General features: G+C 44.6%; 3 protein-coding genes and 1 non-coding gene across 9 annotated transcripts; 1 reads left to right on the top strand and 3 right to left on the bottom strand.

The window, feature by feature from the left end:
- Window positions 1-125,660: 125,660 nt before the first annotated feature.
- On the bottom strand, window positions 125,661-125,732 carry TRNAQ-UUG (transfer RNA glutamine (anticodon UUG)). Its single transcript has one exon. It is a non-coding gene; the product is annotated as a tRNA-Gln (tRNA).
- Window positions 125,733-142,603: 16,871 nt separating this feature from the next.
- On the bottom strand, window positions 142,604-182,894 carry GNGT2 (G protein subunit gamma transducin 2). Its single transcript, XM_069634401.1, has 3 exons — window positions 182,741-182,894; window positions 178,073-178,162; window positions 142,604-145,119 (listed from the first exon to the last, which is right to left on the bottom strand). Exons 2-3 carry the CDS (start codon window positions 178,154-178,156, stop codon window positions 144,994-144,996), a joined length of 210 nt encoding a protein of 69 aa, XP_069490502.1. The 5' UTR covers window positions 178,157-178,162; window positions 182,741-182,894; the 3' UTR covers window positions 142,604-144,993.
- A 52,211-nt stretch (window positions 182,895-235,105) lies between these two features.
- ABI3 (ABI family member 3) lies at window positions 235,106-566,953 on the top strand. Of its 6 annotated transcripts, none has more exons than XM_069634398.1 (9): window positions 235,106-235,224; window positions 247,629-249,987; window positions 325,243-325,410; window positions 330,340-330,516; window positions 402,305-402,390; window positions 403,539-403,625; window positions 445,461-445,660; window positions 463,405-463,521; window positions 561,236-566,953. In XM_069634398.1, exons 3-8 carry the CDS (start codon window positions 325,276-325,278, stop codon window positions 463,473-463,475), a joined length of 756 nt encoding a protein of 251 aa, XP_069490499.1. In that variant the 5' UTR covers window positions 235,106-235,224; window positions 247,629-249,987; window positions 325,243-325,275; the 3' UTR covers window positions 463,476-463,521; window positions 561,236-566,953. The 6 variants fall into 6 exon arrangements, with proteins under 6 accessions (XP_069490499.1, XP_069490497.1, XP_069490494.1 ...); XM_069634396.1 differs by lacking the exon at window positions 235,106-235,224 and adding an exon at window positions 242,014-242,148; XM_069634393.1 differs by lacking the exons at window positions 235,106-235,224; window positions 247,629-249,987 and adding an exon at window positions 290,065-290,225.
- Window positions 554,114-573,129, bottom strand: PHOSPHO1 (phosphoethanolamine/phosphocholine phosphatase 1). Its single transcript, XM_069634400.1, has 2 exons — window positions 572,773-573,129; window positions 554,114-560,630 (listed from the first exon to the last, which is right to left on the bottom strand). Exon 2 carries the CDS (start codon window positions 560,619-560,621, stop codon window positions 559,872-559,874), a length of 750 nt encoding a protein of 249 aa, XP_069490501.1. The 5' UTR covers window positions 560,622-560,630; window positions 572,773-573,129; the 3' UTR covers window positions 554,114-559,871.
- Between the last annotated feature and the right edge of the window lie 3,587 nt (window positions 573,130-576,716).

Here is a 576,716-nt window from a genome sequence, read left to right as displayed (position 1 = left end):
GTGGGCAAGTGAGGCCAACGGCTTTAATATCCTGACATGTCAATTCCTGAACACTTTTCTTTTGAATAACATTGTTTCCCACACTATTTGTATTTAGAAGTAAGGATTGGCAATAGGTTTATTAGTATAGGCCCTTTTATTTTGACAGGACACCACTAGAACTGCGTTATTATTATTTGATGGTTGTAGCTTGATCCCATCTTTAGATTTAGGATTAGATAGGCATTTTTCAAACCTGATGGAATTTCAATAAACACCCTTGAACTGTGATCACTTGTGCCTGTCTTACTTTTTGATACCATGCCTTACTTACAAAACTGACTCACACGGACTCCACTGGAATGGCTCCCATTCGGGAATTGGGAGGGGTGACTGTGGTAGGGGGCAACCCATTCACAGGGAACAGAATGTCATTATACCCACAATAGGATAGCCAACAGGCAGACCTGATGTGTTCCATCCTATTGATTAAAACCAAACCGACAGAGGAACCACGTATAAGGGTCACAATAGGTGACAAGACTTTTTCCTTTATCGTAGACACAGGGGCAACTAGGTCCTGTATCAGGGAGGGAAGGTATCCAATGTCAGGCAATGCCATGAATGCGCAGGGATTTTCTGGGGCAATGGATTTGGTTCCTTTCACAGACAATCTTACACTTTCTATAGGGGAGCATGACTTAGCTCTATCCTTATTGTATTCCCTACAGACAGCAGTAAACATAATGGGAAGAGACAACATGAGCAAACTCAACATGACTATCTTATTCACTGAACAAGGAATAGTGTGTTCAACACCTGGGATTCACCTCCTAAACATGAGGTAAATTATTTAAGCATATTGCGGATGCACTGTACAGGGGGGTTACCAGAAGATGAAGAGTTATTCCGATGCAGAGCTGAAGCAATAATAGCATGGCTCCCGTGGATCAAGGGAAATCTATGGCGCCTTCCAAATGAGTACATATTCAGATCAGAACTACCATTAGAAGAAAAAAAGAGGGGACGGTGATCCCACTAGAATTAGAGGCAGTAATAGTGGGGGAAGACAGAATAACAGTACACAGGACAGTGACACCAGGCGAACATGGAGGTTACTGATTGCAGTGGGAGAAGGGTACAGGTTGACTACTGTGACTATGAAGAATTGTTCAAAGACAACCGCTCAGATCATGAGGTGGTGTTCGACATTAGCATTGCATATTGGGTAAAAATACTCTACAGGGAAGTACCACAGAAAATGGCGATGATGCTACAAGCACCACCGTCATTCCTTGAGGAAGACTTGGCCAAGGTCTCCAATGTCTTATGGACCACAAGTTCCTAAAATGTGGGGGTTTTGAAGGAAATAGGAGCAGTAAAGATTAAACTTAAGCCAGGAGCCATTCTACTTGGAGCAAGGGAATACCCTCTATTGAATGAGGAAAATGAGGGCATTGACGAGACCATTGCGGCCCTAGTTAAGCAAGGCATTTTAATACCATCAGAGTCACTGTGCAAAAAGGTGGTGTACCCGGTGAAAAAGGCAACAGGGGAGTTGTGTAATTTTATACAACACTTGCACCCTTTGAAACATATTGTCGAGGCAGAATTTCTGCTAGTACCGAACCCAGTGACAATTTTGTGTAGCATTCCCATGGAAGATACCCACTTTACGGGTATAGACCTGAAGAATGCCTTCTTCTCTATACCACCACATCCAGACTCACAAGAATTGACTTCATTTCTATATAGAAATAAGAAGTGGAAACACACTTCTCTTCCACAAGGGTACTGCAAGTCCCCGTCCATATTCAACAGAGTACTCCAGATGGATTTAGGCAACGTACAGTTAGAAAGTATTGTTATACAATACGTAGATGACATCTTGATTTGCAGCGAAACAGAAACGCAGTGTAGGAATTCCTCTATGCACATGTTGAAAATACTAGCATGAAAGGGTTAAAAGCTAGACAAAGCCAAACTGCAATATTGCCAGAAGGAAGTATTATGGGCCTCATCATGAGTTTGGCGGTAATCCTTAAATGCGGCGATAGCGCTATTACCGCCGCATTTAAGAGTCCATCAGATCATGGCCTTGGTGGATTTCCCCCCAGCTCTCAATCTGTGGCAAATTTGCTGATTTTTACCGCTATTACTGCCGCCGGGAAATCCACCAGCGGTAATAGTGTGAATTTTCCCCATTGGGCCCAATGGGGAATGAGGAATTCCCAAATGGGCCCAGTGGGGAATGGGCACTAACTGTTCCACCAAACCCGTGATCTGGCGCTAATAGCGCTGTGAGTTTGGCGGTAGGGCTAATAGACCCGGCGGTAAAAGCGCCGGAGTTACCGCCCAACTTGTGATGAGGCCCTATATATTGGGCAACTGATATCACACGAGGGACAGAAGGTGACACCTGAAAGAGCAGAGGCAATTTGCAAGACTTGAAAACCCACAACCATAAGACAGGTGCAGCAGTTTCTAGGCCTCTGTAAATATTGCAGAGCATGGGCCTTTGACTACAACACATACACCAAGACCTTTTTAAGTGCACTGAAAAAAGTACAACAAGGAGAGGGTACATTACAATGGACAGAGGTAATGACTGAAGCATTCAAGGAACTGGAGACAGCAATATGCACAGCTCCAGTGTTAGGAATCCCAGACTATCAAAATTAATTTTACAAATGTTCACACTCCAACGGAGTGGCAATGACCGAAGTACTGACACAGAAAATAACTATGGGTTACAAACCATAAGCATATTACAGCAGGAAAGTAGATGCAGTAATGAGAGGACATTACTCTTGCAAACAGGCACAAGCTGCCACCGCCGTTGCAGTGGTAATATCGGCAAGTATTACCATGGGATGCAGAACCATGCTTTTTGTGGAACATGCTCTCTTCGCAATACTAGAATGACACAAAAGCACACTGACTACACAGAGGGCCTCGGGATATGAGGTGATACTGTCGATCCCAGCTCTCAAAGTAGTGAGGTGCCGACTTGTAAACCCGGCGACGTTCATCACCGAGCCCATACAGGAGGACGACTACGTACACGACTGCACCGCAAACATCGGAAGCCATGACGACATCCCGAAGGTGAAGGAGAATGCACTTGAGGGGGTAGAAGTACTTTATATATATACTGTCCTTATCACTCTATGCTGGGGGCGCATGTATTGAACTGGAATACCCTGCAGGGACCTTTAATGGATATAGTCCCTGTACAATCGGGGCAGGTCCCTAGTCTGGGGAGGAGGAGGAGGAGGCTCTCTCTGTCGTGCTGGTTAAGCATCGATTCTTTCTTACTTTGAACCTCACCTTCTTCTTCGAACATTTTCCATAGTTCAAGAATACTCAATCTATTCTGCAATTGTTTCCCCTTATGCGTGGCAGGTAAATATGTGCACTTGAGTTGCAACACTGTTTTTAAATGAGTGCAATCTTGGGGCCCTGGCATAAACATTTTGCCAGCCGTATTTTTAACCCACTCAACGTGTTACTAGAGAATTTTGATTTTGTATCTGGGAAGTGTCTTGCAAAATGAACAATAGAGGTGTCTGCCATGCTGACGATATAAAGTGCAACTTACCGATGATCAATGAAAACAGCTTCAACCCTCGCCCACCTTCTTCCCGCTCCTTTTCAAACCCCTCTCTCCTCAATAGTTTCCCCAGTGTTACCACACCCACGTCTCTCTATGAGACCAAGTCCTCAACAACCCACAATCCTTCTTTTGAACAGCACCACAAATGCCACTAACGCTCTGGACCCCTTTACCTAGTCCACAACACCAATTCACTTCTCCTACCAACACAAAAAAACACCTCTATGATTCTATATAACTCCACAACACAGGGCTAGCGCCAGCAAACATTAACACAAATCAAAATATGTCTGTCTTCCCTTATACATGGGGAGTCCTCTCTTTATCTCTGCCCCATAAAGAGGCTTACCACGTGGTCTTCTTCGACCCATGTCAAAGGTTTTCACTTGTTTTATCCTCTTTAATTCTCATAAATCAACAATACACAAAGAAAGTAAAAGTGCACCATTCATACTCACATCCACGGATCATCTGAGGGCCTCTGGCATCAATTCCCCTCTAGCTAACTGCTCCCCTCTACGCCCAGCAGGGCAGCCTGTGGCAACCGGGCAGGCTTCTCTTGTATAGACTATACTCATCAAAGATCCTTCTTTGTCTCTATTGGCTTCAGGTAATGCTGAACACAGCCTGAATACCATTGTCAAAGAGGACAGACACACGTCTTGTTGTTACAATAACGTGTATGAAGAGAGAGCACGTTTTTAATGGACAAGAGTAGACTCACACAGAGGAAGGAGAACAATCACCATGCAGAGGTGAGCCTCTGGTGCAACACCGTCCTGGAGTGGCAGAGACACGTCAATCGGCATAGCCACTGGTGGCGTGTGTGGAGAGAGACCCATTAGCTGTTGGCTAGGCGGTGGATGCCTTGACAGCACAAGAAACTCCTGCCAGTGCACCAGACTCAATGGGAAGAAAAACGTCTTCTCTAGTGGTGCGACCACTGCCTAACACTGGTGTGCCTGGGGCCCTGCAACAGATGCTGAGATCAGAGACTGGAGTGGAGTCAGGATCGCCGAGCTCCATCCGACAAGCACCTGTTCCATTGGAAGCAGCACTGTCTGGAACAGAGCAGTTGTCAAAGTGGGGATGCCAGGAAGTCCCGACACGGTTGGTTTCATGGAGTACTGAAACCAACGCAAGTACGGAAAGAAGTGGAAAAATGTTATGAACATTGCATGTCACGGCTGGAAGAGCTGCCAGGAGTATAAGAGCTCAAGCAAGTTTACCAGGCATATGGCCCTACAAAACCAAAGCAGAACATGTTAGGCAACATTGTATGTCACAGCTGTAAGAGCCATATAGAAGGGAATAAGTTGAGAAAGCTTATCGAGCACACAGGGCCCCTGGAAAGCAGAGTGAAAGAGATTGAACATTGCTTCCAAGGCTGGAATAGCCCATCAGGCTAGAGAGGACTACAGTTGTAAAAAAAAGGCATCCACAAGAGGACCATAGGAGTGTAAGAAAATCTCAATACCCAAAGGTGGGAAACAGAGTTGTCTTGCCAAGTGATCCTGAAGGGATGTGTACATTTGAAAATAAGTCTGAGACAAATATCAGAAGGAACGTTTTTCTTTATCAAGGAGGAACGTGAAACCCCTTACTAAAGATAATTAAATTACCACTGAAAGACTGTATCTGAAGATTGTGAGGACTAATGATTGTGAGAAATATACTGTTGCACACTAAATATCTTTGATCTGTGTATACCAGTGGGCCAGGAAGAAGTCCACACTGAGGATGTGGTGCTAGGCCCCCTTTTTCCTTTAGTTAGGAATATTTTCTAGAAGTGGTAGTGCCAGTTAGTGATTATGTTTCTGATAAGAGACTTTTAATTTGGACTTGACGTGCATCCTTAGTTTGTGCTTTGCTAGGTAGGGAACATCTCTCATAGTGATAAGGCTATTTAGGAGTTTCTCTTTTTATTTGAATAAACCCATTCAATATGTCAATATCTCTGGTTTGTCACATATGGTGTCATAGTGGGATGAAGGCCAGTTGATATAAACTGGGGACCCCTGTGCTTTACAAAAGTAGTAGAGAAAGCCAAAGACCCTACCCTGGCCTCACCTCAAACCATTGGTTTCGATTTATGTAGTATAGAAACTATTCCTATACCCCCGAAGGAGAGAAGTTTAATACCAACAGGCCTTTGTCTTTCCCCTCCACCTGGGAACTATATAAGGCAGGCAACAAAATCCTGTCTATATGCCCTAGATGTTGCCACTGGGGTAAATGATGCCGATAATTGAGGGGAGGTGAGGGTGATCCTCCATAACCATGGAATCTCTGACTATTTAGTGAAAGAGGGGGAGGCCATAGCCCAGGGAATCCTCGAGAAAGCACTCACTCCAATACCTCAGGAAATATACATTTTACCTGAAATTGAGAGGGGGGTCAATGGGGTTTTGGAGAGTCTGATATCGTTAGGGATGAAGCTGAGATGGGAGAAGCTGAAGAGATTGTCCTTCTACCCGATTTTGTCTTTGCTCAAAGGAACAAACCTAACTTAACGTTTGCTTTTTGATGATAACCCCAGAAGAGCAGGGTCCGGCACAAGCTGGTCCCTTTTTCTTCCTGAAAAAGGGATTACTATATTGAGGAGATGTGTGTAGGGATGGACTGCACCGGACCTAACCAGTAATTCATCTGCAGCCACTGAAGAGTAGGATTGGAGATGGCTCACTCCCATCCCATGCTGTCCCACCAAGGGATAGGGAAGATCCAAAGCCAGGTGATCCCATGATTTTACTGGCCTGGAGTGTTAGCAGATGTGAATAATTATGTCACCACAGGCAAAATCTGCACACAAAAAACGCTGCCACTCCAGTTTCTCTGGCCCCATTACAACCACTTCCTGTTATCAAAGTGCCCTTCTCCAGAATAACAATGGACATAATTGGCCCACTAGAAACATCAAACCAATTTTTCTTTGCTGTTATGTTACTAAACCAATAAAATGTCTTACAAAAATAAAAATTGGGTAACAGATACATTCTGGTGATCTTTGACTACATTACTTGCTACCTCATGGCCTTTCCTCTCCGAAATAATACTAGTTAACAGATCTTAAAACACCCAATTCCTTTTCTATCGAAAGTAGGATTCCCCAAGGACAGCCTCAAGGATCAGGGTAAAACTTTTATGTCAAAGATTATGAATGGCATAAAAGAGATACTACAGATCAAAACGCTCATGACCACCATATATCATCCCCAAACGGATGGCCTTGTGGTGAGGTTTAATGAAACCCTAAAAAGAATCCTTTGCAAGCGCAATGAGACCGAGTGTTGGCAACGCTGTGGAAAACTTTGCTGCAGTCTTTCCTTCCCTTCTACTGCCTGGCCGTGACGTTCCCGAAACAGTTCAAACATTTTCTCAGATGCAGAGTGTAGCAAAGTGAGACAGAGTGTTTTGTGTGTTGGGAAGTCCTTCCTCCCCTTCTACTGCCTGGCCGTGACGTTCCTGAAACAATTAAAACCTTGTCTCAGACGCAGATCGTCACGGAGTCAGACTGAGTGTTTCGTGTGTTCCATTGTGGACGGTGAGGAAGGCGAGGGGAGCGACTTCCACCACGTTTCCAATATCCCGAAGTGCCTGGTAAGTCTGCAAACCCAAAACAAAAAAAACAGAAAAAAATTGTTCCTTTAGACTAACCACTTTGAAGTAAGTGAAGGTGCACAGTGTGATCTCCATTCCTTGTACAACACACTTTTATTCATCCCGAGACTCAACTTTGGAACTTGCCGGTGATTGCTGCGGATAATGTCGGGTCGCAAGGCAGAGGAAGGACCGACACCGCCGTGTGCCCAAAGGAAGACTAAACGCTCTGCCGAAGGGGAAGGCAACCTTACAAATATACAGCAAACCCCCCCATTGGCATTGGCAGCCTTAGCGCCAAGGAGTCATGGGATAGACTGAAACTTGCACACAAGCACAAAAGATCTACAAGATGTCCAGATGTGGAAAGAGGACAAAACTGAGGGTCTGGAATGTGATAGACTGGCAAAAGTACTTAAAAGGAAAAAAATCACCCTAAGCCTCAGCCTCATGTTTGATCCCTGAAAAACTCTTTAGAGCCAGCAAGACAGGAATAGGAAATTTAACTACACAGCTTAAGGAAATAAAAGAGAAAAAAGAAGGGGAGGACATCCCTCTGGACTTAACTGATGCCGAAAAGCTAGCAGTTAAAAATTCTGAGTTTATCGAGACACAAGAACTGGAAAATCCTAAACCACTAGGCGATATCCTGTCCACTCTCTTGAATAAGAAGATGAATCCTAGCCTGGTACCCTCAGAGAACTATTTACTCCAGCCAGAACAGAAGAGGCATCCTTCTGTAGGAGCAATACATGCAATGGAGTCAGAAGGCAAACCATCGCCTGCAGCGCAAAGATTAGCGAGAGACATAGTATACTTCAAACACTTGCTGGGAAAGAAACTATACCACACAAAAGAAGAAGAGAACAAGCAGCCCCTCACGGCTGAAAGAGAAGAGTTGCCGATCAGGCATGTCCAGTACAAGGTGAGAAGAAGTCTGGTGGAGGTAAATCATCACACAAGTTCCCGTTTAACAAGGAACACCTAGGAAAGCCCGGAGGTCTTCCTACAACTTTTAATCAAAGATCAATTTACAGAGAGTCTATAGAGATGGAAAGATCTAGTCCTGCTCTTTCTTCCACAACCTTGGATGACTCAGTCTTCTTGCCAAATAAACAGCAGGACTGCTTAAATCCGTTAACAGAATCGACTATAAACACTCAAAACAGCTTGATGTCAGCCTTGACGATGTCTTTTGCACCATTCCTAAAATTATATGAAGCAATGCAGGAGAGCTTTAAAAATCAAGCTACCCTTCTTGCAATGGCCCATTCAAAGGTAATTTACATTGAGGCCTTTATTAGCTCACTTCAGACAAGGCTCGACCAAGAGGCTGCGGTAGAAAACTAAGTACAAAGAATCATGCAGGTGACATTGGAATTGGAACGCCAAGACAAAAAACTTATTCTAACATCGCTGATGAAAATGGCACAGGAAAAAAAAGTGAATCACCTCTCCCACTAAACACTATAGCCTTACAGGTTTTGCAGAGAAAATTAAACCCTTCAGTAAACACGAAAGGAAAGCAGATGGAGGGTGAAATGCATCAAAAACCCAATAGTCAGATAGGGATAGGAGAAATACTGGAGACAGGGCCTTGAAGCGAAGGAATAGAAGACACATCCCAAGACAAAAGCTTGCAAATGGAGACACTAACGAAATACCCAACGGGGGATTGGGGGCTCCAGGATGTGACATCCTCAACAACTGGGACAAACTTCAAGAACGCACCTGGCTCGTCTCTGCCCCTGGAAGTCCTGTCTTTTTTGATTTTTAATTAAACTAACTTGGTTAATGATAAAAAGCCTAACCTCGAAGACCCCGAAAAAACAAAAAATCTCCCGTCGACTAAAAAAGGAAATCGAACGCTGCAAAGAATATAGCAAGGAACATTACTACACCACCAGTGCTGAATGTAAGGAACTCGAAAGAGTTCCTGTCAACAAGTCTAAAAGCAGTGGAAACTAAGGAATGCCTACAGGAATTAAATCCCCATGATACTAGTGTGCATCAGGGGGATAACAGCTTGATGGGCGAGGACATAGATTTACTGGACCTTTCAACATACACTAATGCTCACTTCTGTCCCAACTCGGTATATTTTTCACCAACTTTGCCGACACCCAATTAGTGTTCGAACTTAATGGTAACTACGAACAGGACAGCGAAAAACTCTCGAGAATCTACAATATCATCGAGAGTTGGATGAAGGACAATTGGATGTGCTTAAATGCCTCCAAGATAGAACTTATGATCTTTGGTTCTCCTTATGCTAGGAAAAAACTTAGTCCACAATACACCGAATTCAAGATCAAAGAGACACAGCTAGCTATAGCAGTAAAAGTTAAAACACTAGGCGTCTATCTTCAGGCATCCTTGGGAGCAGAAGCCCACACTGCCTACCTCAAAAGGAATTGTCAATGTTATCAGAAACTATTGAAAAAAATTAGACCCCTGCTGAGCCCACAAAACAGTAATACAATAGCAAGAGCCACAATTCTCTCCCGGTTGGATTACGGAAATTCCTTACTCCTAGGCGCAAGCAGTAAATGTTTAAAACAATACCAAGTGGTGCAAAATAACGCAGTCAGAACAATCACCAATAAACCCAAGAGAGAACACATCACAAAAGACAGAAAGGACTTACATTGGCTGGCGATCGAGGATCGCATAACATTTAAAGCCATTACCCTAGTACACCGATGCTTATATGGAAAAGCACCGATTTACCTAAAAAAACAATTTGTGTGGTACGAATCACATTGCAACTTGAGGTCTAACAAATCTGGCCTCCTGCGAGTTATTCCTACTAAAAAAGCTAAAGGATTAGGTAGGGCATTCACGACCAAGGCAGTCCTCATATGGAATAAACTCCCTCCTGTGCTGAGATTGGAAACTAACCATCTACTATTCAGGAAGCAACTCAAGAAACTTCTCTTTAAATAAGATCCCTACTTCCGTTAGCCAGCTAGCCCAACTCTGTTCCATATGTCTGTTACATGTGACCTTTGGCCAGTCCCGTTTCTATACTCTAGTCTGTCTTTTTGTGAAGCGCTCTGATGCCTGCGGGCTGCAGCACTATACAAATATATAAATAAATAAATAAAATAAATAAATACTAATGAGAAGGAGAAGGAGGCAAATACACTCTGGACTTCCGCCAAGGAAAGAGAAGGAAATGACAATATAAAAGAAGTAAAGGAAACCAATCAAAGAGATCGGGAATTGATAAAACAACTATAGGAAACTCATTGTACAATGGGCGAGAGGGAGAAAGAAAGAACTATATAGGGCCTCATTACACGGTAGGCGGTGGACCAAGGTGCTTTTAGCTTTTAGCACCTTGGTCCATGCCGGTAAGTTACCGGCACCGCCTTGGAGTAAAGGGGAATTACCGCCCTATTCCAAGGTTGGCAGGGCGGTAATTCCCCCTTCCTCCATTGCCCTTGCCCATTCCCATTATTGCCCCATAGTCAAGTCACTTCCTTGGCAAACAAACAAATACATTCCAGCTTGGCAGATATGCAGCGCCAGAAAGATCTGAAAATAAAAGTAAAAGCCCTTATGGCCCAGGGCAGATTGATTTACAACAAATACTGCAGATTTACCATTTTACCGATATTGGGCCTCATTACGAGTTTGGCAGTAAAAAAACAAAATTACCGGCATGCCGCTGCTACCATTGCCTTGTAGCACTGCTGCCGGAATCTACGGTAGATTCCGGAAACGGTAGCACCGGCATGGCGTTAATCGCTCCAAAACCCCTGATAGCAGCATAGTTGATGCCACAGACACCGACTCTGGCACCGGTGACGCCGTAATTACCGGTGCCAGTATTACCAGCACCAGAAACAACATCATTGCGGCAGAATGGGAAATACACTGGCGGCCATCTTTAAAACACAATCCATTGCAATCCTCATTCTACAGGAGTGCAACTGGTAAAGCAAGTACACGCCGACACTGAGGAAAATGTCATCTACGCAGGGCGCCATCCGTCACCGCAAAGCCCGTTTCAGCGAGCAGGAACTCAACATGCTGGCTGACACACTTGTGGAGCACGCTGATGTGGTGTTTGGTGCTGATCTGTGGCACCCAGCACAACTTCGAAAAAAGGCCATATGAGAGGATGTGGCCCACAAAGACTCCGCAGTGGGGACAACACCCGGACCATCCAAGATTTTCAGAAGAGGTGAGATGACTTAAGTCTCTCTGCCCGCAACCTCCTGGCTGCAGAGTGCAGCCAGGGGCTGGCACAGGAGGTGGTGCGCCATCCCCCACCAAACTGCAGGCTTGGGAGGAGACCTGCAGCACCGTCCTCCACATGGAGAGCATAGAGGGAGTAGGAGATGTGGAGACGGGCGCAGCGTCATCCGATGATGCCGGTGAGTGTCCGTAACTGTAATCCCAAAGTCACATCACACACCTTGTATCCCCAATGCCAATGGTGAAGTCCAAATGTCAGGCCAGTGGCAGCAGACCCCTGCTGCCTTGCCACCCACCGACAGCCTCATTCCACACAAATATGTACCTTCCGGGAAGACAAGCAACAAACCCCACTGACACACCCCACATACCCCCTGTAATGCCCACACAAGTACCATCTGCATGCATAGAGACACATCACTGTCCAACTGCTGCCATCAACGCCATGCCACCACATGGGCCAATCCACCTCATGTCAAGATGCACACATGAATGACACCAGTCGCACACCTGTCACGCCCACCATGTCCCTTCCTGCAGAGTCAACATTAACGCAGCAACGTACACAAGTGGAACACATCCATTCACAATCAAACTGCACATGTCACACAGCCCCTGCACCATGGCCACAACACCCAAGCAACTAGACAACTGTAGCCCAGCCAACAGACACTGCACACTCCATGGCCACACCACAAAGATGCTCCCACACTGCATCCCCCACACAATCATGTGTGCACCATGCCATGCCCTCCACTGTGTCCATGACAATGCACATGACTCTGAATGTACTAGCATTGATGTATCTCAGATGGATTCACACCCGTTACTAATGCCCTGTCTCACTGTCCCCCACAGGCACATCATCTGACAGTGAGGGTGAACATGGCACCACACTCAGGTCCACTGCAGCACGTCGGACCGCAGCAAATCCACTGCCTCTAGCCAAGAGCCAGGCACCACCACGGCAAGACCCAAGTGTGCCACTACATCTTCTGCACATCCCCCCTGCCACCAGGAAACACCTGCTGCCCAGCAGCCCGGTCAGTCTACGACACCTACTGCCCAGGAGCCCAGCAGTCTACGACACCTGTGGCCAAGCATCCCTGCCAGTCTACAACACCTGCGCCAAGCACGCAGATTAGGCAAAAACACCTGCGACCAAGCAGGCTGATCAGGCAAAAACACCTGCGGCCAGGCAGGCCGATCAGGCAAAAACACCTGCGGCCAGGCAGGCCGATCAGCCAAAAACACCTGCGGCCAAGAAAGTCCATTAGACAAAAACACCTCCGGCCAAGCAGGCCCATCACCAGGAAGAGCCTGAATCCCCAGACCACAGCCAGCAGGAATACCCTGAATCCCCAGTCCAAGGCCTGCTGGAAGAGCCTGAATCGCCAGTCCAGAGCTTGCCAGAAGAGCCTGAATCCCCCCCACCCAGCCAGGCGCCCAACCCTGCAAGACCAACGGATGGCACTGGAGCACACAGCACTGTGGAGGCCATTGGGCCCGACATACGGAGTGGCGGTGGCCATGAGGAAGAAGCTGTGTTTACTCCCCCAGACCCTCAAAGCCCACCTCCCTTGCCACTACCTGGACTCTGGCACATAAGAGACATTGAGGGGCGCCTAAGTAGAATGGAAGAGCGGCAGCAGGCAATGCACGCCTTGGTTACCCAGTACCTCACTAAGGCACAACTGACACGGCAGACTATACAGGACACCTCTCGTAACTTGGGATGGATGCTCGGCAGAGCCACAGAGGGTGTGTACCACCTGGCGAGGCATGTGCGGGAGGGTAATGGAGTGATGTCTTCTATGGCTGAGTCAATTAACATGTTGGTGCACGCTATAGCCGAACAAAGGCACATCACCACTCCACTCGGCCCATCCTCTAGCAAAACACAGATAAGTTCCATTCAGAGTAGCCCTGTACGTCAGTCACAGAGACTCAATTGCCTGCCAGAGGCTCACCCCTGTCCCCAAAGAAGGGGGCACAAATAGGACAAATGACTACTGCATGTGGGGATGGAGTAGTTAGGATGGGGTAGTGGGGGTAGTGTGGGAGGGGGTGTTGGGGTATGTGGTGTGGGAGTGGGGGTATTGGGGTATTGGGTGTGGGGGCAGTAGGGGAGGGGGGCGTGGGGTCAATTTAAGGGAATAGAAGTGTAAGATAGAAATGTCTAATCTGTACATAGTTCATCCTTATTCAATACACTTGGTGTAGCAAAAAAATATGGCTGGACATTGCTTCTTGAGTGTGTGTCTACTTAATTATGTACAGTGTCCAGTGCCCAGTGCTGTGTCTTTTCCATTCCATCAGAAGTAATTGTCAATTAATGCTTGCCATGTGGCATGTACATCATTGCCATCGTGGTGCTGAGGAAATCCAGCATCTTCTTCATCCTCATCCTCAGGTGGCATCATGTCCATGCCAGGGGGCAGTGCGACGTTACGCCGGATGCACAGTTTGTGTAGCATGGCACATACTAACACGATTTTGACTACCTTCTCTGGCCCGTAGATGATTGCTTCCCCCGACCTGCTGAGGCAGCGGAACTGGGCCTTCAATGGGCCAAATGTCTGCTCGATGGTGACGCGAGTGCATGCATGTGCACGGTTGTAGGCCTCTTCGTGCCTGTTGTGTGGTTGCCTGATGGGGGTCAAGAGCCAGCCCATCAGGGAATACCTGGCATATCCTGCATGGGAGCAAGAGAAAGGGTACTTGTGGTCATTCCATGGTACAACTGGCTGTACAGTGTTCATTACAAAATGCACCTAAACACAGGGTAACATAACTGTACATTTTCTTGTGTCATTTTCTGTTGCCCGGAAAGTGAATTTAGGGCTGATCCTTGTGTGTGGGGGGGAGGGGACAGGGTGGGTGCACTTGCTGCCACATGGCCCATTCAATGTGAACCTGCACTTGCACAATTCATGTTCAACAGACAACTATGGTCTCAGTTTTCATTATGGCGTCACCAATGGAAAAGGACTGTGCATATACAGTGGCAACTCACACATTTGCCTAATATCCTCAATGTGATACAGCGGTATTCCCAGTATGCATGCAACATACACAGGTCTCCATGTACATATGTATAGACACATTCCCCCATATGACTAGGTCAGATATCCATAGGTAGTATGCAGCACGGGTGAAGGGTGACAGTACTGTAATACGTCTTGGTGGGTGCTAGCGTAGTGGAATGGAGCTACATTGGATGTGTCCGCACCTCTCAGTCATATCTTGAGTGTAGTCAAAAATTGTGCCTTTTTCCATTTTCATAATTGAACCATTGTACTTGAAGGTGTCCCTTAACTTGACAGGACAGGCATACTGATTTGCAGTGTGCCAGTGAGCTGAGTGCATTGACTGATTTTCTAGGTGTGACTGATGGTTTTCTCTCTGGCGGAGCATCATGACTCTGACATTGTGGTACATGTGGTTTATTTTTTTAGATGTACCTAATACATGTGCTGGTGTGAGCACTGCGGCTGTTGTTTGCATGTAGACACGGCTGTGAATGCCTTGCATATCTGCATACATTAGCTGTATTGCACATTCTGTTACATTTACAAAAGTCACAGCTCAGGGCACCAAGTGTGCTGTGTGTGGTCTTTTACCAATCAATGTGTGAGGTTCCATGTTGTGCAGGTTGGTAATGATGAGGTTGCTTGGGCTATTTCCTCATCTGACTTACCATTCTATTGGCCTTCCCACTCTCTCTGCACTTCAATGCATACCTGGTTATGTTTATGTGTTTTGATAGGAGTGATGATGGATTCATGCATGCAGTGTGCACTTGTGCTACTCATGCATGCAATCCTGTGCTATGTTCCCACACCCCTCATGACCCACCCAGCAGACAGGTTGCCTATGCTGTTGACTGCCCCCCCCCAATTCAACACCCCTCATGGCCCACCCAGCAGACAGGTTCCCTATGCTGTTAACTGCCCCCCCAATTCAACACCCCTCATGGCCCACCCAGCAGACAAGTTGCCTATGCTATTATCTGCCCCCTATTCAACACCCCGCATGGCCCACCCAGCAGACAGGTTGCCTATGCTTTTAACTGCCCCTTCCCCAATTCAACACCCCTCATGGCCCTGTGGTTAGACTCACCCAACAGCCAGGTATGAAGTCCAGCGTGTCGTGCCATGTGGCAGGGCAGCGTGGAGTTGCGCAGCACCATGGAGTCATGTGTAGAGCCAGGGAATCTTGCACAGCAATGCGTGATTATTTTGGGTGCATCGCACACCATCTGTACATTCAGGGAATGGTACAGCTTCCTGTTGCGGTATACTACCTCCACAGCATGCAGGACAACCAGCTCCACATGTGTACAGTCAAGCACACCTATGACGTTGGGCATGCCTGCAAGTGCATGGAATGCTATTTTGGTGGCAGTTACCTCCTCTGCAGTCCATGGTAAGCATATGTGATCATGTACATGCGACAGGAGTGCATCAGCACCTGGGTGAGCACATGGGAGAAACAGGGTTGGGAGATTCCATGCAGCAGCCCCATTGTGTGCTGATAAGTGCCAGGGGCAAGGAAGTGTAGCACACACACTACCTTCAGCAAGGAGGGATGGATGTCTGTATATTGATTACGCTCACCAGGTTATCATGTATGAGGTCCACTATTGTAGTGATGGTGTCCCTGTCCAGCCAGTACAGGGTGTGGATCTGAGCAGGGGTTAGATTGAATGGCCCGGCCCTTAGGCGAGGGATTGGTGGGTGTCTGCGGAGTACAACTGACTGCAGATTGGGTATCTGCTGGCCCATTCCCACCCTCCTTCTACTTCTGCGCATCCGCTGCATGCTCTGGCTCACTGCCTCCTCAAATAGTAGCTGTGCAGGCATGTCCTCCAGCTCCAGTACTTCTAGTGCTAATGGTAGCATTGTGGATTTGGGAGGGGTGTGTGGGAGTGCTCCTTTTGTGCTGTGCCAGACTCCATTGCGTCCACCTGTGCTGATTGTGAGCACCTGTGGCAAGTTTCCATACACCATATTCCTATTCCTATAACACTAGTTTCATTGTCCGAGAAGCAGACAAGGGGCGGAACATTGTGCTACTCAACATGAAGGACTATCTCCATATGGGTCAACCACACCTCCAAACACCAGGCTGCTATAGGAAACTTCCAAACAATCCAACTAAGACTATCATACATAACTTGCACTCAATGATAGACAACTGGCACAGCAAAGGTATTGAAAATTTGTAATCCTGTGATCCCGGTCATGTATTTTTTACCCAAAATCCACAAAGCTTATAACGCCCTGTTGGAAGTAAGGCCCATAATAATTGGGATTGGGTGCGTCACTGAAGGACTATCCAGTTACATTGAAAACATACTCAAGGATTTTGTAATACAGATGCCAACTTACCTTAGAGACAGCACACACGTGCTACAGATACTATCAACCATTGAGTGGAAGGATGACTACATGCTGGCACCTATGAATGTAACAGCACTGTACATGTCAGTCAGTCATGAGCTGGCTATATGTACCATTGATTATGTATTCAGAGATCACTCTGCCTCATTTCTGAAACATGTGGAGATGTTAAAAGATTTTCTCTAATTCTCTCTCAACAATAATGTTTTTCTGTTTGATGAAACATTCTATGCTCAACTGAAAGGAGTGGCAATGGGGGCTAAATACACACCCTTCCTTGCTAACCTTTTCATGTCTAATTTCGAGGACCAACATATCTTTAATAACAACAAATACCTTGAGAATATAGTATTGTGGAGACGTTTTATTGACGATGTGCTGATAATCTGGAAAGGCTAGGCTGACGATTTTGGTTCTTTTGAAAAACATCTAAATGATAACACATTTGGCATTAAAATGACTGGTGAGAGTGACAGCACATTGATTCATTTTCTGGATCTAACCATCCACATTTCTCAGGGGAAAATTGAGACCATGACATATCGCAAACCCACTGAGGTCAACAGCACATTACATGCTGACAGTTGCCATCGTAAAATTACCATTATGAACATCCCGGCTGGGGAATTCTATGGGGCATGTCGCAACTGCAGCACTGATCTATCATACTCACGAGAGAGCGAACATATCACTACAAGATTCAGAGAAAGAGGCTACTCAGACAATGTTATAGCTAAAGCATGCATCAGAACAGACAGTAAGCCAAGAGTAGATATGCTTAAACTGACAGTACCAACAAAGCAGCACAAACACCAAGGAAATGTATAGACATCATCACACAATATTCTACTGATGCACATATGCTATACAATATCGTACAAAGACACTGGGATCTTCTGAAATTAGATTATGATATCTTGCCTTTTCTCAGTGACAAACCATCCTTTGTATATACGAGAGCACAAACCCTGAAAAACAGTCTTTGCCCTCCACATATTGTCAACTCCAAATCCCAAGGATCTGAATGGTTGAAAATGGCAAAGGGATTCCACAAATGTGGTGCTTGCACTCTATGTAAGCATGCATACCCTGAATGCAGATAATTCACTACACAGCTTGGTATTAAAACAATGATCACTGACTTCATCAACTGTAGGACTAAGTTTGTGGTCTATGCAATTGTGTGTGTCTGCCTGAAGGTATATGTAGGTAGCATGATCAGGCAGCTATGCATCCGAATTCGAGAATACCTCAGTAGTCTCAAGAAACAGGATCACTTACTGCCATTGACCACTCATTGGCAGGAATGTCATCAGATGGACAAAGTTGATGATATAAGATGTATTGGCCTAAAGAAGGCATCTATTGGGAAAAGAGGAGGAGGTTTGAAGCTCAAATTGAGACAAATGGAAGCTAAAACCATTTGTAATTTACGATGTATCTAACATGGTTTAAACACGGACAATGAAATGTACGTTTTCCTATGATTTAGATATGTACTCCTTATCTGCAATGTGTGACTTGATAATCAATTATCTGCAATTTATGACTTGGTAAATGCCTTGATGAGATCCATCCAAGCAACATTCAAGACCTCTAATTAACACATGTGATACCTTTCACTTTTTGATTTTAGTTAACTATTATATATTTTGTTGAAAGAGAAAATAAGGAAGAAAAAGGAAAATTACTCCGAAGAGGATTGTGGGGTTTCTAATAATCCCTTGATGTGGAATAATTAGCAAACCTTGGTATTAAGATGATTCCTATAAAAGATCTTGTAAATACAAGATATGGAGCAAGAAATGAAGTCATGAGCCAGAATGCCCATATAGTAAGTATGATTTTAGGTAACTCATAGTTATCATCATGACCATACAATTATCCATGATACAAGTATGAGTTACCTCACATCATACTTATTATATGGGCATTCTGGCTCATGATTTCATTTCTTGCTCCATATCTTGTATTTACAAGATCTTTTATAGGAATCATCTTAATACCAAGGTTTGCTAATTATTCCACATCAAGGGATTATTAGAAACCCCACAATCCTTTTTGGATTAATTTTCCTTTTTCTTCCTTATTTTCTCTTTCAACAAAATATATAATAGTTAACTAAATATATACTCTTCAATTTACTACAATAGCCACACACTGAGGAAAACTCTAACTGATCACAGTTTTACCTATTCATGTTTTTTAATTTCTGATGCTAATATTTTCAACTACGTGGTTTTGTTTATTTCGGTGTCGGCGCTCGCGCTTGCGCATGCACATGATGTCATTTTTGTTAATGCGCATGTGCATGATGTCACGCGTTTGCACAGGACGTCAGATGCGCTGGCGAGCTGTAAACAGTATTCACATCACCTAGCGCGGTCATTTCCTGCAGGCATTTTGTCGGTATACATCCCGGGGACACAGATCACAAGGTAAGGTTATTCCAACCCCGTTTTTAACTGAATCACATTGGATACATCATTGGGGTTATCTGACTTGGTTCATTTTGATTTTCTAGGTATTGGGACCTTATTATTTCAATGGATTTTTTGATACGGACAGGCCAACGTGCCACATTATAACGCACCGTAAGTGAGAGAAAGGTCAATTCCACTACTATTGTGCTGTACTGCTATATTACCAGTTCTTTCTGCATTACTCCTTATTTATGGAGTTTATATAGTCAACTGGTCACTGAATATATATATATATTTTCAGGCATTTAAGCCCTGAACCATGATGGTCTAGATTAATTGTAAATGAAAGAGGCACCACAGTACAACAATCTAATCAACTTAATCCACACAAGAAGTTTTGCGAATGACCAGCTAGGTTAAGAAATGTTGCACCCTTTTCTCAATGAGATCATCAGTACAGAGCTAACAATTCTTTACAACCATATGAATTTTGAGTCCATCTGTATACTTAGAATCTATCTTCTTATTCCATGTCTAACTTTTGTAGGATTCATCCTCAGAACTATTTGGTGAGTTATTAGCATTCTCATATTGCATGATTCTTAACATGCATAATTGGAACACCTAATCCTTGGCAATGGGTCTCACCAATGCACAAATATAACGGTATTTTTCAACTCACTATCACCAAGAATAATCTAATTGGATGTAACCAGAACAGATAATGTCGATTTATGATAAGGAATCATCCTAACAAAGTGAATATTTCACTATTACAATGTTAATTGAACTATGATCATGTGCTAAGGAATATTACATCTTATTCCCCCACAACTGCTCTCGTCCTCCATGATTGACCTTGCCTGAATATGGGTGGTATGTACACCCATTTTGATGTTACCTACAATGCATACTTGCACTATTTTTTTTACCCGTACCATTATACACTATTTATGTACCACTTGTGATTTTGATGGTTATAACTTATCACCTACCAACAATTGTATATTTTCTTGTTGATGACGTTTCAATTGTTGCAACTATATCAACAGCCTTGAAAACGACCTACTGGTCGAAACACGTGTCGTCTGTACATAGGATAAACCATCATTCTCATATTGGATGGCTACACATATATTTCTTGATTATGTTTTGGGACTCGAAGCCTATTTTAGAGTATTGATTACTGTAACACAAAGTCTGTTTGCACAGTATAACTACACACCCCAATCTTCAGTGTCTATTACTTTTGAGGTACTGAATGGAACCTCATGTGTATTATCTGCTGCATTTTGACATAATTGAAGGAAGTTGAGTGCACTGCATACTGTTACTCCCCTACATTTTTGGTATTTGCAGATTCCTATTAACACCTGCTACGCGATGCCGGTGTTAACAGCATCATTGTATCCATTATTACCGGCATGTCCATGCAGGTAATTGCATGTCCGTGCACCTCTTAATGTGGACTTAACTGCGGCATGTCAGTGTTACTGACACAGCTGCCGCGTGTCAACGCTGATACCGGCAAGGGTGAGGCCAGCCATCGCGACTCGTACTACTCCGTTCTGGTAAAGGATGCGGGTACGGTGATACCAGCATCGATTTTACTGGACCGGCAACCTTGTAATGAGGCCCATTGTCATTCTCCAAACCAAAGGTTGTGGCATACTTTATCTATGGAGCAGAGGCCTGCACATTAACTCAATGGAAAATCTGGGGGAAACTAGAGGCATTTATTTGGAGAAAGATACTGAGATTACTTCAAAATGTTCCAATAGCGATGATCAGATACAAATGTGGCTTTATAGCGATCTACGCCAACTCGATCTGGAAATCACTATCATTACTCAGAAAATGCATTTTGGAAAAAGCATGCACCTTATCTAATTTTAACACCAACAAAAACATCTGAAATATAACAAGCTCCTAGACCAATGGGGGAAAAAAGGTCTAGCCCTGGTGGACTCCTTCGGTACCTGTTTGGACATCCTTTTAACAAACCCGGGGAAAGTCAAAAGACTCCTAAAAGAAGATGACTGGATCGGGACCAGGAAGGTAAGGAGATCATACCTTTGTCAAAGTCACCTGAAGTATGAAATGAAGGCCTATGACTCCTTGCCCAAATACCAGAAACATTTTCCATCTGAATGGTACAGACTACAATTCATGAGATTTCGTTTCAACATCCTACCAACGAGACACATTTTGAAACTATATGGACAAGTCCCTGATTCCAAATGTAGATTTTGTCCCTCACAGGAAAATCTTTAAACACTGAAACATATTGTTTGGTTTTGCCCGGCATTAACTGAGATGCGCAGGTACATTGGCAAACTCATTGAAGAGAGATGTAGAAGCTATTTGGTCTTTGATTATAGTGGGAGAATACTGCCCGTTGCTATTCACGGCTATTCACTTTTTAAAAGAAAGTCTAGGATTGACCAAGAAGTGAACGTACTAAAGGGGAAAAGGAGAGGGGGAGGGGATGTGTTGACAAGTGTGTTTCATTGTCAATGATGACATGGCTGTCTCCTTGAGAAATGTTAAGATGTCATTGGAATGTATGAGGCCTTTTGAATTTTTGTTTTCTTTGGTTAAAAGATAGAGGTTTGTTAAATGAAACCATACACCTTAGTAAAAAAATAAAATAAAAAAGAATCTTCCTCAAGTTAGTAGGAGTGGATGGAATGAATTTTGATGCTATGATTTAATTGGCTCTCTTTGTGGTTAGAAAACTCCTCAGGCATCTCTAGGGGTATTTGCCCTTTGAACTACTATATGGATGAGGACCATGAGACATACTAGATATGTTGAAGTAGAACTGGGAGGAGAGAGGAAGTTATCCTACCCATTTCCCAAACAGGCCAGAAGCTAAAATCACATATTGCTGCTCTAAGGGAAATTGACAAGCAACACCTGGGTAGAGCGCAAGAACATCAAAAGTCCCTACATGTATGACAAGCCGTAGCCAGAATTTTTTCCACTGGGGAATCTGTCCTAGTTCTCCTTCTGACCTAAGAGAACATGATGATATCAAAGTGGAACGGTCTCTACAAAACCCTTGAAAAAAATGGTCTGTTGAACTGTTTAATAGCTTAACCAGATAGACGACAAAAAACTCAGATTTATCATATACACCTGTTGTAAGAGTGGAAGGTTGACCCCGTGGAGGAGGCTACAGTCACTATGGCCACCCTCCTTACAGGCCCCAACCTCGATCAACAGCTAATCCGACAACATCTACCACTCTCCTGACAGGAAGACCTTCAAGATCTTTTAAACCAATTTTAAGAGATCTTTTCTGAGCAACCAGGTGGACTGAAAAATGTTTACCACTAAAACCACACCCCAGCCGGAAAAATAGCAAATCTTAAACCCTACCGGAACCTGGAGGCAAGGTGAAACATTAACAAGTCTGAACTCCATGAGAGGCTCTCATTGAGCCCTCAGAGAGTTTGTGGTTATCCCCCATTGTGCTGGTAGCCAAACCGGAGAAATCCTGGAGATTTTGCATTGATCTTAGGAAATTAAATTCCATTTCCACTTTTGACATCTACCCTATGCTCAGGATTGACGGGCTCATTGAGAAGCTAGGATCGTCCAAATTCATATCCACCCTGGACCTAACCAAAAGTTATTGGCAGGTTCCCCTGAACCACAACGATAGGGAAGAAACTGACTTTTCCATCTCACAAGGACTCTTGCAAATGAAAGTATTGCCTTTTGGGTTATACAGTGCTCCTGCCATATTCCAGCAGTTGATGGATAAAGTCCTAATACCGTATTCTAGCTTCTCTGGAGCCTATTTAGACAACATCAACATACACAGCGAGACCTGTCTCAAACACATGCACCATCTTTATGTGATCACAAGAACCCTCTGAAGAGGAGGTTTAACAGCCAAACCAATAAATTGTCACCTAACCAGTCAAAAGTACAAGCAACACCAGTACCAAAAAACAAAAAGAGAGCTTTATGCTTTCCTTGGATTGACAGGCTATTATAGAAGATTTAAACCAAATTACTCTTCCTTGGCTGCCAAGCTTATTGAGAAGCTCCAGAACTCACATCCTCAAAAGCTTTTCTGAAAGAGTGAAGACCAACAAAGCTTTGAAGACCTCAAACAAATACCATGTCAGGAGCCTGTCTTAAAGATGCCTGACTTCAATTGAGAATGTATTTTTCAGAGAGATGCTTCTGAAGTCGTACTCTGAGCTCTGTTGTCAGATGAACATGACGGCTTGCAACATTCCATATTATACAAAAGGCTGGAATTGTTCCCCAGAAAGCAATCATATGCCATGGTGGAACTTGAATCCCTAGCCATCAAATAGGCCATTCTTAATGTATGCTATCTCACAGGAAGGAGGTTTTGACTTGTGACTGACCATTCGCCCCTAACCTGGATGAGTATGAGAAAAGATTTGAATTCCCAAGTCACGGAGTGGTTTTTAGAAACCATTTTAATTCTCGTAAGAGCATCGAAAAGGAAAAGAACAAGGCGATGTGGATTTTTTAAGTTGTTTTCCACTTCCTATTCAAGGGGGAGCCTCTCAGTTAATGGGAAGGGTATGTGATGAATCTGGACAATTTGTCCCTTCTCTCCAGAGGGGAGCCACCCCGTTTGTGGCTAGGGAAGTGAGCCCACTAAGAAAGACCCTCCCTGATGGTCTGGGCAAGTGGGACCTCACTGGGGTTGACTTCACTCTCAGGGACAATGACTCAACTAATCTGGACTATCTGGACGATCTTGCTCCCTTTTCCTCTACTTACGTGACTTTGTTCTTTTAACCAGCACCTATGTGCCTCTTGGTTAAGTGCGCTTCTACAAATACATAAATAAATAAATAAATAAATAAATAAATAAATAAATAAATAAATAAATAAATAAATAAAGTGATGGAACTCCCTGTCCAAACCACCTGGTCCACTTGGGAATACTTTGGCTTCTCCTGTAAAGACTAAAGTCAACAAAGATCCTTCTTTGTCTCTATTGCTTCAGGTAATGCTGAACACTGCCTGAAAATCATCGTCAAGGAAGACGGACACAATTCTTGCTGTTACAAAGACGTGTACAAAGAGGAAACGAGTTGTGAATGGAAGAGAGGAGACTCCCACAGAGGGAGGAGGACAATCACTTTGCAGAGGCGAGCCTCTGTAGCTACACCGTCCTGGAGGGGAGTAGCCACATCAAGCCCTGGAGCCATGTTTGGGTGTGTGGACAGAGACCGGCTTGCTGGAGGCTGGACAGTGGATGCCTTGACAGAGCAAGAAACTCCAGTCAGGGAACGAGACTCGGCGGGAAGACAAGCATTTTCTTTGGCGGAGTGGTAGTGACGAACAGTAGTGGGACGGGGGCCCTGCAATGGACACTGAGACCAGAGATTGGAGAGTAGCCGGGATTGCAAAGCTGCATCCGACAAGCGCCTGTTTCATTAAAAGCCGCACCAATTGGGACACAGCCACTGTCAAAGTGAAGATGCCAGGAAGTCCTGATACAGTTGGTTTCATAGAGTACCAAAACCAACGCAGGCACAAGAAGTGGGTAAATGTTATCATCTTTGCACGTCAAGGCTGGAAGAGCCACCAAGAGTATAAGAGCTCTAGCAAGCTTACCGGGCATACAGCATCATAAAACCAAAACAGAAAACATTACAAACATTGCATGCCATGGCTGGAAGGGCCGCTAAGAGTATAAGAGCTTAAGCAAGTTTACCGGGTATATGGCCCCTCAAAATCAAAGCGGAAAAAATTGCAAACATTGAATGTCACGGCTGGAAGCCATAAAGCCATAAAGAGGGGGAGAAAATGAGAAAACTTATCTGGCACATGGACCCTTGAAAGTAGAGTGAAAGAGATGGAACATTGCATGCCAAGGCTGGAATAGCTCATCGGGCTAGTAAATATTGCAATTATAAAATAAAGACACCCATGAGTGGACCACAGGAGTGTTGGGGAATTCCAATACCTGAATTTGGGCAACTTGAGAGTTGTCTTGCCAAGTGATCCTGAAGGGATGTGTATATTTAAAAGGAAGTCTGAGACAAATAACAGAAGGAACAGGTATTCTTTATCAGGGAGGAACGTGAAACCCATTACTAAAGGTAATTAAAATGTCTTTGTCTCTGTAAGATAGCTTAGGGGCAATGTGCTCGCCTTGGAAGCAAGGCGACATGGAGCAACACAGGTTCGATCCCCAGCTCCACGCTTAGAAACCTCTGGGTATTAAGTGTGTTATAAATAACCTATCATATCATAACATATCATATCATACTGAAAGACTATTTACTACTGAAAGACTCTTTCTGAAGATTGTGAGGACTCTGAAGATTGCGAGAAACATACTTTTGCACACTGAAGAACTTTGAGAAGTCCACACCGAGGCTTTTGTGCTAGCCTCCCTTTTTCCTTTAGTTAGGTATATTTTCTAGAAGTGGTAGTGCCAGTTAGTGATTATGTTTCTGATAAGAGTCTTTTACTTTGGACTTTACGTGCACCCTTAGTTTTTGCTTTGCTAGGTAGGGAACTTCCCCCATAGCGATAGGGCTAGTTAGGCATTTGTCTTTTAATTTGAATAAAAACTCCTTGAACATGTCAATGACTTGTCCGACTCCTTCTTCTGGTTCACAACAGCAGATATTACATATTTTACCTTTTTGACTCCTGGTTTACTCCATGTTTCCCAGTATATTTTCCTATTTACTGTCAATCACAACATTTTTCACAAGGATTCACATTCAAGTACATGGCAAATCTTGGCTGATATAGCTACTTTCCATTCTTTCATTAAATTGGTAAAGCAAGGAAGGGTCTCATTGGCACGCAAGAGTCTAGTCTAGACATAGACTCTAGACATAGTAGAGATCCTGTGAGCCCCATGCGGCTTCTTCCCATTCCACCGAGTTTGAATCCAATAGTGTATTGCCCAAACAAAATCCCTGCGAGATCTCACAGTATCTGCTTATTTAAATCCAGCTTTTTAATTTTGGCTATTAGGTGACACTGAAGCACCACCTATAAGGTGAAGCTTTTACATTGGCGAACAGCTAGGAGGACCACAGATTGTAGGTGTTTTTGGGTTATTTAACCAACCAATGACTGCCCATGGAGGTGCTAATCTCCGCGGCTATTCACACCCACGACCTGCCCCGACTGCACAAAAAACATCCTTCGGGGATCTCTTTGAAGTAGCTCTGTGAAACAGTAACAGTGTTGTTTCTAAGCAGTCTACTGAGAGTTAATGGCTTACTTGCTTCTGTAAATGTGCTGCTATGTAACAAAAAAGGTCTTTAAAAAGTGTGCCTTCAATCACTTGATTTATACCTGCCTCTTGAACAGTGTTGGCTTGTTTATAGATAACAGGCACTTCTATCACATGCCTAGGTAATCACACCATCTTCCTGGTGTTGCCATCTTATGGCCACGTAGTATCATTATGTTAGTGCCTGCAAATTCCTATCAATTGCTAACACAAAAGCCAAAACAGTTTGCTTTGACAATGCTTGTTTTGTACTGTTTTGTAGGATGTTAATTTGGGATGGGATTTTGTCATGAGCACACTCGCTCCAAAAAAACACTGAATAATTGAATTACGCTCTAAACTGACTGATTACTATCTAGCACGTACGAAGTTAAATGCTGCTAAACCAGGCATTGAAGTCGCATCTATCCCTCCGTCTGTGGATTTTGGTTCTCAGTGGATGAACGAGCTATCTGCTTTGGTTCCCTGCCTGGGTTCCAAACTCATTCAGTCTGTTACTACGGTGCTAGTTTGAGGCCCGGGTCAATCCTCTTCTCATTGTGAAGCCATTCCTAGGCATACAGGGCTTCCTACCACTATTAGGGGCGGTGAGGAAGAGCCTTTTGATCTAAATGGCTGTAAGGACTTGCTATCTGGCCCTGAGGGTACGGTGCATCACAGAAAAGGGCTATGCTGCTGTTTTGGATGTTGCTGTAATTAATGAGCCTGAGATCTTTGAGTACAATAGGGTGGCTGTATAGGTGGAGGTACATCCAGCTACAATCATGACCGATCTTAACTTGTCCTTTCATCCAAATGAACCTACGGCTGTGTTTTCCAGGTGACGCCTTGGCACGCTTTCCAATTCACCGAACCTTTTCAATGAATCTCGGACCAGCAGATGCAGTTCAACCAGCTGCGACTCCGCCACTGTGTTTGGGGTTTCGAAAAATGTGCTGCCTGTTCTTCTTGTTCGGTTGGATGATATTCTGTCTGTTTGCACTGGTAAAGGTGGACAAAGGAACCATTGTGCTGTACAGACATCATTTTCTGTTCTGGATCCGAAATACTTTTGGCGCACCCCTACTGCAGTAAATCGAATGTGTACAACGAGCCAGTGCGGTTACTACAATGTCCCAGTGGCAGGAGACATGAGAAAGGGGGCTCTCCAAACCAATGGTAAAAAACAGAAGGCTGGGGCAGTTGGTGGCAAGCAACCACAAGACTTTGTTCCTCTATAAAACCTGAAACAACTGTTTGCCACTCCTGCCTCTACCACTACTGTACTCTCCTCTACATCTACCACCCCAGACACTGAGGCTGGTGCTGTTAACTTAAGGGCGGCTCAAACCTATGCTACCTCCTTTCCGCCCTGCTTGGGCATTTTGGATCCTGGCCACGACACTATGGAATCTATGGGCCTCATTACACAGACGGCGGTAAGGGTTAACGGTCACCGTTAATGGTACCGGTGACCATTAACCCTTACCGCCTTACTACGAGGTCCCTTTGCGGGTTGGAGAATTTAACGCCTGCTTTTTGCAGGCGTTAAAAACAAACCGGCAAAGGGACCAGGGAGCTAATTACGGTACCGCAATTTGCGGTGCCGTAATTAGCACCTTCCCCATTCCCATTGTGCCCTATGGGGCAAAAATGGGAATGGGGAAGGGCAATGGGGGAAGGGGGAATTACCACCCCACCAACCTTGGAATAGGGCGGTAATTCCCCTTTCCACCAAGGCGTTGCCGGTACTTTATCGGCATGGACCAAGGTGCTAATAGCACCTTGGTCCACCGCCGTCCGTGTAATGAGGCCCTATGGATCTTAAAGAGGATCTGCAGATTAGAAGCATCTTTTCCGGAAAGAACAAGATGATAACCTAAATCGGGCTCAGGTCTTGGAGTTGTTTCACTCCATTCTCAAATAACCGGAGGGCCACTGAGATTAATAAAATGCATACACATGCTTTTGATAAATCCATTAGGGACAAAAAGCGATCAATCCACAGAGAGCTGCACCATCTGGCTCTTTCTGTCCCTGACAAAGGCCAATACGCAATTGGTAGGCGGCTGAATAAGACAAGTTACACTAGGTGGCTCAGACGTCATTGTCTGTCAAGAGAATGTCAGAAGTGGAGACACTTGGAGTCAACCACTTTAACAAACGACACAAAGACATTTTGCCAGATTGATAAAGGACATAAATGCACTCGTTCAGATAATAATGGAGTATCTGAGCTTGTATGGAAAACCTTCATCTCTGATACCCTGGGTGCACTTAGCCTGAGACCTCTTCACCTTCCCCGTTTGGGTGCTTGGAAATGTGTGAAAACTAAGGAGGAGGTTGCCCGGCTAATTAGTACCAGCAATCTATCCAGGGCCCCTGGCTTGGACGAACTCTGTAATTTACTGATTAAGTCCGACGTGTCTTTGTGGTCTGAGGACCTTCACTACCTTTTTTGCTGTATTGCTGCCACCCAGGTGCTCCCCTGTTCTGGCATGATAGCATCTTGGTTCCAGTCTAGATAAAAGGCTCCCACGCTGTCCCCAGAAATTACTGTCTTCTGGCAATGTTAGATGTTCCCTCTAAGGTCTTTGCTAGGGTCCTCCTTGACAAATTAACTATCTGGATTAAAGCCTAAAATATAATCCCGTGGTAGTAAACTGGGTTTAGAAAGGGCTGTTCAACCTCTGTTAATGCCCTTGCTATCAACTCTACCGTTGAACAGTCCTGGTAGATTCGCAAGAGACCAGTCTATGCAGCATTTGTAGATTACGGTGCTGCATTTGACACGGTCGACCGTGGAAGCTAGCCAGGTGGGGGATTCCAGGGGGTTTATTCAAAATGATAATAATGCTGTATGAGGAGACTCGTGTCAAGGTACGGCTAGAGGGTAAGGGAGGTACTTTGGGGTGGATTTACACCAATATGGGACTGAAGCAAGGTTGCAGCTTGGCCCCTTTGTCATTTTGTCTTTATTTATCTGACATGGGAAATGCCCTGGCCGATCCGAAGTGTATTCCACCTACAATCGGTGATCAAGCAGTGCTGTGGATGGGGTATGTCGATGATATTGCCATCCCCGATCTTACCCCTCGGGGACTCCAGACTAGGTTTGATAACCTAGATTCCTATTCAGCGCTGAACTCTCTTAGAGTGAATATCTCCAAAACCAAGATCATGGTGTTTGATTTTCACTCTAAAAGAGCGGTTTGAGCTGATTGGAATTTGAGGGTGTCCTAATTGAAATCGTAACACAGTATGTCTATCCTGGGATTGTCTTGGACAATAAACTTAGAAGCGATCCTCACTTAAACAAACTCAAAGTGTGCTCTGCTCAAACCCTAGGAGCAATATGTTATTTTGCCATCAAGGGAGGAGGCTATTCAGTGGGTATGCTTGTCAAACTGCATACTATGAAAATTGCCCCTGTCATTAGTTATGCTACGAAGGTGAGGGCCTTGGGATCTGTGGGGGTTGTCTCCAAGCTTGAAACTGGAATCTTAAAGAGGTTACTTAGACTTCCATCTTGTGTTTCCTCTGACATGTTCTACTTGGAGTTTGGACTACTTCCCATCCGAGAGCGCATGACATTGAACTGTTTGACCCTCTACTGGAAGCTTGCCCATGCACAGAGGAATACACTTATGGGGTGCCTGTTTGAGGTGTTTACCACCAAAGTGCCTTTTATGAAGTCGTCCACTGTGAGAACTATTAAGCAGTTAGCTGCTCTATGGATTAAGAGCTCCCAGGGTGACCCCTTGATGTTGAGCCTTATTCACTTTTAAAAAGATTATGAAATCATCTCTGGGGTGTTTCATTCATGATCAATTGATTACCATCTTGGCATAGAAGTCTACAGCATAAGGGTTGTTCCTGTACATATTAGATAGGCAGGTAGTGCCCTCTTACATTCGTCACTTCATTGGGAATCATTCTGTTAGGGACTATGTCCGTCATCTTACATTCATTTGATACAGTGAATACCTTTGAGATAGATTGTTGGTGGATGGCAAAAAATCAACAAAAGTGAACAACTGTGTTGCTTTTGTGGAGAGCCTCAGCATCTTCTTTCTGAATGTATCGCTCTGGATAGATGTTGTAACTCTGCACTCAAGGCATCGGGGCTTGATCCACACATTTCCTCGGCTGTGCTATGGGACATTGTTTTGTCTGGAACCCATGAGGTTATATTATCTTCTTTACTAAAATGTGGAGAGAAGTATATGAAGTAATTTTAATCTTGGAGAAGTGAATGTATTCATTTGGTTTCCTTTTCCTTTTTAATGTTGGGGTTTGGTTGTTATTAATTGATTATTTGAAGATGATTTAAATGTATTAAAAGTTATTCATTTAGCTGAATGATACTAAATAAAAAACAAAACAAAAGAATTACGTTCTTCATTTTTCACAGTTAGCTATATTTGTATTTTTGTATTTTGTTTATGTACATAGCACATCGAACCCTTACGTATCTGAGTGCATCTTGGGTATCTGGGCGCATGTAAAGGGAGCATTGAAATATGGCAGAAAGACAATTTTAATTGTCCTCATTTCCTTCACCCTAAAAAATCTTAGTTTATTTTTTACCATCTTCTGAAATCACTTCTCATTTCCTCTAGTTTGAGATGAAAACATCTTCAGTTCTCTTATGATTTGAATTCCTAACGTTAAATATAGTACAAACAATTGACAAATGGAGCTATGGGTTATGGAGACATCCAGTGACGGGAAGGAAGAGAAAGGAGCTTTATTGCAGTTTCATCTGATGTTTCAACGTGGCATCTTTCCTAGTCATCTTGTCTTAGTACTGATTTGGCCCATCAGCAACATATTAATTCTCCACTCATACACTTTTTGTGCCCGTCTCCTAATTGATGCATTGTCCTATTCATATTCTATTTGTTAATTGCCATTTTAAATGTGCTGTTTTGCTTTTCCAGCACAGCTACTTTATCATTTAAGTGATTCAACATACCTCACACTACTGCCCACAAAATGGCCCTGGTTTTTCCTCTACTGAAAAAAACCTAACTTGGATCCCTCTGTCTTAGCCAATTGTTGCCCCATTTCTCTTTTAAGGTTCCCCGTGAAGTTCCTTGAGGCTATTGTCACCGTTACCATAGATTTGATCGAATACCATTTCACCTAATGAGATTTCACTGAATTTATTTCACCATAAATTGTAGGCGAAATGGTATATGTGTAATGCATAATAGGTGGGGTTTGGGGTAAGAGTTAGGGTAGGGAGGAGTAGGGTGTCTCCCCCCGCATTATAAAAAAAAGTAGAAAAAGTGAAAAGTTCATAACGTTTTTCAGTGAAATGGATTAGGTGAAATATTTTCGAAAAAAAATCACATACATCTGATGCCACGCCTTAATTGAGAGATTTCTTGGAGGAAAACTAAGTATTGTATAGTCACCAGTCCGGTTCCACCCTCGTTGCAGTGATAGACAACATTGAACTTATCAGGGACCAAGGTGGCACAGCTCTCCTGATCATGCTTCATCTAACAGCAGCGTTTGACACGATCAACCATTCTATTCTGTGTCACCACCTTGAGGAGGTCGGCATCACAGGGATTACCCTCCTCTGGTTCACCTCTTTTCTCTCTCATTACTCTCAGTGTAGAGGAGGAGCCAAGTACACCCACCTCAACCATTTCGCCTATATTACCTATGTGTTGGGAGGCAGAGTCTGAAAACCGTACAGTGCCTTTAAGAACACTGATACCTCAAATCAAAAGCTATAAACATAACAGCAAGGAGAGAAGATATCAAGGCATTGAAGAGATCATTTCCGATATGCTGGGTGGAAAGAAACTGGAATATTTAGGAATTCACCTTGCCAGTGCTCCACACAAACTATATCCGACAAACATAATTCCGCTGTGAAAACAACTACAGGAAGACATGCGCAGATGGGACTCCCAGGAGCTGTCATGGTTCGCCCGCATCACAGCGGTTAAAATGACCATTCTCCCCCGTCTCCTCTATGTAGTAAGCTCACTGCCAGTGCCAATACCACCAGCCAAGATCCGAGAGCTGCAAGATGCAGTATTCAAATTTATATGGCATAATAAGAAACCTAGAATCCAGAAACGAATCCTAATGCGCTCCCCTCTCCTGGGCGGTCTGGGAGTTCCAGAAATGGACAGATACATTTTGGCTGCACAATTAGCACCACTGCTGAGATGGGTGAAACCAGAGGACCATAAAGGATGGTGCAGAATTGAACAAACAGCTTCATCGGTTCCCCTAATAGCCCTTCTGAGCCTGATAAAAGAAAAACGAAACAACAGAGAAGCCTTACTGGAAATGACAAATTGGTCTCTACTAAATTGGGACAAAGCCTGGAAAAAGAAACGCATCCCATGTGGATTGGGTCCATACACGCCACTGATGGGCAACCCAGATTTCACACCAGGTCTCCAGTGAGGATATTGGGTGGGCTGGTCAGGGGCAGAAATGACGCATCTGAAAGACATGTACAAAGACGGCGCTCCATTGCTCTTCACAGATTGCCAGTTGAAATTCAATATAGGGGAAAACGAACACTATAGATATGCGCAAATTAGGCACTGGATTACCCACCCAACGGTGAAAAAGGTGGGCATGACAACGCCATCAGGCCTAGAACTGTTGTTTAAAGAAGGCAACATGGCGAAGGGGGTCTTTAGACTCTACAAACTCCTCCCCAACGACCAGCCAACCGACCATCTCGCATACAAAATGAATTGGGAAAGAGACATGCAAGAGTCACTAATGGAGGAGGAATGGCACCAAATATGGGCACGGGCACACAACACCTCCAGATGCACCACAATAAAGGAATCTGTGTACAAATTGTGCCTCAGATGGTACATGTCCCCTAACCGCATTCACAAAATTACAAAGTCTTATTCACCAAACTATTGGAGGAACTGCAGTGAGAAGGGAGACTTGTTCCACATGTGGTGGACGTGTCCTAAAGCAGTTGCCTACTGGAAGGAAATACTAAGCTACATAAAAGACATTTCAGGGGTGGATCTGCCGAGATCTCCGAAGACAATTCTCTTAGGAGTCCCTATAGAAGGGAAATACGCAATGTCAGGAGCGACAGCCAAGCTTATCACCCATCTACTGTCAGCAGCCAGAATGACTCTTGCACACAATTGGAAAAACAAAGAAGTCCCAATCTCAGCATGCTGGTGGGTTAAGATCTGGGGGGTGATGACTATGGAGAAGATATGCGCCATCAGTACAGGTAAATACCTAAGATTCTTAACTACATGGAATCCATTTCATGAACATGTACGGGACAGAGAAGCCTTTTTCTTCAAACACCGCTTGCTCCGAAACACACATATAACTTGAACTCCCCCAAAAAAACAAAGACAATGAGACGTTAATGTTAAAAGGGGGAAGAAAACTCTAAATAGTCTGTACTCTGAAATGTAAAATAATACTTAAAGTTGGAGGGGGAGAGGATCTTATAGAGGGTGAGAGGTTAATAAAAAGAAGTTGGTGAGTAGGGGAGGGGGGAGGAGGGAGGGAGAGAATTGGGAATTCCTTGGAGGTAATGCGAATTCTAATGATCTGTAAGACATGAACATAAGTAAAATGTAGAGCATAAGAGTTTAATGTTGTCAAATGCTATGTTGTAATCGCTTACATGCCTCTGAACCAAAAATAAACATGGTTTAAAAAAAGAATACTGATACCTAAGATAATCCTCGAAGCAAGATCCCATTGAGAATACCATACCTGTATTCGAGGAAATATGATGGCTGTTTAAATGAGATTCCAGAAGAAACACAGAAAATGAGTGGCAAAGATGAATGGTGACGTCACACAGAGCTGAATTGACGTATATAGAAGATGCAGACATAAGAGAATGAAGATATTCTATAAGGCATCAAGAAAGTATCAAAGATAAGTGACATCTTGGGATCAAGGTGAAGAAACTTATGCTACAGAACTGATGAAGACATCAAGCCATTTTACACGTGTACAGATGCAAAAGAAACGCAAGTATCAAAGTAATCATGAGGCTAGCATTATAGTGAATAGATTGCAGCAAGCGCCAACATATACATATATGTATATGATCAAGTAAAGGATGGATGTTTCCACTACGTATTATAGCAGTGCTGGACTTTGGCAAAAGGCCTAATTTCTAGAGTGTTGCAGTTAAAAAACAGCTTGAATTACAAAATGAATCTCAGAAGGCAAAGTTGGATGAGCCAAAGAAGCCAAAGTCTTCTCAGACTGGAGCAAACTGACATTGGATACAAATAGTGTGAAAGAACAAAACTCCTGTTCAGAAGGCATGAACAAAATAAGGAAGACGTCAGAGGTCTATTAGAAGTAGTATTTTAAAGACACTAGAAGCTTGATTCCATGGTCTTCAGTTACGTGGAAGGATGAAGTTGGACGAACAAGATGCTCACACCTACGCATGAGGGCAAAGCGTGTCTTCACTCCCCTGAATTCTTCACAGTACAGAACAAACTGAAGGCCAATCTTCAAAGCCTAATTGACAGTAGACCACTGAAGTGATGATGGATTATCATGCTAATTGGTGGGAAGCTATGGTGAAGACGAGCTCACCAGCACCTGGATGGCCAGCCTCCGTGCTGCTAGACATAGGTGGAAAAGTACTGACAGAGGTTAGAGTGCCAACCAAGTGTAGTGGACTGCGTAATTAAGGGTCCTATAGTTTGTGTAACCAATGGGACATTGTACATTTAGTGACGTTCATAGTGGTAATTTTTAGGGAAAGGCTTATTTGCCCCAACTGATGTTTAGTAACCAATTATCTTAACTCATTGTCCCAGACTAGTATGGAACATATATCTAAATGTTCCCTCTTATCCAATCACTTTCTTCACTAGGTTTTTGTAGTTTGCCAGGTAGGATGACATTGGTAATTATGTAGGTTAACGTCACTGATGATGAGTTTTTAGTATATAATCTCTGTTTTTTATGAAATGTATTAAGTAGGAGGATCGAGCGAGTTAGGTTGATGTTCGTTGTACTCCCTGTTTTAGATAACTGATAATAAAACAGTTATCCTTTTGCCAACTAACTGAGTCATTTTGATTATTGATGTATGAATAAAAATCTGCATCCCCATCCATCTCCAGGGTAATTGCTACTCATCTTAAAGGGCTGAGTTATTCAGTTCACGTAGTAGCACAGGATGGTTCAGACCCATCGACATAAGTAAACTTTGGGGTCCCGAAATATCGCACAACCTCTGCCATTTGGCTGAAAGGGTGTGAAGCTCCCCGTAGATAGTGGTTTAGTTTAAATTGCTAGTCTTGCAAGCACGGTGTGACAGGTCCCCCGATTTCAGCCGGAATCTCCTACCACGGTCTACAGGAAGCTGAGCGAAGAGGCAGTAAAAGAGGCGTATGATCCCGAGAGTCGGAAGACGAAAATGCGATAGGTGGGTAAAAACTGAGAGAGCTGGCAAAACGTATGGGTAAGAGTGAAGAAAAGAGATAAGATAAGGGGAAGGTGAGTAACAGAGGGAGGCTGGAGTAAAAACGTAACTTTGGAATAAGAGTGTTATATATTGAATAGACATTGACTTGTGTGAGGCCAAGTAATTAAGAGGTATCGTGAGGAGAGACCACGATAAAAGAATATGCCCTGTGCCTGCGTTTTAAAGAACGTAACAGAAGAAATCTGAACCTAAAATCCCGTAGCGGATGACGTATAAAAAGGATTTGATTAAAGGCGAATCTAAAGAGGTTGATTTAAACTCCATAGGGGTTTTTTAGGGGGTAAGGCAGGTCCCAGAGAAGGGCTGTAGAGAACAATATATGTGACTGGTCAAGTATGCCTGTTTGTTTGTTTTATGTGATTGTGTAAATGATGACATCATAAACAAAAGTGATTGATGATAAAAAGGGAAGTGCGAAGTGGAAATAAACTGATTGTTTTAAATTGAAGTTGGTGGTGTTTTTTAGCAAGATTAAAGTAAAAAACGTGATTTGAAGGTTTTGGAGCCTGCAATGAGTGGTGCACGCTCATATTGTATTGTTTTTCTGAAACGTACCTTTTGAAATCTGTGATAAAGTGAAAGCGAGTGTTGAAAATCAAGAGTAAAGAGTTAAGAATGGAGGATGTTACTCCACTTGTGCACCTCTGCAAGCAATTGCCGAAACATGCAGACAAAATGTTCATGCCGTGGCTGCAAGGAGGGTCACTATCGAAGGCAGTTCTGCAGCATATGACGACATATTTGCATGCAGCATATTCAGGTAAAAAGCTAGTCAAGCGATTAGCAAGCTTAGAGCTTTGGAAAATGTACCAATAGGAGAAAGATGAACAGCCTCCTGTAGATTGGATTCTCAATGTATGCAAAGAGGGGGGTGAGGAGCCCTCTGCTCCCCCCACCCCGTCTGAAATAGAAGGCGAAAATAAGAAAGATGATGGGTTATACCCATTAAGGGAGCTTAAAGCAGCAGCGGGTTACAGCAACCAGGCGTATGAGTCCACTGCGCAAAGCAGCGACGATGGTCCAGAGAAGAATATTGCGAGAGATGTAATCCTGAGGGACAAGGAGAGACGTGATAAGGAGAGAAATGATTGAGCAAGCACATCTATAGATATAGGAAGAGAAATAAAGAGATGGAAAGGAGAAAAAGATAAAACTGACGAGTTAGCACTTCTACAGAACAAATGGATGGGTGGGCAGATTTTGCTCAAACTCAGTGGTAAAGGCATTGAGGATGTAAGGCAAAGGGAAGCTCCAGATGAGCAAGATAAAAAGGATAAAGAAGAGAGGAAAGTTTGAAAGATGAAGGAGCGAAAAGGGAAGATAGACAAAGACGGGAGCAGTTTTATCAAGACGAGCAATTGAAAAAACAAGATGAGCAATTGAAAAAACAAGAGGGAGCAAAAAAGAGCAAAGAAAACGAGATAACAGACAAAGACAATCGATGAGCAGAAAAAGAATGGAAGAGGAGAAACAAAAGCTAAGGGATAAGAGAATACAAAGACGAAAGGATGAGGAGATACATAGGGCAAATGAGAGAAGAGATGCAAAGAAAAAAGAGGAAGATAGGGTGAGAGAGGAAGCAAGAAAGAGGAGAGAATTTGATGATATAGAATGGAAAAAAAGGCAGAGAGCACGCGATCTTGATTGCCTGGAGAAGGAAGGAAGAAATCTTGATCCAGAAGTAGCAAGGGAGAACACAGAGGAGTTTGTCCCAGAATACCAGTCATTACAAGGTCCGTCTAGAGCAAATCTAGAGGATGAGTTTGACTCTAGGAGCATTGGGGAAGCAATAGAAATTCAAAGGCAAGCCCAGAAAGGATTAAAGGCGAAGGGAAAAAATTATTGTCTCGGGAGTACACAGTTATACGAAACAGAGGGAGCCTCATGTAGTACGAGGCCTACAGAGATGTCTTTAGATGGACTGACTCTGGACAGAGATGAAGAAGAGAAGTTGGGCACAGGAAATGTCAGAAGAAGACAGAGACACCCTCCATGGGGAAGAGAGAGGTGATGCGTGTGGTCCTGAGGGATGTTGTTCAATGGATAAGGAAGTAAGATGGTCAGATTTAGACGCACCTATACCTAGGGTGTCAGAATCATTGACGCAGTTAGACCGACCTAAAGGGAAACTTCGTGGTGAGAGAGGGGAATCGCCACCATACGTGAGCAGTTTAAGATCGCTGCCAGGAAGAAGGCGGTGCAGGAATATTGTCCCTTCGGTGGACAGACAGATGATGAGAAATGAGAATGAGTTTGGGGCTTCACAGTTTCGCTTGCTAGAGAAAAGAGGGCCAGACCACAGTATATACCGTGGCCCCAGATGGACAAGGATTATTTAAGGTGTAAACTCCCCAGTTTGACATCTGGTGCTGGGAAATGGATACATGAATTAGAGAAGATGACAGGAGGAAATACATTGGCTATAGGGGACATTAAAGGTCTCCTAATTGCCATTCTTGGGGAAAGAGCTGATGACGTTTGGTCAAGAGCAGGGTATGCTGGTGTTACTACAGTTAATACTGCTCATGACAGAGCACCATTCAATAACTGCAGACACGTCCGACATGGGAGGTATAATAACAAAAAAGATGCAAGAAAGGAATGATCCGCTTGTTTACATTCAAAATTTCCAAGTGCAGTGGGCCTTGGAGACACATATTGTGCCAAGAGCTGCCAGACCTAGTACAAAAGCAGCTCAAGAAGTTAGTGGGTATGGAAGCAAAACCGTGGTCAGAAATTCAGCTGGTCATCGCGCATTATTGCAGACTCTTGCAGGAAAAGAATTGCAAGAAATATGATGCTACGAAAGGCAAAGAGGCAAAGTTAGTACAGAGAAATGTGTCCAAGTATGCCATTGAAGGGGCAATGTTAGCTAGTGGAGATGGATCGAGCTCACAACAAACAGCAAATATGCAGCAGATGAATAATCAAAGGCAGTTTGATCAAGGCAATAAGGGATTTGCTCCATGGGGAAGGGGAGGATTTCGAGGAAGAAGCTTTCAGAATAATCAAGGCAATTGGCAGAATAATCAGGGTGGGTTTCAAAACATGCAGAATGACAATCGAAATATGCAGGATGGGCAGGTTAGGAGACCTCCTCCTATATGTTGGGCATGTGGAATGACAGGGCATTTTGCTTGTGTAAGTCAAGGGTTCATGCAAAATGGTCAATTTTCAAGAGGGGGAACTTCAAACCCGCCTGCATATTCATAGCAGAATGGAGACGGGTTTGCTCAGAAGCAACCAATGCAACAGGCACAAGCACCGAGAATGCAGCAAGGGTTGAAACACAACAGGCAGCAGTAAATCCACTGCAAGGGCAGTCGCAGCATTCACCCATGCAGATTCAGCAAAGTACAAGCACAGGACAGTTAATGGCTCATAGAATAGGGGGTGTCACTGTCGATGGAAGGAATCCTTTTACAGGTACAGGTATGAGGCTGTATCCGCAATTGGACAGCTCACTGGGAGACCTGATGTGTTCGATAGTATCCGTGATGCCGAATCCTCATGAGGAACCGAGGGTAGACATCAGTATAGGAGGTACATCTTTGTTGTTTTTAGTAGACACAGGTGCAACACGCTCATGTATTTGAGAGGGAAAATGTTCAATGTCTGGAAATGCCATGAATAGTCATGGTTTCACAGGAGCTACAAGTAGAGTTCCTTTTACTGAAGAACTACTTGTCTCTACAGGAGAGTGTCACCTGCCGGTGCCATTGTTATATTCAAGGCAGACACCTTTCAATATATTAGGTCGAGATTTAATGACCAAGTTGAATATGACAATTTTGTTTACTGATGAAGGCATAGTGTGTTCAACACCAGGAATGCATTATTTGAACATAGTGAATTTATTATGGCATTTGCAGGAAAAGTGGTCATCTGAGCAGTTTCATTGGAAACTGAAGTCTTTCATTATGGAGTATGCATTCTGTTGACATGGCTACCAGGCCTAGTAGGCAGAACTATGAGAATGCCTGATGAGTTTTTATTTAGACCTAGGATACCCAAGAAGAGGTACAAGTCTTTCCCTTAGAGTTACAAGCAGCCGTAGTGCGAGGTGAAATGGCTTTGCTTGATGGAGTTGACAATGAAGGCAGATGATAGTGTATAATAATCACCATTGGGGAGGGTTACAGATTAACTGATGTCACTGATGAGGAACTGTTTAGAGATTATCCATCTGATGATGAAGTAGTGTTCGGAATGAGCATTACTTATTGGGTAAAAGCAATCAAACAAGAAGTTCCTCAGAAAATGATGATAGCACAAAAGCGTCCTGAGACATGGCGAAAGTGTCAGTTTCATTAAGGACCGCAGGCCCCTATTACTTTGACCTATTAAAAGGGGTTGGAGAAGTGAAGATTAAATTGAAATCAGAATCAATTTAACTTCGAGCACGACAGTATCCCATGTCTCGAGATGCAGATGACGCATTTTTAAGACAATTTCCGCCATGATGGATCAAGGTATCTTAGTGTCGTCAGAGTCACCCTGTAATATGGCGATTTATCCTGTGAAAAAGGGGGAAGGGGGTTGTGGCGTTTAATTCAAGATTTACACCCAATTAACCAGATTGTAGAGGCCGAGTTCCCTCTAGTTCCTAATCCTGCTACAATCTTATGTAATATACCTGTTGAAGCACGATATTTCACTGTGATTGATTTGAAGAATGCGTTTTTCTCAATCCCATTGCACAAAGACTTGCAGGATCTGAGGTCATTCACTTTCAGACAAACCCACCTGAAAAGCACTTGTTTACCTCAACGGTATTGTGAGTCTCCATCAATTTTTAATAGAGTCCTCCAGATGGACTTAAGCAATATTGATTTAGAAAGTGTTGTGTTGCAATACGTAGATGAAATTTTGGTTTGCAGCACTTATGAGGAAGCGTGCAGACGCGATTCCATTCAGATAATTACACTTGCTGACAAAGGATATAAAGTTGACAAAGAGAAGTTACAATATTGTCAACAAGAAGTGTTGTATATAGGCCAGTTGATTTCAAATGAAGGAAAGAAGGTTACTCCTGAAAGAGCTGAGGCTATTTTGAAAACTACAAAGCCACACACTATCAAACACATGCAAAGATTTCTGGGATTATGTAATTATGTCAGAGCATGGGTCTTTGACTACAGCTTATATATAAGGCCTTTATTACAGGCTTTAAAGAAAGCACAGGCAACACAAGAGAAAATTGTTTAGACTGAGGAAATGGAAGAAGGGTTTGATGAGTTGAAAAAAGCAATTGGCACAGCTCCAGTTTTAGGGATTCCTAATTATGCTGATGAATTTGTTTTGCTCTCGCACACAGATGGTACTCTTATGACAGCAGTCCTCATGCAGAGAACCACATTGGGGTACAAGCCCCAAGCATAGTACAGTGGGATTTTGGACCTAGTGATGAGGGGTCATTTTCCGTGCTAACAATCTTTGGCGGCCACCACGTTCACCATAAAGAAGGCTGCAAGCATACTGATGGGATGCTCTATGACGTTATTTGTTGAATATGCATTGTTTGCCATTTTGTAGAAACCAAAAGGTACGTTGACTTCTCAAAGGGCTTCTGCCTATGAGGTAGTCATATCGAATCCGGTGATTTAAATAGTCCAATGCAGAATAGTGAATCCTGCCATGTTTGTAGCTGAACCACTGGCAGAGGATGAGCATGTGCATGATTGTTCTATGACGAAATGCCTAGGATAAAAGAAAATGCTTTGGCAGGGGGAGAAATTGTATTTATTGACGGTTCTTCAAGGATTAATCAAAATGATGAACAGAGATATACAGGTTCCATTGTGGTGAAGCACACAGCAGATGGGGAGTTTCAGGTACTAGTAAGTACACGACTACCATCTCATTATTCAGCTCAGGCTGCAGAATTATTGGCGCTGATAATTGTGCTCAAGAATCACGTAGCCCAGGATGTAACAGTGTACCATGACTCTGCCTATGTGACTTTGACGGTGCACGCAGGGTTAGCACGTTGGAAAAGGAGGGGCTAACTACGAGCGGAGGGCACTCCAGTGCAGCATGCCGCCTTTTTGGACAGGCTTATTAAGGCACTACAACTCCCAGTAGGCATCGCAGTCGTTAAATGTGCAGCTCATTCTAACAGGACAGACTTTATCTCACGTGGAAATCAAGCAGCAGACGATGAAGCCAAGTCTATTGCATATTCAGACAATGGTATGATGAACGTTGAGACACCTAATGTAAATTAAAACATGGTTGTAATGATGAGTGTATCCGAATACTATAGGAATCTGTCTAAGACACAATTAATAGAGGTCCAGGGAGAAGCACCTCAAGATGAGAAGGATTCAAGGACGCAAAGAGGGTGTTCTTTAAACCCCTCTGAAGCATTGTCGCGGCAAGACAGCACTGGTAAACCGGTGATGCATGCAGCCTTATTAAGGGTGGCGCCTGAACAGCTACACTACCCTGCGCAAACAACTAGAGAGAACCTCGCTGCAACTATTGCAGAGGATTAGTTTGTATCAAATTTATTAGAACACGTTGCATTCTATGTAGTGAATGCATCGTATGTCAAAAGTTTACCGCTGGGCACACACTGCGCACAGTTAGGGGAGTTATTCCTAGTCCTAATGGCCCCTTTCAGCATTTGCATATCGACTATGTCGACATGTTGCAAGTATGTAATGGATATAGATACATGATTGTAGTAGTTTATCCCTTTTTAAGATGGATTGAAGATGGTCCGTGTACACACCCAGACTCTACCTGTGCAGCTAAATTTTTAGTACGAGAAGTATTTGCTAGATGTGGGATATGTGAAGTAATGAGATCAGATAATGGTCCTCATTTTATAAACCAGACCTTTGAACAGATAAGCTTGTTGCTTGGTAAATAGCACAAGTATTCCTTGGCTTATCATCCACAAGGAAATGGGATCTGTGAAAGGCTCAACTGCTTGCGTAAAGAAAGTATAGCCAAGTTGAAGCTTGCATGGAAGAAACAGTGGTTTCATTGCCTACCACTGGCATTATATGCATTGAGGAACCAACCAGGTTTGGACCACTAACTCAACCCCCATGTGATAGTGACAGGGAGGCGAATGAGGATGCCCCTCATACATCCATCCAGAGTTAGAAGTGATGCCCATCCAATATCAGAACTGTTAGGAATGGAGTTACATGAATACCTTACTTGTTGGACTTCAAGTATCTCTGTAATTTCAGGTCAGCTACGGCGAAAGGGGTGTGGGGCAGTACAGAACACAGAAGGAGATGCTACAACAAGTGAATTTCAAGCACTTTGTGTTCCCAAATTATTCCCCAGAGATGCAGTCCTAATCCGCAACTTTACCAGAAAGTGGCATGAACCTCGCTTCAACGGCCCTTTCATCGTAGAGGACGTCACGCCGTATGTAGTCAAAGTGCAAGGCAGACATGGTTGGACTTTCTTAGGTGATGTAAAGATGTATGCTGGTGAAAACTCTTCACCCAGGCACCCTTCGGAAGCAAGCATTGGGGATGAACCTCAGCACGTGTAGGCAAGGTCTATGATGAGGAAGAAGGACGCAGAGGCAGTCGAATAAAGACAAGGAGTTCATTTAACTTTGGCTTGTTTTGAACACTCTGTGCAGTCATTTCAGGGTAAAGGGAAAATCTGTGTTCTTAAGCCAAAAGAGTTTGTTGACTTTCGAGTGAGGCATGCTTAAGCCTTGATAAGAAGAAAAATATGCCAGATCTTGAGTTCGTTCTCAACAATTGGAAGAGGGCAAAGTACCCCGATTCATTTCTCACTGAGTTCCTGTTTAGTAGTGTTCATGGTGGTACCAAATGACAACGTTTCATGGAACATATTCAAAGTTTTTCTCTTTGTATTGCACACATATCCTGCACTCATGGGGAGAACTACAGTGTTTACATTTTCTTGCAGATCCTAAGAATGGTCCGAGCGTAAGGAAACTACTCACAGCGATCATTGAGCAAGTTCTCCAGCTTCCTGAATAAAGTGGGAAAAGGACAAATACACCTGATAACGCACACAGACTGGTCAGTTTGGTTTTCTACTGCTTGATTGAAGAATGCCCACAGCTTGTTAATAGACATTCCAATGTCCGAACTTTTCAGAGACCCGAGAAATAATGCAGCATTGAATTAACTCTTGAGAGACATTATAGTACAAGTGAATACGTATTCCGAGCGAACTCTTGAGGTCAGAATGAAACTTTCCTTCGAGGGACAGATCTGAGGTTTTCAGAGTAGTTCATCATGTCATCTGGTGTAAGACAGATTCGGGGCATTGATTGGGAATTGGTGTATGTTATTGAACTAATTTAGATGAGCTAAAGTAGACTGAGAACACTCTATTTGAGACTTTCTGAAGAAGAGATGTAGAGTATACTTGATGAAGTTGTTTACTTCTTGTTGGGGAGGCATCCACATTTCATCTGGTGAAAGGCAGACTTGAGGAATTCACTGAGAGTTTGTTCTTTGTATCCAGTAAGCAGATAGCTGGTCAAGGACAAGTTGCAGAACCGAGTCAGCAGCTTCAAGAAGCAGTACATGAGGTTGCTATATTAAAGAATATTTTTCCTTCCTTAGAAAATAAAGATGGCCAGCATTAGTAGCAACAGTATTATACCAGATCCTGGGAAATGTCCACGATGTATAAAAAGTTGTTGCTGCAAGTGGTCATATTTATGCATCATTTATGCTAGCATTTTAGTCATAATAATACTGCTTTCACTCACAGTGCGCACATCATATCGCATAGATGTAAATGGAGCAAATACGTCCATGAATCTTCCTAAGCAGAAGGAGGATATAGACGTGGCAACTACTAAGCAGCCTAGACCCTATGTAGTTATCCCTGCTTCAAAGATTGATGAAACATTACCAGAGTCTGAGGTAACCAGCATAATCAGGCCAAAAGTATCTTAGAGTTTATTTTTGAACATCAGAAACAGGCCCTACAGGAGAAATAAAGAAAAGGGTTGTTAGAAAGTGAACCTACTGCAGAAGTACGCCTGAATGTTCCTACTCCTGAATTAGACAAATCTAAGTTACCTTTTGGGGAAGGTCACATGCAGAGATTATAGCAGATTCCATATAGCCAGCTTTTGCCAAAGCCAAACAGAAATTCCGGGATAGAAAGAAACTTTTAGACCTTTCTCCTACACAGATATCACTTGTGAAAGTACCCAGTCCACTGATGAATGTTCCTATGCTGACATACTTCATGAAGTAATTATAGCGGGTTGCAAAGGAAGAATGAGATCCAAGGGAGAGGTCAGGGAAGAAGACTATGAAATAAATGATTACCTGGACTGCACAGCACACTTGGATAGCAACATATGGGCCCTCATTAGGACCCTGGCGTTCAGGGGTTAACGGTGCCGTAAAAGGTGTCAGCGTCGTTAAACCCTTAAAGCCTGATTACGAGGTCCCCTTGCGGCTCCCGACCTTAACAGCCGGTTTGGACCAGCCGTTAAAGTAGGGACCCGCGAAGGGACTTTCGAGGTAATTACGGTACCGCAATTACCGCCTTCCCCATTCCCATTGAGCCCTATGGGGCAAAAATGGGAATGGGGAAGGGCCAATGGTAAATGGGGAATCACCGACCCGCCAACCTTGGAATGGGGCGGTATTTCCCATTTACCATTGGCGGACTCGTTATAATACCGGCAGCAACCATGGTGCTAATAGCGCCATTGGTTACCACCGGTGTTGTAGTGAGGGCCATAGTATCAACATATGAAGGAACTGGGAAGAAGAACCTCAAGGAGGAATTCTTAGTGTGTCCACTCCTGTATTACAGTATGGGGAAGTCCAAGATTTTCATAGCCATTGAAATAGATGTCCAGACAGCACATTGTCTGTCGCATGTAGCACTTTGCCATAGAAGTGGCCAGTTCATGGGCCAAGATGCCTATCTCAAATGGGCAACTGAATGGCCAGATCCAAATGAAGATGACTATGTGCAAGACTCCAAGACAAGAGACAGAGCTCAGACAAAGAATCACGTGATCAGATATGAAAAGCCTGGAGTAAAAGGAGCTGGAATCAGATGGAAAGTAAACAAAAGGTTTGAAAGTCCAGGAAAATCTGCAGATGTTCGAAAATGGAAGAACAGAGGACAGATGCAGATCTGGGGATCAGTGTTGTCTCCAGACAGATGGGAAGATGGAGTAGTAATCTGCAGAGCCTGTGTGATAATTGGTCACCCGAATCAACTACTGCCATTATCTAGCATGGATGCAAGCCATTATGGTCGAGACTTGCCAAATTACTGACTTAGGTCAAAGATGGAGGAGGACCCTTACAGATTGTTCCGTTGGAGAGTGCAGAATTGTGCTTCAGAACTAATCGCACAAGAAGAATGGGAGAAAAACAGAATTGTGGTCGAATCTTTGATATACCAGGAATGAAGATTGGGACAGCAGTGTTAATGGATCACTACTGGGGCTGTGGATCCAGAGCATATATAAAGTTGCAGAAAACTGGGGAGGACTTTCCTTATTAGTGAATGTTCATGTTTCAGCGTTGGTGATTCCAAAAAGTGATTTAAATCTTGACAGTTTTCTAGGTGATTCCAAAAAGTGATTTAAATCTTGACAGTTTTCTAAAAGCAGATGCTCACCTGAGAAAGAACATATCTGTGGAGCTGATGAATAGAATGAAGAGAGATAACTATTTCTCAGCAAAATCCATAGAAGCTTTTGATTCTATTCGATATGAGCACAGATTGTTCAGCCAGACATCTTCAATCTTCACGATTATCTTCATGCCCAGAATCCAGACAGCAGCAAATACAAAATGGCTGCAGATCATCAGATGGGAATTGCTACAAACAATCAACACGACCATAAAAGGATTCAATGCAATCAGAGATGAAATGAGAGCCATAAGACTGATGACTCTCCAGAACAGATATGTCTTGGATATGATAACAGGTATGAATGGAGGTGTTTGTGCAAAAATCGGATAATCATGTATGCACATTCATACCGTCTCATGATGACGAAAATGGAACTTTGACTGCAATGCTGACAAACCTCCACGGCCAGATGATAGACAATGCTGATGACAGCTGGTTTGCAACAGATTACAGATATGTTCAAGTTCCTTGGCGACCGGATTGCGTTAATATTGTTGGGATTCTGTGTGATCAAGATAATAATCTCACAATGCAAGAAGACAGCAAAGAAAGCCATAGGGATGAAGATCATGATCGATGTCAAATCAGGATGGAAGGCCAGATGAAGAAATCAGAAACTTTGTGAAGGCCAGTATCCATGGACCCGAGGGAACAAAGTTCCTGTATCCGAGGAACCATTCCAAGACACTACCAATTCTGGTGTGTTCTATTGTACTGTAGAGAATATTCTTCCCCAGTTGGGTTGTAATTTCATGTGTGCTTTGGATCCACAGGCCCAATATTGGTCCATCAGTACTGCAGTTCCAACCTTCAACCTGGTATCTTCGATATGTGCCTGCATCTTCATACGGAACGTCTTCCATGACATCCATCTTAATGTGGCCCATCTCCCTTGCAATCGTCCCTGTGTGGTGCAGAGAGCTTAGTCCATGAGGCATTGAGCTCTAGCTGTTGGAATTTGTGTGGCTATGATTGTTCTGAAGGCACTCAGGGCATAGGGGATGAGAGAGAAGACATAGCAGCTCTTCTTCGTTGTCTCTGTCCCCACCTTGGTCATGTGTTGGTACCATACATAGTTAGATACATGGGCGTAATTTGCAATGTAAGCATTTATGTGCTCAAAATCTGTACCTGCACTTTACCTGAGTCTCTTTACTTCTCTGCAGTGCTACTCTTTTGACCAGATATGGTTTCCGTGTTATCCAGTCACTTTACCAAAACTAATTCAGAGTGGTAGGTTTTGCCAAAGTAAAAAATATGGAAGAACTACAGAAAATGTTAAATAAATATATATATGGTAGTGGGCTAAAGGATTAAAATGGGTGGGATGCGGTTACAATGGTAGTAAAATAGGGGTATTGGTGGAAACATCCCAAATTTAAAAAAAAATAATTTTGGTATTTGTTCGATATTATGTTACCTCATTAACATGTACCACTCAGAATTTTACTTTAGTAAAATCACATATAACCATTTTCCATGATAGCAGGGATAGAGGTTGTGTTAGCAGGCATCAAAGCTTATGCATCCGGTAACACAATCTTTTCTGGTGCAGTGAGGGTAAAGAGGTAAAGACAGCAGAAGGCACAAATATCAACACAATAAACCTTGCAGTAGCTTCAGTGTTTTGCACTTCTTTTGTATTGTCCATAGAGTCCACAAAACCTACATATTTAATAACGTATGTTTTAACATACATTATTATTTGCAGTGTTATGCTAGTCAAGCTTTCCTACAGTAGTATTGGGTCAATGCTGCAAGAAACAATCGTTCCTAGACAAATCGAATTTTGGCACTGCTAAGTAGTGTAATGTCAGTTGTATCACCATGCGTTAATGCTGGGTAGATGTGTTCCACGTAAAGACGAAAAGCATAAAAGAACACCTTAGGCTGTTTTATATGGTCAAATGGTGTGGTAAGCTAAAAGTGTGCCTTTGAAAGTGTGCAGGTGTAAAATTATTTGCCACAAGTTAGTCCATGCTTTCACGAAGAATACCTAGTGTAAGAGAATGAGAGTGTACCTATTCTAGCTCTTCACTTTGCTCTTGTCTAAATCAAATATGTGATCTTGTTTGCATGTGATGTTGGGTTTCTTCCTCTCATTGTTCTTCTTATCTTTGATTGTCTACGAGTTGGGCCTAGGGGGTCTCACCTCTATAGGCCTTTTTACCAGCAAACTTCACGGCCTTGTACGTCGACTGCTCTAGTATTTAGGGGCCTTCAAACCTGGGCTTGACTAGGAGCAGACAAAGTTCCTTAGGAGGACCTGGTCACCATGATAGAGTAGTGGTTGCTTAAGCACTGATATAAAGAGTAAACTAGTAAACCGCGCTCACCGAAAATGTATTACTAAGTTATCGTAACATTATGGTGCATTTCACACGTAATTCTGTACAAATTGTGCATATTCACAAGTTAGATTTTTATTTTCTCATCCTGCTCACAGCCGACACGTGTTACGGCCCATGTTCTTTCTCATGGATGATTATTGAACAGTTATTTTAATACAGGATCAAATTCACCAACATATGGTAACGAGACAATTTCCATGAATAAAATATATAAATATATACCAGGGTCAAGGTTGGGAGACAGATAAAAATGCAAATAGAAAACATAGGAAAAATAAAAATTAGAGATTGAAACATCAGAGATTTAATTTTTTCTTGGATTAGAATGATGCTTTCATCATAACCCTATTTTATAACATTACCAAATGAATATCAATTCTGTATTGGCTCTGATGTAGATTTGGTGAAGCACCCAAAATCCATAAATCTCATATTTCCAGAAATGTGCTGGACGAATTGTAAAGATATGCTCATTGTGCACCCATGCATTGTGCAATGTTAACCCTTATGATCAGTGTAGTTAGTAACAAATATGCCTCAGTGTCCCTGCTTCTCACTGGTGGATATGAGTAAACATATTTGTATTAAGCTAAGTGGATAACCTACAAATTGTCTGAGGTGAGACCAGAACTAGTCTTCTCCAATCCTTGTTAAGGTCAGTGGGATAGTGCAGCTTCGTTAGTACAATCTGCAACAATGCCGCAGGAAGTACTGGCTTCCTGGTGCTCCCCTTTCTCCACAGTGCATCCTCTGTTCACCCACAATTCCTTCTCTTCTATTGGTGCTTACCCTTGGAACTCTACTATTTGGGTAATAGGCAATGAACCATATCCTTCTCTCAGTATTAAGTTAAGCATGCGCATTTGTGTGTTGAATGGAGTGTCAAACTCTGTTATTTCTGTAAAGTGCGCTGCTCGCTTTGCTTCTGTGTCTGCGGCTTTATTGCTGTGGGAGATAGCGTCCTCCACCTCATGTGTGCCTGGTATTTCACGACCGCTATGACTGATGGGAGTTGTAGTGCGTCTATGAATCTGGCCAATAGGGGCGCATGCTGTACTGGTGTGCCTTCAGCATGTCGATAGCCCCTCCTTTTCCAAAATGACAGTCCTGAGCATACTGTTGATGTCACATAGGTGGAGTCGGAGTACATATTAACCTATCCTCCTTATTCATTTCTAATGCTAGTTCTGGGGCTTCCGCTGTAAAATGTGAAGGCAGTCTCGTGCTTGCTACTATTTCTACTGTTCCGCCTGGTTTTATTTTTACCACTGCTGTCCCAGTATGCCTTTCTCCCATTGTCTGGTGTATGGTTGCCAACCCGTCAATAAAGAGTACTTCTACCTTGATTGCGGTTTCTCCTACCCTATGGATGTCATCAGAGGATACTTTGTATGTAGCATAGTTGTGTACATTGTCTCCCTCCTCCACTGGTTCTGGTATAAATATCGCTGAATTTAAAATTCTACACGTCACTACTTTTATTGATGGACTCGAAATAATTACTCTGTACCCTGATTCTCTCTGTGTAGTCAATGTACTTTTGGGTTTTTCGAGAATGGCAAAAATGGCATGTTCCACGTAAAGCATGGTGCTACAGCCCGTTGTGACACTTGCTGACTTCTATACTGCAGATGTAGCAGCAGCCAATGCTTGTTCACACAGGTAGTATGCTCTACTTACTGGGCATAACACACCCACTGTAGTAAGCTATTGGTTTGCGCCCTAAGGTCATATTCCACGTGAGCACTGCCATCATCACTGCTCCATTGGAGTGTGAGAACAAATAGAGCTCCTCATGATAATTGGGAATCCCTAACACTGGGGCAGTACATATGGCCCCTTTTAGTTCTTCAAATGCTTCAGTTGTCTCTTGTGTCCATGTCAGATTACCATCTCCTCTATGAGCTTCCCTAAGCCTGTTTAGAAGAAGTCTTGTATAGGTACTGCAGTCGAACAACCAGGCTCTACAGTAATTACAGAGGCCCAAAAATGGTGGCATCTCTCTTACAGTGTGTGGCGGTTGTGTCCTGAAAATTACCTCTGCTCTCTCTGGGGTTACCTTTCTACCTTCTTGTGATAACACCTGTCCGATGTACAGAACCTCGATCTGGCAATATTGCAGCTTCGCCTTATCTACCTTGTAACCCGTTTCTGCTAACACAGTCAGTGATTGTATATAATCCTCCTGGCACTGATCCTCAGACTTGCTACAAATCAAGATATCATCTACATACTGAATAATTGTGGTGCTGTCCAAATGTAAGTTCCCTAGGTCCATTTGGAGTACCAAGTTAAAAATGGAGGGTGACTGGCAGTACCTTTGAGGAAGTCTCATGTGTTTCCACTTGGTGTTTCTATATAGAAACAATGTCAAGTTCTGTGACTCTTCATGAAGTGGAGTAGGAAAGAAGGCATTCTTCAAATCTATCACCATGAAATGGGTAGCTTCTGGAGGATTGGTACATAATATTGTCGCCGGGTTGGGAACTAGTGGAAATTCTGCCACAACAATATCGTTCAAAGGATGCAGATCCTGAATAAAACACCATGATCCCCCTGTAGCCTTCTTCACTGGGTACACCAGTGTGTTATACTGCAATTCAGATGGTACCAAAATGCCCTTCTGTACTAAGAAAGAGATTGTCTCAAAAATGCCTGTGTCTGCCTCCCTGGACAATGGATATTGTTTTGCCCTTAGGAAAATTGCCCCTGGCTTGAACTTGATCTTACCAGCTCCCACTCCCTTCAACAGGCCCAAATCATATGGTCTGTTGGTCCATAAAATACTTGCCACTCGCTTGACATATTCCTCAAGATAGGGTGCTGCCACCTTCTTCAATAGTGCTATTCTCTGTGGAACCTTACTGTAGTGGACTTTCACCCAGTAAGTGATGCTCATATGGAACACTGTCTCGAGGTCTGAATAGTCATCTTGGAACAATTCTTCATCTGTCAAGTCAATCAGTCTGTACCTTCTCCTACAGCAGTTACTGTTCACCATGCCCGTCCTGAGTCATCGGTCGCCTGTAGTAGTACTCTCCCGTGTCTCACTATAACCGTTTCTAGTTCTAGTGGGAACACTTGTCCCCCCTTTTCATCTAAGGGGGCCTCTGTTCTGAATAGAAACTCATTATGTATGCAAATCAATTTACCTTGGGTCCCTGGGAGCCATGCTAATAGTACTTCCACTCCATATTGAAATAACTCAGGGTTCACCTGCACCCCATCTGTGTAGTCTGACTGCAAAATTCCTGAATACATTTGTGTGCATTCATTTAGTGAATTCCTGGGGTTGAGCACACTATCCCTTGCTCAGTGACTGAGATTGTCATGTTGAGTCAGCTCATCAAGTCCATACCCATTCTGTTTACTGGTGTCTGGCGGGGGTACAATAGTGGAATGGTAAGGTTGTGTTCTCCTATATAGATTGGAAGCTTTTCAGTAAAGGGAAACAAATATGTAGCCACAGAAATTCTCTGTGCATTAATGGCGATGTCTGACATTGGGTATCTCCCCTCTCTAACACAGGATCGAGTCGCCCCAGTATCCACGAGAAAAGAGAATGTTTTGTCACCTATGGTCACCCCTACACATGGTTCCTCATTTGGGTTGGGTATAACAGATAGGATTGAACACATCAGGTCCATCTGTGGGCTGTCCTATTGTGGGTACATTGGCATTCCTTTCCCTGTGAAGGGATTGCCCACTACCACTGTCACTCCCCCTAATTTCCTTGGAAGAGTCTGTATTGTAGAGGCTGTGTGTCTTGTGGCTATGGAATTCGGCTGTACTGGTGCCTTGGGGGTTGTCTGCAGTGGCTGTGTGTACCTCTTTGTCTGTGACATATATCCCATGGGCTGTTGAGACTGTCCTGGGGTCTGTTGCGCTCGTGCCATTTGCGGCGCATATGCCTTTGTGTGATCTTGGGCTTAATAATCAGACTGTTCAGTCTGGTATTTTGATTGGTATGTTGCCCCTCCAACTGATGTATTCTGCCTCCAGTTCCCAACTGTCTCGTCACGTGGCCTTCTCTACTGCATCTCCAGCAATGCAGTGGTCCCCCCATGGGTCTCAGCTGTCTATCATTGAACCTAGCTCCACCCCGCTGTATGCTATATTCAAACACTCCTCCTCGGGGCATCTCTCTACCCCGTGGCCACCCTCCTCCTCGGGGCATCTCTCTTCCCCGTGGCCACTCACTAATATCTCCTCTTCCCACAAATCTTCCTCCTGCCATCTGTGGTCGTTTCTGTGTGTTTTGAGTAACTACTCCCTCTGCACTCGTCAACATAGTCCCTTCAATTATGTACGTATAGCTTCTTCTGTACTAATATCGCCTCTTTTTTCCTTTCATCACATTTCTTTCGCTCATTTTCTTGCATTAACTGACAATAATGCACTGTAGTCAACCGAATTTCTGACCATGGTTTTGCTTCCATTCCCACCAATTTCTTTAGCTGTTTCTGAACCTGTTCTGGTAGCCCTTGGTTCAATATGTGATAAAATAATCCCACTATTTTATGCCACAGTTCTCTCGTCTAAAGACACCAACACTCTTTTATCTCCTAAATATACTGACCTGGGTCTTCGTCCTCACGCATTGTGCGTGCCATAATCGCGCTTATGTCAGTCATGTCTGGGTACAGTACTCTCAGAGCCTGCCATTGTTAAACAGTGCACCATTGTGTGCCGCATTCTGTACTGCCACTCTGGGATACCCTGCCTGTTTCCACACGTCCTCAGCTATGACCCTAAGGATGGCTGAAAGCAAGCTATTCATGTCGCCCAATGCTACTGTCCTCCCTGACGTCAGTCTTTCTAGCTCATATATCCATTTCCCCGCTCCTGCGGTCAACGAGGGCAGCTGGCAGCACAAATTATCCTTGTCCATATGTTGCCAAGTTATATACTGTAGTCACCCGCCACACTTTTCTAGTAACGGGAACTGTATCAGTTCTATTCCCCTATTGTGCTTCCCCACATCTTTGGTAACAGTGAACACTATTGTCATACCCGATCTTTTGCGTCCGGGTAAGGCGCTCAGCTTTTGTGCATATGGAGTGAATTTGTCTGCACTATGCAATCTACCCTTGGGATATTCAAGGTGCCCATCGTATCCTAGCATATTCTTCCTAATGTTTTCCTCTCTACCCATTATATCTCCCACTCAGGGCTTACTTCCCTGGCTGGGTGGCATGGCCTTCTCCCTTCGCCATCATCACTTTCCCTCACTTCTTCATCCTAACCCATAGTTCCCCCACTATCATCACTGTCTACTTCTCCCTCTCTTCGAAATTAAGTCTCCTCAATGGGTGTTTCTCCTGTTGCTTCCCTGTCATTATGTCCACGTCTGCTACTCTCCTATTTGGTTTTGGAGTGGAGGCGCTATCCCTCCTGCTCCTATCCAGTGTCCCTATTCTCCTCTGCATTCCCTCTATCTCTTTGTCATTTAGCGGTGTCGGTCCTATCATAATATTTGCTACCTCCTTGAGGTGTCTTCCTCCGCTCCTTTCCCGTTCCTGTCTTCTGTCCCTTTCTTCGTCTTGCCTACACCGACGCTCCTTAACGAGCTGCTCGATTTCTAACTTTCTTTTCTCCCTTTTCAACTGTGACTGCCTCTCCCTTTCTTCTGCTTTTCTCCTCATCTCTTCCCTTTGTCTATATGCCCTTTCCTCTCTCTTTCTCTACCTTTCTCTCCTGCCTTATCCTTTTACCTTCTCAGTCGCTCTTGTTCCTCGTTCTCTTCCCTTTCTCTTCTCTCTACTTCCTCCATTATCTCTGCCCATTCCCTACTTTCTTCCTCCTTCTTCTTGCACCTCTTAGCTTCCTCTTCTGTGCTTGTATAGTTGTCTGTATTCCTTTTGTCTGGTTTAAGCAATATTTGTATGCCTATCCACTCATTCAATGACACTGTCACTTTGTCATCCCTGCTGCATTCTGGTGCCCCTTTATTCTTTTTCATCAATCTCTCTTGTAATTCACTGTGCTCCTTGCATTCATCATCTATAGTTCCTATCCTCTTGTTTATTTGCTTCACGCCACTAAGCGTGTCCTCGCTGCTATACGTGGGTGGTGCATACACGGGATGGGTATATCCTGCTACTGCTTTTAGTTCTTTCAAGCAGTAAAATCCTTCACATTCTGTTGTAGGGTCTATGGTTTGAGGAGGAGGAGCTGTAAGATATTTTGTCTTACTGGGGTAAATTTGGGATTTGGCAGTATGGCATTTTCTTACCATAAAAATAGTGGTGGTAATTTGGTGGTAAATTAGCCTTGCACTTAGATTGGATTTGGCATCACATTATTTTAGTGACCCTACCTTATTAGCTTATACTGGTGCTAGTTTTAGAGGTATTTTGTTTTGCGGTAATTACTTCTGTCGCATAGTGATGAGCATGGTTTTCTTCCTTATACTATAACCCCATCATAAAACAAAACTTTCCTTTCTACTAGAATACCTCCCAGTGGTCTATAGAGAGCCTCATACTTATGCACTGTTATAACCCAATGATATTATTTATAGCACCACCTATAGTTTGTGGCTGGTATCACTGGCTCATATACATCCAGTAATCTATGAGTCATAAAGTATCACTGGCTTATTTACATCCAGTAATCTATTAATAAGATCCTTTCCCATCAGCATGCAAGAAAAGGGCATTCATCATACCGCACACAAACCTTTGCTTATCTGTTACTTCACTTGCATTGGTAAGTTGGCAAATGCACTACTGCACTAATATGAGCCTCCCCTTTAGACATCATCTATTGAAAGTAATTCACAGATGCATGAATGACACAAACTCCCATTTGTTTTCATAGGTAATTATTGTATTGAATTACATTTACATGCATCAAGTCTTACCATGGTTATTTACAGCAACCTCTGGAATACAAAAGAAAGCAAAACAGAACAAGCAGGTCTATTTGAAACGTAAATTAATGTTCCCACATTCTGAAAATGACAAGAATAAACATGCAATGATTTCCTAACCTTTCTACACTGTATTAAATCTTGCCAAACATATGGTATTCAAATGATCCTCACTTGGCACAAATCTTACCAAGATTAGCACTTCTTTGAAGTTCTCAGCGCGACCTTGCTCCACTCGCAAAGGCAGGCCCAGTGACAGCATGAAATGCTTCTGTAAATCTTGTGTCTGGGCAGCGGCAGCAAGATATCTCTCATAGCCAGCGCTCTATAATCCCTTGGAACTCCGTCTGTCTTCACAGCCCAGTCTGAACTAACTCCTCTCCGCAATTTTTGCCATTAGCAAAGTTTGGATCCTTCCCATTTTTACGTGGCATGTCTGCCTATATTTCTCCCCCAATCAGGTTAACAAGGTTGTGTTCTGTAACAACCCTCATGTTCCGAACAATGAGAGCTTCAGAACAGAATTATTGTATCTTTTTGGTTTCCTGCTGCAGCATTCTTTTTGCTCCCTGCAACCTAAAGTAAATGCCAGTGTGCATTTAAAATGCATTTCAGTAGTGCCACCAAAACATGTATTTTCACCTCATTTTGCACATGAGACTACATTATAATGTTATGGAGGTTAGAATTAGTATTTAGCAATGTTAATTAAGTTAGTCAGTTATATGATTAATGTAGTCTCCATGTATAAGGCATAAAAAAAAAGAATGGCGCACTTCAATATTTGGCTTGGCAGCACTAAGCTCTTCTATGCGTGCATTTAATTCTCTGCAGTTTCAAGTTGGGCTCGGCTGTGTTGTAAAACCTGTACTTTGCATGCCACCAACAACATATTTACATATTATACTGGCAACAAAAAAAAAAAAAAAAAATATATATATATATATATATATATATATATATATGCCTTATTACTGCTGGCAACAAAATGCCACTACATTTTGCAATAAAAAATGCTATTTAAAAAAAAAACAAATTATTGAATTATTACTCAGGCGGACCTGAGTTTTATCAATAGATCGAGAAGATCTTTCTATCTCCTGATCTCACCACACGACACCGGTTCTCCCTTCCACTGTCTCGTCATCCAGTTTATCAAACATACTCCCAGATCAGAACTTCCCTGTTTGCCATAGCCATGAGGGAGATGGATCTCAGTTCGACTAGGGAGTGGATGAGGTTGCTGTCTGGGCAATTTGAAGAAATGCGAGTTCTATTAGTTTCACCATGGCCACTGTCCATCTAGTAGTTTCTCCTAAGATTAATCTGTTCCACATGTCGTCTTCTTGTATCATCCATGGATTTGTTATCAGCGGCAGGAGATATAAGCTTCTGTTTTGTTTCGTGTTAGGACAGTCTATCACCAGATGTTTCAGAGCTTCAACCACTGCTGCCTTTTTACATAGGCGACAGTCATGCTCTCTCGTCGCAGCCCAAATAGTCAAGATTTCGTGAGTTAGCAGGAGATTTAGTCTGGCTTTCATGGAAAGGTTTCTCTTTCTTTTTTCCAGAAATTTCATACAATAGTTTTGTGGTCTTTTTAACTTGTTGAAAGTCGACGGCAGATGGGTTAAGAGTTTATTCCCAGCTGCTTTCTCGATCGTGTGGATCCAGTCCATCTCCTCCATTTTTTGTTTAATTCGATCAGGGTTTTCTTTTAGCTCCTTTTCTGTGCAGGCAATTTCAGTTAGCGTCTCTTTTCTGATTTTCAGCCATTTTTTTAGGGCTTCACATTTTCCAATTTCAATTTCTTTCCTGATGATCTTATATGCATGTAGGGTATCTGCCATGATAATTTTCCTGTAGAGTCTCATGGCACTTTGGTCGAGCATGGAAGCAAGGGACACTAAGCCCAATTCTCGTCTGATTGCCGGCATGGATGTTGACTTTGGCAAGCCTAACACTGCTTTCCACACGTGACCCTCCAATTTGCTCCATAGCAGACTTGGAATGTTCAAGGAAGCTTCCATTCCATACACCAGTGCTGGCACTACTTTTGTTTTATAGAAATTTATCGCAGGGATTAGAGAGAACTTCCCAAACTTGTTGTCAACGGTCCTCGTTTGCGAAGTTAACCATTTAACTTTCTCCCACAATGAATCCTACATGCACTTGTCGGTTCCTGAGCTGTCGATTTGAACACCGAGATATTTGATGTTCTTTACAATTTCAATTTTTGTGTTCTCAAGGAACCAGTTCTGCTGCTTGGTTGTTTTACTTTGTGGTTTCTCGATTGTCAAAATTCTTGTTTTCGTTTTGTTTATCTCTAGGTGATTATCGGAAATATACTTTGCCAGATTTGATAGTTTACGTTGCAGCCCAATTTTCATCTGGTCAATTAAGATGACATCATCTGCATATAACAGTCTTGGGGTGAAGGTTTTTCAATTTCCGGAGGGAAAGCCCTGGTTTTGGTTTCTGTCTGCTGGTAATCACTTAGGAACGCGATGAAAAGGGCCGGAGCCAGAGGGCATCCCTGTTTGACACCTCTGTTCACTGTAATTTCTTCTGATAGGATGCCTTGGTGGTTTAGCTTAACTCTTATCTTAGTTAGCGAATGGAGAGCTTTTAATGGAGTGAGCACCTTTGTTGGACAATTCCAGCCATGTAGTTTCGACCACAGTTTGTTACGGTCGATCTTGTCAAAGGCTTTCAAGAGATCCACAAACTCCAAGTGCACCTTTGGCGCTCTTTCCTTCACTTTAGCTTTCAGGATGTTAATTAGCATGATATCAATCGCTGTACTGGCATTTTCCTGAAAGCCCGTTTGCAGGTGGTCTTTTGATGGGCCATTTCTTTCCCAGGTCTTGAAGTGCTCAAGCAGATGTGTTGCATATATTTTTCCTATTATGTCGAGTAGGGCAATCGGCCTATAGCTCGCGGGGTCTTCTCTACTTCCCTTTTTATTCACCGGTACTATGACTGCTTTCTGCCATGTTTCTGGAATCATTTTTTTTGCCACATTCAGTGAAGATCGTACCAATCACTTCTGACCACCTTTTGGAAACTGTTTTAGATCCACGTTTGTCAGTCCATCGGCACCTGGAGCTCTAGATGTTTTCAGCTTCCTGATTGTTACTTCTATGTCCTCGGGATTGGATACATCAACCCAAGTTGTATCTGAATCACACTCTGTTGCAGTGGACATCGATTTAGGATCTTCAAATTCTGTTGTTAGATAGTTTATCCACTTTGCTTCCGACACTGCGTTGTTCTGCATCACATTTGATTTGTTGTTCATTGTTTTTAGCAGTGCCCAGAATTCACTGGATTTTGTCGATATTTTTCTCATCATCTCTTCGGCATCATTTTGGTATTGGGCTACTCGATGCTGTTTCCTCCAGTTGTTATACCTTTTCACTTTTCTCTGCCATTTCTCCCAATCTTCTTTGGCATTGGTTTTCTTTGCTATTCTTCTCAGCCTCAGCCCCACTTTCCTTTCTTCAACCACTTCTTTGTCATACGCATGCTTGGGATGATCTGATTTAGTCGTCTTGCCTGACCTCGGTTTTTGATATGGCAGGGGCAGATAGTTTGGTCTTTCATCAGGCTTCATTGACGGCTTGCTTGCAATTTTTGATTCCCAAGATGCTTTGATTTTCTGAATGTCAGCTTCTGTTAAGCAGAGCCGTGTTTGTTGGTTATTTACTTCAATGCCCACTTGGAAAGTCAATTTTTTGGGTCTTTTTCCTTGCCAAGTGCAAGACAGTAAGTTGTGGTCGCTGTGTATTGTTTTCTTGACATTGAAACTCTCCATCCTTGGTATTAGATCTGCAGTGATGAATATGTAGTCTAATGTTGCTTTTGAGGACGTTCGTTCCCAGGTAGGGATGTTCTTTTGCTCCGGGAACAACGAGGCTATGTTATGAATATTTCATGGTCTGATGACTTCGTTCCATGCTTTTCCTCAGTTTACAGCTGCTACGATTCCACCAGGCCGCTGGTCGCCCGACTTCACTTCTGTGGCAACGTTGCAATTGGCATTGAAGTCTCCACCTATTTTTTTGACGTCTTCATATAGTTTATCAATCACTGCTCCTATATTGGAGCAGAAGGTTTTAGTTGACATACGTTGCGGGGTCCAGTAGCAGTTTATTGTTGCTAGGTAAGTTGATTGGACGCCTTGCTGCTTTGCGCCACCTTGGGCCCTTGTTGTCAGGATCACAAGCATTTCATAAGCTTCTTTCCACTTTCTGGGTTCTGTTAGGCCCACGGCCGTTTTGATTGCCGTTAATAGACCTGACGATGGTCTGCCTAAGAGGCCTTTAACTGCTGGTGATATTTCCACTGTGTAACCATCAAGCGTGGGTTTATCCATCAGCCATGTTTCTTGCAGACAGACTATGTCATAGTGGCTAAGGTTCACGTCGCCGGCTGTCGGTAGATGAGCGTGGCCTCTTGTGTTCCAGGATCCCATAGTGTATGTATCATTTTCGGGCCACTTCGCTCCTCTTGTCGGGTCGTTGGACTGGTCGAGGGCTGGCTATTTCACGCTGTTTTTATTCCACGCTGATGTTAGCCACTTCCATGGGCCTTTCGGTTGAGATGTTACTATCGTTTTCACTCGATAGTTCTCCTTACAGATATTCTTTGGTTCTTGTGTTTTCGCGAACTTGGCACAGTTTGTATCCTCTGCTTATTTTTTTCTTTTTCTTCTCTTCAACTTCTTTCATAGCCCTGTCCGTACTTGTGATATGCCCTGTTTGCATACCTCTGTTGCCTATTTGTTTCCGCTTCTTCTTTCCAAGTTTTATCGCTATGTCGTTTTTCATTTCTTTGAATCTACTGGTTAGCCTGCCCAAATTCTTCTTCTGCTTGAGGTTTCTTCCATCGATTTTGACAATATAGCTCCTCTGTTTTAGATTGATAGTGACTAACATGTTTTGTCCTTTCTTTCTTTTCAGTATCCTGCTCATTTTTTTTCCCTATTCTTTTTTATTTCAGCTAGGTGGAAACCCATTTTTTCAATTTCCTCGAATGAGGACTAGTCGATATATTTGATTCCAGCTGATTTTACAGGAAGATATGCTTTGGCCCTTTTTTCACTGTGGTGCGGTTCCACTAGTTTTACATTTTCTGTTCTGATTTTTCTTACAGTTTTCATTTTCCTTGTTAACTGCAACACTGTTGGTTGATTTAATATCAGGTAGTCTTCTTTTATTTCCACTTGTTCTAGCTTAAATACGCGTATCTCTTAATTTCTTTTAGGTTGGTTTTCTTCCTCCTCTCTCGATGATCGATACTGCCGTGGACTCCATTTCATTCTGTTGTCTTTTCTTTTGTTGTATCACTCCTCACTATGGTATTGTTTAGGTTTCTGTTGTCCGTCCATTTTCTGCCTCCTTGGTGAACGTCTTTGGTCATTTTTGTCCTGCTCCTCTTCTTTTCTTGTTTTTCCAGCAGGGCTTGTTCCTCTTTTCTGGCTAATGTTCTCGCTACTTTTGCTTATCTTTATGTCATCCTCTTTTCACTCAATCTCATTTTTTTCTAAATGTTCATTAAGTCGGAATTGTTCATAAAGTCCTCCGCTGTTCTTGGAGAACTTATTTTGTGCCTCTCTGCTGGCCGTATGCTGACGCTATCATGTTGCTCTCTTGTTTGAGGGCCAGTTTTGGTTTGTGGTATTTCAGGTGGTTCAGGTGTCTCTTTTTTCCATCGTTGGACTTTGTGATCGGTTCTGTTAGCTGTGCTATTTTTTGGTGGTCTCTGTTTTTATTAGGCAATTGATTATCTTCATCTTTCCTTGCTGCCGGTGCTTGGAAGGATTTTTCTTTTGTCACTAGCTGTACCTGTGGTTCTGGGATTGTAGGTTTCGGCGTGGTCTTTGCTATTGCTAATTTTCTGTTTATGATTTCCATGCTTTCGATCTTTCTTTCTAAGGATTCAATCTTACTTTCACAGTTGTTTTGTAGGCTGCTTGCTCTATCTTCCACCGCCGTTATGTAAGTTTCCAGATGTGCCATTGGTTTTATCATGTTTGTTAGGATCGCTGTGTTATCTTGAATCTCCTCTTTTATGGCTTCATAGAGTTTACAGAAGGGCGCTAGTACAATAGTCATTGCGGACATGATGGCTAACATGTCAGGCTTCATGTTAGGTGAATCTTTTTGCATTGATGTTGCAATGTAACTTAGCCGTCTGTTCTTTGGTGATTGTTGGCTTTTTTCAGATCTTCTTTTGACACCAGGTGATTCCATAGATAAGTGGTCCATAGATATCCTTTGATCCCGATCTGTTGATGCTAAATACCCAGATGCCCTCTTATTCATTCGATGGTTGTCCCAATTGCAAGCTTCTTCCTCTGTTTTATTCGCCAATGTCATTTTTTTAACCTGTAGTCAGATGGGGCTTTGTCCAGGCCAAATGATGCTCTCTTTCGGCTTGTGAGTGATCCTGGTGTTCCGCCTCTAGCATTGTTTGCTCTGTCTGTGGTGCTTCCAGAGGTTTCCCATCCGTCCTTCCTTCTGTTTCTCCTAGATTGGCCAGCACCCCTTTCTTTAGTTGTTGAATCTGCTCATTATAAGATTTGAATCGGGGTTCGCTCCTTATGTCTGCATTTTTAGCTGTCAACGTCCCAATCTTCTTAGGGGTATCTTGATTTATACTTCCCTCATTATTACATATATTTGAATTTTCTTGAGGTCTGGTTTTTTCTTCCACTGGGCTTATTTTTGATAAGCAGAGTCCGTTTTTCTTTGCTTTGGAACTGGTGGAGATTCCTGTGCTGCTTCTAGCATCTCTGCGTCTCATACTTCCGTCTCCGTGGTTTGCTTTCTTTTGTGTTGTTGCGTGAAGAATGCCTTTAGTGGGCATGATAGAAGCGGGTTTGGTAACCCTTTAGACATCGTCCCCATCTCTTGCTCACCTTTAATCCCTCACTTCCATTTGCTTTCGCCCTGTTTACCTTCTTCTCCATACTCGGGAGTTTCTTTGTTGCTTTCATTATCGAAGACATTTTTGTCCCTGATTTTGTTGGCATGGCTTCCATTTTTGTTTTTTTCCTTTGTTTTTCCCCCTTGCTGCCGTCTTAAGTTGTTCCCCATCAGTCTCCTTATTTGAGTCTTCTGACTCTCCTCCCATTTTAATTTCAGGGTCCGAGGGTACGTTTTCAGTGTCCCCTTCTGCTATTACATTTTGGTAAAATATATATATGCCCTTACATACCCTCCTTTTTTGACAATTCTGGCTACCCAAATCCACAATTGGAGGAAACCCAAATTGTTCTTCTTTCTTTTCATCATATGAATCACAATTGAAATAATAGCAACTTAATAAAATGAACATTGAAATATTTCATAATAAACCACTGCTTAATCATAATAGCAGTAAAACATATCCCAAATGGGTCCATGAGGCCTCATACACATGTGCATATGTATGTATAACTTTTTTTTAAATGAAGTGTCTGCCATCAACATTTTATGTATAATAACAAAACAATAAAATAAAATAAATAAATAAAATAAATGACTAATATAATTAACTAAAACAACTAATTAAAATAACAAACATGTGAATCTTCACCACACTCCTTTTCAGTTCCATAGAATAATACTATGCTTCATCAGGGACGCCGTAGAATTAAGTTCAATTCACTACTGTTCTTTTAAAACGTTTATCATTTTTATGATTGACATGCACCTCTACGATGTTCTGATCATCAAATTTTCGTTATCTGGTTCATTCAGTGAAATTCTTCCATCCTGGCACCCTTGGTTTATTTCCATAAAAGTCATCTCTTTGGGCGTCCCTGTTACTTTGTCTTCACCTCCATATTTCGGTCCGGAGGCATTACTTGAGCTTCATCCCGTGGACACCAAGACTCCGTCATCTCTCGCGTCCTCCAGTCTTGCGACCTCCGACCTCAAAAGATCAATTGATTGTTCTAAATTAATTAGAAAAGAGACAGATTAAGCACATAGCGCAATACCAATTTCACCCTTTCAACCATAAAACAATATAGTCCAAAACATTTCGCTTGATTTCTGAAACTAAGCACATGTTAGAGAGAAAACAAACATACATAGAACACCATTATACATCAACATATTTCAACATTGTACCATAATAATTCAATATGCTTCAACCACTTATGTCAATGTTTATCACCTATGGTATTTTCATTTACATTTATCTCTACAATAAGGACCACATCTATTTTTATTTATATGATGTGGGATACTATGAAGACAGCTACTGTGTATTTCTTTCCATGTATTCAGGGCACTTGAGCTGTTTCTCCTTGATCAAGCCTCCTGACTTCATGTTTGGTATGACAGGGCTTGATTTGGTTAACATGAACAAATTTCTCTGTCACTGTTTCACCCTCTGTCTTCATTATTTTGTAAACTACTGGAGACACCTTCTCCACAATTTCAAATGGCCCTTGCCAGGCTGCAAGAAACTTAGAATGTTTATGTTTACCTTTTCCAAAATGAAATTTATATACCTGATCCCCCACTTTATACTGTTTCATAGACGTCTTTCTATCATAATATGATTTTGCACTGTCAGCAGCCCTTTCCAAATTTTGCTGCACAAATGCAAATGCATCCTCAGTTCTTCCACATATTCGTGAACTGTAGATGCACTCACAAGTGTCTGCTCATGTGTTCTGTATAATAGATGTTGTGGCAGTACCATCTTCCTACCTGTCAACACCTCATGAGGACTAATACCTGTTGCTTTGGCAGGAGATGATCTGATTGCCATCAAAACCAGGGGTAATGGTAAATCCCAGCTGGAACCTGCCTCTGCTACAAATTTCTTTAATATCTCCACAACAGATCTGTTGCAACGTTCGATATTCCCGGAAGAGGCGGGTCGGTATGCAATACCTTTTCACCCCCTGTTTCTGCAACACTTTACTCATTAAAGTGCTGGTAAAATGACTTCCTCTGTCTGACTCTATTCTTTGTGGTAATCAAAATCTTGAAAATATATGATTTACCAGTAATGTAGCTGCAGTTTGTGCACTACAATCTGGTGCAGGAATACACTCTATCCATTTCGACATCAAACAAACCACACTCAAAATATAACGGTTCCCCCTAGTTGACCTTTTTACAGGCCCTACATATTCAATTTGTAAATCTGACCATGGAAGGGTTAAGCCTCTTTCCATCAGTGGAGCTCTATGAATTGGTGAAGCGGGTTTAAATTGGGCACATACCAGGCAAACCGTAGTGTATAATTCAACATATTGGGACATATGTGGCCAGTATGCATAATCTTTCAATATTTCTAAAGTCTTTTGTGAACCTCTGTGTCCTGAACTTATTGCATCATGTGCATGGTGTAGCATTAGCCCTCTGAATGAAAGGGGTACCACCCACTGTATTTGTCCTGTTATGGATTCCCTGATCATGAGTCCATCCTGCAGTCTAATTCATTTTGTATTGTTTAATAATACCCTCAACTCTTCTTTTCCTGTACAATCATTCTTAGTTAAAGGAATTTGTTCGGGATCCATCAAATGATTATAATAGATCCCCAATATTGGATCATCTTTTTGCGGCTTAATCAGATCTTGATCTGGTGTATAATAACTCCATTGCACTACTGGTTGTTCTACTTCTTTTGGAGCCTTAGAGCTTGTAACTGCATCTATCTGTATTTCACCAATTAAGTGTTCAATGGGTAACAACTCTCCCATCACAGCCCAATGTTGGCTAAATGATCTGCTTTATCATTTCCCTCTTTATCTTCTCCTGGAGTTTTTAAATACCCACACATTTTCCTCCAGTATATTCTTAAATCATTTTCTGACAATAATTTGTCTATAGCCTGTGTCATTTGTCCATGTTTGAGGGGCTTTTTATTATATGTAAGCATGCCTCTTGTTTTCCAGCCAGGCAAATACTCTACAAAACTATTTTGTGTATAATCAGAATCAGTCACCAGGACAATTTCACTGAATTTATTATCAACTGCAGTAGTAATTGCTTTATAAATGGCTGCCAATTCCGCTACCTGACTACTGCTAGCCCCAGTTTTCATCCCCATACTAGGAATGCCTTCACATTTCAACCAGACATTTCCTATTCCTGATACCAATTGTTTATTACTGTCATTTCCAATGTGAAAAGCACAACCGTCAACATATACAGTTGGTAAATTCGTGCATGTCTTTTCATCAAAAGCTTTGTGTGGTGATTGTTCAAACTCCAGGAAACTAGATTCCAACTCTCCTTCGTCTGATACACATTCAGCTGCACAGTCATGTAAATCCGCTAATCCTTGAGCAACTGGGCTCTTTTTATTTTGGCCATACCTCACTTCTACAGGAAAGCCTTGCAATGCCAATGTTCATGAAGTAATTCTGGACTGTGCTAGATTGCCTGACCTAATCCTTTTATTCTGTAAAAACTGCAATGGTTGATGATTTGTCTCAATGATCACCTTTTCTCTTTGAACAATGGGGCGGAAATGCTGCAACACCCACACAGTGGTCAACGGGGCCTGTTCACATTCACTGAATTTAATTTCAACTTCAGAAAATGCCTTACTTGCATAAGCAATGGTTTTGTGGTTCAAATCATGTTTTTGAGATAAAACTGCTGACATACAATGTTCAGTGAAACCTATTTCTATAAAGGAATCTCTGTTGTTTATGGGATATGCTAAACATGGTGCCTTTATGAGACATTCCTTTAATTTAGCGGCTGCCTCAGATTGCCCCTTTTCCCATTTCCAGGGAGTATTCAGCTTCAATAGTTTAGTTAATGGTTGAGTGATTTCAGCATAATTTTCAATGAATTTCCTGTTATATCCCGTCATTCCTAATAAACTTTTTAAACTTTTCACATTTCTACGATCTTTTAATTTCAGTATGGCCTCCACCTTTTTCTTTTGTGGATTTAGCCCATTTTCAGTTACCTCATAGCCTAGGAAATTCACCTTTTTCTTGCACCATTGTGCTTTCTGTAAAGATACTTTGGCACCCGCCTTTTGCAATTGGTCGAGTACATGTCTAATTTCATCAAAGTGAATTTTTAAGCTTTCATTTTTTATCAAGACATCATCTACATAAACTATAGTTCCTCTTTCCGCTGCATCTGGCATATCCTTTCTCAAAAATATGCCAAATTCGCTCCCACTATTGAAGTACCAGAATGCTGTTCTAGCCCATTCGTATAAATAAATACATTCTGAATATCCTCTGCCAGTGGCACGCACCAATATCCAGATGTGAGATCTAAGGTAGTAAATACCTTTGAGCCATGCACCTGGGCTAGACCTTGATCAATGAATGGCAGTGGCCATCTGGACACTGGCACTCTTTTATTTAACTCTCTCAAATCTGCACACAGACGCCATTGACCATTTGGCTTTAACACACCCAAAATAGGAGTGCTGGAAGTGTTATGAATGGGCCTAATAATTCCCCTAGATTCCACATTTTTAATTATTTCTGCCAATGACTCTAAACATGCCAGTGGTCACCGATATTGGTGCACAAATATTGGATTTCTACCACACCCTTCCGGTAATGTGGCAACAAGTAAATTAGTTAGGCCGCAATCATATGCATCTTTGGCAAAAACGTCTTTAAATTCCATAAATATTTTTCTCAATTCATTTTTATCCTCTTCGCTATCACTTGCATCATATAACAAAATCTGCTCCTCTACCATTTTTGAAAATTCTGGGAAATCCTCCAATGGAGGAATCTCTGTGCTTTCTTCCAACTGTGTGGCTGTATCTCTCTGTAAAGCTGTCACTTTTAAATATTTTGGCATGTCAGCCTCCACTTCAATGTGCTGATTTCCTATTTCATTTGCATTTAAGTCAAATACTATACAATTCTCTTGGTGACAGCACACTGTCTCATTGGAATCATAAGGATACACAGACTGAATATTAAAGATCCCTTTGGTTGAGAATCCAGATATTCTGGCAACACACCCTGTGCATCTACATATCTCTCAGGGATATTTCCAATCACCATGTTATTGAAATCTGCGGTATAATGTGATTTTTGTATGGCCATTCCTACTAAAGAATTCTCTTCTAAATGAATATCCTGACATCCCTTATTATTCACCATAATTTTGACAGACCCTTCTCCAATATCTATCAATGGTGTGTATTCATAATCCAGGCCTTGCTGTTTCATGGATTCATTCAGGCACACAAATGTATCAGAATCTTTCATTTGCTGTCCATTCTTGCACTTTAGTGTTATAGCAACCTGCTTGGTGAATGCAGGAATAGTAATATCCTTCTTCACCTGTAATTCAATTGCATATGGTACCAATTGTGCACAATGATAAGCCTTTCTCTTATCTTCAAATTCAGGTGCAGGCACGCCTAGCTGGGACCATACTTTTTGGTTAAGGAAATCTAACACCATGCACATTCTATGCACGATATCATTACCCATGTAAAATCATTTTGTGTTCCACTCACTATCCACACATTGTGGTAGATCTCTTTTTGTCCAATACTAATCTTTAACATGCACCTTCCTGCAATTCGATTTTCAAAATCTGGGTTGTCCAAACCAGAGACATATTGGTTTTTAATTCTAAATTTTGGGATCTCCTCCCTCCCCATTATTCTCTGCAGTAGTTTCTCATTAATAAAGCTCCTTTCCTGTTCAAGCGCCAAGGTAGCTTTTATCACTCTAGAATGGTCATTTATACCAATGTGATTCCATGGCTGCTCATCTTCCATGTGTATTTCAGCAAGGGTGGTAATGTGTTTTTCTGTGTTTGTTTTAGGAATAGTGTTCTGTTTGCATTTCTGCTCTTTTAAATAGAAGTGCAATGTCTGTTCATCTATTTCAGTTTGCCATTTCTTCCTGGGATCCAAATAAATCTGCACAGGTTGTTTCTCTTTTTCATTTTGCATTTTATCCTGACATGATGAAAAATGACAGTGACACTAGGCACACAGCTATTCTGTAGGTATACCTCCACTGCATCATTCGTTTTAGCAAGAGTGTGGAATTCATTTTTACTGTTGTTTTGTGATTTTATTTTCTTAGGTCTTAATGTTTTTTTGGTTAAAGACCACAGTACCCCATTTACCCCATCTATGAGAGGAGACAATCTTTTCAGGCAATCTGTTCCCATCAGGAATGGAATTTCACAAATTGATGTGATCAACACTTCCTGTTTCATTCTGTGTTTTCCTATGCTTATGTCAACCTCGGTGACACCCACGATAGGCACCTCCTCACTGTTAAAGTTATGCACTGGGCCTTCACTCTGCCTCACTGTGATCTGGTTCTGTGGAGATCTCCCTTCATTGATACTTTTTACCAATTCTTTGGACATAATTGTGGCCTGTGCGCCTGTGTCAATCATTGCAAATGTATTGCATTTCTCTTCCACAGTAATGGGAGCATAATATCTGTCTTCAACTTCCTCTAACACACACAAAAAGTGTGAATTCTTACTAATTTCAGGATTCGCTTTTCTCTGACCTTTTTCACTTTTAGCTAAGCACATTGGTAAATAAATGGACATTTTTCCCTCCATTTGTCCATTTTCGTTTGAGAAACCTTACTCATTTCTCCATATTCAGAGGTCCTTTGGAGTGTGGCCACTGTTTGCCCTTCCATCCAGGAATCATCAGAGTTCACACTACAATCCTCCAACTGAATATACGTAGAAACATTACTTGATCATTTGTAATTTTCTAATTCTGGGCATTTGTGGGTATTTGGCATGTTACCAATCTCTTTGACTTCCTGAAAAATCTGTGGCTCAAATAACTCTTCAGGTGACTGATCTGTACCCTCCTTTTGAGTACTTATTCTTCCTGCCCATATTTTGTTAGTGTCTTGATTGTCTAGAAAGAGCGTTCTAACCTTCACCTCTATCCCTTCATCAATTACTTTACCCGTGCAGGAGTTGTCTTTTTTAAATCTGTCTCTTTGTTATTTTGGAATTTCATGTTTTCCTTTTTCATTTGCGCAAATTTCGAATGTTTGATTTAACTCCAGGTCAAACCAAACTTCTTTTTTAGATGTATTTACAATTTATGTCTTATGTTTATTTGCAGGTATTTTTGTTTTTAAATCATTAAGCATCTCAGAGTCATTATGCAAAATCAGATCAGAGCAATCTGTCTTTTTATCATTGCAGGTATCATGAATATTCAGTCACTTATTATCGGAAACCACCCGGTCATTGCTATGGCCTTCTGCCCTCTCCTTTGATGACTGTTTTTGAACCGTACATAGTTTTCCTATTTGTTCAGCCAACATTTTCACTTGGGCCTCGAGACACTGGAATCTTTCCATCCCTCTAGAATCTTCTCCCTGTGGCCTAGGTTGATATTGGTTGTTTTCCCCCTGATTTAATATATTCTGATATCTCTCAGGAGAATGATTTCTATTGGCGTTGTTTCTGAACTCTTGATTCATGTGTGTTGGGGAGCGGGGTGCACCTATCCTTTGGTTGTAGTCCCCCGGTGGCGGTGATTCATTGTATTAATGTGGGGCATAATTCACACTCTGCCTCATGTCCTGTCTCTCATTTTGTGAGTACTGTCCCCTATGCTGATTCCCATTTTCAGTAAATCGATCCACATATTGGGGTCTATCCTGATTACCATATATCATGTTGTTAGGGTCAAATCTGCTCTGTGTCTCCAATGTCTGGTAGGGACCATTATTTCTTTGATCCTGACTTTGTCACTGATTATTGTTCATACCTGACATATCAGGCCGATATCCTGCCTGGGGCCTGTCTCCTAAGTACCTAGGGCTAATGTAGCTCTCCCTATTACTAGGATCATGTGATTAAAACATCGGTGCAGGGAGTGACAACCTCTGTTGATTACCCCTTCATTCAGGTGTCACATTATATTTGCCTGGACTTTGAGCAGACTCAAGTGACATATTAGCTGACTTGATCTCCATCACTGTTGCTGAGGATTCTTTAGATTTTGGTCTAGTATCTTTCATTTTATCATTCTCTCTGCCTTGACAGTATAGCACTTCATATAGTTTTGTACTTTGGTGCACAATCCACTCAAGGGACTTGTCACGATCAAATTTGCGGACTAACTGTGATATAATGTCTTTCTGCAACTCATAGAAGTAGGCAGTTTTAAACACATTGGAATTGGGGTCAAAAGATACATCAAAGCGAGAAAAAGCTCTTTTTAAATCTTGTAAGAACTGGCGAGGGGATGTATTTGGCCCAGCTGTAATTGTGTAAGCAACTTTCTTCGCCTACTGTAATGATTGGAATGGAGAAAAATGACGTCTAACCTCCTTTTCAAACTCTGCCCATGTCATGTTCTGCTGTTCATTTAATTCTCTAATGATACTGGCTGTGGGAGCATCCAGAGTTAAGTGAAAGTATTGTCTGTATTGTTCTTTAGGTATTTGGAGGGCTTAAAATATATTTTGCACCGCTTCTAAGTGGTCCTCTATACATCACTCCCCTAATTTTTTTAATGGTTTGACCAGAGCCTTGATTGATTTAATTATTTTAATAGGGCTACTTGTTGCTATGCATGGGATTGCACTACTTAGTGATTCAATCCTTGTTTCAGGCGTATGGAATTGGTGGCGGCCCCCAATGGGTGTGTCAAATCCCCCAAGGGCGCTGCAACCAAGTTCAGTCACCGGCTCAGCCACTGGTGAACTAGCTCTCTGTGTAGAAATAGAATTCACCTCAACTCCATTGAATGCGGTGCCCTGTCGTTTGTCCTGGGATCTGGAAATGCATATTTGCTGTTCCAAATCCGCACTTTTTAAGGAGTCGATCTGCCTCCTTACGCAAGTAATTGTTTTCATCACCCATTTTATTAATCACATTTTGCATATCGCTCATTTGTTTTTGGCATTCATTGAATTATTTGTCTCTCTTGGCTCTTTCTTGGAACATTTTAACTATCTCTTGTTCAGCATTTTGAAGATCACTTTCTTTCTCAAAATGTTCTTTTTGTAAAATCTGCATTTCCAAAATAACCTCATCTTTATCTTGTCTAATATGATCTACAACCCTTTCAAGTGTTTTAATTCTTGCTCACTATCCTCAAACTGTTTCTTTCTTTGGGAAAATTGAGTGTCGAGATCTTTACATTTTGACTGCATGTCCTTTTGACATAACTCTAGTTCTGCTCTTAACTTTTCCTATTATTTACTAGCTCCATCCTGTTCAACTTTCAATCTGCTAATCAGTTTGGCATCATTTTCTTGCATTCGCAGAGACTTATTTAAAATGAACCATGTCTTGGCACATAGCCGTATCAGACAATCTTTCTCTGCATGTTTATCAGCAGCATTTAATAATCTCAAAAGACAGACCTGGATTATGCTACCTTCTGCAAAAATGCTGTCCAATGGTTCTTTCTGCACTTCACCATAGATACGGTCATGCCACTCAGTGACATTATTTGATGACCATGTCCCATGTGCATATAACTTTGCCTCCAGATATTGCACTAACACTGGGAATGTGGCCTCCATTTGAGACATTCTGAGATTCACTTCTAGTGTCACACTGCTCTCATGAAATGGGTTCCCTTTAATGCACGTATGGTAGTGTTAGACACACTTGCCACGCCCAGTAGGTGCTCTACAGCCACTTTCCTGGCCAACGCACCATTATTTGTAAGATATTTTGTCTTACGGGGGTAGGTTTGGGATTTGGCTGTATTTTCTTACCGTAAAAATAGTGGCAGTAATTTGGTGGTAAATTAGTCTTGCAGTTAGATTGGATTTGGCATCACATTATTTTAGGGACCATACCTTATTAGCTTATATTGATGGTAATTTTAGTGGTATTTTGTTTTGCGGTAATTACTTCTGTGGCATAGTGATGAGCATGGTTTTCTTCCTTATACTATAACCCCATCATAAAACAAAACTTTCCTTTAGAATACCTCCCAGTGGTCTATAGAGAGCCTCAGACTTATGCACTGTTGTAACCCAATGATATTATTTGGAGCGCCACCTATAGTTTGTGGCTGGTATCACTGGCTTATATACATCCAGTAATCTATGTGTCATAAAGTATCACTGGCTTATTTACATCCAGTAATCTATGAATCAGATCCTTTCCCATCAGCATGCAAGAAAAGGGCATTCATCAGACCGCACACTAACCTTCGCTTATTTGTTACTTCACTTGCATTGGTAAATTGGCAAATGCACTACTGCACAAATATGAGCCTCCCCTTTAGACATCATCTATTGAAAGTAATTCACAGATGCATGAATGACACATTTGTTTGCATAGGTAATTATTGTATTGAATTACATTTACATGTCATCAAGTCTTACCATGGTTATTTACAGCAACATCTGGAATACTAAAGAAAGCAAAACAGAACAAGCAGGTCTATTTCAAATGTAAATGAATGTTCCCACATTCTGAAAATGACAAGAATAAACATGCAGTGATTTCCTAACCTTTCTACACTGTGATAAATCTTGCCAAACATACGGCATTCAAATGATTCTCACTTGGCAAAAATCTTACTAAGATTAGCACTTCTTCGAAGTTCTCATCACGACCTTGCTCCACTTGCAACAGCAGGCCCAGTGACAGCGCAAAATGCTTCTGTAAATCTTGTGTGTGGGGAGCGCCAGCGAGATATCTCTCATAGCCAGCGCTCTATAACCCCTTGGAACTCTGTCTGTCTTCACAGCCCAGTCTGAACTAACTCCTCTCCACAATTTTTGCCATTAGCAAAGCTTGGATCCTTCCCATTTTTACGTGGCATGTCTGCCTATAATTCTCCCCCAATCAGGTTAACAAGGATGTGTTCTGTAACTGCTAGGCCCTGAAGACCCTCGCGTATGGAAACAAGGCACAATCACCATACACCCAGTGATACGACAGACACGAGGATCGATTTACTAGGGTTTATTGCAAAGCAAATAGTCTCAGTCGGCCGACTGGGTCTGACATCTCGCAACGTGTGTCACTCAGACCTTGACGCAGGAGAGCAAGCATTCTACAACAGTATCATATATACCAAAAGACATTCGTACAATCTTTTTGTGACACATCCAAACTGCCCATAATGTATCTTCTTGAGCTAGGGTTCGGTAATTGACAATTGTGACACATTATGACATGTTTCTTTCTTAATCTATATTTCTTGGTTTAGCAACTGTTGCAATTTGCAGTAAGCAGACATGGTTCTTTGTTATGGAGAACACAAAGCACTTGTTAAACAAGCAAACTGCGTTCGTAGGAGAGACACATTCCAATGCATGCTATCTTCTAGTTCCTATTCGTGAACTAGGGTTCAGCCTAATCTAAAGAGGGCCCGAAAGGGGGGCCGCTAAGAAAGTATAATTCATGCCTTAACGGCCTGTCTCTACAGTTTCAGCGAGACCGGCTGGCACCTGGCTTGGTGATTAAATGCCTCTCTGCTCGCCTTCAAAGACTCGTGAGGGAGGGAAACAATGTATTGCTGTACTGCTTGGCATTTCTGTCTGGACCGGTCTCTCAACATGTAACTTGTGGCCTTGCTTCATGTTAGAGCAGAACTAAATAAAATACATTTTGCAAAGTGTTTGAACAGAAAGGCAAGGAAGCCAAATGGTGGATGTAGGGCACAAAATGGACGCTCTATGGTTATGTTGACGATTCTGTATTAGCGATGTAGGGCATATGATGTGATTGGTTTTCGGCCAACATAATATGCCATTTATCCTTTGGTATGGTAATTTCTAGACTCACAAACCCTCCTTTTGGCCGTAAGCCAAGTGCATCATCCATACATCGCATCTTCCTCTGACCATGTATCTAGTTCTGAACTATACATACTACTGTAATCGTCATCATCAATATTAATCGACATGAACTCTTTCATAGTTTCTGTTTCGTCGTTTGTATTCATATCTAATTTAGAAGTAATTTTTTCTGTTACCATGTGTATACATTCACCTGTTATTTCAGAGCGAATGATTGGCAGGCAGTGTATGCAACAACAACATGTCATGAAGATTCCGAGTAATGTTACTATGATTGCAATTAGTTTTCATCCCCATGAGCGCAGTAACTCCCAAAATCAGGAGCTTATATTCAGCTCCCAACCACCTGTCGGGGCACAAAGGCCAGAGCTTGGAATGTGCAATTTCTTTATTGCCTCAGAAATCATAGGGGAGGAGTCGCTTACAAATACGCAGCACGCTGACCCCACAATTTTGCAAACACCTCCACGGTCAGCCAAAATTATATCAAGAGCCACTCTATTTTGAAGTGTCATTAATCTAACTGCCTTTTCTTCTAGGGTCACATTATACAATATGTCGGTCATTCCGTTTATCGTTTTTTCTAACGTTCTGGACAATCTCTGTATATTCCACAAGTTTATTGCTTGGCCTCAAAATAGTATAAATGATTTTGCTATGTCTTCCGCAATTAATCCTGCTGCATCCCACCGGGGCCTGGATCTAGATAATTTTCATATGTCTGACGTTCTGGAAAGGAATACACCTCGAAAAAGGATCCCTAGGTAATACGTCCCTTCCCAATTTCTAGGTAACCAGGGATAAGCTTTTTCTCCACATATAAAATAAATGGGATCGCCTACATATAGTGGTTCTTCTTCTCTCTCCAGTACTGCAATATTCATGCATCTAGTAAATGTCCCTACTCAATAGGAACCTTTTTTTCCGTAGACAAAACGGGACAGTGCGAGGATTGTAATTTATTGTATACAAGGGGGGCACTACGTCCTTGTTCCTTACTGGGTTCATGTGAAACGTGATTACAGATGACTTATAAGGCACATACAGTCTGTCTACTGGTGTTACCACTGGTTTTATCACTCTTGCTCTCTTAAATGTGGAACAACCTACAGGTTTCATTACCACTTTCTCTAACTCATCTATGTTTGTTCTATCTAACTGACCTGTATCACTCTCATTCCACTTCCCATAAAAGAGTGCACTTAGTGATGCATAGCATGCTGTATTGAGGGGTAATGGCTGTACATACCAACCCATTCCTTTCCCGCCATGCTGGGGTAAATGGGGGCAGACCCAGAAATTTGTTCTGTTCAGGATAGAGTGAGTCATATTCATTATCAAAAGCAACGTGTTATTACCATAACCTTCCCTGTGTCTCTCTTCTAATGGAGCGAGAGTATTAGACTGTCTGTGACAGGTGCTTTTGTGGCAGGCAAAAGATAATTCAATGGATGCACGTTTTCCAGATACCATAACACTGGGATCAGTGTACTCAGAATGCAAAGAAGTATTATAATCATTAGCATGAATTTTCTACAGCAAATTCTCCTAGACATTTTTATAGTCTCTATATCTACTACATCATCAGCGTTGGTGCAGGAGGGGACAGAAGCATGTATGGGCATTGTGTAAAATTCTTCTTCTCCAACAATGTTCGTTGTGAATAGTTCTTGCAGCCGCGCCTGTTAAAACACTTAAAATGTTTGAAGAGGTCAGCAGTGTTTAAGCCAGTTCTCAGCAGCCTCGATTGCTAAACATGTGGCAAGATTAGTGTGCCTCTGTACAGTGCTCAAAAAGACTCCAGAGCAGACATTAATTGCCTTTGTACCATATGTGCCCTGCTTGTTCGTACAGGGTGATCAACATATGTCATTTACTTTTTTCAAAGATAGCACCGGGAAGCCGCGTTCCAGAGCTCCCAAATTGATGCAGATTGGTACAGCCCTCACGCTCCACTTCCCTAGGCCTCCGATTCCCAATCCATCCATGATGGGAATAGAGGCGAAAACAAAACACGTATATCAGATCACTTCCGATTTTGAGAACGTAGGTTGTACCTTATCGCTCCAGGTACTGTGTGATCAATGAAATGTGCAGAATCACTTCCAGATGCAGGCTCAGTGTCAGCCTGTGATGCAACAAGTGATGAAGCAGGCTTTATGTCAGCCTGTGATGGTGCAGGTTCAGCTGGGCAAAGTTGGGGCACATTTAGCCCTTTTTCCTCTGTGGCAATCTTTTCAGGGTTTTTCTCAGGCACAGGCAGTATCTGTGGCAGAGAACCGGTGACTGTGTCTTTCAAGTCAAGGGCAGCTGTTTCTTCCTTTTCATCCGGATCAGGCAGCTCTTTCAATGGAAATGGAATTCTTTTCGTGTGGGTGGCATGGATCCATGTCTTACGACCATCCACTCGGACTGCAGTCTGCGTTGCCAGGAGAATTTGATACGGGCCCCTCGACCTGGGTGCGAGCAAAGACTTTCTCTCAAAGTTCTTGATCAGGACCCACTCGCCCAGCTGCAGACAATGCCCTGGGCCTGTATATCTGACAGGAAGAGCCTCCTGCACCTGCTGATGAATCAAACAGAGTTTCTGCGTTAACATCTCACAATGAGTGCTGAGCAAAGGGTATTCTACTTCACTCAAGCGCCTGGGCTGTGGGGCGCACCAAACATTTGCGGGTCTCTCCATGATGATTTCGTATGGGGAGAGTCCAGTCCTAGCTTGCACAGACGTGCGCGTGCACAACAAAGCTAAGGGCAGCGCATCAGGCCACCTCAATTAATTCCCTGAACAGATTTTACTTTTTTTTAAGATGCCATTCTGGCGCTCAACAAGACCGGCACTCATTGGGTGCCTGGCAGAATGGAATTGTTTATCAATCTGAAGGCCTGCACAAATCTGTAATATCATGGCGGCAACAAAATGCGGCCCGTTGTCTGATCATATGACCCATGGCAGGCCGAATCTTGAGAAAGATTCCTTTAACATCACTTTTTCTGTGCTCATTGCTGTGCAGTCCTTAAGCGGGTATGCTTCCACCCATTTACTGAATGCACAGACTACCACCAGAATGTATTTAAGGTTCTGACATCTTTCCATTTCTATGAAATCAAAATGGATGACTTCAAAGGCCATAGAGGGGGCTAAAACTACCTCTTGGAGTAGTTGTTCCTTTTCCAATGTTATGTTGCAACCAAGTCATACAATTCTTGACTAGCCTTTAAGCAGTTTTTCTAATATTTGGGTTCTGCCATACCGTGGCCAAATGCTGAATACTTTTTTTAGCACATATGTGTGTGGGGCTCTGGGCCATGATGACCATCACGGTTACATAGAAGTTGGGCAGCATCCACTTTCTACTTTCTTTGTCTACAACCCTCTACGTCTAATTCTGCTGGACCATCAGCTCATGCTTTTATTTCATCTGCAGTTGCTTCTGCCTTCATCTCTTTGACCGTGGCAATCCCATTTTCTATCTTATAGGGCACTTCTTCTGCCTGTGCTACAAACATTTTCGTATGTGGATCAGTGGCAGTTTGTTTCGCAATTTTGTCTGCAAATGCGTTTCCTTTTCCAACATTACATGTTACTTTCTTATGCACCTCGCATTTCATTATTGCTAGTCGTTTTGGATACGTAAATGCAGACACCAATCTTCCTATTAAAGCACCATGTTGAATCTTGGTTCCATGGGATGTTAGGAAACCCCTCTCAGCCCAGAGTCGACCAAAATTGTGTACCACCCCAAATGCGTACTGACTGTCAGTATATATGTTTACATTCAAATTTTCAGAAAGTTCACATGCTCTTGTCAATGCTATTATCTCTGCAGCCTGTGCTGAATTATACAGGATCCTTTTGCTCTCTACAATACACTTCAGGGTTGTGATGGCATATGTAGCAATTGATGTGCCATAGGGCAGTTTAAAACAGGAACCGTCACAAAACAGTTCTCCATCTGGTTCTTTCTGTGGTGTGTCTGTTAGGTCAATTCTTCCTTTCGTTTCATGTTCAGTAATCATTATACAATCATGGGGTGGTGATTCCTCTCACCCGTTCCTTCATTGGGAGGGGCATTAACTCTGCAGGATTCAAAGCGCAACATCTCGAAATTTGAATATGTGGTGCAAAGAGGACAATTTTGTATCTCGTCAGTCTAGCTGATGTAAGATGTTGCGTCTGCGTTCTATTTAAAAGAACGACTACTGTGTGGGGCACCATCAAAGTTAAGGTGTGACCCAAAACCATTCCCTCGGTTTGTTTTACTGACACGGCAGCCGCAGCAACAGCTCGCAAACAGCGCGGCAAAGCGCATGCAACAGGATCCAGCACGGAAGAAAAATAACCGCATGGTCTATTTCTTCCTTCTTGTTCCTGAGTCAAAACAGCCAGCACACAGCTGTTATTTTCATGCACAAATAACTTTAAATCCTTTTCATAATTTGGTGTGCCCAAAACTGGAGCTGAGCACAACGCAACTTTGAGCAGATCAAATGCATTCTGACATTCCTCGTTCCATGGTAAAGGCAAAGCAACATCCTTCTTTGTCAATGCCTCCATAGGTTTCACAATCATAGCGAAATTGGCAATCCACTGCCTACAATATGAAATCATGCCTATTATGGCTCTGACTTCATTCTGTGTCTTTGTAATAGGCATGCCAGAGATGCTTTCTATTCTTTCTGGTGTCAGTCTCCTTCCCTCTTTCGAAAGGAGGTAGCCCAAATAGGCCATTTCCTTTCGACAATACTGGCATTTTTTTAATGAAGCTTTATGTCCATGCACTGCCAAATGTGTCAAAAATTTAACAGTACTCTCTTTGCAAATGTCATCTGTGTCGGCAGCAATCAACAGGTCATCAATGTACTGCAATAGTACACACCCTGTTGGTAATTCTAGCATATCTAGCTGTTCTTTTAGTGCTCTGCTATAAATACTCGGGCTATCAGTGTAACCTTGTGGAATTAGTGTGAATGTAAAAGAATGTCCTCTAGTGTGAAAGCCAATTAAATATCTGCTATCTGGATGCACTGGGATGCTAAAAAATGCATTCTTCAGGTGTACGACACTAAAATGTGAAGCAGAGGCTGGAATCATTGTCAAAATGGTAGTGACATCTGGGACCAATGGGAATTGGGGATCAACTATTTTATTCAATCCGCGCAAATCAATTATAAAACGATATGGTATTTCATTTCCTCCTTTCTTATAAACTGGAAGAATGGGACTGTTACAAGTGCTACCAGTAATTTCTTCTATCACGCTTCGTTTAATCAAATCAGAAACAATGCATTTCAATGCTTTCTCACCCTCCACCGAAATATTATACTGTGGGATACGTGGCAATGTAACTCCCTACTTCAAAACAATTTTCACTGGCTCTATTTTTAAACAACCAACATCATTGTCATTCATCGCCCATATACAAGTCGGTACCTTACTTAATTCAGTTGGTAATGGTTTAGACAAAAATTGTGATACTGGCATCTTTTGTGGTGATATTGTCAAATACACTCCATCAGGAGAACAATGAATGAACGCACTTAATTTGTTCAACAAATTTAAACCCAATAAATTCTCTCCGCAATTTTGTGTCAAAAGGAACGGGCAAGACTCAGTGAATGGACCTAGTGTTATAGGTACCGACTGTGACACTGGACTGATTACTGGGGTGCCTGCAAACCCTACTGAAACATTCTTTTGCCCTGACAGTGGTATCTCCGGAACCAAGTGATGGTCAATCGAGCATTTCTGCGCACCTGTGTCCACTAGAAAAGTGTGGTCTCTATTGCCCACTTTCATCTCTACGTAGGGCCCTTTCTGGTCAACGGGAATAGATACTGGTTCCGACCCCTGTCTTGGGCTGTCCTAGTTGAACAATACATCATTCGATGTAAAGTCACCTGAATAGTATGAATTGGACTGAGTATGAAAAACATTTCCTTCTCCTGCACCATTCTGCTGCTGTTGGTTTTGGTTCTGACTCGGGTTGTTGTTTACTTGATTATTCTGGTTTTGTGGCATTCTAGTGTTTCTATTTTGTCCTTGCATTCCTGGGCGACCTCTATTCTGTCTTCTTGGGACATTTCCATTCCTATTCTGTAAATGTGGGCACTGTGCTCTCCAATGGCCTTCTTCTCTACAATATGCACACTGATTCAGTCCAATTGGACCTCCGTGCATGTTAGAGAAATTCCCTCTCGTTTGTGCATTTCCTCCGCCCCTATAATTATTCGCTACCTGTTGCAGTAACACACTCGTCTTCAGATTCACCATATCCCTCACCTCTTTCTCTTTCTCTGTATTTACTCTATTTTCATAGTACTGTGCCATGTATAATACTTCACTCTGTGATTTTGCTTGCCATGCACTTTCTGATGTCATTATTAAATTTTGAATTTTCAGTTGCAACCCTCTCACATATTTGTCAACAAATAGTCTCTTCCCAGGTTCAGTGCTTAAATCTTGGCCACTAAAGTCTGCAAATACTTCTTCAAATCTGTTAAAATAGTCAGTAGCCAATTCATCTTTGCCTTGCACACAAGCAGTTAATTTGTCCCAGATACTTCTTCTTTCCTGTACCAAAATCTTGAATTTTTGAACTATTTGTGCTGGTAATGCTGACAGGGCTGGTGATGGCTTCTCACCAGCTTTTCTGTCTGTAGCTTCTTTTATCAAATGTTCCCATGTATCACCCAAAATCTCAGTGTCATCTACATTCCTAATTTGCTTCCATATGTCTACTGGGAGTATTACAGGAAATAATAAATCAATATCACTCATTGTAAAAATAGACGATTTCAAATAGGACTCAATCTCTTTATAGAATCCTGCTGGATTCTTTCTCAAATCAGGGATTGTTTGTTTTATATTAGTTACCTCTTGTCTCGAAAAAGGGACATGCACGTACTGGACTGTATATTGGGCTTCTGTTACCTGCGCGGGAGCTCCATCAATGCCAGGAATTTCTACTTTTGGCACAAAAGTGGGAGGGACTTCTCTCATGGGAAATATCAAACTTGCCCTATCTTCCTTCTCTCTCTTATTAAGCACTATAGCTAGATCGAGGGAAAGGGCAGTCTTTCCAGTTTCAGGTGAAAACGCTCTCTTGTATATTGTCATTAATTCAGAGGGACAACAATCATTTTTCTCAACACATTTGTCTTGCAAATACTCAACCGTTACCTGCAATACTTTCCTTTGCATTTCTATCGTATACTGCTCGAACGTATCATGCACCTCCATTGTAGGAATGCTAGCATCCGTAATCCATCTAATCGCCTCTCGTGTACATATTTTCATTTCCTCACTAACAGGTTTTGACGGAAAGAATCGTTGCACAACATATGGTACCACCTCGTCTTGTTTCCCTCTTTTCATCTCTGCATGCAATTCATCAAGTTCATCTTTAAACTCAAATAGCATGTCTATGTGTTCCTTTATTTGTGCCGCACTTTCCCTCATACGCGAAAAAGCATTTAGATCCCGCAACTTTTGTGGTGCTACCATACCAGTTAATTTCCTCCACCTATCCATAAGATACTCCCCCATGCATTCTAACAATACCTGTCTTTCACCGAGCTTCTGATAGTCACACATTGCACTCAGCGTGGATCCCTCGTCATTTCCCTCAATGTACATTTCTGCCCATTCTTTAAGCTCCTCTCTCCTTGCTCTGCTAACCGTACTACGCATCACTCTAGTGCTTCCTATCTGTGCAGGTCCCACCTCTGTGGAACTGTTTCCTAAGGCAGCTGCTAATTCCTGCTCTGTCGGCAGTGGGGAAAACTCTATCACGTGCGCAGGGGGAGACGGTGCAGTTGGAACAACAGGGATGGGGGGTGGCAACTGAGGTGGAGCAATGGGTACTGTTGTAATTATGTCAATCTTACTTTGAGGGAGTTCTTGTCTTTTTTCATTCAAAATCTTATTTATTAGTTCATCTGATGCATGCAATTCTTGTTGTGGATACATCTTTTGTATGCCTAATTGGATACTCTTATCCCCTCTCCTGATACCCTCATCCCATTTTCTCTCTTCTAATTCTATCGCTTTCTACGCGTTTGATTTATGCCTGTGCGCATGTTTCTCCCTACTTTTTAAACGGAGGTTAGCTTCTTTCCTCCAGTCTCTTATGACGTCAAATGTCGCGGGGCGTGCTTTCTTGCGCAGCAATACTGATTCCAAGTTCTTTATTCGGGCCATCTCAAAAGTACCATCTTTCGACCACTGCAAATCTACTACTTGTCTGTTCTGCCTATGGCAAATTTCATTAAACATTATCACTCCTATTCCATATTTCACATACATCTCAAACGCTGGCGACCCTATGGGTGGCACAGCCTGGCCAGTTTCCAAAGATTGTCCACAGTGGAAAAATCCCACTAGACAGCAAGACAATTTGCCAGGCATGTTTATCTTTTTCGTACCTTACCCTGGGCGTTTGATCTTGCAAGAGCAACTCTCAACCAATATCAGAGCTGTTAAGAATCGGGGCACGACTCACCTGATCAATCAATTCGTCTTTCGAGACGCAATTAGTCCGTATACAGATGCAACCAAGAATCGTCGTGACTGCGTGTCTGGCTCAATCTGCCTTGTTTCAGGACCCTCGTCTTCTTTGCTGTCTGGCCGCTGCTCGTCGATCAGGGACTGGTTGTGTACAGATCTGCAAAGGAGTCTCTCATCACTTTCACAGGGGCGCCCTGAACACCTTTCGATCCCGGTTCGACAGCCTCGTCCTCGATTTGTTTTCGCCTTCTTCAAATGCAAACGTACATGATGCAAATGGGAAAGGGGCCCTATTCGGGCGCCATTTTTTTGCTAGGCCCTGAAGACCCTTGTCTATGGAAACAAGGCACAATCACCATACACCCAGTGATACGACACGAGGATCAATTTCCAAGTACTAGGGTTTATTGCAAAGCAAATAGTCTCAGTCGGCCGACTGGGTCTGACGGCCACAATGTGTGTCCCCCAGACCTTGTGAGACACAAAAGAGCAAGCATTCTACAACAGTATCATATACACCAAAAGACAATTGTACAATCTTTTTGTGACACATCAAAACCGCCCATAATATATCTTCTTGAGCTAGGGTTCGGTAATTGACAATTATGACAAATATTACATATTATGACACGTTTCTTTCTTAATCTATATTTCTTGGTTTAGCAACTGTTGCAATTTGCAGTAAGCAGACATGGTTCTTTGTTATGGAGAACACAAAGCACTTGTTTAGCGAGCAAACTGTGTTCGTAGGAGAGACACATTCCAAAGCATGCTATCTTCTAGTTTCTATTCGTGAACTAGGGGTCAGCCTGATCTAAAGAGGGCCCGAAAGGGGGGCCGCTAGGAAAGTATAATTCATACGTTAACCGCCTGTCTCTACAGTTTCAACGAGACCGGCTGGCACCTGGCTTGGTGATTAAATGCCTCTCTGCTCGCCTTCAAGGACTCATGAGGGAGGGAAACAATGCATTTCTGTACTGCTTGGCATTTCTGTCTGGGCCGGTCTCTCAACATGTAACTTGTGTCCTTGCTTCGTGTTAGAGCAGAATGAAATAAAATACATTTTTCAAAGCGTTTCAACAGAAAGGCAAGGAAGGCAAATGGCGGATCTTGGGCACAAAATGGACGCTCTATGGTTATGCTGACGATTCTGTATTGGCGATGTAGGGCATATGATGCGATTGGGTTTTTGGCCAACATAATATACCATTTATGCTTTGGTAGGGTAATTTCTAGACTCACATAACAACCCTCACGTTCCGAACAATAAGAGCTTCACAACAGAATTATTGTATCTCTTTGGGTTCCTGCTGCAGCATTCTTTCTGCTCCCAACAAGCTAAAGGAAACACCAGTGTGCATTTAAAATGCATTTCAGTAGTACCACCAAAACATGTATTTTCACCTTATTTTGCACATGAGACTACATTATAATGTTTTGGAGGTTAGAATTAGTATTTAGCAATGTTAATTAAGTTAGTCAGTTATATGATTAATGTAGTCTCCATGATTAAGGCATAAAAAAAAAAATTGGTGCACTTCAATGTTTGGCCTGGCTCTTCTATGCGTGCATTTCATTCTCTGTAGTTTCAAGTTGGGCTTAGCTGTGTTGTAAAACCTTTACTTTGCATGTCACAACAACATATGTAAAATGTATAATTATGCCTTTACAGAGCTGAGGGTACTTCGCCCCGCTCATCCTGCGGGCTTAGTATTTCTTAGTATTTGTTTTTATTGTGTTTTATATAGCGCCGTTGTCCAAATCGCTATACATAGGACAGTCAACAATATAATGAAACAGAATGCAAATCAGCGTTCATAAACAGTAACATTCAAACTGTGTTCATAAATAGTAACAATTAATTATCATTCCTGGGAGTAATCAGTCAATCAGTGTTCATAAACAATAACAATCAATTAGCGTTCATAAGAGTAAATGAATAAATGAATCAGTGTTCAAAGTAGATTAAATCAATTAGAGGACTGTAGAAGTTGGGTATTTAGAGAGGAACGGAACATAGGATAGGAAGTAATGGATCGAAGAGAAAGGGGAAGCATGTTCCAGTGAAGAGGGGCTAGGAGCTGGAACAAGCAAAAACAGATTGGGCACAAGGGGGACGTAGGACATTGAGTCTAAAAAGATTAGTAGAGCGGAGGGAGCGAGATGGAGATTAAAAAGAAAGGAGAGATGGACGGTAGTCAGGAGCAAGGCCATAGAGACATTTAAACACAAGACAGAGAAAGTTGTATTTAAGTTGAGAATAGAAGGGCAACCAGCCAAGAGAGGCCAGGGAAGGAGAGATTGGGACATGGTATGAGAGAAGACAGAGTGAGCAAATTGAAGAATGATAGATAGATTTAAGAGGAGCAAGGTGTGAGTGGGGAAGACCAAAGAACAGAACAGAACAGAACAATAGAATAGTCGGGAGAAGACGAGTGAGGAGATGAGGAGTTTTGTAGCATTGAAAGTGAGAAAGGGCAGACTTTGCAAATGTTGTAGAGATGAAATTGACAGACGCGGGATGTAGGGGCGATGTGGTGGTCAAAGGAGAGATTAGAGTCAAAGTAAAAGCCAAGATTGTGGGCGAAGGGAGAGGTTGAGAGAGAGGAGGGAGGACAACAGATGGAATAGGGAGGAGATTGCAAGATGAGAGTGTTTGTGGGAAAGAATAGGACCTCTGTTTTTTCGGCATTGAGAGTGAGAAAGTGAGAGGTCATCCAGGACTTGATGGCAGTGAGGCAGGATGAGAGTCTGATGAATGTCCGAGGAGACGGACGAGAAGGATAGAAAGAGCTGGGTTTCATCAGCATAGAAGTGGTGTGACACTCCAAAGGATGAGATAATGGGGGCAAGAAAGGAAGTATATAAGGAAAATAGAAAGGGACCAAGGGCTGAACCTTGAGATACGTCATGGACCAGAGGAATGTGAGGAGAAGTGTTAACACCCCAAGAGACAGCAAAGGTACGGTTGTATAGATAAGAAGAAAACTGTGATAGAACAGATCAGCACAGACCAAGGGACGAGTGAGACTCCAGGAGCAAAGAATGATCTACAGTGTCAAAGCCAGCAGACAGATCAAGAATAATAAGAATAGAAGAGTGTTTAGAGTAGTGAGTAGTGAGAAGAGGATTACGTATGTAGGTAAGGACTGTTTCAGTTGAATAGTGGGGGCATAAACCAGACTGAGTCGGAGGAAGGAGAGATAGGCTAGACACGAATGATCCACTCCTTCTTGGCCGGGTTGTCTTCCTTGTACTCAAACATTTTCCAGAGTTCTAGTCGGGCCAACCGCTTGCTCCATTTTTTCCCTGTATATGCGGCATGTAAATACGTGGACATATGTTGCAGCACACATTTGGAAAGACTGCCCTACCGGAGCAATGGCTTTGCCATTTTGCCCTCTGTATCACGAGACCATTCGGCCCTATACTTGAGTATTTTATCTTAATACCTCGGAAGAGAGTTGCACAAGTGCTCAAGGGGTGTGTCCCCCATGGTGGCATGTCACTTTCTGATTGCTGATACTTACTCGACCTAAATCGGGATTTTCTGACACGTTTTAACACATTACCAATTTGTATATTTGTCAATTACCATACATTTTCACTTGGTTTTCTCAAATCCACAACAGATTTCCACAAAACGTTTCCGACAGCCTCTCCGGCTCACCACCACTAGCAGAGCGTGCTCCATGCGCCATCCAAACTGTGATCTCTGCCATCAAGGGCCAACCTAACATTCTCTTATGTGCTCATCGAGCCACGCTTTAAAGGATGCAACTCTCTATAACAGTTCAATCAACACCTTGTGTTAAAAACCATCACATTTCTCATTTCTCAATGTCACTGATACGTGTGTGCCCCCACCAGAGCTTTTCACTTCCACCACAACTCTCTGTGTCCTGTGTGCCAACCCTATATGTGATGTCACAAAGCTAAGGGAAAGGTATTAATACTCCAAATGTGCCCATTCAAATCTCACAATACGCCAGAACACAACAATACAGACATCATAACATAGATACATATATAGGGCCATCTTCCTGTCCTTCAATCACATGCATTCTCAACAAATACGTGGTTCTTCTTCTATACCATCGTATAACATAACAGCTCTGTGAGATAAATTAAGAAACAACCTTGCATAACCTAAGGGAACTACGCTACCTCCTAAACACAGGATTTTCATATACACATCATCCGTAACTAAGCTTTCAGCCTAGGTATCCTTTTTATTTTTTTTTCTTATTTTTCATCCATAAAGCAAGCTAGCGCCTAGAATACCGGTACACTGTTTCTTTTTATGTTTCTATTTTTCATCGGTAACCTTAAGATTACGACTGGAAACATGTCTCCTTCACAATTACACAAAATGAATGACAAACAAGAGCTTACCCTCCCCACTGTTTGTATTTTGGCTGAGTCTGTACTTAAGCTCTGTGTATCTGCTGAGGTTCTCGGGCACCGCCTTTCCCCCAATCTGCCATTCAGCTGTTTGGTCTGCTTGCATACTACAGAGAGCGGGCAGTAATTTCTCCAATGCGGCTCGTGATGACCTCTCAATATCTACTTGTGGTTTTCGATCCAGTCCTCATGGGTCATGACACAGCTTTTCGGGCATGTGGCTGAGCAAGGTGGTCTTATTACCGAGGGGTCTTAACAACCATCCTCTCTGCTAACACCTGTAATGGTGGTCAGGGGACTCTTAACAGCCTCCCAGTTTACATGCAAGAGTAACTGAGCCCTGGAAATTCCCTGCACCAAGAACGGAAGACCCAGCCATAAAACAAAGTTTAACTGTCTTTATTGCGCATTAAAATGACAGGCATTGCCTCATGAGCAACCTACAATTCTTCACACGCTCTCAGTGTTAGGCAATTGTCAGCTGGTTTTGTTAGTGCGTGACATTGCTAAATGTGGTTACATTCCAAAAACCTAAAAGGGGACGGGATTGGTTAGTAAGGTGAACTACATATTGGTTCTATAATAGATTATGGACTTCATATGCCTAGGTTAGGGTTGAATATGATAGGCTAGGTATCGCTTGAATGTGTTATGTTTTGTTGTTGCTCTATTGCATTTTATTGTATTGCTTTTTATTGTGCTGTTTATGAGTTTTTCTTATGTGTTTGTATGCATTATGATGTTGATATTTGTGTAAAATCCTAACTTAGGATTGTATCACAATAAAGTAAATATATATATAACAACTCGTGATTACTCTCAAAGGGACACTTGAAAAACATGGCAAACTCCCAGGTGCAGAAAGAAGCAACACGGCGGGCACAAGCCCTTACACTTTTCAATGAAACATTAAAATCGACCACAAAAAAAGATATACCCACAGAAGCAACACCCAAAAATGCTAGCGAGATAGGCCTGCTTAAAGAACTTGAAAAATTACAACGTAAGGAGGTTAGCAAATGGTGGGAGGAGCACTCCTTAAAAAATTATGTAGAAGTTGGGCGAATACCAAGAGGATTGAGGATTTTAACAATTCCATCCTTTGAAGAACAGGACCCACTGATGCTAGAAGAATGGAGTGGGGCCACCAACCAATGTTCAAAAACCTTCCTACTATTGCTTATTAAGTATGCAGGCAGTGATCGTGAGGGGCTGCTGGAAAAAATAACAAAAGTGGAAGAAAAATTAAAATTGATTACAGAAACTGGCGATGGGAAGAAATTGAAAGATTCAATGGAAAAAAACCTGCTTGAGTATGAGGAAGAAATAAAACAAAGAAAACAAAGAAAGTTCCTAAGGGACAAGGAAGATTATGAAATGGGCAGAGTATATACCTTCGCAAGAAGGTTTGATCAGCTGAGACTAACATCTTCCAGAGCAGCACCGATAACCACCGAATCTATACCAACAAGTGCAAGCGAATTTTCTTCAATGTCAGAATCTGACATAACAGGGAGCGACACAGAAGAACCACAAGTGCGCAGAGATTTTTTAGAAGAAATGCGTTTGCTACGCCAAGATGGCAAAAAAAAACAAACAAAAAAGAGGTGGAAGTGCGAATCGTGGCAGAGGAAGAGGCGCCCGAAAAAAACGAGGAGGGGAAAACGGAGCAGGAAGTTCCCAGAACAATACTTCGGGCAGATCGCTGCGCTCTGGCAACTGAGCGAGGCTGATATGCAGGAGGATGGTAGTTTTAAAATAATAAATTTGTCTGATCACATCTTAACAACGACTCAACAAAAAGTTCTGAGTTTGCGACTAAACTACTGTCCCTCTGCCAACAATGATTATGTGGATACTAGGATAGATCTGGACCACTTTATAAGAAAGATCCGCCTCAGGAAATTCTTTGCCAACAATATGTGGCAACAAAAGAAAAAGGAAAAAGGAAGTACAGACAGGAAAAACAGAGATTACGATTAAGGAAATGGACATACTTACTGATCTTATGGAACTAGAGAAAGGAATGGACATGGGAGAAGAGAACGTATCGACTGATCTTGCAGAGATAGGGATCAGAACTGATTGGATGGTAAAAAGCAATCTGAAATCGAAATCCAAATTCAATCCCACGACAAACGTAGCTAGCACTATTGGTGTATTTCAGAGTCTAGTTATAGAAGACTTAAAAAGTTTACGTCGAAAAACTAAAAATGTGAAATTTAAAGATAATTTGACAAGAAATGAAAGAAGAGCATTAAAAGAACTGCAGGAGCTGAAGAACTGCATTATAAAACCCTCAGATAAGGGACGCAACATTGTTTTGCAGAAAAAAACAGAATATATTAAAGAGGCGTATAAACAGCTCAACGACACCAAGTGCTACACGAGATTAAAGGATAATCCCATGCCAGCATTAGAACTAACAGTGAAATCCTTCCTAAAGAAATATGAAGAAATGGGTATTATATCGGAAGATACATATAAATTTCTCTATATCAGCAAAGCTATAACTCCGACTATATATTTTTTACCCAAAGTTCATAAGAATCTGCAACAACCTCCAGGGAGACCAATCGTGTGCCTAATAGGCTCAGCATTGGAAAACATATCGAAATACATTGACGAGGTATTGTTCCCTTTTGTGTGCACACTCCCCTCATACGTAAAAGACACCACTGATTTCCTGTGCAAAATAGAAAATATTCCTTGGGAAAAAGATTATTTGATGGCCACGATGGACGTTGTTTCCCTCTACACGTCGATAGGACATGAGGATGGGAAAATAGCATGCCTACACTATCTGAACACTAAATCTTTGAACTTTTTGAAACATAATGAGATGGTGATGCAAATGATCAATTTATGCCTCACGAAAAATGTCTTCCTTTTCAATAATGAATATTTCAAGCAGACACAAGGGACGGCGATGGGAACAACTTTCGCGCCTTCCTACGCAAACCTCATGATGGGGTCGTGGGAAGAACTTGAGGCATGGTCAGATGGGAATCAGGTACATACGCAAAATGTGGTTTTATGGTTAAGATACATCGATGACCTGTTTGTTATCTGGAGAGGTACTGCAAAGGGCTGGTTAGAGTACGTAAAGGAATTGAACCAAAACAAAACAAAAAAAAAACTTAAGATTCACGGAGACTCACAGCCGGACACTAATTACCTTTCTGGACGTCAATATCAGAATTGTGAATGAGAAAATAACTTGCGAGCTGCATCGAAAGAAGATTGGCTCAAATACTCCTCTACACGCACATAGTGGACATCCTAAACATGTGATCTGGAGTGTCCCCTATGGAGAATTTGTGAGACTCAGAAGAAACAATACCACTTTGGAGTCTTACGATAGAGAAAGCAAATTGACGGCAGCAGGTTTCAAGAGGCAGATGTACCCTAAAAAAGTCATTGAGAGAGCCTTCCTGAAAGCCAGAATAATTGAGAGACATACCTTATTAGCTGGAAACAAGAACAAAGACCAATTAGAAGGGGAAAAGAGCACTCGATGCATACTTACTTTTGATAACCAGTCAAAAAATATTAAACACATTTTGCAGAAACACTGGAGCATTTTGCTAACTGACCCGGATCTGGCCAAAAGCCTCAAACCCCATCCCGAAGTCACTTTTAGAAGAAACAGGTCTTTTAAAGATATGCTGGTCCCTAGTTTTATGGCCAAGGAAGAAGAAAAGACAGAAGGAAACTGGTTAACAGCGAAAAAGAAAGGCTTTCATAAATGCACACGCTGTAATATATGTAAATTTGCAATTGACGGCGACACTTTTAAACATCCAGTGACAGGACATAAAACAGAGATCAAACAACGGATCACCTGTGAAACAGACTATGTAGTCTATGCCCTCACCTGTGCATGCCACAAATACTATATTGGCAGCACAAAATGCAAGTTAAAGATTCGAATACAACAGCATGTGCGAGCCATCACACATAATGATGTGAACTACCCTATGGCTAAACATTTTTATGAATGTCATAACAAAGAAATAGACAGTTTCAAATTCTTTGGTGTGTCATAGAGTTGGGCCCCCGGGGAGGTGACAAGGAGAAGCATCTGAGACAAAAAGAAACAAGGTGTATACTAGATTTTGAGAGTAAACAGCCCAACGGGCATAACATTGATGAAGAGTTATACACCTTTCTGGGCAGCTAAAGGAATGCTTTTGTCCCTTATTTGCACATCCCCATTGAAACAGTAACTATATGTTTACTTTGCTTACTTTATGTTATGCAAAATCAGTATTCATATTCCCTTCACGGTTTCTAAAGAATGAATAGGTGCTCCGAAACGATATACGATATCAAATAGTTGGTTTTAAAGTTTTTGTATTTTGAAAAAAGTTTTTGTATTTTAAATAATCTCTAATGGTGTTGGTAATTTTGTGTTTGCTTTTGAGCACATTTGTTGCTCTGCACTATTTTCTCTATATATGGGAGTGGGGGAGGAGAGAGGGGGAGAAGGAGAGCAAGTAGAGGCTAATTGGGAAGTAGACTTAACCAGAAAAATATAGTCTGCAAACCGGATATCAACCCACTAATGTTGTGTTGTATTTGGGGACAATTTTCCATTCATGGCCAGATATATTGAGTATGTTATCTCGATTTCAATTATTATGTTGGAATTGGGATCTCTCTTGCACTAAGTATTTTATTAAATAAATAGACAAACAGGGGCCCGAGCAGAGATCTAATATTATAAACGATTGGATCCCGGACACTATTATTATAATGAAATAAGACCTAAAAGATTAGGGGTGAGCCATAGAGACCCATAATTCAGGGTTTTAGATATTCGTTTATATCCTATTAAGGGAGTTAAAGATGGTTTTAACTATGCACTAGTCATTTTAAAATTTAAAATTGAAAAACAATTTAGGCTGTGAATGTTCCATGCTTTTTTAAATCTTTCTCTCTTTTTGCCCAGTACGATCGATATATGTTTGAAGTAAAAGACAAAGAGGCAATCAGAGTCAATGGGTTGAACGAATGTCATTTAGGACATAGATATTTCATCTCAGCTGCTAATGCACAATGCACTTTAAATTTACCTCTAGTAATAAAATGCTCATTCGAATGAATGTATGTCTGTTAGGCAAATACACTAGGCAAAGATGTCTGCCATGGATTTGGTACGTAATGCAGATCACTAAATGTGGCCTTTTTTGATCTCTGTGTTGGCTGCTTGCCCACCCCCTCCTTTCCCTCTCTCCTCCTCCTAGTCTCATGTTTTAAAATGGTGTATGGTGGAGAGGGTTTTTGTTGTGAAAAAGCGGCGAGTTAGCCGCGAAACGCGTCACGCCTCGAGTGTTGCACTTGGCAGGACCCACACTGGGGTCACACTTTCTATTTTTGGAAATGGATTTCCATGGTTTTTAAATGCTTTTTTTTCCCGTGTGGATCAATAAAAGAAGAAAATCAGCAAAACGAAAAACGGGTGGTGTGGAGTTTCATTTCCCCCCCCCCCCCCACCTTCGTTTGCTGTTTGGTGGAAACTGGGCAAGCATGGCTTTGTGGAGAGTGCAGCTCGACTTGGCTACTTGAAGGTAGAATTGACTATATATATATATATATATATATATATATATATATATATATATATATATATATATATATATATATATATATATATATATATATATAGGATTAGGATACTTAGAGGATAAACCATATCTGGTGGCTACCCTTGAGGCCACCTCTAAACGTATCAAATGTAGAGTTACAGGTTAGTGTAAAGTGGTTGTCCAATGCAACATAGTGTAATCTTATTGTGAATTGTGAACTGGGATTGGACAAAAAGAGTCTTCTCAGCCTCAGTCTTGGACAGAACATTTGCCTTTGAACCTGTGTTATATTTGTATCCCACTGCTTTGAGCTCTTTGGGAACACAGGCATCCGTATGTAGCCCGAATGAATAGGCAGTCTGGCAGGTGCAAATCACATGTCTAGAGACCACAACATGGAGCATCTCTGCCTGTAATTATGAGGATTTTAGCTTGGGTTTCTTGCAGGAGCTCCGTCCGTCTACGTATCTGGAAACCTTCCTTCTCTCTGTGTACTCAGCTATCTGTGCACGGTGCACTAGAAGCCCGTCCTGCCAGCCTTAACTGAATCAGCCTGTCGGCATTCTCTACGTCTTGAACTCTCGAAGCTTCTCCCATTCACTCCAATGTACCTGTGGCTTGCATCTTGATTTGCATGGCTGCGCCTGTTTTTTGTGTTAAGCGTCAGCAAGTTGTTCATATGCATTCTTGTGAATCTTGCGATTTTGTGTTCAGCAAAAGAGTATATGTGTGTGTCAGTCCTCTAGCCATGTGAGTCATAAGCATATCCTTTGTGTCTACCTGCAATAAACTAAAATGTCTGCGTAACTTTGTGCATGGATGCATATGTACTTTATGTCTAATGTATCTATGTCATGATGTCAGTCGTGACGTCATCTGCTCATTGCAGCTGCGATAAGTCAAGTTTCTCTATTGATTGCTGTCTAGTCTCTTATGTGACATATTCTGGGTATGGTCTGAATGGCTGTCTGAGTGAGTAACGTCTCTCACACCAATGATACATCAATGATGAAGGAGAGGAGGGGGCTACAAGCGAAGTACATCTCTCATTTCTCTGCCGATGGGCTGAAAGCAGGATGGGTGTAGCAAGGGCTATGTTTAGGTCCCTCTCTTCAACTTTATAACCACATTCTCCCTCATATTATTAGGTCTATTGTGTTCCCCTTTCAATTTGAGTCATCATCCTGCAACTCTGTCATTACCACCACTTGTTTATTACTGTAAGATTTGCATGAACTTGATCTGTCACTATTATGTAATAGTTCCCTGTAATATAATAGCGCATTTTTTGCTTCTGCTTATTTATATTTGATATCATTGCTTTACCATATTTGTCTATGAGTTTTACGGTTATCCCAGAGAACATTAATGGCATTAATCATCATGTAAAAAGTCAAACAATTCAGTCCCATTGATCCAAATGTAAGCCTGATATAGATTGCATTCAAGAAACCCTTTAAATGTTAATGACGATTTGAAATTCAAGAAGGGTGGGCTGGGTTTTCTTTCCCATGGCTTCTCAAAAGAAATGTTGCATAACTTTTAATATAAAAGATTGGACTTTTATCAGGTTCAAGAAATAAACAATTCTAACGGCAAATGTCTATTTATTAAGGCTACTGTCAACTGCATATTAATTATTATTGGTAATATGTATGGTTCCACACGCCCTAATCCCTTATTTTGGTATGAGTGCCAGCAAAAGATAATTATATGCATTTTTTACTCCCTCTTAGTTTGTGGTGACTGCCCTGGAATGCAATTTCATTGCAAGATTTGACAACTCCAAAACACAATCGTTTTTTTAAGATTCACAGACAATCTCAATTTAACAGACATCTTTTGGTTTTATAATCCTGGCTGACATAACTCCTTTCTCTCACCTCACCCCACATTTATAATCCTACAGAATCAGCTTTATTTTCGTTACTAAAGCCTTGATCTCCTCTCTCTACTCTTCTTAAATTGGTTCACTTGTTTTCTCAGATCCCCCTGTGATCTTTATTTTTTAATGTAACAGTTGGTTCTTTGTGAAAATGTCCCTGGGAAAAAGTCACCAGGTAGTTGATTGTTTCCCCTGCCCCCCTGAGAGCCTGCCCCCACATATTCTAGGACAGTATTAGTTACTATTCCAACTCCAGTCCTAGAATTTATTTTTACTTTTATTTATTTATTAATACATAGACAGGAGGAACAATGCTCTTTTGATCACAAAAGAACATACAATAAATAAAATAGAATAGACTATTATGGGAAAGTGCTTGATTTTATTACAGTGCTAATTTGGGGAAATGTCATCCCCCGGGCAACCTTTTCCCAGGCGATTTTATCACTGGATACCGAACAATACACCACTATTTAATAATAATAGCAGTTTAACTTTGCCTTACTAAAATATAAAGGGCCTGATTTACAAAGCGTTCTACAATGGGATTGCGCAACTGTAAAACACTTTTGTAAATCAAGCCCAAAGACTTCAATGAAAGAGTAGAAGATTTAAATCCTGAATCATTTGCTAACAATCTCTTTGAGGATTCCTCTATGCATAATACTTGAGAAGCCTTTAAGGCACCTTTGAGAAGACACAATATTCAATCTATTGACCTTAGAAACAAGACTTTTAAAAAATTGTCGTCCAAAATATTACAAACCTCACATTTCCAGAAAACTACCTTTACATAAGCCTTTCAGTGATGCTCTTAATAACATTATTGTCAAGCAAATCTACAATGTTGACCGATAAAACCTAGAGGGCCTTGTTACCGATGAAATCCAAATACTACGGCAGATCAAATAAAGCTGGTAAATTATTAGCTTCTTTCCTCAAAAACAAAAAAAGAAGTCTAAAATCATTTCTTTCTTGAATATGGATGGAATACGTTTGTCAGGGATAAACAGCATAAAACAGCATATCCATTAAACATTTTTGACTTGTACTGTAATCTTTATTCTCTCATTACCTCCGTTTCACTTAATGATAGAACACATTATTTTTTCAAGATTGAAATCCCTCACTTAGCTCAAAAGACTATCATTTCTGGAAGTTCCAATTACTCTTGATGACATCAGGAAATCCATCCATGACCCTAAGCATGGTAAAGCTCCTGGGGAAGATGGTCTCTCTATTAATGTTTGAATGCATTCTGTAATCTGTTATCACTGTACTTACTTCAGTGTTATTCTTACTTTGTCAACGTTGATAAGAGTGCTGAATCCCTTTCTGAATCTTTTTCAACTCTGTGCTCTAGAACCTTGAAGCGTCTCATGTGCTAGATGGAATTATCAGTAATGATCTTGGACCCAAATAACCAGACAGACTCAAAGAATATTGCAAAGTACTACTTTATAATTAGCATAAAAATAAAGTAGGTTGATCTGGTGAATAAGAAGCATTAATTCATACACTCACACCCAAATGTGATTATACAAAGGTTTTATACCTCCTCTATGATGTCATTTTATGTGGCAAACTGTAAAACCTATTGAAGGGAGGGAGTGGTTAAGGGAACATATGTACCTATAGTATGTATAGGTGTTAATAACTTCATTGGCTGCCCCTTATCTGGTGGAACGCCTTGAACCACCTCTAAATATGTGTAATACTGATTATAGCAGAATAAATGGCAGTGGGTTGGCCTTGGCAACATTGCATAGAATGTTGCTACATAGACCCTATGATTGGTAGGCATGCTTTTCCAACCTTGGACTTTCGGCTCATTAGCAGCAGGTAAGCAAAACAAAACTCAGGTGCCGAGAGTAATGTCAGACTACTCCACACTTTCCCAATTAGTCCATCATCTCTCATCGGTCAGGCCCCAAGCCAAGGCTTCTCCTTGGTAGTTGACCTCAAAGCCTTTTCTCTGTTCTAGGACACTCAGGGGAGTGTAGGCACACCATTATCTTTGTTAGGGCTTAATGAATAGCCCTTGTTTTCAACTTCTGAATCACGTGTAAGGAGACCACAAATTTGTCTATCTCAACCTTGTATTTACTGCTATTTGATTCAATTAAGCTGGGTGTCATTACCCTTCTTGGCCTCTGGAGACTTGCTCACACCACATTGCCTAGGTTTTCCTCATCTTTCATTGTCCACTACTTGGCTCTTGGAGATATTTTCTTCTTTGCTTAATCTAAGAGACATATGTCTTATGTACATGGCTTATCCTTTTAACTCCCCTTGCACCTTGCAATTGTTACTTGAAGTAGCATCCTTGATCCCAGGCCAATAGTCTCCTTTCTATTCCTCACACAAAACTGTTTTTCCAGCATCTCCTGACTCTGCAGCCCTGGTCTGTCTCTGAGGTAGCTTGATTGGTTTCACTACGAGTTTGGTAACATCTTTCCATCATGGCCGCTCTAGTCATGTTATGTTTTCACTCCAGGTTATGTGACAGCATTCTCCAGTTGGTTGACAAAATACCCAATGTCCTACATATTTCTTGTGATCCTTAGGGTAGTAGAACTTTGTTCCTGTGGGTTCCAGGAGACTTTTCTTTATGTTCTCACTGGCAGTGTCTTCAGTCTGTGGTGTATAGTCTCCATTCACATTGATCATTATCTTCATCACAACAGCGTTTATGGTGGTCTTTTAGCATTGTCCCAAAATGATTCTTATGAGACAGAATCCTAGCAATACCAACACTAGTATTGCTCCACCAGTCATCCAGAAAACCAGTCATCTCCTGCTGTGTCATCAAACTCATCCATCTTCATATGCAGGGTCGTCAGCATAGTTATTGCTTCTGTCAAGTTTCCATTTCCTCCATCATGGGAAGGTATTAAAGTAGAGCAAGAAGGCCTGACCTTGGTGCACACGCCTCCTTCCATTGTTGTAATTAAGTCCAGGACATACCTCTTCTGGAGGGTAATAAACCGAATGGCCCTCATCTCTTCTCTGATTGCATTAAATCCTTTTATCGTTGCATTGATCGTTTCCAGCAACTCCCAGCTGGTGATATTCAGGTATTTAGCATTCACTGAAGTCTGGAGTACTGGCATAAATATAGATGTCATTATCATTGCCATCTTGCTGAATAATGTATGCTCATCTGGTATGCCATTATATGCTTCTGTTGACTTTGATAAGAAATAGTTCTCCCTCTTCAGTCGGCAGAGGTTGAGCGATCTCTTCCTTCACTGCTGTTCATCCATTTTTGGAAACTCATCAATACTTAGATCACTTTGAGGAATCACTAATGCAGGAACGTGTATGACCACAAGGGAGGATACTGCTCCCCAATTTTAGGCAGCTGCACGTAAGCTCTCGATCCACAAGCCCAATATCGATCCATCAGCACAGTAGTTCCTCCATTAATTCCTGGTACTACGAGCATCTGCTTAAATCCTGCCGTGCAGATGCAGCCAGGGTCGCCTTCCTTGTAGCTCAACAGCTATGTGAGTAACTGCTTCCACCTTGTGGAGTCCCTCAAAATGAGCTTTATTCCAAGTGCAGACACATTTTAATATCAGCACCTGGTCCCCTGGATATAAACTGGGTTGTTTTAAAAGACTGTCTGGGTCAGTTGTCTGGCTTTCTTCTTCAATCCTCTTTGACCCCTCCCTCTGGTTCTTGATCTTCTGAGAAAATAAAGAGACACTAGCGGTCATAGTTGGCAAATAATCATGCATCTCATTACCTAATGTCTTCGCTTCACTGTGGGCATCAGTCTCTACCCTAGTTGGAAGAGCAAAGGGTGTTCCCATTTGGCGTCCAATCATCAACTCATGAGAAGTTAGGTAGTGATCTGAGCCAGGCTGATTTCACAGTACATATAGTGCAAGGAGTAAGCCGTTTAACCACCACTTATTTAAAGTAATTTAAATCTTAGCTATACTCTCCCTAAGTAATCATTTAATCATTCACAAATCCCATTCGCCTGTGGGTGATAGGCAGAAGAGAACATGTGTTAAAAGAGTAACCTGCTTGAATAGTTCATTTACAAAATGTGGTCCATTGTCAGACCACAGAACCTTGCACACACCCCATCTTGGGAACAGTTCACGCACAAGGAACCTGGTGGCACATCTGGCACTGGGGTGCGTACATGGACCTGCCTTGATCCATCTAGAAGAGCAATATATCACTACCAGCATGTACCTATAACGGTTGCAAGTCTGCAACATATCCACATAAACTATATTTAAATGCTGAAATGGGACATTCAGTCTAGGGATTGCTCCTCTCACTGTTCACAAAGTGTGCCCTGCAGTACGTTTCTGGCACACAATGAAATTCACAATAAACTATGCCACATGTTCTAACAAATTTGGCAAAAACCAATCTTCTGCAATTGTAGCAGAAAGACTCTTTCGAGTTGTATGTGCGGGGTAGTGAATCTGCTCCAGCGCCGCCCTCAATAATCCAAGAGGCATAAATGGCTTTCCAGTGCTATCCTGCCTCCAGATTGCCTCAGTGGGGGATAATGAACACCCCCTTTTGTTTCCATAAATCTTGCTCTTCCTGTGAGGCTCGACCTTGTATTTCAATTAACTGAACAAAATACAGCATGTTAAAGCCCTCCTTAACCAACAAGCATCGTCCTGTCATTTGCTTAACACTCTTACTTCAAAATCAGAAAGCCTGGTGTGTCTTAAGGAAAGATTGAAGTTGCAACATTATATCACACAAGTGAAGGCTGCACGTGTGTGGATGAGATGCGAAGAAAGGCAGACCTGTGAATGAACTTTGAAGTAAGGACAGCTGTGGAACCAGCAATACTAAGCAATGGAGCCATCCGGTGAAGGGAAATAGCCCACTCAAAGGTTTCAGTGAAAGGTGAAATGTTTGTAGCAATAAAGTGAATGAATTGTAAAAGTAAAGTGATCAAAATTAACCCCGAGAAAAGGGGAGAGTAAAAAGGTGAACATTGAACTTTGAGTCGAAGTGGTTCTGCGGAGGTCTGTATTGAAAACCACACACATTCGAAAGCCTTCAGAATTAGGAAACGGACCAAGTCCGACAGAGGGAGACCGGAAATATAATAAGTTAGGGGAAGGGAACACCTAAAGGATGTGAATTAAGCTTGGGGAAGGGAGCTCCTGCAAGTGTTGTTGAAATTTTGTTTTTAAAAGGTCTGAGCCCGACTGAGGAGGAACGACATGAACATTTACTTTGAAAGGTCTGAGCCTGATTAAGGGGGACCGACGTGAGCCTTTGCTTCAAAAGGTCTGACCCCGATGGAGCGGGTCTGGCGTGAACTTTATGGTTGATTTGTGAATTGAAATCTGGAAAGAGAATCTTCAACATGAAAGGCCAGCCAGGCCTCAATTCACATTTCGAACTGCCTTTGTGTTAAGAACCTGAGCCAGAGTGTGTCATTCTGCCTACAGGGACCACCTTACTCTGTGCTGTCTAACGTGGGGGGAGAGCTCACTCGGCCACATGTATTCTTTATATTTGAACACTGTTTTCCTTTACATACACATTCTCCTTTACACACTTGTGTACAAGAGAAAGGGCAGGCATTAGGTTTTTGTTAGTGTCGGCCATTTTGATTTGATGGACTCAGCTAGGACTGTTTCATTTATTATTTGGATGGTCGAGACTACTTCTATCCTAGTTATGGGGCAAAGTAGGTGTTTTTCCAAACCATGAAACTTTAATAGAGGTTTTACAAATTGTACCTTTCTTGTCAGTGTCATACTTGTGATACCATGCCTCCCCTAAAGTACACCGTCACTTCCTCATCCTCATATCTTTGGAGTGCGTGATAAGCGCCACTAATTATGCACCTGTGCTGAGAAATGCAAGGCAATCTTGCGCTTGTCACTATTTCCGTTCAGCTTTACTACTGCTGACCCAGTATGACTTTCGCCAGTCGTTTGATCCATTTTTGAAGAACCATCAATAAAGAGAACTTTTTCTCTAACACAGGGAATGTCAACATAAAATTCAGTATATGCTGTGCAGTCATGTACATAATCATCCTCCCCTACTGGTTCCACTATGAAAGGCGGTGGATTCACTATTCTGCATATAGCAATTTTTATTGCAGGGTTTGAGATAATTACCTTGTACCCTGGTGCTCTTTGTGTGGTTAATGTACTTTTGGGTTTCTCTAGAATGGCAAGTAATGCATGCTAAACAAATAATGTTACTGAACACCCCATTGTAATACTTGAAGCCTTTTCAATTGCAAATGCAGCAGCAGCTAAAGCTTGTTCGCAAGGATGATAACCTTTCATAACTTGATCTAAAATCTCACTGTAATAATCCAATGGTTCATGTCCATGTCCTAATGTTGTTTTCTGTGTGAGATCTGCTGTCATAACCTATCCATTTGAATGAGAAAATAAGCATCTAAAATTCCTAGCACAGAGACTGTACTGATTGCCTTTTTTATTCCTCAAATCCTTCAGTCATTTCATCTGTCCACCTTATTTTACTTTTTTCTACATGTGATTAATTGCGTCCTTTTGAAAGTGGTTGAATATATGTACTGTAATCGAAATCCCAGGCCCTATAATAGTTACATAGGCCTAGAAGATGTTACATTTCCCTCACTGTTTTAGGTTCTGAAGTTTTTGTAATTGCATCTGCTCCTTCAGGTGTCACTTTTCTCCCATCTGGAGAGATTAACTGTCCTATATACAGGACCTCTTCCTGACAATATTGTAACTTTTGTCTACCTTGTACGCTTTCTCTCCTAATATGATCATATGTCACACTGAGTCTTCCGTGCACCTTTCCTCTGCCTCACACCAATATGTCATCTACATACTGAATTATTGCACTCTTGAGCAGTAGATTACCCAGGTCCATCTGAAGGACCCTGTTAAAAATTGAGGGGTCTCACAGTACACCTGGGGCAAATGAGTATGTTTCAGGTGGATATTTCTATATGAAAAGGAAGTCAAATCTTATGAATCGTCATGAAGGAGAATTGAGAAGAATGCGTTTTTTAGATCTATAACTGTAAAATATTTAGCCTTATATGGGATATTACATAATTATGTAATGGTATTGGGAACTAAAGGAAACTCTGCTTTGACAATATTGGTAGGGGCAAAGATCCTGAATAAATCTCCATGATATCCTTGTTGATTTCTTCACTGGGTACACAGCTGTGTTACATGGGGACTCATATGGCAACAATATTCCTTGCTTCATTAAATCAGAAATGGTCTCGGATATGCCTTCATCCGTTTCTCGGGACATGGGATATTGTTTTGCCCAGGGCAAAATTGCTCCTGGTTTAAGCTTGATTTTAACTGCTGCTACTCCTTTCAATAGGACCATGTCATACGCACTTGTGGTCCATAACATATTTGGCAAGTTCCCCAAACCTTCCTAGAAAAATGATGGTTTCTTTTTTTTACCATCGCCATTGTCTGCAGTATCTCTCTGCTCTCCACATGAATCCAATAAGTGAGACTTATGAAAAAAAACGAATTCATCATCAGAATAATCATCCCTAAAAAGCTCTTCAAATATCAAGTCGGTCAACCTATATCCTTCACTGAGGGCTATCACTGCTTTCCATCCTCTCCCCTCGTCATCTGTTTCATGGACAACCATTCTTTCCTCTCTGGCCACTACTGCATCTAGCTCTAAAGGGCTAACCTGTCCTTCTTCATCATCCATAGGTATTTCTGCTCTAAACAAAAACTCTTCAGGTATTCTCAATATTTTACCTTAACAACTTGGGTAACCATGATCATAAAACAGTCACTCCATTCAAAGATACTTCTGGATCTAAAGGGACTCCTTGTAATGCTTTCTGGCCTGTAAAAGCTAATATGAATGTGTTCACATTCATGTAATGTATCCCTGGAGTGGAGCACACTATTCCTTCATCAGTAAAAGATATCGTCATGCTAAGTTTTGTCATCAAGTCACATCCTAATATGTTAACTGGTGTCTGCCGAGAATTTTATAATTGCATTGTCATGTTGCGACTCCTACAGAGATTGGAAATTGGTCTGTAAAAGGAAATAAGCTCATCGCCCCAGAGAATCCCTACGCATTCAGCGCAATGCCTGACATCAGGTATTTTCTCTAACGGACAGAGGAACAAGTTACTCCAGTGTCTACAAGGAACGGAAATGTCTTGCCTCCTATTGTTACCTTGACCGTTGGTTCCTCTTGAGGTCGGTTTGTCACTGATAGTACTGAACACATCAAGTCGCTCTGTGGGCTTTCCTTTTGTGGATATAAATTAATCCCTGTACCTGTGAAAGGATTTCCTCCTACCACACTAAAACTCCCAGGTTTAGGTGCAGGTGTTTGTGGTATTCCTACATTCATGTTCCTTTGTGGTACCATAGCCTGTTGTGTCTGTGCTTGCTGGATCTGTATCTGTTGTGCTTGCATAGGCACTTGCTGTGGTTACCCTTGTGGTGATTGCATTTGTAATGGAGCTTGCCATGTTTGCTGTGGTTGTGGCGCACGTACCTGATCCTGCGTGTGATCTTGGGCATAATACTCCTGTAGTTCTGTATTATATTGTGGAACATAGCCCATCTCCCTCTCTTGGAGCTTGCCAATTTTGCTGAATGCCCCTCTACTTCTACATGTTCTGGCTATATGTCCCATTCTCCCAGAATTCCAGCATTTTTGCGCTGTCCGCCATTCAGTCCTCTTCCTCCCTGAGTGTTCTGAAATCCACCTCATCCTCCTCGTCCATCCCCTCTTCCTCTTGGCCAAAAACGTTACCCACTCTGATCCATAGGGTATACTACATTATTTTATGTGCTGGTCGCATCTCTTGTGTAGCCACACCTTTATTACTTGTCAATACCGCTCCTTCTATAGCTAGTTGAGACAATTTGTTCAGAACTAACTTCGCTTCCTCCTGCTTTCTACTCTCAGCTTTCTTCTTGCTTTTCTCTTGTAACAATTGGCAATGTTACGCGATAGTCAATTGTATTTCCTGCCATGGTTTCGCTTCTATCCATACCTGTTTCTTCATCTGCCTTTGCATTGGCTCAAGCAGACCCTGACATAAAATGTGGTAAAATAATGCCACCGTTTTATCCAACAGTTCTCTCATCTCAAGACGCCATCTCTGTTGAATATCTTGAATATTCCTAGTCATGATCGGACCCATCTTTATATATAAAGCTGAATGTATGCATGTGTGTGTGTATATGTTTGGCCGGCTATCCAAATCCACACCGTTGAACCCACTGCTACCAAGTTTTGCATGGATTCCTCATTCGTCTGGGGCAAGATTGTAGTCTATGTTTGGATGCAAAAAACTCACTTCGTAGACACCCTCATTTACTGATGCTTGTTAGGGAGAATTCTCTGTAAGGCTAATTTTCCAAACCTAGTGAGTCCCCCAGCAGCTTTGCTGGATTTTTGGGGTTTATTTTTTTCTCTCCTGCTAAGAGTGAGATTCTTTTGCTCCCACTCAGACATGATTTGAGGTGCTCCTTTAACTTTCCATGTGTTTTATGGGCTCTGGGGTCTTTTACTCCATAGGGTCTCATGTGTTTTTTTGATGTGGGTTACACAGCACCCTCCGTGCCGTAACCCAGGGGTGTCGTAGCGACCCCCCAACATAGACTCCATACCCTGGGACTGACTACTGTCTCCCAGGGCATGAAAAGTCACCATTGGCTTTGCTAGTCCCAAATTATGAACAGAAACCAGTACAAAACATCATATTGTGGACGTACTGGTCGGGGCAATTCGATTGCCCCAGGATCAGTTGTTCGAGGGGGCACGTCTCCGTCCCCCCTGATCGAGTTTTGGCTGGTGGCAGTGGATACTACTTTTTATATTCGATCGTGAATTTATCTCTATGGGATTTTCCCATTGTTCGAGGATACCAACTTTAATTATTTAATTCTTATAGCCTCGAACATACCGCCGGTTTATTTATTAATTAATTAATTTATTAATTTATTTAATACCGGTGGTATTTTTTGCCAAAACTTGATTCTAAAATGGCGTTTGTGTTCTCTTCTGTGACTCCAACCCAAGTCGAGTTACCTTGGTAACTCAAGTCGCACTCTTGTGTGATTGGCCCAAGTGGTGAGCCGGCCGGCTCACCACTTAGCATGTTTGATTGACAGCTAGGCTGGGTGAATGGGGGTGTGCTGCATAAAAGCAGGGCTTTGGGGACTGGAACTTCAGACGTCGCCACTGGACCTAAAGAATCCGAGGAGGGAGAAGCTGAGCCGACCTGCAAGGACGACACCACCGGTGGAGCCCTGCTGAACCGTCTCACCACTTTTCCCAACAACAGAGGAGATTTCCAGCCCGGAGAATCTTCTCCCTTCGACTGGTGGGGATAACCAGTCTACCTTCTTTTCGCCCTCCTGGAGCATCTCATGGCCGCCTTGCTGTGCCAAGCACCCCAGCAACCGGGATAACACATTTTCACCACTACCGCAAACCGAAAGGGTAGTACCTTTGTACCGGAGAGCTCCGCGGCTGGTTTCTTCCCTGGCAGTGCAACGACCTTCATCTTTCCTCCACGACGAGATCTTCTCTTCCTCTGGACGACGCTGCGACTTGCACCCGCTGCCAGGAACAACTGCCCCCGCTGGAGGATCCTCATTTAAGATACCATGTTCCGCCTGCCTTCCCTTGGAACCGATTGAACGGGGTGTATTAAATCCTCGTCTCTCGAACCTGGGTTAGCCTGGGACACCGTAGCTAACTTTTCTGAACTGAACTTAACGTTTTTCGAACCACCTCCACAAACTTCGAAGACTCTGTGTAACTGTTTGATCTTGGGCATCTTCCGCCTGGCTCCCTTGAAAGTGGGCCTGGCACCTAAACTTCCTTGCTCACCAGTAGACTGTGCATTCCGAACTTGCTGTGGTTCTTTAAAAAGTGTTTTGTGTGTGTGCTTCCATAATTCTGCTTTTCCCTCCCTTTTTATTTAACTTGTTGGAGTGCCATCGAACGTTAAGCGCTCACCTCTGTCTGGAAATAAGTGGTGTTAACTAAGACTTGGCCAACAAGTAATCAGGGATGGACGTATGATAATAGTGATTGTGTTTTGAACTTATCTTACCAATTTAGTGCTAGTGTGTTTTTTTTAGTGTGTGTTAAATAAATAATTATATACTTTTACACCCAAGCTCTGGTCAGTGTTTGCTTGTGCTACTGTATTTCTGTATCTATTTTGTATGCTCTGTATAGTGCCTAACTCTTCTTGAGGGAAGTCTGACTGCTCAGCCACAGCTACCAAGTGAATCTGTGTGGTACAGACTGCTACCAAGTGGGTTTACTGCCAAACACCTGTAGTCTTAAATCTTTTGCACTGGTCCCTAAGGGAACTGCACAGGTTTCTGCCTAACAATGATCATCCCGATTCACTACAGTAGGTACTACAAGGATGCAAATGTGGAAAAGTGTCTGAAGCAAAATGTTCGATGTGTTGGTAATTCCTTTGAAATGCATTACTACTGTATACAGTTCGAAAGAGATTATTGAAGCATTTTAAAAGGGAAATAAAAAAATGTTATTCTTTTTTATCATGCCACTCCAAATATTGAAAATGGCAAGGTTACAGTTTACTTAAGTTCATTTACGAGAAGAGAGCATAATCAATCTTTCTTGGACATTTTCTCAAATGTGCTGAAGCCATTAAGTGAGTGAAACATCTCTCACAAAAAACTAACATCTTTTGGAAAAGCTCCATCTGATGCAAAGCGAAAATCAATATCAAGAGCTTCTGAAACACAACAACAAACAGCAGCACGGCTTGCCGTCCAGAGGACAAAAGAAACTGTCTCCAGGGCAAATGAGATGCCAGAGCAAACTAAAGCAAAACTTGCTGACATGAGGACAAGAGCAACATCCTCCAGGGCATATGAGGCACCAGAGCAAACTGAAGCAAGACTTGCCGACAAAAGGACAAGAGCAACATCCTCCAGGGTACATGAGACACTACTCGATCAGGACACGGGCAACGCCGGGTACCTCAGCTAGTATCTGATATATCAGGATATTGTACTCTAAACTCCTGCCATACATCTGCTCTGCAAATATTAAATGGCGCTACATTGTGGGTCGTGTTTTGTGCAGTCACACCAGCATACCCTGCTTGCTTCCAAATGTCGTCAGCATTCTCCCCTAGGATGGCTGCTAGCAAGCCTTTTATGTCACCTATAGCTAACGTAATTCCTGATGTCATTCTTTCTTGGTCATGAATCCATTTTCCCACTACTGAATTCAAACTAGGTAATTTACATTTTAAATTATCCTCATCCATATTGTGGTCATCCTCCCCCTTTCTCTAATAATGGAAATTGTGAAAACCCTGATCCATAATCATACCCACCTACGCTTTGTGTTTTCCAGGTGGGGCTAGCCTTGACCATTTGTCTCTGTCCTAGTAGTGAACTTAATCTACTTACATAAGGCAGGGATAAATCCCCTGCACTGTGTGACCGTGCTTGTGGTCGTTCAGTGTATGGTGCCAGTTCTGGTGTTTTTTCGTTAGGGTCCCTTAGGTCTGACCATTTTAACCCTTTCTCTTCACTCGAATCTTTCAGAAAACCTCCTGAGCCCTCTCTTTGCGCTTTCTCGTTTTCTTCCCATTCTTCATCTGACATCATTATGCCCCAGTTTATATGACTTTCATCCCTTTCCACATCATCAAGCTCTAGTCTACTTTAAGATAGCATTCTATGCTCATCTGTTAATGGTTCACCTGAACTTCCTTCTATTTCTCTCGATAAAGATCCTTCAACATTCTCTTGGGTTTTATTCCCATCTTTATCTCTCTTTTGCCTATATAAATCCCCAATCCTCTTTCCTATATTTTGTGCTATATGCTCGTCAGCCCATTTCTGTTTTCTCTGTATCCCTTGCAGCTCCCTGCAGGGCTGTAGTGACCCTCTCTCTTCCTCAAATCGTTCTTGTGCTTCTATCGGCACTATACTTCTATTAAATAGATGGTCTATCTCATCATCCTCTCCATCTCCTCTTGCCTCTTCTCTTCTAGTCTCTCTTTTTCTTTCCTTGCCTCGTACCTTCTTCGTTCTTCCTTTCACTTCCGACTTCTCTTATTTGTATGCTCTCTCCTGTTCTCTTTCTTTCTTCTCCTGCTCTTCTCTTTCTCGAACCCCATCAATGCCCTTATCGTCTAATTTAATTAATATCTGTCCTCCCATCCATTCATTCTTTGCTATCGTTGTCCCTTAGCTTTATCTTTCATTTCCCTTTGTGTCCTTGCTTTTTCTCTATCTGAATGTATTAATATACATACAGCCATACGGCTTTGCATATACAACATATAAAACATCTAAAAACACAGTTATACAATAGATTAAAACATCCCCTGTGCCACACAAGTAAAACCAATTTAAGATAGCCTAAAACATAGCATTTGCATTATTTCATAATAACTCAAATATCTCAACACACTTCCTATAAAATGTCACCATAAAATATTTAAAATTCAAATAATTACCTTCCATAAACATTTGCCAAAGCAACAATACATCAGAACAAACCATTTGATTATTGTATGATTTCACAAATGTGGCTCTAATTAGATTAAGGCTCTTGCATTTAGTCAGGACATGTTCAAGTGATTCAATTTCATATTCTCCACATCAATTACAATACCGCTCTGCACTAGGAATACCTCTTCTAGCTCCCTCGATTTCAAGGACAGCACAGTGATTACATTTAAGCAATAAGTTCTGTCTTATGGTCCCAGACTCCAGAAATGCTTCAATGTATTTTGGGTTACTACTTTGGAGACCTCCATGATTTATAAATGGGCCACTATTAGTTTTAGTAGATAATTGGACCATTTGGTTGTCGTGACTAAAATTGGATATTGTTTGCTTGAGCCAACATGTAATCCAAAAAACATTAGTTTATACAACAGGAAGATCACATCCACTATTCCACTGATAAAAGAGGGTAGATGTTTATGTTTGTTTATGTTTATTCATTTATATTGCGTGCCAGACCCGGAGGTATGAGGGCGCAGGAGCAGCAAGATTACTCTCAGCTTGGTTACAGTGCTGTACAGTAATTACAGTGTATACATAGGTAAATACATTTTCAGATGGATACATTGATATACAGAATACAGGTATACATATTTACATAATTAGCAGAGTTGGTCAGTAGTTGGTCAGTAATATACAGTTAGCAGGTGAACATATTTACATGGATAGAAAGGCGAGGTCAGTTATTGGTCCTTATTCTTTAACCATTGTAAGTAACTACGCCTAAAGTGGGGATAGGTTTGAGGTGTCCTGAGGGAGGGTGGTAGGGAGTTCCAGTGTTGGGCCGCATTCACCTGGAAGCTGTTACCACCCATTTTAGTTCGGTTGTATCTAGGAACTTTAATAAGGTTGATGTTGGCGGATCTGGTGGGCCTGTTGGGGGTGTATCTCTTTATTCTGTCGGCAAGGTAGCGAGGGGCTGCATTGTTGAGGCATTTGTGTGTTAAGGAGGCTACTTTGAGCAGAGCGCAGCTCTGAGAGCATTATTTTGCAAGGTCTAGATTTTATTGGTTACCTGCTTGTTGGCTCCTACATAGAGGGTGTTTCAATAGTCCAGTTTTGATAGTACAAGGGCTCTGGCTAGGGTGATGCAGTTCTGAGTGGAAAGGAAACGTTTGGCTGCTCTTATAAGCTTACAAGTGTAAGCTGTGGAGGTGGCCATGGAGCTAATCTGTTTATGGAAGGAGAGGGCGGAGTCTAGGTAGATTCCTAGGGTTTTCACTTCTTTGGCTACCTTGATGGGATTGCCGTCTATAGTGAAGCTGGTGTAGTTGTGGCCCAGTTTATTTAGATTGTGGGTGGATCCGAGGATGATGTGTTCAGTCTTGTCATCATTCAGGCATAGACTGTGGGAGGCCATCCATGCCTGGATGATGAGGTATACCCTGTTCACCAAGGCCAAATCCTTGTTGTAATCTCCCGTCAACGGGATGAGGATCTGGGTATCGTCGGCGTAATTAGTGTAGGTGATACCCAGACCGTCAAGATCATCAAATAGGGGCTTTGTGGACACGTTATACAGTGTGGGGGAGACGCATGAACCCTGGGGGACCCCGCATGTGATGGGGATAGGGTCGGCAGAAGCTGCGGTGGAAAAGACACGCATCGAACTGTTGCTCAGGAACGACTCAATCCAGCCGATGGCTTCTTGGGAGAAGTGAGCAGCCGAGTCCAGGTAGTTGCATAATATTTTGTGATCTACAAGATCAAATGCTGCTGAGTGGTCTAGGAGGAGTAGCAGGGCAGTTTTCCCATTATCTCTCAGAGTGTCGATTTGGGCCTTAAGATCAATGAGAGCCGTTTCTGTCCCATGTTGGGGTCTAAAGCCTGATTGCCGGATTCCCAGGAGGTGGTTTTGTTCCAGATATTTTTGTATTTGTTGGTAGGCAGTCTTATCTAATATTTTGAGCAGGAAGGGGACGGTGGTGATGGGTCTGTAGTTAGTGGGTATAGATGGGTCTAGGGAAGGTTTTTTGAGTAGAGGGAGGACCCACGATTCTTTGAGATTGTTCGGGATAGTGCCTGATGAGAAGGAGGCATTAATGAGTTTGCTAATGAAGGGTGAGAGGTCTCTTGCCACGTCTTTAATGATTTGAGAGGGGCAAGGGTCGCCCTGGCAATTTGATGGTTTAAGGCTGAGGATGATTTTTTCCACTTCTAACGTACAGACTTTGGAAAAGCTGAAACGGGTGAGAGGATTGCATATGGGGTTTGTATTTGTATTTGTATTTATTGATTAAGGATAAGGATAAGGTATAAGGATTTATTGATAAGGATTCTTTCTTGTTGTTGATTTTGATTTGAAGGCCTACGACTTTATTGGCCAGTGTGTTTTGGACACTAGTGCACCATTGTTTATCTTTCACGCATGTATCTGGGGCACGGACAGGAGTTTCCAGCTCTTTGATGATAGAAAAGAGTTCCTTCGTGCTGGATTTGGCTTGTGAGATTCTTTGGTTATAAGATTCTCGTTTAGCGAGAATGATTTCTTTTTTGTATAAGGAGACTATTTTGTTGAGGATCAGCTTTTTAGTGTCTGTGGGAGATTGTCTCCAAGCTTGTTCCTTTATGCATTTCTCTGATCTGAAGGCTTTAAGGTGGGTAGAGAACCACATGTTCAGATGTTTTTTTGGCATACATTTTCTCAGTTTTTAGGGGTGCAATAGAGTCTAAGACTGAGCGCATGCTGTTGTTATAGGTTTCTACAAGGTGGTGGGGGTTGGAAGTAGCTGAGAGTTGGTTCAAAGTCGGTAGGATGAGGGGGATGAGTTTTTCAGCTGTGATATTTTTCTTGCTTCTCGTAGAAATGGCTGTGGTAAGAAGGTTGTTAGGGATAGGGCTTGAGGCTTCAAGGTTGAAGGTGAGGAGGTGGTGATCAGACCATGGTTGGGGGGTATTAGCACTGATGGAGGCCACACAGTTGTAGTCTGCTACCCAGTCAAGGGTTCTCCCTTTGTTATGGGTAGGGGTGGATACTCTTTGGGTAAAGCCTAATTCTAGCAAGGTATTGTTAATGAGGGTGGTCTGGGGGTCTTTGGGGTCTTTGAAGCCTAGGTTGAAATCTCCTAGAAGGAGACTCTGGGAGGTATTTTTTAGGTTGTTGGTGAGGATGGTGGTGAGGTCTTCCTCGAAGGAACCTAAAGGTCCATGAGGTCTGTAGAGTATGTGGATGTTGATAGTTTGGGAGTTGGCATTGGGAAGCTTGGCTGTGAGTGATTTGCATGATGGGATGTGGTTGGTAGTGTCAAGTCTAATGTTGAGGTGTGTTTTGGCAATTACGGCGAGGCCTCCGCCTCTGGAGTCTGTTCTGTCCGCTCGGAGGATAGTATAGTCATCAGCGATGGCTAGTGAGAGTGCTGGGCCAGCGGCTGCATGGAGCCAGGACTCAGTGATGGCTAGGAAATCTAGTTTATCTGCTAGAATAAGGTCTGCTATGTCTGTGCATGGGGTACTGCAGACTGTGCATTAATTAAGGCGCCTCTTATGGGTGGGGATGATAGTTTTAGTGCTGGTGGGTATGGTGGTTAAGTTGTGAGCCTTGTGCTTGGTCATGGTGTTGGATAGGCTGTGCTTGGGTGTGTCCGTGGGGCGGTTGGTGGGAGAGACTGTGTACATAGGTGGGGTCCGGTTGGTCTGTGTGGACTCCCTGGCTCGAGGCACATATAGTTTGGGTAGTCTGGCCCGTAGTTTGGCGTTTCTAGCAGTGAGGCTACATGGTGTAGCGAAGTGCATGTTGAGAGGGAGCTGATGTCTATTGAGGCAGAGCTAAAGGCTGGGTTGGGCTGGCCAGATAAGTGGATGAGGTGGAAAATTACTCTCAGCGGTGCTGAGTATATGCCTGGTAGGTACATTTTAATGGGTGTGGGTGGGATGTGGCGGTCAGATGGCAAGGACAGCGTTCTAAAATCACAATCTCAATCTGGGCAGAAGTACAGTGTGCAGGCATGTAGGAACGACTAAGGGAAGTTTGTCAAAATTCAAGATCACACCTCGGCAACAATACAGTGGCATGTATGAACAACTAAGGCAAATCTGTCTAAATTCAAAATCACGCCTGGGCTTTTGATACTTTTCCCATCGTACCAATCTGCTTATAATTCTCAAGGGATGAAAAAGCCTTAACATAATCAACCATTGTTGTATCATTGCTCAAAGCCAGTCAATTTATGGAACATATGAACGTTCTAGATATAAAGATAGATGCAATCCTGGTCAAATTAAATTCTAGATAAATATATTCTACGGATACTGATTGTGGCATACGAAATAGTGTGCGTAGTATTCTTGCTTCAAAATTATTGAGGTCAGTTAAATATTCATGACCCCAAATCTCAATACCATACGTTAGTACAGGAAAAATGTTTATACAATACAACAGTACAATTGTCTTTACAGAAAATCTGCCATTCTTAGAGATAAAGGAGCTAATGGCGCCAACCAATTTCAGGCATTTGTTTTTTATTTCCACCCAATGAAGTTTCCAAGCAAGAGAATCATCAACGTGCAACCCTAGGTATTTGTATGATCTGACACACTCAGATAGGTTTCCATCAAGAGACCAACTCGGTTCGGTCTTTGGTCTCAATTTGCCTGCAAACACCATAACCTTACTTGTCTCAATGTTTACCTGGAGGCCGTTTTTGCTAGCAGAGTCCTAGTTCATTAATCAGGAATTGGAGTCCTGTAGGCATATAGTCTAAAAGCAACAGGTCATCAGCATATGCTAACCAACTGAGACGATGGGAACCTATTTTAACTGGACATGTGTCACAGTTGTTAAACGACAGTTGCAAATCAGCTAAGTATAGGTTAAATAAAGTTGCAGCGACTATAGAGCCTTGCTTTACTCCTCTATCCGTGGGGATAGAGGTGGACACTTGACCTTCACCATTTAAGCACACCCGAACACTACTTTCGGTGCGGAGCAGCAAGATCATCTGAAGCAGATCCATGGGAATATTCCAGGCCACAAGTTTCTGCCATAATTTATTTCGTAAGACAGTGTTGAAGGCGGCACTAAAATCTATGTAGGCACCATATACAACAGTCTGCCTACATATCCATGCATATTCCACAGAAGAGACCAGAAGAGACCAGCATCAGAATGTTATGAGATGTTGATTTAGCTCTAAATCCAGTTCGGTATCTGCTTAGAATCGTAATTTGTGTTTATCCAGAGATTTAATTCTGCAAGAAGGACCCGTGCTATCTCCATCTGTCTGTCCTTTCTCTCATCGCGCTGTTAACTTCCATTGCGTGCTGAAATATATCTGTGTTCTCTACTTTTACTCTCTTCTCATGTCGTCCTCACTATTATGAGCAGGGGGCTCATATGTCAGATTAACATACCCCGCTGCTGCTTTCAATTCCTTTAAAGGATAAAATCCCTGTTCCTTAATGTCTGCGCTCTTGTTTTCAGACGGGGAAAGAGGAGTTTTTTCAGGAGTGGAAAGATGAGTCAAAGGCGTTATATCCTCCTCCTTATGCTGATTAAGCATCCACTCATTCACAGGCGGGTCTTCTTTCTCACTCTGATACATTTTCCACAACTTTAAAACGGCCAACCTTTTCTGTAACTTCTTCACCTTATATGTTCAAGCTTATATGTTGTCATATGTCGCAATACTGTTTTTGAAAACGAACCCTCCTGAGGCCATGGCATGAGTGTTTTATTAGTCGTGCCTCTGACCCTCTCTGCGTGATACTGTATTATCTTGGGTGTATATCTCGGCAGTGTCCTGCATAGGTGTAAAAGAGGAGTGTCCCCCATGATGACAAGTCAATACTTACCAGATCTTTTATTATTTTATTTATTTTATCAAGTATACCAAACTGGTAAATTTGAGCAGGCACCATCAAGCAACGCTTAATACACACACACAAATGTGTACCCACTTTAAAGATCTATGCCCTGATGTTCTTTTTGTTCCTTCGTTTACACTTTCTTTCAATTTTTGCTATTTTGTTGTTTTATTATTGATGTTTTAAAAATATCCTCTTTATTTATTTTTCTCCTTTGATTTTTACCCTTCTGATTGACGTCTATCTCTTGATTTATAATCTGATGATCACCTTCATTTTTTACTATCGTTTTATATCTCCTAATCTATACACAATCAAAGTTTTATACTGACATTTATAACCCCATACACATGTGCTTTTAAATTTTCTGTGTGCGCCTTCCTTTACTATCTTTAGTAAATGTATCTCATCCCACTTTTTAGCCCATTTCGGAGTTTGATAAGCACTCTTCTTTTTGGCCTTGCCTCAGTAATCCTTAAATAATACCCCTATTTGGAGTTTTGTGTGTAACCCACCACCCCTCTTGGAACCAGGAATCGAGGTATCTATCTCTCTTCTTTCCAATCCCCAAACATCCCGTTACTTCTACATATATATTTACAATACGCTTACCTCCCCCTATTTTTGCCACTTTTGATGTTCCACTTACATCAGTGTTGAAGCTTCAACTCTTCCCCATTGGATCAGTTCGCCATCAGTCCACGGGGCACATGCAGGGACCGGACAGGAATTTTGTGAAAGAGGCACCTGCTGACCAATTCTTCTCACGTCTGTTTTTATGTGGCAAGCTCCATGGTCTTCTGGCTAATGGCGGAAATCGATCATCCTAGAGTCTAGATCTGGGCCTAAGTCGAATAGACCGGAACCATCCGCACTGCTACCAAAATGTGCTCTAGCACCTTGAAGCATCTAATGTGCTAGATGGAATTGTCAGTAATGATCTCGGACCCAAATAACCAGACAGACTCAAAGAATATGGCAAAGTACTACTATATTATTAGCATATAAATAAAGTAGGGCAATCTGGTGAACAACAAGCAGTAATTCACGCACTCACACACAAATGTGATTATACAAGGTTGTATACCTCGATATGCGTCATCCATGATGTCATCCTGCATGGCAAACTGTAAAACCTAGTGAAGGGAGGGATTGGTTAAGGGGACATATGTAAATATAGTATGTATAAGTGCTAATAACTTCATTTGCTGCCTCTTATCTGTTGGGCACGCCTTAAACACCTCTAAATATGCATAATACTGATTATAGTGGAAAAAATGGCAGCAGGTTGTTCTTTGCAACATTGTATAGCATGTTGCTACATAGACTCTCTGATTGGTTGGCATGTTTTCCCAACCTTGGACTTTAGGCTCGTTAGCAGCACGTAAGCGAAATGAAACTCAGGTACCGAGAGTAACATCAGACTGCTTCCCACTTTCCCAATTAGTCCATCACCTCTCATGAGTTGAGTCAGGCCCCAAGCCAAAGCTTCTCCTTTGCAGTTGACCTCAAAGCCTTTTCTCTGTTCTGGGACATTCAAGGGAGTGTAGGCACACCATTATCTTCAATAAAAACTCTCCACTGACTCCTGGTTGCTGCAAGGATAAAATTCAAATCCCTCTGCATCATCAATAAGGCTGTCTGGGGCTGGGGACCACGACATCTACAACTTGCTCTCACTAAATTCTCTACCTCCAGATCTTTATGTTCCTTCAGCATCAACTCTCTGCGTTTTAGGCGCTTCATTAAACAGTGAGCTGGTGTCTGATCTCTTTCCTCAGCAGGCTCCCTCCTAAGGAATGGCCTCACCCTCCCTATTTGTTTAGAGCCGGATACCCTCAAATTCCAGACGCTCCTCAAGACGTTTCTTTTCACCTCCTCCTTCCCTTCCCACCTCCTCTGTTAAATCCCACAGTTGCTCAGATTGGTGACCAGGGCCCTTATGTGTCCTCCAAAGTCCTGGCCTCCCACACCCAATCGCCTACTGTCTACACCTCTCACAGCACTTTGCCTTATCATCCACCGTCCTATGTCACCACAGGCTTACATTTATTTATTGGTGGCTAACCACTCCACCTAGACACTTACTGCTGCTCACTCACTAACACTTACCTTTTGATACACCTAGCAGTTATCCCCCCATTCCCTCATCCCTTCTCTCTCTTCATTTGAACGTTCGGAATGCTCACAAGGAATAGTAGATCTGCCTCTATCTTTCATTGTTGTATTTGTTCTTCATTCCCATGTCCCCTCCCTGTTGACCTGTGGGCGCTTTGAAACCCAATTTACTTAATGTAAAAGCGCTTTACAAATGTACAATAAATACATTTGGGATTGATGAATAGCCCTTGTCTTCAACTTCTGAGTCACTTGGGAGGAGACCACATATGTGTCCATCTCGACCTTCTAATTAGTGCTATTTGATTCAATTGAGATGAGTGTCATTACCCTTCTTGGTCTCTAGAGACTTGCTCACTCCATCTTGCATAGGTTTTCTGCATCTTTAATTGTACAATACTTGGCTCTTGCAGATGTTTTCTTCTTTGCTAAATCTAAGAGAAATATGTCTTGCATACATGGCTTATCCTTTTGACTCCCCTTGTGCCTTGCAATTATTCCTTGAAGTAGCATCATTGATCCTAGGCCAATAAATTGTTTTTTATTCCTCACACAAAGCTATTTTTACAGCATCTCCTGACATGGTCTGTCTCTGAGGTAGCTTGATCAGTTTCAATATGAGTCTGGCGTCCATCTTTCCATCATGGCCGCTCTAGCCATGTTATGGTTTCCTCTGCAGTAAGCTTCTATATGTCTCATCTACCTTGTGTTTCTGCGTATATACACTTATTAGTCAGAAGGTTACTTTAACTTCTTTCCATATATGATTTCTTCATGTTCGATTACATAACTCGCCTGTTACTTCAGTTACATCTTTATTATTATTTGCACATTGTTTCAGTTTCTCAGTATTGTTCCTCTATGACATCACTCTCCTCTTGTCAGATTTCACTTATAGCTCTATGTCCAACGATGTGTGCAGACATCCTTCCACCATCTCATTCTGAGGGTGCATTTGATATGGTTGTCTCTCATACACTCAATGCAGTATTGGGATGATACCTGGTGTCCCAGATAGGGCTCTTCTCCTGCTGTTCCAGTACGACAGATGTGAGAGGGCGGGAGCAAGGGATGACGTGCCCACCTGCTCCTCTGCAACTCTTTCCCCAACTCAGACAAAGGTACTCTTTATTTTAAAAATGACTGTCTCATTTTTCTTATCAACTGAGACTCACAATTATTTTTGAGAAATTCTCTCCTATCTCCTTGGTAAATCTATGCCTTATTTTATATATGAAAATCCAACTGGACTCATTAAAGGTATATTTGCCCTTTGCAATACTTGTTTGCTTTGCAATGTTTTAGCCCATACAAAGAACTCTTACCAACCATTAATGTTTCTCTCTCTCTCTCTCCATGCTGAAAACTCTTTCAACCTTGTTTCTTGGCCTTTTATGTTTGAAGCCCATAAGCGGCATGGCATGGGTCCTTATGTCTTATCAATGTATTTTACTCTTCCCATCTGTGTGTATTTGAGTTAATGGTTAATTCTGTCCCACCTTCCCCATTCTAAGAGGAACTGGACATGGATGCTCTTTCTGCCTTGCGTTTTGTGCTATCCTTAGAGCCCATACTTCCATCTACATGGATTAACATATATGTTTCAGGTATTGATATAGGAGTATTGTTTATTAAACTCTCTGCATATGCTGAACAAATTATGCATCACCTTCAAACCCATCTATATCTAGTGGTAATATACTTTCAACTAGTGATGGGTTTTCAAAGGACTCTGAATACAAATTACATCTTGATAAATGTGAAATCCTCCCTTCTACTAATTCCTATTCTCAATCTCTTATTAATACACACTCAATGTTCTGGAGTCCTACTTCAAACTCAGATCTCTTGGAATCATCTCCTTTTCAAAAGACTCAGATACCACCCTTAAACTCAATGCTTCTTCAATTATCAAGAAAACTCAAGTCTCTTCAACTAATTGGTTCTCCCCTCTTCAACTATTGGTGGGCTAGACTTGATTCTATCTAAATTATGCTATTGCCCATTATCCTTGTTCCATTAGCTATCCTTCCTATTTAATTTTTTCAGTTCTTCTTCAAAATAATAGATATGGTCCTTGCCTAGTTTCTGTGGTACAATATAGTAACAAGAATTGTTCTTACGAAAAAAAATCCCTGAGATTAAAGGTAGAGTTACATTTCCCAATATTGATCATTATCATACAGCTTTTGTTCTGTTCCAATTAAGGTAATGTTTAAATCATGAAAAATCTAGCACAACTAAACCAACATGGTCTAAATCGGATCTTGCTTTGATATCACCCTTGTTTGCATGACTTGCTGTTAATGTCTTGCGTGCCTCATATATAGAAACTCCCTTTACTACGCTACTACAAAATTACTTGGCAAACTTTTCTAGATAATTCTCATAAAGTGACTTATGACAATGCATTCTTATAGCATAATGAATTGATCTGGATCAATAGATGTCCTACCTTACAAAATCTTTGGTATACTAAGGGAATGTTTTGAGCCAACAACTAGCTTAAGGAAGTTAATTTTGTTATATGTAGTTTATGGTACTGATTTTGAGTTTTATTTCTATATCACTTGAACAATACTGATATTGATATTTTATTTCTATTGTGCTCGTACACAAGTGTTCAGAGAACGACAAGGCAAGGGAGGGGAGGGGAACAGGGGAGAATTAAAAACAACTATCTTACTGGGCCCAGTGACATTGAGAACGTGCAAGTGTATAGGAGAGGGGCAGGGGGAGGGGGGAAGAGGTGGAAAGTGCGGACCAAAGGGGAAACAGATTAATAATAATAAATAAATAATAAAGGCAACAAACAGTGGTAGTGCAGACAGCAATTGGCTAGTACTGGGTTTAAGGCAGCAGACAAGGTAGGTCTGAATAAGTGCAGGAAGAAAAAAGGGGGCTGTATGGGTACAGATACAGACCCCAGTGCAAGGGGTGGCCCGGAGGCAGTGCGGGAGGGTGAGTAGGTACCTGGGCCCGGAGGACAGAGGGTGGCCTGGTGCACAGTGCTAAGAGAGAACAGATCAGCTGGGAGAGGGGGGGGCGAAGGCAGAAGCAAAGAGGAAGGTCTTGAGATACTTCCGGAACCGGAGATGGTTCTCCTCAAGTTTTAGAGTGGCAGGGAGGCTGTTCCAGAGGGAGGCCCCAGCCGAAAACAGAGATCTACCCCCAGCTTGTTTCTTTGAAAAACGACTGACCCTGAGCGAGGGAGAGATAGAGGAGCGAAGAGCTTGAGAGGGGAGGTATTTGCAGAGGGATAGCTGAAGGTATTTTGGACCCAGGCCCCAGAAAGCTTTGTGGACAATGCAAAGGATTTTGAATTTAATCCTTGCGTCCACTGGGAGCCAATGGAAAGATTTCAGAGCTGGAGATACGATCCCAGGGCTTGAGGCCAAGGACAAGTCTCGCAGTCCTGTTCTGGATTAGTTGCTGAGGGCAGAGAGTAGAGGCAGGTAGATTTAGAAAGAGGCTGTTACAATAGTCCAACCTAGAGAGAACCAGAGCTTGGGAGACCATGAGCTTCTGGGGGAAGGAGAGGAAAGGAAGAGTACCTCTGAGGAGGTACAGTAGGAAGTTTGACTTTTTAGAGACCTCAGAGGTGTGGGCGGAGAAGGAAAGTGTGGAGTCAAAGATGACCCTGAGGTTCTTAGCCTCGCAGGTGGGGTTAGGCGGAGGGCCAAGGGAGGCCGGCCAGAGAGTGAGGGGAAAGTATGGTGAAGGAGTGCCGATGAGAAGGATCTCCGTCTTGCTGGCATTCAAAGATCATTGGTAGCACACCAATCTTGAATGACAGTTAGGCAATAAGAGATGAGAGAGGGAGAGGAGGTGGCCGAGGGCAGTCTGAAAATGAGTTGAGTGTTGTCAGCGTAGCACTGGAAATTTGAGCAGAAAATGGCAATGTAGTGGGCGAGAGTTGCCAGGTATTGTTTGAAAAGCCACGGCGAGAGGTTAGACCCCCTGGGGAACACCACAGGTAGAGAGGAAAATAGATGATAGGAAGGACCCAAGTTGGACCTCGGAAGGTCGATCAGAGAGGAAAGAGGTCAGCCAGGCCAGAGCCTGATTAGTGATACCCAGGTTATCACAGAGATGGTTGAGCAGGATGGTATGATTAACCATGTCAAAGGCAGAGGAGAGATCGAGGAGGATGAGGAGAGAGGGAATGTTACAGTCAAGGTTGGAGAGCAGACCTTCACGGATGTTCAGGAGAGCAGTTTCCATGCTTCTGGCAGCTCTGAAACCACAGGTGGTCATGAAGACAGCCAATAGAATCGTAATGTAGGTTATGCTGAGAGATGGCCAACTTTTCCAGCAGTTTGCCCAGAAAGGGAGTAATGTAAATGGGGCGATAGTTAGCCGGACAAGAAGGATCAGCTGTGGGTTTCTTGAGAAGAGGATGCACAAGGGAGTGCTTTATAGTGAAGGGGAAGGATCCTAAGGCAAATGAGTGTTTCCAAATGTCAGCAAGGGCCTGAGCGAGGGTGTCAATGTGGTCGTTAATGGTTTTAGAGGAACAGGGATGAACCTGTTTTGGCGAGGCTTTCATAGATCGAACTTGTCTAGCAACCTCATCAGGGGAGAAAAGAGGAAAGGACGAGGAGGAGGGTGGGGTGGCTTCTCTGACACACAAAAAGCTTTCTAAATGTATCTTCAATATATACTACTATTTAATGACTTTGTGGATGGCAGGGAATCCAAGTATGAAAATGATTGGGACCAAATATATCTTTAATTAAACTTGGGGAAAGATTTGGTTAAACTTTTTCAATACCTCAGTTGCCAACAATTTTACACACAAACCGTTTTTTTTCATTATGCACCAAGTGTACTTTTCCCCTGCAAGAATCTCCTCTAATCGATGCTGGTTATGTCATTTGCCCAATGCTAATTTTAGTCATCATTTTTCTTGCATATTTTGGTATGCTTTTTGGACAGATGTTCGGGATGTTTTGAAAAATATATTGAATTTTAATGCCCCAATTTCTTTTGCTAGTATACCTTTGGTGACACTGACAGTGTTCTCAAATATCCCACATTCTTGAATTAATAACATTAAGGCAACAGCAATGAATTGTCAACATGTTATATTGCTATTCATTTCAATAAAATAATTGTACTTAATGTGTCATGAGTCACCTGAAACAACTCGAGCCTGAACATTCACCATCCTAGCAGCCCAGTCTACAAATTATTCATATTGATTTCTATAAACATTTCATTTTGTGGTTCAAAGATGTTGCCTGTCTCTGTTTATAACATTTTTATAATTGTCTGTTCGCTCCCTTTTTATACACTTTTGTTTTTCGCCCTATGTTGTTGGGACGTATGTCTCTATGTATTTTGGCATATGTGTCTTCTTCTACAGTTGCCCAATATCCAGCAACTATTGCATTTATTATTCATCAGATAACCAATATGAACATATTGTTACAAACTATGAATGTGGTTTATTACTTTTTTTTAAAAATATAGCTTGGTTATCTTAAACAGGCCATTAACAGTAGTCTGACAATAATGAAAAAACAATAAAATTACATTTGAAAATCATACTTCTACATCCCACTGCTCGTTGGTAGAGGAAGCATTGGCCTTGTCACACAAGGTGGCAGCAGAATTGATTGTTTTTATCTTGAGAAATGGTTTAATGTGTTTAAGGACGAAAGGAAGATTTGGGGTTAAGAGTATAGGAAGGGTGTAATAATATTGTTTTTATTATTTGCATGGTTTTAGTGAAAACTTAAAATAAATTTCAAGAACGGATTGATAAAATACATTGTACTTCTGATTTTTATTTGAATGTAACATTGGAAAAATTAGACATTTGTTTTGCTATTGTTTAGGTGTGAAACACGCCTGGAAGAAGGTTGATTAGATTAACAGAAACAACTAATCCTCAATCTTCACTCTTCGCTGTGCTCACTAATTCTAAGCATGATGCATCTTTCTCTGACTTACTGCATCTTTCTCTGACTTACTGCAGCTGGAATTATAGTGCATAAACATTTGCAAAGAAAGAAATCTTAAAGCTGTGGAAGAGCAAACATCCATCAACAGAAAGTGTGTCTGTAGCATATTTCAATGGCGTAGAATCAAAAAGATGTTCTTTAGTTGTAAGGAGAAAATTTGTATATGTTAAATATTTTGTAGGAATTTACATCTTGGATAAAAGTATGAATTGTATAATAAACCAAAAAAATAAAATATTGAACAAAACAGGCAACATTTCAGAAGATAGTGTTCTCCTTGACCTTTTTAGGGTCACATGGTATGAAGGCATCGACCTTTAAACACGCATCCCAAGACATCATTTTGCAAGGATATCAAAGTTCATATAATAGACATGCCAGCAACGAACTCTGCTGCCCGAGAGTGCTCTGCCAAGAATTACATGGGCAGTACATAAAAAAGACCAAACGCATCATGAATGACGTATAACATATGGTAGAAATTCACATCTTGGATTGGTGAAGACATATAGTTTAGCCTGCTCCATAGGGGATGCCGGGTGGTAATTGGGGGCTTCTTCTCTGTCCATCTTTGCGCATGTGGGTCAGCTGGGCTCATCCTTGCGGTGAAGGTCAGTGCGGCTGAACTATTTCACTGATTTACAAATACTGGCACTATATACATTGCAAACGCAGGGACAGCACCTCTTCTTCCTTTCCTATTAGATAGCCGGCGCACCACCTCCAACCTAGGGATAGGGTGTTCTTCCGTCTAGGGATTGTTGCAGCATACAAATTGAATGTAAACAAGTAAACTGGTACAGATCTACGTGATTTTACAGAACGAAAAGTTCAAACCCCAAAAGTCAGTTTTTTTTCTTTTTTCCGCAAATATATGCATGGGGGTCTCCCCCCACATCCTCCCCATCTTAACCCTATACATTTTTTATTCACTTTACCCCCCCCCCAACATATATTTATGCAGAAAATTGGGGGTCGGACTTTTGGAGGTCGGACTTTTGGGAGTAGGTAATTTTGTACAATACCAACTAGTACTAATAGCATTACATTTGCTCCTGTAAGTGTTCTTATGTGATATATCTTATGTTGTACCTAACACTTAAGGCCATCCTTTTTCTCGAATTAGGTTCCCTGATTATTGTTGTGAAACTGAGGACAAACCAGCATCTGCATGGAACTTCTGGTGAAACAAACTTGCTGGCAAAGTAAAGGGGCAGAGCCCTCAGTGCCTCGGCATGCATGCCGATCAACATATCATGGTAGTGCGACAAACTACCTGCCCAATGCCATAGAAACTGGTCCATCAGTGCAACAGCATGCATGTCCATCAATGATACAGAAAGGCAATTAGAGCAACAGCAAACATGGCCATTAATAGTGCAAAATATTGACCATTCGTGCTGCAAGACACAAGGTCAACAAAATATTGTAGTAATTCTGAATGATTGGACAAATACATTTTGGGGGCCTGAATTATTTATATAACAGCAGCTGGACCAGGAAATATGTATGCTTTCAAGTAGACTTAAGGTGGTTTTCATGCAACCAGTATGACCTGCACAGCTCTTGAGCAGTGCTGCATGTGGGTTAAGATTCGAAGTCGGGGGTTGCTCCAACAAGCCACAAATCAATATCTGGGAGCTGTGGCCTCACAAGTGTCTGCCGCAGGTTATGATCCGTAAGGAACCTTAAAGGGTCGCTGCTCACATAACTAACGGAGCGTGTTGTGGTCCACGCGAGCTCACCTGTGTCCGAGACCCACGTGGAACGTTAGGGCGAAGTGACGGTTGGATAGCCATTATGGCTGCTGCACCGCCAGTGCTCGCTCATCCCCCTGACTTCTCTTGAGTATAAAATAATATTATACTTCCAGTAACAAGTTATCGGCAGTTCCTTTTACTCCCCACACAGCGTGATGCGATAATTATAATAATCAGTCCACAATAACAAATGCAAATATTGAAAAATAATAAAGCGATGAATCATTCTAATGACAAGAATGACATAATTAACCGTATTACATTCATACATGCCAACCCTCCTGATTTAAGCGGGAGACTCCCGATTTTCGGTGAAAAATATTGCTATTTTTCAGTCTCCGCCTAAAATAAACGAAGCCCCAATGCATTCTGATTGGAAAATGTTGGTCTCCCTCCCAGGTACCTTCGAATGTTGGCATGTATGTTACATTTGTCTTTCATAATATTACAAAACATATCTGAATTCAAATGGCATAATCTAAACATGGATAATAGCGACATCGAGAAAGTGAAACACTGTATCTCGTCGTCTGTTCATTGTCTTTTAACGAAGGGAAATCGTGACGGGGAACCCCTGCTGCTCGCGCAAATTGTGGACCCTGCTGGTGCTAAATGCCACCTGGTCCCGGCCGCTTAGAACGCTGCTCTCAAATCTCCCTTTGTAACTCGTTTTTAGTCAAAACCTAAATAGTATCTTGCTGTGAGACTCTAAAATATTCAGCTAAACAAATTCTGACTACGCTCGGTTCTTCAAATTCAACACGAACAAGTACTTCCTGTTCGAGGTTTCCAGCCGTGGTCCTGTTTCTATTTCTTACTCTGAATAGCCACAAAGTACGGTGTGTCAGATTTTCCTAAAAGGTGGAGAACTGGCAACAGTTTTCGTTCATATCACGTTAACTGGTGTGAGGAAAACTACATACAATGCCAGTTTTGTAAACGGTACATAGAAGATGCATGTGTTAGGTGACGTGAAAAAATGTTATTTTAGTTTCAATTAAAATAAAAATCCTAATTTTCATAAAAGTAGTTTCAACGGAAAGATAATTTTCACAATTTAAAATTACAATATAAAATTAAATTTGATCGCAAAACCCGTGTTTTTACAGTGGGTACTTTTCCGTTAAACGGAAATCTTATCCATTCAAACATGGCCGATATAATCATTAGGCTGGTCATAAAAGTGGCCTTCGTTTCGGAACGCGACATTTTTTTGAAAGGACCGCACCGCATTATTTTTTCTCTTTTTAAATCTCACGTTGTCAAATTGTATCGTTTGTATCTGAGCGCCCTTTTGACAAGCACCTGTGAAAATCTCCCACATATTCGAAGAAGGGCAGAGTCGATGAAGAGCGCTTCTGAAATACGTGTTTCTGAGGAGCAGGGACTAGCTGGTCCAAGTATAAAATGATAACTAGCAACCGGTTAAATAAATAATATGGTGTGATACAACGCTAAAATGCCTACCGTGAAAGAAGAGTAGAGTTCTGTTTATCAAAAGCATTCCCAAAAAACTTGTGAGGTCCCACCGAGATTTGAACTCGGATCGCTGGATTCAAAGTCCAGAGTGCTAACCATTACACCATGGGACCGCCTGATAGAAATGCGCTTGCAGTATGGTATTAGGGGATATGTCCGTGTGTATCAGAGTTGAGCATTGTAAGTGTATATCAGAGATCTAAATATTACACATGCTATTGCCTGTTACAAAATAAAATGGAACTACATTTAATCAAGACAATGCAGTGTCTGCTGTGTCAAAGAAAATGTCAAACCTCTACAGTGTCCCGAACATGTAATTGCGAGCATTTGTCAGTGTAGTTTATATTAAAAACTTTGTGATGCTTTTTTCTGGTGGATGCATTACAATTGCATGCGCCTATTAGCTAGGCTGCAGTAAATCCATAGCTAAATTGATCATAAACTATTTTCGTAAGTGGCCTTGTTATTTTTCCACCTTAACATTTCCTATCAGTCCCCTCATTAGTGGTCGAAGTGAGCGGGAGCGGGTGGGAGTGGTGCTCCTCTACTTTTTTTAATTACGTTTACAGCTCCTATACTTCTATTTTAAAAAGAAACCGTTCCGGAACGGTTTCGTTTTAAAATAACAATGTAGGAAGAAGTTGAAACTTGCACTTTCAGTGCACTGCACTGAACATTCCCTTAAACAGCAGGCAAAGGTGTTTGGGTATTTGTATTGTGTGTGGGAGGGGGTAGGGCAATGGGGTTTGTGAGGAGTGGGAAAGGCTAACAGGTAACATAGTTCCACTACTTCTTTTCTCACACTTCGACCACTGATTAAAATAGTCTATATACATGAAATATCACTTTTTACATAGCACCGGATTACTCATTCGTTATGCTTCTAAATGCTGTAACAATAAATATATTACCCATTTTAATGCTACCCCATTTATCAACCTTGCCAAGATGCAAATGTGTGTCTTGTATCCTGAATAGACACAGCTAAAGCGAGCACTTAACTCGTTAAGCTACTTTCTCATTAGTTGTCCTTATCAATAATTATTCATATACTACCCTGATGAGGAGGCATCAGCCAATCAGCTGGTGAGGAACATGGGCAGAATCCACTAGTAAGCAAACCACCTTGCTCCTGCCCAACGGCACCTCTCCCCAGTCAGCCATTTTCTTCTTTGGCCAATGCTATGGCCTACATTTTCTTATTGCGTCCCTTCCCCCCATAAGATCCACTAAAGTCACCACTCACATCCCCCTGCACCTAGTCCCCCAACTACCCCTCTTACCACTCTGCCTTTGGCACCCAGCTCTGCCTTCCAGGCCACCCACATCCACGCCTTAGAAATAGAAAAGGGCCTAATATCCCAAGCTATGCCTAATGCCAGCCAGCTTTGTTGGTACATGTTTCTCCTGATGGCCTCTCCCAAGATCTTCATCACCAGGGTGAACAGCAGGGGACACAGGGGTAACTCTGCAATGCGCCACTCTCCAGTGCAACCTCTCTGACCTGGCTCCATTTGCCACCAGCATACTTCTGGGGTGGGAGTACAAATCCCCGATCCACTGGAGTTAACCCCTCCGAAAGCACGTTCGGTTGAGAACAGCTCTCTCTTGAATCTCTAAATGATGCAATAAAAAAAAGCCCTGTCGGCATCCAATGACAACAAGACAGAGCAGAGAAGCATAACATTTTTGCTTAACACATCAAAGCTTTATGAAGACCTCCCCCATGTGACAGGGTCTGGGAAATTAACTGTCAAGGGTGGATGGAGACCCCTCTCAACCTGACACAGGGGGCCTACCAGAGTGTTTGTAGAGGCAGTCCTGACCCAGAGTCACAGCGAGGGAGTTTGGAGGGCCCAAGTCATTGTCCCCTCTCCATATGTCTGGCTGCAATTGGTGGGTAACACTTATCACCCCATACACCAGTGGCTATCGCAGTGAAACATTTGCAACACGTGCTGATCCTTTGTACTGCACTCGCCTGAACAGATTTTCATTTAACGTTTAACGTTTAACATCCAAGTAGCAGCTTGCCATGTATGATTAACATTGTGTGCTGTGCTGGAGCAAGCACAGCAGTGGGCATCCGATGCTGTTGGCTGGGGGCAGGTGCAACAGACATTGTTGCAATTTTACCCAAGCCCAGATCGCACCCCCTAATGTGTACAAAATCAGCCCTTCCTTATTGCTCAATACTGTGGGGAAAAAAAAACTAAAGCAATGAAGGCGGGGGTTAGAAACTGCAGATTATCATGGGACAGTCACAGGCAGCCAGCAGAGGAGCTGAAACCCTAAATGAGCACTTAAGAAAAACGATTAACCACACTGGGCCTGGGTAATTTATTTACAGAATGAAGGTGATTTACTCCTTGATTTAATTGCTTATTCATTTCCTTATTTACATAGCAATATCAATAATGCTGTCTCTTTTCATGGGATTCCGGGTAACGGACCTCTAGATTAAATTAATGGTCATTTTTGGCGATTAGGCAGCTTTGTAAATCTTCTCTCATACATGCTGCTCCTAATGACCAGATAGATTTGTTCTCTGTTCGTTTGTGAACACATGGCTGTATTTAAAAATGTAAACAAAAACTCGGTTAATATGTTGCAGGAGATTACAGGCATGGAATTCTTGAGTGTGGCAGCATTTTACAGGCAAGCAGCCACAACCATTCACATTTATTGTTTTGTGGTGTGGGTGTTTTGAAGGCTAGATGTGCATGTCTGCGCTGATCATTACTGGCATGAAACAGTTTTGGTTGCAGCTTCATAAAAGTTATTTACACTGACTCTTAATGGTATAGATAGATTGCAGAAGCTTCCTGAAATGATTTACAGTGGTCAATACTGGCATAGATAGATTGTGGCCAAAGCCTCAGGAAAGTGACTTATTTTTTATTGATTTTTATTGTGTTTTAAGTACACATGGTACCTTACACAAGAATATAAAACGGCATATCAATACAAACAAGCACTCCAATTCCTATCTAAAGTAACAAAAAAAAGTAACAAAAAAAGTAGAAATACAAAACAATAAAATGAAATATGTAAAAATAGGGATCATATAATAAAGAAAAGGACATCAATAAGCAGAGCATACAGGGAAGAGCCAAGGGTCACCCGAAACATCATGGTGCATTCCACAATCCACAACCTACGAAATGACCTAACCACCTTGATCATTGAGTTTACCCAGCAATTTGTCAAATTCCTAGACTACCCCCCTACATTAGATGTCAGTCACATAAAATGCCTGCACCCGCAATCCCCTGTGACATTACCTTATACATTTCTAAGAAAACGAATTGCAAACATTTAACTAGGGCCAAAATCAGTGACAGTTGCTGAGTCTGCATTAGCCAACCCCAGAGACTGTCCCAAAGGACCTATTCCATTGAATGGAGGAATGGCCCCAACCTCAACGTCCTCTACTTGGCAAATGCTGGACATTCCATTGTTAAATGGAATAACGATCCCAGCGGTGCTGTATCACACATCCAGCACCGTTGCATGTCCCGCGGAACCGCCAATCTGCGCCCTATAACTCCAATTATGGTGAACAATTTAATCGGAACTTGAAGTAAAGGTCGCAGATCATCCGTGAGAGGAATTTTCTTATGTACAATCTTTGTTGCTGTCCATGTGGTGGGATATGGCAGATTTCCTTATCCTTATATAAGTTCAACCTCCCCAGATCCTGAATGTCCATCATTGTAGCCCAGTGCCTTATTTTGCTCTTAATCTTAATGACTAACTCGGATTCGGAGCCGTACATATCCACCATTGTCACAAACTTCTCATACCTCTGTCTCAGTTGCTTCAAATATGGGTTAGAGTCCGTAAGGGCAAGATCTTTCAGATACGAACCCAAACCTCCCTCTTTGGATTTCATTAGCTTAATCCATATGGATAAACTTCTATTTACATTGTGCCCACCATGACATGAGCCCCAGTTCGAGCCTAATAATACTGATATTTATTTATGTATTTATTTATTAAAACTTCTTATACCATCGCGCCACATGCCCATGGGACTCAGGGCGCGCACACATAAGATCACAGGACAAACACCCAGAACAAATGGCATTAAAACAGTGCGAAAGTGGGTACCAAGGGCAAAACTCTGAGTCGAAAACCAGCTCAGAGAAAACAGACAGATGTTGCCTAATCAGGCGGTAGGTTGAGGGGGAGCACCTTTAACTCCTTTTTAAACTTGAATGTTGTATCCAAGGGTCTACAATCCCGCAGCAACAGATTCCACAGATCAGGACCTTGTACACTGAAACTATGCCCACCTGCCTTTACCAGCCTAAATCTAGGTTTAACCAGTCTCATGCGATATTGGGGCCTGAGGGGGTGAGATGACACCTGAAGCTGATGGCACGCTCTGAGATACTGGGGTGCTGTGTTCAACTCACATTTGTGTGTGAGAGTCAAAACTTTATGCCTGATTTTGAGTTTTATGGGCAGACAATGTAGGCCCTGCCTCGTCGCAGTAACATGGGCTTGCCTGGTAAGACCTGAAACTACCCTTACTGCATCATTATGTGAGACCTGCAAGGCAGCTATAGTGGAATGTGTACAGCCACTGAGCAAACTATTACAGTAGTCCAAACGTGTATTGATGAGGACAGAGCCGGGGTGGCTAGATTCTCATAAGAGAGAAAATGGAGAATATTACACAGAAGTTTTGTAATCAATACAGGCACAGACTTAGGAAGTTGTAATATACGTTTCAGGATTCAGCCCTCCAGACTGTGAAGGAATTTCCTGTTGGTAAAATTCATTAATTCAAACCCATATTACACTATGGCAGACACTCTTATGGTATAGAATTTAATAACGAGTTTTAAAGAGAATGCACACAGCCCGGATTTAACCATATTCAACATTGGTCCACATCCTTGCCCCTTATCCTCCATCCTCAGTTTGCGTTTTTCTACCTACCCTTTGGAGGCAAAACGAAACCCCAAATAGCACAGAGATCCCACTCTTGAAACTATTGCGTTATTCGATTTCCACACCACCCACCTACGTTTCCTCTGGGATGCAAAGGTCATAACATACGATTTACCTGGAATAGTCACTAGATCGTTCTTTTTCAGGTACACGTCTATACCACCTAACAGCCTTTGAGACCCAGCGGGCATATGATCTAGTAAAATTATATCGTTGGCGTATGAGATGCAATTTACCTTCAGGTTTGCCATGTTGCTGAATACCCACTCCAGGTGTCTGCCACCTCCCACAAATCTGCAAGATAGAGATTATACAGGGTTGGGGCAAGAACACACCCCTGTTGTACTCCCTTCCCTAGATGAATATTCTGTGAAAGCTGTCTCAGTGTGTTAACACAGACACTCCCGGTGTTATCTGTATATAACAGCTGTATAATCTGAAGGAGACCAGGATCCATTCCCCATCCTGTTAATTTGCCCCAGTGTAGTGTTATGTTCACTGTGTCAAAGGCAGCAGAGAAATCTAAAGACTGGCCAAAAATCCTCACATCTGAAGTGCACGCTGACAAGGCTAAGTCACTGAACAGAGTACCCACCTCTTTCCTAAAACCCATTTGTAGTGGGCTAAATCTGTGCGTATTCTCTGCCCAAGAGGACAGCTCTGTCAATAACAGAGACGCAAAGATTTTAGACGAGCAGTCAATCAGGGAGATCGGGCGATAACTGAAGGGATCCCCTCTCTTTCCTTTTTAAAAATGGGGAGATGTGTCGCCTTTAACCACAACTCTGGACACTTCACAACTTTAGCTACATGGGTAAAAAGGGTGAAGAGAATGGCAGACCAAACCAGGAATTGTTTTTGTAGATTACATTCAGGACCCCATCCGGCCCAAAGGCACGCAAGGGCGTCAACTTGTTAATTAAAATTTCTACATCCGATCTCTCATGTTTAAAATCCCAAACCTTGGAGGTACTCTTGTTAAGTGTCGTTAGAGTCTGAGAAGTTGCGTTACGCTTGAATTTATTTTCAAAAAATTTGCCCCATGTCTCTTCCGATTCACAGGATTGTAGCTTTATTTGGGATTCGTTCGTACTGTTAAGGGTCCACCAAATCCCCCTTGAGTCTTTTTTAATCAGTTTCCCCAAAAAATATCCTGATTCTGCCTAAAATAGTCACGATAAGAATGGAACTTCTACCAAATTTTATATTTGTTTGTCACTCTCTTTTTCATACTTTGTCTTTCTTCACCTAAGAGACCTGCGCACCTGTTCAGTGCTTTAATCGATTTTCAAAAAGCAAGTTTTTTATCATCTCTCATTTTATCTCTGCCCATATGATTCTGAGTACTGAACAGTCACAGAACTCCACTGACTCAGTCTGGCTAATATTCCTGGGAATTCCGCAGGCAATCAATGCCTGCTTCTCTCTTCTTTTGACAGATCGAACCACCAATTCTCCAGACCCTCATTCGCCTTCTCAAAATTCTTGCAAAGGAGGGAGACCCTATTCCTACCGTTAGAGACCACTAGATTCATTGGGCCCACTGCCATCGTGTTGTCCTGGGTACCTTTCCCATCCCACCCCTGGGTAGTCAGTTCTAATCTTGCATGGTGACTCAATGCTGATGATTTTATTTCTAAGTTCAATACCTGCTCGTTCCCCGTGTTTTTGAGAAAAATATAGTCAATTGTGGACCAAGAAACTCCATTTGCCCACGTAGGTAGTGCTCTCTGACTGTCCTCCAATAAAAGGTTAGTCTGCAGAAACCCCCAACCAGATAGAAATTGTGACCACACCCTCCCAGTGTTGTATTTTACATTTTTGGCCTGTCAGCGAGGTCCACAATCGTCCCACCTTTTTCTACATGGATCACCTTATTCACACCCACCATGCACGTACAATTGAAATCTCCTCCCATAATTATGGATGCACTACCATTCTTCCTTTGTCATCTTATCAACACATCTTCCCAAGCATTCAACTCATTGTCCAGCTCCATCTAGACAGCATTGAAGTAAATATTAAGTAAAAGTATACTGTTATATCCTCCTTTCATAAGTCCAATACCTTTGTTGCTAGAAAAGCTTTAGATGGGCGTTGTCATTTCACCAACAGTCGATGTATTACAATCTTGACTGCTGTGAGTCGACCACCCCTAGTTCACACTCAAACCCCTTTTTTCATGTCTTTAGTTTTAATCATGTACCGAAAAATGGTGGGCGTTTCTCTGAGCCAGGTCTCTTGGAGCAGGATGAAATCGAATTTATCAAATACCAGCTTCATTTGTAGGAAAGCAGTTAAACCCTCGAGTTTTCCAGCAAGCTGTGAGAATATTACTTTCTGCAAAATCCGGGTCTGATGCCCTGTGGGGCTTGAAGGTATGAAACGAACCACCCCCATGTTGAGGTAGATGGAGGTCTTGTGTCTTGCCTCCGTCGATCCGACTCAAAGTAGGACTGAATTCTAATATTTCATGCTGCCTTCTCGTTGTATTATTTCAACTTTGCCGAGGAGCCTAGCTTTCAAAGCCTAGCAGGAGAATGTTTTCTTGATGGTCAGTTACCAACCTCTCTAAAAGTGGGAGTGGAAGTGCACCGCGCATTTCCCCAACCCCTCTCAGTCAAACATATTCACACATTTTATATTTGATGACGCAATTGCCTTTAGATCAGGAATCGCTGTGAGAAGTGCTAAAAGTCTTGCTCTTTTCAGGGAAGTGTGTTTTTTCTCGTCAAACATGGATTCAAAGATCAGTTGGGATAGTAAGTCCTTTTGCGGAGGCCGCCACGCCGCCTGTCTCTCGCCGTGTGTGATGCTGGAAATGCATCGGAGGAACAGGGCCTCCGTATCCTTGTCCTTTACTGTTTTTTATTGTGTGTTCTGTTGTGTTTTCCACACAGTAATTCATGTGGGATCCTGGTGGTGCAGCGCTCTTTTGGTTTGGTGTACAGACCCATGGGATACCCTTATGGCACCCATGGGTGGGGGTGCAACCTTGTGCCCCTAGTGTTTTTGGGCACCTGTGTTTGGCCCACAGAGCAGGGTATGGGCTGGTGGCAGCTCCATGCTGAATTTGACAGGTGCTCTGAATATCCTCCATTTTGGGATACCTTGGCACTGGCATTTGAATCAGTTGATTCTTGATAGGAAACAAGATGCCCCGGGTGGCCTCTTGCTTTCTATTGCCTGTTACCTTGTTTTCCCAAAGTCCTGGGAAGCCCTGACTCTGTCCTTCCCCCTGACTGGCTGTTGGGTGGAAGTTCCATATAGGGTGTTGTTGTGAAGTCCAGTCCAGACTGGCTGGAGCCTTCCCAGTGACTGTATGTTGTGGGTACACCCTGTGGGAGGGACCTGGGTGAATGGAGTGTGTGACGAATATGCACTTCTTGTTGTGGATGTCTGGTTTCTGGTGTTTGACACAAGGACTGACACAGCCCTGCCCGAAACTGGTATGAATGCAGTGTGGAGTGTTGAATGGCTGGGTACTTGTCCCAATACACATAACTTGTTGTGAGTGTCTGGAGAGAGGTGAATGGCGTGAATGCACTATGCACCTTATTGGCTGCTTGCCTGCATGAATGCACTTCTGACCGATTGGTTGCCTGAGTGTAACCCAGCAGAATGAATGGGAGATCAACTAGTATAACTGGGGGCCTCTCACTGCTAGAATTCGTGTTCAGAAGCTGAAGAGAAACTGGAGTTGAAACTAAAGCTTAACCTTAAAGCCCTGCTGGAAGAGAAGTCTTGCTGTTGCCCTTCTTCATCATTCTGAATGCTGCTGTGTCTTCAGGGATTGACTCAGAGAGGACCTGGTAAGGCGCTACGAGGGACCATCGTGCACCAGCTGATCTTTGCCAAAGCTCCCTGGTAGACAGACCTACGACAGGCGGCCGACCGGAGACAGGGACCGCTGCAGAATCCCAAAGAGAAGCGCCCAGACTGTTGTCCGCCATTGTCAATGACCACCGTCGCTGGCCGGAACCGCCGTGCTCCCGTTTCCTAAGAACTTTCGATTCACGGACGCGCTCGTCTGCACCGTGGCCCACCTTATCTTGTCGGAGAAGGCCAGGCCGTTGACACGCTGAGGAAATTTCGCCAGTGGGTTTCCCGCCACCCAAAGACCACAGAGACACCGACGACTCTTAACGGTCCAGAACTATCGAACTATCGACATCGAGCCTCTTCCTTGCAGGACATTTACGCTTCCCCGTCGACAAGCACCGCTAGGAAAGAAGCTGCCACTTCACCGCCGTAGTTCACCGTATTCATCGCCGGACGTTCGACGACCCGTGGCTCCTGCCTTAAAGGGAGTGCACTCAAGAAGGGCCGTCGATTTTCTGACGAGGAACTCTACAACACCAGGTACTTTGGGGGTTGCTGAACTATTGGAAAGATTCTTGTGAACAATATATGGACTGGGCTTGTGATATATATTTATTTTACAGGTTGCCCAGGTGGGGGGATCTCCACACAGAACTGTGTCTAGTGGGGTTGTAGGTCATTTGGTCGAAAACCAAATGATCGAATGCCATTTGATCGAGAGTGAAATGGTCGAAAAAATGGTCGATTTATTTTTAATTTTTTTTTTTTATGGGGGTGTTCCACATTCCTTTGTGGGGGCTTGGGGACTACACTGTACTTAAGATCCAGCATGCATCACCTGCTGAGAAGCTAGGCCTTGATTGCTCGTCCATTGCTACCTTATAGAGAATCTTGGCTGGGGTCCTCTGCGCCTCTCCTCTGCCATATAGAGAGCAGAAGTACAGACCCTCCCTCCAGTCTTTACACTGGTGGCAGCGGTGGGATGCTTATTGTTTTAAGAATCATTTTATAACCGTGCCACTTACAAAATATCTGCACTTTGTTAAATTGAGGTTTAGTTGTGTACAAGATAACTGCATTACAAGCAATGGAGTCTATTGCAAATGGTAAATTGACTAGGATGAGCTTAGAGGCTCTCGAGAGTGCTTGTGAAGTCAGGGAGTTAGACTTTGTGGATAAGTCTAGGGCTGAGCTGATAGCTGCCCTGGTGGACTACCAGACTGATGGTGAAACTCTTGAAGGGGGGGATGCAACCAATGAGGACTCTGCCCCTGGGGTTGTTGCTGAATCAGATTCTGGGAATGCCACCATTCATGCCTCCTCTGTTCCAAATCCCAGCACTGCTCTTCAGGGGAAGCCCTAAAGATTGAACTTTTAAAATTGGAGCTACAATGGGAACAGTTAGCCTTTCAATACAAAAAGTTGGCGACAGAAGCCGAGTTGAAGAAAGAGGAGTTGGCACAGCAAGTGATACTCAAAGATAGGGACATTGAGCACCAGAGAATCCAGCTAGAGAAAGCTAGAGTGGAGACTTCAGCTAAACCCGTTGAGAGTGTCATGTCCCCAGCCACCAAGTTTATGAAAGATTTGGTTGGTGTGTTTGTGGAGGGTTCAGAGATCCTCCAATGAATTGAAGCATTAGTTCAGTGAAGCAGTGGGCAAGCCGATTAGCAGGGATAGGGATCAGTCTGAGAAGTATGAGGCCATCAGCTACCTGTCTGATCCATGTTTGGATAAGACGCTAAAGCCGCGGACGTAACAGTCCTTCTCTGCTTTTATGCACGGGCTGACAAGTCCTCAAGCAGCCGCTGGAGCAGCTGTGCTCTGAATGCAACCACAGGCCCCTGTGCATGAGGGCTTCAGACATGGTTTCAGCTGTAGGTTGGCGAGTCTGTGCCAGTGTCAGAAGACAAACATCCTCTGATTGTCCAGAGTCAGGAGTTGGGGATACACTTGCTGGTGCTAGTGTCCCTATGTAGGTATCTGCAACCTATGGCTCGCAAGACGAGTTGGCCTAGGACTCCCATGGTTCCACACTATTCACTAGGCTGGATGGGGGGTGATGGGAGTCGTAGTCCAAACATCTAGCGAGGCAAAGGTTAAAGAACCCTGGCAAACGTGGCTACCACAGCTCTGCTGGTATCAAGAAAAGCGACGTATCTGCCTACTGTCTGCTAGTCTCACATAGCAGGGATTCCCTCCTTCAGGGGCATTCAACCTGTGGCTCTTTAAATGTTTTGGACTACCTCTACCATGATCAATCACCTTTGCCTATGTTGGCAAGACTAAACAATCGGTAGCCAGCACGCAAAATGAAACATTGCATTGTTGCTCACACAAGAAGCAGATCACTGGCTATAATCAGAACAAAGCCCTTTCCAAAAAGGAAAGACATGTTTAGAGGCAGAAAGGTGTGTATTATCAGCAAAAGAAGTAATTCCATAAAAGGAAACCATCAATTGTATAGTGACTCTATTTAAAATGTTACAACGTTCCTTTCTAATGATCATTCCCAGTATGTAATATAGTCATATTATGAACACTACAGTTGTCTTACTGAGCAAAACACATGATCAAAATCTACAACAACCATATAAATGACTTTCTGACAGAAGGTTATCAATCCAAAATAAACAGTCTTGTGCATTGCATTTATACTCTTCCAAAATCCTTCTAGTAGAAAAGGGTAGTGGACAAATAGCATCCATGAGGGTCTCTGGCTTTTTTGCATATAATCATGTAGTCTTTTCGAAACATAGGAATGACCATAGACATTTATATGTCACTAATATGTTTGTGATAAAAGGGTTGCATGCTTGAATTATTAAGCACATGAAGCACACTAGAGGGTCATTACATGTTCCCTATCTGGAAAAAATGCCTGTAAAATTGCAGGAAATTCCGGCCACAGCATTTTTACTGCACCGGGGGGAACACAAGTTTGTCAGTGGGTGATGCAGATCTACCTCCAGTCCTGACCTGCCAGTAGATCAGGCCCGCCAGCAAATAAATGGCACAATTACCTCCATGGAGTCCGATTTTCCCAGCACCCATAATATCCTGTAATACCAGGATATCAGGTGGCGGGAATGCTACTTCTATTTTGGTGGCATCCCACCGGAATTACCGCAGGGACATCATTTCACCAAAATGCCAGGGGTAGCAGAAGTGACATCACATGACCCTTGACCCCTGATGACATCACAGGAAGTGATGTAATTTGACCCCACCCCGAAGTGATATTGCGGGAAGCGATGCAACACAACCATTCACCCGTTGACAAAACAGGAAGTGACATCACATAGCATTGTACACTACGAAAAATATGGTTACAATATCACTATAATGTGATGTACATTTCAAACAAGAATGGATCGCAATATGCATCGTTAAGATCAGTGTGTATAGGCCCTTATTACCAAATTACTGTGAATGCAAGCAGACGTCCATGACCAAATGATAATGATGTGTTATAATATAGCCCTTACGCTTAAGCGCTTAACATAGAAGACATATACACCCAATATCACCCAACCTGTGTTGGTACCCATTTATCGACCTCAGAAGGATAAAAGGCTGAGTTGAGGCGTTTAACAACAGACTAAATCAGTGACTCACCCCCTGAAGTGTGACTGAAATAAACCTTTAATGAGTCTAGCAATTATTGTATAGAATTCCAGAAACACACATTATTTGGCATTCCTATTATTTCTTATTTAGGTTCAGTGCTGAAAGTGTTAGACTTGCAGCACTCCTGTTCTTATTTTTCTTCTTTTTTTAAAGGGCCGGAACAAGAAAGCTAGCCACTCCAAATGAAAGAGCCACATGGTGCTAGCCACAGCCCAGGAGCTTGCAATTTTTTTTTAGAGGTCGCAAGGGAGACCACAGACGTCGCACTTGTGACCTCTAGCGACCCCCAAATGACGTCCCTGAATTACCGGTGGTATACCACCAAACTCGGAATGAGGGTCCTAGTGCTCGTATTTCATTTTTCACAACACTCATCCTAACATTAAATTGTTTGTTACCACAATCAAATATATACTGAAATAAACAGTCCCAAAATTTGGTTGTGAGGCTAAAATGGCTATGACAAATGTCACTCCATAGGGGTTTATTACACTTTGATCTGAGTGCCGTCGTGCTTTCCATTTCTGGGAATAAGGTTTCACTCCATATGAGGAGTTGCTTGCTGGATTTGTCACTCTCCCAGGAATTTAGATGGGGATTGGCTGGGTCTTAAAGTAAGGATTTTTGTGTGTACATGGCTGTGTACATGCCCAATCCACAGTGCACAGACTAGAGAATTATATATAATAGTAATGTATGTAAATATGTCCTATGTAAAGCGCATTAGATTAAAGCGCTATATAAAAAACATATTAGTATTATTATATGTAGGGTAATAATAGCATCTCTTTTCTCCCCATTTTCTTCCCAGCATTTTATGACAAGGAAAATGACCCTTAACTGCTCCAACCCCACACACATGCCACTCACTCAATGACTCATTCATTAATTCTTAGTTCTAATTTTTCCTATAAATGGAGTATTTAACCTAGATCTTTCTTGATTCCTCTTCCAGCCCCTAGCAGTCCTATGTCTTAGTGGTGCACTGGAGACTTGCGTAAAGAGTACGCCTCTCACAAGCTAATTTAAATGCCTCAAAAGTCCCGGGAGGATAGCTCAGGGGCAATGTGCTCGCCTTGGAAGCAAGACGACATGGAGCAACACAGGTTTGATCCCTGGGTCCGTGCTTAGAAACCTCTGGGTATTAAGCGCGTTATAAATAACCAATCATATCATATATCATGTGCCCAGGGTTCACTCTGCTGTCGTCATCCACTAAGTGAATGTAACTGTACCACATACATGTCTGGAACATGCAGATCACTCCAAAAATAATATAGGACCAATCTAAGAGCGTGCTGCCAGGGCCCCAAAATCCATATGACCATTTACCACCCTGAAGGGATCTTAGCAGAGCTGCTGGGCAGCTAGGTCCATTGCGCTGGGGGAGGGCGGGGAGGGTACTATTAACCTACTTAACCAAGTTACAACCAAGTAACAACTGTTCCTATATTTGAACTCAGTGATTATTTAATCAATGTGTGAAAAGCCCTTCTTCAGCATGTTCTTGTATATTCTTGACACCAAGATGATGAGTACCCCAGTTGTCCACTTGGGTTTAGATTCTGTGGAAGAGGTTTTGCCGGGCCTCTATATATTTGCAACAAAAATCTGCATACAGATTGAACATGTGAACTGCCATTAGGTCTATCCAACTCAAGCCTCCGTCTTCGGCAAGGAATAGGGCCTCATTGAACAAAATGATTTCCAGGATCCTTAGATCTAGAGGCCAGTTTCCAATTGTCTTAGTGAGATTAAATCTCAACGCGACAGACTGGGAGTTCCCATAACCCGGTACTATGAGACTAGTTCTATGCAGCTTCATCCACAAAATGATCAATTTCATCCCGGTAACTTACATTGTGATCATTTGATCTTTGTTTCCTTTAATGGGGGTTCTCCCATAATGTTCTCCCACCTCCTCCCACCCCTTTCTCACTCCTGCATTCCCTCACCCCTTCTATATCTATGTATCCAATTTTCCACCACAATGAAACTTACCAGGATAAAACTTACCACTTTCAAAAGTTTTGGAATTAAGCTACTAAAACCTATGAAAGTGCAGCCCAGCTTTAACACTCTTTGGGTATTCCACTGCGCACAGACACACATGTACACACGTGCACACGCTGTCACGATTGGCCTTAATAACACACCAATTCCAAAAGCATTTCAAGGGGGTTTAATGATATGATGCAAATGGACTCAAAGGGCCGTCTCCCCCCCTCTCGTCTAGAGATAGCAAGTCCCTCCCTAACCCAGTAGCCCCTACTCCCCAGGTTAATATCTATGGATTATTGACCCCTACAGCTTAGGTTCTGTCTGACTTGCAGTGATGGCCTGCAGGCAAATGCCCTATCTACTTAACTCCCTCAGGGGCTTCCTAGTTGGGACCTGCTCCCCTCCCCTGGATAGTGCTAGAGGTTGTGAAGGGAAGCCCTCCCAGACACCCAGTCTCACTCTGTCTTTCCTCTCTCATGCCATGATGTTTTTCTCCCTTTCTACTTCTATCCCTCTCTCATCCTCCTCCTATTCTGCTCCCTCTGCCTCCACTCACCATCTATCTATCGCTCCCCACTTCTCTTGCCACTATCCCTCCGATGTTTCTCCCACTTACCTACCTTCCTCTGATCTTACTTCTTCCTACTCACCTCTACCTGCATTTCCTCCTAGAGCTCAACCTCTGCTCACTCCTGCCTCAACACCCCTACTACTCTCCTCTACCCTCTCCACTCTAGTATCACCTGCCCACTCTATTCCCTCTCTCCACACCCCCACTACTCCCCCCCTACACTACTTCACTGCACGTTATTCCTCCTTTCACCCCTTCAGCCACCCCTCACTCACTCCCTGCTCTCTCACTACCCTTTTCACTCGCACCATTTCCACACACAATCGCAGCACAGTGTCACTTTCTCTCACCAACCAAAGCATCACCTTTTCTACAAATCACCTCCACACTCCTTTCCTACTTCTGGTGTCTAGGTTCCACACCTCTTCCTCCCCATACCTTTAGAAATTAAAATGTGGGTGAAACAAGTTTTTTTTGTTTTACCGGTGTGGTCTCCATTGACACCTATTCGCCGCTAAGGGGTTTGGCAGGTGAAGGGAATTAGTGTATTGCAGGTGTCACCCACCAAAAGCGGGTGAGTTGACAGGTATGCTCATCTGACCTCACCCAAACAACCCACAACTTCCGGTTTTCTGTCCCAGGCTTTATCCTCTGCTCCCTTCTCCCATTTGTCCTCTCCTGCTGGTTTCTTAGGCCAATCTTACCTGATCCCCCTCTCGCCTCGGAGAAGTGTTACAAATTGGTAAATACACCCCTTTATGCCTTGCAGGCCCACCGGCTCATGGACAATGGCATCCTGCATGGCACATTGTCCAAGTTCGTGTCATGGAGCCACTGTGCGACTAACTCACAGAAAAGCAGTTTGCTTTGTAAAGAGCATAAGTTCAATTCAGGGTGCCACTACATGGCCATGGGCAAATATGTGAGTCTGTGTCGGCACGTGGAGTGTAGTGGTCCGTGAGTCAGCTGATTAGAATTGTTGCCATGTCGCACCACAGTTCTCTTTCTCGCCAGTGCGCATCGGAAATATACTGGCGGGGACCATATACCCACTTAGGAAGGGTAGAGGAACTTAGGCCCCCACACTTACCACTTTTCTCCTCTGTCGTAGGACTGACTCTGGCTTTCCCCCTGGTAGGCCTCCCACCCCATGCTTAGAGGGGTCCCCGTCCCTTCCTGACTGGTTCAGACTACTGACCCAGTCACAGCAAAGATACACACTAGCCCACAGACACCCTGTGAGCACATCTGTGCTTAGAAACACATCCACAGAACAGGAAGTCTTCTACACCCATTGCCAAAATGTCCTTGTCGCTGGTTAATGGATGTATGTTTGCTCTCAAATCCTTTGGTCTGAATCAGACAATGTTGAAAGGCACAGTCCATGGCAGCTGGTAATACTTACTGGTGTTATGTATTGCTTGCTACCCTGCTTCACAGCACAAGTGTTTAAATGAGCCATACCCAATTTATCAACCCCAGAAGGGCTCCTCAGTTGGCCCTTGGGAGACTGGAGCATGTCAACTGCAGTGGATACATGGATCCCAGTGAATTATGTCCTGCAAGTAAACATGAGCTGTGTAGATGTGGGTGACTGGTGACCACCCATCTGTTTACGAAGATGACTGTAGGAGGAAGGTGCTGCAGAAAGTGTCACGTGTACTATAACTATTCTAATGAGTTGTGATTGCATTGTGTGTTCTCTGTTGCAGCAGCTGTAAGTAGGTCTGTGTATGTGTGATGGGCCCAAGAAGTGCTCAAGCATTCCATTGATGTATAGAGGCTTGTTTGAGTGTGGGAACAGATATCCCCCCCCCCCAATGGAACCCCCTAGTAGGTTAATCCTTAGACTGCAACCCTATGTCTGAGTGATTTCACTACATTTAGCTACTCCTGATTTTCTAGAGTTGACTCTGCAAAGAAAAGTTTCTTTTTGCCACCCTAACGATATCCAATGTAGATCAGAAGAAATGACTCAAAAATAAAACGGAGGCGTCCAATGCATCAACGACTTTATTAAACTCCTATTATTGTTTCCTTGGTTTCACACTTAAGCAGCAAAGGGGTTAATACTGCAATATGGTGCTCATTCAGCGTCGATCCTATCGGATGCTGGTATTGGTTCAGGAAGAAACAGTTATACATTCAGGAGAACACTGTTATTCATTCAGTATGACGTTTTTAGTAGGGCAGGAGGATAGTATTAGTGGTTCCGGATTAAATTGTTAGTAGCCCAGGAAGCAATTGTCATGTGGTTCTGGAGGACATTGTTAGCAGCTCACAAGGATGTTGTTAGTGGTTCAGGATGACATTGTTAGTAGCGCAGGCGGATATTTTCATTGGTTAAGTAGGACGTTGTTATAACCTCAGCAGGATATGGTTAGTGGTTCAGAAATACATTGGTAGTAGCACAGGAGGATATTGTTAGTGTTTCAGAAGGACATTGTTAGAAGCTCAGGAGGATATTGTTGGTGGTTCAGGAGGTAATTTTTAGAAGCTTAGGAGGATATTGTGAGTGGTTCTGAACGACATTATTATAAGCTCAGGAGGATATTGTTAGTGGTTCAGGGGGTCATTTTTGGGATATTTTGAGTGGTTCTGAAGGACATTGTTAGAAGTTCGGGAGGATATTGCTAGTGGTTCAGGAGAACGCTGTTAGTAGTTCAGGAGAATACTTTTAGTGGTTCAGAAGGATATTGTTAGCTCAGGAGGCAATTGTTAGTGGTTCAGGGGGCATTGCTAGTGCAGGAGGAGATTGTTAGTGGTTCAGGGTGACATTGTTAGAGGTTTACGAGTATATTGTTAGTGGTTCAGGATGACATTGTTAGAAGCGTAGTAGGATATTGTTAGTGGTACAAGACGGCATTCTTTGAAGCTCAGGAGGATATTGTTAGAGCTTCAAAGGCAACATCGTTAGTAGCTCACGAGGATATTGTTAGTGGCTCAGTGGACACTGATAGAGGTCTTTGAGGACATTGCCAGCAGTTCAAGAGCACAGTTAGAGTTCCAGGAAAACATTCTTGGCAGTTCAGGAGGACATTATTAGAGGCCCACAAGAATGCTGTTAGTGGTTCAGGTGGAAGTTGATAGTAGCTCGTTAAGATCTTGTTATCCCGGGGGGAGATATTATCAGTTCAGGAGGACACCACTGTGAGCAGCACCTCAGGGCACTATTATCATTTCGGGGGGCACTGTCAGTAGTCCAGGAGCACTTTGATAGCTGTACAGGATAACATTGATAGAACATTGATAGAGATCAGCTGGGGTGGGGTTAGGTCATCATCAGTTCAGGGGGGCATCATCGATAGAAGTTTAAGAGGGCATTATTATCAGTTCAGGATGATCCTGGTAATGGTCCAGGCGGTCATTAATAGCTTTTCAGGAGAACATTGTTAGTAGCCTAGGAGAACACTGCTAGCTGGTTTGGAAGACATGTATTAGTGGTTTAGTATTGGTTGAGGGCGGACACCGTTAGTAGTTCAGAGGAATATTTTCAGCAGATCAGGAGTACATTGCTAGCCATTCTGGAAGACCTTGTAGTTTTCCGTTCAGGAGGGCATTGTAGATAGTTCAGAACAATACTGGTGCTGTTTTAGGATAATTCCGAGGCACATTGCTGACATTTCTTGAGATCGTATGTAGTGGGTGAGGCTAAAATTGTTATTGGTGCAGGAGGTTACCATTTTAGGGGGGTAATGTTAAGGATTGAAGAGGAAATTCCTACTGTAGCAATATAGTACAAATGTGTAAGCTCTGATAATATTATGGCTAGTCAGGGAGGGCCTTGTTAGGAGTTTAGGATGATATTGTTAGTGGATCAGGAGGACATTGTTTATGGGTGAAACTGGTCTTGTTACTGAGCACTGTTATTGGCACAGAAGAGTATTGTTACAGGCTCAGGAGGACATTGTTAGCTCCACGGGCGGACACCATTAGTGGTTGAGGACGACATTATTTGGAGTTGAGATGGATATTGTAAGAAGTTCAATAGGTCATGGTTATTGGCTAGAAAGGACATTATTACTAGTTTTAGTATTTCAGAAGTTCAATGTTATTGGTTCATCCGAACCCTGATAGCTCTGGAGGGGGGAGAATGTGTCCCTTTTCTGGTGGGGTAAACACCATAGTTGCCTGAGGCAGGAGGTTAGGCGAAACACATAAGGTGGTGCTTCTAATTCCTACATCACTATTTTCAATTTGTTTAGCATACAGACATAGCAAAAGTTCTTTTGTATTGTTTCATCGAGTTGCCAACTCTTGTGAGCTTGGGTTTCTCCACATTTGTCAATGAGATCTTCCATTTTGTAACTTTGCCCATGTTCAAAAGACCATGTCTACAAAGATAAATGCAGTTTGATTCTTTATTTGAAATTGATCCATTGGCGTCAACAGACAGAACAACCCCCCTTCTCTTTAAAGGGGTTCTTATCCTCGGGGATTCCTTTCAGGAGAGGATCATCTGCTGCCTGGGACTCCACATACTCTTTAATTTCTTTTGCACTTTTGGAGAGCTAAAAGAAAAAAAAAACAATAACATATGTACAAGTTAAATAGGCAATAAAGACTTTTTTAGGTTCATTGTGTAATATAAATGACTTGCTGACAATAAACCGCTTGAGATATACAGGCATAGTTATTCCTAGCGATTTAGGGGCCTACTTACTAGTGTGGTAAAAGGACAGCAACGGATTTGCCACCATGTTTACCCCACTGTCATTTTCCGAGGTTAGTATGAGGAAAGAACTCCGGCTATTGACAGGAGATATTTCCTCAAGACACATGAAGACCACACTGCAGGAGGAATTATCTCCTGCAGTAAATGCTCCAAACCCCAATGGAGCACAAAGGGATTCCAAAATGAAGACTAACACCGCCACTCATAATTTGCTGGATTTACCAGCAGAACTAGCGGCGCTTACAGAAAATGTGTTGCCATTTCCTCTGAAGCTAGTGCCATGCTTTAAAGGAAGCCCCTAGCATCGCACTAAACAGAGGTCTGACGCTGGGTGGGGCACGAATATCAAGTGCACCCTTGCACTATCAAAAATGTGCCATTATCTCAGGATTCCTGACATCATTGCCACCAACAATGTCTGTGGCAGCATGGCATTCCCTGGCACTGTCACGACTCTGCTAGCACATTAGGACACCGCTGATTGTTGCTTATCACGACACCTCCGGTAACAGGATGTTCAATGACACTATTCCCAAATCTGTCCTTGTGCCAGTACACCAGAGTTATTCTTAATGGTTCTATGTCATCTGGTCGAATTCAATTAATTGAATTCGAATTTTGTGGGTCGATTCTGCCAAAAATATATGCGGGGGGAGACCTCCCGCAACCCCCCTCATAGGCCCCCCATATTATTTATTACCCTAAACCCACCCCACACAAATATTTGCGGTAAAATGTGTTGGGAAAAATGTGATTAATTATTCTGCACAGTAATCTATGTATCCCATTATTAATAGCAATATCTCTGTTAACGGGGTATTCTAGAGCAACATTCTCAACTCTACTACTACAGTGTGGCCCTCTGGCATTATTTCCGATTATGTCACCATGTTATGACATCTTAACACTATGTCCTAATTCTGGCCTCTTATTATGACAACATGGTGCTATTAACCAGCCGCCTATCCTGTTATGACACCTGGGCATGATTTTCCAGCTCTACCATCCTTTTATGATACCACCAGTCGTTGCTAACATCACCATGATATGATATGATATGATATGGCATTTGTAACGTGCCTATACACAAGTGTTTCAAGGCGCGACGAGGCAGGGAGGGGGAACAAGGGGAAGACAGACAACGATCCTACTAGGCCAGGTGTCATTCAGATCGCGCAAGTGCAGGGGTAGGGGGAAGGGAAAAAGTGCAAGGGGAAGGGGAGGGGGGAAGTGCTGATCAGGGTAAGTAGAATAAAATAAATAAATAATAAATAAGTAGGGCCAGGTGGTGGCAAGTGCATGGTAAGTGCAGACAAGTGCTAGGAGGGGGGAGCTGTAAGGATGCAGAGACAGTCCTGCAGTGCAGGGGTTGCCAGGGAGGCAGTGCAAGTGGAGAGTGGCTGGGCCAAGGACCGAGGTCGGTGAGAGTGGCCCAGGTGCAGGTTCAGTGCAGTTTCAGTGAAGAATTTAGCAGGGGGGAGGGGGAGAGAAAGCAGAAGCAAAGAGGAAGGTTTTGAGGTGCTTCCGGAACCGAAGATGGTTCTCCTCAAGTTTCAGGGAGGCAGGAAGGCTGTTCCAGAGAGAGGCCCCTGCCGCAGAGAGAGATCTACTCCCAGCTCGTTGCTTCGAGAAGCGGCTCACCCTGAGGGAGTTGGAGACAGATGAGCAGAGGGCTCGGGAAGGAAGATATTTAGGAAGAAAGAGTTGAAGGTATTTAGGCCCCAGGCCCCAGAAGGCCTTGTGGACAATGCAGAGGGTTTTGAACTTAATCCTCGCAGCCACTGGGAGCCAGTGTAGAGATTTCAGTCCTGGAGAGATATGGTCCCTGGGCTTGAGGCCAAGGACAAGTCTCGCAGTCCTGTTCTGGATGAGTTGCAGAGGGCGGAGAGTGGAGGCAGGCAGATTAAGATAGAGGCTGTTACAGTAGTCCAGCTTCGAGAGAACCAGGGCTCTGGAGACCGTGAGCTTCTGGGGGAAGGAGAGGAAGGGAAGAATACCTATGAGGAGGTGCAGCTGGTAGTGTGATTTCTTAGAGACGTCAGATATATGAGGAGAGAAGGAGAGTGTTGAGTCGAAGATGACCCTGAGGTTTTTTGCCTTGCAAGTAGGAGCAGGAAGCGGGCCAAGAGAGGCTGGCCAGAGCACTGCAGGGAAGGAGGGAGTGGGTGTGCCGATGAGTAGAATCTCAGTCTTACTGGCATTAAGGCAGAGGTCATTGGCGGCACACCATTCCTGGATAGCAGACAGACAGTCGGAGATGAGGGAAGGAGAGGAGGAGGCCGAGGGTAGCCTGAAAATGAGCTGGGTATCGTCCGCATAGCACTGAAAGTTGGGGCAGAGAGTGGCAATGCGGTGGGCAAGGAGTGCCAGATACTGGTTGAACAGCCAGGGAGAGAGATTAGATCCCTGGGGGACACCACAGGTAGAGAAAAAGATGTCAGAGAGGAAGGACCCCAGTTGGACCCTGGAGGGTCGATTGGAAAAGAAAGAGGTCAGCCACGCCAGAGCCTGACCAGTGGTACCCAGGTTATCACAGAGACGGTTGAGCAGGATGGCATGGTTGACAGTGTCAAATGCAGAAGAGAGATCGAGCAGAATGAGAACACAAGGAGTGCTGGAGTCGAGGTTCGAGAGTAGGTCCTCACGGATGTTCAGGAGAGCAGTTTCCGTGCTCCTGGCAGCTCTGAAGCCAGATTGATGGTCATGAAGACTACCAACAGATTCAGCATGGAGGTTAAGCTGGGAGATGGCCAGTTTCTCCAGGAGCTTGCCCAGGAAGGGAGTGATGGAGATTGAGCGATAGTTAGCCGGGCAGGAGGGGTCGGAAGAGGGTTTCTTAAGAAGAGGGTGCACAAGGGAGTGCTTAAGGGGGGATGGGAAGACTCCAGAGGTGAAGGAGTGGTTACAAAAGTCAGCCAAGGCAGGGGCCAGGGAGTCAATGTGGTCCTTGATAGTTTTGGAGGAGCAGGGGTGAACCTGTTTAGACAAGACTTTCATAGATCGGACTTGTCTGGAAACCTCGTCAACAGAAAAAAGGGGAAAGGCAGAGAAGGAGGGAGGAGGGGTGGCTGCAGAAGGGACAGAGGAAGAGCCAGGAAGAGATGGAGGGAGGTGATAGGAGGAGAGTGTGGACAGGATGTCCTGAGTTTTAGAGATGAAGTGAGAGGCCAGTGCAGTGCAGAGGGCCTGGGAGGGTATAGGTGAGGTAGAGACTGCAGCAGGGTTGGCAAGCTCCTTGCAGATTTTAAAGAGTTCGGCCGAGTTATTAGATGCAGAAGAGATGCAGGCTTGGATAAGGGCTCTCTTCTTGGTGAGAACGGAGAGACGGTATTGCCTTTGGAGCAGGCGGCAGGCCAGTTTGTCAGAGGATGTACATGAAGCACGCCATTTCCTCTCTGCCACCCTGCACTTGCGTTTTAGGGTGACGAGATCCGAGTCATACCAGGAGTTACATTTGGCTTTGGGCTTCAGGCGGATTCTCATGACAGGGGCAAGGATATCAAGAGTATCAGATATAGCAGAGTGGAGCGTGGAGAGGGCTGTGTCAGGGTGGGAGTCAGCCGAAGGGGGAGGGGGGCGAGAAGGTGGCAGCGAAAGCCTCAACTGACACGCGCTTCATGGGTCGGATGACCGAGAAGGTGGGTGGCAGTGATGAGGGTGGCTTTGCCCTTGGGGTTAGGGACGGCGAGGTGCGAGGATAGGAGAAAGTGATCACTCCAGAAGAGAGGAGTGGAGAGAGGGACGGAGAGGGGAAGGTCAGGAGAGATCAGAGCATCAAGAGTGTGCCCTGCAGAATGGGTAGGCCCAGACGGGAGAATAGAGAGTGAGAGAGAGTCGCAGAGGTCGCAAAAGAGTCCAGAGGGGGGACAGGAGGCATCCAGGTGGATGTTGAAATCCCCAAGGAAGAGGAGTTGAATGGTTGAGGCCAGGAGTGAGGAGGAGAGGTCAGCCCACTCAGAGAGGAAGGAGGAAATTCGACCAGGTGGCCGATAGATAGTAGCCACTGTAAGGGAATGGCTAGGAGAGAGAGAGAGTCGGCAGACAAGACACTCAAAAGAGGAGTAGGTCTCCGTAGGAGTGACAGTGGCAGGAATCCACTCAGGGAAGATAAGGGCCACACCCCCTCCTGCACGGTTGGGCCTGGGCACGGAGAGGATCTTGTAACCATCAGGTAGGAGTGTGTCAAAGCTGGTGACAGAGCTGGCCGTGAACCATGTCTCAGTGAGACCGAGGACATCCAGGTCCAGTTCCTCAAGAAGGCGACAGATATCAGAGGAATGTTTGATGGCAGAGCGAGAGTTAAGAGTAGCAAAGTGGAGAAGGTTGCCATCCTTGAAGGACTTCCGGGGAAGGGTACAGATCAGAGGTACGCCCTGCGGAGGTGTAGAAGAAGGAGGTGAAGAAGGAGCACAAGAGGGGGCAGGGAGGGAGGGTAGAGGCAAGGTAGCCAAGGACAGAGGAGGGGGGACAGTAGGAGAGGAAAGGAAGTTGATGAGGCGTGGGAAGCGTCTATCAAAGAGGTGAAGGTTGGCCTGAGGGCCTTGGACCAAGACGGTCCCATTAACGTAGACATTAATGATGGCCTTAGAGGAGCGGAAGGGGGCCAAAAGGACATCCCATCTCATGTTTCATCTGTGCCATCATGCTAGGATAGCCAATCAGTGCCAATAGCAAACTGGGACAAACACCCCACATTCAGGGCTCAAGTTGAGGGCACACGCGGGCGGACAGAGTCCTCCCACCTCTTTCAGGAGTCCCCCCGCTTTTTTCAGAGGGTACCTTGATATACTAATTTCTGGTGACGCCACATTCAATAGGTATGTTAATGAGTCCCCCCACTTTTCTTTTGGACTTGACCCCTGCCCATAATCGTGAATCACAGTTCTTAACTTTTTCTCAACAACCTGCCCTCAGATCCTGGCATTGAGGAACCACAATTGCTCTAACACTCTCGACCCGCATCCCAATTACTTAGGTTCACCCATTCAACAACTGTTGTGTCTCCCTGCTGCCACCCTGTACATAGTTTCTTTCTCTCTCTAATGCAGCAGGACCATCCTTGTTAATGTTAATGTTAATGTTAATGTTAAAGGACATTTGTACCACGCACTATCACCAACAAAGTGGTCCCCTGGCGCTCTGGCGGCTCTGAAAAAGGGGAGGAGAGGGGGTGGGTTAGTGGGAATAAGCTGGAAAAGTGCAAGAGAGCAGTGATGTGCTGTTGACAGCCTCAGCCCGGTGGGTCCGTTGGCTGGGCTTGGGGTGTTTTATGGTCCGTAGTCGTCGTGTGCTGTTGTGCAAGTCTATGGGCCTCAATACAACCCAGGTGGAAAACCATGGTGCTAATAGCACCATGGTCCATGCCGGTAACTTACTGACTCCGCCATGGAGAAAAGGGGAATTACCACCCCATTACAAGGTTGGCGGGGTGGTAATTCCCCCTTCCTCCATGGCCCTTCCCCATTCCCATTTTTGCCCCAATGGGAAGGTGCTAAGTACGGTGCGGTACCGTACTTAGCACCAAGGTCCCTTTGCGGGTTCCTAATTTAACGGCTGGTGTAGACCAGCCGTTAAGGTCGGGTCCCGCAAAGGGACCTCGTAATCAGGCGCTAATGGGTTAACGGCGCCGCAGCCTTTTATGGCGCTGTTAACCCATTAGCGCCAGGGTCGTAATTTGGCCCTATGTGTGGTTTGTTTTGTTGTTGCATTGTTGTGAAGTTTGTGCGGATTGCTGCGTTTTAGGCTTGTGGTTGTGTTTGGTTATAGTTTGAGAGGTGTATGTAGAGGGATGGAATTGTTAGTTGGTTGGTTAGTTGGCATTGCTGTCCTTGCAATTGTCGGATTCCATCTAGGTGCGGTACATGCTAACATGCTATCCATGTTAGAAATAAATATATATATACATATATTTGTAGTGTGAGTAAGGACTCACACTGTAAATATAAAACACTTTAAAAAAAATGCAACATGGGATGTCAAGGAAAGGAGAAAACATGATCCACCGCCCTGCAAGGACCTGCCGGGCAGTGCAGAGGAGTGCTACTCCTCACTGATGAGGCTGATGAGGCCCAACAAGGCTGAAACATTTCTGGGGATGCTTGTGGTCTCGTGCAGAGGGATGTGACCAAGCAGTTTGTGCTGGACTGTCCATTTCGGGGTGGTACCAAGCCTGATTTGCATGTGGTATTTCCACTTCTGTAATGGCTTGGCACGCGAAGAACGATGGTCGGGAGGGTTGCCCAGAGCAATGTCAGAGGTTAAGATTAATTCTAAGGGCACTTGTCTGCTCAAATTCTCGAACTCTTTCAGCCAAACCACAGAAAAGGTTTACATGTTTGAAGGACTTTGAGCCCGTGAAACCCACGTGCTATGAATATTCCTCAAACTGGTTCGACATTACTAATTCTAATGCACATTGGACAATTAACAATGGCCACAACTTGTAACTGCACTGGGCATTAAGACATTACATTGACCCACCTTGGCCAAAGCCCCAAACAAATCTATTGGGCAACCCTTTCGGGTACTGCCTTATTGTCTTCAAGCAGCAGGTTTGTAACTTGCTGTTCTCCAGTTGCTTTGTACTACAAATACATTGACCCCTCACCGTTGAGTATGCTGGCTTGGGCTGATGGGAATTGTAGTCTAACACATCTAGAGAGCCAAAGGTTGCAGACCCCTGGCATTTTGCGTCTGAGCATGCTTATCAGTTAAAACTTATCAGATTAAACCATCATCAATATTACCAGAGTGTTATTATGAAATGAGGAAACATGCATCCCTTTATACTGCACGCACGATGTCGCTGTGAAGAGTATAGGAAGGTACACCAATGTGCACAACTTCTGACATGCTATGTCACTGAAGCATGCTGATTTACTGGTATTTCATGAGGAAAGCCAATCCCACTACAGTAAAATGTCTCCTATAAGACCCTCAACGGGAATCAATGGTGCTTTAAACCCAAAGATGCCAGATAACCAGATGTTGGTATTCCATTTGGGCAAATAGCGGGGTCAGCAGAGCAACACGTCTGAGTAACAAAGCTCCCTGCGCATCTCCTCTGCCTTTAGGCACTTTGCTATCCGGAATCATTGCTACTCGGCTTTGAAACGTTATTATCTGGCATTATATTCACCTGAATGATACTACTACCAGCTATCACAGGTGCTGGATAACAGAGCATTCTGATTAGTGCAGTGCCGGATAAAGAGCTTCTGTTGTACCACTGATGTGGCCCTTTTGCAAAAATAGTGTTACATGAGGTGCAGTACGGCATTTAGACTGTTATGCATTACTTGAACCAAGGCTCATTTGAGTCTTAAAAGAAATTGCTGTGATGTTTTGCTGCGGTGGGCTGGTTAGCCAATCTGTCGGCGGAACGCATCTAGCACGTCGACAGATTGGCTAACCAGACCACCGGCCAGCAGGAATGGGGAATTACTCACCAGGCGCAACAACCCTTACACAGGACCATCAACCAATGCACTGCCTTGACAAAGACTACGGTCGAAACACGTGTTGGCTTCCCTCTCACATGCACCTAGCATCTTCTGCTGGGCCCTTTGGTTTATTTGTGTAACAACATTAAAACCTTCACTGATGACAAGTCAGGAGTTGCTCCATTATTTCAACAACCAAGAATCAAGTAATCCATGGCTACAACCATTGGTTAAAACCATCCACCAGCGCCTCTACTTAACAAAGTTTGCCAAATAAACTGTCTCGTGCCTGATAGTAAGCAACAGGAGGGTGCAGTGTTCCTGTAATCCGTGTGCCTTTGTGGTCAGGCAGAGTGGGGCCATGCGCATCTCAAGCCATCGTGGCGGTGCTGCTGATTGTACGCAAAGCTGGATGCGCCTAGCCCTGGAGGGAAGCCCTTAACATGGATCCTTTTCTACATTTTGGGAAGATGATAGCAGGTGGGAGATTCAGGTGTATCAGCAAAGAACAGGTTTTCTCTATCTTAAAGATACATTAAATCCACTGTCTGTCTAGTGTTTGTTCGTCATATACTTGATACTACTTTCATCATTGTCCTCTACATTAAATTGAACATGTTTAATTTGCTGTATTTGAAGATGTTTGCCGTTGTTGGTTATTGCTGCTGCTGAGAACTTTTTCTAAGTTGATTTTATATTTTGATGGAAATACCATTGTATTTGTTATGTGGCAATTAGTGTACATTTGAAAATTATAAATAAAGTTTAAATAAATAAATAATAGATACATATTGGGCCATTTTCAAATGAGTGGTGCACTAAATGAAACCGTAAAAGTGCCTTTACATTTTCATTTTGCTGTCCATCTCATTGTTGTGCCTTGCCAAGGCGACAGGTGGTGGCTTTGCTTCTCGGCTTTGCTTAGCTCATCCTTGAAAGAGCTGCCGGTTCTACGCCTGCATGCGATTTTGATGCAGGCATGAAACCAAAGAATTCCAATGGAATATCTATTGGTTTAGCACCTGCTAAAGACCAGGCGGTTCCGATGGAATCCATTATAAAACGCTGTATGCAAAGCATCAGGGGAGTTGCTAGGTCTGGAAAAGACCTGGGGCTAAGCTGATGTCGGAACTGTTGGGACTGGGGGCTAGCTAGTCTTTTGGCTGTAGCTCCTGAGATTCTATCCGGGGCTACAACCAAAAGATCAGGGGCTATAGCCCCCTTAGCACCCCCTAGCAACGCCCCTGCAAAGCATAATGTGCAGGCAGTGTTTGATTTCCTCACAAAGCTCAGAGCAAAAGTGAAGAGTAAAGGCGATTTCGACTTCATTTGCTCTTCACAATTTCACGTTGCCGTGTGAGTGTTGAAAATGGCATGCTGGGGACAAGCGACGCGTAAGTACAAACGTTGGTGGTCCCTGGCATGCAATTAGCCGTTGACAATTACGAATGTGCAACACGTATCGATAAGATGTTTGTGTATGTTATGGCACATGTCAGTATACTGTACAAAACACAGATTCTGCAACCCAGGTCCTTAGTTCGGCCGTAAGCAACGTGGGCAGATTTTGGAACAAATATATGTTCCCTATAAAATTGGGAATCAGCCTCTTTTTGTCTAAAAGTTTAGCTTTACACAAAGGAGAAATGCAAATTGGTTTACAAAAACAACCAATCTGTTAAGAAAAGATCCTTCAGAAAAACGAATGGTGCCTTTAAAGGAAATCAGTTTGTGACAGAAACAATGTGACTCTTCACACAAATGAACCATTTAGGACTTTAACAAATTGATTTTCTTTTTTTCTTTTTAAATGATGTAATTCTTAATAAAAGAATACAATTACTTCGTAACCAAATCAAATAAGTGTTCTGTGAAAAGAACACAAAACTTTTTTTAACAAAATCACGAATATGTTCTGAAAAAGAAAAAAAAAGAGGCGCTTCACTATTTACAAATTCAAATTGGCTGGAAAATAATCCCCCAATTTGCATTGTGCCAAAATAGCAAAGTTTTGAAAGATTTATCCTTTTTTAAAAATTGAATGCGGAAAGGCTGCAGAGACTGAATTATTTACCCATGGTACCGGCTGTACTTTACTGTGTATGTTTTTTGCTAATCACGTACGGATCAGGCACTGACCACCAGAAGGATATTTGGTGAGAGTCGCTGCTGCATATTCAGTGGTTTAAAATGTTCAGGTCTGTTTGAAAATGACCGGGACAACCTGATAAATCGAGCCGTTACCAAGCATTGCCTAGAAGAAGGCTCTGAAGGTTGAAACACGTGTCGGCTGTGTACTCTATAGATGTTGTCCAAGGGCACAACGCCCTTAATTATGTTGATGTATTAAAATATTTATCAATTGGTGCAGTGTGACAGTGTCTAATATTAAATTCTTGTCTTGTCGGGGTCCAGTTGGGCACAGGGACTCGGTTTTTCACTGTCACCCGCAGCAGATTTCGCGTTCTTTTTTGGAAGTAATCGTGATTACATATTGGTTAAAATGACAAGTGCAGTGGGTTTGTTCTCTAAGTGCCCAAAATAGATTCATTTGGAAATTGCAATGAAAAAAAAAGAAAAATGAGCATTTGCCCAGGCCCAAAATTCTACTCTGAGATTACAGGGACATTAAAGCCTGGAAAGTCCTTGTGTTATGTATTTTGTGTAAAAGGAAGCATATGCTGACATGTACTGTTTTTGTTACAAAGCACATAATTCAGCAAAATACGTTTCTGTCCCCTACCGACAATCCCATCATATCAGAATACTCCAGTCACTGATACAAACTGGACCCAGAGCTATCCATGGCTCTACTAGCTTCTGATTGCATATGATAGTATCCACTGCACATGACTGTAGTTATGTTTGTTTTGTACCAATTGGAAACCATTGATGGCAACAACATGAGATCGGACCTTTGTGGTTGACAACATTTTGGTAACCATAGTTTAGATTCTGAATCAAGAGGAGTTTCCTGTTTAGAACACTATTGAACAGTTTAGGACATTTATGTTATTTACTCTTTATCTACTTTTGTGTATTGTCCTCAAACCCTTTTTATATTCTGTTACTATCCCTTTTCTTCTTCCCTGTGCCTTATGTGTTGTATTCAATATGTATTGACCATTTGTTTTTAAACATGTGTGTGTTGAAGCCAGCGACTTCCGGCGATTTGGAATAATTAGATGGGACCCTTTGACCATTCCTCTGTATGAAACCATACCCTCATTTCCTCTCTTTTATTGGATTGATCTACTAGCTTCTGAACCAGTGACCCCAAGGTCGGCCATCTTGTCAGGGGTACCTACAGTCATTGATAACAATGCCTCTTGCCACAGAATCCCAGCAGCATGGGGGACCATCAATATCGCCTATTAGGATATACCTATTTATTGCAAATAATCTCTCTGGGAATAGTACAGTGCTTGGCACTATTGCCAACTGTGCCATCACGTCGGGGCATCCCTGGCCATTGCTGTTAACACAGCCTCTATGGCTGCACCATCACTCGCCCTGCAGTTGGAATCGAACTGTTCATGTCCCTGGGGCCACTGGACATTGCTGCTACTGCTAGAGAAACTGCCTCTTAGTGGTAACTTCAAAGCCCATAAGATCAGGACACCATTTGTCAGGCACGGTAAATGGGTCCATATCAAAGAGAGTCCAGGCAATGGTCCACACGGGAAGGGGCACACAACAGAGTTTAGATTTCCACCGTGATTCCCACCTCCATCTTATAAGTGCACTTTGTTTTACGCCTGCATGTGATTTTCATGCAGACGCAAAAGTAATGCAATCCTATGGATTCGGCCACCATTTAGCCCCTGCTAAAAGCAGGCAGATGCCATGGGAATCCATTAGGAAATCCCTTCCGCAAGGGCTAATTTGCTGGCAGTAATTTCTTGTTGACAAGACAGAGAGTAATAGTGAAGAGTAAAGGTGTTTAGCCCTGGTTTTACTCTGCACGTGAACACTCCCCTTTGCAAATATTTAAAATCGCATTCAGGGGATCAAACAGGACATCAGTGCTAATGCTGGCAGTCTCCTGCCTGCAAATGTCACGTTATAAAATGACACCCATAGTGTTAACATATGCCAGGCTATATATTGTAAGTTAGAATGCTCACTGCATCAGGCAACCCACAGGAACTACAACCATTGGAATGGCCATACTCACGACCCTGCATAACAACTAAAAAGACCCCCTTAGGTGAAGACACTGCCCATTTATGGTTCACACACTTTTAAAGCTTTACTTTTTCCAACTTTTGGTGCTTTCTTCTTGTAATGCTGTAATCAGTGGTAGAAGTGAGCGGGAACGGTCGGGAGTGGTTCTCCACTAATTTTTTACTGTTAACAGCTCCACTACTTTTTTCAACCATTTCCACCATTCTGGAACTGTTCTTTGTGAAGTTAAAGCACACAGGATATCAGTTATAGCTAAACTGAAATGAGTTTCAACTCAATTGGCTGTCAACCAGCAGGACTGCAAACCTTGAAAAATGTGTTGCACGTTGCTTTCTTCCTTCCTACTCTATCCCCCGTCAGAGTCACAGTTCCACTACCTTTTTGGTACTCCTCCATCACTGGCTGTAATAGCTTTATTCATCATCGCAGACTGGTTTTGCAGCACTTTTAAAGGTCAGAATTATCAACAAAACCATCGAAGGTACTTTCAGAACATTTCAGAATATTCCTGATATTCCTCAACGAGATTACTAAGAAATGAATGAATGCGAAATGTCCGAAGGAGAAAAAAACAAAAGTTATTTTACTGAAAATAACTTGGTTTTCTCTCCTTCGTGTCCTGCATCCCTTTGCAACGCTGGTTGCCTTCACTTGCGTGGATGGGTACCGGCACCGCAGGGTCCTCTTTTCTTCTTTTTTAAAACATGTTTTTTTTAGACGGGTGCGGGGGACACCCCCACTGACATTACAGTGAACAAGGGTGTGGGGGATACCCCCGCACACCATTGCTGCCCTTGTTCACTGTATTGCCACCTAATGGGCTCGTACAGCCGAAATTGGGTCAAATCTCCCATTCGTTGTTTTTTTTTCTTCGTTTTAATGTACGGATTCCTCCTCAACCTACAGATCACTTCTGCTTACCTACCACCTTCTTAACCATTTGCTTAGAAATACCTTTTGGTTTTCTTTTCGCTACTTTTTGTAACGTACTAGACTTTTTGGTGGCTTTTTGATGTGCTGTCTTACTTTTGTCAGAGGTGGCGGAATCATGTAGAGCTTGGGCCAGCTCGGTCTGGGTTCATGACCCAAGACAGACCTGCATTTCAAGCCACCTGAAAACAGAGCACCACCTGCCGGCTTATGGCCAGTAAAAAAATACCATTGAGAAAAAACAAAACTTGCCTAGCTGGAGAGATGGGGAGTGGTACAAGCAGCTTCTGCCTCGCGTCTTGTCCCACAGCCCACCCCCAGCACAGAACCTAGCTGCTAGGATCCCTGCAGCCCTGCTCCCATGTGCCAGTGCACTTCTTTGACCAGGAGTCCAGGAGAGCCGAGGACTGCTTCCAAGTACCATTCTCGCTCCTACTGTCATGTCCAGCTCTTCGTAGAACATCTCATTGGAGCCCTCCAACCTCATGGGCATCATTCCCATTGCAGGCCATCTTCAGATCCTCTACTTGCAGACCATGCTTCAGGAACTGACATCACCACCATAACTAAACCCTGACACCGGAGTTGACCACTGCACCCGCCTGCTAAAGGCTGTTCTTACTGGAGGCTTCTGATGTCTTGATTTGATGAAGAAGAGTGGCACATCTGAGAGAGCCACTATGCCTGCAGATCAAACTACTGACCAGGTTACCCCCAAAGAGTTGATCCAGTCCCCTGCAGGGAAAAAACCCTGGTTGAAGTCACACGGTACAGGCAGGAGAATTACTGAAGATCCTCAAGTGACAGATAACTGGGCGAAGACAGCATTAGCTGGATAGCAGGAACCATAGGATGGCAAGGAAGAGAGAATAAAGCTGCAGGCTATCAGGTACCCAGGATCAGGTCTTACAAGGAAGAGGACAAAACAAAGTAATGAATACAGAGGTATAGGCAAGGACAGGCACACACAGCAGAGCAGGAATCAGGAAAACACAGAGGAAATGCAGAGTGGAGCGGGGCTTACACTGAACAAGGTGCAAGTTGTCAGTGTTCTTCTTCAAGTATGAGCTCGCGTGGCTCTGCTCACCTGTGCTGCCTTCTCCAACCCGGAAACGGAAAGCCTTCATCTTGCATGTGGAAAGCTGTGCAACTAGGGCGCCATATTGGAAAAGCCAATGTCTCATCTCCGATCTGAGAGGTGATTAATGAATGAATGCCCCAGAAGGACCATCAGAACCAGTACTGGTGTATCCCCAGGTGAGTCTTGACACTGGCACGCCTGGACTATCTCAAACTCTTCTAGCCGCCTGGTTGTCATGACCCGGATGGTGAGACCAATCTGCAGGCAATGGGGGGAGCACAGCTGGAGGCATCTGGGTGATCAGGCACTAGAGCTGGACTACTGGTCCCAACATCCTGCGTAGCTAACACGTCAGAAGGTCTGTCGACACACAACAAATCTGGTGCCCATGAGGCTAGTGCCCGCGAGGCTGGAAGAACCACTAACATGGTAATAAAACATTCACGCTCCGGTGGCTCCAACACTGTGTAAGTAGCATTGCACTCTTTTGCTACGGAAGCCGTTCCTTTGAACCAATCTAGTGCCCAAGAGGCTGGTGCCCATGAGGCCAGAAGAACCCCCAACACAGTAAACATCCACGCTCCAGTGGTTCCTACACCGTGTAACTAGCATTGTACTCTCTTGCTACGGAAGCCCTTCCTTTGAACCAATCTAATTCCCGGGAGACTCGTGCCCATGAGGCCAGAAGAACCACTAACATGGTAATAAAACATTCACGCTCCGGTGGCTCCAACACTGTGTAAGTAGCTTTGCACTCTCTTGCTACGGAAGCCCTTCCTTCGACTACTTGGCTCCTGTTTTGCTGGACTCTCCTTGGATTACGATTTGGCAATGTTTGGGCACCCTAGGGACTCTGGATGACAACCATGGCTTCCCCCATATGGTATTGCAGTCAGAACTGGATTCTTCCTGGCTGGCACAGTGATCTTGTGGGCCTGGATCTGTGGTTCGATCCTGCTTCGATTAGCTGGCTTCTGCTTCTTTGGATTGTTTATCGAATGTGTGTTCTTAATCCTGCATTGTGGATTAGTTCCCATCCTCGTTCCACCCGGGGCGTGTCCCAGTGAACTCAGTGTGCCAGATTCTCAGAAAATGGTGCAAATGAAAGGAGCGGAGGGAGTGCGCTTGTTCAATTTGCGCTTTTTTCAGAAATGAGCAGCTCACGTTATTCACAAAGGTGACCTGAGCATTTCTGGATATGCTGTGCAGCCCCTTTGCATACATTAGTGTTGGAAGTGCACTTCTGACACTAATGTCGGACCAGCTCCAGCAACCAAGTGGTTGCTGGGAGTGCATTTCACTGAGACAGGGCGTTAAAGGACCCGTCTCTGTGAAATGACTAAAACAGCAATATAAAGCCTCTTTTACCCCCCGCTAGTGCATCCCTTCACTTGCGGCAAAATACGTTTTGAGAATCTGGCCCTTTGTTTCTTTTGGGGTCCATAGGACCCATTGGTTATTCCTGGTGAATGGACGGGGTGGGTCAACTAGGCTCTAGTCTCGGGCAATCCTGGTGGAGTGTGTGGTCAAGTAGGTCTTGTGCTCTTCTCTAGCATCTCTAAGGTAGAACAAGGAAGAAGGCGACTAGGGAGTGTGGAGGTACGTTAACCCGTGATTCATCCCTTTTCTTCTTTCCTTGCAGCCTGGGAGAGCACCTTTTCACCATACCCCTGCTTTCAGAAGTGTGGTTATGTCTGTTTGTAGGGGTGCAGTCCATCCTCCAGAGACCCAGTCCTCCGCGGAGAATCCATGACACTGGTCCACATCCTGAGGGCTTTCTGACTTCCGGTCTGCTGCTGGATCAGATATATGTGTGGGGGGCTGAGTCTGAAGTCGTTCCACAGGGCACGCCAATAGTGGCTTCAGCTCCTTCTGGGCTTCCACCAACTCTACAGGCTCCTGTTGAAATGCGCCTGGCTGTTGAACCTGGGTTTGGGTCTCCTTTGTTGTAGGGTTCTTCTTTGTCATCATCCTTAAGGTTACCTCTTCAGCAACTCCTTTGCCCCCGCCCCCAATGTATTAACTTGTACTCACCTTTTACCTCTAAGCGGGTGTAACCTATTATCTTTGTCACGTTCGTTTCTATGGACAACCTTTTCTAAACTGCCCTTAAGCATCTACAAAATATATTTACCCATAAACCTGACTTGAATACATCATTTATAGGCATGCACTGCTGTTTTATACAACTCTTTTATATTTTTTACGTACTTAAATGTGTTTGTAGCTATTTCTTGATTCATAACTTTACTCACAAAGTGTAAGTTCTGTGATATACTTTGTGGACGTCCTTTGTTGTGGGTTCATGTGTGTGTAAGCTGTACTTTGTAAGCAGTCCTCTCCCTTTCTAAGGGTGAAGGCCAGTGGTCGAAGTGGGCAGGAGCTGTCGGCAGCGGTGCTCCTCTACTTTTTTAAATTAGCTTTTACTGTTCCTATACTTTTATTTTAAAAAGAAACCGTTCCGGAATGGTTTCATTTTAAATAAAAGTGTAGGAAGAAGTTGAAACTTGCACTTTCAGTGCACTGCACTGAACGTTTCCTTAAACAGCAGGTGCAAGTGTTTGGTGGTGTGCATTGTGTGTGAGAGGGGACGTGATGATGGGGTTTGTGGCGAGTGGGTGGAGGCCAGCATGGAACATAGTTCCACTACTTCTTTTCCTACACTTCGACCACTGGTGAAGGCAGATTATTCTGCCACAGTTACCCACTGCGAGAGTTGGAATTGCCTTGAACAAGGGAAACCCTGCCAAGCTCTAATGATTGACTACGTGTTAGGTCACCCTCCAGCCTGGCTACATACAACCAATTGTTACATCATTTACTGCTTTCTGTTTGGTTGTATTTTGTATTTGTATTATCACTTGTCACTATAGGTGGTGGTTACACATTGATCTTAAAGCACTACTTTGTTTCAGCTTTGTATAAATTGAATTCAGTTGCCAATTCAGTCACATTAAGGACTTCTGAATACTAAGAACAAACTATCCTTAATGTATTGGACTTTTTCAAAAAATCAAAAAAATGCATAACTAAGAAATGCTTCAACAGCGAAATAAAATAAAAGCTGTACCCTCTTTATCTATTTTTGTCTGCACTCTCAAATTTCATGACATTTACTACATTCAGAATGTATTTGCATGTATGTGACATGACAGAATAAATGTAGGCCTACTGCATTCAAAAAGTAGACCCCAGAACTACAGACATCAGGGCACACCCCCCTTTGTATCAAGCTCTAATGATTGGTCTTTACAAGGCCTTGCCAGAGGACTTATGGAACCCCTGCCTAAAGCTAACCGTACCTCTCATTTAGACCCTGCTGGCCGCCTCGTACTCTTTGGACTTTTCCAGTTACCTGTCCTGCTTATTTCATCCCGCCAGGACCTTGGTGCTGCGCCAGGTCCTGCTTCCTCTTCACCTTTCTGACTGTTCCCATTACTCGCCAACTTTTGGCCTAACTTTCAAACGTGTCCCATCCATCTTCACTGTTCATATTCAATCTTCAGAAACATGTGGTACTTGCCACAATTCATGGATATATTTGCACTCTCAACCCCACAGATTATTCTTATATCATGCCCTACCTTAAACTCTTCACTCTTGAAAACCTTCTTTTAAGGTTTCTACACACTTTGCAGTTGTTCTAGGCCCTGCAGATGGTGCTGTTCCTCTCCGGGTTTAGGCGCTTCTTGGTACTTGACAGCTTTTAAATCCAACCCTGGCTGATGTCTGTTCCTCTCATCCTTTCATATCCTCCCTGTTATCCTCTGTATTATCCTCCTTCATAGCGCCACCTTTCAGAGCCTTATTGATCCCATAAACCCTATGAGCTTGCTCATCGCTAGCTAACTCTCTGATTGGTCTATTACTTGGCCCCCTTCTAGCTTATCTTTACACTTTTCCTATTCTCTCCACCATTCACCTGCAATCCTAAAAGTACCCCAGATACTCTCCTACAGACAATCCTTGTTACCATGATCTCCAGCTGTTAAAATGCTCTTGTATTCTGTTCAGGTTCCTCTTTATATCCACCTTGCATACTCTTCATGTTACTCATCACCTCACAGAACCACGCAGTCCATACTCCTATATGTATTGTTGCTCCACTCGGTTCTTTAGATTCATCTTGACACAAACCCTATCACTCTCCACCTTTCAGGATTTCCCTTTTCTCTTTCTCTTTGAGTCATTTGATATTCCTCCCGCCCACTCTGTAGCTGTGTGTCCTGCATATAAGCTTTCTGTTACTTTCAATATGCTGCATTCCATCTGTATGCTTTACCCTTTGCGCCCTTCCTATTACTCACTAACCTTACACACTGCTTCTACTCCACACCCTTCATACACTTCTTGTTAGTAGCCATCCTCCTCACTCTTCCATTTACTGGCCACCCTTTGCCTTTTTGTATTATTCTCTACCATTCACATGCTTATTGTTGATTCACTCACTTCCTGTTCCTGAACCCTCTTTAGAGTCTTTTCGGTAGTCTACACACTTCCTTCTACTGTCCATCATCCAGACTTTTACAGCTTCTCCTCACCCTTCAGACACTTCATGATAATTGCCATCCTCCACACATTGCTATTTGGATCCTGCTCTTTGGACTTGTTATGTTAATCTACACCTTTCATGCACCTTGTGTTACTGGCCACACTTCCACTCTTCTAGTTGCTGCCCACCCAATTGGACTCTTCGGGCCGGATTCATGTAAATATCTGCACCGTAAATAGGGACTTTGAGCGCTAAACTCCATGCGAAATCCTGTTTGTCGATTCATGGAATTGACTTTGTAATGCTTTTTAGTACTTTGCAGGGACTTCGCACAGACTCGGCACGTCACTGTGAGAGGCTGAGAGACTTGCGCGAGACACCACGCAGAGCGTGGGTGTGGCTTGCGCAGAGGATAGGGTAGGGGGCGGAATTCAGAAAATGAGGAAGAACAAGGGAAAATGTAGACATTACTAAGGACGGCCCGCAGGCAGTCCATCGCACACCCACTATTGCGTGGAACGACATGCATTCATGAATCCGAGCGTGCAACCTCTTGGTGGGAAAATGGCCATGCAAAGCCCTCATACTATCCGCCACCTGAAGGCAGGCGTACATACACTTGCACATAGGATTCACTGCACAGAGGTAAGATCGGGTGTCGGATATAGAGGTGTGTGTACGCAGCTGGGGTTACGATCTGTTTTAGGAGTGCACATACGCAGTGTAGCAGGGTGCAGGAACGGTTTGCAGACAGATTTTCCAAGTTTTATCTGAGTTACCATAAATGGTACGCATGTTGTCGGGGTGCCGGTAACAGTAACGGCGGACCCTGCGCAGGGTCTCAGAGATGCAGGCCTGCTTGTGGGGGACCCCATGCACTCTTTGAAGGGTGCATGTATTTGCTCCCGGGGAGCATGCAAATGTAGCTATTCTGGCTGTTTTAGCTTTGCGTGGGGGCGTGTCGGGGCATTGCGGCCACGACTTGCGTATATGGTTACTTTGTGGAAACAATTCCATGAATATGTGGAGCAGGCAGATTAATTTAAGCGAGCGGCTCACGCAGAGTCCTTCTCAGAGTGCGCACTTGTGAGATCTCTGCACACTTTTCTATAAATCGGGTACTTCATGTTACTTTCTGAACTCCATATGCTTCTGGTTGCTATTCACTCTTTGGACTCTTCACGATACACTCCACTCTTCACACGCTTCTTGTTGCTCCTCACCCTTCACAAACTTGATGTTATTGGTCATCCTCCTCACTCCTCACTGGCTGCCCGCACCCTTTGGGCACTTCATGTTACTCTCTGCCCTTCACACGCTTCTAGTTGCTCCTAACCCCTCACACACTTGACGTTACTTGCCACCCTCTACACGCTTCTAGTTGCTTTTCACCTTTGGGGTGCTTCATGTTACTCTCGCCCCTTCACAAGTTTCTGGTTGCTCCTCACCCTTCACACACTTGGCGTTTCTTGCCATCTTCTACACGGTTCTAGTTGCTTTTCACCCTTTGGGCACTTCATGTTACTCTATGCCCTTCACACGCTTCTTGTTGCTCCTCACCCATCACACACTTGATGTTACTGGCCATCCTCTACACACTCCTAGTTGCTGTCAGCCTTACAGACTCTCCATGCTGCACTCCACCATTCACTCTCTTCCTGTTAATGTCCCTCCTTAGACTCTTTGTCTTCTGTCTACACCAGAGGCGTTACTAGGGAGGGGCTGGGGGTGCTATAGCCCTGGGTCTTTTGGTTGTAGCCCCAGATAGAAGCTCAGGGGCTATAGCCAAACGGCCAGCTAGCCCCCAGTCCTGACAGTCCCGATATTAGCATAGCCCCAGATCTTTTCCAGACCTAGCAACACCTCTGGTCTACTCACTTCCTGCTAGCGTCCAGGGGGTCCGATTTATGAATTTCCCCTGGGCGTGCCCAAATATAGGATGTGGCATCACTGACAGTTATGACCGCATTTGCACGTAGTTGCCAACTTGGTGCACAGGGTTTTGGGGGGCGCAGAACAATGGAAACATTGGCTAGAATGTACTGCATATACTAAAGTCAAGTAAGAAGGAGGTTTAAGCCTTCCAGTTGCATTCCAGTAAGCCATCAATGCCCCTACTCCGGCCCTCTATAATCATCCAGGGTGTAGAAGCCCTAAAAAGGCAGAGCAACGCAACTAGGATGGGAGAACAAAATGCTTGCTAAACAGAAGGTACAGCTGCAAGGTGGAATACCACCACCAACACCAAAAAACGTTCCCAATTCAAGGGAAAACAAGAAGTAAAGAAGTTTATTGATTAAAAGGACAGCAGTGCTTTGTCCTAATCTACATCATACCCTGCATACCGCAGAATGACGATCACCCCACAGGTGGTCTAAATGCCCACCTGAAGCTGTGGCAGGTTTTTATACCGTATTGCTGTACCAGAAGGACCTTGTAGAAGAGGGGTGCACAGATGTACAAATACACCCAACCCAAAACGATTTTACCTCTACATCTGTGCACCCCTCCTGCTCTGCATCTGGGCCTGCATTTTTAAAATCGTTTTGGGTTGGGTGTACCTCTACATCCGTGCACACATGTAGAAGTACACCCAACCCAAAACGATTTTTAGAAATGGAGGCAAAGATGTAGAAGCGGGGGAAGGGAAAGGGGGTGTTGGGTAAATAAAATAACGGCGGTCGGGGGGAGAATGAAAAGTAGCGGAGATAAGGAAAAAGAGGGCAAACCTGTAAAAGAAAAAAAAAGTACCTACTGCCGCTTTCCGTACATGCTGCTCTCTGCTTCTGCTGGTGGCATTGTGTCCCGTGTGCATGCTGCTCCTGCCTTTAACACGGGCGCACCGGAAGCAAAATAACAGAAGCTTCCGGTGGCCCCTAAGCCCTCCTCTCCAGGACCATCCATCAATATGAGGCCTAGAGGCAAGGGCTTACTTGGAAATGCTCTGATTACTTACCGGTAATCTTCATTACTCCTAGTCCTACTCTTCCTTGTCACAGTACTTACTTCATGAGGCACCTGCCTCCGACACAGGACCTTCTTCTATTTCTTTAAATCTCTATAACTCCTCCCCCACATCCATGTAACTCAGTTTCATATTACCAAGCCGGAGCATGGGACCTTCCCCGGAGGGAGGGTGAGGAGGGTCGTCAGTACTGTGACGAGGAAGAGTATGACTAGGAGTAATGAAGATTACCGGTAAGTAATCAGAGCATTACCTCCACGTCCACTCTTCCTCGTCCCAGTACTTACTTCATGAGGTATACCAAAGCAGCAACGGGGAAAAGGTCCCAATGAGACACAGAGCCAAAAACAGTGCAGCAAAACACACCCACAATAACTCTTAAATCACATCCCCACAGACAAAACTCCAACCACGAAGGAACCAACCCCCGAGTGGGAGAAACTCAACCCATAGCGGTTGATGAAAATGCCTAGACCAGCCAAGGCGGCAGCCATACAAATCTCTTGCAGAGAAAAACCCTCCTTGCATCGGCCCAGGAAGCCGCCAAACCCCTGGCAGACTGCCCCTGATTGTGCGCAGGCACAGGCAGGCCAGAAGCCACATAGGCCCTAGAGATCACAAACCGGAACCACCGGAAAATGGAAACCACAGATGCGTTATGCCCAGCCCCAGCCGGACCACAAGCAATCAGAAGACTATCAGATTGGTGGAAAAAGCAAACCAAGCCAAATACTCCAACGCGTCCCGTCGGACATCAATGTTAAGCCGAGCCACCTCCTCAGGCGTTCTTGGATCATGAAAGAAGTCAGGGAGAACCAGACCCTGAGAGGTGTGAAAACCGAGAGACAACTGAAGGGAGAAACATCGGACCACACCCCGGCACCACCGAGTCTGGCAGCACCCTCAGGAAAGGAGCGTGACATAAGAGAGCCCCAATCTCCCCAAGCCTACGGGCAGAAGTGAGGGCAATAAGAAAAGCAGATTTCAGTGTAAGATGTTTGATATTACCCTCGGAAATGGGCTCAAAAGGAGGCCCGTGAAGGAACCGTAATACAAGAGGGAGATCCCAAGAGGAAAGCCCTTTATCAGCACAAGGACGGGAAGAAGAAAAACCCTGGATCAATTTCCCCACCAACACCTCCCCATCCAAGTGACCGTCAGAGTCCCCCAAAAGTAATTTCATGGAGGCCCACTGAGAGCGAAGCCTGGAAAAACTGCCAGGCCCCTGTCAAAACCCCTCCTGGAGGAACTGAAGGATAGCAGAGGCCAGAACGCAGGGGAGGGATCCCAGACCGCCCATACCAGTCTCGGAAATGGCCCCAGAGTCTGCCTAACACCTTCAGAGTGGAGGGTCTAAGAGCATCCATTTGGACCCAACTACAGGATCTGAGAACCCCTGAGATATCAACCTAGACTGAGCAATAGCCACACCGCCCATTGCATCTGGTGGAATTCCAACCGCAGATCCCCTTGAAGGGGACACGGCCACCTCGGAACCAGCCAAGGTTCCTAGGACCGAAGCTCCAACAGAGAGGGGAGCCAACTCCGGCCGGACCAGAACGGAGCTAACAACAACACAGTCACCCTGGACACTCTGATGCGTCAAACCACCCGGAGCAGAAGGGGAATAGGCGGAAAGGCATAAAGGAAAACCCCAAGGCCACTGTACAGAGAGGGCGTCCATCCCCCAATCCCCTCAGCCTGAAACCTAGAGCAGAAGAGGGGAACTTCTGCTGAGGCCGGGGATGCAAACAGGTCTAGAACCAGGGACCCTAATCAGACACAGGTCACCGCAAAGACCTGGGCCAACAGGACCAGTTCCGCAGAGGAGTGAAAACCGGCGTCTGAGAAGATCCGCTTGAACATTGTCCACCCTTCTGATACGTGAGGCCACCAGAGACACCAGATGAGAGTCCTCCCAGGTGCCTATCAGCGCTGCCAGAGCATTCAAGGAGTGGCCGGAACCCCTATTGCAGTTGACATATGCCAAGGCCGTCGTATTGTCCGATCGGACCAAAAACCGCCGACCGTCCAGCAACTCCTTGAAGTACACCAGAGCTTGGACAATGGCACAACTCTTGCCAATTGGATGGTCGCCGGCTCTCCCCAGATCTCACAACCCTTGAGCTGAGAGGACCCCCAATGTAGACCCTTTCTGCTGGTGTTGGTAGTAGGAGAGGCCACAGGAGGAAGGACCAAGCACACCTCAGCCTGTAGACCTGAAACCCCCCGCCACCATAGCAGGGACACTCGCAGCGCTGGGGACACTGAAAACAAAACTACGAAAGCTGAGATGTCGGGAGCCAGTGGGAGAGAGTATAAGACACCAGGAGACGTAACCGAAGACGGGCTCAAGGAACTGGAAAACATGCAAGACGCCACGTGCCCCGTAACTTCAGCAACAGGCGAGCCGAGACATACTGCCTTCTGAGAACCCAGCCCAGAACAGTCAGCAAGCGCCCCCCCTGCACAACATCCAGAGTACGCTCTCCCCAGACATCCGGACAAGCAGTGCAGGGTCTTGAGACCCATAAGCAGGTGACACATCCTAGAAGGCATAGGGACCAGGAACACCCGCAAGTAGAAAACATGACCCTGAACAGGGAGAGGAACGGGCAAGACGGTAACCCACAACAACCGTTCGGAGAGAACGGATCCCATGGCCAACTACTTGGACCGTGAGCTGGGTACCAAAGTCCTAACCATGCAAACCTGGACAGGAGGAGACAGGAACGGCAACTGATACCCCCTCCAGAAGGAGCCCATTACCCAGGAAGCCGAACCCCACCAGTCCCATACACCTCCGAGAAGATAGAGACGAGGAGCCAGGGAAACCCGCCAGTCACTGCACTTGCACCAGAGGAAGAGGACAGGACAAGGAGTCTGCGTCCATAGCTAGCACAGACCCAAACACACCACTAACACGCCACATGACTGAGAGGTGGCTTGAGCCCTGTATCCAGTAGCTGGAAGCCCCATGCTCTAGATCGTTCCAATGCGTCGGTCTAGGAAGGTTGAAGGACCGAGTCAACACCGCTGATACTCGAACCCGAAGTGTAGACTATGCCAGGCCGGTACCCTTCCGGCCGCTTGCAGACGTGTCCAAATCTGCGCCGTATTCACAGACAGCACGCAAGGAATGCAGCCAACATCCGGTGCATCCTGGGCTGTGTGTGTCTGAGGAGCGCGTGGTATGTGACATGCCTGTGACAGTACAGAGCCCCCACACTTTCAAATACTCTGTCACAGACACCCCACGACAAGAAGCAGAGAGGCCTCACAACAAAAAGGGAAGGCTAGCCCATACTGCCAAGTGCTTGCCATCATTTCCAATAAAGATGTGTACACAGAGCACGAGGTAACGGCCTTTCGAAGGAGTCACGATGGCCATACCAGCAAGAGAGGGGAAAACATCAAGCACAGTCCTCCCCTCTCCTTACCTTCCCCCAGATAATGCAGCTAACATCCGGTGCATCCTGGGCCGTGTGTCTCTGAGGAGCGGGTGGTATGTGACATGCCTGCGACAGAACAGAGCCCCCGCAGTTTCAAATACTCTGTCATAGTCACCCCACGACAAGAAGCAGAGAGGCCTCACAACAAAAGGGAAGGCTTAGCCCATACTGCCAAGTGCTTGCCATCATTTCCAATAAAGATGTGCACACAAGGCACGAGGGAAACGGCATGTTGAAGGAGTCAAGATGGCCATACCAGCAGGAGAGGGGAAAAATATCAAGCACAGTCCTCCCCTCTCCTTACCTTCCCCCAGATAATGCAGCCAACATCCGGTGCATCCTGGGCCGTGTGTCCGAGGAGCAGGTGGTATGTGACATGCCTGCGACAGAACAGAGCCCCCGCACTCCCAAAGACTCTCTGCCACTGTCACCCCACGACAAGAAGCAGAGAGGCCTCACAACAAAAGGGAAGGCTAGCCCATACTGCCAAGTCGAATCAAGACGGCCAAAACAGGAGGAGAGGGGAAAAACATCAAGCCCAGTCCTCCCCTCTCCTTACCTTCCCGGGGCCGTGCAGGACCCGGGACACAATGCTCACGCTGCGGTCCGGAGCCCAGCAAAGAACCGAGCGAGGCAATCCAGCTCAACTGTGACCCCAAGCCCCGCAGGGGGCCCAGGAGCAGCGCCGCACCTGAGGGAGCCGAGGGCCCCGCCACACAGCCCCCCCCAGGGGGCCAGCAATCGGTGCTCCCTGGTGCCCCGCACCGGGAAGAAAAAGTCCAACCTGCCGGAGGCAGGAAAAATTAAAACTGAGTTACATGGATGTGGGGGAGGAGTTATAGAGATTTAAAGAAATAGAAGAAGGTCCTGTGTCGGAGGCAGGTGCCTCATGAAGTAAGTACTGGGACGAGGAAGAGTGGACGTGGAGGTAATGTTCGCAGCTTTTACCTAGGCCAGGGAGACACACAGTATGGATGGAACAAAGGCCCATCCAAACTGCGTCTCTTTTCTCCGGCCCGTGGGGGGGTGCTCAGCCTTGACTTCATTCTGCCAGTGGGTGCCCGGGCCCCAGAGCACCCGTGTACTCGGCGCCCCTGCTAGCGTCAACCATTTACATTTCTCTCTTTACTCCCCACTCTCCTCACTGCAATATATTTCAACTTTTCTCATCCTTCCAGCAACTCCCCCCTCCACCTGCCTCCTGTCACTTCCCACCTTAATACAGACGTTACTCCCCATCTGCCAGAGTTCTGCTATTACTCTGTTCTTTTCAGGCAGCTTATCCTCTCACCCGAAGTAGATAATTCAACTCACCCACAACAGAACCTAAGTTCATGTCTAAGTAGAGGAAGGGGGGCCCCGGGGGGAACGCGAAGCGTTTCCCCCCGGGGAGATTTTTGGCGATGCACATGGCCAGCGAGTGGCCGTGGGCAGAGCGCCTCCTGGGGGGGGTATTTAAGGGCTCAGGGAAGGTTCGGGAGGCAGGCGACAGTTAGGACTTGAGGATTGTCAGGTCCTGTTGCCTGCTCCCGAGCCTTCCCTGTGGTTCCGGGGCCTAGGTGACGAGTGTAGTGCAGGTGAGGTGGGGGAATAGTAGAGGAGGAGGGCGGGTAGGTCTTAAAAAAAAAAAAAAAAAGAAAAAAAAATTAATAATAATAATAATTTCATTTCGTTTGTTTAGCGTGTGTAGGAGGGGTGCCGTATATAAGACACCCCTCGCGTCTTACCGGGTCTTCAGGTTTCCTTTTTCACGCCGAGGGTATCCCGTGAGCGGGGGGCGTGGGGGCTCCGCGGTGTGTGGCTGGTTTTGTGTGGGAAGTGTCTCCCGTGCTCGGGCCCGCTGTGCGTTTGGGGCCTGGGGGTGGGGGCGGAGATCCAGCGGCTTTGCCGCGGCTCCGCGGGGGAACTTTCGTCGCCTTTTTTGACGAGCGTTGGTGCTGCGTAGCAGCGCTCGTACAGTAAGAGGGTTGGGCAAGGTTCTTAAAGGGGCCGTGTCCCTCGCGTGTAGAGGGAGTGCGGTGTTGGTGTGTCACCGCCAGGGGGCAGTGTTCTCTGCCGGTCAGGGAGCACTAAGTGCTTGGCTACAGTGGTGGGGAGGGCTCTCGTGGGTTTCGTGTCCAGGGTAGAGAGGGGGGGGGGGGGGGTTGAAGAGGACATTTTAGTTATTTAGGTTTAAAAAAAAAAAAAAAAAAAAAAAAAATTTTATATTAATTTTATATTTTGCAATTTATCATTAAGGAAGCTGATAGTAAAAAAAAAAAAAAAAAGCTAATTTGGGAAGTTTATTTTGGGAAAATTTTTTCCTTTTATGAATTGGCAGTATTAGGGAGGTTATTTTACAGGGTAGCACACTAGGTGTGTTTTGTGGTTCTGGGGGGCGGTTAAGTTAGGGTGAGGGTTGTGAGGGTTCTCAGGGCCAAGGGTGCTAGTCCACGGGTAGGTCCCGGCTCGGGGGCATAGAGTAATTAGTGCAATTTTAGGGGGCATATTTCTGGGTATTTAGGGAAAATCTTTGAAAGGGTGATTCTGCTGGGCACACACATTTTAGTGTGCACAATGACAGGCCGGGGGGCGAGCAAGAAGGGGCTGGTGGATGCCGGGGCCTTGAAGAAGGCCCTGGAAATCATTAGCAGGGCCACTAAAGCCCAAGTGGAAACTGCGGTAGGGGAAGTTACGGGAGAGGAAGGGAGCGGTGGGGGCCGGCCGCAGCGCAGAGCGGCGGCAGACGGTGCATTGGCGGCGGTGGTGGCTTGCACCCCTACGGCAGGAAAAGGGGAGATTTGGGAATCTAGGGGTAGGAAGATGAGGAGGGAGATAGACAGGAGGGCAGATGGGGGTTTAATGAGTTCAGGGGGTCAGCCAGAAAGGGAGGAAGGGTATGATAGCTCCAGGGTAGAGGGGAGTTCTCGAGAGGGTAGAAACCGAGGGAACAACAGTGGGGGCAGGGGTGGAGGGCAGGTGGGTGTGGCAGGGCAGAGAGGAAGAGGGGGAAAATACCTGCAGAAGAGCGCAGGTGGGAGAAGGAGGGAGAGGTCCCCGTCAATTGAGGAGGGCAGGGTGGGGCGCGGAACGGCCCCCCCGGATAGGAGGAGTGGGGGCGGAGGGCGCTGCGCAGCCCCCGCTGTGCAGGTGGAGGGTGAGGGTTTCGGTACGGCCCCTCCTCGGTTAGTGCAAGGAGAGCCTAGAGGGCACAGCACAGCCCCTAGCAACGAGGACGTCAGGGTGGAGGTCGGAACGCCTCGCCCAAGAGAAGAGGACCAGGCAGAGGTTCCCACAGCCCCGCCGAGAAGACGTCAGAGGGGTGGCGGGGCGGACGCCCCGGGCTCGGAGGAAGATCAGCAAATCATCTCGGGCAGGAGCCCGCATCCTCAATGGTATTTAAGGGGTGATGAAGTTGGTTGGGAGGAATACGGGGGGCAATGGGAACGTGAGGATTACAGGACGGAAATGGAAAGGGCGAAGGAGAGAAGAAGTTCAAGGTGGGACGGGGAAAGGGAAGTACAAGGGGGTCGGGGCGAAGCGGGTCGAGGAAATTATTGGCTGGGCGATTGTGATGACATGTTTTGTCCCCGCAGCAGGAGCCCTCTAAGAATGGAGAGGAGGAGCACCGGTGTGGAGGCCAGGCCGCAGATGGCAGGCGTGGAAAGAGGTGAGAGGGAAAGGGAATGGTCATCTGCATGGCAGAGAGGGGTCACAAATAGGGGGTTGGGGGATGACCGGGGTGGTCTACAAGGTGTGATGAAGGAAGTAGGGGTGCAGGCTTTTGGAGCCGAAGGGGTTGGAAAGAACATTTGCTCAGTGGAGGTCCAAACGGACAAAGTGGTGGAGCCATTGGGGCTCGAGGTGCAGGCGGGAAAAGATAAAGAGGTGGAGGTAAAGGGAAAGGAGAAGAAATTGCCATACATGGGGATAACAAAACCATTGGGGGCACATTTGATGGCAGCGACCAGGGAGAAGATACAGGGAGGAGAATTTGTGGATGTCTTCAAGTTGCTGCATAGGGAGGTGAGAGCGAAAGAGGGGTCTAAGGAGGAAGAGAGAGAGCTGGCTTCACGCCCGAGGGTCCCGGTGACCATTGAAAATTGGACGTCGGCGTTTATCATTTATGCCAGCGTGTATTGCGAAAAATTCCCGGAGCGTTGTGTGGCCCTGCTTAAATACATGGATGTAGTAAGGAAGGCTTTCACGAGCTTTGGGGGCTTTGCTTGGGTAAGGTATGATGAGGAATTTAGAGCGAGAATGGCGGAGGACAGTCAGGCGGTCTGGGGGGAGATAGATATGGATCTTTGGCTGCAATGGATGGCCCCAACGAGGCCAGCCCCGACATTGCACACAGCGAGTGGGCTGCCTGTGCCTTACCGGCCCTTTCTTGGTCGCCCCGCCCATGAGGGGGTGGGGGGAGGAGGCGGAGGACAGCCCTCAACTGCATGTTGGGCGTTCAATAAAGATGGCTGCACGAGGTGGATGTGCAAATTTAAACACGAGTGCAGCAGGTGTGCGGGTCGGCATCCGGTTACAGAGTGTTTTCAGGCAGAGGACAGTGGGTCAGGGCGAGGAGCGGGGCAAGGAAGTGGGGGGGAAGGACCGCATACCAGGTAAATTGGGGTGTGCTGGTAGGTCGGGCTCAGTTTAAGGTAAAGTAGGGGGGGGGGCACAAGGTTTGATGAAAGATGGTTGGGGGCAACTGAAAGGGGGGCAGAAGAAGGGTGAGGAGGAAGACGCGTAGGTAGGGGAGGGCCGCAGGGGGATGTAACGGTGGTAATTGTTAAGGGGAGGTAGCTGTCGTTTGGAGGGCATGGACGACGGGGGTGAAGCTCTCACGCTTGCCGCACGACAAGGTGAGTAGGCTTCAGGCTGCATGGACGGAGGTGCGGGAGCGCCTCTGGTGCAGCAGGGGGAAGTGAGGATTTGGGTCTGCATGGACGGGGGTGCACTAGGGCCCCTGGTGCAGCTATAAAGAAAAAAAAAAAAAGTGGAACAGAGAAGCGAGGTGCCGGAAGAGGAATTTATGTGGAATGGTCTGCATGGACGGGGGCGCAGGTTTGGCCCCTGGTGCAGCGGTGGAGAGGAGTAAAAAAAAAAAAAAAAAAAAAAAGGGGGCCTGCATGGACGGGGGTGCACTAGGCCCCCTGGTGCAGGTGGGAAACAGGTGGTAATGGACGCAAGTAGCTTGAAGATGGGGATATGGAAGGAACTGCATGGACGGGGGCGCAGGTTTGGCTCCTGGTGCAGCGGTGGAGAGGAGTAAGGCAGAAAAGGGGCCTGCATGGACGGGGGTGCATTAGGGCTCCTGGTGCAGGCGGGGAAAGAAAAAAAAAAAAAAAAAAAAGGTGGTAATGGATGCGAGGAGCTTGAAGAGTTATAGGGAAGGGACTGCATGGACGGGGGTGCAGGTTTGGGCCCCTTGGTGCAATGGCGAGAGGAGGAATAAACTAAAGGGCCTGCATGGACGGGGGTGCACGTGGGCCCCCGGTGCAGGGGGGGACAATGCAGGAAGGTAAAGGAATAAACTGGGCACAACAAGTGGAACAAATAGTTATTGTTTGTAGGGGAGCTGTCTGCGACTTGTTTTACGTGGTTATTGTTTGGGGGCTTTCAGGGTTTTTTGAGTTGGTCGGGGGAAAAGGGGGGGTAGTGGGACTGTAGTGGGAAGATGTTCAAATTACAGAAGAAGGTTTAGACATCAAGATTAAAAGGTCTAAGACGGATAAGAAGGGAAGGGGCTCGTGTTTTCGGCTGGGTCGTGGGAGCAAGGTCTTATGCCCAGTTCCAGGTGTTAGGGGTATCGCGGAAGGAGTTGGTGGCAGTGGGAGAAAAGGAAGAGGATTTCGGGACTCATTATTTAGGATGGGCGCAGCATCTGTGGGTACCAGGCTGGGTTTTTTCAGAAGACAAGGTGAAAAGATTGGGACGTTGGAGGTCTGGGAAATATAAGGGGTACGGCAGGGAGTTTGATAATGGGGTTGTTGAAAAGGTGGTTAGGACTTGGTGGGCCAACTGTTGTTGAAATATTTTTGACTTGTCAGTGATTTTATATTTTCTTTTTCAGATGCTGCGCGAAAGGAAGGGGAGTTGGCGCAAGTTTTGATTTGTTGGCCATTGAATTGTTAAGTGGGTTGGGAAGGAAGTGGGGAAAAGGGGTTTGGAAGGTAACAGGGGTGCAGTTACAAGGAAGTGGGGGTGAGACGGCACGGGTTGGGGGGCCTGCGGGGGGATCAGCTGCTTCCTATATTGGCAGGGTTGAGGGAACGCTTGGGGTTACAGAGGTGGTGATTTTGCATGCAGGGGAGAATGACCTGGTGAGGAATACGGGTGGCTCTTCTTAGTTTCTGGGCTGGGAGACTGGGTAAAAAGTTTGAGGTAGAAAAGTTTGGGGGGGGGGTGGGGCAGAAAGAACTCCTCGGGGGAGGGTTTTTCTGGTGCCGGGGGCATGGCCCCTTTTGATGTGGGGGGAGGGAAGCACAATGGGGGAATGACACGGGAAAGGATGGGGTGGCGCTGTTTGCACAAGCAGGTCACCCCGGGGGAACAGGTATTGAGCCTGGAGGGGCATGGCCCCTGGGAGAAAGCGGGACGCCTGGAAAAGGGGCAAGGAGACGGTAGGATCCAAGGGATCATTAGGGAGGAATTAGGTTATTTAATTATTTAATTGTTGGGGGGAAAATGAAAATGTTTAATTTATTTAAGTGGTGGTTAAAATATTCCTTTAGTTTGTTAGGCCATGGAGCCAGTTAAGCGTTTGATTGTAAGCTTTGGCCTGTCACATTAAAGCGACCTTTTCCACTTTTAAACGAGTCTGGGTTTTTTGTGCATTAAGCCAAAAGGGGGGCCCCGGGGGGAACGCGAAGCGTTTCCCCCCGGGGAGATTTTTGGCGATGCACATGGCCAGCGAGTGGCCGTGGGGCAGAGCGCCTCCTGGGGGGGGTATTTAAGGGCTCAGGGAAGGTTCGGGAGGCAGGCGACAGTTAGGACTTGAGGATTGTCCCGCCCTCCCACCCTTTTCATTTTCGTTAGGGTAGTGTCTGGGTATGTAATATGGTGGGATCCATTGTTCATGGGATGATGCAGGGGTTTTTTAGATGGCATGGCGGGTTCATGAGTTTTGGGGTCTGTTAGGAAGGTAGGGTTGGTGGTTTTGTGTGACAGGTCAGGGCATTGGGAAAGTTGTGTGTAATATATGTTGCTGATGTGGCAGGTCAGGCTGGCTGCAGGTCATAGGAAGGGGGAGTTTGGTGTAGAGGGGAGTTTGAAGGGTGTTGGAGTGGGTCGGGGCGCCGGGGGCATGGCCCCTTTTGATGTGGGGGGAGGGAAGCACAATGGGGGAATGACACGGGAAAGGATGGGGTGGCGCTGTTTGCACAAGCAGGTCACCCCGGGGGAACAGGTATTGAGCCTGGAGGGGCATGGCCCCTGGGAGAAAGCGGGACGCCTGGAAAAGGGGCAAGGAGACGGTAGGATCCAAGGGATCATTAGGGAGGAATTAGGTTATTTAATTATTTAATTGTTGGGGGGAAAATGAAAATGTTTAATTTATTTAAGTGGTGGTTAAAATATTCCTTTAGTTTGTTAGGCCATGGAGCCAGTTAAGCGTTTGATTGTAAGCTTTGGCCTGTCACATTAAAGCGACCTTTTCCACTTTTAAACGAGTCTGGGTTTTTTGTGCATTAAGCCAAAAGTGACAACATCCCGTGCCTAAAAATGCAGAAGCCCTTCTATTTCTAGAGAAGTCTGACTCATTCGTGCCTTACATTACATTTTGGCAGCAAATGAGCTCTGTAACAAGGAACACAGAGGTTGATGGTCAGGTGAGGAGCAGGTGCAGTGCCTTGTACATCCCTGAGCTAATATACATTTCTTAGGAGCTATGGTGGCCCATAAAGACCGTGACTCATCATGTACCAACTAATCATTAGGACTAGGTTCTACTACACAGTCTGGAATCACAAAAAGCATCTGTAGGGAAGTGCAACTTCCGGGCGGTCAGTCTGAGAATAAGTCTGACGCTCGGAAGAGGGAAATGATATTTTAAACACGCTGCAATGTGTGCATTGCGCACCATTCAGCTCCTGGCGCCGAATTTCTAAGTTAGGGGCTGTTCCTGGTCTCTGGCACTTCGGACCTTAATACTGTTCAGACTTTTTTTTTAAGCACTATGCACGATTCTGTCTAAAAGCAGGCAGCAATCCAACAGGCTTCACATGGGGCAGGGGATGTGGAAATGGAGTGACTGTGTACCTACCGGTGCTCTCTCCGTCTTCACTTCCTTCCGCAGCTGCTCCACCTCCATCTTCAGGAGTTCCTTCTCGGTGAGGTCCTGAGCCATGGCTTCCTGCATGGAAAAGAGAAACTCAGCAATGAGGCGTTCCCGCGTTGGCTGCAGCATTAAAGTAAGGTGGTCCTGTAAAACGCAAGTAATGACCTACTCCCCGCCTCCGGAACTCATTCTCACACATATATCTTCCCTTTTCCGGTGTGCACGATTATATGCAGGCCAAACCACCTCTGCAGTTATGCTTAGGGTGGAAGAGGGGGGTTTTACGAGGCTTCTAACATTGGATTTTGTGTATAAAACGGCGCAAAACTTTCCAGAACAACCATACCTCTCACTCTGATTTTTTGGGGATCGTGTTGTGAAATTCTGTGAATGGGGGACAAAGTTATAGGGGGTGGTGGGTTGTGTGTCAGCTGGGGCTGTGGCTCAGTTGCCTAAGGCATCCATTACAGGGGCTTGTGTTTGACCTCATGGTCACAGGTTCGAATCCTGGCAAGTCTACTGGAGGTCGATAACATGAGTGCCATTACTTGGGTAACATCAAACACCGGTTAGCTGTCAATAGTGCCAAGATGTCCGTCTGGGGGTGAACGAGTACTCTATACACCTGTTATGTTAACATAGAGAGAAATTCCCCAAGAGGAGTTTTACCAGAATGTAGTATGAAAACCCTTGGATGGGTTGACCCAAAACTTGGATAGGAAATTGCCAGCTTTCCAAATCACATCCTTTCCTTGTTCAGAAAAAGAGAAAGGTGGGTCCATGACACAGTGCTACATTTTCATTGAATTTGTGGAAACGCAACCTCAAATGGGAAGGCAGAGACCTGATTGCTGGGTACCTGCATGCGGTTTGCGATCCGGCAGGGCACGCTGCAGTTCTTTACGGCGTGCCCGTACACCAGGGAGGAAGAGGGCAAGCCCCAGAGGGTTGGAATGTATCTCTTCTTTGGGGAAAAAGTTACATTTTGCTGCGAACTTTGCAAACCCAGGAGATCTGTTTGTGTACCCAGGTGTATGGTTTTTCCAAATTCACACATTCCCTGACAAGCATAGAGTGAAACCTAGTGCCTCCAGGCTTCTCATACTTGGACAGGGGTTTGCAAAACTGAGGGGCAGTAATTAACAACAATTGACAACCTGGGAGCAACGATTGTCCCCCAATGATAGCAGGGGTGGGCGTAAGGGGGCAGGACACTAATGCACAAACTATGGCTGTTGCATGGAGTACAGAAATGGGCACAGTTCCCGCTGGGCAAGCAATGCCCAATGAAGGCAAGGCCCACTGGGCTTGGTGAAAGGCCATATTTAGTAGCCTCTATAGGTAGGCGCAATGTGCCCATGGCTTGGCCAATCGCATGCAAAGCATGAGCATTTCTATTCAAATTTTGCATTATCAGACTTCACACAGATGTGTGAGGTGGCTGACCCCATCCTTGTTGCCCGTGCAGCCCACCTCGGTATGTAGGCTCCCTTTGTGGAAAAGCAGCACGCACACAATAACTACACTAGATGTTTTGAACTATGGCTCCCATGATCCTTCAATATTGACTATGCTGGCTATGGGAGGCGAGAGTTTTAGTCGACTGCATCCTGAGAGCCAATGATTGCAGACAGGATCTGGTCGAACTAAGTTGACTATTGGTAAACTGGATTTTCTCAACAGGGAAGTCAGTCGCATGTGAATGACACGGCCCCAGCCCTACTTTATGTCGTTAAGTTTCACTACCTACCTGGCCACCACTGGTTGTACCCTGTCCTTCTTTCCCAGCCTTAAAATCCCTATGTTCAGCTTTCCAGTGTAGGCAAGTGGGCATTAGTGGTGGCCTAATGCATGCCAGTAGGATTGTGAAAGGCAGAAATGAAAGCATTTGGGGGAATAGGAAACACATAGTAGGCTTCATACCCTTCCCCTATTATCGTGCTAGCCCCACCCCGAGGGATGTTTCTGCGTGATGTTATGTTACTCGTATTGTGTTCTGCGCTGAATCACCATCGTAGTCGTTTCAAAGCACCGAATCCTTGTCCAATGTGTACTGTGCCCCCGATTTACATTCTATGGGTTTCCTAAAGGAAGACTAGGAACTCCATAGATGAACTGCAGGATAGATACATCTATGTTAGTATTCTTACAAGACACATAGAAAGAAGTTATTCGTATTAATAGTTTCCACTAGGAACTCTTATAAGACTGTTATAAAACTCCCCTGTAGGAATCATAGCACAGATTTATGGTGCTGTGTATTTTCTTAATTGAATTTATACAGACCACGTTTCAGGTGTTGTACAGCGCCTTGAGAGAGTGAGAGGCACTTAAAATAATACCCAGGGTATGTTTGGAAATTCCAAAAGAGTAGCTTCCGCGCCAGGTTGGGGGGTGTAATGGAGGGGAGGGGAACCCCACACAATATCTGTTAAATTAGGGTGTTGATTTGTATTTTTAGCCCATTTTTAAAGCTCTGCGTGCAGCCGTAAAGGTTTCTTGGTGCTAGGAGTTTTGGAAAACAGCGGCAAACGGCCTGTTTTTAAGCTACAATGGAAGGAGAGAAAGCTGTTTGTGACACTAAGGGAAAAAGTGGGTGTCATAAAGGAAAAAGAGGTTCCGTCCTTTCCGAAGTCAGAAAAGAGAGGGAGACACGCTCCAATTTCTCAAAGGAAGGAAAGGCTTTGCATGGTTTGCAACCATTGGCGCTGCAGATATTTTGAACTACAACCCCCATCATCCCTACCCAGCATAATCAAGGGTAACGGATCCTGGGGGGCCACAGGAGGCAGACCTGTAGTGGACAGTGGAGATATTCGGGGATATCTATGCAAACCACATTCCGTCCAATCTAGAACTTGCCATAGGTGGCTGGAAGTGATGCCCAGGGCTAGAAGCTTGACCAGCAGAATGTGGACGTGGAAAGCCAGGGGTCCGAGCTCACTGTGCCCATAAACTGCAGCAGAGATGTGTTTCGAGGGCTCTCCGGAATTTAAGGAAAATCAGGATAATCTCACGGGACTTCGGCCTCTGGCTCTCCAGACGTTTTGTACTACAACTCCCATCAGCCCTAACCATCACAGTCGAGGGAGAGTTATCATGGGCGGGGTAGTCACACACATCTGGAGAGCTGTGTTTTAGGTCTTTGTGTGAGAGTGTCCCAGAAGGAAGGGTCCTGTGAGTGCAGGGGTGCACACCAAATCATCCTGCATCTGGTGGCGTGGATGAGTGGGGGTCTAGGAGTGTCCTAATCTTTCTATATGGAACTGCCTGAAACCGTTTAAGCAGAACTCGCAAAAATGGGACCAGTCTTCTGGGATTTAAGCCGTCAGGTATCCTGGGCATTCCTGATTGCTTGCCCAGAAATCTCAGAGAACTTCTCTTCTCTTCACTTATAGAGTTCATGTAGAAACACTACAGAACTCTACTGCGAACCATCTACAAACCCACAGGAAAGCCCAGTCGGTATTTTGTATTTATGTATGCATACAGCATTGCAGAGTACAGTACGGTGCCAAAAAGGCTACATCACCTTTGCCTTTCTAGATGTTTGGACTACAACTCCGTCAGCCCCCAGCCAGCATAGTCAATGGTGTGGAATCATGGGAGTCGTAGTCGAAAACATCTGACGAGCCTCAGGTTGCAGGCCCCTGGGCTACATAATGTCACTGTGTCAAGCATTATGCGTGATCTCTCTCCATTGAGCCGTGAAGCTGACTCGCATTTTGTGAATAACGCCAATCATATTGAGTCTATATCCTCCATCTGCAATCCGGACCTATGGTCCATCTCGATGGAGCAACGCGCACTCAAGCCTCCACAAACATTCCTCCCTGCTACATTGCCGCCATGTTTGCTCATGCATTCGCTTATCCATCCTCTACCTGCCCCCTACTCCTCCTTCCTCCATAGGCTAAGGTCCGGGTACCCCAGGTAGGGGCACCATTTGCCAACTTCCAGACAAGCCACCTGCTTTGATACTACTAGGCTAGTGATTTGGCAGAGTATAAAAGCCCCTTGGCATAACATAACTCAAATAAATATATGTATATATAATCCCCATCAAATAATACAAGATCAAAAATAGTCTAATTTATGTTTTATTTATTTATAGGGTTGAGACAATTAAACCTTACAATACAATTATAAAATGTCATACCTTAAAACCAAAAATGTCATGCAATCAATTTCCTAAAACAAACAATATTCGCAGTTAATTGAGTCACCCAGTGTCCTATTTACTCCCCTTATACTCGGTAAAATATCAATTGCAAGTAACAATCAAATAGTTGCTAAAATCAACGATATGTGTTTCCCACTAAAAGCCATTCCCCATACTTTTTCTCCCGTTGAAACTCTCAAAATACTCGGTGAAATATAAATCGCTTTTATCTAATCATTTAGGAAAATAGTCTCATGTGTGCCTTTTTTTCTTGGCAACTAGAGGATATACCCACTAAAACACACATTAGCAAGGACATTCTGGCATGGAGCGTTGCTGGTGTTGGAACACTCAAACCTCTGGTTCAACTGCTTGTAAGACCCTATGTCATATCAGCTCGCGCCACAATAAGAGATATCAGCTCTTTAGGGAGGTGATATTTCAGGAGTAGTGGGGCTGGGGCAGCAAGGTATGGAGAAGGGTCCTCTTACCTCCTATCCAGCAGACCGGCACTTGATGGGCAGTAGCTGGGCGCCCGCCAGGGTGCTCAGAACTGTGCGGCTGCACTTGGTGCGGTGCGCCTCGCCGTCCACCTCAAGACTCCCCACAGATGGTGGCGGAGCAGATGCCGCCCATCCCCTAATCTCATGATAGACTTTGCGATGTAAGATGGTTACTTGCCTGGTATTAACCCGAGATCCTCTGCAAATCAGAGGCAGAGGCAAATCCCAAACTAATTAGTGTTAGTGCTGCTTTGGGAATGTGGTTTACTGTCAGGGATCCAGAGAGACATTTGAGGGAAGAGTATTTTTCTCCACATTTTGGCAGTAAAACCTAATTCTCGTTTACAACTGACGAATTTCTATGCCCGTCAAATTATATTTTAATTTAAAAACATAGGATTCTTCTTGTAATACAAACATTCTTTGTAGCTAGTAATTCCAGCAAATGAAAGAACACCTTTTTTCATATAAACTGGCCTCACATCAGGCAACATGATAGCAGACGGGCTCTGGCAGGTGCTGCTCACCCATTGGTCAGAACACATCACATACGCAGTGCTGGTGGCATAAAAGGGTCATGCATGCAAGCCTGCTGCTTCCTTTGCTTCTTGGTTGAGTGTATTGAGATGGTTTTATGGAGTGAGATAAGCTGCTTATCTGTTTCTGGATCTCTGTTTACTATAAACAGGGTCAGTTCTACCATAAATAAATATATATATACATATATACTAGGCAGTGGATGCCCAAGAAATGACAGAATATAATACATCGTTGGAGAAATGACCGAATTGTTTTTTTCTAATAATTTGGGGGGAAATCCCCCCATCACCATCACCTTAACTAATACCCTTGCCCCACTTCACACCTATATTTTAAGAAAAACAACCCACAGTTACGAAAAATACAGGTAAAAAATGTCTCCTTGCGATTTATTTTACATTCGATTGTTTAAACGGATACCCTAGGTAGCCACTTAGGGATAGCTGGAAGGCTCCAAATTGGCCCTACAAACAGCAAATCTGATCTGGCTCCAGGGACAGGGTTGGGGGGGGTGTCAAAATGACACCGCATAACGCCTGTCACCAGTCTTAACTGTACACCGAAGAGTGACCCGCTGGCAGTGTGTGCAGCTCCAACCCTCTAATCCTGCTGCCATAGTGAAACACAAAGCTAGGGCCCATGCCATAAACAAACCCCTACATGCCTGGCTCTAATGTACTCTTCCATAAATTGCGCTTGTGTATTCCATGGATGCGTAGCGCTACCATGCTGGTTCATGGAAATCCTGCATGAGAGCGCTACATCAGTAAGAGTAAAAATCCCCCAGCTTTGATATTTTCAGCATCAGGACACTAACTACCCTGGCATAAAATGGCTCAGGAATTAGGTCTATTCACATCCCAGTGCATGCAAAAACGTATCCAACATGGCGGCTTTAAGCTTGACATAAACAGGCAAAGCAACAGAGCTCAGAGCAGTGTTTCTGGAAGCAAACGCAAAGAACATTCGTCAGGAGTTCCTTGTCTATGGAGGCGAGGCCTGGCTTCAACTGAAGGGCTGTAAAAGAGGGGTGCTTCCAACTACCTTCACGGAGAGTCCTGGGTAGTACAGTATCATCAGTGCACAGCCGTATACATTTGGGATGTAGGAGTTAGTAAAATGTGCATGGGGCCAGTTATGAAATCTGAGCACTCAATGCTCATCTCTTCAACATGGTGTGGCTTGTCCATGTCGGCTCAGCTTCCCCATCCGCTCTAGGCTTAAGTAGTATAGCTCACTCTTGTCAACTCCCTTAAATACTGAGGCGAAAACTCCCATAACATCACTCTCCTGGATGACATTTTTCAGTCCCCAACTCACTCCCTTGAATGTTGTGGTTCAGATCCCGGCCCGTACCACTTCTCTCCTGAATGACATGGCTCGGCTCTCCCACACCACTGTCTTGAAAGATGTGGCTGGATCCTTATTCCTGTGGGGTGCATTTAAAGGCCCCAAAAAGAAGTGCATTTAACATGAATAGCAAGATTTTAAACACTGAAACAAAAACAGCCTGTCTTTTCTTTTTGTTTTTCAAGCAAAGTTAAAGAGCCATGTGGAAAGGGGCCTACCTGTCATTACCAATGGACAAGCAGCATTTTAATTTACAAAAGAAGGAGGAATCAAAGATCCCTGTCATATGAAAAACAGGATTCTTAAATATTGAAAACAAAAACAGCCTGCACCTGTGTGCAAATAAAAACAGCCTGCACCTGCGTGCAAATAAAAACAGCTTTAAAAGAAAAAGAGAAAAAAATAATCACTGCTCACAGAACAATGTCAGGAAAACAAAACATGATGTCTGGGTTGACAAAAGCCATGTATATTATGTTTCCCCTACAGAACTCCAGTGATATTTGAAGAGCCACGTTGTCTTCATGGAAAATGTCAGCTCGAGACAGACCCTGTTTCTGGCTGTGGGCAAAACTTCACAAAGGAATACTCCCACTTCCAGCCTGGATGAAACATCTCCCATCTAATAACCACCCTCAATAAAAAATGTGCTGCTAAAGGCATCCAAATAAGTGTTCTCCAGACCGGCTGACTCTGAAAGCACAAATTCCTTGGATGGAGCACGACTAATATGTGTGAAAATGGGGGCACTCACTTCAAAGAGCAAACTTCCAACACAACGTAGACTGATGAAGGTACATGCTGACCCAGTGAAAACAAATGGCCGGAAGCAGAAATTGCCATTTGTCCCACAGGAAGATTCACAATTAAGTTAAAAGGACTAATATCATTTAGGTCTTTTTCTCACAACCATAATGTTGATTGGGTTAATTTTTGTACCATTTTTATGTAATTTCTAGGCAATTTTGGGGATATAAACTGCATCTACCTGTGACTCTGGAACTGTAATGGCCAGTTAGACTAGGTTTGTGGCTGATCTGAACATGTTCCAAATGTGAGAGTTGGCGAGCAGATGGAACATGAAATTAGGCATATGCTTAATAACTTACATATTCATAACTGTTGTGCTTTTTATTGAAATGACAGAAATGTGCCCCATGGCCACGCTACATTGTACGGATTTGGTGGTCGGCTTATCTAATTCTCCATGATCAGAAAATATGTTTAGTATGACTGTTGCTAGTAAAATTATGAAGTTGTGATACATAACTATTTTTTGGCCAAAAAGTTGAAAGGAGAACAAAGGATGATGACAAATGGGAATAGAAATATGTTGCTCCAGACCCCTAAATCAATCCTGACTTGGAGGCTGGGTTTTGGCGGAGAGAGAGGGGTAACAGTCCAATCCTAGTGGCAGGGATTTTTGCAGGGTACTTCCCCAAGATGATCGTACAGTGTGGATGAGCGCGAAGATCAAATGTGCGCTGAGATCGGATGAGCATGGAGAGCGGATGGGCTTGGAGAGCGGGTGAGCGGATGAGACTGGAGAGCGGATGAGACTGGAGAGCGGATGAGACTGGAAAGCGGATGAGTGTGGAGAGCGGATGAGTATGCAGAGCGGATGAATGTGGAGAGCGGATGAGTGTGCAGAGCGGATGAGTGTGGAGAGCGCATGAGTGTGGAGAGCGGATGAGTCTGGATAGCGGATGAGTGTGGAGAGCGGATGAGTGTGGAGAGCGGATGAGTGTAGAGAGCGGATGAGTGTAGAGAGCGGAGGAGCGTGGAGAGCAGTTGATAGTCAACAACGTCTGAATGTGGAACACGCAGAAGCGAGTGTGGAGAGCGACTGAATGTGAAGTACGCAGAGACTTATGATGCAGTTGAGTATGAAGAGCAACCGGATGAGTGTGGAGAGCGGATGAGTGTGGCGAGCGGATGAGCGTGGAGAGCGGATGAGCGTGGAGAGCGGATGAACGCTGATGAGCGTGGAGAGCGGAGGAGCATGGAGAGCGGAGGAGCGTGGAGAGCGGAGGAGCGTGGAGAGCAGTTGATAGTGAACAACATCTGAATGTGGAAAGTGCAGGAGCGAGTGTGGAGAGCGACCGAATGCGAAGAACGCAGAGATGTATGATGCAGTTCAGTGTGGAGAGCGACCGAGTGTGGAGAGCGACTGAGTGTGGAGAGCGGATGAGTGTGGGGAGCCGATAAGAGCGGAGGAGTGTAGAGAGCGGAGGAGTGTGGGGAGCGGATGAGTATGGGGAGCGGATGAGTGTGGAGAGCGGATGAGTATGGGGAGCGGATGAGTGTGGAGAGCGGATGAGTGTGGGGAGCGGATGAGCGTGGGGAGCTGATGAGCGTGGAGAGCAGATGAATGTGGAGAGCGGTTGAGTGCGGAGAGCGGTCGAGTGCGGAGAGCGGTTGAATGTGGGGAGCGGAAGAGAGCAGAGGAGTGTGGAGAGCGGAGGAAGGTGGAGAATGGATGAGTGTTGAGAGCGGATGAGTGTCGAGAGCGGATGAATGAGGAGAGCGAAAAAGTGAATGTGTAGTGTGGATGAGCGTATGGAGCGTATGTGTATATGGAGCGAATGAGTGTTTGAGCAGATGAGCGCGTAAGCAGACAAAAGTACAAGCGCGGGGTAGACTGGTGTGCATGCGCAAGAAGGACAGGATTGCATTCGGATGGAACACATGAGAGCATGCGTGAAGCACACTGGAGAATGAAGGTCAGACTTGAGCTCGCAACGTGAATCAGAGCACATGAATAAGACGTGAATGTGTAGGACAATCGAACACCTGAAATGAACAAAAATGCATAGACGGACCTGCCCACACGTAACAGCGTGACATACTTAATATGCTTTGGAATGAAGGAAACACTTGAAAACATACATCATACCACACCCCACGCTTACTCTCTCCCTTACACCACCACTCATCTAGAACACAGAGATACTATGATACCATTCGGTATAACTGTTCTCATATCTACATCTCCCGCTTACTCCACATCACTCTAAGTAAACATTGCTGGTTTCACACCCCCAGCCAGGCGTTCTCCTCAGGCCTAACGCAGCCACACTTGTTCTGGATAAAGCTGACCAGAGCGAACACATACTCCTGATCTCTCAACCACCACACCTACAGCTAAGAAGCAGCTACCACTTGAATTCCGCACCAGCTGCACACATACCTGGTGCGCACACGCACTTTTGGACTCTCTCTACTCTCTCTACTGACCTGAACTTCGGTTCCCAAGGGCGTTCAACCTACCAGCGCCTTCAGACCATACCAATGGTATATAAGGCGCTATATAAATGCAAAATAACATAACATAACATAAGATTGTAAAATTGGTGATGTCATTGCTGCTATATAAGGGGAACTGCATTAGGGCAGTAGATACACAAGAACCGGGAGACAGCAAAGGGAGAAAGACAGGAGGACAGAGAGAAGAGACAGACCCTCAGGAAGGCTGCTGAAACGTACTATCTGACAGCTGTAACGAGACACCAGAGGAGTTTGCGGAGAGTGCATGGGTGGAGCTGTCTATTCCTAGGAAGGCCTCAAAGCTGACGGGGTGCTCTGATGGAGAGCGGGAGGCCATCTTTGAGCGTGGAGTGACCAGACCTCTGCTTTATCTTTCCAGAGTATCCTGAGATGCAGCTGGCTTTCCTGAACCTTAAACAGAGGCTTGCTATGTAAGTAGAACTAAGCCTGGGAAAACCAAATGGTGGGGGAGTCTGCTTGCCTTGAATCTTTTCCCCTTATAGTGGGTTGGAGGAGGCACAACTGTGTAGATCCTTATACTATGTAACCAAAAATATTAATTGAATTAATTCCCCATATGGCTGAACATTACAGGGTGAATTTTGTTAAAATTCAAAATTAACAAAGCTCACTTCCCAGTGTGTGCTGAAAACTATAGCCTATAATTTAATTAGGTAATCCTTGTTGTCCAGCTGACCCCGACTTATTTAAGGAAGAGGGGTGTCTTTGTTCTCAAATCAGTTCAACCTTTTTATCCAGCTTCCCCAACACAGGCCTTTCAGTAAGGCGGGTCTGAAATCCAAAATTCCCCAAAGCATTCCAATTTTTCTGTCTGAAATAGACCAAAGCAAGGGGGGGGGGTCTGAAAAACTTAATGATAGCCCACCCTGTGTTTATCTTAGACCATAGTTTGGGCAAAATGATATTGTTGATCAGTGTAAATATTTCGTGAAGTGAAATTGTCAGAAAGTGTAGAATTGTTATTGTGTTCTTTTAACTCACTTTTGTGATTTATTTATGCGGAGAGAAGTTGATTGTTTTGTGCCACGTATAAAGTGGTGTTTAACATTTTCCTGCTAATTTCTATGACTTTTAATTTAAATAAATACCAATATATTTCCCGTACACCGGCCTGGTTATTGGCTTATTGTTGGCTCAGGGGAGAGGCATCCAAGGGGCATGATATGCGTCTGAGATAGGGCTCAAAAAGAAAAATACGATGTGTTCAATAGTTTGTTGCATAACCACTTGACTGGGGAGGGAAGGAACTCCCCGTGTTGATGGCGACCTCTCAATAAACCGTTACATTCCTCTGTCCTAAATACCATGACTCTTTTATTACTGCACCCTTTGCCCCATCCTCTTGGATGATACAACTCACTCACTACCTCCAGCTTCCAAATAACTCATGCATTCCTACCTTCTAGAATGATGTGGACTGTGCCTCGTGCCACTGTTTTAAATGACAAGAATGAGCCCCTGCTCTACATTCCAGAATGATGAGCCTCACCGCCCTGGCCACACTGTCTTGAATGATGTATCACGAAACAGCACCGCTCGCCTAAATAACCCAACAGGAAACCCCTCCAATTTCCGAATGATGGGCTTGGCCACCCTGTCGCCACACTTGAATGATGTGGCTAGGCCACCATATCACAACTTTGAGTTGTGCCGCGTGGCACCCCTTCTACTCTTTTATATCTCACTTGCTTGAGTGATGCAGTTCTGCCATCACCTCATTCTCATATATTTCACTCTCCAAGATACACTCTTGAATGACTTGGATTTCTTTTGGCGGGGAAAAGGGTGCAGTTCAATATACTGTTCCCAACCTGCTATTTATGCTGAAACAATTGTGTTAATACACCCACATTAGGTAATCACCAATTTAAAATACTATTAAGCCAAGCAACCTGATACATTTTTGACCGGCACACCCCGTCAACCAAATAACAAGATACATTCGGGACTAATGTGCAGTTTCCTTTAATTAGCCTCGGCCTTGATAAAGCGATCCTTGCATGAAACACGTGTCAGCTATCTTACTATGATAGGGTGACAAGACGTCCTGGTTTTGCCAGGACTGTCCCAAAATTGAGTCTTCTGTCCCCTGGGCCATGAGATTTTATTATTTAAAAACACTGTCCCTGTTTTGGGAGAGGTGGGGGGGGCTCTAGCACAACCCCGGCTTAATTGTAAGGAGAGATTAATTTTCATAATTGTCATTAATTCAAGATAACATTTATAAACTAAATAAACATTGCAATAGTTTCATAATTTTATACAATTACTTTAACCAAATCTCTGCCAGTGCGGGATGGGCGAACCCCCAATCTTCCATGTATCAACCAACGGATTATGCCCAAAAGACTGTTTGGATACATCGCAACCTGTCACAGCATTCATAGCCAAATCCACACTTGGCATTGCGGGAAAAAAGCGGCGGTACAAATTACAAATTTGGCAGAATTACCACTCTGTAATTCCACCTGTGGTAATTCCAACAAAAATCCACAATGGAGTGCTGTGGACTCCATTGGGGATATCCATGGACTCTATTAATGGGGAATAACACCACTTTACCACTACTTGTAATCCCATGGTAATTCTAAAGGGCAAGTGGTTGTAATGATAATTGAGTTTGGCAGTATTTTCGGCAGAATTACCACCGGAATATCACCAAACTCGTAATGAGGCCCTTTATGCCCCGGAGCAGTGCTGGAATGGAATTTATTTACTGTGGCATCCCAGTACCTGAGGGCGGGTAAGGGGGTACTGGAGAGGAGGGGGGTACAGGGGGGACAGAGCGGTAGTCCTACTTTTATATCTGTGGCCAGTGCCTTTTTTATTTAAAAAATGGGATCATCCTTTATATACTTTGAAAAACATTCATGCTCACTCATATCAAATCAGCACGAGTAAAGGAAGCACCACAACCGATCATCATATTGTGAATACCCTTCATGTCAACTCGTATGAAAGCAACATGTGTTAAAGGAATGATATGAACATCCTAGGGAACTGCACACGCTTTACATACGTGTCACATGCTGATTGACATTAAGTGCTTTCATTTTATTTGAAATATCATTAAAAATGTTAGAGAAACCCACCAATTGTCTTCGTGATACGTCTTTCATCACAAAGCAAAAATCTCTGGTAAGGAAGTGAATCAAAAAGACTGGATGTGAGCGCAAACATCTAAGCAGACACATCACATACAACTCTTCAAATGATGGCGCACTGAGCAGCGGTACTGTTTTAATGTGCATAGACATCCTGAGAGTGAGGATTAGGGTTAGTCTGGATGCAGTGCAATGACCTTTTTCTTTTCTCCAGTTTTTAATGAGATCCATGTATATTGTGTAAGGTGGGAAGAGGAAGATGAGAAGATTAGTGGGAGCTGAACAAGCATTAGGACAGCAGTATTTATCAAAAGGTCTGTTCCTGTTTCCTTCTCACTGCCTGGTGAGTGTGTTTTGGGAGGTCTTTAAGTTCCATGTTCAAGATCATTGTATGGGACAGACATGGTAGGGCTTGGGAAAGAGGCAGGCGTGAAAGTGATTTTGCGATATCAGAGAAGACAAGAAGACTACACCTCCTGTATCAGATGTGAGCTATGGCCCTTGCAAACGTGCATCTGATACTGGATGGTATTACACCGGAATATTTCTGAGTCCAAATAACCAGACAAACTCAAGAAGATGGCAAGTTGCTATTTTACTAGCAATTATCTAAAACAGGGCGGTTACAATGAACATCAACAGGTGTACACTCATTCCACATGAAATACAATTATATACTTGCTTCGTGCATCAGAATGACATCATGCTACATGGCAATAGTAAAAACCCCATCAAGGATTGGGATAGGTTAAGGGACACATCTAGATACACAATCATATAGGAGCTAGGTTTGTTACTGGCTGTCAGATATCAGGTGGACAACTTATGACTACCTCTTCATACGTGTCATATAAGAAAAATCATTTACACAGTGTTTCATTGGTTTCTCAAGCTACAAGGTCCTTTGTTATATGGACCAATACAATTGGTTTGGCATGATTGTGCCATGTCTGAAACATTTGGTTCAATTAGAAGCATATAAGCCAAGACCCAGGTGCAAGTAGATAGGACATGAAGTTGCCCTACCAGCCAATTAGCCCAACCTCTCTCATCACCCATTACTTCCGCCATGAAATTCTCTTTGTACTTGGCCTTGCAGAATATTCTTGTCCTAGGAATGCAACAAGAGTGAGGTCACTCGCTATCATGTCTGGAACTCCAGGTTCAAGCCCTATTTTCAGCCTTGACTCACGTGACAAGAGACCACGATTCTGTTAATTCTGCATGCTTTTAAATGATTTAATGAAATAAGACTTGGCATCTTATGTTTTCTTTCTTGGACCTTAACATGAGAGGATCCATCCTCTGCACACGTGTTCCTCTCCAGCGTAGATAGCTGACCTCGACTTCTCAGTTCTTGACTTCAGGCCCAACAGCATCCCAACGCAGCTCCAACAAACTGCTATTTTCCGCGACACAGCCTTTTATTTTCTCTTCATGTTTCTTTGGCTTACATTTTTCATGATACCAATGTCCAACATTCTATTCACTACTTGTAGCTAGCCTTGTAGCTAGCCTATATGATGACTTGATCGATCTTGCTTTTCAGCATATGCACATTCATCATACTTCTGATTTCTGCAGCCCTTTCTAACATGTAATCTTCTTCTTTTACACTTTTAAGGTTCACTTGAGTCTTTATTTCATAATTTCTCTTCTAGTATTCCTGCATTGCTTCATTCAGTATTTTAGGACTTTGTGCACACTTGCTTAGGATGTCATCAGTCAATTCTCTTAGTTTCTTGTTATATTACTTCAGGGAACTCCTCCTTCAGGCTCTCCTCAACTCGAGAGTACATTCGATATGGTTGTCTTAATGGATAATGTCTTCCAAATACTTGTGGTATTGTCACAGTAGCTGGTGTTAGACAGGGCACGGTCTCATGTCTCCAATACAGGGGAGGTAGGGGGGTAGGATATCCTGCAGATGTGTATGTCTGCTCCTCTACATTGCCCTCTCTGGTCGAGTCCTTGACCACCTCCTCAAGATGTCCTTCTTCTTTGTATCCTCTCTCAAAGAAGGGTTTCTTTAGTATCCATATCTTCATCACTCCCCCGTCAGGGTGCCCGCATTTCTGATGTGTTTGTCCACACTCCAGGTCATGTAATTGCATGCTCCCCTTGGGGTACAGAAGACCCACTGTCACACATAATTCTTATGACCTCTTGGGTACATGAATTGTGTTCGTTCAGGTGCCACAATACTTGCTTTTATGTTGTTTCGAATGGTACTTTCAGTCTGCACGTTTTCTTCTGTGTCATCCTTCAGATCAATCATGATCTTCATTCCCACTGCTTTCTTTGCTGTTTTCTGGCATTGTCCAATTCTTATACTTATAACATAGAATCAGAACATCATCATCACCAATATTGCTCCAAGGAACTTGAACACATTTGCCATCCAGCTGGGAATCCATGCAACAAAAAATAGAACAATCGTCATCTGCAATAGCCTCTGTCTCCTACTCCATTTTCGTGTGAAATTCTGTCAACATAGTTATAGCATCCGTCAGACTCCCGTTCTCACGATCATGGGATGGTCTGAAAGTACAGCAAGAAGGCCTGACCTTGGCGCAAACACCTCCTTCCATTGCTGTAATCATATCGAGGACATACCTGTTCTGGAGCGTCATTAGCGTTATGGTTCTCAACTCTTCCTTTATGGCATTAAATCCTTTTATAGTGGCATTGATTGTCTATAACAGCTCCCACCTGGTGATCTGCAACCATTTGGCATTCACTACTGGTTGGAGTCCAGGGATAAATATAGATGCCATATCATAGCAGTCTTGCTGAACAACTTGTGCTCATCCGGGATCTCATTGTAAGCTTCTATTGATTTAGCTGAGAAATTATTCTCTCTCTTCATCCGATGGAGTGCATGTGACCTTCTTTTTCCCAGTTGTTCATCCACTTTTGGAAATCGCTCAATATTCAGTTCGCTAGGGGGAATCACCAAGCCTGGTACTTGGTTGAGTACAATGAAACACACTCCTCCCCAGTTCCTGGGCAACTTCATATATGTTCTGGATCGACAGGCCCAATATCGATCCATCAGGACAGCAGTCCCTCTCCTCATTCCTGGGATATCAATTATGTTCTTGCACCCTTTATTCTCTCCAACTCGAACGTTACCTTTGCTTCGAAAGTATATTGTTGCATGGGTTAATGGGACTAGATTCAATGCCACTGGTCCTGATTCATCATCCACCTATGTCAGTAGATTAGAGTTCTTGGCCCATGACTTTAGGCACTCATCATTCACTTTCTTGTGCACTGATTCCTTCCTCTGTAGATGAGCTGCACAAGACAGCATCCCATCTTCCCATCCTTTGGTTGTAATCACTTGTCCATAGATTAACAGCTGTGAGCGCTCCCAGCATCCAGGCATTCCAGTATTTTCAGTTTTGTCAGAGCAATTCATCCTCTTCATTACTTCAATTATTACTTTGTCTTGTCCGACTGGAGGATACACAAGCATGCAAGAGGTTAGACAAACATATTGTGTGCTACGCCATTTCTTGTTGATTTACTGGCCTTCTTGCAACTGCATTTTTTACTCCCTGAATCATTTTTAATTCATATACTCGAAATTCGTAGTTGCACAATCTGCTTGATTATTGCAATCAAAAGCCTCCTTATAACAGGGCTGTTCTTTGGATCTTGGAGAAAGGTGAGAATGTTGACATCTCTCCTAACAAGAGTATGGTATGAATGAAGTATAATCACAAAAACTGCAACCACAACCCTATGTGTGTCACTATCGACTGAGGTCATATGTTATTTTTGCAATATATTTTCTCAAAATGAATTTGGATATTTATCTTTCTTCAAGTTTTTAATAAGGAATTCACGCTTGGGCATAGTGCCGATATGATTTAACTTTTCCAAAGAATCTCTAAATGATACATTTTAACCTCTGGAATTCTCTGCAAGTCCCTGCACTTCCTGCTAGTATTTTAAGGAGTGTCCAATAAATTCCAGTCCAAAAGTAATGTTTTTTAATCACATGCTGCTTTATCATCCTTCTACCTTGTCATCGATCGTGTCTCCACATGCAGCAATTCTACTTCTTCTCTTGCTTTGCAGTCAGCGGGTACTAGAGGGAGGGTCTTGCCTTTGTATATCTTTATGTCACCCAAATGTACCCATGCTCTTCTTCCAGACACCCTAACTGCAGTAGGGTAAATTTCCTTTATTTGATATGGTCCATTGAATCTTGGCTCATGCCATCTACGTGTAATGTTTTCGATAAGCACTCATTCATTCACTTGGATCAGTTACTCGCCCATCCTCTTCCATGTTCCTCAACCCCTCCCTCCGATGCTTGACTTGATCTGAAATGAAAGAAACACTGATAGTCATACATGTCAAATAATCGTGCATCTCATCACCTAAAGTCTATGCTACACTCTGGGCATCACTTCTAACTCTCGATGGCGGTGAGAGGGGTGTCCTCATGCTGCGCCCTGTTACTAATTCATGAGGCATAAGGTGATGGTCTGATCCTGGTTCATTTCGAAGGGCATACAAGGCTACGGTTAGGCAATATAGCCATCCCTTTTTCAAAGTTAATCTGATCTTTGCTATTCTTTCTTTGAGGAGGCCGTTGAGCCTCTCACTTAGCCCATTTGCCTGTGGGTGACAACCAGAAGAACACTTATGCTTTAGGTTCAATAAAAGCCCTATTTGTTCAAATAGCTCATTGACAAAGTGTGGCCCATTATTGGATTAATACTTCGGACACACCCCATCTCGGAAATACCTGGTGCACTAAGATCCTCACTGCGCAGGTAGCATCAGGATGTGTACAGGGACCAGCTTCAATCCATCGAGAAAAGGGACACACCACCACCAATAGATACCTATATCCATTACATGTCTGTGGCATATCGGCGTAGTCAACATGCAAATGCTGAAATGGGCCATTTGGATGCGGTATTACTCCTTTGATTGTTCTTAGTGTATGCCCAGCTATAAACCTCTGACACACGATGCAATTCACAATGAACTGTGCAACGTGTTCCAATAGATTGGGAACAAACCAGTCCTCTGCAAGAGTGGCAGCAAGACTTTCTCGGGTTATATGCATGGGGTAATACAGCTGCTCAATTGAAACATTTAGTAATGCCGTTGGCATCACTGGATTTCCAGTGTTTTCCTGTCTCATAGTGCTTCTGTGGGGGATAAAAAACACCCCTACGTCTCCATAGCTCCTGCTCTTCTTGTAAGGCTCTACCCTGTATCTCTATTAGTGACGTAATTGACAGCATATTGAACCCCTCTCGTACCAACATGCTTCTATTTGATATTTCTTTAAAATGTTCAGGTTTGAAACTAGACATTTCTGAGGAATACGGAACCCTTTTAGCTTCCAAATCGGTGGCTTTGTTTCCGCAAGAAATAAAGTTGGTTTGTTTAGTATGCGCTGCACATTTTACGACTGCAATGGCCACTGGGAGTTGTAGTGCCTTAATGAGCCTGTCCAAAAAAGATGTACATTGCACTGGAGTGATGTCTGTGTGGAGATAACCCCTCCTTTTCCAACGAGACAGATCTGTGTGTATGGTTGATGTCACATAGGCAGAGTCACTGTACAGTGTTAGTTCCTGAGCTTTGTGTTTCTCGAGCACAGCAATAAGCGCTACCAATTCTGCTGCCTCTGCTGAAAAATGGGTAGCGTTGCACTTACCACTACCTCAAATTCACCATTTAATCTGATCTTACAACTGTAGATCCTATATGCCTCTCCCCACTAGTCTGATCAATTTTTGATGAACCATCAATAAAAGGAATCTCCCCTCCCGCTAAACAATTTCCAATCACACGGGGTATATCATCATAAAATTCAACATAGTTAGTGCAATCATGTACATGATCACCTACTTCTATAGGTTCAGCTACAAACATGGCTGGGTTCACTATTTTACATCTCACAATTTTAATCGCTGGGTTAGAAATCATTATTTCATATGCAGATTTTCTTTGTGTCGTCAATGTACTTTTGGGTTTCTCTAAAATGGCATAAAAGGCATGCTCCACATATAGAGTCATTGCGCAGCCCATAGTAATACTTGTGGAATTCTTAATCGCAAATGGAGCAACATCCAAATATTGTTTGCATGGAAAATGTCCACTCATAACTGGATCTAAAATCCCACTGAAATACACCAAAGGTTTATACCCTAGAGATGTTCTTTGTGTGAGTGCTGCTGTCATTACTGATCCATTTGTGTGTGAAAAAAAATACAACTCTTCACTATAATTGTGAATTCCCAAAACTGGAGTTGTACACATTGCACTTTTAAATTCCTCAAATACTTCCTCCATTTCTTCCGACCATTCTATCCTTTTCTCACCAACTTGTGCTTTATTAAGTGCTTGCAAATGTGGTTTTGTGTATGTTCTGTAGTCAAACACCCAGGCTCTACAATAATTGCATAGGGCCAGAAATTGCTGCATTTGCTTCACTGTATTTGGCTTTGGTTTGTTATGATAACCTCTACTCTCTCAGGGGTCACTTTCTTTCCTTCATGGGAAATCAACTGGCCTATGTACAACACTTCTTCCTGGCAATCCTGTAATTTCTCTTGATCTACTTTGTATCCCTTATCTGCCAATACACTCATTAACTGAACAGAGCCCTGCCTACATTCATCCTCTGTATCACTACAGATTAATATGTCATCTACGTACTGAATTACCACACTTTTGAGTTCAATGCTACCTTAATCCATCTGTAGGACCCTATTAAAAATCGACGGGGACTCACGGTATCCCTGAGGCAAATGAGTATGTTTTAGTCTTTTTTGTCTGTACATAAAGGAAGTAAGGTCTTGTGAGTCTTTGTACAATGGGATTGAGAAAAACACATTTTTCAAATCGATCACCATGAAATACTTAGCTTCAACTGGGATGCTATACAATAGAGGTTCAGAACAAATGGAAATTCTTCTTCTACAATCTGATTAAGAGGGTGCAATTCCTGGATAAATCTCCATGCCCCCTTTTCATTTTTTTATCGGATACACCTCAGTATTGCACGAGGAGTCCGATGGCACTTGGATTCCCTGTTTCATCAATGCTGAGATAGTCTTAAATATGCCTTCATCAGCTTCTCGGGACATGGGGTACTGTTTTTCTTGAGGTAAAATTGCTCCTGGCTTAAGTTTTATTTTAACCTCCCCTATTCCCTTCAATAGGCCAACGTCACATGGGACTGGAGTCCAAAGGACATTTGGTACATTTTCTATGTCTTCCTAAAAGAACGCTGGTCTTTGCTGCAACAGTGCCATTTGCTTTGGGACTTCCCCTTTCTCAGTCCTTATCCAATATCTAATGCTTATAAAAAAACACAACCTCATCATCTATACATCCATTGCTGAACATATCTTCATCTGTTATATAAGTCAATCTGTATCCCTCCTCAAGAGCTATCACTGTTCTCCAGGCTCTGCCTTCGTCATATACTCCTTCAAGCATTGCTATTTCCCCTCGTAATATAACAGCTTCCATTTCTATGGGAATGATCTGCCCTTCTTCCTCATCCATAGGTACTTGCAGTCTAAATAAAAATTAATCAGGTATCCTAACAATTTTCCCTACTAATGCAGGTAGCCATGTTAATAAAATGCTCAACCCACACAAAAAAACTTCTAGATCTGCCGGAACGCCTTGTAGAGCCACTTGTCCTGTAAATGCCATTATAAACTCTCCTATATTTAAATAGTGTATTCCTGGAGTGGAGCACATTATCCCGTGATCAAATCTCTACCCAGAATGTTAATTGGCGTTTGTCGTGAATATAGTAAGGGGACAGACATGTCATAATCCCCTATAGAGACAGGTAATTTATCAGTAAAAGGAACTAAATACTTAGCTCCAGATAACCCTTGAGCATTCATGGAAATACCTGACATTGGGTATTTTATCTCCCTTATACAAGAGCGAGTCACCCCAGTGTCTACAAGAAAAGAAAACGATTTGCCTCCTATTGTCACATTGACCCTTGGTTCCTCTTGGGAGTCCGGTGTTACTGATAGTACTGAGCACATCAAGTTAGCCTGTGCGCTGCCCTATTGAGGGTCCGAATTCATCCCTGTCCCCGTAAAAGGGTTCCCTCCTAACACAGTGACACCCCCTACCCTACGTGCTAGTGTTTGCCCTGTGTTCACATTACGCTGTGAATGCATAGGTGCTTGTTGTGGTGGGTGCATTTGCACTGGCCCCTGCTGTTGTGCCTGTTGTGCTTTTGGTGCCTGTGTCTGATAGGATGTGTGATCCTAGGCATAGCCCTCTTGTGTTTGTGTGCTGTATGGCGGCGGATGACCTGTCCCACCTCTTGAGGTTTGACCATTTTGTTACAGGTTTCCTCAACTTCCACATACACGCGCAATATGCCCTACTACCCCACAATTCCAACACAATGGAGGTGGCCCTCTGGCAAACCCACCATTATACCCTCCCTGAGTGTTTTGACTTCCACCCTGGGTGTCCTGAAATCCACTTTGGGTGTTCTAAAATCCACCTCCTCTTCCACTGAATCCTCCATCTCTTCCTCATTTCCAAATCCCATACCCACTTTGATCCACTGGGTGTACATTATTCACCTGCGATGCACACGTTGTTTCTTGCGTTCCTCCTCCTTCTCCACTTGTCAATACTGCCCCTTCTTTGACAATTTCTTCAGAATTAACTTGGCTTCCTCAACCTTCCTGTTCTCATCTTTCTTTCTATTCCTCTGTTGTAACAATCGGCAATGATGCACGATAGTTCACTGTATCTCAGCCACGGCTTTGCTTCCATTCCTACTTGTTTTTTCACTTGTCTCTGTACTTTATCTGGCAATCCCTGACACAAAATATGATAGAATAATGCCACTGTTTTTTTCCCAAGGCTCACGCAACTCAAGCAACTCAAGCTGCCACCTCTCTTGAATATCCTGCATATAAGCGATAGGGTCTTCATCTTCTTTCATTAGCTGCCAATAGACCTTTTATATCCCCTATGGCCAACATATTCCCCTCCCGTTCATTTTCTGTAATTCATATATCCATTTCCCAGCCCCCATAGTCAAACTCGGTAACTTGCATTTTAAGTTATCCTTATCCATCTGAGACCATGGAATATATTGTGGTCTTCCCCCCCCTTCTCTAACAAGTGGAATTGTGTGAACCTCATCCCTAAATTGGATCCCATTATTCGGTTATTCAATGCCCCTGTTCGTCTTTGTGGTGGTAACAACCGAAAACTACTCACATAGGGTGGGGATTCTCCACTCTCAGACTACACAATCTTCTTTGGGAAAGTTTGGGATATGGTATAGGATCTGGTATTATTTGCTTAGGGTGTTCCAGATAAGACCATCTTGCCTCTTTGTCCAGACTTTGACTTCCGAGGGGGTGCATGCACCATTCCGTTCTATCTCGCGACCTGACTCCCTTTCTTCATCTGATATTGCTAGACCCCAAATGGTGTGACTATCATCCTCCTCTTCCCTATCTAAATCTAATCCACTCAACGACAATGCTCTGCGTTCATCAATGAACATGTTTTCCTACTCATCCATTGTTTTTGATATCGGGGATCGTCTGCTGCTCCTCTGAGTCCCATACTCGCTGTTCCGCCTTATTTGCTGATATAACTTATTGATCCTCTCTCCAATATATTCTGCATTATATCTTTGCTCTTCTTGTGCTACTTTATGTATTTCTCGAGCCACTACTTTCATCAGGAAAGTTTCTCTTATCGTTTCCCATTGACCCTGCATTTCGGCGCTCAGTCTTATTCGTTCTTTAAGAATGAGACTGGCATCAAGACCTTGCTGTTCTGTTTTAATCCTTCTTCTACTTCTCTTCGCTCTCACGCATCTCTTCTTACCCTCTCCTCTTCTTGCTTTCATGCTTCCCTTATTATTTATTCTGTTCATTCTTCTTCTTCTCTTCTCCATAATCGTTTTTCCTTCACTCGTTGTGCCTCTTCTTCCTCACCTATCCCCTTCTTCCTTTTCTTTCTTCCGACTTCCATACTTCCTTTGTTCCTCTGCCGCTTTTCATCTTTCTCATGTTCTTCTCTATATAACTTTTCCTGTCATTCCCTTTTTTTTCCTTCCTTGCTCATCCTCCCTGAACTGCTTCTCTTGTTCCTTACCCTTCTTTTCTTGCTCGTCTTTGTCTTCCTTTTGCCTAACCTCCTCAATGCTTTTGCCATCTAACTTAAGTAATATCTGTCCTCCCATCCATTTGTTCTGTTCAAGCGTTACCTCATCGGCCCTATCCATCTCTCCTTTCCATCTCTTAATTTCCTTGTCTATATCTGTTGATATATTTGATCTCTTGCCTTGTTCCTCTTTATCTCGCATGAACCTACATGTGTCTTACTTATTTTGACTCTCTTCTAGACCGTCATCACTACTATAAGTGGGGGGGTGCATATACAGGATAAATATACCCCGCACCTGCTTTTAATTTGTTTAAAGGATAAAATCCTGTCTCTTCTGCATCTATATTCTTAGTTTCAGGCAGAGTAAGAGGAGCCGAGGGCTCAATGCCATCCCCTTTATGCTGATAAGGCATCCACTCCTCCGGTGGCGGGTCCTCTTTCTCCTCTTGATACATTTTCCAAAGTTCTAAATCTTTCAGTATTTTCTCTAATTCCTTTCCTGTGTATGCAACGTGCACATAGGTGACCATGTGTTGTAATACTGCCTTTGACAATGTTCCCCCTTGTGATCATGGCATGAACATTTTATCAGCTGTGCCCTTCACCCATTCCGCACTGTACTGTTTGAGCTTGGACGCATGTCATGGTAATGTTTTACAAAGATGCATAAGAGGAGTGTCCTCCATAATGACAAGTCACAATTAACTGTCGATACTTACCAGATCGTTACCTTGCTCACCACTTTTAATAAAAAAATAAAATAAATATGAGCAAGCACCATCAATCGCCGCTCAATCCTCTTTTGTCTCAACAACCTATCTGTCTTCTGACTGGCGCCAAACGTTTACTACACTTAACTCAAAACAACTTAAATTTCAAATTTCACAATTTATCACTTGTCAGAACTTCATACATCAAAAAAAGAATCAAAATAATAACACAGTACGCATTAAAACCCCCATGATCACCGTCTCTTTCCCTATAACATTTATAGTAAGTGTTATTCTTCCTACGCCTCCAATTATATTACCCCGTACGGAGATTAAGAAGTAACCTTCCACGGTCCTGACTGTGTTTATCTTCTCTCTTAATATTCTAAATGGGATTTGAGATGTCTTCTTCTATCTCCCTTGAAATAGGATTACCTAGGAGTTCCTATATCTATACAAAATTCCTGTTACCCAACTTATTTTCATAAAATATCACAATCCTGCCCCTTTATATTGCCATTTCCTTTAATCTATTTACATCTGTTTAATCGACTTGAGGCCTTCGGTATCGACTCCTCCTCCAATCTGCCCACTTTGCCTTCCGTCCTTGGAGCCCCTATCGAAACCAAACAGGGATTTCTTCAAAGAGGGACGTGCCCACCGTCTCGGTTGTTCTTGCAAGTTTATTTCTATCGACCGGTCTCCACAGGAAACTCCACGATCTTCCAGCTAATGGAGGAGGACGCCCAATCGTCCGAAACTCTGAAGTCAAACTAGTTTAGATTGAAACCATCCACACCGCTACCACATGAGCTATGGCCCTTGGAAACGTGCATCTGTCACTGGAGGGGATTACACCAGAATAATTCTGATTCCAAATAACCGGACAAACTCAAGAAGATGGCAAGTTGCTGTTTTATTAGCAATTATCTAAAACGGGGCCGTTACAAAGAACATAAACAGACGTATGCTCATTATAGATTTCCACATGAAATACAATGATATACTTTCTTTGTGCGTCAGAATGACAACATGCTACGTGGTAATAGTAAAAAACCTATCAAGGGTTGTGATTAGTTAAGGGTCACATCTAGATATACAATCATATAGGAGCTAGGTTGTTACTGGCTGTCAGATATCAGGTGGACAACGTGTAACTACCTCTTCATATGTGTCATTTAAGAAAAATCAATTACACAGTGTTCCATTAGTTTATCAAGCTATAAGGTCCTTCAATATATTCACTATTACAATTGGTTTGGCATGCTTGTGCCATGTCTGAATCATTTGGTTCAATTACAGTGTGTAAGCCAAGACGCAAGTGCACGTTAATAGGAAATGGAGCTGCCCTACCACCCAATAAGCCCAACATCTCTCATCACCCATGCCTTCTGCGATGAAATTCTCTTTTTACTTGGCCTTGCAGAATAATCTTGTCCTAGGAATTCAACATGAGTGAGGGCACCCGCTATTGTGCCTGGAACTCCAAGTTCAAGCCCTTTTTTCAGCCTTGACTCACGTGACAAGAGACCACAATTCTGTTCATTCTGCAAGCTTTTAAATGATTCAATGAATTAAGACTTGGCATCTTCTGTGTTCTTTCTGGCACCTTAACATGAGAGGATTCATCCTCTGCACACATGTTCCTCTCCAGCGTAGATAGCTGACCATGACTTCTCTGTTCTTGACTTCAGACCAGAGAGCCTCCCTACGCAGCTCCAACAACCTGCTAGTTTACTGCAACACAGCCTTTCATTTTCTTTTCATGTTTCTTTGGTTTACTTATTTCATGATACCAATGTCCAGTTTCTGTACAATGGCGGCTCCACCTGCACTCTAGTCACTACTTGTAGCTAGCCTATACGATGACTTGATCTATCTTGCGTTCAAGCGTATGTACAATCATTATACTTCTGATTTCTGCAGCACTTTCCAACGTGTAATCTTCTTCTTTTACACTTTGAACGTTGACTTGAGTCTTTACTTCATCATTTCTCCTCTAGGATTGTCTTCATTCAGTATTTCAGGACTTTGTGCGCACTTGTTTATGACATCATCAGACCATTTTATTAGCTCCTTCTCATATTCCTTCAGGGATCTCATCCTGCAGGCTGTCATCAACTCGAAGGTACATTCAATATGGTTATCCTAATGGATACCATCTTCCAAATTCTTGCTGCGATATTGGTATAATAGCTGGTGTTAGACAGGGCACAGTCTCATGTCTTCAATACAGGGGATTTAAGGGGGTAGGCTCTCCTGTGGATGTGTATGTCTACTCCTCTACAGATGTGCAGGGGCATTTAGTGAGAATGAGCAGATGTTGACAGTCTCTGTGGTTTCCCTGGATCTGGCCTTCTCCCGCACCCAAGGGGTGCTTCGATGTCTTTCATTTTGTCTGTTATGGATAGTGTGAGGGATGTTATGGTTGGGAGGAGAATGGGGTTGCTCTCACACTGCGCACACAATTGAAATGACAAGCACAGTTGCTTTTGTTGTTGGTTTAAATCAACACCGTTGCAGCCTGACACGTGTTTCAAGCTTCCTGCTCTTCCACTGAGGCTGCATGTTAGAGAATATAATTATGATTATTCAAGAAAAACCATATATGTTAAATATGACAGAAACAATAATACAAACGCAAACAAACCAAGAATAACAGGGCAAATGGAGGTGGTAGACAACAACCAAAGTAAAATAAGCAACATATATTAAAAAAGACAATGTAAAGGAACATTTTGGTGCAACAAATGAATTCAAAAGGATATGTTTAGTAATACACACAATGTGGTAGAAAAGGATATCAATTTGAAAAAGAGAAAAGAAAAATTACAATTATTTAGCTAAAAGTGATGGGTTGCAAAGGTGATTAGCCAACAGTACATGTGTTAAAAAAGATAATGTGGAATGGTACCTTGATCTTGGCTTCACGATAAACTGGGTACTGCAAGAATTAATTGCACAATCTAAGTCAACGATCTTTACCAGAATTAAAGGTCAGCTAGCACCTAATTGCGGTCCAATTGTGTGGATTTGCGTGATTGTTCAAATCTATTGTGCCACAGTTAAATAAAATGAAAGCGCTCTCTTACTGTGAGTGTAAAGTAACTGATTACAGAGAGATCAATTAGCCATGGGCTCCACTGTGGAGAAAGAACGTAAGGGAGGCCATTTGAAACAACTGGTAAATAACTTGTAAGGGGATACCAATAAAAGTATGTGTTGCGTTAAAAGAAAATTGAAGAAACATACCAATTACTTGCAGTTGCACGAAAAAACTTGATAAGTAAATAGTTAAGTTGCTGGAAGACAAATTGGCGGCAAGTGTTCAAAGCGGAGATAAGGACCGAGGGAGAAAAGGAGACAAAAGGGGAATTGACCAATTAACAAAAATCTGCTCCAGGGGTCGTCTAGTCTACCAGCTGGATAAGCGGAGACCCCTTGATTGTGTCCGGGCTCTACATCAAAGTACCAACCACTCACCAGCGTGTTCGCCGCCTGGTGAGGAAACGGGAGCCAGCCGTGTGAGCCTTTGTGCCTGGTATAACTGAAACAGAGAAGGGGCGGAGAGAGAATGGTGGCCACGTAGTACTGGGCTCGTATGAGTTGAAAACGCAGCCGCCATATTGATGTACATTTAAGATACTGAGAACCCATTAGGAAAAGCCTATTATAGGAAGATGTGTGCAACTTAAATCGAAACAGTAGGATCAAATGGTGACCCAAAATCCCCCCCCCCCAAAAAATTATTTGACAAAGATATATGGCCAGCGCATGTTTGCGCGAACGCATACAATGATCCAGAAATTGTCTACATTGTAGACGCAGTTTAGCATACAGCACTTATCTAAAACTATACAAAGCACAATTAAATTAGTTGAGGTTTAAATAAACCCGCCATTGTTAAATCATAACAAGACACAGAGTGATGCGAACGTGGTCCGTGAAATTTGGTTAAGCGAACGGGAGCTTGGGCTTGTTACTGGTTCATACCTTTGAGTCTACTTGTGTGCGGCAAGGTTAAATATATCAAGTGATAAAAGGAATGCATAGGCGCTCACTAATAAGTATACAAACGCATGGACTAGTTGGGTGATCACCACTGGGAAGAATTGAGAATTAAATACTTGAGGAAACTTACAACAGGGTAATGACAAGAAGGGAAACCTTGAACTCTATGAAGTACAATAACAATGTAGTCATAATAACACATACTTTACAAGAAGACAGATAGCTCATGGTCTGTGTTGAGACCAATGTCTACAGTACGGTATTGGCAAATCCGGCGGGCTTCTAATTGCCTGAGTTTAAGAACCAAATTTCCTCCATGTTGTGGTAGGGAAACCTTCATCATCGCCGCAAATTTAATCATTGCTTTGTTGTCCATTTGGTGGACTTGTTGACAATGTGTGGCCAAGGGATATCTAGAATCAGGTTGTGCGATGGATGATAGGTGTTCCCTAATCCGAATTTTTAACGGGCGAATAGTACTCCCAATGTAATAGAGACCACAAATGCATTTAATACAGTAAATGCAGAATTTGGAGTTACAATTGATAAAAGAATTGATCTTGTGTGTGCCTAAATGTCCAAAGTCATTTGACAGATGTTTCATATGCATAGGAACACATAGAGCAACCCCCACACTTGTGAAAACCTGGGGTTTGAGGCTGATGTAGCCATGTATGTTGGTGTAGCGGAATTGACATGAAGGAAGGTGAAAGTATATTCTTAAGGTTGCTAGCCTTGGTATGAAAAAAACTGGGTGTAGTATCGACCCATGCGGTGATATCACGGTCAAGTTGTAAAATGTGCCAATGCCTTTTAATTAGAGGTGATGTTATGCTTGTCCTATACCTGGCCTGAACTGGTGCTTAAGGACGCAAGGGTGATACTGACCCTACAGAGTCCAGCGTCTGCAGTGTTCATGTTTGCAATGTTGTGCATCTGGTTTGGGTGCGGATGGTCTTCGAGTGCTGAATCCATTATGTTTGCTGTGCATTGTTCCAAACCTATTCGGGCCAGTCTTTGCGGCAAACACTTTCATGCAGGCCTTTTTGTTGAGGTCCAGTGAATAGGAAGATTTTATGTGAGCTTTTGAAGGTCATGTGTGCGTCCAGTATACTGTTCCATAGGATGGTTGCCAGGAATGTCAAAGGGGACCCCCTGAATTGCCAAAGGTTTGAGACTGTTAGTGGAGCTATGTTGGTGGATCAGAATGTTCTAATAGGCACCTATTGGATGGACTCTTCTTATTGGACTCTGGGCCCTTGCTGTGGAAGGCAAAGTGGGAAACACACTGGGTTTTGAACTGGGTTCTGCATTTTACTAGAATCCAGGGGCGTATTTGGAGAGCCTGGGTGTTGTGTTCTTGACTTTGCAGTCTTTGGAGGGGTCTTGCTGCTGAGTGTTGCACTTTTGATCGTTTGGCAGACATTCCTGGAGGCCTAGGCTAATGCTGTTGACATAATCAAGTCGTGAGACTACTCGTGTAATGGCCACCATGGTTGTCTGTAGGTCAGCAATGCATAATGCGATGGCTGGATCGTATCAAGTGTTTAGAAAATCTATTCCTGGTATGTTATGTTTCTTGGCATTTATATAGCACCTTATACATTATTGGTATGACCTCAAAGCACTGGTAACTTGAGCGTCCTCGGGAACCGCAGTTCATGTCAGTAGAGAGGGAGTGTGTCGGATAGTTTGTGGGCGCACCGGATATGTGTGCTGCTGGTGCGGTTTTTGCCTTATAGCTGCTTCTTAGCGGTAGATGTGGTGCTGAGGAAATCAGTTGGATTTGTTCAGTCTGGAGGGTGGACACCCAGACTGAGTTGTGGCTGCGTTACGCCAGAGGAGATGCATAAGATAGCCGGAATGTGCCCAGGTAGCTGTGTTTTATTAGGATGATGAGGTGCTTGTGGGGTCATGTTAGTATGAGAAAAGCTAGCCCAAATTTATCATGGTTTAGCTGTGTTCTAGGTGAGTGATGGTGTATAGGAGAGAGTACACGTAGTAGTGTGATATGGTGGTTATCAGTAAAGCGCATGCGACCAGGTACGAAAGCGGGACAGAGGGGCGTACATAGCGGCATGCGTATATAAAGCAACAGGATGGATAGGTGAACATATGATACAGATAACAAGGGGATATAGGTACATAGCATATATAGGAGATACGGATATGTACCATCAGTCTCACCATCCATATCGTCCGCAGCATCTGCATCGTCCGTGCCATCCGTAGCATCTGTGTTGTCTGTCGCATCGGCACTATCTGCACCATCCACACCATTTGCAGCATCCACAGCATCCGCACCATCTGAAGCGTCCGCACCATCGAAGCGTCTCCACCATCTGTTACATGCACTCCCTCCTTTCCATCTACTCCCTCAGTTACATGCATTCCCTCTGTTCTGTGTACTTCATCAGTACGATATACTCCAAACGTACCATGTACTCCATCCGTTCTATCTGTTCCATCTGCTCCGTCTGTTCCGTCCACCCCATCCGTCTCTCTGTTCCATCCACTCTATCCATTTCATCCTTCCATGTGTTCCTTCCTTTCCATGTGTTCCATCTGCTCCATCTGTTCAATCCGTTCCATGAACTCTATCCGTTCCATCCACTTCAAAGGTTCCATCCATACCCTCTGATCTATCCACACCATCTGATCCATTCATTCCGTACACTCTATCCTTTCCATCCACTCCATCTGATCCATCCACTCCATCCGTTCCATCCACTTCATCCACTTCATCCGTTCCATCCACTTCATCTGTTCTGTCCACTTCATCTGTTCCGTCCACTCCATCCGTTCCATCCATACCCTCTAATCTATCCGCACCATCCGATCTATTTGTTCTGTACACTTCGTTCCATCCGCTCCATCAGTTCCATCCGCTCCATCTGCTCCAGTCATTCCAGCGTTCCAGCCATTCATTCCATCCATCCGCTCCATCCGTTCAATCTCTCCATCCGTTCTATCCGTTCCATCCACGCCATCCGTTCCATCCACGCCATCTACTCCATCCACTCCATCCACTCCATCTACTCCATCCGTTCCATCCATACCATTCGATCCATCAACTCTATTTGTTCCATCCACTCCTCCGTTCCATTTGTTCCATCCACTCCATCTGTTTCATCCACTCCATCCGTTCCATCCACTCCATCCGTTCCATCCACTCCACATGTTCCATCGACTCCACCTGTTCCATCGACTTCATTTGTTCCATCACTTCATTCGTTCCTTCACTTCGTCTATTCCATCTACTCCATCCGTTCCATTCACTCCATCCGTTCCATCTGGTCCATCTGTACTATCGGCTCCATTCATTTCATCCGTTCTACCCCCCGTCCGTTCCCTCTCCTCCTCCGTTCCATCCACTCTATCCCTTCCAACCAATCTATCAGTTCCATCCACTCTATCCGTTCCATCCACTCGATCCGTTTCACCTACTCGATCCGTTTCACCTACTCGATCCGTTCTATCTACCCTATCTGTTCTGTCCATTCCGTACCGTCCATCTCACTTATTCTATCCGTTTCACTCATTCTATCAGTTTTAGTCACATTATCCATTTTAGTCTTTCTATCTGTTCCCCATCAACTCCCTTTGCTCTTTTATTTTCTTTGTTCAAACAACTTTGGATTTCTGTTTATTGCGACTATTCCTTCCATTTGCTCTAAGCGTCAATTCATTATGGGAAGAGCCACGTTTTCCGTAATTTGCGGAAAGACAGGTAGTCTTCGGTGAGTCAGTGTGGGGTGGAAGCGAGATCCATAGAGTGGGGGCCAAAGCTGTGTCTGAGGATCCTCCTAACTTGACAGAGGTGGTGTTTGGTATCACTAAAAGGAGGGCAGAGCTTGATCTTAGCATGTGCGGTGGGTGTTAGGGTTTAAGCTTGTCCTGTAGGTATAAAGGGCCGGTTTTATGCACTGCTCGGTGGAAGATTCATAAGGTTTTGAAAGTCGCCCTTCATGCAACCAGGAGCCAGTGGAGAGTTTTGAGAGCTGGAGAGTTGTGGTATCAGCAGAGTCCTTCCCCCGGGCACCTGGTTTACAAGGGAACTTTGCACACATAAACAAATACAAAAGCAAGTATAAAAGAGAGGAAAGGAATTATTAGGAAATATACATAAAATTACATGTTAGTTATAAAAAGAACGTTATGGATAGATTCATAATCATATCAAAAGAGGAGATAGCTACACAAGATGAAAACGTTATTTGCAAGAAATGTCCGTTCAATCTCATGTTTGGCATGTTAAAATGTTGAACATTGTTTCTAAAAGTAAATTTTAAGTGCAGTTTGTTTAAGGTTAAGGGCCCGATTCATTGAATTTATTGAGAGGAGAAACCCCCTTCGTCGATTCATGTCTTTGCAGGAAAAATCCATACACAACTCGCCCTCGTGCAGTTGCTGCCCGTCCCTGCATGCAGTTGAGCGCATTGTGTGAGACTTCATGGCAGGAGGGTGGGTTGGGCTACGCAGAGCTCAAAGTAGGGTGCGGAATATGCGGAATGAGGATGAAGGTGGCGAAATGTGGGAGTGTTGAGGGACGGCCCACGCGAGTCAATTGCATGCCCACAATTGCGCTGACCCTAGCGTATTCATGGATGTGACCGCGCAACCTCACATCAGGGAAATCACAACGAAAAGCTTGTGAGCCAACCGCCATCCGAAGGCAGGCACAAAGAACCATGTGCATAGGAATCACTGCGCAAAGGTAAAAACGGTACTTGGATTTAGGGGTGCGTGTAAGCAGTGTAGCGGGATGCAGACATTGTTCACAGGGGTTTGCATGCATATTTACCGGGCCATGACTACCGTTGCGATACATGGTACGCATGCTGGATAGGTGCTTGAAATAGTTACTAGGGACCTTATGCAGTGTCGCCTGGGTGCTGCCTTGGTTGTAGGGGTTTGCATACAGTATTACATTAGTTCGCGGTCGAGGAGTGCGCCAACGTCTGTATACGTGGCTGGAATTGCTATGCGTAGGGGCGTGTTGTGGGAGTTCCGGCTGGAACTTGCGCATAGTGTACGGGAACATTTGCATGAATATGCGGAGCACACAGAAACTCTTATGCACGCAGGGACATGCAAAGTCATTTTGGGAACGTGGGCTTTGCGGGGTCAATGCACATTTTTCCATGAATCAAGCCCATTGTTGGTAAGGTTACAGTATTTAAACATGTTATCATGGCAATAGTTTGTGAAACTTAATTTCCTGTTAGGTCTCTGTACCAGAAGTAATCCGTAGTTAGCCAATCTACTGAATGTACGTATTGTTAGCATTGATGCAGAGGTAATTTTCTATTTTAAATATTCTAAAAGCATCTATTAATCTTTGGATTTCAATTTGCATGTGATCTAGAGGATCGTCAGCGTAGGCAAGCCAACACATTTTTGCTAACTCCAATTTTGGGGGAATAAAGTGGCCTTTTCCAGATATTTACCCTGTATATAGGCGCGTTATAAATGCCATATCATATCATATCATATCATATCCGATACGTAAAGATTAAATAGACATGGCGCCAGCACACATCCTGTCTCAATCCCTTAGAGATGGGAATATCATTTCTGATGGAACCCTGTGTATGCAATCTTACACTTATTCTGGTGTCTCTATGAATTTCTATCAATACCTCCAAAAGAGTCTCTGGTGATTGCAATTCTCGTAATGTATGCCACAGTTACACACAATTTACAGTGTCAAAAGCCATAGATATGGCGGTTTTATGTGATTCCATTGAGATTTTTGCAGGAGAATTCATTGAATGTATTTTTATTTTATGACATTTTGCCGCAAATGTATTTGCCCCGTCTCCAACGTTCTCAATGACCAAAAGTTAGATGATTGTTTCTTAAATATGACACCAAGCATTTGTTTCCCATCCTTCTGCATATGATTATAGTTATGTTGTTTTTGGCAATTCTTAAATGTTTGTTTGATCTGCCACATTTTGGCTAGCCTGGCACCTACATCCATATTACTCCTATAGGTCAGCCTTATGTTATTTCTAAGAACTTTTTTCTATTCACATATCTTCCTGTCAAATTTTCGTTTTTCACCGTGCCTTTTTACTTGTGTGGATTTATGCTTCTCAATTTCTTTATAAATGAAAAGTGGAAAGACTTCAGTGCTAAATGCTTGTGTTTTGGACATAGAAAATGAAGATGTTCTTATTGACGGCAACTCTGGTGCATTCACTCCAAATGATCGAATTGTCTTGCCGTTCACTCCTATGTGTGTCAATTCTTGAGCTGTACGCTGGAACTGTATGTTACTTATTTTTACAATTAACATATTGTGATCACTAAAATCTGTATGTTGGACTTTGAGTTCTTTACAAATTTAGAAGATCCTATTGGACACAAATGCATAATCGATAAATGTGGAGTGTATGTTGTTTTTCCAAGTATCCCTTCTGGTGATATCACAACAGAGATTTCAGTTCAATATTTGCAATCCCCAATTAAAGAGGAATTTTCCGTATGTATCTCCATTTATGTGGCTTTGTCTTTTACTTTTACAGAAGGTTCCCTTGAATTCTCCTTTATAGATTGGGCACACTGAATCTAAATCACCAGCTTTTATAGTGTCATTCAGTGTATCCTCTGTGCACACACTTATACTTTCAAGTATCTCGTTTGTATGTTTCAGAAAGTTAGAATGTTATGGAGTCCAGTATATGTTTATCACAACCCACATTTTTATCAAATTATCAGATTTAATTGAAAACTTTATAGTCAAAATGCGATATTGACCTTCAGAGATTAGCGATGAATTGATGATCAGATCATTTTTAGGGCCACAGTTAATCCTCCCGAAGGGTGTCCACGTCCAGAGTATGTGGCCTCTTGTTGATAGATTTTATATCCATCTCACAGTACTGATGAAGTTAACCGTATTTCTTGCAGGATCATTATATCATGTTGACTTAAAATCTGCATCAATTGGTCATTACTAAACAAATGCTGGTGTCCCCTTGCATTCCACGATACCATGCTAAGATGTGTTTTAATTTGAATGTTTGTGTCAAAGGCTACATTTCTCAGCAAGCTTGTGCTTATGGCTTTCTTTGGACAGAATTACTGTAAGCTATCCCCATACATCTAACATTTTGTTCATTGATAATGTTCCCGGCGACCTAAAAGCATACGGTTCGATCCAGACCTACAATGCTTTGACAACTAATTCTCATTGTCTCAATTTCCTTACTTACACGTCTGCCCCTTACAGTAGTCCCAAGTTGTTTATGGGCATCAGATCCTTTGTCTAAATAGTGTGTCAGGTCGTATCCCATTTGTCTCATTATGTCACTTTCTCCCACTAATCTAAAATATTTTTGAGGGTTCCGTGATAACGCTTATATCAGTTCTCCTAAAAGTCCACCAGTGCAATGTCTTTCATTGTTATCAATATTAATCTTGGGATTTCATGAAAAATAGCAAAGATATTGAAGCGGTTCAAAGTTACCCTTTTTGAATCTTTAAGTCAAAATTTCAAGAGCAGACGGTTGGTGTTAACTTGTTCACCTCCTGCTCTGGGCAAAACACATTGGTGTCCGCCGCCGATGGGCTGCAGGGAGTGCCGTTATACGTTCCTTTTTCACCAGCCTAAGCTGGAAGCTGACAACCATGGGGGGAGCCCCTCCTATCCTTACCACGCTGCCCCCGCTGTGCTAGGTTAACAGGGGGCCATTTACTCTTGGTCCTCTTTACCCTCCATCATGGGGTTAGTTTAAGTACTGCTCGATTGCCTGAGTTACTGCTTGCAACAATGAAACAATCATTAGAAAACCAGCAGAAAAATAAATGTTAGGGTAGGTTGGGTGGCACAACACTGGTCCTGTTGCAGGAGGAGCGGACGTACGAAGACACCTCTCCCTCTGCGCAGGTACTAGATGCTTAATGGCCCCACTTTCTTTTACGGCACCTCCTTGCTAAGGCAGCAGGCGGGGTTGGGAGGGTTGGCCCCTCCACTCTGTTGTGCCTTGGTGCCTGAAGCCCGATTGGGGCCGTGGCATTTTCTAAAATGGGCAGGCGGGTACTGTTCGCCCCCACCCAGCAGGATACATAGATACATACCATCCCGCTGTAGCCCACCTTGGATAAATAACTGAGACCAGACCAGCTCTTCTTGTTTGTGGCACAACAAGGCTGCAGTTTTATTCTTAAAATGTCACACTATCACTTCAAACCAAACAATAACATATTCAATACGTTTTACAGCACCAGTCGATCGGCAGCACCTTTCTGTTTAATATTCTTTTTCCTTGGCAACCCCCTTCTCCTTTCTCTCTTTCTTTATTTACAGTGAGCTCTCTTTTTCCTTATCTATTCATTTCCCAGCATACTTAGGTCTCACACCCCAAACCTCCCAGAGCCTCCCGCTCTGGGCTAAACACATTGGCACTCCCAACGGATGGGCTGCAGGGAGTGCTGTTATGTTTCCCTTGTTCCACCATCTCAAGCCAGAACCTGACGACCACGGGGGTGCCCCTCCTCTTTTTACCATGCTGCCCCCGCTGTGCTATGCTAAGAGGGGCCACTTACTCTTGGTCCTCTTTACCCTCCATCAGGATGTTAGTTTAGGCACTGCTCAATCGCCTGAGCTACCGTCGCAGCAAAAAGGGCTTTTTGCCCTTTTTTCGGACCCCATTCGTGCAAAAACTGGCATACTAATCACAGCCTCGCCCTGTTAGGGAGTCCTCCAGGTTCAGCAAAAACGGGTACCAGCCCATCTCTGACAGGTAAACCCCATCCTTCTCGTAATACCTAGGTACTCCTAGGTTTATGAGCCTGTGTCTGATTGTTGAGAAACTAGGCCCCCTGCAAAATGTCACCATTGCCAGGTTAAGATTTTTTCTAGAATTCTCAACAGCTGAGTTTGACTTGGTCTCTCTCCACGTGAACCAAGGAAACACATCAATTTCGCAAGCTCTCCAGGCCGTGCTCAATGCCCACATTGTGTGGCACATTTCGTGCATCAGATGACCTCTGCCCAGTTGAGCCAGGTCATTCCCCCTAGGTGAATTATTACTAGGTCAGGCAGGGGGGTCCTCTGCTTTGATCAATGCTGCCACTGTTTTCTCCGGTTCATCCCATCTAATTCCCTCATTACCAAACAAAAGGATATCGGTATTACTAGAGGCCCTCTTTCTTCCACTCCTCCTGACGTCCGCCCATTCCGCTGCTCTCACTACGAATGAGTGACCAATCACTGATACTAACATTCTGTCATGCGTGGTGTCCTCTAGCATTGTGGGAGAAAAATATATAGAACCATCATTGGAGTGCTCTACATCCTGTCGGTCCTGATGTACTTTGTATAGGCACCTGATTTTCATCACCCAATCTTCTTAATCCCCTGGATGCTTGCCCCCACTCCTGCTGCCGTGGAGGCTGCTCCTATTCTAAATGAGTGGGTGCCGTGCTGTTTCGGGTCCCTGCTCACTCTTCTCAACACCATGGCCATCACTGCTCAGAACTGAAACACTGCTAGAGGCAGTCCGTCCGTTTGGACCAACAGATTCCTTTCACCCTTGGGTCTTGCAGCCAGGAAAAGTCTTAGCAGACGTACCGGGCAGCAGCTGCCTTCTCTTATGCAGCGAAGCCAGACCCATTGCCCTTTCTCAGCCTGATCTGTCTTCGACCTCCTCAGTAAAATGGCCCCTTCCTGCCCCTGCAATTTCACGTCAGCCTCCCTGAGGCCACCCTGGCCATCACCAACCTTGTTTGCTCCAGCCAGGTCGCTAACTCGAAGGGTCCCAAATAATGCTGAGCTGAAAGCCACTCTGAAGAGTTTGGTCTCATAACCCCCTGTGCTTACGACTGTGGCCTTGCTCATTATACCTGACAGATCCTGGAAGGTGTTGGGGCGCCTGTTATCTGGCTCCCTTCCTTCCTTCCATCCCCAGCCCTTCATGACTGCTTCACCTCTGGTTCTGCTGAAGAAAGCCACTGTTGTAAGGTGGTTGATGTCCATGCCCTGCTTCTCGGAGCCCCTGTTATGAACTTTAAAACGTCCTGCTCTCCAATTACTCCACTGGGCTTTGTTATTGCCAGAAAGCTTATCCAATGCCCTTTATACTGCTGCAACGTACCTCGGGCCAAAGAATTGTCCATGAGTGTCCTTAGAACAGCCTTGCTATCCCCCAGAGCCACTCCGGGCTTTCTGACATCTCCTCTTCTGCCCTCGGTGCAAGCTGCCTGAATTTCCGCCACTGCAAACAAGAAAACGCATCAGCTATGCTGTTCTGCATGCCTGGAATATGCCTCGCCCTCACCTCCATATTCAGTCTCAGCCATGTAGTGTCAAGAACCTCAGCAGGACAAGCAGTTTGCTGCACCGCTATTCACTACCTGTACTACTGCTTTGATATTGCACCACAGTGTGATCTTATTATCGACCAACCTCTCCTGCCATATGTGGAAGCTGACTGCAATAGGGAAAAGCTCCAGGAATGTTATGTTCCAAGTCAGCCTCTTCTCAATCCATACCCCTGGGCACACGCTCGTGCACCACCTCCCTGCCAGGAAAGCTCTGCATCTCACACCTCCTGAAGCATCTGTGAACAGCTTTATATTCTCGCTAGACTGCCATGGCTCCCTCCATGCCAACACCCCATTGTAGGATTCCAGGAAGCTCTCCCATACATGGTGGTCTCTCTTCACTCCCATCCCAGATGCATGTGGTGATGTGCCTGCACAAGCCTCACCATTTTATAAGCAAGCCTTCTTGCAAAAACCCTGCAAGCCAGGATCGCCCTGCTTGCAAAGTTGAGTGGCCCCATCTGCTTCTGCAACTCCTCTAGGGTTGCTTTCTATTTCCTCCCCAACTCTTGCACTGCCTCAATAAACTGTTCTACTTTCACTGATGATATGATATGATATGATATGATATGATATGATATGATATGGAATTTCTGATATTTTCCTACTCTCTCCTCCTCCACAACCCTGCACCCCTTCCCGCTCCCGCTCTTTCCAACTACTCACTCCTTTCCACTGGAACCGCCTCCCCCTCCCCATCCGCTCTACTTCCTCCTACCCTAACTTCTGCACTTCTCTAAAATCATATCTCTTCCAATCACCCCCCTAACACCTTTTGCTTCCTCTCCTATTTCTGCTACTCCCTCTCTTATGATGAGGGAAAATTGGACGATCCCTTCCCCCGATTCTTGTCCAGACCATGGCCTATGACGTCACAACCTAAGCACCCACTGCGTGAGGAGTTCGACCAGCCTACTGCTGCCCCAGAAGTCAAGATCCACCGTGGCCACGCCCCACACATCCAGGCAGGCTTCACGTCATCCCAACCTCGGGCTGGGACCTCGGGTGGAGCTGACACAGACCGTATGGACCAACTCGATTAGACATCATCCACCAACATCGCCATCGTTATAGATGCCATGACGACATAGCCAGCAGACAAGAACACACGTGCCACCAAGCACATGGATCAGACACACACCAACCCACATGAAAAACATACTCAGTACTATGACGTAGAGGACCACTCACACTCACATATGTATCGTCGTTATTTTTCACATAGGCCAACTACAGCACCGCAGAAACGCAAGACTCCAGAAGAGCTTGTGTACGTGCTTGCAGACGCTTCCTCGCTACTAAAGCTATGAAGATGTAGCCCTATATATGGATAAGGCATAATAAACCATGTCGCCCCCGCGACCACCATATTATGGACTGTATACCGCCACCCATGAGCTAGGCCAAGGTAGGCCGCAAACCAGAGTGCCCAGGCCAGAGCAGCTCAGACGAGGCTGCAAGACGCTGATCATGCAGAACGAACCCTGACGAGAGCCCACAGCCAAGGCCACGAAGTTACAATCTACACGCTGTGCTCCCCGAGCCAAGGTTACACCTGCTACTGCTAAACGCTCCTCAGAGCCGAAATACAAATCAAATACTCGTAATTCTGCTCCAGCCACCGTCCCACCACACGTGACCAGGTGACCTGATACCATGCCAAGCCCCAAGGACCAGAGAAGCTCTGTGGTCTCACGTCTGGGACACAGACTCCAACGATGAAGTGACAAATTAGACACTTACAGTGATGGGAAAGGGACACCCAACAGCCCATAGTCAGACCTGTCCATTGTCCGCCACTGACACATAGTCATACATTGTTGCCAGCACCAGGTACATCGCGAGCTAGGAACGGCGATGGACCCAGGCTTGAGGGCTCATGGGTGAACCAATCAGAATACGAGGGGCTAGCCACTGACACTACTATAGTTTAGCCAATCACTAATTTTCTCCTTGTAACAACTTTCAATTAGCAACTATTAGGGACGACCCAAGCATACCACCTGACCCTTTCTCTACCAATAACATTTTCCTCTATATGGGCCTATACTGACCCTATAGCTCGGGGAGCCAACCTGAGATAGCGTTAGATTTTGGGACTAGTTTTCCCAGGTGAGGCACGTAGCCGTGTCATACAGCTAGAAAAAAGGCCTATGAGCCCACCACAGTGAAGATGTTTCCTGGGTACCTGTGATCCTAGAACCTATCCCTGTCTGTTTTATGCAATAAACAGCAGTAACTCTCCTTGCTCTTGTGTGTGTCTCATACTCCTTTGGGACTCTGGAGGAGTTGGGGCCTCCCCAACCCCGGAGGTCAGCGGACGGCCCTGCCTTCCCCCGGGAAATTACCCTGACACTTACCTCTGCACCTCCTCACCCTCTCCTTCCTCTCTACTCCCTCCTTCCCTACTTCCCTCACTTCTCTAATCTTATTCCTTCCATTCTTCTCCCTTACACCTTCTCGCTTCCTCTCTTACTTCTGCTTCTCCCACCACTCATACCTCCTTCTCCCTCTCACACCTTGGTCCCTCTCTACTCTCGCCTTACCTCAGCAATAATGTAAATTGTTCCTTGTACTGTTTTCTGGTTGTGATTCAATTGTTATTTAATGCTTGTTGTATTTTTCTTGTTCCTCTTGTAAAGCACTTTGGATTAAAGTGCTATATAAATACAAATACAAATTTAAGTGTTTCAAGGCGCAAACAAATGTGTTAAGGTCCGATGGGATGTTGCAGGGCACCTGAATGGTGTCAATCTCAATACCCAGGAAAGTCAGGTTCTTGGTTGGCCTAACTGTTTTTTCCCAGCCAGCGGAATGGCCACATGTTCTGCAAGTTGTTCGAAAGCACTTAGCGACACCTCACAACCTTTTCACCTTTCCTCCCTACAAACAGAAAGTCGTACAGGTATTGTGCCACTTTAGACTCTTTACACCTTTTCCTCACTACCCAATCCAAGAAGGTGCTGAACAGCTGTAAGTAGTAACACAAGATCGAAATAGAGCTTGTCTTGAAACTGGACCCCCAGCAACCTGAAGCTCTCAGGGTGGACAGGCAATAGTCGAAAATGCAGACTCAATATCTGCCTTTGCCAACAGCGATCCACTGCACGCTTCCTTCACCAGGTCAAGTGCCTCTTTGAAAGAAGTGTACCCCACTGGACACTGGTACAGATCTAGCCCACTGTTTACGGACGCTCCCTTAGAGTAAGAGAGATGGTGGATTCATCTGAATTGCCCCTCTTCCTTCTTTAGGACCACCCATAGGGGGGAAACCACACATTTCATGAACGGGTGCACCGTGAATAGCCCCTCTATCCTACCAAGCTTTATCTCCTTTTTTATTTTCAAATCCACTATCTTCGGTTTAAAGGCCGCTGACGTCAAGATTTTTTGGGACCACCCCGCTGAGAGCATTGTGGCTTGGTATCTTAAAACCCTCTGAGAAACCCCTTAAAACTATCTCAGCTGCTACTCTGTCATGATAGGAGTTCAGCAGCGGCCGCAGTGTGTCGAGCTTGATGGGGGTTTGGGCTGTCTTCCTCAACCTAGATTCCACCTCCCTTCTGCTTTGATTTCTCCCTCCGCTTGGAGACCTGTTGCTCCTTACTTCTGCACCGTGTGGCCACGTGGTCTCTGCCTCATTTGGTGCATGCGTGCCTGAACTGTGGCTCCCGAAGTGCAGTTCCCTTTTTTTCAAATTTCCAGCACGTGGTGTCCTTCCCCGATTCACTTCCCCTGGGCCAGGCACCACCCCCACCCCGAAAGAGCCGCCTTCCTCGCTCGCTACTCTGATAAGCCCTGCCCCTCCAATTAAGGTAATTCCTCCTAACTGACTGCTGCTCCCCTACTGGCATGCTCTTGTGCCCATTGCTAGATATTATCTTGTGAATGTATCCTGACACATCCTCGTCATCCCAGTTCATGCTGGCAAACATTTGCATCTTTAACCTGAAGCCCCCATCGTCTTTGAACCAAGCATCCCCCGGATGTTTGTCATGGGCTTCATGGATGCGCTGCTCATAGTTCATAGCAAGTTCACTTTTTACATTTACACGCCGTTTTGGAAATGACAAAAATTGCCCAGAGGGGGACCTTTTGTCCTTAAGTGAAAACGATGCCTATCTGCCAAAATGTACAGGGCCTGGACGTGATTCAGGTTGCAACCTCCGATATTAAAAAAAAGCCTTATTCATAAACGAACGTGTTCCTCCACACATAATAAAAGGGACCATTCATGGATTCCGCAGCATAAAGTCATTTGTCTCGGGGCTTACTCATGGCACCGTCTTGTCATATCTCTTTCCACTATGCCCTTTAGTTTCAAAGAATGAAGTCACTCCTTGTGATGTACGTGTTTGTGCAATCACTTCTGATAATGTCAATGCATGTGTATATTAGGGGGCAAGAATACCCTTTGTGCTGTACAGGATCTCGGTAATACTGGGACCCACCCCTAAGAGAAATCGATCAGGTCAGTGCCCTCTATGCAGAAGAATCCTATTGTTTTTGTATATTCGATATATTTGTTCTGCTGTGTGTTGTATGTGTTAACAATCAATTTGTTGCTAAATTACCAAACAAATTGATTAGTGGGGAAAAGTGAAGCGCCAATGCAACCTTACACACTGGGCGCACCCCAGACTGCTTCTAATGAACTTCCACATGTAAGGTGTCCTGCAATTCAATGTTTATAAAGTTGGCCATCGTTCCAGCCAAACACCTAAGGTTGGCTCCACTAAGCAGGCTTGTTTGTTTTGGAGGTAGAACCCTCCACTACCACGAACTAGCTCCCATGGAACCCCAGGTACAAACGCAACAGCTTTCCAAACCAACTTATTCCATAACGCTTATGGATCCTGAACTGTCACTCACTCACAGGCCCCCTCCCCACTTTCAATCTTCCTAGCGCTTTAACATGACCTCGAGGGATGTAAGCGCTTTATAAGTGATAGCCAAACAAAATGATGGGCAGTTGTAAATGGTGAGGGTCGGCAGGCCCACATAGGCAGTGCCTGGTTAGGTGTATCAATTCTTACATTCACATCACTCACGACTCTATTTGCTGCCAGCTCCAATCCATGAGTAAGTCGTGGTTCGGCAGTAAATAAGGTCCCTCATGTACATATGGGATGCATAGATGCAAGATTCAATAGTGTGAGCCAGGGGTCTTGAAAATGTCCGAGCAGCACTTTTAACAGTTTATGTTATGGTATGTTGTGTTGATTTATACAGCGCACCGCCACCACCTAAGGGCAGTCTCTAGGCGCTCATGTGGCTATGCAAGAGAAGAGGGCTGGGTGTGTTAGTGAGGCTAGGATAGGTTCAGTACCAGGAGGAACTGGCATCTGTGAGCATTGTTTTGTGTGTGGGAATTTGTCCGGGAGGCCCTGTGTGCTGACACCGTATGGGTAGGACCCAGTGCCTCAGCTGTGTGCTAGTGTTAGTGTTTTTTTGGGTGTGTGTGTCATGTGATGTTAGGGTGGGGTTTGTGGTTGTGCACGCTGGTTAGTTATATCCATAAGGGGTCCAGAGTCACGGATGGCTGTTAGGTGTATGAATATATTCGGTTGGTGTGGTTTTGGGTAGTGTTGATGGATTTATGGACTATGTGTAAGGAAGTTCCCTCTCGTGTTGTTTCCATAGCCTCAGGGTTGGTACAGTGTGAATAGTATATCAATCCTCTGTGCGTTTATGTTTATTGTGGCTAGCCCCTAGTCCTGTGTAGTGGCGTTGGTTATGTTGGAGGAGGAGGAAGAGGGAGATGGGTTTGTAAGTCGGTCGGTTTGATGATGCCTCTGGCTTGAGTCTTCGGTTGCCGCTTGATGGTGTTATCCAACGTTCTTGCTTGTGGGTCGTTGACCAATCTCGCCTCATATTCAGGCCTGTGGGTTTGGTGTCAGAGGTTTGGTTACACCCAGTGTATTTCTCATTACTCGTCTGGGTTAGTCGTGGCAGTTGGGTGTGGACTTGTTGTGTGGTCACCTGGTGCTCGGCTGGGCAGCCCTAATTGTGCTGGTGGGCAAATTAGGGTGATTCTTTGGTTGTAATGATTTACCTGTCTGAGTTTTCCTTAGTGTATAAATTGCATGTGGGTGTTATCCCTAAATATGTATGTTGATTGGGCAGCCTTCTCTTCATTGATCACTCCAGTTGTTGGGCATGGCTGGGGGTGGAGGGGCGGTGCAGTGCTGTGGTCGTCTTTTATTTTGCATCTGTTATTTGTGACCACGTCCCTTCATGTGTTTATTTTTGTCTGCAATGTTTTTGCTGTTGATGTCCGTTTGAGCTTGTCACTGTCTGTTGAATAACGAGGATTTGAGTCATTTCCTGAAGGTAATGTGGTCTTCTGTGGTTCTAATTTCTTTGGGCATGGTGTTCCAAAGGTTAGCAAATAGGAGTGAGAATGCTGTTCCTCCTAATTTCCTTTGTTTGTACTGTTTTGTCTCCATTAGTAAGTCGTTGCTCGATCTTAGGTCCCTTCTTGGCTGGCAGTGGCTGATCTTGGCTTGGAGGAATTTGGATCCTTGTCTATGTAAGGCTTTGTGGCAATGCAGAGGGCTTTGAATTTGATTTGTTTCTTTATTGGTAGCCAGTGAAGGCGTTTCAGAGCTGGAGTGATGTGGTCTCTTCTGTTTAATCTTAGTAGAATCCTGGCTTCAGTGTTTTGGACCCTTAGACCCTTAGGAGTTTCTTGGTGAGTCTTTCCGGCATTCCTAGGTAGACGCTGTTTTTTTAGTCAATTCTTGTTGGTATCAAAGATATGATTGTGAGGCTTCTGTGAGGAAAGGAGAGGTATGAGAGCAATCCTCTGAGTGGTTTTAGGAGGTACAAGCACTTTTTTAATGTTTAATGATTGCGTTGACTTGAGGTTTCAGGGATAGTCCATTGCCCAAGGGTATTCCTAGGTTATTTAGTACATTGGACAGCTCTGGTTGTGATCCCATGCCTGCTGGCCAGTCCAATTGTGGGTTGGTTGCATTGTTTTCTGTGGGCAAGAACATTATTCCTGTTTTTGCCGGTTTCAGTTTGAGGTTGTTTGTTGTCATCCAGCTATAGATGTCTGTGAGGCTGTTGTTGAGGCAGCTATTTTGTTGCTGGGTTGTGGGCATCTTCATTATTAATTGTCATCTGCACAGTTGTAGGCGGTTAGTCCATGGGTCGAAATGATTTTCATCAGATGTTGAAAGCATGGGGAGAGGTGTTTAAGATGACCTGTGCAAGTAGGTTCTTTTGGTTCGATTTGTGAGGAATGAGGTAAGCCACCTTAATACGGATTTGTGTATGCCACATTTCCTCAGTCTTTTTATTAGTGTTGCGTTCCTAATTGTGTTGAAAGCCGCAGATATGGGCAATAGTATGAGGGCTGATTGGGCGTCTGCATTTATTTTCAGGTTGTCCCATATCGACAGGGGCACTGATTCTGTTCCTCTCCTTGGTCTAAAGCCAACTTGTGACCGGTCAAGTATTCTGTTTGCTTCTTCATATTTAAATAGGATCTTGTATACTTAGTTCTGTTAAGCATTTGCCTAATGCATTTGGGGCATGGAAGCATTGCTTTTTCCATGGAAACTTCCCCATCCTAAAATGGCGCTGTCACGTGCAACGGACCACACGTAATGCAGACATCGGCATCGATGCAGAAAAGACTCACGCTCCACAAAGTCAACCACCAGAAGGTACTCGGCGCATCGCAACTCATCTATATAGGTTGCACAGTGCTCTGATCCTTTACTACTCCATTGTACCTCTGTGCCTTCTTGGCCACCTTATTCTGACTGCATAAGGTGTGTCTCCCTGTTTGCTTTGTGTCTCCCTGGCTTCTCGTGTCAGCTTTCCTAGACTTCTTTATGCTCGTTCCTGATCCATCTGGTGTTCTTGCTGCTAACTTGTGCTGGGACCTTTATCCTTACTGTGTTCCTAGAACGCCTGACCCTTGCTGCTTGGTACTTGCTGCTACTGCTATCAGGAATCCGGATATATTTGATTCAGATTGGTCTGCTCCATTCCATCTGTGGGCACTTGATCCTGCATTCAGTCCTTCATCTCCTCCGGACTATATTCTCCAGGATCCTTACGAAGCAGGTTTTTTCCTGCCAATGTTTTTCCTCCAAATTATCGGACTGTGCTCCCTTGGAAGTCCCCAGCCCTCTGTCTCCATTCATAAAGGCAAAGTGACTTCTCAGGAAGACAGGTCTTATCTCTTTTCATCTCCGTCCTAAGATGCTTCTCAGGTAAGGCCTGTCACTGAATGGTTCTCCAGGATCTTCGCTGGGTAGGGCAGGTTGGATATCGGTCTTTGGTAGCTTGGGTCTTCTGCACTTTTTTTTACCAGTGGTTTGATGTATTCCGATTTGAAGGCAGTTGGTATGATTCCTGTTTCGAGTGACAAGTTCATAAAGTTCCGGAAGTGTGTCGCTGGGGTTCTGTGGTTGAGGATTTCTTTGAAGATGTCTGGGGATCACAGGTCCCTGGGAAATACTGCAACGCTGGTGTCCTTGATCAGTGTGGAGAAGATTTCTTTGGTGATTGGTTCTAGGCAGGTGAGTCTTGCTGTAGGCGGTGTTCTCCCATTGTCTGTGGTTCGCCGGTTGTGTTTGTGTTAGCGCGGGTTGTGTGGATGGTCTGTTGGATTGTTTCTATTTTTGATCTTAGGTGGTTGGTGATGCTGTCGCGTAGAAGTTGTGTTGGGATGACGGCTTTCTTGCAGGATGTTTTTTTAATCACTTTGATGATTCTGAAGAGTTCTTTCTGTGGACTGTTTGCTGATTCAATTCTTGTGTTGTAATATTTTTTCTTGTTGCTTTGAGTACTGTTGATTTGTATAGACTGAGTGGTCTTTGGTATTTTATTTTCTCCTGTCAATTGTACTGTTCTCTTCATGTTCTGTCCTTTTTGCAGTTGTTTCTTTTTAGTTCTTTCAGCTCTTCTGTGAGCCATTTTTCAGCCAGTGTTTTTGTTGTGGCTTAGAAAGGTTTTGCTGGTGCCAAGTGGTCTAGGTCTTCAGCAATACAAATGTTGAGTGCATTTTTCCACTGTGTCTGGGGTTGTTTCAACTGGCGCTGTGGTGCTAGATAGGCTTGAGTCTAGTACGTTTTGTGAGGACTCCAGCTTTAGGTTCTTCCAGTTTCTTTTCTTGCTGGCATGGAGTATTTCCTTTCCGGCCAGTAAGCAGGTTCGGAATTTCATGTAGAATGGTATCTGGTAATGGTACTCCATACCAATTAGGTAGGTTGTGAGGATGCACATAGTCCTTCCCTGCAGAAGATTGTGTCCAGGGTGTGTTTGGCATTGTGTGTGGATACATTTACTAGTTACTTGAAGTGCCGTGTTTCCAGGAGTGCGCAGAGTGAGTTTGCTGAGATTTCATTTTTCTTTTTCGAACCAAATGTTGAACTCTCCCAGTATGACTAGGTTGTCGTGGTTGGTTTATAAAATGGTGATGGAGTCTGTTAGCTTTGTCACGAAGTTTGGGTTGTAGGACAGTGGTCTGTCGATTAGGAGGACTACTATGTTGGTTTGGGTATTGAGCCCGATCTTGATGAGGAGGGATTCACAGTCTTTGACGTTAGTTGAGGTGAGTGGTGCACCTTGAATGTGCTTTTTGTGTATCATTGTGATTCTACCTCCTCTTTGGTTTTCTCTGTTGGCGTGTATTCATTTTAAACTGTCCAATATGGCTTAGTTCAGATGGCTTTGCAGTTGTCAGATGACCAGTTTTCTGTAAGAAAGAGTATGTCTGTGCTTACTTAGCTTAGTAGCTCATGGATTTCTGTTGAATGTTTTACCATGGATCTAATGTTGTGCACGCTGCAGTGTAGTTTCTTTAATTTCCGTTGTGGATTGTTGATTGTTCTTTTGTCAATTGGGCTCAGTGTGTTGTCGGTTGGGTTTCCATTGCTGGTGGGTCTCTCCTGGTTGTGCCTTTTGGGAGAAGTTCTTCTCTGGTGTTCAATCTCTTTGTTGAGTATTCTGATTAGATTGATTGGTCTTGGTTCATTATGGTTGGTGAGTTGTGTTGGTGCCTTGTCCTTTTTTCAAGTCTTTGGTGATGTAGGGTGTGTTGAAGGCAATGGATTCAAGTTTGTCTCTGATTCTTGTTGGGGTTTTGTCCATGGTGTTCTCCGGTTTGGGGTGGTTCATTCTTTGTCGTGCTGCATTTGGTTTCTCTATGGTGTCTGTATTTGTTTTCCTTCTTTCCTGTGGGTTTGTTGCTGGTAGTCCATCTTCACTTGCAAAGCAGTCATATAGAGAGGTAGCAAACGATGTAGTCTGTCTTTGCTCTGTTCTTTGTATGTGTCCTTGGTCCGTTTTGCATTTTCTGCACTGAGTTTTTCAGAATTGTTATATCTTGCTGATCAGCACCTTCCTGTGCGGCTGAGGAATCCTTCTTATTTCTGTTTTCCAATCTAGCTTTGTTGTCTTTCTTGTGGCGGTGCATGGTGTTTGAGTTGTGGGTTGAATTCCTTGGAGCAGGAGTCCTCTTTTGATGAGCATGTTTCCTGGTCCCTGGGGTTGATTCGTCTCTGTTTATAGTGTAGTTTGTGGTTAGTTATTGCTTGTAGTTGATGAGGTTGTGGTTTTGGAATCAGGGACCCTGAACACTCCTGGTTCAGTCGTTTACTGGTTATCCTTTGTGGCTTGTGTGGTTTTGGTGTCCTTTTGGGGGATTAATGAGGTCCTGGTGTGTGGTCCTCTGGTGGTTGTTGTTGTTGTAAGGCTCAGCTCTGTCCTGTCCTGAGGCTTTGCAGTTGCTGACTTTCACAGTTCTGTTCTGGCTAACTTAGTGTGGTTGGGTCTTGCTTTGGTTATGTTGAAAGACTGTTCAGCACCTCTCAGCACAGCTAATTAGGGGTGGTGGGCCTTTGGGGGTGACTATGGGGCGTAGTTCCATTTGATAGCTATAAATTGAGGGGACACCGGATTGGCTGCGGACAGGGAGGTTTGGACTATGTGGCTAACTATTTGTTTCAGAAGTAGAAACCCCTTGGTTTTAATACAGCAGTAGTGGGACAGCATCTTGGATTGGGACAAAGGAGTAGTGGGCAAACCCCTAGATTGGAGGCACAGCAATGGAACACAGTTCTACGAGGAGGACACCTGGAGTAGGAAGAAATAGCATTGGGAGAAAACGCCAAAATTGAAGATACAGCAGTGAATGGAAAAACACCCAGACTTTGAAGAACCTGGGAAGTGAAAAGACACCTAAATTGGAGACACAACAGTAAATGCAAAACACCTAGATTTGAGATCCCTTAATAGAGGGGAAAATGCCTAAATTGGGGACACAACAGTAAATGCAAATGCACCTAAATTTGATGTACCTGGGAAGAGGGAAAATTCCTAAATTGGGGACATATCAGTAAATGCAAAAGCACCTAGATTTGAGATACCTGGATAGAGGGTAAAAACGCCTGCTTTGGGGGCACAACAGTATATGCAAAAGTACCTAGATTTGAGATACCTGGTGTCACGGTTTTATTACACAGCCCACTCCAGCCAGGGACTCCTTCCCCGACAATGAATGTGGTGCACTATAGAAACACTTTTTATCTTTAATATACAACAGATTCTTTATGAGTAGGCCTCCAACCCGTCTCGCACCCAAACTTCACAAACACCCCGTGTCACAATGGACTAGGAACCAGGCTGGTGTGTATCAAGAAGATATTTATTAATGTATTGTTTAATGAAAAAGGAAAATCAAACAATTTCCACAGCCACCAGTTTTGTGGCAATACAAAATGCACTAATCTCTACAAAACAATTGGGTTAAGATATCCTTTTACAATTCACACATCCTTTAATGGCAACACAGAAAAAGTTAGGTTAAGATATCCTATCACAGTTCACACAGATCTTTAATGGCAAAACAGGAGAAAGAACTATTTTTACTACATGATAGCACCAATGGTTTAGCACTCCTCCTGTAACACTCACCTCCAAACATCAGCTAAACTTGATTCCTTAGAGGAGTAGGAATAGAGAGAGACAATCGGATTTGGGGTAAAGCCCACCACCACAAGATGGGAAGTCAGCAAAGAAAGTGAAACCCCGTTTTTGGAGCAAAATGGCAGAATGGGATTTTGATTATTACATTCTTGGTGAGGGACTGTTTGTGATGACACCTGCTGCAGTACCTACGCGCCCCGTTAAATTAAAAGGGTTTGTCCATGAGAGTTGAGGTGATGTTAAAGGTCTTGCGTCGCACCAGGTTTAGCTACTACGGAGACTTAGAGTCCCTCCACTCCGTTTGTGACAATATATAATGGTTGTGTTGAGCTATCCCTTGATAGTGCGCCGAAAAATAATGGAATGGCAAGTAGTGATGATTAATCAATTCCTGTTTATTTTTGTGATGTTAGAGCCTTTGTGGATGACACGTGTTTCGGCAGAGCTGCCTTTATCGAATCCAGGCTATATAGATAGCTCATAAGTCACTGCATAATGCATAAAGGTGCTGAAGTTCACAGGGATGAATCCCTCCTGATACAAAGAGGTCCTCCGTATGTCCGTATATACACTCGGACATACGGAGGACCTCTTTGTATCAGGAGGGATTCATCCCTGTGAACTTCAGCACCTTTATGCATTATGCAGTGACTTATGAGCTATCTATATAGCCTGGATTCGATAAAGGCAGCTCTGCCGAAACACGTGTCATCCACAAAGGCTCTAACATCACAAAAATAAACAGGAATTGATTAATCATCACTACTTGCCATTCCATTATTTTTCGGCGCACTATCAAGGGATAGCTCAACACAACCATTAGATTTTGATTATTACTCACAACTGCTAGGGGACAGATTGAAAGGAAATTTGTATTGCTTACACTTGAGGAGATAGGGAAGCTTAGATAACACTAATCAGCACACAAGGGCAAAGTAGAAAGGAAATGGGAAAATCAGTTTTGGGAGAAAGAAAAGCAGAAAGGAAAATACAGTGGCAAATGGAAATTCGTTTTACACTGGATTTACAATGACAGGCAATTTAGGGAATGGGTTTAGCTTTAAAATAGGAAATCGGTTTTCGATGACAAGGACAGAGGCACAGAACAGGTAGACTTCTAGGCAAAAGGGATTGCTCACAATGGAACCACAGTTTGGGGTTTAATAGGACAGATGCAAATAGGAATTTGTGGGGTGATGCACAAAATACACGGGCAAATTCGGTTTTCAGTTACAAGGTGACTCCTACTTTTGAGGCAACACTTTAATGATTATAATACTCAAAGAAAGACGCCAGGGATAAGAGGGTTGATTTCGAATTGCAACACTCTTGAACCGTGAATTTCAAAGAGGGGAATTAATTCATTTACCTAAGAAAAATACAAAGGATTTATGCAGACAAATGAGAGGTTTACCAAAGGGAGATATGCTAACATACACAGAGTAACAACATATTCTTCTTTGGGACGATGACTATATTACACTGACAATTTGGGGCTTTCAATGGGGTTTTCAATGGGGGAAATATTGGATGCAATGCTACAAAAAGGAAGGGATTATGCAATTTAGGGCTGGGGTTAATGGTTACTTACAAAGTAAGCCTTGGTTTGGGATTCAGGAAGGCCAGCTGGATCTCAGGACATTCTGGACAGCTAGGGCAAGGAGTCTGGTCACTGCGCTCTGCCTTGGTTTCGGATTCTGGAAAGCCAGCTGGATCTCAGGACACTCTAAACAGCTAGAGCAAGGGGTCTGGTCACTGCACTCTCCAAGATGGTAAGGTTCAGCCGCTGTTATGGCTCGAGGGCACAGATGGTCTGTGTGGCAGCAGTGGAGAGGTATTGGTCTTGTTTCTATTGATTCCCCCAAGATGGCGCTCTGGAGAACCTGCAGCATTCCAGTGTCCTGCATTGCTTCCTCTAGATGGACTCCGCCCTGTTGCCAAGGATCGCTTATCAAGCAGCCAAAACAAAGCTTCAGGGCGTTGCTATGCTTCCCAAAGCATCTAGTCTGCGAATTCTTAGCAGAATGCCGTACAATGCCAGGTCCCACGGCCGTCACTAGCGACGGTAGGTAGACATCCACAATAGTACATTATCTTTGCCACATCATAGATTCAGGGAACCTTTCTCTTATCTGGTCTGTCTTTTTCCTTACACTTCAGCATTACTCGATCTCTCCAGCTGCCCTTCGCTGCACAGCAAGGCTTCCCACCGCTCATAGAGCCTTTCATCTCTCCACCATTTGGGTAAGCAGAATCTCTTTGTGAGAGAAAAGACTTGTAGAAACCAAATTCACAAAATTCCTTTATTTAACTCTTCAGCTCAAGAAGGTGCTCCAGATTCTGAGCTTTAAGATAGAAGCTTTCAACGCTCACTAATCTGCAACACTCCAGCAGAATGCAATCCAGGAGGGGGCTTCCTAACTTCACGACCATCAGCGTTTGATTCCCCAGAGGGTTTCCCTGGAAACCCACTTCTAACTTGCAAATCATTCAGGCAGGTAGGCGTGGGCGCCCAGGAGGATTCTCCTAGCATCTCACTCAGGAATCTCTGCTCCAGGTAGGTGTTTTCCATTCTTATGAGAGAAAGTACGAAACCTATTGTGTTGTTCTTAACACCACTTAACAGCCGCCTTCTCTCTGTCCTTCTTCAAATGTCTCCCTGGATTCTTTGTGTGTCTTCCTCAACCTAGTACAGTCCCCCTTATATAGCACAAATTACATCACCAACTTTACAATCTAGGGGGAGTACTCTGTAATTCTCCTTACTGCTCGGATAGGACAGTTTACCATTCCTCTCTCTACCCCCTGGCATGATTAGTTCAAGGGAAGAGAGCACCATCTGTATGTTTGCATTTATTACAGTTCTTTGTTCTCCTTGCCACTTTTTGACAAAAACTAGTTATATCTCATAACTTCATATGTATACTAGCCATCGCCATAAGAAACAGATAGGCGGTTTCAGTTGGTCATAGGGAATTAGGTAAGCCAATCGCTAACTCTGTACAAGGTAGCATGGACCTTTGGCACATTTTTGTCCTTTTCATATAATATGCAACAGTTACGAATTTGCAAATGATCAGGCATGTTCCTAATTTAATTTTCCATCTTTTTACCAATTATAATATTCGTCATATTTTTAGATCAGCCAGAAACTAGTCTTAACTGCCCAATCTAGTACCCACAGTCCTAGGAAAATAAAATGTACATTTTAAAAACCACCTGGAATTTACATGAACAAATGGCAGAAAACGAAATTACTTCTCATTCTAATTACTGTGAAAAATGCCTAAAATGAAAACAGTTTTTTAATGTCAATTGCGAGGATCTGTCCCCCTCTGTGGGAGGGGCGCTTCATCCACCCACAGCCATCTGTCTTCCCCTAGGCTCAGCCGGTGACCAGAGATTTTTTATAACTCCTTTTGAAGTTGTCAGTTTGTTCTTTGTAGCAGGTGCAGGAAGGGCTCACACCCCCTGGTCATGCTGCAACCACACTTTGACTTCTTTTAACTTTCTGAGCTCATGCCTTCAAGTCTGCAGAACAGGGAATTATGATGCCCTCCAACAGCATCACATTTTATTGCAGTGTGGTTAGCTGGGAAGTGTGATCTCCAGCTGCAAGTGAAGCTTGTCTTTGTGAAGTTCCTGCCTCCAGCCAAAAACAGGTTTTTCCTGAATTGTTTCTCCAAAGGTGACTGAAGTCTTTTGGGTGGAAACACAATATACAATCCTTTAGTCAACTCCCCCACAACATATTTCCCTGACATTTTCTGTGCAAGCAGTGGTATCCTTTCACTGTGGCTTTTAAAGACGTCTTTGTTTTTCTTTTTCACATGTGTGCAAGCTTTTTGCTTATAATGTTTAACATCCTGTCTTTGCAGGTCACAAGATTCTTTGATTTCTCCTTTCTCTAAATGCTAAATTGGGGAAACAACAGTAAATGCAAAAGCACCTACATTAAAGATACCTGAATAATGATAAAAGCACCTAAATTAGGTGCACAGTAGTAAATGCAAAGCACCTATAGTTGAGATACCTGGATAGAGGAGAAACACCTAAATTGGAGACACGGCAGTAGAATGAAAACCACCTAATGATTGGTATACAGGAGTGATAGGAAAATTACTTACTAGCTGGCTAACCTCTGTGTCCTATGTTATGTATTTAAGAGGAGTGGTAGGGCTTTTTGGAATACAGTAATTGCGGTACTCCTCACCCAGACCACACTTACCTTATTTGTTGCTGCTAGTTGATGGTAGCTCGCTTCTCAGGCAAACATGGGCAAACACGGACTGGAGCTGTTTCTTTTTGGGAGCTGCCCTTTGCCGGGGGCCCTTAGCCGACGGGGCTGCACGGGCTGGGGCTGCACTGGGAGGTTGGCTTAAGTATCTGGAAGGCCCAATCATCGGCCAGAGGGCAGGTGGGTGGAAGGTCTCAGATGAGGAAGGTGAGGAAGAGGTTGGGTATGGAAAAATACAGTGCAGAAAGCGCCAGGGAAAATACAAAACAAATTCGAATTTTATTTAAATAAAAACGAAAATGAGGTCGCTCACAAGGGAGCAAGGCAAACCTTAACCCAAAACTGCTGCTGACAAATGGCTGCGGCCACAAGCATAGGGCCATAGTCCATAACAGGTCTACCGATGAGTGGGTAGACCCAATCACTGGGCGGGCTGGCTGGCTCAATCGCGGGTGGGAGGAAGGTCTCAGTGGAGGCGGCCGAGGAGTGTGTCAGTTAGGGAGAAATATGGTGTGGAAAGCACCGGGGGAAAAGACAAAACAAAAACGAATTTGGTTTAAATAAAAAACGAAAACGAGGTTGCTCACAAAGGAGCAGGGCAAACCTTACTCCAAAACTACTGCTAATTTCACATTTCAACAAAAATGCAAAACATCCATGGTTTGGGAAACAGAAATCTGAAGAAAAAAACCTGCTGGAATTGCTGTTTTGTAGATATGTAGACCTGCAGCCAAGAGTCTGCAAATTAAAATAAAGAGTAAGTAAGCCCTGGTAGTCAACACTATATTGTGCCTGAGAAGAACAAATACATGAAGTAACAGATTTTATTTGTCATATATAACCACACAATAATTTGAGCTGAATCAGCTTTAGCTCTTCTGTGAGAATTGGCAGACTGAGCTTGATTCTGAGGTGCATGCAAAAATAGAAAAGTGTTCTGCTATTAAGGAAGACCACTTTTCTTTTCAGCACCATATTCTGTCAAAGTGAGAATGTGGTAGCCTGGCATCAAAACATCGACATTTGCTTGTGCCTGAATTACAGCTTGACCACAGCCGTAGCAACCGTCAGGAATGGAGGGCAGGTCCCGAGAGGGGATTCTCATTTCAAAGGCCCCGGTTTTACATGTAAAAAAAAAGGGAGTTCAAATACCCCACCTCTGAGGTGTCATTAGCATCTTCTGCACACTTTTCCTTCATAATGAAGGCATTTCTCAGTCTGCAGCAGTACTTTTCTTATTTACTGAAGAGTCGTGGACACTTTCTTAAATAAAAAAAAGTGGTAGTGCACACGCTTGCCACAGAAAGCCGTGTATTAGCAGCTTTTACAGCTCAAAAGCATGACATGTCCCCTCCAATCGTTCCACCCAACTCAGAATGGTAGTGCTGGAACCAGGTGGTTAGAATTTTGCCTTTCTACTCTAATTTGATCCCAAGCACAACATCTGGGTGCTAGGTCTGCCCTGCACAATGTAAATGTACACAGTTCCTTTCAGTTGAAAGGTGGCCAGAGGCGCCTCATGGGAGTTGTAACTGTCGGTTTGGCACGTGTCTGTCTGGACCTGATCTGAGGTCCTGGAAAGCTTGTTCTTGTACCAGCCCCATTGCCTACCAAGGTTAACAATCTAAACTGTATGGAAAGAAATTGAAACAGTGTGCTTGTGCTTGGAATGAGCCCTGCGAAGCACTTACTCCCAAAAGAGCATTCAAATAGCGTCAACAACCTTTGGCTCTCCAGATGTTTTTGACTGCAACTCCCATCAGCCTTAGGCAGAATAATCAATAGTGAGGGATCATGGGAATTGTAGTCCAAGGTATCTGGCGAGCCACAGGTTGCAGCCCTTTCATTTATCAATGGTAAGCTATTTACGGAACCACGGCCTCGAGTTAGGTACTCATAATGAAAGGTGCCCATACGGATCTATGCGTTTCCTATAAATGAGTCTTTTTCAACTTTTTTTAGTCTTGAAGTTAATTTCTTTCTAACCACTGTCACTTGTGTTTATGGGGGATACCCCGCCGACCCTCTTATGCTTGCCATTTCCTCCTTACTCCACGTACCCCTTTACCATTTCTATTTCTTTTAGGTTTGTTAATGTATAATTGAATGCATTTTCATAATTAGGGATGTTTCGCTAAATCGTATTCTGAGAATGTCTTGCAGGTCTGGTGGAAATCCTCCACGTTGCTCTTGAGCCCTGCAATCCTCTTTGCTGGGAGGCTTTGACTTTCAACCTAAGCTAAAGCCGGCAGCAGGTGGCAGCTAGAAGTACTTCACAGGCGCAGTTCCTACAGCAACCAGATGGGGAGCAAAGGAGTGAACGTGTTTCCTTTAACAGACTGATAGCTGACAGGGGTTCCTATTGAATTACAGGACCAAGGTCCGTATACATGTAGTGGATTTCCTAGTGCCAACATGCCCTAGTCGGGTGAACAGTTTCCTTTATATGTCCTTGGTAACCTAGCCTTTATATAGCACTGAACACATTAGAAAGCTGCAGAGCACTGTACAAGTAGAGCGTCTGGTTCAGGCGGGTGAGGGCATGAGGCGGGGAATAAGCCTGTTGTGGTAATCTGGAATAAGTCATGCAATGTTCCCTCTGTCCCATCCTGGAGTGCAGGATGCAGGGGAGGGGGGTCACCCGATGATAGTAGGTGAGTTGTTTCCATGTGTGTGTGCCTCCCAGGTGAATGCCGGCTTTCCTGTCTTCACCTTCCTGGGTCCCAGTCTGGAGATGTCTTGGCTCTTGGTGGGGCGATGCTCTCTTGAAATGCTGAGTTTCATGGGGTAGGTACGATTGTGGCTTGGACATCAGTCGTTGGAGGTGGTGCTCAGCATGCTCATTGTCCTGGTAGCAGGACACCTTTGACATTTGCGGAATGGGAGAGGTGCCCCACTGCCAGGACAATGTCCCAAGTAGCTCCGGGCAGCAGAGGGGCTCTCACGTTGCTCTGTCTCAACAGAGCTTTACAATGTGAGCCATTGGGCACTGATGGGCTGGAGAGGGGGCTATTGGTAGGGACTTTTGTCCCTTAAGAAATCTGAATCGGGTGATCAGAAGTGAGAAGGGTGCATAATGATATATGCTTTGTGAAATAATTACTATGGGCCTCAATACGAGGATGGCGGTAACCCGCTGGTGCTACCGGCGGGTTGCCGCCGTCCTCGTAACAACGAATACGCCGCCTGACTTTGCAGTGCCACCAGGACATTACAAGTCCTGACGGAGGCAGAAGTCAGGCGGCAGAAACCGCCTCCGCCCACGACGGAGTGTGCCGTACCGGAAAGGGTGCTGGTAGGTTGCTACCGGCACCCTTATTTCCGGGCCGCCACACTCATAATGAGGCCCAATGGCTTTAAAAGCCAACAGGGATTTTTTAGGCTCACATTAATCTTCATGATGGTATTGTGACTTTGCATGCAGGATTGGGAGAATGAAACTAAAGCCATACTCTTATTGCTCAACATATTTCTATGACAATGTATATAGTGTATAGATAGTTTACTATAAAATACTAGTTTATTATGTAGTGTGTTTTGCTTCCGAGGCATTGCTATAGATAAAGTATCATTTTAACAAATGAAATGTAAATCAAATCCTTAATAAATATCTATATCAACTAAACCTGGGAAGATGTGCTCAGTTGCTTAAATTGTCCACATCCCGGTTTCACCATTTAACCAAAGTGTTTGTTCCTGTGCAAATCATTTATTCGCACGGTGTCCTATTTGTAGCTCTGTAATTGATTCTGATTCACTTCTTAGCTTATGTTAATATATCATGCTATTATAAAAAAAAAACCTAATGACTATAGAGTTGCTCCATATATAATAATAGTGCAATTTAGGTATTGTGCACCACAAGGTTATTTGCCACCTGGCTTACTTATGGAATCTAATTCTGAAGTCACTTCCATGGTGCCTCCAAGTATAAAAGATTGATGTTGCTCCTTGCAATGTCCTTTTCTGTGAAGTCACTTGTGTTGGTGCAATCCATATGAAAATTAGGAGGTTTGAATGCATTTTGCCCCAGAGCGCCTAGGCAGAGCTCTACTAGAGGAGTGGCCTGCATCTGTAAGGATCCTGGAGTTTACATTTTTTTGTGATGTGTGAAAATGCCATCTGCATCTTACCAGAAAAGTAGATTGGGCCAGGGGTGGGTGGTTTGACGCGCAAATGAGACAGAATGGAATTGCGGGCACTGCATTTGAGCGGGGGGGGGGGTAGCAGGACTTTTTTTGTGTCCCGCTCCTTCCTCGCTCTTGCAATGCTGGATACTCCCCCGATGCCAAACCTGCATAGACCAGTGTCCCACTTGGCCCACTCCAGTCAAAAGAGTGTGGACACGCCACTGGCACTTCGGTACACACAGTGCCTCTGTGCAATTTTCATTGTTTGAAATGCAGTCTGCAAACAATGCATGAAAATCCGGGCAGACAAAGGTTCTCTGCCATTTGCACACCTTATAGCACAAATAATCATAAATGACCCCTCCATGTGTGTACGTGGCGGGAGGCATTTACAGGGATTCCTACGGAATCTGCCAGATTTGTAAAAGCAGTTGCGTTCCATAGGACTTCAGTGCAGCATCAAATGCAAAATCAGATGTTGGCGGAAAGGAATTTGCATTTGTGTGGCAGGGAGAATGGGGGTGACAGAATCGATAATTCGCCATACAAATCAACTAAAATGATCCAGTTCCTAAAAAGGATGAGTGAAAGCATTAATGTATGCTTTTAACAAATGCATTTAACGAACCAGTTGATTTAAAAGAAGCAATGAAACAGAGGCAACATTTTCAGTGTGTTAATAACTGTATCCAAGTACCAATGTTCAAGTGAAATATACGAATATCAATGTACTTTACCTAAGGGGTATTTATTGATCGAAGTATGGCAGGAAGAGGCACACCAAATGGAGACTGGTAACCTCGCAGTCCAGCTGTTCAGGCTGCTGACCGCAGTCACGCCGCTTCCACACTCTCTGAATAAAAGTAGAAATGCTGAAAACCACCACTGGGCTGGCGTCAGAGTAGGCCCAGAAAAAAGTCTCTTGTTAATTGGTAATACTAGCCATGAGCACAAGGGGCGTAAGAGAGCTCTGCTTTACGTGACTTTATTGGCTGTATAGAAAAAAGTAATGGGCCACCTACCCCTCGGACAGACCACGTGAACACAGCCTCTCGTGGATCATGCCGTGCCCACTTTCCAGTAAACGCTCTAAGGGGCAAGTGCCAAGACGGGTGCGCATTTCCCAGAGCCAGATATCACCCAAGTATGGTTCCTGGCTCTCATATCACTTCATGATGAAATACAAGGTACACGATTAGTCTAGGGTGTAACCTACTTAACTGGACCTTGGCTGTGGTGACCTCCCAATAGCTTTCCTTAATTAATATGACATCAGTGAAAGAAATGGTATTGGTAACTTCCCATAAATGAGTAAGGCCCAAAAGACAACGAAGTGCTTCTTATGTTTGTGATGAAATCTCCGGTCTTGATCTGGGGACATCTAGTGGGGTTGACCAGGGAGGTCTGGGGCCTCCTCAAGCTAGTGCATGATGGGCTCAGGGGTGGTATGGGAAGTATCCCCTGGTCGCCCACACATAGTGCCTGTCTCAGGGCAGGGGGAAGTCACATGGTACCAACTAGGGATGGTGTCCCTTTAAGGGAAGTAGCCTTTACACCTGAGGAGCAGACAGTACATCTTATCAAGGTAATCAGGCTCTCCCCAACACCATATCACAGTCCTTTTGCTTCCAGTGGCGCTGGACTCTGTAACTACTGCTAGTTTAAGGGAAGCAAGGAATGGCCTGCCCCCTTGACCTCTCTTGCACAGATAAAGCAATCCTATCTAAATCTACAGAGGAAGAAAGAGGGGACAGATTCAGGGAGGGAAACTCGACAGTCAGCAGGGGTGGACTGGCCCACAGGGAACTCTGACGATTTCCCAGTAGGCATCTGCACCCTGGGGCTCTTCTGTGGTAACCTATTTTATTTCCAAATTTCTCATGGGAAAAAGCCTTAAAACATGGCTTTCACCCAAGTCCTCAACTAATTTAACCGTAGGGTTCTCACAGGCAGATATCCATAACACTTCTTCATTATTGTCTGTATACCCTGTATGTCGTAACTTACCCTCCTGCTGCTCTATGCTGCAAACAACACACGCAACGAATTATGGCGTCAGAAGTTCTGTAACTAATGTAAGATAATGATGTGACCTGTCGGAAGTTCTGTAAATAATGTAAGATAATGATGTAACCTGGAATCTGCAACCATTCTCCTAAAATAAAGCGCCTAGATGCCTCTGGGTTATGTGCGATATATAAATGTCTAAATAATTAAATAAAGAGCCAAGTCAGGAGGAAGATTTTCAAGGGATACTGGCGTGTCTGTTCATGCTCCCTTGTTTGAGTGGTCTCTTGTGAATCCTGTACCCCAAGGACCAGGAGAGAGGCCTGCTGTGAATCGTTAACCACAAGGCTTAGGAGAGACACTTGCTGTGATTCATGTGGTTTAATGTCTAGGAGAAATGCCCACTTAGAAGACTGAAATCTAAGGTCTGGGAAGATTTACCGAGAGACCTGAAGAATATGATCTAGAAGGTAACCTGCACAGAAGCCTGACATATGAGGCCTGATGAAAACCTGCTGAGAAGCTTGAAACCCAAGGTCTAGGAAAAGACCTGGCGAGAAGCCTGAATCACTAGGCCTGGGAAGAAACCTATGGCAAAGCCTGAAATCCAAGATCACTGAGCGAGGCCTATTGTGAATCCTGAGACCAAGGTCCAGGAGGTGCCTACTGAGAATGCCGAGAAAGTGTGGGCCCACCAGTGGTCGGACATTCACACCACACTGTTAAGCGAAGTGCTGCCGAAGTGTAGCAGTCTGCTGGTCTGCGTGGAGGACTGACACATTTTGCAGCGCGCTCGTAAGGAGCAGTGTTGTGTTCTGCTGTGAAGGCGTGATACTTACCAATCAGTGTGAGGCGTGGACGTAAAAGCCTGCAGGTGGATGAATCATGCGCAAAGTGCTGTCAAAGTGTAGCAGTCTGCAGACTGCAGTGAAAGCTGACTGCTGGGCCGTGGCAAGCTGTCATAGAGGTAGGCGGATAACCATTTTTGCGGGGATGAGTGAAGTTTTCTGCTTCCTGCAGTGTGTAACTGAGCTATGACGTACAATTTACTGCTGATAAAAATGCCAAGAAAACGGGAGATATGGCAAGCTCTAAAGGCACGGCGAAAATGACCAAAAATGCAGGGAAAATGTGAACTTTTTTGAACCTGCATTCCCTAAAACAGAAACTGGAAGTATGGACGCAGGTAACAACAACGACAAAACACATTCTAAGGAAACAAATCAATCACCTGGTGCCGTGATTGATACAAACTTGCTGCTACAACTTTGATACAGCCTGCAAAGAGCAGTCAACTCAACACCACCAAAACTAGGGAACAAAACAGTACTTCCCCTATGCCCCACAGTAATCTGCTATATATGGTTCCAGACTCAAAGGAGCAAGAACATAGCAAATGGTTCTATGTCACTGGGTCGCGCACAACAGGTCACACCTGCGATTCCACAACAAATGGCTGTAATTCCGCAAGTGCAACCTTTTGTGCATGACCCTCTCCAAGGTCCATGTCGGGGTTCCCCCCTACATACAGGCGCTACTCGGCACCCTACGCCCTCTCCTGCCCCTTCCCCCTCTTACATGATGAGGCTTTGGTCTCCGACTGCCTGCTTCTCCCCTCTGCTCGCAGTGTGTGTGCCGCGGCGCCGGAAGCCCAGCCCTAGTAAAAAAGAAATCCACTTTTTGGATTGTTTTGGGATTGCTTCTGGCTTGATTTGAAGCTGCAGGTTTTTTTTGCATTTATTTTGGATTTTGGGGGATTTTTCCAAGCAAGGATTTATTTGTCTTGGGTTGGAGGATGTATTTTGGATTTTTACTGACGTGTTTCTCAGTAAAAAAACAATCCACTAACACTAATTGGCAGGCACGCATTTCTACAGGATTTATTTTGGATTTTTACGGACTTGTCTCTCAATAAAAACAATCCACTAACACTAATTGGCAGGCGCACATTTTTACAGGAATTATTTTGGATTTTTTGACAAGCAAGTCCTGATGCACCTTGAAACACCATATGGCTCTATCGGTGCATTATAACTATCCAATAAATAAATCAAATAAATGGGGTGCCACACATTGGGCAAGAGGTTCTGAATCTATCAAAGGCTTTCTTAAGTGTTCATTTAGGGTTTCAGCTCTCCTGCTGGCTGTCTTTGTTGTGCTAAATAAAGGGCACTAAGCATGTCCAGTTATCAGTTGAATGCACACACCAGCTGCATTGCTTTGGGCAATCACCCCAAAAGCCAACCCCACACATCATCAGCCAGCCCTCCTTGGGGACACATGTTTAAAAGAAAAAATGATGTGACTTAACAGTGCATTTTGTAATTTCACAGTGCATTTTTAGACGAATTTGGAAATAAAAGCTATAGGTTAGACAGGCTAAACACGAGATCTCAGCAACAGTCATACAACCTGCTCGGCTACTTTTCCAGTTTTCTGCCCATTTGTCAGCTGCAAGGGTCATTTTATTTAACTCTGACAAATCCTGAGAGCACATGTACATTTACAACTACAAAAGCTGTTCACTATGAAAAGATCTCTTCTCCAACAAGCAGTTATCTCAGCTGTGTGGTTGCTCACAAAAAGTATGGGCGGACGCCTTTATTCTGTTCATTCAGTGGGACTAGGTCACCCATCTTTCAGCCGCAATCTGGCATGTACCTCAGAGTGGTGCGTGGGCAGAAGGGGAGCGATGCTGTGCGTGCTCTCCCTCTGACGTGCCTGATTCTGTGAGACAGAATCGAATGTTGACATTCCAGCCCCCGGCCTCCATCCCTGCACTGAGGGACACATTGGGAAAACGGTGCTAGTTTTAAGGCACATGGACCGTTAGTATTTTGCAGCGCATATCAGCAGGAAACGCTGAACTGCTCTACTAATTGACAGGGAACATATATGTGGTACATGCATATATATATATGTACCATGTGTTTTTTTTATTTTACACATATTCCATCTGTATGAAATTTGTGTAATGTGCAACATGTTTCTCATATGTCCAGATTGTATTCGCCCCAAATACATGACATATACAGCACATACGTGTCACCCTCACATTAGAGTCTCAAATGCAAGTCGGTAAACTACCCTTGCATGAGGCATACACGTGTTGCACTGCATGGATCAGCCACTTCAGCAGCACTCAAACTGAATTAAAATCAGCGTCTGCGTCAATAAAATTAGCGGATTGAAATTGTTTCCCTCCAAAATAGACAGACCAAGGGAGGGTGACCAGATGGACCCACCTGGTGCCTCATGACGAACTGTCTAAGCTGAAGGACCATAAGCATTTTCCAAGAAGGTCACCAGAGGTGACCGATATGGCAAAGCGAAAACCCTACATGTACTGGATTTCAATGATAGCAGCTTCACTGCCTACAGCCCCCAGCATGCTATGCGTGTCCATGCCTGCACTTACCACTCGTCGCGTCACGTGTCTACTTATATCTTTGCCACTAGCTTGACTGTAATGGCGACTCGCGTTCAGAACGGATAATCGGAGAGTAATTAAGTTTCAGAGTCATCATGCAGCTTTTTCGTGTTGATTTGGATTTCAAAGCCCGTGGAAGCAGCAGTAAGGGCTTTGCAGTTGCATATGGTGTTTGGCATGTTGTGCAAACGTGTTTCCGCTATCAAATGGGCTATTTTAACTTTACAAGGGGGCTTGCACAGGGGTTTATTGCAGAAAGCAACATAAACGTAGTATTCGGTTTTTTGTTTTCTCTTGAAACTCCACGCGGGTTTGGGGATTGCATCAACCGAGTATTTGGATTCCCGTGATTTTAATTTAAAGCGGTTACGGGGACTGTGATAAGGAGCTTTATATATGTGTAAATAGTTTTGTACATCTTGAGAGGCATGTTTTCTTTATATGAAATCCCGAGAGCTAGCCATGGGGTACTGAGGGGTGGGGTCTGGCTCTGGGTGTTCTTGGTGCTGTGTGAGCTGGGGTTGCTTCGTGCTGTGGGGGGTTGCTTTGTGCTGTGCATGGGGAGGGATCATGGTGCTGTGTTTAGGGTGGGTCTTGCTGCTGTGTTGGGAGAGATTTTGGTGTTGTGCCTGGTGGGGATGTTGGTGCTGTGTGGGGAGGGGTGTTATGGTACAAGTTTGCATGTGGCTGGGAGACAGTACTGGGTGCTGTATGCATGTGGCAGGATGGGCGGCAGAGTCCTGGATCCAGTGTGCATGTGTTGAGGGTGGATTATTGTTTGTAGATTGTATGTGGTGTGGGAGTGGAGTCCCGTGTGCAGGTGGTGGGGATTCCTGGGTGCAGCGTGTAGGTTGTGGCAGGGTGGAGTCCTAGGTGTTGTGGCTGGAGTCTAGGCTGCAGCATGCATGTGAAGGGGCAGTACAGTGTGCAGCATGTAGTGAAAGTAGTGTACATGTGGCCGGGGTCACATGTTGGGGAGACTCCTGGGTGCAGTGTTCAGATGACAGGGTGGAGTCTTGTGTGCATAATGCATTATGGCAGAGGAAGTCCTGGCGGGTGTGTCCAGGGTGCAGTGTGCATGTGGCAGGGGAGTCCAGGTTGTAGTGTGCATGTGCGGCTGGGGATTGTTTGGTGGGGGATGTTTTCTGTGTGGTGTGCATGTGGACCATGGGACATTCTGGGTCCTGTGTGAATGTGGGGTGGGGTGCGGTGGGGTGAATTTCTGGGTGCAGTGTGTGGGGTTGGGGACAGTCCAGTGTGCATGTGATGGGGGGTCGCATTTGGTGGTGTCCAGGATCCAATTTGCATATGACAGCAATGTGTATGTGGCGGCAGTGTGTCATGGGGTTAGGGGTCGGAGGTGATGCGGTTGTCTTGTGGAGTCTAGGGTGCAGCATGCATTTGGCAGGGAAGTCCAGTGTGATATTTTTTAAGGGGGCCAGTGTGGTGGGGGGACTGGGTGTAGTGTGAATGTGATGGGGGCGTAGTTCTGAGTGCATGGTGACTGGAGCAGGAGGGAGCTCTGGATGCAGGATGCATGTGGGGCAGGGGGAATCCTGTGTTTTCTGTGCATGTGGTGGGGGTGGAGTCCTGGGTGCAGCTTTCATGTGTAGTGGCAGTCTAGGGTGCATGTGGTGGGGGGAGTTCAAGGCACAGTGTGCATGTGGCAGGGGAAGTCCAGGATGCAAGGTGCGTATGGCGGCAGAGTGCAGTGTATATGTGGCGATGTGGTTGTGGGGAGGATGGGATGGGGTACTCTTGTGTGGTGGGGAGACTCCTGGGTGTAGTGCATGTGGGGCATGGGGAGACCTTGGTGCTGGATGCAGGGTAATCCCAGGGTGCATGTGGGGTGGGGGAATTTCTGGATGCAGTGGGGTGGGTGTTCTGCCTACAGTGTGCCTGCATGGTGGTGAGGAAGCCCTGGGTGCAGGGTGCCTGCGGGGCATGGGTTAAGTTATGGGTGTGGTGTTTATTGTGGAAGCAAGACAATGCAGTGCAACACAGGTTCGATCCCCGGGTCTGCGCTTAGAAACCTCTGGGTATTAAGCGCGTTATAAATAACCAATTATAATTACAATTCCCTCCACACCACGGGTGTAAGAAATATCCAAGAAATGGCATTTTCATCTCCAACTCATCAGGTGCATACTTCCAAACCTTAGATCCTCACACAAGCTAGAGGTGACTCTAGCCTTGGTTCTCTATGGATAAGATTATGGCGAGTCTTTATCTAGGCCTACCAAGTGCTCACTCTACCTCCTTCAGGTCCTACAGAATAAGCAGCCAGCCCCCCTTGGGGACTCTGACATTGTGAACACTTCGCTCAGGATCTGAAATCCATGCACGGGCTCCCAATTGAATCACAGATCTTCTTTCAAACTGTTTTTGGAACTTGGTCTGAGTTGAGCCTATCTTCAACATAAAGTCCCCATCTACAGGCCAACTAGGCACTTAGCTGCCAGACTCTTGGGGATGCGGGGGCTAGCTGCGTAACTCCCTTTCTCAGGAACGAGAAAAGCATTGTCGTTTCAGGAAAGACCTTAAGACTCCCCTGTTCGTGGGTCACTTTGACTCTTAGGTGGCTGTAGGCATCTGCACCAGTACTAATGCGCAATGTCGTGCAATGATCCTGTGCGCAGGCATGGCTTCACTGCAGGTCTTCCATGGTTACTCTTCTTCTTGAAAGTCCTGTGTATGATTGCTCTTGATTGCAGCTGGCTCAGCTGATGCCCCTGACTGTCATCCCTTGCACATTAGACTCACTTTGCTCTTACCTACATTAGTCTGCTGAACTTTTCCGTTCTCCAGCCCTCCGTACTCATATGACCTGAATGTTACAACGCGGAGACAATCTATTTTATTTCTCCCTATCCCCTCGCCCCTTTTACTTGTGGCACTACAAAGTGACTCACCACTGGTGCCTTCTGAATCAACCTATTAAGTATGCAATTTGGGTGCTACATCAGAAAAAATACAATAAAAGCAATCAAATGTTGGTATCTTGTGGGCGTTTTGGAGGATGTAGTGGAGAATCAAAGCTACCTTGCAGTAGAAGATGACGCCATCTGGTCAACATATGAAATGGTGTTGAGGGCAACTCGCCTGTGAAATGGAAATACATTCCACTGCTACCTGCTTATGCCTATCAGATCTCAGCCTCATCGGAAGGTCACCAACACAGAGCAAAGGCAGCGACTCCCAAACCAAGATTAAAGATGGATCACAGCCAAGAGGCCACAAACTCACTTAACACGTTGATTTTCTGGATGCCTCAATGGTTCCCTATATCCTTGGCAGGCCTCCCAACTCTCCAATGATGTAGAACGAATGTTATCTGTATTGTCGGGTAAATGATTAGGTTTTTATTGGCATTAGGGAACATGATTGTATTGGCAGTCGTGCTAGTCTTACTGAATGGTGCAATGAAGACAAAAAGTCAAAGGTTTCCTAATTTTTACAAATGTCATTTGTACATATGTGTCTTTGTATGTGTTTTTATTAAAAAGCATTTATTTTGAATACTGGAATCTGCTGTGTGTACAGTTTCAAAGAATTGCATGTCTGAAATGGTAAATGCACATATCTCGATAACAGGGAAAGCATTCATTTTCTGTGACGGTGCCCGTCATTTCTAATACAGTCTGCTATAATTGTATTGGCATAATATTCACATTTTCGGAAAGCCTGCAATGCATTGGCACTTGTTAGCACTTTATACCGGTGTGCCAACACATTCGGTGGCACAAAACTGATGCTTCTCACAAGGGTGCATACATTTTATTTGCAAAATTGCTTAGTTTGCTTTAAAATAGTGCTTGGAGCACTTTACAATGTACAGCTGCACTCGCACACCTCTGGCAGCTGTGCAGCACCGCCTAAGGGCAAGGTAGTATAGTGACCCTATGCTGTTCGATGTCAATAGCCTCCCAGGAAGATCTTGTGAACATGAAAGTTTAGGAGCACCCTCATAATATTGAGTTACTGAATGTGACGTGATGTGTGACTGCATGAGTGGCAGGGTGATTGAGTGACCCTCAGACTGCCAGAGTGAGTGAGTGACTGACTGACGAGTGAGTGATTTGTTGGTTGAGGGAGTGAGTGAGTTTCTGACATATTGGGCCTCATTACGAGGTGGGCGCAAAGGGATACCGGGCACCGGTAAGGACACCAGTGCCGGTAATCCCTTTGTGCCCTAATTCCGAGTTCCCTTAGCGGGTCCCTTCCTTAACGCCTGGTTTTACCAGGCGTTATGGACGGGACCCGTTAAAGGACTTTAGAGCTAATAACGGTACCGCAATTTGCGGTACCGTTATTAGCGCCTTCCCATTGAGCCCTACGGGGGCTCAAATGGGAATGGGGAATGGCTTTTTCAATGGGGACTTACCAGTCCCGCAAAGGTCGGAATAGGCCGGTAAGTCCCTATTGAACCAGGGCAGACTCGGTACCGGTATTGGAGGTAGTCATGGCGCAAATAGCGCCATGATTACCTCCATACTCGGAATGAGGCCCTTTGTCTTTTTTTCCCCAGCAGATGCAATCAGTGCCCTTGGTGAAAGCTGCCCGTGCGGATTTATCTTCTTCGTGTTTACAGACCTTCGAGGCCAGGACGACTAAAGAAAACAATAGTGGACTTTTGGGAGGAAGTAGTCTGCTACTCCAGTGCAAATATGCTATTTCTTTTTAAGAATGGTCCAATTAGGATTTCTTTCATAATGTGTTTTTATTTCTTTCTTATTTTATTTGGGTGTTTTCTATTGTACTTTTTGACCCCTTCAACTGCATAGAGGGAGTGATCGAGTAGCTGGGTGGGTGGGAGACGTTGTGCAGGTCATAGTGTTTGTGTGGGTAGAAGATAATATGTGCGCATTGTTGATAGCTATTGTATGCATGGGCGTGTAAGAAGGGTAGGGGCAGAAGAGGAGGTAGTTGGGGGATCAGAGGGGGGGCAGTTGGGGTAGAAGGGAATTTGGTCACTGGTCACAGGACACGCTATTCACCTCACAACCTGTCCCAGTGCGAACTGGGTGAAGCGGCAAGCTTGCTGCACCATTTCTAAATCGAGTGGCTGAAGGCAGACCTGGCTGTCATTTCTATTACACCAGTAGTGGGTTTAAAACTCCAATTAAGTAATTATCTCTCAGAAGACGGCTTTGAAAAAACAATGGCAGGCCAGTGTGTAGGACAGTTTGTGCCTGGAGGGATAATTGGTTAAAGCCCCTATTAAAATAAATGCTTAATTTTCTCTGTCAATATGCAAGTGAAAACATAGTCTTCCTCCTGCCTCATCTCTCCCCTCTCTCCCCGGCATTACTGTGAAGACTTCTTCGGGTTGAAACCCTTATACCCTTAGACAATTGGCAATAAACTATATGCCTAAGCCCTATGATGTTGCGTATTGTGCTTACAAAGCTGCTTCGCCAAAGCATGATACAATGTTAATAAATAACCAGTTAGGCAGAAAACTAGAAAAGCAGTAATGAAACAAAATAAACAGACCACCATAAAGAGAGAATATTCTAGTGGATGTGACTTTATTACATATAGAAATCTGAACAATTTACATATCTTGATATAGATTTTCAGTTTTGAGAAACCTAATCATTTTTCATTTCTTATATGCACAGAAGAACATTCTTCGTGTTGGACTTCTTGGTGAACCCTGTGAAACCAAGGGAGATTGTGATGACGGCAAAAAAGACAAACAAGCATTTTGGCACGCCACCTGCTGAACAAACTGCTGGACATTAAATGTAGCAAAATGGAAGATTAACATTGGATTGTCATTGACAAGAAGCTATAAAAGGAACGTAAAGCCAGTCAGAAGATACATGTGAGCTTAGAGCCCTTTGGATAACCGCATGCAATGGATGGGATGCAGAATAACTCTTGACACCAAATAATCTAACCAACTCAGGAAGATGACAAAGGTTCCTGTTTTAATATCAATTGTCTAAACCGAGAGTTACAACGGGCATCGACGGACATTCGCTGGAGCTCTCAGTACATTTCACAAACTGCATTTTCTGCAGTGCGTCACACACGTGCAATCTTTTCTTCACATATGAAGAAAAGATAATGTCGTCATCAGTTTCCATAAGGTCCATATATGTTCTTCAGCCAGTGTTCTCAGGGTGTCACGCTTTGTCTTTCATGACATCTCCAGCTTCTCTTTCACTCTTTTTCATATTCCTTCGGGGGAGTTCCTCCCTTTCAGCCATGCATCCCTGGGCGAGGCACATCTTCACCAAAGTTATGCTTGTTGAGCACCTCCTTTCAAGATCAACCTGCTGCTTAGATGTGTTTTGCTAGCTCTTTTAAAACTATTTCTACAGAATTCTTCCTTTTTGCATTTCAGAATGTATCCGTTAAAGCAACAGACTTTGCAGAACTCTCCGCTGTTGAGTACGGAAAAGCACTGCCAAACAAAATTGGTATCTACCGACTGATGCAGATGTCACCCTACTTGTATTTCTACACAAGTCTACTTGCAACTTAAGGAATGCAAACTGTCTTAATTTTCAGAACATTTAGTTATTGTATTATAAACCGCTACCTGGGGTGGTTCAGGGAAACTCCCTTGCGGCCTGAGCCCTCTTGCTCCCTGCTCTGTACCCTTTTCCCCCTTTCTCCCACGCATGATTTTGTGTTCTCCCCTCTCGGACTCTCTTGCTCCATGGGCTGGTATCCCTCCCCTTTGCGCCCTCTACTGTGTACTGGGTCTGCGTCTAACCTCCTCTGCTCCCTGGGCTAATCCTGGCTCACTCCCTCACAGTCTAGCTCCCTGTGATGGGTCTGCATCACCATCTCCTTTACTTGCTGGGCTAGGTCTGTGTCCTCACCTTCCCCCTTGCTCCCTGGGATGGGTCATTCACCCACCTTGTTGGGCTGGGTCTGTGTCCCCCCCCTCCCTTGCTCCATGGGCTGGTTATCCACCCGACTCCCCTGATTCCTGGGCTGGGTCTCGGTACCCATCTGGCTGCCTGGGCTGGTTCTGGGTCCCTCCTTCACCCTTGCTCCCTGGGTTGGGTCTCCACCTGACTCCCTTGCTCTCTTGGCTTTCCCTGGGTCTCCATTTGACTTATTGGCTGGTTCTGGACCCCCACTGGACTTCCTTGGTAGCTGGGCTGTGTCTGGGTACCTCCTTCACAATTGCTCCCTGAGATGGATCCCCACCTGACTCCCTTGCTCCATGGGCTGAGTCCCCACCTGACTCCCCTGCTCCATGGGCTTAGCCTGGGTCCACATTGGACTCCCTGGCTGGTATTGTTTTTTTAATCCAGACATGTCCACTAATTGTAAAGCACCCAGTTCTGGGATTGCTACAGTCATGCTTGTGTGCTTGTACACTTTCAGGTTGAACCTCATTGTGTCTCTTTTTTTGATAAATACAATTGAATAAACAGCAATACATAATATCCCATTAACCTTGCTCAACTTTCCTGTCATTGTACACAAATGACTACTAAGACCCAATGCGTGTAATCACTTTCGGAGGGTTTCTTTTCAGGGTTTTAGTTAACATTGTTATGGGATTATTATAGGATTGTTTTCCAATTGCATCGCTTCTACCAGGGAGGTTTTCTAATTGACATATTTCGGATGTATTAAGCCAAAAGGAAGACAAATGCAATCCACTGAGTACAATTGGAGTTTCTGCATTTAAAGAAGATTTAAATGTTTGGCAAAATCCAGAAGCAATGCACTTTCAATCCAAATTCTTTTGGTAGGGAGGGCACAGCATGGCGTGCTTTTGTGCATGACCTATTGTGACCTGGGATTCTGGTAGCGCGGCACACAGACGGCGAGCGTAGCAAACTGAGTGCTTAACCTAATAAAGGTCTATGAGAGAACTATAGAAAAAACCTAAAGAAACCAAAGGCCAGAAAATGTTGGGAAGAGGATAAAGGAAGCCTGAAGGAGAAGGCGTTGGGAACCCTAATCCTATGAGAGTTCTGCCGAAGTGAGGTGGAAACCAACAGACTGGTAAGAAATATCAAATTGGTCATACCTGTTCCCTGAACCTTCCCAGAGGAAGTATTCATTTTTGTTGCATTAGAATACAAATGGACTCTGAAGAATAGGTGTATGCACTTTTGTTTGGGCCATTCCTTGAGCAAATGTTACTAGCACAAGGTAGCCTGGAAGCCACGGACTAATGAGGTTATGTTTGGAATTTTCTGTTGGCTAATCCTTCAGAGTTTTCTTTATTAGAAGTGGGGTTTCCCTGGAGGGGTGACGCCTCATTCTAGTAGATTTGGAATGATATGTTTCATCTCAAGCAGATCTTTGGGAACTATACGGTATTCACATTTAGTTTAGCCTACCCTGACACCGTTTTATTTAGAAATCCCTCCTGCTAACCCTGACCATACTGAAATAAAGATTTTGTTTAACCGCCCGAGTAGTGCGAAATCTTATTGCCTGGTGTCCCCACATCCCCATTATAATGTTAAAATAAACTACATGACAACAAGGTGGGGAACATGAATTAAGCATTTTGGATATTTTTAGTGAAAAAAGCCACATAACTCAATAAAAGCCAGGCAGTCAGAGACTTGCATAGAGTTCAGTCTGTTTAAAATACAACTTCCAGTTGTGGCACCTCAGAGGTATTCACAAACATTCAGATGTATCACTTTATTTGAATGTCTTCTGGAATGCCACCCTCCCAGTCCCTATGGACATATTCTGACTTTTACTAATCCAATTGTTGCTATGACTATGTTTTCTGAAACTTGGAAAAGATAGAAGGCAGGAGAATACTACCAGACTTTTCCATGATCGAATGACTTCCATTCCATTGTAAGAATGGAATTATGTGCACATCCAAAAAATTGACTGATCCCCAAAATAAATTTTGAGCGTGGAATTGCATGTAATTGTTTTTTTTATAACGCGCTTAATACCAGAGATTGGTTTCTAGGCACAGGATCGGGATTCAAACCTTTGTTGCACTGTGGTGTCTTGCTTACAAGACAAACGCATTGTCCCTGAGTTATCCCCCTCACCAATTCCATGCTTAAGGTTTCCCAAAGCTCTGAGCCTAACCCTGCCTCATTGTCTTTTGTGTTGCCCCATTTGCCATGTATTTCTCTGAATTCCAATCAGTTATTGCCCTTGGAGGAGGCACAACAGCCCATCTTAACCACAGAGATATTTTCACTATACCCTTTTAGACCGGAGATGAAGGTTTACACCCATGTGTTTTTGTGGCCAACCTGTTAGGTGTTCAGTGACATAATGCCACAGTGGAGAGGGACATGCTTTTGTCTAAACCATCATGGCATTCTGCAGCCAATGGGCAGACTGCTAAGCAAGAGCCACACAAAGCTGTGTTTTCTCACTATATTGTAGCAGGTGGATGGTTTGAACCAGTGATCGAAGTGTACGAAAAGAAGTAGTGGAACTATGTATCCTGCTGGCCTGCACCCACTCCCCACAAACCCCATCATCACGTCCCCTCCCACACACAATACACACCCCCAAACACTTGCACCTGCTGTTTAAGGGAACGTTCAGTGCAGTGCACTGAAAGTGGAAGTTTCAACTTCTTCCTACACTGTTATTTTAAAATGAAACCATTCCGGAACGTTTTCTTTTTCAAATAAAAGAATAGGAGCTGTAAAAGGTCATTTGAAAAAGTAGAGGAGCACCGCTCCCGCTCACTTCGACCACTGGTTTGAACACACCTACAGGTATACAGGTGGTGTAGGGCAGCACAGAAAGAAACGTTATTGAAGAGTGATATAATAGAATTTGATAATTACTCAGCCCTCTTATCTGTCTCCGGCAACCTGAGTTCAGGATCACCTTGGTGCACTTTTGTTGGAAGTGAACGGGGGTGTGAAAGGGAAAGGTTAAGATTCCCCAATCCACTAGGGAAGAAACACTGATTTATAATAACCTTTAACACACAAAAGGAAAGGCAACCAACAAAATGCTGATTTGCGATTTCTTTAGTTGGCAGATTAGTTATCTTTTCTCCCAGTACACGGGCAGTTTTTAAGGTTTTATTACAAAAAAGGGAAAATGACAAGGCACTGTATACAATAGTATTCCTATGCAACTGCATTACTAAAAAATGTATTGAAAAAAATGAAATAGTTTTAAAAATAAAAATATTCTTTAAAAATACACAATAAAGCCCATAGAAACATTGACAAAGAGTGTGTATACGGTGCACTGTAAACTACATATAAAAACCTTGCATGGGAGGCAGCCTGGCCATTGCTGTCAGGAGCAGCGCAGGGAAGCTGCAAAGTTTGTATAAACTGGGCAGCGTATTTAAGAAGTCGCCCCGCACTCAGCAGCAGCATCAAAGCCCTTTTTAGTTTTGGCTATTAGGTGGCGCCGAAAGCGCTACCTTTAAAGCCGAAACTATTGTCATTAAAATAAGAGCTTTAACAGAAGAGCTTGAAATGGGGGCTTTGAATGTAGGTCTGTAATGCTTTTCAATGCAGAAGACCTATGAGGATGGATGTATGTAGTTTGGCTATATGTCCCACCCATTTGACGCCCATTGCGAAGTGAAATCTAATTTGGATTAAAAATAAACAGCTTACTGTTAAAGATACGTTCTTCCAAAATGTCTCTGAAAACTTCCTGTACTTGCTTGTAGGTGTCTGGTGTTGTCTGATGTAAGCAGTACCTGATTGGCTGTGATGTCAGTAGGGTATGAGATGGGATTGGCTGTAGAGTATGTGCCTTTTCCCCACAAAGCAGCCATTTACTTTCATCGCATCATGTAGGCTCTACACCTGTCAGGCTCTGTGCTCCCCTTCCTCTCGCATTGTACTTGTGGGCTGGAAGCCAATGTTATCTCTTGCATTGTACTTGCGGGCTGGAAGCCGGTATTTGTAATATTTAGTACCCCATACCTTTCCAGTATCCCCCAGTCTTCGGCTGTGTTTGGGGCCCCACCTTTTCATCTCTGATTGGATGCATTAAGCCTGAGCACTGCCCCCTTGAGCCTGAGCACCGGCCCCTCTTCTGAGCTATCACAGAGCAGCAGAGTACCAAACTACATCCGTTGTAGTAATAGAAAAACAGTTTATTTTGCGTCATATATCTGAGGCTTATCTGTTGTGCTGGTGGCCGGATTGCAAAGGCAGGCTGGAAGCTCGGGCTTCCTCAGAAGACCAGTCTAAAGGAGGAATCTTCCGGCTCGGCCGTCCGCTCGGTCCTGTGCACACGGCAGTCCAGTGGCTTTCACCTGCTGTTCCCTGGATGGCTTCAGAATGCAGACTGCTTGCTATACCAGCCCTAGCGGCTCTGGCTGTCTTTATTTCACCCTCAAGGACAATCTCATGCCATTCAATTCATATTTGTCGATCGGGCAGCGCCCTGACCCTTTTTTATGGTGTGCTTCATTAGTGGGCACTGCCCCTGCTGATTTGACTGATTGTGTTAATTTCTTTATTGAACATGGACCTACCTCCTTAACTTGCAGGTTCTGTATTTTTAGTTGTATTAGTATTTTATTTATTTGTATAGCGCTCCTGGCCCAAAGGCATCTGGGTGCATATTTTAGGTTACAATGACATAATATACAGTAGAAGCAGTCAAAGGTTACAGTGTCAAAATATACAACAAGTCAAACAAGCAGTTAAAGCAGGGTATGCATTGAGGGTACTTACAAGATAATTCGTGTATTTACATTAGACTTTACAATAGTGTGCTAGAGGAAGATTACCAAGAGTACACTGTCATGAAGAGGTACATTTAAGGTAAATCTAAGGCCGAAGAGGCAGGTGGATGTTAGAAGTGTCTTGGCTTTGTTTTTGAAGGAGTAGAAGGAAGGCTCTGATCTGAGAGGGTTGGGAAGTGAGTTCCATAGTTTGGAGGCAAGGACCGGAAAACTGGCTCCTCCAGCTTTTTGTGACTTGAATCTAGGTAGCGAGAGACAATGAGCTTGGGCCGCTCTCTGAGGGCGGCGGGAGGTGTGGGGTGTAAACCGGCATGACAGGTAGTTGGGAGTCTGGTTGGCCAGACCTTTGTGTGTGTGAGGAAGAGATTTGAGGGAGACTCTTTGGGCTACTGAGAGCCAGCGTAAGCTGCGTCTGCTGTCAGATATGTGTTGATTCCTGGGAATATTCAGTGCTGCCCTGATGGCGTTGTTTTGGGTGACTTGAAGCTTACTAAGATTTCGTTGACTCGTCCCTAGACAAAGCGCATTACAGTAGTCAAGTTTTGACAAAATAAGGGCTTTAGCAAGGGTGGTGCAGTTAGCCATGGTGATGAATGGACGGCAAGCTGTAATAAGTTTGCACTTTGTAGAGCCTCCCGTTTGGATTCCAAGGTAGAAATGCCTTTCGCAAGATAGCTACCAACCTGTGACCCCACAGTGTATTTCGTCAACTAATTGATATGATAAGATATGATATTTTATTTGTGTTTCAGAGGTCGATGAGGCAAGGGAGGGGAAACAAGGGAGGACAACGATCTTATTGTGTTCAAATATGAAACCTGTCATGATTTTTTAACACCAGCTTTCTCTGCAGTTCCCATACATGAATACTAGACACCCAGCTCCCTGTCGTTTACGAACGTACTTATGGCGATGGGAACGTCTCTGGAAGCGAGTATTTCATACTTTATCTGCTAGCTTAGAAAGGAAGTATTTCTCAAAAGTTCAGTGTCTCGCGATGTGGGTGAGCAAGTCTCTCTTTATGTTCTGCCTATGAGCAAGTGACATCTAGTTTATATACCGATTCATGCTGGCGAACACAATCCCAGGGTTTCTATATTGGCTTGTACGTTAGCAAGCCTGCTATAGTTTATATAATGGCTAATGCGTGATCGCGTTTTAGATGGCTTGAAATATGGCTCTTTAAATATGTGAGCAAGTGGAATCCCCTTTTTCTTGCGATATGATTTTTTTTTTTAACTCACCGTGAGCATGAGGCGCTTCACAGTGCTAACCAGCCGAACAGGAGCTGGAACGCCAAAAATACCAAAGCTATTGGTCGCAAGACATTCCAAAGGGTGAAGCATTTGCTGGCAAAACTGAATGTACAATAACTATACCACTTCCGCCTGCTAGTTTTGAGGCGGCAAGGCGCACATTTTAATTTCTGTGCCATTAAGAGACACGGCATTGCATTCAACCTAGACCTCAAACACGAGTGATGAAAAGACATATTGGGCCTCATTAGGACCCTGGCGCTAAGTGTTTAACGGCGCCGTAAAAGGCTGCAGCGCCGTTAAACACTTAGCGCCTTACTACAAGGTCCCTTTGCGGGACTCGACCTGAACGGCGCAATTTGCAGTACCGTACTTAGCGCCTTCCCCAGTCCCATTGAGCCGTATGGGGCAAAAATGGGAATGGGGAAGGGCCAATGTTCAATGGGGAATTACCGCCCTGCCAACCTTGGAATGGGGTGGTAATTCCCCATTGAACATTGGCGGACTCGTTACGATACCGGCACCAACCATGGTGCTAATAGCGCCATGGTTTAGCGCCAGTATCATAATGAGGGCCATTGTAGTATTAAGTCTACTTTCATTTGATTGGAAGCACACCACGAAAAGAATAGCTTTAAGACCTACGTGATGCACCGACTGTGTGCAAGGATTCCCATCAACTTATCACCTTGCCTCCGTACATCCCTATGAAACATGAGTTCAGCATATGTCACAAATGAGGACAAAACACCCTACCCAATGCGGTTGCATTATCTTTTATCACCTCAACTAGCCATCCGGGGCAGCTAAACCGTCCTGTTTTGCGGTTTCTAACCGAGATGAGTAACATACCGCATTTACTCTGTTCACTTGTCCTTGTCACCTGACTGTTATGTATAGGTCAACCCGAGGAACCCATCCTCTGATAACTGAGGAGGTTCATGCCTAGACGGGGGAGACATTAGCAGGGTGCTCCCAACCCAGCTTACCCGCACCACAAATGAAGTCCCTCACACATGGGTCTGCTTTCTACCTTTTTAATGGCTTAGCCAGACGTAAAGCCCCTTGCCCCCTCAGTTCTTCGCAGGCGCAGCATTTCTTACTTGACAAGAGTCACCTTTACATATCTAGAGTCTCTGAATGGCGGAATAGCTCACAGGTTATCCACTGATTTGAATGGCAGCCCTTCAGAACTGGTTCTCACTTGGCGTACGCCCACAACTGTATGCTGCCTCTGAATTAGTGCAATTGCCAAATAGTGAGCAAGCTGGCAGTGAATGAATTTACTAAAAAGCGGGCACATCGTCTAGCCAGCTGCTTTTTCAGTGGATGCTCAAAATGCATTGACTACAAAAGTATTTTATCTAGAGAGAGAGAGGGGGGGGGGGGAGAGAGAGTGTATTTAGCGCGTTCTTGCGTGTCGCTACCTGTACTTTCGTTTTAAGTCAACATGCTGTAGCATCCTGGGATTTGTAGTTGTTTATAATAGTTTCTTGAAGTGTGGATCCAGAGCTGGCTAAAGGTGTTGTTTCCACATGACACGGAGCCCATTGACAACAATACAGTAGTGGCTTCTTCTTTGCTTCCTGGTATTCGTAGTTTTGCTTTTTCCAGTATACACCCAGGGACACAAAGTACCAGAAAGTCCCGAATGCAAAAATACCAAACTGTGGTCGCCCTCACACATTACAGGATACATGTCTCAATTCCGATACTCTTACTCCCGTGTTTTTTTGCAGGTGGCGCGCATCTTCTACTGATCTGCCCCCACAAATGTTATAGATTTTCCCACTTGGCATACGTTAAAGGTGCCCATCACTCTCCTTATGGCAGATGAAACGAAAACCTGCCAGCCACTTAGGTGTGCTAGGCATGTGCATGAAAAGTTTGCTTGAGCATGTGTGACAGAACTATACAAAGAGAGGGCGTTCGACACTGGAGGAAGCCGGCTGGTGCGTTACTCTACTGTTGTTTATTTTGATCACTTGTGATGTGACCTTTACTGTAGTGAAAAGTTTCAATTGTGTCTCCTTGACACCCGAACCTGGTGCCTTCCTGCTTCCCGCTCCTTTCCCTACTTAAGGAGCCCTCCAGCCTCTTTTCCATTGCAGCTGGGGAGCAGGTGTAAGTGGATCTAAGTCACCTGGCCTAAGCCCCGCCCACCTGGTGCCTTCCTGGTTGCTGCTCTTTTTCACCACTTAGCAAGCCCCGCCCACCTGGTGCCTTCCTGGTTGCCACTCTTTTCACTACTTAAGGAGCCCTCCAGCCTCTTTTCCATTGCAGCTGGGGAGCAGGTGTAAGTTGATCTAAGTCACCTGGCCTAAGGCCCGCCCACCTGGTGCCTTCCTGGTTGCTGCTCTTTTTCACCACTTAGCAAGCCCCGCCCACCTGGTGCCTTCCTGGTTGCCACTCTTTTCCCTACTTAAGGAGCCCTCCAGCCTCTTTTCCTTTGCAGCTGGGGAGCAGGTGTAAGTGGATCTAGATAACCTGGCCCAAGCACCACCCACCTTCTTAGCCCTGCCTCTTCCTTCCTGCTCTTAATTCTTAGATCAGGGACATCTCTCGCCCGGGCATCCAAATTTAAGAGCAGTCAAAGAAAAGGGCAATTCCCGTTTGGATCAGGAGGATCCAGGGTCCGACCAGCCCCTGCTAAAACAGCAGGTAAGCATGCACCAACATGTGTTTACACCCTCTGTCCCCACAGGCCATCCCCACCCTCTCTGGTCCCCCTGTGTGGTTCCCTTGTGCCCCGCCCCCCTTCCCGCACACAGGAGTCTGCCCTGATACATTCTGGTTTCAACATCACCGTCTTGTGGCCAATGCTGGATTTTACTTTTATGGACTTCATTGATTCACGGTGCGTCACCCTTTCTCAACTCTCATGCTGGACTTCCTTTGCATCTTGTACTCATGGTTGCCCTGAATCCTGCTGTTCTCATCTTCATCTTGTGTCTTGGCTTGCAACATTATGTTTTACTACTGAATTCAGCAATTGTATTCGCTCTCCCCTCTTGCTTCTCCACTCTTTTTGGCTGCTTACTCTGTTCTCTCCGCCTGTCCCCTCTCCCTTTTTCCTATCTCCTCCCCTCCTCCCCTTACTTTCTTCTATGCACTTACTCTATCAGAATTGTACCTGGACCTAGTATGATAGCAACCTCGTCTATCGCTCCCCCATCCCCTTACTGTCCCCCCCCCCTCCAGCACTATCTGAAACATTATCAGGCCTAGTACGATAGTTGCTTGTTTTGTTCCTCCCCTCCCTTTCTGCACCCCTCTCCCTCACCTTTTGTTTTTCTCTTTCTCTACCAGAAATGTCGTCAGGCCTAGTACGGTAGTCGCCTGTCTGTTTCCATTTCATTCCCACTCTCCCCCCTCCCTTCCTTATCTATGTCTTAGCTCTTGCACTTTCTGAAATGTCATCAGGCCGAGTACGATAGTTAATTTCACATCCTTACTGTTCATGGCCTGTAAGAATGTTGTTGTATTTTCCCTTGTTCCCTCCCTTGCCTTGAAGCGCTTTGAAATACATTGTGTATAGGCGCTATGTAAATAAACTATCATATCGTATCACATCATATCATTGAACCTACACCAATTGGTCATTGTGGAAAGTATGGGGTTAACATCACATGGACTGAGTACAAAGGGGGGCATGTATGTGTAGTAGTAAAACTGATGGTTAAAATATTTCTTTTACAGCATTTTAGAAGTTTGGTGTCATTGTTTATGTTGCTATGACTGGTGGATTTGCCAGATTGAGAGACTAGAATGAAGTGCCAGTGAAGGATTTCATTTCTGGGATAATTAGAGTGATATCCTTATTTTCCATATATAGACATGTTGGAGGACCTCCATATATAGTATGCACACAGAATAAGGTTACAACACATCCCCCTTTTTCAGGGACAGTCCCAGATTTCAGTCCCTATTTCCTGTGTAACTTGTGCCCCAAAAGTGTCCCAGATGCTTGCTTATATCTACCAGTTCTACCTGATATGTTAAGCCTCTGTGCTGTAGCACTTTGAAGCATCCTCTATGCGCTAGATGGAATTTCCAATAAACATCTTAGACCAAATAACCGGACAGACTTAAGGAAGATGGTAAAATACTGCTTTAATCTCAATCAAAGAAAGCAGGGAGTTGTACAGCTATCAAAATAGATGCTTACATAATCACACTTCCTCTTGTGTGTATAGAGTTTATATACTTTTTCATACGTCATCTATGAAGTCATCCTACGTGGTATTTTACAAAACCTATTAACGGGAGGGATTGGATTAGGGGGAACATATCTTCTTATAGAATCAAATAAGTGTTAATATCTCATTGGCTGCCCCTTGTCTGTAGGACACGCCCTGAGCTACTTCTACATACTGATTATAGCAGAGAATATGGCAGCAGATTGGTAACTGCAACATTGTATGTGAAAGTGCGTGGCAGGCCTTATGATTGTTTTTTGCTGGGATTGGAACCCTTTTGTACGTTGGCGCTGGATCGGGTGATGACCCGTTGTCAAATGACAGTACATTAGTTTCTTCTTCAATAATATTGGACACCTTTTTGGCTTTGAAAGATATTGATTTTTATTGTGTCAGCTGGTCACAAATGTTTGTTGGTTAGCATTGGTTGTCACTTCTGTGACATACATCCTAGTGCGTACGTTGTTCACAATGCAAGTCATGAAGCTACATGCTTGGGATTCTTAAGTGCCCTTTGCTAGTTTATTCTGTTTTCATGTATGAGGGACTAAGCACAGTTGTAAGTGTGGGTGCCTTGCTGTATGACATCAGTGGTCTTTCCGTTAATCTTGGTTTGATGTCACAGAGAAGAACCTATGACGGAAAACACAGACAAAGAAGCAGCAACCATTGCAAGTACCAGGTATGAAAAGGGGTACGTTTTTTTAGATGAAATCAAACGCTACAGAAAAGGAACCAAAACGACACAGAACACCAAGAAAGTATGATTCCAGGATCCACTGGTTGGAGGTCACACCAGAGAAGACCAACCAAGTGAGGCACTCGCGGAGGGACCAAGAAGCATGAGCATGGAACAAGAAAACGCCATAAGACTTACCAGATCACAAACACAGCTACAACAAAGGGACCTGAGGATATAAACTTGCTCTTCAACTTTCCAGTTACCCACTCAGCACTATGGAACAAAACATACTCAACAAAGGACTCTCCTTCGCTCCAACCGCAGCCATAGATCATGTAGAGGATCATATAGAGCTATTTAAATTCACCAGAAAAATGAAACAGAAAATATTCTTCGCGAAGCAGGTAAACTAGCGAACCCAGACACAGGAGAATCCAATCATCAGTACTATTGACCTGGAAAACCTGGACCATACTCACCTACTAGTGAACCCAGAATCAGAAGATACGGATACCAGTCGCACCAAGGGAAACGTGATGAAGGACATTAACATCCACGAATCCAACATGGATATACCAGAGCTACGGAAGAAATCGAAGTTCATTCCAACTCTCTATGGGGACAATGCCATAGATATCTTCCAGCTAGCAGTCACCAGGGATTTACACACTGGAGGATGGAGCCAGAGGCATAAAATATCATGCAACAGGCAATCTCAAACCACAGGAAAGAATGCTCTCAAATTGCTCAAAGAAAACCAGACCATAATCATTAAGAAAACAGACAAGGGTGGCAACATTGCAATCCTAAATAGAGCAGACTGCATACAAATGGCCTCGAACCATCCAAAGACACCGGACTGCTACACTACAAATCCGAGCAACCCGATGATGAAAATCATGAATCAAGCAATGGAATTAATTACTAAATGGCACAGAAGAGGCCTGATCACAGACGAGGAGCAAGAATACCTGAAACCAAGACACCCCAGGTTATCAACAATTTATTTCTTGCCAAAAGTGCACAAAAACTATGATAAAATACCAGAAGGAAGACCAATACTAAGTGCGATACGATGGATCACGGGGACCTTCTCAAAATATGTCAACAACGTCCTTGGACCAGAAGTAATAAAAATTCCTACCTACATTCGAGACAGTATGCACACGTTGCTGATTTTGCAGGAAATCGAATGGAAAAATGAATACTTACTGGTGACGCTGGATGTGAAATCCCTCTACACATTGATTGAGCACACTCTAGCACTCAAGGCAGTGGACTTCACCTTCTTTAAGTCATCGGCATCCCATTACTCACATGTGGAATTAACCAAGGAATTTTTGGAATTCTCCCTGAACAGAGTCTTCCTATTTGACAAGAGATTCTACCGCCAAACCAAAGGAATTGCGATGGGGGCAACCTATGTACCATCACTAGCCAACCTCTTCCTGAACCATTCTGAACAGGTACAGCTTCAAGACATCTATACATAAGTGGTACAGATAGATAGATGACATTCTAATGATCTGGTCCGGAAGAGAACCATAACTCTTTGATTTCAAAGAATACCTGAACACTAACAACTTCGACATCGAGTTCACCGGAACACACAGTGCACACAAAATAGATTTTCTGGACCTCACTATCTCAATCAACCAAGGAAGAATCCAAACCAGCACCTACAGAACACCAACGGAGGTCAACTCTGTACTCCATGCATCAAACTGCCATCACAAAACAGTAATTGACAACATCCCAAAGGGCGAATTCACTAGAGCTTGCAGGAACTACAACAGAATGCAGCTTTTACATCAGAATGCGAACTGCTACAGAATTGCTTCACACAATGAGGATACTGCATGACTGTAATTGCAACGGCAGTCAACAAAGCCAAACATATATCGAGGGAAAAACTTCTAACCCCAAGACAAAGAGATGATACTGCCAACAACAAAATAAGATATGTAACGGAATATCAACAGGACAGCCATAGAATCCAGAAAATTATAACAAAACATTGGCACCTCCTCAAGATCGATGAAGACATCAAACCATGGATAGCAGAAAGACCACTGATGTCGTACAGCAAGGCACCCACACTCAGGACTATGCTTAGTCCCTCATACATGAAAACAGAGGAAACTAGGAAAGGGCACTTAAAAATCGTAAGCATGTAGCTTCATGACTTCACGTACGCACTAGGATGTATGTCACACAAGTGACAACCAATGCTAACCAACAAACATTTGTGACCAACTGACACAATAAAAATCAATATCTTTCAAAGCCAAAAAGGTGTCCAATATTATTGAAGAAGAAACTAACTCATTTGACAATGGGTCATCACCCGATCCAGTGCCAACGTAGAAAAGGGTTCCAATCCCAGCAAAAACATATACTCAGAACTTGGACTGCAGGAGCTCTGTCCATTTGGAAACCCACATACAGGCAGCTGGAGATAACCAGTCTACCACAAAACAAGCACTAACACAGACTCGCAACCTAGCGCAGAGATCCACAGTTCCTACAAGCTCCAACTGCATTTCACAAACAGGGCCTTATGATGGTTGGCAACCCCATACAACCTTGGACTTTCGGATTGTTTAACAGCAAGTGAGTAGAAACTAAACTTAGGTGCCCGAGACGCATCAATTCATTTCTTGTTTTCTCAATTAATCCATCGTATGTCATCAACCTGATCCTTAGCCAAGACCTTCTGTTTGTAGTGGGCCTCGTAGTCTGGCCACTGTTCTGGAGCATTGAGTGAGTATGAACAGACCACTATCTCCTCCTAGGTTGTAATAAATAACCCTTGTTTTCAACTTCTGAGTCACATGTTCGGAGACCACAATTTTGTCCATTTCAGCCTCTTTTTTAGGACTATTTCATTTTTATTAAACAGGGTGCCTTTACCCTCTCTGGCCTTTAGAAACTTGCTCACTCCACCTTACATAGGCTTTTTCCCCTCGTGATTGTTCAGTACTTGGCACTTGCAAATGTCCTTGTCTCTCCTAATCTTATCAGAAATATGTCTTTTGCATCTGGTTCATTCCTTCGACTCCCTTTGTGCCTTGCACCCATCTCTCGGAATAGCCTTCTTGATCCTCGGCCAAGGTACTCCCCCATTCTGCATGCGAAAAAAGCTTCTTCACCAGTTCTTCAATTTGCAATCCTAGGTTCGTCTTTTGAGGTAACAGGGTTGATTCTTAACACAGGCTGTCATCCATTTTCTTCCAATGGCCATCCTAAACGTTGTGTGTATACCTCCTTTTAGCCAGCTTCTATGTATCTTTTCTACCATACGAAACAGCCTATTTACAGTTATTGGTCAGCACGTTATTTCATCTTCTTTCATTCACGATTACTTTGCCGTTAGGTAAATGTTTCTCTTTGTGCTTCAGTTACATTGTCCATTTAAGTATTTTCATATTGTTTCGGCCTAGGTTCATACATCTCCTTTATGACATAATTTTGTCATCTTCAGACTTTATTTAGAGTTCATCTATATTACTCATAATCACATTCTGACATCTTGGTAGTGGGCACCCTTCCTGGGGGCATCCCTCCTCTGTCTCAACATGAGGGTTTCTTCTGAATGGCTGTCTGAGTGCATATCATCGGTCATACAATCGATGTGGTATGGACATGTCACATAAACTTGTGCATGGGTTCACAATTGTAGATCTTCGTCTGTTACTCCAATAAGATGGTGGAGAGGGGGTGGGGACCAGAGGAGACGCATCCACCTGCTCCTCTACACCTCGACAACACCAGCCTCCATTAACACCACCCAATGTAGATGTCATTGTCTTTAGTAGCCCTTCCAATGTGTGGTGCTCCTAATTCTGGCCTTCTTCCCTTGGCACACATCACTTACCTTTTTTCCCTCAGTTCACTCCTATCTCATCCTACTCCTGGTATTAACCTTGCCTTTTTATTATAGATTTTCACTTTAACTATCGTCCCATATTTCTGCACTTCTTCAATCACATCTAGGTTATTCCAACTCGCTCTATCATGACCTTGGTCCCAGCTGCAATGATTTCAAATTCTTCACCCACCCAACTCTCTCTACAACCCACTCGCCCACCTCACCCCCACTCTCTACCACCTCTCATCCTTCCTCTCACAAATTTGCTTTATTTCTTACCCTCTCAACCTTTCTCACTCATATTTTCTCTTGCTCATCATCGATGGCACCCTCTCTTAATCATTCCTCCCTTGCTCTATTCTCCTTCCTTCTCATTCTCTTCCATGCCTGCACCCCTTATATCACATGCTCCTTTAAAACCTTCCGCTCTCCTCTTTGCACCCTGTGCCTATAAATGCATAATGCAAAGACGAACCGTAAACACCAAAACTATTGGCATTGCCAATGCTTGTTATAATTTGGGCCGGGTGTAAATAGCAGCAGTGTGGAAGGCCACCAGAACTTACTCACCCTGGCCACGTCTGCCAGCAGTGGCCCGGGGAGTATTTGGGGCCCGCCTGGCAGGGAAGGGGCCCAACAATAAACACGCGGCACTCCCTTCTCTCTGACTGAGAGCTCCAGGTCATTTCTGAGCAGCTGTGGTGGAACGGCGGTGAGAAAAAGCTCTCCCTGTCTAGACGGGAAGCGCCATGTGCCTGGCTACAGAAGTGAAAGGAGGCGCTGGGAGGTGGCAGTGAGCTCAGGTGCCCCCCTCCCTATCAGGAGAGTGCCACACTTTAGGCCCGGGAGTCAGCAGCCAGTGAGTGGGTCACAGCACGGGCGGCAGTGAGTGGAGTAACTTCTAGACCCTCCATTATGAGAGTTGGGCTCTAACTGAAAAACCTGCTCTGCTCGCACCATTCCAAACGTGTTTTTCTTTTGTTTAAAAGATCCCCTGCGCGGCATCACGTGCCATAGATCGTTTACTTTTTTCCCCCATTCACTTCATTCCCCTCCGCATAGGGTTACAATAATATGACAGTCTAACATGTTTCCATTGCAGCATGACCGTCATCTAAAATGGGAGAGCTGTGCGGGTGCTGTACGCCGCACTGCAAAGACATGTTCCATCCCTTACGATACTCAGGAGTTGCCGAAAATAATTTCAACCTGTCAAGGTGACTTCTTGTGACCATAAAGCAAAGGTTGTGTGAAAACCAATTGACTGCAAATCAGCTCACTTCTGAAACGTTTTAAATGTAAGGAAGGCAACTGACATCTTTGCACTGACCCGTAGTGTAGATTTAAGCTTTTTGAAAATAAACGACCAACTGCTGTCCTGATGATTCCCACTAAGAGCACAGGGCTTGTGTTTCTCAGAAGGGTTGACAATGATTCCCTCAACAATGCAGCGGGGATGGGAACTTGCACGAGCCCAGGCTGATAGTTGGGAAGATATACGTCTTTACTTCTTCTGCATTCACTTTGCCATACATTCACCTCTTCACATTTACCTCTGCATACCTTTACTTCTTCTATCTTACACTTCTTCTAACATTCCCTTCATCATGGAGCTCCCCTTTATCCCCCTTCTTTTACAAGCCATATATACCACCTAGCCCTTCCTTGACCCCAACCCTAATCTTACAGCTAACCTTAACCATATCCATTAATACATTAAAACATTAACAAGGTGAATATGTAGACGAAGTAAAGGTCTGATGAAGCGAATATACAAGAGGTAAGTGTAGAAGAGGTTGTTTAGGCAACCCAAAGGGGGGATACCCTGTAGGGATACAGGAACCAACCTAACAGGAGAGCTTTGGCAACTTCCTGCCAAGATACATTATACATTATAAGTTTGCCGGTCCGGAAACAACGGTAAGCTTGTCAGTACCGTTGTTTCCGGATTGGCAAACTATGAGTTCTGCGAGCAGGTGCCTTCCAGCCCGCCAGGTCTGACATGGCGGGTGGAACGGCATCCGCGCGCAGACCTTGACGGATGCACCGGCACCATTCATGAAAGGTGCCGGTGCATCTGGCATCCCCATTCCCATTGAGTCCAATGGGACTCAAATGGGAAAGGGGACTCATATTTCCTGTCGCCCGGGAATGGGCAATTACCGTGTTTGCCGGGGCTGTAATACCTCAGTAATTGCCCATTTCCGGGCACCGGAAAATTCATGACTCCGGCACGGCTACCGCCAGAGTCATAATGAAGCCCATTGACTTCCCGAAGGGAGACATTGCACTGGTGGGGAGGCGTCTCTTAGAAAGCCCCACAGTCCCTATTTTCGGTAAAAAGGAACTAATACAGGAGGTCAGAACTGCCACAAGGCAAATCCCTTGAGAATTACTGTTACACTAAGGAAAAAAGTGGGTGAACAGCACAGTAAGGGGTAATTGCTGCTTGTAATTTAGGCTTGATCCTACACTGATTAGATGACTTTAATGACATTGTTTGAGGCACACTCTTAACCTGTCGAGATGAGGAGGCAATTTGCTTTCTGTGTCTTTGATGAACTGAAGATATGTTTCCAGTGCTTGGCAAAGCATTTCCCCCCAAAAGCAGTGGGACATTCCGCCATTGTGGTGGAAAACTAGTGTTTGCCTTGCTGTTTTGTGGCCAAGATCCTGGAAGCCCTGGAAGTTGCTCCTCACAGCGGTGTGCCCAGCCCCTGATAATGAGTTGGAATGTAAGGTTTTACAGGAAGAAAAATGAGGTCAAATGTGGAGAACAGCAATGAACACCTTGCACAGAGAGCCAAGTCCTCAAAGTGTTGCAGTTTATTAGGCCGTCACACTCGACTCAGGGAGTTCCTTACCCCCACTGAGCAAGGTGGCACACAATAAAGCGCTATTTCGTTCAGATTGCCTTTGGGGAGGCCTCCGACCCGTCTCGCACTCACCCCAACAAATACCCTGTTTATCCAATGGACTAGGAACCAGGCCGCTGTATAATAAGAATATATATGTCTTTATATAGTTAAGGTTTAACAAGAAAAACTAGCAGCCAATATCAGCCACCAAAGCTGTGGCAGCACCCAATATCAAAACAGTAACTCGGTTTTTAAAGCAACACAGGTACAAATTTAAAGCATGCAGTCACAACTTACAACACATTTTATTTCAATTTAACCAATAGAAAACATTCACAATACAATGTAAAAATAGCTTTGCAACACACATTCAAAGGAGAGGCAATGCTTTGGGGTTCTGGTTTGGGAGGCAAGGGAATCAATAGGAACATTCATTTTTAGGTTTTCATTTGAAAGGCAGAGTTGGGAAATGAAACTCCAAGGGAAATCGTTTTTCAACACACATGCAAATGAAAGGCAGGACTTTGGAATTTGGGTGAGAGAAAAAGTGGAACAATGGGGAAATTTCGTTTTTGCAACACACATACAGATGAGCTGCAGATGCAAGACTTTGTAATTCTGATTTAAAATGAATGGGTATGAAGGGGACCTACAAGGGGACAGCAGTAGGTTATCTCCCGGAATAAAGTCAAAAAGCCTTATATTGATGCAAACCGGCCTTCTTATAGCACAGATGATAACTCCAGCCTTGTCATATTCCCACGGTCGGGATTGGCTAGCTCCCTCCCTTCGCCTCCCCCCACCACACCCCCTGCCTGCTGATAGGACCAGGAATTGAGAGGCGTGTATGATGCAGGCTGAGGGAGGAGAAAAGATACATCATTTCAAAATGACAGGGATTTTTACATTTTGTGTTCTAAAAATCTCATAATGTGACAACTCCCTTAATATTTCACATAACCACATGAATATACATATTCTTTAGTTCTATATTTTGGAGCGAGTCAGACAATACAAATTTTATTTTGGCACACCCTCCCTGGGTGCAGCTACCATTTTTCGCGGTTTGCTACTGCCCAGAAATAGCTAAAATTGGGACCATTTCCAATTTGAACCTTTCTTTCCCGATCATTCACTTTGCCAACTTTCCCATTTCTCATCTGTATGAAAATGGCAGAATCATAATTTTTCCCATAATTGAGTTTGAGTACATCACACAAATTTCGTTTTTCCAGGGTCCCAATGGGCTTTTTAATCGGTTTAATATAAGCCCAGATTGATCTTGGTGGGACCACAGCTGCACTTTTTATTTAAGAATACTGTGTTCAATGTTTAATTAATGGCAGGGTATAACATGGTCCCCAGTTTCCATTTCTCTTAAAACAAATGACCAGCCATATCCATGTTTACCTTACCCTTTTTCTCCTTGGCTTCAAAGGGTAGTTGCTCAGAGCTTAATGCACTTTTTATGTGGAGCCTGACCTTAAAGGTCACTTCTGCAGAACATGGTATCAGCAATTTATATACTTTCAATCTATTTCTTTGTATATCTTAGCATTTAACTTGACAACCTGACATTCTTCTCCTGGGGTCCTTAGCCAAAGGTCTTGAGTTCAGATTTTCAAAGGGTCTGTGTTCAGAGCTAATGCACTTTTTGTGTGGATATTTAACCTTAAGGTCGCTTCTGCTGGTTGGCTTCATCTACATCGCCCACAGTTTAGATCTCTGGCTTTGTATTTCTTCATATTTTTACTGAACTTACAGGCCAGTTCCCTTGGTGAACCCAGCCCCCAAAGGTCGGGGTCACAATTCCAGATAGCAAGCAGCTCAGTGGGGAAAAACAACAGAAGCCAGTTACCTGCATGGTCCTAAAGGAATAACATTTTCCTTTGGCACTGTATGTTTAACATGTTGCATTTCGGATTACATTTAGACTTGTTGTTCATAAATACAATCTTTCTTTGCATACTATATAAACAGAAATAGGTTCACTCTATCCACACAAGTATCTTCCTGATGAATGCAATCTGTCCTTCAACTTTATTTCTTAATGAAAGGCATCATCCCTCCTTTTTAGCTTCTAAATGTTCAACTGTTACTTTTCATCCCATGTGCACCGCTCCAGTTTTTAAATCTGTCCATGTGCAGTGTATTTCTTTAGTATTACAGTTGAAACGACATGAGTATCCCTTTGTTATTGTCCAGGAATAGGCCATTATTTACCATGGGAAACCGATGTCCCCTTTGATACTCCATGTACGCCTTTCCATTTAAATGTCGGTTCATTTGTGAAAAGTAAGTGTCTTTCTCTACTTGCACACTTGTCCATTTTAATAGAATTTAACTAGGCCCATTTCTTTCCGTGTCACTAGGCCTTAATTCAGAAAAAGAAGTGTTTTGGATTGGCTTGCATTTATCAATGGTTATCACCAGCAGCTTCACTCCTAAATCCTGGTCTGGCATGTCCTCTTTATTTCTGACATTCAGGGGCTATAAATTACCCCACAAATCCCCCCTCACTGGCTCTTTGATTCAGGTGACTCAGAGAAAGGAGCAAGGAGAGAGTGGGGTTTTTGCTTCCTTTTGACTTTGGTTCATTCCATGAATTTCCTCGTCGGAGCACGTCTGCTCTTTTTCGCATCCTGAGGGAGTGGCGCTCTGGTCTGCACTCCACTCTTTTTCAGATTTTGATTTTTTTGTCCTGGACCCCTCTCTTTGCGGTAACTCCAACCTTCGAGCTGTAGAGGCAAGGAGTTATTTGATCTGCGAAGAGTAAAAGAGTGGATAAGTATTTTATACAGTACTCATTTCCCCTGGCATTATCAACATACAAATTGACAACAAAACAACATGTTATACATTGCTTTTCACTTGACTTATACAATTAACAACCTTCTCTAATTTTGATACATTCCAAGTATGAATTGTTTTACTCCCTGTAAATGTGTGATTTTCTCCATCCGGGTTTCCATTCTTTCCTTTCATTCTTCCGATGGTTCATGTGTTCTACCCTGAGTAGGCTCTTCAATCAGTCGTATGGGATGACAGCTCTTCAACTGATTTATATGGACCCATTTTTCTTCCGTCTGTTCTCCTTTAGGGATGCATCTTATAGGCGACAGGTGAGATTTATTTGACAAATTCAAAGGTACCGTGCCAAGCGGGGAGGAACCTCCGCTCTTTGGTCTGGTTCCTTTGGAAATTGTACAGGTAGAACATGTCTCCTACTTCGTACTCCTTCTTGGTAATCTTTAAATTGTAATGGGATTTCATCTTCTCTGGTGACTTTTGAGCATAGGCAAAAGCATGCTGAAGTTGTTTTCTTACATTTTCAATGTACTCATGGTCGTTGACACATTTATCAGGGTCTTTTCTTGAGTTCGGTAGAGCAGATGCTGAGGTAGCACCATTTTACATCCAGTCATCAGCTCAAATGGAGACATTTTGGTTGCAGAAGACAGGGTGGACCTGATGGCCTTTAGAACAAGCGGTAATCGGATGTCCTAACTAGGTCCAGAGTCCACCACAAACTTCTTCAAAATGCCCACAATTGTTTTATTTTACCCCTCAAATCCCCCGCTCGAGAATAAGCAGTAGGCAATGTGGAGTTTTCTCTTTACCCCTAGTATCTCCCAAGTCTTTGTCATCACCTCACTGGTAAAATGACTTCTTCGGTCCGACTCAATCCCTTGGGGAAGGCCGAAATGAGAGAAGATGTGATTGATCATCAGTGCGACAGCTGCCTCCGCCTTACAATTCGGGGCCGGAAGACATTGTACCCACTTGGTAAACAAGCATGTCACGGTCAACATGTACTTGTTTCCTTTAGAGGAGCCAATCACTGGCCTGATGAAATCGACTCGCAAAAAACGGCAAAGGCAGTGTCATTCCCCTTTTATGTAGTGGAGCTGTGTGTGTGAGGGAACTCAGCTGAAACTGAGCATACACAAGACACCCCTTCAGATAGATGCCAAGGTCCTGGCCCATGTGTGGCCAATATGCGACCTCGCACAAGTTTTTTAATGTTGTATGAAACCCCTATGACCGGCAGTGGCAGTGTTGTGGCCGTGACTTAACATCAGGCTTCAGAATGAGGTAGGTACCACCCACTGGTCACATTCCGATATGGATCTCCGTACCAACAAACTGTCTTGGATTCTGAACATTTTGGAAAACATCAACAACACCAGGAGATCCTCTTTCCCAATATAATCTGATTCTATCAGAAGAAACATCGGAGGGTCTTCAATATGTTGATAACATTGCCCAATAATTGGATCCTCTTTTTGTGCAGTACTCAAATCTGCATCTGAGGTTTCTTTACTCCACTGTCCAGATGAGAGTTTATTTTTGTCATGGGTTTGAAAGCTGGTGACTGCAGCGGCCTAGATTTCCCCCAACAGGGATTCAGTTTCCAGGAGATCTCTGTGAATGGCTCTGGTTTTGGCCAACTAGTCAGCCAAGTAATTTCCAGTTTTGTCTGGTCTCTGTATTTTGGAGTGACCTCTGATCTTTTTCCAATAGATGGTCATCTCATTAGAGGTGACCAGATCATCAATTGACTGGATTCATTTCCTGTGCTTGAGGGGTTTGTTATTCGCACACAGCATGCCTCGATTTTTCCAATTAATCAGATGTTCCACGAACCGATTCCTGACATAATTGAATCAGAGATTATGACCAGTTCTTTGAGTTGGTGTTGCACAACAATGCGGATGCCTTGATGTATCACCGTCAACTCTGCCACCTGACTACTTCGAAGACCTATTTTGTACCTAGCAGAGGGTTCTGGGGCATCATTCACCCCGGCATTCCCAAAGCCAGCCACTAGTTTTTCCCCAGTGATTGTCAACATGGTAGGAGCACCCATCCACATCAACTGTGGGTATTCCCTGACACGTGTCTTCCTCATAGACTTTGTGCGGGGAAGTAAGATACGCCTCCATATTGTCCTTAATTCTTTCGTCCTTAAGACAGTTTTCTTGAGCCCAGTCATGCACGTCAGCCAAACCTTGCGCTAGAAGACTCTTCTTGTTTTGGCCATATCTGACCTCCACAGGGAAGTCCTGCATGGACAGAATGCATAAAATAATTGGAGATATTGCAAGGGTTGGTGAGAAGTCTCCATGATGATGTGCTCCCCCTGGATGAACGGGCAGTCATTTTTTTACGCCCACAGCATTGCCAGGAGCGCCATTTTGCAATCGTTAAATATTTCAACCACAGAGGACAAAGTCTTGCTCGCGTACACGATTACTTTGTTAACCTTGTTGTGCTTCTGGTATAATACCGCCATTAAGCAAGTATCTGAGAACCCTGTCTTCAAGAAGAATTTCTTGTTATTTATGGGGTAAGCTAAGGCAGGGGCTTGTGAAAGGGCTTCTCTTTAGTTGTTTCACTGTCTCTGATTGTTCTCGACCCCACTCCCACTTGACACCGGCCTTTAGGTAAATGGACCAAGGGTCGAATGACCTCTGCGTAGTCTTGAACACTTGTTTGAAATTTTCAATGTTTTTGAAACATTGAATGTAGAAATGAAAATACCTTATGTTTCTTTAGATGTTAGAATGAATTTAATTCAATAAGCATTTACTAAATAATGTTAGGAAATTACCAATGTATTTTGACACCAATGTGTATTAATGAATTGATTAGGAGGTTGAAGGAATAAGAAAGAAATTATTCTGTACCTATATAAAGACGTATGATTGATTTTTTTACATAAAAGTGATTGATGTGGTGAATATCAGAGAATAAGGAATAACTTGTTTAGTTATCTTGTGTGCCCTTGTTTGTTCCTCATTATTCACGAGGCAGCCACTCTTTTTCCCATTTAACTACCTAAAGTCTGTGCAAAGTCTCCATTGGCCATTGGGTTTGCGTATCCCCAGTACCAGGTTGTTAAAGGTATTGTGGATTGGATGAATTATCCCAGGAGATTCTAAGTGTATAATGATCTCTGTGAGTGATTCCATAGATGCGAGAGGCAAACGGTATTGCTTCACAAATACTGGAGTCATCTCGGGGTCCATAGGCATGGTGGTTGAATGTATCTCTGTGCATCCACAATCATAAAAATCCACTGAAAAGATATCCTTACACTCTAAAAACACCTGTTTCAGCTTCTGCTTTTGGTTCTCAGTCTCAAAGGCATCAGTGAGATTGATTTGTTCATCGACCAACTGCTAAAGCCTGGAAAGACCTCAGGCTTGACAATTTTAGTGGTATCCTCCAGCTGGGTGGAGATACCTTTTGTTATGGTGTTGGTTTTGACGTGAGGTTTCAAGGATGAGAGGTAGTCTCTGTTGACTCTGAATACCACCTCATCCTTCCAGATGTTATAGGTCACCTCTTCCCCACCATAAGCGCAAGAAGTGTACACCAAGAAATTCCCCCCTTGCCTGGTGAAAATCTTTTCTGGAGGGATATTGTCGTTAAAATTGTAGCGGTCCTTTTGGATTGGTCCGATGACCTTATTACCTAAATCAATAGAATAATGTTGGGCATCAACCGCCATTCCAATAAAGGTGTCTGCCCCCAAAGTGGTACTTCGAGGGTCGCTGTTATCCACCAATATTCGAATGGTGTCATGTCCTAGGTGAACTAGGGGTGTCGGATGTAAATACAAGCCTTGCTATTGAAGATGATAATTCAGATTTATATAAGCGTCCTTGTTTTTGAGGTCCTGTCCCTGCTTAATTTTTAGGGGAATTTTAAATTGTTGCACCTCTCACCACCCAACAACTATGTTCTATACTTTTGACGCCAATGGAAGTTTTTAGCATGCACCTGCTAAGCAGGAGATGTTTGGAATTTGGAGTTTCCAAGCCCATTTCACTTATTAATCAATTTAAATCTGGGAACAGTGTGATATTTTGGGAGTTTCCTTAATAATGCTTTCCTGAGGAAGCTTATTCCGTTATTCAGGCATACTCTGGCAAGAACAGGATCCTCCCCCTCATTTACCTGAATGGGCAAAAACAGCTGTTCATCCTTTATCTGTATGTCGGTCAAACTTTGAGCAAGTTTTTCATCATCTTTTGTCATGGAATTTGGGTTTTCTTCTGATTGTGGATTGGTATAACATTTTAGAGTATTTCCTTCCAGTGTGGAATGCCACTTAAAACTGGGAGTGAGGTTGATTTTCAAAAATGGAGGGTTCTCATCACCAGTTTGTTCTCCTACAGAGATGACATTGACGTCTGGGACTTGATTGTTCCTCAAATGGAATACTATTTTGTCGGACCATTGTTCAATCATGTGGAATGTGGCATTTAAACTCACATAATTTGTACTTTGTTTTAATTTGATTGGCCGGTTAGTCTGAGTCCAGAGGACCTTGTTCACGCACTTAATCAGGGTCGATAACCTCTGCAGGAGGTCATTCCCCAGTAGACAAGGTGTGCCCTCCGGAGTGACAACTATCACTGGGTGTTTCACCCTATGTCACCCAATTTGTATCTCCAGATCCGCAGTCCCTTTGATGGAAATATCTTTCCCGTCAAAGTTTTGGAGTTGGCCAGGAACAGGAGTGAGCGACATTTGTTGACACTCCCCCTTCCTGAATTTTGTTGGTCAAAGGCCCTTTTGGACAAGAGGGTGGCTTGGAATCCAGTATCCACAAGCGCTGATAATGCATACTGACCCTGTACATTGACGTAAGCATATAATCTTTCTTCTCTCTCCTCATGGGGGCAAAGAAAATGTGCATTCTGTGCCAGCTTTGCAGTTAATTTATTTATATTGAACTCAGACACTGTGTGATCTTGGACAGTTTTCTGTGTTGGAGTCTGGGAATCTGTAAAAACGATTATGCACCCAGAAACATTGTTGGGATTGGAAAGTCCCCTTTTTCCCCCCAATTCTTTGCTGTCCCCCTTTTCCTGGAGACAGTTACCCAAATATGGGTGAGGATACCTCATTGCTTTCAGGGTCATCTGGGTGACATTGTTGGGGTTTACAAATGTGCTCTGGGTCAGTCTCCATACTTACCCAGTCTAGGTCAGGGTTGTTTGGGACCCATTTTACCTTGGGAATGATCCGTGCATCCCTGAAAGAGAAGAATGTCTTCCCTAAACCCTAAATATGACATGAACAGTCTATGCATTGTGCTTACAAAATTTTCCTTACTGAATTTATGCTTTCCTTTTACATTAAGAGTCCAAGTGTGGCCTTATGAAGAAGAGGAGAACTTCCTCGAAACGCGTCGCTAATCAATTTGGACTCCATTTTTCTTCAATTTGAGCTTTATCTATTGATACTGTTTCTATGCACTGTAAATAATCTTTGTCTGAACTATAATTCTTGCTGAAAATAATACAGCCTGACTATAAAGATATATATTTTTTTATCTCACACTCCTGTGTCTGACCATATATGTTAGAAACAAATGTATGTACAATGCATATAACGCAGTTTAAACAACTGTATTGGATTAATCCAAACATTTGAAAGTGTGCAGGGGACGGGAGGGTTCCCAAGTTGAATCCTCTTTCTGTTTACTGTTTATTGTCGGGGTCTTGTGCCATGACCTCAGTTTTCCCCCCCGCACCTAAAAGTTTATACAACATAATCCTCGAATCTCTTTACTAATTTTACTTACTATAGGTGTGCGCTTCTATCTAAACCCTTCGCTATTTTGTTCACTAGTCATCTAGTGTGGCACAAATCATAGGGTGCACCCACATTTAACTCAACTAACTACTTAACTTTAGAATGTCCTTCTCAAGGTTAAATGAGCTAACCGACAAGCACGCCACAACACTAGCTTTCAGTGCAGAAGAAGCAACCCGTATCTTAGGTCTCATCAAAGATACTGAAAAAACTTTACAAAGTGAAGACAACCCCGAAAAAACTATTCAGAAACTAGAAAAACTCATTAGACGTGAGATCTCCCAAAAATTACATGCTAGCACACTAGTGGAATATTATAAAGCTAAGAAAATTCCCAGAGGTCTGAGGGTTTACCTAAGACCAACACTTTGTAGTGAAAATAAGATATTTGTACAAAAATGGGACCAGATCTTGAATAAGTGTTCTTTGGACCTTATACTACTAACTATTGAGGAGCTGTCAAAATCCCTTGTAACTATTGATTCTGAAATTAAAACTCTCCAAGACCAAATATCTAAATTTAAATCGGCAAAAGATCTCTCTGAGATACTAGAGGATATCAACCTGAAATTGGCAAACTATAAGACTGAAATTGAACAGAGGAAATTGAGAAAATTTAAAAGAGACACCTTTGACTATCTCAATGATATAGTATACAATTGGCAAGAATATTACCGACAGCGAAATTTTAATCGTAATAACCAACAAGACTCTAACTTTGCAAACTCAGGTAACAGTAGCGACAGTAGTGTTGGTGAACCCATCCAGAGGCCTTCCACAGACCGCACTAGTGAACGTGAACAAACAGAAGACACCAATAGACCAGGGGTGTCCACATCTCCAACTAATAAAGACGCTGAACCTTATACATCAACGGGGGCTTTTTTAGGCATAAGAGAAAGACCCGGAGAGGGAAGAAAGCCACAAACAAAAAAGAGAAACAAATAAAGGACAATAATCTAGTGGTGAATATCTCCAGCAAGATTCTTTCAATAGAACAACTTAACATTTTGAACAAAGGATTATCGTTTGTTCCTACGTGTAATACTTCATTATTTCAAGAAAAAATCTGTCTACACAGATTGATGCGAAAATTAAGACTTAAAATTTTCTTTGACTCGCAACCTGAAAAGGAATCTAGACTACCAGAAAGTGATTTACTGGGAATACGTCCCAAGAGTACATTTGACCCACAGGTACAAAATTCAATTTTGAATTTATTTGAGAAGAGTGTCCTACAAGATTTAAGCAGAATTGACTATAGAAGAAAAACACCCATTAATATCAAAAACCGCCAACTAGATCTAATAGATAAACTGGCGAAAAGTGAAGACATTACGATTAAACCGGCTGACAAAGGGGGAGCAATCGTAATCATGGATACATCCTTTTATGTCAAAAGATGCATTGAACTCCTTAGCGATACAGACACCTATGCCATACTAGATAGGGACCCGCTACCAGAAATCAGAGAACTAATTAACAATACTCTGTTAAAAGCCAAAGAAAACGAATGGATTAATGATAAAACACATCAATATCTCACTAATTCCCATCCGATTACACCAGTCTTTTATGGGCTCCCTAAGATTCACAAAGATAAACAAAATCCACCCCTCAGACCGATTGTTGCTGGGACAGAAAGTATCTTCGACCCACTGGCAGTCTACATTGACAGATTACTACAACCGCTTATACAGGCATCATCCACATACCTAAAGGATACAACAGACTTCCTTAATGGACTTAAAGACTTTTCAGCTATCAGTGAAGACTGCATACTATTCAGCCTGGACGTATGTAGCTTATATACCTCAATACCCCATAGTGAAGGTATAGATTCTGTTGAATGGTTGTTACTTAACAATTCAGGTGTGAAAGGTAATCCTCAATTCATTCTGGAGCTACTAAACTTAATCCTCTACAATAGCTATTTTAGACATCAGGGCAAATACTTTTTACAAACATCGGGTACCTCGATGGGATCATCGATGGCGCCCGTGTACGCTAATACTTTTATGTTTCAGTTCGAAAGTCAGCATGTACTGGAACATCCCACATGGGCAGCATACATTTTAACCTGGAAGAGGTTTATTGATGACATTTTCTGCATTTGGTGTGGCACACGAGATGACTTGGACCAGTTTTTTGAATACCTCAATTTAGTGCATCCTAGGATTAAATTTACTATTGAGATTGGTAACCCTTATTTACATTTTCTTGACGTTAACTTAAGCATTGTTAACAATAAGATAGCTACGTCTATATACCACAAACCGACTGATGTAAACAATCTGCTTCACTACTCCAGCTTCCACCCGAGGGCGATGCTCCAAAGTCTACCATATAGTCAAATATTACGCCTGAAAAGAATAATTTCTGACCCAGAAGTTCTAGATAAGGAATGCACAAATCTTGTTAGTAAATTTCAGAACAGAGGCTATCCACCAGAAATTTTGGAAATTGCCAAAGACAGAGCTTCAGAGATCCCCCGTACAGATTTACTGAAACCTAAATCGGAGGTTAAAGACACCCCACTTTTATACATATCAAAATTCTCAAGACAGAGTTTTCAGATCACAAAAAGTATAAAGAAACATTGGAATATTCTTCATAATGATCAAACTCTATTGGAATTGTTCCCCACACCACCAATGATGTGTTTTAAAAGGGGTAAAAATATAAGAGACAAGCTGGTGAAAGCTGAAAGAGTACCAAAGGAGAAACAACTTTTCCTAGCTACCAAAAAACTAGGCACCTTCCCCTGCTTAGGATGTATACACTGTAATAACACAATCAAAGGTAATGTAGTGACTCACCCCAGGAATGGTCAAAAAATCAAATTAAGAGACTATTCTACGTGTCTGACATCAGGTGTCATATATATGTTGAAGTGCCCTTGTGGCAAAGTGTATGTAGGACAGACCAAAAGACCTGTTAAATCAAGACTGTCTGAACACAAGTCGAACATAAGATGTAATAATCAATACTCACCGGTAGCTCGCCACTTCAACATGCAAAAACATACAATTGCCCAACTAAAATACCAGGTGCTAGAAGTTGTTAAACGACCTACAAGAGGAGGTGACTATCAGTCACTCTTACTACAAAGAGAAGCTTATTGGATTGATAAGTTAAGCTCTTTACAGCCCTGGGGTCTAAATGAAGATTTCACATTGAACTGTTTTCTGTGATTTGAATTTGACAATAAGGAATGATTGATCTTCAACATAAAATTGAGAGTCACATTGCTATTCCTGTGTCTGACTGTGATCTAAGGCACTACTTTGTTGAGACTAGTAGATGGTTGCCATAAAAATAATTGCCTGTAAACACAGTGTAAAAATTGTTCTTATTCTTAATTTTCATTTTTTGTCATTCTGTTATACTTATCACATTTAATTTTGATCTTTTGTAAAATAAATGCATTTACCCCATTGAGATTGCTATATTACACTAGGTTGTCCATGCAATGAGAGAGAGATTTAAGGTTTTTTTTCCCTCTTCCTGCATAATGTGAATCCATGTGATCCACCTATTTTGAACTGATAGGTTACACATGGTCATTAAATGACCTTAGCCAGATAATCTGAACATTATATTCATTTTTTCCGTGCTATTTTTTTCCCTTTTAAGATCCGAGCGTTTCGTTCGATTCAAGACCCTTTGTCATTGCTAATTTCGACTCTATTTCACATGGTACACTATTTTTCTCAACTTTCCTCTCCCCGTTCTACGATGTGCGGACTAGTATTTGTAATGTCCGATTTACATCGCACAATAGGTTTCTGTACTGTATGAATTTTTTCCTTTTAATTTATTTAGTTACGCACCTTTACGCTTCCCGATTTAAGTTACTTCTTGTCATTGAATGCCTAGAGATCTACACCTTCATTACAATATAACCTCGTTCCAAGATGGCCGATCTTGAGGCCCATTTACTTCTTAGTCCTTTTTCTTCACCTATTACTTCAGTCCTCTATTTATCTCCATGGTCACATGTAGTCTCCATGGTTTGTGAACAACAAGCCACTCGGCTGAACAGACTCTGTTCAGGATTGCCCCCCTATGCTCCAGGTAAGCGTGAATGCATGTGCATTTATCTATCTAGGGACCAGGGAAATAGTTCCTTAGTCTCATGATTCTTTTTTTTCTGTTTTCCTTACACTTTCTTTAGTTGATACTCTAACTGACCTATTACTGCCGGATTCTTCAGCTGTTGACCGGCCACACAATCTTGACATCAGTTGCACATCAGCTTTGAGAATTGTGCCATTTGCACATTCTTACCACGGTAATTCTTTACATTTTTTGCCTTGATTAAACACCATATTATGTTTCCATTACTTCATATCAGATTGCTAGGTATATTATACTAATCAGGACTTCATTCCTGTTCAGTTTGGCTATTCGTATGACAGAATTCCCACATACTGAGGCACCTCTGTAGTGACGGCGGGATACTTAAGTTCTACATCCTTATGTGGGCCGCTGTATTGATTATTTTCCGCCCTCCATATTTTGGTTAGGTATGTTACTCAATTTTTTTTATCTCACATCTATGACTGTTACGTTTGAACATTGAGCTTGGCATTGATCAGGCTTTGTTTTCTTTAGATTTCTGGTATCTTTTTGGGAATTAGCCATGTTTTAAGGAACTAACTGATGTACGAAGACTGTCTATCTATTTTCACCGCTCCGTCCGGTTCTCTGTTTCCGGCACTTTCTACTCACAGAGGTAACGATTTTTGTATTTCTTCCATATTAGATTGATATAACCTAAGAACTATCTGTGTGTTGTTTTACCTACATATTTAATTTTCTTTAGCTTATGTTTCACCATCCACGTGATAGATCCCATTAGAGGTAGTACTCTACTAAATTACAGTATGATGGACGTTATACAGTTAATTTTGCAGGAAAATATGCTTCAGTAGACCTTCAGCCCCTCTCTCGAGCAGGGGCAACCTAGTTAATCTTATAATGTTGCATGAATTACAATGCATATTAGAACATGTTACATTGTTTCAATTCCCTATTTTTTAGGGACAGATTAATGTTCTAAATACAATTAATGCCATTTATTTTTTAACTGTATACATTTAATATGACATGAACAGTCTATGCATTGTGCTTACAAAATTTTCCTTACTGAATTTATGCTTTCCTTTTACATTAAGAGTCCAAGTGTGGCCTTATGAAGAAGAGGAGAACTTCCTCGAAACGCGTCGCTAATCAATTTGGACTCCATTTTTCTTCAATTTGAGCTTTATCTATTGATACTGTTTCTATGCACTGTAAATAATCTTTGTCTGAACTATAATTCTTGCTGAAAATAATACAGCCTGACTATAAAGATATATATTTTTTTATCTCACACTCCTGTGTCTGACCATATATGTTAGAAACAAATGTATGTACAATGCATATAACGCAGTTTAAACAACTGTATTGGATTAATCCAAACATTTGAAAGTGTGCAGGGGACGGGAGGGTTCCCAAGTTGAATCCTCTTTCTGTTTACTGTTTATTGTCGGGGTCTTGTGCCATGACCTCAGTTTTCCCCCCCGCACCTAAAAGTTTATACAACATAATCCTCGAATCTCTTTACTAATTTTACTTACTATAGGTGTGCGCTTCTATCTAAACCCTTCCCTAAACCCGCCAGGGATTCTTCTCCTTCGAATGGTATGATGCAGACTTCCTCCACAAAGTGGGTTGTCTTTGGCTTTAGATTTCCCATACTTACCCTCTGTTTCCTAGGTTCCAGCTTTTGGGGGGATAGAATATTTATGTTCAGGTTTAGAGATTTCCAAGGGTTTTCTTCCGGTGGGAAAGGAAGCTTCTTCTAGGACTTTGCATCTCCCTTCACCCTGGGCTCCCTTCTCTGGAACCTGTTGGTTGTCAGAGATTTCTTCCTGTCATTGCTCCGGGGCACCAGACCCGGGTGTCAAATTATTCTGGGCAGCATTTTCCAGTGGATGGTTCTGCTGAGCCCTCAACATGCGACACAGGTATTGTGTTAAGTGTTGACTTGTCGCTCCAGTTGGGACATCCTTTCTGGTTGGTAGGGAGATCTGGATTCAAACCTTTGCTGCTCCCGAAAAAGGTTAACTGTCCCGTCTCCCAAAGTAGCTTGGGCATTGGGAGTTTCCCTGATAGCCTTCCATCCTTGGTCTCCCTTCTCTCTGATTTGGGAATCTATTATCCTGAAAGCGGGGAGAGAGAGCGGGATTGTTCTGGGAATTGGAGTTTGAAAGGTATCGGGGAAAGAAACTTAGGTTGGGGGTGCAGTATTTCTTCCCTCCTGAGGGAAGATTTTAGGGAGGTTTCCTAGGGCAGTACTTACCTAATTGGGCCCCTCCTTGGGACGGGGGAGTCCATACATACTCCACGATGGGTCTGTTACCCTTGTATATCTTGGGCTGATATAGGTGGCATGGTCAGATGGAGCGTTGGTCTGATACCCTACCTGGCTACCACCCAATTGGTTTGGATCTGAGGGTCTCCTCTGCCTCTCATTTTGCTTGTTGGTGTTAGTGGGAGGAGGATTTTTAGGCCCCACCCATTTCCAAGTTCAATCTGGGAGTATTTTTCACCTTTGTAGCGGCGGCCGTGCTTGCTGGTTTGGGGTTCTTCGGGTTGTTTTTTGGTTTTCAGAGGGCTTTTGGACCATAAATCCAGGTGGCCTGTTCTATCACCCAATCCAGCGCCTAAGATCATGAAAATCGATTACTAGTTGAGTCATAATGTATTTCGGGAGTGCATCAAATTATGTGTTGATGAACTCCTGACTATTCGTGTTCACCCGCATAGAGGTCTGTACAAACGCTTACTTCAGCTCTTGCACAAACTCTCTAGGCGCTTGTTCTTCCGCACACTGCATCTTATAGGCCACCTTGCCGGCCTCCTGTGGGATTATTAGAATGGAGAAGTGTTTTAAGATGGCTGCCTTGAAGGTGGACCATTTTTGACCATGGACCATTTTTGGTGATCTTGGTTCTCCAGCCCTGCAAAGAAGCTGGAGTATTAAGTGGAAAATGTCAATTTGACAAACTCCATGGGGTTCCTATCATTCTTAATACCAAATGAAGTCATAATCTGGTCATAAAGCTCTAGATGCTCCCATACGGAGTATTTAGCATTCTTATGGTAGGGACTCATAAAGCTCTTTGTGGTCTTTATCTGCCGAATTGGATCTTTCACAAGACTTCTCTTCTGTTTGGCAGACTTTCTTCCACTCACCCACTGACTCAGAGCGGCTGCTATTGGTGGTCCACTCCTTGTCCCCTAGGCACTCCCTACCTCTATGAGACTAGGAATTCCTCTCAGAAGGACGGGGTCTGGTCTCTTCTACCCTGTGGTGATGTGGGCTCTCAGGGTCCTTTCCTTGGTACTCCTTTTTCCGCACAAGGAAGTACTCATCCTCCTCATCCCTCCTTCCTGGTATGGTGGGGAATTCACCCCACCTCCCTGAATGTGTGGAGGTTTTTAAAATACTCTTTCAAGGCCTAAACTCTGGTCCTTCCCTGTCCACAAAGCGGACCATGTGGTCCCTTTGTAACTTCATTTTCTGCCAGTTCAACTCCCTGATCTTTTCATCATAGGAGCCCTCCTGGCCAGAAGTACATGCCAGGGTATTTTTAAATTTCCAGGGCCCACTGGTCCGGCCACCTTCCCTTCTACTTTCTAGAGATGAATATTCATCAATATCTGACAAGGACTGGCCTTCTGGCTCAGTTGTACCAGGCCTGGTTGAGCTCGGCTGCTTCATGTTTCCCTGTTCTTGAAAACTGGCAGTTATGAAGTCAGCTGCACACTGTATGTATGAGGTGGTGATTTGGCTTGAGTTCCCTGGTACAGAGGTCATCACTCCATGATCGGAGGGTGCTTGTCCATATCCTGGCTGGTCAGGGTGCTTCAAAGCCTTTTTGTATTTGGCTATTACATTTTTCAACCTCTCACATTTGTTTTTGTCAGTCCCGATATCTTGGTGATATACAGAGGCCTGACATTTCAATTCTGACACCAGTGCTTGAGTGGCATCCAGCACTTTGTGTGGCATTAATCGATCTCCGAGTCCCTTGTTCTCCTCACAATGGGACTCATGTTCCTTCTGTGAGGCTTGTATTGTCTGGGCATATTCAGACTGTTTCTTTTTCAGGAGACTAATCTCCCCCCCCTTGTGCAATCAATTTTGGCCTGTGTTGCATGCTCCATGTCAACCTCTGCTTGCCTCACGTGTTCCATTCATTTTTCATTTTGTAGCAGCATGTCAGCCAGTTCCTGAGAACATAACTCACGTTTCTTCATGTCCGTCCTTAACTGACGCTCTTCCTGAAACAGGGCTCTATTCTCTTGACACAATTTGTTATTTTCTTCTCTCAACTGCTCTCTTTGCTGTTTCAAAGTGTTCAGATCTTGGTGCTTCTGATCGAATTCACCCTGAGAATTAACATCCATAATGACTAACTGGATGTTTTCAGTTTTCAGTTGTTTAATATGTGTTTGCAATGTGAAACTGTCCTCTAAGCAGGCTCTATTGTGAACAACCTGCTTGTTTAATTTGTGTAGATTTGAGCTCAGGTTTTCACCACATTCTTAATACTACCCTTGCAGTGATGAAAAGGTAGCCATGCTATTGTGTTGCAATCTCATACTTTAGCTGCTGAATAATATGTTCTAATTTTGACTATGAATTCTGGCTATGTCACGCTTTTTCTTCTAATTGTTCCAACACTCTCTGGGCTTGATTCAAAAGTTCAGACTGGTTTTACACAGAGTCTACACTATCCTGGTATCTTTCTTCCATGATCATCATATGGAAGTAAATATGTGCTATGAGCTGACCCATTTTAAACTGCTCATCTTACTAGTCTGTGTCATGTAAAAGTTAGCCAGGGCCTGATGTAACAGCCGATTACATGCCACAAATCAACATTTGCAGAGGTAACATCCTGCATCATTCTAGCTTGCCATATTTCATGCTCTTGTTCTACGCATTCACCTTTAATAAACAATTTGGATAAGTGGTGCTTCCTGGTCATATTGATTTCTACGGTGCTAATTCTAAAATGTGTTCTGCACCTCTCTGTGCAAGGGCAAACATCTCAACCCAGTTCTTGCTTAGTTTCCACTCACAATGACAACTCAAAATCAACACTGTTTTATCTATACACCGCCCTGGAACCCAGGGTGTAGGTCTGAATGGTACTTTCACAATGAAACACAACTTTCCACCCACAGCAATGAAATTACACCCAAATGAATAGTCTGCTGCTACTGCATTGACACAAGCGAAGACTCTCTACCAATCCCAGATGAGCCCGCAGCTTTGTCTCAGTTTATTGGGAGATCACACTCAACTCAGGGAGTCCCCCCCCCCCCAAGCAAGGTGGTGCACAATAAAGTGCTATTTCTTTCAGATTCACTTTCGTTAGGCCTCCAACCCGTCTTGCACCCAACCCAAAAAATACCCTGTGTATCCAATGGACAAGGAACCAGGCTGGTGTATAATAAGAATATATTTATTTATTTATATATGTAAGGTTTAACAGGAATAACTAGCAGCCAATATCAGCCACCAATGCTGTGGCAACAACCAATATCACAACAATAACTTGATTATTAAAACAACATAGGTACAATTTTAATTTTAAAACATGCAGTCACAATTTACAACAAATTTTATTTCAATTTAACTAACAGAAAACGTTCGCAATACATTGGAAAAATAGCTTTTCAACACACATTCAAAGGACAGGCAATGCTTTGGGATTCTGGTTTGGGAGGCAAGGGAATCAGTGGTAAAATGTGTTTTAGGCTTTAATTTGAAAGCAACAGTTGGGAAAGAAACTCAAACGGAAATCATTTTTCAACACACATGAAAATGAAAGGCAGGACTTTGTAATTTGGGTCAGAGGAAAATGGGAACAAAGGGGAAATTTTGTTTTGCAACACATACAGATGAGATGAAAGGATTTGTAATTCTGATTTTAAAGGAATGGGGATGAAGGGGGAATTTTGTTTGGCATGGTCCACACTGACTTGAAAGGCAGTGTTTTGTGGATTACTTCTTTTGCGATTCAGGACCCCTCCATTTCTGTACAGGAGTCAGGGGTTTCAGAAAACAGTCAACCAAGGTCCTCATTAAATGGAAGGCGGTAATGGTTAACGGCCACCGTTAATGGTAACGGTGACCGTTAACCATTACCGCCTTACTACGAGGTCCCTTAGCGGGTTGGTGCTTTAACGCCTGCTTTTTGCAGGCGTTAAAAACCAACCCGCTAAGGGACCTCGGAGCTAATTACGGCACCGCAAAATTGCGGTGCCGTAATTAGTGCCTTCCCCATTCCCATAGAGCCCTATGGGGCAGAAATGGGAATGGGGAAGGGCAATGGCGGAAGGGGAATTTACCGCCCCACCAACCTTGGAATGGGGCGGTTAATCCCCTTTCCGCCAAGGCGGTGCCGGTAATTTACCGGCATGGTCCAGGGTGCTAATAGCACCCTGGATCACCGCCTTCCGTGTAATGAGGCCCCAAGTCTTTATCGGCTATACCAGCACTACACACTAGACATGAATTTCTTTTAGTTTCGAAATCTAACAAAACTCATCCTGTGATTTACTACATGGGAATTAATTGATGTACGTTAATAAAATGTGCTAAGGGTCTACACAGTGTCTCACCCTTCCCACAATTTATTGAACAGGATTGAGCGGGCTCCAAACACAATGCAATTTCATCAGAGAGGGTGGAATTCTATGGGAAAATAATTTGAATGAGATTTAATAAATTGTGCAAATGGCCTACCCAGTTTCACCCCCTCCCTCGTTACTCTCTAATGGCAAGGGATACAGGCAGATAGCCCCCCACAGAATTTATTGCTTTGGGAAATCTACTTACATGGGAGCTCTCTGCTCTTTGTTCAGGATGCCAGCCAGATTTTTAGGACCCTCTTTTGGTAGGCAGCTCACACCAGGCCTCTCCCACAGAAAGGTCCCTCAAGACAGGCCTCTCTCAGATAGAGCTCCCAGGTTTCCAGGCAAGGTTTACCCTGATGGTCTTGGTAGCTCTACTTGCCTCTCTGCTAGCTGTTACTCCCTATAGTCCAGCAGCATGTTATCTCGGAAAAAAGTCAAAAAGCTTTGTCTGATGCACACCTGCCCTTTTATAGCGCAGATAGCACGCCAACCTTGTCATAATTCCCACAGTCAGGATTGGTTAGCTCGCTCCCTCCACCTCCCTCTACCACACCCCCCCTGCCTGCTGATAGGACGAGGAATTGAGAGGAATGTGTGATGTAGGCCGAGGGAGGAGAAAAGATACATCATTTCAAAATGGCAGGGAGTTTTACATTTTGTGTTCTGAAAATCTCATAATGTGACAACTCCCTTCATCTTTCAGATAACCACATGAATATACATATTTTTGAGTTCTACATTTTAGCGCGAGTTGGACAATAGTAATTTTATTTTAGCACGGGGAGCTGCAATTTTTCGTGGTTTGCTACTGTGCCGAAATAGCTAAAATTGGGACCATTTCCAATTTGAACCTTAGTTTCCTGCTCTATCACTTTTCCAACTTCCCCATCTCGCATATGTATGAAAATGGCAGAATCATAATTTTTCCCATAACTGAGTTTGTGTACATCACACAAATTTTGTTTTTACAGGGTCACAATGGGCTTTTCATTCTGTTTAATATAAGCCCAGATCAATCTTGGTGGGATCCCCGCTGCAGTTTTTATTTAAGAAAATGGTGTTCAATGTTTAATAAATAGCAGGGCATAACATGGCCCCCGGTTTTCATTTTCCTTAAAACATGTGACCAGCCATCTTGTTTATCCATGTTTATCTTACCCATTTTCTCCTTGGCTTCAAAGGCTAGTTGTCTGGAGCTTAATGCACGTTTTAAGTGGAGCCTGACCTTCAAAGTCACTTCTGCAGGAGATGTTATCAGCAACTCCCATACTTTCAATCTACTCCTTTGTATATCTTAGCATTTAACTTGACAACCAGACATTCTTCTCCTGAGGTCCTTAGCCAAAGGTCTTGAGTCCATATTTTGAAAGGGTCTTTGTTCAGAGCTAATGCACTTTTTATGTGGATATTTAACCTTAAGGTCGCTTCTGCTGGTTTGCTTTATCTGCATCACCCACAGTTTAGATCTCTGGCTTTGTATTTCTTTATATTTTTACTGAACTTACAGGCCGGTTGCCTTGATGAACTCAGCCCGAAAGGTCGGGGTCACAATTTCAGATACCCTGCAGCTCAGTGGAGAAAAACAACAGCAGCCAATTACCTGCATGGTCCTAAAGGAAAAAACATTTTCCATTGGCACTGTATGTTTAACATGTTGCATTTCGGATTACATGTAGGCCTGTTGTTCATAAATACAATCTTTCTTTATATAGTTTATAAACAGAAATATGTTCACTCTATCCACACAGATAGGCCATAGTTACATAAGGAAGCAGTATTCAAATATAAACCAAACGAAATATGCCCTTCTTTGTCCATGCTGTCATGTTATATGATGAAATTAAGTCTCTTTCTTCCTGATGAATGCAATCCTTCCTTGAACTTTACTTCTTAATGAAAGGCATCATCCCTCCTTTTTAGCTTCCAAATGCACAACTATTTCTTTACATCCCATGCGCACTGCTGTAGTTTTTAAATCTGTCCATGTGTGATGTATTTCTTTAATATTACAGTTGAAACAACACGAGTAGCCCTTCTGTATTGTCCACACATAGGCCATTTTTTACCATCGGAAACTGATGTCCCCTTTAATGCTCCAAGTAGGCCTTTCCATTTAAATGTCAATTCATTTGTGAAAAGTAAGTGTCTTTCTCCACTTGGGCACTTGTACATTTTAGTAGAATTTAATTAGGCCCATTTCTTTCCATGTCACTAGGCCTTAATTCGGAAAAAGAAGTGTTTTGGATTGGTCTGCATTTCTCAATGGATAGCACCAGCCAGCTTCATTCTTAAATTTGGGCCTGGCATTGCCTCCTATTTCTGACATTCACGGGCTATATTTTACCTCACAAAAGTGCTCTGCATGGAAAACAGCAGGAGTTGGCCACCTGCTCGGACCATATTGAGGCTGGACAAACGTGGCCTTGAGATGCATTTCTTTATATTACCTTTAAACCTGAATTTCATGTATTATTCAACACCGTAGGACCTGAAGTTGGACTTTTCTTTGTCATCACAAGATAAGAGGGGTGAACAGTAAACATACTGTAACCGTGAAGGTAACTTTTGTTAGCATCCAGCTTGATGTTCACTGATTTCTCGCCAGCCCTGCAACCCTGTCCGGAGGACACCAAACATTTTTGATTAGCCTTTCATTTGTGACAGTTCTATTGAAATCCGGGTGGATCTTTCATCTTAATTGGACCACTGATGATTCTAGAGCTCCAGATAAGATTTTGAACTAGGATTTCTTTACTCCTTATTTTTTGAAGCTAGAAGTAAAACTCTTTTTTTCAAGAGTATAAAACTAATTTCCATTGTCAGTGATAGTCATTTTTATGTGAGTAAAAATATATCTTGTCTCTGAAACTGGGATCTTTTTGTAATCCAGACTTCTTTGCACCTAGTCATTCTGGCAAATTAAAAGTTACCTTTTTGCATTTAAAGGTCCTTTTCAGATAATTGCAACATCATAGAAACTTATCAGTGGAGCTATTTGGGTACATTCTTCCTTTAAGCCATATTATCTGTAGGGCTGGTTGCTACCTTTTTGATTCTTAATTCTTATTAAAACTTTATTCATATTTCTGTCATGGCCATTTTGATGTTAACCAGTTCATAAATATTCTCCATTTTGATAGATCCCCAGCACCTCTGACAGAGTAAAGTCTTGAGCTCAGCCCACTCTATTTATAGGTGAGTCAATGGTCCTGCAAGGAGGCTTTTGTTTTTCTCCTCCTTAGAAATAGCTGGAATCATAAGATGCTATTAAATCTGTGACCACAACCACACTTATGTTCACCTAATGAATTCCTTACAGTGCCCATGACAAGATCATCTAGCGATGATGGGAGCCTGGGGTCACTGATGCAGGAAAGGAGTTTTATAGCTGTATAAAAGGCATTGGATGTCTGGAAAATCGGTGAAGATCACACCTTCGACAGTAGGTGGCAGCATGGTTGAATATAGAAACAGATATATGGCAGTGTGGTAGAAAGCGATGTCTGCAATCCGCTAACAGACATGGGGCTTTAGCTAGATTATCACAAATTATACCAGAGACAGTTAGTAATACTATAGAAACCTGGGGCTCCATTATGGGGGATAAGAGGGCTCTTCAGAGGGAAATCCGGAAGCCAGTCCCTGTTTGAAAGATCTTAATTCCAAGGGGGCTGGATGGAGGGATTAACGATGATGCAGAGCCAAGAGGGTGCAGGAGCGGAAGGCAGCACATTAAATATTAAGGCTGCAGTGTCTATGTAGCAGTGTTTACCGCCGCCAGGCATCCAGGAGCTAGTGGCACACTATCACCACAAACATATTTACTATTGATTTATAAGAAGGGTGAAAGACTGAGCGCCCAGCGGAGGGATTGGAACCTGTGACTGTGATGTCACGTGGCTCCTATAACATGTGCGCCATTGGCCAGCAAGACTAACAGGGCTACTGGAGGGGCTACAGACGACTCACAGAAATCCATGGTGTAAAACATAAATCACAAAGCTAAATAACCAATGAGGCAGGGAGACTGGGTGGGAGACTGGCAGCTGCTGAGCCCACGTGAGGTTGATGAGACAGAGCGCAGACAGAAGTGAAACAGGCCGTGGGGTGAGGGCTGTGCTATCTGAACTTATATTCGCAAATAGTGTCAGGAAAGGGCGGAGTTTGGGGCCTCTGAACGAGCATATTACCTCAAGTTCTGTCTGCATTTGAACCACTGTCGGAGGGGCCGTGAGAGCGGACCACAGTGAAGGGAAGTGGCAGCTAGCGAGAGGATGTCAGAACCACTGAGTCTCCAGCAAGGAGACATCCTGTCTGGGCGGCAAGCCCTGAGGGACAACAGCAGCAACCTGCAGAACGTAGCCGAATACTGCGAGCGGAACTACCTGCAGGTACGCGGTCAGCAGTGCTACTTTGGTAGGAAGTTCAGGCATGGAGCCAGCAGGTGAGTGGTGTTAGAGAGAGCTGCCGGCGGTCGATTTGATATGCAGGTCCTTCAGAGAGCCCCTTCAGGGCTGTACTAGAGTATGCAGCTCCTGGGGAGATTCTGGAGCTCAGTATGATACACGGGGCCTTCAGATGAGCCAATGCATAGAGCTCCTTCGGGGAAGTGCTGTACTGGAGGCTGCTCCTGCAGGCAAGTAACAGCTTCTGCAGGACAGCCAACGCATAAAACTCCTGCGGGTTAGTATTGCTAAATTGTATAAAGCTCTTGCAGGTCATTCAAAGTGCATCGCTCCTGCAGGTCAGCACTATGCACAGTAGTTACAGGGCAGCCGTTGTGTGGAGCTCTTATGGGTCAGCACTTTAGAGAGTGCCTGCAGGTCAGTCGCTTCATATAGCTCCTACAGGACAGTACTATAGAGAGCCCCTAAAGTCCTAGCAATGCATGCAAGGCTTCCTGCAAAACAGAAAATGCATGGTTTTCACGCTGGTCAGTGGCAGAGAGCTCCTGCAGCAGTGTCCCCAATGTGGTAAACGGCTCATGCAGCAGACCCAGCAAAGTGTGAAGCACCTACTGGACGAGCACTAGGCAGAACTACTGCATGCCAGCCAGTACATCCAGCTCATGCCGGTCAGTACCACTCAGAACTCATGAACCAGACCCAACAATATATGGAGCACCCATGTGACTAGTACTAGGCAGCACCCAATAATGTATGGAGCACCTACATAACTAGGACTATGCATAACTGCTGCATGCCAGTCAGTTCATCCAGCTCATGCTGTTCAGTACCACTCAGAGCTCATGCAGCAGGTCCAGCAATGAGTGGAGCACATACTGGACTAGCACTAGGCAGAACTACTGCATGCCAGCCAGCTCATCCAGCTCATGCTGGCCAGTACCACTCAGAGCTCATGCAGCAGATCCAGCAATGTACAGAGCATGCACATGACTAGGACTAGATAGAACCCAATAATGTATAGAGCACCTACATAACTAGGACTATGCATAACTGCTGCATGCCAGTCAGTTCATCCAGCTCATGCCGGTCAGTACCACTCAGAGCTCATGAACCAGACCCAACAATATATGGAGCACCCATGTGACTAGTACTAGGCAGCACCCAATAATGTATGGAGCACCTACATAACTAGGACTATGCATAACTGCTGCATGCCAGTCAGTTCATCCAGCTCATGCTGTTCAGTACCACTCAGAGCTCATGCAGCAGGTCCAGCAATGAGTGGAGCACATACTGGACTAGCACTAGGCAGAACTACTGCATGCCAGCCAGCTCATCCAGCTCATGCTGGCCAGTACCACTCAGAGCTCATGCAGCAGATCCAGCAATGTACAGAGCATGCACATGACTAGGACTAGATAGAACCCAATAATGTATAGAGCACCTACATAACTAGGACTATGCATAACTGCTGCATGCCAGTCAGTTCATCCAGCTCATGCCGGTCAGTACCACTCAGAGCTCATGAACCAGACCCAACAATATATGGAGCACCCATGTGACTAGTACTAGGCAGCACCCAATAATGTATGGAGCACCTACATAACTAGGACTATGCATAACTGCTGCATGCCAGTCAGTTCATCCAGCTCATGCTGTTCAGTACCACTCAGAGCTCATGCAGCAGGTCCAGCAATGAGTGGAGCACATACTGGACTAGCACTAGGCAGAACTACTGCATGCCAGCCAGCTCATCCAGCTCATGCTGGCCAGTACCACTCAGAGCTCATGCAGCAGATCCAGCAATGTACAGAGCATGCACATGACTAGGACTAGACAGAACCCAATAATGTATAGAGCACCTACATAACTAGGACTATGCATAACTGCTGCATTCCAGTCAGTTCATCCAGCTCATGCTGTTCAGTACCACTCAGAGCTCATGCAGCAGGTCCAGCAATGAGTGGAGTACATACTGGACTAGCACTAGGCAGAACTACTGCATGCCAGCCAGCTCATCCAGCTCATGCTGGCCAGTACCACTCAGAGCTCATGCAGCAGATCCAGCAATGTACAGAGCATGCACATGACTAGGACTAGACAGAACCCAATAATGTATAGAGCACCTACATAACTAGGACTATGCATAACTGCTGCATTCCAGTCAGTTCATCCAGCTCATGCCGGTCAGTACCACTCAGAGCTCATGAACCAGACCCAACAATATATGGAGCACCCATGTGACTAGTACTAGGCAGCACCCAATAATGTATGGAGCACCTACATAACTAGGACTATGCATAACTGCTGCATGCCAGTCACTTCATCCAGCTCATGCTGTTCAGTATCACTCAGAGCTCATGCAGCAGGTCCAGCAATGAGTGGAGCACATACTGGACTAGCACTAGGCAGAACTACTGCATGCCAGCCAGCTCATCCAGCTCATGCTGGCCAGTACCACTGAGAGCTCATGCAGCAGATCTAGCAATGAACAGAGCATGCACATGACTAGGACTAGACAGAACCCAATAATGTATAGAGCACCTACATAACTAGGACTATGCATAACTGCTGCATGCCAGTCAGTTCATCCAGCTCATGCTGTGCAGTACCACTCAGAGCTCATGAACCAGACCCAATAATACATTGAGCACCCACATAACATGCAATATGCAGAACTACTGCATGCCAGCCAGCTCATCCAGCTCATGCGTGTCAGTACCACTCGGAGTCCATGCACAAGACCCAACAATATACAGAGCATCCATGTGACTAGCACTAGGCAGAACCCTACAATATATGGAGCACCAAGATAACTAGGACTATGAATCATGCTGTTCCCATCTTCATCTTGTATCCTGACTTGCAACATTATATGTTACTACTGACTTCTGCTATTGTATTCCCTCTCCACTCTTGCTTCTCCATTCTTTTTGACTGCTTAATATCTGTTCTCTCTCCCCTTCCCTTCTCCCTTTTCCTATCTCCTCCCCTTACTTTCTTCTATGCACTTACTGTATCAGAATTGTCCCTGGACCAAATATGATAGCAACCTCGTCTGTTTCATCCACCCTCCCATTACTGTTTTTTTCCTCCCCACACCCCCTCCAGCACTATCTGAAATGTCGTCAGGCCTAGTATGATGGTCGCTTGTTTTGTTCCTCCCCTCCCTTTCTGCACCCCTCTCCCTCACCTTTTGTTTTTCTCCGGCTCTTCCAGAAATGTCGTCAGGCCTAGTACGGTAGTCGCCTGTCTGTTTCCATTTGCTTCCACTCTCCCCCTCCCTTCCTAATCTATGTCTTAGCTCTTGCACTATCCAAAATGTTATGCGGCAGAGTACGATTGTTAATTTCACATCCTTACTGTTCATGGCCTGTAAGAATGTCATTGTATTTTATCTTGTTCCGTCCCTTGCCTTGAAGCGCTTTGAAACACATTGTTTCAAAGCGCTATATAAGCGCTATATAAATAAACTATCATATATCATATGCATAACTGCTGCTTGGCTGCCAGCTCATGCTGTTCAGTACTACTCAGAGCTCATGAACCAGACCCAAAAATACATTGAGCACCCATATGACTAGCAATATGCAGAACTACTGCATACCAGCCAGCCCATCTAGCTCATGCTGGTCAGTACCACTCAGAGCTCATGCATCAGGCTCATCGATGCACAGAGCACCTACAGGACTTGCACCCTACAGAGCCTCTGCATTGCAGCCTGATCATTAAGCCGATGCAGTTCAATATCACGTGGAAGTTGGGTAGTCCTTCCATTGCATATAGTTTCCATCTAGCCTATCCTCTAACATGCAGTACAAAGTTGCTGCATATCCTGCATTGGCTAGGGAGAACCATTAATGGACTAGCAATACAGAGACCGCTTACAGGTTTAAACACAACTCGCTAACCAACTGAATTCCTGCAGATCTGGCACTATACAGAACAATGCAAAGTGCAAAAGTGCTGATGGTCTAGCAATATACAGACCTGGTGCAGGTCAGTTCAGAACTCCTAAAAGCCTAAACCCCTACTAGAGTTTACATGTTCATTTATGTCCTATGCATGAACGTGTTTAGCCTTTGCATAATCAGGAGTGGGCGGGGCTTGCATTAATTTGGATGTAAATGTATGCTGTATGCACTGACGGAGTACGAGTAAACAAATGGGGTAGAAACTAACCAGGAAGGATAGCTCAGGGGTAATACTCTGGTCTTGTAAACAACACTACACTGAGCAGCGCAGTCTGGTACGGCGGTTAGAGACTGGAGCCCAACATGAAGCGCAATATAAGAAACTGACATCTTTTCATTATGAACAAAAAAAAAGACGAAAGAGGTTCACGGGAGGGTGCGATAAGGAAAAAAGATAAAATGGGGGGTTTAACAAGTAATGTGGTTGACATTATGAGGGGGACTCGCAAAGTCAGTTCACTGCAATGGGATTTCATTCCAGCATCAACTCTTTGCCTCATGTTTGCATCTACACCATTAGCTGGATTCTTGTACAGATCACACAGCATCATTTTGCTCGACATTGGGAATTCTAGATTGAGAGTTCTTTAACTCGAGTCTATTGCCAGTTCTCTGACTGCAGGGGCTTTTCTATTTAACTCGAGTCTATTGCCAGTTCTCTGACTGCAGGGGCTTTTCTATTTAACTCGAGTCTATTGCCAGTTCTCTGACTGCAGGGGCTTTTCTATTTTTCTTTTTTTTTAAATGTGTATATTTCCAATTATGTACAGAAGCAATAACATGGCAACAATCAGGCAAGTGAATCAAGAATGGAAACAAAACCTAAAAGAAATCATTAAACACATTCCAGATCTTTTCATATAAAGACAATTTACATTTCAATTTGTAAATCAACTTTTCTGTCCTTGACAGGCAGTGCATCTCCTGGACCCACTTTGCAGCTTATTGCCTTATATTTCAATCCCCCTTTACTGTGTCTCCTGCTTTGATCGACCCTGACAGGTCATGATGTGGGCTTGTCTTGTGATGAGAACCTTCCTATCTTGGTCATTACTGCCCTTGGTTTCATCCAGTTAAGGCCAGATGCTCAGGTGCTATCGTGATGTCGTGAAAAGTGATCACGCGGCATTCATTGGCAGTGCTGACCTGCTTGATATACGGGCATCTGCGCCTTGTTATTGATTCTTTTGCAGAAAGACATTTCACATTTTACAAAGGACCTTTGAAACTAATCTACTAGCAGATGTACTCTTACACTATGGTAGAGTCCTTTTGTTTAGCGTGCATATTTCTTTAGCAATAATCACGAGTTCCGAGGGCCGTCCTGCGGCCCTAGTTAATAGCCCTGAGCTTCACCCTCGGAGAACATGAATATGGCTATTATAGTACCCCAGGTTTATGTCCCGGGATGTTAATAGGAATGTATTTATTTGAAGCAACGGGTCACGGTGAGCATGATACCCATTGCTTCAAAGTTATACTAAGCTTACATGTCTGCCGTGGAAATGGAAGCAGGGGTGTTGCTAGGTCTGGAAAAGATCAGGGGCTAAGCTTATGTCGAGACTGGCAGGACTCAGGCTAGCTAGCATTTTGGTTGTAGCACCTGAGCTTCTATCCGGAGCTACAACAAAAAGACCCGGGGCTGTAGCCCCCTCAGCCACCCCCTAGCAACTCCTCTGAATGGAAGAAAGGTTCTGATGGCGGAGCGGCAGACATGAGAGGAGCGGTGTGACAGCACCGCAACCCCTTCAGATACGTGGGAGTCGGGGAGGGAAGTGAGAAAGAAGCGGGAGCGACAGGGGGGAGGGAGGTAAAATGGAGGTCCGGGTGCGACAGCATGGGTTTATACCAGCACGTATTCTGAGCAATCTGATTGGCTGCATACTGATACGACAATAAAGACATGCTAGAGGAGTGACGGGAACAGACAAATAACATGGCTGACAAACAAAGGCAACCCTTGTTAATTTAAGATTTCATTTTATGAGCAGAATGGATTCCTTGCAGGTAATGGAATAGCACAGGAGGGTTCTTCTCTCTGTCCAGCACAGCATAAAGATAACTTTGGATCCCAAGATTCATCTCCGTGTCTTCTCACCATTATATTCCTTTGCCTTAAGACTGTGGGTGTTCTGTTAGAGGTGCCAATGTTGACGTGTTCCATGTCTTAAAATCACGGCAAAAATGGCAGCGAATACAAAATATTGCAGCAAAAATGCAGTGGTTTTGCCGTCACAATCATGTAAAGGATGCAGGGGACAACCCCGCAACCACTGGTCCCTTTATACCATTTAAGTGGAGCGGGGGACACCCCCGCAATCCCCACTCCTCTTAAATGGTATAATGGGGTTCACCTTTACTGGGTCAAACCACGGCATTTTTGCTGCAATTTGTTTTTACCAGTGACCTTTTTGCCACGATTTTATTAACTGATATCTGCTGACGGATGAGAAAGCCAACTCCCGTTTTGGGGCATATGTGTTCCTTCTAAGACCTGAGAAGAATCTTTTTAGCCACCACAGAGTGGTACATAAAATCCAACATACCTTTATCTGCCTTTTGGAATGTTCGATTAATGCCCCAGAATATTTCGAGAGGAAGGGTGAGATGTTGCACCTCTTCCGGAATGACTCTCTTTTTTGGGCCGTTAATGGCTTGATGAGCATTTGTCCACCTGATTCGCGTTCATTGGGGTGCTTCTTTTTGCATTGGGTGCTCCCTGTAATGGAACTCAATCAGGCTAGTGCTGCTCTGTTCCTCAGAGACTGCAGTCGAGGTGGCCTTAGAAGCTGCAGTTGTTTTTCCTCTGTTTCTTTTAGGTTGTACCATGCCCTGGCTAGGAAGCTTTGGATCCCCAGAATTGTGCCCTACAGAGGGTCACAATGCCTAATTTTTCAAGCAAGATTTGAGGAACATACCTTATCTGCCCAACCCTAACCTCCATGATGAACGTGGCTATTCCTTTGGCTGTATTTGTGCAGGTGTCTGTGTGCATAAGGTGTGTTTTGTTACTTTTAAAGGTGATTCCTAGCCACAAGACAATTTGAATTCTTTCAAGAAATGCATTGTCCATGCAGAATGTTCTCTTCCCGGTAGGTCTTGATAGTGAGACACATATAATAAATGTTCACTATGACTTGTTTATTTGTGTGCTGTTTTTCTTGAAGGCAGTAGTGGCCGAAAAGAGTGTCAAAAGTGGTTTTGGTGTTAGGTCTGTGGACTGAATCATTGGAACTTTATAAGCACTTTGTATCGTGGAGTTTTTGGGGCCAGTCACAAAGCCTTGAAGGATCAACATCAGAGAGGTTTGGGCACTCACAGACTTTGGGATTTAAGTGCCCAAACCTCTTTCTTGACACATCCTTGAGGTGTCTCAAGTTTTCTGCTTCTCGTCAGGACTTCTTGGTGGTTATCACTCTCCTGCGGGCTCCCGGTACCACATGTACCTGCAGCCTAGGCCGGGTAAATTGTAGAAATCAGAGCTGGGTGATATGGATGAGGCCCAAAGCTTCCACTAGGTGGCTGACCAGCTGAGCTTCCCTGTAGGTATTAGTAAGCTGGCCTTCGTTCCCTGCCTTGGTGTACGAGCTCCATACCTCCTTAATTCGTCACAATGATTCCTTAGCTAAGGGGTCTTCTCCTGCACTTCCTGTACTCTCCACCTCACGTTGTTTCTAATTCACCTCCTTGTTGCTTCGCCACATGCTCTTACCACCATGCCTTCTCAACACCAGCCTTATAGGCTGACAGTGTGCTGGCTCCCTTTCCTCCACTCTTCCAAAAAATTCTACATTATCTCCATTTGTCTCTCCTTCTGAAGTCCTTATAAGGCAGCGTGACCTTAAATGGGAGATTAAGAAGCTAGAGGCCTTCAGAAGATTGGGGGTCGCTAATTCCATTGTCTCCACTTCCCTCCAGAAGAAACAAAATGCATGGATGGCTCTGCATTGGCCGCCAACAAACCTTTATGAAATGCATCTGAGATAAAATGAAGATTGAAAGCAGGACTTGAAGGTAAAGTGTGGATGTGTCTATATAGACACAATCTGTTCCAGATTGTGTGACTTTCTGGTAGACAGATGTCTGGACATCTGAATCACTCCAGCAATGTTCTAAGATAACCCACCCTTAAGAGGCCTTCCCTCTCAGATTTCAGCCCCCACTCCTGGCTCGAGTGGACATAGTTTTGGTCATCAACTCCAGATAAAAAAGGGCGTATTGTGAGATCCTAGAATCCATTTCGGCTCTGTTTTCCACTCATGGAGGATGGGAAACCAAGACCACCTGGCCCAAAATGGAGCAACTAGTTGGATCTGTGCTTGTCCCCATGCATTTGGCAAGGACTCTTGTCAATAATGCAAAAGATTGAAAGGCACATAGAATAACCTTTGGACAGCTCAGAGAATGTGAATCTCTCTGTGATGCTAACAGATCCCTGTACCTGGCTCAATACAGGGCGTAATCAAACAATATTTGTCACAGGCTGGAACATTTAGAAGGAGACCAAAATAGCCTTCAAAACATTTCTATGAATGAATCACAGATTATTACAGGTTGTTACATCAAAGGGCTGAAGTTATTAGGGCATACAACATTAGGTCATATGTACAATCTTTATTAATGTACAAACATTAAAAACACTTCATTATAAGAAGAGTCATAACATAGGAAGTTTCAACACAAATCTGCCACAGTGTTCCTTTCATCATGGTTATATCTTAATTTTCATTATTCCACTATCATTTCTGTGGTCTCATTTGTTATCACAGTAAATTCTATAAAGAATCTCATTGACTGCAATTAAAAATGATATACAGAAGTGTGGCCACTCACAGGGCACCAGCCCCTGTGAGTGGAGTGCCAATATGTGCAACACAGTGCCCCACTCACAGGGTGGTCATGGCAACTTCGCTGCTGCACACACGCATACAAGTGCTGTGTGACTGCATTTTCCTGGCCGTGCCCCTGCCCTCCTTGAAGAGAAGACTTAAGGTAAGTGTATGGCTGGTCACTGTAAATCCCTTGCAGAGACTGCTACATAGATATGTTATGGCAGTAATGGTCACTTTAAATCACATGCATGAAGTGATTAAGCCTTCCTGCATGTGATTTAAAGTTTCAGTTGCTGGCATAGTTAGGTTGCTCAATCTATGCCAGTTATGGTCACTTTACATCACATAATGTAAATGGATAAAGCAGCTGCCATAAACTATTTAGGACAGTAATGGTCACTTTAAATCATATACATGAAGCTCTTCATACATTTGGTTGAAAGAGACTCTTACTGATATAGATAGGCTGTGGCAGCAGACTCATGAATGCGATTTACACTGGTCATTACTGGCATAGATCGGTTATGGCAGAAGTCTCATGAAAATAATATAGAGTGCTCCTATGTTCTGTACTGTTGGTGACATGGTGTTTACTGGATTATTCCATGTGTTACGCTAGAGAACCAACTGTAAATTGTATGGGTTCTTACTTCATTTTTGTCAAACTTTGTGTTGCAAAATTCAACATTTCAGCACATTATTCGAAAAATGTTCCCCGCTTAATTATTCTTGGCCCCCTCACTGCACTCGGTCGCTCACGCTATTTGAGGAAAGATTTGGGCACCAACACTAAAAAAATATTCACCCGTTATGACTAGCCGATGCATAATTTCAGCATATTATTTTAAGAAATGTTCTGGGGGAAACCCCCCAAACCCAGATAATTGTTTAGGGCTCACTTACTGCGCTCAGTCGCTTGCCCTAATTTGAGCAAAAATGTAGGACCTGTCACTGAAAACATCCACCTCCCCATGAGGGCTCTTTCATGAATTGTTTAGAATGTTGGTGCCCCTTCGGGAGCTAGCCGCCCCAACCCATCCCCCGGCACCAAAAGCTACTTCCGCTACTGGGTTGAACTGTTTCTGGTGTTGCATATGTTCAGGCTGGAAGGTGATATATGATATTTTATTTGTATCGTGCTCATAAACAAGTGTTTCAGAGCGCGACAAGGCAAGGGAGGGGAGCAAGGGAGAACAAAAACAACGATCTTACTGGGCCCAGTGACATTGAGAATTTGCAAGTGAATGGGAGAGGGAAAGGGGAAAAGTGCAAGGGAGGGGGGAGAATTGGGAAGTGCGGCGCAAAGGAAACATAGATAAATAATAAAATAAACAAATAATGAAAGACAAACAGTGGTAGTGCAGCCAGCAAGTGGCAAATGCTGGGGTTAAGGCAGCAGACATGGTATGTCTGATAACTGCAGGAAAAGTGGGGGGACTGTATGGTCAAAGATACAGACCCAAGTGCAAGGGATTGCCCGGAGGGCAGGGTGAGCAGGTACCAGGCCCGGGAGGACAGAGGGCAGGCCAAGTGCACAGTGCAGAGAGAGAGAAAAACAGCAGGGGAGAGGAGGGGCGAAGGCAGAAGCAAAGAGGAAGGTCTTGAGGTGCTTCCGGAACCGGAGATGGTTCTCCTCAAGTTTCAGAATGGCAGGGAGGCTGTTCCAGAGGGAGGCCCCAGCCGAAGACAGAGATCTACCCCCAGCTCGTTTCTTTAAAAAAAGACTGACCCTGAAGGAGTTAGAGGTAGAGGAGTGAACAGCTCGAGAGGGGAGGTATTTAAGGAGGGATGGGTGAAGGTATTTTGGACCCAGGCCCAGAAAGCCTTGTGGACAATGCAGATGGTTTTGAATTTAATCTGTGCGTCCACTGGGAGCCAGTGGAGAGATTTCAGGGCTGGAGAGATACGATGCCAGGTCTTGAGGCCAAGGACAAGTCTTGCAGCCCTGTTCTGGATGAGTTGTAAAGGGTGGAGAGTAGAGGCAGGTAGATTTAGAAAGAGGCTGTTACAATAGTCCAACCTAGAGAGAACCAGGGCACAGGAGACAGTGAACTTCTGGGGGAAGGAGAGAAAGGCAGCGTACCTCTGAGGAGGTGCAATAGGAAGTTTGACTTTTTAGATACATTAGATATGTGGGCGGAGAAGGAAAGCGTGGAATCAAAGATGAACCTGATGTTCTTAGTCTCGCAGGTGGGGGTAGGAGGAGGGCCAAGGGAGGCCAGCCAGAGAGTGAGGGGAAAGGAGGGCGAATTTGTACCGATGAGGAGGATCTCGGTCTTGCTTGCATTCAGGCAGAGATCGTTGCCGATACACCAACCCTGAATGGCAGTTAGGCAATCAGAGATGAAAGGAGAGGAGAGGAGGAGGCCGAGGGAAGCCTGAAAATGAGTTGAGTGTCATCAACATAGCACTGGAAATTTGAGCAGACCATGGCAATGCAGTGGGCGGGGGTTGCCAGGTGTATAAAATGATAGCACTTTTTACAGATTCTCTGCATAGCATCGCTGGACTTGTGGTACTCAGTCTGCAGGGCTGCTAAGGGGAGTTTTGAAGGTTTCAGATAAATTGCAACTTCGCCAGGACATACGTAAGGGAGGTTTTCCACAGGCATCCATTGGACCAATATATTATTTACCATAGGATTCGTTTTTTTTCTGGTACATTGCTGACTTACTCATTGAGTTATTTATTGAAAGTTGCGCAAAAATAGTTTGGATGGGCCTTATGTAACAAAGAGTTCTGGCCAATGAAAGGGAGGAGGGAGATGGGTGCATTGATCTTCATGGAGTGATCGAAGAATACCAGGTCACCATTTCCCTAGTCCCACAACAAGTCTGCCATTAAGGAGGGCTGTGATGGCAGAGGACTGCCTGTGGCAGCCTGTATCGAATGAGAGGACTGAATAAGGTGGAGAGCAAACCAGGTGCACAATGTCCAAAGCCAGCTTGGAATGGGAGCTTGGGTCAAGAGTTGTCTGACCATAGTTCGTATTCTGTGGTTTCATTCCCACAAATTGCAAAGTGATAAGCTACTCCATGGTAGATTTCATGGTGATGGGAAAATAGGTCTATATAAAGGGGTCCGGGATGGGAAAGGGGGCGGAGAGGGTGTGGCTAGGTGGCAGGGTGGGACATAGTGGTTTTGCAACAGTTTCAATAATTTGTGTTGGTTCATTTTCAAGCAGGTTTGGGACCTACCTAGAGCAGTGAGGAGGAAGTGGTTGTGGTCTTGATGGCTGATGGCATATGTGAGCTAATGGACGTGTTATTGTTAAATCTACCAGAAAACCATTGTGTATTATTGTGCGACTGTTATGTGCCATTAAGAAACTCATTGCTTATTCTATATTGAAAATGGTTACATTTTGGGAGCCATCTTGCTGAAGTCCAATACTTGCTAACACTCAGTGATGCTAGCAACCTTTTGTAAATGTGCATATTTTTAAATGCATCTTCATGATCTTTTTTTGGTAATTAAGTGGAGCGGGTAGGAATTATAACAATTGTATGGAATGTTGGTGATGAGGAGTATGGCAAATGGAAAGTTGAGGAATTTGCATGGATTGGGGTATAAGGTATATTAAATATTGCACTGTGCTTCTTCGCACAATGTGTTGCTGTTGCTCACTTGCACACATGTTTAATTGGATTGTCCATGGAATTCATGTATATGTATATTGTATGTTTTTCTATTTAATTTATTATATTAAATGTACGCTTTTTCCTAGAAATCTTTGTACCATATTTATTTATTTATGAATATTTGGTTATTTTCGTTTTTTCTTTGTTTCTGTCTATTTGGACTCTCCTCCGGTCAATCAGTTGTTTCTACTTTCCAGTTCACAGAGGTTCTCAGACCCTCTGTCCAATTTGGCTTATTTACCACCTTACTTCCGGTTCCTTTGCAGGTGGTTAAACCAATGAGCGATAGGCAACGTCATCACAAAATCACATGATCCTTAACAAGAACTGTTTTGAGCGTGAACGGTTCTTGATTTCGTAGCAAAAACTTTGGCTCGGCATTACATGAACCTTTACACTGGTGCAACGGCAATTCGCAGTAGCACTGGGGCCAAATTGCCAGAATGCAAAATATATGTGCTTTCATTGCATTTTTGCACCAATGCAAAATACTATGACTGGGGAAACATTAACGGGACGCAAATGTTTCTGTAATGCGACCCCTGATCTTAATGTATGTTAGATTAGATTGTTCCAGTCCCTTGCTAGAGTTACTTGATTGAAATCCATTGCCCTAGATTACCTCGTTTTAGTCTCACGCTACAGATGCCTTGCTCTAGTACATTGCTACAGTTTTCTGTATTTCCAGTTCCTATCCTCAATTCTTGCTTTCCCTTTTGGGTGTTTAGTGTTTGGTAAGGGCTCTATAGCATCCTCACCTCTGTGTATTCTTTTGACAAGTTCCACCTGGCTGTGCCCCCTCTCTACAGTGCTGTATTGCTTCCCAGCTATATGCATGCTTTATCATTTCCATCCATACATACATGCTAGAGTAAAGGCAAAGGACAAGTGGACTCCTTCAGTGAAGAGGTATACAATAGTAGGGTTGATCTAGTTTAGAAAGATGTAACAGACGGCGGGTGCTCGAGCGCCCGAGAAAGATGGCCGCCGGGTGAATAAGCTCAGGCAAACACGGGCAGAAAGCGAGACAATTTACTGAAGAACCTGCACTGCGTGTGACGAAAACGCATTCTATGGAAAGACAAAGATAAAGGCCCATGATTATCGGAAAAATGAAGACAAATATGGCCGGACCAGAGGGAGAACCGATGCTCCGCATCGAGCAGCCAGCCGTCGCTGCGACCGCAATATGGCACCTGCATAACCGTCACTTCTATTTAGCAGATCGTGCAAGGAAAGGGACCCTTATGCCACAGTGACAGCCCTTGCCTGATGTGCCCTTGCCACTACTAAACCCAAACCCTAACGGCTCAGCGCGTATTGGGCAACCACTCCATCAAGACCCACAGGTACTGTGCAACGGTCCCCGACTCGGTCAACCAGTGAACGCAACCTGGAGGCTGGCGCATAGAAGCAGCAGGAGGGACCGCTGAATACTCTCATCTCCAGCGGGCACCTGCGGTGCCAGCAAGCATTGGTCAGCGCGGTCGGCAGAAAGAGTAGCAAAAAAGAGGGACAGCACACAGGAGCTGGAACGAACTACACGCCAGAATAAAAGGTAGGGGAACAGGGGAAGGCAAACATGGCACTAGCTCCCTCCAAATGAAGCCCATCCCAAACCCCTAACCTTGGCCTGAACAAGAGTCCCTGGAAGGAGCAGGGGACCGCCATTCTAAAGGAGGCAAAACGTCTACAAGCAGCATTAGCAACTGCTCACAAAACCAAGTGACAGCAACTGGGGAGTAAGACAAGACCGACACTTTCAAGGGGGCCCCCCGCCTCAGCAGAAAACACAATAGGAGCACACTCCAGGGCCACAAGTGGGGCACACCCATACCACGAACTGGATTACCACTTAGCCAGCAATTTGCATCCCCTGCCAACTAGACATTCCACCAAGGCTGGTAAATTTAAGGTGGAACACACAAGCTGGACGTTCTTTTTGACCCCTCAACCTAGGGATACACTGGGCCGCAGGAAGGGCAAAACCAACGGCAATCCACAACCACCATACCTTCAGGGCATGGCAAATACTACCTCGACGGACACCACTGCTATTAACAAAGAGGTTGAAGCAAACCCAACGGAAGCCTTACTGCACCACACTGCAAACCAACAGCCTAAAATGGATGTCCAAAGGCAGCTACAGGCAATCTTAGCAGAGATGAGATTAATAGGCCAAAGGACGGAGGAGACAAACAACATAGTCCAAGAAATCAGGAGGGACATACAAGAGGTTCAGATGCGATTAAACGCTCAAGCGGACCGCACCACGGACAACGAACAGTGCATTTGAGGACAACAATGAAATGACCACTACAGAAAGAGACGGACTAATCAGAGAAGTACAGCGCCTAGGCGCAAAGGTCGAGGGTCAAGAAAACCGCTCCCGGCACAACAATTTACACATTGTCAGCCTACCGGAACAGGTAAAGGGACCAGATCTGGAGGCCTACACATACCACTTTCTCAAGGAGAAATTGCTCATCGAAGACCCGAAAATGTATGTGATCGAGAGGGTCCACAGAGCGCCTATCCCGAAACCAGCGGCAGGGGAACGCCCACGCTCCATTACAATGCGCCTTCTCAACTTCCAGCATAAAATGGCCATTCTACGGGTTTACCATGCAGCAGGCTCAGTCCAAGCAGAAGAGGCCAACATCTGCATCTTTAACGACTACTCGGTAGAGGTCTCCAGAAGAAGAAGAAGAAGATTTAACCCTCTCTTTGAAGAGCTAAAAACATTGAACCATGAATCTTATCTAATATTTCCGGCCATGTGGTGCCTCCAGCTAGACAAGCAATGGCATTCCTTCGACAACCCTGAAGGGGCATGGCGCTTCCTCCAGCATCACAACATTGTCTCCTTCGAATTCCCAGCAGAGACAGAAAATGAGGCGCAAGGCCGCCACACAGAAATATCACACTGGCACCAACAGCAACGATCAAAAGGAAAAAGACTGTGATCTGGCAGACGACCAGAGGGCCCTATCAGGAAGGATGCAAGACCACTGACCTGATATTCAAACTTTCGTGGCTCCTCCTCAATAAGACTACCTTCCCTGCATCAGATCCTACAACCGCAACCATAGTGCCACCAAGATCAAAGAATAGCAAAAACTCCCGATCAAACGATAAGCATGCAAGATCAGAAATGTCTACCATGCGTAACTCTTTCAGCTATTGAACATGGCCAATAAGTGCGGGTGATATACCAATGGATAGCTCATCACCCCGGGGGATCACAGGCCCCCACCATACTACTACACTTGTTTATATCCTTTTATATTTTCAAACTCTCTTATCTTCGTATCTTTACCCTTTCTATTCTCGTTCGAACTACCAGCGACTCCTAACAGGGCCACGGACATGCAAGGGCTGTGGGGGGATTGACTGGACTACTCCCCCCTACACTCCCCCTGTTGCATAGGCTAGCTCGACCTTGAACTGGGATAAGGTTTATTACCCCAATGTTAACGTTAAAGTTTCAAAGTTGTCTGTTTTGGTTGCTGTTTGGGAAGTCACTCCACACACGCAAATGTATGTCACGCAGGATCAACACAACAGGAGACCATAATACTCAGATATCCAATTTCGGTCCAACTTAATCGCCCTCCTCCTACAGACAAGAATGTGCTTATATATTTACGCTTAGTGACTCTTAACGCTCAAGGCATTGGCCATCCTATCAAGAGAAGGAGGATACTTAATTATCTACGAGACCTGCAATCTCTACATACAGGAAACACACCTTGATGCTGGAGAATCTGGGAAACCAAGCCGGGGATGGGTCGGTATAACCGCTCACTCCCCACACAGAGAGAAAAGAGGAGTATCTATCCTGATACACAAACGCATCCCACTCCATACTCTACCTACAATCTCAGACACCCATGGCAGATTTGTCCGCTTACATGGGCTCATACAACACCGTCCAATAACCTTTCTCAATATATCTGCGCACATGACGGACACCCCATCTTTTTTTAACGCATATGTTTGCAAAATGCGCACCTCTGCTAGGTAAGCTTACCATTGTAGGGGGAGACTGGAATACAACGCTAGACCCCATGATGGACAGACAAGGCGCAACCCAGAGGCAACAATCAACCCTGCGTAAATGCACAGCACTACGAAATCTAACCACAGATTTAGGCCTCGTAGATATATGGCGTGCCACGCACCCGAACCGCCGCGACTTGACTTTCTACTCAAATCGCCACAGATCCTACTCTAAACTTGACTACTGGTTCGCCCCCAAATCCATTCTCTCATCAATACAACAATGTAAAATATTGCCCATAAGAGTGTCCGACCACGCACATGTGATCCTCCATGTCCTATTCCCGGGTGCTCTGCAAAAGAGACCGACATGGCGACAAAATCTTAGAGCACTGAATTACCCTGACTTCAAAGAACACCTTGAGGCTGATATCGACACATTCTGGCAGACTAACCTGACGGAGGAATACCCTACAATTACTGCTAGGATGCCTTTAGGGCATACCTTCGAGGACAATGTATCTCTAGATGGTCTTACAAGCTGAAAAAATGGCGGGAAAAAGAAACTTGGCTAAATAACGACATAATACGAAAAGAGACAATACATAAACGCACACGAAGCCCCGAAATACTATACACCTTGTCCGGCTCAGGGCAGAACTCAAACATATCTCAGGCCAATGGGTGAAAACATCATTGTCTAGCTGGTCACAGGCCTATTACCAAGATGCAGATCGCCCTCTGCACATGATGGCCCTTGCTCTTTGTACCAGACAAGCCTCCCAGTGCATACACAATGTCCAAGATCAGGAAGGGACCCTCCTTGCGACAGAGACAGATATTAACAACTGTTTCGCCAAATACTATAGCGAACTATGCAGACACCCCAATAGACTCATTCCTGGCATGCCTCCATCTCCACAAAATAGACCCTACCTACGTTACCAAATTGGACGGCCCGATCGCAACCACAGAAATAATGTGAGCCATCGGTGCCCTAACGGCAAGGAAGGTCTCGGGACCTGATGGCCTTCAAATAGACATTTACAAAGAATGGCTGATCGGCTGGCCCCCATTCTGGAGGCAATCTTCGCAGAGGCCCAAAATAGAGGCCAACTCCCTAGCTCAATGCTTACTGCCAACATCCTAGTCTTCCACAAAAAGGGTCGCGACCCTGAAGATTGTGGGTCATATCGCCCGATCTCATTGATCAATGCAGACGCCAACATTCTGGCCAAATGTCTGGCGCAACTAATTGAAAAAATCCTCCCCCAACTGATACATAAGGACCAAATCGGTTTCATCCGGGGCCGGCATTCAACAGACAACGTCAGGTGACTGCTACACATAATAGTTGGACAACATGACCCACATGACAGTGTTCTAACAATCTATGCCGAAAAAGCATTCGACAAGGTCAGATGGCACTTAATGTTCAAAACAAAACACTACGAATATACGGCTTCCCATTATCGTTCTTAACTTTGGTGAAATTACTATATACAAACCCCACAGCCACAGTGACCACCAATAACTCACCACAACCCCATTCGAGCTACACTCCGGCGCTAGGCAAGGATGCCCTCTATCCCCCTCCTATATGCGCTTTCCATCGAACCACTGGCGGAAAAACTCTGCAAAGATCCCGGATGAGAGGGCGTAATACTAGGGGATGAGGAACATCGAGTCTCCTTATACGCAGATGACCTCCTGCTATACATCAGTAAAAGACAAACATCTCTACCACAACTGCAATACCTCCTACAAACAGATGGCCCCATGACAGGATACAAAGTTAATTGGTCAAAGTCAGAAATCCTACCGCTCAGAACAGATCTACCTTGGGACCTAGGTGGATTTGCCCCATTCCACCTCCAACTACACAACATTAAATATCTGGGAATTCTAATTGGCCCCTTGTTGGATACCATCATGGAACTGAATTACCTCCTAACTCTCCATTAAATAAAATCCGACCTTGCCAGATGGAACACTATACCGCTGTCCCTTGTAGGCCGTATTAATGCATTCAAGATGAACTCCCTCCCTAAACTGACATATCTAGCCATGATGCTTCCATGTTCACCATCACACCAGATATACAAAGACCTAGACACATGCCTATCTAAATTCCTCTAGCGTGGCAAAAAAGCGTGACTCCATCTGGAAGTCCTCTAGGCCACTAAAGAGGACGGGGGTCTAGCAGTACCAAACTGATGCACCTACTATCAAGTGCCCAAGTATTCTGGGCCAAGAGAGGGCTCGATATGAGTGACATGCCAAGTTGGAAGTGCATAGAATTGTCCCTAATGGCCCCCTACCTACCACAGGAAATTATAGCCATCCCTCTAGAAAAGATGCCCATAAATATATGCTCACACCATCTACTGGGCCCCACACTGACACAATGGCCAAAAACGAGAGCGCTCTTGGGTGCGGATATACGAGCCACCCGGTGTGGATTAGTGTAAGGGCAATACTGTCGATCAGCCTGGAAAACTCTCTACACCCTAACCAAGAATCTATTTGGCCAGGGGTCAAGATAATGGAACTATATGATGAACAATCCCCCATCGATTTTCAGGAGGCCAGACTGGCTATGATACTATACCATACTAGCGGTAATACGCTCAACACAACCGAACAGACACTGACAGCATACCCATCATGGGGTGAGCTGGAAATGGAACAAAATATAACTGCATACCCACTTCTATGTGCTTTTTACACTATATCCACCCTGAACAATACTAAACGAATCCAGATGCTAGCGACATACTGGTCCACCGACCTAGCAACACCAATTGACCTGGGGGATATCTATGGTTTCTTTGATGCTATACCTGCAATGTCGTATACTATTCACAACAGGGAGATCCAATTTAAGCTGGTACAGAGATTATGCTATACACCGAGCAAAATGCATAGAATGGGGCTCACACACACACCCTCATTCTGGAGACACTGCAGGGAATTGGGCACATTAGGACATGTATGGACCTGCCCGAGGATCCAATCATTCTGGCTAAAAGTACATAATTTCACCACCGGGATACACGGGACAACCATAGACTTAGACCCGGGCCCAATGCTATTCGGGACTGGTCATGAAGATTGGCACAGTGATCCGTTGACTAGGAAACTAATACACACTGTTCTTTTCTCAGCTCGAAACATTCTGATCCAACAGTGGAAAGTAGACATGACCCCAACGACTGTCCCTAGCAACCAAAAAGTATTCACTAGAATGCTCTGTTTTAAAGCGCCACAACAAACCCACACAAGCAGTTCAACTGAGGACATTGATAGATACCTACCTCTGAACTATACGTGATTCCACACCACTTGCGGCACAACTTAGCTGTACACCTATTGACTGACTCTCATAGATGCATACTTATTCACACTCATTTATTATGCAAGCTGGGGGGATGAATAAGGGGAGGAAGCCACCATTAGGGTGCCAAGAACAGGGTGGGTAATGGGGCGGGGGGTGGGAGCAGGGCAAGCTAGGAACTGTAGGATGCAAACAGGATACGCCATAAAGGTGAATATCGATTAACTGTACTTGCAGATGCAACATATGATGTCTGTACGCCTTATTGCTTCTTGGTTTGTTTGTTATAAGAAATTTAATAAAAAGTTTCCACAAAAAAAAAGAAAGATGTAATAGACATGTGTCAAGTTAGATGATATCAACTATGGACAATGTGCGCTGCTCGAATATACAGATCGGCCAGGTGGGCTGCTCAAGTGTAAAAATATGGCAGGTGGACTGCTCGGCTATAGGTAATTGACAATTTGACTCATTCACTATTTACATGGGCATGGTGTACTGCAATGATATAGGCAAGCATGAGGTGGGCTGCTCTGGTGTAGCTGGCCAGGTGAGGTGATGGGGCACATGTGTTTTCCAAGTGATATATCTACACCATAGGTTGGCTCTTTTCACATATATAAGTTACTGGGGTGGACCAGTACGCTAATCGAAGAGTTAGAATGGAAGGGACATTTCTATACTTGCCCACCAGGTAATGGGAAACCCTTCTGATTTGCTCATCTTATCTAACTGGCAATGATGTATATTGCTTCCCAGCTTCCACTCGGAGAGAAGACTTGCTGGCTGCAAACTACTCTTGACTACGTGTTCTGATCTCACGATCCCATTGAGAAAACCTGCTGAGGTTAGGGTTCTGATGAAGGAATGGCTGCCTTTAAAAGAGGAAGAGTGTGAGCAGGCTAGCGTAGCTGCAGTTATATTCTCATGCCAGTGGCAGAATGGCCGCTAATGAACAATTGAATTATCTGGGTAGGAAGAATGCAAGGACAGCCTAGATGTTAAAGGATAGTTCCGGGACTTTTTTTTTATTGTTCCTATGGTTCGGCCATGTGTTTTTAAGCATAAATCGGTAGATCGTAGAAAACTTTCCTATGGACCTTACCCGACTTTTCGTCCATTAACGTACTCGAAATCAGCAGCCATTTTCCGATAATCCTATCATTTCCCCCCATTGCCCTGGCTCACCTGCTTTTGCGGCACTAAATCAAATCCCCCGCCCCTGAGCCTGACATCAGCAGACGCGTACCGCCCATTTCCCAACGCCAAAGCACGTTTCGTGTCAACAATCGCTGCGCCTCAGCTAATGAAGTGTCGCCATGGAAATGGCAGGACGCCTCTTTCCTCAATAAGTATAAACACACCGTTTCACAACACACAGCAGCAGATTTTCGATTCCATTCCTCTCTCTGTGTTACTTTGAGTATTCTGTGACTCGTTTCTGTGCTCTGGTCAGCTACCTTCGCCGCTTCTAGGCCTTGTGAACACCTGTACCATCTCTGTAAATTATTTTACTTTCTTTACCACACAATGGCTACAATAATGCCGTATATGTACGAGCCCGAGTACACCGAGGAGGAACTACTGGAAAGGCAAGCACGCGGAAACGATGGGGATTCGGACGGCAGTTGGGAGGACCAGTCAACGGATGAAGAGCCTGGACCATGTCGCATGGACGGCGTCTCCACCTGGTGCACGTGCAATCGGTGCAAGCTAATGCCAACTGAGGAGGAGAACTGCTGCTGCCGTGAAAATTCCGGGTGCTTGGCCTACATTTCGGAAGGCGAGCCAAGTCCGCAATGCATCACCGAGCTGCCAGAGTTCAGGGAAGCCTGCCTCTCACGGACCGTGTTGAGGATGATGATGGTGCTTATGCACGAACTTCGCGGCACTGTTGTCCGCGTAATCCGAGTAACGAGTAAGTATACTCTGGTTGTGATGTCAGTGATGCCACTACTATGTCATGGTCGTCTCCCACATATAAAATTACATCTACATATCATTCGAATGCATGTAAATTGGTTCCATATTGTGCATTTTCTAGATAGAATTTTTTTCAAAGCAGAATGACATTTTTTACCTGAATCGACAGTGATACGAAAGTTTTGTCATTTTAATACAGTTTGCATCTTTCATTTTCACAGGTGGTACAGGCTGGTGGCCTATCGTTGCTTCACTTGGTGGCTTCACGGGAGGCTCGGACACCGCGTTCGGAGAGTAATACCTGCCTGTGCGGTACTTGCCATTAGACAACATTTCCCCAGCGACAGTGGACAATACCGCGGATTTTCCCTGGATGTGCTGCAACCGGAACTTTACAATGTGTAATGTTTATTATTTATGTTCAATTGAAATTAAGATCTAAAATAAAACCCAACATATAATTTAACAATGGTTGTTTTGATTTTTTAAATGAATCTAGTGTGTCTCCATTGAATAGTCTTCCTGTGCCTTGTCTTGTCACACCACATGTCTCCGGCCAGCATCCTCCCTCACGCAGGCCGCCCACCTTCAATCCACATAACCGTTGAACCCATATGCAGCAGACATACATATGTTATTTTGCGGGTTGGCATCAAGCCTCCCGGCCTTGCCTCCTCCCCCAAAAATACTTACCAAACCACTTTGTTCAAGCGTTGGCAATAAAAGGAAGGCCGTTGGATTTTATTGACACAAAACATGGTTATAGGTAAATAATCAATATGGTTGATCATAATAAATCATCCTTTTGGGCACCGGGTACAGAGATGAACCCCTCTGGCCCGTGCCGCCTTGCCACCACAGGCCAGCCTGCTGCTGACTAACTGCCTAGGCATCCAGGGTCTCCAGGGTGAACTGCACCCATATATTCTCCTGGGAGGGTGAGGTATTTATAAACTCACCCCCTGCCTTCCATGTACTAGATCCTGCAGCCTGCCTCTTACATGCAGTTAGATGGCCTCTCCTTGGTGAGGCCCTGCGGCAAACGAGTCTTGTCTGCACGACCACCGCCCCAATCCACACCCCCCCGCCCTATCAAAGGCAGTTCGCACCGGGGTACTTGTGCTGGCAAGTGGAGCTGTGAGGGAGCGATAAAGGCCAAGAGGTGCCAAAGACCATGTACACTTCAAAGTGGTCTATAGAGCATGGGTTGTTGTTCCCATGTCTACCTCCAGACCCCGTGTCTCCTGCCAAGCATCCCCCTCACGCTGGACGCCCCCCTGCAATCCACATAAGTGTGTCTCCATTCACGAGTCTTCCTGTGTCTTGTCTGCACGACCACCGCCCCAATCCACCCCCCGCCCTATCAAAGGCAGTTCGCACTGGGGTACTTGTGCTGGCAAGTGGAGCTGTCAGGGAGCGATAAAGGCCAAGAGGTGCCAAAGACCATTTACACTTCAAAGTGGTCTATAGAGCATGGGTTGTTGTTCCAATGTCTACCTCCAGACCCCGTGTCTCCTGCCAAGCATCCCCCCTCACGCTGGATGCCCCCCTGCAAACCGCATAATGCCACGACATATACACGTCATTCATTCACAAACACACCCCTGTTTCGAATCCTTTATAACCCACTTCATATTTCTAATGAGCACTTCTTTGCGCTTTGCTAGTCAACCCGTGAAGGTGCTGGTTATCTGCTCTTCGTCTCTGTGAACTTCCGTGACCACTTCGAGGAAACTCCTCAGTTTGCAACCTGTGAACTGCTCCCTGTTCTACGACAAGAAACTACTCTGATCCCTGCATCTAACTGTTTGTTCGTCAAGGTAAGGCCATGTACCATAATCATTTTGCGTCCAATTTCTTTTCGTTCAAGACAGTACATGCAAGGAACTAGTCACATGTTCTGAGTTTACATTGGTATTCATAGAGAATTGTTGATCTTTACTTTTCAGAACTTTCCACAATGCCTGCCTGTTCCATTGGCGGTTGCCCTTCGAAGACCCATAATAAATCTGAAGGTACTATAATGCATGTTTTCCCTAAGACAATAGATCAGATAAGACAATGGGTCCGATATTGCGGATATCCACCGTCTGAGCTTGAAAGTAGAGTCCTAGAAGTCTTTGCGGACAAGAGGGGTGATCGATACCGCATCTGCAGCAGGCACTTTACCTCTGACATGTACTCCACATCATTGCTAATAAAGAAGAACACACCGCGAGCGAGGCGAAAATTGCTCTCAACCGCTATTCCCACTCTATTCGTCCACATCCCTCCACTGGTGAGTCAAGTTTACGTATTTATCTCTCGGCCTTGCGGTAGTGTGTAGCATTAGCTAACAATAATTTCCCCATTTATGTATCCACTCAATATGAAGGCGGAAGATTCTCCATCCGTGTCGTTATTGCAGTCACTTCAAGCGCCTATCGGGTAATCTTACTTGGCTATTCTGCCACTGACTTGTTTTAGGCATGTAAATCAATAGTTTTAATTTATCGTGTAATTATTTTACCTAATGTTACACCTTTGTACTCGTCCTCTAGTCTTTGTTTTCAGTTATAATTATTGTTATCCAAAATAATGCAAGTACTGTCTTTCAGGGAGATGCTGAGGAGTCCAACGTATTGACGACTACCGTTGATGTCACTCAGATGCTCGAGGTACGTTTCCGGACAGTTCCATCGATGGAGATCATCAGATCTTGCATTCTTGTAGCGTGATTGTTACACACAATGTTTCTTTCGTTTTTAGCCATTGATATGTCCTTCTGTCGTCGCCCTCCTATGTGTCTTCTTTTTTCAATATTGTGTTCATTACTAATGAAAGTCCTATGTTTCAGGGAGTCGATGGAGCATTAGTCCAAGAAGAAGTGGGAGCATGCAGTTACGGGTCAGCGCAACAGATTGCAGAAGTGTGCACCGCAGTTACATCGTCCCTTGATGTTCTTATGCATTTCGAGGTATGGATACTGACAGTTCGATCAAGCGAAATCATATGACGTGATTACATCCGCTATACTTCCTTCTTTATTAACGCAAGTACTATGTTTCAGGGAGATGACGGACCTTCTTCTACAAGAACATCACCCCTAGTAGTTGATGCAGATCTCTGGGTGGTGACACTTCCAACGATCGAGCAAATCGAATCATATTTACATATCCATTATTTATTTTAGACAACTGATCATTTGTGCAGGTCTATTTAGATGAGCCGTTGACGCCTGCACAAAGTTTCTGTTCTTTTTATCAAAATAGAAAACCATACTAATGAAAGTTCTATGTTTCAGGGAGTCCATGGAGCGTCAGTGCGTGATGGATGTGCTTATAATGAAATTTAGTCGTTGCAGCGCAAGAGGAAGTGGAGACATGCACAAACGAGTCGGAGCAACAGCGTCCTGATGTTGAAGTTCGAGGCAAGAAAGTTTCAAAGAAAAGAAAGCAAAAGAAGGTTAGTGTCCTGGTCACTATATTATCTTGTTTTTCACTGTTAATAGTTCAATACTGTAAGTTGTGTTTAAACTGAACATCCCTTTTCCAATCTGTCCTCTAGTTGCGAGTGGGTGTACGAACTAGATCTACACAGACAGTGAAGCGAACGAGAGATGTTGCTTGTCAAACCTTTTGGCAGGGACTTGAGACTGGAGATGCATCGTGCCAATGGGAAGAATATGAAGTGATTGACAACGGAGCTATACCACCACCAGCCATTGATAGTGAATGTCCTCCTGGTAGTTCGGATGCAGTCGGAGATCAATTCACAGAATCCACACCCGCAAAAACTAAGACCGCGAGAAAGTTGAAGAAATTGTCTTATTCACCCATCGCCGGAGAAGGAACAGCTGTTGCAATGGAAGAGAATGAAGTGGACTACAATGAAACACCATCAATATCACTGAACATAGCGGAAGACGATATCAGAGATTCTATCTTTCATGTGAGTGACATGTCCTCAACGTTACAGGCCGAACCAGCTGGGATGCAGAGTGACAGTATAAGGAAAGAGGCCAAATTCATTGTATTCGATAGTTGTTTGATTGATATTATTATTCGGATGAAATGTGGGCATTCGGTTGGTGGGGAAGTATGTGGGGAGCCATTGATTAATATGACTCGTGCAATTCGAGGCACTAACCTTAAAATACATGCCACCTGTACAAAATATCATCCTTTCTCATGGTCTGCACAACCCATGCTGGGACAACTGCCAGCAGGCAATCTACTTTGTGCAGCGGCTGCACTTTTTAGTGGTTCAAGTTTTAAAAAGTTAGAGTCTTTCTTTCAGTTTGTGGGAATCCATTTCATTGCGAAAACTCAGTTCTACAAATACCAAACCGATTATCTATTTCCAGCCATTAGCGAAGCTTGGAGAATGGAAAAAATGTCTATTGATAGTACATTCGCGGGCAAACGGTTCAGGCTAGCCGGTGATGGACAGTGCGACAGCCCAGGATTTTCAGCCAAGTACTGCACCTACCACTTTCAGGACATGGAAAGTAAGAAAATTGTGAGTTCGGTGGTCGTGCAGGTGTCACAAAGTACATCCTCAGTGGCCATGGAGAAAGTTGGCTTTGTAGCATCATTGCAAGAACTACAATCGCGGGGAATGGTGATCGACCTGATAGCCACGGACAGACACATTTCAATTGCCAAGACAATGAGAGAAGAGTACAGAAATATAAATCACCAATTTACCGTTTGGCATCTTGCAAAAACAATCAATAAAAAAATGTCGGCTGCAGGTAAAAAAAAAGAAATGCAAGGTATTTCACAGTGGTCCAAGTCAATCAGCAACCATCTTTGGTGGAGCTCAAAAACATGTGGAGGGTCGTTGGAAATTCTACTGGAAAAATGGCGGTCAGTAATGCTACACTGTACCAACGTTCACCGTTGGAACACAAACCAATATTTCCACAATTGTGAACATGGCCATTTGTCCACAGAGGAGGCACGGAAGAAGAAGTGGTTGATTCCTTCATCACCCACTCACAAAGCCATTGAAAAGATTGTATTTGATAAAACTATAACAAGAGATTTGAGGGGACTCACGGAATTCTGCCACACAGGAGATTTGGAGGTGTTCCACAATATGTGCCTAAAGTACAGGCCAAAACGATTGCATTTTGGCATGGAGGGCATGATAAATCGGACTCTTCTAGCGTTCTTGGCACATAACCATAATGTTGGCCGTCAACAAAGTAGGACGACCGGAACTTTAGGGACGCTTCGCTACAATAAGGCCTTCACTAAAAGAAGTAAACAATGGGTGATCAAACCAGTGTTTGAGGATATGCAATATGAGTTTATTGAGAGACTTATTGTTGACGTCCTAGATAGGCACATAAATGGAGTTGTGAACGAACCTGTGCAGGGGACAACTGCATTGCCACCCAACATTGCCTCTGTTCCATGTCCACCTAAAGAAGAGCTCATTGAGAAATACACATCACGGTTTAAATGATTGTAATTTGATTGTCTGTTCTCTCGAGTCTCCTCATGTCGCAGGCCCATTGAATATGTGTATCTATGTAATGTGTAAATAAAAGTGATTGCTCAGTGTACATGCAATGTGTCTATCCAACCTTGTTCATTTGCGCATTAAATTAAACCAAACAGTAATATAAATCATTTTTCAAAAAATATAGAATGTCTCCGTATTTATGGTTCTCTGGGGCTGCAAAGCACGCAGACAAAATGCAAAGATGGAGTGTAAATTTCAAGTCCTGTGAGATGGCCTTACACTGAATGCAGCTAACTAGGAATGTGTGCTCGTTGAAAGTGAAGGTCAGCTGCTTTGATTTTTTGCTCGGGTGCCGGAGTGGCCCACGACTCAGTATAAGGTTCTATTGTTATTTGACCTTGACAGGCCGGGACCATCCCGAAAGACTTCTTTTTGGGGGTGTGGGGCAATAACGTAAGAAACGATAATGAATATAATTTCAGAAACGAAAGCCATTTCATGTTCGTTCATTAGAAGAAATAACGTCGGCATAGAAGGAGTGGTATTTCGGGGCTGCCCTACGCACAGACACAATGGAAAATGCAAATATAATGCAAGTAACTCTTTAGATGAGTTTATACCGCAATTTAATTACTATACAGTAGCTTTAAAGACGGGTTAAGTTGTACTTGTTCATTCTATGTGGCATATTGTTTTGTACCGCGCACTATCTTGAGGAGAACCATCTCCTTTTACGGAAGCACCTCAAAACCTTCCTCTTTGCTTCTGCTTTCTCTCTCCCTCTCCCCTGCTACAACTGGTCCACTGTCTGCGACCTCGGTCCTGGGCCCTTCCACTCTCCACCTGCACTGCCTCCCTGTCAACCCCTGCACTGGGGGACTGTCTCAGTATCCTACAGCCCCCCCTTGACGTATAATACCCAGTTGCACTGTCCTAGCTATGAAATAATTTCCCGACCTAATATATAAAATGAATAATTTTAATAAAGATCTGATGGTGAGACTAATTTAATTTTTTATGTTTGTCAAACAGGTACATCATACATTATTGTCTGTGTCACGAGTACCAGACACCGGCGGATGGGTTTTTCAACCGCCAGTTGCTTCTCCGCGTGAACAACGTTACCACCCTGACCATTTTATGGGACGATCGCCAAGTACAAGTATGCCCTTACGCGGTACTAACAGCTAGATGCAACATACAGACCGTTGTGGTGGCCTAGTGCCTCGTTGTTGGAACAGCCATGCGATTATCAGTGCGACCGCTGAATATTCAAATCGCTGAATATTCTCAAAACATTTGATGTCAAATAAATGTACTTTGCCAAATGTACAATCTTGCCGTTTGCTTTTAAACCACAGTTTCATATTCCGAATTGTGGCGCTGTATTGTGAGATGATCTAAGACCCTGTGTACAGCAAAGGAACATCGTGTGCCTCAAAACAAACTTTTTGGAACGTGAGCAAATAAAAATGCAAATCGCTGAATATTCTCAAAACATTTGATGTCAAATAAATGTACTTTACCAAATTTACAATCTTGCGGTTTAATTTAAAAGTACAGTTTCATATTCCCAATTGTGGCGCGCTGTGTTGTGTGAGCTCATCTGTGTTGATTTCCTGGTTCTGTGTGGAGTCGCGTAGAAGACGCCTGGGCGCGTTTGCCTACGCAGCTCAGTCATGTCACGGATAGAGGCGAGGAATATGAATGTTTTGATCAAGTCTGTTTCAGGGGCGGGGGATTTGATTTAGTGCCGCAAAAGCAGGTGAGCCAGGGCGATGGGGGGAAATGATAGGATTATCAGAAAATGGCGGCTGATTTCGAGTACGTTAATGGACGAAAAGTCGGGTAAGGTCCATAGGAAAGTTTTCTACGATCTACCGATTTATGCTTAAAAACACATGGCCGAACCATAGGAACAATAAAAAAAAGTCCCGGAACTATCCTTTAAGCCTATTTTGTTTCTTTGTAACTGAAAGAAGTTGCTGGCATAGAATAGATATGAATGGGAGGTAATTGTAAGACGCCCTAATCCACCAGAAGCATTTCACTTAACTCATAATACATGCAGGTTCATTTTAAATACTGCCTGTTTCTACCATCAAACCCCATTGTGAGGTATTTACTCCATAGAATGTTTTGAAATGTCTGCATGAAGTCAATACTGCATGATTAGAGGTTGGAATAACAGCTGTAAATCAGACCTATTACCCTATTTATCTCCACCCCAGAGGTCTATCGAAATAGCCCCTCCTCACTTAAAAGTGGAGGTATGATTCAGAATAGATCATCCGTTTTGAAAGGGGGACACTCAATCTCATGGGTACTCATTGTATAGCCCCTGAGACGTTTTGGACTACAACTGCCATCACCCTTCACCACTAACTATTCTGGCTAGGCCTGATGGAAGTTGAAGTCCAAAACACTTGTAGGGCCACATGATAGTTTCTTCTTTGGTGAGAGGGTGTTGGTATCTGGAAAGACCCTGACCTTCAATGGAAGACTCTATCAGAGTACATTCTAACCAGAGTATGAGGAGACTTGAACGAGTTACAAGTGTTATCCCCTGAAAGGGAGACCACGCATCAGATTAGAACAACCCCCTAAAAGTGTGAACGAGAGTGGGGGGTATCATAGTTAATTCTCTGAGGATACAGAATAGGGGGGATTTGCCAGGATGAGGATACAATATTTCTCAGGTTGAATCTATTTCAGAATCATTTCTCCTTGGAAGAAGATATTTCAGAATGAAATCTACTGGAGAAGATTTTTGAACAAGAATCCAGGTCAGTACTTAAAGGCCTCAGGGCATTCAATTTAGGGCGGGAGTGACATGCTAAGCAATGTTTACTGCACTGCACATTGTCTTTGTGGCTTTGTAAATCAGCTGAAGGTTATTTAAGCAATAGAACTCGAGGAGGGAGGGAGGCATTACTGGTCTGGTAATACCCCGGGCCTCAGTTACAATCCTGATCGAAGCAAGGGTCACTTGGGGAGCGCACTTACCTTCATCGCGGTAAGGGAAGAGGGTGGCCTCCCGCTCAGAGGAGGCTCAGAGCGGGGTCTTTCCCTGTGTGGTAAAGACCTCTTTCTGGGCCTCCTCATTGGCTGGGAGACCACCACACCCCCCTCGCCTGTTCTAGTACCTGACAACTATAATTATAAATATTCTGTCCACTCTGCAACAATCTGCACAGCCTGGGGTCCAGGTTAGACACTTTCGGGTGGGTGGCACAATTTAAAGATCTGCCAGTACAGAATGCACCAATCAGCCACTATTGTGGAGCTCTCTCGCCAGCTAGTATTCATCTAAAGCAAGTCTGAATGTTCCAAGGTCTATTTGTTGCACGATATTTTATGATGTTGAAATGTCTATTGCTATTACATTTAAAAAAAGCGGGATTACCTACATCAGTGGTCTGCAACCTGCTTCTCTCCAGATGTTTGATCGACTCTCATGGTCCCTCCCCATTGACTTTGTTGTTTAGGGCTGAAGAGAGATGTAGTCAAATACATCTGGAGGGCCCAGGGTTGTAGACCCCTGATCTACAAAGAAGTCCATTATAACACCCCCATATCAAACCATTTGCTTTGATGTGTGCACTGTTTTACCCTGGAAAAGAAGACATAGCACATAAAGGGGTCCACCACTCTTAATGCCTGGCATATCATCTGTAGGAGTACCCCTACCTGCTTCACCTCCCTCTTTGGGAACCTAGAGGACAATTTGCAGGATGCCCTAGCTTGATAATGGACTGTACAACATGAGAGCTCTCTCACAAGGCTCACCTTTAACCCCAGATCAGTGCCCAATGCAAAGGTTCTCTTTCAATGTTCGCCTTTGATCCCCAATCTGAGTGAAGTTTGAGGGCTTTCTTGCAAGGATTGCCTTCAAGCCCAGGTTAGAGTACAGTATAAATGGTCTCTTTCAATCTTCACCTTGGTTCAGGGTCCCGAGGCCACCTGTTGAACTGCGCCCTGCCAAAGAATCTTGCATTTTTAGAGACGAACCCCTGCACTCGCACCACTCATCCACACCGCCAGCACCTGACCCTCCTATGAGCTCTCCCCCTTCGCGTTTCCTTCCCTTACCGCTCCCGCTCACTTGGCCATCGCCTTTACGCCTGCTCTTCCTGCCTTACTGGTGCCCTACGGAATGATGTCATTCTGCCAGTGATTTCTGTGTCAAGCTTTTCCCAGCGGCCTCCATAGCGTGCAAAGGTTGACCTTTAACTCCAGGTCCATCTATTGATAAAAAATTGCAACATTTATCTTTCGATGTCTATAGTAATCCATAAAAGCAAAATACAATAGGTTGGTCTCTTTCAATGCACTTTTTCTCAATCAGGCTCTCTTCCAACACATACCTTTAATCATAGAGCACACAGCAATGTGAGGGAGGCTCTTTTTCGACACCTCCCTTTAACCCATGTCAAGGTACAATGCTAGGATCTCTTTGGATGCCTATCTATAGCCCTGTTCCAAAGTGCAATGCAAGGACTCCCAAAGCTGACCTTTAAGCCAAGTCCAAAATACAACAATAGGGTTCTGTCGATGATCACCTTTCACCCTGGGTCACAAAACAGTGCGAGGGCACTCGTTCAATGCATACCTGTAACACTCTGGTTGTTATATTAATAAAGATGGCTACCCCACCATGGCCATTTTATGAATCAAGTGGAAGCCTCTTCGACAAAATGGATTTACTCGAGTCTTAGAGTTTGGTGGAATAAAATTTGGTTTAGGAACCGATCTGTCTTTACAGCTGTGGCATGTTTAATTGATTTCAAGAGCATCCAATCATTGGGGAATGCAAGTTTGATCCATTGGTTTGAGGGGGGGGGGGACTTGTTGAATTCTGGTGCTTCTGATATGATGTATCTAGTCCTTTCCCTTTCTTCATTTATATACAAAAAGGGGCAACTGCTTAGTTAGGTGCCATAGTATGCACTTATGCCTACACATAAACATGCAATTGCAGGCAAATGTACTGTTTATGGGGGCCCAATGACACGACTGAACTAAATATTATGCACAGGAATCTAACAGAAAGACTTCAAGGGTTAGTCTTGATGTGTTTAGTGACACTGGGGGTTGTGACCGGGTCAGATGCCTAATCCCATGAATCGTGGATGGGCACCCCTCTCAGCCTGGAGTGGGAGCCCTACCATAGGGACTCCCAGAGCCAGACTTGCCCCAGAGGTGGGGTGTGGGAGTTGGGAGGGGCCAACGTCATGAGCCCCCAAGTATGAAATGAGTACTACTGTTGATCATCCCATACCTGCACTGCCCAATGCTGGCCAGTTTCTTTGTTTGTTCCATAAAACTTCCAATACCAGTAGCCCCAGTGGTGGAACAGCCAGTGAACAGCTTTGACCCTAAGAGAAACAGAACAGCGAATTGATCATTGAGCAAACCGTGCAGCAGCCTGAACAAGCCAAGCCACTGCACGGCCCGCACAACCACAAATCTAGTGCTAGCCAGTGCACTGAGCACTTCAGCATTGTTCACACACTCAGAGGTATTCTACTCACCTGCGAGCGAGGGGGAACTCAGTGGTACTCTCACTAAGCCGGCATCGCTAACTGGCCCGAAATCCCTCACACAAACTGAGACATCGAACGCTGTGAGGGTCCACACAACATGTTTTAAATGATGGTCAGAACGTATTGCCATGTTATGTGAAGGGCTATAACCAGCTGATGCATAGATTATCTGACATTGGTGTAAACCAATTTTGGAGCGTGATATACTCAGGATCCTCCACAGTTATTTCGACTGCAATATATCATGTTTGAAAGAATATTTGAAGAAAATGAATGAGAACCAAGATTAATAAGCATTTACTACATTATGTAATCAATTGTATTTTAGTAGATTGTTTTTGTACTAATCATGTGTTGAGTTTTTTATTCTGTTTAGATTGTACTTTATACTGTATTTAACACTTATTTGACTGTGTCTAAGGCTTGTTTTTAGCCAAGTACACTTTAAATAAAAATAAATAATCATTCTTTGCCTAACCGCGCATTAGGACACATAAAGGATCTATTAAAGGTGTCAATGTGTCTGTCACTTTAGTAGGCAAATCAGGAATGCCTCCTTCCACGCTGCCATAAGCAATGTAAAGTTCGACATTTGTAAAAAGAAAAAGTCATATCAGATCTATTGAATTCAAATTGTGCCTATGCTGTGATAAACAGTGGCTGAGTAGGAAAACACACCATGCCCCTCCTAAACATGGCCTGCGAATTGACACTGGTGTTTTGTTACTGCGTGGGTTGAAAGTTGCTGATAATTCCTTAAGTTCTTTCTGCAAAATTCTCCCTGGCAATCAGGATTGCGATCTCTTCCTAGGATAGAATTCCATTAAGTTACGTATTTACAATTCCTGCTTAGGGCAGTTCCATGAACAGCGTTTCAGGACTTCAAAGGAATCTTACCATGAAGATTGAATTCACCTGGGCAAGAGGGTGTGGTTCTCTACAAACTTTTTATCAATAGTCACCCATGATTGCTTTAAATGTTGCAAATACATCTATCCATGAATGAGGTTTTTTCTCCAAATGTTTCAATACACTTTAGTGATTATCTGGTCTGCGATCATAGTTTCATAAATCTCTTTCGCACTGGATCCTTTTGTCTGGAAGTGGATGGACTGGGAAGCAAAATCGTTGCAGATTCCTCTGAGGTTCCAATGTAAGATCGGACACGCTTCTGTGGTTGACCTCTCCATTTCTTTAACCCTCCTTCTCCAGGTTGAGTGTGGGGTGGAGTATCTAGCACTCATCTTGTATCTGAGCTATCATATTTTCCCATGAGATTGTTTTCCAAATATGGGAAGGGAACTACAGCAGACTGATCAGGCACCAAGCGACTAGGCATATTTCATCCTGCTCCGCTTCAGAGTCTACACTCTTCACAATGCTTCCCTGGGAAAGCAGATGGGGGTAGGGAAACACATGCACTGAGTAGGTGATGGTAAAGTATGGGTCCACAGAGCCTTTGGCTGCTAAGTGTAGTAGGCAGACACATAAAAAACTGTATTGACACGGTGGTCTTTGTCTTACACTAAATGCTATGTCCTTGCAAGAATTGATGTGCATTTATAGGTATTACCCAAATTGATCGTTTACAAATGATCGTATGGTAAATCGGGCTGAATTTGGCCAGCACCATTTGATCATTTGTAAATGACAGCTTTAGTGACAGTGGTAGTGACAGCTTTAGAGGGTAGTAGGGGTGTCCCCCCGCATCCGGAGGTTTGGAGGCTGGGGACAGGAAGAAATAAAAACAAAAAAAAAGAAAAGCGGACCTTGCAGCTTTGGATCTGACCTGCGTAGGAGGGACGGATCCGACGCTGCAGGGTTAGAAGAAGAGCAGACGGTGAAAAGGTAAGTATGGGATGGGTGGGGGAGTGCAAGGGATGGGTGGGTCAATTCGGCCGTGAACAATTGGGTCCTGGCCAAACTTTGTACATCCCATTTATAGACTGGTGGATAGTGGTTTGCTACATTCTCTCAGAAACGGGTGCCTAAGACTTAAAGTACGCACATATATGGGCAAACCCGGTTTGTAATGGCGCAAACAAGCCTTTTTCCTGGCTGCAGGATCCAAACCAACTCTCTGACTGGACTTACCCATAGCGCAGGGGTCCATCGTTCCTCCAAACTCTCAACCCCCCATGTCTAAGACTTAAAGTACCTATACTTATGGAGGTAACCTACAGTCTCTTGCTGATTTTTCTTTGTTGAGCCCATTACTTGTATGGCCATGTTTGGTGAATGCCAGACAGATGATCTCTCAGGCAAGGGTCTTAACCTTTCTTTCTACATTTAGGCTCAAGATAAACAACAAGCGCTGCAGGAGACCATGACCTTGACCACCCAGTCATTGGCCAGCGTGGCGTATCAAATCAACAGCTTGGCCGGGAACATACTGAAGATGCTGGAGATGCAGGCCATCGAGCTTCAAAGAGTGGAAGGGACCATTTGCTACATCTCCCATGTAAGTTCTTCCACAGCCTCAGATGGAAATGAACTGAGCAAGATGGCAGCCTGCGGCCACTTGCCCCATTTATTTGTGTAATAGTTGCTGCACACACTATGAACTCAATCATTGCTGCCTAACATCTGCCTGGATCTTAACTGGCTGATGGACTAGAATATTGTTGCAATAACTAACACAGTTCTTCCTTCTTTCTTTCCTGGTGCGAGTGAGACCCATAATGCCTTCCTGCAACAAATACCTTGATCCAAAGCCTTATGGAGATAGATGTTACTGCCATGAAGCCAAGACGCCTACTCAAACCTTAGCTCACACTATAAAACCTGCTCGGCCTATTGCACAATTGGTATTAATCCCAACTCACAGATCATCAACATTCTTCCTCGATCGATGTTCGACAGACACCAGCATTGCCATTCACACCCAATCCCAGCACATGCAGGCCTGGCCCTACCTCATTCCACAGAGGTTGGCTGCTACTTGTGATAACAATACACATTGCATTCCCAAAGCTTTGACAGATTCCCTACAATATCTTGGAAAGTATCTCCTGCTCCAGTGCAGCTGGCTATAATATCCCCCAGATCAGACTAATATCCCTGCAACACCGTTGCCCTCCATCAACAGTCCATACATACCTTGCCTTTCTCGCTCCATGGCAGTAATACATTACATAGTTATATTTGCAAACCACCACTACACAGTTATATTTGCAAACCACCACAGATACCTTTCCTAGCATTATGGATGTGTACAAATTATAATGTTGACGCTTTGGAAAAGAATGGCTTAGGAATTTGTCTTACTGGGGTACAAGGAAGTCCAACGTGGCAGACTTAGTGGGACGCCAATAGTAGAGGCTGGCTTTTTCAAAGAGGCAAGGGGTTCAGTTGTAAATTAAAAATGGCTGCTATGTTTTGTTTTAACTATTTATTATTGTGCATGAATGTCAACAGTAAGCAACCTCGAAGTGCCCTCCAAAGCAATGGGGCAAGATATGTAAGGTGGGTCTCGAAGCTTTAGCAATTAGCTATTTTGTGTGAAGAGGTATGACTTTATAACTCATAAAAGTCAAGGGTTTCTTTCAGAACCTGGCATTCGTAAAGGGATAAGTCCACACTTGAGAGCCGTTCACTCACTGTGCCCTAGACCCTGAGGCCCACCTCGCGGCACACTCCTTAGATGAGGATGGTCCCCTTGGATGTCCTTCAAGAACCAATGCTGGTTCCTCCTGGTAACAGTAACTGGGTCTAGTCCGTCGTAGTCCTACTACCCAATTTTAAAAACCCTGCGGCAAGAGATCATAATAACCAGGCCCTGTGACCTACAAAGCACCCATTTCTAATCTACAACTGCCTGTCAGTTTAACAAGAGTTGCTACTGTCGACTTTTTCATGCAACTGCTGCATTTCCAAATATCTGCAATGTTCTGCCAATTTCACCACACCTGCCCCACTGGTATTCATTTTTTCGGCACTGCTATAATTATAATATAATTATAATTATTCTTTTATAACGTGCTTAATACCAAATATTGGTTTCTAAGTGCTGGATCAGGATTCAAACCTGTGTTGCACTGCGTTGTCTTGCTTCCAAGACAAACCCTGAGCTATCCGCTTTCTTCTATAGAAGTTCCATTGTTTCTGTTTTCTAAAATAGACACACTTTTGCTCTTTGCAAATGTTCTCGCATTTAGAGATATTCAATTGCAACACGCTCAATACAAGACCCTTTTACATTAATTCGCTTTGTTCTTGCATACATAGTTTTATGAACTGGCGAAGGGCTGGCAGAATGGATTGGTGCCCAAGGATTGCACTTGTGGCCACCTACATTTCTCCTGCTACGCCTACACTCATGAAACTCACAGCCTTTACATGAGCAGTCTCCTGAGTCTGTACTGCACGCACTGTTGGCGATATCAGTGGCACAGCAAATGAGGGTAGCAGCACCGTGTAGGGGTCAACTGTTGAACACTTTGCTCCCTTCTATCGAATGCATTTTGTTTTGTAAGATTGGAATGTATTGACCTCGTTTATGCCTATTCTAGGTATTTGCCATCCGCATCTCACAAGTTCATCATGCTCAAAGGCTGTGTGTTGTTATTTCTTGTAACATCAGTAGGGTCAAAGGTCATGCAATGTCATCAGAGAGTTAAAGGATTTCTGGTGTTACATTCACAAATCCTATCATTTTGCTGAAAAGCGGCTAATATCCTACATTCGCACGCGGGAAAGGCGGACTGACCAATCAGAATCTGCCTTTCTGCGATTCTGCATTCACTGCCGCCGTGGTAGGAAAAAAAAATAGCCACGGCCATGAAAATAGGAAAGGGTCAAGGTCCCTTTTGGGATGATGGCAGCCATTTTTGAACGTGTTTTCTATAGCCGCCATCATTCGAAAAGGGACACAGTCCCTTTTCTCTGTTTATTGCGACTATTTTTTTAAACCTTTTTTTTCATTCGGACAGACCCTGGGAAATTCCATGGCGGACATGGCGTTTAACGGCCTGAGCTTGGGCTGGTGAGCCGTTAAATAGCACATGTCCGCCACGGTGGCAGGGCATGAAAGTTATAATAAACACTACCACACCGATGTCCACCCAATTACTATTGCAAAGCAGAACGTGCCACAGACTTTGATTGCACACGTGAAGTGATGGAACTGATAAACAGTGCTGGTGACTCGTGGACTTTCGTTTACGATAACATGTGGCAGTTCATCGTTTCCAATCATTTCTTAATATGGCCTGATACCATGAAGCAACTTTTGGAACCTGGCCATCTCATCCTTACTTTGACCCATGTAGTTTAAGTAGGTTGTTGGCCGGCAAAACAAAGTACTTAAGTAATATATCCCAAGTGGGGGGCATTACCTGCCCCGGTAATGCCCCTCCTCTGAGGGTTATATTGCTATTGTGCCGGGATACTAATAGTGTTGAGAAACAATGTGTTTGCCATTTTTCAACTTTAAAAAAACTACAAAAAATGATGGACGCAATGGATTGGGAAGACGGGAATTACACATAGTCCCTTCTCCCTTTCCATGGTTGCCATTTGTGTGTCAGAGATGTGCCGGGCACACTACTGTTCATGGCGCAGGTAAGGGAAATGGCAGCAGCAGTTAAATTAGGCAGTGTGGGCTAAACAGGAAGAAAAGGGAGGCTAGGGGAAGGGGAAGCAGAGGCGCAGGCAAGCACTTACCTGAGACATGGCAGGGGAAGATGGCGGCCGCCAGCTCCGAGGAGGCTCCGAGTAGGCGCTTTACCATTTGCCCCCATTCTGGGCCTCCTCATTAGCTGGGAGGCCGAAACCACGCCTGTCTGAGTACTAATAGGAATAAGTGCATTATAGTCTTGATGCAATCACAAAACAGGTCACCATGAGGGAGTTCTCTAGTAGACTTGTCCGTAGCATGCCTTGTACTGGTGGAGAGTTAATTCATTGAGAAATGGTGTTCCCATGAAAAGATAACCTGCAGGCTCTTAAATGCCTCTTAGATTTCGGAGAGAAGGGCCAAGTAGCAAATACTAGGTGCTTTAAGATCAATCTAACTACCTAGATGGGGTCTCCCCAACTGCCAAAATAAATGCCTACTTGTGTGAATTAAAGTGATCGATTGGAGAAAGAAGGGCATTGTCAAGGTGTTATGTAATGAAGGGAGGCGTTATGTTGTGTTCTGTTTCTGCTATAATATATGTTGTGTTGTTTGTGCTGTTTTGGGTTTATTGTAGTGCCTCATGCCATGAAAACAATGCCACTCTGGAAAAAGTACCTTTTTTTGGAATGCATAAAATAATCAAAAAATCCTCAAAGCAGATGGATTTTTTTTCCAAAGATTGGTGGTAAGGACTCTACCCCTGTTTGATATTTAAGGATGGGGGTTGTCAAAAAATGTTTCCACTGCTGATGAACGCAAGTGGTGTCAAGTAATTTAGCCAGGGAAAGTATCACTTAGAAACAACAAGCCTAAAACAGGAAACTACCTGCAGAGAGACTGAATTCTCGTTCTCTGGGAGACTGCTAGCCCATGAAGACCTCTTACTGCGGGGTGGGGTGTTCGCTTCTACCCCTACGAGTTGGAAGGCAAGCCACTGCATTGTGAATGAGCTGTGCATTCTTGATGTGATGGTTGCCAAGGCCCAGAAAGAAGCTATTGATGTAATCTAGACTTCAAAGAATATTTGGCAAGTCCACACATAGTGGGATGTGCAACGGAAAAGAGATAGCGAAAAGAAGCAGTGTTGGGGGGGCAGGGGCTTTGTGAGTGTGAAGATCTTGTTTGATGGACTGGGAATGGTTGTGTGAGATGTTTAAAGGCCTAGGGTTTAATGTGTCAGATTTGGTTTTGGAGAGAGTGATGGAAGCAAGGTGAGAGATGTGTGTGCACGTTAAAAAGGCAATTCAGTTAGAAAAGGTGCAGGAAGCAAAGGGAATACATTTTTTATTGGATTATTGATAGGGTGACAAGCAGACTGTGCCACTTGGGAGCCATCCTTCCAGTCCTCTGCTTTCCTTTCACAAATTAGTGGCTGGAGGTTCTTCAGTGCAGTATGTTCAACTAGAATTACCCAAGGTTGCACCTCCCAGAATGCACTTGTTTGTTAAATGAAAGCCCAGTTTTGTATGAGTGTGATTGTGATGATATGGAGCCATTTAGTCGCCCTATGTATGGCTTATAGAGAAATGTCTTGAGGGACTCTGTGTGCAGTGCTAAGACATTGCAGGTCTGTGGAGACCAGAATCAAGATGTGCCCATGAAGCCGCAGATGGTCCTGTCTAACGAAAGAGTGCTTAAAAGGTTCCTCACAGTTGTAAACGCAGGGAGGCCATCCGAAGAATGAGCGGGTAGTAATGATTGGTTCAAGAGAAGCAGTGAGGAAAGGTTGCCATGAAGAAAGTTACTGAATTGTTTTTTCGCTCCTTGCAGAAGGTGGACATACACAAGGAGAAGGTTTCGCGTCAGGAGATTGGTGCTATTACCTCCAGCCGAAGCTTACCCCGCAAACAGAAAATCACTCCACCGGCCAGTCAGGACCAAGTTGGCAGCTACTCAAGAAAACCACTCAACCTCAACATTTTGGACAACATAGGCCATGGAAGAAAGGTACAGAGAAATCATGCTCTGTTTTGTCCTCTGCATCACCTTATATAGATATATTTATTCAGACCTGGCTGGTTCTTAGCTCTAGGAAGCTCAAGCCCACCTCTCACACACATGGGCATCAAGCAAACGTTTGACACTTTTTGTTTACATGTTTGCTATCCACCTACCATGATGGTACAGTCCATGAAGCAGGATGTATTCTCATGCTAGACATAGAGATATTGCCCTCACGGAAGGTCCTGCCAACTTTCCTGGTGCACTCCCATCAATTTAGAAACAAACCATGTCATCCTTGACTTGATGATTTGGCCCAGGCCATAGGCGCATTTGGCAACACTTGCTTCTTTCTTTCCTGCCAACCTTGGTGATATGAGTGACTCATCGGGTGAGGAAAGGACATGAAGAAAGCAGCTTCATGTTACCCACAACTGTATAGATTGTTCAGTCGTGGCATCTTTTCACATAGCAGTGCTATTACAGCCCCACACCACGCCAAGCACACGCACAATGGATAACCATGTAGAAGGGATCCGTCACCACCCATGCCACACATGCACACAATGGATAACCATATAGAAGGGATCCGTCACCACCCACTCCACACATGCACACAATGGATAACCATGTAGAAGGAATCCATCACCACCCACGCCACACATGCACACAATGGTAACTATGTAGAAGGGATCCGTCACCACCCACGCCACACATGCACACAATGGTAACTATGTAGAAGGGATCCGTCACCACCCACGCCACACATGCACACAATGGTAACTATGTAGAAGGGATCTGTCACCACCCACGCCACACATGCACACAATGGTAACTATGTAGAAGGGATCCGTCACCACCCACGCCACACATGCACACAATGGTAACTATGTAGACGGGATCCGTCACCACCCACGCCACACATGCACACAATGGTAACTATGTAGAAGGGATCCGTCACCACCCACGCCACACATGCACACAATGGTAACTATGTAGAAGGGATCCGTCACCACCCACGCCACACATGCACACAATGGTAACTATGTAGAAGGGATCCGTCACCACCCACGCCACACATGCACACAATGGTAACTATGTAGAAGGGATCCGTCACCACCCACGCCACACATGCATACAATGGTAACTATGTAGAAAGTATACCTCATTACACCACACCACACACGCATACAATGGATAACCATGTAGCAGGGATCCCTAACTATACCACACCACACATACTCACAAAAGATACCCATGTAGCAGGGATCCCTCATTATACCACGTCACACACGGATAGCAATGTAGAAGAGATCCCTCATAATACCACACTACACACGCTCACAATGAATACCCATATAGCAGGGATCTCTCATTATAATTTTAGTTCCTGCTACAATGATACATTTTGGGCTGAGATGTCGCCAGAGCCATATTTTTGGTCATCACGGCATAATCCACTGCAAAACATTGTATTATAACCCACCTTTTAGCTATCACCCAAACGAAAATACAAATAGCACACAGCACAGAGAGCACATGCTGGAAACACAGATACATGCATCACCCTCATGCAGACAAACACACATCCCTAAACTTAACCAATCACGCATATCACTTTGTGCATGCCCAGGAACATACATTTTGCACACACAACAAGCCACAACACATATACACACACAGGAAATACACACACAGGAGCATAATCGCACCCATCTCTTTGCACACAGACACAGACACAGAGTGACACAATGATAGACACATCCTCTAACACAAATGCACATGTGCCTTTTAGATTTATTCTGCTCCCTCGAGGCCAGGAAAACTGGAGCTTTCTTGACTATCAAATGTTTTATTTATTTAGGTTCTGGATTAGTTGTAGAGGGCGGAGGGAGGAAAGAGGTATATTGCAGAGGTTGTTGCAATATTAAAGCCCGGAGAGAACCAGAGCTCTAGAGGCATTGAGGTTCTGGGTGAAGGTGAGGAAAGGGAGAATGCCTCTGAGGGGATGAAGTTGAAAGTGAGCCTTCTTGGCAAAGTCAGCAATATGAGTTGCGAACGAGAGAGAGGAGTCGAAGATGACACCCAGGTTGTTTTGCCTCACAAGAGGATGAGGGAAGGGGACCCGAGTAGGGGCGGGGGCTTAGAAGTTTCAGATCATGAGCAGTGAGCGTTCATTTAACGCATAAATAATGGAATGCATAAGCCTAAATGTATTTATTTTTCATTTCCTGCTTTGCACGACACATGACAAGCATGAAAAACAAACGTGTTATCACTGTGGTTCAAATATCTTGTTTCATTGAAGCAGTTTAGAATTATTTTAAGAATGTACTGCTGGGTGTGGAAGTCGCTCACAGAGGTTGTGCTGAATGTGCTGCTGGGTGTGAAAGTCGCTCACAGAAGGCCGGTTGTGCTGAATGTGTGCTGGGTGTGGAAGTCGCTCACAGAAGGCCGGTTGTGCTGAATGTGCTGCTGGGTGTGGAAGTCGCTCAGAGAAGGCCGGTTGTGCTGTATGTGCTGCTGGGTGTGGAAGTCGCTCACAGAAGGCCGGTTGTGCTGAATGTGCTGCTGGGTGTGGAAGTCGCTCAGAGAAGGCCGGTTGTGCTGTATGTGCTGCTGGGTGTGGAAGTCGCTCACAGAAGGCCGGTTGTGCTGAATGTGCTGCTGGGTGTGGAAGTCGCTCACAGATGGCCGGTTGTGCTGTATGTGCTGCTGGGTGTGGAAGTCGCTCACAGAAGGCCGGTTGTGCTGAATGTGCTGCTGGGTGTGGAAGTCGCTCACAGAAGGCCGGTTGTGCTGTATGTGCTGCTGGGTGTGGAAGTCGCTCACAGAAGGCCGGTTGTGCTGAATGTGCTGCTGGGTGTGGAAGTCGCTCACAGAAGGCCGGTTGTGCTGTATGTGCTGCTGGGTGTGGAAGTCGCTCACAGAAGGCCGGTTGTGCTGTATGTGCTGCTGGGTGTGGAAGTCGCTCACAGAAGGCCGGGTGTGGAAGTCGCTCACAGAAGGCCGGTTGTGCTGTATGTGCTGCTGGGTGTGGAAGCCGCTCACAGAAGGCCGGTTGTGCTGTATGTGCTGCTGGGTGTGGAAGTCGCTCACAGAAGGCCGGGTGTGGAAGTCGCTCACAGAAGGCCGGTTGTGCTGTATGTGCTGCTGGGTGTGGAAGCCGCTCACAGAAGGCCGGTTGTGCTGTATGTGCTGCTGGGTGTGGAAGTCGCTCACAGAAGGCCGGTTGTGCTGAATGTGCTGCTGGGTGTGGAAGTCGCTCACAGAAGGCCGGTTGTGCTGTATGTGCTGCTGGGTGCGGAAGTCGCTCACAGAAGGCCGGTTGTGCTGAATGTGCTGCTGGGTGTGGAAGTCGCTCACAGAAGGCCGGTTGTGCTGTATGTGCTGCTGGGTGTGAAAGTCGCTCACAGAAGGCCGGTTGTGCTGTAAGTGCTGCTGGGTGTGGAAGTCGCTCACAGAAGGCCGGGTGTGGAAGTCGCTCACAGAAGGCCGGTTGTGCTGTATGTGCTGCTGGGTGTGGAAGTCGCTCACAGAAGGCCGGTTGTGCTGAATGTGCTGCTGGGTGTGGAAGTCGCTCACAGAAGGCCGGTTGTGCTGAATGTGCTGCTGGGTGTGGAAGCCGCTCACAGAAGGCCGGTTGTGCTGTATGTGCTGCTGGGTGTGGAAGTCGCTCACAGAAGGCCGTTTGTGCTGTATGTGCTGCTGGGTGTGGAAGTCGCTCACAGAAGGCCGGTTGTGCTGTATGTGCTGCTGGGTGTGGAAGTCGCTCACAGAAGGCCGCTGCTGGTTGTGCTGCCGACAGCATCCCAGTGTTTAAAAAGAGACTAAGCCTGACCACAACTTGAGGAAACTATGGGGGACGACCTGCCAAGGTAATGGGGTGAAGGAGCAAAGGAGCAGAGAGAGGGGTTGTTGTGGTATATTGTGGTATATTCCTTCCACGCTCCGACCTCATATCTTACAAATCCATACCCCCTACTTGATCTGACCCCCACTCCCGCCCCCCCGCGCCAGCCTCAGCCTTGACCCGCATCTAGCAGTGAGCTACCACACCTTTCATAAGGATACGACAGGGTAATATGCGTCTGGTGACATTGGTCTTTCTGACTATGATTGAACGCTGGCATCCTATATCAGATAGTGTTCAACCGACATTAAGTAAGGACCCGGAACAACACAACATAATGAATCAAAAACCAATGCAAAGCCAAAGAGACGTGTCCAGGGGGATAGTCCAGAGTGAATAATTGACCCTAGACCAGGGGAGTTGCTAGGTCTGGCAAAGACCCGGGGCTAAGCTAATGTCAGAACTGTTAGGACTGGGGGCTAGCTAGTCTTTTGGCTGTAGCTCCTGAGATTCTATCCGGGGCTACAACCAAAAGATATGGGGCTATAGCCCCCTTAGCCCCCCCCTAGCAACGCCCCTGCCCTAGACCATAATATCATCTTGAATGGGGAATGTTGTTAAGCCAGACTGTTGGAATATCAATTTGTGGAAAGGCTTTTGTACACGGCAACTGTGGGGTTCTGCCCTTTGAGCCGTGGGTAGGTTCTTTAGCACAGTGACTGCGGGACAGTGCCCTTTGAGCCGTGGGTAGGTTCTTTAGCACAGTGACTGCGGGACAGTGCCCTTTGAGCCGTGGGTAGGTTCTTTACCACAGTGACTGTGGGACAGTGCCCTTTGAGGCGTGGGTAGGTTCTTGAGCACAGTGACTGCGGGACAGTGCCCTTTGAGGCGTGGGTAGGTTCTTTAGCACAGTGACTGCGGGACAGTGCCCTTTGAGCCGTGGGTAGGTTCTTTAGCACAGTGACTGCGGGGCATTTCCCTTTGAGCCCTGCATAAATTGTGCTCACGGTGACTGCAGGGTTTTGCCCTTTGAGTCGTGGGTAGGTATTGCGCACTGTGACTGCAGGGCTCTGCCCTTTCAGCCGTGTTTAGTCTTTGGGCTGGGCAATTGGTGTGGCACAGACTTTTGGAACCAAGGCTGGTAATCCTCACTTTGAACTAATCAGTCTGTAGGAGTGTGCTACAAATTTGGACAAATACATTCATTAGCAATTTGTAACCTCTGAATTTATCAGCTGCACATTCATGCCTCGCATGCCTTAAAATGACTACCACTCCCGGAGCGGTGCTTTGGCTGATGACTTGCGTGCGTAATCAAGGAGGGCAGAGAAATGGACAAGCATCAGCCACAGCTTCACCGACCAATACAATCTGGAAGTGAGAAACCACCAAATGCGGTGTGCGCACAAGTTCACACCCAGAAGAGCGAAAATGAAGCCCAACATGGGGGAAGGACACCAATGAACGTGGTAGTCCCAAGTAAATTATTTGCTCGTAGCCTGGAGTATACACTCACTGCCACTAACATTAAGCGAAAAAAACGTGATATAATTCCCTAACGGAAGTGCTGTATTAGGGGCGATCTCGACCCCATAGTGCTGTTTGGATTCCGAGTTGAAGGGACAGTGGTCTTTGGAGGAAGGTTTCTCTCAAGGAGGGGAGCCATGACATAGCAGCAGTGAGCACACTTTTGAAATCTCCAGTTTAGAAGTCCACCGTAGAACAGCTGGCTCCATCTGGACCAGGACCGAGGGAGGTGGCTCTAGAACCAGGATCTAGGAGGCCAGCAGGGGATAATCCAGGAGAACCAGTTCAGAGTGAGACTACTTTGGTGGCCATGAACTTTGTTTTGAACTCATTGATTAATGTCTTGGAGCTTTTAAAATCGGAAGTCCAGGTACATTCCGGAATACTAATGGAACTCACTAAGGAAGTGGGAGCTTGTGATTCCTCAATGGGGGGCCTCGGCAATGTCATAGATACCAAGATAGTCCCTGCATTAAAGAACCTGGAGGAGGGGGCTTTGAGGCAATCAAAGGAGGTACTCCTTATCCAGGGAGGAATTTCCGAAGCAAAGGGAAAAAGGGAAAGGAGGTTGGGTGTTGTTTCACAGTTGCTACTAAATAAAAATGTTAGCTGCTCCCAGGTAGAGGATAGATAGGATGCACTTTTTGACGATACCCCCTCTCTGAATCAACATATGAGGAATTTCGAAGACTGGCGTGGACTGCAGAGGCGCCCCTCTGGATACGTCACTCAAAATAATAGTTCCACAACCCAGGCAAGCCCTTGAAGAGGTTTCAAATGTTGCAGAGTCGTCTGTCACTGTATAAAAATAGGAAGGAAGGGGAAAGCCAAAAGGAGGGGCAAAAAGGGGAAGGAGGCCATAGAGCCCGTAGTAGAAAGGAAAACAAAGAACCAAAAACTGAACAAATGCAGGAAAACACGAACTGCCAGTTTCTTCCATGCCCTCACAGTGCCCCGGAGGGGGGCTGTGAATGGGAAGGAGAATCGGTGAGATCACTATAGCTTGAGGGAATGTGTGTCTAGGAGAAAGATCTTCCATAACTTGAATCACATGTATGAGACCCCAGCCCAGCAAGTTGCACCATCAGAAGTTAATGGGGTGGTGGCTGCTCATTCAACTATTGGAATACAGACGGAAATTAGGTTTTCTCAGATCCTGAGCACACTTAGTAATCCCTTCCGGGCGCCTGCTTGTATGAGGCCTAAATTAATTAAGTGCACCCCCATCTTCCAACATGGGAACAAGGGGGTGCAACATCCCCCAGAAGCTCTGGGTCTTGCCTCGGTAAGCCCAGAACAGAAGCATCAAAGATGGGTTCCTATCTTCCGGCAGGGGACGATTTTGAACCAGGGAGTTGACCAGATTGGCATTTCCCCAAACAGTGGCCTTACAAGGGTCTGAAACCATTAGGAGGATAGGGCCCACAGCGAGAAAGCGGCCAAGGGAGCAAGACTGAGGGAAGGAGACATAGCAATGGACCCCCATATAAATAATGACAGAATTCTTAAAGGGAACTTGGCATTGGCACAGGAGGTTGTGTCTTGTGACGATAAATTACCACCATTCGCCATACCGAGACTCTGGTTAAAATACTCTGGAAAGACTCTAAATCATTAAATCGTGAAACTATTCTGGCTATTTTTCATAAGATTTGTGACTTGTACCTGTTCACATCTAGTGAGATTGAGTTTGTTTCTTTCCCATTTAAGGATAATACTCCATTTGCAGAGGTGTGTCTTAAATCAATGTTAGGGGCAAAGGTCATTGTGGCAGCCTCAGGTGACCTTGGAAAGCAAGGTCTACAGGTTTTTACCGTATTGCGTGAGAGAGAATCGAATCTAGATAATGGGAGCATGGGTGTGGGAGGGGCCGGTGTGGGATGGTCAGAAAATAAATACCACAAAGAGCAGGAGATGTTGGCAGGGGAGGTTCAAACGTGCCAGAATAACGCCCAATTGAAGGTCTGGGATTTATTGCCCGAGATTCTTTCCCAGGTACTCCAGATGCTGGGGAGCTGGGGAGGAGGGGGCCACCTCTTTAGTAAAAATGAGTGATCTTTTGTGAGTTGCTCGCGGGGTCTGAACTTTTTCAGGCTGGCTCTATGAAGGAGGTAATGTTTGGAAAGAAATATCTAGTCTTCCTCCAAAAAACCTAGCTGTTGAGCACATTCAAATTGGATGGATTCTTAATAACGTACCAGGTAGCCACTTGCGAAAATGGAGGGAGACCATTGGGGGGGGCATGATCATCGCTGCACGAAAATCTGTATTTACAGGTCTGGTCCCAATCCCTGTTTCAACTAAGGGATTATTGCCAGCTAAATTGGGTCCTCCGGGGAGACCCCATGGCCCCTCCCTGATAGTTATTAACATATATTGGAACCCCGCTAGCTCCGATCTCACAAAATTCCTGGAAGCACTGTCGGAGGTGATGACAAGGGTACATTTAGATTACTCAGGTGTGAATGTTCTTCTGGCAGGAGATTTTAATGCCCAATGTATAGACATGCCAACGCAGCGAGAAGGTTTGTGTTAAAAAAGACAGACGGCTGTGGAAAGACGGTGGGTATCATTTCTTGCCAACTGGAATCTTCAGATGGCTAATGGAGTGATGGGGGGGGTGTTAGGGGCAAGCTCAGTTATTGACTACGTTTTCTTTTTTCCTGGAATTTTTCAAAGTTGTTATGCCCTTCAGGTCCTAAAGTACAGAAGGGATGGAATACACTTGAATAGTAGGCTGTCAAGGTACAGGGATGAAGAGTGTGAGCACAGCCTGATGAGTGGTTGTAGCCCAGGGAATTTCTTGGATGTTATTTGGCCAGTAGATCGCCCAGGGAAGACAGGCTTAACACTGCATCCAGTCTGCGCCCATGTGTTTGATGAGGCGACCTGCAAAGAAACGGGAACTATGCAGAGTGGTGAGGGACCTGGGGGCGGAACAGCTTGAAACCACTGAATATAAAATAAGGCTAAGTCTCCTGCGGAAGGTTTATAGGAATTGGCCACATGGACAGAGAGCTCTCCGCCTCCAAAAAGATGGAGAATCGATGATCACTGCATTGTTAAATAAGAGCTCGCCTAATTTTTGGAGCTTAATAAATAAGAGGAGATCCCCGCAGGCTAGCCTCCAGGGGAATGAGGTTTCTGAGACAAATTGGTGTAACTACTTTGCACAGCTCTACACAAAGGCCCCTGCAAAATCGAGCTTCAGGATCGCCGACACACCATGAGAAATGGACTGCTCTGAAAGTAGTATAACGGAATTAATTAGTAGGTCATCCGCATTGAGGGTGGCTGGTCCTAACGGCCTGACTTATCAGGTCTTGAAAGGAGATGTGGGTATGTGGTTAAGACTCCAGGCCCAAATGTTCGTAATATCCTAAAGCAAAAAACATTCCCACCTTCCTGGAAAACCTCAATAGTAATAGCTATATTCAAGGGGTGAGATGGCACGGAGCTAGTGAATTACCGTCCGATCTCCCTCCTTGACGTGGAAAGTAAGATATGTGCGTGATTATTGTTGGGTGACTTGGAACGGTGGGAAAGTTAAAACAACATTCTCTCATGGTTCCAGACAGGCTTCCGGAAAGGCCTCTGAACAAGCCTGAATGGGAAAGTCTTGGACATCCTGGGTGAAGGATGGTGGGATAAGAGGGGGCCAAATGTTGTTCGGAGCCTGGATAGACTTATCCAGAGCTTTCAATACAGTGAATAGGGACCGGCTGTGGGAGACGCCAGGAAAACTGGGGGTTCTGAGGCCCCTTTTGGCCATTCTGTTGAGTTTACATGAGGATATTTCCTTGAGGGTGATGCTGGATGCAATGTGACATGTGTTGAGGCTGTCAGGGTGGCGAGAGGAGTGAGGCAGGGATGTATGGTGAAACCAAACAACCTATATTTGCCAGATCTGGGGGGAGCATTGGAGTCGTCAGCGCTGGCTAGTCCAAAGATTGGCCTGCCGCCCGTTAGGTGGCTGGCCTACGCTGATGACATTGTCCTCCTGGCCCTCACCGCCATCGGCTTGCAGCGCCTTCTATATTCTTTGGGGAACTATGCTTTGGCCAATGATTTGTCAATTAACCCAGAGAAGTCTAAGATAATGATCTCTAGGAGGCCTGGATGTCGGGTCCCAACTTTCAAATGGACACACGGCACACACAGAATTCCGATAGGGACAGAGGTAGCTATTTGGGTTTCCCTCTCCCTCTGTGCATCCCCCTCATTCACTCGAACCCAGTCGATCTTTGGCAGAAAAGTTGCACAGTTAACATCACAAATGTGCAAAGTCTCTACCACATATTGCAACTTCTCACTACTGCCGCTTTTTAAGTTCTATGTCAGCAAGGTAGTTCCCACAATTCGTTATGGGATGGAGGTAAACCCAATATCTTGGAAAATTAATTGGTCATGGGTAGAGGCCTTCAATCATTGCGGTTATATGCAGAATGGAGGCTGACTTCTCACTTTAGACTGATTTTGACTCCAAAATCTAATTCACTATATGAAGACATTGGCGGGCACTTGGCTCGCTGCCCCTCAGTGTTCCTCACACAGTTAAAGTCTCTAGTGGGTAGAGCTATTTGACTGGATGTGAAAGCGATATGGAGACCCTATTGGCCAATATAATGAAGGTGAAGACCCGAATGAAACACACAGATTGTATTGACACAATTGACACTAAGCAGGGGCTGACTCTGGCTAAATCATTTTCCACACATGACAAAAAGGTGTGGTATCTGCCAAGGTACTTGAGACAATCCACTAGTTGGAGGGCAAGGCGTGCATTCTTGAGAGTATGGCTGAACCTCCTCCATACAGGGAAGTCCTGTTCCACTGTGATAAAGCCTGAGATCCCCAAAGAAGGTGTCCACAATGTGCGGTTCCTGGTCTCCAAACCCTCAGACATATTCTGAGTGTAAGGATATGTGGGATCTGAGGTTGAGATTTTTGGGCCAATTTGTGGGAAAGGAAGATCAATTATTGACAGAAATTTTCTGGGAGAGGTTGATAGATGGCCATGAGATCTTTCTAACGACAAACGTTGTGTACCTCCTCCATCTCTCAGCCTTCTGTAGACTTTAAGTCTAGATAGTATATCACATATACCTGCCAATATGTTTCGATATTGAGATTAATAATTTATCATGGATATGTTTTGTTTTTGCAAAAAACTTTCACTGTGCTTCTGTATTCTTAGAAACTGTGATAATGGTATCGGAATTTTATTTGAATGTTTTCCTTCCTTTTCTGCTTTCTCTTTTTTGCTCTTTATCTTATTTTTATTGTTACATGTGAAAAACCTATGAAAAGGCTATGACACATTAATAACATTTTTCTTTTTTTAATTGTTAGCTCCTGCATTCATGTGCATACTTTTTTAGGCAATTGAAATCGTGATGTAGGATTAGCACTTGCATGCCAGGGGAATGATTGGAATTGGCTGGGGTTGGCGGGGAGGAGGACCAGGGGGCGAGGGTGCAGGAGAAAGCTCATTCTTACAGCAGTCCTTAAGTGTATGGTTTCAGATGTGAAGGAGAGAATTAACTGCTTATAGCACTGATGCAGCACTAGAATAGTCTCATTAGAATACATAAAGAAGTTAGATGCCCCCAGACAAGCAAGTGTTTCCCTGTCTCACAGTCTCTGAAGTTAGTACCTCTCCCAACATTTTAATAGTTAACAACCCCACGAAATGTTGGCCTAGGTGCAGCTCTGGAGGGAGCTGATGTGCACACTTACTTTTTTGTTAAGCGGAGAGGTGAGAGAAGCCTTTCCTGAAACTTGCAGCGTTAAAGTTTTACTGTGTTTGTGCAGAAAAATGTATTTGCACAAATGCAGCTAAACTTTAAAGCTGCTAGTTTCAGAAAGGGTTCCCTCACCTCTCTGCCTAACAAAAATCAAATGAACACATCAGCCAGCCCCCTCCCCAAAGAGGCAAGCCAACATAAAACAACGTATGTGCTTTAACATCCGAGGGGAGGGGGCTGATGTGCGCACTTGCTTTTTGTTCAGCAGAGAGTTGAGAGAAGCATTGTTGCATGTTTGCTCATTAAATGTGTATGTGTGCAAGGAGTGTACATATGTATTATGTATTGTGTGTGTGAAGGAGTGCATGATGAATGGTGGGGGACTATGTGCTTGTGTGAATGAGCGAGTGTATGGCAAATGGGGGTGCGAGTGAACAGAGGGGGTGGAGCCTCTAAGTTTGCCCCACCCAGCTTCTGAAGTGGTCCCTCCCATCACCAGTTAACCCCACCTCCCCCCGAAATGTAGGTTTTGTTGCGCCCCTCCTCTGAAATGATGGTAAACATGCACCCGGCACATTGTATGCTCTCTCCCTCTACCCCACTCCTCTCTCTCTCTCTCTCTCTCATGTTTTGTTGCATGTGCATCTAAGTCTCTCTCTCTCTCTCTCTCTCCCGTCCCACACCTCTCTCTCCCTCTCTCACAAGTTCTCTCTCTCTCTCTCTATGCCTCTTTCTGTGGTCAAGAGTAGCATTGCCAGTGCAAATGTGCTAAGGCCACTCCAGTTGTTGCTGAAAGGAGAGTCAGGAGAGAAGAAACTGAGATATCTTGAAGGGGCGGTTGCTGTGATTTTTGTATGCTTATTGTGGCATCAGCAGAGACTAAGACATCCCCCCAAGGTGGGGAATGGTATGATATTTGGAGACATCCTTTATCATCGTTGGTGTCCTGCAGAAATGTCAGCATCACACTGAAGGCATAATGTCATATGCCCCGGTTACTGTGTTTTTGCCATGGCTGTTTTCATTGCAGCTATTTTAGGCATGGTGTTTTTGCCCTGGTCGTTTTTGATTATCTGTTTTTTTTTACATACATGTGTTGTGTGTTTGGGATAGGGGATTTTGGGTGGTGGGTGGCAGGGTGAGGGGTGGGTTAGATGGGGTTGGGGAGAACCACCCCCATTTAAAAAAGAAAAACTGTCAGAAACGGCTGCGACAAAACACCTCTGTAAAAATAGCCACAGTGAAAACAGTGTTTACCCAATTCCATTATTCCGTTACCATATACAGATATAGTACTTATATTAAAGTTACCTTCCTAGAACCAATAGAATTGTATGCCAACTTTTAAGCGTTAAACATCAGTCTTGACGAGTCTTTAGTATAAATGTTGTGTTTCTTATAAAGTTCGTTGGAGTTGTGAAGCGAGAGGGAAGATCACACATCTGCTGATATTCCTAAAACTCCCTGTTTTTTGTACTTGTCATTAAACGGACTCCCTCAAACCATTGAGTTGTCATTATTGATTTGATGCTTGAGTATTAATCTGCATCCCCATCCATCTCACGGGTGCTGCTATTCCATCTTAAAGTGCTATTGGGAAAACCCCAGCCCCTGGGTCCTGGTGCACACTTGGTAGCAGAGATAGGATGGTTTTTCGATTATCGGTTAAGTAAGACACCCATTGACCGTCGACATAAAGTAAATATAGGTCCTTGGTAATATCACAAGTCCTTTGCCATCCGGGTAAGTAGACTGTGAAGCTCCCTATAGATAGTGGTTAGAATAAAGAACAAAACCTGCAGGAAAAGGTCTGAAGGGACCTGTGTTTCCCCCACAAAACCCCTTCCCACTTCTACGAGCAGCTGAGCGGATATCTTGGGACGAGATCTAATGACAAAGTTAAACATCTCGTTCACAGAGAAAGGCATAGTATGTTCAGCTCCATGCACTAGTTGAACGTATGCAAGATTATTAGAGCATACGCAGGACACTCAGCTATGAGAGCTATCCCATTAGAGCCAGAAATATTTGCGTATGAAGTATGTGTGCTAATGGCAGGGCTGCCATCCCTTGCAGACAAAACCATGAGGACCCCAGATGAATTTCTTTTTAGGCCAAGAATACCTATGCACGAGGAAAAGGGATAAGTATTTCCCTTGGTGATAAACACAGCCACAATACCTGGGAAAATGGCTTTGATCGATGGTTGTGATGATGAAGGCTGACAATGGTGCATAGCAATCGCCATTGAAGAAGGGTACAGATTGACTGACATCACTGATGATGATCTGTTTGACGTGCAAGCAGATGGGGAAGAAACAACAGCTGAGGTAAATCTCACTTTCTGGGTGAAAATTATCAAAAGAGAAGTGCCCCAGAGAATGATGTTGGCACAGAACCATTCTGAATATTTCGAGGACGACATGGCCCAGGTGCCTGTCTCAGTATGGACCACAGGCCCCTATGACATAGGCTTATTGAAAGGAGTCGGAGAAGTAAAAATTAAACTGAAACCAGGAGCAATTTTACCAAAAGCACGACAGTATCCCATGCCTAGGGAGGCAGATGAAGACATTTTCAAGAGAATTTCAGCTATGATGGAACAGGGCAATGTTAGTGACGTCAGAGTCATCATGCAATACCGCAGTTTATCCAATTAAAAAATCAAAGGGAGGGTCTTGGAGTCTAATTCAAGATTTACGCCCGATAAATGATATTGTAGAGGCCGAGTTCCCTTTAGTGCCTAACCCGGCTACAATCCTATGTAATATACCTGTTGACGCAAAATATTTCACAGTGATTGACTTGAAAAATGCATTTTTCTCAATCCCATTTCACAGAGACTCACATCATTTACGTTCAGATAGGTGCGTCTGAAAAGAATAAGGCTAGCCTAGGGGTACTGTGAGTCTCCTTCAATTTTCAACAGAGTCCTGCAAATGGACTTAAGCAATATTGCATTAGAGAGTGTTGTCTTGCAATATTTGGATGACATCTTAATTTGCAGCACAACAGAGGAAAGATGCAGATTCGATTCTATTCAGCTATTGACTATATTGGCTGAAAAAGGATATAAAGTTGACAAAGAAAAGTTACAATATTGTCAACAAGAAGTGCTATGCATAGGCCAGCGGATCTCACATGAGGGGAGAAGGGTTACCCCTGAAAGGGCTGAAGCCATACTAAACACAGCCAAGCCACACACGATAAAACAGATGCAGATCTTTTTAGGTCTTTGCAATTATGTCAGGGCATGGGTCTTGAACTACAGCTCATATACCAAGCCTTTGTTGCAGGCCCTAAAGAAGGCACAGACGACGAAGGAAAAAATTGAATGGTCTGAGGCCATGGAAGAAGGGTTTACTGAACTCAAGAGAGCCATTTGCACAGCACCAGTTTTAGGGATTCCCAACTATGCAGAGGAATTCTACTTGTTTTCACACAAGAATGGCAGCGTTAAGACGGCAGTGCTCACACATAGAACCACATTGGGGTACAAGCCCCAGACATATTAGTGGGAATTTGGACCCAGTGATGAGAGGTAATTTCCCTTGCGAACAAAGTTTAGCTGCCGCAGCGTTCGCCATAGAGAAGGCTACAACTATTGTGATGGGATGCTCAATTTTGCTATTCTAGAGAAACCAAAGGGCACATTGACATCTCAGAGAGCTTCTGCTTATGAAGTGATCATATCTAATCCATTGATTAAGATGCAAGATAGTGATCCCAGCTATGTTCAAGGCAGAGCCAGTCACTGAAGGAGAACCGATCCATGACTGTGCAAATTATGAAGAATTCTATGATGAAATTCCCAGAGTGAAAGAAAATGCATTGGCAGAAGGAGAAATTGTCTTCGTTGATGGTTCCTCGAGAATCGATCAAAATGATGGGTACAGATATACAGGCACTGCTGTGATGAAGCACGCAGCAAATGGAGAATTTTGAGTACTCAGTGCACGGTTACCATCTCACTATTCAGCACAAGCTGCAGAATTATTGGCATTGATACTCGTGATTGAGAATCACGCAGACCAGGAAGTAACGGTGTACAGTGACTCTGCCTATGTGACATCAACAGTACACGCAGGCTTAGCACTGGAAAAGGAGGGGCTGCGTCTGAGCGGACGGCACGCCAGTGCAGCATGCAGCCTTATTGGATAGGCTCATTAAGGCACTACAGCTCCCAGTGGGCATAGCGGTTGTGAAATGCGCTGCCCACACAAAAGGTCCCTGTGACTTATTAATGGTCATTGAAAAGGCTAACCATATAGCGAACTGTCTTCTTTTGAATTTGAAAGGCATAATTGTATCAGATGGAATGAGACGTTTGTGCAGTATAAGAACAGGTTCCAACGATTACAGAGGCCTCTATGATGTGTCTTTGCAGATGCGTAATCATCAACCAAGTTCCATTGCAGAGTCCCTGTGAGCACATAAGATTGCGTAGTAGCATAATTAAATCACATACTTCAGTTTTAGCTTGTGAGGAGGCATTCGGCCTCCAGCATTTCGCTCTTTAGAGACTGCAACATTGAGCCGGTAAATAACTGTTCATTGACACTGGAACCGCTGTGCATTGTGTGAAGGGAGGTGGGGGTGGTAATAAGTAACTTGAAATTATTCTGAATGTTTACGATAGTGGAAGGTGAAGGTGACCGCATAGCACCATGCTCATTCTGTTTGTTAAAATGATAGTTGTTGTTGAAGTGGAAGGGCACACAGAGGTGCACTTTGCTATTTGGAAAGCAGAGAGAAACCTAGCACTGATGAATTGCATCAGCTGAGTACAGGAACATACCTAAGTGTTTTATATCTGAAGATGGTTCAGTATGTCTAGAAAGAAGTTTATAGTGAATACAAGGTTCTAGGACAGTTTTGCCCAAGGTGACAAGGCAGTACTGTATAATTTCACTATGTCCCAACCCTGATTTAAAAGTTCAAAAGTTCAATGCATTATACACTTCAGACTAATAGCAGATCTACTTGGGGACAGTCATTCTATTGTGCAAATACTTATGCCCACTGTTAAAACTATTACAAATGTGTAAATCAAAGTCAACTTTTTCTGATGCCAGTGTCCTCAATGTGGTGGGTGAACAGTGCAGTGTGTCCTTTTAGAGTGGTTTGTGGGGCTATGTCCTACTCAACACCTAGGTCATCACATCACCCCCTGCGCCACCTGACTCACTAGACACCATCCACTCCGCCTCCCTGTACAGCTGTATCCCTCCCCTGTGCCACTCTGTATCCTACCTTCTTCTGTATATATGTTCTGTTGTTACCTTTGTAAAGTGCTCCGTTGTGTATCTGTATTGTTGTATACCTCTGTATAGTGCTCTGTTGCTTCTCGAAGATGGGTCCGCACTCAAGAAATGCCATGATAATAATAAATAATATTAAAATACAAATTACTCAATTATTGAATATTTTGGGAGGGCCGGTCATGGAAGCAATGGAGAAGTAGCTCTCCAGCCCACTGTGAAAAGTTGGCATGTATGCTTTAGGGTCTTTTTGAAAAGGCAGATGTGCGTTTCCTGTCGCATGCTTTCAGAGAGAGTATTCCACATGCTGATACCAATAAGAGGGATCAGTTTACCCAAGGAAGGGCTTTTCTATGCTTTGAAGGTATGGAGAAGTCTAGCTGTTGGTGATGTGAGGATCCTGGTGAGAGTGTAATGATGGGTGAGATTTGTGTCCATTCACCCGGCGCATAACACACAAGGAGCTTGAAGTCCGCCATCTGTTTTACTGTTAGACATTTGAGTGATTTTAGTGCTGGTGACATATGGTTGAACTTCTTTAGGTCTGTTATTTTGGATAAGCTGTTTCAAGGATGTCTTTAGTATACTTGCATATAGGCTAGGTATTCAAACTTTTTCATACCAAGCCCCCACTTGAGTAAAACTATTCTTTCTGGGCCCCTCCACCTAGGGGTTGCTCCTATAGGGAGCCCAAATGATGTCAAGGGGGTACCCTAGGTTCTTTAAAATATAAGCAGATGGTCTACTACTTATATTCTCTATTAAAAGCAGTCATCTTAATCCTTTTTCATATTACAAACAGTCATCTTAATCCCTTGTTAAACAGTCTGATTCCCCCACCCCCTAAACATCCTTCGAGCCCCCTTGGGAGGCCAGCCCCCCAGTTTGAAGGCCTCTGATATAGGCTGTTCCAGTATCGCAGCTGAGAAACAAACAGTGCACACATCCCCTATACTTTGTGGTAGAAGTCAGGAAAGGGTAGGTGCTTCCAAAGGATGTGGGGCTAGAAGACTGCAGTTTGCTCAATGCATCTGTCTGGCTGAAAGTTAAGTCTTAAATAATCTAATTTCTTGTGTAGTTTTGGGTGAGATGCTGGGGGAGGGCCTGGGGTTTGGCTGACTTGTGAAGTAAAATTTCAGTTTCGCCCCCATTGAGGCAGAGAATGTTGTTGACCGCCCAGTCTTCGGGCTTCCTTAGGTGCTGGGGTATGGTGGCAATCTTGTTTCTGTCACTCTCTTGGTTTGTTACCGACTCGGCAGAGCAAATCACATGAATCACACAGCTCTTACGAGATTCCTTTCATTGAGCAGAATCCCAGTGCCTGTGCTGTTAATTTTAAATGCATGGAGAATAATGTAATGAGTTACATATACAAGTGGGGCTGTATACTATCCCTTGTATGGAGTCCGCCGTTTTATTTTTTTTGTTGTTTTTTTTTGTTTTTATTTGTTATAGTTATTTTAACAACTTTTCAAATTTCATTAGCATATAAATACATTTACTTGCAAAAAATGTTCAATCTTACAAAGTTTTTTCAATCTTACAAAGGCTAAAAGACAATACATTCTTACAATTTGCATGCCATTGCATAATTAATAACAATTCATTCCATATCGTTGATCACACCAATTCATTCTATTTACAAACATTTCACCCAATTGGGCTAACTTAACTAAACTTTGCCTCTTACAACCAACCAATTACCCAATAGCCTTATAAGTAATACATTACCCATTATGCACCTCTAGGCCAGGAAGCACAATTTGAAAGAATTGCACTATGGCAATCTCAATTTTCGGGCGGGTACTAGAGAACAACGCATGCCATCTTTCGTCACTCTCCATTGCTCTCTGTACTACCAGGGTGTTTGCAAAACATCTAGATTGTACATTGCAAAGTGCTACACATTCCACGAGCAGATGTTGTAAGGTCTCTTTGTTCTGTCACAGTACAGTATCTACAATAATTTTGTTCTTTTGACAATTTTTTCCTTTTGTAAAGGACATCTCTTGTGTACCATAGATTTAACCGGAATCTTAAATACCCCATTCTTACTTTGGGAGAAGGACTTTTCAGCAGGTGTTCTGACATCAGCCCATATTGTTTAATGCCAAATAAGAAAATGTCAAAGTCCTTATATTGGGAACACCTTGACATGTTCGCAGCCCAATCAGCCAAATATACTTTTGCCTTCGCTCTAACTGGATTTGATAGTAATAACTCTACTGTGGTATCGGCGTGGACTAAATCGTTAAATACATGCTTCCTCCATTTAGTTGTGATTGGGTTTAAAGATTTCAGCACATAATGGGCAATCACATTCAATATACTGTTACTTCCCTGTTCCAAGAAGCAAGGCACACTGTTTCCAAGTTACCTGAGCATACATGGAAGTCAGTCCTAATTCGTAACGCAAAATTGCGATAAGAACCGAGTTGGGTAGACTTAGGATCTGCTTCGAGTAACTTGAATCCAGTTGATCCCAGTAGCACTTTTCTCTTGGTAGAGACCCTTGAATGCCATATAACACAATCGGAAGTACCTTCATTTTGTAAAATAAAACAACATGTTTCATAGAACACTTCCCATACTTCCTAATCAACAATCGTGATTGTGAAATAAGCTGTTGCATTTTATTCTTCCTTACTACACCTTCAGATAGTTTGCATATTGTACTGTTAATTATTACCCTAAGTATTTGTAATAGTATGTAGTCTGTACACTTTCTTTCTGTATTTTCCAGGAGAAGATATTACTCCGTGTAGTCTGCTGTTTTCCACACCTTAGAATTTGGGTCTTCGCAATATTAATTTCCAGGCGATTTGTTTGTACATAGAGGCCCAATTTTGTCAGGATGTTTTGAAGACCTTGTGGCGTTTGGGACAATAATACAAGGTCGACAGCGTAGAGCAGGTAAGACATTTTTTGGCCTCCTAGTTTTGGTGGGTGACCAGTACAATTGTTGAATTCGAGCCCTAGATCCAGGATAAAGAAATTGAATAGAAAAGCCGTTAGAGGACACCCTTGTTTTAAACCTCTCTGTGTTTTAATTAGAGGAGTTAATTTGCCATCAAGGGAAATCCTGACTCTAACTGACGTATTTGAATGAAGAGGAATTATCAGTGAGAGGGGGAGTCCGGGCAGTCATGTTTCTTCAGTTTTTTGTATAACAAATTTCTATCCACTGAATCGAACGCAGCTCAAAAATCTACAAACCACAGATATAGTGGGTTATTACGGTTTGCCTGTTGGGCTTGAATCATGTTTATCGAAATGATATTCAGGATAGTACCTAGCCCAGCCATGAAACCCGCTTGAAAAGGGTCAATCAGCCCTTTTTCTCTCACCCAAGCCTGTAACTGTCTAGAAAACAGTTTACCCAGAATATCTAAAAGGGAGATGTGTCTATAGCTGGAAGGTGACGCTCTCTCTCCCTTTTTAAATATTGGGACTATAATTGCTTGAGTCCAGGACTCAGGTAAGGACTGAGTGGAATTCACTGTAGAGAAAATCTTAAACAGGATCGACGTCCAAATGTCTGGGTTTTCTTTTAACTGGAAGTTGGACAAACCATCAGGCCCGCTAGCTTTAGAGTTACTTGCAGTTTTAATAAGGTCTAAAATTTCCGACCATTCAAAGTCCAGACGGAAGGGAGGAAGTAACTTCAAATTATCTGTTGGTATATCTCCCTTCACAGGTGCATACAGCATGCTAAAATGTTCAACCCACAGTTGTGACGAGACCGCCTTTGATTGCTTAACTAACTGTGGGGATGAAATAGATTGATTTATCATAGCCCACATTCTCGCAATGTTCTTGCTAGCTAGCGTTTTTAGCATACTAGATCGGTCCTCCTGTAACATACAAGCTTGATAAGACTTCAGCCAATTTCTATAGCGCATTTTAAGGGTGTTAGTTATTTGTTGAAGTTGTGGGAAAGATTCATTTTTCATTTGCCTGAGATCAGCTTTAAACTGTGCTTTACGGACCTTAATTGCTGGGTCAAAATGGTGTAGATGTACGCGCTTGGAGGTTACTTTAGCTCTATGTTGTTGTATAGCTTGAATAGCGTCAGTGTACACATATTTCGACTTAGCGGCCCATGTGTCAGACAACTCAGACATATAACCCAGTGTAAAGTAGTAGACGGTAGTCAGAATGCAGGGTTCACAATGAATGATTTATTGCTGAGTTAAACTTTCAAACAGCCTCTCATTATAAACAACAAAACATGCTTAAATGTGGTTCAGCAGGCTTGCTCGGAAAATGCGTGAATCAATTCAGAGTTCGCATGAATGTCCTCTTAAGCTTGGTTCCTCTTTGAAAACAAAATTATCAGGTCACATAAATTCCTTTCCCCGGACACTAGCTTTCCATTCCGTCGCCAGCTGTCCAATTTGGGTTTGAAAAAAAACGAAAAACAGAGAGGGTAAACCCACGGAAACACTGTCCTTTGAAAATGGTTTACGGCCAGACTTTCCTTGTCAGTGAATCCGCTTCGGTAATGTTTCCGGCGCTGCCGCTCTTCGAGCCTCTCCTGGCGGAGGGTCTGCCTCTTGATAAGGATCTCCGCGGTGCCGAGCCTTCAGCCTCCTAGTACGCCCAGTGTACATCACCTGGGGATTCCTCCCACTTCTCTGTGGTCCCCGGCCAGGGCTGCTGCTGTAATGAGAGACACCTCATGAGTTTCCCAGGGCTTCTTTTAACTCATACTGTGCTCCTCCCCTCCCCTCAGCTTCCACCCACCTTTCCTGCCCACTTCCCACACCTGCAGCCAGTTTGCCTTCACTCCTCCACCCTGCTCCATGCACTGTTTGTCCCACACCTGCAGCCAGCTTGCCTTCATACCTCCACCCTGCTCCATGCACTGTTTTTTCCATCCCATCTGTACTGCTATGGGGGCATCTGTCACTGTACCGCATGACAGGGCTGTATCTATAACGCTTCCCTTTGTTCATTTTATCTTTTCCCCCACCTGGTCTCCATTTCCCGTGGTGGTTTATGGGACATGTAGTTTTGTTCTGTCCTGCTGATGTAACATTTTGGGTGCTGGGTCTGAAAGTTAGAATGGGGCTGTCTTTTATCTCCATTGCCTCTTTGACCTCCTCACACCCAGCTTACTATCTAGTTGTACTAACTCAGATTCTGACCATAAGTGGCGGTTTCCCCCCGTATTCACCACGCTAGTGCCTCGCATAAGATCTATTTTGGCCGGTTCTGCTGTGCTCATCCTCCATTCAGTTGTCAACATGTTATGGACGCTTACATTTGTTCTTAATACAGAGAACTTTGTAATTAAGGGCCAAAGTTCTCTGCTCACATATATGTAGTCAATAATCGAATTCCTGTCGCCCTTATGCCATGTCTCAACTGGTGGTATGTCCGGGGATAGTGCACCATTAAGCATAAACAACCCTCTCGCCTTAACTAGGGAATCCCATCTCCAGTACCTCGTCTGATTTTTAATCTCAGGGTGCTCTATGCATCTCAAATTTAGATCACCCGCTAAAATCAATGCACTAACTCTGGGGTCAAATGAAGCTAAATCTAGCAAGGAATTTAGGTCAAGGAAGAATTTGTCGTCAGACATGGCAATCGGGTTCCAGTAGATGTTTAGAACAGCCACTTCAATTTTCTCAGAAATTACTTTTATTAAAAGCATATATTTGTTCGGGGCAGCCCAGAATTGCGAAGTTAAACCTCTAACTATTTTTACTGCTATTAATAGACCAGAACTTGGTCGTCCGCTAGTTGGATTAATAGCAGCATTTGTGTGAATTTCGTGGTTTTCCCAGAGTGGGGTTTCTGAAAGCCACGTCTCCTGTAAGAGTACTATGTCCCAATTATTTAGCTGACTTTGATCATTGTTAATCAAGTGCTTGAACCCTCGCATGTTCCAGCTCACGAGGGATATTTTCTCTGCTATTCTTTGTTAATTCTGCGTGTGACGATTGCAACATACACACGTAGCATTATTTGGGATATTTTTCGTACCGATCTTAACATGAGCAGGAGGCTAGCCCTTGAATATTACACTTCGGTCTTTCACAGGAACAACAGTTTTCTCCATTGTTTCCAGAGTTAGAGCAAACCCCAGTTTGGAAAGGTTTTCTTTATTCTGCCAGATTAGGTTTTGGACAACTCTGGATTTAATCCAAAGCCTTACCGAATTCAGGGACCCTTTTATTGCGAACTCAACCAGTGCAAAATCAGAGGACACAATGTCCTCTAATTGTGGAATTTCAGAAAATATAGCCATCACGGTTCTCCTATTCAGATCATATTGTGTAGTCGGAGAAGGCTTACAGGCTAATACCAATGAGTAATGCGCAGGGATTTTTCTGTTAACATGCCTTGCTATTCTCTCAGCCCCGTTAGGTAGACTTGTATTTGGGGTTGGTTGCTTTGATGGTATGTTCTTTGCCATCTTCTTACCCACAGCGTTTTCAATCAAAGTAATAATGCAGCTTGTTATATTCTTCTGTGACCCTTCACAGTCACCAAAAGAATCAGTGACTGGTGTTTTCAAGGCGTCTTGTATAGAAACAGGAGGCAGGCTCAACCACTGCTTTCCTCCTTCTACACAATCGCATCTACTCAGTACTTCCCCGCTTTCACAGTTTCTTTCGGGTGCAGCTTTCCCACTCAGCATTTTCTTTTTATTAGCCATGGAGCGTTCTAACTGTAAGGGGCCAACCACCTTGTCAGCGATGTCGGTTGCGTGGGGAACAACCACAATAGGATTACGAGTCTCTGACATGTATGCATCAACTGCCTTCCTTATTTCCGCTTTTTGGGCCATTAGATGGACATCAATGTTCTCCTTTTCCGAGTGAGGGGATGCCTATGGCTTTCTTTAGGGTTTTGTTGCTCTTGACTAGGCCCATTCCCCTGCTCAGCGTTCTCAACATCCAATACTTCCATTAGCTCATCCAATGGTGAATAATCCATTGCCTGAACTGGGGTAAACTTAAGGGTATCCAGCCTTTTAGACTGCGCGAGTAGATGATATTTTTTCTTTAATTGCCTACGAAGTGATTAAGGTATTTTGTTTAGGCAGGGAGATGTTTTTAAAGAAATGTTTCACTGATGCCTTACCAGTACTCTTTAAGGCTGGTTGGTTTTTAGGGAGCTTTTTGGGTATTTCTTTTAGTTTCTTCTTACTTTTTGCCCCAGAGGATCTACTACCTGAGATTCCATTTCTGCTGTTTTGTTACTTGATTTGATTTTGTTTTGCCCCTCTAATTCAGGGCTCCCTTCTGAAGCTACTCTTGGTTCCATAGATCTCTCATAAATGATCTCTGGAAAACAGGGCAATAGAGGTGGGTTAACATCAGATAATTTTTCAGAATTGCAGTTCTTACACAAGTGACAGGTCCCCACAGTAGTTTGTTTGGGTGGCTGCTAGAGCAACACCTGTCTGACTCCAATCAATCTTGGCTTTATTGTTGTCAATAGCCTCATCTCTTTCGCTTAGCCATTGAGGCATATTTTCCCATTTTCCATCCAATGCAGTTAATTTATGTTCACATAGTCTCAGCATTTTGAATAAAGCATGCATTGTTACATTCATTGAGTGCAAGGTTAAATTCAACATATTATTATTCTCTTGGTGGCAGAGAATGGATGTATTTGTGCTATGGTTAAGCATTAAAACATGAATAGGAGATGAAGGCATGTTTATTGGAGAGTGGGGCACATTTCTAGAGGGAGATTCCTTGCCACTTTGCTCACTGTCAGAAAACATTACGGGGGAACTTGAAAGGTTTTCTGAGATCAGGCTATTCGAGAACACTGAATCGTTTGGATCTAAGAAAATTATCGCTATATCCGTTTTTACTTGATGATTTCTTTCAGGTGACTTAGAAGTCGGACAAGTGGTAGGCAAAGATTTCAGGATGGCAGTATAGGTTAGGGACTGATCAATAGGGAGGGTCTCATCACCAGCAACCCTAGACTGATCATTTCTCTCGTCCTCAACAGGAATTGGGGTATTATTTATACCAGGCTCCGTGACTTGTGTATCAAGTTCCACGGTTTCGGGTCGCTCGACCTCCAAGGTAGCTGTTTTTGCTCTAAAGGCATATAGGGGCCTGTTGCAAAATTGCCAAATATCGACATTCCCGAGTGTCCCATTCATAGATAAACCCCATCTAGGGGTGGAACATGCAAGGGATGACGACCTATTCTTTATTGCCATCGGGTCTTTTTTTCTTACGTACAGGGCTTTTTACAGGTAAGACTTTCTGGGCATGGAGAATCATGTATCCCTCTTTCCCACTACAATAGTTTTTACGATTTATCACCAATCAGACTTTTGCAAGGACTTACCACTTACATCCACACAAGGTACAGAGCCTCAGGGGATTCAACCGCCAACAAATAATAGTATTAATATGACGTCCTCCACCCGCGCCACGCACCGTGAACAGTAAACAGTACTTGATGTTCTTGCCGGTGCGTGCGTGTGCGCTGTATTATGGGTATTTAAAAGAGGCTTGAGGAGTGACACGGGTCCAAGGGGCGGAGCCACAATCCAAGGGAACACCCTAAACAATAAAATCAAATGAGGCACTTTAAAAAAGGCTAGATCAGCCATAGCTTAGGGAGTAACACAGGAGCACACAGTCAATTCAAGATGTACAAAATGTACAGTCACCTTTGTTTTGTTCTTAAAAGGGCCCAAACAAAACGTTGTTGCAGCGTAAAGCGTCCTCCAAGTGAATTTACGTTTGTCCAGTACCAGCGCTCCACCCGTGAAAAACTGCCCAAAGGGTCCAACAGAGCAGCGTAGCAACCCGACAGTAAACAGTACTTGATGTACTTGCCGGAGTCTGCCGGTTTATAGTGATTGCATCTAATGCCAAAACATCGAATGCCTTAGCATCGAAAAAAAAGCAACGAAAAAAAAGTCCCCCAAACCCTGTTTTTTTACCCCTTAAAACCCATCATAACTAAATTAAAACCTGTACCTTTGAAAAAAATGCATTTGATGCTTTATTTTTTCAATGCTTTTGGCATTCAATACTTTGTATTCAATGCAATGACTGTACACACGTCAGCCCCAGGCACTGAATTACCATATGTGAATTTTCTGGGAGTTTTGGAAGGGGACTGTCCTATGATGCCCCTTGTTGATTGCTTTTCAAGTGAGCCCCCAAAAAGATTGTCGGTACATTGATTACAGAGCTATGCATAATTATTAATAAAAAAGAAAACGATGTGAAGAAAACACAACATTTAAAAAAGCTTATTTAGGTATAAATATGAGCAGCATTGAAAGGGCGGAGGGTGTGAGTGTCAGAAAAGCCAACACGTGACTAGTGTTTCGATCTTAGCACTTGATCAAGGCTCAAAATTATTATTGGCTGTTTTGGTAGTTCTAATTGTGATCGTACTAAAATCATGTACGCTCTAGATGGCTTTGAATCTTGTGTTTATTCTATGCTTTATTGTTCTCAATCTCTTATTAGGTTATCCCAATAATAGCTTCTTGTTCCATCTTAAAACTAGATTTCCATAAATAAGGTTTCCTTTAGCTTATTTACCTTGTTGTGTTGACATGTGCTAACCATGCCACGGTTACAGCTAAATAGCTGTTGCCTAGAGCGGGGAACCCATCTTCTGGATTGGTGAGCACTACCTATGCTCACTGACGATGGTAATTATGGTCATTGGTGCATGCCTAAGCAAGACTTGCAGAAAAAAAAAAAGATGTAAAGCCATCAAGAGTGTTAAGGAGTTCATGACTATAAAAATTAGCAATGTCAAAACAGCCTTTAGTAATTGTTACATTTTGACAAACTGCTAAGCACGGTGCACTGGCCAAGTGTCTGCTCTCATGACATTCGCATAGTTGCCAACATGATCTATTCGAATCTGTAGGTGCTTAACCAGTCCTGTTTTTTTCTAGCCATTCTCAGACTTGCAGTCCAATTTTTATAATGGGAAACGTGGAACTACAATTCCCAGACTGCAAAGAAAAAAACAGGAGTGGATAAGCACCTACAGATTGGAATGGGTCATGTTGGCAAGTATACATGTTTACATGCGCTACTCATGTTTAAGAACACTGTGCCAAAGGAAAAAAGAAACTTTTTCACATCTTGTAAATGTTTTCTTCACATTGTTTTCTTGTTATTAATGAATATGTATATTTCTATAATCATTATTCTCACATAGTAATCATGTAATGAACAATGAGCGTAGGAAAATATCCCTCCAAATATGTCAAATCACAAGAATACCCCCAGGAGCACATGTGCATGTGATTGTAATGCCTGAGATGAAAATGCTCCTACAGCACCTATCCAAAAGCCAAAATGATTGGCTTTGCCAATGCTGGTTTGTGTGGCGCATTTGATTTCTTGTCCGTGCTGCCCTATTTGGTGATGGCCATATTCTTGCATCCTCAGCCTCCCCGATGTCTCTTTGCACATTGAGGTTCATTCAGTAATACAAGTTGCTGGTTTGGGGACGAGGTCCAGGTGGCCTCTTTTTTGTAGGCTTAAGGTGTCAGTCTGTGGGAGGCCGCTCCACACTGGATTGACCCAGATTTGCAGTGCGTTGTCCTTAGAGTGTAAATGGGCAGCTTCAGAGGCTGTGGGAGGGCTTACAAATCCACTACCAGGAAATGATGAGGAGCACCCATTCACTTAAAACTCATGATATGATATGATATGCCATGTGTAACTCTCCTGTAACAAGTGTTTCTAGGTGCAACAAGACAAGGGAGGAAGAGAGAGGGAGGACGCGACAAATGAGCTTACTAGGCCTTGTGTCATTCAGATTGTGCAAGTTCGACAGCACAAAAGTGCAGGGGGAAAGGAGAGGGGGAAGAGCCAGGGAGAGGGAAAGGGGAAGTGCAATCAGGGCAGCATTGCTCTGAATGAGTGCAGCCAGGGCAGCACGGCTCTGGGTAAATGCAAAGAGGCAGGGGGCTGTAGAGATTACAGTCCCTAAGTACGCGGTAGGCCCAGAGGCAGTTCAGAGGAGACTGATCATGGAGGAGCCTGGTACCCAGTGAGACTATGGGGGTAGCCAAGCAACCAGTCAACGGTAGGTCAGCAGGGGAGAGAGGGAGAGAATGCAGAGGAGAAAAGTGTGGTCTTGAGCAGCTTCCGGAACTTCAGGTAGTCCGGCTCAAGTTTGAGAGGGAAGGGATGCCATTCCAGAGGGAGGCACCTGCAGAGGAGCGAGATCTACCCCCCCACTCTCTGCCTGGAGAAGCTTCTGACCCTCAGAGAGTTGGAGGTAGCTGAGCGAAGGGCTCAAGAAGGAAGGTATTTTGAAAGAGAGAGTTGGATGAAGTGCAGGCCACAGCCCAGAAAGCCTTGTGGACGAAGCAGAGGGTCTTGTAATTGATCCTTGCAACCACCGGGAGCCAGTGGCAAGATTTCAGGGCTGGAGAGATACGGTCCCTGTGCTTGTGGCCAAGGTTAAGTCTTGCAGTCCTGTTCTGGATTAGTTGCAGAGGGCGGAGAGTAGCAGAAGGCAGATTGAGAAAGAGGCTGTTGCAGTAGTCCAGACTAGAGAGAACCAGGGCTCTAGAGACCGTGAGCTTCTGGGGGGAAATAAGAAAAGAAGAAAAGGAAGAATACCTCAGAGGAGGTGCAGCTGGTAGTGGGCCTTCTTGGCAAGGTCTGTGATGTGAGGAGAGAAGGAGAGAGTAGAATTGAAGATGACACCAAGGTTTTTTGCCTCACAGGAAGGCTAAGGAAGATGGCCCAAGGAGGGCGGCCAGAGTGAGTGAGAGAGGGAAAGCAGAAGCAGGTGTCCCAATAAGAAGGACCTCCGTCTTACTGGCATTAAGACACAGATTGTTGGAGGCGCACCAATCATGAATCGTGGAAAGACAGTCAGGAATGAGCGAGGGAGGAGAGGAGCAGTGGCGGCTGGTGACTTTGAAAGGTGGTGGGGCGTACATTTATCTGGGTGAATTTTGGAGCGCAGCGAGCGAGCCCAACCCACATCAAGGGGGTGCATGGGCGTTGTCCTCTGTGAAATAGTTGGAATAATGGCTTCCAAAATGTGCAATTTTTAATGTTCAAACCCACAGACATTTGACATAAAAAGCATTAATTTTACATACTAGTACACCCCCCACTCCAAAGGCGTGAAGGCCCATTAAAAAGAATACTGAAAGACTCTGATTTAGGGCCAGATGCTGCTACCACAGGCTGTGTGTGGGGTACACAAGCATTCCACTGGTGATGACAATATCTGCACGGCTACCACTCAACACAAAAAGAAAATGTTCATCCCCAGATGTCACAGAAGGCTGCCGTTGAATATGTTATACAAACAAATCCCATGAGACCCTCCGAGGCCACTGAAAAAAGAATAAGATTACTATGCACCATATACAGGCAGCATCACTTTGATTTGTATGTGTTTGAGAGTTTTCATTAAAAATAACACTGACTGAAACTATGTCCACCCGTGGCTTCACACGCGGCTAAAGGGCACAGGCCCTTAAGCTGAGGAAGGGAGCAAGTGTAAGAACAGGAAGAAAGAGAAAGAGTGACAGACATGCACCCTCCTTCCTTCCCTCTCTGCCTCTTAGGAAGGGCAAAATACAGAGGTGCTGAGGCTGGCCCAGGGGTGGACTGGCCCAGGGGTGGACTGGCCTACAGGGAACTCTGGAGATTTCTCGTTAGGCCTCTGCACCCTGGGCTTCTTTTGTGTGGTGACCTATTTTATGTCCAACATTTCTCATAGAAAATGGTTGGGCTCGCTGAAATTTTGTAAAAGGAGGGCCACTTTTAAAATTATTTCCAGGGCCTCTTTTGGTTCCCAGTCCACCCCTGCTCAGCCCTTAGCCATTTCGATGTAGATACACTGAGTGCCTTTTTATTACACTGCTTAGAAGTGTGATGATCACCATTAGAGATCATATGCAGGCTCTAGATTCCAACGTTTGCGATCACAAAAGGGGAGATTTTCACGTTGAAGCTAGAGAATGCAATTTGCTCATTGACCTGTACAGGGCGAGGGGGGCTTGTTTCGGGGTGAGACTAAAACCCTATTAAAAGCAAAGTTTTGTTTAAAAAAAAAAAAAAACATTTATCCTACATATAGAATATGTTTATGTATATCGACAACAAACTTTCCCTAAATGAAGTCAATAACGGGGTTGGAAACCTATGACAAATCGGGAGGGGCTATCAACTAAATAGCATCAGACAGACCAAACGGATTCATACGGTTCATGTAACAAAGACTTCGAACAACTAGGCCTGCCGTGGATTCCCCAGGGCAGGGATCCAGGACCAGGACAGTCGTGGGAGCACTGTCCCAGGCTGTGCAGCTTCAAATAAAAATAAAAAAATAAAACACAAGAGCTGAATATTTCAGCTGCCTGTTTAAATTGCTATTTCGGCTCAGAAGGAGAGCTTAATGCAAAGTGCCAACAGCATCAGTTTCTACGTGCTCCAGTCACACTGAACATGACTCCCTTAACATAAACACCATTTACATGGAACATCTGGATAGATGGATAATTTGAGTCTACCTAATTGTTGATCCCTCACCCACATATCTCGCCACAAGTGTTTGTGAGCCCCTTTATCCTGAAAACAATGCAATCCTTGGAATGTAAGTTCGCCGCAGGCAGCATGCAGTGTGAAGTTCACTGCAAGTAGTGCCCAGCATGTGAGCAGGCTGTGTCAAATTCATTGCATGAAGTATGTGAGCAGACAGCGTTAAGTACAATGCACAAAGTTCGTATCATGTGAGCAGGCAGCGTTAAGTTCACTGCGTGCAGTTTGCAGAACATAGACACGCATTGTGAAGTGTGCAGCACGCGAGCTTGCAGTGTGGAGTTCATTGCACTTAGTGCGCAGCAGGTGCGCATACACTGATGATCACGCAGGCAGTACGCGGCGTGTGAGCATCACGGCAGGCAGTCGCAGTATCTGGGCATGCAGTGTGAAGTGCGCTGCACACAGTGCGCTGCACGTGAGCATGCCGTGTGACCTCCACTGCCCTCAGTACGCAGCATGCGAGGATGCAGATGGGGATTGTAGACGGGGGCTTCAGGAGCGTGCCCGAGTCGAGGCCCAGAATACAATGACCGACGAGTAGCAGGCAGCCGAGAATGAACGCAGGGAAATGAAAGCTTGGCCCACGGTGGGCATGCGCCCCTGAAACTCTGAAGCGACAGGCCCTGCACTTGTAACCTCGCTGCTACTAAAGACTGTGTCGTTAGAAAGAAGTTTCAGTTCAGATACTCAACCAAATGCATTACATCTGACCTGCTTATGTGGCATCAGAGGAAAGATCCCGTACTGCAATTACCGCAGTCTTTCAAGTTGACTGCTGTTCTCAGGGAAGCTTCTAACTTGTGACGTCGACTTCGCGCTGGATTTCCTTCCGCACGGCGCGTGCGCCCAGTCACATTAATGTCATTGGCTCGAAAACAGCCAATGACATTCAGTGATTTGGTGTTGCAAGCCGAAGTTCTCAGCAGGTGCGCTGTTTGCGCACACGTTATTACTAGCGGGGCCACCACTCTAGCGCCCCGCTAGCCTTTGCACTGCAATGGGGGTTACGTAGAGTGCGTGGAGCTACGAGCTCCACGCACTTTACATTGAAAAAAGCTGCGTAAAAGGGGACGCGCCCCTCTGTAACAGCCCCGCCAGCCGTGAACAACAGAGAGCCTCTGTTGAAGCGGCATTCATTATTTATTTATTCATTTGGTTAGTCAGCGCTGCAAAAAAGCAACAAAAAAAAATTATGCATGCAGACACGAACGGAGCGTAAAACTCTCTTGAATGCACACTGACGTCCTCTCTGTTCTCTAGGGGGGCGATGCCCCCCCGCCCTTTATAAGCGGCCGCCACTGGAGAGGAGGCTGAGGGGAGCCTTAATGAGAGCTGAATGTCATCTACATAACACTAAAACTTATAGGAGAGGGTAGCGATCAGGTGGGCCAAAGGAGCCAGGTAGACATTGTAGAGCCAGGGTTGTAAAAGCAAAAAGAGAATATCGAGGCTGAGTACCCTAAAAGGAAATACACCAACACAGGCTTACAAAGATACACAGATCTGTATTCTACAACTGAACAGTTTTCAAAGTACAAAGTAACAGATAGCTATCAGGCCCTCAGTACAACACAGCGAATACCAGCCCTGTTCGGTGTGTGAAGTGAGTGGGGCTGTACATCAGAATGTCCGTGCTTTTATACAGTTTCTCTACATGATGTCCAGCCCATCTGCAAGTTAACCATTGCTCGGGCTAGAGGTTCATGCCGAGTTCGTTCCTAATTTTTTCATCTATACATTTATGGATTATCCTTAATTCATACTTCAATAGGTTACAATAGCAACAGCGTGTCTTTGGATTCGACATTAAGCCTTCGTACATATTTCATACAATGTAGTCAAACAAGTGCTCGCATTCAGTATTTAAACTACATTGTGCTTAATATATGTTCATGGATTAGTATCGTTGGCACATGTAATCCTCGATCTACAGGTCAGCGAAGGACAAGGTCTCATTACATGACCCTAACATTTGGCCTACGGGCAGTTTAAGCATTAACTCGTGTGTGGAGGTCAAGACGGCCATGTTACAAGCAGAAGAACACTGTCCACCATCTTAGAACACAGGTGACTTTGGACTGAGAATCAAAATGGTGGATGAACCTAATATGGCGGCTAAATCGATCTAAGGTCAGAACCTTGAAGCGCGGATTTCTTCGCAGAGCGACTGGGCTTAGGCCAATATATACAATAAGGAAGGCACAATATGATTTCCTGTCTAACAGGGTGAGAGGATAGAACCCTAGGGAACACCACATGTGAAGAGCGATGGGGTGGAGACAAAGGACCCACGTTGGATCTGGGAGGGTGGGTCGGTCCAGGAGGAAGGAGGACAACCACTCCAGGGCCTGATCCATGATGACCATCTAACAAACCCTCCTTTTTGCCTAAGCCAAGCGCTAAAACTACTTCTAGTCACTTTACAAGTAACTCCACGTCTCAGAATCCATACACCCTGAATCACTATCGGAGATGTCAATCGCCATAAGATCAGTTACTATGATTTCTTTCAGCATGTATTCATTGGAGTTCTTCTCTGGGGCGTATACCTTGCGTCCTAATGTACCCATCGCCTGTGCGCAACATCCCCCTAGCATTGAACACATACCAGGAAGACATTGTATACAACAACAAAGACACAACATAATTCCTAAAATGATCAGTAAGACCGAAAGTAGCTTCCATCCCCAAAATCGCAAGAAGTCCCAGAACCAAGCACTAAGATCCCAGTTTCCCTCGGGAATATGCACTTCTGAACTTAGGTCATGCAGATTGTGTATTGCCTTGAAGATAGTTGGGGAGGAATCTGGCACGAAAACACTGCAAGCGGACCCCACTAACTTACATACCCCTCCACGGATGACATCTAATGCCATCCGGTTCTGAAGTGCTACTAACCTTATTGCTTTATGTTCTAGAGTCATATTATAGAGTATGTCAGTGGTCCGGTTGTTGGTCCTCTCTAGTACTCTTGCTAGTCTCCTGATATCTTCAGAGTTCATTATTTGCCCCCAAAATGGCACAAAGCGATTAGCTACATCGCCCAGGACTTGTGCTGAAGTGTCACCATTCTCGTCCCGCCGTGGACGAGCCTTTGAAATTTCTACAGTACTGCCTATGAATATCCCGGGTAACAGAATCCCTAAATAACAGGTTCCCTGCCAATCCCTGGGTAACCATGGAAATGCTACATTACCGCAAACAAAGTAGACAGGTTCGCCTACATACAAAGGTCTGTCCTCACTAGTCAAATTTGCAACGTTGGCGCAACCTTTAAAATCACCCATTGACTGAGTACCATTCCTCTGTATGCAGAAAGAAACTGAATCGGGGCTATGATTGACAGTGTAGGAAGGAGGCGTGGCATCCCTATTGCCTATAGGAGCCATCTTGAAAGAGATCAAAGATTAAAAAGGACTGGACAGTCTATCGGAAGGCCTAATAGAAGCAACGTTAAGCTTACTCCTATTTGCAAAGAGCGAGCATCCCAATGGAGTCAGAACACGTTTTTCAAACTGGTTCAAATTAGTCCCATCATAGTTCCCTGAGATGCTATCGTTCCAGCGACCAAAGAATAGTGCTCTAAGAGAAGCATAGCATGCAGTTGTCAAAGGTAGAGGATGAATATACCAACCTATCCCCTTATCCCCGTGTTGCGGTAAATGTGAGCAGACCCAACAATTAGATTTGTTGAAAATGGCATGTGTAGCATTCATAATGAGTAATAGTGTATTATTATGATATCTCTGTCTGTGCTGAGAGTCTCTAGGAGATAGAGTGGGCAGATGCACGAAAGGAGTAGAAACAGTAGGTACATGTTCAGTAGGCAACAAATTCTCAAGCAGATGTACTTCTTCCAGATACCAGAAACCTAAAACAAGGACTTTTATAAAACCAATTAACATTATCACAAGACAGCCGTACGTTTTCGGGGACCACGTAATGGATTGTCCATTTTCACAGCTGGTCACACGTTCTCTCATCAGTTCTGTACGAGCGGAAGCTTTTGCAGGCATTGTAATCTTCAAACAAAAGCACCAATGTCAGTTTGCTGGCGACCTCCAGGCTGAGCGTCGTCTTAGTCTTTCCACAAACCCTAGCCAACAGAATCCCTGTAAAAACAATTGATTGGGCCAAAAAGACAAGCCCTTTGATGATTTTCCTCGATCGCACAGCCGAACCGTGCAGTAAGTTTATTTTCCTGGCCGCAGATCGTACCTTGTGATCCCTGGTACTGATTGATCCATGACCAACGTGTCGTCACTTCCCACTGGAAGTGGTGAATGAGCGGAAGCAAGGTCAGAGACACAATTAGGGACTATTTCCGGAAACAAAATGGTTGGAGAGTGTGGAGATGAAATGGCTGTTTCCCCAGACTTCACGGGATCAGGGAGAGTCTCCGATGCACTCTCGATGCTGGTTGCTGTTTCGTGATCGTTCGTTACAGTATTTGTAAGGGGTTCTGCTTCTTCTGTATCGTGTGGCACCGGGTGTGGAATCCTCTTGGTGTGCGACGCATGAATCCAATTCTTCCGGCCTGCTACCCGCACCGAAGTCTGTGTGAGCAGCAGGACTGGAAGGGGGCCCACCAACGAGGTGCGAGGCAAGACGATCGCTCAAAGGATTTCACGAGGATCCACTCCCCAGGTCGTATGCTATGACCGGGACCCTCGTATCGTACAGGTAAAGCCTCTCGCACCTGGTGATAAATCAAATACAAGTTTTTAGTCAATTGGCTACAATAGTCAGAGAGAAGTACATTTTCAACATTTTGCAAAGAACAACACTTCGGAATATTCCAAATATTAGCATGCCTCCCCATAACCACCTTAAAGGGAGAGAGCCCAGTCTTAGTTTGAGAGGTTGTTCGCATTGATAACAACACGATCAGTAAGGCGTCCGGCCATTTTAGTTTGGTGCCGGCACACGTCTTAGCGAGCTTGTTCTTGATGATGCCGTTGTGTCTTTCAACTAATCCAGCACTCTGAGTGTGTCTAGCCGAATGGAACCGTTTATCGATCTGTAATCCCGCGCATATCTGCAGAATTACAGCAGCGATAAAGTGTGGACCATTGTCCGACCAGATGACTCTTGGTAACCCGAATCTCGGGAAGTATTCCTTTAACATAGTCTTTGCAGTGGTCATGGCTGTGGCGTCTTTGACAGGAAAAGCCTCAACCCATTTGCTAAAAGCACAGATAACAACTAACACATATTTTAAATTATTGCAATGCTCCATCTCAAAAAAATCAAAATGCATGACCTCAAAGGGGACAGAAGGTGGGCCAAAACTACCCTTAGGAGTTGATGTGCCCTTTCCCACATTGTGCTGCAAACAGATCATGCATTCTTGAACGAAACGTTCAGCTACTTTAGATATTTTGTCATTTACCCATACTTTTTGCAACCTTTTAGTGATTTTACGAGCACATATGTGTGTGGGACCATGAGCCATAACAACCATCATCATAATATAGGCGTCAGGAAGTAACCACTTCCCTTCAACTCTGTCCACCCAACACCCATCATCAAGTTTCCCCAAGCCCTCAGCCCATTTCTTGGACTCTTCTAACGTGGCATCGGCTTGGATATCCCTTACAAAATCAATACCCTCATCCATAGTACAAGCATTTGTGGCTTCCCTTGAAGTATACATGTCTGAAGAGAGATCAGTGACAGTCTGTTTGGCTATCTGATCAGCAAAAGCGTTCCCTTTTCTACATCATCTACAATCTTCTGATGCACTGCGCATTTTATGATAGCTAGCTGAGTAGGGAGTTCAAGCGCTGAGAGTAGCCGTACTATCAAGGAGCCATACTGGATTTTTGTACCATGTGAAGTCAAGAACCCTCTTTCTGACCAAAGTCTCCCAAAGTTGTGAACCATCCCAAAGGCATTCTGACTGCCAGTGTATATATTCACTGTAAGCCCTTCGGAAAGTTCACAAGCTCGGGTCAATGCCATCATCTCTGCGGCCTACGCAGAGTTATGCATGATTCTCTTGGTTTCCACGACCGTGCTCAATGTAGTGATTGCATAAGCAGCTGTGGATGTACCATCCGGGAGTTTGAAGCAGGAGCCGTCGCAAAACAGCTCCCCTTTTGGATTGTTCAAAGGAGTATCTTTCAGATTAATTCTACCCTTTGTCTCTTGTTCGGTGGTGTAAAGGCAGTCATGTGACTCTTCGTCACTGCAAGCAGTACCTTGCGGGAAAGGTAAAAGTTCAGCCGCATTAAGAACACAACACCTCTTAATTTGTATGTGTGGCGCAAACAAGATAAATTCATATCTTGTTAATCGTGCGGAGGTGAGGTGTTGCGTTTGCGTTCTGTTCAGTAGGACATCTACAGAGTGAGGTAGCATTAGGGTTAAAGGATGGCTTAGGACCATTCCCTCGCTCTGTTTTACAGATGCCGCAGCCGGGACAGCTCGCAAACATCTTGGCAAAGCTCATGCTACAGGATCAAGGGCGGAAGAAAAGTAACCGCACAGCCTATTCTTCCCTCCATGTTCCTGCGTTAATACAGCCAAAGCACATCCATCACATTCATGCACATACAACACAAAGGCCTTTTCATAGTTTAGTGTGCCCAAAACCGGTGCCGAGCACAGTGCAGTCTTGAGCAAATAAAATGATTGCTGGTGTACCAAGTCCCACGGCAATGGCGAAGAAATTCCCTTCTTCGTCAAAGCCAACATTGGTTTGATCACTAAGGAGAAGTTCAGGATCCACTGCCTACAGTAAGAAGCCATTCCTATCAAGGCTCTAACTTCTTTCTGCGTATTTGGGACAGACATGCTAGAAATTAGTTTTATCCGTTCAGGTGTCAACCTTGTACCCTCCTTTGACAGGACATAGCCTAAATAGGCGACCTCCTGACAACAATATTGACATTTTTTAAGCAAAACTTTGTGTCCATGTTTAGCCAGGTGAATAAGTAACAACACAGTCCCCTCTTTACAAGCGCACGAGTCAGCAGCCAAATGCAAGTCATCGACATATTGAAGCAGTGTACAAGTAAAGGGCAACTCAAGGGTATCGAGCTGCTCTTTCAAAGCCCTACTATAGATGCTTGGACTTTCCCTGTAACCTTGCGGTGCACAGGTGAAAGTAAATGAACGTCCCCCTAAGGTGAACGCGAACAAGTATCTACTGTCTTTGTGTATTGGAATACTAAAGAAAGCGTTCTTTAGACCCACAACACTAAAATGAGTAGCTGAAGGCGGGATCATAGTCAATATTGTCACATCAGGCATAATTGGAAATTGTGGAGCGACAATCTTATTGATGGCACTCAAAGCAATTATGAAACAAAAATGAATTGCATTATCGCCTTTTTTGTACACGGGCAAAATCGGACTATTGCACAAACTACCTGCAATTTCCTCAATCACCCCTCGATGCACAAAATCGGAGACGATGCATTTCAAAGCTTGCTCACCATCAACCGAGATCTTGTACTGTGGAATACGTGGCAACTTTACTCCATGTTTCAAGACAATTTTAACAGGTTCAATTTGTAAAACACCAACATCATTATCATCAATAGCCCATAAACCCTCCGGAACCTCACTAAATTCCGGCGGTAAAGGTCTGGTCAAGAATTGAGAGACAGAAAGTTGCTGTGGTGAAATCGTCAAACGCACTCCGTCAGAAGAACAATGAATTACCGCATTTAATTCCTTCAACAGATTCAACCCCAGCAAATTCTCTCCACAATTCATAGTCAAAAGGAATGGACAATGGTCCATAAAGGGACTCAAAGAAATATGTACCGGCGAAGAAACCGGACAAACAACTGGTGTGCCAGAAAACCCTACAGAAACATTGCTTTGCCCGACAGTGGAATGTTTGGAACCCGAGAATGATCAATGGAACACTTCTGTGCCCCTGTATCTATCAAGAATCAATGCTTCCTATTTCCCACTAACATCTCAACGTAGGGACCTTTCTGATTATCAGGAATAGGCATTGGTTCCAAACCCTGCTTCGGGCAATCCTAGCGGAACAAAATGTCATCGAAAGGAAGTTCTTCAGAGAGGTAAGCGGCAGAAGGATGGTCAAAAATGTTTCTATTGTCCGCACTCGATGCCTGATTGTCCTATGAAAAAGGTTGCTGTGAATCCTGTGAAAACTGACCTCTACCAGGACCCCCTACACCTGGGCGCCCTCTGTATCGTCTACCCATATTCCCAAATGTGTTATTTGACCTCTGTCAGAGGATCGGGCATTGTGCACACCAATGACCCTCTTGTCTACAATAAGCATACTGGTTAATGTTTACAGGACCCAAGGGCGCACTACCCTGTGGAACATACTGACCTCTAATTTGTGTACTACCCGCTCTAGGGCTTCTAACAATTTGCTGCAACAGTACTTTAGTCTTCAAATCACCTTTTCTTTTTTTGACTCTTTCCTTTTCATTATTGACAAGATTCTCATAGTACTGAGCCATATGCAATACTTCTGATTGAGATTTCGCTTGCCAAGCGCTCTCAGAGGGCATAATTTGCGACTGGCTATCAGGCAGCAATCCATGCACAAATTTGTCTATGAATAATCTTTTCCTAGACTCTGTGCCTAAGTCTTGTCCACTGATATCTGAAAATACCTGTTCGAACCGATTAAAGAACTCTGTAGCACCCTCAGACTTCCCTTGGACACAGGCAGTAAGCTTGTCCCAAATAATTCTCTTTTCGGGAATTATAGTTTTCAATTTCGTAACTATTCTGTCAGGCAAAGTTAGTATCACCTGAGGTGGTCTTTCGCCAGCTGGCCTTTCTCCATCGAGTCTAACCATGTTAGTCCATGTATCTCCAAACCCCGGTACATCATCCACAGTTCTAATCTGTTTCCACAAATCAACAGGTAGGAGTACAGGAAATAACAAACCAATATCACTCATAGTGAATACCGATGATTGCAAAACAGACTCTATTTCTTTGTATAACCCTGTCGGATTCTTCATAATGTCGGGAATAGACTGTTTGATGGTGTTCACTTCCTGTCTCGAGAACGGGACATAAACAAACTGCGACACATAATGTGCAGGAATATCCTGAGCTGGTGTACCTGCTACAGCGTTAGCAGGAATCTCTACCTTTGGGACAAATGTCGGAGGAACCTCTCTCATAGGCAACTGAGAAGTTGGCAGCTCCGAACGCTTACTAAGCAACAGAGCCAAATCGAGCGCTAAAGCAGCCGAAGAAGTGTCAAACGAAAAAGCTCTCTTGTAAATACTTAACTCTGCGGGACAACAAATCTTTCTTTTTACACACTCATCCTGTAGGTACTCTACCACTACCTGTATCACTTTCCTCTGCATTTCTGGCGTATACTGACTATACGTGTCATATACTTCAACGGAAGTTATTGTCATGTCTGAGATCCATCTAATCGCATCTTTTGTGCAAATCCGCATTTCTTCAGTTATCGATTTACGACAAGGAAAGAACCGTTTCTGCAGGAACATAACGTCTAAGCTATCACCATCTTCATCTTCATTCCGTAACCTTTCCAGCTCCCTTCTATACTCAAGAACCCTCTCAACATGCTCTTGCACTCTCTCCGCAGTGTCTCTAGAAAACGCTAAAGTATTTAGATCCCTCAATCCTTGTGGGAGATCCGTATCAATTAACCTGTCCCACATTACACACAAATGAATCCCTAATACCTCAATAAAAACGTTTTTCTCAAGAAAATAGTCTATATTAGAAAGTGTGGCAAAAACATTAGCTTGATCACCCTTCTCCATGCAATGCTTAGCCCATGCAGTTAACTCATGTTTTTTCGCTGGAGATACAGTATTACGAGTGACAATCCTCGATCCCGCTCCCCGATCTACTACAAGCGGTGTAGAACCACTTGGAAGAGGGAGAGTAGGCAAGTTTTGGACATCTGGGAATGGAGGTGCCATTACTGGTACAACAGGCAAAGGTGGAGGAGCAAGTGGAGGAGCAACGACAAAAGGAGGAGCAACGACTGGAGGAAGAGGAACAGCAGGAGGAACAATAGGAAGAGCAGGAGGAGGAATACCAGCCGGAAGAGGCAAACCAGCAGGAAGAGGAACATACGGAGGTGGCGCAGTGGCACCAGGCCTTCGTTCATTTAACAATTTATCGATACGTTTGTCAGAAACATGAAAGTCTTTAGAAGGATAGATTTTCTGGATACCAAGTGAGAAAGCCCTATCCATATTCCTAGCTGACTCAGACTGTTTATTTTGGTCATACAACAATGCTTTTTCGGCGTTCGTCATATGACGGCGCGCATGTTTTCTCTACTCTCAAGCTGCTGTAAAGCTTCTTTCATCCAATTCTGTAATACATCAAATGCTGCAGGTCTAGTCTTTTTCTTCAATAATATAGATTCTAAGTATTCAATACGAGGGATTTCAAAACTACCATTGATTGGCCACTGAAGTTCGGAAGCATGTCTAGCTTGTCTGTGCCAAATATCATTAAATACTATACTACCAATGCCGTGCTTACAGTACATAGTACACGCCGGTGACCCCTCCATTGGTGCAGGTCGGCCAAATTCCAAAGATTGTCTCTTCTTACTGAATAATGCCCTGAAGTAGGCAGACAATTTCCCAGGCATATCAGAATACTGGTGTTACCTGGTCAATAATTGAACTCGCGAGTGCAATACGCCAAAGCAAATTATCAGGGTACTTATGAATCGGGTCACGACTCACCTGATCAAATCCTAAGGAGGTCCAATCGGATACAAATTTTCTAACAAACAAAGGACCCTCGTGTTTGGTGATTTCGGCAAATCTGCCTGCCTCGTTATATGGTCCCTCGTCAAGATGCCGACTCGGACCGCGTGCTCACCGTCCAGGGATCGGGTCGTGCAGCGCTGCTGAGGTGTCACTTCTCATCCAAGTAAGGGGCCCCCTTTTACACCGTCTGATCCCGGTCCGATAGCCGCGTCAACCTTCAACGAGCTGGCATCAATCTTGAGGGTCCCTATTCGGGTGCCATCTGTAAAAGCAAAAAGAGAATATCGAGGCTGAGTACCCCAAAAGGAAATACACCAACACAGGCTTACAAAGATACACACATCTTTATTCTACAACTGAACAGTTTTCAAAGGACAAAGTAACAGATAGCTATCAGGCCCTCAGTACAACACAGCGAATACCAGCCCTGTTTGGTGTGTGAAGTGAGTGGGGCTGTACATCAGAATGTTCGTGGTTTTATACAGTTTCTCTACATGATGTCCAGCCCATCTGCAAGTTAACCATTCCTCGGGCTAGGGGTTCATGCCGAGTTTGTTCCTAATTTATTCATCTATACATTTATGGATTATCCTTAATTCATACTCCAATAGGTTACAATAGCAGCAGTGTGTCTTTGGATTCGACATTAAGCCTTCGTACATATTTCATACAATGCAGTCAAACAAGTGCTTGCATTCAGTATTTAAACTACATTGTGCTTGATATATGTTCATGGATTAGTATCGTTGGCACAGGTAATCCTCGATCTACAGGTCACCGAAGGACAAGGTCTCATTACATGACCCTAACATTTGGCCTACGGGCAGTTTAAGCATGAACTCGTGTGTGGAGGTCAAGACGGCCATGTTACAAGCAGAAGAACACTGTCTCCCATCTTAGAACACAGGTGACTTTGGCGGATGAACCTAAAATGGTGGCTAAATCGATCTAAGGTCAAAACCTTGAAGCGCGGATTTCTTCGCAGAGCGACTGGGTTTAGGCCAATATATACAATAAGGAAGGCATAATATGATTTCCCGTCTAATAGGGTGACCCAAGTTGGATCTGGGAGGGTCGGTCGGTCCAGGAGGAAGGAGGACAACCACTCCAGGGCCTGATCCATGATGCCCAGGTTCTCTTGGAGTCAATTCATCAGGATGCCATGATTGATCATGTCAAAAGCAGGGGAACGGTCAAGGAGGATGAGAACAGAAGGAAGGCTGGAATCAAGATTAGAGAGCAGATTTTCATGGGTGTTCAGGAGAGCAGTTTGCATGCCTCTGGCTGCTCTGAAGCCAGGCTGATGGTCATGGAGACAACCAAGAGATTCAGTGTGGAGAGAAAGCTGGGAGATGGCCAGCTTTTCCAGGAGTTTGCACAGGAAAGGAGTCATAGAGATCGGGTGATAGTTTGCCAGACAGTTAGGGTCAGCAGAAGGCTTTTTAAGGAGGGGGTCCACAAGGGAGTGCTTGAGGAGATAGAGGAAGGATCCAGTGGCGAAACAGTGTAAAGGCTGGAGCAACGGTGTCAATGTGGTCCTTGATGGTTTACGAGGAGCAGCGGAGCACCTGTTTGGACGACACTTTCGAGGATCAGACTTGTCTAGAAACATTGTCAGGGGTTGTCAGAGAGAAAGAGGAGGAGAGGGAGAAGCGGCCAGAGGGGGCCAGGATAGGTAGAGGGAGAGGAAGAGGAGAGCGAGGACAGGATGTCCTGGGTTTTAGTAGTGAGATTAGAAGCCAGAGCCATACAGAGGTCCTGAGAGGGAACAGGAGTGGTGGAAACTGCAGAAGGACTGACCAGCTCCTTGCAGATTTTTAAGAGTTCAGTTGTGTTGTTATAGCTGCAGAGACGCAGGCTTGGATGTGGACTCTCTTCTTGGACAGGACAGAGAGTCTGTATTGCCTTTGGAGCATTCAGCAAGCCAGTTTGTCAGAGGATGCACCCAAAGCCCTCCACTTCCTCTCAGCCATCCTGCACTTGCGTTTTCAGGGTGACGAGGTCAGAGTCATAACAAGAATTGCACTTGGAGGTAGGCTTCAGATGGATTCTCATGACAGGGGCAAGGATGTCCAGAGCCTTGGAGATAGAAAGATGCATGTTAGAGAGGGCTGTGTCAGAGTGTGAGTCAGCCACAGGAGCAGGTGGAGCAGAGAAAGTAGAGGCAAAGGAATCCACTGACACACGCTTCATGCGCCGAATGACTGAGAAGGTAGGTGGCAGTGCTGGGGCAGGATTTGCCTGAGGGACAGAGTTTCAGGTTAGAGAATAGCAGAAAGTGGTTAGTCCAAGAGAGAGGAGTGGTGAGAGGGTTGGAGAGGGGGATTTCTGAGGAGATGAGAACATTTAGGGTGTGTCTGTCAGCGTGTGTCAGACTAGAGGGTAGAATTGAAAGAGAGAGAGTGTCGCAGAGTTTGTGGAAGAGCCCAGAGGAGGGATTAGAAGCATCCAGGTGGATGTTGAAGTCTCTGTGGCAGAGAAGTTGAGAGGCAAGGAGGGAGGAGAGGTTAGCCCACTCTGAGAGGAAGAGGACAACCTGGCCAGGAGGCCCATAGATGGAGGCCACAGTCAGAGATGGGCACGGAGAGATAGAGAGCCTGCAGACCAGGCAGGAATGAAAGAAGAAGGGACCCACTCTGGAAAAATCAGAGCTACTCCTCCTGCGGGTCAGTTGGTTCTGGGCTCAGAGAGGATCTTGTAGCCATCAGGGCAGAGAGTGGCAGAGAGTGTCAAAACCTGGAATAAAGTTGGCCATGAGCCATGTCTCAGTGAGAGCGAGGACATCCAGGTCATGTTCTTCGAGGAGGTGTTATATGTCAGAGGAGTATTTGACCGCAGAGCGAGTGTTGAGAGTGGCGACGTGGAGCAGGTTGCCACATTTGAAAGTCTTTCCGGAGGGGTAGAGGCTTGAGAAACACCCAGCAGAAATGGTAGAGGGGCCCGAGAGTGGGAACAGGTGGTAGCAGGAGGTGGGATAGTACTAGGAGTAGCAGGAGAAGGGAGGAAGTTGATAAGACACGGGAGATGCTTATCGAAAAGGAAGAGATTGGGCTGAGTGCCCAGGATGAAGATGGTGCCATTCAGATAGACATTAATGATGGTCTTGGAGCAGTGAAAGGTGGCCAAAAGGACCTCCCACTGAGTGTCACCCTTAATGGGAGAGAAAGAGATAGGAGAGAGACTTAGTGAGATGTACAGGATAGCAGATAGAGTAGCAGTTAGTGAATATAGGAGAGACGGAAAGCACCATAGAGGGTGCGAGGAGGAAAGTAGGAGGAGGGAGTGAAAGAGAGGAGAGACCCAAACTGGCGCAGCACAACGCAGGAAGCGCAGACAGGAGTGAGGGTCACACAGTAGGGGACATACAGGAGGAGCAGACGGGAGAAACACACCAGTAGCCTCACAAGGTGGGGACCTAGAGAGTGGGAGAGAGCCTCATGAGACAGTTCACAGAACAACAGTAACCATAATGCAAAAACCACCCAGATTCAACTTTCCTAAAAAGATGGAAAAAGGCCTTGTTATAAACACAACAGCAATGCAAAAACTACGTGAACAGTGCCCATTCAATGCAATGTATGCAGGTATGTATATAGGACTATATAGGACTATTTATATAGTGCACCCTAGCATGCAAGCAAGGCATTACTCTATAAGGGAGGGTAACAGTAGATAAGGCATGAGTACACTAGATTAGTCGAAGCCAAATCCATCAACTGAATTTGGCTGCAAATGTATGTGGGGTGTGGGTAAGTGTAATAATTAAGGTGGGTGGGGCAAGGAGGGGCTGCGGGGGGTCTCCAGCATGCATATATATGCAGCCACATGGCTTAAAAGTAAAACAATAATTGATGGATTTGGATTCGGTCAAATCTCCTCGATTAAATCACATAAAACCTAGATAAGAGGAGGAGACAGCTCAAACAGGGGTGGATGAAAAGTGTTCAGTGGCTAACATGGAGTGAGGAGTTTTCTGAAGAAAAACATTTTCGTTTGTCTCCGGAAGTGCAGGAGCGAGGTGGCTAGTTTTATTGTGGGTCAGTAGGTTGCTCCAGATTCTGGGTGAAAACCAGAAGATGGCCTGTGTCCTCTTTTCGACCTTTCTTGTACTTCTTGGTTCGACATCTGGTGATACCGTGACTCCTTGTATTGTGCTAGACTTACCGACATCTTGAGGGTTTCAGCCAGGTAAGGTGAGGAGTGTTTGACGTAATCTTGTAGGTGATGCAGGCTAACTTGAGGATAATTCTGGCATGTATTCGTAGCCAGTGCAGCTCCTTGAGGACTGGAGTGATGTGGTTACATTTCCATGCAACAGTGATGAAGGTGCAGAGGGGATCTGTAGTGTGGTGGACGGCTTTCAGGGGTGTAAGGGTGGTGGCTAGGAAGCCTGTACAATGACGTAGAGATGTGATGGCCATGGCATGGACGATGGCTCTTACGTCATAGGCTGTGAGGAAAATCTTGATTTTGTAGAGGAGTCATACTGTCTTGGTGTCATGGGACTTGAGTGAGAGGTCGTTGCTAATGATGAACCCACAAGCGCTTGTCTGGGAGCTTTGTTGTGATGGATGCAAATCTACTGTTTACTTTCTTCGAGCTAGGTCTGGTCTTGGTTCTACTCCAGTTTGAGTCTGCAAGAGGTAATGTTTCCGACTCTGGATAGCATTGCCAGTGCTGACCCTTATCTAGAGATGTGTGCGACATCTGCACACTGGTGGATGTTGACGACCGGGTTGGTGAGGAGTTCCCCAAAGGGTGGCATCTAGAGGCTGAAGATTATAGGTGAAAGTATGGCGCCTTGGGGTATGTTGTAAGTGATGAGGGAAAGGTTGGGACCTTGTAGAACTCCTTTGGATGAGCGAAGGTCTATTGATGGGGTGTGATGTAAACCATTGCAGGACTGCTTCATCGAATCTCAATGGGAGTAGCTATGATTTTGAGAGCGGATTTTTGGTTGATGGTATTGCAAGCATCTGAGAGGACTAGCATCACAAAGAGTCAGGGTCACTTTAAGGGATGCATTTCTTAGTCACTTTTTCTCGGGCCAAGACATACCACTTGGTGTGCATGGTGTTTTCTTTTGAGTTCCTGTGTCGCCAAGTGGTAGAATGGTCAGTGAAGGCAACCATCCAGAAGGAGTGAACTGGTTTAAAATAGAAGTACATATTTTCATTCTCACACAATAAGGGAAGGCACACGCAGTATATCTGCAAAACTATATTATTTCTTTAATAATGTTGTACATAAGAATTAACTCCAAAATATACAGGTAAGTACACATTTAAAATAACCCTTTAGAATATGGATGAAAATGCAGACAGCAGTATTCCAAGTCATTACTGGACTTGTCTTAATACAGACATCTTTTATAAGCACAATTACCTCCCAAGCCCCAATGTTATGCCTGTGAGTCTACACAAAACAATGTACTATGTTATCCCATGGTGGTAAGCAAAGGGACTGCACGTGGGGCTCAGAAAGTATTTTAAACCCAAGGAAGATCCCAGGAGGAATCCGAGGGCTCCACAGAGGTGGTCCAGTTTCGAGAGTTTCACTTACAAGCTCCCAGGATGAGATCTTGCAAAAACAGGTGAGTGATGATCAGTCAGATAGCACAGTCAGCTGATAGCTCCTGATATCTGTGCGCAGCCTGCTGTGGCAGGGTCTACTCAGCCTTTCATCCTGCCGAGGTTGATAAATTGAGTACCACTTTGTGGCATAATAATGTCTTCTGTTATTTCAGCGCTCTGAGACCCATGGGTGCGTAGCGCTATATAAGAAATAAAGTATTATTTTTATAATTATGATGACCAACATGGAAAGCCCTGGTGTGGTTGTGGGTGAGCTAGCTAAGCGCGGGAGTTCCACAGCCACGGAAAGCCCCATAGGTGAGTTAGAGGACTCCCAACAGAAGATCCTGATGAAGAAAGCCAATCTGAGATGCTCCAGTGAACAACGTGCAGAGCGGAGGTCTTGAAGCAGCAGCCAAGCAGTCGCAGGATGACAGCAGGATGGGCAACGCCTGCATTAGAAGATCCCAGAAGAACGGACCTGGATGCCAAACTGAAGTGCCAGCAGTGGAATGGCAACTCAGCAACTGTGGATCCGAGGGCCAAAGGTAATGGTTTGGAAGTAGAACAGCAGGACAAACCACTGGAGGGTTCCACCTGGAGGATGATACCATGGTCGTGCTAAATAGATAAATCGTCGAAGATAGGGCCCAGAAAATGTGGCAGCCATGCCGCAACAACAAGAGGATGCAGTGTTCGGTTTCAGAGGTGAGGCAGCACAGTTGAGTACTGAGAGCTGAAGAGCCACAAGAGCATTTCATAAGGAATGGATCCAGTTGTCCCCACTGATCAGAGGAATGGAGCACAGATCTTCCTGGTTAGTAGATAAGCAGAGCTTCGGTCGGATTTTCAAAGTTCTAAGAGATGCTGCAGCAGAGCTTCCATGGGCGTCCTCGTTTCATTGGTTTCTCTAGGATGCTTAAGGATGGACTCCCAGCTGTTGACAAAGTTCCTGGATAAAATGCCAGTGTTTATGCGAAATACAGAGTATAGAGGTTAACCCTAACCAGCAATCTTACACTTATGCACGAGTCAAACTTTGGAGGCAAGCCAAACAGTGCTGGCCGCCCTGCATTTTTGTGGGCATTCTCCCCGGAGGAATAGCAGGTAACCATCCCCTGCAAATACACCCAGGGAACCACATGTTATTGTGTAACCTGCAGCTCGCATCAAGATAATGACCCACCATGGTCCTTCCAGGTCTCCACCAAATCACACTCAAGGGCAACAAAGAACAGATGCATGGTCACTGAATTTAACAGCACTAGAAACTTCATTTTGGAAGCCCCAAAGAAGAAAACACTTCCCAGCCGCCACAGAGGATACAGTGCACAACAGCAATACTATTAAAATACACTGCCAACAACCAGAACCTCTCATGAAGTTAGAAAGCAGCCTTTTCCTCAACAATCTTTTCTGTTCAGTGGACGACGTGTGATGGGGCGGTAGTTCGTTACGTCATCTGAATCGACTCAACCATTATCAAACATAATAAATCATGAGCGGTACAGATGCTTCGTGAGAGCATGAGCAGTGAGCATTCACCTCGAACATTAGGCATGAGGAAATTATGAGATGAGGAGATGCTTATCAAGTAATTCAGAGTGGTGTCTTCTTAATTCAAACGGCATGAACCAGTGCTGTTGAGTGATCATCAGTAATACTTATGCAACCCAAACATCACAAGACTTGATGCAATCATGAGATGATACATTGCAATTTAGGAGATCATGAGCAGTGTGCAATCAACAAAAAATATCATCGGTTTTAATAAACAAATAGCAATCAGAAAATCTGCTTATTCAACACCCGTTACCTGAGTTCGCTAGCCTTCCTACTCCCCCAGCCCACATCACTTCCTCCTTTTCGTTGTCACTTCCCTGAAGAACCGCTAATGACCACAGACCGTCTACAGGCAGCAGGAAGTTGTCCTCTGGTTTTTCTGTACGTAATATGCTATCGTCTTTCGGTATGCCTCAGCAGGCAACCAGCCACCGCAATGAGGTCTCATAAGGCTGACAGTTCCCCCATTCGTGGTAGGGCTCCGTGTTCCCCTACGTGACAGAACCTTTTGTACAGCCAGTATCTTCAGGTGGCTCGATGTAGGCAGCACGCACGCGCGCACTCGCGCACTCTCGTGCATACACACACCGCTCACACTGTTTGCTAAACAAACCATTGCTCCAAATATTATTAAAGCAGACAATGTGGCGATTCTCAAACAAATCGCCCATGTAAAGCGCTTTTTTTTAATGTAGTTTTTGGAAATGTAAGATCACGTTAGTCACATCATTCCTTGGGGGTTGTATGCCAGTGCAAATGAGGTGCTGTACAGCCCCTCCCCGCCTGCATACTTTAATATATGATAAGCTCCCAAGAGCCACGTGGGTAATGGGAGCGCCTTTCACCGTGATGGGTCATTAAAGTGCACCTCATTTTGAAATGTTGAAAAAGGAAAAGACTCATTTCTATTCCTCTGGTTAAGGGATAGCAATGCAAGCCGGACAGCAGTGAGCTGCAAATGCATGAAAGGGTCCGAAGTTACCCTGCTACCGTCACATGAAGGCACATGAGGTTGCTTAACATTTCTCACTTTTTAAAACACATAGGGCCTCACTACGACTCAGGCAGTAAGGGTTTTACGGCGGCTTAAACAGCGCCGACCCTTACCGCCTGATTCCGAGGTCCCTTAGCGCCATGGAGGTTTTAACACCTGCTTTTAGCAGGTGTTAAAATCCATGGCGCTAAGGGACCTTGATGTTAATTACGCCACCGTAATTTACGGTGGCGTAATTAACGCCTTCCCCACTCCCATTATGCCCTATGGGCCAAAAATGGGAATGGGGAAGGGTAAATGGGGATTGGGGACTTACCGCCCCGCCAACCTCGGAATGGGGCGGTAAGTCCGCCAACCACCATGGCGTAAACGTAGTTTACTCCATGGTGGCAAAGGTACGACCCAGGCGGTAACTTACCGCCTGGGTCGTAATGAGGCCCATAGCATTTATGAATTGAGATGGGCTTTAAAATGTACCTAAGCATCCCCTTGCACTCCCTTGCTTTGGGGAGTCGAGCATCTTGATGCTCACATTCAGATGCCCTTTGTGAGTTGCACAAAACCTTTTTGGACACAGGTGAAGCACATTGCATCAATTTAGCCAAAATCTCATACCTGAAGATGCTTTCCCACCGGTCACTTTTCCAGTTGAATTAAGATCAAGAGTGGGGATAGGGCTGATAGTCCCAGGGTTGCGCTCTTAGCTTGAATAAAAAGGTCAATTCAAGTAGCTTTAAAAAAAAAAAAAATTTAAAAAATAAAAAATAAAATTTAATTTCCCTAAGCTTTAATATTCAAGACAAAAGCAAAAAGGAATAGGAAAAAGGTATTGCAACATGCATAAGTACACAGTATCAGAAAATATAGTTTAATTTCACTATTTGTCTGATGTAGTTAACAGTTTATATCACTTTAAGTCCTTGTGATTGGATGAATTTCATTGAATATCAGTTCTCCCGGTAGATGAGGGCTCTTGATGTCTAGCCCTTGTTGGTTTGAGTTCTCGGGTGTTGTCATACAGTATAGTTTAATTTCACTATCTGTCTGTTATGGTTAACAAATGATATCATTTGAAATCCTTATGATTGGATACATTTGGTAGAATTACAGTTCTCCAAATTAGAGTTCTCAGATGTTGTGACTTTGGAGTCTTTAGCGGTCATTACAAGTTGGGCGGTAAGGGATACTGGGCACCGGTAAGGAGACCGGTGGCGGTAATCCCTTACCGCCCAATTCTGAGGTCCCTTACGGGCCCTGTTAGAGGTCCAGGGCGCTAATTACGGGCCTGCTAATAATGGGGGCTCAAATGGGAATGGGGAATGGCATTTGGAATAGGGATTTACCTGGTCCACCTAGGGCGGAATGTCCCGGTAAGTCCCCACTCCACCAGACCGGACCCGGACACGATTTTGGAGGCAGCCATGGCGCTAAAAGCTAAATAGCTAATAGCGCCATGGCTACCTCCAAAGTCGTAATGAGGCCCTTTATCTTTAAATTGTTAAGGATTAATTGCAAGTCTCCTTTCTTAATTTGAAATCTCAATCCCGAGCCTCTTGTTGGAGATCTCAGGTGTTGTCACTTTAGGTCCTTATGATTTAGATGAATTCGGCTGAATTTAAATCTCCTTTTTTGTTTAGGAGTCTTACTGGGTACCGTACCCTTGAGGGGTGGCCCTTTGAAAGATAATGTTGCCAGGATTGGGATCACAAAGGAAATAATCTCCGTTTCAGAGATGTTAAAGCAGAGATTATGATTTTAGGGCCATTCCTGTGTTCTCTGGAGTAGTCAATTTATTCGCAGATTATTGTCAGGTTGCGTGTTTAATAGTACCTGGGAATCATCTGCGTATAATTGGAAATATTTTTGAGAAAAAGTTATGAATGTCTGCTAAGGGGTTAATCTATGGTAAGGTTGAAGAGGGGAGTCAGTCGGTGGGAGAAATAGGAGTGGTCTAAGTGGAGCTTGCGAGGAGAGTGAAGAATAGGCATAGGGCGTCAGGGGAAGAAGAGCAGGTAAGCGGAAGGAAAAGGGGGCCATGTTGGAGGCCATGAGAGAGAAAGAGAGTGAGAGAGGGAAAGAACAATAAAAAGAAAGAGCAGGAGGGGTGGGAACATGGTAGGCGAGGAATAATGGAAAGTGTGTCGATGGGGGCAAAAGGGTCACCTTACACCACCAAACAATGCGATTAAATAATCACAGGGTACTAGGTGACCAAAGGATGCAATTGAAAAAATCTCAGGGTCCTAGGCAACCAAACGATGCAGTTTAAGAAAATCACACGTTCCCAGGTGATCAAGAAGTGTTCTAGTTGAACAAACAGGGCAATTAAAACAATCTCACAGGGTCTTAAGTGACTAAACAAGGCAATTTACAAGATGCAGTTAGTGCATGCATTTTTGGAAGTTCATAACAGTGATTGAACAGATTTAGCACGTGGGACTCCCATGGTAGTTCTGCTTTGATGGATGGGAAATGGCATATAGGGGTTACATGTGCAACATGCTTGGCCCTAGGACTTTCCAGGTCCTTGCAGGGGCAAACAGAATCTGCCCTTCCGTCTGCAACACTTTGCAGTGGACGCCAGGTGGTGGGACACCCCTAACCAGGGATTTAATGTACACACAAGAGTTTGAATGGCAAATGATGGCGCTGCCTGACCCCAAAATGGCTGCTCAATAGGAGCAAGGACACGCACAACGGTAGTCCAAATGCAGGGGTCATCTTCAGCTGAACTCCAACAGAAAAGGCACTCGCAATAAGCATGTGTTTTTATCAGTGTAAGCTGGGCTTATTCCATTGCCTGATGCTACAAGGCAAAGCAGTTTCTTGGGCATTAGACTACATTTTTAAGGAGGCACTTTGTAAAAGAAAGGCTTTTCTGTGCTCACTTATGTAGGTAGATTTTAATCTGTATATTACATTTTAAGAGGCTTTGGATTGTTACTAACAGGATCATGTAATGGTTTGGTAAATGATCGATTTTATGAAATTATATGATTATCTATATGAATTGTTTTGATCTTTCTGTGTATCTGTTTTATGACTGTTTGTCAGGAAGTGAGATGGGGTTTGTGTTGATCGCAGGCTTTTGGCGTCTTTCCATTCATTATTGGCCTAACAGCGAACATTGAAATATTGAATCTATTGGGAAAGTCTGCCACGATTTTGTTTCTACATTTTCATTTGGGTAAGAGGACATTTTTATTATTGGTAATTCTTCATTACTTTCCAATTCTCAAATTTTAGTCTCAGTTTTACTTACAGCAAATGATCTATTTTCTAGCCTTCTAGTGATAATTATCAACTACAACTATTGAAGAGTTTTGCCGAATGAACAAGGGATACCTTGCATATACCTACTGACATAAGACAAGAATCCAGTTCTTGTGGGTACTGATGATTCATAATGTTTGTAGCATTTACGTAAATTGAGGTACTTCTATTTTGTTTTGAGTGCCCAACTAGTGAATCCACTAAAATAACAAGGAGCTTCACTGTCAATACATGTTTTATTGATCCATGAATAGTGGCTGAGTACAAGCAATTGCATTTGCTGGTATCGTGATATATCACGGCCACCTTTGCTATCAAACCCGTCCACTACGAAGTATCAATAACACTTTTTCAGCCTCAACCGAGTGGTCTGGCACTTCAATCGCTTTTTGGAGCTGGCCACGGATAGAGATTGCGTGGTGAGCAGCTGTGTGTTTAATACTGTAGGCCTACTGATCAGTGATACCATTAAAATTTGTATTAAAGTATATTGACAAGCTCATACTAAAACTGTGACGTTACATCCTAATCAATTATTAAGATTTGATATGGAATTATCTTGCTCTTGCTTAGCTATCGATATATAATACTTGCTGTGAATGTAAATAATCGGTTTTACTAGTAATTGTGCTGTACAGAATATAGATGCAACAAACAGGTTTTCTTTTTTTGTCACTCAAATTACAGACTATAACAAAATATGGTAATCAGCTATTGATCGCCTTGACAAAGCTTGTCAATGGCAAAACATGTATAGGCTTAGGCTTTTTATCTGACAGGATAAATGAACCCTCAGAACTGTTATACATGTAATTTAACACATTATAGATATATTTTCAGGTGTACAATCTGATAACATTGAAATAGTCAATACATAACATGCTATGTCGGTCACAATTAGCATTAATTTTAAGCTGTCCAGTAACAAAAAATCTGCTTGAAACCTTACAGCTGTTCATATCTTTATCTATTAATAATGATATAATTGTTTTACTTGGAACTAAAACCCTGGAGCATCCAAGTATGATAACCAATTGTTATAATAACCAAACTCAATGGACCTCATTTTATCAGCCTGATTTACCACACGAAGTATAACGAAGACAGACAGACTGAGCCGGCCCTACCAGGATTCAAACCTGGGACTTACAGGTTCCAATTAACCCATGAACAAGATGGCCACTGCCCCATAGTCACCTTGCACTACCACCCACAGATTCTGTCTCAGGAGTTACAACCCAGAAATTCTTGCCACACTGTAGGCTGGTTGTCAGTTTCACAACCTATCCTTTTTCTATGATTCCCTAAAGAATTGACTATTATTTGTAAATGTTTTTAAATGTTTTTACTTAGTGAGGCTTCCACCCCCATGCCCCTGTTTCCCCCGCCCTTCTCCACTTCCTCCTTCTCACCCTTGCCCATTTTCTCTTTTATACTTCTTTTCCTGTTCCCCCCATTTATTTACTCTTCTATGCCTATTTATATATATATGTATAAAAAAAGGTGGATTGGAAACCAATCCGGGTTACATCGGCACTCCGGCTGTAATAATAAAGAAAGACTGGATATCTCCAACAAATCCACACATAGGCTTGTGTACCGTGCAGTCAAAGTGTCCTTTATTAATTGAAATGCATGGACAAAGGAGGCAGCAACGGTCTTGGATGCAAGAAAGGAACGACGCGTTTCACCCTACTCGGGCTTCGTCTGGTATAGATATATGTATGGTCGGAATGGGCATTCTTTGGTACCACAAGGCGACTTCTCAACTCAGCCCATTAATTGTTGTTCCTGAGTACAGATGAGTTTCAACCATCAAAAAGATTCTTAGAGGAGGCCAGACCTGGAAACTCGCATTTGGTAGCTGTCCTAAGTACAAAGATCGGCCACAGATTGCAAAAGTTATGAAAAAAACACACCATGTTTACAGTATTCACTGCAGGCTCCTACAGTGGAACTGGGGCAGATGCAAAACGGCGTGATGGACGAAATCTAATGAAAGAATCTGACATTTATTTCACAAGAAAATTGTTCCAATGAGTGCTAACAAACTAAATAATAAAGTTGTTCAGACTTTACGGATGGAACTCCAAGCTAATTAACTTGTACATTCATCCAAATTCACAGGAACTGAGAACAGAGAAACCCTTGAAATCGCAATATTCTGGCCAAACGTCATTCGTTTTTTGACGTGTAAGAATGGGCCCTGGGGCACAGGGAAAACAGAAGGAAATATTTAGTAACCCTTTTTTGTAGGAGCCCCCTTCACTGTTGTGCAGCAGAAACTTCTCAGTTCATTTTTACTCCCACTTGCATTATAGTTTAACAACAAATTGTTTATATCTTGGGAAAAAACGTTTAAATAAACAAGTGAATGTTGGAAATGAGTATGTTCATGTTCGTAATGAAGTGTTCTTGGAGTTTAACCTAGCAGCGGATGGCTTTCTTTAGCTTAGCCCAATTTCCTGGAAAGCACAGGCTGTAAAATGGTTGAGTCTCCTGGATCTTTATATGTTGTATTCTGTTGAAAAAAGGCATGCAATATCTTTGACCTATCTGCAGGAGTTTCTGTAAATGTAGAGTTTGATGCATTAGATCACCCTGACATAATACAAGAAAAGGGATCCCCAGCAACTCTGACGGAATTAATACTGCAATAATTATAATTAACTTCTTTGTTAAAACAAAAATATCCTGTGACTGCTAAAGATTGTAGAAAACACCCCCAAAAAAAGAGTCCAGAACAGATCCTCATCAAGAGCGATGGTCTGGTTTCCTAAAGTGCACACACCAAGAAAGGGAAAAGGGACAGAGACCTTACAAACACCCAGCGGGTTTGCCAACTTTTTTCCCCAGACTCTCTTCACTAATATGGAATATATTATAACCTAAGTGCTGTCAATATTTAAATAACACTCATTAGGCACAGTGCTTTGCACTGGTACAGGGAAAAGTTGGTTAAGCCGAGAGGAACATGAGAGGGAGGAGGCTTAGTGGTAGATAGACCTGGGATAATGGAGAGCAAGAGATAAGTGGAACATGCAGTAGTCTTCCTTGGAATGGCCGTCACTCCACTTTGCCCTGAGAGAAGGCCATCCATTCCTCCATGAAGTCTAGCTTCCCATGGACAGGCCACAGCCACACAAACACAGCTTTCCTCCCCATGTTGTCTACCAAAGACCGTAGTCCCTTCTTGAAGCTCTGGGCCATCGTTTTGTTCATATCCCTGTCGGAGTCAGAGTCACATGGCCTGGTGTGTCCCCCTGTGGTACGACTTGTGAATGTGCTTCAGTGCAGAAAGGCTTATTTAAATCTGTGACTGGGATTTAATAGTTCTTGCATAGGGAGCACTTTTGCCTTATATGCCCATACTATATAGCCTTTTTACGACTATGGATGCCTTTTATATAATCACTGCTCCTCAGAGGCTCCTTCCTAACTTGTGGGGCTACTTGTGGCAAACATAATGCCTGGATTACGATCCCACATGTCGGTGTGGGTCCAGCCAAGCAGGTGGATCCGCTCCTGAAGATGTGATATGTCATTTATAACGCGACTGTACACAAGTGTTTCTAGGGGCGCCAAACAAGACCGGGGATGGAATACAGATGGAAGACAAGACAAACGATCTTACTAGGCCTTGTGTCATTCAAATCATGCAAGTACGACGACGTATAGTGCAGTGCAAAGGGAGTAGGGGGAAGGGCCAGGGAGACGGAAGGGGGAAGTGCAATCAGGGCAGTATTGCTCTAAGTAAGTGCAGCCAGGGCAGCGCGGCTCTGGGTAAGTGCAAGGAGGAAAGGGACAGTGGGTAACAATAACAGCCCGTAAGTGCCCGGTAGGCCAGTAGGCGGTGCAGGGGAGACTGACCATGGAGGAGCCTGGTACATAGTGGACTCTGAGGGTAGCCAAGAAACCAGTCGGCGCAGGAGACAGGTAGGTCAGCAGGGGAAAGAGAGAAAGCAGAGAAGTAAAGGAAGGTCTTGAACTGCTTCCGGGACTTCAGGTGGTCCGGCTCAAGTTTGGGAGGGACAGGGATGCCATTCCGAAGGGAGGCACCTGCAAAGGAGAGATCTACCTCTCACTCTCTGTCTTCGGAAGCGTCTGACCCTCACAGATTTCGAGGATGCTGAGCGAAGGCCTTGAGACGGAAGGTATTTTGAAAGAGAAAGATGGATGTAGTGCAGGCCCTGGCCCCAGAAAGCCTTGTGGGCGATTCAGAGGGTCATGAACTTGATCCTTGCAGCCACCGGGAGCCAGTGGAGAGATTTTTTCAAGGCTGGGGAGATAGAGTGCCTGGGCTTGAGGCCAAGGACAAGTCTTGTGGTCCTGTTCTGGATTAGTTGCAGAGGGTTGAGAGTAGAGGAAGGCTGATTGAGAAAGAGGCTGTTGCAGTAGAACAGCAGAGAGACAACCAGGGCTCTGGAGACATTGAGCTTCTGGGGGAAAGTGTGAAAAGGAAGAATACCTCTGAGGAGGTGCAGCTGGTGGTGGGCCTTCGTGGCAAGGTCTGTGGTGTGAGGAGAGAAGGAGAGAGTGGAGTCAAAGATAACACCAAGGTGTTTAGCCTCTCAGGAAGGCAAAGGAAGAGGGCTCAAGGAGGGTGGCCAGAGTGAGAGACGGAAAGCATGAGCTCCGTCTTACTGACATTAAGGCAGAGATCATTGGAGGCGCACCAATCCTGAATTGCAGATAGACAGTCATAAATGAGCGATAGAGAAGAGGGGTTTGAGGGGAGTCTGAAAGAAAGCTGAGGCTCATCAGCATAACACTGAAAGTTAGAGCACAAGGTAGACATCAGATGGGCCAAAGAGGCCAATTAGACATTGAAGATCCAGGGTCCGAGGGTAGAGCCATGGGACACACCACATGTGGAGAGAGAGGTGGTGTAGAGCAATGGCCCAAGTTGGACCTTGGAGGGTCGGTCCAGGAAGGAGGAGGTCAACCTATCCAGGGCCTGATCCATGATGCCCAGGTTCTCACTGAGTCATTTCATCAGGATGGCATGATTGACCATGTCAAAGGCAGAGGATAGGTTGAGGATGATGAGGACAGAAGGAAGGCTAGAGTCAGGATTGCAGAGCAGATAGTCACAGGTGTTGAGGAGAGCGGTTTCTGTGCCTCTGGCTGCTCTGAACTCATGAATGGTGGTCATGGATGTAATCAACATATTCAGTGTGGAGAGTAAGCTGGAAGATAGCCAGCTTTTCCAGGAGTTTGCCCAGGAAAGGAGTGATAGAGATCGGCAATATTTTTCTGGGCAGGTAGGATTGGTAGAAGGTTTTTTAAGAAGGGGGTGCACAAGGGAGTGCTTGAGGAGAGAGGGGAAGGATGCAGCAGCGAAAGAGTGATTGCAGAAATCTGCCAAGGCTGGAGCGAGGGTGTCAATGTGGTTCTTGGTGGTTCTCTAGGAGCAGTGAAGCACCTGTTTGGATGACACTTTCATAGATCGGGCATCCTCTGGTGTTATTGGAGAGAAAGAGGACAAAGGAGGAGAGGGACAGGCGGCCAGAGGGGGCCATGAGAGGTAGAGGTAGAGGGAGAGGCAGAGGAGAGAGAAGACATTATTTCCTGAGTTTTAGTGGTGAATTGAGAAGCCAGAGCCGTACAGAGGGCCCGGGAGGGAACAGGAGAGGTGGAAACTCTAGTAGGAGTGGCCAGCTCCTTACCGATTTTAAAGAGTTTGGCCGTGTTAGAGGCCACAAAGATGTAGGCTTGAACGTGGACACTCTTCATGGACAGGACAGAAAGTCTGTATTTCCTTTGGAGCAGGCGGCAGGCCAGTTTGTCAGAGGATGCACCTGACTCCTCCACGTCCTCTCAGCCACCCTGCACTTGCATTCCAGGGCGGCGAGGTCGGAATCATACCAAGAGAGCCACATGAAGGTAGGCCTCAGCCAGATTCTCATGACAGGGTCAAGGACATCCAGAGTGTTGAAGATAGAAGGTTAGAGGTGGCTGTGTCAGAGTGTGAGTCAGCAGCAGGAGAAGGAGGAGCAGAGAAAGTAGCAGCAAAGGCATCCACTAACAAGCGCTTCATGGACCGTATGACCGAGAAGGTAGGTGGCAGTGCTGGGGTAGGCTTAGACTGAGGATCGGAGAGTTTCAGTTGAGAGGAGAGCAGAAAGTGGTCAATCCAAGAGAGAGGAGTGGTGAGAGGGTTAGTGAGGGGGGTGTCTGTGGAGATGAGAACACCCAGGCTGTGACCGCAGAGTGTCGGACCAAGGGGTAGAATGTAAGGAGAGAGAGAGTCACAGAGATTGCGGAAGAGCCCAGAGGAGGGATTAGAAGCATCCAGGAGGATGTTTGGGTCTCAGAGGATGAGAAGTGGAGAGGTAGAGGCAAGGAGAAAGAGGAGAGGTCAGCCAACTCACAGAGGAATAGAGCAATCTGACCCACTCCAGAAAGATCAGAGCTACTCCACCTCCGGGACAGTTAGTTCTGGTTTCAGAGAGGATCTTGTACCCATCAGGGAAGAGAGTGTCAAAACTTGTGACAGAGCTGGCCGTGAGCCATGTCTCGGTGAGAGCAAGGGCATCCAGGTCAAGGTGGCAGATGTCAGAGGAGTGTTTGACAGCAGAGGGAGAGTTGAGTGTAGCGATGTGGAGCAGGTTGCCACATTTGAAGGACTTCTGTGATTGGGTAAATGCTTGTGGTATGCCCTGTGGAAGTGGTAGAGGGGCCCGAGAATGGGCATAGGTGGTAGAAGGAGGTAGCATAGTGGCCAGATAAGAGGAGGAGGCTGCCAGAGAGGCAGTTGAAGGAGGTGGCAGAGGGGCCAGAGAGGTGCTTGTAGAAGTGGCAGGAGAAGGAAGGAAGTTGATAAGATGTGGGAAACGCCTATTGAAAAGGAGGAGATTGGGCTGAGGGCTCTGGACCCAGATAGTGGCATTCAGATAGACATTAATGATTGTCTTGGAGGAGTGGAAGGAGGCCAAGAGGACCTTCCACGGAGTTCCCCCACTAATGGTAGAGGAGGAGAAAGGATCGACAACAGTGACCATATGAGGGGTCCCTAGGTCAGGAAAGGGAATGACAAAGAGGATGTCAGTGAGAGTCTGTCTGGAGGAAACACTGATGTAGGTATCAGCGATAGGGAGGCCTGGGTTGGAGATCAGGATGTCCCTTTTAAACTCCTTCCTTCCGGAGTGAGAGGGATAGGATAGGAGAGAGAGTAGCAGTTAGAAAAGATGGGGGGGACAGAAAGCACCATAGAGGCTGCGAAGAGGAAGTAGGAGGAGGAGGGAGCGAAGGAGAGAAGGAGCGACAGATCCCAGCGCTGCACAACGCAGGAAGTGCAGGGGCTGGGGGAAGGGGTTATACAGTAGGGAAACACAAGAGGAGCAGACAGGAGACACACACTAGTACAATGGTACCCCCAGCAGGGGTGGGGAACTAAAGAGTGGGAGAGAACCACAATACAAAACCACCCAGGTTCGACTCTCCTAAAAAGAGGGAAAGGCCTAGATAAATACTGCCTTCGCAGGCTACGCCGCAGAGGGTCAAATCCTCAGCAGTAAAAGGATGCCCTACCTAATGGAAAACACTGAGCCAAGTGAAAGATGCAGATGAATGTGGTCGGTGGTCATTCTCTGAGCTGAAATAATCTTTGCCATGGGGGCACTTATGTTTATGTTCTCCTGGAAGAGGTTGTCGTACCAACCCCTGTGTGCAGCCATCATGTCCACCACCTTAGTGAAGAAACAGTGGCGCGAAAGGACAAAAACAGATCAAGCCAATATAATTTAAGGAGCAAAACTAGGGTGACCAGATTTTCTGAATAAAAAGCCATTACCGGCAACTGACATAGATGTAGGACTACAGTTGGAGCGATGATAAACACAAAAGAAGGAATACAACATAAACCAGATGCTAATTAAACCATAGGCCTACATCTATGTCAGTGGCCTGTCTCGATGCATTTTGGAGGCACAGAACACGAATTAGAGGAGAGAGGACCTTGAGGAAGAGAGAAGATATGGGGAGGGCAGTGAAAAGTGAGTGGCGAGAGCAGTATACGCTCAGCTCTCTGATTTTTCAATTGTGTCTCTCAAAAAACCAGGACAGTCTCCACCTGACCTTCAAATCCCAATATGGGGTTTTTATACTGAAAAAAGCCTCTGGACACCAGGACGGAATGGCAAGTTACATGAAAGTCCCGGCAAAACCGGGACGTCTAGTCACCATAGGCAAAACACCAGTGACACTGAAAAGTGTTGGCATTTCCGTCGGAACAGGGGGGCTTTTTTATTGCAAACACCTGAGTAGCGCCCATGCGATGCCGCTGAATAAAAGCACAATAATAGCACTTTGACCTGCCCTCGAACATACTAGAGCCTGTCGAGTTCAAATAACACTGTGGCTAGGCCTGCCAAATATTCTCTAATCAGGATTTGGTAAGCAAAGGGCACTTAATTTCTGCTCGAGCAGCAAACAAAGAATACGTGAAAGCTGAGGGAAAAGCACCTATTGCGTGGCCTTGAGTGGGATTTCTTGGGACGGTCAGGTGGCACAGTTCATTGTTGGACAGAGTTGCTTGTTTGAAATCCAGTTTGCCACATTTGGACTGGGAAGTGTCGTTTTTTGTTCTGAACTGTAATGCTTGCTGCTTGAGAACAGTAAAGGAAGCGAGAGCATAATATGAGCCTGTACGATCGTGACATGAAATTCAGAAGCTCTGTCCTGGCTTGAATGTAGTACATCATTTTCGCCACCAGCTGGCATGATACTTTTCACAAGCGAAGGAAGAAGGATTCTGTGCTTGTTTAGTTTGATGGCTTCTTTCCTCTGTTGGTGATATGACCTATGCCCGAATAGCCGAATGATTGTCACAGTGTTTAATTTGACATTTTTTTAATCCGCAAAATGAGTAGAAATATCAAGAGATTTCTTTTAGTTTGATGAGGGATATTTCCAGCAAAACCGAACACTGAGGACCTCATATTCAATGTCCCCAGATGGTAAATGGAGTGGCTAAAGACAGGCGTAGTACCACAGCTAGGCCTGTATTAACGCCTCCGTTCACGCTCCAGGGAATTTTAATTATTTTTATAGGCGGAGAGGAGAGGCGAAACAGGAGTCACGGTTCCACCTCCCGTTTGCCCTCGGTATTGAAAACAACTTGGTTTCCTACCAGCATGAGATTTTCATGCTTCCGTGAAAACAATGATTTCCCAAGGAAACCGCCTGCTTTTTGAAAAATGCAGGCGGTTTCCATCGGAAATCTTTGTAAACGCTGCCTACCATGCGTACATGGCATGCAGTGTTTACTCTATTTGCACTGCAGAGTGCAAAAAAAGAAGTGTAACGAGGCTTCTGACTTCTCTTTACACTTCTCATTTGCACTCACAGTGAAAATGACAAAATGTGCCCAGTGGGGGCCTGTGTACACATACATGCAAATGCTAGCGTTCCCCTCCGAGCACTTTACAAATTAACATGAGCTCCTTAATGTACAGGTGTAATGCAGGGTAGTCAATAAGTTACACTTTTTTCTTTCTTTAATAAATTTAATAAAAGTACCAAACATTGGACCTTATTATAACCTTGCCGGTATCCTGGTGGCTAATCCGCCATTATACCAGCAAAGGCTATTACCGTTTCCGGGATTACGAGTCCTGGAGTGACAGTGTTAATCCCCATTCATGGAGTCCAACAGCACTCCATGAGGGGATTTTCCTTTCTGTCATAACCCGCACCCGTTTTTAGCTGGAGTTAACTCAGGTGCCCATTATGAGCAAACCAAGTTATAAATAATAAATTTTATATTCTTCTGGTTCAAATTACATCTGTAAAAAAATCTTAAAAAATAAGTATTGTATATATATCAATCTGTTAGCCAAATTTCCAATTTTTCAGAAATAAATGGAACCATATTTTTTAGAACTATAGAAATGCAGGTATTTTTGCAAAAATAGTCCTGCTAGCACGAAATAAGGTATGCAGTGATAAAATTGCAGCAAAAATGTCGCCTGCACAAAACATTGCGGCAAAAATGCTGTGGTTTCACCTGTTAAAGGTGTACCCCATTACACCATTTAAGGGGAACAGGGGTTGCAGGGGGGTCCCCCGGCCCCCTTGAATGGTATAATGGGTCCGGGAGTTGCGGGGGTGCCCCCCCATCCTTTACATGGATTGCGGTGGCATAACCACAGCATTTTTGCCCTAATATTTTGTGTCCACTGCCATCTTTGCCACAATTTTAACACGTGGAACCCTAAATATGTGTGCCACTACTTACTGCACAGCAACGCTGCACTGAAAAATAGGGCAACAGCTGTGCCTCTTTGCAGAACAGCAATCTATGTTTTTTCGCTTGGATGTCCCTCTATCAAGCACTCATAGTTTGAGCATCTGAGTGTGGTCGCACATGCAGAGGTGAGCTGGGAAGTTGCAACAGTGTTGCAGCCAGACAGTACTTCTTCACCAGCCGTACCTTGTTTCTCTTAGCTTTAAGCAGTTTGCATTTGCAGTGCCTGGCTGCTGTAGCAATGGGCAGGCAGCACTGGACCCCCATAATTGGCAACCAAGGCAACTGTCTGGCGTGCCTGGTGCAAACATCAGCCCTGGATTGGGGTTAATTTGTTTAATTTGAAAAAGAAAAGGTCCGGTTGGGGGCCCCTTTACATGCATTTCCCTTTCTGTCAAGCAGGCTTTGTTCCAAAGAGATGTGTAAATACTTGAATTGTTTTACTATGAGCCTCATCACGAGTTGGGCGGTAACGCCGGCGCTAATAGCGCTGGCGTTATCTGCCCTACCGCCAAACCCCCGGCGCTATTAGCGCCGGATCACGGGTTTGGCGGTATTGGAAGTCCCTATTCCCCACTGAGCCCATTCCGGAATGCCCCATTCCCCATTGGGCTCAATGCAGAATTTTTGCGCTCATACCGCCGGCGGATTTCCCGCCGGCGGTATGAGCGCGAATTTTCAGCAGATTTCCCCCCAGCTCAGAGCTGGGGGGAAATCCGCCGAAGCCCTGATTTGGCAGACCCTTAAATCCGGCTGTAATGGCGCTACCGCCAGATTTAAGGGTTACCGCCAAACTCAGGATGAGGCCATGCTTGGTAGATTACCTGAATTATTACTACCGTTCTCCAAAGTTCTCTGGAATATGTCAGTGAAGCTTTGTAGACTACCTGAAGTGTTACTATCCTCCCCCAAAGATCTCTGGTCGATATTCGTGAAGCTTGTTGTATTTACCTCAAGTAGTACTATCTTTCTCAAATGCTCTCCTATGTCAGTGAAGCTTTGTAGATTACCTGAAGTGTTACTATCTTTCGCCAATGCTCCTTGGTCTGTGTCAGTGAAGCTTTGTAGATTACCTGAAGTGTTATTATCTTTCGCCAATGCTCCTTGGTCTGTGTCACTGAAGCTTTGTAGATTACCTGAAGTGTTACTATCTTTCACCAATGCTCCTTGGTCTGTGTCAGTGAAGCTTTGTAGATTACCTGAAGTGTTACTATCTTTCGCCAATGTTCCTTGGTCTTTGTCAGTGAAGCTTGGTGAATGTACCTGAAGGGTTACTATCTTTCTCCAAAGTTCTCTGGACTAAGACAGTGAAGCTTGATGGATTTATCTTCTGCACCTCCACCTACACTCGTAGAAGCATCACCTGGTCAGTCTTTGCTCAGCGAACTGCCTGCTACACTTGTTAGCCACTTATTTTGTTGCTTTGCTCATCCAATAGCGGAATTGCTTCTGCTTAGGCTTTGTCGACAGAGAGCTTCTCTACCTTTCTCTGCTAACTGTTCATGTATCTGAAAGCAACCTCCTTCCTCGAGCCAGCGCGTGCCAACAGACTTTCCAGCATGGCAAGAACTTTCACAGCAGTCATGTATGCCCTGGTCATTTTGAAATAAGCAATGGGTTTTTGCAGGAGACCACAGAATAGCTTGATGAATCTCTCTCGCTTGGGTTTTGTTAGGAAGATACATTCTCTGTCTATAGTGTCGCCATATCAATGCAGGTGTTCAGTTTGTCTTCTTTGTACACTGGCTGCATCCTCTGGTTCCTCAGCTGTTTTCACCTGTAACTACCATGATCCCTCAGCATTGACTTTACTGGCAAAGCCTGATGGGAGTTATAGGGCAAAACACCTGGAGAGACACGTTACCCTAATTGGTTGATCTGCGATTTTAAGTGTGGAGCAGAGGTCTGTCTCAGGAGGATAGTTCAGCAGCAACGTGCTCGCCTTGGAAGTGAGACGACAGGGAGCAACACAAGTTCGACCCCCGGGTCCGGGCTTAGAAACCTCAGGTTATAGAAGTGTGCCCAGTAGCCTCGCTGATAAATTGAATTTAGAAATGTTCCCTATAGCCTCTGTATGGAAAATTGTACTTAAAAGTTTGCCTAGTTGCCTCTCTGTGGAAAATAGAACTTAGAAGTTCGCCCAGTACCCTATCTGGGAAAGTTGCATTTAGAAGTTTGCACACTGAAAGAGCATATAACCAGTCATACCACACCCCACGCTTACTCTCTCCTTTACATCACCACTCAACTAGAACACAGAGATACTATGACACCATTCGGTATAACTGTTCTCATACGAACATCCGCCGCTTACTCCACATCATTCTATGTAAACACTGCTGGTCTCACACCCTCAGCCAGGCGTTTTCCCCAGGCCTAACACAGCCACATCCGTTCCGGATTAATCCTGCCAGAATGAACACATTCTCCTGATCTCTCAACCACCACACCTACCGATAAGAATCAGCTATTACACGCGTACCGCACGAGCTGCACACATATCCGGTGCACACACGCACCTTTTTGACTCTCCCTACTCTCTCTACTGATCTGAACTTCGGTTCCCAAGGGCGTTCAACCTACCAGCGCCTTCAGACCATACCAATGGTATATAAGGCGCTATATAAGTGCAAAATAACAATAACAATAACAATAACAATATATGCTTAATACCCAATCATATCATTTGAAGTCATGGTCCCTTCAGGGAGGATGGTGTCGGTGATGCAATCCACGTTTCAAACACTAATGGGTGATTTGTTCAGAAGAAAATATACAATCAAACAATTTGTGAGAACTTAAATGTAAAAAATTAATGGATACAAAATTCATTTCTTTAGCTAAACCAGTGCGACTTGTCTAACATTGGAAGAAAATAAATGTGTATTAGAGTGTAACCCATGTATTTTGGTTTGGTGTGGAGTGCTCTATTTTTTGCAGTAGGAAATTACGTGACTCCGGTGGAAGGGGAGTCAGTCGTGAATAGAGGAGATGAGGAGTTTCCTCTGCTATTTAATATAAACCTACAAATATGTTTCTAACTTAAACAATTCCATGTGGATTGCTAGTATTGATGCTTTTGTGCATTTATAAAAAAAAAATACTCACTCAAAACATTTGAGGTGACATTAACTCACTTTCAAACACATTATTTCAAGCAGATGCTCTCCAACAAAAGTCCTTCCAAACAAACCTTAATTGATCATCTATACCTGTTCTGAACTGCCTGACCTTGTTTTATGCATGATTACAATCTCCCTAACTGGGACAGTCTTGGTATGTATGTTGGCCAATCACTGAAAGCCCCAAGTCGAGTTCATATTGTCCACGGCCTATGGTGTAGTCGGCGTGGCTTGTTTACTACTTAAGAGCAGCTGGATCTGGCATAGAGTTAACACAGCATTCTCTGCATGTCAGGTGAGATGCTTACAATCCGTTCTTTTGGTATTACAATCCCTTCTGCAGCAGATTTCTGGGAACTCAGGCTGTGACACCTCCCCTGGCAATGCATCATCCCGGAGCTAGCTTCTGGTTCTTCACAGTCCGACTCTGTGTTGCTACCTCATGGATCCAGATTTCTTTGTATTCCCCCAAGCAGTGCATACATGTAGTTCCCTTATGCGCATCAGAAGAACCCTCCCTAGCTCTGTTCCATCGCAGTGATGATGCAGAAGATGCATGGTTAGCTGACCAGGGTTCTACATCTGTGAATGGTACATCTATGGTGCCACCAGAGGAGTTTCTGTTTAGGGATCCCCACCTTTGTGAGGTTAATAAAATAATATGCTATCAAGAGTCACTACAGTATATGTGCCTTTGTCTAAATTGGAAACTTCCCTGAAAATGTGAATTTCCTTGGAAAAGTATGACAGACCATTTCCTTTATCTGATTTAGAAACTGTATTTTCATGTTTTAAATATATAAATATCACCCCACTAACATGCAACTCTCTAAAAGTGGAGTCCATGTTTTTGTCATTTTAGGAAGTGGGGACATGCTACTCTGCATTTGTATTGCATGATCATATAGAGAATGTTAAGGTGGAATCAGAAAACCTATGGCTGCAGTAGTACAGTACATCACCTGAGTTGGTGCTCATCTGCTGCGCGTGTCCCTTGGTATGACTATCTTCATCTGCTAGGCCTTGAATTATAGAAATAATGGATTGTGCTCAATGGCCTTCATGCACAGATGATGAGTTCTAACCAGATCTGTATTTCAATATCTTTTAATTTGTATCAATTCAGTTTGGTCCAATCGTTAAGACCGTGGTATATACATGATTCTGCATAGAATAGACAGCCCACACTTATTCAAGTGTCCGTGTTTCACCTGTTCTCAGACTTTGTCAAGGCTAGTACAAGTTCACACACAAATGCAATTAGCACTAATACAAAATCAACATTTTCATTTTCCTATCAGTGCTATTACGTGTTAATGAATTGTTCGTAGAGCATATAAAGAAATATGTAAGGAAACAGATAGGAGAAAAAGGCTGAGGAGAACAGAGGAGAAAAAACAAAAGACATATATTCATCAAGTGTGCAGTGTATTTGAATGGAGACATTCCAACATCTGATTTAAGAAACTCTTATTACATATTTTATTTTAAATGATGAATTCATGTGTGAATCGATTGACTTGGTCTTAGCACATCTTTCAAGTTCAAAATTGTCTTTTGAGTGCATTAGAAACCAAATCTAGCTTGTAGGTGATTATATTTCAATTCTATTATTTGGTCATTAAGATTGTTGTATTGATTAATACACATGTTTAAGGTGATGAATTGTAGAAAACGGACCATTTGTATTTATTAGGAATTTGGATCAGTGTTAGGAACATATTCGTATGTATTATGATATTAAAGTTCACCCCTCTAAATGTATTGCTGATTATACGGATGGATGTCAATTTTCATTGAGAATTCTTATTCTTCGCATTCTTGTTTTCCCTAAGAATAAAGAGAGGTAGCTTGTTGCTGTTAATGGTATTAGCCCCCTTATTCTTTTTGTCTAGCTGTTAAGTGGCTACTCAGCTAGGCTCACTGCAGTAGGGATGAAATCGTGAGTTGTGTTTCAAAATTAGTGGCATTCCCGCATGTTCATGTTTCACCGCTATTTTGAATTTTGCTTGTATTTGGGTTGGATTGTGATATCATAATACGTATTACATCATGACGTGTTAGACGTCCTGCGTGATGTATCCACTTTTACATCATCAATCAGAGACATTTTTAAAAGAGAATGTATATCCTGAATTTCCTCTGTCGTCTTGGTATACTGTTTCTTCAATTAATGTTGTGGTAGTTATGGGGCTCTAGAGCTAATTGATACTTATTAATTGATACAGGTATACCTCATAGTATCGAAGCTTATTAATGATTACGTATATATCCCTTTGTGTCATAATTGTGACTATAAGACTGTCATTCCATGAACCAAAGCTTCTGTCTCGTTCCATTAAATGGAAACTACTAAAGAATGTATATACACATATGTTCAGTAATCCTCTGATTAGAGGAACACTCCCCATTGTAAATGAAGAAGCATTAGAAACATGCTGTGTTACACTTAGCATCCGATTTAAATTATTTGTAGTATGAATTATTCAGTTTTTCATATGGTCACATCAACAAATGATATTCACAAGAAGGAACTAATGTCATATTCAATGTTCAGGCCCCTTTGTAGAGTTAGTAACTTGCAAATGATGTCTGCTTCCATCTGTCTCAGTTTCTCTTCACAGTTGCCACCTCTGGAATTCATCTGGGTATGTTTCACTCCCACAAACCTGATTCCTTCTTTGTTTTCTATTTCATGTTCTCGCTGCCAGTGGCATGCCTGGGAAGTTTACAATCTTGTGTGCCCATTGTGTTAATGTGTTCTCTAATCCTGTCCTTAATTTGTGAATTGCGCTCCCTACATACAGTTTTTTACAAATGCATTAAATTACGTATTTCACACATTTTGTTCTGCAGTTTATATGTTAATGTATGTACAGTTTGTCTATGCTCTTATTCATAAAAGTCTTTACATTATTCAAGGCATGCAGACACATTTTGCATGTATCACATTTTAGAACCTCTAAGCGGGTTCGTCAAATGACAATCGTAATTGTGTGATAGGGGGTTTGTTTCTCATGAAGCTCTCGCTGAGTTTAGTCCTGAGGGTTGGTGCCCTGGTATAGACAATTGAAGGTTTACTCAAAATAAAGTTGATAAGTTCTGAGTTCTGTGTCTGTTTGCAGTATATGCCAGTGTTTATACATAATCTTTTACGTGATAATACTTTTTTGTGTATCTTTTTTGGAGTATGTGCAAAGCAAGCTCCCTTTAGCAACTCCTTTTGTCTGGCTGAATATCTCATAATTGAAGATGAAGATATTATTATTTAATGTGAATTGCAGAATTGTATTGAGCAACTCTACATGTAATAGATAAGAAGCTGATTTTTCTTGAAAAAAGCAATCAATTGCTGACTTAACATAGTATATAAAGATGTTATGCCCATTGTCAATTGAAGAAATCCATTTGTCATTCTAATCCATTGAGGGGTTCTAGTACATGCATATGATCACTTACATATGACTTGCGTTTGAATACCTCTGGGCTAAGTATTGCATCAGTGTATTTAGACATGTTTTCCATGGCCCATCCAATGCCACTAACATTTGCCTGACCTCTGGCAGTTTTTCAACTTTCATGTGCACCTTGAGCAAGAAGTAAATGGTAGGTACAAAATAATGTTCATAATCTGTGATAAATTCATAATCTGTGATAATTCCTCTTCTGTACAACTGCAATATAAGTTCTTTGATTTTGATTATAGTAATAGGTATTATGTCTCAATTAATTTTTTTATAGCATTGTGGTCACATGCCATTTTAATACAATCAGTGTGTCGGTATCTTTTATAATGATGTCATCGTAGCTGGATAGTCGCTTTGAGACTTGTTTTGTTCATTATAGTTGAGATTGTCATATCCTGCATAGCGTTGTTTATTTTAAGAATCCATTGTCTCATGTATGTCTCTTATTACCACTTGATGAAATGTATCAATCAGGTTCTCGTGTGGCATTTTCCATAAGAATCTAGACTTATTTTTTTTATTTTCTCCCTGTTAGGGTATTAGAGTCTATATTAAGATCTCTGATAATTTGTCCACCAGAGACTTAAGTGCCTTCTTCCAGTGAAATTATTAGCTGAGTTTCAGAAATGTCTTTAATACTAAGTATACTGATTGCTGCACTATTTGATTGAGTCTGGTATTTACGTGGTTTTTGGTGAAAACATTTCTTTCATTTTTGTTTTTTAATTATTTTTAACATGTCTATTTGAATATCAATATATCTGCTAACCCGAGAGGGTGCAAAGGACAGCCCTTTATGGAGAACTTCTATCTCTGTTGTGTGTATGTGCATTTGTCTTGCAATGAAAGAGCAAAGACGGTTTTTATTTCCCTTGAAAAGTATTGCATACTATTGTCTATATCTGATTTGGAAACTATGTTTTCATGTTTGAAATACATAACTATTACCCATCTAACATACAACTCCCTAAAAGGGGAGTCAATGGGCCTCATTACAAATCGCCCGGTATGGAAACAACGGTGGCGGTAAACCCGCCGCCAATGTTGTTTCCATGCCGGGCGATCACAACTCCTGCAGGCGGGAGGTGATGTTCCCTCCAGGTCTGACCTGGCGGGTTTAACACCGCCCGCCTGCAGGCGGACGAGGAAACACCGGCAGCATTATGAGATGCTGCCGGTGTTTCCATGATCCCCATTGGGAATGGGGATTAAAACCGGGGTTGTAATGCCCCGGTAATTCCGGGAATCACGGAGGCGGAATGGTAATACGAGTCTGGCGGTAACCAGGCAGTTTTACCGCCTCAGTTACCGCCAGACTCATAATGAGGCCCAATGTTTTTGAAATGTTAGGAAGTGAGGACATGCTACTATGCATGATATGTTCATCCCAGAATGGGCATCACCTGCATGCTCTAACATTAAGTATCTCACTCTTTCTGAAACAGCGCACAGGCAGGTCATTCATTACTTGAGTCTTAAAAGTGATGCATAGCTTACCTGAAATTATGATAAAAAGCTAAATGTGGGGAGCATTGTCAAGTGGATCTGGAAAGTGGCAATATGATATATTACGTGGAATTAATTAAGCATGCCCTTACCGTTTACGTTTAACTTGACTCTGTCATGGTGTCATGAAATAGGTCTATAGGGTTGATGAAGTGTGTGGTCAAGGGTTTGGGTACATGTAGGCACCTTGAGGTCATATCTGAGCATCTTGGGGTTCCTGATAGGAGATCTCAGGAATTAATTCTAGCACATAGCACTTTGCAAGGCTGGCACTGTCTACGTTTGGATATAATTCACAGCGAAATTGACTGTAGTCAATACCGCTGCAAATCACTTTGCACTTCTCCCACACAAACCCAAACGTCCCTTATTCCACCCCACCCTGTCCCCTACTTACCTGTTTGCTCGCCTCTACTTCCCCTGTACATCTGCAGCATCAGATCCTCCCTCTAACATGGGTCAGATGCAAGGTCCCTTTTTCTTTTTATTCCTCTTTCTTTCAGTCCCCCGCAACCATGCAGAGCGGGGGACATCTCTGCAACCCCCGTCCCACATATTCAGTATTTATTATAATCGATCGAATGGTACGGCTGAATTCGGTTGAATGTACAATTTGATCGATTATAAACGATCAAATTGGCTAATACTCTACATTTGTGTGAGAGCTGTGCAGTCATTGCAGGGGGAGGTCTGGTACCAGGAATCCCTCCCCATGGGCTTGCTGGTCTTTGGTTTATGACTGTCATGCTTGAGTGTTACTGCCATGTCAGATCAGTGCTCTGGAATAGAAGCTGCTAAACTTGCATGTTGAAGACATGATTTGGTCTAAGTACCTGTTGTTAGCAAGATGGGCATTCCTATCATCACATGAAAGCCTGTCAACTATGTGCGACTGGAGTGTTAATGTGACAAGGTCTTTGACGCAGCATACTTAACCAATGTTTAACCGTAGTGGAAGTCAGCATGAAAGGGAAATAAAGTCCATCAAATTAAAGAATATTTTAGACATTCTAAATGTGACTTCTCTTTTCTTCTCTTTTGCTAACTGCCTTCTCTACCACCACTGCTCCCCCTCCCACCAACCCTCTTCTATGACGCAACACGCCTCACAGTGGCCTCTACACACAGCTCACATTTTCACTCTCTCAATCTCCATTTCAAGGTTTCCCACATTCTCGCTTTCTCATTATGCTCTATAAAAATCCATCTTGCCACGAATAAATCCATCCATCTCAGGCTATCCCACATTGTCTCTCGCTTTATCGCTTCCTACTCCCATCCCAATCCCTTCCTCCATTCTTCCTGCCTTTAATTCTGTTTTTAACTGTTCTCTTAAGTTTGTTATTTATCCTTGCTACCTGTACTCCAACTCTCTCTTTTTCTTACAGGACGCAAGCACACAACTGTCAAAAACAGGAACAATGTATCGAAAAGGAAGCGTGAAATCCTTATCTCAGTCTTCTGGATCTCTGGGGTGAGAACATTCACTCACATTGTCTTAAATGATGATATAGAGCAGAATGTTAGGCAGTACCTGCTTGAAGAGCGGTCGTAGCTCACTCTCAGCATTAGAGAATTTAAGGTCGGCCTCTTAGAGTTTATTCCTATCTAAGGAGATAAGATAATCTTAAAGTCTGTAGTCCTTCGGGTGGTCTGTGACAGGGTTTGTTCTTAGATTATTCTCTATAGTTCCCATGTGAAGTACAGGACTGGCGTGAGAGTGGGGAGAGGGTCTGTTTCATAAGATTTAAGAAATCGGACCCAAAAGCTTGACAAAGAGGTTGATCATGATCTTCTGTACACGAACTGCCTACCTTTAAAGGTGAGCAGAAAATGTTGCTTGTGAGAGAACGCCCCCTGCACACATCAGTGAATTTACAGGTAAGTGAGAGCATCACACTGTACAGCTAGTTTACAATGCCTCACTATGCAGGCACGTCTTTTCACATTCTGTATAGGATTGAGAGAGCACCTGTCTGTCCAGGTTAGTGTAAACACTGGGTATCTCTAAGACAGTGAGATGAATTGTCTGACTTTGTTGTTACGAGTGCCTCTGTGACCATGTTTGAGAGAGCCCCTGAATGACCATGTTAATGTGATGTCATGTGTGCATGGATTTCCAAGAGCAACTACGTGGCCAGGTTAGTGGGAGAATCCACCTGTACAGGTGAGACGCAGCACCTGTCTGTTTAGCTAAGTTACAGCACCTGTCTGTCGAGGTGTTGGTTCTATGTTCTTAGATCGTCAGGTTTTTTTCGCAGAGTTTTTTGCCAAATATTTTCAGCCGAAAAAATTCATTGACATTTTTTATTTTTTTTATTTGGGGTTATTCCCCCAAGCCTCTCTTGCCTATAATCTAGTGCCTATTCCCTACTCTGCCCTACCCCTTATATTCCCTTAGCCACCACCTCCAACCCATATTTTTCTATGAGTGTTTTTCGGCCAAAAATGTTCAGCAAAAAACTGTGAAACAAAGCCTTGTGATGTAACAACGTTGTACCGAGGAATCAGTAGACATAGCTAGCTATGCGATACGCTGAAACATTACACTTGTAGCTAATGTAGAACTGGATATGTTGTGTGTGTGTGTTTATTTGCCTTTTTTGTTTACTCTGAGGATAGGAGGAGTTCTCGACCACTTGACCCAGTTCATCCTCCTGTGGTTCCCGAGGGCAGGCTCTTCATGGCTTCCTCCCCGGTGTCACCCAGGTAAGACAAAAGGTTAAAATAAAAGCATTTTATATTGGAGTTGAATGTTGTGTATGTGTGCAGGTGGAAATCCAGACACTGCATGCCTTTTTGGGAGGGGGATTTGTACATTACATTTGAGTATTAATAAAGTGCTCAACAGAGAATTGTGTAATTTTGCTCAAATTAAGACATTAGACAAAACATAATTGTAAAGGTTTTATGAAATCCAAGCTCGCTAGGTGATCTGGATTTCTAAACTTCGTCTGGTCACGTGTCACAGTATTTTCAAACTCAGTATGGCACGTTACTAGGATCTTGGACTTCAGTTCCTATTACATAGTGGTTCTGCACTCAATTTTAGACCTCAATCTGCATTATTGCTCCTTTCAATCTGTTTTTCAGAGGGATCAGGGAACTCAGACTTCAATTCCCACCATGCAATGCCTCGTTGGTCCATCTCTGTCTCAGGGGAATCCAAAAAAAGCCAACTCCAGTTGCCAGTATTCAGTGTTTTTCATTACATTATATCTCTTTCTGAGGGTAATCCGAGAACTGGACATCAGTTTGCAGTGTCCAATGTCTTCTGTCTCGAGCACTTCTGCCAGCTATGCTGTTTCTCATCGTTCACTTACCACCCCCACTTCTTTCTCTTGGTTCATCTCCCCTGAACTCCTCCTCCATGGCCTCGAGCCTCGGGTCCCACTCCTCACTGGTGGGCCTTTCGGACTGCTCCTCTCTTCAGTGCCAGTGAGTCCCTGCTCCTCTCGAGATCATTGCTCTCACCATTTTACTGCTCATGTGTAGACCGTTACCCCCGGGTCTGTCTCGCCATCTCTTATTGGCCACAGCACTGGCTCTCCAAGTTCCACCTCTTTCTCTGGCCGCCACAAGGCAGCATTTGGTACAGCTGTGGTTGTGTGAGCCCTCACCACTGCCTACAGTTTCTTTTTCTAACATGTGTCCACACTTAGCATCTGCAGAGCGCATTTAACTCTCAAGCTGTGTTATGGGTCTCTGGCAAGTTGCAATCCCCTGATGTACTCAGAAAGCCATCACAGCAAAACAACGCCCTCCTCTTGAGTGTCTTTTGCCTTTTATTACCCTTGAAGTGTGTCAGGGCAGTCACATGACCATAGTTATGAACGAAAGACTCTGCTTTTCATCTGTTGTTCAGTAGTGTGGAGGGCACTAGACTATATTATTTTTAATTTATTATAGTTTAGCTTAGTTTAGTTTATTGTTTGCTTGTTAGGCGCTCATACAGCAAATAAATTCTGTTTCAAAGTGCCCACAGGGCAACAGGCAGGGAACATGGGATTGCAGTACAATTAAAATGTACAAGAAATACAGTAGGGGAATGGACGGCCGAACCTACTATGCCTTGTGAGTACTCAGAACATGCATGTGCAGAAAGGAAGAAGGCAGTGGGGTAGGTGCTGTGGTGTCCATGCTCGAGGGTGAACCACAGATGAAGTGCAAGATATGGTAAATGCTATGCATCCAGGAGCCGCATTGGGTTGGAAAAGTGAGTCTCCAGTGCAGAGCAGGGGTCAAGTCCTAAAAATTAAAGTGGGGGGACTCCAAAACAAACGCAATTGGATGTGACGTCGCCAGAAATTAGCATATCAAGGTGAAATATGCACATTTCATTAAATTGTCTTTGCATAACCACCCAAATTGCAGAGGACGAATGGAATTTGCCTTTCATCAAATCAACACACACACAAAACCAAGAGAGGATATTTTCCTTTAATAGTGTTTTTGAAAACGTTAAAAGGTGTGCATATTTTAAACTCCAAGAACCAATACAAATATTTTCCTTGGGACTTGCATTACTGACATGCGACATTGTACCTTTAGCTGGTTGTTATTTTTCATCAGGTTATATAGTGTATTGGTGAAGTCTCCAGCCTACAAACCTAACGACTGTTTGAACCCCGAGGTTATCTTTAATTCATAAATTCAAAGCGCTTATTCAATGTTTCTCATTTTAGGTGAGGGGACTGAGTCCACCCTCTGAATAAAGTGGGGTGACTCAGTCCCCCCGCGTGTACCCTCGACTTCAGCCCTGGTGCAGAGGGTGTGCCGAGGCAAGTGCTGAAGGTAGACAGAAGCTGGGGATATTGGGTGTGAGAGGTCAGGGGCCAGAGGATGAATAAGGGTCCAAGACACCAGTCACAGCAACTGTGAGATTAGCAGAGGAGGGAAGAAGGGAAGGAGGAGGAGAATAGGTAAGTCTTGAGGTGCTTTCAGAACTTAAGAGGGCCCTGCTCAAGACGCAGAGTGAGGGGTAGGCTGTTCCATTGAAGGGATCCAGCTGAGGAAATTGAACAACCTCCTGCTTTCTGTTTAGTGAAATGCTTTACACACAAGGAGTTGGTGCCAGAGTAACGTAGAGGTCTAGAAGGAGATTATTTGGTAAGAGAGAGTTGCAGATAGTGTGGTCCATGGCCCGAGACAGCCTTGTGGGTGATGCAGAGGGTTTTGAATTTGATCCGTGCAGCTACCGGGAGTCATTGGAGACTTTTTAGTGCAGAAGAGATGTGGTCCATGGGTTTAAGGCCAAGGATAAGCCTGCTCTATTCTGGTTAGTTGAAGGGTCAGGTTGAGGAGGAGGCTGTTGCAATAGTCTATCCTAGAGAGAACCAGGGCTCGGGAGACACTGAGCCTCTGGGGGAAAGTGAGGAAAGGAAGAATTTCTTTAAGAAGGAAGAGTTGAAAGTGGGGCCTCTTGGCAATGCCTGAGTGCGAGGGAGGACGGAGAGAGAGGAGCCAAAGATGACTCCAAAGTTTCTGGCTTCAGAGGAAGGAGCAGGGGGAGAGCCCCAGGAGGAAGGCCAGATTGAGGGGAAGAAGGAGGAAGCAGGTGTCCAATGGGAAGGATCTCAGTTTTACAGACATTGAGGCAGAGATCATTCGAGGCGCACCAGGACTGGATGTCAGGCAGTTAGGGATGATGGAGGTTGGAAGGGGTCAGCAGGGAGTCTGAAGAAGAGCTCTGTGTCGTCTGCGTAACTCTGGAAGTTGGAGGAGAAAGAGCAGATGAGGCATGCAAGGAGAGCAAGTTAGATGTTAAAGAGACCTGGGAGACACCACAGGTGGAGATGGAAATAGGAGAGAGGAGGTGGGGCCTGGGATGACTTGGTAAGAGCGGTTAGTGAGGAAAGAGGACAGCGCCCATTCCAAGATACCAATTGTATTGTGCAACCTTTGTATGAGGATGAAATGGTTAACTGTATCAAATGCAGAGGAGAGAAGGATAAGGACAGCTGGGTAGTTGGAGTCCAGAGATGTGAGCAGTTCTTCACTGGTGTTCAGAAGAGCAGTTTCCATGCCTCTGGATGCTCGGAATACAGATTGATGGTCATGAAGGCCACCAACAAGTTCAGTGTGAGAGTTGAGTTGGGGCAAGGACAGCTTCTCAAGCAACTTCCCTAGAAAGGGGGTGATGGAGATAGGGTGCTAGCTGGCAAGGCAGGTAGGGTCAGAGGATGTTTTTTTCATGAGTGGGCTCACACAGGAGTGCTTAAGGGGGAGGGGAAGATCCAGTGACAAGAGATTGATTGCAGAAATCAGTGAGAGCAGGGGAAAGAGAGCCAATGTTATCCTTGATGGTCCTGGATGAGCAAGGGGAGACCTGTTTAGAAGAGACCTTCATGGCGCAGACAAATCTGGTAACTTCTTCAGGTGTGACATGGGAGAAGGAGGAGACGGAGAATGGAGGAGGTAATGGGGGTTGCTGGGGGTGAGGGATGGGTTGTGAGAGAGTGTAGAAAGGGTGGTCAGAATGTCCTGAGTTTTGGCGACAAAGTGTGAGGCCAGTGCATTACAGAGATCCTGGGAAGGAGAAGGGGAGGAGGAGACTGCAGAGGGGTAGACTAGTTCCCTGCAGATTTTGAAAATGTTCAGTCAAGTTATTGGATGCGAGGGAGACCTGTGCCTGAATGTGGGCTCTTTTCTTTGCACGGATGGTGAGTCTGTATTGCCTTTGGAGCAAGCGGCAGGCCAGTTTGTCAAAGGATGAGCCTGAAGTTAGCCACTTCTGTTCTGCTGCCCTGCACTTTTGATTCAGGGCTGCACCTTCGGTGTCCTACCAAGTGTTGATTGTTTTGAGGCAGGTTTCTGACGGATCCTCATGACTGGGGCAAGAATATCAAGAGTGCTGGTGATGGAAAGATGGAGATTACTGAGGGCAGAGTCACAGGTAGAGTAAGAGGCGGAGAGGTGCGGGGTGAAGGTGGAGGCAAAAGCAGCCGCAGTCATTCGTTATATCGGATATTAGTGAATGAGGTTGGTGGAACTTTTGGGGGGGGGGAGGTCAGATGGCCAATGGGACCCAGATGGGAGGAGTGAGTGGTCTGACCAGGAGAGAGGGGTGACTAATAGGGGGAGAGTGAGAGGTCAGAGTGTATGAGGGCATCCAGAGTGTGTCCATTTGTGTGGGTTGGCCCAGAAGGGAGAATGGAGTGGGAAAGTGAGGAGAAGAGGTCAGTGAAGAGAGTAGATGCAAAGCCAGGGGAGACCAGTTGAATGTTGAAATGTTGAAATCACCCAGGAAGATAAGGTTAGAGGTGGATGAAGTCAGCCCATTCAGAGAGGAATAGGGAGGAGGCGCCTGGAGGCCGATAGATGGTAGGATTTGGGTGGGTGTAGGTTGGAGAGGTGACCAACTTGCAAACCAGGCTTTCAAAAGAGGAATAGGGCTGGGTAGGTAAGATGGAAGCAGGAACCCACTTGGGGTAGATTAAGGCAATCCCCCTGCCGGTGAGGTCAAGGCTTGGAGATGATCTTGAAGCCATCAGGGAGTCAAAGGCTTAGACTGAGCTGGTATTGAACCAAGTCTCGCTAAGAGCAAGTGTCATACACCGCCCTTGGAAGTACTGGCAGAAATGGAGATTCACTTAACATGGCGGTCTATGGTTCCACCTTGACTGTCTAGTCTTCCTTCAAAATAGCCGCCTGCTGCATAAGACCAAGGGAAGTGCTACGCTCTGTGCGTTTTATCCGTCTATGGTATTCGCTGCCAGTAGCTGTTTTCCCACAGTGTACGCGCGTTTCATTAATTGTTGCCCTCCTTCCTATTTTTGTCTCCCTTCTGTTTTCAGATTTCTTTCCAGCACTCGGGTGTCATACCTACCTTCAGGTAATTTGGTTCGCCTTTCCAACTGCCACACTTTGTTGCCCATTCCTTTCCTTAATTCTTGTACCTCTATGGTATTCAGCTTTTCTTACACAGCTACCGAGGACATCTGCCTTCAGAAGCCGTGTTTACCTTTCGGTCCGCGGCTGCCGGCATTACTTTCCTTCTCCTCCGGAGCCACGGCTTCCTTCTGTCTTCCACTACTCGCGGCGCCATAGGTATTTGTTTTCATTTCTTACGTACGTCGTCCGCGAGCGACATTTCTACTGCCTATAACCTTGTGTTTACCTTTCGGTCCGCGGCTGCCGGCATTATTTTCCTTCTTCTCCAGAGCCACGGCTTCCTTCTGTCTTCCACTACTTGCGGCGCCATAGGTATTTGTTTTCCTTCTTCTCCGGAGCCACGGCTTCCTTCTGTCTTCCACTACTCGCGGTGCCGTAGGTATTTGTTTTCATTTCTTACATACGGCGTCCGCGAGCGGCATTTCAGCTACCTATAGCCTTACTTTTAATTTGTTTTCTTGGTGCTCCTAGGTTCTCATATTTGTATATATATATATATATATATATATATATCTTTGTTTTCTCATTTTCGAGCTATTTCTCTTCTTTAGGTCTGTCTTGTGCTATCCAATTCCTATGGGGCATACCTCTGAGGAATAGCACTTTCTGCAATTTGAATCTTCTACTGCAGACATTTGTGCCCTGCCGGCTGTCATTCTGCTACTAGTGCTTTCCTTACTATTAGATTTTCCGGAGCTATTTCTATATTCGACCAGAGCAATTCAATCAGAGTCCTGGAGCTATTCATGGCTACCTGAAGAATCGTAACTTTCATGGACTAAGAACTGATCCTGTTCTCCAGCGCTTTCACATACCATCTCGAGCCTACTACAGTTAAAGACATCTATCAGGGTTTTTTATGCCAGGAGGCTTTTCCCTGAGGTTTTGGGGCTTGCTCCTTGGGGTTCACCTGGTCTGGTTAACATTACCGGTCAAGGTGGCCTCCGAGGGAGCGCATCCTTATCTTCAACACAAGAAGGAGAAGAAACCTATGGAACAGAAGAAATCACGAAGGAAGAAGGTAACAGAAACACCCGACAGTTCAATAGAGGACACAGGTGAGGAGGAGTGTTGGGAATTTACCCCGGGTCTTGACAGCAAGAAGGCCAAGGTCAATGTCTTCAAGAAGGAGACAGATGTCAGAGGAGTGTTTGTTGGCTAAGTGGGCATTAAGAGTCGCCAGGTGGAAGTGGTCAGCGTTCTTGAAGTTTTTCTGAGGTGCGGTACAGGGACGTGGTACACCCTTCAGAGGAGGGAGAGAGAGAGAGTAGAGAGGGAGAGGCAGGCGAAGGAAGGAAGTTAATGAGGCAAAGCAGGCTGTCAAAGAGAAGGAGGTTGGGTTGTGGACCTTGAACCAGAATGGTGCCAGTGTGATAGACATTAACAAAGCAATGTGAGGATGCGAAACCAGCCAAGAGGAGTTCCCACTTGGTGCCAACGTTAATAGAGGAGTGTGTGGAAGGAGAGAGTGGAGATGAGATGGGGGCCCAAAGATCAGAAGAGGGGACAGTGACTTCTGTGATGTCATCCATTTATGGTCTCTAGGGCTGCTTCAGTGAGTGGCACCTGTCACCTTGGCAGTATACTGGTGGGGGGAGTAGATGCCCCCACTACAGCTTCATGACAAATCCTTGGTAAGAGATAGGTAGTACACTAGAATATATACAAATAAAAAGAAAGGAAGGCTGATATTTAATGGAAAAATGAGTTCTAAAGAAAAGCTGTACAGGATCTTAAAGGTAGTGAATGGGACTATGGAAACTTCATCAGAGACTGTATAACCAGCCAAAAGAATGCAAGGTGAACAAGACGGAAGTCACAGAAAGGGTAGCAAACAACGTTGTACAGCAAAAGTATCTCTCACTCTGGATTAAATACTAAAGAGTGGGATTTATGTGACAGAATCTGTCCCCAGGCCCTCTCAGGGAAGGGAGGACACTCACTCCTACCACATACCTGGTTGTGGGAATGCTGGGCTGCTTCAGGCCCTCTCCTAACTCCTCCTTACCTGAAGTCCCGGTCTCGGCCAGGGAAGGCGAGCTGCAGAGAGAGCCACTGGGAGGACGGCGAGAAGACATGATGAAGCCGGCGCTGCAGCCAAAGGTCAGCAAGTCACTCAGAGTGGCTGGGGGCCGATAGAGGCAGGTGGAAGCCAACGGGATGCTGCTGGTGCACCACAAGACACAGCGTCAATGCCGGCACCATGATGCAGAGGGGGGAGCAGAGCTGTGGGGAACAATGCAGGAAGCCATGGGTCGGGCCGCTCCAAAGACGTGAGCATGGCTCCAGCAGATAAAAGCATCTGGAGCTTGTGTAAGGAGAAGGAAGAGCCCGCTAGCCCACCAGGGGTTGTTACATTAAGAATAGGCCTACAGGAATGTCATAACAACAGGGGACTATAGACTGTTGCGCTTTTCAGGCTGTGAGTGCAGCAGGCCATGTTGCTAAAAGGGACAGGCTTAAAGCCCTAATGAATCCTCCTGAGCCCTACCCTCTCATACCCCCTTAGAAAAGGTAAGGTGATTGGCTAGGGACAGAGGGCCAATCATGTAAGGTGGAGGGTTACATAGGAAAGACGTGGGACAACATTCTGTGTGGGTTAGTAGGGTGAGGTCAGGCGGTGAAAGGGGGTGAGCATGAGATAGGAGGAGGAAAGAGAGGAGTGGGAGGTGGATAGAGTGAGGGATTCTGTGAAGTAAGTGTGCATAAGTGAGAGGAGAGAGTGAAGTAGTAGTAGTAGAGTAGTAGTAGAGGAGAGGTAGTAGTGGTTGTAAGTGGTAATACTCATTGGGCCTCAGTACGACCCAGGTGCTAATGGGTTAACGGCGCCGTAAAAGGCTGCGGCGCCGTTAACCTATTAGCGCCTAATTACAAGGTCCCTTTGCGGGACCCGACCTTAACGGCTGGTCTAGACCAGCCGTTAAAGTAGGGACTTGCAAAGGGACCTTGCTGCTAAGTACGGTGCCGCAATTTGCGGCACCATACTTAGCGCCTTCCCCATTCCCATTGAGCCCTAAGGGGCAAAAATGGGAATGGGGAAGGGCCATGGAGGGAGGGGGAATTACCGCCCCCACCAACCTTGTAATGGGGTGGTAATTCCCCCTTTCTCCATGGCGGAGTCAGTAAGTTACCGGCATGGACCATGGTGCTAGTAGCACCATGGTCCTCCGCCTGGGTCGTAATGAGGCCCATTGAGTAGAGCTAGTAGTAGTGAGTGGTAGTAGCAGTGGACTGTAGTAAGTGGTAGTGAGAAGAGGTAGGAAGCAGTGGGAGTGAGAAGGAGAAGTAGTGGTATTAGAAGTAGGAAGCAGTGGTAGTGATAAGAGGAGAGGTAGTGGAAGTGATAGCAGTGGAAGTGGAGAAATTGGAGTAGTAAGAAGCAGCAAAATAGGAGAGGTAGTGGTAGAAGCAGAAAGCTAGTAGTGGTGAAGAAGCAAAGTGGTAGAAGATGGGTAAAGAAGAGGGGTAGTAGCAAGATGAGTAGTAGTAGGGCGGTGGGAGGAGGTAGTCGTAGTAGTGATTGGAGGAAGTGAACAAGGAGGAAGTTAAGAGGAGCAAGAGGATTACCATCAAAGGTGGAGGCAGGAAGACGGAGTGAAAGTTTGGAGAGACAGAAGGGTGGCGGGGAAGTGAACGCTGTAGGAAATCTGAGTGGAAGGGCAAGGTGAGGCTGTGCATGTGTGGCCAGAGGATCCAACGGAGTGAGTGTAAAGCACTACTTCCCTAACTCCCTTTGGAGCCCTAAGCGGGGATCGGAAAGGATCTGCTAGAAGGCCCCTAGGTAGTCAGCTAACCAGCACCTCAAGGAAATCACCCTAGCATTAGACATGGCTTCAGGCAGTAGGTGTTACTGAGCCATAGCACCAACCAAGGTTATGGACGCCTGGTCCAGGGTGGCAGTAATCCGAGGGAAACGAGAAAGAGAGAGACAGCCCTAGTGCCAACCACAGGAAGTTCAGTCTATGGAAAGAAAACCTGATAATTCCCTTTGAACCTGCCTCTGTATGTGGAAAAAATAAATACCCTTGAACCGGCTGTGGGTGCCAGTGTGGCTTCTTTAGTGATGCCTGGACACATTTCCTACACTAAACTATGTATGAATCACCAAAATCAGGCTTTGGGTAGAAATAGCATCAAAGAATACAGAGCAAAGAATCGATGGTAAGGATATTGTAAGCAATCTTCAGGCTTCTGACCATGAAGAACACAGTGCAGACGGCAGGGACATTGCATGTAAACTTCAGGCTGGAAATGGCATCAAAGAACATAGAGAAGAGAGGGCAGGGATATCGCTTGCAAGCTTCAGGCTGTAAATGGTTCGAAAAAGGTGGCAAGCGCTCCTCTCCAGAAAGAACATGGCATGATAACCTGTTCTGAGATGAGAATTTGCAGGACACGCTTTTTGCTCACTGTACTTTTCACAGATGGGAAATATCCATTTGCATATCAGTCTGTCCCGCCCACAAGGGCAGTCCATAAAAGAACACAGAGAAGAGAGGGCAGAGATATCGCTTGCAAGCTTCAGGCTGAAAATGGCATCAAAGAACACAAGGACGAGAGAGCTGAGTCATTTCAAGCGAGCTCCGTGCTGTAAATGACATCAAACCCACAGTGCAAAGGACAGGACGATTGCAAGCAAGCTTTGGCCTGGAAATGACACCAAAGAACATAGAGGGGAGAGTGCAGAGATATTGCAAGCAAGCGTGGCCCATAAACGGCATGAAAGAAAAAAGTGCAAACCACAGGCATATTGGCTGGAAGCTTCCGGCTGAAAATATCATCAACGAGTACAGGAGAGAGAGCAGAGAAGAGAGAGCAGGAATACTGAAGGGCTGGAAATGGCATCAGAGAAAACAGGGGAGACAGAGCAACGTAATTGCAAGCAAGCCTCAGGCTGTAAATGGAACACAGTGCAAAGGGCAAGGGTATTACATGCAAGTACCAGGTTGGAAATGGAACACAGCAAAGTGAGAGCACAGTTTCTGCAAGCAAGCATCAGGCCGGAAATGGAACACAGTGCAAAGGGCAAGGCTATTACATGCAAGTGCCAGGTTGGAAATGGAACACAGCAAAGCGAGAGCACAGTTTCTGCAAGCAAGCATCAGGCCGGAAATGGAACACAGTGCAAAGGGCAACATGCAAGTGCCAGGTTGGAAATGGAACACAGCAAAGCGAGAGCACAGTTTCTGCAAGCAAGCATCAGGCCGGAAATGGAACACAGTGCAAAGGGCAAGGCTATTGCATGCAAGTGCCAGGTTGGAAATGGAACACAGCAAAGCGAGAGCACAGTTTCTGCAAGCACGCATCAGGCCGGAAATGGAACACAGTGCAAAGGGGCAAGGCTATTACATACAAGTGCCAGGTTGGAAATGGAGCACAGATTAGCGAGAGCACCGTTTCTGCAAGCAGGCATCAGGCTAGAAATGGCATCAAAGCACAGAGAGTGGAGAATACAGGGTAGAGATCATACGGACTGTCTGCAGGTTGGCATTGGGCTCAAACAGCAAAGAGCAGGGAGCCTACCCACATTATATGGTCTGAAAAATTTTGAGGAACAGAAGACGACCCTCGGATATGCTACAGGCTGGAAGCAGGGAGTCTGCAAGCCAGGCATCAGGCTAGAGCTCAGAACCCGCTCTTCTTACCAAGAATAAAGTGGAACGAGCAAACCAACAGACACAAGGTCAAGAAGAGCAAACCCTGATCTGACTGGAATGGCAACCCCTGGGAGGGACGGCAGTTTGTAGAACGCTTCACTCCAAGGTCTGACCGTTTTGTAAAGGCAAGCTCACAGGAAAATGTAACTGGCAGTTGAGCCAGGTGCAAGCACTTTGGGCACCTCCTCCTGAACATGGTCTTTTCGAGGATGGAGAGGTGCTAAGGCTGCAAAGACTGAGGGCATAATGAACCGAAGGTGTGTGATTCATCAGGGAAATGTATGGGCAAGTGGCTGCAGTTATGCACATTGCAGGACGCATAAAAGGTTGGAGCCCGAGCCAAGCACAGCCTTTGTCGGTGCAGATGCTCTGCCGGCGAACGCGCCATCAGTACGGCAAACGGCGGGTGCCGCCCTTATTGGGGACACCCACCCAGCCGAAACACAGGGGGAAAGGAAGGAGGGACAAGGATACAGGGCCCCATCCACGGGCACGGGAGGGGGCCGTAGCACATCACAAGGGAGGCAGCGGAGGCGGAGCAAGACCAGGAGGGGTGGGGCTATATAAGTCCTTTTGGCCCCCAGGTGCGCCCTCTTGGTCCTGCTCCCCCTCCCAGCTCAGAGGAATTTGGTTACAGGATGGATTGGGTAAACAAAGGAAGGAGTTGGGGAATGGATAAAGAGAGGGATAAGAAAGGAGATCGGCAAAGGGGAATGTGAAAAGTGGGGGATGCAAAGGCATCTGGGGGGAGTAAGGATTTTCAGGTCTTGAAGGAATTATGGGGTTGGAATAGACATGCTGGCGGATGGCGATACTGTAATAGCCGGGGAAGAAGAATGACGGGACTGGGGGATTGATTCCCTTAGTAATAGAAGGAGGTAAGGGGAGGCAGGCAAAGCATTTGGGGAACTAGAGGGGGGCCTAGGGAGAACTTGGGGTTGGGGGAATGGTTAGGCAACTTGAGGATTAGAAATAAATGAGTATGGAAGCCAAGGGCTGGCAGAAGTGGACAAAACCAAAGCCGGTGAAAGCCTGGGGAGGAAGAAGAGACTCAGGAATGACAGAAGGGGTGGGTTAAATGGGGGAACGGGCCCGGTTGGGGGAAAAGAAAGAAAGGGGAAACTAGAATGAGAAGTAAGATAACAAGGGAAGGGTTGAATGGGGGAGTAAGAAACTAAGTAATAGAAATAGAAGAAATAGAATTAGAAAAAAGAAATGAAATAGAAAAAGTCACGAATAGAAGAAAGAAAGAAGAAAAGAAAATTACAAAAAGTAAAAGTAAACAAAGAAATGGCCATGGGTATAGAGGGAATGTTTATGGAGGGACGGGTCTACGCAGTAGGGTCCTCTGGACACTGACGGAGGGGGGCGGAGCTTAAGAAGCCACATCCACAGTAGACTAATCCCGAGGTGTGGTGGAGAAACAGATGATCTGTAAGATCACTTCTGGCTTGATGCTTCACTAAAGCTTGCTGCAGCATTTGTGACTTCTATCTTTGAAAACTGGTCCTGCCTATTTGTTTCGGGGAATCCTCAAGAGGCCCTTGCAGGCCGGGGGAAGGTAGTAGGATAAATTATGTGATGGATGCTACAACCGTAGGATGTGCCGCCGTGGGCTGTCCCCGCTATGAGGCTTCGCAGGGATCCAGTCTGCCCTTGTTTTAGTCGCATTTGCGGCTGAAAAACATAAAATACAGGGGTGTTTCTTCATTTAGGTGCCAATGGCGCCCATGTCCAAGTTAGGCAGCAGCTCCCCCTAGTGGAACTCCACTGCAGATGCGCTTAACGGCATTAAGATGTAGTTTTAGACCAGGGAAGGAAGATCAGTTTGAAATATTTATATTCATATCTTGATTTATCTTACAAACAGTACAACGTTATATACACTAAATACTAACGATAACCCCAGTGGGGAATAATATGCATACTCCTCATTCTCACCCCCTCAGGATGTCACACACAATCTAAATATTCCACCATGATCTGTCGTCAATGACTGTAGTCCTTCACATACAGTATCTCACATAGGCGGGGCAGTCGAACTGGCATGCAGGTTATGGCACTATAAGAACCCTTTTGTTACACACCTTCTTCAGGAATGGAATTTGAAAGCGATTTCACGATTCTGCATCTTCTCCTTGGTTCTGTTGTTGCTAATTAATTTATGCAGACTTCCAGAAAATGACCACATCTGACTGGCATAATTAGCTGATAAAATCATTAGGCTCGATGCCTCAGCATATGGGAGTTTCTTAGCAGGGTCGTACTTCATGATCGTTCTGGGAACTTGAGCTCAATGTCCCAGAATGCAGTGCGTTCTCAGTTTTCTTCAGCCAAATGATAACTCCTATCAACCCCTTTTTCAACGTGTTTCTCTTCCCTTCTCCCTCTCCGTATCAGCAGCTTTCCTCCTTCGCCCTCTTCAACATTGTGGACTGCCTTTCCGGCCCTTCTCCTCATGAAGGCCACATGTGTGTCTGGGGTCTTTCTACCTCCTCTTCTTGGCATGATGCCCCTCTCACCAGTGCGCATCACCTCCAAGGTCTAGATCTGGCAAGCGTGGTTGTCGTCCCACTTTCTTGCGCCACTGATGCTTGCCAGCAAAGCGTTCCCCTTGTCAGGGGGACCTTCTGCGTCTTCTTCAGACTCAACCAGATCAGTGTCTGAGACTGGATGGCGTAGGTGCTCTCAGTTTCACATGTTGAGTCTGTCTGGAATTGGAGGCCATTGCACAGCTGGTCTTGGGTTTCCCCTCATCCTGCCCACCCTCCTCATAGTGGATCCAGCACTGCACGCCTCATTACAAGTTGGCTGGTATACAGTCAAAATGCTGGTAATAACGTTTGCCAGCACTTTTACTGGACCTGCCAACTCCAACTTTGCTGGTAAGGGGGTCACTGGAGGTAAATCTGACCCCTACTGGCAGAAACGGTCTCAATTACTGGTTTGGTAATACCATTGCCAGTAATAGCGGCAAAATCCTCCATGGATTGGGGATTTACCACCCTTATCGGCACTTGTAATCAGCTGGTAATTCCGGCAGATCAAGTGCCGGTAACAGCAATTCCACCATTTGCCAGTATCAGGATACTGGTGAACTCGTAATGAGGCTCTCCCGCAGGCTGATGGTGACGTCACTTCTGACCCAGAGATTTTCAAGCTATTGCAGTACTGTCCTGGGGACCACATGGCTGCTAGTATAGTAAACAGATGTCAAGACCCACGGTCCGCGCTGACTATGTATAGCTCCATCCCCAAGTACCAGTCAGAGAGGTAATAAAGAACTTACTGACCAATCATTGGGGCCACAGGTGGCTGGAACAAGAACTCGGGTCCCCATAGAGCTTCAAAGGAAACAGGCAGTCAGGGGTTAATAATACAGATGTCCCACAATGAACACCACCCTATATGTATACAAAGGAACATGTCACCTACCAGTTGGGCTGCTGGGGAAGGGGTTGTGAGTGAGGAGGTAAGCAGGCTTGTCTCCCTCCCAAGATGGTGAAGCTTGGTCCCCAAGATGGTGCAGTGCTGTGAGCAAGAAGGACCAGCTGACAAGGGGTCCTAAGAGGCACTTGCTGGGTTGCCACCGTAGTTCACACTTCTGCTAGGCAGGGCCCCAATGATGTGGAATGAGGCCAATTGCGGTACACGAAAGACAGATCCAAACGTGGCTCAGAAACGTAGGTCGTAAGTATGCTGGGCTGCAGACGATATTCGCCGTAACTGAAACAACAAGAAAAGGCAGTCCATGAGTCCGTGCTGAAGTCAAGAAGTCTGATTAATCCAAACGAGGTAAGCGCTGTATCCAGGGGTTGAGCATAAGACAATCCGTGAGCCAAAACAAGGTCGAGGTACAAAGGGACCTGAACTGGGTGAAAACACATTTGAGAAGTGCTGTGTTCTGCACCCAGTGTTCATTTATCCCGTTGTCCAGGACGTGGGATCACGTGAACGGCACCGCATCAGAGGTGGGTGGTCACGTGAGCGGGAACACGTCATGTGGCTGTCCGTCATGCAGTACGAGTTGTCCTTAGTCTCCATGACAGCTACCAGCGCGGCCAGAGCTGCCACAAAACCTGTTTACGAAGCAACAAAGCGCCCTGAATTGCTGGGGAACCTTGACAACGTGCCAATGGAGCACCCTTCTGCAGCTGGGTAGGAAGTATCTGAACCCTAATGGAGGGGTTGTGTATTGTGTGCAGGTCAGGTGTACCTTGGTGTGCTGTATGCGTGACAACAGACTTCAGCGAGATCCCGCTGAAACCAACATAAACGGTGACTTCTGAAACACTTAATATTGCTAACTTTTTTTCTAGTGTAGAGGAGGAGTCAAGTACCCCCAGTTCAACTGCCCCGCCTACATTACCTGAAACGTGTGAACCAAAATATGTGACGTATACTGAACAGTTAAACCAGCAAAGAGAAGAGGGAGGGCTCTGTGCAGTACCCATAAGAATACCTATACCTGAGAGAATATAGGAAGTAAAGTACCCATCGAGGAAACCATACTTGCATCCAAGACAATATGATGGGCATTTGAACAAGATTCCTGATGAAACAAAGAAACTGAATGACCAGGATGAATGGTGACGTCATACAAAGTTGAATCGACACCCAGATAGAAAGATAACCAGACCAGAGAGGCAGACGATTATAAAGAACAAAGAAGTACCAAGGATAAGTGACATCTTGGGATCAAGATGAAGAAACTTATGCCACAAACGTAATGAAGATATTTAGTTAGTTTAAATGTATACAGATGCAATGAAACGCGAGCAGCAAAGCAGTCATGAAGCTAGCCACATGCTTAAATAGATTAGACTGCGGCAAGAGCCAACATATACCTATATACCTCATAGATACATATGGATTAAGTGAAGAATGAATGTTTCCACTACGTATAAAGCAGTACTGAACAACGCGAGAAGGCCTCATTTCAGTGTCGCAGTTACAAAAAGCAATTGAATTAAACAGAATACATTTCAGCTAAGGAGTTCACTGAGCCAAGAAAGCCAAGGTCTTATCAAACTAGGAATTGCCTGACATTGGATACAATTAAACGTGAAAGAACAGAAGCTCTTGTTCAAGAAGGTCAAGCAAAAACAAAAGGCATCAGAGGACTATTGAAGAATAAAATCAAATACACAAAAAGGCTCAATTCAGTCCAGTCATGTGTTGGTAGAAAGTTGGACGAACGACATGGTCACACCTATGCACGGAAGCAGGATAGTACCCATACTCCTTAAAAATTCTCAGAGAACAGCACAGACTCAAGGCCAACTTCAAAAGTACTAATTGACACTGGACCATTGAGGTTATGATGGATCACATTTTAATTGGAGGGAAGCTGGTATCAAGACTAGCTTATCCGCACCTGGCTGTTCAGTCTGCGTGCTGGTCACGTAGGTGGAAAATTACTGACAGGAGTTAGAAGCTAACCAATTGTAGGGGACCACGCAGTTAGGGGTCCTATAGTTTGTGTAGCCAATGGGACGTCGTACATTTAGTGACGTTCATAGTTGCCATTTTGGAGGGAGAGCTTAGTTGCCCCACCTGATGTTAGCTATCCTATTACCTTTCTCCGTTACTCCATACAGATATAGTACCTATGCTTAGTTATTCACTTAGACCCAATCCCACTTCCCGATAGGTTTCGGTAGTTTGCCACGTAGGATGACGTTGGTAATGCCGTAGGTCAACATGTCAGCTATGACCAATTATGGGTATAAGAACCCAACTTTTTAATGAAGTAGTTAGAGTCAGAGTATCGAGCAATTGATGATGTTCGTTGTACTCCCTGTTTTAAGACTTGCATTAAAACAGACAAACTTTGTCAAACTATTTGTGTCGTCATGATTATTGATGTATGAGTATAATCTGCATCGCCATCCATCTCCAGGGTATTGCTCCTCATCTTAAAGGGCTGGAAGCCTCCAGTTCACTCTTTCTAAGAAAAGGTCTGCTGCGAGAAATCTGTTTGTTTAATTATGTATTTATTTATTTGTTTATTTGTAATGCTCCATAGTCCACAGGCCTCCGGGTGCATCATCTATGCTCACTCACCTTGTATATCTTAATATAGAAGCATGACTACTATTTCCATAGACCTTCTATTAAGCAGGAGAAGGTTTTAAATTATGAATGTGCATCTTAATTTTAGAATTAATGGCTCCTACAAATCTGAATTGGCACCACGCATTTGTGACTTGGGAGCTAATGGCTCCTGTAGCAAAATGTTAGCCTGGCGCACTGGTTCGAGAGAGGAAAAGACTACAAGGACTAGCATGCCTCTTTCTAGCCTTTTAAGGTCCATAACTGGATTATGTAATGGCGTAAACTCCAGATTTCTTCCGGAGGTTACTAGGTCAGATGCAGGGCACTTGAACAGTTCAGGAACATAACATGCCAATGACAGGATCTTGCAGTGACTTTATGAGCCGCCCCTGGTAGCAAGATTGAGACATGCTTACATCCATAGAGCTTACAATGGGGTGTTTTGTGTCTATTCGCTATGTTCCCGAAAGAACTTGTGTGTGTATATAAATGCACACTATTTATGTTTATAGAGAGATGTGCGTTTGCATGGTCATTGTGTAAAATAAGTCTTTCCATCAGCAATAGTAAGGAATGTAAGTCTTTGTGCTGGTGCGCGTGTTCACTGACATGCACAAATTCTACTTTCCAGCACACGATACTCATATCGACTAAAGCAGACACCAGCGGCAACTGAACAGCCCCTGCCAACAGACGTTGTACATCAGAAAGCTACACCTCGTCAACGAATTTACACAGCAAAGCCCTGATATAAGCATCCTCACACCATTGGCACACAAAGCTCCCATCTGTGCATGGCAGTGATCGAAGTGAGCGGGAACGGTCGGGAGCGGTGTTCCACTACTTCTATTTTTTTCTGTTTGCCATTCCTCTACTTTTTTACAGCCATTGTCAGCATTCTATATAGAGAATGTGTCCATTCATGTCCCTGTGCAAGTGTAAAGTTGTAATAGGAGCCTTAGTTGCTAGCCACTTAGATTATTGCCATGCTCCAGCAGCAACACCTTGTCACATGTTGCACTATCCATCCGTCTACCCTACCCCCTGCCTAGACCACAGTTCCACTAGTTTTTTCGGTAGACTTATACCACTGGTGTATGGATATCACAAGTGCTCTTGGCACAAGTCACCTAGTAGAAGACCCGCACACACTGCCAGGGTGCTTCCAAACTGCAACCATCAACACAAGCGCAAATGTTTTGCATTTTCCTTCTGTCTCCACCAACCAAACCCAAAGTCCAGAGGACCCAGAGACCATACAAATGGCTGTGATCTGCAGTATAAAACCCAATACAATAACATAATATAGAGTGGCCTAGATGTACGTGTTAGTTTAAGAGGTGTACGTGGCTACTGGTAGAGTAGAAGCATGAGAATATGTATATAGCTGAATATGTCAGTAACAGTGTCCAAGAACTTATAGCAGGCTTGAGTAGGTGTATATATCTCGGCATGTGGAGTGTATGTCTATCAGTAAGTAGTGCACTCGTATACGGTTTAGTATTAATTGTGTGTTTGTGTATGTGTGTGTGCATGCAGTCTGCAGGACTGCACTGGCCCATATTTGGAAATGAGTGGTGCACATCACGATATTTGACGGTTGTGCTTGTAAATATGCTGATGATGTGATGTATGTCTGACAGAGTATGGCATATTATTCATATATACATAAGGTGTATGTGCAGTCATTTCACACTGTAACCACTAGAGGGCAGCACCACACCACCAGCTAGAAGCACAAGAACACCATAGAGACAGTGCTTGGGGCAACACTTTCACCTTTCAGAAGCAACTCTCAGCAACGAGCCGCACTTTCACAGAGATGGTATTTGGGGCTAGTTTTACATTTCAGCAACACAAGCGACACATCAACACCAGAGAGACGTCATATCAACAAGCAGCACATTTGCATAGACATTCACACCAGTGTGTACGTAGACCAGAGAGAGGGCACATTTGGAAAGAGAGTCAGAGCCCAAAGCAAAGAGTCAGTACAGCAATCCAACACTACCCCACAACTCAATTGTCCCATGCAGCACAGGCTCTTCACCACACAGAGGGAGTTGGTGCCTCTCCCAATAGGAGAGTAGTGTTCACAACACCTCTGCTGCAACACAGACTGCCACTGCCCCCCACTAAGAGAGCAAAGCTCAAAGCACATAACCCTGTTATTTCCTTATTGTCTCCGCCACCCCCACAAAGAGGGTAAAACTCAACTGCGCCATGCTGGATAGTAAAGCAGACCGATCTAAACACACTGGCCCACTGACCCCTTTAAGCACACTCAGCTTCAGGCCCTTGTCTGCCCCAGGCCCACCCATCAAACTACCTCCACCTCCATGGAGTCAGGCTCAGCTCCATCTGCCTCAAGCCTACAACTTGCAAACAAAACACCTGCCCTAATGGCAGATGTTGTGCTATATATAGTAGCTACTATGCATTACATTACAACATGCCGGCACAGGTGACACTAAAAGCACACAGTCACCAATATGATACCATGCAGTAGAATTCTGCTCGATCTTTTACACCAATGGGAACAGAAATAAAGCCACCTCACATACATGGTCTTAGACCGCCTAGCACTTTCAAAACCTTTCAAAGCCACACCAAAACATCTTGCAGCGAGATGGTTCACAGAAGAGCTGAAAAACTCAAGAAAATCAACTGCAAACTGGAAATCATTTGGAGAGAGCACTGCAACTGACAGGACAAAATAAAATATCAGAGCCAACTCAGATTATACAAAACAACAGTCCTCAATGCAACGAAAAAACAATGATAAAAGAATTGAATCAGCAGCCAACTGTGAGAAACCATGTGGCCAGGACACGCCCATCGCTTTTGGATCCAGTTCCTGGTGGTGGACCAGTGCGGGAGGATCACCTGGATGGGGGGTCTTCAGGGAGTGGGAGTGGGACGCGGTATCTCCTTCCCTGTCTCAACGTTTCCCCATCCTACCAGGTAGGCTACTTAGGAACTCAATCCCCCACACCTCTTTCCCAACATGAGCACTTTCTCACGGACAGCTCACTGTGCGAGATAACGGACTGACACCCGAGCCATATACCTCACATGTCCCAACTCAAGGGTCAGGCAGAGTCAGGCAATTACTGATAATTACACACACCCGACTTCCATCACACTTCCCCATGCGGAAAAAATGCAGAGCACGAAAGCACACTCTGAGCAAGGCAAAACACATGAGGAAGCAACAGTTCCGAGATGGCAGTTTAATACGAGGAGAAAGACAGCAAGACCAGGAAGGGTTGCAAGGAGGGAATTGCCCTTGGCCTTTTTCAGAGGAAAATCGCAACTTTCAAGAGGCCTCAAGAAAAAGAAACATTAAGACTGGGAATTAAAGCTGAAGAAAGGTGCATTGTGTGTCGAAGGTACCCGGGGCTCTCCCGTATCGATAGACAAGGTGGGGAGGAGCGATTGCTGCTGTGGTACTGTCCTTGGCTCCTACAACAAAACAGCGCCAGTAAAGTCAGCACAGCCGGTGAGTCAGAGAAACTGATCGCAGACCGGTCAGTGTTAGAGCCAAGGAAAGGATATTCTATAAGTTTTGGAGAAGAGTTTCTGAGCCCGGAACAGTGGGATCCAAACTAAAAAGATTGTGGTATAAAAAGGATCTGAGCCAGGCTGAGGGGGGACGAGGGTGAAGAGTGACTCACCGTCTTGAATATTTGTAAAGGAACTTTTTAGTTTGTACATCAGGTCCTCTGAATCAAGAGACTTTGATAACTTCAGAGACTTGGGCATGGAAGGCCCTGATGGTGGTAATAGAACTGTGTCCTTGTGCCGAAGAAGCCAGAGAGTGTGCTATGCTCAAGTGTGTAACGCCTTGTCCCGGCTGAAACCGTGGGAAAGAGAGGCCAACGGCTGAACATCCTGATTTATAATTTTGTGACCACATCTTTATTTTTCATGAACATTATCCCACACTATTTGTATTTATCAATAAGGATTGGCAATAGTTTTTTTAGTATAGGTCCTTTTATTTTAGCGCGACTCCACTAGGACTGAGTTATTGTTATTTGATGGTCGTAGCTTGCTCCTATCTGTAGATTTAGAATTAGATAGGCGTTTATCACACCCTTCTTAAAGTTCAATAAACAGCCTTGACTGGGGTCATGTGGGTCTGTCTTTCTTTGATACCATCCCTTCCTTACACAACCCACAAAAAGAACTCTTCAGATCATCAAAGAGATAAATAACCCTTCATCATGCAACAAAGACGTCACCCCAACACAAGCACTATATGACAACATTACCAACCACCTTAGATCAAAAATAGAAACAATCCAACAGACTATCAACGCAAACTTTGCTAACATTAATACAGCCACTGGAACTCAGACAACGTGCGATAAACCGACTACAGCAGGTTTCACCTAATTTGAAGCAATAACCAAAGAAACTTTCTTCACACTTTTAAAGGACACCAACCTTGCAGAATTTCCAAGTGACCCCTGTTCCCAGTACATCTCAAAGACATCCTCAACCACAAAACCCCAGCATTACACTTCCAGCAACTAATGGCCCTGGTGCTAATCACAGGAATAGTGCCAAACTCCTTCAAATAAGCATACATCAAACCACTGATAAAAAAGGCAACGGAAAGTGCAAAGGATCCAAGCAATTAGAGACCTTTATCTAACTTGCCCTACACAGCTAAGATCCTGGAGAACTATGTATACAAAATCCTATTTAAATACATGGAAGCAAACAGAATACTCGACCACTCGCAAGCCGACTTCACACCAATGAGAGGAACAGAATCGGCACTCCTATCCATATGGAACAACCCTAAAATAAATGCAGACAACAGCAGCCAGTTAGCCCTAGTGCTACTGGACATATCGGCGGCATTTGACACAATTAGCCACGCATCACTGATAACAAGACTGATGGAATCTGCAGTAAAAATATATCTCCTAAGGTGGCTTACCTACTTCCTCACAAATCGAACCGAACAAACCTATCTACCTGTTTTCACCACAAACACCAAAAACATCTCATGTGGAGTGCCACAGGGATCCAGGCAGTGGCGTCTCCAGGAATCAATTTAGAGGGGGCACAGAAGGAGCCACAGGCAAAAGCAGGGGGGCTGCCTATAAAAGCACTATTAGTATGCTTTACCAAACTGGCATGATCTACATACCTGACATCCTTCCCCCCACCACCCAGAACCCGGGCCCTATACCTGGTATCCTTCCTCCCCTCCACCAGAGCCCAGGCCCCATACATGCCATCTTGCCTTCCCAACACCAGAACCCAAGCACCATCCCTGGCATCCTGCCTCCCTACCGCCATATCCCAGACCCGTTACCTGGCATCCTTCTACCCCCACCACCAGAGCCCATGCCCCATACATGGTCTCTTTGCCCCAGCATTACCCAGGGCCTAGGCCCCACCGCCATAGCCCAAGCCTCATATCTAGCATCCTGCCTCCTAACCAGCCAGAGGCCAGAACGCACGACCCACACCTGGCATCCTGCCTCACCACCACCAGAGCCCAAGCACCAAACCTGGCATCCTGCCTCCTCAACAGCCAGAGGCCAGAATGCATACCCCACTACAATATTCCAGGCCCATACCCGACATCCTGCCTCCCCACCAGCATAGTCCAGGCCCGTACATGGCATCCTGCGTCCCCACCAGCATAGCCCTGGCCCCATATCTGCCATTCTGTTGACCACCCGCCAGAACCCAAGCCACATACCTGGAATACTGCCTCCTCAACAACCAGAGGCCAGAACACAAGCCCCAAACCTGTCACCCTTTCCCCCACAACACAAGAGCCTAAGTCCCATTGATAGAAGCAAATAAATGACTGTGATTTTTCCAAAGTGAAAAAGGTTGCTCCCAGTTCTTATCAGGTGGTTTGTTGAGCAATGTATGGCAACAGTAACTACCTGAACATCATTCTACATCCCCTAAAAAACAACCCATCTTCACATAGAGAACACATCACACCAGTGCTAAAAATACTACACTGGCTACCACTGAAACAGCAAATAAAGTTCAAGGCCATGTGCATCACGCACAGAGCAATACACAAACAAGGCGCAGAATTCCTAAGCGACAAACTACGCCTACACCAACCGACAAGAACACTAAGATCAAGCACTGACATACGCCTGGAACCAAAACCCTACAACAGAAAAAAACTCGGAGGATCGTCTTTCTCTCACCAGGCACCCAAAACCTGGAATGACCTACCTAAGAATATACGAAATACAACAAACCACATAGCATTCAGGAAACTCCTCAAATCATGGCTCTTCAAAGCATAACCACAACGGAGACGCACTAGAATGCCCAGACATTAAAACAATGACGAAAATAACTCCAACCCCGACCACTCTCAAATTGGACAAACACTCAAACCAAAGAACCAACCACTCGACAGAGCATAAGACACCATGGAAATAGCCACAAAGCTGCAGAGACTAACCACATACCTAGACCCACACGAAAGCCCAATTGACACTCGCGCTCGTACATACCGGACAAACACATCCAGACCGGCAGACGCATCTAGATAGAGGCTGGCCTGCATCGCATCTAGATAGGATCGATTGAAGGATAACATGCCCGCACCTAGAAAAACGTGAATGCTAACATGTGCCACACCTAGAGTTGTGAACACCAGCCTGCGTGGCGCTCAGATGGAGTTGTGAATTTTAGCATGCCCACACCTGGACGGGTCTCTAGACACTGGCCTGCGCCGCATCTGGGTGGGAATGTGAGGGCCAACAAGTGCCACGCTCAGACAGAACTGTGAATGTTAGCATGGTAAAGGTCAGGTAACCCACTAACCAATATAAGCTCAAACTCTGCATACTGATCACACTCAAAAAACTCACACAACCATCTCTCGCACAACAAGCCGCACGCACCTCACAACACTGCAACATCACATAAGCCGGAACAACAGCACACGCGGACTGACTCCGATCCGATACCCGCACCAAAGCTCAGCACCCGGTGTATACCGAGTTGAAGCTGCCAACAGAACACCACTCCTCTCACTATCCTACTCCCTTCTTCACCTTACTAACCCATCCCACCTTTATCGTTTACAGATCCGCCTGAGCGCCTGGGGACCAATTCCGTTGGTGACGGTGCACGGTACAAATACCTTTAACATTTAACATTAACATACAACTCATCACTGAATCAATGCGGATTACAAAATAGAATGCATAGCACCCGAAGACATTCCCTAAATAGCACTATAACCTACCATAGATACACCAATACAGCTTCCCACACTACTTAAACACCACAAGGACAGGCTCAATAATCGCATAAACTGGAGCGCACATTAACCACTGCTCCAGAGAAGTCCAAAAATATATAAAACTTGCACACCACAGAGAATCCTACCTTTTCAGATCATGCACACATCAACATTGCAACAATAAGAACCTTCCCCTGCTTCTGCATTAGTCTTCTACCTCACCTCTTGAAGATCCTGAAAACCCAAGAAACCGTGAAAATGGTGGACTGTGTACTATACAAAACTCAATAACATAGCATAACAGGGCATAGCAACAAAATGTCACTCATTCTCCTGTGGGGCCATACTATGGACGTCCCATGCCATTTTGGTGACTGACAGCAATAGAGGAGGAAATAATTGTTGCCTCTGCTGAGGTCAGTGCCCTATACATGAAGAGATTACATTATTTGCCCAGAATCACACACTTTGGTTAAACAGTAAAACTGGGATTTTAACCCAATCTGCAGTTTAGGTATTTGAACACATAACTTTCAATCTCACCTTCCTACAAATATGTACATTATGGATTTCAAAGCCTATAATAATACTGCCTCATAGAGCAGAGTGTTCCAGTTTCTCAAGGCCATGGGCGAGAAGGCGCCCCAGTCCTGTTTATGCTTATAATTGTGAGACATGGAATTTTCCAAAATTTCCAATGGGATAGAACAAATACAAGTCCCAGAATCCAGAGGGAAAAAACAGGACTGTATGACCTTCTCATGTCTGGCCACTGGAAACATTAGAGTTCTGATAGTTTACTTGCAAAATACACATATCTCAAATTAAAGGAACCTTAAAATATGTAAATCCTCCGTGAAACATGTTAAGCCTAAAGAATATAGTTGTAGTTTTATTTTCCGGATCCAGAAAAGAAAAAATCGAAGTCGCAGAATGCAAAATAATGCAAAGCCTGAAAAATCCTTACTTTTACACACCGGTACTTTTCTCACTTGAAAAATCACTAAACAAGTGTTGTAGTAAATTCACCAGGATAATGATTACATTTGTCACAAACCTCCAGCTTGTTATGCACATTTTTAAGAACAATTAACTATCCCTATGAAGCAACACGATTTTTCCATGTTAAACTAGTAGACTTGATTACTAACTTTGAAAAAGTAAGCTTATTTCTGCAACTTTAAATATCTAGGTTCTGCAACACCCACATACTAGTTAAACCAGCTGTTAGGAGTCTCTCAGATGAAATACAGAACCCATCAGATAAGACAAAGGAGTAATTGCAGGCCTTAAGGCCACGATGAAGGGCAGGGCTCCATGCAGGCCAGTCAAGGATCTCTGTTCAGCTGCGAGATGTAAAGGGCTTTGCTGCAAAGTCAACAAGCCCACTTTAAATGGACTTGGCAAGACTCCCAGGGCAGGTCTTCACCTGTCCCTAGGGAAGAGGGGCACAAAGGGGGCACAACGTTTTGCAGGGGAAGCCAGTTCCACCCCTGGCCCTAGCATAGCAACGCCACTGGATCCAATCTCTCCTTCCTGCTCTTCAACATCGACATGTTCGCCCTGATGAAAATCATTTGAACTCATTAACCGCCTGCAACAACACAAACGACACACAACTGATTGTGAAGATAACATCGACCCAATAACCTAACTACAGCCTCAACAAATGGTAATGAACAATCTCAAACTGAACCCAGCCAAAACGGAAATAATGGTCTCACCCACAGAAAACAACACAACCAACCCACAAGTGGACTGACCGCCAGGCAAGGGAACCCATCCTGAAACTTCAAATGTGGAAAATAACCTAGGAATATTCATGGACAACAGACTATCCTGCAAGTCAAAACAATCACAACACATTTTTTCCATCTCCTGAGACTCCTCAGGGGGTTGCTCCCATACACCCCCTTTCCACACAGAGCACTTACAATCATATCACTGATAGTAACAAGAATTGACTACGCAAACAGTATTTACCTAGGAATGCCGGAAAGACTCATCAAAAAACGTCAGTGCGTCAAGAACACTGCCACATCACTCCAGCCTTGAGAAGCCTACATTGGCTACAAGTAAAAAAAACACATCAAATGTAAGGCCCTCTGCATTGCCCATAAATCCTTGCACAGACAAGGAGCCAAATTCCTCCATGCCAAGATCAACTGCTACCAACCATGAATGGACATAAGATCAAGTACATGTTAGGTGTCTGGCCTCACTCTCACCATCAGCGTAGGAGCAGGAGCTCCCAGGACCTGTCCCCCGCCCCTCCAGGAGCAACGTGCACCCAGCGGGCACTTTCCACTATGGCCCTACATCCGTGCCACTAATAAGGTAAGCGCTAAAGTCAGAGAGCATTTCCCAAAATTACCTTCCTAAAAAGTGCATCTGCGATCTGCGCAACACTGAAGGAAGGATAGGCTTCCTTGCAGCCCACTTCCACAGCACCGAATTTGTTTGACTGATGCAGCACTGAAAACGCCATTAAAGCACACAAGGCTTTCACCCCTTCAAAATGGCCGCTTGTATTTTTATTGCCTGCATCAACATCCACTGAGGCTCCAGCCTCCAACATTGATAGGCTGCCGGCCTATTTGCTCCCCTATTGGTCACCGGCAGGCGAAGCCGGCCCACATTGTCCAAGGCCCACTGCAGCAAGGCCAACACCTGTTAGGTGCCTTTTTGTGCCTGTGTCTGCCGTCTGCCATACCCCCTGCCCGGCATACACCAGGTAACTTTGAACTTCAATGCACTAATCACTGCAGCGCAACGCCTAGCTGCAGGTCCTCACTGTCTTCTACTACCATGCTTGCCTGTGATACAGCAGGAAACGGCATATAGAGTGCAAACACTTTGCTCACCATTGGACTGTTTTTCTAAAAGCTGCCACTAGAGTGCCTACCGACCAAACTGTATTCAGATTGCTTGCAAATGTCCTGATTAATGGTCACATCAGTGAATTATACTTTTGATTTTGCCTGACTGCTTTCATTATTGCACCCGCATTTAGATTGATACCAACTTGCATGTTGAGCATCCCAGACTTAGCTTGCCAAATCTAAGTGCTCTCTGTTGTATCCATTTTAGTCGCTGCTAATTTTGACAATCTGATAGTCAATGCAACTTAGTGTGAAAAATCTCTCAGCTGCCTACTTGACTTTTGAATCTAGGTGAATCTCTGCCCCCTTAGTCAATGCAATCTAATGTGCTTAGCTGCCTACTTGACTTTTGAATCTAGGTGAATCTCTGCCCCCTTAGTCAATGCATTCTAATATGTTTCAGCTGTCAACTTGATTCTGAATCTAGGTGAACCCTGGCCCCACTTAGTCAACACTATCCAGTGCGACATTAGATACCTTATGACTCTCATACGCACCTGAAGTCCCGCCACACCTAATATATGCAATCCGAGATGATTCCTCACGCCCCTATGATTCGGAAATCCACTGCCCAGCCCCCAGGAACCTAATAATTTAGGAACTAGCTGGTACTAGACACACGCCCACTGTTCGCACCTCCTCCCACCAAAATGTACCTACCGGGTATATATTCAGTACTGCTGAGAGTCATCCTCCACCTTATCCACGCAACTAGTCATCTCAGCCCCCCCCCCCCGGGCCTGACGAGCATGGTTCCCCACCACACACCATGTACCTCTCTACACCGTGCACCCTCTCTGCTAGAAACTCCAAACTACACGCCAGACTCCCCAAAATATATGAGCCCAGAGCTAGGGATACTACCCATACCAAACCATCAAACTGGCCCCAACCTTACATCCTGGCTATCCCTTCCAACAAACGCACAATCCTACCTAAGCACACCCAAACCAATACTTCGACCAAACATAAGTCTCGATCATCATCCTCTTCACCTACTACGAGTAAACATGCCACTACACCCATAAGAGGGGCTTTAATCAATGCGCGATCTGTAGTAGCCCACGCGACAGACATAGCAGACCTCATCCTAACGGTGGAACTAGACTTCTTAGCCATTTCTGAAACCTGGCTTCATGCAGCAGCTGGCCCAGCCCTTGCGCTAGCCATCCCTGAGAATTTCTCCATCCTCCGAGCAGACAGAACTGATTCTAGAGGCGGTGTACTCGCTATAATCGCCAAAACTCACCTCAACCTTAAACCTGACACCACCGATCACAGCCAAACTCCCCACCACCAACTCCCAAACCATCACCATCCACCTACTATACAGACCCCCAGCCCCCCTAGGCTCCTTTGAGGAAGACCTTAACTCCATCCTCTCTAACAACTTAAAAAATACCTCTCAATGCCTCCTCTTAGGAGACTACAACCTTGGCTACAATGACCCTAAAGACACCCAAGCGGCCGCCATTAATTACTCACTGTCAGAACTAGGCTTCACCCAAAGAGTGTCCACCCCCACTCATAACAAAGGGAGAACTCTTGACTGGATAGCTGACCACAACTGCGTGATTTCCATCACTGCCATCACCCCGCAACATTTGTCAGACCACCACCTCCTCTCCTTCATACTTGAAGCATCCAGCCCAATCGCTAACATCTCCCTAGCCTCAGGCATCCCGACTAGAAGCAAGAAAAATATAACTGTGGAAAAACTCATCCCTCTCATACTACCTACACTGAACCAACTCCCTGCCAACTTCAACCCCCACCATCTGGTTGAAAGTTACAACAATAGCATGCGCCTAGCACTAGACGCCATCGCACCACTAAAGCTGAGAAAACCCAAGCCGATAAAACACCTGAATACCTGGTTCACGGCCCACCTAAAAGCCTTCAGATTAGAGAAACGCAAAAAGGAACAAATTTGGAGACAAGCTCCCACAGACAGCAACAAGCTGATCCTCAACAAAATAGTTTCTACCTATAAAAAAGAAATCCTCCTCGCCAAACAAGAATCTTACAACCTGAGAATACTGCATGCCAAATCCAGCACTAAATAATTGTTCACCATATTAAAAGAGCTAAAGACACCTATCCCGGCCCCAGACACCTGTAAGAAAGATAAACAATGGTGCACTAGCATCCAAAATGTCCTTTCCAATAAAGTTGAAGGCCTCCAAATCATAATTAATAACAAGAAAGAGACTTTATCCAACTCTAAACCCAACAACACCCCCCCACGCACCATTCCTCAACACCACCCAACCCCCTCACTCGCTTCAGCTTTTCAAAAGTTTGCACGCTAGAAGTGGAAAAAATCATACTCGGCCTCAAACCATCTAACTGCCAAGGCGACCTATGCCCACCTCAAATCATCAAAGACGCAGCCAGAGACCTATCTCCATTCATCACCAAACTCATCAACACCTCCTTCTCTTCTGGTACTATCCCCAACAACCTCAAAGAATCTTGGGTCCTTCCCCTACTAAAAAACCCACACTCGTCCCAGCCATACCCACTAACTACAGACCCATCACCACCGTCCCCTTCCTACTAAAAATCCTCGACAAGACAGCCTACCTACACATTCAAAAATTCTTTGAACAAAACTACCTCCTAGGAGTCCGGCAATCGGGATTTAGACCACAACATGGCAGAGAAACCGCACTTATTGACCTCAAGGCCCAAATTGACACTCTGAGAGATAATGGGAAAACTGCATTACTGCTCCTCCCAGACCTCTCGGCAGCTTTTGATCTTGTTGATCATAAAACCCTATGTAGCCACTTAGACTCGGCTGCCCACGAAGCTATTGGCTGGATCACCTCATTCCTGAGCAACAGATCCATGTGCGTCTTCTCCACCACGGCCTCCACTGACCCCATTCCCATCACATGTGGGGTCCCTCAGGGGTCATGTGTCTCCCCCACACTGTACAACCTGTTCACTAAGCCCCTGTTTGATGATCTAGATGGTTTTGGTATCACCTACACTAACTATGCTGATGATACCCAAATCCTCATCCCATTGACGGATGATTACAACACGGATTTGGCCTTGGTGAACAAGGTGTACCTCATCATCCAGGCATGGATGGCCTCCTATAGTCTATGCCTGAATGATGACAAGACCGAACTCATCATCCTGGGATCAGCCACAAACCTAATCAAACTGGACCTCAACTACTCCAGCTTCACCATAGACAGCCACCTTATAAAGGTAGCTAAGGAAGTGAAAACCCTTGGCATCTACCTCGATTCCATCCTCTCCTTCCATAAACAGGTCAGCTCCAAGGCAGCCACTACAGCCTACACATGCAAGCTTATAAGCTCGGCCAAACCCTTCCTCTCCACCCAAAGTTGCATTACTCTAGCCAGAGCTCGCATACTATCTAAACTGGACTATTGTAACTCCCTCTATGTAGGCGCCAACAAACAGGTTACCAATAAAATCCATATCCTACAGAACAATGCTCTCAGAGCAGCGCTTAGCTTCCCTAAAAGAGAACACGTCTCGAATATTAGGAGAACTCACAAATGGCTCACTACTTCGGACAAAATCCTGCTTAGGGTAGCCTCCCTCACTCACAAATGCCTTAACAATGCAGCTCCCCGCTATCTCACAGACAGACTAACTAGATACACGCCCAACAGACACACCAGAAATAGCAATGCTAACTGTTGTATTGTGAGGTGAGGTAGCTTGAGATGTCATGTGGAATGTTTATGTGTGGATGATGGAATATTCTGAGTGAGTGTTCTGCGTAGAGGCGGTTACAGCTGGCTGGCCCTGGGTGATGAGAGCCGGTGTTGTCACAGCTTATGTCCTTTATGTCTTCATGTGGATATGTAACTAAGAACTTGGAAATAAACTTACCTGAAGAAATCTTAAAGAGCCTGGAACCTGCTTTTTAACAATGGCGACGAGTCGGTCTTTGGTAACCTACGTGCCACAAGCTGATGGACTGAGGACCCTGCTGCGGGGGGTGCAGGAAGGACAAGCTTCTGGAGAAGGACAACACCGCCCCCAAAAACTGTAAGCCCCATCACCCAGGGCAGGGTGCAGGGGGAGCCGGAGGATTAAAGCCCCATCTTTGGTGGGACCGGCGCACATGAGTAGTGGGCAAGCTGGGCCCCAGGGAGTCTTCAGGGAGAAGCCCTGACATGGCTCCTCAGAGCACAGGGGCAGGAACAGGAATTGGGCCCCATTGCAGAGGGATCAGCTCCAGGAGCAGGATAGAGGACTGCGTCCCAGAGTTCAGGGGAAGTCCAAGAAAGAGGCCCCTTTTTGGATGGGCAGCTCCTAAGTAGGAGGCAGAGCTCTGCCCTGGGAGTTGGAGATGGCGCTGGACCAGCAGGTGAAAGATAATACTGGCAATACTGGGAAATTGATGTTGAAAGCAAACGCTGTACCCTGGTCCTCCATGAGATGTAATGAAGAGCTAGCCCACTGGGAGGAATGTGATGCTACTCTACGTTTTTTTTAAAAGTTAGAATGGCAATAGAAAAAAAGAGACACTGCTCTGTGTTTGGGAAATGGATGTAAATTTGACATGAACAAGGAGGACTGTTTGCCTGACTGCACGTCACTCCCATGTCATGTGCACTCATAGCAATGGGGAGCTGTTGTTTTAAACGGTGTCCTTCTCACGAGATAATTTCAGCTTTGAAGTTATGGGAGCCTGGCAGCACAGTACTGTGCTTATCGTGCACATCATGTTTTTGGCTGTCTGAAACTCTGGTGATTTATGAGCCTTTCGTGGCGAGGTCTCCTGGGAAGTGAACGACCGTTGGCCTATGAAGCTCTGCATTGCCCTGCTGAGCAGTAGTGACGGATGATGTCACACATGCAGCAGGGGGAGATGGTGAAGCGTAGAATGTTCTTTGGAATGTGCTATTGTTAGAGCTTCGTATTAAGTGCTATTTGCCCTGAGGATGTAAAAGGGAAAGTACTTTAAGGAATCTGACGTTTGACTTGTGCCTTAGACGGAAGGAAGCAAAATATGTGTGCAGCTATATTAAGGCAGGAATGAACAATGCTTAGAACATGGGAACCGTACGATACGAATCGGATCCAAGAGACATGGTTTGTTTAGGTGCCAAATGCTGTGGTCTCTGCTTGGCAAAAGAGACATTTTCGGCGGATTGTGATGCTGGCATGCCGCTCCGTCTCAGTTAGTGAGGCGACGGGTAGCGGCCAACAAATAAGGTGACATTTTTAGGTCATGACAGTATGGTGGGGTATAGGCTTGTGCAGAGAGTAACAGCCATAATGTTGGGTAGTTTGGAACTTATTTAATACTGACGGAGCATTTCGCATGTGCAGGATGGTGAGTGCCTTGGTGCGATGTGAATCTGTAGAATGGGGGCACTGCGAGGATGCAAATGAGTTCGTGTTTTTAAACAGCGCTGTTCTGTTATGTAAATGGGTAAGTGAAACGGTGACAATATAATGTGGTAATATGTTGTATTGAAGGGTATTTAGCATAATTCTTTTGAGGAATTGCAGGTTTCGAGTGCCAAGCACCATGGCACATGGTCACTAATGTGCATACATCCTTGCTGTTAGTTTAAGATGGGTGGTATGTGTATGAATGTGGTAGCTTTAATCATTTTGAGGATTTTCAGCTATATTGGACATGTCAGTAGAGCCTGTGTAAAAGGTTCGCTTAAGAGCCTACAAATGGCTATGGACATTTTAGTTCATAAAAGTTAGTTTTGGGGATTTTACTTACTATGAGCAACATGGTTTTGTATTCAAATGTGCAGAAATGTTTTCAATGCGGTTTATGTATTGTTCACAGCATATGGTTGCAGCATTCTATGACTTTGGAATGCATGTTATGATGAATCTGACTCAGATAGGTTGGAGAGAGTCAGTGAGTGTTGGGTATTGGGTGAACTCACATTCAGCATGGAAGTGTTGCAGTGTGAAATGCATGGTTTGAATTGTTTGCGTAATGTCAGTGGGGTATATAGTTTTCCTTACATTGTTTTGGTTTGGTTAGTTACCTGTCGTGGTAAAAGTTGAACACCCATGCGATTGTTCTAGAGTGAGGTAGCGCCTTGACTCTTTGGATTTTCTAATTTCATGTGAGGGGATTGGTCTGGTTATAGGGGTTACCTGATTCCGGTAAAGGTTGAACAGCGATGAGGTTGTTCTGTGAGGGAGGTAGCGCCTCCTCTAGGATTTTTTTTTATCCTTCTCATCACATTGGACAGTAGGTAACTGGTGGTAAAGGGGTAGCTGGGGACGCCTGGTAATGACCCGTCGGTATTGAGTGTGGTAAGTCCTGAGATGATGAGTAAATTGTTTTCTATGTTACTTGTGGTATTTATTGTGGATTTCATTGTATCCATGGGTTCAACAGCTTGTTTTGGGTTGGGATGTTTTCCTTGCTATAAAACCGTTTAGTTTTTAACAGTCATTGATGTTGGCATTGGGAGTGCGTGGCCACCACTCCCAATGTGTTTGGAAGGCCTGTACATCCTGGTCTGGTGTAATGAGTATGGTATTAAGACCATGGCTGTTTGTGATCTCAGTGATGTTATATGTTTCCACTTTGTGAATCCCTGTTGGAGTGAGGTTGTGATTGTCTTTTTGGAGGCTTTAAGGTCTCAGTTCTCTAGAGTGACAGTCTAGAGGCCTGCTGGAGTTCCAGGGTGGCAGCCTGGACACCCGCGTTGTTGTAGGCGGGGGCAGGTGGTAGGAGGTGTAGCAGTCTTGTGGTTGTTCAGGAATGTAGGTGAAGTAGCCCAGTTTCAGGGTTGGCCAGGTCCTGGGGTGAGAGCCCAGTTGCTTGTTTGTGGCAGGAACAGGCAGATGGATGACAGTAGTTTTGTTATTGGTACATGCAATGTAGTTTGTCAGGGTGTGATGTTTTGATGGTTGGGTTTGGCCGTGGAAGTGTCTCTCTGCCAGTTGAGTGTTACGTGTGCGTATATCTTGGAAGGTGGCAGTTGTGTTGTTCTGGTATGTGACTTGTTCTGTGCATGTATGGTTTAGTAAAGGAGGGAGGTGTGTTGTATTGTGCCTGTCTGAGGTGAGGTAGCTTGAGATGTCATGTGGAATGTTTATGTGTGGATGATGGAATATTCTGAGTGAGTGTTCTGCGTAGAGGCGGTTACAGCTGGCTGGCCCTGGGTGATGAGAGCCGGTGTTGTCACAGCTTATGTCATTTATGTCTTCATGTGGATATGTAACTAAGAACTTGGAAATAAACTTACCTGAAGAAATCTTAAAGAGCCTGGAACCTGCTTTTTAACACTAACTTGCTCGCTGTTCCCAGATTCAAGCGAACAAAAATAGGCAGCAATAGCTTCCAGGTGAAAGCAGCTCAACACTGGAACACACTACCACCCGCCGTCAGAGCACCTCAAACCTACCACCAATTTAGGCGTAACTACATCCAGTGGCTTAAGAACAAAGACCAATAACCGACACCCCGTTACTAATACAAACTTTTCAACCTGTAACTCTATCGTAATTTTGCTCTGTCTCCTTGTAACTGCTTCTACTCACTGCAACCTTGTATAATAATGTAAATAATGTACAGTACTGCAACTAAATTGAGAATATACCTGTAATGCTTGCGCCCTCATACCTTCTGGTCCGGTGCGCCATATAAATAAATAAATAAACAAGCAATGACCTACAAATGCAGACAAAATAATATGAAAAAAGGAAATTCGGAGGAACTGCATTCTCACGCTTAATTGCTAACCTATGGAACGCAATGCCCAAGGAAGTTAGACCCACAGAAGACCACCTCACCTTCAGGAAATGACTAAAAACATGGCTATTCAAAATCCAATGAACAGCACAAAGGGACAAGGGCAGCAAAAGCATAGAGGACCGAAAGAAAACACACTAAGGAACAATGTCACAGATAAAGGACAATAGCAGCAAAATATAAGAGGACCAAAATACCAATTACTCTGAATAATCCCAGCTGAGTAACTAGAAACATACTAGGTGCAGCCAATCCATTACACTCTGAGGAATCAGTGGGGAAGTTACCCTCTATGCCTGGAGAGGCGGTGGGGCAGACCAACGGATCACAACGAGGAGGGATGGAGAGTACCACTCAGGGGCAACAGGATCTGCGTAAAAGACATACCTGAGTGTCGAGATTAACCAAGGTACTAACCAATACTCCCCTCTCCTGCTCCTCCAACATAACCCACGCTAATACACACTACTACTGGCTAGCCTCAGTACACATAGCATTAATTAACTCCCACACACAACAAACTTTCGGTGACTCTGGACATAACCCTAGACAGAATATACAAATGCACATACTCCATAAATCCAACCACATCACACAGAAAACACACTCCAAAACAATTCCATCAAACACCTAACATACTACCGCGACACTAGACCCCCTTACAGATGCAATCAAACCAGTGTGTACAATTGTACTTCACCATAACCGCATACGACCAACAGACACAACGTACATGCTAGTACACTTCTGAGGCACAGAGTCTTACCCTTACAACAAGCTGGGCCTAGAACCAACCAACACGCAAGACAACACACAGACACCAGTTCCTCCTGGTTCTAAACCTATCCTATCCCCACTTACACAGCCAGCCCTCTTTTCTTTCAGAGCCACGTGAGTGCCTGGGTGGTAGCAGTGCACGGTATAAATCAACATAACATAGCCTGGCCTGTTTCCAAAGACAAAGTGGGGCTCATTTTCTTTATATCGTAAACTGCCTGGAGGGGAGTGCTTATGTTTGCACTTACATGCAAAAAGGTCCCCTCCAAAATGTTTTCGTCATTTGGACTGTAGAGTGCAAATGGGAAGTGTGAAGTGGTGGCAGAAGCCTCTTTATACTTCTCTATGTGCACTCCACAGTACAAAGAGAGTTACAGCCGCCTGCCAGGCGGCATTTACTAGAATTTCCTATAGAAACCGCGCGTTTTTCTGCTGGCGGTTTCCATAGAAGATCATTGGTTTTATGCCAGCAGGAAAATCTTATGCTGGCATAAAACCAATTTGTTTTTGCAGGCGGAGGGAAAACGGGAGGCGGAAACGTAACTCCTGTTCCGTACCTGCCCTCGGCCTTCGAAAACAATTAAAATCCCCAGGAGCGTGAATAGGCGTTAAGCCAGGCCTGTCTTTAGCACCTCCATTTACGTTCTAACGTGTGTCCTCAAAGGCGGGAAGTGGGGAGAGACGGGTGGAAGGAGGCTGGTGGAGGCCGCCTAATACATGAAGTCAACCCATGAAATGCTGCATTACGGATTCCCCCAGGGCTCTCCCAAATTACCAGCCCGGTTGTCGATCCTGAAAATCACTACCATAGAGACAGAGAAACAGTGTTTTCCCTCCGGCCGTGAGTGTGTATGTGCACACGGATGAATAGCACAGACAAAGAATTGCAGGGTGTATGCTCGTGGCTCAAGGTGCAAACCTCAAACTGTTGCTTTCTGCAGGCTTGATAATGCTGAAAACGCGGCCGAGACCACAAACACCCGGCATTGCTGAGGCAGGAAACACAGCCCAGGGAAGGGAGAGGACCACTATGCAATCAGGTGGCCACCATGCTTGGGCCTCCAGATTCCATGATGTTGACTGGATACCCCGCTCGTAGAGCTGCAGGCAAATCAGTAGCAATTAGGTGTTCCTTAGGTGCACATGGTGCTGTAGCGGGACTGAATAACCTCAAACAATTCCTGGGCCAAATCCTTGCGTCCTCACAGATGCATCCAATCAAAAACTTCACAAACCCAATTACCAGAGGCCCAGGGAATAACAGAGGGGGTCCCACATCTGCGTCCCTGCTGGAGCTTGGAGATTGTCCGAGAGAGCGAGGCAAAGCAAAGGAAGAAGCAGAGAGCAGGAAGAAGTGTAAGTGAAGGGTAAGAGCGGAAGGAAGGCGAACGAGAGAAGAGTTTAGGAGGGAAAAAGTAACCATCTGGAGGAAGGAAGCAGGCCAGAGAAAGAAACATGTGAAGGAACGAGGAAAGCCAGATCAGGGAAAGGGGGGACTTGGAGAAAGGAGAGAACGGGAGGAGGAGGACAAAAGGGGAGGGATTTCTATCAAGAAGAAAAAGAAAAGGCGCTTGACAGAGAGGTTCAGGGAAGCCAGAGCACATTGGCCAAGCCCAGAAGGTCAAAACTCAGGGGTAGACCTAGGAGATGGCAGGCAGAGCCAGTGGGGCTGGAGCTGAAGAAGAAACCAAACTGTCTTGTTCAGCTAGGGCTGAGGACAGGCCGGGCCCAAACCTAAACGCTCCTGAGAGAGCAAGCAAGAGTGAGGCTAGCCGTGAGCCTTCATCTGGATCTTGTGGGATTGGCAATCCTACCAAAAAGGCAAAAAAAGACAGGCACAGGAAGTGCCACCTTCATCATCCTGTGCAACGAGAGAAAGACTGACACGAAGAGTAGTCACATGACACAAAGAAGTGCCACCTTCATCGTCCTCCGCAACGAGAGCAGTCACATGACACAAGGAAGTGCCACCTTCATCATCCTGCGCAACGAGAGCAGTCACATGACACAAGGAAGTGCCACCTTCATCATCCTGAGCAACGAGAGAAAGACCGACACTGAAGAGCAGTCACATGACACAAGAAAGTGCCACTTTCATCATCCTGCGCAACGAGAGCAGTCACATGACACAAGGAAGTGCCACCTTCATCATCCTGAGCAACGAAAGACCGACACTGAAGAGCAGTCACATGACACAAGGAAGTGCCACCTTCATCATCCTGCGCAACGGGAGCAGTCACATGACACAAGGAAGTGCCACCTTTATCATCCTGAGCAACGAAAGACCGACACTGAAGAGCAGTCACATGACACAAGGAAGTGCCACCTTCATCATCCTGCGCAACGAGAGCAGTCACATGACACAAGGAAGTGCCACCTTCATCATCCTGCGCAACGGGAGCAGTCACATGACACAAGGAAGTGCCACCTTTATCATCCTGAGCACCGAGAGAAAGACTGAGACTGAAGAGCAGTCACATGACACAAGAAAGTGCCACCTTCATCATCCTGCGCAACGAGAGCAGTCACATGACACAAGGAAGTGCCACCTTCATCATCCTGCGCAACGAGAGCAGTCACATGACACATGAGAATTCGCCCCTCCTATCAGCTCTACTGGCCTCGCTGTGTAATTGTAGTCTGAGTGATACATTGGTCCTCATTACATCTTTGCTGGTGCCGTAATAACGTGCTGGTAATTCCATTTACCGGTATGTTACAGCACCGACAAAGTACAAGGTTGCATGTGGGGTCCATAATTACCTCCAGCTAAAAGCTGCAGGTAATTCTGCCACCCTACAGACAAAAATAGCCGGTATTACCGGTACCGGTAATGCAGCAAGTCCTCCCATGGAGTCCTATCGGACGCCATGGAATGGAGATTAACACCACTTACAGGCAGTCATCCTCTGGCAAGTGCTTTGGAGGGTCATAAATAATGTCCTGAAGGGCTGCATCCGACTTGCGGGTTGTATGTTGTGCACCCCTGACATAGAGGAATGCTGGTTGCATTTGAATCCCACAATCTATATTTTCTAGCAGGACAAATGATTACTCAGCCATCTACATTACAATGTCGTCCAAAATATTTGTGCTGCTAAACTATCATTACATAATGGTAGCAATGCACAGCTTTAGAAAGCCAGCCCTATTAACAATTTCAACATACAGCCCTACTTGGCCAAAATTAAGCCCTCTGGCACTCAAACAACACAACGCCAACGTGACATGAGCGTACATGATTTTAAAATCAAACTGCCAGCGTTATTTGACAGTATTCTGAAAATAAATATAATATTGTTGTAATCTCATATCTATGTAATTGCATGCAAGAAACATGGATTGCTCAGTGCACATATGCTCATCACAATGGACACAAAAGTGGCAATGGTATATCAAGTGATAGCAGCATGGAGGGGACGGACACTGTTAGCAATTATGTGCTGTTGGGTCCCCTCCATGCGTTTTGCATGATTGGCAAAACGAAGTGCAAAAGCAAAATACAAAAACAGACACAATTGTATTTGCAAATTGTTCTTTGCATTCTGTATTGCAAAAAAAAATGTCATTGTCATCTAAAACTACGCTTGGCAGTCGGGTTTAAAAATGGATTCCTGTTGATTCTCCCTTCTTTTTGCGAGTGCTAAAAACAGTCAGATTCTATAGGAATCCATGTCTTTTACGCCAGCGTGTACATGTCATGGAGGTGTAATACCATGTGCTCTTTGAGAATGTACAGCAGAAAGGATATTTAAGCTTTGTGGACGTATTTCGCCGCCAAAACGAAGCTTGTAACTAAATGTCTAGTACATGGATCAGGGGGCTCTTGATCCAACATTTCCCTGTGTAGAGAAAGGAACCTGCTGTGGGGGATTCTCAAAACACTTCAAGGAACATGGCAAATGGCCTGTCAATAGATATCGCATGTGCCGCCAAAAGAAGGAACAACAATTGATGAATACTTCCTAAAAGCTCACAAAGAGATTCAGTGGATACATGAAATGCAAGTGGAGGTGCTACATTGGCGTATGCGATGCCGGTTACTGCTAGTAGAGTGGGCGTGTGTATGCTAGATTGGTGTATGCTATGCTGGTTACTGCTAGTAGGGTGTGTGTGTGTGTGTGTGCGCTACATTGGCATATGATACATCAGTTACTGCTAGTGGGGGGGGTGTGTGTGTGTGTGTGTGTGTGTGTGTGTGTGTGTGTGTGTGTGTGTGTGTGTGTGTGTGTGTGTGTGTGTGTGTGTGTGTGTGTGTGTGTGTGCGCGCGCGCGCTACATTGGCATATGCTACACCAGTTACTGCTAGTAAGGTGTGCGTGTGTGTGTGTGTTTGTGTGTGTGCTACATTGGCATATGATACACCAGTTACTGCTAGCAGGGTTTGTGTGTGTTGGCGTATGTTACGCCGGTTACTGCTAGTAGGGTGTGTGTGTGCTACATTGGCATATGCTACACCAGTTACTGCTAGCAGGGTTTCTGTGTGTGTGTGTTGGCGTATGCTATGCCGGTTACTGCTAGTGGGGCTTGGCTGTGTGTGTATATGCTAGATTGGCATATGCTATTCTGGTTACTGCTGGTACGGTGTGTGTGTGTATTCTACATTGGTTATGCTACGCTGATTACTGCTAGTATGGTGTGTGTGTATGCTAGAACGGCATATGCTACACCGGTTACTCCTAGCAGGGTGTGTGTGTGTGTTTGTGCTACATTGGCATATGCTACACCAGGTACTGCTAACAGGGTGTGTGTGTGTGTTGGCGTATGCTACGCTGGTTACTGCTAGTATGGTGTTTGTGTGTATTCTACATTGGTTATGCTACACTGATTACTGCTAGTAGGGTGTGTGTGTATCCTAGACTGGTGTATGCTACACTGATTACTCCTAGCAGGGTGTGGGTGGGTGTGTTTGTGTGTGTGTGTGCTACATTGGCATATGCTACACCAGTTACTGCTAGTATGGTGTGTGTGTATTCTACATTGGTTATGCTACACTGATTACTGCTAGTAGGGTGTGTGTGTATGCTAGACTGGCGTATGCTACACCGGTTACTCCTAGCAGGGTGTGTGTGTGTGTGTGTGTGTGTGTGTGTGTGTGTGTGTGTGTGTGCTACATTGGCATATGCTACACCAATTACTGCTAGAAGGGTATGTGTGTGTGTGTTGGTGTATGCTACGCCGGTTACTGCTAGTACGGTGTGTGTGTGTGTGTTCTACTTTGGTTATGCTACGCTGATTACTGCTAGTAGGGTGTGTGTGTATTGATTGATATTTCTATCGCGCTTGTACACAAGTGTTTCAGAGCGCGACCTGTGCATGCTAGACTGGCTTATGCTACACCGGTTACTCCTAGCAGGGTGTGTGTGTGTGTGTGTGTGTGTGTTTGTGTGTGAGTGTGTGCTACATTGGCATATGCAACACCAGTTACTGCTAGCAGGGTGTGTGTGTGTGTTGGCGTATGCTACGCTGATTACTGCTAGTAGGGTGTGTGTGTATCCTAGACTGGCGTATGCTACACTGGTTACTCCTAGCAGGGTGTGGGTGGGTGTGTGTGTGTGTTTGTGTGTGTGTGTGTGTGTGTGTGCTACATTGGCATATGCTACACCAGTTACTGCTAGCAGGGTTTGTGTGTGTGGCGTATGCTATGCCGGTCACTGCTAGTGGGGCGTGGGCGTGGGTGTGGGTGTGTGTGTGTGTGTGTGTGTGTGTGTGTGTGTGTATATGCTAGATTGGCGTATGCTATTCTGGCTACTGCTAGTACAGTGTGTGTGTGTGTGTGTGTGTGTGTATTGTACACTGGTTATGCTACCGGTTATTCCTAGCAGGGTGTGTGTTTGTGCTACATTGCCATATGCTACACCAGCTACTGCAAGTAAAGTGTGCGTGTATGCTAGATTGGCGTATGCTACACCAGTTATTGCTAGAAGGGCGTGTATGTGTGTGTGTGTGTGTGTATGCTTCATTGGCTGCCTTATGGTACGACGATTACTACACCAGTTATTGCCAGAATGGTGTGTGTGTTTGTGCACGTGGGTGTGTGTATGTGTGCACGTCTGTCTATCAGCAGCGTACCGGCATGTGTTTTTATTGGCCTTTTACAGACTGGGAATGTGCAATTTAGTGTGCTTATTTTAAGGCTGTGAACGTGGTAATTAAGTGTGTGTTTATTTGCACTGTGACCACTTCTTTGTATATGTTCATGAAGATCTTACATGAGTGTTCAGTTTCCCTTTGAGCCATGATTATTTTTAAACTTTCTTTTCTTTTTGTTCTTTCTGTGGTTTGCAGCGACTGCAGTGGTGCCTTTGATAGCTTCAGCTCTGACTTCGCTGACGATCTCCCTCCGCCCCCTCCAACAGAGGACTTACCGTTACCCGTCATGTCTGAAATATTCATACCGCCACCTCCGCCCCCAGTACTGCAGTTGGAGCCGCCACCATCACCACCACCAGAAGAGCTGCCGCCGCCACCACCACCACCATTTCCATGTGAGGACTGGCCACTAACTATATTTGTTTGCTTTGGGGCAGCAAAGACACACACACATATGGACCCAAACTCAGACACACGATGTAGACTATGGTCCTTATTCTGCGTTTGTCATATTTCCAAGGGCCTCATTATAAGGCTGGCGCTCCCGGAATGAAGGGGGCCGGTACAGGACCGGCCCTCTTCTTTCCAGGAGCGCCGATTATGATCTTACCATCGCGGGACCCGGATCGCACGCCTGGTAAACCAGGCTTGCTTTCTGGGTCCCTCGAGGGGAAGAGGGAGGCAATAACGGGCCAGATGTAATCTGCCCGTTATTACTTCCCTCCCCATTCCCATTGAGCCCTATAGGGATGGGTTCCTGCAAGGAAGAATTACCGGGTCTTCCTATGTCGGAGTAACCCGGTAAGTCCCCATTGCAGGAACCCGGTAATGAAGCCCGGAACGGAGGCAGCCATGGAGCTCATTGCTCCATGGCTACCTCCATTCTCGTAATGAGGTGTTAAATCCCCCAAACGGAATTACCATTACCGCCATGTAACCACCTTGGACCTGGAGAAAAATCCTTCATATTCCGAGGTGGTGTTAGTCCCCATTTTGGAGACCCATATGACTCCTTTGGGTTTAGGAGGAATTACCACCAGTGGTAATTCTGGCAGAGGTAATTCCTCAATTTTCTGGAAGTAAAAGTGCTGGAGCTTTTTCCATACTTCCAAACTTGGAGTTTGGCAGTGCGGTAAAAGTGGCGGTTATTACGTTACAACCACTTTTTATCCCACCACCAAATTCATAATGATGCCTAATGTGTTCTTACAAAATTGGTCACTGAGGAAAAGGATACCACTCACTGTGGCCTTAATTCTAATGACTGCAAAAACAGTATTCCTTTGCCAAAACAAATGGGGCCTCATTATGACCCAGGCGGTAAGGGGTTAACGGCGCCGTAAAAGGTGGCAGCGCCGTTAACCCCTTACCGCCTAATTATGAGGCCCCTTTGCGGGTCCCTACCTTAACGGCTGGTTTTACCAACCATTAAGGATTGGACCCGCAAAGGGTCCTTGGAGGTAATTACGGTACTGCAATTTGTGGTACTGTAACTACCGCCTTCCCCATTTCCATTGAGCCCTATGGGGCAAAAATGGGAATGTGGAAGGGCCAATGGTGAATGGGGAATTACCGCCCCGCCAACCTTGGAATGGGGGGGTAATTTCGCCATTCACCATTGCGGAATCGGTAAAATACCGGCAGCAACCATGGCGCTACTAGCGCCATGAGGCCCATGTTAATCAATGGGCCTCATTACGAGTCCGCCGGTAACCTGCCGGAAATTTCTGCACGGTTACCGGCGGACTCGTAATGACCATACTTACCACTCGTAATATTACCATTCCGCCTCTGTGATTGCCGGAATCACCGGGGCATTACAACCCCGGTGACCTGGTAATTCCAGAGGCAGAATTCTGTTAATCCCCATTTCCATGGAGTCCATGGGAATGGGGAAGTGGAAACACCGGCACCATGCTGTAATGATGCTGGTGTTTCCATGTCCGCCTGCAGGCGGGTGGTGTTAAACCCGTCAGGTCAGGCGGGAGGTGAGAGGTGACACCTCCCGCCTGCAGGACTCTTAATCAGTCGGTCCGGAAAGAACGGTGGCGGTGGATTTACCACCACCATTCTTTCTGGACCGGACGACTCGTATTGAGGCCCAATGAATATTATGTGATTGAACACACTTCTAATGATATGTTTTTTTTTCCTGTTCATTTTGGCAGATTTGTGAAATATTTTGCAAAGACAGTAATGTGTGATGGTCCATACGGCCTTGTATAAAAGTGACTAGCATGTTCTTTGGGACAAATCTGCATTTTACTTCCTTAGCAGACCGTAGAGGCCTCTTGTCAGGTCTCATATGTTGGTGCGCAAATTTCCCTATACCACTTGTGGCAGCAGATCCTTTGCAATGTAGGCTTCCAAGCTTTGGAACTCCTTGCCACTAAAACATCACAGGGATGTGCTCCCGCCAATGGCTCCGGTTCCGCAGGTCCCAGTACATAATAAGAATAATTCTTCCAAAAGAACATGAGTAATTTGTTTGCTCCGGTCCCCCCAGAGCTAACCCTTTTGTACACAGATCATTCCATTTTCCAGAGAGAACTAAAAACGTTTCTGTTCCCTCGCTAGCATTAACGACTAGTTGGTATTCACTTGATTTATGGACTTTGGCTTAGTTGCTCCAATGCAAAGATACCACTGGGGTGAAAAATGCACCCACTAGGGTGAAAAATGCACCCAGTACAGGCTAGCCTTCAATACCATAAGGTATACATATCAAAGCAATGCCACAGAATACACACATAGAACAGTACATTATTATATCAGTAAGAGGATCTAAAGTTGGCATTAGAAGATGGGCACATCAGTTTACTGCTGAGATTTGCACCTAACACTAGCCATATCAGATCAATAGCAATAGCAGACTGTTTTATACAAAATGTAACAAAAACATTTATTCCAAAGCAAAGCAGCCACCTTGTTCTGGAATGATGAACATTGTGAACAGTTAGAGGGTTAAATTAAGTAACAAAACTGGGAAGTCGAGTGTGGGTGATGCATTGGGCCTCATTATGAGTCACCCGGTATGGAAATAACGGTGGCGGTAAATCCGCTGCCACCGTTGTTTCCATACCGGGTGATCTCCAGTCCTGCAGGCGGAGGTGTCATTCCTGCCAGGTCTGACCTGGCGGGTTTAACACCACCCGCCTGCAGGCGGACACGGAAACACCGGCACCATCACGAGATGGTGCCGGTGTTTCCACTTCCCCATTCCCATTGAGTCCTATGGGACTCAAAGGGAATGGGAATTCACCGAATTCCGCTTCTGGAATTCCCGGGTCACTGGGGTCGTAATGCCCCGGTAATTCCGGGAATCACGGAGGCGGAATGGTAATACGAGTCCGGCAGTAACCTGCCGGAATTTCAGGCACGGTTACCGCTGGACAGAATATTGACAAATGTCTGAGGCTCCTAATGTTGTTGGTTAGTATTTTGAGGGCAATGTATAGCAGTTGCGGTCTGTTACTTATGGAGTTACAATAACGGTCTTATTTCATTGCTATTTCTAGATGGTTGAGGGCCTGCTCACAGAGACACTTCCAGTCAACATATACAATAGACCTTCACACCCATTGATCTGCACTGAGACATTCTACATTACATATTTATATAACAGTCAATGCTGCACAGATCAGCACTCAGGGAACATGAACTCTTTAGGGTGTGGGACTAAGTGGAAGTGTTCGATCAACTAACAAAGCGAATGTCTTAATGTAAATCAGCTGGAACATGTAATTCTGAATTTATAAAGGGCTACTACATGTTTAGTTCCTTTTCTTTATCATTATATTATTTCTTAAAATGTACACAGATCTAGAATAATGGATAAACTTACCAGGTAAGAAAATTGAACATTTACTTATATCCCAAAGTTCCGGAGAATCTTACTTACCATTTCAATACGTGTATTTCCATCAAACTCACAGCCATCCAGTAATCATCCTATTTTGATCCTGGTGAATCTTCAAAGTACTCTTTCTTTTACTAGAACGTCTCTGGTTATCGGTATAATCCACATAAAAAACAATATTTCAGATGCTAGTTAACTGACCATGAGGTGGATCAGTGTAATCAGCGGGCTGAGATTCAGCGGTTCCTCTATTAAGACCAAGAATCCCATTTCCGGCACATTGAAAACTATACACATGAATTGGTTTAGATTTTTTTCGCTATTGCCCTGCCATAAAATAATACAGAGCGCATGTAAGTTACATTTAATATCACCAGGTGAATCAACTCATTCTTGTGCCTAATCCCATCAACATGCTCTTGTATCCGTTTCTTGGGTGGGCAATATGTACTTTGAGTGTATGGTATGGCCCAGGTACTCCAGAGGACCTAGCTCACCAATCACAAATTTCATTTTGCAGATGATGCAGCAAGGAATATTATAGGCCTCATTACGAGTTTGGCATTAAATCTGCTGACTTACCGGCAAACTCATTTAAAGTTATCACCACTCTGTCCCGTGAGTTTGCCACAGGATTATGAGTGTTAATAAAGCAGCTCAATCCCAATTTTGGAGTCCATAGGAGTCCATGAGGATTTTTGCAGAGTTAACGTAACCAGTAATTCCGCCACTGTAATTGCACACATTTTTTAAGCTTTTTGCTGTAGTGAATTCTCCACTTTTTCTCTAAATTCGGCAGTGCAGTAAAAATGGCAGCAATTCTGTTACCCCCCCAAAACAGTGGCAATAGCGGAAATATTGCCACTTTTTTACCACACCACCAAACTCGTAATTTGGCATTTGTGAATTACCTATTTCTAAAACAAAAACAATGTGAGTGGTAAAGAATATGATTTAAGCCTACAGTAAGCTTTCTCTAGGATTTTCCTACAGATTGATACCAGGAGAACCGTTTTTGATACAAGTTATCTTGTCTTTTAGGTTTCAGACAGAACAACATAGTGTAAGGGGTCAGAAATAAGAGGCATACACAAAGTTATGTTATTCTCTAAATCAGACATTTTATTAAACATAAATGAGTTGGAAAAATGCCTCCATAGTCCTATTCCAAAGAGGAGTCTTCCTATCTGAAAACTAAAACTAAGGATCTATCTGTGTCAAGTAGTCAAAACTTAAATGCCGTCCTTGTGTCCCAAACATTATAAACTGACCTTCACACTAGAAACAAAACAACAAAACGTTCAAAGAAATATCTTTGATTTAACATTAGCAAAAATGTATTCACAACCAAAATGATAAGGATTACTCCAACAAAAGGGGTTTCCAGGGAACATCCTTGTATCCAGAGGGTGTTTCCCTTCCCCTGGATTTCTAGGTAGGGTGGCAAAAAGTGTCTCTTTATCCAACAATTCCTCTGGGTCAAAAGTGTCTCTTTATCCAACAGTTTCTTTGTGTTGTTGGTAATGTATTCATGAAGTTCTTGTTTAAACAATAAATCCCATAACAATCTTTCTTTAACTTTAAACAACACATTCCATAACAGTCTTTCTTTAGCTCAAAACAACAAATTCCATACCAGTCTTTCCTTAGCTTAAAACAATGAATTCAATAACAGTCTTTCTTTAGCTCTTCTTACTACTATTGTGGATTGCATGGTATTCTCCCCTGCCAGGAATCTTCACACAATGTCACCTCTTTATACAACTTCAGGTGTCTTGTATTGTTGCCAGCCCAGCTAGGACCTCTTTCATGGGGTTCTCAGATCCCCTGGTATACTCCCCTGCCAGGTATCTCCCCACAATGGCAAACTCTTTAGACAAATACGGGTGCCTGGTATCTTGCCTTCCAGGACTTCTTTCATAGGTTTCTCAGATCCCCTGGCATACCCCCCTGCCATGTATCTTCCCACACTGTCAAACTCCTTACACAACTTCAGGTGCCTGATACACTCTCCTGCCAGGACTTCTAGAAAAGTTAATGAGGTGAGGGTTTTCCTTTCTCTCCCCACGCTTTTCCTCTCTCTGGATTTGCTTCCCAACTGCCTGGTGTATTAATTTGCCAGGACTTCAGCAAAAGTTCATGAGGGGATGGTTTTCCCCCCCTCCCCCTTTACCCCTCTCTGACTTTGCTTCCAAACTGCCTGCTCTATTCATCTGCCAGGACCTCTGTAAACATTCACGAGGTGGTGGTCCCCCCACCCTTTTGCTCTCTTTGGCTTTGCTTCCCAACTGCCTGGTGTATTCGTCTGCCAGGACTTGTGCAAAAGTTCACGAGGCGAGGGTTTTCCTTTAACCCCCCCACCCCCTTTTTACCTCTCCCAGGCATTGCTCTCCAATTGCCTGCGGTATTCATCTACCAGGACTTCTTATTTCAATATTCTTTTCACTGTACCACATGACATATACCCTGAGGTGCCCGGTATATTTGCCTCTGTTAGCACTTGATTCAACTTTCTTCCACATTGACATCTCATGCATCCCTGCTTGCCTGGTGCTTGTTGCAGCACTTTGTTTTGTTTGCTTTCAAACGTTCTTATTGGGGTTTGAACTTGTACTTTTCCTTGATTGTATTTAAACAAGCTTTGTGCCTTTCTGTCATTTGCAACTTCATACAGTTCAAACATTCACTGGCGTGCACGTTGTAATGCCCCGGGGTCTCCCGCTGCTCTAGTCAAACTCACTGGATATTCTTTGCATCTCCAAAATTGCTTGCGCTTCCACAGTGCTGTCTCTACTCCATCGGGATTGTGCAGCCTCTCCGTCAGCATTCGACGTGGCTCTGCAAGCAACCGCCGGCTTCCCTGCAACCGGAGAGTGCTGTTTGCTTGGACAGTTGTATTTTCTGGAGTGTCTGTGTGGCCTCCAGGCTTTTTACAGCCTTTCTACCTCCACGCTCCACTTTCCGTCTCGGCACAATGGTCCAGATACCTCACGGTTCCAGAACGGCAGCGCTGGGTTGATTGTCCTCTCCTGCACAGCTAGCTCACTTCTGCACTGCCTCCGCCATTTTTAAATGTCCTGCTTACTTTGGGTACAGCAAAACAACCAGCCTGCACGTTCGACTTTAGGCCTGCATAAACTCCTTTCTCCTCTTCCTCGTCTCAGTATCTGAGGGTTTATGGGAGATGAAGTCCATAGATGTTACTGTATTTCTTGGATGTGGTTGTTTAAAAGCTTCACATAAAGACACATCAAAACCATAAGATGTTACATATGAGTTAAAAATATTTGAGTCATAAATGCGGGTTTGACTAGAGTGATTTAGAGAAAAGTTTTTCTGACATTTACCATAGGATGGAGCTGTTAGATGAAAACAAGCCCTTAAGGACTTAGGTATTCCAGAGTCTTCCTCAAGGCAGAGAGGGGAATCCCTTGTCTCATCTGATCTAGTCACCATCTCCCCCAGTAGGTGTCTCCTTTCATGTGATCACTCCTTATACAGCTGCCCCCGTGATCTGGATTAGGCAGTGGCTGCTGCCCCTTGGTCACAAGGGAGGAGGCCACCACAGGGACATCAGTGATGACTCCACTGGATTCATCACAGTAGTCAGTTTGTGAATAAGTGAACACAGCCATGTTTTTAAGAGTGCTCATCAAGTCCAAAGAGCACTATGCGCTTGCTGTGGTATATTTAATCAATTTCTTCTGTTACTGCAAAACTGATTATCCTCTTGCACTTGGGAGGTACCCTGTGGTTTCTAGGGAGCCCCTCAGTGCTGCTTATCAAGAAAGCGACATATATTTTACCTCCTTGTGTATACTTATTAGCAATAGATGGAGTCATTCACCTCATTAATCATATGCATTGAGACTTACCTGTTGCTATTAACCTGGAAGCTGTGCCTAGAATGCAAGTGTGTGCACCACCTACCTACCTAGAGTCCTCTACCATAGCCCCGATGTACAATAAATGTGAAAGTGCTCAACAGTGCCACTCAACAAAATAAGCATTATTAATGTGCTTGTGCGCTATATTATCTTTCCCAAAGAACGGTGGTTGCGGCATGTTCACATCTTCTGGCACATCCAACAGTGCTGACATATTTCAGTCAGTTGCAACTTCTACCTTTGTCAGGGCGAAAGGTTACAAAATGGAAGAAAAAATATATATTCTTTATGAGTGAAACCGCTTGTGTTGACTCTTTATTATATGGGCACATAGGAACAGGTTGTCATTATCCTCAGAATCCTGTCATCATCTTTTATTAGCAGATCTGGTAAAGCTTACATGTCAACACAAACTCCTGTTCTTCAACTCACAGCAAGTGTCACCTTCTTGTGCATCTTTCCTCCTATGTGTGTTTTTTAAGAGGTTTAATTAGGAAGCCTGGTCAAACTTAATGCATTCAACTGAATGTCATTGGTCGCTAGCGATGTTTTGAAATAATTGGTTAAATAATTCCTAAGAACTAAGTAGCAACAAGTGCTGTTGGGTTAAATGATATATAGTCTACAGGAAAAGGAAAAAACAGATTGGACATTGGCTCTGATACAGGGTGGCAGCAAAGTAATTAGGTCTTCTGTGAATAGTCCTAAAGGGAAGAATTTAAAGGATCAGGATGTCTGCTAGATGGGTTTGAGTTGGGAGTGGTTGGTAATGGTGACATATTGGATGGTAAGTTCACTTGACCAGCGCTGAGAAAGGGGTGTGTTGTACTGGAGTACTGAAATATTGGTAAGGGTGTGGTAAAGAAGTCCAGAATTTTGCCTTTTCTTGTGATTTTGACTTCTTGTGTACTCAGTGAGGTTTAGTGTGCCCGCTAGGTCCGCTTGTGACTTCTTTATGGTCTCGGTGGAAGCAATGTCTTGCAGGGTGAAGGACTGAGGAAGAAGTTGCTGCCATTTTTGAAGGGGATGGTGGTGCCCTTCAAAGCCAGTTAAAAAGGTGGTGCCCCTCAAAGTCAGTTAAGTTGTCACTGAATGATTTTTTGGGTTTAGGTAGTTTGTACTTTAATTGGGTTTTTATTTATTTATATAAAGGAGGAACAATGTTCTTTTGATCACAAAAGAACGTAAAATAGATAAGAAATCAGATTTGACAGGAAGCAGTGAGCTTCTTACAATGGGGTGAATTTGAGGGACATTCTGACTAGATTGTGGAGGGGAGTAAATGGAACAGTCACCGGTGACAATACATAAGTGGACATGCATAGATTAAGGACAAAAAACATTAGACATGAGGTTGAAGGTGATAGTGTCTGTGGTAGAGAGGGCAAAGTAGCAGTAGAAAGATTTGAATGGGGTTATGTTAGCAGCATCCAGTATAAGCAGATATCTGTATGCTTGCCCTGGCTCTCACTGGAAACCCCTTAAAGGAACAAGCCACACACACCCTTTAGGCCAAGGGATGGTACACCCAGCTTCTGAGAAATTTCCAAGAACCTAAACTCCAACTTTTACTTTTCCTGTTCCTCATCTCATCAGACTCCCCATGAAGAACCACTTGAAGCTGCCACAGCACCAGGTGATGGGGTGGGCAGCAGTGTGAGGAGGATTTAATTGGTTGTGTGCACTTGCACTGTGTGAGAGGTGTGTGGTGCCTTTTTGAGACACTAGACTATATGTTGGACAGAAACAACACACTAGAGTAAACCTTGGACAGAAACAACAAGGAATTATGCCCCCTGCCCTGGTAGCCTAACAAACACCTAAACAATGCTGTATGTTACTCGGATGGGCAAAGGTCCCAACAGCCCACTTAGCATAGCACTTGAACAGGCCCGTTAATAACAGGCCCGTTATAACAGGCCCGTTATTAGCTCCCTGGTCCCCTTGCGGGACCCTGTAAGGATGCCTGGTTTTACCAGGCGTCCTTACCGGGTCCCACAAGGGGACCTCGTAATAGGGCGTCCCGTAATGAACAGTGCCCGTCCCGTACCGGCACCCTTCATTACGGGAGTGCCAGGGTTAGAAGGAGACCCACTGAATCTCCATGTACGATGTGAATTATGCAGAGATAATTATTTTTCCCTCTTTTTACATGTATTTCTCAATATGCACCAGGCACGTTTTAGGTTAGGGACAAGACATCATTTTTACCTACAAACTGAAATGTGTTTTAAGTTGGTAGGAGCTTTTGCTATAAAAGATGTGATTTTTAAATGAATATTCTCGGGTTAAAAATAACACATAACTTTCTTATTCAGTTTATAATTGAAGAAATGCCAAAAGAGGACACTGTTGGTACATCCCAGGCACATTTTCCTTCATGATATTAATATACATGTTGAGGGTGATTTATTTGGCCTTTTTCACAGAAATCCGATAAGGTGCCCCATGAAGGGCCTGAATTTGATGACTGAAACAGGTTTCTTTGTACTTTATCCGTTAGCCAGTATCTGGCAATGCTTATGCCTCTGTTTTGTTTTCAGAGCTAGTTTAAACACGAGGATTCAGGGCATTACTGTGAGCTCATAACTTTTTAGGGTGCGGGAGTGAGGTGATTCCTAGGTCAACTCCAGTTAAAGGGATGGTCTAGTAAAAACTTTTATTTAAAAAATAGATAGGCCACATAAAAAAAAATACTAGCATCCTCCGTTTTAAAACTTCCTATGTAAAATTTGGAGCTATTTAAGCTCAAAATTCGAAAAAGCAAGCACAGGGGCGCAGACATTTTGTGAAATGGAGGCCCTCCTGTGCTGGCTTTTGCTTTTGCACTAATGAAGGAAAAGCCAGCCAGCTGTAGTAAACAAAGTCTACCGCTGGGTGGCTTTCCCTTCATTAGTGCCGGGACTCGGAGGACGCGGACCGGAGACCAGAGCAGGAAAGCTGCAGCTGAATCTCGGTAAGTGCTATTTATTTTTTTTACAAAAAATAAGCACTAGCTGCGGCTGGAGGAGCCCAGAAAACTTAGAAATAAAACCACAGCTTTAAAAACGTATTTATGTTTGCGGTCGCTTTTGAAGCGACCGCAAACATAAATACAACGTTATTGTGTTGGAAATCGCTGCGGTTTTTCTTTCCAAGTTTCTCAGGCTCCTCCGGCTCGGAGGAGCCTGAGAAACTTGGAAAGAAAAACCGCAGCGTTTTCCAACACAACCGTGTGTGTTTCTGCCTGCTGTGGCTATCACTTTGGGTCTCAGGTGCTCCCAGGGGAGCACCGGAGACCCAATGTGAAAGCCACAGCAGGCAGAAACACACACAGTTATGTTTACATGCCGCGTAGTGTTTCTACCTGCAGCTGATTTCCCATTTGGGGCTCTCGGGCTCCCCGTGGGGAGCCCGAGAGCCCCAAATAGGAAAGCAGATTCAGGCAGACACAACGCAGTTGTTTTCCGCAATGTCGCGTTGTGTCTGCCTGAATCTGCTTTTCCATTTGGGGCTCTCGGGCTCCCCATGGGGAGCCCGAGAGCCCCAAATGGAAAAGCAGATTCAGGCAGACACAACGCGGTTGTGTTGGAAAACGCTACGGTTTTTCTTTCCAAGTTTCTCAGGCTCCTCCGAGCCGGAGGATCCCGAGAAACTTGGAAAGAAAAACCGCAGCGTTTTCCAACACAATAACGTTGTATTTATGTTTGCGGTCGCTTCAAAAGCGACCGCAAACATAAATACGTTTTTAAAGCTGCGGTTTTATTTCTAAGTTTTCCGGGCTCCTCCAGCCTGGAAAACTTAGAAAAAAAAACGCAGCTAGTGCTTATTTTTTGTAAAAAAAATAAATAGCACTTACCGAGATTCAGCTGCAGCTTTCCTGCTCTGGTCTCCGGTCAGCGTCCTCCGAGTCCCGGCACTAATGAAGGGAAAGCCACCCAGCGGTAGACTTTGTTTACTACAGCTGGCTGGGTTTTCCTTCATTAGTGCCGCAAAAGCAAAAGCCAGCACAGGAGTGCCTCCATTTCACAAAATGGCTGCGCCCCTGTGCTTGCTTTTTCGAATTTTGAGCTTGAATAGCTCAAAATTTTACATAGGAAGTTTTAAAACGGAGGGTGCTAGTATTTTTTTTTATGTGGCCTATCTATTTTTTAAATAAAAATTTTTACTAGACCATCCCTTTAACACCAAACCACATGTTCAGGCATCTCAAGTTAAATAAAAATACAGTATTATTCAAAGTGAGGTGAAATGCATGGAAAAATATGATAGAACTTTGAATGATGCTTCTTTTCTACATTAAACTTCCCATAATTTAGCCAAACTAAATCTACAGCAAAATATAATAAACTTTTGAGTTCCATTATTGCAATGCCCAGATGCATTTTTCTTCTGCATGCTTGTAACTCAAGAATATTACACTTTGATGAAATCCTGGAATTGTTAATCTAGGTTCTAAATCTCTGAATCTATGTACTTGATGCCTGCTAAATTCCTTTGCATTTGGCAAACACACTATTTTTAAAAGTGCACCGTTCCTGCCATGTGCATTTTACTGCTTGTACTTACATACCGATCAGGCAATAGATGAATAAATACACGATTTACATTTGTGTCTACAAAGCATACAATCAGAACTTTTTGCACTTTTACAAGTAGAAAGTTCTAATTTTAACAGGTACAGTTCTTGGCTTGTCTTTACCATTGACAAACCAGTAGTTCTTGGCTTGTCTTTACCATTGACAAACCAGTCTCTGCATTCCTAGAAAGGCTTACAGTTTGCCTCCAGGTTGTGTTTTCTGTCATTTATACCATACATTTCGCAGGGCACTCTTCATCACAGCAGTGAGTAAGATTTGCAATCCAACAGGAAGTATACTTTTGTCAATGGTGCCTCGCACACTCTTTCTGAAAGACTTTCTATTGTCAGTACACTTTAAGAAAACAATCTGTGCTGCATTTTCTTCATTTTATCTCGTATTTTCAAAATGCAGCCTTTTGCCCTCCCAAACAGTCTAAAGTGCTTTGAGGCTGTGACAATGGCAGTTAGGCGCTATGCAAGTATAACATACTATACATTAATTGTCAAAAAACTAATAATTGATTATTGAGATTCTCTGGAACTCTAGGTTATAAGTACATGTTGAATTCTTGCTGTTCACTTGAGAGTCTTATAGACTCTAATGGATTTTGAGTATTGGGTTACTCATGTGGAAAACAAAAATACATGAAGTGGAACTACATAAATGCACAGTGTTAAGGTAGCTGTTTCTAGATTAGTGCCTAGAGATTTCTATGTTCTATTTCCATTTGTTGAGAGCAGCGTATGCCACAAGTGGCTCCTTGGGAGTGACCTAATGTTGAACTAAACAGCCTGAGACAGAAATTAGTGGTAAATGCAATCAAGAATAGCCATGCTTTGTGTTTATGATGGAACAGAAGAAGAAACAGGGTGATGCGAATGGTAGATTGTTCCCGAGGGAAGGTACGAGGGGAGAGACAGCGCATCCCCCTCATGTGAACACTGCGGAAGTGGGGAACAATAAGATGAGAGCACAAACTGAGGGTGTGTAGGCTAAGAGCATGCATACAGCACAGTATGTAAGGTGGGTAAGAAGAGAGTGTTAATTTAAGGTTACAATGGAAGAACAACCTGACCTAAGTCGATAGGAAGAGAAAGGATGCGATAGAGTGCCAGGTGAGAGTGGGAAATATATTCATTGTGCAGGGAGAAAGCAAGAATCATATATTGTGCACATGATATGAGAGCAGTGCAATGTGAGAGCTAAATTCAGATAAAATGTGTAAAGCGGGAAAAAAGATCTGATAGTTTATAAGTGAAGAAAGACTATTTTCTCATTGAAGATCATTCCATAAAGTTGTTGTTATTAAGTCTCCCGTAGCTGAAGCAACACACTTACTGCTGTCCAGTTTCTGAATTCTTTGAACTGGTGGTCTGCAACCTTTGGCTCTTCAGATGTTTTGGACCACATCTCCAATAAGCCCAAACCAGCACAATCAAGGGGGATGGATCATGGGAGTTGTAATGAAAGAAATACGGTGAGCCGCAGGTTGCAGACTCTTGCTCTAAACAGAAGTTAGAAACAGCCTTGAACAACAGCCTCCTGGCACGAGTCAAGTGGAAGTCTATTGATAAACCAGCTACATGTCAGTGAAGGGCACCAAATAAATGCCAGACCTCCCTCAGAACTGTATCTACTGCGTTCCTCAGCACATCACCAGGCCACCACCTTCAACTTTCCTCATGGATAACATGTCAGTGTTTCTCTTCTAGGATTATTCGAGCACCCTATGATAAACTCAGCCTGCCCTCTGTTGAGTCATCAAAGTTCACCCTGCGTATTGGTCACTGGCACACCATATCCCCACTTTTTGCTTCCAACCTAATGCCCATTATTTAATTTACTCCTTCTCCACTGTAGTTCTCCCTCCAAGACCGCAGAGTGTGCAGACCAATTAAACACACACCACCATCATCCATTATTCTATTAGTCCATCGTCCATTGCTCAGCAACTATGATTCCCACTGCCATCGCATTTCTAGCATGTGGTCTTGTGCAGCCTAAAGACCAAGTCAGCTACATCTGGAAAAAATTACTCCAGCATTCCATTATCACAGCTTCAATATATTCTGCCTTGACTTAATCATTCCCCTCTATTAACATGCACCATTCTATCAACTCACAATTCATTTTATACTTTATTTCACAGCCTACCAATGGGTAAATCCATCTTCTGTCCTGAAAGCACAGCATTCCACCTATCCGCAGTTATTGAAGCATACCAAAAAAGTAGTGGAACTGTGACTCTGGTGGGCGACAGAGTAGGAAGGAATGGAGTAACGTGCAACACATTTTCCAAGGGTTGCAGCCATGCTGGTTGACAGGCAATTGAGTTGAAAGAGATTTCAGTTTAGCTGTAACTGATATTGTGTGGTAAAATCGAGAAGTGTGCTTTAACTTCGCAAAGTTGGCCACTTGGCCAGCCATATTGGCCAACCGGGGACCAGCAGGCTTGGCCGGCCCCCCTTTCTTCTAAGGCACATTGCATTATCCCTCACTGCCATCCATCTGCTCCCTGTGAAGCATCCTCATCTGCAGCTGCTCCTTCCACAGGAGCCTGGCTGCTTACTTCAGCTTGCCGGACCCTCACCGACTGAAGGTACTTTGGGGAAAATGCAAATTGATGTCTGCAAAAAGCAACCACTTGCTTTCCAACCTGAATTTGTCAATTGAGAAAAAAATGTAAAAGAAAACAACAGTCGCTTTGTTGAATATGTGGAATATTTGTTGACTTATTACCTTGCTTGGATCGTTGCACTTTGCTGTCTTTTAATCCATGTTAGTGCAATCCGCCTTTGTTTGCTGTTTATTGTGGTGTTTTTCAAAGTGGCTTCCTCTCTGGGCCTTTCCACCCTCATCTGTTCAGTGATTGGCCACTTGGCCAGCCGTATTGGCCAACCGCGGACCAGCAGGCTTTAGCCGGCCTGTTGTTCTAAGGCTCACTTCTAAGGCCCCTGTCAGCTTCCCTGTTTGCTAACAAGCCGCTAGATGAGACTTCTGCCACTGCAAAACCCTCCCTGAGGCTGTTACCCTTGGACTATTGGACTACCATAACTCTCCTACCATATTCTGCATGGGTTAGTTCCCTCCTTCTTGATTTCCCTGTACTTCCTTTCTCGATGGGTATGTTCAGCTCTCCCTGTTATGTACTTATTTGAAGCTGTTTCTGTACTCATCTTTACCATCTGACTCACACTTTAAATTCCTTAACCATTGGGCCCTCATTTAACTTGAAAGTCAAACTTGGGTGTATTTTGCATTTAACTTGAAAGTCAAAATTGGGTGTATTTTGCATTTAACTTGAAAGTCAAACTTCTGTGTATTTTGCATTTAACTTGAAAGTCAAACTTGCGTGTATTTTGCTTTTAACTTCGGACATTGATTTGTAAACTGCTAGCCCAGTGACTGTTCTATACTGCTGTACTTGCTTACTTCTCTCTCTGTCTCCTCTCTTTCCACTCATGGTGCTTTCTATTTCTCCCATCTATTCCAACTTCTTCTCGATGAACTATCCTTCCCTTCTCACTAAGTCTGGAAATAAGAAGTTTTAAAAGGATATCTTGGCCTCCAACCCTGTCTCCGTATTGTCGATACCTATACCAGAACCTCTTCCAGACAGACCCTCACCAACATCTTGTTTGTTGTTCCTTTGCCGGAATCCATGGACCCCCCATATGATCTCTGTGCTCTGTCCTGTCTCCTCCTCTGAGTAAACAAAACCAGAATTTCAGGGTGAGAGGTCACACCAATCCTACATATTAACACATATCACAGTCACAAGTAATACATTTTTCAACTGAATGTATTTAATAACATCTAACAAATTTCCGTTACTCCCTTTCTGGGCAAACTCCTGGAAAATCTGGCCATCTCTCAGTTTAACCTTAATTCCGATTCTGTTGGCTGTCTCCATGACCACCAGTCTGGCTTCAGAGCGGCCAGAAGCACGGAAACTGCTCTCCTTAACATCCGTGAACATCTGCTGTCCAACCTTGAATCTAACACTCCCACTGTCCTCATCCTACTCAATCTCTCTTCTGCCTTCGACACGGTCAACCATACCATCCTGCTCAACCGCCTCCGTGATAACCTGCGTATCACTGATCAGGCTCTGGCCTGGCTGACCTCTTTCCTCTCTGATCGACCCTCCCAGGTCCAACTTGGGTCCTTCCTATCATCTATCCCCCTCTCTACCTGTTCCCCAAGGGTCACCTCTTGCCCTGGCTTTTCAACCAAGACCTGGCAACTCCAGCCCGCTGCATTGCCATTTTCTGCACAAATTTCATATGCTACACTGATGAAACTCAACTCATTTTCAGGCTGCCCTCGGCCACCTCCTCTCCCTCTCTCATCTCTGATTGCCTAGCTGCCAGTCAAGACTGGTGTGCCGCCAATGATCTTTGTCTGAATGCCAGCAAGATGGAGATCCTCCTCATCTGCACACCTTCACCATCCTTTCCCCCTCACTCTCTGCCCGGCCTCCCTTGGCACTGATCCTGCCCCCACCTGCGAGGCTAAGAACCTCAGCGTCATCTTTGACTCCACACCTTCCTTCTCCGCCCACATCTCTGAGGTCTCTAAAAAGTCAAACTCCCTACTGTACCTCCTAAGAGGTACCCTGTCTTTCCTCGCCTTCCCTCAGAAGCTCACTGTCTCCCAAGCTCTGGTTCTCTCTAGGCTGGACTATTGTAACAGCCTCTTTCTAAATCTATCTGCCTCTACTCTCCGCCCTCTGCAACGAATCCAGAACAGGACTGCAAGTCTTGTCGTTGGTCTCAAGCCCTGGGATTGTATCTCTCCCGCTCTGAAATCTCTCCATTGGCTCCCAGTGGATGCAAGGATTACATTCAAAACCCTCTGCCTTGTGGACAATGCAGAGGCTTTTGAATGTAATCCTTCTGGGGTCTTGGTCCAAAATACCTTCAGCTATCCCTCCACAATAACCTCCCCCCTCGAGCGCTTCGCTCTTCGCTCCTCTACCTCTAACTCCCTCAGGGCCAGTCGTTTTTCCAAGAAACGAGCTGGGGTTATATCTCTGTCTTCGGATGAGGCCTCCCTCTGGAATAGCTTCCCTGTCACTCTAAAACTTGAGGAGAACAATCTCTGGTTCTGGAAGTACCTCAAGACCCTCCTCTTTGCTTCTGCCTTCGCTCCCCCTCTCCCTTGCTGATTACCTCTCTCTTGGCACTGTGCACATGGCCACCCTCTGTCCCCTGGGCCCAGGTACCTGCTCACCCTGCCACCCTCCTGCACTGCCTCCTGGCCACCCCTTGCACTGGGGACTGTACCCATACAGTCCCGCAGCCCCCATTTTCTTCTTTTCTGCACTTATCAGACTTGCAAAGTCTGCTGCCATAAACAAAGCACTTGCCACTTGCTGGCTGCACTACCACTGTTTATTGCCTCTATTATCTATATTTTTATTTATTATTATTTATCTGTTCTCTGCTGCTCCACACTTTCCACTCTCCCCCTTCCATGTACTTTTCCCCTTTCCCATGCACTTCTGCGTTCTCAATGTCACCGAGCCTAGTAAGATCATTGTTGTGTTCTCCCCTGTTCCCCTCCCTTGCCTTGTCGCGCTCTGAAACACTTGTGTATGAGCGCAATACAAATAAAATATCATATCATAAAGAACAGTTCCAGAATCGTGAAAATGGTTGCAAAAAGTAGTGGAGCTGTTAACAGTAAAAAATAATAATAGTGGAACACCGCTCCTGACCGTTCCTGCTCACTTCAACCACTGCCAATCCATGAATCACTCATCAACACACCTGTAGCATCCATCCATCTATCCTCACTAACACTCCTATTTGTTTCTTATTCTCCAGTGTGTGACTTTCGACCGCCATCCCCTCTGGACTTCCCAGAGGTTCCCCCTCCACCTCCGCCTGTGGACTAGGAACTTGAAGAGACTGCCTGGGTTCCAGACAACTATTTGGAGAAAGGTACTTTCCCCTACATTCACCCTCACTCAAATCGTAATCCTCTCCATATATGCCAGACTTGGGTCATTACAAAACACAATGCATGTACAAATATGCAGCAACTCAGCTTTGAAATGCCAATCGAGCGCGTGCTTACGTTCTAATTTCCTTTCTCCTGCTCAGTTGGAGAATTTTTTTTCTGGAAAATGTAGCAAAAGGAATGCCTTGATGTGAGAATGAAAATCCTACATTCGGGACTCTGTGATAATAATAACTGGTTTATATAGCTCTACAAACCCGTAGGTGTCTAAGCATTGAAACAACAGTTGATATATTGTCCCACTGTGTGGTACTCAATTTATTGACCTTGGAAGGATAAAAGGCTGAGGTGGCCTTGCCGGGTTTCGAACCAGCATCAGCAGGCTGCATACAGATGTTAGAACGAGCGCTCAGCTCGCTGTGCCAGCTGACCGGACTGTATTGTTGACTGTATGGCTGCCTGGAAACCTGACTTTTCACCATTGCATCCTCATTAAAGTCCTCATTAGGGCTGTAACATTGAATGTGCTCCCATGGGATCTTGATTTACCCAAAGAGACTGAAATTAAAAGTTTGAATGGGAGATTTGGGCACATTTCGGCAGTACGAAAACTTCGAACAGCCCAAAATCATAACCAGATCTCCCATTTAGTGGCATCATAGTGAACAGGGGGAGCGGGGGTTGCAGGAGTGTCCCCCGCACATGTCAGTGTAAAGTTTGAGAAAAAAAGGACCCTGCAGTGCTGGTTCACGATCACGGAAGTGAAGGGAAGAGGCGTCACAGGGACACAACAAGTCGGCTGCACACAGTGACATGTGCCGCGGCAGGCTAAGGGGGTTGTTGGGAGTGGGTTGTGGGTTATATATCCGGGGAGGATAGCTCAGCGGCAAAGTGCTCGCCTTGGAAACAAGATGACACAAAGCACCACTCGTTCGATCCCCGGGTCCGTGCTTAGAAAGCTCTGGGTATTAAGCGTGTTATAAATACGCAACTAAGTCATATTCCTGTAACAGCGCCTCGATGGCGCCAGGCTGAGTGAGCACTTCAAAAATGCTAATAAAATAAATTAAAAAAAATATATGCATTACGAGCAAAACACATTTTTGACTAGATCCACTATGATCATTTCCGCTGCAATACTTTTGATATTGGTTAAACAACCCAATCCTGGGATCTCATCTCTTGCAAGGGTCAGAGTATCCAGAAGGTTCACTATTACACGGGCATCCTTCCTAGATCAAATCTGGCAGTGAGGTCTGCCAGTGTTTGCGAGCACCAGCTTTCACCCGAGTTGGTCCCTGTGCAGTGCTCTCTTCCCCTGTCCCAACAGGCAAAGCCGAGTCATCAGCACATAGAACCTTGACTTAAGAGGGGCATTACTTGAATCCCTGAGAGGATCCTGCACGAAGAGACAGAGGCATCCTAACTATAAGCCCTGGTAGCCAGCTGCGCCTGCAGCCTTTGGTTACTAAATAACTGAGCTGAGATGGGTCTTCTTAGACCTAGTGCCTTTCAAAAGCCTTTGCATGTGTCTGTGAGTTGCTCTGGTTTAAAGAGGAGAGTGCACCGGAGCAAGAGACACTGGGCATGTGGCGGGTTTGTGGGCAGATGTTAGGTACACAGTCAGTGTAGAGTTTAAGTCCACCTTGCAATGTACTCAAATACCCTGCAACTCCTGCAAGGACAGATTTGGGACCCAGCAAGTCACCCGCATGGAGATCTGCAACCAGCTGGCTAATGAGCAAAAGGCACTTCAAGAATGTCCATATTCATTTTGCATCATCTCTGTGTTCACGTTCACAGGAAGCATCTGGGAGAAAGAGGCGCACCATAGCCCCCATTTCCTACAGTTCTGAATCTGTGAAGTGACAAGTGCATGATGCCAGAGATATTGCCAGATATATTGAAGAAAAGGCTATTATTTGAATACAAATTGAAAATTCAATCTTGTATGCTTAATCAATGCAAATAAGGATATATGAAAATACCCCAATCCATGGGACCCTTAAGTAATAGTCACAGGTGTTATAAACTCTCCTAATGAGCCATTTCCAACTTTTGAATGGTGAAACACATGTAGAGAGTATTCATGAGAGAACATTCATTGGAAATTCTACAATTAAAAGCAATCCTTGAATCAAACTATTATCTATGACTTGTAAGTTCTTTAAATATCTAGTATCTGTCTCTGTCCACCGTATTGATCAACAAGGATAGGACAGCGTTTGATCATCACCATCCAAATAATTTTGGCTTCAAGCTGTGAAGCAGTCACACAAATGGGAAAATCAACCTTGCCTGACAACTAACTTAAAAACAAAAGTGTGGATTATGACTGCAAACTGTTAGATTAATCTGCATTTATGTTACCCTTTTCCTGCAGCACGTAGATAAGGAATGAATGTTTATAACATCTGTGTGCAGATCTTCAGTTTTGTGGAGTAATAGTGTGTTTCACTGTACGCATGTCAACCCACTTGCCTTCTTGTGAGTTGGCCTTGACTGCCATGGGTGTTGCAAGGGAGGATGGGGGGCGATAGCCGCAGTTCTTTTGGTTGTAGCCCTGTGTAGAAGCTCAGGGGCTACAACCAAAAGGCTAGCCAGTCCTGAGTTCCAACAGTCTCGACATTAGCCTAGCCCCTGATCTTTTGCAGACCTAGAAATACCCCTTTACGGTTATACCACAGATGCTACTAGGTGAACTAGGAAAATATTGCAGATGACCCTCTTTCCCTGGCTTAGTGTGGGGCAAGAGTGATCGTTTTACCATCTGGTAGCAGCAGGGGTATCAACGACACATATTCTGGTAATCAACATCCACACACAAGGCCTCATTTAGAGTTTGCAGGTAGCCATGGCACTATTTGTGCCATGGCTCCCTCCAAACCCGTGTCCGTGTCCGGTCTGGGTGAATGGGGACTTGCCGGGACATTCCGACCTGTGCGGACCCGGTAAGTCCCCATTCAACCAACCATTCCCCATTCCCATTTGAGGCCCCATAGGGCTCAATGGGAATGGGGAAGGCGCTAATTACGGGACCGTTATTAGCGCCTTGGTCCCTTAGCGGGACCCGCAAAGGACGTGTGGTCAGACCACACGGCCTTTGCGGGTCCCGCTAAGGGAACTCAGAATTGGGCGGTAAGGGTTTAACGGCACCGGTCTCCTTACCGGTGACCATTAACCTTTACCGCCCAACTCGGAATGAGGCCCACAGTCTTCACTCAGAGTATATTGAAAAGGGTGGAGCAAATTCAGGCCCCTACTCAGATCCTCTCATCTGCACTGTTGAAGCTTGCATGGTGACAATTATTCTGAGGTATCAAGGAGAGCAAGATGTTGCTCGCCAAAAGAAGGAGGAAGGCAGCTTGGCGATAATGGAAGCAACCGCAACATGAAAAGCTGCAACATTCGTGCTGCAACTTCTGAATCAGCTATGGTACACAGCAGACCACCACTGATGCAGGAGGTGAATGCATTCTAACTCAAGGGACTGGGCCTGGAAATCCAGCGTGCAGAAGTGATGGAGCAAAAGGCTCTCTGTAGCCTGGAAATTGAAAGCTGGTCTTTGGAGAGCTGAAGCTGACCGTGAGTTGATTCGATTTGAGTGCAGATCCTATCTAGGAGGGGCAACTCCTTGGGTCCCTGCCCAGTTTTGAGGTTAGGCTGGTGGACTGAACACTGTCAATGGGGTCCCACGTTTGGTGCCTAAGATCTCCAAGATCCCAACAGCCTTGGAAATTGTGGGTGTTATTGGCTTTACCAACGCCCACCACATGGGGTTTGCTACTATTCTGGTACTCATGCCTGTGGGCTTAAATTCCCTAATTTAGGGGCCTTTGACAGTGATATTTTAGAAGTGTTGTGTTTATGATTATCGTCTTGTTTCTAGGGTGACTCCTGCCTTCTCTGGTTTACCTATTAAGAAACCTATTGGTGGGTGACCAAGGCTTGAAGTGTTAGAACAAACACCTTTGAACAAACACCTTTGAGTTAGCGAGATGCTGACACAATACCATGGGACAAACGTTCAGAATGTGTTCCATCATGATTGTAAAGTCTATCATATGTGAATACCTTGTGCCCTTGAATCCAACCATTCAAATTTCTCATCGATACAGTCACACAGAATTCCAAGATTGCATTTTTTTCTTTGTTACAGAAGGCCATTCTGCAGTTTAGTTTAGTTTAGTTTATTATTTGTAGGGCGCGCCAGGCCCTGGAGCATCAGGGCGCACAAGACAAGAATATGCTCAGCTTTGTTACAGGTGCAATTACATAAACATAATACATTCTGCCATAAATAAAATATATACAGGTACATGTGCATGGTCATAATGCAGTATACAATAAGCAAGAATGAGCAGGGCTGGAGCAAGGTCGAGACAGGAGGTGATCAAGGTACAGGAATATTCACAATGTAGAGGTGATATACAGTGGAATAGGTACAGTAATATACAATGGAGTAAAATACAGAAAGTGGTATCAGAACTGGGGCATGCAGGTGGAAAGCTAGTAGGGACAGTCAGGTCAAGCAGGTCGGATTAGTTAGATGTCATTAGCTCTCAGACACTTGGTCAAATTGAACCATATAGTCGCATACAAGAAGAACGTGTGCAAATGTTGGAGATAACTCAAGGCTCAGAGGTTTAAGAGATTCCAGTAAGAAAGAAAATCAATCAATGAGAGTCCAGATAATGTGTACTGGTACATGCACTGTGTGTTAGCTAATGGTCAACGAATATGAGCTCTTAGGGAGCTTGTGAGTGTCATGGTAGTAGACCAGACAGGGCTTCAGCAAGGTAATCTGGGAAATGGTCCCTCTGTAATCTGCCTGACTAGCTATTAGGCCCTAAGATCATTTCAGACAGCCATTGTTACTGTCCAGATATGAGACAGTATTGCCCATCTCCCTTTTTTATGGTTCAAGACAATGTTCCTGCAAAACACTTACTGGGAAACAAACTGGTGGCTGTGGTTCTCTGGTCTGTGGATCTAAAACTGGCACCCGCTGTGCTTACCTGGGTAATTTAAGCAAGACCAGCATGCACAGGAGTGTGCCCCTTCAGCCGGTCCAGCTCTTCAAAGCCCGTAAGAACAGTAAGGCATGACTTCCACTCCACTGCTGGGATCAATACCTGTGGTTAGTGCTACTCTTGTGAAGAGGTGGTTGAGGTAGCTCAAAGGCTCCCCGACTGAACAACCTGCCTGATGTGTCAGAGTTTCTTGCAGAGCAGGAACCAGATCAAACCGAGATCTTTCAAGGACAGGATGTCCTACTCTTGAGTGTCTGCTTGGTACCCCTACATCAGAGAATGTTCCAGTTATAGATACCACCCAAGGTGCCTGTGGTCAAACATGTTGCAGTTATATAAACTTCCACTGGCCAACTAATCAATTGTCTAGCAAGTCAGATGGAAAGTCAAAGGGGCCTTAGTGCCACTGCTTTAAATAGGGATTCCCTTGAAAGAGTAGTGTGATGGAGTCACCAACTCTGATTCAGAGAAAGTGGGTCAAAAGACCCCGAGGGTTAGGGATGACCACTGCTCAGTGATATCTACCAGAGGAGGTACATGGTGGAACCTGCTAAGCCCCTTCTCTATCCCTGAGGCCCCAGAGTCAAGAAAAAGGTTTGCAAGCCCCTGGTCATGGGATCAAGCAGGCTACGGTTTGCAGCATAGTGAAAGAAGAGTCCAGTGGGTACACAGCTGAACAAAACATACCTGTGTGAGCATATGGGAACTTTCAGTGAGGACAGCGGGTCTTGGGAACAAATAGGCAGCACAACCTCACATTGTATTGTATTTGTTATTTATATAGTGCCCTTTCCCCATTTGTATGGCCTCAATGCGCTTTGTGGTTGGAACGCCCTCAGTGACCACAGTTCATGTGTAGTAGGTTCTAAGAATTTAAATTAATAGATTATTGCGTACATTTCTGCTGTGTTAGGATTTAGGTGGCTGGCTAGGCTCCAGTAAGCAGCCCAGAGGTCAGGCACGTGGGTGGGTACTGTAGGTGGTTTAGGATAGAGTGCCATTGATGAAGATTCGTTGTGCGCGCAGCTAGACCAAATTATCTGTGTTGGTTGTCGCTGTATACGAGTGGCAGAGGTGTTGAGGTACGTCAGGGGTTTCAGTGTGGACGGTTATTTGAGCTGCTAGACCGGAATGGCATAGCCATAGCTGCATTCTATGGTGCTTAAATGGATGCCGTGCCTGAGGCCTGTGTTCACAGATGTGGTGTAAGGTATACCTACCGTATGCTTGGATGGAGTTTGACTGCATTGTTCTTTTTCTTTGTCCAATGCGGGTGGCTGGTCTCGTTAATCGTGGTCTTCCTGGAACGAAAGTATAAGTAGGAAGGAGTGCGTGGGGGATGATGGGAGGACGCTAGGGGATGAGGGGAGAATGATAGAGAGGATGATAGTTTGTTGCTGAGTGGCTCTGCAAAAGCTGCTGGCATTCGTGAGATATTGGTGGGTAGGAGTTTTGTTGTGTTTCTCGAGGGTTTATTACGGTGTGCCTCAGCGAACGCTGCCGGCCTCCCTCGGGTGTTGATGGGTAGGAGTGCTGTTGTGCATGGGGAGGGTGATATTTTGTCATGGTGAGCCTCTGCAAAACGCTGCCAGCATTGGTGCCATATTGGTGGATAGGGATGTTGTTGTGTTTGGACTTAGCAATATAATTTAGAGAGGGGGAGGGTTTCAAGAGGAGGGAGGGATGAGCCAGGTTTTGAGGGCCTTTCTGAATGCCAGGTGATTTTCAATATTGCAAATGTGTAGTGGTAGCAAGTGCCAGGTGGTCAGCGCTTGGATGGAGAATGAGGATCTGCCCAATCTGGAGGAGTTGTAGGACTTAGGTGGCTGGCTAGGCTCCAGTACGCAGCCCGGAGGTCAGGCACGTGAGTGGGCTCTGCAGGTGGTTTATGATAGAGTGCTATTGCTGAAGATTCGATGTGTGATCAGCTAGACCAAATGGTTTTTGTTGGTTGTCGCTGTATACTAGAGGCAGAGGTGTTGAGGTACATCGGGGGTTTCAGTGTGGACGGCTAAGTGTGCTGCTAGACCGGAATTGCATAGCCATAGCTGCATTCTATGGTGCTTGGATGGGTGGTCGTGCCTGTGGCCTGTGTCCACAGACGTGGTGTAAGGTATACGTACCATATGCTAGGATGGAGTTTGACTGCAGTGTTCTTTTTCTTTGTCCAGTGTGGATGGCTGGTCTCGCTATTCGTGGTCTCCCTGGAACGAAAGTCTAAGTAGGAAGGAGGGTACAAGGGAAGATGGGAGGACACTAGAGGGTGAGGGAAGAACAATAGAGAGGATGATAGTTTGTTGCTGAGTGGCTCTGCGAAAGCTACTGCATTCATGAGATGTTGGTGGGCAGGAGTGTTGTTGTGTTTCTCTGGGGTTTATTATGGTGTGCCTCAGCAAATGCTGCCGGCCTCCCTCGGGTGTTGCTGGGTAGGAGTGTTGTTGTGCATGGGGAGGGCAATAGTTTGTCATGGTGAGCTGCTGCAAAGCTGCCGGCATCGGTGCAGTATTGGTGGATAGGGATGTTGTGTTTGGACTCAGCGATATAGTTTAGAGAGGGGAAAAATTTCAAGAGAAGGCATGGATGAGCCAGGTTTTGAGGGCCTTTCTGAATGCCAGGTGATTTTCAATATTGTGAATGTGTTGGGGTAGGGAGTTCCAGGTGGTCAGTGCAGGATGGAGAATGAGGATCTGCCCAATCTGGAGGAGTTGTAAAGTGGGACCACTAGACGAGATGCTGTTCAAGACCTGAGGCTCCTTGAGGGGTGGTAGCGCTGGATTTTGTCCTGAAGGAATTCCTGGCTGGTGTTGTGGATGGTCCAGTGGGTGATGCAAGGTCTGAGTGTCCTTCTTCAAGCTCGGCAAGCGGACCTCTACGCTTGTCGGGCATAGTCGTTTCCCGAATTGGGTTCTCTTTGGCCTTTATCAGCAACTCTTACCACCTTCTTGGGTGGTTTTGCAGGGCAATCCCGTAGAAAATGTCCTGAGGTTCCGCACTACAGACACAATTGCATCTGGTGTCTCCTTTCCCTTTCCTTTTGCATTAAGGGTCCTCTAACCCCCCGATCTGCATAGGGTCAGATGCATCAGTCCCTTTGGAGGCAACGTTGAGCTTAACTAATACCGATTCTCGAACTTGGCTCGGTCAGCCTTTCTATTCTGGAGTCGATGGTCTAGCTGGACCACTAAGTCTATATACTCTGCGCAATCCTGAGGTGGGTTCACAACTTGAGCCAAGACGTCTTTGAGTTCTCCCCGAAGTCCACGATGAACTAATGTAACTTGCTTTTCCTCAGTCCATCCGGTTTCCACCACCAACCTATTGAAAGTTGCGATATAGGTTAACAGATCCTGGTTACCCTGTCGTAAGGATGAGAATTCGTTATCCAGGGCCTGTACCTGTGAATGTCTGGCGAATAGTTTTTCCATGTTCATTTGAAAATCTTGAAAATCCCGGAGAATGGGGTCATCCTGGTTGACTAGTGGAATGGACCAATCTACTGTGCTGCCACTAAGATATGATAATACAAAGGCTACTTTGGCTTGGTCATTCGGAAAGGCTCCAGCTCTGCATAAAAAGTGCAAGCGGCATTGATTCATAAACACTGCGAACCTTTTAGGGTCCCCAGCAAAGCGTTCAGGTGGAGCTAAAGGGATAGTTCCTGGTAAAATCACTTGCACAGGATTGCTTGATGAAAGAGGGGTTGGATTCCCCTCAAGTCCAGGTAGGGGTGTTTGCCCAGCTTCGTTTTGCAGCAATTGCCTAGCAAGATCATCAGTGCGCTCCTTTGACACAATCAGTTCTCTCCTGAGGGCATTAGTCTCTTGACGGGCGGAATGCACTTCCGCTCTAAGTTCCCCTAATAAATGGGCCAGTTGGTCAGTTTCTGAGGGCTCCATAATGCCCGGGTGGGGATTTGTAGATGGGCTTCGCGTTCTGTAACGCTCACCTGATTCCCACAAGGGCGTCGATCGGAACTGGACTGCTAAGGTCTCCACCAGCGTTATTCGTAGTGCAGAGACGGCTGACTGAACCGGCCTTCCTAGCTTCGTCTGCTTGATTCGTAAAAGTAGTTTCCTAAAAGCAGGAGGAGGGGAATTAGCCACCCAGTGGATGCAAGGAAACAATTGTTTACTTTGTTCCGTCTAAGCACACCGATATTCCCCTTTTGCTGTCTCACCTTATTGTTTGTAATGATGAGCTCTCCATCCTGCACCGAGCGCAGGGGAGCGTAGAATCCCAGTTGCTTGGGCGAGTTCCAGACGTGTTGGACTCCGTGGTAAATGGCAAGGAGCCGTAAGTATAATGTCTATAGAGTTCAATTGTCTGTTATTCACTAGTTTTTATCCCTTTTGTATTGCAGCTTAATCCGCGAAGAGTTCACCTGAAGTGCTGCAGGTTGCGCGTGGGTAAGAGTCTGTATTACCCAGCGTTGTTCGGTAAAAGCAAAATAAATGTCTTTAACAAGTGTTCTTTCCTCCCACAGCTGCAGCGTTAAAGAGGTGGACGCTGATGAAAGATGCCTAGGGGAGCAGTAACTCTGGTGAGTATAATATGTTTGCTTTGATTGTCTTTGTTGACACCCGGCTCACCTTGTTCTCTTTGTCCCTTCCAGGTTCCACGGATGCCGTGATGAAGTGATGGCTGCAGCGCTGAACCGGGGAGATGCAGACTGGTAAGTATGGCGCGGCGCGCCCGCTAGCGATGCAATGCTTTTATTTCCGACGTGTCTTTTCCAATTCTTAAGTGCGGCGAATTCGGGAACAGAAGAAGATTAAAAGGTAAGTTCTTGTTCTTATTTCTCTTTCTTCTAGGTTGGTGTCCAGGTTCGAGACGAGCGTGGCTGAGGACTGGATGCTGCAGGGACGGTGAGCATCACGCTGCTGAAGTGCAGAATAACGCGAAGCATGGGCTGCTGTTCGGGCGTGGTTTAAATAGCCTGCAAAGTAGTCCCAGGTAAGAAGTTCCCCAGAACCACACCCGAGTAAAAAATAGTCCCTGTAATAAAATAGTCCCATCCAGGCCTCATGTGGGCTTTGAGTCATTTGCAGCAAGGTCTGCAGGAGGTAAGTAATGTCTATGAGCCTGGCGCCTATGGCGCCAGGACTGATGCCTATTATGAGCCTGGTGCCTAAGGCGCCAGGACTGAACCCAGATAACCCCCAGCCGGGGCTGCTGGGGTCTCAATAAATGTCTGGATGCCTGATCCCGAGGCTGCTGGGCTGGGTCCGGATGCCCGGGGGTAGGCATCATGACAGCACTGCCCCCCAAGGCCCGTCCTAAAGTTGTTCTTCCCCCTGGCCCTGGTTTGTCTAGGAAGTTCCGATGGAATTTATGTGTTTTGTAGCCAGCCAAACTTGATCCCCAATCTGGTATGGTGGAGTGCCACTTCTATGTTGATCGGCATTTTCCTTGTATTTTTCTTTTGCTTGTTTCAAATGTTTTGATGCCTCTTTAAAGGCTTGTGTAATAGTAGAATGCAGGTGAGTTACTGCAGGCATTTCTAAGCGTTGATGCGAGTCGAGTTCTGAGGTTCGAGGATGATGCCCAAAGATAGTATAAAAGGGGCTCTGTCCGGTTCCTGAATGTACTGAGTTATTGTATGCGTATTCAGCAATCCATAAAATATCCTTCCAGTTGCTTTCGGTTTGGTGTAGCATGCAACGTAGGTATTGTTCGAGAGTCTGGTTGGTCCTCTCCGTTTGACCATCGGTCTGGGTATGGTGACTGGTTGATAACCTTACGTCGATTTGCGCCAACTGACAACATTTCTTCCAAAATTGCGAAATGAATTGACTACCTCGTCAGAGACCAATATGGAAGGAAATCCATGGATTTGCACAATGTTTTCGAGAAATTCCTTGCCCAAAATTGAAGCGGAATGTAATCCTTTTAAAGGAATAAAGTGGGCCATCTTTGAAAAAAGATCCACGATAACTAGAATGGTGTTGAATCCATTGCATGGAGACAAATCGGTAATAAAGTCTAACGATAAGGTGTGCCATGGTGTAGGCGGAATATCCAACGGTTGTAAAAGGCCAGCTGGTTTTTTCTTCAGACTTTTGTTTTGGGCGCAGATACCACGAGACAGCACGAACAACTTTACGTCTTTTCACCAGGTGGGCCACCAGAATTGTCTTTTAATTTTAGCCTCGGTTTTTGCGATACCAGGGTGTCCTTCCATCAGAGCATCATAATTGGAGATGACTAGTTCTTGTAGTTCTTTGTGAGGTAGAAATAAACGCCCTTGATAGTAAGGTAGATCATTGATGACAGAATAATCTTGGCCTTTTTTTACCCAGTCCTGCAGGGCTGCTGGATCAAAAAGTTGTTGGATTTTGAAATTAATGTCTTCTAAAGTCTGTAGCGTAGTTATGCCGAGGATTCTTTGTTCTGAAATTATAGGCATCGGTTCCAGGTTGGAATATGTTTCTCCCATTCCTATTCGGGATAATGCATCTGCCTTGCCGTTTTTACAACCTGGTCGATAGGTGATCACGAAATCGAATTCGGCAAAGAATAATACCCATCGAAGTTGACGCGACGATTGGGCCTTGGCTGTTTTTAAATACTACAGATTGCGGTGATCTGTGATTACAGTAATGGTATGCCTGGCACCGAGAAGATAATGCCGCCAAGCCTTAAAGGCTGATCTGATGGCTAGCAATTCTTTAACGGTGATCGCATAGTTCAACTCGGGTGCTGAGAACTTTCTAGACCAAAATGCTACTGGATGAAGTTGACCGGTGTCTGGATCCTTCTGGGATAGGACAGCTCCCATGGCTAAACAGGATGCATCGGTTTCCACTATATATGGAAGTTCGGGGCGTGGATGCTTCAGGACAGGCGCAGACGTGAATTTCAATTTCAATTCTTGGAAAGCTCTTTCAGCCTCTTCAGTCCACAAGAAGCGTTTGTTCTTTCGCAAAAGTGCTGTGATGGGGTGTACCACATGTGAGAAGTCCGGAATAAATTTGCGGTAGAAATTAGCAAATCCAATCATGCTTTGTACCCCTTTAACTGAATTGGGTGATGGCCACTTGAGAATTGCGTCCACCTTTCGAGAGTCCATTCGGACCCCTTTCGGAGTCAGGATGAATCCAAGGAATTCGACTTCTGTAGTATGAAAAACACATTTTTCCAATTTTGCATATAACTTATGCTGGCGTAGTTTCTCAAGGACTGCACGAACATGCTTAAGATGGTCTGATTCTGAGGAGGAGTACACTAGAATATCTTCTATGTATACAACAACACAGACGTCAATGAGTTCACGAAGGACGTCGTTCATAAAATACTGGAAGGCTGCTGGTGCATTGCAGAACCCGAAGGGCATCACCTGATATTCGAATAATCCGTACTTAGTGCAAGAGGTAGTCTTCCATTATTCGCCCTTCTTTACACGTACCAGATGATATGCCACTCGGAGATCTAACTTGGTATAGATGCAAGCGTCCTTTACTTGGTCTAGTAACTCGGGGATCAGAGGCAAGGGGTATCGGTTTTTTATCGTAATCTGATTTAACGCACGGTAGTCTATACACGTTCTAAGGTCACCTTCCTTTTTAGGCACAAAGAATAAAGCTGAGGAGGCCGGAGACTTGGATGGCCGAATGAAGCCATTAGCAAGGTATTGAGCCAAGTATTGTCGTAGGTGAAGATTGTCGGGCTCAGTAAAGGCGTAGATCCTTCTGCAAGGAGGTTGTGCACCTGGTAAGAGGTCGATTTGACAATCGTATGGCCTGTGAGGCGGTAATGTGTTTGCCTGTTCTTTTTGAAAAACATCTTGAAAGTCTTGATATTCCTGAGGTAACTGCGTGATTGGGGTAGTAACTGTGGCCAGGCCTTTGTTCAAAGGTTCTTTTGGGTACAGGTATGTGCACAATCCGGGAAGGTCACTTTCTTCTCTCGCCAATCAATACAAGGGTTATGTGTTTCTAACCATGGCATTCCCAAAATGATTTGGAATTGCGGGGCTTTGATTAAGTCAAACACAATAGCTTCTCGATGCCCGTCTTGACCCAACAGTGTCATCTCAGTAGTGGAATGATTTACAGGCCCTGAGGCTATTTCAGTTCCATCGACTGTGGTGATGACATCCGAAGTGGTCTTCTTGCAAAGAGGAAGATTCATCCTTGAAGCCAAATCATGGTCCATGTAATTTTCTACGGCCCCACTGTCAATATATGCCCTTACTGCTTGCATACGAGATGGCTGCTTTGGATCAACAAGGACCATTGGTATGATGAGGTGCGAGGTCTGAGTGTCCTTCTTCAAGCTCGGCAAGCGGACCTCTACGCTTGTCGGGCATAGTCTGCATAAAAAGTGCAAGCGGCATTGATTCATAAACACTGCGAACCTTTTAGGGTCCCCAGCAAAGCGTTCAGGTGGAGCTAAAGGGATAGTTCCTGGTAAAATCACTTGCACAGGATTGCTTGATGAAAGAGGGGTTGGATTCCCCTCAAGTCCAGGTAGGGGTGTTTGCCCAGCTTCGTTTTGCAGCAATTGCCTAGCAAGATCATCAGTGCGCTCCTTTGACACAATCAGTTCTCTCCTGAGGGCATTAGTCTCTTGACGGGCGGAATGCACTTCCGCTCTAAGTTCCCCTAATAAATGGGCCAGTTGGTCAGTTTCTGAGGGCTCCATAATGCCCGGGTGGGGATTTGTAGATGGGCTTCGCGTTCTGTAACGCTCACCTGATTCCCACGAGGGCATCGATCGGAACTGGACTGCTAAGGTCTCCACCAGCGTTATTCGTAGTGCAGAGACGGCTGACTGAACCGGCCTTCCTAGCTTCGTCTGCTTGATTCGTAAAAGTAGTTTCCTAAAAGCAGGAGGAGGGGAATTAGCCACCCAGTGGATGCAAGGAAACAATTGTTTACTTTGTTCCGTCTAAGCACACCGATATTCCCCTTTTGCTGTCTCACCTTATTGTTTGTAATGATGAGCTCTCCATCCTGCACCGAGCGCAGGGGAGCGTAGAATCCCAGTTGCTTGGGCGAGTTCCAGACGTGTTGGACTCCGTGGTAAATGGCAAGGAGCCGTAAGTATAATGTCTATAGAGTTCAATTGTCTGTTATTCACTAGTTTTTATCCCTTTTGTATTGCAGCTTAATCCGCGAAGAGTTCACCTGAAGTGCTGCAGGTTGCGCGTGGGTAAGAGTCTGTATTACCCAGCGTTGTTCGGTAAAAGCAAAATAAATGTCTTTAACAAGTGTTCTTTCCTCCCACAGCTGCAGCGTTAAAGAGGTGGACGCTGATGAAAGATGCCTAGGGGAGCAGTAACTCTGGTGAGTATAATATGTTTGCTTTGATTGTCTTTGTTGACACCCGGCTCACCTTGTTCTCTTTGTCCCTTCCAGGTTCCACGGATGCCGTGATGAAGTGATGGCTGCAGCGCTGAACCGGGGAGATGCAGACTGGTAAGTATGGCGCGGCGCGCCCGCTAGCGATGCAATGCTTTTATTTCCGACGTGTCTTTTCCAATTCTTAAGTGCGGCGAATTCGGGAACAGAAGAAGATTAAAAGGTAAGTTCTTGTTCTTATTTCTCTTTCCTCTAGGTTGGTGTCCAGGTTCGAGACGAGCGTGGCTGAGGACTGGATGCTGCAGGGACGGTGAGCATCACGCTGCTGAAGTGCAGAATAACGCGAAGCATGGGCTGCTGTTCGGGCGTGGTTTAAATAGCCTGCAAAGTAGTCCCAGGTAAGAAGTTCCCCAGAACCACACCCGAGTAAAAAATAGTCCCTGTAATAAAATAGTCCCATCCAGGCCTCATGTGGGCTTTGAGTCATTTGCAGCAAGGTCTGCAGGAGGTAAGTAATGTCTATGAGCCTGGCGCCTATGGCGCCAGGACTGATGCCTATTATGAGCCTGGTGCCTAAGGCGCCAGGACTGAACCCAGATAACCCCCAGCCGGGGCTGCTGGGGTCTCAATAAATGTCTGGATGCCTGATCCCGAGGCTGCTGGGCTGGGTCCGGATGCCCGGGGGTAGGCATCATGACAGCACTGCCCCCCAAGGCCCGTCCTAAAGTTGTTCTTCCCCCTGGCCCTGGTTTGTCTAGGAAGTTCCGATGGAATTTATGTGTTTTGTAGCCAGCCAAACTTGATCCCCAATCTGGTATGGTGGAGTGCCACTTCTATGTTGATCGGCATTTTCCTTGTATTTTTCTTTTGCTTGTTTCAAATGTTTTGATGCCTCTTTAAAGGCTTGTGTAATAGTAGAATGCAGGTGAGTTACTGCAGGCATTTCTAAGCGTTGATGCGAGTCGAGTTCTGAGGTTCGAGGATGATGCCCAAAGATAGTATAAAAGGGGCTCTGTCCGGTTCCTGAATGTACTGAGTTATTGTATGCGTATTCAGCAATCCATAAAATATCCTTCCAGTTGCTTTCGGTTTGGTGTAGCATGCAACGTAGGTATTGTTCGAGAGTCTGGTTGGTCCTCTCCGTTTGACCATCGGTCTGGGTATGGTGACTGGTTGATAACCTTACGTCGATTTGCGCCAACTGACAACATTTCTTCCAAAATTGCGAAATGAATTGACTACCTCGTCAGAGACCAATATGGAAGGAAATCCATGGATTTGCACAATGTTTTCGAGAAATTCCTTGCCCAAAATTGAAGCGGAATGTAATCCTTTTAAAGGAATAAAGTGGGCCATCTTTGAAAAAAGATCCACGATAACTAGAATGGTGTTGAATCCATTGCATGGAGACAAATCGGTATGGTATGATGAGGTGCGAGGTCTGAGTGTCCTTCTTCAAGCTCGGCAAGCGGACCTCTACGCTTGTCGGGCATAGTCGTTTCCCGAATTGGGTTCTCTTTGGCCTTTATCAGCAACTCTTACCACCTTCTTGGGTGGTTTTGCAGGGCAATCCCGTAGAAAATGTCCTGAGGTTCCGCACTACAGACACAATTGCATCTGGTGTCTCCTTTCCCTTTCCTTTTGCATTAAGGGTCCTCTAACCCCCGATCTGCATAGGGTCAGATGCATCAGTCCCTTTGGAGGCAACGTTGAGCTTAACTAATACCGATTCTCGAACTTGGCTCGGTCAGCCTTTCTATTCTGGAGTCGATGGTCTAGCTGGACCACTAAGTCTATATACTCTGCGCAATCCTGAGGTGGGTTCACAACTTGAGCCAAGACGTCTTTGTGTTCTCCCCGAAGTCCACGATGAACTAATGTAACTTGCTTTTCCTCAGTCCATCCGGTTTCCACCACCAACCTATTGAAAGTTGCGATATAGGTTAACAGATCCTGGTTACCCTGTCGTAAGGATGAGAATTCGTTATCCAGGGCCTGTACCTGTGAATGTCTGGCGAATAGTTTTTCCATGTTCATTTGAAAATCTTGAAAATCCCGGAGAATGGGGTCATCCTGGTTGACTAGTGGAATGGACCAATCTACTGTGCTGCCACTAAGATATGATAATACAAAGGCTACTTTGGCTTGGTCATTCGGAAAGGCTCCAGCTCTGCATAAAAAGTGCAAGCGGCATTGATTCATAAACACTGCGAACCTTTTAGGGTCCCCAGCAAAGCGTTCAGGTGGAGCTAAAGGGATAGTTCCTGGTAAAATCACTTGCACAGGATTGCTTGATGAAAGAGGGGTTGGATTCCCCTCAAGTCCAGGTAGGGGTGTTTGCCCAGCTTCGTTTTGCAGCAATTGCCTAGCAAGATCATCAGTGCGCTCCTTTGACACAATCAGTTCTCTCCTGAGGGCATTAGTCTCTTGACGGGCGGAATGCACTTCCGCTCTAAGTTCCCCTAATAAATGGGCCAGTTGGTCAGTTTCTGAGGGCTCCATAATGCCCGGGTGGGGATTTGTAGATGGGCTTCGCGTTCTGTAACGCTCACCTGATTCCCACGAGGGCGTCGATCGGAACTGGACTGCTAAGGTCTCCACCAGCGTTATTTGTAGTGCAGAGACGGCTGACGGAACCGGCCTTCCTAGCTTCGTCTGCTTGATTCGTAAAAGTAGTTTCCTAAAAGCAGGAGGAGGGGAATTAGCCACCCAGTGGATGCAAGGAAACAATTGTTTAATTTGTTCCGTCTAAGCACACCGATATTCCCCTTTTGTTGTCTCACCTTATTGTTTGTAATGATGAGCTCTCCATCCTGCACCGAGCGCAGGGGAGCGTAGAATCCCAGTTGCTTGGGCGAGTTCCAGACGTGTTGGACTCCGTGGTAAATGGCAAGGAGCCGTAAGTATAATGTCTATAGAGTTCAATTGTCTGTTATGCACTCGTTTTTATTCCTTTTGTATTGAAGCTTAATCCGAGAAGAGTTCACCTGAAGTGCTGCAGGTTGCGCGTGGGTAAGAGTCTGTATTACCCAGCGTTGTCCGGTAAAAGCGAAATAAATGTCTTTAACAAGTGTTCTTTCCTCCCACAGGTGCGGCGTTAAAGAGGTGGAACGGCGATGAAAGATGCCTAGGGGAGCGGTGACTCTGGTGAGTATAATATGGTGCTTTGATTGTCTTTGTTGGCACCCGGCTCACCTTGTTCTCTTTCTCCCTTCCACGGATGCCGTGATGAAGTGATGGCTGCAGCGCTGAACCGGGGAGATGCAGACTGGTAAGTATGGTGCGACGCGCCTGCTAGCGATGCGATGCTTTTATTTCCGTGTCTTTTCCAATTCTGAAGTGCAGCGAATTCGGGAACAGATGAAGATTAAAAGGTAAGTTCTTGTTCTTATTTCTCTTTCTTCTAGGTTGGTGTCCAGGTTCGAGGCGGGGGTGGCTGAGGACTGGATGCTGCAGGCACGGTGAGCGTCCCGCTGCTGAAGTGCAGAATAACGCGAAGCATGGGCTGCTGTTCGGGCGTAGTTTAAATAGCCTTCAAAGTAGTCCCAGGTAAGAAGTTCCCCAGACCCACACCCGAGAAAAAATAGTCCCTGTAATAAAATAGGCCCATCCAGGCCTCACGTGGGCTTTGATTCATTTGCAGCATGGTCTGCAGGAGGTAAGTAATCTCTATGAGCCTGATGCCTAAGGCACCATGACTGAACCCAGATAGCCCCCAGCCTGGGCTGCTGGGGTCTCAATAAATGTCTGGATGCCTGCTCCCGAGGCTACTGGGCTGGGTCCGGATGCCTGGGGTAGGCATGATGACACGTGGCCCTTTGCACCGTATTGGGGATTTCAATGGCTTTTCCTCACGCAAGGGGCGTTCTTGGGGGCGTAACTGGCACTGCGGGATGTTTGCTGCGCCACAGCTCCAAATGGCTTGGGAAATCCATGAATACGCGGTGCGCCAGAATGCTGTTTAGCGCACACGGCTGGCGCATGCTCCCTCTCTGCGCTGCTTCTGCACTGAATTCTATGAATTACCCTGTAAGTCTGTATGCTCTAGTTATTCTTGCTAGCACAGTTGTGCTTTAGGCCGTAGGGGTGGGTCTCCAGGTCCGTTCCACATGGTGCTTGATGGTGCTTGAGGGCATTTAGTGATTTGAGGTTGGCGATGAACCATCTGGGCGTGGGTCCTGATCTCTGTGAGGTTCGTTTTGTTGGATTTAGGGGTGTAAGTGCGTTGGAAAGCCAAAGGTCAAAGATTTTGATGGGTTGTGGACCTTCCTGGAGGGAAAGTGTAGGGAGAGAGGTGAGGAGAGAGTTTGCTAGATCTGTTGTGATAACGACTTTGTTCCATAGCGGAGTGAGAGGAGTGGGTGTTGGTGTTGGTGGTGGTTGTGCGTGGCCTTGGGCGCAGGCAGCTGTGGCCAGTGGTACAGAGAAGAAAATTGCTGAGTGCTCAGTCCATGATAGGGGGAATGGGGGCAGTGTGGATGTGTTTGAAGTGCTAAAGATCGCATTAAGGGTGTGATCTCCCCGTGTGAGTGGGTGTGGAGATGTATTGTGTGAGGTTGAGTTATTCTAGATAGTCTGAGTGATCGGGTCCTAGGTTTTGAGGATGAGTTAAGCCATATGTTGAAATCCCCCAGAATGGTGAGTGTTGGATGTAGATTGAGCTTCGCAGAGTGTGTCTACAAAGTGTTGTTGTAGCCAGGGAGTGGGTAGATGAGTAGGAAGCTGTGCTAGGTGGAGGGTGAGAATTGCAGTTTTACCATGAGGAATTCGTAGTCTGTGGTGTTGGTTGTGCTGTCCTTAATTATTAGTGGGAATTGGTGTTTGTATAGTATTGCAAGTCCACCATCCCTTCAAGATCTGTTCTGGACAGTAAGGTTGTAACAGGTGGGAAAGCCTTGTGCACGATGGGATCATAATCATCAGCAAACTAGGTCTCTGTGATGAAAAGCACGTCTGGATTTTCTTCTGTGATGAGGTCAAACATGTGGAATTTATTTTTGGAGACTGACACGGTGATGATGAGAGTGCAGGAGAGTTGGTGGAGTATCCTAGCAGGTGCTGGATGGGTAGGGTTGCGAATGGTAGGAGGAGCTTAAGTGAAGGGGGCAGGGTGGCCAGAGGTTGGGGAAGGGTGTGACCAGAGAAGGTTGTTAGGGGAAAGGGGGCAAATGCAGTGGATAGGGGCCAAGAGGCGGGTGGCGCAGGTTGAGGGGTGGAGGCATGGTGGGGTGGACGTGGAACAGCTGGGATGGGAGATGAAGAGAATAGGGGGAGGACCTGGTTGGGTGTCAGTGGGAAGGGTAGGGTCCTGTAGTGTGGTGGCAGGGTTTGCGACCTGGGCTGCGACCTGGGCTGCGACCTGGGCTGGAGAATGGGTGATGCTGGAAGGGGCTTAAGGTGGCCTTGGTCTGGGATTATAATTGACTTTTGGGCGGCCCATGGGGTGTGGGTGAGGATGGAAGGGGCTGTGAAGTTTGGGGTTGTGGCTAGGGCTGCTCTTGCTGTACTAGTGGCGGTGGTGGCATGGGAGGGTTGTTTTACCAGGGTCGCCGGGCGCTCCGGTATGCTCTGGGGGACAATGTTTTCTGTTCCCTCTCTCCAGCTTGCCGCTCTTGATTGAGTGGAGTGCGATCTACGTGTGGGATTTACCAGGCCGGGTGTGTGGGGGGTTCGACTGGTGAGGAGGGGGGATAGTGGGGATAGGGGATATGTATAGGGTGCTGGTTGATGAGGTGCAGAGTTGGGAAAATGGGCTGTGTGTTGCTGGACGCTGGGCTTGTGTGTGGTGGGTCTCATCAGGCCTACCGGTGCACCAGCATGCGGCTCTGATTTGTCCAGTGTGTGGCATGGTGTCTACCTTGTGGGAAGGGTACCTCAGATTATGAGTCTGAGCAGGGGGGCACGTCCAACTGGGGTACAAGACTAGGTGTGTACTTACCCGACTTTGGGCACCTGGCCAGGCAAGTGGGGTCGGGGAGACCTGGATAGAGGGGAAGGAGGGTGCCTAACAAGGGGTACTACAGGAGAGAGTACGAGTTATTAGCACCTTGATTTTGGGACATTGGGGGAGATGCCTAAATGGGGAGACAACAGTGGATACTTGAGTACAGTAGCACCTTAGTTTGAGACACCTGGATAGTGTGAGAAAGGCCTAAAACTTACCAACGGGACCAACTTCAGAGACAATATCCTTCAACTGCTTCTCTGTTGCTTCATATGGAATGTTCCCCACGAAGACAGACCACAGGGAGCGATCCACAGCAGGGTCTCAAGCCATGGGCAGACTTTGTCAGTGGCATGTTGGAGTCAGGAGGGCTGTCAGGACAGGAACACCTGATACCAAGATGACAGATCACCCCTTTTATTTTTACCCCTGTAAGTGAAACTATAGCTTTCCCCAGATTACAAAAGTTACACATTAGAAGTTAGTAGTTTGATCAGACCCCAGCCCATCAGAAGGCCGGATCACCTTCCACAAAAAGGTGGTCCCAATTCTCCAATGAAGACCCCAATCACAATCAATGGGAGGAGTGAAAAGAGGGGGGCAAGCATATGAGAGAGTTTGGGAAGTCAGAGGCAGACAGCAAGTGTTAGGGAGGGGATAGAGAGAGATATGGAGCAGGTAGAGGCACGAGAGCAATGTAAACAACAGAAGGTGGTGGGTGTAATCAATAGGATGAGCAGTCATGAAAGGCTAAAGCAACTGGATCAAAATAGTGGGGGGTCTGGTTCTTGGGTTCAAAGCTAGTGGGGCTACAGCCCAGACAGTCCTGATACAAACTTTGAGAGCAAGTCTAGCTGGTAGGCAGTGGTAACCCAATTTGATGGAGCTAACAAGGCCACCAGATAAAGAATCCTTGCTCACATCAAGAAGGACCACGCGTTTAGCTTTCCGCAAGTACCCAAACCAGACCTGGTGAAAGTGGCTAGTCTCCCAAAATCATACTTGCCTAGCATTCTGTAGGCAGCCAACTGCTGACATAGAGGCTTCCTAGCATTTTCAGGACATGGATGCAGCCTCAAAGGTTGAGCTTGGGTACAGACTATCATAAATCTAGTTGAACAATATCATCTCCTAGACAGGGGAGCTATTCTGATGGTGGGCCGACAATCCATCCATGACAGGGAAGGAATTGACAGTCAACTGAGTCTGTTTGGTGTGGGGGGGAGGGCTGCGTGGGGAGGGGAAGGGGAACCATCGATAGACCATGGGGGACCTTAAGATATTAACATGGAATGTTAGAGGGCTCAACAGTTACCTGAAGCGTTATAAGGTTATGTTGTACTTGAGGCGACAGAAGATAGACATCGCCTTGTTGCAGGAGACACATCTGACGAGGGAGAGGATGGAGATGGTGGGGAGGAAATGGAAAGGGATAGCGGTGGGTTCTTCGTACTCTGCCTATGCAAGGGGAGTGCTTATCTGGGTGGCGCCGCATGTCCCATTTAAGTTAACAGAAGAAATTGTGGGTGCAGATGGGAGGTTGGCGATAATTAGGGGGCTGTTAGAGAACAAAGAATTATGCATAGTAAATACCTACGCTCCTAACCAAAACACGGCGGCATACTTTAGGACACTGTGTACCAAGCTGAGTGTGGCTGTGGGGGCTGGGGTGATTTGGGGAGGGGACTTTAATTGTGTCTTGAATCCAGGAGTAGACAGGTCGGATGGGGGGGCGGCCAGGCCCAGCCCAGCAGCCAAGGTGTTGCAGAGGTTGCTAGCAGACTTTGGCTTGGCAGATGTGTGGAGAGTGAAACACCCTGAGGGGAGGCAGTACTCGCACTACTCGGCCCCGCATAAGCTACACACAAGGCTTGATTATATCTTTGCCACCCGGACGTGGTTGCTGAGAGTACTGATATAGAATACAAAGCGAGGGTTCTCTCGGATCACTCGCCCCTGGTCCTGGGGTGGCAATATTGCCCCCCCAGGGCGCGAATACCGACGTGGCGCCTCTGGGCAGAGGCGCTCAAAGACCCCGTTTTCAGGGAGGATCTAAGATATGAGATCATTGCTTACTTCGAAGTGAATACTGGCAGTGCGCAGTCGACGGGCACTTTATGGGAGGCCTTTAAGGTGGTGATGCGGGGGGTTGCCATTGCGAAGTCAAAGGGGTTGCTGGGTGGGGTTCTGGCTGAACTACAGGCGGCTGAGATTGAACTGGAGAAAGAGCTGGAGGGAGGTGGGGCAGATACGGAGGAGACATTCAGATTACAGCGGAAGTGCGCGGAACACTGGGACAGGCTCTGTAACTTAAACTACAAAAAATACATAGAAAGACAACATGCGGGAGGAGATAAAACGGGCCGGCTCCTAGCGTGGCTATATAAGAGTGAAGCCCCTAGGTCCCCGATTCGGACTGTAACCAGTGAGGAGGGCGAGACGGTGGACACTCAAGAAGGAGTAAACGGGGAATTTGCGGAATATTATACTGCTTTATATGAGGATGATGGGGGGAGCAGCCAAGAGGAGATTGATGAGGTACTGGAGAACATAGGCCTGCCCAAGGTGAGTGACGAGGAGAGGGAGGAGCTTGATGCACCGATCACGCTTGAGGAACTGAAAGAGATGGTGCGGCAGTTGCCCACCAGCAAGGCTCCGGGGCGGATGGGTTTCCTAGCGAATTCTATAAAATGTATGAGGAGGAGGTGCTCCCACCCATGCTAGAAATGCTCAACGAGGCGTTTGAAGTAGGACAGTTGCCGGAGTCGCTTGGGGAGGCGATTATTATACCGCTCCCCAAACCCAATAAACCGGGACATAGCTGTGGCTCCTACAGGCCCCTGTCAATGTTGAATCAGGACAGTAAGATCCTGACAGCTGTTTTGGCCAACAGAATGCGGAGAGTGATCGGTAAGCTGATTCACCCAGACCAGACGGGCTATGTCCCGAGTAGGAACATCACTCACAACCATAAACGACTCCACCGAGTGGTTGAATGGGGGTGTAGTCAGGACAGTGAAATGGCGATTGTGGCATTGGACGCAGTCAAAGCGTTTGATTCTGTTAAATGGCTGTGGTTGCTGGCGGCCCTGCGTGGGTATGGCATGGGGCCAGGCTATGTTAAATGGGCTGGAATGCTATATAGCGAACCGCTAGCCAGGGTCCGTACGGGTGCAGTGGTGTCCGAGAGATGGCAGCTGGGCAGAGGCACTAGACAGGGGTGCCCATGGTCCCCGATGTTATACATTCTGGCCCTGGAGCCCCTAGCAATATACCTCAGGCAACAATATGAGCCGATTGGCATCGAGGTAGGAGGGGAGAGGCATCTCATATCCTTGTACGCAGATGATCTGTTATTGTATCTAATGTACCCGGAAGAGAATCTTCAGTATGTGTTGGAGGTGATGGAGCGGTATGCCAGGCTGTCCGGTATAGCGGTGAACCCTCAAAAATCTTGTCTATTCCCGCTGGGGAGGTATGTGGGAAAGCCTGTAGAGAGGTTACCTGTGTTGCAGATTCCGTGGGCGACGGGTTCCTTCCGCTACTTGAGGATAGACGTGTATCACTCTATTGAAGAACAACACAAGCACAACACTGAAATCGCTATAGGAAAAATTGGGAAATGCATGAGGTTTTGGGAAAGGTTGCCCCTAGCGATGATGGGTCGAGGGGCTATGCTTAAAATGGTGGTCCTGCCCCGACTTTTGCATTATTTCAACAATATCCCTTATATGATCCCTAGGAAGTTTTTTGTTAAGCTGCACAGTATGTGCAGAGACTTTTTGTGGCATGGTACCCGACACAGAGTTGCATTATGGAAGCTGCAGAACTTCTATGAGAAAGGCGGTATTAAACTGCCTAATTTCGAGGCGTATTATGTATCGGCACAACTGCAGTATGTGGCTAGGTGGCTCTCTGATGAGGAGACCCCTGAACACAGATTGTTCGGGAGGGACTGTGTTCCTTTTTACTTGCGGGAAATGATCTGGGTGGCTAGCTCGGATATGAGGGAGTGCCCTAAGATGCTGTTGTTGGGATGGAACATGTGGCGCCAAGCCTGCCGCATGATGGGGGACCCTTTCCCGTGTGTCCCACATATACCGCTGGTCGCGCTGACGAAGGGGGACAGGCAACTGAGGGTAATCATTAGGACTTATTGGGAGTCGGTGGGTCTAGTCACCTTGGGAGACATCTGGCAGGAAGGGGCTATTGTGGAGTTTGGGGAACTTGGGACAACGTCAGGACTGCACGGTGGCCAATATGTCACTTATCACAGGGTAGTACATGAGATTCGGAGTAGGTGGCCTGAAGCCATTTTGGCGGAGGAGCCGGACACCGCCGTCGAGGTGACATACGATACATCAGAGGGTGGGCATGAGGTGTCCAGGTTGTACGAGATGTTGATGACTAAGATCGGGAGGGATCTGGTGCATTTGAGATCAGAATGGGAAACAGAGATGGGAGCCCTGATGGAGGATGGGATGTGGGAACGGGCTTTGGGATATCACAAGAAGGTGTCGAGAAATGCCAGGTTTAAACAACTGCAGCTGTACATAACGCACAGGGCGTACATGACCCCTCGGAGAATATCAAGGTTCAGAAATGTTGGGCGCCAGGCTTGCCCCAAGTGTGACGAAGAGAACGCAGACATGATACACATGTTCTGGGCGTGCCCGGTAATTGAAGTCTATTGGGGGGAGGTTGCACAGAAGCTAGCGGAGAAGGGGGTCACGCTCATAATAGACTCGGCCTGGGCCTGCCTGCTGGGGGGGTATCCCAGAGCGCGGAAACGCAAACATGTTGGGAAATTGAAAGATCTGGCATACGTGCTCGCGAAACGTAGGATCGCCATGGGATGGAAGGAGTGTCACAGGCCTCGGGTGGAGGTGTGGTGGAAGGACCTACAAAAATGGATGGAGGCTGAAACAGTTGTGTGGCAAGAGGCTAGTAGCACGGGGGGATGAGGAAATGGGCTCCCTCACGGCATGGAAACTGCTGATAGCTGAAATGTTTGGAGCTGTATTGGCCCCAGCAGAATCCGGAAGCAGCGAAGCCCTGACACAAGGAACAGATACAGAGGGCGAGGAACAAATAGGCTCATAAAGGGGGGGGGTGCAGTGGTTATGTTGTTAAAAGTTTTTATTTATGTTTTGTTGTATTGTTGTTTTGTTTGAATAAAATAAAAAATAAAAAAATAAAAAAGAGAGGAGCTTTTAAATGTGGAGAGCCTGCCCAAGATCCACGAGACACATTTTGGGCTTTAAATCTTGCTACAAAGACCTTTCGAACTTCAACAAACACTATTTGAACTTTGCCCAAATCGAAAGACCCTTTCAGAGACTGACCAAGAACCTAATGAATATTTCCTGATTATATCTTTTTTGCCTCCATCACACATATGGGGGCATATCTATCCTTGTTACTCACGTCTTTGCCTCTTTAGTTATTTATACACAACAAACCTTGGTTTGAGACGTTCCTTCTTGTCCTTGGTTAGTCCCCTTCTTGGTTACAGTAAGGATTGACATAGTTGGTCACCTTGACCCACTGACAGTATCAGGAAACCAGTTCAGGTAAGCAGTTTTGGAACACACAACCAGGTAACCCTGAGGCAATACCCACTAGGACAATTATTGCCCTGGCATTAGCAAGAGCTCTCCATGGAATTTTCACAACAGTTAGTTACCCCAAGCAGTTTATTTTGCACCATGATCTCAATGTATTCAACTTACATGAAGGCTATGTGAACTGAGGGCACCTTCCATTTCAGATCAATGATGATATGATATGGCATTTATACCGCACCTATAGACGTGTTCCAAGGTGCGACGAGGAAAGGGGAAGGGAACAGAGGGAGGACAGAGATCTCCTACCTCCATGAAAAGTGCCAAAGAAAGGGATGGGCATTAAGCCCTTCAAACACCTTATCAGACACATTGTGAGTCATTCTCTTGCCTTAGAAAAGAGGAGTTGGGAAGGAAACCCTTGGAGTCCAACCTATGACGTGATGGCCCGCTGTCTGGCCGTGAGCCCCATGTAGCTTAGAAGTCCTCTGTTCCATTGGAGATCGCCAGTGTCCCCCTGAACCCTGGGTGCCCCCAAGCACTGCTGCTGTCCAGGTATGCCCTGATGGGATCAAAGAAATAACAATTGAATCGATGCATGTAATTACAATTGATTCACTTGCATGCCCTGCTGTGCCGCTACGATTATACTTTGATTTGCCAAATATGAATGATACCGCTGCAATTGTAAGCCCTGATGGGATTTTCACACTGAATCCGGGGTATTTTTCATCTTCACAAATGACCACCTGCATTTTGAGGCCAGCAGCATGCCTTCCATGTCTACCCATGAGCCCGCCTCGGCTCTGGGCAGATTGGCCAAAAGAAAAGTTAATTGCACCTGACCTATGGAGCCTGCAAGCGAACCTCGCCCCACACAAAGGCCAATCACTAAAGACCCCAGATCATACACCCTAATAGGGTACATTTCAATATGTTCTACGGGATCTACAGTTAATCTAGCAATGCCCCGGATAATGCTGCATCACGCCTCAATCCCCCTGTCTACTTTCCTACCCTCCTATACATACATGGCTGCCCCCTGTACTATGCATGCATCTGCCAACAACTTAATTGTACCCTACGCAGTCCCTGACAGTCCTCCTCTTCAGCTTTGCTGTGCGATGCTGAGCCCTGATGCTGCCAAACCCATCATTCCCCCCTCTGGCAGCAATGTCCAATCAACCTCACCTCGACATCCATGCCAGCTATCCACTGTACTGTAAGAGGTTTTGTCTCTGGGGCTATTACCTAAGTTGGCAGTATTTTAGTATCGCAGTATTTTGGCAGTAAATTGGCATTACCTCTTTTGGTGGTAATTTAGTGGTGAGCATACCTTTTTTAACACTGCCCTATGATAAGACAAACCTTCCCCCTTTATAGGTATGACACCCTCCAGGCTGACTGTAAACACCCACCCAGGCTTAGCACAATTATAGGGAACCCAGTAAGATCAGAAATAATGCCAGTTATCACGTATAGATTTTGTCAATGGTTTATCTACACCAAAAACCTATGCCGTGGGAGGGCTCTTCTCCCTCTTTAGCATGCAGAGTGGAGCACATTCTTACCAACACCCAAACTCTCTGGCTTGCCAATGTATACAGTTCAGTTTTTCAAGGATTTTACCTCCAGTGGTATTTTATTTTTACCACTGTGATGTGAACAACACAACGCCTTTTAATTACTTTCCCCAGTTGAAATATGAAGCTTTGGAGACATAAAAGAAAAATCCTTACACCAAACCAGTCTAAATACTTTTTTTTATAATTCTATTAGCACCATGTGATTTACAATAAAAAACATAATCCAATCAACAATAATACATTACCCAAATCTTACCCACATTAGTACTGCTGCATTAACCTAAGAGAAAAAATAAAATAAAACAGGCATCGCAATACAATAAGAACATTTGTTAACTGTAAGAGATTTTGTCCCTCTGTCTTTTAAGACATGCACAAAGAAAACATCACATTCTGTTTTAAAAATAGACCCCTGTGCTGACTGATAATGAATCACATTCAACCCACACTCTCCTCACTTACAATTATTTATGGCGCTTCTGTGTTTCGTCTGGACAATCTCTTTCTGACCTGGATTATCTGCGCGGGAGTATTACAAACCCTGCAGTGCCTCGGGATCAGCCTTGAGATCCCAGCAACTTCAATGCCAGGGCGTCGCTTCTCTACGCACTCCCTTCTGCAGATTGCAACGCCAGACAAGCAAAAACCAGCTCCCAGCACTGGCACAGGCAGGAACAGAATGCCCAGGCCCTTCAGTTCAACTCCCTATATTCTATCTGGCTGTCAATCAAGAGTAGCCTTGCCTTTCTCTTGACGTACTTGACACCTTCTAAGCTTCTGACTCCACTGTCCAATCACTTTAGGAGGGCCTTCATGTATCTATTTATTTCCTGCATGAACTAAAGAAACTTCATAATTTGCACAAAAGACTGTTCATCCATCTGTGTGTTTTTTTATGCATCTCCTTCCATTAAGCGAAAAAGAGAGCAGAATCACAGAATTTCTATCTGTGTTTATTGAAATTGCATTATAATGTTAATCAGTAGAGCTACTCAGTTAATGGGTATAATTAATAGGGAAATTAATCAGTTATTACGGGTTATTTCCAATGCAATTCACACAGATTGGAATTCCCGTAATTTGTATGTGTATAATACACATTGAACCCACTATCTTTTCTGCAAACACTCTGCTTTATCACTGCAGGCCTAATGTGGCATTTCACTTGACCATCTCTTTTCTGCATTCAGACTAATCCCATTAACATGCTGATCTGTATCCCTAATTTGCTAAAGGTTTTTCACCCATTTTACTGGTTGCATCTGCACACGTTTTGTTGTGGCTGCTTTTAAAACACTGCCATTTTAAAACACTGTTATTCAGCACTTAACACCCATTTTGTTGCTTCCATTGAAAACACTGTTATCTGCATTTGCATGAATCAATGCCATGAATCAATGCCAAAATCCCTACATATATTTCCCTCCTTTTCAGACAATTAAGATCGCTCGCAAAGTCATAGTTGGATGAACTGCACACAACTTCAAAGGTATGTGTCACAGGATACCTCTCCTTCCCCATTGTTAGATGAATAATGGCTGAAATAACATCATATTAATAAGAATGGACATATAAATATTTCACAATGAATGATTGCTTAAATGTAAAGCAAAAATGAAACAGAATATAGCGTGTATATCAGTCCTCACATGTATGTGCATGTGTGATAGAATAATATCCGTGCACACTCCAGATTGAAGGGTACACATCCAACAGTTCATATTTCCATGGATTGTTCAAACTCCATAGCATCACCATAGGTTCTGAATTATAGTCTCTGTCTATATATTTTATGGAGTAAACATTTTTTATCAGCATGTATGCACAAAAACAAAACAATAAAATAAAACAACAAAATAAAATGAAAATAAAATAAACAATTTCCATTGTCCCCAGTTCAAGTTCCAACTGGTGAAACACAGCACAGTAATATGCTCCACTAACAATAACTGGGAAAACAAAATCAACTGCACCAAATAAATTTCATGTCAATTATGCTCCATTTCTGGGACCCACAATCCTCAGGACCACATCTCCGGGATGTATTGTCCATAACAGCATCCTTCTCAGAGGAATCTCTCCGGCTTGGCACTCTATGGATTTTCCTCCACAGAAGTTATCTCTTTTGGCATCTCATGCTGTTTATTTTCACCCACATACTTCGGTCCAAAGGCTTTCCTGAGGTTTCCTCCCATGGACTCCAATCCCGTGGCCTCCAATCCATCACCTCCAGAGACTGGCCCTGCCAGAACAATAGGTTAATGATATCTAAAGTGAATAGAAAAGAGACAAGTTAAGTACATAGCATAAAACAATTGTCTATCCCTCTTCCAAAAACGTGGCCCAAAACATCCTAGCTTCCATGAGTTGCCATTTTTGGACACCTGCAATTAAACACACATTATAGAGAAACAAATAATATTTTACACTTTGCATCACTATACATCACAGTAATTCCCAACTAAATACACACCATTCTATATTATTTTATATCTCCAAGACATGGCATTTTTGTTTGCTTTTGCTTACTCACCAGATCATATTTCTGCTTATTCATGGAGTGAAATATATACCACCTTGTAACTGTTCTTATGTCATCAGGTTATATGCATCATAAAACAGTCACTCTTCAATGCACCCGCCAACAGATACATTTACTGTGCTTTTACCACAATGTCTTGCTGTCAGCTTTGTTTTAATCGCAACCAGTACATTTAACTGGTCTCCACCTGCTCAAGTCTCTTGATCTCATGCTTTGGGTGGCAGGGCTTAGTTTGGTTAACATGAACAAATTACTGTGTCACCATCTCACCCTCCATCCTCATTATTTTATATACCACAGGGGATATTTTATCTACAATCTCAAATGGCCCATGCCATGCCGCGAGAAATTTTGAATTTTTATGTCTATTCTTCCCAAAGTGATATTTATATACCCGATCACCTATTTTATATTCTTTCACAGATGTCTTTTTATCACAATAGGTCATTGCACTTTCAGCAGCTCTTTCCAGATTTCGCTGTGCAAATGCAAATGCATGTTGCAAGTGCTTCCTCAATTCTTCCACATATTTGTGAACTGTGGATGCACTCACAAGTGTTTGCTCATGTGTCTTGCACAGTAAATGTTGTGGCAACACCATTTTTCTTCCTGTTAATACCTCATGAGAACTGATGCCTGTTGCTCTAGCAGGAGTCGACCTAATAGCCATTAATAATAAAGGTAATCATAGATCCCAACTGGAACCTGCCTCTGCTACAAATTTCTTTAGTATCTCTATGATAGACCTGTTACTTCTCCCTACATTCCCAGAAGAAGCCGGTGTATAGGAGATATGCAATTTCCTTTTTACCCCCAATATCTGCCACACCTTTCTCATCAAGACGCTTGTGAAAGGACTTACTCTGTCTGATTCTATCCTTTGGGGTAACCCGAACCTTGAAAATATGTGATTTACCAGCAATGTGGTGGCTGTTTGTGCACTACAGTCTAGTGCAGGAATGCATTCCAGCCACCTTGACATTAGACATACCACCGTTAATAAATACTATTTCCCCTGGCTGATCTTTTCACAGGCCCAACATAGTCTATTTGTAAATCTGACCATCTGTAAATCAGATCCTGATCTGGTGTATCATAACTCCACTGCACTACAGGTCGTCCAACTTCTTTTGGAGATCTAGAGCGTGTAACTGCATCCACCTGTATTTCACCAATAAGATGTTCAGTGGGCAACAATTCTCCCATGACAGCCCCAATTTTGGCCAATTGATCTGCTTTATTATTTCCCTCCTTACCCTCTCCTGGTGTCTTTAAGTGTCCACAAATCTTCCTCCAATGTATTATTAAACCATTCTCTGGCACTAATTTATCTATAGCTTGGATCATTTTCACATGTTTGTGGGGCATCTTGTTATACGTGAGCATACGCTTTGTTTTCCAGCCAGGTAAATACTCTACGAAGCTGTTTAGGTCATAATCAGAATCAGTTACTAGGACAATTTATTTGATTTGTTATCAACTGTGGTAGTAACCGCTTTATAAATAGCAGCTAACGCTGCTATTTGGCTACTCCTGGCTCCAATTCTCATCCCTATACTAGGAATGCCTTCACAGCTTATCCAGACATTTCCTATCCCTGCCACCAGCTGTTTATCACTATCATTTTCAATATGAAAAGCACATCCATCTACATACACAGTTGGCAAATCTTTGCACACATTTTCATTAAAGCTTTGTGTGGTGATTGTTCAAATTTATTTAAACTTAGCTCTACTTCTATTTCATTTGAAACACATTCAGCTGCCGAGTCTTGAAGATCTGCTATCCCTTGAGCAATTGGGCTCTTTTTCTTCTGTCCATATCTTACCTCGCCAGGGAATCCCTGCAATGCCAATCTCCACAAAGTAATTCTGGACTGCGCTAGATTGACTGATCTAATCCTTTTACTTTGTAAAAATTGCAACGGCTGATGATTTGTTTCAATGATCACCTTTTCTCCCTGAATAAGGGACGGAAGTGCTGCAACGCCCAGACAGTGGTCAGGAGAGCCTTTTCACATTCCCTGAATTTAGTTTCAACCTGAGATAACGCCTTGCTCGCATAGGCAATAGTTTTATGATTCGAATCATACTTTTGAGATCATACAGCTGACATAGACTGTTCAGTGAATCCTATTTCTAAGCATGGCGCCTTCATAAGACATTCTTTCAACTTAGCTACTGCCTCAGATTGCTCTTTTTCCCATCTCCAGGGTACATTCCGCTTCAATAATTTAGTCAAAGGTTGAGTGATTTCGGTGTAATCCTCAATAAAAATCCTGTTATATCCTGTCATCCCTAGTAAACTTTTTAAACCTTTCATATTTTTAGGATTTTTTAATTTCTGTATTGCTTCCACCTTTTTCTTTTGTGGACTTGTCGGGGTGGTTTCCCGGGGGTCGGCAGAGCCGTCCGCGGACCTCCGGGGCTGGGGAGGCACCAACTCCTCCCGCGTCCCAAAAGGAGTATTAGGCACACACAAGAGCAAAGTAGTTACTGCTGTTTATTATAGTAACGGCAGGGATTGTTCTCAGCCCGTATGCATCCGGGGAGACGCTCTCCCTCTTCGTGGGGCTCGCAGGCCCTTTTTACCATAGTATGACATGATATTCGCGTCACCTGGGAAAATTGTCACAAAACCTAACGCCAGCTCGGGTTGGCTCCCCGAGTGGTAGGGTTAGTATAGGGTATTAATTTACCATGAGTAGGATTAACTTCCTTCATTCATTTGGCACAGACATACATAGTTACCTATAGGAGGGAATATTAGTGGATGAGGACGGGTCAGGTGGTACACTTGGGCTGTCCCTAACACTTGCTACAACAAATTAGTTACAAGGGGACCCTTGGTGATTGGCTAACTAAAATGGCATCAGTGAGGAGCCCCTCGTACTCCGATTGGTTCCCTCGCGCGCCCCCAAGCCTAGGACCATCGCCGTTCCCAGCTCGCGATGTACCTGGTGCTGGCAACAATGTGCAACTATGTGTTAGTGGTGGACAATGGACAGGTCATGCTAGTGGCTGATGATCATGCCTTTCCCATCGGTGTAGGTGTCCAACTTGTCGCTTCGTTGTTGCAACCTGTGTCCCAGACGTGGGACCCCGGCGACTTTCTGTCTTATGAGCTTGGCAATTTGTCAGTTCGGCACGTGTGGGGGGAGCATCGGGAAGCGATACTTGAACAACAACCGGTATCTAAAAAAGAAAAAAAAGAATGAAAAATTGGTCTTTGTCAACACGTACAGTAATCTGTCAAATCGGATTAGAAAAATCATATACCAAAACTGGACGATTATGGAAAAAGGAAAAAGCCCATTGGAAAAACCACTAATAGCCTACAGAAGAAGCAAGACCGTGAAGGATCAAATAATGCGCAATGATATCCTAAAGCAATATAAAATCCAACCAACACTTACAGAGAGCTGGGGAATGAGAGCACCGGAGGGACATGTGCCATGCGGCAGCTGTACGTGCTGCCCACAAACAAAGAAATCAACCCAGATAGATTTAGGCCTTAGGAGCGATTGGAACAGAAATCATTAACAAATTGCAACTCCAAATTTGTTGTTTATGTGATATGGTGCCCCTGTAAAAAAATCTATATAGGGACGACTGAAAGAAAAATAAAAACCAGGATAACGGAGCATAAGAGTTGCATAAGGAACAGAATTCATTCCGCACCAATGGTAGGACACTTCATAGAAATGATCCATAAGGCAGAAGAGTTAAAGGTCTGTGGTGTATCAGGTAAAGGAGAGTAATGATACGAACATTGATAGGAGGAAATTACTAATAAAAGAAAAGGAACTAATTTTTCTTACTAAATGTTGCAAGACAGGTCTCAATGAACGAGTGGAGTGATACCTCACGGACCAATGGGAATGGATGCTGCATGGTCCTTTACACAAAGATGCAACCTAAATGGAAGTTATAATGTATATAACACAGAAATGTACACATATGTAGAAAGTATCTGTCCTAAAAGCAACCGATGAGAAAATACAAATGCAATGGGAATGGATGCCGGATGTTGCTTTACACAGATAGGTGCACTAAATGGAAGTTGCAATCTATACAACACAGAAACGTGCACAAATGTGGAAAGTATCTGTCCAAAAAACAACCGATGATAAAATGCTAATAGAACTAATTCGCTTTCCTCCTCTGGCGGATACAATATGAGAATATGGGGAGAGGACATGGACAAACATGAGCTGAATTTGAAAATTGCAGGATTAAGAAATAAGAGCCTTACGAGCGATGCAGGATCGGGGGTAACAGAGATACCGAACACGGATTAACAAAGGCAGAAAATAGGACCTTCTTTTCTGAGACGATGACCCGAAGGCATCCGATTGGATGAAGGGGAGCGCGCCTACCAACAGGAACGTACAAAAGAATACGGAAATGGCCACAATTCAGAAAGTGGAACCAGCTGGATGCGGACGGGCCCCTTCGACTAAGAAAGAAGAGACGGCAGAGCTCGGCAGAGACGAGGGAACGCCGGCAATGACCCGCGAGATAGAGGGACCGAGCCATGAAGATGAAAGGTAAGAAAAATAGCGGGAGTAATGAACGGTAGACTAGAGGAGGGTCACAATATAGTGCAGGCTACTCTAATTTAAAACAAATAAACACTTTACTTTGGTAGGTGCCCACGCTTAGAAAATCTTATGGAACTGAAGGAAAGCACGTGGGAATTCGGGACGAGTGAGATTACAATCAGTGAGTATGGCTCAAATATCTAATAGCCCTAAAATTAAATTTAGCCCCAAACAGAATATGGGATATAAGATGTGAAACAGTCTATATTTCCCACCCTGACTCTATTAGAGTACAAGGAGGTATCTACCTCGTATGAAAATCCCGGAGGAGTCGGAAGGAACTATAAACTACTGACGTAGCTGAGTGTTCTCAGAAAAATGGGAACACCGAACTAAGGTACATCTCCCAGAGCAATGTTAACAGCTATATTGTGAACAACATAAAAAAGACATCAAGCATTAGTCCATTCGGGAGCACTTGTAAGCCATATCCCTGTACTTATATGTTTTGAAATAGGTGACCACAGAAAAGATAACATACCAGAATTGGGAATAAAAGAATATTCAAACATAGACATCTGAACGGATGGAAATAAACAACCAGGATACTAAAATTAGAAGGTAAATAATGTACTTCTATTTTGGTATGATTCTTGAGAAAACTGTAAAACTCTGATAAATAGCCCATTGAAGAACAGGGGAACTACTGTTGAATATAGAGAGGGTAGGCTACTAGATTAATGGTACACACCTTATGAAATGATACTGTGCTGTGATGTTGTCCTCCATCAAGTCGTGCATGTCAGTGCCAAATGAATGAAGGAAGTTAATCCTACTCATGGTAAATTAATACCCTAAATATAGTAATAAACACTACAGAGAAGTTGGACTAATAATTCATTTCATTCTTCATATACTTGCTTCTCACAGATACCGTTTTCTGGAATTCTGGCCCAGAAATGAAATAGACGTCAGTGGAATACATGAGTCCCGACCAAGAAGTCTAAAGAATATAAGAAGACCAAATGATCACTACATAACAGAATGTTGCTATACGAAAATTAAACCCTGAAGAATTTCCTTAAATTGTGTAAATTGATATAGGAAAGAAACATGTTGGGTAGTGTGGATTGTAGAATGAGAGGATGTATGGATGACATGAATATGAATGAATAGAACATCTAATGTGGGGATATTCGAGCACCTAGTGAAGAAATGAGAGGACACAAAAATAAACTAAAAACGGAAAAATCTGTCCTCATTTGATGAACTATTTGTGAGCAAGAATAGGTATTGGCTAACAGAATGTTATGTCGGTCTCTTTTTTGTGGTCAACGAGGCCAAAAATAGAGAAAAATGTGCAATAATTGATCTTAGATAAAAGTGTAATAATTTGTATTAGAGGAAATTGTGAATGTATTTTTAGTGATGTTTTATTGAGAGTAAATAAATTGATATGTTTGATAAAAAATTGTTTGGAATTAGTATGTTGTGATATAATGAACTAAACAGCATGCATAAATGAGTCAGAAAAAGGTACTGGAGAAGCAAGGGACCCTTTAAGCATTAGTGTGGTTTACTCGAGACCGTAGCTGGAACAGGATTATGAGCATTTGATTTGTATTTCGGCTCTGAGGGGCGCTTGGCGGTGGCAGATGTAGCCTTGGCGCTGGGAGCGCGGCATGTGGGTTGCAACATCGCAGCCTTGGCTGTGGGCTCTCGTTGGTGCTCGTTATGCGTGGTCAGCACTTTGTTTTTTTGTCTTGGGAGGATTTTCGTCTGAGAGGTTCCTGCTTGGAGACTCTTGCTTGCGGCCTACTTGGGCCTAGTTTCTGGGTGGCGGTACATAATCCATAATATGGGTGTCGCGGGACAACAGAGTGTCACAAGCAACAGTATATATATATATATATATATGATGACATCTCTATAGGGATAGGGTAGCGAGAAAGCACCTGCAAGCGTATACACAAGCTCTTCAGGCATCTTGCGTTTCTGCGGTGCTGTAGAAGGCCTATGTGAAAAATGACAACGATGTATGTCCGTGGGTGTGCCAGTCCGCTACGTCATAGCACTGGGTATGTTCTTCGTGTGGGTTGATGTGTGAGTGACCAGTGTGCATGGTGGCACGTGTGTTCTTGTCGGTTGGCTATGTCGTCATGGCATCTCTAACGATGATGGGTTTTGTGGTTGCTGTCTAATCGAGCTGGTCCATGAGGCAGGCGTCGGCTTGACCAGGATATGTTAGTGGGCAGGCTCCTCGGGCGTGTGGGCCGTGGACACAGGGGACCTGGGCATCCGGTGAGGGGGTGAATTGGTCGAACTCCTCTCGTGGAGGGTGCTTTGGCTGTGATCCCCTGGGCCATGGTTTGGATGAGAATGGGGGAGGGGTGTTCTCCCATTTTCCCACTTCAGTCCCCCCGCTGGTTGACTTGTCGACCACAAAATTCTCCTCTCTCTGCTCTCCGCGTACTCTCCATACCTTTGTTATTCCAGCCAGATGTCCATACTGGTTCACATGGTCTTCAAATGATCAGTACATGTACACGCATCCACCACCGGGTTTGCAATATACCCACTTTCCAACATAATTGTTCGGGTTCCTTGGGTTCTCTACCTTCACTGATGGCGAGTGTAGGTCTGCTTCTAATATTTGCTTGCACAACCTCTCTCGTTCTTTTATTATGATATCTGTGTGTTTGTCATCTTCAGCTGGCATTAGGGCATGCATGCCTATCATTTCCAACATTTCATCAGTTGTGCGTGCTGTTCTTGCTTTCCATAATCTCAGCCCTAACAGGGCGGCCATCCCCAATATTATGCATCCCGCTATTATTTTAAGACCGTCTGACAGCCACAATGGCATCCATGACTATAGATAAGAAAACCAGCTGCCATCTCTCTTCACTCCCTTTGCTTCTTCTTCTATCTTGGCGTGCATCTTGGCAAGTTGTGATACTGCCTCAGAAAGCGTGCCATTGTCAGCGTCGTTGGCAGGGATAAACGTGCAACACAAACTTCCAATTTTTGCACAAACTCTTCTTTCCATTGCTGTTAGGAGATCCAACACATATCTATTCTGGAGTGCCACCATTCATACTGCCCTCAGTTCTTCTTTTATCACGTTGAATCCATTAACGGTGGAGTTTATTGTCATCAGTTCCCATCTTGTTATCTGGAGCCATTTCGCATTTGCATACGCCTGCATTCCTGGATGTATTATGGAGGAAAAGAACATTGCCGCTCTACTGAACAGTCTGTGTTCTGGTGGGATGTCACTAAGAGCTGTTTCCGATCTTCCCCACAGGTAGTTCCCCGTCAGTGGTTCTCCTTGTATTTTCACTCTTGACAATGTTGTCATGCCAGTTTTTTCCTGCCCTCCTCCACTGATCTTTTCTTTCTTTTATTCCCTTCGTCCATCTTAGGGAAGTTCCCTAAATTGTCATGTTGCTGTGGCACTACTAAGGATAGTTCCTTTATGTGTACCATAATGCATATTTCGTTCCAAGATGGCGGTAAGCTGTGGTATGCCTTTCCTCCGCAGGCCCAATAGTGGTCCATTAGAACTGCTGTACCGGCACCCTCCTGATTTATCATTACTGTTCTTTTGCAGTTGCTGTTCCTTCCAACATCAACGTCTCTGTCCTGTTGATAACAAAGCGTAGGTGCAGTTAGTGGGAGTATTGTTATCGGATCCTCGTCCTTCTCTAGCCATGTTACCAGTGCTGCGCTCCTTATCCATCCGTTGTAACACTTATTGTTTTTTTCATCCATTTTTTCCACAGTTGTTCTTGTCAATCTTACCATATTGCTCCCCATGGCCCCATCTGTCCATCCTTCTTTTGTGTACACCTTTACATATATTATTATCAGTGGTCTTTCCCAGCACCCTAGTATTCCAGGAACTTCTCTTGCACGCCATTCACATGGTAGGTAATTCAATGTTACTTCCTTTGTTTCCCCATTGTCTGGTCCATCCGTCACATATTGGAGCCCTTGTGTATGTTGCCAGTAGTTATTGTACATGGGAAGTGTTTTGATGAAGTTATTTTCATACGGGTATGTGTCCCTTGTCTTAAACTGCAGTATTGCTAGTCTCCCATGGAATCGTCCCCTTGTTTGGAACAGAGCCAGGTATATCAGGCACTCTACTAATGCTGCAGGTACCTCAGTAGCCATATATGTTCGGGATGCACTCATGGCGTTTGGGATCAATGAGCACACATAGCAATTGTCCTTAGTTGTCCCCTTACCAATTTTGGAAATGTGTTGGTACCACATGTTGTTTGAGACGTGTGCCGATTCTGTAAGGTATGTGTCTACCCCGTTGTTATCAATAGATGTACTACGTTTAATCCTGTTCCAGTTTACTCTTGGGTTACTTGTACCACCTGATACCGTACCTGTTGCAGCTGTGGTGGGGGGTTTATTAGTAGGAGGTGCAGCCATTACATCGGAAGCATAGTGTGCCTGCCAGACAGTGGCAGCAAGTAGACCAGTGATAAACAGGCCTATAATTTTTATTACAATAGCTAATATCACTGGCATTTTTTCTCTTACCTTTGCTGTGGTCCTGCAGCCTTTTACATTGACGATATAGATGCCCGTCTGAAAATTTCTAAAAAGAAGCATTCATTTTGTTAGTTTTGTTTATTCAAGCTCTCCCTATCATGTAGTCGTTTAATGCTCAGGCGAAAAGCTGCTCCCACACTTTCCTTAGCATCCTATCTCTTAGGGCTGGTAAGTGCTCATGAAGATGTGGGAAGGATTGTTCTATTATCAAAATGAACGTGTTGTAATACAAACTTATTTTTCTTTTCTTTAAGTATTTTGGCTGTTTTATAGCGTACACAGTGCTTCTGGGGTATTGTCATCCGTGGGCAGCATTTACCCCTGGGCAAAATGTATGTGCTAGTACCTTTATTCAACTTCTTCTATGTAAACAGTACTGCACGGTTCCTGCATGTGCGAGACAAAAAGAGAAAGAGAACATGCATGTGTCTACACAGTGTTGTGTAAAATTGCAGATATTTTGACAATGTTCTTTATTTAGATAATGGCTGGGACGGGGCTTGTCTGGTCGGGGCTTGTTGGGCCATGGCTTTCTTACTTTGGGATCTCGTTACCATGGGGTGGGCTATGGGCAATTGTTCACTTGAGTCCTTGGGGTTGTTTGGTGTTTGGGATGGATCAGGGACTGTGTTGTCGTTGGTTGCTGTTGCTGCTGCGTTGGCCCTGTCGTCGACGCAAGGCGGGTCTGATCTTTGTAGGGCTTGATGTCGTGCAAATGCGTCCACACGTTCTTGTCTCGGAGCTTCACGGCTCTAGGAGCTGTTTTTTCCACCAGGTGGGGCCCGGTGAACCGAGGGCTGTTCCACCGTCGGTTGAAGTTGCGCAGGAGGACGTGGTCCCCCTCACTTACTGTCCACTGTGCTGCTTGTTCCTGCTCTTCAACTGGTCTCTCTTCTTGTTGGGTGTTCTTCGACCCGCCCTGCGTTCGCTCGATCTGTTGAGAGATAAAGGCGACACTAGTAACCAAGGAAGAGACGTATTCGTATATTTCTTCACCAAAGATAGTCTGAGATGCATGACAATCTGTTATAGCCCTTGATGGTGGTGTCAGTGGGAGGTGCATTGGGCATCTGGTCACCACCTCGTGGGGTGTGAGGTGGTGGTCCGACCCTGGCCTGTTTCTTAACTCAAATAGGGCTAAGGGGGGGGTGGCAGTAGAGCCAGCTTTTCTTAGTTGATTGCTGTATTTTTGCTATCTCTTCTTTTAGGAGGTCGTTGAGGCATTCACAAACGCCATATGCCTGTGGGTGGTGCGTGCATGCAAACTTTTGCTTGATACCAAGGAGAGCAGTGATGTGCTGGAACATTTCATAGGCAAAGTGTGAGCCATTGTCAGACCGCATCACTTCGCACACCCCCCACCTCAGGAACACCTGCCTCACCAGGAACATTGCTGCTCTGAAGGCATCAGCATGGGAGCATGGACCGGCCTCCATCCACCTTGAAAATGGGCACACTACCACAATCATGTATCTGTACCCTTGATATACATTGATCATGTCAACGTAGTCAATATGAAGGTGCAGGAAGGGTCCTTCCGGCCGGGGTATAATACCTTTGATCACTTGCAGCATGTGACCGGCCTTGAATTGTTGACAAGTGAGTCAATTGCTAATGAAGTTTGCAACATGTGAATTCAGCTCGGGACAGAACCACCCCTCTTTTATTCATGCTGCAATCACTTCTTTTCCTGTGTGTGCTGGATGATGTAGTAGGGCCAAGGCTGTTTTCAACAGGGCCAGGGGCATCACTATTTTCCCTGTATTGTTCTGTCGCCATAATATGTCTGTGGGGGACATTGTGCATCCTCTTTTGACCCATAGCTCCTTCTATGCCATGGGTGCTGCTGCCTGTAATTCCATTATTTGATTCTCAGGGTTGTGGGTGTACCCATCCTTCATCAACATTTGTCTTGCCCCCGCCCTCCCCTTATCATTTTCTTTTTCTGTGGGGGTCCAGATCTCACCGAAATACACAGCATATTTAGCATGTGCGTCTGCTGTTCTGTTACCTTTGGAAATGGGCTCATCCCCATTTGTATGGGCCTGAAACTTCACCAAGGCTCTTTCTTTGGGGTCTTCAATTACTTCAATTAGTTCAGCAAGTAGTAGGGCATGTTGCACTGGGGTGCAGTCTGCTCTCCTGAATCCTCTTCACTGCCAATTGATTAATACATAATGTACAGTTGATGTGACGTATGCACTATCAAAATATATTGTTACTCTTTTGCCATTGCTTTCTTTCAGTGCTAAAATTAGGGCCACTAATTCTGCTGCTTGGGCCGAGTAGTGTTGTGGTAACTGGACGCATTTCACTGGGACATAGGTCCAATCCTCTGTCAGTCTCACCACTGCTGCTCCTGTTCTGCGTACCCCATCACTCGGGTCAATTGTTGATGACCCATCAATGTACATTATTTCTCCCCCCTCTCGTGCGTTTTCTTCAACCTTTCTTGTGCTAGAGTAGGTGTCAATGGACTGTGTGCAATCATGAGTGTAGTTGCCATCTTCTACTACCTCTGCTATAAACCTCGCTGGGTTCACGTTGCTGCACCTTACAATTGTTAACTCTGGCCTGGACAAAATTACTTCGTACCCTGGTACCCTTTGAGTTGTCAGAGTTGATTTAGGTTTGTTCAGTATTGCAAAAAGGGCATGTTCCACGTACAGTGTGGTTGGGCAGCCCATTGTTATTGAGGATGATTTTTCTACCGCAAAAGCTGCGGCGGCCAAGCTCTGTTCGCACCGGAAGTGGCCTAACATTACAGGGTCCAGGTGTCCACTGTAGAATGCTACTGGTTTGTGTCCATGCTAGTTTTTTGTGTCAGCACTGCCCTCATTACACCTGAGCTACAATGCGAAAAGATGAAAAATTGTGCTTCATAATTTGGGGTGGCCAGTACTGGTAATGTGGATATGGCATATTTTAGTTCCTGAAATGCCTCTGTCATTTCTGTGGTGCACCTCAACTTCTTCTCCCCCCTCTGCGCTTCTCTGAGGGCCTCAAGCAGTGGTCCTATGTAAGAGCTGTAATCAAAAACCCAGGCCCTGCTGTAGTTGCATAGGCCCAAGAACTGCTGCAGTTCTCTCACTGTCTGTGGCTGTGGTGTGTTGGTTATGGCCTATGCCCTTTGTGGTGCAATGTGCCTTCCGTTTTGTGAAATGAGTTGGCCTATTTAGAGCACTTGTTCTTGGCAGTACTGCAGCTTTTCCTTGTCTACCTTTTACCCTTTTTCTGCTAACACTGTGAGCATTTTGATGGAGTCTCTACTGCACTTCTCTTCTGTGGTGCTACAGATGATGATGTCATTTACATATTGCAGCACCGTGCTTTCCATCTCAATGCTACCCAAATCCATGTGTATCACCCTGTTAAAGATGGATGGTGACTCGCAGTACCCTTGGGGCAGCCTGGTGTGTTTCCATTTTGTTTTGCGATATGTGAAACTTGTCAAGTCTTGTGAGTCTGCGTCCAGAGGTATGGAGAAAAATTCGTTTTTGAGGTCAATCACAGTAAATCGTGACGCCTCTGCTGGTATTCCACATAGTATAGTGGCTGGATTAGCCGCTATAGGGTATTCTGCTTCTACGGTGTGGTTGAGGGGTCTTAAATCCTGGATGAAACACCAAGATCCTCCCTTAGCCTTGCGCACAGAGTACACAGCAGTGTTGCATGGAGACTCTGATGGCACTAGTATACCTCTGTCTATTAGTACTGTTATTGTTTCATATATCCCCTCATCTGCCTCTTTTGATAGTGGGTATTGCTTCACTCTCTGCAGTATTGCTCCTTTTTTCAACTTTATTTTCACCCCTCCAATGCTTTTGATGCAGCCCACGTCATATGGACTGGTGGTCCATAGAGATGCAGGTAGTGCTGCTAGATCCTCCTCATAAAATGGTACAGCTGTAGCGGCTGGTGCCTCTAGCGCCAGTGCCATCTTCTGTGCTACATCTCTGTATGTCACTGTCACCCAGATGTGAACGCTCATCTCAAACACCATCTCCCCCTCACCACTATCGTCCGAGAAGAGCTCCTCATCAGATACCTGGGTTAATCGGCACCCCTCTGCTAGTGCTATTACTGCTCTCCATGCTCTCCCTTCCCTGTCTTGAGCATGTACTGCAATGTAGTCCGGTGTTGCTACAATGCTCTCAATACTCAGTTATATCCTTGTCCCTTCCTTCTCGCTGGCTGGTGTTTCAGGTCTAAAAAGGTAAGCCGCTGACCTCCTCCAAATGTTCCCTTCAATTGCTGTTAGCCATGCTATTGCCATGTCTGCCCCATGTTGGAAGATGCCTCCATCTACTGGTTCAGCTCTGGCTACTGTTTTACCGCACTAAGCCTGTAATATTTGTCGTGCTGTGAGCATATTGATGCCTGTTGTGGAGCATATTATTCCCTTTTCAGTAAAGGAGATGGTCATATTCAGTCTGCTCATGATGTCTCTACCTAGTATGTTTACTGGTGACTGTTTTGAGTATAGCAGGAAGAGACATATCGTGATCTCCTACAGATAAGGAGACGTTATCAATGAAGGGAACCAACCCTCGAGCCCCAGAGAATCCTTGAGTATTCATAGCTTCGCCTGACAGTTTAAACTTTCCTTCCCTTATGCATGACCTAGTGGCCTCTGTGTCAACTAGGAAGGAGAATTTTTTGTCACCTATCGTCGTCACCTGTATGCGTGGTTCCTCCGCAGGGTTAGGTGTTACTGATAGGATGGGACACATCAAAGACATCTGTGGGCTGTCCTATTGTGGGTATAGTGACTGTCCACTTCCCGTGTAGGGGTTGTGGCCCAAAATTGTTACCTTCCCCAGCTGTGTCTGCTGTATAGGTGAGTCAGATGTTGACACTTCCTTGCCCTGTATTTGGGTGAGCTGCTGTATTGTTTGTGCTTGTTGTTGTTGTGTTGCTGTTACCTGTTATTGTGGTGAGTGTTGTATCTGTTGTTGTGGTGTTTGTGTCTGTAGTTGTGATTGTAGTGTTGCCGGTTGTTGCATTTATGGTGGTTGTGTATACACTTGCATTTGTAGCTGGGGCTGTTGTTGTTGTGGTGCCTGTTGTTGTGGTAGGGGTTGCTGTGTTCTTTGCTGTTGGTAAACTTGCTGTTCTACCATAAGCCCTTGCTGTCCTTGCTCCCCCCAAGCTGCCTGTGCTTGTCTCATTCTGCATGTGCGTGACATGTGTCCCACCATCCCACATATCCAACATGTCGGTGGTTCCCGTGCTTGCCATTGAAGTCCCCCATGTTGTTCGTGATACCCCTGCTGTCCTTGTAAGCTCGGAACCCTTCCCCTTGTTGTTGTGTGGGTGGGCCATATCCTCTCCCCCTCATTTGTCCGCCCCTCCCTCTGTAGCTATTTGAGTACCCGTTTCCCATTTGCATATAACCCCCTCCCGCGTGTTCTGTGTATGGCGAGGGTGAAAGCATTTGTTGTGTTATTACCTGTGCTTGCTGCACTGGCAATACCTGTTGTTGTGTTTGTATCTTGTGTCACTGTGGTCTGTGTGGGTGTCGGTGCTGTTATCAGCGATCCCTCCATGGCATATTTTGATAACTTCTTTTGGACCAATTTTGCTTCCTCTGTCTTTCTATCCTCCTCCTTTTGTTTCATCTTTTCCTGCCACATCCTGCAGTAGTGCACTATTGTCAGTTGTATCTCTGGCCATGCTTTTGCTTCCATCCCCACTAGCTTCTTCAACTGTCTTTGTACTTGCTCCGGGAGCCCTTGTATTAGTATGTGGTAGAAAATTTCTAGTGTTTTGTCCCACGGTTCCCCCGTTTCCAAGCGCCACTTCTCCTGAATCTCCTGGATGTAATTAACAGGATCTTCATTCTCACGCATCTTGTGTGATGTTATTGCTCCTATGTCTGATGTGTCTGGGTATTGGACTCTCAATGCCTGCCATAGCGCATGTCTGCAGTTGTCGAATGGTGCTCCATCATGGGACATGTCGTTTATTGTTACCCCTGGGAAACCCGCCCTCTTCCAGATGTCATCAGCGGCATCCCCCATTATGGAAATTAGGAGCCCCTTTACGTCTCCCACCGCTAATATTTGCCCTGCAGCTTGTTTTTCCATCTCATATATCCACTTCCCAGCTCCTCCACTTAGGGATGGAAGTCTGCATTTTATATTTTCCTTATCGCCATTTTTCCAGGGGATATATTTTTTTTTTTTTTTTTTTTTTTTTATTTAAAAATTGTTTATAGTTTACATCAATTTTATAAACTTTTACAATTATTTCATCAACTTTAAAACACTACATTTCTTAGAAGCATCGCATAAAATCATTTTCTTTCTATATACGCATTAAAATATATTTGGCATAAATCATTTCTATTTTGCAATTTTCACATTTTCACACTTAGTAACAATAGAATTTATATAGTTTCTTTACATAAGTGTATATTTTTGCAATAGGCCTTTTTTTTTTTTTTTTTTTTTAAATACATGTCATAATGATGCAATTATTCAAGTAAAATATATAATACATCAGTTATATCCTGAATTCATCAATTTCATTTAATTTACTATAATTCTTCAACAAGAAGCATGTTTAAGCCCAGATTTTTAGTTTTCAAATCCTCGTCAATTTTGAATAGGAGCCTTGATAAAGTCAAAATAAAACGCATACTATCCCCTTGCATGCTGCGTTCCCAAAACGCGGCCCGTGCGATATATGTTAGGCCTGGATTAAATTCGCCTAATAACAAGCATCTCTTTTCCTCAAAATAAGGGCAATATACCACAAGATGCTTTATAGATTGAATTTGACAAATCGAAGCACAAAACCAACAATTTGGGTGCACGATCAATTCGCTACCAACTTTCCATTTACAGATACGTTCCAAAGTAGCGAATTGATTTAATCTGAATCTTAGGTAGATATTACGTACTCTACGATCGGGACATTTCATGAGATATAGTGGAAGAGTACCCCTCGTCCTAAGTCTATTCGCACACTCCGTGTATAAGGCATAATTATGATTTTTTTCAATTATCATCCTCCAGTCCCATTCATACATTTTGCGTTTATTTCTAGCTAAACCGAGTTCTAGGTCCTCAATTGTTACTTCAATGGTGTCCAAGAGCATATTCATTTGTTTTTTTAACATATCCAACGATTTAACATCACCATTATGTAATAAACTGTGAAGATCTTCATACAATGAATTTCTGGGGGGCAACAGCATTTTCATATAGCTCATTAATTGTCGCCATCTCCATTTTGACGCTAGTGTAGATAGACCCAGTTCATGGCAAATTATCGAATTTGGTATAGCTGATGACAAGCACAAGGTTTTTTTCCAAAGAAACCCTTGAATCCCATTAAGGATTTGTTCAATGTTCATTAGACAAATATCTAAACTATAAAGAATAATGGGTTCAACCTTTAACAAGTAGAAGTCCAATAAAGGCTCAACCGAGAACATACAGTACTTAGCATAAATCACCTTCATCATTGATAGGAGAGAACAAGATTTTGAAGTTAAGAACTCCTTCCATGATTTCAGTGAATAGCTGTTATTCAAAGGATAACCTAAATATCTAATCGATTTTGCCATTTCAAGCCTACTACCCGCAATTGTCCAATAGTACGATCTTATTTTTTTCCTATTATGACAAGTGATGATTTGAGATTTTTTAGAATTTGCCGTGAGATTGTGTTCTGCAGCATAATCATAAAAGATGTTTAATTTTTGCTGTAATCCCGAAGGGGTCCTATCAAACAGAATAATGTCATCGGCAAAACAAAGCCAATCAAGTTTAAGACTCCCAAGTTTTACCGGAAATGTGCCATTACCTATCCACAATCGATCCATATCAGAGAGGTACAAGTTAAACAGGGTTGCAGCTAGGTTGCAACCCTGTTTTACCCCAATCTCGGTAGCAATAGGTGAGGTAAGAGCACCTTCCCTATTTATTCTGATTTGGAAAGATGTATTAGTATGTAACATTGCAAGAAGTTGCACAAGTCGTTGAGGAAAACCTAAATTCAATAGTTTTTCCCACAGCACTTCTCGAATTACACAGTCGAATGCACTAGTTAGATCAAGCGCTGCAAGGTATATTGGGCCAGACTCCGGTAGTTTAGATTTATAGATGAAGTGTGCAAGAATTATAGCATTAAGCGATGTTCCGATATTCTTTCTAAATCCGGATTGAAACTTTGAGTAGATATCATTGTTATCAATATAATTTTGTAGTCTGATTAATAAACAAATGGCAAAGACCTTGGCAGAAGCATCCATAAGAGCAATCGGACGAAAGTTTGCAGGGTCGGTTGGATCACCCTTTTTATAGATAGGAATGATTATCGCATTCTGCCAAGATTTGGGAATGCAATTTGAATCCAGAATATTTGAAAATTTGGTGTAGAGAATTGTAGCCCAGAAAATCGGATCATCCTTTAAAACACATGCAGACAACCCATCAGGACCAGCAGCTTTTGAAGGTTTAAGTAGATTAATAGCATCCAAGATCTCGTCCATAGTAAGTGCTAGTTTGTCACTGCACTTTTTAGTTAAAATGTTTGAGTCAATTTTATGAAATTTTGACGGTAACTTGAATTTCTCAATCATGAATGATTTCCACGATTCAGATGAGACCGAAGAACTTAGATCATGCTGCTCTCGTCCATTAGTATCATTAATGATAGACCAGAGCCTGCGGGTGTCATTTCGAATAATGGCTTTCATGATTTGCTGGTTCTCCATTAGCTTAGTTCTGTCTTTAATACGTTTGTTCTTATTAGTGTATTTTAAACAGATTTTCTTTTTGCATAGTAAATAAAGTTCAGTAGTCAAATTCAGTTTTCGTAATTTTCTCAAACGCAGATTTTTTTCACATTTCAAAGCGGCAATTTCAGCATTAAACGTGTATGGATGACGATCATTTTGCATCCCTACATCGTTTATGAATGATTGAAGGTGTTTTTTTATAATCAGGTTGTTCCATGCCTCACGTAAAATTACATTCTGTTTGGAATCATGTCCTTTGGGGACTCTCCATAGGTCCCTGTTGACCAAGAAGTTCAAACTTCTACATAAGGAGGGATGCCATCTCACTGAGTGTTGAACTCTTTTGATATTGATCAGTTTAAGAATAGAACTAGTTTCAAGAGTTGTAAAATCTAATTTAATAGTCATATTTATGGGCGTGTGATCACTATAAGGTGTATCCATCGTAATGATCCTACTCACGCGCCCCATAAGATTTACTGAGACAAAGAAGTAATCAAGATAAGATTCGACTCCACCCCTCCTCCAGGTACCCTTTAGTAACCCAGGTTCGAAGTCCACAGGGACAACGTTCCAGGCTTTGAAGTAGTGCAGCAAATTATCGCCTCTATTAATTAAGTTGGTTTTATATTTAGAGATATAAGTTTGTCTGTCAATTAATCCCAAGTCAGTGCAAATAGCATTAAAGTCCCCACCAATCAGTATCAAGTAATTCGGGTTTCGTTCCATAGCAGCCAAAAAAACCCATCTATTAGTTCCAGAAATTTTTCTAAAAGGCATTTAGCCGGATTATAATACACACAGATTAGAAGATAAATATGCTCAGGGTGATCACACACGGAGAATTCAATTGCCATTAAATTGTCTGTAGCATATAAGGTTTTCACATTATGATCAATAGAATTATCAATCAAAATTGCCACACCACCGGAAGGACGACCAGCTAATCCTTGGCGAGCAGGTACACTAATAGTGTTAAAGCCATCAATAAAGAAAGCATCTAAACACATCGTCTCCTGTAGGAATATGATCATGGGCGATTGTATACACACAGACTCTTTAAACCAATCGCCCAGGTTTTTCATCCCACAGCAGTTCCAAGAAGTGAATCTCAGTTCAGCCTGATTAGGATTGTTTTTTATTTGCCGCCATATCGATGATAGATGTCATTAGGGGCCCTAGCCAGGTTATATTGGATGCTACACCTACTAGTGTAGTAATCTGGGTGATAAGGTCTGCTGCCTGTTCTTGACTACCAGCTCGACTCTTCTCCCCAGATTTGCTCTCATCCGGAGCAGTCTTTGCATCCAAAAAAACCTCTGCTTCTTCAATAGATCGCAATAGAGATAATTCCAAGCCACGCATCTCAAAGTCCTGCCTGTGTTCCCATAGCAATTTCGTAATAATCTGTGACTGAGGAGCACAGATCATACGGAAGTTGTTATGGTTTGCGAGCCTAATCCATTCAATATCGTTAGAGTGTAAAGTTCTTAGTTGCGGACTCCCTTTGAATATGTTAAATAAGAATGATCTATTTATTCTTTGCTGACCATTCATCTGGGGATCGCTCTGCCAGCCCAATATGTAGCGTGTGTCCCTTGCAAAGGAACACTGTTCCATAGCTACCACTGAATTTGTGTGTGCCTGCTGGCTCTGATTTTCCAACTCACTTTCTTCTTGAATGTTATTTCTAGATATGTTACTCAATTTTTGGTTCGTTTGTTCTTGATGAGAGGCAGCATTTTCAATGCTTTCAAGAATATTTTTAGTTATCGCATTGACCATTTCAGATCTTTCATCGCTTTCCTTACTTTCATTATCCGCAACGTTTTTTTGCATATTAATCCGAGTATCCTCTCTAGTTTTCTGCAGCTCCTTAACAATCAATTCACTCACAGTCGCACATGAGGTTTCTTTGTGTTGTGTATTTGTATTTATATCATGAGTGGAATCGGTTCTGCTCGTCTTGATTTTAATAACGGGGTAGAATGCTGAAAGACGCCCTTGCTTCTGAACATTCGATTCATCAGGGACCATAGCCGTCTGGCTGTGTGTGTCTTTTTCTGTACTCTTCCTACCCATACCATTTAGTTTCTGTTCATGTGGAAGAGCCAAATTTAACAATGCCTTTGATTCCTCGTTCAACTGTGATAAATTAATCACTATCTCATTAACTTGCTCATTCTCAGTCACCACTTGTATATCTTCTTGGTCATCAATAGGATTACTCTGTTGTACTTGAATTTTTTCTCTTTTTTTTTCTTTTTTTTTTGTGCTTTAGACGATTCTTGAGTACTCTGGGCAAGAGTTTTTTTAATTTTTTGATTTGCTTTTTTTAAGGCTTTTGCTTGGGCGCGTTTCATCTTTCGAGATAGAAAGGTTGTTGGATTTTCTTTGCTAGATACAATTTCACTTTCAAGATTAATTAAATCTTTTTCTCGAGCTGCAATATCATCAGAACTGGATTTATCACCCTCTAATTCTCCAAGATCTGGGTCACTATACATTATCAAGTCAACAAGTGGCGTAGGGCTACTAGGATGCACCTCGTGATTAGCCTCAGCTAGAATCGCAGGGGCTGTCTCACAAGTGTCCATTTCACAGGCTTTTTGCGCAAGACTTTGTTGTACCGTTAAGCGATACAACACTTCATCTATTTTTACAGAGTTTGCCTGGATAAGCTTTAGCAACACATTAGTGGATGTTGTAGGTGCTAAATTTTGCATATTTACCCCTAGAGTCAGAGCCTTTGCATACGATACTTCCTCAGTCTGAGAGGAAGTATCCTTTTTTCGTGTGAGTATAGGTTGGGCCATTTTTGTTAGGTGAGAGTCAATCATCATCATTTTTTCATTTTGACACGTGACATAGGCCAACATAAATCCCTCAATTTTACAAATTTTTCCAGACAAGTCAGCCAAATTATTCTTAATCGTGATTAGATGTGCGTGTGTAAGGTCATGCCCTTTATCTAATAGATTCAATATAGAGGTGATCACCGGGAATGCTGCATTTTCAACACCCATATTCGGTGGATTAAGAATACTGTTTGAAGCAGTGTCTGAGTTTTTATTCATTGTGTTTTCAACTAGTGGATTGATTTCATCAACACCCCCTGTACTATTCACGTGTGGGATTCCAGGCGCAAGTACCCCTGATACTCCAATTCCAGATAATTCCCTCATAGTTTGATTAGTAGGTGAACTAGTAGAGGGGCCTGTAAGAGGTGGCATCAGCGGAGTGTCATGCTCAGAGGAAGACGCAACATGTGATATAATATCTTCATTATGCAAATAAATGCTTTCTATGTCCCCGGGATGCAATATTGCAGGTGAAGAGGGCCCTAGGGAGATGCGACAGCGTTTTTCCCATTCATTTATCAGAGCTGGCGCCATAATAGAGACGTCTGACAGCTCATTTTTAGCGATCTTAATAGATGAGAAGGGAGGATTTTTCCCCTTAAAAGGAGTCGTAAATATGGGCATCTTTGAGGCATTACCTTTTTGTCCTATTCCAAAAGAGGTTGATGAGATCGCACCATGTCTTATCTCTATGTCATCATTTGGTTCGACAGACAAAGACTGGAGGCTGTAGGGGACCGTATTAATATCCATCACCCGTTTCGTTCCATGTGCCTCAAACAGTATTGGAACAGATTCGTTCAAGATGGAGTCATGAAGCTGAATAGGTACATTACCATCAAGCACAGTGTCTGTTTTATCTTTAGAGACACTCTTTCCATTTCTTAGACTCCCAACCATAATTGAACAATTAGATTAATAGTAATAATAATAATGACCCAAAAGCACAACGTGCGAGTTTCAGTAACATGCAGTGCACAAAGCTAACAGTAAGGTTTCTTAGATTGTTCAAAGACAACTTACTTATATGTGGGTCCACCCGACACCCGCCACACCGTCAAACAGTCCAACAGTACACTTTCGTACACTTCCGGTGCGCGCGCGGTGCGCGTGACCGGAGTAGTTGTAGTGATTGCAGCCAATGGAAATCCAGGAGGGAGGAGGGACTGGTGACGGTGTGGGGCGGTGTCTAAGGAGGGGGACAAAAAGAAAAAGAAAAAGTGTTTTAGTGAACGTAGCTTCTCGAGAGGAAAGCTACTCTCCAAAGCAAAGCAGAAATACTAGCAAGTACCGCTAGCAAGTACTATTAGTAATGACTTAGATTAGCGAATAAAGAGTTACTTTTTTTTTTTTTTTCCAGGGATTAGGGACGCTAGCAGTGTGTTTTGAGGAACGCAGTCCTTCCTCTTGCGGACTAGTGGTTTCACGAGTCCACGGGCAGCAAGTCCAAAGTTAGAGAGCTTGAGGACGGAGCACGCCGACACAGCAGCCAGTCCAACAGTACACTTTCGTACACTTCCGGTGCGCGCGCGGTGCGCGTGACCGGAGTAGTTGTAGTGATTGCAGCCAATGGAAATCCAGGAGGGAGGAGGGACTGGTGACGGTGTGGGGCGGTGTTTTTTTTTTTTTTTTCCAGGGATTAGGGACGCTAGCAGCGTGTTTTGAGGAACGCAGTCCTTCCTCTTGCGGACTAGTGGTTTCACGAGTCCACGGGCAGCAAGTCCAAAGTTAGAGTGCTTGAGGACGGAGCACGCCGACACAGCAGCCAGTCCAACAGTACACTTTCGTACACTTGTGGTCTGACTCCTCCCCTCTCTAATAGGGCATTAGATTGTACTCCCTCTCCTCCCCCTTAGTCCGCCTCTGTGTGGTTATGTGAGTATATTCATCATCTTCCTCCATATCTGGTAACTCTTCAATGCTGTCAATGTTATAGGAGTTATCCTTTCACCTCCTACATCCTTCCTTCCCCTCTTGTTACCTTCTTGTCCTATTGTGGGCGTGTTTGCTCGTTCTTCCTGCCTGCGTCCTGGGAGGACTCTAAGTCTGCCAACATCTGGGGTGTGCACGGGGGTTTGTGTCAGTGGGCGTGGTGTTACCCTTGTTTCTCCTGCATTTTGCTCTCCCCTTCTCTCGCATGCCCATGGTGACTCGCAGTTAGTACGCGTTATGTATAGTTGGTCTAAACTCTCCCTATTGCCATCTCTTCCACTGGTGCTCGAACCTTCCTCTTCCTCACTGCAAAATCCATCTGGAAATGTCAATCCCCACTCTGTGCGTTTCCCCTCCACTGTCACTGTCCTTAAATCTATTAAGTCCACATCTGTGTACTCATCTCCTTTAGCCGCAGCCCCGTGTTGATGTTGATGCCACCTCCTTGTCCTGGCATGTGTACTTTTTTGCTCCATGTTCCACCCTCCTATCTCCTCTCTCCTCTTGCTTCCCCTCCAATACTTCGCCACCTATTTCCGCTAGTTTCCTGTACAGTTCTTCCAATACCTCTGCACTCACCTTAGCGAATATCCTTTCCTCATCTTCCTTTCCTACCCATATTCCTCCTTCCCTCTTTAGTATGCTTTCTATAACCTTCCCTTCTTCATACTTCCGGGCGCTTTCAGATATGATCTTCTTTTTCCACAGTCCCATTTCCCTATCATTCTCTTCCCTCTCCTCCTCCTTCCTTCTCATCTCCCTGTGTTCTGCGCATGCCATTCTTTCTGCTATTGCCCTTATGCACTCTTCTTCCTTCTTCCTTTCTTCCACCTGTTCCTTCATTCTCGCCATCTCTTCTTTATGTGCCTTCTTTTCCTCCTGTCTCTTCCGTGTTTCCTTCTCGAACTGCCTAATCAGCGTGCTTCGTACATTTCTCAATTCCACCAACCTTTCCTCCAATATCTCTTCCTCTTCTTGTGAAAGTCTCCCTTCTCTCCTTTTTCTTACCTCGTGCCCTGTTTGTGTGCTAGCCATCTCTTCCTTATTTACCTTTCTCACTGCATCCTCCTCTTCCTCTGTTAGTGTTCCCCGGAGCTACATAAGCACCTATGCTGCTACCCACTCATCTGGCCCTATGTTTGCAAAATTCCCCAGGGCTCTCCTGTCACCCCTCTTTCTTGTTGGTGTTGTGGTTGAATCTACCATACCTGCCACCCCCATCCGTTTTTGACAATAGTCTGGGGGTGCGTATGGTAGGGGGCTGTATGTGGGGTTGGAGTATCCCTCAGCAGCCATTAGTTGTTGTCGGGCAGCTTCTCTAAGTTCTGTTACTGGTACAACCCCCCTTCCTCCTCCTTCACTACCTTAGCCATCGGCATGACCTCTGCCCCTTCTTTTTTAACCCTTGCCTCTGCTACCGCAAATGATCCTTCTGCCTCCTTCTCACTTTCTTCAGTGCTGGGCGAGTTCTTGGTTGTCTTACCCCCATCCCCTCCTTTCTCCTCTTCTTTTACCTGTTTTTCCTCCCTTATCCCCTTCTCCTCGTTTACCCCCTGTACTGTGAACATACCTGGGTCTCCTGGTTTAGTTCCCTGGAACATCTTCCAAAGATCAAAAACTTCTAAGTGGTTTGCTAACTTCTTCCCCTTGTATGTATTGTGAAGATATGTTAGCAGATAGTGTTGAGTAAATGTATCGAAGCTGCCGTTGGGCGGCCACGGTACCCTTATTTTATTGTCCGTTCCTTGTGTCCATTCAATACTATACTTTATTATTTTCTCCTTGTGTGGTGACAATGTCATGCAGATGTGCTAGAGTGGTGTAGTTAAAGCGCCTCCCATGTATTTCCACCCTGCTCCATAGTACGTGGCCATGTTACAATTTTACTTTTCTCAACGTCAACCTTTTACCTGGCCCCGTAAACTGGGGACTTTCGACTGTCCGCTGAAAGGGAAAGCAATTTTTATTTTACACTATTACTTAGTTTTGATATTCGTTTCTTCCCGATGCTACGACTATGGCCCCCTTCAGCCATGGTGCAGAAAGCCCCCTGCGGCTATGTGTCCTGTGCGGTGCGCCTCTGGGCTGCCCCGCCTTCCTGTGCCGCCTGTACTTGGCACACCTTCAACCTAGTTCCTCCTCCTTCCCATCCCCGCTGTCTGCTCAGTCCGCTCCCTCTTCTTGTGCAGCCCCTTGTCGAGCACGGCCGGCATTCTCCATGCGTGGCAGCCTCTCCCCCTTGGCTCCTCCCCCTTTGAGCGCAGCCGGCGTTTTCCGTGCACAGCCGTCTTTCCACCTTTGCCCCTACCCTTTCGTACCCCCTGTCCCTGACCACCCCTGTATTGACTCAAGATGGTCGCGGTCTCCTATACAAACCCTATGGGTGACGTCACCAACCTCTACAATATACTGTAAGTACGTACAATTTTAGGACCTTATGAACGCGCACTTTTACACTTTTAACCCCACAGCTGTCTTCCTACTTCGTCTGGAGTGGAGAAATCAACAATCAATTTACTTAGTATAATCGGACTACGCACGCTGCGTTGCCTCGCGTGTGACACGCCCCCTCTCCAGAGAAGTTTAACCAGCCAATTATCTTCCACACTGCGTAAACAATCTAGCTACCCCCTGCGAGAAAACGAGCTTCAACACTCAATTAGTAGGGTTCCTCATCTACTCATTGATCTACAACGTCAACTCATAGGAAAGCCACACCCCCTTCTTATACAGGCGTCCGCGATCTCCAACCAATCCGCGCCCTCTAATAGTCGTACGTGGGTGCCCGGGTCCCCACCCAATTCGCCTTGTGACGCTGTAGGGGATGGCCTTCGTGCCTGTCCCGCTACACCTCACACCTCTATCGCCGCTGATCAGTCAAAATCAATTTCCACACACTGCTACAACTGCCCGCCTCCCTCTTTACAATTCCTCCCCCCTCCCATACAACATTACGTTGCTGGTTGGGTGTGCCATACTCACCAAGTCCTCATGAGCCGGGGCCGCTCGACCGTGGGAACCCCTCCAAAGTGGCTCGCCACATCCCCTCGTGTGGACCACGTCTGGACACTCGCCAACCGCGGGCAGGATACTTCTCAAGTCGGCTCCCGATGGCCAAAGTCCGCATTGCGCTGTCCGGTCTTCTCGCAGTTCTGCGATGGTCCTGTAGTCCTCAAAAGGGGGCAACGGCAGAGGGGGCCGCGCTGCCGGGATGCCTCATTGCCAAAGGCCTGGTAGTGATGCCCTTAGGTTAAGTAGACCTCAAACAGACCTCAGCAGTGCCTCCAACTTGTCGGGGTGGTTTCCCGGGGGTCAGCAGAGCCATCCGCGGTCCTCCGGGGCTGGGGAGGCCCCAACTCCTCCCGCGTCCCAAAATGAGTATAAGGCACACACAAGAGAACAGTAGTTACTGCTGTTTATTATAGTAACGGCAGGGATTGTTCTCGGCCCGTATGCATCCGGGGAGACGCTCTCGCTCTTGGTGGGGCTCGCAGGCCCTTTTTACCGTAATATGACGCGCTATTTGCGTCACCTGGGAAAATTGCCAGGGTTGGCTCCCCGAGTGGTAGGGTTAGTATAGTTACCTATAGGAGGGAATATTAGTCGATGAGGACGGGTCAGGTGGTACACTTGGGCTGTCCCTAACACTTGCTATAACAAATTAGTTACAAGGGGACCCTTAGTGATTGGCTAACTAAAATGGCGTCAGTGAGGAGCCCCTCATACGCTGATTGGTTCCCTCGTGAGCCCCCAAGCCTGGGACCATCACCGTTCCCAGCTCGCGAAGTACCTGGTGATGGCAACAATGTGCAACTATGTGTTAGTGGTGGACAATGGACAGGCCTTGCTAGTGGCTGATGATCATGCCTTTCCCATCGATGTAGGTGTCCAACTTGTCACTTCGTTGTTGCAACCTGTGTCCCAGACATGGGGCCCCGGCGACTTTCTGGCTTATGAGCTTGGCATTTTGTCAGTTCGGCTTGGTCACGTGTGGGGAGACCGTAGCTTGAGCAGGATTATAAGCATTTGATTTGTATTTCGGTTCTGAGGGGCGCTTGGCGGTGGCAGGTGTAGCCTTGGCGCTGGGAGCGCACCATGTGGGTTGCAACATCGCGGCCTTGGCTGTGGGCTCTTGTTGGGGCTCGTTCTGCGTGGTCAGTGCTTTGTTTTTTTGTCTTGGGAGGATTTTCGTCTGAGAGGCTCCTGCTTGAAGACTCTTGCTTGCGGCCTACTTGGGCCTAGTTTCTGGGTGGCGGTACATAATCCATAACATGGGATTCGCGGGACGACAGAGTGTCACAAGCAGCAGTATATATATATATATATATATATATATATATATGATGACATCTCTATAGGGATAGGGTAGCGAGAAAGCACCTGCAAGCGTATACACAAGCTCTTCAGGCATCTTGCGTTTCTGCGGTGCTGTAGAAGGCCTATGTGAAAAATGACAACGATGTATGTCCGTGGGTGTGCCAGTCCGCTACGTCATAGCACTGGGTATGTTCTTCGTGTGGGTTGATGTGTGAGTGACCAGTGTGCATGGTGGCACGTGTGTTCTTGTCGGTTGGCTATGTCGTCATGGCATCTCTAACGATGATGGGTTTTGTGGTTGCTGTCTAATCGAGCTGGTCCATGAGGCAGGAGTCGGCTTGACCAGGATATGTTAGTGGGCAGGCTCCTCGGGCGTGTGGGCCGTGGACACAGGGGACCTGGGCATCCGGTGAGGGGGTGAATTGGTCGAACTCCTCTCGTGGAGGGTGCTTTGGCCGTGATCCCCTGGGCCATGGTTTGGATGAGAATGGGGGAGGGGTGTTCTCCCATTTTCCCACTTCAGTCCCCCCGCTGGTTGACTTGTCGACCACAAAATTCTCCTCTCTCTTCTCTCCGCGTACTCTCCATACCTTTGTTATTCCAGCCAGATGTCCATTCTGGTTCACATGGTCTTCAAATGATCAGTACATGTACACGCATCCACCACCGGGTTTGCAATATACCCACTTTCCAACATAATTGTTCGGGTTCCTTGGGTTCTCTACCTTCACTGATGGCGAGTGTAGGTCTGCTTCTAATATTTGCTTGCACAACCTCTCTCGTTCTTTTATTATGATATCTGTGTGTTTTTCATCTTCGGCTGGCATTAGGGCATGCATGCCCATCATTTCCAACATTTCATCAGTTGTGCGTGCTGTTCTTGCTTTCCATAATCTCAGCCCTAACAGGGCGGCCATCCCCAATATTATGCATCCAGCTATTATTTTAAGACCGTCTGACAGCCACAATGGCATCCATGACCATAGATAAGAAAACCAGCTGCCATCTCTCTTCACTCCCTTTGCTTCTTCTTCTATCTTGGCGTGCATCTTGGCAAGTTGTGATACTGCCTCAGAAAGCGTGCCATTGTCAGCGTCGTTGGCAGGGATAAACGTGCAACACAAACTTCCAATTTTTGCACAAACTCTTCTTTCCATTGCTGTTAGGAGATCCAACACATATCTATTCTGGAGTGCCACCATTCATACTGCCCTCAGTTCTTCTTTTATCACGTTGAATCCATTAACGGTGGAGTTTATTGTCATCAGTTCCCATCTTGTTATCTGGAGCCATTTCGCATTTGCATACGCCTGCATTCCTGGATGTATTATGGAGGAAAAGAACATTGCCGCTCTACTGAACAGTCTGTGTTCTGGTGGGATGTCACTAAGAGCTGTTTCCGATCTTCCCCACAGGTAGTTCCCCGTCAGTGGTTCTCCTTGTCTTTTCACTCTTGACAATGTTGTCATGCCAGTTTTTTCCTGCCCTCCTCCACTGATCTTTTCTTTCTTTTATTCCCTTCGTCCATCTTAGGGAAGTTCCCTAAATTGTCATGTTGCTGTGGCACTACTAAGGATAGTTCCTTTATGTGTACCATAATGCATATTTCGTTCCAAGATGGCGGTAAGCTGTGGTATGCCTTTCCTCCGCAGGCCCAATAGTGGTCCTTTAGAACTGCTGTACCGGCACCCTCCTGATTTATCATTACTGTTCTTTTGCAGTTGCTGTTCCTTCCAACATCAGCGTCTCTGTCGTGTTGATAACAAAGCGTAGGTGCAGTTAGTGGGAGTATTGTTATCGGATCCTCGTCCTTCTCTAGCCATGTTACCAGTGCTGCGCTCCTTATCCATCCGTTGTAACACTTATTGTTTTGTTCATCCATTTTTTCCACAGTTGTTCTTGTCAATGTTACCATATTGCTCCCCATGGCCCCATCTGTCCATCCTTCATTTGTGTACACCTTTCCATATATTATTATCAGTGGTCTTTCCCAGCACCCTAGTATTCCAGGAACTTCTCTTGCACGCCATTCACATGGTAGGTAATTCAATGTTACTTCCTTTGTTTCCCCATTGTCTGGTCCATCCGTCACATATTGGAGCCCTTGTGTATGTTGCCAGTAGTTATTGTATATGGGAAGTGTTTTGATGAAGTTATTTTCATACGGGTATGTGTCCCTTGTCTTAAACTGCAGTATTGCTAGTCTTCCATGGAATCGTCCTCTTGTTTGGAACAGAGCCAGGTATATCAGGCACTCTACTAATGCTGCAGGTACCTCAGTAGCCATATATGTTCGGGATGCACTCATGGCGTATGGGATCAATGAGCACACATAGTAATTGTCCTTAGTTGTCCCCTTACCAATTTTGGAAATGTGTTGGTACCACATGTTGTTTGAGACGTGTGCCGATTCTGTAAGGTATGTGTCTACCCCGTTGTTATCAATAGATGTACTACGTTTAATCCTGTTCCAGTTTACTCTTGGGTTACTTGTACCACCTGATACCGTACCTGTTGCAGCCGTGGTGGGGGGTTTATTAGTAGGAGGTGCAGCCATGTCATCGGAAGCATAGTGTGCCTGCCAGACAGTGGCAGCAAGTAGACCAGTGATAAACAGGCCTATCATTTTTATTACAATAGCTAATATCACTGGCATTTTTTCTCTTACCTTTGCTGTGGTCCTGCAGCCTTTTACATTGACGATATAGATGCCCGTCTGAAAATTTCTAAAAAGAAGCATTAATTTTGTTAGTTTTGTTTATTCAAGCTCTCCCTATCATGTAGTCGTTTAATGCTCAGGCGAAAAGCTGCTCCCACCCTTTCCTTAGCATCCTATCTCTTAGGGCTGGTAAGTGCTCATGGAGATGTGGGAAGGATTGTTCTATTATCAAAATGAACGTGTTGTAATACAAACTTATTTTTCTTTTCTTTAAGTATTTTGGCTGTTTTATAGCGTACACAGTGCTTCTGGGGTATTGTCATCCGTGGGCAGCATTTACCCCTGGGCAAAATGTATGTGCTAGTACCTTTATTCAACTTCTTCTATGTAAACAGTACTGCACGGTTCCTGCATGTGCGAGACAAAAAGAGAAAGAGAACATGCATGTGTCTACACAGTGTTGTGTAAAATTGCAGATATTTTGACAATGTTCTTTATTTAGATAATGGCTGGGACGGGGCTTGTCTGGTCGGGGCTTGTTGGGGCCATGGCTTTCTTACTTTGGGATCTCGTTACCATGGGGTGGGCTATGGGCAATTGTTCACTTGAGTCCTTGGGGTTGTTTGGTGTTTGGGATGGATCAGGGACTGTGTTGTCGTTGGTTGCTGTTGCTGCTGCGTTGGCCCTGTCGTCGAGGCAAGGCGGGTCTGATCTTTGTAGGGCTTGATATCGTGCAAATGCGTCCACACGTTCTTGTCTCGGAGCTTCACGGCTCTAGGAGCTGTTTTTTCCACCAGGTGGGGCCCGGTGAAACAAGGGCTGTTCCACCGTCGGTTGAAGTTGCGCAGGAGGACGTGGTCCCCCTCACTTACTGTCCACTGTGCTGCTTGTTCCTGCTCTTCAACTGGTCTCTCTTCTTGTAGGGTGTTCTTCGACCCGCCCTGCGTTCGCTCGATCTGTTGAGAGATAAAGGCGACACTAGTAACCAAGGAAGAGACGTATTCGTATATTTCTTCACCAAAGATAGTCTGAGATGCATGACAATCTGTTATAGCCCTTGATGGTGGTGTCAGTGGGAGGTGCATTGGGCATCTGGTCACCACCTCGTGGGGTGTGAGGTGGTGGTCCAACCCTGGCCTGTTTCTTAACTCAAATAGGGCTAAGGGGAGGCAGTAGAGCCAGCTTTTCTTAGTTGATTGCTGTATTTTTGCTATCTCTTCTTTTAGGAGGTCGTTGAGGCGTTCACAAACGCCATATGCCTGTGGGTGGTGCGTGCATGCAAACTTGTGCTTGATACCAAGGAGAGCAGTGATGTGCTGGAACATTTCATAGGCAAAGTGTGGGCCATTGTCAGACCGCATCACTTCGCACACCCCCCACCTCAGGAACACCTGCCTCACCAGGAACATTGCTGCTCTGAAGGCATCAGCATGGGAGCATGGACCGGCCTCCATCCACCTTGAAAATGGGCACACTACCACAATCATGTATCTGTACCCTTGATATACATTGATCATGTCAACGTAGTCAATATGAAGGTGCAGGAAGGGTCCTTCCGGCCGGGGTATAATACCTTTGATAACTTGCAGCATGTGACCGGCCTTGAATTGTTGACAAGTGAGACAATTGCTAATGAAGTTTGCAACATGTGAATTTAGCTCGGGACAGAACCACCCCTCTTTTATTCATGCTGCAATCACTTCTTTTCCTGTGTGTGCTGGATGATGTAGTAGGGCCAGGGCTGTTTTCAACAGGGCCAGGGGCATCACTATTTTCCCAGTATTGTTCTGTCGCCATAATATGTCTGTGGGGGACATTGTGCATCCTCTTTTGACCCATAGCTCCTTCTCTGCCATGGGTGCTGCTGCCTGTAATTCCATTATTTGATTCTCAGGGTTGTGGGTGTACCCATCCTTCATCAACATTTGTCTTGCCCCCGCCCTCCCCTTATCTTTTTCTTTTTCTGTCGGGGTCCAGATCTCACCGAAATACACAGCATGTTTAGCATGTGCGTCTGCTGTTCTGTTACCTTTGGAAATGGGCTCATCCCCATTTGTATGGGCCTGAAACTTCACCAAGGCTATTTCTTTGGGGTCTTCAATTACTTCAATTAGTTCAGCAAGTAGTAGGGCATGTTGCACTGGGGTGCCGTCTGCTCTCCTGAATCCTCTTCACTGCCACTTAATTAATACAGAATGTACAGTTGATGTGACGTATGCACTATCAAAATATATTGTTACTCTTTTGCCATTGCTTTCTTTCAGTGCTAAAATTAGGGCCACTAATTCTGCTGCTTGGGCCGAGTAGTGTTGTGGTAACTGGACGCATTTCACTGGGACATAGGTCCAATCGTCTGTCAGTCTCACCACTGCTGCTCCTGTTCTGCGTATCCCATCACTCGGGTCAATTGTTGATGACCCATCAATGTACATTATTTCTCCCCCCTCTAGTGCGTTTTCTTCAACCTTTCTTGTGCTAGAGTAGGTGTCAATGGACTGTGTGCAATCATGAGTGTAGTTGCCATCTTCTACTACCTCTGCTATAAACCTCGCTGGGTTCACGTTGCTGCACCTTACAATTGTTAACTCTGGCCTGGACAAAATTACTTCGTACCCTGATACCCTTTGAGTTGTCAGAGTTGATTTAGGTTTGTTCAGTATTGCAAAAAGGGCATGTTCCACGTACAGTGTGGTTGGGCAGCCCATTGTTATTGAGGATGATTTTTCTACCGCAAAAGCTGCGGCGGCCAAGCTCTGTTCGCACCGGAAGTGGCCTAACATTACAGGGTCCAGGTGTCCACTGTAGAATACTACTGGTTTGTGTCCATGCTAGTTTTTTGTGTCAGCACTGCCCTCATTACTCCTGAGCTACAATGCGAAAAGATGAAAAATTGTGCTTCATAATTTGGGGTGGCCAGTACTGGTGCTGTGGATATGGCATATTTTAGTTCCTGAAATGCCTCTGTCATTTCTGTGGTGCACCTCAACTTCTTCTCCCCCCTCTGCGCTTCTCTGAGGGCCTCAAGCAGTGGACCTATGTAAGAGCTGTAGTCAAAAACCCAGGCCCTGCTGTAGTTGCACAGGCCCAAGAACTGCTGCGGTTCTCTCACTGTCTGTGGCTGTGGTGTGTTGGTTATGGCCTATGCCCTTTGTGGTGCAATGTGCCTTCCGTTTTGTGAAATGAGTTGGCCTATTTAGAGCACTTGTTCTTGGCAGTACTGCAGCTTTTCCTTGTCTACCTTTTACCCTTTTTCTGCTAACACTGTGAGCATTTTGATGGAGTCTCTACTGCACTTCTCTTCTGTGGTGCTACAGATGATGATGTCATTTACATATTGCAGCACCGTGCTTTCCATCTCAATGCTACCCAAATCCATGTGTATCACCCGGTTAAAGATGGATGGTGACTCGCAGTACCCTTGGGGCAGCCTGGTGTGTTTCCATTTTGTTTTGCGATATGTGAAACTTGTCAAGTCTTGTGAGTCTGCGTCCAGAGGTATGGAGAAAAATTAGTTTTTGAGGTCAATCGCAGTAAATCGTGACGCCTCTGCTGGGATTCCACATAGTATAGTGGCTGGATTAGCCGCTATAAGGTATTCTGCTTCTACGATGTGGTTGAGGGGTCTTAAATCCTGGATGAAACACCAAGATCCTCCCTTAGCCTTTCGCACAGGGTACACAGCAGTGTTGCATGGAGACTCTGATGGCACTAGTATACCTCTGTCTATTAGTACTGTTATTGTTTCATATATCCCCTCATCTGCCTCTTTTGATAATGGGTATTGCTTCACTCTCTGCAGTATTGCTCCTTTTTTCAACTTTATTTTCACCCCTCCAATGCTTTTGATGCAGCCCACGTCATATGGACTGGTGGTCCATAGAGATGCAGGTAGTGCTGCTAGATCCTCCTCATAAAATGTTACAGCTGTAGCGGCTGGTGCCTCTAGCGCCAGTGCCATCTTCTGTGCTACGTCTCTGTATGTCACTGTCACCCAGATGTGAACGCTCATCTCAAACACCATCTCCCCCTCACCACTATCGTCCGAGAAGAGCTCCTCATCAGATACCTGGGTTAATCGGCACCCCTCTGCTAGTGCTATTACTGCTCTCCATGCTCTCCCTTCCCTGTCTTGAGCATGTACTGCAATGTAGTCCGGTGTTGCTACAATGCTCTCAATACTCAGTTATATCCTTGTCCCTTCCTTCTCGCTGGCTGGTGTTTCAGGTCTAAAAAGGTAAGCCGCTGACCTCCTCCAAATGTTCCCTTCAATTGCTGTTAGCCATGCTAATGCCATGTCTGCCCCATATTGGAAGATGCCTCCATCTACTGGTTCAGCTCTGGCTAATGTTTTACCGCACTAAGCCTGTAATATTTGTCGTGCTGTGAGCATATTGATGCCTGTTGTGGAGCATATTATTCCCTTTTCAGTAAAGGAGATGGTCATATTCAGTCTGCTCATGATGTCTCTACCTAGTATGTTTACTGGTGACTGTTTTGAGTATAGCAGTGGAAGAGACATATCGTGATCTCCTACAGATAAGGAGACGTTATCAGTGAAGGGAACCAACCCTCGAGCCCCAGAGAATCCTTGAGTATTCATAGCTTCGCCTGACAGTTTAAACTTTCCTTCCCTTATGCATGACCTAGTGGCCTCTGTGTCAACTAGGAAGGAGAATTTTTTGTCACCTATTGTCGTCACCTGTATGCGTGGTTCCTCCGCAGGGTTAGGTGTTACTGATAGGATGGGACACATCAAAGACATCTGTGGGCTGACCTATTGTGGGTATAGTGACTGTCCACTTCCCGTGTAGGGGTTGTGGCCCAAAATTGTTACCTTCCCCAGCTGTGTCTGCTGTATAGGTGAGTCAGATGTTGACACTTCCTTGCCCTGTATTTGGGTAAGCTGCTGTATTGTTTGTGCTTGTTGTTGTTGTGTTGCTGTTACCTGTTATTGTGGTGAGTGTTGTATCTGTTGTTGTGGTGTTTGTGTCTGTAGTTGTGATTGTAGTGCTGCCGGTTGTTGCATTTATGGTGGTTGTGTATACACTTGCATTTGTAGCTGGGGCTGTTGTTGTTGTGGTGCCTGTTGTTGTGGTAGGGGTTGCTGTGTTCTTTGCTGTTGGTAAACTTGCTGTTCTACCATAGGCCCTTGCTGTCCTTGCTCCCCCCAAGCTGCCTGTGCTTGTCTCATTCTGCATGTGCGTGACATGTGTCCCACCATCCCACATATCCAACATGTCGGTGGTTCCCGTGCTTGCCATTGAAGTCCCCCATGTTGTCATGATACCCCTGCTGTCCTTGTAAGCTCGGAACCCTTCCCCTTGTTGTTGTGTGGGTGGGCCATATCCTCTCCCCCTCATTTGTCCGCCCCTCCCTCTGTAGCTATTTGAGTACCCGTTTCCCATTTGCATATAACCCCCTCCCGCGTGTTCTGTGTATGGTGAGGGTGAAAGCATTTGTTGTGTTATTACCTGTGCTTGCTGCATTGGCAATACCTGTTGTTGTGTTTGTATCTTGTGTCACTGTGGTCTGTGTGGGTGTCGGTGCTGTTATCAGCGATCCCTCCATGGCATATTTTGATAACTTCTTTTGGACCAATTTCGCTTCCTCTGCCTTTCTATCCTCCTCCTTTTGTTTCATCTTTTCCTGCCACATCCTGCAGTAGTGCACTATTTTCAGTTGTATCTCTGGCCATGCTTTTGCTTCCATCCCCACTAGCTTCTTCAACTGTCTTTGTACTTGCTCCGGGAGCCCTTGTATTAGTATGTGGTAGAAAATTTCTAGTGTTTTGTCCCACGGTTCCCCCGTTTCCAAGCGCCACTTCTCCTGAATCTCCTGGATGTAATCAACAGGATCTTCATTCTCACGCATCTTGTGTGATGTTATTGCTCCTATGTCTGATGTGTCTGGGTATTGGACTCTCAATGCCTGCCATAGCGCATGTCTGCAGTTGTCGAATGGTGCTCCATCATGGGACGTGTCGTTTATTGTTACCCCTGGGAATCCCGCCCTCTTCCAGATGTCATCAGTGGCATCCCCCATTATGGAAATTAGAAGCCCCTTTACGTCTCCCACCGCTAATATTTGCCCCGCAGTTTGTTTTTCCATCTCATATATCCACTTCCCAGCTCCTCCACTTAGGGATGGAAGTCTGCATTTTATATTTTCCTTATCGGCATTTTTCCAGGGGATATATTGTGGTCTGACTCCTCCCCTCTCTAATAGGGCATTAGATTGTACTCCCTCTCCTCCCCCTTAGTCCGCCTCTGTGTGGTTATGTGAGTATATTCATCATCTTCCTCCATATCTGGTAACTCTTCAATGCTGTCAATGTTATAGGAGTTATCCTTTCACCTCCTACATCCTTCCTTCCCCTCTTGTTACCTTCTTGTCCTATTGTGGGCGTGTTTGCTCGTTCTTCCTGCCTGCGTCCTGGGAGGACTCTAAGTCTGCCAACATCTGGGGTGTGCACGGGGGGTGTGTCAGTGGGCGTGGTGTTACCCTTGTTTCTCCTGCATTTTGCTCTCCCCGTCTCTCGCATGCCCATGGTGACTCGCAGTTAGTACGCGTTATGTATAGTTGGTCTAAACTCTCCCTATTGCCATCTCTTCCATTGGTGCTCGAACCTTCCTCTTCCTCACTGCAAAATCCATCTGGAAATGTCAATCCCCACTCTGTGCGTTTCCCCCCCACTGTCACTGTCCTTAAATCTATTAAGTCCACATCTGTGTACTCATCTCCTTTAGCCGCAGCCCCGTGTTGATGTTGATGCCACCTCCTTGTCCTGGCATGTGTACTTTTTTGCTCCATGTTCCACCCTCCTATCTCCTCTCTCCTCTTGCTTCCCCTCCAATACTTTGCCACCTATTTCCGCTAGTTTCCTGTACAGTTCTTCCAATACCTCCGCACTCACCTTAGCGAATATCCTTTCCTCATCTTCCTTTCCTACCCATATTCCCCCTTCCCTCTTTAGTATGCTTTCTATAACCTTCCCTTTCTAATACTTCCGGGCGCTTTCAGATATGATCTTCTTTTTCCACAGTCCCATTTCCCTATCATTCTCTTCCCTCTCCTCCTCCTTCCTTCTCATCTCCCTGTGTTCTGCGCATGCCATTCTTTCTGCTATTGCCCTTATGCACTCTTCTTCCTTCTTCCTTTCTTCCACCTGTTCCTTCATTCTCGCCATCTCTTCTTTATGTGCCTTCTTTTCCTCCTGTCTCTTCCGTGTTTCCTTCTCGAACTGCCTAATCAGCGTGCTTCGTACATTTCTCAATTCCACCAACCTTTCCTCCAATATCTCTTCCTCTTCTTGTGAAAGTCTCCCTTCTCTCCTTTTTCTTACCTCGTGCCCTGTTTGTGTGCTAACCATCTCTTCCTTATTTACCTTTCTCACTGCATCCTCCTCTTCCTCTGTTAGTGTTCCCCGGAGCTACAGAAGCACCTGTGCTGCTACCCACTCATCTGGCCCTATGTTTGCAAAATTCCCCAGGGCTCTCCTGTCACCCCTCTTTCTTGTTGGTGTTGTGGTTGAATCTACCATACCTGCCAGCCCCATCCGTTTTTGACAATAGTCTGGGGGTGCGTATGGTGGGGGCTGTATGTGGGGTTGGAGTATCCCTCAGCAGCCATTAGTTGTTGTCGGGCAGCTTCTCTAAGTTCTGTTATTGGATACAAGCCCCCTTCCTCCTCCTTCACTACCTTAGCCATCGGCATGACCTCTGCCCCTTCTTTTTTAACCCTTGCCTCTGCTACCGCAAATCATCCTTCTGCCTCCTCCTCACTTTCTTCAGTGCTGGGCGAGTTCTTGGTTGTCTTACCCCCATCCCCTCCTTTCTCCTCTTCTTTTACCTGTTTTTCCTCCCTTATCCCCTTCTCCTCGTTTACCCCCTGTACTGTGAACATACCTGGGTCTCCTGGTTTAGTTCCCTGGAACATCTTCCAAAGATCAAAAACTTCTAAGTGGTTTGCTAACTTCTTCCCCTTGTATGTATTGTGAAGATATGTTAGCAGATAGTGTTGAGTAAATGTATCGAAGCTGCCGTTGGGCGGCCACGGTACCCTTATTTTATTGTCCGTTCCTTGTGTCCATTCAATACTATACTTTATTATTTTCTCCTTGTGTGGTGACAATGTCGTGCAGATGTGCTGGAGTGGTGTAGTTAAAGCGCTTCCCATGTATTTCCACCCTGCTCCATAGTACGTGGCCATGTTACAATTTTACTTTTCTCAACGTCAACCTTTTACCTGGCCCCATAAACTGGGGACTTTCGACTGTCCGCTGAAAGGGAAAGCAATTTTTATTTTACACTATTACTTAGTTTTGATATTCGTTTCTTCCCGATGCTACGACTATGGCCCCCTTCAGCCATGGCCTAGAAAGCCCCCTGCGGCTATGTGTCCTGTGAGGTGCGCCTCTGGGCTGCCCCGCCTTCCTGTGCCGCCTGTACTTGGCACACCTTCAACCTAGTTCCTCCTCCTTCCCATCCCCGCTGTCTGCTCAGTCCGCTCCCTCTTCTTGTGCAGCCCCTTGTCGAGCACGGCCGGCATTCTCCATGCGTGGCAGCCTCTCCCCCTTGGCTCCTCCCCCTTTGAGCACAGCCGGCGTTTTCCGTGCACAGCCGCCTTTCCACCTTTGCCCCTACCCTTTCGTACCCCCTGTCCCTGACCACCCCTGTATTGACTCAAGATGGTCGCGGTCTCCTATACAAACCCTATGGGTGACGTCACCAACCTCTACAATATACTGTAAGTACGTACAATTTTAGGACCTTATGAACGCGCACTTTTACACTTTTAACCCCACAGCTGTCTTCCCACTTCGTCTGGAGTGGAGAAATCAACAAATAAATTAACTTAGTATAATCGGACTACGCATGCTGCGTTGCCTCGCGTGTGACATGCCCCCTCTCCAGAGAAGTTTAACCAGCCAATTATCTTTCACACTGGGTAAACAATCTAGCTACCCCCTGCGAGAAAACGAGCTTCAACACTCAATTAGTAGGGTTCCTCATCTACTCATTGATCTACAACGTCAACTCATAGGAAAGCCACACCCCCTTCTTACACAGGCGTCCGCGATCTCCAACCAATCCACGCCCTCTAATAGTCGTACGTGGGTGCCCGGGTCCCCACCCAATTCGCCTTGTGACGCTGTAGGGGATGGCCTTCGTGCCTGTCCCGCTACACCTCACACCTCTATCGCCGCTGATCAGTCAAAATCAATTTCCACACACTGCTACAACTGCCTGCCTCCCTCTTTACAATTCCTCCCCCCTCCCATACAACATTACGTTGCTGGTTGGGTGTGCCATACTCACCAAGTCCTCGTGAGCCGGGGCCGCTCGACCGTGGGAACCCCTCCAAAGTGGCTCGTCACATCCCCTCGTGTGGACCACGTCTGGACACTCGCCAACCGCGGGCAGGATACTTCTCAAGTCGGCTCCCGATGGCCAATGTCCGCATTGCGCTGTCCGGTCTTCTCGCAGTTCCGCGATGGTCCTGTAGTCCTCAAAAGGGGGCAACGGCAGAGGGGGCCGCGCTGCCGGGATGCCTCATTGCAAGAGGCCTGGTAGTGATGCCCTTAGGTTAAGTAGACCTCAAACAGACCTCAGCAGTGCCTCCAACTTGTCGGGGTGGTTTCCCGGGGGTCAGCAGAACCATCCGCGGTCCTCCGGGGCTGGGGAGGCCCCAACTCCTCCCGCGTCCCAAAATGAGTATAAGGCACACACAAGAGAACAGTAGTTACTGCTGTTTATTATAATAACGGCAGGGATTGTTCTAGGCCCGTACGCATCCGGGGAGACGCTCTCGCTCTTGGTGGGGCTCGCAGGCCCTTTTTACCGTAATATGACGCGCTATTTGCGTCACCTGGGAAAATTGCCAGGGTTGGCTCCCCGAGTGGTAGGGTTAGTATAGTTACCTATAGGAGGGAATATTAGTCGATGAGGACGGGTCAGTTGGTACACTTGGGCTGTCCCTAACACTTGCTATAACAAATTAGTTACAAGGGGACCCTTAGTGATTGGCTAACTAAAATGGCGTCAGTGAGGAGCCCCTCATACGCTGATTGGTTCCCTCGTGAGCCCCCAAGCCTGGGACCATCGCCGTTCCCAGCTCGCGAAGTACCTGGTGATGGCAACAATGTGCAACTATGTGTTAGTGGTGGACAATGGACAGGCCTTGCTAGTGGCTGATGATCATGCCTTTCCCATCGGTGTAGGTGTCCAACTTGTCACTTCGTTGTTGCAACCTGTGTCCCAGACATGGGACCCCGGCGACTTTCTGGCTTATGAGCTTGGCATTTTGTCAGTTCGGCTTGGTCACGTGTGGGGAGACCGTAGCTGGAGCAGGATTATAAGCATTTGATTTGTATTTCGGTTCTGAGGGGCGCTTGGCGGTGGCAGGTGTAGCCTTGGCGCTGGGAGCGCACCATGTGGGTTGCAACATCGCGGCCTTGGCTGTGGGCTCTTGTTGGGGCTCGTTCTGCGTGGTCAGTGCTTTGTTTTTTTGTCTTGGGAGGATTTTCGTCTGAGAGGCTCCTGCTTGAAGACTCTTGCTTGCGGCCTACTTGGGCCTAGTTTCTGGGTGGCGGTACATAATCCATAATATGGGTGTCGCGGGACGATAGTGTCACAAGCAGCAGTATATATATATATATATATATATATATATATATATATATAATGACATCTCTTTAGGGATAGGGTAGCGAGAAAGCATCTGCAAGCGTATACACAAGCTCTTCAGGCATCTTGCGTTTCTGCGGTGCTGTAGAAGGCCTATGTGAAAAATAACAACAATGTATGTCCGTGGGTGTGCCACTCCGCTACGTCATAGCACTGAGTATGTTCTTCATGTGGGTTGATGTGTGAGTGACCAGTGTGCATGGTGGCACATGTGTTCTTGTCGGTTGCCTATGTCGTCATGGCATCTCTAACGATGATGGGTTTCGTGGTTGCTGTCTAATCGAGCTGGTCCATGAGGCAGGCGTCGGCTTGACCAGGACGTGTTAGTGGGCAGGCTACTTGGGCGTGTGGGCCGTGGACACAGAGGACCTGGGCATCCGGTGAGGGGATGAATTGGTCGAACTTCTCTCCCGGAGGGTGCTTGGGCGGTGATTCCCTGGGCCATGGTTTGGATGAGAATGGGGGAGGGGTGTTCTCCCATTTTCCCACTTCAGGTTTAACCCATGTTCAGTCACTTCATGGCCTAAGAAATTCACTTTCTTTTTGCACCATTGGGCCTTCTGCAAGGATATTTTGGCACCCGCTTTCTGTAATTGACCAAGCACATGTCTAATTTCTTCAAAATGCCTTTTCAGGCTCTCATTTTTAAACAGAACATCATCTACATATACTATGGTTTCCCTTTCTGCCGCATCTGGAAGTGCTTATCTCAAAAATATACCAAATTCACTTGCACTATTGACATAGCCATACAGTGTTCTAGACCAAGCGTATTGCGTTTTATCAAATGAGAATGCAAACAGATTTTGAGTGTCTATAGCCAATGGCACACACCAGTACCCAGGTGTAAGATCTAACGAGGTAAACACCTTCGATCCATGCACCTGAGCAAGGCCTTGATCAATAAATGAGAGTGGCTATTTAGACATTGGTACCCTTTTGTTTAGTTCTCTCAAGTCTGCACACAACCGCCATTGACCATTTGGCTTCAATACGCCTAAAATGGGAGTGTTTGAGGTACTACGATTGGGTCTGATAATTTCTCTGGATTATAAATTCTTAATTATCTCTGCCAGTGACTCCAAGCATGCCAGTGGCAACCGATATTGGCGGACAAATACCAGATTTCTACCACACCCCTCTGGTAATGTGGCAATGTGCAAATCAGTTAGGCCAAAATCATGTGCATCCTTGGCAAAAACCTCCTTAAATTCCATGAATATTTTTCTCAATTCACTCCTGTCCTCTTCACTGTCACATGCATCTGCTGACAGAATCTGCTCCTCTACCATTTTTGAAAATTCGGGAAAATCTTCCAATGGAGGAACCTCTGTGCTTTCTTCTAACTGTGTAGCTGTATCTCTTTGCAGAGCTGCCACTTTTAAATATTTTGGAATATCAGCCTCTACTTCAATAAGCGGATTTTCTGTTTCACCTTCATTTACATCATATAATAGGCAATTCACTTGGTGACAGCACACACTGTCTCAGTGGAATCATAAGGATACACAGACTGAACTTTGAATATCCCTTTAGGTTGAGAGTCCATTGACTCTGGCAGCATGCCCTGTGCATCTATATACCTCTCAGGGATGTTCCCAATCACTGTATTGTTGAAATCTACGGTGTAATGTGATTTTTGTATTGCCATTCCTAACACAGAATATTCCTCCAAATAAGATAGTATTCTGCTTGCACTTCTCCTTTTTCAGGTAAAAGCGCAATGTATGTTCATCTATTTCAGTCTGCCATTTCTTCCTAGGATCCAAATAAATCTGCATGGATTGTTTCTCTTTTTCACTTTGAATTTTATACTGACACATCAGGATAACAGTGACACTAGGCACACCTCCACTGTATCATTTCATTTAGAAACAGTATGGCATTTGTTTACACTGCTGTTTTGTGACTTTACCTTCTTAGGCCTTAATGGGTTTTTCATTAAAGACCACACAACCCCATTTACTCCATCAATGAGGGGCGACAACCTTTTCAGGCAATCTGTTCCCATCAAAAATGGAATTTCACTGATAGATGTGATCAATACTTCCTGTCTCATTCTGTGCTTTCCTATCTTTATGTCAACTTCAGTGACAGCTTCGATAGGTACCTCCTAACGGTTGAAATTATGTACTGGGCCTTCATTTTGTTTCACTCTGATCTGATTTTGTGGGGATCTCCCTTCATTGATACATTTTACCAACTCTTTGGACATAATCGTGGCCTGTGCACCTGTATCAATCATTGCAAATGTATTGTACTTTTCTTTCACAGTAATGGGAGCATAATACCTGTCCTCAATTTGTTCCAATGCACACAAAGTGTGAATTTTTACTGATCTCAGGGCTCACATTTCTCAGGCCCTTCTTTTTGCCAAGCACAGGGGCAAATGAAAGAATATCTTTCCCTCCTTTTTGCCCATCTCATCTCGGGAATCTTGGTCCGTCTTGTCATGTTCAGAAGTCAACTGGAGTGTAGCCACTGTTCGCCCCATCAGGGGACCATCAGCGTTCACACAGCAGCCCTTCAACTGAACATGCTCATATACATCACATGGTAACTCGTCATTTTCTGAGCACCTATTTGCATCTGGCACAGCATCAGCCTTTTTAGTCTCTTGAAAGATATGTGGCTCAAAGAATTCTTCAGGTGCCTGGATTCTACCCTCCTTTTTAGTACACATTTTTCCTGTTAGCATTTTATAGCTATTTTGAGTATCTAGGGAGAATGTTTCAACAGTCAAACCTACTTCTCCATCAGTGGTTTTATCAGGGCATGTGATGTATATTTTGAATCTGTCTCTTTGCTCTTTTGGAACTTCACGTTAATTTTCTCCTTTCTCTTTTTCATCTGCATAGTTTTTCATCTTCCATAGTTTGATTCAATGTCGGGTTAAACCAAACTTCCTTTTTATGCGTGGTTGCAATCCCTGCCTCATTCTCATTTGTGGGCATCTTCATGTTTAAATTAGCAAGCAACTCAGGACCGTTACACAAAACTGGTTTATGGGATTCTGTATTTTTATCATTTCAGGTGTCATTAGCATTTAGTCACTTGTTATCAGAAGCCACCAGATTGCTCTGCGACCTTCCGCCCCTTCATTTGATGACTGTTTTTGAACTGCACAGAGTTTCCCTATCGGTTCAGACAACATTTGTACTTGGGCCTCCAGACACTGAAATCTGTCCATTTCTCTACAATCCTCTCTTTGTGGTCTAGACCGGTACTGGTTACTTTCACCCTGGTTAAATCTGTTCTGGTATCTCTCAGGAGATTGATTTATATTTGAATTGTTTCGGAACTCTTGATTTATGGAAGGTGGGGAACGTGGTGGGATCATTCTTTGGTTGTGATCCACTGGTGGTGGTGATTGATTATAGTGACGCGGGGAATAGTTCATATTTTGTCTTTCATTTTGTGGGAACTGTCCCCTATGCTGATTTCTGTTTTCAATGAACCGATCCACATATCGTGGTCTGTCCTGGTTGCCATACACCATAGTGTTGGCGTCTGCTCTGTGCCCCCAATGTCTGGTAGGGACTATTATTTCTTTGATTTTGATTTTGTCTCTGATTGTTATTCATGCTTGGCATATCAGGCCGGTATCCCACCCTGGGTCTATCTCCCATGTACCTAGGGCTAATGTAACTCTCTCTATTGCTTGGATCATGTGACTGAAACATCGGCGCCTGGGATGGCGGCCTCTGTGGTGCACCTCTCTGATCGAAGGTCGTATTATTTTTGACTGGAGTTTGGGCTGATTCAAGTGACATTTTAGCAGATCTTATCTTCATTACCGTTGCCGAGGAGTCCTTAGATCTTGACTTTGTTTCTTTAATTCCATCTCCCGCTCCACTCTGGCAATAGAGCACCTCATATAGTTTGGTCCCTTGTTCTACAATCCACTCCAATGACTTCCCGCGATCAAACTCGTGAATCAATTGTGATATATATTTTTGTAAGCGAGAGAAAGCTCGTTTTGACTCTTGGAGAAATTGGTGAGGTGACACATTTGGCCCGGCTGTCATTTTATATGCGGCTTTCACATCCTGCAATGACTGATATGGTGCAAAACTGATGTCTAACCTCCTTTTCAAATTCTGCCCATGACATATTTTCCTGTTCATTCAATCCCCTGATGACGCTCGCTGTGGCAGCATCAAGAGTTAAATGAAAGGATTGTCTATACTGTTCCTTGGGTATCTTTAGGGCTTTAAAGATATCATGCACTGCTTCCAGGTGATCCTCTATACAGCAATCACCCCCCTTTTTGAATGGTTTAATTAGGGCCTTGATTGATTTCATTATTTTGATAGGGCTAATTAACGCTATATTTGGAGTTGCATTTTTCTGTTGTTCATTCTTTTTTTCGGGTGTATGGGACTGGTGGCAACCACTAGTGGGTGAGTCAAACCCTCCAATTGCATTACAACCAGGCCCAGCCACCTGTATAGCCATTGGGACATTATTCCCTCTTGTAGAGATGGGACTAACCTCAATCCCATTCAATGTGGTGCCTTGTTGTTTTTCCTGAGATTTAAAATAACATATTTGCTGTTCTACATCTTTACTTTTTTTGTGGAATCGGTCTGCCTCCTGCCTCAAGTAAGTATTCTCATTGCCCAACTTATTTATTACATTGTGCATCTCACTCATTTGCATTTGACATTGATTAAACTCTTTGGGCCTCATTACGAGGTGGGCGGTAAGGGATTACCAGCACCGGTAAGGGCACTGGTGCTGGTAATCCCTTACTGCACTACTACGAGTTCCCTTTGCGGGTCCTTCCTTAACGCCTGGTTTTTGCAGGCGTTAAGGACGGGACCTGCAAAGGGACATCGGGGTCAATAACGGTACCGCAATTTGCGGTACCGTTGTTGCCGCCTTCCCATTGAGCCCTATGGGCGCTCAAATGGGAATGGGGAATGGCCCTGGTGAATGGGGAATTACTGGTTCCTCCAACCTCGGAATGGACCGGTAATTGCTCCATTCACCAGACCAGAGTTGGAACGAGTTTGGAGGCAGCCATGCCGCAAATAGCGGCATGGCTACCTCCAACCTCCTAATGAGGCCCTTTGTCCCTTTTCTGGAACATTTTAGCTATTTCTTGTTCAATAGCTTGGAGCTCACCTTCTTTCTCCATATTGTCTTTCTGGAGAGTTTGCATCTCTAAGATATCCTCCTCTTTGTCTTGTCTGATGTCACTTACCAACCCTTTCAGGTGTTTTAGTTCTTGCTCACTGTCTTCAAAATGCTTCCTTCTCTGATATAGTTGGGTTTCGAATTTGTTGCATTTCTTTTTGACATAACTCGAGTTCTGATCTTAACTTTTTCTCCTGCTCATTAGCTCCATCCAATTCGATTTTTAATCTATTCATTGACTCAGCATCATTTTCCTGCATTCGTAGAGATCTATTAAAAATTAATCAGATCTTGGCACAGAGCCCTATAGAGCAGTCTCTCTCTAAGAATTTTTGTCAGTAGCTCTAAATAATCTCAGAAGACACACCTGCATTATACAGCCCTCTTCAAAAATGCTGTCCAGTGGTTCTTTCTGCACTTCTCCAAAAATGCGGTCATGCCACTGTGTGGCATTGTCTGATGACCACACCCCATGCGCATATAATTTTGCCTCTAGATATTTCACCAGTTCCGGAAAGGTAGCCTCAATTTGGGACATATTGGAATTCAATTTACAGCGTTACACTAAATTCACAAAATGAGTTCCCTTTAATGCACGGATGGCAGTGTGGAACACACTTGCCACGCCCAGTACCTGCTTTACAGTCTGTTCCCGGCCAACGCACCACAAATACTTGTTTTTATAATTCTGTTAAGCACCATGTGATTTACAATAAAAACATAATCCAATCAACAATAATACATTCCCCAAATCTTACCCACATTAGTGCTGCTGCATTAACCTAAGAGAGAGAGAAAAAAAACAGGCATTGCAATACAATAAGAACATTCGTTAACTGTAAGAGATTTTGTCCCTCCGTCATTTAAGACATGCCAAAAGAAAACATAACATTCTGTTTTAAAAATAGACTCCTGTGCTGACTGATAATGAATCACATTCAACCCACACTCTCCTCAGTTTAAACTTCACTTACAATTATTTATGGGGCTTCTGCGTTTCGTCTGGACAATCTCTTTTTGCCATGGCTTATCTGTGTGAGAGTATTACAAACCCCCACTGTCCCCGGGATCAGCCTTGAGATCCCGGCAACTTCAATGCCAGGGCGTCGCTTCTCTCTGCACTCCTTTCTGCAGATTACAACGCCAGACGAGCAAAACCCAGCTCCCAGCAGTGGCACAGGCAAGAACAGAATGCCCATGCCCGTCAGTTCAACTCCCTTTATTCTAGCTGGCTGTCAATCAAGAGTAGCCCTGCCTTTCTCTCGACGTACTTGACACCTCCTAAGCTTCTGAGTCCACTGTCCAATCACTTTAGGAGGGCCTTCATGTATCTATTTATTTCCTGCATGAACAAAAGAAACTTCATAATTTGCACAAAAGACAGTTCACCCATCCATGTGTTTTTTTTTTATGCAGAGCAGAATCACAGAATTTCTATCCGTGTTTATTGAAATTGCATTGTAATGTTAATCAGTAGAGCTATTTAGTTATTGGGTATAATTAATAGGGAAATTAATCAGTTAATACGGGTTATTTTCAATGCAATTCACACAGATTGGAATTCTTATGATTTGTATGTGTATAATACACATTGAACCCACTGTTTTTTCTGTAAACACTCTGCTTTGTCACTGCAGGCCTTATGTGGCATTTCACCTGCCCATCTCCTTTCTGCATTCAGACTAATCCCATTAACATGCAGATCTGTATCCCTAACTTGCTAAAGGTTTTGCACCCATTTTACTGGCTGCATCTGCACACGTTTTGTTGTGGCTGCTTTTAAGACACTGCCATTTTAAAACACTGCTATTCAGCACTTACACCAATTTTGTTGCTTCCATTGAAAACACTGTCATCTGCATTTGTATGAATCAATGCCATGAATCAATGCAAATATCCCTACAGTACGCTGCGCACATTTCGTTATGCAATGAGGCCCTGCACAGGGTGGTGGAAGGCTCCTGCGCCTTTCCTCGCACACTGCCGCATGATGAGGCCCTGCATGGGCTTTGCAAGGCTCCTGCGCAGTTGCTCATGCACCTCTGCACCCCGCAATACTATGAGGCTCTGCACGGCTGTTGCAAGGGTCCTGCGCCTCTCAACGTGTATCACCCACCAACATTCTCATATTATTAACCTGCCGGCCTCATTTCATAAGTCACCGAGTATGCAATTGTGTGCATGGTCTCTCACACCCCTGGGCTCTGCACCAATCATTGAGGAAAGTTTGATGCCAAGCCACCCTCCAACTCACAAGTTGCTGACGCCAGTTCTCCGAACCTTATGGATTTCTACCTAGAGCTAACCAACGCTCTGCTCACAAACCTGATGCTCAACCATAATAATCAATCTCTATCGCATTCACCTCTACCTGGTCTCAAAGCCTGCCGCAGGTCTAGCACATCTGTCCCACTGCCTTACCCAACTATGGCCATACCACCAACTACCTCAGACAGGACAACGTTAGTACCCTGAACAGATATGTTGGATGCATTACATTACCTGCCACAATGTCTAGAGGATCTCAAGATCCCAAAACTGCAGACCCATTATGAGCCCTCTCTTTCCCCAATCAGAACTCTCCCCTCTCCTGCCCACACGCAGGTCAAATGCTGAAACCTGCCATAGAAACCTATGCTCATGCCACTTAAGGGAGCCCTTGTAAACACAGGATTCATCACGGCCCACCCCTTAGATATTGCTGACCTAATTCTATTCAACAATCTCGATCTACTAGCCATATCTGAAAAATGGCTTCACGCTGCCTCGGGTCCATCATTATTCTTGGCATTACCTCTAATTACACTATTTCTCCCAAAAACAGAGTCAATTCTAGAGGAGGTAGGGTTGCACTCATTGCCAGAGACTCACTTCCTCTTAGAGAAACTAGTAACCTGACCACATCTTCTGGAAAACTCCTATCCACTAAACGTAACACCATTATGGCAAACATTAACGTTGTTTACCGCGCTGCTGGCCCTCTCCTGTCCTTCGAACATGACATCCTGCACCTTCTCTCCCTCTCCAAACTAACCTCTAAAACCATCATACTAGGTGATTTGAATCTAGCCTTCAATGAAGAGGCAGACATAAATATCCTCTCCCTAGAAGCACTTTGATGCACACAATGTATCTTTAGCCCCACACACACACTAAAGGTCGAACATTGGATTGGCTGGTTGACCTTAACTGCAACATTATCATCACCTCTAATCTTCCCTGCCCATGGACTGATCATAACATCATTTTATTCAGTATTCCAGGATCTACCTGCCTTCCAACGGTGGCTGCTCCCCTGCCCCCCCTAGCTACTTGGAGTACCTGCAATATTACTAAATCTAGTATTCGACCTTTGTTGGACAAGATCCTGATCTCACAGCCATTGACTATGGACCCTGCCACCCTGGTCAACTTGTACAACCTAACTCTCATTCAGGCATTCAATACGGTTGCACCCCTCACACTGAAAAAGTGTGTGACAAGGCACTTCCCTTGGCACACCCTCTACCCTGGAGGCTCGCACTTACACCTAACGCAGCACCAGGCTGTTTAGCACTCCCATACCATGCACTTCATGTGTGGCTCACCCATGAGTTCGAACACCACAGCACCTACCCCCTCTGCCCTCTTCCTTGCTGTACCTGCACCTTCTGAATACTCACAAAGCATAGTAGGTTCATCCTTTTTTCCTTTTCCCTCTACTGCTTTTAATTCTGTGTTTTTAATGTGTCTCCCTTTTCCCTGTGGGCGCTTTGAAGCAGTATTTTACTTGCTGTATAAGCGCCTAACAAGCGAACAATACATAAATAAATAAATAAATAAATAAATCAGCCTCCCATCTCAATACTTGGTTAGCTGCGGACCTCAAAGCGCTCTGCCTACTCAAACGTGAAGCGGAAACTAAATGGAAGAAGAACCCCACTGAGCTCAACAAAGCTTGCTTCACATCTGCAGCAAGTGACTACAAAAAAGCTATGTAAAAGTAAAAGGCTCTACTTACAGCACTAGAATTGCGAATGAAAACTCCAGTGCCTAAGAGCTCTTTGCCATACCTCCTATTAATCTCCTGTACCACAACCCACTAGAGGCTCTCAGGATAGCTCCTGGTGCGGCAATATTCAAAATGATCTAATACACAAAATTGATATGCTCCAAAAACAAATCCTCCTAAAAAGAAAGTCCTTGAGCAGTGCCACCCCGAGCCCTCCTCTACTGAATCCCCAACGATTACCCACAATTTACCTTTATTTCATTTCAAAGCGGTCTCAGAAGCCAAAGTCATCCAGATCATCAAAGACCTTAAACCCTCCCGCTGTCAAGGGGGCATTTTCCCAGCGGCTTTCATTAAAGATTGCACAGAATACCTTCCACCATTCATTGCCACACTGATCAACACCTCCTTCACCTCTAGCACCGTGCCAACGAGCCTTAAAGATGCCTGGATTCTGCCACTTCTGAAAAAACCCACACTTGACCCGGCCATCGCCACAAACTACTGCCCCATCACCACTGAACCTTTCCTTCTTAAAATATTGGACTTAGTGGCCTACCTACAAATCCAGCACTTTCTGGAATCTCACAGCCTTCTTGGTCTATGCCAATCTGGCTTTCATCCAGGCCATGGCACAGAATAAGCGTTGTTGGACTTTAATAATCAACTGGATAAGATAAAGAATATCTGTGAGTCAGTCCTCCTCCTTCTACTAGACTTATCGGCAGCCTGTGACTTTGTAGACCATCAAATGTTGTGCCAACACCTCGCTTCAACAGCGCACTTCTCTCCCAAATCGGTCTCCTGGGTTGCCTCCTTCCTATTCGATAGATCTATGCCAGTGTTCTTACCAAACGCTGTGGCCCCGCTGACCCCTGTCACATGCGGCATCCCGTAAGGGTCTTGTCTCCCCACCCTCTACAACCCCTATTTGACCTACTAGATGACCGAGGAATCTCCTACACCAACTATGCTGATCTGATAACACTCTGATCCTTCTCCCTCTTTCTGGTAACTACCATACAGACTTTACTAACCTACAATCAGTCTCCCACACCTCCAGATGTGGATGACATCACAACTTCTCTGCCTGAATGGTGAAACGACAGATATTCTCCTGGTGGGTTCCCAAACTGCACTCAACAAACTTGACCTACCTTACAGATCTTTCACCTTTGATGGCATCATTATCCCCATCCCCGGCAACCCCCCAGCGTATACCTAGATGCTACACTGTCCTTATCAAGGCAGGTCAATGCGATCGCCTCTTCTGCAGCCTACACCACCAAGTTAATTAACACATACAGACCCTTCCTAACTACTGAGAGCTGCCTCACTATTGCAATGGATTATTTGCAGGAACTTCGGTGAGCAATATCAAGAAACTCCAAATCATCCAAAATAACTCCCTTAGAGCTGCACTAAACATACCAAAGTGGGAGCACATCTCAGCAGCAAGAAGTGCTCACTGGTTACCCGTTTGTGAGCATATTATCTTTAAGACCCTAGCCATCATGCACAAATGTATCCATATTTCCGCCCCAAGATATCTCTTGCAATAATTCTCCAAAGCTCATGCTTGCAGGCCCACCCGCTCCCACTACTCCCACAAATTTACCATCCCAAGATTCAGGAGAAAATAATTGGGAGGGGTCAGCTTCCCGGTCATCGCTGCCAAGAATTGGAACTCTTTATCTTTGTCATTGACATCTGAACAATCCTATGGACCTTCAGAAAACACCTTAAGAGTTTACTCTTCTCCCTGAAAGTCACCGGTTGAATGAACTTTTCACATCCATATACTTGCAATTGGATACCACTGTCTGTAGCCACTGCCTTGATGCCTATGGGTTTAGTGCGCTTTATAAATGCATAAATAAATAAATGAATGTCAAGAGTTGGCCCAGCTCACAGCGAAGGCGAACATGATTTCTAGTGAAGGCCTGGTCAAAGAATTCTACTGCCAGAAAGTGGCAAAGGTAGGGTAGGAGAAGGGCCAGAAGAAGAAATAGCTGACAGAGCGACAGAAAAATAAGTGGATGGGTCGTTATACTATTCATAAAATGACAGGTGAGATAATCTACTTGATAAACTCTGGAATCCCAAAGGACCACCAGTTGATGTTCCACATTAAAAGGCTCATGGCTTATTTCTATCCGGGAGATGTTGAATTCCTGCTTTTTGTATCTGAATTCGAGGAGTAAAAAAGTGAGACTCTCAAAGTCCTCCACCAAGGCAGTCAAAATGAAAGCTCTGTGAAGCGAGCAATACTCTCCATGTGACAGACCTCCGACAATAAGAGGACTGCCTTGCTATGACAGTTTCAAAATTCGTCTCCCCTGCCCCAGGCCTCGTGCCATCATGCAAGAGGGACACTAACACTGGAGAAGGTATGCCACTCAGCAAATGTTCTAAATAGGGATGTCTGAACAATCGCAGTCCCCTCAGTCAAACACTGTTATGGCGGTTCTGAAGTCAGGACCACTGACCAATTATTTTTATGGAAAGCCTTTGTGTCAATGCTGTCATGACGTTTTCTTTATTGTGATACAAGTTACCTTCATTCATGGACTGCAAACAGGTGCTGCTTGTTGCCAGTTGTGTCAAGCATTTTGAAAGTCTGCTGCTGCCTGGTGATATACGGGGCATACGTTTACACTTGACCTTTGGAAACACACACGAAACGTTTTAAACTGCAGTTGCCCCTAATGAGGGTGGATAGTGACCTGATTGGGCCCCACATATGAGCTTATGATAAAGTAAAAATCTTATGCAGTGATGGTCATTTGAAGCTTACATTCGCCACTCTTTAACAACAGTCAAGTCCTGAGGAAGACAGGCATCAGCGCTATTGTAGCTATGGATGCCGGTTTGTCGAAACTTGGAGAAGATAAGGTCTACATAAAGTGGAAAACAAATAAGAAATCAGGACCTCCTCTAGTTGACACACGACTGTGTTGAATGTTCTTATGTTGAATATTTGTCGACACTACAATTACATATTTTTTATTCATTTGACATAGAACTGTAGGTTTTTTAGATACTTCTAGCACTCTATTGCGCGCATGAGATGGGGAGGAGTTTATGTAGCACTCATGTTAGTTACTCCTCGTTCAGTGGAGATTGAATTGCCTTTTTTGCACATTACAATGTGTTGCTTCTTTATGCGATGTGTGTATATATATATATATTCAGTGAAAAAACTTTGTTAAAGGGACGTTATGGTTAAGTTGCGCTACTAAAAACCTATGAAATTCAGTAAAAAATTTTTTTAAAGGGACGTTATGGTTAAGTTGCGCTACTAAAAACCTATGAAATTCAGTGAAAAAACTTTGTTAAAGGGACGTTATGGTTCAAAGTAAAACCGAAAAACCCCTGAAATTCGGCAGTTATGGTAACATAAGCAACCATAACTCGCGCCACCGTGCACTGCTAACACTAACACCCAGGACATCAAAGATGACATCACAAATGTCATTGATGACATCACTGATGACATCACATGTGCATTTACTTTTCATAAAAACTCTGTACAAGGGATTCTTATAATGCTGATCAAAAACTGTCAAGGATCATTGGGATAAATATCATGAGTTTATTAGTGCATTAAGCAATGCATTGATATAAATAGCATTCTATTATGAAGTTCTATCCAGTATACTAAGCTACTCATGCAGAAACATAGGCAGTGTGTGCAGCATACATGATGAAGGTGCCATATTCATAATCTTGCCATGTTGAATACTGAAATGATAACTGCTTTCTTATTACAGTTTTGCGTACTGTGAAACATGTAATAAGTAGATAATAAAACCCACTTAATACATAATTATTACAGGCAAAAAACAAAGAGACAACAACACATACAAATATGAGTATATACAGGGACAGTGAAGTAAACAAAAAAGCAGAAGTAGTAGCAGAAAGAGTTCATAACCTAACTGATTGTCTTTATGCAGAGAAACTATTGCTCTGTTTCAAAGCTGCTACTTCCATATGTATGTGTATCACATGATGTGACTGCACCCAAAGGAAAGGAGAGTGAGTATAATGTATACAAATATGAGCATAAACAGGGAAGGTAGAGTAATAAAAATAAAACTATGAGAAAGTGCTGATAACCCTAATGATTATCTTCATGCACAGAAAGGATTGCTCTCTTTCAAGCCTGTGTCTTCCGCTATGTATATGTTTCATATGATGTGACTTGACCCTAAGTCTACAAATATAGTACCTTTTCAATTTTTACTTCCTGACTGTTACTGAAGAAAGCTGTGGCTTCGATATGTCAGTAAAGGATAAAAAGGGAGAGCCAGCCATGTGATGTCATCAGTGATGTCATCAATGACATTTGTGATGTCAGCTTTGATGTCCTGGGTGTTAGTGTTAGCAGTGTACGGTGGCGCGAGTTATGGTTGCTTATGTTACCATAACTGCCGAATTTCAGGGGTTTTTCGGTTTTACTTTGAACCATAACGTCCCTTTATCAAAGTTTTTTCACTGAATTTCATAGGTTTTTAGTAGCGCAACTTAACCATAACGTCCCTTTAACAAAGCTTTTTTACTGAATTTCATAGGTTTTTAGTAGCGCAACTTAACCATAACGTCCCTTTAACAAAGTTTTTTCACTGAATTTCATAGGTTTTTAGTAGCACAACTTAACCATAATATCCCTGACTTCATATACATGTAACATAGAACATACTAACCCCCTCGTAGTGATTTTCATGTCCGCAGACTACCGCCATGTCCGCGGACATATCGAAAATCGGAGCGTGGTGAATGTAAATTTAAATTGTGTGCCCCATTTCCCCTTTGAAGTTGGCTCTGAAAAGAGCCGTTTTTTGGGTTTTTTTTACAGATGCTTGACAGACACCTGTTATTTTTTATTTGTTTTCTTGGTTTTTTTCTTACTTTACTCCTAAAATCTTCACATAACCTTCTCCAAAGCAACCCTTACATTCCAAAATAGAAAGGCATTTCCCGTCTTTAAAATTAACAGCATTACTGGCATCAATATTCTCATTATTACAGAAGAACATACCAGCTCTAAGCATGAAGGCACACATGCCTCGGTTGATGACACACCTAGCAATGTTTTGCTGAGGACAAAAAACTGAACTATTGTCCCATATTGCCCTAGGTAGTAATCCAGAAAAAATTACTTTCGCATTTGGAAGGATCTTCATTACGGCTTGAACCAAGCGTTCCAAATCAGCCAACAAAGTAGGGGCACTGACGTTGCCCAAATGGAAAGCACCATAGTGCAAAACTACCACATGCTGACTGTTCATCGTGGCACAGCGAGTAGCCTGTCAAGTGGCACAGCGAGTACAACGCTCGCTTTGACATCCATGCACAGCTTGCTAACGCAAGTTCGAATCCCGGCAAGGCCAAACTCAGCCTTTCATCCTTCCGTGGTCGATAAATGAGCACCACACACCGTGGTTAATAATAAGCACCGCTTAGATACCTCACGGTTCTTAGCGCTATATGAATGGGAAAAAATTATTTTATTATTAACATACTCCGTTGCACTATCTTCGATAGCAAATAGTTTCACGCCCTAATAAATAAAATGATGATTTTTAATGAAGATCGGCTGGTGAGACTAATTTATGTTTTTTAAAACAGGTATGTGGCCCCATTTTGCCTATGTCACGATTTACAGACTCCAGCGGATGGGGTCTTCAACTGCCAGGTGCAGGTCCAAATATGCAACTTCATGACCCTCACCATTTTATGGGACAATCGCCAAGAACCAATATGCCCTTACGCAGTACTAGCGGCTACAAACAACATACCAACCAATAGGGTAGTCTAATGGCTCGTTGTTAGAGCAACCTTCCGATGATCAGAGCGACCATTTACTGCTTTTATCATAAACCAACAGCCTATCTACCGCAAAGGAACAACGCGTGGCTCAAAATAAACTTTTGCTGATCGACAGCAGAGACAATAGCAAATCGCTGAATATTCACTAAACATTTCATGTGAAATAAATGTACTTTACCAAATGTACAATCCTGCTGTTTACTTTTAAACCACAGTTTCATATTCCGAATTGTGGCGCACTGAGTTGTAAGCTGATCTAACACCCTCTGTACCGCAAAGGAACATTGCGTGCCTCAACATGAACTTTTGCGGATCGACAACAAAGACAAATGCAAATTGCTGAATATTCTCTAAACATTTGATGTCAAATAAATGTACTTTACAAAATTTACAATCTTGCTGTTTGCTTTTAAATCACTGTTTCATATTCCGAATTGTGGCGCGCTGTGTTATGACATAATATGTGTTGTCTTCCGGGTTCTGTGTAAAGTCACTTAGGACTGCAGAGGACTGGGCGCGTTTGATGACGCACCCTGTAACGTCACGGAGAGAGGCGGGGAATATGAATGCTTTGATAATATCAGGCTTAGGGGCGGGAGATATGATTTAGTGTTGCAAAAGCAAGTCAGCCAGGTCAATAGCGCCAGTCATAGGATTATCACATAATGTCAGCGCACACCAGCCGGATTTATCATTTCTTTAGTGGACAAAAAGTCGGTTGACGCCCATAGGAAATTGTACTATTAGCGGACAAAAGGAGCGGTCTTAAAACACTTTCACCCTGACAACGAACAATACAAACAACGTGCTCAGAACACCCCCATTTTGTGTAATTGCAACCATTTCGGGACACCGCGAGTGTTCTTAGAACACATTCAACTAGACAGATTACAATACGGACAGCGTCCTGAGGACACCCCCAGTTTGTGTATTTACGAACAATTAAGTACACCGCGAGTGTTCATAGCTCATTTTTACCTTCCTTGCGAACAAAAATGACACATACTCCGTCCTCTAAACACCCCACCATTTAGTTTATTTACAAAATGTCAGAACAGCCGTGTTCTCCGCGGACAAATCGAACGCAACAAAAACGTCTAGCACATAAAAAAACAAAACATTGAACCTATCTCATACTCCCCCCACCCTCCCCAAACACTCTTACACACGGCACTAAATACAATTTTTTAGCCACGTTTCACCGCGCTGTACGCGGTCGACGGCAAATACAAGATGGCGGGCGCCACAGAAAATCTGACGTGCTCCACGCCCCTCGCCGTCCAATCAGTGAACACGTCGCATGTCCGCAGACATGACGCAAGGCCATGGGCCAATCGAGGTGCTGTCCGCAGAGCGAACAGGGAAGTCCGTCCGTGAAGCGAACACAGATATCACTAATTTTTTTGCCTTACGTTTTGGTCATTTTATAAAAAACTACTAGACGGATTTACACCAAATTTGCAAAAGCACGCTTTCGGGACCAAGCCCCCGCTCCTGCCGCAAATTTGGTGTAAATCCTTCCAGCGGTTTGGCCTGTGGCCGTGCGCAAAGTTTTTTTCCCTATTATGTCTATGGGGAAAAAAAAAGTTTTGGGACCCCCCCCTATAACTTTGCCCTCCCTGGACGAATCCTCACCAAACTTGGCAAAAAAATTCAGAGTGACCCAAATACTTTTTTTGCAAAGTATGGTGAGGATTCGTCCAGGGAGAGCGAAGTTATAAGCCGCCCAAAAAGTGCTCTTCCTATGGAAACACCAACTTAACCATAAATACATGGCCACGGTTATATATATATATATATATATATATATATATATATATATATATATATATATATATATATATATATATATATATGCACGGTGGGCTGACTGACAGCTGACAGTCCAAAAATAGCAGCAGCACTCAGGCAATGACAGATGACAGCAAGGCAAATCCCAGATGCGAAAATCCGCGGCAAAACAGTCCTTTATTTTTCATATATCCATGGACAGGAGGGCAGCAGAAAATGCAAAGCAAATGACAACGCGTTTCACCCTTGCGGGCTTCGTCACACTTTTTATGTATGTTTGTCTTTCATGTTTAACCAAGTGAGAATACTGGTTTTTAAGATAATTATGATGTTGTTATGATAATAAAATATGTGAATTGTGCAGAACTTTGTGCCATAGTTTTGTATATCTAAAGCCCTTTTTGTGAATTGATGTTGTTCCCGTGAGCCACCACGCTCGTAGTTTTCTTTAATGCTGTCATGAAGACAGCTGCACACACCTTACCACTGTCTGACAAAATGGTGGACAAGTTGGAAGCAGCTTAAATATCTTTCATCTAGCCTTGGGTTATTGGCAGATGTACTTGCAAGGCCAAGGAAAAGACAGCATTTTCTAAACGTCAAGGCAAGTGTAAGTTCAGAGTCTTGCTGTTTGGGTTGAAGAATGAAACGGTCACTTTTAAGAGATAGGTTAAGCATGACCTCGCCGAGCTGGAGATCTTTTTCGTTTCTTACCTTGATGGTACAGCCACCTTCACTGGTAGCTAGAAAGTGCATCTAAACCATGCCAGGAAGATGTTTCAGGCCACTCAGAGAGCAATCCCAACTATAAAGGCATCTTAATTGCAGCATGTTCAGAGCTCTGTGTTATACCTAACAAGTACATGCTGCCCAGAGCAAAGTATTTGCAGTACTACCTCTATAATTTGGGGAACACAAAAATTGACCTCAAGCGCTGGCCAAAGTATATGTTGAGATATCGTTAACCACTGTAAATTGAGACACCTCTCAATCTGCTTCAGAACCTGTTGAGCATCTATGGTGTTGGTTGGGCCAAACTCATCGATTTAAAGATTGATAATGCCTAATCACTTTGTTGATCTTTAATCTGATTTTATCATCTTTTTTAATGGATTTACATTTCGGCTTCTCCACGTGCAGCAACCAACATGTGTCTTGTAACGTGATTGGCTTTGACAAAAGCATGGTCTACTCTTTTTTTTGTTTGTAGCCTCTATTTTCAAATGTTAGTGATGCTTAATGACATGACAATAAAATCAGATGTTTAACTACATTGGAAAACATTATTAGTGGACAAAGATATCAGGCGATCCCTGTCAGACACAACACTCAAGACAAATCGAAGGACTCGAACTATTAACAACAAAATCAATCCACGTTTTTTAAAATCACGGAAACAACCACCTATAATCAACAGGATGCCACTCTCAGTGCCTTTTCCAAAAGTGGGAAACTGCATATGTGTTCCCAGGGATAAGCAAGTCTCTTTCCACCCAACCAACGCTAGTAGTGGTCATTATTGATAGTTAACTCCATTTGGTCAGTTATTTGTTATTGCATACTACTACGAGTAGTCGATATGCGTGAATATGCTTGTAAACCCACAGTGATTCTGGATTTTTTTTTCGGTCTCTTACTTTCAGTGGTGGCCCTTTATCCCTACAACTGGTAGAAGGAGGACGGGATTTCCTTCTCAGAGGGCACGGTTATCTACATAACGGGCAAGGCTAGTGATGGCTGGTACCAAGGAGCGAGCAATGGACTCACTGGGTATTTTCCAGGCAACTACAAGCAACCCATCTGCTGACATTCATTCCCTCCATGGTCACTCTGCCAAGAACTATGTGCCTCCACTCAACACTCCTACAAGGGGCCTCTCGCTTCTAATGGTTTCTTTTGTATCTTTGGGATTATCTGGTGAGAACCTCTAGTTTGCTGGTCCCTCTAGAGAGAGCGCACCTTGAACGGACCCTCCTCATCTAGGGGAACGGCCTGCTGGGTAACTATCATCTCGAAGGGACGTGCCCACTGAGAACCTCTCACTTCTACGCGACTTACTGGCTGAATAAACTATAGTTGCCCCATCCTGAAAGTCTTACCTCTTCGAGTCCAAAATACAGGGACTTGTTGACTGCTGTTGGGCCTGTAAACATCCATGGCACCATAATACTGACCACCTCAATGGCATCAAACTACAAAAGACATTTAAGCTTGGTTGGAGCCCCTCACACACAGTCACCCTCCTATTAGGGACCTCTACCGTCTATGTGGCTCTCTTGCAGAGAAATTCCACCCCCACTGACTGACCAAAGATGTCCAACACAGCGAGAGGCCTGTTAGCACTGCTATTGAACACAGACTGTCTAGAAGAAAATGATTTTAGTTGCTGTCTAATGTTTGCAGAATTTACGGTCTGAAGTTTGAGAGTTCCAGATTGTAGCAACAAGAGACCACACCACCCCACCCTAAGAAGGTTGTTCATACGGTGGGTAAATGGCTGGAGAGGTCAGCTGAAGGAAAGGTGTTAGCACATGATAATTCACAGAGCATAGTATATTTGGTCTGTTCTAAAGAAAGATGCTAGTAGCCAGCTGGTATTGTAGGGTCAGACACGCTATTCCAACGATGAGCTCGCATTGCCTCCCCGCTCCAAAATAAAGACTCCCAGTGTTTCATCCATTCAATTGAGGCTATTTTCCTGAACCGATTTCCAAATGGACACTAGGCATGCTTACAATGGCACAAACAGGTCAGGAGTATTGTTAGCATAGTACTGTGCAGACATTGGGAGTCCCTCGAAGATGTGAAAGCGTGGTACCAGGGCCCTCGTGAGGGACCACATGCAAGAGAGGATCTTCCAGTATTAAAGTGTGGCAAGAAAAATTCACCCCTCATGAGTGGTGATGACAGGGTTGTTGTCCTTGGGCTCCAGGGGCACAGAGGCATCCTGCATAACCGGTACAGCTGTGTGTGTCAGTGTGTGTCCTTTGACTATCATTCTAACCATCTCATCCCAGAAGCCAAGATGGACAACCCTTGTGCCACGCCTTGACCAGAGAGTGGCTATCAAGAAAGCCCTGCCACTGCTCGGCAACTATGTTTTAGACGTCTAGAGATTTACATGGAAATTTGTGATTGGCTTAAATTTGATCAGAATTGACAAATTACGAGATGGCTTCATGATGAGGGCCACCACTTTACTATCCCTTAGTAACACTGTTTATTCCGAGTTTCAAAGATTGTTCAGGGTTATACAAACACAAATTGCCGCAACGCAACACCCACAAGTCCTTCTGGCTGGCATATGATCACTGATGCGGGGAACGAGCGACACATGGCCTGCTGCATCATCTATCACTTACACCTACAAATGGATTACACCTGGCCGCCACCTGCAAGCTTGACCTACAACTAGACAGAGACCATCGCTGACAAATACGAATATACGCGTACGTGCACACAGACATGCCCGCACACACACACAAACATTGTGCCAAGAATAATATCAAAGTGCCACCAGGGTTGCATGATAATGGTATATACTTTATTTCTTAGAAAAGAACATCTGGTTTCATAGTTAAAGTGAAACATGCAGGCAACCATCTGTGCATTTCCTAATAAATATTGATAGCTTCTTGATTACATTAATACTTCATTAAAAAAAACAATTCATGGCTTTACCTTCCTTTCGAAAATGAACTTACAAATACATGGCTTTCAGATTCCTGTTTGAAGAGAGTCCATTCAGTAAGTCCTGCACTGCAGCTGGAAGGTCGTTCCAGGGCATGATGCCATCAGGGGGAGATTTCAACAGTGACATATATGTCCACATCCTCAAAACATATGCAGGAGGTAGGTAGCGACAGCACCCATTCAAAACAGTTTGGGGCATAAAGGCATTAGGGGTGGTGCTATGTCCCCTTTTGCCGGTCAGATCGGGTTGGAGTCACTCATATGTCAGGTTAGGCCGGACTGAGAGCGACTCTGCCACAGATCAGTCAGCTCTTCAGATGAAAAGCACTGCTTGTTTCAATTCCTAGTCTGGGCGCTTGGAAGATATCATGAAATAGACTGAATTCCTCAGAACGTCCAGTCCACCTCTAGGGTATGTTGGGGCGGGTGCAACAACTATTAAGCTGCTGATCGGGATCCGATCAAAGCAACATGACATGATCAGTGACCTGCAAATAGCACAGCTACTGACAGGCATCCCTGCAGCCCAGTGTCTGCATCAAACGGTGGCTGCGGAATAAACTCGGACCTTCCCTCACCCTAAGGACTCCCATCACCCATACCAAGTTCCTGAGTGCCGCCCTCGAATCTATGTGACCCTCAGCCAGAGTATCAAGACACTGTTGTATAAATATTGTAAGAATTACTAATGTAAGTACTTTAAGTGGTTTTGTAAAGCACCCCTTTGGTAGCCTCGCTGATTGTGCGACTCTGAAGAAAGAAAAGGGAGGGGTATATTAGTGGGACTCTGGGAGACGCAGAGGCGGAGCCTGCAGCGTTGATGGATGCATGTTAGAAGGACTCGGTTCCTGTGCGCCCATCTGCTTTCTATGAGTTTGGTGGCGAGACTTGGGAGTATGTTACCCATAGGGAAGAGCTCAGGATCTGATATACTACGGGGCTGTGGGTCTGGTTAACGGCTCATGTGGGAGAGTCTGATAGCGTTAAAGAAGGGAGCCTAGTCATGGCTCGATTAGTGTTGATGTGCTAACGGTTAGGCCTTAATCAGTCTGTGAGGAAATTGTGTGTGTAGTGTAAGGTTGTAGGATACCTCATATGGGAGACATGGGAAAGAGGGCGCAGGCCTTTTAACGGAAATCATCTTGCAAACCTGCACATCAGGGCTTAAGTCGAGGGTACATGCGGGTGGATGGAGTCCACCCACTTTTTTTTAGAGGGTGGACTCAGTCCTCCCCAGCTTAAATGAGAAACATTGAAAGCCTCCTTTGAATGTATTAATTAAAGTAGACCTCGGGATCGAACCTCAGTCTCCAGGTTTGCAGGCCTGACACTTCATCACTGCACTATACAACCTGATGTAAAATCACAAACAACTAAAGATGAAATATCCCATTTCGATACTGCAAGTTCCAGGGAAAACATCTGTATTGGTTCATGGAGTTTAAAACATGCACACCTTTTAACATTTTCAAAAACACTATGAGAAGAAAATATCCTCTCTTGGTTTTGGGTGTGTGTTGATTTTATGAAAGGCAAAGGCCATTCGTCCTGTACAATTTGGGTGGTTATGCAAAGACAATTTAATGAAATGTGCATATTTCACCTTGAGATGCCAATTTCTGGTGACATCACATCTCATTGCGTTTGTTGATGAGTCCCCCCACTTTAATTTTTAGGACTTGACCCCTGCTCTGCACATCTTTCACTGGCCCCTTGCAGACAAGTCCCATTTCACTATCTCTCATTGCCATTGACATACCCTGTCCCACTCTATCAAATGGATACATTGTACCCGATGTGCAACAACACAAGGATCTGCACATTGGAGGATGAAGGAAAGGGCGCAGCCTGGAAACTCTGCTCATTGCCATAAGCTACATGCTAGGGGTTATGGAAGGCAAGAATGTATATATTAGCGGACCAGCCCTTTGCGCCATCAAGTATAGACGCACGTCTTTTGCAGACACTCTTTTCAGCATAAAAGTTGTACCAGGGAATTAAATTGATATCAGCGCTTGAAGGAAAACTCCATTCTACCATTTAATTGCCTTGACCTTTTTGTATTGGCCACAGGGACTATGGAACTCCCATCACGAATATGAACCCAATCTTGCAAGTATGGTGTGGCGCTGCAGGGATGCACTTAATTATAAAAACACCGACGATGCATGTCGTGACAAGCAGTGGGCTAAACCAAAACATCATAAGAGCAAATCCCTCCTCTAGACCCAGAAGCGGTGAGGAATCGCAGTCGCCAGCTCTGCAAGGTTTCTTCAGCGGTCCGTAACTCCTTCTGTGTAACTGGTGAGGAGGGATCAGGGGAGGATGAGGAATTCTGCTACACACAAAAGGAACCTTAGGGAAACACAAATCCCCACAGTGAAAGTGTGTCAAAGGGCTGGGAGGTAAGGAAGGTACTTTTCTGGGGACAGCTAGCTGCACACAACAATTTTCTGTGGGGAATGTTGACACCAGTTCCTCACCCGGTGTGGGTTCAGAGTTTTGAACAGATGGCGTTACTAGAATAACTTCTTGTTAAAACCCCACTGTGCTGTGCCCTTTTATCAACACATGGATTTAAATAAGGCTTTTGTCACCATAGGTATTTGACTTTGGAAGTACCGCATCTCAAAGCATACCGTCTCTGATAGGCACACATGGGGCAACTTTAGCATTCTGACCGCTGGACTGTGTCATCAATGGGGCAGCCAGCAGCTGAGTATCACATTAAACAGTTCTAAGTCCCCAGGAATGTTCCAGGCAAGCCAGTTCTGTACCCCTGGAGAAGTTCAAATGGGGAGCAAATGCAGAGCCACTAGGAAAATGTGGCCGACGGGGCGGTCCCATCCACATGCATACATTCCGAAGGGTGACATGCTTTGCCGATGGCAATTTCGCGCCAGCTTCCTGTTTGTTCAACGTCACAATTACACACCACCAGGAGTGCATGGCATTCTCACCAGCCACCATTTTACATGTGTGACATGTGTATTCGACAGTCCGATGCTTTATGACCCACACAGACTTATGATCAGGCAGTAAGGTTCAAAGGACACTTCCAGTGCCTCACCCACTTTTCAGAAGCCCATATATCGAAAGGTGTGCAAGAAAGGAGGAAGTTCATCTTAAACATTCATTACATTTTTGACAAAGAAAATTGCAGGATATAAATAGGATATAAATATAAATTATTATATATTTTATTATACGGTTATACATTATATTTCTTTCATGTGATACAAAGGTAACCTCTGATGCACCAGTTGCTAAACAGCCCCTCGTGCAACCTAACATGGTGAAGGTCACAGGACACTGACACTCGTGGGGAAAGGTATTCCAGCCTGGTGTGTCGGTCTGTGTCCAAGAGAGAAGGGTAAGGATGGGGCACATCCATGTCTCAAGCACCTATCCTGCCCATCCGTTTACTCTGACCCCGCCAGCGTTAGAGCTAACCGGATAGGCCATACAACAATGGCGGATAAGCAGCCAATTGCTAAAGGAGCCGTCAGACGGTTTAAGGACAGTTTGGCGGAGGTCTACGGGAGGAGTCTCCCCAAAATGGAAGATGTTTCAAAAGCAGGACTCTCTCTGGTCTGTATCAAACACTCTACCCACTGTGATGCAAAGTCTGAGTCCCCACTTGAGTGACTAGGAACCAAGGTTCGTGGGAAAGTGACCAGTGCAATCCCTTTCACTCCACTAGCCCTTACACCGCCATTCCAATGGTCTGCATAGCTCTACCTAAGAAAGAATGACATCCATGTAAACCCTTCCCCTCCCCCATTTTCCTACCCTTGCTATGAGGTCAAAAAGGTCAGTTCAGTTATGATAACACGTGGATGTTGTTTCTGTGCAATTTCAAAACACATGTTGTCATTGTGAATGGAATCAATTTTGCTATCCAGCCCTGAGGAAGACCTTCAAACGGTCGAAACACGTGTTGGCTGATGATAGACTATAAATCTTTAATAACCACTAATTGTATGACTATATATGTCAACTGGATTAGTTATGTGAATATATTAATGATAGAATATACAAAGGGCGATAGGAGCGTGGATGTCTGAGCTACACAGTAAAAGGAATTACTTTTATGTTAGAGCTGTGGTGAATGAGCGAGTACATTTAATTCTTGGTGTTACCGGATGGTGGTCTGCTGGTTCACACCAAATAAGGGGCAGATGTCCAAACTTCTTCTATATTCTGTAGCAATTGATGCTATTGTTCCCTATTTTAATGGTACCCAATTTATCAACCTCTGAAACGTGTGCAGCTGATCCTCCTCCACAGAAATTGAAGCATGTGACTGCAGGTTACACAGGAATCTCAGAGGGAAGCACTTAACTCACTGAGCTATCTTACTGACATGCACAGCGGCAGGGGGGCAGGATGCAGGGACAATGGATGGGCGAAATGATTTACAGGAAACAACTCGAAGTAAATGGGAACCCACCTGCTAAATACCCTTGAAATAGATTTAACTAGATGACACAGGAAGAATAGAGTTATTTTGTCCTTGAGAGCCATTGCTTCCGGCCTCTGCTCTCCAGAAGGTAGGGCTACGCTCAAGAAATGGTGCAGAAGAATCTAACTGGGGAGTGCACAACTGTGAAAGCAGGAGAATAGGGTGAGATGTCTGAAGGGGATGACTGCATGGAAAAGGCAATACCAGAAAACGCCAGAAAACTCCAGGAACACCCAGAAATACCCCACTGGTGGCCACGAAAAGACAGCAAGCTCACCCTAGGACACATTCTCTAGTAGATCACGAACAAAATATCCCAGATCAACCAATGAAGGATTTCCAAGCAAAAATGTATGGGGGTAGAGGGGACTGAATACCTAATTTCACAAGTCTTCTAATTACCCAATAAGATCTATAAAGCTGGTTATAGAATAACGTGGAGCTGACGCTGCAGCTGGAATTGTTTGCATAGTCTTTTAATTCTATAGAAATCCTGACTGATCTACTGACTACAAGTCAGTAACTTATTCAGGTGGACAGTGAATGGACTGCATGGGCGTTGTCGAACATAGATCTGAAGAGGGCCGACGTTTGAGAAGCCCCTGCCTAGCTTAAGAGACATTCCATTGAAGGAAAGACTAGGTAGGGTTGAGCTTTACCCACCTTGGCAATGGCCTTGTTGTGCACAGGGTTAATAACCAACCATACTGACTTAGTTTATCGAACAACACTGAGAGAATTTCCCACTACAGTCAAAGAGGTAATGGAAGCCCAATAGAGGCCAGACGTTCTGCTGCCCGCAGGTGCCCAGCTCATTGTGAAAGCAGATTGACGCATCCTACGTCAGAAGCCCAGTAGGAGGAGACAAAGACACGCCACTTTCGTCTCCCGCAGAAGCGATTAATACTAGAGAATACAGAATAAATAAGGCGGATGGAAGAAGGTCCAAAGTCCACATTCCTATCACGTAGTGGAGATGATCAGTTACGTTAAAATAGAGATGACCACCCGCCACCACTTATTAGAATAAAGCACCTCCAGCTAAGCACAACCTCGGTCCCTGTTTTCAGGAAATGGAGGTAGAAAGGAGGGAAGAAAAACCAGTCACAGCTTGTTGATTGCTTATGTTCGCTTAAGCAACCCCTGGAGATACTGAACAATCGTCTCTGCTGAATCCCAGGCCACCACCTTGGCTTGATAAGCTCCCGGCTGCTTCTCCTCCATCTTTTGGCCCATCTTGTGCATGGGGTAATTCTTCCTTGGAAACGCCACATCTGTTGATGTCAAGAGAATAGATGGACAGAAGTCATTAGCTCCATCGCCCACGTAAAATAGCTTCTCAAACTTCACCCCCTGTTGCGACCGTTCTGATAGGTACTCAGAGAGGATCTTCCGTTTGCACATATTGGCTGGACACTGAGGGCAGCTGTGAGAGTGATAAGGGGCCAAAGTCAAATAGCCCCGATTGTCAAAGTTCGAGGGATTACTGAAGATCTTGCGGAATAAGGAAAAGGAACCGGCAGATCGCAATGAGCTCTCAATGCCAAACATGTTAGCATCTGAGATGAGGATGATCTCAAACAGTTCTTGATTCTTGGCGAGGAAGCCAAAGAGCTCCATCATCCCTGGAGAGAGGGGGATATTCTCGTAGACAGTCTTGTAGTCCTGCATACGGACTCCTTTCTCCCCGAGGTACTCAAACACCCTCTGCATGTACTCGTTATAGAAGCCATCCTGGATGGTCTGGCGAAGCCACTCAGGTAGCTCCTGCGATGGAGCAGCACGGATGACGGAGTCATCACTGTTCTCATTAACAATCGTCTCATCGAAGTCGAAGGTCAGCAAATACTTGCGTGGTGGGGCTGCAGACATGTTCGGCCTCTGCAAAAGAAAGCACAAATAGGTTTGTGATGTGAAAGTGGTAGTGTAGTCTAGAGGTCATAGCCCTGGGTTTGGAGGTCAGGGTTATTTTTCAACTGCAATATCAATTACAAACATTTACCCATCAGCCACTTTTAATGGTGCATATTGCAATGAGCCAATCAAATTGGGACTCTGTATATGATGTATTTATTCCTCAATTGGCATAAAGCACACGCATACATTTAACCTGTAATATGTCTCTTTCGTGTATAAAAATGATAATAATGGACACATTAAAAAAGGCATGCAGTCTTCCCTCTCTCCAGAGGAGGCGCTTCTGAGGCCTAATGGCACCTATTGTGTACTAGTTATCAATGAGAGATATACATTTGCTGCTTATCTGTTTTTTTAAGAATATTGTATGTATGTGCTTTGTCTTTATTAGAATTAATTATATTCTTAGAGTGTGATGATGAATGTAATGAATATGTACTTTTTTCTCCATTTTATGAGACATTTTATGCTGAAATTATTAAAACAAATATATTTTTGTGAAATACGCATGTAGTTCGCCTTAACAGGGTATAACTGTTGACCAAAACCGTTCTCCTACCTTTCTCTAGAGTAACCTATTGTGTACCCACTGTCCAAAGCTGAGATGTGAGGGAGCTACAGCCTGCCCGCTCTCCAGAAGACGAGCCACTGAATTGGGAGAAAGGTTGCCAGCTTGAGTTCTCACCAGAGGAGACACTACTGGGTTGTTAGGGCAAAGATCGAAGTGAGCCGAAACTACAAGGAACCGAGTTTCACTGCTCTTAAATTTCACTTTTCACTGTTCCACTACTTTTGACAACAATGTTCACAGCTCGAGGACGGCTCTTTGCAGTTGAAGCTTAAGTCTGCATTTGCCAAGATTGGTGGTTTGAAGCTTATCACTTGGCTTAGTCTCCAGCTGAACTGGTAAGCAGTCAAACAGTGTGTAAGACCGTGTTAGGTGCTGCCTTCTACCCCCGGTATTGGTGGGACTGCAGGAAAAGGGTGCTTTGCACAAAGCAATACATTTCAGGAAATGTGCTGTACATAGGTGAACCACATGTTCTTCATAGTATGGATCTATTTTGATCTTTAAAGACCTGGAAAACCCTTGAAGGCGTGAAAACAAGTACATTTCTTGGATCAGTGTTTCCTTTTGGAATTAATCTGTGACCATTTGTGATGACGAAAACGTGTGCACATTTATCATTCAGATATTCACACAAACACAATTACTCCTGAATCACTCTGACTCATTATCAGCATCTAGAACCCAACCTGCCAGGGCCTGGACAGAGGCTGCAGTGCAGGATTTAAACAAATAATGTTGTGCTACATTCAAAGTCCAGATTTCCCATTCTCTCCTGGAATTTATGTTTTGGGGAAAGCAGAGGTCAAAGTGTCACTAGTTTTCTTTACCTAGGAGAACACAATGAAATACATCTCATCAAGACCCCATTCTGCCTACTCAGCAGTATACCTGATCTTACCCCTCAACATTAACATATCTATAACCCCAATGTATGGTGCTACCTATTGGTTGCAGGAAAGCAGAGATGGTCATTAAGACACCTGAGTTCTATCAATCTCCTTACGAACACACTTCAGATACTATATCATTAAAAAAAGAATATTTAATCAGGAGACGAAATGGAACAAAATGTCAATGTCCAATGCATTTCAGACACGTGAACAGTCCTTTGTCAGGGGCATAGATGTATTTACAGCAAGGCCTACTAGTCCTAGGCCTAGGGCATCGGGTTGCCAGGGGATTGGTATTTTATTGAATTTTTCAATTTACTGCTTAAACATAAAGCCAATTTTGTTCCTCCAAAGCCAATTTGGCTTTTCCGTATATGGCCGATCCACAAAGTAATGTTTAGATGTTAGCAGTCAATCCACTCTGCCAGCTAACATTTTTGATTGGCAAACTTGTATCTATGCTTGATATTTGCAAAGGCTTTATTGTTAGGGTGACTTTTGTTTAATTAAAGAAAAAAGGACACGCCTACTTTAGGCATTTAGTGATTCAGTCATACAACTCTCGCATGCATATATGATAAATATAAAGCTCTTTGGTCATTCTTATCTTCCCACAATTTTCTTTAATATGCAAAACAGCCAAACCTCATTGGTTTTATTGGTGCCACTTCACATTATCTTTGGAGTTCTTTCTAATCAATACACACACAGTGTTAAGCAATCACTTTTATATTCAAATAAACAACATGTATTTTTTAAACCGTTGCAAAAATGTGGGTTTTCCTTCAGAAAAGTAGAGGTTAAAACGGATGCATCATTTTACAATATTAAAGTCATGCCTATGCTTAAGTCAAGCACAAAGTTCCCACAGGTGGCACTAAAATTATGTTCAGAAGCAAGCACTAATTTCCCTCTCCGTTCCCACATTTCAGAGGTCTGTGGCCGCCCAAAAGATGCAAGCATGAAATAGATCATTGAGAAGTTAAAATTGTGAACAGTTAATCTGAATGTGCAAGTGCATTAAGAAACCCGTGAAAAGGTCCCAAAGCCATAGAAGGGTGAAAACAAAAACTGTGTGCCAAATGAACACACAGTTTCACAGCTGTAAAGGTGTCCCGTAAAGATATTCATTCATCAATCTTTACAGAAGCTGCTCAGTGCTAAACAGGGAAATGGAATCCGTGCTGGGTTTATCATGTGCCTTTGATGACATTCTGCTGCACGCTCAGTAATACCAGGACAACCAACTGCAAAGTATGTCACACAGTGCATAACTGTGATCTTTATTGTGGAGCAGTACTTCAAACGACAGCAGTACATCTATATCTATACCCACAAATCTCAAAATGTATTGTACAGTCCAACGAACTCTACAGAGTTAATAAACATTTTAAATTACCATAAACGCAAGCAGGCAGGACCCATCACCTAAACCACACCCACAAAGGTAATGTGGTGCTGGTTCGCCCGATCCATTGCTCAATTTTATTCTGGGGGTGTTGGGTATTTTGAAAAAATTCCACGAACAGCAATGATGTAAACAGTACATACCATTTAATTTGTTATAAAATGTGCCTGCATTGTGAAGCTTCGAGGAATGATGTTGCTTCCCACACATGAATGTTCAGAGTCACCCTTATACTCCACTGTGAGAATGCACAACAAAAGATTCCAAGAGCCTCGCCAACTGGCTTTACTCTACTGAGGTGTTTATGCCCAGGCAGAGTTTAAAAATGGCAATTGTGATTTGCCCATATTTTAAAGGCGTTCCAGCCCAAGGTATTAGAGGTACATCGGCTGCTGCTGGTAACTTGCCTTATTTTCATTTTGCCCCCAGCTAACACAAGAGCTGTAACCATGAGAAGGGGGTTGAGTTATTTTTATTCAATTTTTTTTAATAAGATGTGCCTGTACCATTTGCATATATTTCATATGTAAGATTTACCATTTGAGAAGACCGGATGTAGTGACAGCAGGCAATTTATGAGAGAAATCAGATATTGGCATTGAAACCAAAATTCCTTGTTACAACCTTCTCTCACTTGTGTCGAGTTGGCAGACAGCTTATGTTCTTATCACTTCCTCTAAGAGATTGTTTTACGACTTAACCGAAAGTAGACAATTAGCCGTAACAATTATCTCTAGTGCACACAACTGTAGAACACACTGCCTTCTCCAAATCTTGGCCAGCAGAGATCTGAAAACACTCTTTCAACTAACATAACATAGAAGATGACAGGCTTGAATAGAGACAAAGCAATAACTTTCTAATCCCTGCAACCTTAAAAACGTCCTTATAATGTTATGGAGCAAGAATTGGGGATACAATGGGGTAAAGAGGTGTAATTTTGGCAACACAGAGTGTGTTGAAGGGGCAGAATCTGGTGAAGGTGCAGGACTTATTTCGGGCTAGGGCAGCAGAAAGCCTAAATACGCCACTGGTCAGGGACCATATTCATCGCCTTTCTAAACATGACGGTTTGAGATTTACACCTGGAACAGGCGTTTAGAAAGGAGAGAGTTGTGGTTCCTTACGAAGGACTGTCCACGGCCCACAATGCATCAGAGATTGACATTTTGTACCATTTAGATTAAATATTCATTTTTTATGATCTACTATATGTGTATTGCTACATACAAAACGTATCTTGACTGACTGAAGTAATGTATAAGTAGAATTGTTTCTCATAGCAGTGACAACCATGGGTGTAATTTTAGTGGGGGGCAAGGATGTTTGTCCCCCCAACTTTTGTGGCACACCTTTTTATCCCACTCATTTGGCTGGGGCCCCTTTCATTTAGAAGTCATACCCCCCTCTCCCAACATTTTCAGCAAAGTTACTAGATTTAGGTCGATTTGACCGCGAACAAATGGTCGTAATGACCAAAAGTTCTAAAAATGCTACCACCAAAGGTTCGAACACCAAAAGTTTGTACCTTTGGTGGTAGCATTGCAGGTAAGTATATATTTTTTAAAAGACTGCGGGGATGCCCCCCGCAATACCCCGCTCACTATACTGTGTGGTATAGTGAGCGGGGTGTTGCGAGGGACACCCTCGCAGCACAACCGTAAAAAAAAAAAATAGAAAAAAACGGGGGCTGCGGGGGTGTCCCCCGCAACACCCCGCTCACTATAATTTGTAGTATAGTGAGCGGGGGTTGAGGGGAACACCGCCTGCAGCCCCCGTATTACGTGTGTTCGCATGAGAAGGGTGCAAACCTTTGGTAGTTTGCACCTTTCTCATGCAAACGTTCCGACCGCAGCCGGATCACTGAGATTCAAGTTACTCCACTGGCAAGAAGAGTTGCAAGGGAACAGGCAGCACTAACATGCACACCCCTCACCCCCTCACAACGCAGGCTGTGGTTCATTTTTTTAAATGTCAGCAAACTCAGAATGATGAAGCACTCTCCTTTGTGCATGTCACATAGAAAATGGGTACATCCATGAAAAGCGGATCCATGGTTGACATTTGAGCCCATTAATTCATTAGACAGTCACAAACGTTTACAGTACCTACCGCCCAGGTAGGTCAGCGGGATACTGTGGTGGGACAACGGCAGGTGCAAACACCATCTCATTACCATAAGCTGCCAACCACTTACCCGAGGCACTTGAAGGCGCTAGATTGGTCCTCTCTTGGGGACATGAAGAAGCATCACTTTTCTATGAAAACCCCAAAGAAGAGAGCAGCACTGAAGCACAAATAGCCTGGTCCCCTGCGCCTGTTATGAATTATTTCTGGGCATTTCAAAGCACATCCTGTTTGTGACTGTGGGTTCCTTATAGAAATGTGCAGAAAGGCCCCCTTATCGGCACAGGTACGCAAAGGCGGTGGAGGAAGGCATCCGAGAATGCACATCTGTGAAGCACACATCCAGAGGCCCTTTCAGAATAGGCTGCACAATTTTGGGGTGCAAGTAAAGGCATGTGCTTGCGCATCTCATCATTTGCGCCAAGGTTTTGAGAATCTGGCCCACTCCCTGTAAAAGTGGCCAGGACATTTTTGTCAGATGCAGTTTCACTCTTTGCAACAGCTGCTGGCAATGACGGGTGACTGGGTTAGTGAGATTACACTCTGCCCAATGTGCATTTCCATTAGAAGCCAAGTGTGGTATGCCCCTGCTGCCTTCGCTCACGTCCGAGCTAACGCGCAGGTTGAGGTGACTTTATTGACTGTGATTTCTCTTTGAGATTATATAGACTGAGTGGTGGATGGGTACAATACTAAATTATGCACCTTTTTGGTGGCATCATTGAAATATGGCGCCACATTTGAACATTGCATTATTGATGACTCTTGCATGGTATTCAAAATGTTTTCAACGACCCGGCATCAGTGGACACTTTCTAGAAGGTAGTTGTTAAAATACCAGCCATACATTCAGAGACACCTGTGGTTCCATGTGATAATGTCACTATGAAAAAGTCGCCAGATAGAAGACTTTTTTCCTGACCCCTAAAATTCTTTCCCCAAACATTCTAGGAGGGGTATGATTATAAATGATTACCTCGAATCGTAGCATATTTGGGGAATTTCTTTGATTGCCTGGAGGGTATATTTGTAGGGAAATGTCGCCATCTCGTGGCCATTTTTAGGGCGACATTATTACTGGATACCACATATGTGAGGTGCTGAAGCAGTGCATGGCCTATCCTCCACAGACAAGCTTGTGAGATCTGCAGAAATCTGAGAAGAACGAAGGCACCAATTTTCTTCCACGGCTCACCAGTAGTTGTACAGTTTAAAACACTTCATAGTTCTCTGTGGTTCGTGAGAAATCCTTTTGTTTCTGAAGCAGTATTAAAGGAAAGCTTTGCTGTTAGTTTTCTGAAAGAGCTGCCATTTGGGGATGGTGGAAAATAGAGGAGCACTTGTTATGTGATAAAGTCCAGCGCAGTGGCCCTGTTGTGCTGTTGCTACAATACTTTAGACCTATGTAGGGATCAGGCTCACCTGGAGGAACTCTAGTGAAGTGCTTAAAAGTGATGGGGTCAGGCATACATTAACAAACTGCAGTTAGGTACTAAGAAAAGTGGCGTCCAGAGGTGCCATGAAGCTCAGACACCAGTAGAAACCTCTGTGACGTTCTGAGAAGTGAGGGGAACATGTCTACAGTGAGCAATTCAAAGGGTGCTAAGAAGTGGAAGGGCCAGTAAACACAGAGATACTACACGTCAAGAAATGCAGGGGCAAGCTGTGCCAAGATGCTAAAAGTAAGGAGTCCATTTAAGAAAGTGACTCCGCGCACCTTGTCACACTGATGCACCTGGGCTTAGATCATGAAGATCAGCGCAGTGTCTCCGCTGTGCTGCTGCCACGATACCTTACCAGCGTGCAAGGACCAGGTCTAAAAGAAGAGCCCCTAGTTAGGTGCAAATACGTGAAGGGGTCCAACCTAAGTGCGCAAGCTCAAGCGAGGTGCTAAGAAGGGAAGGCACCAGACCTTCATGAACAAACCCTAGTCAGGTGGTAAAACGTGTAGGCGGCAGGCCTACGTGGAGCAACTGCAATGAGGTGCTGTGAAGGAACCAGGAACACAATAAACTCTAATATGGTGCTGAGTGAAGGGGTAAGGCCTACATGAACAACTTCTAGTGAGATGCTAAGAAGCGCAAGAAGCAGGCCTACAGGGAAAAGCTTTAGTGAGGTACCAAGCAAAGGGACATGGCCGACATGAAGAACCTCTAGTGAGATGCTAACAAGCACAAGGATCCCAGGATCAAGCCTACATGGAAATATTCCAATGAGGTACTAAGTGATGAGACCAGTCCAACATGAAGAACCTCTAGTGAAATGCTAAGAAGTGCAAGGATCCCAGGATCAAGCCTACATGGAAATATTCCAATGAGGTACTAAGTGATGAGACCAGTCCAACATGAAGAACCTCTAGTGAAATGCTAAGAAGTGCAAGGATACCAGGATCAGGCCTACATGGAAATATTCCAATGAGGTACTAAGTCATGAGACCAGTCCAACATGAACAACCTCTAGTGAAATGCTAAGAAGTGCAAGGATCCAAGGATCAGGCCTAAATGGAGAAATTCTAGTGAGGTACTAAGTGCAGGGACCAGGCCAACATGAACAACCTCTAGTGAAATGCTAAGGAGTGCAAGGATCAGTCCTACATGGAAAAGCTTTAGTGAGGTACTAAGTGAAGGGACCAGGCCCATATGAAGAACCTTTAGTGAGATGCTATGAAGAACCAGGATGCCAGGATCAGGCCTACATGGAGAAATTCTAGTGGGGTACTAAGTGAATGAACCAGGCCTACTTGAACAATCTCTAGTGAAATGCTAAGATGTGCAAAGTTTTCAAGGATCAGGCCTACATGGAGAAATTCTAGTGAGGTACTAAGAGATGGGACTAGGCCCACATGAAGAAAATGGATCTATGAACATTCTTCCCATTTATTTTTGCCGAATGACATTTCACTGAATTTATTTTGCTGCTTTCTTTACTGCAAAAAGCTGGGGGAGACTTCCCACACCCTCCCCTCTGCCACACCCATTCCCTATATGTTATCCACACTTACCATCTATATGTTTGCAATAGAAAAAAGTGGTAAAAAAAAGTGGTAAAAAATGTTGGTGAAAATGTCATTCGGTAAAAATTGGTAATGGCAATAAAATCTACCGATGTGCCGAGTGAAGAGACCAGGCCTACATGAACAAACTCCAGCAGGGAGCTAAGGAGAGCAAGGACCAGGCCTACACAGAGAATGTCCTGTGAGGTGGTGTATAAGCACCGCAGCAGGAAGATATGTTGACATGCACTTGAGGAGAGGCGGAAGAGAGCAAACCAGGCCTACACAGACAATCGCCTGGAGTGGAAAAGTGCAAGAAGTAGACCTATATGGACAAATGCTGCTGTGTCCTAGAGGAAAAGCAAGGAAGAGGCACTCTGGGACAACCTCTCATTGTGTACTGCAGAAGTGCAAGGACCAGGACAAGGGCAAACACTAGTGAGGTGCGGAAGAAGTACTTCCCTACCTGCTTGGAAACATTATAGTGGTGGGAAGAAGCGTGAGGACCCGCTCTACAGGGTCACACTCTACTGTGAAATGACCGGGTCTAAATATGGACAATCTGTTGTGCTGTGGAAGCTGTGCAAAGGCCAGATCTACTTGGACAAATTCTAGTTGGGCGGTGAACAAATACTAGGACTTGGCATACTAGGCAAAGCAGCAGTGTTGTCCCAAGAGGTACAAGATCCAGATCTACATAGAGAAGCAATGTTGGGGCGAATAGAGGCAAATGCCAAGTGTACATGGACACACTCTAGTAATGTGTGGAAGAAGGACAAAACTCATGTGTACATTTCTAGACTACTGGAAAGCAGACAAGCAAAAAATGTAAGTGCAAGGACTATATAAATAGTGTCTTCTGAGGTGCTGGAAATGGAAGGGATCAAGGTCACATGGCTAAACTAGTATGTGGCGCCGAACAAGTGCAACGACCTGAACTTCAAGGGCAAATATTGAGGTGTGCCGAAGACGTGCATAGATCAGGTATTCATGGAACAATTGATGTGTGCTGCCAATAAATGCAAGTACCAGCCCTACACGGACAAGAAGAGTGCCGACAAAGTGCAAGAATTTTACTTTTTTGGGCACCTCCTTTTGGATGCTGCAAAGGTCCAGGAACTAGACCTACATGAGAAGCCCTAGTGACAAGGACGTGGTTACTGGTGGATAAACACTTGAGTTGCACTGCAGAGACCAAAAGGGACCGGCCTAGTTGCTTGCAGCACAGAAGAAAAGCAAATCTTGCGAAGATGTGCCTGCAGGGATCAGGCATACAGGCATTAACTTATGAAGTGAAAGCACTAGACCTATATAGGCAAATAGCCTCGGGGGTGGTGGGGTGTCCACGCTAGTTTTGAGGGTGCTGATGAAGGGCAAGGAAAGGAGCTTCATGTACACAATCCTGTCCTGTACAGGCTGTACTGTTCCAAGTACCAGCACACCATAGGATGGGTGCTAAGAAAGGGCAAGGAACATTCCTACATTATTATTGCTACAAAGCATACAGATATCTCCAAGGGCAGCCCAGCTATCTATTTTATTTATTGGTTACTTATATGGTGCACATACAACAAGACAGTGGGCCTCATTCCGAGGTTGGAGGTAGTCAGAGAGGAAAGGGGATAGAGGCAGTGGGGTAAGTGCTAAAGAAAAGATATGTTTTTAAAAGGTCAAATGCATCATATATGGATAAGCAGTGTGGATTGTGCCTTCTCTGCCTAGATTAGATACCTAGAAAGGAAGAAAAAAAAGATGTGTGTGCCTACAAAAGGCCTTCTAGCAGCAGTGATCGGGACACAATGGGCCTCATTACCCGGTAGGCGGTGAGCCATGGCACTATTAGCTATTAGCGCCATGGCTCATGCCGGTAAAATACCGGCACCGCCTTGGCGGAAAGGGGATTTACCGCCCCATTCCAAGGTTGGAGGGGCGGTAAATCCCCCTTCTGCCATTGCCCTTCCCCATTCCCATTTCTGCCCCATAGGGCTCTATGGGAATGGGGAAGGCGCTAATTACGGCACCGCAATTTTGCGGTGCCGTAATTAGCCCCGAGGTCCCTTAGCGGGTTGGATTTTAACGCCTGCAAAAAGCAGGCGTTAAATCCCCCAACCCGCAAAGGGACCTCGTAGCAAGGCGGTAGGGATTTACCGGTACCGGTATTTTACCGGTACCAGTAAATCCCTACCGCCATCCGTGTAATGAGGCCCAATGTTTACAGAATACAATACCCAACTTCAAATTGCTACATAGCTTCCAACACCAAACTCCTCCAGGGACAGGGATGCTATAGCACCTACAGTCACCCAAGCAGCGCAAGCAGTGACCCACTCAGACCATCCTACATGCCACCAGTCTCTTCCCAAGTGAAAAAGACACAACCCCTTACCCAAATAGAATCCATGTGTTGATGCTTATGAGATGAAGACCCCGTGAAACCAGCCAGCCCTACTGTAACAAGTCCACACAGACCATGACGAATCCCAACCCACGACTAAGACACTCAACCTGAGAAGATGGAGTAATGAGGCTCAAGCCCCGGTATCCAAAAATCACAGCTGATGGATCAAATCTATCAGCAAAAAGCAGACAGATGCTTATGGGTTGTGGATATTTTATAGTAAATGTATACTATTATATATGATACATATGAATGTATTAAATCCTACATGTCATAGTACATTTCGCCATTCCATCCAAATGACACCTGAACCACAGCAGGTGGCTATGCAGGTTATGGCGCCCTGGCTGACGATCCACGCTCATTAGTCCTCTTTCCCTTTCCTGCAGACCCCATTCATCTTGCACACAGTCCACTCTGCGGTCTGTCATTTCTGAGAGATGGCTGGGCTTTCCCAATTTCTTCGGCGGTCTTGCAGGTTACAGTAACACCTAACAGACAAACTTGTTCCCATACTTCTATCTAGGGTACACTAGGGTGATCCTCTGGGTATCTGGTGGGTGCAATAGTATGCCTACACCAAGGGCCTCATTCCAAGGCTGGCGGTTAACAGCGCTGGTAAGGGGTTAACAGCGCTGGTAAGGGTGTCTGTGCCGTTAACCCCTTACCACTGCATTACAAGGTCCTTTAGCGGGTCCCGCTAAGGGCGGCTGGTTTTACCAGTCGCCCTTAGTAGGAGCCGCTAAAGGACCAGGGAGCTAATAACGAGCCCGTTGTTAGCTCCCTCCCCATTCCCATTGAGCCCTATGGGTGCTCGAGTGGGAATGGGGATGGGTAAATTGAATGAGGAATTACCGGGTCCTCCACGGTTGGAATGGCCCGGTAATTCCTCATTCAAGGAACCCAGACCCGAGTTTGGAGACAGCCATGCTGCAAATAGCGGCATGGCTACCTCCAAACTCGTAATGACCCCCCAAGTCTGCAACAAAAGGGGGTAGGTTGCACTCCCCAGACTTTAGTGGGCGATGCCACTTAGTTACTCTCCTTTAACAGGGTTAGGTGCGCCTTTCTACAAGTCCACAAAACAAGCCTTAGATCTCTTGTTTCACCATTAGCTACAGAGGGTTAATTCCGTGAAGGGTTCAGTACAAGCTGCTTGGGTCATATTAAGTTCCCGTGGGTTGTGCCTGGAAAAATGTGTGCAACCAAGATCCCATTCCGTTCCTTCCTCTCCCACGGTGACTGACTCGTACTGACAATAATTGGAGCCTGGCGTGCTGATTGGCCCTCCTTGTATTTGCATGAGGTGGTAGGGTTACCCATCCATTACTGAAAGGGGGCTGGGTTGAGACACCGCATTGATCAAGGGCAGAGCTAGTTTGTACAGCACCTAAAGTGGATGTAGGTGGGTGACTCGGGGGTGGGGGGAGGCGGAGAATGGAATGATCCATCTCAGTCCTGAATTGGGGCGATAATGTTCTAGCTCAGTCTCCAAATAAGGAGCTAATCCACCCAGTCTCTTGTAAAGGGTGGCATGCCGGTTGAGGCTGTAATGCCCGTTTCCAGAGGGGCTTGGCGAGTGGTCCGCCTATAACAGAGGGGAGACCGGCCAGTGTCTGAAATGTGACACCGCTAGCGTTTCTTGGAGGAGCTCTCCGCGACGGGGGTGCTGCACGACGTGGGGGGGGGGGGTGCGTGAAGTCTTCCCAGGGACTCTCACCTGCTGGCTGCTGTGCCCTGGCTCGGGCTGTGTCTCCGCTCTCCTGTCCCAGACCGGTGCAGTCCTGGAGATCTCGTCCTTGGCGCCGCTGCTCCGTGCTCGAGCACCGCTGACGATCCTTGCCCCTTCCCCAGCGTCGCACTTCCTAATCGACCCGCGCAGTGCCCTTTAAAGACCCGGGCACAACAGGAGAGGCGCAGCACTCACCGCAGAATACGTCACAAACGGGCCAGCCAATCAGCTCGAGGCGGACCACATCAAAAGGAGCGCATCTACCAGGGACCCCCTGCATTCTCCCCCTAGCGAAGGGCGCAATGGATCCGCCCACTGTCACTGTGCCCTTCATTCAGGAAAGAAGGGACCCCCTTTCTAGAGAAACAATTGTCCCGCCCACTGTCACCCAGCATCCACTCACAAGGCTGGACTGCACCACTTCATTGGGTGGGGGTAAGGGTGATGATGATGATGACAGTAACCGCTGGGGAAAAAAGCATGCTAGAGCTATCCGTTCCAGTCGAAGGGCAATCGTCTGTGCCAGTGATTATACGAAAGCTGAAAATTACTCCCGGGAAACAGCTTTTTTTTTTTTGTATGAAAAATAATACCTTGCTTTTCCAATTACACATATTGGCTATGGCGCTTGGAGGCTGGGTTCGTTTTGGAGTAGGACTATAAGAAAGAACGCACAAATGACAGACATGTGTGAAAGGACATTTGGGCGTCACACAACCAGGGACATTTTAAGCCACATTTAATTCGAAAAAAAAAACGACAGCTTGGGTTAAAAATAACCAACATATCTCAGTTCAGAATGTATGGACATTTTAAGAATAATGATTAAAAGGGTCAGAAATGATGTCCGCAAGTGTAAAAAATGAACAGAAACTACGTACACTTGAATTCGCACTCATAGGGTGTGAGTGCCAGCCCCGGCCCCGCGCCCCCTCCTATCCAATTAAGGATAGTCTCACTTTGACCAGTCCCGGAGGGCGCATTGGTTTTTTGGGACTCTCACAAAGGTATTTTATTAATTGCAAAGATGAGTAAAGCACCGCCTTGGTAAACCAGTAACCAACACAGTAAACCCGGTTCCAAGAGATCTCATTAGATCACCCAGGGGAGCGTTAGCCCTTGAACCCTAAAATCTCATTGCTCTGTGGAGACACCACCTCTAGCACACTTTAATTCTGAGTCCAGAAATATATTTGCATAGGCAATGCTAGGCATTGGGTAATGGGGCCCAAGGCCATGCATTCACGTTGCAGACTGAATGAGGGACACACATTGGCAATCGTTGCGGCCACTTAAGATATGGAGAAAAGCAATACTTGGATATCTAGAAAGAGGCAATGATGTATTCTTTGGCTGGTCATTATTTGAAATAATCATGTCTCATTTGTTCACATCTCTTTATCTTGGATTCCTCCCTGACTTACCCTGCAATAATCTGTGCTATTATTGCCCCATAGAACTTTACTCAGTTGATGGACTGAAGGATTATTGGCCAAATCAGCCCTGCTGGGATTCAAACCTGTCACTCCAGGATGCACACAGATCTCTGAAACGAGCTTTCACTTACTGAGCTATATTACCACCAATCATTCTTATGAGGCGGACACCGAATTCTTCAAACAGATCCTAAACAGAGGGTTAGATAATCTGGGAACAAGAAGGGAAGACTTTGTGAATGACATACCTGACTTCCAAGTAACAAGAAGAATATCACTCTATCACTAGAGTGTAGAGCAAATTCCTGACGGGTGTTTTGGGTCGCATAATATTTGTCATAGATATCCATACTGTGAAAAGACGGAGGCGAAGAGAGAAGGTAAATGCCTGGCAGCCACTGCTAGGGCTTTACCCAGTACTTTCGGATCATTCGGAAACCTCAAGGCCTAAGAATGACTACTGTATTCCCTTTCTCCCGTCCCACCTTGAAGCGCTTGGAAGCACACCACTTGTGTATAAGCGCTGTACAAATAAACAATTACAATTACTTTAAATGTGTTACTCAAAAGCAGCAGTTTGGGAACATTTATGGGTGCATACAGCAAGGAGGTTTGTTCAAAATGGATGGCTTTGGGAGAAATGTCTGCCAGTGGAATTGCTGCAGTTTGTGAAAATGAATAATGCTTCTTGTGTCTAAAGGGACAATGTTAGTGCAAAGAAATAGTTGTATGCCACTGTCTAATTCACAGTGTTGGTCAATGCACTGCAGGGAATACTGCTGTCTAAACAGTGATGCAAGGTGATATTTGTTCATTAAGTGTTGTGGGATATGTGCATTAAACACAAGATCTAGGGATATGCAAACTGCCACTGAGTGCATTGAAATGGGCTAAGTGTGCATTTGCTGAAGGTAGTAGTGGACTTTATTGGTCCATTCCATGTGTTACACAAGGATCACAAGATTGCTGCAGCACGTTGTTGCTTATCATTCTAGATGGGTAGATGGGGAATTTATGCAGTAGCCCAACCAAGCAACATTATTAGCTATTAGCTCCATGGCTGCTGCCAAACCGGGCTCCTGTACCGGGTTCCCAGAATGGGGAATTACCGGGCCATTCTGAGTTCAGAGGGCCCAGTAATTCCTCCCTCTGGGAACCTGGACCCGGACCTTCCCCATTCCCATCTGAGCCCCCACAGGGCTCAATGGGAATGGGAGAGAGAGCCAAGAACGGGCCGATTACGACCGGCCCGTTGTTAGCTCCCTCTTCCCCTCGCGGGGCCCAGTAAGGACGCCTGGTTTTTTACCAGGCGTCCTTACCGGGTCCCGCGAGGGGACCTCGTAATTTAGCTGAATGGGTTTAACAGGTCCGCCTCCATTTGCAGAGCCCGTTAAACCGTTCCGCAAAGGTTATAATGAGGCCCGGTGTCTAATAAAATCCGTGAAAAAAAATATATATTTATCCTCGCAGAAAAAAATCTTAATATTTCATCAGTCAACCCAAATTATTTATGCAGCACTGTAATGAATTTCAGTGTGCATTTTAATGTGTAATATCCAGAAACAAAGAGTGGGTCATGTCTCAATTCACTATTATTGTTTTATATAGACTAAGCCAACCCGCTTTTCATGGCTTTTCTGCACTTGCACCAGGCTTATATATTATACATCTGCAAATAAAGACCAATGTTTTCCTGACAACAGCTGTACTTCTTGTTTGTTTTGCTTAACCAGAATGTATGGCTGTGGTGTATAGCAACGGCTTCCATGAATTCTTGGCAGGATAACTGTACATGCCGCTAAATTGCTCAGAAGAACAGGCACCCTTTGCTTCCAGTGCCAGCAGCCGCATGAGAGACAGACTCCCGCAACGCTCGCCTATGCCAATGAAACCATCATCGGATGCTGCCAAAGGTTTGGGCCCACATGAAGTCTTGAGTTCCAGGCAGCTTATCTACAACCAGGGAACTATTTGGAAAGACTATTGGGTGGATCCAGTGACCACATACTTGCTCTTCCCTGTGGGGATGCCGTCTCCTCCTCTGAGCTTTCCAACTTCTGTCAGTTGTTAAACATGGCTTTGTGGTCCATATTATACAGTTAATGCATGCAGCTAAATCCTGCGTATTCAGTTTGGGCAGTAGATTAATTCTATGTATCTGTAAAGTCAACAGACATAATGTGTACCTCAGGCATGATGCCCTATCTTTTTCTCACTTTGTGAAAGCTGGTTTACCAACTTTTTTTCTGATTAGATCTTAGTAAGTCCTCATCTGGTGTGCAAAAACTAAGATGAGCACCCGACAGGCAATGTGTCTTTTAAAGTTGGGTGCCAAAAAGTAATATCTTCCCCTGTGTAAGTCTCCTCACGCTGGTTGTGTGGATGCCACGTGTTGGTGGAAGCTGTTGAGAAGAATAGTGGGGTACAGCATGCTGTTCTCCACGGGCGCCCCTACAGGGATTTACATTGTTTCCAACAAGCAGTTGTCACTATATA

The sequence above is a fragment of the Ambystoma mexicanum genome, chromosome 13 (assembly GCF_040938575.1).
Source record: "Ambystoma mexicanum isolate Mex_15411 chromosome 13, UKY_AmexF1_1, whole genome shotgun sequence".
In the NCBI taxonomy this organism is placed as follows: domain Eukaryota; kingdom Metazoa; phylum Chordata; class Amphibia; order Caudata; family Ambystomatidae; genus Ambystoma; species Ambystoma mexicanum.
The sequence above is the reverse complement of the archived record's forward strand: the minus strand, read 5'-3'. Positions and strand labels throughout refer to the sequence as shown.

Bases quoted from the DNA above. Each gene is read 5' to 3' on its own strand.
- GNGT2 (XM_069634401.1), bottom strand. From the start codon at position 178,156: ATGGCTCAGGACCTCACCGAGAAGGAACTCCTGAAGATGGAGGTGGAG. The intron at 145,120-178,072 runs GTAGGTACACAG...TTTTTCTTTTAG, and splicing joins TGAAGACGGAGAGAGCACCG to CTCTCCAAAAGTGCAAAAGA.
- ABI3 (XM_069634393.1), top strand. From the start codon at position 290,109: ATGTCAGAACCACTGAGTCTCCAGCAAGGAGACATCCTGTCTGGGCGG. The intron at 330,517-402,304 runs GTACAGAGAAAT...TTTTTCTTACAG, and splicing joins ACATAGGCCATGGAAGAAAG to GACGCAAGCACACAACTGTC. The intron at 445,661-463,404 runs GTGAGGACTGGC...CTTATTCTCCAG, and splicing joins ACCACCACCACCATTTCCAT to TGTGTGACTTTCGACCGCCA.
- PHOSPHO1 (XM_069634400.1), bottom strand. From the start codon at position 560,621: ATGTCTGCAGCCCCACCACGCAAGTATTTGCTGACCTTCGACTTCGAT.